Source organism: Pristis pectinata, chromosome 6 (assembly GCF_009764475.1).
Source record: "Pristis pectinata isolate sPriPec2 chromosome 6, sPriPec2.1.pri, whole genome shotgun sequence".
NCBI classification, from domain to species: Eukaryota; Metazoa; Chordata; class Chondrichthyes; order Rhinopristiformes; family Pristidae; genus Pristis; species Pristis pectinata.
Window position 1 is genome coordinate 80,117,986 of NC_067410.1, and position 513,445 is coordinate 80,631,430.

Consider the following 513,445-nt stretch of genomic DNA (forward strand, 5'->3'; position numbering starts at 1 on the left):
GGTTAGGAGCTGTGGGCATGCTACGTTGGTGCCAGAAGAGTGGCGACACTTTTGGGCTGCCCCCAGCACATTCTCAGTAATGCAAAAAGATACATTTCACTGTGTGTTTCAATGTTCACATGACTAATAAATAAATATCTTATCTTATAAAGGGAAATGTCAGGAAGAACCTCAGAATTCCAAGCAATACAAGCACAATTTGACATTTGATTACAGGGAGTAAAAGCTGTAATTGTAAATGGGTGTTATTTATCCCTAATATATCCTACCACCCTACCAGATACTCAGTTGTTACTGATGGAGAGTTTTAAAATCAGTGAGCACAGGAGGCTGGACCTGTCTTATGGGAAGCCAGACTCATAAATCAGGCTAATTTCTGGCTCAGAAAATGAGTCAAGGAAAAAAGTAAAGACACAAAAGACTGCAGATGCTGGAATCTGGAGCAATACAAAAAGCGCTGGAGGAACTCAGCGGGTCAGTCTATAGAGAGAAATGGACAGTCAACATTTTGGGTCAAGACCCTTCATCTGGAGAAAAAGTAGCATGTGGTGGGTGTACATGCATGTGTTCATGTGGCTTGAACTTAAGTACATAAAGAAATACTGTGAGACATAGATAGCTGCTGGAACAAGAGCAACTGGGTTACTCTGACATGTGCCCATGAATCAAACATTTAGCTATTATACATTACATACACTACAATGCTTTCTCTCTGTTGAAAAGAAAGGGTGATTTATTTACAGACTTAAGCCTCTTTACAAGTTTTCTTAGTCTCCTTGATCTTCTCCACAGATCTTGTCTTGGCATTGTATCCACCTCTTGATTTGAGGAAGGCATCACTTCTTCATACTTCCACAGTCTCCACTGAATCAACTTCTGGAATACACTCCTGATCACATAACTCTTTGATATTGACTTGTATATCTCTTCTGGAATTAACTGATTTACTTTGGAATTAACTGATTTACTTGTTACACTTCTAATTTACACTGTACCTCTTTGGATCACATGCTTCAATTATCACTTAAACATCCCATTTCCAAATGTAAGATTTGTTAGGTGGTGTTAACATCTTTTGAACTGTCACATTTTTACTTCTGTCTCAACTGTTTCTCTTCCACTTTCCTCTGAAGATTTGGCTGAACCAATTCAAGTGTGTTTAGAATTGCCTATTGGTAATTCCAAGGAGTATAATCTGTAGTATAATGTAGCATTGTTCTGAAGCTTAGGAAAAAGTTTGCAAGTTTAAGATTCATTATTAAACTCCAACACCATTGTAATACATGCTTCTTCTGTGCTTCCTTGACATATCTCACTGAACTCCCTGTCGCACTGTTTGATGGTGGGTGATGTGCTGAAGTAAGGGTGTGCTTCATGCCATTATATTCCATAAAGCACTCAAACTAAAATGAATAAAAATGAGGACCACTATCCAAGTATACTTCTTCTAATAAGCCATGACAAGTGGAAGTGATTTTCAGTTATTTGATAGTTTGCTCTGTTGTAATACCGGACCCAACATGTTCCACCTCAATCAATGTTGATTGTCTCTGAGTACAAGCAAGTTAACACAATAATCAAAATGGCCTTATTGGCCATTTTCAAAATTTGTAAAGAGGTCTTGCCATTTCAAACAATTTATGTTGTATTTTCTTGGTTGTCTCCAACACTATAACCAGAAAAGCAACTTCTAATACTTTCAATGTAAGGATCATGCTTTTACTCCCTGTACTATCCATTCTCAGAGGGTAACATTGCTACCATTTTTGCAATAGCAATTTGTTTTTGGCTTCTATACTTGATAGTGCAATCACATCCTTGCATCCTTCACAAAGTCATTTTCGTGGAATTGCTAACTGAGTGTGACAAAGATCTATCTGGAAGTAATAAAAACAGAAAATGCTGAAGAAACTCAGCAGGTCAGTCAGTACCTGTGGAAAGAAAAATGGAGTTAATGTGTCAGGTCAAAATGGAAAGAACAGAAAACAAGTTAGTACCAATCTGCAGGGAGGCTGGGGAGAGACAGGTAGGACAAAGGGAATATCTCTGATTGGGTGAGGCCTGGGTTACCTTGGGTAAAAACTGTCAACAAGATCATCTGGTACATAGGTTAATGGGAACAGTTAGGAAGAGAGAACATGGTCTTTTGTTCATAAAAACTAGGAAAAGAGGGCAGTTGGAGACCGAGAACAGAGACAAAGGAATGTAAGAGTTACAACATGTAATGCTGTAGGACCTACCCAGCAGATCAGGCTGGGTTAATAGAATGAAAAAAAAAACAAGCCAATATCACAGATGGATGATCTGGCTTATTCTGATACAGACTGAAAAAGTGAGTTACCTAAAGTTATAGAGTTTGATATCAAGGCTGGAAGGCTGCAATGTGCCCAGATAGGAGAAGTGCTGCATATCAAACTTATTTAGAGCCTCATTATAACATTGTAGGAGGCCACAGACAGATAAGTTAGAATAGGAATGGAATGGAGAATTAAAGTGACAGGCTGCTAGAAGCTCAGGGTCGCCCCTGCCAAATGAGTGCTGGTGCTCCATAAATGAGTCAACCAATCTGTTTTTGGTTTCTCAAATACAAAGGAGTCCACATTTGGGAAAGTTAGGACAATTTATTAGACTGGAGAAAAGTACGAGAATTGCTGCTTCACCTGAAAAGACTGTTTGAGTCCCTGAATGATAGGAAGGGCAGAGATGAAAGGTGCTGCTTTCATACTATTAGGGAGTTATGTACGGGAGTAAAGAGTCAAATATTGCTGATCCATTCAGCTTAGCATATGCATGTAATACAATTAGTTTGGTGAAAGCTTTGGATCCTGCCAACTCTGCATGTGAATCCTGTGAAGTAGGCTATGGGACATGCTCATCAGCAAGTTGCCTATTCAATGCCACTTTGTAAACACCTTACAATCAAGCAGTCTTGTCTGCTTTAGGCATCATTACTACTGATGTTGCCCAGTCGTTCTGGCTCAAGTTCACTAGAATTCCATTTGATTCTAATATATCTAACTCTTTCTGACCGTGTTTTGCACAGGTGAAAGCTTACAGAAGGTTGGTTTTCCACCTGGCTTGGTATGTCCATGAGCATTATAGTCTATAGAATTCACGTAGGTATCCTTTGGCATTGCTGCATGCTTACCAGTTTTATGTCTAAGCATAGTTTTAAAGCTTCCATGCTGAACTGAACAGCCTAGCTTCAATTTCCTAAGCCAACTTTTCTATATTTCAACTTTCTAATATGTGTCTATGTGCACATATCATACATATACGGCAGAGTTAAACAGTCTGCAGGGAAACACACCTTATCCTCAATACTTCCAACCCCCATCCTCATCCGCAAATTTAACTTGTTCTTATTAGCATTCAGGGCAATACATCACTGCCCCTGTAATACTAAATCTTTTTTGGCTGATGGTTCTCTTTAAAGTATAGCTAAAGTATTGCTATAGCTAAGAAATTGAATTCAGTTTCCATAATTCATGCAGAATATACCATGTGAGCTTCAATGGCTGGAACATAAAAAGAACAAGTCTAGACTTTTCCTATGCAAAATTTAGAAGTGTATTACATTCATCCATGTCCAAAACTGATCAAATTCATATAAGCAGGATTCATGGCTTCAATTCTAAAATTTGTTTCTCAACTAATTTAATGCATTGAAAACTCCCAACTTCAGACCAAAGATAAAGAAATCAGGTATTATGATTCAGAGAAAAGGAGTCAATGTTTTAGGAAAAAGATCCTTCATCAGAACTTTCAGTGTTTCCGTCATTTTCTGCTGTGTTTCATATTCCCAGTGTCTGCATTTTCTGCTTCAATAAACAGTGGCTGAGATCTTCGAAATAGGAAGGTGTCATGTGATGGTGAACTTAGAAAAACAGCAAATCATTCAGAACTAGCTAAGTGGAAGCTTAGTAATTTGCTTTCTATATATTTTTTCATTTACATTTGTACTCATATCGGTAACTTACATAATGCAAAATTCTCACTGACAAGTTCTGCTGGAGAACAAAATATATAATTTAAGATCAGCATTGCACACTGCATGTTTTTCTTTCTGTTTATTCATGGTTTCCAGCTTTTATTGTCCATCCCTAATTGACCCTGAATTAAGGAGGCAGTTAAGAGTCAACCACATTGGTCACATATAGGCCAACCAATAATATTAATGAACCAGATAGGTTTTCAATGACAATTTGGTAGATTCATGGTTATTATCATTTTAATTCCAGATTTAATTAATTACTCATAGAGAATCATAGAATCATAGAACAGTACAGCACAATACAGGCCCTTCGGCCCACAATGTTGTGCCAATCTTTAAACCTCACCTAAGACTATCTAACCCCTTCCTTCCACATATCCCTCTATTTTAAATTCCTCCCTATGCTTATCCAACAATCTCTTGAACTTGACCAATGTACCTGCCTCCACCACTGCTCCAGGAAGCGCATTCCATGCCCCAACCACTCTCTGGGTAAAAAATCTTCCTCTGATATCTCCCTTGAACTTGTCACCCATTACTTTAAAGCCATCTCTCTTGTATTGAGCATTGGTGCCCTGGGAAAGAGGTGCTGGCTGTCTACTGTATCTATTCCTCTTAATATTTTATACACCTCTATCATGTCTCCTCTCATCCTCCTTCTCTCCAAAGAGTAAAGCCCTAGCTCCCTTAGTTTCTCCTCATAATGCATACTCTCTAAACCAGGCAGCATCCTGGTAAATCTCCTCTGTGCCCTTTCCAATGCTTCCACATCCTTCCTATAATGAATCCTTCATCTCTGAACCAATGGTCTAGAAGACTACCTGTTAGTCTATTGGCTTAACCACCACACTCCTAAACCCCATGCAAGGTCCAAGAACCAATGGAACAAAGATAAACATGGAATTCAACTATGCCTCTCTATCTGAAGTAATGGAAGTCACATTTTTCAACACCTTATCATTTATATTTCAAACATCTCTTCTCTTAATGTGTTTCCCTTCTCTCATGAGAAAAAAATCAATTTGTTCATCAGTGTCTAACAAATTGCACTGCCTGTTATCATGAGCAAAGAGCTATAGCTTCAAGTACAAACATTTGAAGATACTTCTTCAGCATGATTTTATTCTGCATGGAAGGGCTTGTATAATAATTCAAGAATGTGGGCATGTGCAAGATATGTTAAAGGAGAGCCCCAATGATAGAAGTCATAATAAGTGTCCTTTTTAACTTTACTGAAGGAAAAAAAATGTAAAAATGTAGAAAAGCTATAATAAAGAATACAATAAAGAGAACTAAAAGCATAGGAAATTAAAAAGGAATAAGTAAAAATACAATAGAAAGTTGGAATGAAAATGCAATCAGCAATGAGAACAATGGGAAGGATGAAAGTACATCTGAATATCTTTCAGGTCAAGAGTGATAAAAATAAGAAGAAAAAAGATACACTGGTTCTGAAAGAAAAGCTATGTCCATTGGCCTGAATTTTACATTAGAAGTAATGGGGAGGCTAATACTAGTAACTGTTCTAGAATAAATCTGACAGCAATTCGAGCCACCTCACATGGGCAGATAAATGCAGAAATAAGGAAGTTGCTCTTGAAGTCACCCTCCTCATCCAGAACCTTTAGAACTCATTGGACAAACCATCATCACAGCAGAACAACAAATTATAGTAATATTGGCTTGCACATTGCACATATTTCCAACTGTTTTGTAATGAACAAATCGTCTTATTGTTGCTAACATTTTTTTCTGGTGTCAGTCACACATGTAATAATGTCATATAAGAAAATGAGAAAAATTGTTAAAGCAGGACCTCCCTGACCCATCTGAGAGAAAATATATGCATAGAACTCAAGGGCCATGGACCAGGAAGACAAATTTATTTTAAGTCATTCAAAAGCAGGCCATAACTGTCTCACTACTTTTGCCCATATGGACTGCACTGCTCGTGAACCCACAGTCAATGTCCATGTCAGGTGGTCTCTATGCTTATGCATGTCACATGCAATGGGAGGCATGAAACAAATGTTGCAAACTCCAAGACCCTTGCACAAAAGACTCACTTCTGTTTATCAATCAAAATGGGTAGGCAAGGTAGTGTAGCGGTTAACATAACGCTATTACAGTGCCAGCGACCCGGGTTCAATTCCAGCCGCTGTCAGTAAGGAGTTTGTATGTTCTCCCCGTGTCTGCATGGATTACCTCCTGCTGCTCTAGATTCCTCCCACATTCCAAAGACGTACGTGTTAGGAAGTTGTGGGCGTGCTATGTTGGCACTGGAAGCATGGCGACACTTGTGGACTGCCCCCAGAACACTCAACGCAAAAGATGCATTTCACTGTGTGTTTCGATGTACATGTGACTAATAAAGATCTTATCTTATCAATCAATCATCAATTCTTAAAATAATTTCCTTTGCATGACACACAAAGATTTTGCAATATACAAAAAAGTTTCTAGGTTTTGAACCCTAAATGAGTAGATTTGGATTGGGTGGGAAGTTAAAATTCTTAAAAAAATTCAAACCCAAACCAAACTTGCCTCCAGTTTTAACAGCAATGGAACAAGGTTATGCTGCCAATCCCCATTCAGGAGGCTACACACTCAGTTGTTATTTTAATTGCATGTTTCTCTGTTGCAGCTGGCTGGCTGTGTTTCTGATGCCTTGGGGAACCTGGCAGCTGAAATAATATGAGGACTGGAGACTGGAGCAGGTTACTCTATTTCCAGCACAGGTTGTGGTCCAAGAGGGAATGATGTTTCCTCTTTGTACTATAAGCTGCCTTACTAGCCTCTGTAGCAATCAGACTTCACATCTGATAATCTGATACTTCCTGGTGCCAAACCTGGTACTTAATTTCCTTCCGCCACTCTCCCCCAATCCGTACCATAGCATACCTGCAATTACATCACCTTCTGAGGCCTTCGTTATTGTAACTCCCAATGCCCAATCTCACCAGCCACCTCCCCACCTCTCCAAAATGCAGCAATCAATGCCCCTCCTGACTACTGATCTCTTTCTCCTTTGCTCCTCAGGTGTGGCTGGCTGGAGACAGGAAACAGATGACACAAAATAGTAACCAGGTCTCACAGAAACATGCCCTTCAGCCCACCCTGTTCATGCTGACTATCCCATTGACCAGCGCTTGTAACATGGCCTGCAATACCTTGGCAATTCAAGTGCTTGTCTGGACACCTCTTAAATGTTGTGAGTCTCTGTCTCCACCACCCCCTTAGGTAGCACTGCATCCACCCTCTGAATGAAAACGTTCTTCCTTATCTCCTCTCAAAACCTCTTACTCCTCACCTTAAACCTATCCCCTCTGGTTATCGGCACTTCTGTTATGGGAAAAAGTTTACTACTCTCCACTCTATCTATGCCCCTCATGATTTTGTGTCAGGTTCAACCCTTTCCATTCCAAGGAAAATAAACCCAGCCTATTCAGTTTCTGCTCATAACTGAAACACTCCATCCTAAACAATATGCTGGTGAATCTCCTCTTCACTGTCTCTAAAGCAACCACTTCCTTTATATACAGTGAAAACCAAAAGTACAGTCAATGTCCCAAGTTTGGCCTCACAAGTGTTTTATATCTAGCAGAACTTGAGGAAAACCATGAAACTTGGTTTCCGGACTGGTAAACAGCCTGCAAGTAAATATCAGAGTCCTTGTTGCAGTAAACTGGAATTCTGTGCTTGCAATAATCTGGTCTTGAATCAGCAAATCTTTCTGTTCCTTTATCCCTTGTGAACATATTTAGCTTACCCCTGAAGTGTATCTCAGCTACTTGCCTCAGCAATTCCCGATGGCAGCGTGTTCCACGTTCTAACTGTTATCTGGGTAAAGAAGTGTCTCTCAAATTCTTTATTTGATTTATTAGGGATTACGTTATACTATGTCCCCTGGAGTGTCATAAATAAATATACATGGAATGCATAAACCAGAAAAATAGAGAAACATTTACACTACAGCTAGAAACAATTTCCAGCCTTATCTACCTCAGTAATTTTATATTTACGATTTTTATGTCTTAGAGATCCCTGATATGTACCAAGGGATATAGATAATATTTTAAAATAAAAATGACTTTAAATACCGTAATCTGTCCACCAGTTTAAGACTTTCTTTTACAACCATCTGATGTCATTATCTCTGGCTCAGTGACTCACATATGTTTAGTATTGATGCTCTATCCCATAAAACAATGCTGATGCTAGCTACATCCTTAAAGGAGAGAAAGGTTCCGGGACAGGAAGCAAAAATATGTTTTTGCAATTTTAAAGATGGTCAGAAAAATTCTACTTCTTGGCTGTATTATTAAAGTGATCTATTCCTAAAGGGGTATTTGGAGAATAAAACCTCTCAGGTCCCTGTGAACCAGTGAATGTGAGGACAAGAACAGGATTCATTTCCTTATACTGTAAAGTAGTGTGCAAGTTTCCATGGCTTCTAATTATTGCCTTTGCTTTGGGAAAACAGCAAAATCTGAGTGGCTCTTTACCACCAGTTTAACAAGTAGCCTAGGTTTGTCACTTTGGTCTTTTGTGCATTTTTCACTTCATCACTCTACCCCAGGCAGCCACTTAGGCTTTAATCTTCAGAATTCACTTCTGCAATCTCTTTGCTCAACAACTTTTTCCTTAATGCTTAAAACTTCAACTGTTTGGCCACATCTTTTCCATCTCAACTTTGTTAGTTTTTGCCTTCTGAATCACCTTTCATTATTTTACCATATTAAAAGTGCAATATTAAATGTGTTATTATTAAGTGTTTGGTAAAGCTAGGACATGATACAAAAGCAGATACAGGTGTGGGTATAAAAAATCCTGTGATGAACTGCAATATGAAACTAAAAAGGCGAAAATTACACACTCTATCAATAACAATGGGGAGTGGATGAATCCAACGAGGAACCTCACAATGTATTTTTATTCAGAACAAGGACAAAATCAAGCTATGGACATGGACTTACTGTAAAAATAATGGGACAGATTCCAGTTCTACCATCTGGAATTGCTGTCCACCACCCACCAAGTCCAAATGTCCTTGGGCCAGATCCAAATGGGTCAGCTGGCAGTGTGATCTGGATGGCATCAGGTGGCACAATATGCAAGCCTCACCCTGAATCACCTTTCACAGCCTGCAATGCAGGCAACAGGGCTTAGGTACTATAAAAAGTTGTCATTGATTTTAATAGTTTTTAAAAAATCTCTCTGCTATTCAAGGAGGAGTCCGTACAATGATATGCTAAGAACTAAACAAATGAGACAAAGTACTAACCTATTGCTGAAAATAAGATAAGATATCTTTAAATTCAAAATTATAAAGCTGAAGAGCCTGTAATAATTTCTTAGATAGTTAGATATCTTTATTAGCCACATGTACATCAAAATACACAGTGAAATGCATCTCTTGCATAGAGTGTTCTGGGGGCAGCCTGCAAGTGTTGCCACGCTTCCGGCACCAAAATAGCATGCCCACAACTTGCTAACCCGTACGTCTTTGGAAAGTGGGAGGAAGCCAGAGCACCTGGAGGAAACCCACACAGTCACGGGGAGAATGTACAAGCTCCTTACAGACAGTGGTCGGACTTGAACCCGGGTCACTGGTGCTGTAAAACGTTACGCTAACTGCTACACTACCGTGCCTGCCATTTTTATTTAAAATATTTTAAATGTAAGTTTTTTTTTCCTTCCTTTTCATTTCTTCCCCCTTTTTCTCCATTTTAATCCAAATTTTTGTCTCTTTTTATTTCTCTTTCTTTACCTGAGTTGCCTCTACTTCATCTTCTCCATCATTCCTCAGTTCTTTCTCAGTCTTAAAATCTTGTTGGTTAAGGAGATGGGCTGTTGGTCCCATTGTTCACCAATATCGCAGATCTCATGTTACCCTTGCATTTACTGGCAAACACAATGAAAAGTTGATTCAAGCAGAGAAATATCTAAAAAATGGGGCACAGCATGAGATATACCTATATAAGCAGCACAGCAAAATTCCTCATGGGACTATCATTTCTGCAGTCATTGGAGTATTGAGTACCCAGTTGTATTCACAGCTCAACATTCAACAGTCTTCATGTGTGGAATGGAATTTGTAAAAATGCATACAAACAGATGAATTTCTCCTCATATATATAGAGTTGCACCAGCCTCATGCAAAAATATTAAACTTGCCAATAGTCCAGGGAGTTTTACACCAAAAGTAAAAACGGAGTAATAATAAATGCAACCAAATGGAATTGATAGTCTGGAAGTCTGTTCTATGCATTTTAGCAATTGCTGTTTGTGAAGGTGAGTGACTATATCAAGGATGCAATGTAGAATACAATTGCTACCACAGTGCAGAAAAAGGAAGACATCTAGCCAGTCAGTTTCCCTTCATAGTTTTTACATGATTGAAACTCTATTTGTCCCATAGTATTGCTTAACTTCCTCAGACAAATTATCCATTATGCATGGTATTACCTTCATCACTGCCTTTAAGCATTTATCATGGTGTAAATATTCAGTCTGGAATTGTTACATGATTTGTGGAGCATCTTGACAAATGTGATAATGATAAGAATGTCTCCATAAGTAATGAATTCAACTAATTCATGCAACTGTGTCCTGTATAAGGATACCTCCAAAAGTGAGAAAGAGGTAATAAATTTCAGAATTGAAACATGAAAGTCACTTTTATCTATAACGTCAACTCCTAGTATTCCACAACTACCTCTAATCGTTAGTGGTAGATAGATGCAGGTTTAGAAGTGAAGCAATTATTTATAAATTTTGCAAGGCTGACTTTCCATACTTTGCATTATGCAGATAAATTACTTGCTTCTACTTTTGTAAAGAATGTATATTGTCGAGTTCATAAAAAAGTAGGAAAGAGCTCGCAATAACATAAGTGGTCAATGGCCTCTTTACGTGCACTAATTATCAATGTCTCTAAAAACTCACGAAAATCCATTTGATGCTCTCAAAATAAGTTTATAGAACATAGAATATTACAGCACAGTACAGGCCATTCAGCCCATGATGTTGTGCCGACATTTTATCCTGCTCTAAGATCTATCTAACCCTTCCCTCCCACATTGCCCTCCATTTTTCTATCGTGCACGTGTTTATGTTCATCATATAAATGTAATTCATTTTAATGTAAATTTAAGTCATCTTTAATATTAGAGTGGACTGTCATATTAGTAAAATGTTTCCTAATAGACAAAAAAATGTTATTTTAATCCTGGCTGTAACCAAATATGAAATAACAAACTGTTTCATTATCACACGCAAAGAAAGAGAAAGGGGCTTCCCAAAAGTACATCCAGGCAGCACAATAGTTACAACAACTGAACCGAGTATGAAAAGCCTTCAGTGCTTTTGGGTGAAGTGGGAAGTTGGTGGTGTGTGGAGTGTGTAGTGGGATCCAGCCGCAATGGGAAAAGTGGAAGTGATTTCAGTGCTTCTGCCCATGGCATTTTATCACAACCACTTCATTCCAGCTTTATTTTATTCCAGGTTTCCTGAAGAAAGCACAAGAGTGTGGTTTATGAGGACTCATACAATTCAACTTCTGCATTTAGGAGATAAAGTCCAGAGATGAAAACCATGAGGTTGAACACCAGGCTGAAATTATGGAATATGGACTTTAAAGACTGCAGCCTGTTGTAATATCCCCTCACAATGTAATACAGGGAGCAGCAAGGGGCTGGAGGGAAATACACTTCTATAACAATAAGAGGAAGAAATCTGATGCTGCTGCAAAGAAGACAAGGCTGGCAATGTGTCATGTTCCTTGCTTCATGGCAGTTCCCATGAACCTACCACACACCCAGATAAATTATCCCCATAAGTGCACACTAACAGCGGTTTATGTGTTCCTGATTGATCAGGGTGGAGTGGTGAGGGGGTTGATTGTCATGTGTGCACGTGAGCACTCAAGAGGGTGGCTGAGCACTTACAGTAAGCCAGCACAGGTGCAAATCCAAGAGTCCACTCATTTTGACTGGAGTCACCGCTGGAGATTTTAATGCAATATATCCTTCCTTGTCCTTCTCAATCTATCTGCTGCCTTGATAAGGTTGACCACACCTGGTTCTTCCAACAAATCCACACCATCATCTAACCAATAGAGATGTCATTTGACTGGTTCCATTCTTTTGTAGACAATAATTACGTGCAATAATTTCTCTTATTGCTCTCTCACTGTTATTTCTGGTGATCCCAAAGATTTATCTTTGGTCTAATTCTCATCTATATCTTGCCATTCCACAAATCATCCAAAACAGAGTGTTAGTCTCCAATGACACTCAGCTCTACCTCAGTATCAACCATTTGACCCATCTAGTTGTCAGAATGATACAAACATTTCAATGTGGTTGATAATCAGGAAGTAAGATATCGACAGACTTGTCACATAGTCAGAAAAGTGGCAATTGGAATAAAATCCAGAGTTCTTACAACACTAGGGTGACCAATACTCTATTATATTACCAAAAAAAATGGCATGGAATATCTTCTTGCCTCTTGCCTTTCCATCCCACTATCTTTATAGATTTGTGTGCATGCTCTCTTGAGTCCCGATGTGCCTTTAAACATCTCAGAACCCTACCATTTATTGTGTATTCCCTTACTTCATTCGTACCTGCCCACAATCCACAAACACAGTACCTTATACTTATCTGGATTGTTTTCCATTTGCCATTTTTCTACCTTCATGACAAGTCCATTGGTATTTTATTTCTTTATTATCAATGACCTTGGATAATAATTACCTCAGCATCAAGATTTCATCAGTCATTTTCCCCTTTATTGAACAATATTACAACATTAGCCATCCTTAACACAGCTGGTACTATACCTGAAACCAGGGAGGATTTGAAAATGATGATCAGAGACTTGCTCTTTCCTCTAAAGACATTTGCAAATTATTTTTTGTTCCACTCTGTTCCACCTCCACATACTGGTGAGTTTTTGGTTCTCTATTAGGCTTTACTCTTTGCTTCAACTTTTTTCATAAAATGTTTTTGTGTTTTTACTGATTTGACATGCTAATATTTTCCATGCACTCTCCTGGTTTCCTTAATTTCCTTTTCAAATTATGAGGACCATAGATAGGGTGGATAGTAAGAAATGTTTCACCGTAGCAGTGACACCAAAAACTAGATGATAAGAAAAGATAAGATATCTTTATTAGGCACATGTACATCAAAACACACAGTGAAATGCATCTTTTGCATAGAGTGTTCTGGGGGCAGCCCGCAAGTGTCGCCACGCTTCCGGCGCCAACGTAGAATGCCCGACATCTAAGGAAGAATTTTTTTCACTCAGAGTGTGGTTGGAATCTGGAACGCACTGCCTGAGTGGATGGTGGAAGCAGCTATTTTCACAGCACTTAAGGATCTAAATGAGCACTTGTATCACAAAGGCATGGAAAGCTGGGGACCAAGTGCTAGTAAACAGGATTAGTGTGGATGGGTAATTGATGTGATGGGCATGGACGTGACTCACTAACACTACATTCACCAGTGTACATTCCATCCTCCTTTAGGTTTTGTGCAATATTGGACTTTTAATGGCCAACATGAGCCCCCTATTACTTCTTTCAGAAGGCTACTGTTGCTAGATTTGAAATAACATTGTCAGAGGTACTTCACTTTTGATAGGTCCCAGAAACTGAGCCTCTCCCAGTACACCCTATGTGCAGACAGTGCCAACTCAGAACCTGACACCTCTGTTGCTATTCTCCCTATACCCTGCCTGCAGCTGACTTTTCCTGGTGAGATGCAACAAATCAATGTTGAGCCCTCCTATTATGGTATTTTCTCCACTTTATATAAGCCCATTAATTTACTTTTCTCTGGTGAGTATCAGCCAGATAGCTTGGGAAACTTGTCAACCTGTCATCAAATTTGTAAATGAGTTAAAACGTCACTACAATCGACCATTTGTACATTCGTAACACACCTCTCCTAAGGGGGTTCCATGCAACTTGGCAAATACACCTGAATTAAATTCTTTTAAAGACAACTTCCAGACACACAACATTCACATCCAATTTATTCCACCATACATACCTTTGCTGTTAGCAGTGGCACCAATTTCCCAGATTAAATCACTCCGAGAAAGAGAAGTGCTTCACCAATTGAATTTCAAAGTGGTTAAAGTGCCCGTGACAACATCACAATATCCTACCTAATTCCATGACACCTTAAAATCATCACATCGTTCCTGGTCAACCGGAATTCTATTTGATGGTTTACTGGTCGGTATGCAACGCATCTGGCTCTGATGTCTGTTCTATTTTTCTGTTTATTGATATTACTTATTGTTCCACACAGACCTAAAACCAAATTACTTATAGAACATAGAACAGTACAGCACAGGAACAGGCCCTTCAGCCATGATGTCTGTTACCAAATACAATGCCAAATTTAAGTAAATCACTTCTCCCTGCACATGATCCACATCCCTCCATTTGCTGCATTTTTGTGTGCCCATCTAAAAGCCTCTTAAATCCCACTTCCATATCTGCTACCACCACTACTCCTGGCAGCCTGCTCCAGGCATCTATCATTTTTTGTGTGTAAAAGGTTTGCCCCACACATCTCCTTTAAACTTTCCCCCTCTCACCTTAAATGCATGTCCTTGAGTATTTGACATTTCTACCCTGGGATAAAGATTCTGACTGTCTACCCCATCTATGTCTCTCATAATTTTATAAACTTCTATCACGTCTTCCCTCAGCCTCCAATGCTCCAGAGAAAACAACCCAAGTTTGTCCAATCTCTCCTTAAAGCTCATACCCTCTAATCCAGGCAGCATCCTGATAAACATGTCTGTACTCTTTCCAAAGCCACTACATCCTTTCTGTAATGAGGCAACAAGAATTGCACACAATACTCCAACTGCGGCCTAACCAGAGTTTTATATAGCTGCAACATTACTTCCTGACACTTATATTCAATGCCCCGACCGATGAAGGCAAGCATGCCGTGTGCCTTCTTTACCAGCCCATGTACTTGCATGGCCACTTTTAGGGAGCTATGGATTTAGACCCTAAGTTCCCTCTTAATATCATTCCTGTTAAGGGTCCTACTATTAACTGTATAGCTTCCCCTTATATTTGACCTCCCAAAGTGCAACACCTCACACACCCAGATTAAGCTCCATCTGCCATTTCTCTGCCCATATCTGTAGCTGATCTAGATCCTGCTGTATCCTTTGGCAATCTTCTTCACTGTCCATAACTCCACTACTCTTTGTGTCACCTGTAAACTTACTAACCTGTCCATCTACATTTTTGTTCAGATCATGTGTATATATTAGAAACAACAGAGGTCCCAGCACTGATCTCTGCAGAACTGTTCATGGACCTCCAGCCAGAATAACACCCCTCCACCACTACCCTCTGCCTTCTATGAGCAAGCCAATTCTGAATCCAAGCTACCAAGTCACCATGGATCCCATGCATTTTTAATCTTCTGGATGAGTCTACCATGAGGCACCTTGTCAAATACCTTACTAAAGTCCATGTAGACAACATCCACTACCCTACCCTCATCAATCATTTTCGTTACCTCTAAAACCTCAATCAAGTTAGTAGGACACGACCTGCCCCGCACAAAGCCATGCTGGCTGTCCCTAATCAGGCCATGCTTAAATCCTATCCTTAAGAATCCTCTCCAAAAGCTTCCCTACCACTGGTGAGAGGCTCACTGGCCTATAATTTCCTGGATTTTCCTTATTTTCCTGCCTGAACAAAGGAACAACATTAGCTATTCTCCAGCTCTCTGGGACCTTGTCTGTTGCTAGTGAGGATACAATGATCTTTGCCAAGGCCCCAGCAATCTCCTCTCCTGCCTCTTTCAATGACCTGGAATATAGCCCATCAGGAATGATATGAGGAAAGCCTTTTGCCATGTTTTGTGCTCGTGGGGTCTAAAGGATTCCATCACATGCACATCAAAAATAAATAAAAAGCAATTCATCAATTAATATAATTTATTATGGTCGGCATTTTCATAACAGGCACATTAATACTAAATCAATTAATGCCCTAAGTGTTTCATCATAATTTTGTTAAAAATTTAATTAATTTTTATGGAACAATTGTTGTATTACTGTTGGCCTTGTTTAAAATATTTAAATTATAAAAGAGAAAAGAGAAACTTGGATCAACTAAAAAAGTTTTAGAAAGAAGGTTTGATCATATTTTACTTTCACCAGCACAAAATGAAGATTATCACACAAGATCTGTGGTTTCAGAAAAAGGGAGAATCAAAACATAATGTACAGAATCTAATCATCACATTAGTGAAGCATCTCAGAAGCAGGACTGTTAGTGAAGTCATTTTCTTCTTTATCTTCAGCAATCCTTCAAGATCCTCTGTGGTTTTGTGGCTTCTGAGGTGGTTGATGAAGCCAATGTGAAAACCGCAGACTCTTCCACAGATGGAGCAGGAGGTGACTGATGGGGTGGCTGGGTGAGTAGTGTATGATGTTGTACTCTCTTTCCACTGCTTATGCAGGGATTCCATGTGCTCACGATTGTTGACCTCAAGGTTATCAATACCTTCTTGAATGTTCCTTCTCAACTTTGAATGCTCAAGGGCCAGAGATTCCCAGAGTCAGTAGGCATGTTACATTTCTTCAAGGGGGCTTTGAGCACTTCATTGAATCTTTTCCTTTGTTGACCTGGTAATCTCTTCCCCTAACAGAGCTTGGAATAGAGTGTATTAGTTTGGTGTTGGGCATGCAAACAGCATGGTTTACCCAACGTAGCTGACTGGGTGTAACAAGGTCCTCAGTACTGGGGTTGTTTGTCTTGGACAGGACACTGACATTGGTTCCTTCATCCTTCCAGTAAATTTGGAGGATTGTGTGGAGACTGTATTGATGGCTTTTTTCAGTGCTTTAAGAAGCCTGCTGTAAGTAGTCCCGACTTTAGAAGATTACAGAAGGGCAGGGTTCACTGTTGCCTAGTAAATCATGAACTTAGAGCATGTTCTGAAGTCTTAATCTTCAAAGTTCATTGATGCATCAAAGAAGGTGGTGAATTTTATCATTAGTGTCTTTGTGAGTGGAGCACAAGATATGGGAAGTGGTCCATGTTCTTCAAGACCAGAGAGGAGTGTTGTACTTTGGGAGCAGGTCGGTTAAGGATGTTTCTTTTGCAGATGTTAAGTGGAAAGCACAAGCTCACGTATGCTTCAGTAAAAGCATCAATGATGATTCGCAGCTTGGCACTGAGTGTGCACAAATGCAGGTGTCATCTGCACCCTACAGCTCAACAACAGAGGTTTGAGTAACACACGCAAAATGCTGGAGGAACTCAGCAGGTTGGGGAGCATCTATGGAGGGAAGTGAACAGTCGGCATTTCGGGCTGAGACCCTTCATCAGGACTGGAGTGGGTAACCATGATTCTGGAGTGTAGTTGCTATAGATCGAACACTTCCCATTAATTCTAAAGATTAGCTCCACTCACACAGTAGGTTTGTTAAAGGTGAGGTGCAGCACTGCAGCAAGAAAGATTGAGGAATTGTTAGGGCAATGACACAACCTTTTTTGCCATGAGTCTTCACTGAGAATGGATCCATTGTAAACCTGCTGATTAATATCATGGCTTGCATGCACCATGAACCAAACACAAGATGGAGACAAATTTCTGTGGAGGCTATCTACGACTCCACCAATTTTTGTGTCATCTGCAAAATTACTAATCACACCCCCTACATTCTGTTACAAACCAGCAACAAAAGAAACACACTGAGTCATGATTCAGTGTTAAAAACTATTTTATTAATAACTACTTATGATAATAAGAAAAATAAAAGTAAAAATGTTAGAATGTTAGAAGTAAAAATGTTAAACCTTGAACATTAACCCCAAAAACTAAACTCGTCGTATGTGTGTGGCAAGGTCCCAAACTCCAAGTCCAGGAATGGTTCTTAAAGTTCAGTTCAGCAAACTATAAGGTGAAACATGAGCAAAGGCTTCTTCAACAACCACCGTTGTCTGAAGATAAGACGTAGGTGTAGAGAACATAGAGAGAGTAATTACGAAATCCAAATGTTCCACGATGGAACCCAAACGACACCTCAGTGTTTACTCGGTAGTGACTTTCTCACCCCGAAAAGCATCTGTATTGTGACCGTCCAGACAAATACCTGTTTCCCTCTACAGGTCAGCAACAAAGTGAACTCCACCGGATTACTCCCAATTTCCATACGTGGATTATAGTAACAGATACAGTTATTGTTTCTCATCCATCAATAGAGAAAACTAGCAGGCTGGTGTCTCTCTCCCTTTTCCCTCTCTCTCTCTTCTCTGACCGACTTCGAATGACTTCTTCAACAACGTCATTACGTCCTTTATCTTCTGTTGACGTAAGCACACCACACACACACACACACACACACACACACACACACACACACACACACACACACACACACACACACACACACACACACACACACACTACTAGCTCTACCTTAAAGGGACATTCACCAAGTCCGTAACAATTCTTATCCAAATCATTTCTATACATTACAATCAGCAAAGGTCCCAGCACTGATCATTGTGGTATACCACTTATTACAGATATCCAGTCAGGAAAAACACCCATCCAGAACTACCCTCTTGCCTGCTATCACCCAGCCAATTTGGGATTCATTTTGCAAACATGCCTCAGGTTCCTTGTGCTTTAACCTCTTGAACCAGCCTACCATGTGGGACTTTATCAAATAGCATGGGTGATGAGGTTGTTGATTTGTGATCAATGTTATGGTGCTTGCAGCAAGGTTTAATGGATGAAGTTTGACTCAGAGGGTTTCTGTGAAGATGAAGCTCTTTCAAAATTTGAGTTCAACATATCAGGAAGGACTTTTCCTCCCTGTCACTGGGTCAATGAAGTAAAACCCAAATGAAATCTAGTAGCAAAAAACAATCTGCTGGATGAACTCAGCAGGTCAGGCAGCATCCATAGAGGGAAATGGACAGTCAACATTTCAGGTCAAGGTTCTTCATCTAGATTCATCTGGAAGCTTGCTCCAGATTCCAGCATCTAGTCTCTTGTGTCTCCTGAAATCTAGTAGCATTGTCACACACCTCATGTAAACTCCATTTGTTTCAGCCCCCAATGAAACCAATGGAGAGAAAAATCTTGTCAAATTTTGTCTTGCATCAGCTACTTCTATAATCTGTATTGTACCTCATTATATACTTCAATGTTCACAGATGATTAGCATAATATCCAGATAGTTTAATAGTCTGTGTTTTGCATGTGTCTAACCTTGAGACAGACTGTTCACAAAGATCTGTCAGTCTCTGTACTTTCCCAATGTTAATTTTATTCTGATATCAGTTTCAGGGGACCTCTGGCATCTAATAGGGGAAATTGAATCAAATTGTCTGAACAGCCAAACACATTGCAAAATTCTCACATCATTTACACCAATAAGTAGAAACAAATCTCACTGCGCTTCCAGCATTCCAGATTTTACCACATATTTTCTTTAAGATTACACAAAATAAATATTGGGCAAAGACACAAGGTTATGGTAGAAGTTGAAATATTATTCATGTGATAAAACATTATGTTCAAACAGAATTTGTTGTTATGGGAAAGAGATTACACTGATATTCTGTTAGCTTTCCTGAGCAAGCAAATCATTCACTAATCATTGTGGAGTACAATGCAATGAAAAATAGTTACACCTCACTAGACTTTTTCAAGAGTTTTACGGTAAGAATAGTTCATCTTATTTTGAATTTTTTGACAATTCAAGGATTTCCAAAATAATTTCCAAAATAATCTATGACGAGCCCAACAGTGCACCTTATGGAAGTATAGGATATTACTGATAGCAATTTCTAGATTTCTGAATTTATCTTGGCTAGAGATTTCCAAGGACTTTTTCAGGTGACCCATTTTAATCAAAGTAATTCACCTATGTGATCCAATATAATTAACGGGCTCAAATTCTAATTGTAGGTGTAATCAAATCGCTTTCATTAAATCCTGAAAGAGAGCACTATTAGAAAATGCTGTTTCATGTTACACAATGCTGGTGGTGGGTAGGCTTAGAATAACCAGTGCATGGGAGGACACGGAGTTGCCTGGTCTGCAGACCTACACTCACCTGATCTCCCCCTCTCCTGTGCTCTGCCACAGTTTCCTGGGTCTCTCTCTCTCTCCTTTTCTTTCACCCAAGCTCCCTAGTTTTCACTCAACCACATCCACACCCTCCCACCACCCTACCCCACCCCACCCCACACACACCCCCACCACCACCACCAACCACTACTCACCCACCTTCCTGTGCTACCCAGGCCTTTATATCCCGCAATCCCTAGGTCTTTCCAGTGAACCCTCAAAGCTTCCCGGGCTCTCTCCTACTTGTTATCTGCACTCCTTTGGCCCTTCACAACTGACCCTTGCCTGATCCATTTTGTGTCCAGTTTTCTAACAACCCCTGACCCACCTGAGAGTGGTAATTCCCACTTTGAAAGCCAGGTATGTGCAAATTCTGGAAATTGTTGTTAGCTGTATCATATAAATTGGCAATTTCACCACTACAACCATAATACCTAAACTAATGTTTAGATAATTATGTTTTCAGATTATCTAATTCCCTTTCTGTTTATGATCAGGAACAATAAAAGTTTGTTAAGTGTGGCTTCTGATCATAAAAATGTATGTACAGGTCCTCCCCAGGTTATGAATGGCCATCTTATGGACAGCCTGTAAATATAAAAGATCTTTATTCGTCACATGTACATCGAAACACACAGTGAAATGCATCTTTTTTGCGTAGAGTGTTCTGGGGCCAGCCCTCAAGTGTCACCATGCTTTCGGCACCAACATAGCATACCCACAACTTCCTAATCTGTACGTCTTTGGAATGTGGGAGGAAACCAGAGCATCCAGAGGAAACCCACGCAGACACGAGGAGGACGTACAAACTCCTTACAGACAGTGGCCAGAATTGAACCCCTGTCACTGGCGCTGTAATAGCATTACACTGAGCATTTGGGAGACCGACGGGATGGATTTGCCAGTTGCTGCGGGGCTGCAGGCGTCTTCTGCTATGTGGAAACTCAGTTTGCAGCAATATCTGAATGGTGGAGTTACACGTTGCCCTTGGTTGGCCTGTGCTTTTACTTAAATATATTGCCGGACGGCTGCATTTCCAGCGTACAGATTCTTGGGGGTACGAACAGTTCTCGGGGATGGAATGCTGCCGTGACCTGGGGACAACCTGTAGTTTGTTTTGTTTGCCTTTAATTTCGGTATAATGACAAGAAAAGTATATATCAGTAATTTAAAATTAAATAAATAGCTGGGGAGAAATAGATTATGTCCTCCATGAAACATCAGAAACTGGAATTCAAATCAATTTGTTCTCAGTAAAGAAATTTGTCCATCTTCACACTAACAGATTGTGTTGGTGCAGTTAGGAATCAGAAATAATTAAAATTAAGGCCTCTGCAGTGCTTCATTATAAGTAGAATTCTACTTAACACTTCAAAGGTCACAGGCGATCGTTAGCAGAAGGGATTGGATCCTGATTGAAGTGACCATGGCTTTGAGTACACCCCATTGTATCCCTCCGGCCACACATAGATTTTGCACATCCCAAGGCTTCGGAGCAATCTCTGTGCATGGTCTAGGCCACAGGCAGTATATCCTGATTATCAGAGACACTTAACGATCATTCAAATATATTTGAATAATTACAAAATACTTTCTGTAAAAGATTAAAAATCATAAAAGTGTTTACATAAAGCACATTTATCTTGTATAAATTACTTAAAACACATTAATAGTAATTAAAATAAACAAAAAACAAACCACTTACCTTCATTTACCTTTTCCACCAAGTTTAACAATCCTTTCAGATAAATGGGCTGTGCTGGATAGACCAGCCAACTACAAAATGTACTCAGTCTCTTGACTCAGGATGATGCAGAATAATCCTGGATTCAACAGTGACTCCAAGAGCAGAGTGAGAAGTCAGTAGTACCAACATCTTGTGGGCAGTTCTTTTGCAACTTGCCGCAAAAGGTGAGTCAATTCTGGCCAGTATGTAAAGGGATTAATGGGCTATATTTGTTTAGCACTGTCCTTCCAAAGGGCTGTCCACAAAAATCTAGTGATCTTGTGATGGTTGCAGCATGGCTTTTACCTTGCCCTATGTTAATTTCAATTTGGCATCAGCTTTAGGGAATTTCTGACATCCGGCAATACAAATGTAAGATAGCGGTCTGAGCAGCAATCATATGATACTGTTTAACTACCCATCAATATTAAAGTCAAAATTATCAATACTGGTGAACATAATTGAACTGAAAATTAAGAGATTTTTGGATTTTGTAGGCCAGTTGTCTCCCCTATCAACTATGTTTTCAGTGGAAGGCAATTGAATACTACCATTTGTGCAGAAGTCCTAAGTGAGGGACAAAAGATTAGAATCCCTCATTCTATGGTAATGTGTCTTTCCAAAGCACCAAGTATACTCATCACTATCTTGTGAGCAAATCTGTTAACAATCCAATAAGACCTCTGATCACTGACCAGGTCACGCTTCCCTCATGATAGAGGGGTCTTACAATCAAGGTAAAACCCCATGGGCCATTATCAGCACTAATTGGAGCTTCCCCTTTGATGTAAACTAAGTTTTCAACTAATTGCCCCTACCCACTCCCAGCCTTACGTGAGCAAACAGGATTTCAGCTCATACTAACCCCTCTCCTTTCTGGTATTTGTGCCAACCTTTGATACAATTTTAATATGTTGTAGTCAAAATTTTGAATTGCATTCCAAGTGATGAAAATTTTAATAGTTTCACTTCATAAGAACATAAGAACTAGCAGTTATGACAGATGTAAATCGAATGTGGCTTCTTTGACACATATGTTTTGGTCCTGTCCTCTTTTGGAAAAATATCAGAAAGACATTTTTAACATTATCTCAAATGTATTGAATATTGATTTACAACCTCACCCTATCACTGCAAGTCTGGCCATTTATCTGCTTCCGCTAACCGTATGATTGCCTTTGTTACATTAATGGCCAAACGATCCATTTTGCTTAAATGGAAGGATCTAATACCCCCTACTACTTTTCAATGGTTCTCTCAAACTCTATCATGTTTAAACTTGGAAAAAATTAGGAGTGGTACTGTTGATCCTTCGCTTAAATTTGAAGATATTTGGAGTCCATTTATTCAATATTTTCACATGATATAGATCCCCTTTCAATAACTTTCCAATTTAGAGGAACAGAGTTGACGACATTAATATTGCTCTGTTTCTACTGAGAAATTTCAGTCCAGTCTTTTTTTTTGTTTTTTTTGAAGTTTTACTGTTTAGTTTGGTTTGATATATTGTTTATAATTTTTCTTATTGATTTGGGGATTTTTTTTCTTTTCTTTTATATATATAATAAATCTTTTTCTTTCCTTTCTTTTATATTATATTCATTTACTAAGAGATCGTGGGATCTACAGATTTTTTTATATTTTATTGTTCTTTATGATTATCCATGCTATGGTTGTTCTCCTGATCTCTTTGCATTACATGTACAAACATTGATGTTATATATTAATCTGTATTAATTTGAAAACTAATAAAAAGATTGAAAAAGAAAGAACTAGCAGTTAGCGTAATGCTCTTACAGTGCCAGCGATCGGGGTTCAATTCCCGCTGCTGTCTGTAAGGAGTTTGCATGTTTTCCCCGTGACTGCGTGGGTTTCCTCTGGGTGCTCTGGTTTCCTCCCACATTCCAAAGACATACAGGTTAGTAGGTTAACATGGGTATAATTGGGCAGCGCAGGCTCGTTGGGCCGGAAGGGCCTATTTCCGTGCTGTATAAATAAAGATTTTTCTTAAGTTTTAAAGTTAAACCTGCTCTGCCATCCATCAAAATCATGAACAATCCCCTACCTCAGTATCATTTTCCTGCACCATCCCCATTTCCTTTGATTCCCTTAATATCTAGAGATCTTGAATGAAGTCTCCACAGCCCTCTTGAGCAGGAAATCCAAACATTCATCACCCTCATTGTGAAGGAATTTCTCCTCATCTTGGTCCTGAATGACCCACCCATTACTCTGAGAGTGTGATCCTAGGTTCGAGACTCGTCAATCAGGGAAACAGCCTCCTAGCATCCAGAATGCGAAGTCCTGTACATATTTTGTAAGTTTAAATGTGATCTCCTCTCATTTTTCTAAAATCTAGAGAATGAGTGGAGATCTCAATGAAGCTTATAAAAGTCTTCGTTGGAAAACCATTGCAATGGAATCACAATATTTATTGTAGAGTTACACTTTATATGGGAAAATTCAAGTTTCAAGCCTTCCCACCATCTTCATGAGCTAACTGCATGAAATAATATGTACATAACCTTGTCCTTAATGCAACATGGGTTTTGATTGTTGTAGATGCTTGTTTGTTCCGATAGTTTCAGTGTTTTATGAATGGTGGTTAATTCAACTGCTGCTGACTGTTTTGCATTTCCAAAGGCTTTAGGTTGCAACCAGACTTTTGGGGCCCCAGTTATCACTGCCTCGTAAGCTGCAGAGTTTTGTAATAGTCATGAAAAGAGATGGTTATTGTCAGCAAATACATCACTTTCTCTCTCTATATATATTTTTTCTTTTCTATGTCTCTTTCTATCTCTTTCTCCCCAGTAGTCCAGTCAACATTCCTATGAATCTTTTATGCACCCTCTCTATATTAATCACATTCTTCCTATAGTGTGGTGACCAGAACTGTACACAATACTCCAGCTGGAGCCTGACCAATGACTTGTATGATGTAACATAACATTCCAACTCCTATACTCAATGCCTCTGTTGATGAAGGCAAGAATACCATATGCCTTTTTCACTACTATCTCCATGCAGCCACATTCAGGGAACTATATACTTATACCTCAGGGTCTTGCTCTTCAATAACACTGCCCAGGGCCTTGCCATTCACTCTGTATGTCCTGGACTGGTTTGACTTCCCAAAATGCACCACTTTGCATTTGTCTGAGTTAAATTCCAACAGCCATTCCCTTGTCCACTTTCCCAGTTGATCTCGATCCTATTCTAACCATAGGCAACCTTCTTCACTGTCCATTATACCACCAATTTTGGTCTCATCTATAAACTTACTAATCATGCCACCTACATTCTTTTCCAAATCATTAATATATAGGACAAACAAGGACCCAGAACCAGCACACCACTGGTTACTGATCTCCAATCTGAAAAGTAACCCTCCGCTACCACCCTCTTTGCCCGTCCACTAAGCCAATTTTATATCCATTTTGCTATCTCTCCCTGGATCCCATGTGTTCTCCTGGACCAGCCTAACATACGGGGCCTTGTCAAGGAACTTGCTAACGTCTATGTCGACAACATCCACTGCCCTGCCTTCATCAATCCTCTTGGTCACCTCCTCAAAAGACTCAATCAAATTTGTGAGACATGATCTCCCACGAACAAAGCCACGCTGACTATCTTTAATCTCTCCTTGCCTTTCCAAATGCAAATAAATCCTGTCCCTCAAAATCCCTTCCAGTAACTTTCTCAGCACTGTTGTAAGGCTCGCCGGTCTGTAGATCCTTGGCTTGTCCTTGCAGCTATTCTTAAATAAAGGCACAACATCAGCCATGCTTCAGTCATCGTACCTCACCCATGGCTAACATAGATATAAAAATCTCTGCTAGGGCCCCAGCAATGTCCTCCCTTGCCTTCAACAATGTCCTAGGATACAACTGGTCAGACCCCTGTGATGTATCCACCTTTATGTGCTTCAAGACCTCCAGTACCTCCTCCTTTGAAATACTTCAGAATATCACTGTTCCCTCCCCTGAACTCACTAGCTTCCATGTCCTTCTCCAGAGTGAGTACAGATGAGGTATTCATTTAAGAGCTTACCCATTCCCCATGGCTCCACATGTAGATTACCACAGTGATTCTTAAGGGGACCTACTCTTTCTTCATATAATTATGGAATCTTTTAGGATTCTCCTTTATCTTATCTTCCATGGATATCTCTTGTTCCCTTTTTGCCCTTCTAATTTCCTTCTTAAAAATACTCCAATGTCCCTTATATCTTGATCCCAGCTACCAATACCTGATAAATGCCTCCTTCTTTTTCCTGACCAGATCTTCATTATTCCTTGTCAACCAGGATTACCCAATCCTGCCAGCCTTGTCCTTCACTTCAAATTATATTCTAGTTTCTATGTCTTCTTACAGATGGTCATATAATAATAGAAAAGCTTTGTTGACTTTTGAATATGTTAGCCCAAACTCTTCCTATCTCACCTTTTCTGGTATTTGTGGGCCACAAGCTGCCTTTGCCATACAACTATCTGTCTCCATGAACATAGGCACAGTTAGCCACTCATCCTATGGATATGACTAAAACTTTGACATATTTTGAGGGATTTTTTTAATTAACCAGGCAATGTTCCTCTTCTGGGCTAAAAAAAGTATTAGGACACCTCTGCCCTCCAAAGAGTTTCTCCAAAATTTTGCACCACTTCTTAGCTTCTTGCCAGTGAGCTTTTGGTGCTGCCCAGTTGTTTGTTGCTGCTCACTAATCCACTAAATTATTTTGGGCAGAGACCAGGCCAGTAGCATTCAGCTGATGCCCAGCAATTAAAATTGGATTGTCCTTGTGGTGTCAAGGCCACTCATATCTAGTCTTTCCTCCAGCCCAAATTCCAAATCCCAAATCCCACTCACAATTTAAATTTCAATTAATTAATTCAAATTAATTTAGAAATAATTTAGAAATAACTTTATTTTGGTGGGAGCTATTATGTACAGAAAAAGTAATAAGCTTATAATTTTTCACTTGTTTTCCATGGGGAATTCTTCATGCAGCTGTGCTTAGGGTGTGATATGGAATGAATATACCTGAAATGGCGAGGATCTTCATTGTCATTTACTTATGCCCTTGAATGAATCTTACTAGAAATTTCTATTTTAGTTTCAAATTATATTCTAGTTTCTATGTCTTCTTACAGATGGTCATATAATAATAGAAAAGCTTTGTTGACTTTTGAACAGCTACAAATGAGAAACAAATGGAGGGGGTGGTAGATATGAGGTGCTGTGGTAAGTTGCATCTGTCTGACAGATGCACAGCCATCAGTGAGTGCTGAATGACAGTCGGGGCAGCTGGAAAACAGCTGATAAGGGAATCATATGCTATGGACTGTGAAGAAAATTCCTCATTTAAAAAAAATCCTGTCAAATTGTTGTACTGCAGATAACTGCTATTTGTGCAAATTACGTCTCCCACTGTGATTGAATATAAAAAGAGTAATGTCGTCTTTCTCAAAAGGACCTCAGCCATTTCATTTCCTGAATCAAAAAATTCCTCAGCAGAATAACTTTGAATTGCTTGAAATTTATAATCAAATAAATATCGCTTGATGTGGAAAAACTTATTTCATTGGCAACATATCATGTTCCTGCAGAGGACATGATTTTGAGTTTGTGTTTGCTTTTGCTGTCAAGAGGTTTAGAATGTACCTTTGTCCTTATCTTCCTACAGCCTGATAGCATTCCTCTCTTCATTCATCTTAATGACATCCCTTACACATTGCAAATGTTAATTGCAGCACCTTGAATGTGGAATAGGTTACATTTGAGGCAACTATTTGGCTCTCAAGACACATAGCTGAAGATTATATGTTATTTTCAACTGAAATATAAATATTTTAAGAAGTTTTATGTCATAATGAGAAAGAAATCAGCTGGGTTCTTTGAAGCAGTGCACATGGACACGTAATGCAAAATTTAAGATTAAATGTCCCCAAAATATATGAAAAGGTTGACAAATGCATATTAAAAAGATGCTAATTTGTGGCTTAGCATTGGAGATATTACAGGTTTATACTGTTTTAAACAAACATTTAAAAACAATAACTCAAGAACCAGTATCAATGAACTTTGGAACCTTACAAAATATTTAGTTAGCAAAGGTTGTTACGTACAGATTCAATTTTGCAAAGTACAAATCTTACCTTCACAGAGTTTACTCAAAGTGGAGAAATGAAAAAAAGCTGTTGACAGATGACAAATGAAGTTTCACATTTTTCCTTAGGAATGCTTGGTTTAATTTACTCAGCGGATTAAAATTGAGGATTATGTCTCCTTGCAATATTCAATCCTAGCTCCTCCAGAAAGTCATACTTCAGCAAAATGCAAACATCATTTAGATTAATCATACTCCTTGCTCTATGAACTATGGCAGAGAATCTAGTTATTCTCAAGTATCAGTAATGCGATAACAACTGCAAAATGCAAGATTCATAACTGGAAAAAATTCAGGAAGTAAGCTATTTCTTTTACATTATTTCTGCAATCAACCATCAGTATTATACATTTACTTGATGATGATTGGCTTGAATTTTAGAACCTTCCTAAACAATGTAAATCTTTTAAAAAGTACAAGGTGCCAAATTATTTAAGTGTTTATGAAACAGGTTATTCGCTCCAATAATAAAGATGGAGACAGATTCAATCAATAGAATGGAAAGTCTCTTGTCACAACATCCATAAATCATTTAAGATAACTCTGTTAGTTTTGTTATTGTAAATAGCACTCAAAAGATAAGCTTTTTTTCAATCAAGTGGACTAATAGATTTAAAGTGCAGTAAGACATGTGGCATCCAGTCTTATTGGATAGACATTATCAACCATCTGCAATGCATGTAATTGAATTCCAAAGTGGATGAACACATTTTGTGTCATGTTGGCACCGAACATTTTAAATACAGGATATAATTTAACACTAGCATGTGTGCTCATATGAGTATATTTGATAATACTAAATAAATCCCTCAGTGAAGTCTAAAATTCTCCAACATAAAGCAGCAATGATTCAATCTTCAGCTGGCTGCAGGAATTAAAAATTACAAATCATGGTTGGGACGTAATGATAGGGGAGACAGATGTACAAGTTGCTCATTCCCATCTATTTTATTTAAAGAGAATTACAGCTGAAGTATTGAAGCAGGGTCTGATAGACAAAGGCATGAGTCAAAAATTATTTTTGCTTGCTAGTTTTAAAGGGGCACTGAAGCTTAAAGTCCTCCCCTCCTGGTATCCTGTCCAATTAACTGCCACAACTATATATAAAGGGAGTCAGATAAGCCCAGTGTTATATAGGCCAGTTACTTGGCATTAGAATTAGGAAGTATTGTAGAAATTTAACTGAAAAAATATGAAGACCAGTCCGTGCCAATTTCAAAAGTAAAATTCATGATTAACTTATTGCATTCTTTGAACTAAACGGAAGTCCGGACAAGAGCAATGTCATAGAATATGTGGCATCAAGCAACATGAAACAAAATGAATAGCAGATGAGCTATAAAATAGAACAAGGGAGTAAGGGGTAAGGATAGCAATTCAGCACAACAAATGATGATCAATGCTGTTCTGTAGGCGCTACTGTTGTTCACAATTTACAGTATTGATTTGGACAGGAATCAGTGGCAGAAGTTCAAGATCTGTGAGTGATAACTATCGGAGATCTTGTTAATATAAAGGAAGAATATGACAATAAAAATATGAACATATACTTGCAGAATGATTAATTATATGTAAGTGTGAGGTGATGCATACAGAGGAAAAACAGACTAAATACTGTGTGTATGTGTCTAGGTATCTAGGGTATATTATCACAAATCACTGAAAGTAGGGATGTAAATTAATATGTGTATTAAAAAATGCAAACCAAGTATTGGGATTCAATCCTAAAGGGTTGTGATTAAAAGGCTAACATTGGAGACATAGCAAGCAACTCAGAAGGCAAATGGTATGTTGACTTTTATTATAAAGGGGTTAGAGTACAAGAGTATAAAAGACTTGCTTCAATAGTACAATGGTTTGGTGAGACCACTTCTGGAGTATTATGTGCATGTTTGGTCTCTGTACCAAGTGAAGGATAGACTTGCCCTGTAGAGAATGCAACATAGATTCACTAGTTGATTCCTGGTATAAATGGGGTTATAATGCAAGGAGAGACTGAATTGGTTCGGCCTTTATTCATTTAAGTTTAGAAATATGTGATTTGAACTCATTGAAGAATATAAGATCGTGAGAGGATGACAGATGCCTAGAAGCTATTGTTGTCACGGGAGAGTCTAAATTAGGGAGTATGTTCTCAGGATAAAGGGGCAACCATTTATAGTGTCATAGGGTCACTGAGCACAGAAACAGGCCATTCAGCCCACCATGTTAATGCTGACCAATTTTATATAAGAACTTCCTCTACACTATTTACAAGATTTCTTGTAAACCTTTGGAGATCTGCAGCTTGAAGGCTGTTGTTAGCCATCAAGAATATTCAGGACTAAGAGTGAGGGAGTTGTTGACTGTAGGAGGACTAAGTGACTGTGTGAGAAAATAGACAAAATATGGGACCAACCATGATTTTAATGAATGACAGAATTGGTTTCATGGCCATGTGGTATCTTCCTCCTCCTGTACCTTATGGAAAACTTGTATCAAATATTGGTTACAGCATATTTGGAGCCATAGTCTGAGAGTATAAAAGCTTCCTGACCTGCTGACTGTTTCCAGCATTTTCTGTTTTTTATTTCAGATTCCCAGCATCTCCAATTTTTTGAACATCAATAAAATTGAAAAGAGTACCCACAGAACTGAGAGAAGAAATATTAAACATGCTGGGCTCTTTTTTTTCCAGGAATGTTGATCTGATAACCTAAAGAAATTGTATTTAATCACCTTTTAGGTAATGAAGAGGTTTGAAGGGTGGACACAAAAACACTTCCTAACACGGAAAGGTTTGAAATCTGAGATCATACAAATAAGAACAATCATTAATACATCCAATAGAGAACTCTGGAGAAACTCATTTGCACAAAAAGTGATCAGAATGTGACACGGTGGCAATGCAAGGATGCAAGAAGAGGCTGAGGCAAATCACCAATATGTATTTAAAAAGGGAGATAACACCTGAGGGATAAAGGATTAGAAAATTATACCCACAAAGTAAACTCATGTGGAGAATGAACTCTAGCATTAGTTGGTTAGCTCACTTGGCTTGTTTCCATATTGTGGCTTCATTGTAACTTTATTTATAGGTGTCCCAAAATGGACTTCCTTCTCCCTCCAGTGAACTAAGCCTAAGAGTCCCAAAAGTCCACATAGCTGTACACGTAGATCCAGCAATCTCTGTGGCATTCATTGCCCCTGGCCGATGTTACTGTCAGCCATCACTTCAGTTGTGTCCAGTAGCTGTGACATATTCAAGATAATCAAACAGCCAATCACATTAAAGAATTTTCAGGCAACAAAATTGAAAGGGAAGATACCCAGTTTAATTAGTATTTTGGATGTTTTTAAGTATACTGGAACATGTGCATAATGTAAGGTTGAAACTGGAACAAAAATAGCTGTTTTTTTTTAAATTGATGACAGAACCAAAACTGGGTACAAATCTTAATCACTATTTTTAAAAAAATTAAATAGCTTCTATTTACCAGAAATCAGACTGGTAGGAATTAGCCTGCTCTAAACAATATTGATATTATTATGATAAGATCAATTAAATTGTTTATTTTGAAATTTAGTTATGAATGCTTGCCAGTTAATATTAGATTGGTAATGGCAGAAAATAATTAATTAATTGTTCATAATAAACCTGGTTATGAAAAATATGCTGACATCACACTCCATAGGATTGCACTTGTTGTGCTGATGTGAGGGGCAATCCCCTGTGAACTAATTTGTCAGAATTTCTAATCCCAACCATGTCGTCAGTGCAGACTAATCCATAAAAATACAATGGAGAAATCAGTCCAGGTCTCCCTTGCACTTCCGATTGCTGTCTGTAGGATTGTATCAGCAGAGAACGAAGGAGAGGTTAACCGAGATCTCAGTTTGGAGAAGTGAATGACATGGGTCTAGAAATTGTTCAATGCTAATTCTTTGGCATTAAAACAGAATTGCATATCACCCTATGCTGCGTGTTAAAGAGCAAGAACTTTAATAGCAAGATTCACAGAACAATGCTGTCAGTTTGCCAGTGTAACCTCACACTGAAAACTCACAGTGTCAATTTTACTGCAGATTTCCCTACTAATGTGTCACAAATTCTCACAGTTGTCAGCAGTAGCAGTTCTGAAGGAGATGTATTATTGTGGCAACTGAATAATTGGAGACTAGAATGGCGAATGGAGTCAGAAGAAAATTCCCCCAAGATCAAAGGGATCATGCTGGTGGAAAACACTGCAAGCAGAAGGCATGCTCTTTGTGCAAGAGGCCAGAGAAAAGTATCCAGAGGTACAGCCTGTTACCGCTGGCATTAAGTTGTCAGGGAGAACAACATAAGAATGTGAGAGCAGACTCTGCATCCCCACACTTTGGGAAACCTTGCAATGCAAGCAGATCTCTATAGACACAAGGGATTGCAGATGCAGGAATCTGGAGCAAAAAAGAATCTGCTGGAGGGACTCAGTGAGTTGAGCAGCATCTGTGGGAGGAAATCCGTCGATAATTCCCCCCCCCCCACCACAGATGATGCTCGATCTGCTGAGTTCTTCCAGCAGATTGTCTGCTGCAAGCCGATCTCTGTGCCTGCTCTGCCCATTCCTGTGGACCAATGGAAATGCAGTTGTGGTGAACTCCCTCTTGCAGCAGTGAGCAGCAAACTGTGAAATCAGGAGCAGAGTCTGAAATCATCCTGAAGCTAAGAAGCGGAGAGTAACTATGACCTCCATTGGCAAATCAATCAAAGGACATGTGTGAGTTCTATGTGAGGAGGTTACAGGTCTCAGTGAGGACAAGTTATTAGCGCTTTACATAGCAATAGGGAAAACAGGGATAGTAAAACCTAATTGTTCTATGAAAAAAGTAAGAAATGTTGTTTTTCATACCAGTGAAGTTGAAAATAGCTATGCAGACAAATGTTGTGTGCTGCCCTACTGTCGGTATCATTTAAAGGAAGTTTATGTTGGGAAAAAAAGTGCCTGGAAGAACAAGAAAACACCACAAAATGAAGAAATAAGTTTGCTAAGACACCCAGAAACAAGCACAGAAATGCTCAAGGTTAAGCCAATTTTCAACTGCATGGCATTGTGGTGTGAATGAATTTCAAGACCTATGGTCTAGTATAAACATCCAAAAAATAAATACATTGGAGAAATGGCCTAGATAATAGACCCAACTGTACACAACTTATTATGTTCAAATTGTCCATAAAACCACTTTGCTCATGTTTGATCATGCTGGCGATCATTTCCCAATGAGAAATTTAGATGGGTACTTAAATATGGTATTCACCTTAGCATGGCAGACATTTACTGAGCATCATTCCTGCAGTTAATGATGTCATAGATCAAGTAGCACAGCCTTCCTACGCTGCTGGCAGAAATTTGAGCTTTTGCAAGAAACCTATGAACTTCTGATGCAGTGTTTCATCCTGAAACTTTGACAATTCCTTCCCCCCCCCCCCCAACAGTTGCTGTCTGACCCATTGAGTTCCTCCAGCAGATTGTTTGTTGCTCCAAATCACAGTATCTGCAGTCTTTTGTGTCTCTTACGAACTTTGTTTTTCACTCACAGAAATGCCAGGAGCACGAGATACAAGGTTTGGGAATTAGGCAGCAAGTAAAGGGTTGGAATGATCACATCAATGTCCATACAGCATCTCCTGTCCCAACCCCAGCCTCACTTTCCAATTGCCAGTATTCTGTCAAATAATTCCCTGCAGTTCCCTTCACTGACTACAGTCATTTCTTTTAAATCAGTATTGAGCTGCGTGCAGCAATCACTGCCCCTTTGATGAGCTTGGAGGCTTGGACCCTGGGAGTCAATCAAGCCCAGTACATCACATGGGGGAAGGGTTGGGAGTGGAATTTAGTGATGGTGCCCAGACATACAACACAGTACCATGTCCCCCTTCCCTATGTTTTTCCTCCACCCTCCTGCTGCCCTGCACCCCCATCCCTCCCCAGTGCCCTGTCTTTTCTCCCAGCAGCCTTTTCTGCTCTAGTACTCCAGCTACCACATGGAGGGGTATTGAAAAACAATAGGTTTAGAGGGAGGTGAAAAGAGAAGTAGGGATTACAGGGGTGGGACAATAGGCAAAGAAAATTCCAAAGTGTGAGGTAGTAATTGCTAAAGATAAACTAAATGTAAACTAAAAATGACCTGAAATAGTTTACACATTGAATAGTCAAATAACTCATAAGAATTTCTCTCATAAAATCTGTGGTGAAACATGACGTTGAAGGAATGAAGAATGATCATTTATTGAAATACCCCATAAAGGAAAAAAAAGTGGGTAAAAATCTAAGTAAGATGACAGTTGAAACTGGAACTTAATGTGCTTCATAATCTAGAAAATGGAAAGAATAAACAAACAAGTTGAGCAGCAAGAGATTATATATTTTACATTGCTTTTTTCAGTAAAATAAGGTAAAGTAACTGACAGCATTTTAGGAAAAGAATTTGCTATCATTCTGTTTTGGTTCTATCAATCCAAATTAGCAATGAAACACGTCCTGATCTCCTGTAACCAAATACTGCAGTTGTTTGTTAACCCTTGGTTGATTTTGTTTCTACTATACAGCCATTGGAATTGACCTTGCTGATTTGTTTAACTCGTCTAACTATTCGGTACACTTCTGGTAAATTTTGAAGCCTGACTGAAAATGGCTATTGAAAATAAGTTGTCTGTGAGATGTAAATGACCTATCAATAATACTGATAAAATACAAAATATTAAATTCCTACATATTCATTGTTGTGTAATGAGTAATCATTATTCATATGGAGGTAATTATGAAACACAATGCAATTAACCATAGTGGGGCAACCTGCTCAAATGCTGCTCATCTGAGAGGAGATTTGGCAGACAAAAACCTGCAATTTCCAGCCAAATTTGCTCTGATTGTGAAGAAGATGGTCTCATGACAACTATCTTCACATTGATTGTTATGCTTGATTTACTTGATTTACATGGTTAGCCTTGACTTTTTTGATAAATGCTTTAGCTATCCATAAACTTTCATGTTATGTCATATGAAGGAAGATGAAAACTGGCAGCATACATATAAGAAACATGACCAAAATACAGAAATGAATCACAACATGAGAAGTACAGGGTTTGTATTTGTGATCTCTAGTTGCAGGAGTAGACTTTCAGTGCGCTCAGCAAATGTTATTTTTAATGGCATTGAACAGAAGTGTAACATTTAGAAGTGTAGATTTAGATCTTTCTGAAGGTAATCAAGGATGCAAATTGGGCATTTGCACAAGTACCTTTTTGCTGCATTTATTGCTTTGCAATTAATTATATGACAGTAAAAAACAGCATAATGAAACCCAACTGCATTTTTTATTAAAAGAACTCTATTTTTATACAGTATGTCAGCAGTTTATGCTCTGATAGGAGTTAAAAAAGATGGCAGCACCAAATGCCTAAGGCTCTAGTTTGAATAACAAATATGTTATGGAGAAATATCATTAAGAATCCTGCACTGAAATACTAATGAATAATGCATTCCATTCTTGAAATTAATACAAAACCTATCCTATTTAGAGCTCTGTATAATAGCTATCCCCAGCACCCATCCCCCATCCCATCCCTTACCTCAGCAACAGCCACTTATCCGTGCATTTCAAAATGAGACTAACTGAATTAGATCTGCCTTGGTGCTACTGTTACCATTAATCAAACAAAATTCAACTTGTTTTAAATCATCTAATTTAATTGCTGCAAGAATATTAAGCTTTTTTAATGACATTACAACTTACAAAGAAAGCTATTCCTTCTTCCATTTGCTTTTAACCTTGCCAAAATTCTGAATAGATCATAGTTAGTATTCATCTTTTTTAGAGTTCTTTTACATTTTCTGTCTGTTCCAAATTGGTGGGTAATTTTGCCTAATTACAATCAATTGAAAGCCGAATGTACAAGGTAACAGTAAACACAGCTCATAAATCAGTTATACACATGAATCTATGTCACGAAGCTCTGCAACATAACAAACTAAAAACAATGGCATCTCTGGGGTTTAACATTTAATTGTGTGTGCATTTGTTGAAATCTGGGACCACTTTGAGGGACTTCGTTCTGCCAATTACATTATAACTATTATTTTATCATTAAAAAGATGAGACACAAGTCGTGATGTGAAAAGGGTTATGTGAAGTGGTAGGATTCATCACTTGTTTCATGAATCGTAACCTTTTGGTGTCTTGGTAGTTGTAAAACCTAAAATACTGCTGCACATCCCTCAGCTACTTCCACGACAGTTTTTTTTAAATTCTCTTTCACTGTATTATTAATAACTCATTGCCCAAAACTTAGAAGAAGATTATCCGGGTCCTTGGAAAGATTTGACCACTATATCCCTGTTAAATAATAGTTTCTGATAACAGGGAGGAGTTCCATATAATGGTACAAACAAAAATCAGCTGCCCTGTGCTGTTTTCTTCTTAAAAATTCCACGATCAAAGACAGCAAAATACCACCTCAATCTGGCAATGGAAACCATCAGTTGTCATCTCAAAAACACTGACTACTGGAGAACCAGATGGCCGGAGAATGACAGATCACACTGGAGTAAGATCCAGCAGAAGCCACAAACATCAAAAGCTTTGTCAAACATATCATCACTGAGATACTTCCAGCCTTGTTAAAACACTTACAATTGCTGTGAGTCAGGATGGGATAATGGCCACACAAAAGAATGGCAGAATAGTCTCCAAACTGGATTTTTTTAAGTTCGAGGATAATTGAAAAAAAGATGCTTAGTTGAGTGTGTGCCTTAAAGCTATCTGCAGCATCACAAATTATTTGGCAGTATCAGAATCCTCTCCCAAGGCAGCATCCCTAGCACTGAGGCCAGAAGTACAATCAGTTAACATACGGCAAAGACATGTCATCCACATGCCAAATATCTGATTAAGCAAAAACCAGACAAACAGAGGGATGCTCTCAAAGTTTCTTTAAAAAAATGCAACATATCACCGACTACTGAGAATCTCTGTCCCATGAGCACTCAGAATGGAGGAGGAGCATTTAGGAGGGCACTAAAAACATTAGCTCCATGGATCAGAAGCACACAGCAGCCTCACATAAACAGAAGGAGTACACCACCTCACCCATTCTTCCCCTCTTCCTGCCCGATGTGTGGAAAAGCCTGAGGTTCCCACAATGGTCTCATTTGTCACCTCAGAATCCACAAAACTGGAGTGGAAGCATATCTCTAAAATCTCAAGGGACAGCTGAAGAAGGTGTTGGGGGGGTTGGGGGGCGGTGCTGGGGTCAGACGTTGGCCAAAGATCTTTAGGCTGTCAAAGGATGTTGGATCTGGACAGGAACCTGAGCACCTCTATGGTCATAATCCTGAACTGCATCTTCTTCCACCTGAAAGGAAAGATCTTGAGGAAGTCTAATGAAGATCCAATTAGACCTTCTAATTAGACACCCTTGGTTCATGCAATTGTGTTTACAAATTTAAACAAAAAAGGTAGAATGGTGTAAATCCACATATTTAATCTATGTATGGTTTGGCTAAAGCAAATCTACAACATTACTGTGGAAGAAAAATTACTGGAATGTGCATGAGATTGCTTTTTGGACCAGGATATTGAGCAGCCCACTGGGGAACAGGCTTTTGTAGACTTGGTATTGTTCAATAAGAAATGGTTAGTTAATAATCTTTTTGTGTGGGTCCTATTAGGGAAGAGTGACCATACCATGTGGATATCTTCATTGAGATACGAAGTCAAATAGTTAAATCTGAATCTGGTTTCCTAAATTTAAGCAAAGGAAACTATGAAGATATGAAGAGTGAGTTGGATATGATAGATTAGGAAGTTTATTTAAAAGGATAGGCAACGGCTAACATTTAAGGAATGAATGCTGGAACTACAACAGATATACATTCCTGTCTGGGGCTGGCATACATTCCTGTTTGACATACCTACTGGAGTATTTTGAGGATATAACTGGTAAAGTAGATAATGGAGAATAAGTGAGTGTGATGCATTTGGATTTTCAGGAAGCCTTTGATAAAGTCCCAATTTTTTAAAAAAGTGTTTAAAATTAAAATACGTGGCATTGGGGGTAATATATTGGCATGAATGGGAAATGCATTGACACCATGATGGTGGTAACTCATGGGGAACTGAAGGGATCATTGCTTGTAACTCAGGCATTCATAATATATATCAATGATTTAGATAAGGAAACAAAATGTAATATTTCAAAATGTAATATATCAAAGATGGATGGGATTATCAATTGGCAATAGGATGCAACGAGACTTCAAGGCATCTTCGATGGTTTGAGCAAGTGGGCAAAAACATGTCAGATGCAGTTTAATGTAGATAAATGTGAAGTTAACTATTCCAGTAGAAAGAAACAGAAAGACAGTGTATTGTTTAAAAGGCATTAGTTTGGGATGTGCTGATGTACAAAGAAACTTGGGTGTCCTTGCACACCCGCCAGTGAAAGCAAGCATCCAGGTGCAACAAAGCAGTTAAGGAGGCAAATGATTTGTTGGCCTTCGTAGGAAGAGGATTTGAGTCCAGGATCAAGGACGTCTTGCCTCAATAATAAGGGCTTCGGTGAGACCACATCTAGAGTACTGTATACAGTTTTGATTTCTTTATCTAAGAAGAGATATATTTGCAATCTAAGGAGTGCAATAAAGGTTCATCAGACTATGCCCGGGCTGGCAGAACTTCATAAGAGGAGAGCTTAAGTCAGCAAGGCTTGTAAACATGAAAGTTTAAGTGGATGGGGAGAAGGGTTTACTCCTGTTCCAATTTCTTGTGCTTCTATATTCTTAAAATCAGATGAGCAAAGGTGAATATAAACTGGCATGCATAAAGGGTCACCTGTGGCATTGGTAATGTGAGTTCAATCAATGACTTACATATAAAGCTAAAAGGAAGGTTCCTGCACCTCCCAGGTCCACATTCAGCTGAGTGATTATTGAAGCTTATCTTTTTGATGACAGTTTGCTGTATTCCCTTTATGAGTAACTGGTTAGTCAGCTAATAGACTTGGTTTTCTTAAACACTGCTAGCCTGATCTAATTTTCTATAAGGTCTTTTAACTGGCACTTATTTTTCTGTTGTAGGCCTCACATGTCTATATTTTTACCCATACAAATTTACAAATGCACAATTCCAACTCATAAAGAGCAAAATACTTCCTGACTCTGGTATTGCAAAATTGTGTGTCCCTTTAATGCCTGAAGAATTGGCTTGATGCCTCTTCACTTCTAAGCCAAACTTCTTAGAAACAAGCAAAGTTCATCCAGTAGGAAAAAAAGCCAAGTGAGAGACAAGCTAATTGACCATGTAATAATGGAATGAGCAGAGCTACTGCAGCCAGGCTTTCCCTGGGCAATAAACCCAATGCAGTTAATAACAGTAATTTAATTCAGAGTGCAAAGCACTACTGAAAATCACAAATTAAAATTGAGTTCTCTCAAACACATAAAAGAACAGGAAAGGAAAATGCAACTGAGGAGCAACAGTGGAAAAACAAAGATCATAAAACTAAGAGCTTCCAGAGTCTCCGGAAATCTCGAGCAAAATTCAATTCTTATACTCAAAACATATAGACTGAGAAACCTAATGACCCAAGGCACTCATGTAAATAGAAAATCAATATCTAAAATGAATAACCTGGTCAATTCTAGTTTCACTCTAAAACCATGAGTATAAAAGGAGCTGGGAAAATTATAAAGAATGTGATATCTGAATAGAAGCAGTGGAAGAAATTGAAATAATATCAGGGTATAATTATGCAAGGAAGGAGCTACCAATAATAACAAGAAGCTCTAGAATCATTCAGATTAAGGATATAGTATTATGCAGAATAAACTGAGGTGGACAAAGACCCCCTCTGCTTTCCGGTCTCCTCCCTGCACATGGCTCTGAGGGCAGTGAGGATCCAGAGTGGGATACTGATGCTGAAATAACAACTTTTTTACTAAAGTGGTTAGCAGCAAGACTGCCTGGGAGCACTCCTGGAATCACCGTAGAAAACATATTCATGTTGTAAGCAGATGAGAAGAGATAGCAACTGTATCCACATTTACCTACTTTCTAAGCCTTAGACCCATCCCATCACCCTTCACTTCTAAAGCCTATTCCATCAATTCATCAGCTTACTTAGCAAACATATCTGTCCTCTCTATCCACCAGTTCATATCATTATCCATCCAGCTGTGATGCGCTGAGACTTTCTGAGGGTACACTACATTAAGGTTCACATTCCAATTTACCAACTCAATTACTCATGCTTTTGTGAAGGAGAGAAGCCAGGTGATTGTGCTTTTACCAAGATCTTCACACATCATAAGTAAGTAAAAGCATTTGATGGAAACAGAGAGTTACAGCAGTGGATCTTTTTAACATGGATGACTTGAAAGTTATATTGTTTTAATTTTTATTCCAGCAGAAAATATTACAAAAGGACATGAGGGTTGCTTAGATTTTAAAATTCAGATTTGCTTCAGATATCAACAGACACACAAGAACATTGATATTAATCTTTACTAAAAATAATTGACTGCTTTACTGTAGTGTAATTAGCAAATGGCCACAGGTATGTTTTAAACTCATTTTTATTATTTAATATGTGGTAATTCACAAGTTAGGGACTAGATCTAATGATTAAAATGCTTACCTTTGTGACTAAATCACTTATATCTGTATTAGTGAAATTGCAAATTATTATACTTAAATGCAAACATGTTAAAAATGTCTAGAATGTTGGTTGATTGCATTGGCAAATATTTAACAAAAAACAAGTTAATATAAGTACAAATTAGATTGAAATAAAGGAATCACTTGCTAACCGAGTAGCATTTAGAATGCAGTTTATGTTCAAAATGTGAAGTACAACCAGAGCAAAACCTCTTGACCTACATTTTGAAATCTTCAGCAACAATTAAAACTTGAAAAAAATGATGTTACGCTCTTGCAATAGTTAATTTTCAATGCTGGAGAGATGGCACCTAATTTATACATATCATCTTATTAAAAGGGATGCTCATTTTTAAATAGATATAACTTTCATATTGGAAGTTTGGTTTCTATATACTGAGTAAATGCTGCATCGTCACACCATTCAAAGCATTTTAGTGGTGAGATGTTTTTGCACATAGCTAATTTTAGAGCAGCACAATTCTGCCATCAACTTCTGGATATATCCATGCACCTGTCCCTCTCTTAAATTTGTATTCCACTTGTACATGAAAGCCATAAGCACCATCAGCCTCACAATGACTTTGACATCCAAATTATAGTCTTTTTTTTATCATTTTCCCTTTAATTTAGAAAATAACAATATATTGTAGCACATACAGTACTTGCTGACTGCTCCCTAAATAGTTCCACAGGTAATGTGTCACCTTTGTGATACTGACACACCTACACCAAGTAAATTCCAGGTTTGCTTCCTGGTCTATATTGAATTGGCTAAGCTCAGCCAGAGGGAAAAGGATTATTGCTTGGTCTGATCACTCTGGGAGTATGGGAAACTGCTATGTTCTTGTCAATAAAAAGACATTGGTAGAATGTTATTCCTCTATGAGAAACATTCTTACAGTAAGGTTTATTAATATTAATGCAGCCTTGAGAAAAGCACTGTAAAGACAATAAATGTAGCTGAGTATAACAACTTAGAAGCTGTGTGAAATGGTTTGCAACATATTTTTATTTCCCATTATCAGCAGAGAAATAATAAGCTTATTTAAAGAGGCCAAACTATGATTCACAATTTCCTGAAATACTTTAGTGATTGTATAATGAAAGGTTGCTAAGAATTTGGTTTCATAAGTTGTTTCCCTTGAGATAGGAATTTGACGTTTTAGAAAGATGTAGTTAGAGAAGAAGAGAGAATTTATATTTAAGAAGGAAAACTGTATAATTTATATTGTTAATTTATGTTTTTTTGTGAATGTTGTGTATCTGATGCTATGTGCCTGTGATGCTGCTGCAAGTAAGTTTTTCATTGCACCTGTGCATACATGTACTTGTGCATATGACAATAAACTCAACTTTGACTTTGAATACAAGGAAAGAAAATTCACATTTCTGTACACACTTTCCATGACCTCTGGATGACATACAGCCAAATAACTGCTTTCCTATTGTAGAGAACATGCAGTCAATTTGACACAACTCTCACAATGTGTTAATGACCAGATGACCAGTTCTTGTGATATCACATACAAGATTAATATTTGTCATAACACCAAGAATAATGTAACCTGCCCAACACAGATGATTTAGTGTAACGAGGGCATCAATATCAGGGATCTTGATCTGGGAGAAGATACTGACATTGGTTCACTTACCCTTCCAGTGAATTTGGAGGAACTTTTTGGAGACATAATTGGTGATATTTTTCCAGTGCTTTGAGATGCCTGCAATAGGTAGTTGAGGTCTAGGAGGGCTGGGGTCATGAGCTTTGTGTTGGGTCTGAGGTCTTGATCTTCAAATACCCCTTTTTCTCAATCAACCAAAGACTGTCCTGGTGCTTTGAAAGTAGTACTGCATTTCATCAACGATGTCTGCTTCACAAGAAGGTAGCTCCCAAAATATGGAAAGTGTCCCACATTTTTCAGGGTTTTACCGTGAATCTTTATTATTGCAGGGCACTGTGGGAACATTGGCAGAGGACCTCTGTCTTGCATATGCTCAAAGTAAGGCTGAACCTCCCATATGTTTCGGTGAAAGCTGTTAATGGTAATCCTGACACATTGCAGTTGCAATGTCAGCAAACTTACTGAATATAATTCGCACAGGTAGCATAGCGAGAAGCAAGTTTTAATTAGCTTTTTAAATTTTATACAGTGCTAAAACATATTCAGGTGAGCAAAAGTTGGATTAATTATTTTAAATTTTTTTTAAAATCCCATGAATTTACTCAAGTGTGAGGAAATTACTATATTCAATAAATTAGTTATTTAGGGCCTGATAGTTTGCTGAATACTAATTATAGTTTACTCTGTCATAGGCCTCGTGCAAATAAAGATAAGATTTCAGGGTACTTTACAGCAGAACCACTTTGCAAATGCCTGAAATTGACATCAGTTCTAATGATTTCCTGTTGAAAGTGACAGAAATCACAGACTATGGTGGTGTGCTAAATCACTGACAGCAACTTTGGGATTTTCACATCAAACAATGCATTCTGAAGTTGCTGCCTCTTTCAAGAAGTAATAATGATGAATTGTGATAGTATGACCATCGTTATCATCTCAAACTCTCGGCCATTAATATTTCTTATGATGTTTGTTAACGTCACTGAAACTAAATGAAACAAATTCAATCTTTTTTAGAAGTATGATATTTCAACAGTTGACCCGTCAATATATTTCCATACCACATGATTTTAACTATTTGCAATATGGAAAAAAAAAATTGTATTAATTGTTTGTTGCAAGAAGAATTCCATTTTGTCTTCCTATAGCATTTCATCTTGAAACTGAATTAAAGAACTGCACACCTTTTCAGTTCTGTCTTCCTTTGGTATCCAAAGCAGAATATGAATTACTGTCAATCACAGCTTAACCATCACACTTCAAAACATCATGAGGGTGACTGAAGCTGTGAATGTTAGGAAATATCACAAGAATGTAGTTCAAGTGCTCTTTGATTATTAGGAGTGAAATAGTTAATGGGGCATATATTCTGACCTAAGGATCAAAATACATCAGGATTTGAAGCAATTGAATTTTTTCTAATCAAATATTTCATAATAGACTTATGATTGCCTATTGAATGATACAGAACAATCTTCTGTTAGATCAGATTATATGCAGATTGCACAGATGCAAAAACTCTATCACCAATAAGGCACCCACATTCACCACTGACCTATTTGGCTAGTTCAAATCCAACTTTTGTGAATCTCCCAACATCAGCTTACTGTAAGTCCAGCTGAAATCCTCAGTGGCAAGGGCCTATGCTGTAGAAGGTCTTGGTCATATAAATGTTGAGTGGAGAAAAGTGGAGGGCAGAGCAAGCCATGGTCACAAAACAGCTGAAAAGATCTTTGCCAGCCAATCAGGATGCAGTCCTGTCAAATCTGCAAACAAAATTAGATGTTTCTGACAATCAGAAGCATTTAGAAACATTCAAAATTTATTAAAAATCAAACAACAGGTTTAAAATAGGTAAACATTAAAAACTGAAATATTTAAAAACACAAAAACAGTTTAAAATATTAAATTAAGCTCAATTATTTAAAAAAAGTAAGTTACCTAATACTTATTTTGTTCATTGTAGTCTTTCTCTCCATTCAAATAAAGGAGAAGCTGTTCCTATGCCACCAAATCTAGTGCGGGTTTTTCAGATTGTTTCCACAGTGTAAATGCTGGAGAAATGCTACAGCTTTGTGCTCCATGCAGAGTCCAATGTTGGAGAATAGTCATAAAAATAAGGCCTGGAATTCCAGGGCTTAAATGTTCATAGGTGCACTCCGATCTCAAATTTGACAACACTTAGGGAAATATTGGCAGTTCTACATGAAATGTTGGCATTTCCCCACATAGTCCAAGCCATATAAAATTACAGGGCATTCAACAAACATCACTTTATAGTCAATAGGGAACTTGCAAATATTTATTAAACATTTTGAAAAGCAGAAAGGTAGGACTATAACTAGTTAGAAGGATTAATCGCTTCTTAGTGGGTTAAATCTGATGTCCCAAATGGAGAACATGTACATTAATCATAAAAAGTTGTCATCAGTTTTCCAATTAATGAAGATGTCTTAAGTCTGGTTCTCCCAGTAGAGCTCATTACATGAAGGAAACTGACATGAGCAAGGAAGTCTACAGTGCATCAGTTTTGATGTAATTTAGTTCGATGTATTAAATAGACATGTAGCCTCTAAGTGAAGAAACTTGACTCCATTACTGAAAGATAATTATATTCCTGTACCCATGTCCAATGTGCTCACTTGCTTCTTAAGTCTCAAACTTTGTCAACTGAAACAATTACAAATGAAACTACCTTATTCTTTATGACAGTCATTTCAATACATTGACAATTAATGAGTGGACTTCCACAATTTAAATTCTGTTTATTTTATATCAAGAGACAAGCAGAAGAGTCATAGAGTCATAGAGCATGGAAACAGGCCCTTCAGACCAACTTGTACATGCTGACCAAGGTGCCTACCTGAGCTAGACCCATTTGCCTGTCCTGTAAATCGTCCCTATCCAGGTACCTGTCTAAATGTCTTTTAAACATGTTGTTGTCCCTGCCTCTACCACTTCCTCTGGCAGTTCATTTCATATACCCACTACCCTCTGTGAAAAAGTTGCCCCTCATTTCCCCTTTAAATCTTTCCCCTCTCACATTAAACCTATACCCTCTAGTTTGAGACTCCCTTGCCCTGGGAAAAAGCTTGTGACCTTATTAAACATTCATCTTATCTATGCCTTTATGATTTTATATACATCCATAAGGTCACCTCTCAGCCTCCTTCATTCCAGGGACAACAGCCCCAACCTATCTAGCTCTCTTTATAACTCAAGCCATCCAGTCCTTGAAAATCTTTGTGAATTTTTTCTCCACCATCTCCAGCTTAATTATATCCTTCCTATAACTGGGCAACAAGAACTGCAAATACACCAAGTGTGGTATCACCAACATCTTGTACAACTGTAACATGACATCCCAACTCTTGTACTCAGTGTCCTGACTGATGAAGGCAAGAGTGCCAAACACTTTCTTCACCACCCTGTCTACTGTGTTGCCACTTTCAGGGAATTATATATTTGTACCTCTTGGCCTTTCCTTTCTACAACACTCTCCAGGAAACTGCCATTTACAGTGTAAGTCCTGCCGTGGTTTAACTTCTCAAAGTGCAACACTTCGTAATTGCCCTAGTTAAAATCCATCTGCCATTCCTTGGCCCTTTTTCCCAGTTGGTCTAGATCCTGTTGTAATCTTAGACAACCTTCTTCACTATCACCAATTTAGGTGTCATCCCCAAACTTACTAACCATGCCACCTACATTCTCATCCAAATCATTAAAATAGATGACAAACAAAAGGGAACCTCATTCTCTTTATATGCTTTCACCTCAGTGTTTACTTATGTCTTTTAATACATCTTCTTTGCTTTTTTTAGACAGTCTTTTGGGATCAAGGATAACTTGCTTCCACTCTGGTTTTGTGAGTTCTGTGGTGGTTAATGAGGACAATGTACAACAGACTTCCACAGATGGAGCAGTAGGTGGCTGGTGAATAGTTTGTGAGGTGGTTCTTTCCTTCCAATGCTCACACAGGACTTCATGTGCTTCTGAATCATGGCCATAAGGTTCTCAATACCATCCCAAATGCTCCTTCTCCACTTGAGTGGTCATGGTCACTTGGGGCTAAAGATTTCCGGGAATCAGTGGGGTTGTTGCACTTCATCAAGAGAGCTTTGAGCACATCATAGCATAATGACTGGCAAAAATGTCGGCCAACCACAACAATGTCTTAGTAGTTGTTAAGTTCCATAGTTGGCAATTAAGAACATTAAAACATGCCTCAAAATAAATATAATTTTATACCTTTGTTCCAAATAATAGTTTTAGTAAAATGGTAGCTAGGAAATGAATAGGTTTTAGATTTTTGCACAAATATATTTTGCTCCAAATTTGAAGATATTGTGGATATGTCATTTTATTCATAATCATCAATGGCAACTCAATTTTTACAGTTGTTTTAATTGTAGCTTTTAGTTTTCTTTCATTAGAACTAAAATCAACCTTTTTTAGCTTTTAATGTTGGAAATATTATTGAAGATGTAATGTTAAAAATTTGATATTTTTGGAACAATTATTAAACTAAATTATAATATCAGAAAGCTGTATGTTAAAGCTGGGCCTTGTCAAATTTCAGCTGAATATGGTTTCCTAGATAATTACTAATTCTATGTTGCCCTGGAGCTAAATACAAAAATAGGGATGGACTCACTGAGCGGTGCACGTAAGAAGGTGGGTGGTTGAAGTTAGTGGGATGTTTGTCCATTAGCAGCAGAAAAAGAGCTGAGCCATTTGCCAGCAGGAGTCTTTAATGCTTACATAAAGCTTCATTAATGCAGAATCAAACTTCTAGGCCATAAAACTTATAGTAAAGGTATTTATTTTGTATTGCATTTAGGCTATTTTTGAACATAGGACAATGGCAGACAAATAAAGATGCTTTTGTTCATTCTGCCTATTTGCACCATTGTGACACCATCACCATATTTTCTATCTCCAGCCAATCCGAAACAATGATATAATTTCAGAGCAAATTCTGTCTGCTCCAGACTTGTAGTTTTAAGTTGGATGAGAGTATGGATTAGAGTGTAGGTTGAGAAAAAAAACTGGGAAAGCACCAACGCTTCAGGAAACCTGTTTCAACATGCTGGCTTTCACATTTAACTGCAGTGAGTTGGATTAAGTGTGAACAGCCCTCTCAGGGAAGAAGGCCTGGTCTCAGTATGTTACTACTCAATTACTGTTATATTGATCTGTGCATCATAGTTTCATGCATTTTCTGAACACATAAGTGAAAGTCAGGTGTGAAGTACAGGCAACTGACAATGCTAAAACTAAGACAAGGAAACATGTCATGAGAACAAAAAAAAACCACTGGAAGAATGCAGCGGGTCAAGCACCATCTCTGGAGGCAAAAGGTGTAAGTTGCCATTTCAGATCAAGGCTCTGAATCAGGACTGGTGCAGGGTCTCAACCCAATACATCAATCTTCCAACTGAGTTCTTCCAGCATTCTGTTTGTGTTCTAGATTTCAGCATCTGCAGTCGTTTTGGTCCTCAAATATGCCAATAGGTACCCAGTAATTCCCCATCCCACTTCCACTGTGACTTCCTGTCTGTGGCTTCCTGTACTGTTAGATCAAGGCCCAATGTAAGTTTGAGGGACAACACTTCATCTTCTGTCTTGGCACACTGAATTCTCCAACGTTAGGTAACTTGATTTTTCTGTCTGTATCAGAACCGGCCATTTCTGCCAGAGCTCCACCTATGATAATGGCTCAGTTTTTCTTTGTACATCAGTACAGCTGATCTGCTGGGCACGTCCCACCAACCTGCACTTAACTTAAAACTTAACTTAAAACTTAACTTAAAACTTAACTTAAAACTTAACTTAAAACTTAACTTAAAACTTAACCTAGAAAGCAGAATCACCCTCTAACTGCCCCCATTAACCCATTTGACCATCTCTCACTCTGTCTTAGGTACTTCCTTTGTCCTATCCATTCCTCCTACCTCTTTCTCTGCATCTTAAAACTAACTTTCTATCCTCTCTTTCCCAGATCTGACGAAGGCTCTTCAGTCTGTAAGGTTAACTGTTTCTCCTTCCACAGATGCTGCCTGTCCTGCTGAGTATTTCCAGCACTTTTCTATTTCAGATTTCCAGCATCTGCAGCTTATTTGATTTCCACCGAGTATACCCAACTGCAAAGAATTTGTACTGAGTTGAGAACAGCTTTGCAAACATTGTGGATTTGGAAGCCTGACCTGCACGATGGAGCTGCAGTCTGCCAGCACAGAGGAGGAAGGTAACCATGTGCAGTAGCAGGAGCTGGACCGGGCCCTCACAGACCTTCAGCCTACTGAAGGCAAAGCACTTCACATCATCAGAGGGCCTATCTGGGTTGCAGAGTCTATAAACAGTGGGTAAGCTTCATAACATGTCAGAACACCATTTGTGCTGGGACTGCCTCTGTCACTGGGATCTGAGGTAAAATGTTGGATATTAACTGAGGGAGGGACAATGGATAAGAAGTAAAAATATTTTGAACAAATTTCCTGTTCTATGTCCCTTCATTATCATCCCTCTCATGGCTCAACTGCATTTCCCTCCTAGCACAGTGCTGGACATTAATAGGGTACTGAGTTGCCAAGACTTGGGTTTCCATCATATTCATTAAGCTTAGAACTAACCCTGAACATTGGCAAAATAAAATTTCTGCAGCGGTCTCCCCCCCCCCCCCCCCAGTAATAATCAGATCCAATAATGAAGATCTACATTGACAGTGAGGGACTGGAAACTGTGAAACACTATGTCTACCTTGGCAGCCATCTCTCCCAGAGGGCAAACACAGATGTTGAGATTCAGCACAGAAATCTGTTGGACCAGCGTTGCCTTCAGCAGGCTGTCTCAACAGGCATTTGATAAGCAAAGATCAGAATACAAACCTGACTTTGTTTAGAACATGGTTGTAATCCCAACTCTCCTCTGCAGCTGTTAGTCTTGGGTGATCTCTTAAAAATACATGATAAACCTCAAACAGCAGCACAAGCACTCACTGTGAGAGATCCACAGTATAAACTAGGAGGATGGCCACAATATGGTCAGTGTCCCCACTGAAGCCAACAGTGTTCAGTATTCTAAGATGAAGAGAGTGCCTTATGCCTGATACATGTCTACATGTCCACAAAAATAATTGCTATACAAACTGGATATGGTATTGTTAAGATAGTGGACTAGTAGCCAGAGTTCTGCACATGAATTTGAATCCTACCAGGTAGCTGTGGATTCTAAATAAGTCTGGAATTAAAGCTGGCCATAAAACTACTGGATTTTCATCAAAACCTATTTGGTTCACTAGTGCCCTTTAGGGAAGGAAATGCACTATACTTGGCCCAACTGACCTATATGTAACTCCAGACCCAGTAATGCATTTAATTCTTAACTGCCTCCATAGTTCAGATGCAATTAGTGATGGACAACAAATGCTGGCACTTCCAGTGACATTAACATCCCATGCACTGACCAATGGAGAAAGGAAGGTATAAAGAAAAGCTCCAACTTTAGATAAATCATTGTTTCTTTCTATTTGTATCAGGGCTGGCCTTTCTACCTGTCATCATTATCATTTGGCCCAGTGGGAATCTGGTAGATGATGGGAAATCCAAAATTCAGTGCATGTGTCAGTGTCTTGTTAACTGTCATGTCATTACCAGGTTTCCTGATCAAATAGCTTCAATGGTCATGATAATAACTTGCAGAATGTGGTTTTAACTCTGCTATTTAAAGGAACACTGCAATCAAGTGCTTTGAAGGAATAGAAAAAAAACTGCAGATGCTGGAAATCTGGAACTAAAATGCTGTAAATACTCAGCAGATCAGGCAGCACCTGTGGAAAGAGAAGGAGTTAACACTGCAAGTCGAAGACCTCTCCTCAGAACTAAGAAAGAGAGAAAATATGTTAGACTTAGGTAGCAGAGGTGGGGAGTGGGATGGGTGGAGCACAAGGAGCATCTCTGAGCGGGTGAGACTGTAATGTTGTGGTTAGGGAGCATAGTCAGATTAAGCTTCTTTGTCTGTGCAATGTGGTAATAATTATAGGAGAATGAGACTGCCCAGCAAACTAGACTGTACAAATAAAGAAAAAGGAAAATTAAATGAAAAACTGGGCCAAAATGATGATGATGACAGGCAGAAACGGCCAGCCCTAATACCAACCTCCCCTGTGCTTTCCTACTCAGCTCCCACCATTCATCTGTCCATTCAGATCTCTATAATCAATATTAAATCCCCTGTAAAGTTCTGCGCATCCTCACTCACACATCACACAAAATTAGAATAGCACCTCGTCTGCAGTTCCTTCAATTGAAAAATACTTAACTGCATATTTACATCCCTTCATAGCTGTTATTTAATCTCATCCAGATCCACAAGTCCATTCTTCTGACTTTAGTCTCCTATATTGGTATTGGTTTATTATTTTCACTTGTACCAAGGTACAGTGAAAAACTTGCCTTGCATACCGATCGTACAGGTTACACAGTGCAGTTACATTGAGTTAGTACAGAGTGCATTGAGGTAGTACAGGTAAAAACAATAACAGTACAGAGTAAAGTATCACAGCTACAGAGAAAGTGCAGTGCAAGGTCATAACAAGGTAGATCGTGAGGTCAGAGTCCACCTTATCGTATAAGGGAACCGTTCAATAGTCTTATCACAGTGGGACAGAAGCTGTCCTTAAGCCTGGTGGTAAGTGCCCTCAGGCTCCTGTATCTTCTACCCGATGGAAGAGAAGAGAAGAGAGAATGACCCTGGTGGGTGGGGTCTTTGATTATGCTCGCTGCTTCGCCACCCTATTCTTCCTTCATCTCACTCCTAGTGCCCGTGCCGTCAGTCACAAAGGCCTCAAACTGCAACTTTCTTCCTGAACTTTTCTGGTACCTTGCATTACTGCCATCTTTTAAGACCATCCTTAAAACCCCTTATATTTAGTTTTCTTCATCCTAATATACCCATCCATGAGCGCTTAGTTAAAAAACAAATGGAGATTATTTTTAGGGTGGAAGTTCTGTAAGTGTGATTTTTGGTTATTGTTACCATAGCAACACATTTAATGAACCATGTATCCACATACCAAGAACCTTATCATCCTCTATTCTAACTAGGAATAAAATAAGTTTTGTTGTGCAGCCTTCTCTGCAAATGAACTTTCAGTTGCACACTGCAGTCTGCTTTTTTTCACATCTGACACCAAATCTGCCTAAAATACTCCAGATAGCTTGATTTTGTTAAACTGTTAAGGAACAAGTATAAGAACCCAAATGCAAGATATTAAGATAGTGTACGAAATGAAGACACAGAGTCACTGGTTTTGAAATCAGAGGTGGAATGCCAACCGGAGCGCGGTGCGCCTTTAATAGCCGAAAACTTCCCGCGCTACAGTTCCCGTGCTGATGTCACGCATGGGTCACCTGACCTTCCCGCACGCAGGCTTTCCCAGCCCAGTGCTGGGGAAGAAGGAGGGCCCCGCGCCATCTTGGATCGGAGCCTCCGACGACGTCGCGATGTCGGGAGCTGGTTCAATGCCGGTGCGGTGAGTCGCTACAATAGTTTTTAGATATATGTTATGCTTATTCATATTTTCAATAACACTTCACATTGCAAGCAGGAGTTTCACTGCAAAATAAAAGCAAATGGTAATGATTAAGACAGAACCTCCTTGAAATTATAGGTTATACGCTTCAATTGAAGATTTCTCTATAAAATGTGAATATTATCAATCCTGCAACTTGCTGTCACTCTGATGACTCACATTGCTGCATCACTTTCTGCCTTTATTACCTTGAGCCTACAGTTGTGCTCTGGTACTCAGGATAGTATTCAATGTTTTTGAATAAATTAACATGAATGTACTTTTAATTGACATAATTCACTTGGTTATCTGGCTGTGCTAGCAATTTTGTTCTCCTCTTCTGATAAGACTAACTGCCCTGACAAAGAAGGGGACTGCAAAGTGGAAAGAGAAGTCTGAAGGTCAGGATTCTTCTTAGCAATATATGGATCATTAGGAATGAATCACTAGTGAACTATGGAGCTGACTAGACTATAAAAGTGATGAGCATTTAAGGAAAGTAGCATGGTTGAATAATAACTTTCCTCTCTTTGAATTCAATGGTAAAATATTATAAATGCATATCCACTCTATTCTTTCTCACACCCTGTGCAAATTCTGTGGTGTTGTTCATTCTACCCAATTTACATAACCTCTGACTTCTTAGAAAGTGAATCCCCATGGCATTCTTCTTTAACCTTCAAAAGTAATGAGGCAAAAACTGTGAGTCTAACGTAATGGGGTGGATTTTCTTCTGAATAGTTTTGGAGCAGGGTGATTGTATTAGCCAGCTAATCAAGTGAAAGGAAAGCCTGGCTGATTTTGATGACATTTAGATTATGTGGATTGTATGAAATTTTGGTGCTGTTTAGGATTAAAAGTCATTAACTTGCTTGTGAAGTAGCTTTGCCATAGAGACCCTTGTTCATTTTTGCTATGTAAGATGAAGTCATGGTCTTGGACAGGGATAATCCTGCAGAGAAACAACCTCATTCTCTCTACCCATTTCTAGCTTAACAAAGATCAGTAAGTTTATTGTAAAAAAGTGGAAACACTTCATTAACTAGAACTATTGACAATGGAAAAAATAAAATTCCCCTTAAATTATGCTGTATTTTGACTTCTCTAAACTATAAAACATAAAAAATTTGTGAAATCAAACCAATTGGGAGTAGAAATGTGCGATGAGTGTTATATTGCAATTAATATTTGGATTCCTAAGGCCTAACATAGAGCCTTAGAACTATAATGCCCACGAGTCCCCAAGCTATAATCACCTATGGTTGTCTTTCTTAAAATTGTGTGCTTGAGTACTATTTCATGTATTCTATGTTTAGTAAATTTATAACCGATGACCTTTAAGAACATTAAAGATTTGGGGAATTTGTTGTGTATCTAATAATGAATAAAATCTTATTCTATCAGTTCTCTTTAATTCCCTAGTACTCCATGAAAGTACTCAGAACATTTTCCCCAGAAATTCTTACTCATTTAATTTAGGCTGTTAATTATTGGTCATGGCCTTCACTACCAAAGAATACTGGCCAGTTTGTCTCACTGCTGAGGGAACTAAAATAGCATTAAGTTCCAAATGATGCCTTACTATCTCAATTTGTGAACACTGATGAGCCTAGCACTGTGTTGACCCTGAAATTATGCCATCAATTTTCTTCAGGATTCCTGAGTGTTTAGATAGGATCTTTGCTGCTTCAGCTCATGTTGAGGCATTTTACAGTTATTAAGTAATTTTGAAGTAATCACTGTTGATATGTAAGAAACATGATAATTAATTTTCATGTGGCATATTGAGTGAAGAATCTGGTCCAGATATTAATAGAGTAGATCACATGTTTTTATGAAATGCAATAAACAGCAGATGCTGGAAATCTGAAACAAAAACAGGAAATACTGGGAATATTCAGCAGATCAGACAGCATCCATGGACAAAAAAAGAAGTTTACATTCTAAGGCAATGACATTTCATCAGAATTCAGTTTTGATAAAGGATCAGTTACCTGATATGTTAACTCTATTTCTCTCTCAAATATATTTTTATGATACTGATTGAGCAATTTAATCTAATGATTGAACAAGAATCTAGTGACAACTTCTCTGTTATTCTTCAAAATAGCATCACAGGATCTCTTAAATTCATCTGAGAGCAGTCTATTCTCTCATCTGAAGGAAGCACATTTGGCAATGCGGCAGTCATTCTGGACTACATTGTTTGGACAGCCTGGATTTTGGGTTTTCAAGTGTATGAAGTTGGAGTTAAGCTCACCCTTCTGACTCAAGACTGACACCTGTGAATAAGGTTATCAAAGTACAGGCAGTAGATAATGGATTCAAAATTCTATTTTTATCATTTGATCAAAAGGTTGAGAAACTGGCCCATCTCGAACCTAGAACAGAACAACACAGGAACAGGTCCTTCAGCCCATAATATCTGTGCCAAACCCGATGTCAGAATAAACTAATTCTCTTCTGCCTGTACACGATCCATATCTCTCCATTCCCTGCATGTTCCTGTGTCTATCTAACAGCCTCTTAAACACCACTTAATCTGTTTTGCAACTATCCAAAAAAAGTCTCAAAAGAAATAGCAGGAATAATATGAGCAAAATTCTTAAGTAGAAGATGAAATGGATCAAACTTATTTCTATCCTAAGTGCATATTAGCTCTAAAGATCTCAATTAAGAATTGAGATTTACAATGGTCAATGGGCATAATCCTCGCTTCTGAAGAGCTTAACGAATTTGCGGTCAGTATTTTGGGAAACAAGTTGTTTATGGAGGATATTACTGAAGTGGCATTTGGCCAAAAATTTGATGGTGCTGCCAGCAAATGTACAAGCTCACCTGCTTTACCTACTACAGTCTGGTCCCGAAATATGTGCCTACATATTATTAATGCGGCAGCCAGGACTAATTGCACCGTTCAGTGCTTTAGCACATAAGCACAATGGAAATTGTTAGTAACAGCTGAATTTAAATGGCATGACTGCATCTCATAAAGAGAGACGATCATTGTCTCCAGCCATTGCTGAAAGTTATTGCTGAAGTTTGATGCAGCCAATGCAGACCCAGCATAGGAGCAGACAATTTATTTGATGCCGCACTCAAGGTGCTGGTTGAAGAGGTAGAGGCCTGGACTCCCTCCAGATCAACTATGAAACAGCAGTTGAAGGACTTGGCCAAGGAGTTCACTAAAGGTACGGGACCAAAGCGCAATGTCACAAAAAATGTAATCTCATTCTACACATTGTCAAAGTCAATGAATACACCATCAGATTCCATCAACTCAATAGATCTTTTGCTGCACTCACACTCTTCTATATGGTGTACACCTCTGGCACTCACCTTACATCTCTAATAGGCCGCATTTAGAGTATTGCGTGCAGTTCTGGTCACCTCACTATAGGAAGGATGTCAAGGCTTTAGAGAGGGTGCAGAGGAGGTTTACTAGGATGCTGCCCAGATTAGAGGGAATGTGCTATCAGGAGAGGCTGAACAAATTTGGGCTCTTTTCTCTGGAGCGGTGGAGGCTGAGGGGTGATCTGTTGGAATTGTGTAAAATTATGAGGGGCATAGATAGGGTGGACAAGCAATATCTCTTTCCAGTTATTGAGTGATCCAATACCAGAGGGCATGCATTTAAGGTGAGAGTGGGTGGGTTCAGAACAGATGTGAGGGGTACGCTTTTTTTTTACTGAGAGAGCGGTGGATGCCTGGAATGCATTGCCTGATAGGGTCGTGGAGGCAAATTCATTGGGAGCTTTTAAGAGGGGCTTGGATGGACACATGAATGAAAGGAAAATAGAGGAATATGGGCATTCTGTAGGTAGGAGGGAATAGCTATGTCAGCACAACATTGTGGGCCAAAGGGCCTGTTCTGTGCTGTACTGTTCTATGTTCTATATGTACATCAGTCTGTAAACTTCAACATCTGACATCCGCCATCTACTGCATCTGACCACTACTCCAACACCCACACACAGGCACATAATTGTTGGGCGTCATAGATTAACCGCACAGCTCAGACCCAACAATTCAAACATGGCAGGTACGTCATACAGACACATTACAACACTCTCAGTAATGCTCTTCCTTCTCTCTTGTAAGAGAAGGTGTCACACATCCACAGGTAATCAAATGTGGGTAAGTGTTGGGTATTGATGGATAAGCTATCACTGAGGCTGTGCCAGTGATGGTGCAACTGATTTTGAGAGTCATACAATGCTTACATCTTGCTTTTTCTCACAACTCATATCCCTATTATACTCTCTTTTTTCCCAATATTCAGGATGCTTATCTATTATTTGCCCCCTCACTTAACAATACCTAGATACCTAGTGTCTTTTTCCTTTTAGACACACAGGCTCCTACTTCCCTAGGCCCTCTCATATTCATATTTCCTCATGGCATAGATGGAGGCCATTCAGCCCATCAAGTCCATGTCAGCCTTCAGAGCAATCCCATGCCTCAATTTACTTTCACTGTGGCCTATTCCCGCTCATATGCCCATCAACTCTCAACCTGCCTACATTAGTGGTGATTTAGGGTAGCCAATTATCCTATGAATCAGTACACTTTTGGGATGTGGGAAGAAACCAGAGCATCTGGGGGAAGCTCACAGGGTCACAGGGAGATCCACACGGGCAGCACCAAGGTTAGGATCGAAGCTGGGTTGCTGGAGGTGTGACTCAGCAGCTGTACGGCTGTGTCACTGTGCCACTCTGAATGCCTAAGGAGAAGACTGTAGTAAAGAAGTTCTCCCACCATTCCCTCAGACAGGTTCAGCCACCAAGTTATGTACCAGGCCGGGCATATGGTGGTTTGGAGGCAGGATGTATACCTGCTGAGTCATATTGCCTGTAGCCTGGCCATAGGGTTAGTGTAGCTGGAAGAAGAGATTGTACAAGAAAGTTGTTCCAAAGAACTCAGATAAGGACTTTGAAAGGAAGACAAAAGGTGAATGTGATGGCCTTGTAGAAAAGTGGCTTGAGCCATTGCCAGGGTTTCCAGAGAGCCTATGTGAAATGTCAAAGAATACCGGTGAGCCAACATGGTAGTGGTGAACAGTTCCACATCAACACTCACAGACACAACCTTGAGAGGGTTGAGATTTCTGCTTTCGTTGCAGCAAAGGAAAAAGAAACCCAATGTCTGCATTTGGCAGTGGAAGCCCAAAATTCTGCCATGTAAACTCAGCTTATTTCAAGGTACACTTTGGCTTCTGTCTCCAAGGAACTAGATTGGAGTGTTCAGAGGCTTTGAGTGTGTAACATCACCTGACCAATCTGTCCTCTGAGAGATGGCTGCAATTACTGAGACACATCCATAGGTGAATGGCTCCATGAAGGTTGCTTGAATCCTTGCATGAAAACTTTGTTCCAAAAGCTTTCATGTTAACTGTAATTAATTACTACAATTATCTAAGGAATGTTTACTGAGATGGATCTTGTCACACATTCAGTTAACTATCTGCCTTCAGATTATTCCCAAGGTTGAACATGGCTCCAATCAGATTTTTTCAGAAAGGATTCTCTATATTATTTAGTGTGGAGTTAGATACAGAAAATGTTGCAAATGCTTAGCATGTCAGACAATGGTGGAGAGAGAAACACAGAGTTAATCTTTCAGGTTATCATCCTTTCTTCTGAGTTTTTTAAGGTTAAAATAGAAAGCAGGTTTTAAAATACCAAGAAAATGGGGGAGAGGAGGAAATGCAAAGGGAAGACCTGTGATAGCATGGAAAGAAGAAGAGATTATAAAGGAAAAGTGATGGTGGTGCCATCAGAATGGGATGGTAATGGCACCAGTCAGGGAACAAGGAGCTGTAAAAGAGAACAGCAGAACCATTATCTATTGTCATATTTCTAACTTCTTTCAAGTCACAATTTGAAATTTTAATTCAGTTTCTCTTCCCAGTAATATGCTGAGCATTTCCAGCAGTTTTTACTTTTGTGTTCTTTATTTCCTTTTTCTCTTATTTTTGCTTTTATATTAGTCAAGAGGGCAAAATTTCAAGAGGTCTTGAATTTACAGTGCAATATCATATACTTGCAAATGCATTTTTTACATGCTATGTCTGCAACAGCCGTGTTAAATCATCTTCTTTTTAACAGGTTGGAACTTGCACCTCCATTAAAATGCAGAAGAGAGAAATTTTGGACAAATACGTTAAGTGTCTATAATAGTGTAATTCCAAGATTAAGGTGATCAAATCCTCCTCATATTCATCCTCGATGCTGCCTCTCTTATCTGCCGTATTAACAATCTGATTGTTTTATGAATTCAGATTTCTGATTTACGGAAAGCCATAAGCAGGTTTGTTGTATCTAACCTCAAATAGGACTAAGTTGTGAGATTAGACACAATAAAGGTCATCTGAACTGATTTCTGGGTCCTGAAAATTGGGAAAATAGACATCCATTCCATTTATCAGAACTCTGTCAAATCTGGGTCCCATAGGCTTAAGTATCAAACATCAACCAGCTTCTCTACCCCAATCCTCCAAGGAAACTGAAACTGTGCAGAGATTTATCAATGATAAATTGCAGTATTAGAAAGTTTTGATTTCACATGCAAATTGCTGCTGCTCTTCAAATGCCTGAAACCACAGAGTGGGCAGATTGGGCATGTTTTCATTCCACATTTCTCCTGGCACTTCCAATAACTTAGTTTTCAAGGATGTGCCAGAAAGTAACCAAGGAAGGCTAACTCCTCATTATTTGGGCAGAAATATTAATGCTGCATCTCACCTTATTAAATCTGATCTGAATACCTGATGCTGACAATGGGTGACAAAAATAGAAGAGCATTTCTCAGCATTGACATCCATCCCCAGTGCTGATAAAAATGAAAACACACCAAAAAGAATAACTAAATGCAAAGCTCAGACATAGAACAAAGTTGTGAAACCAATTTAGTGTATGGAGTTTGAAGCTTCATTCATATCATTACTATTTCAATAGAAAACACCACATTGGACTCTTTAAAGTCATTATTTCCTTTCTTGCTCTGGAACACATAAAACTGCCTTGGTTTATATTATTTCCTGATATCCAAGTCAATGTTATAGCCCATTTCTAGTCATTTACAATTTAAAAAAAGTTGTGGAGAAATGTCATCCATCTTCCCGATGCAGTGCAGTTAACAGTATTTCAAAGAGAATTTCTGTTTAATTATCTTTAACCAATCCTAAATAATTAATTATTCCAATGGGCACAGCTACAAAACATCTGAGATTAGTACTGAATTTGAGACTTTTTTATTGTGTAAACAAAAGGATGCAAATTCATTTCATTTGCAAGTTTGATTAGAAGTAGCTGCCACAGAAATCAGATATACAATTATTGTATGTTTCTCCTCTTTAGAAATATAAATTAAACTTCCTAACACTCAATGGCTTAACTATGAAATTTTGTAAATACACGATATCCATACAATATGGTAGTGACAATTTCCAGCTTCACACCTTCAACCATAGACCAGCTGATCGGATAAACAGTCTATTTTAGAACCCACATTAACTTTCCCTTGAAAACCAGACATGTTCTACCATGGATAGGGTACATGATCCACTGGTTTATCGTCCAAGCAGTGATGCTGGAAATTACCATCACATTATTCACTAAAGGAGAGCATGGAGATTGTATTCTCACCTGGTCACACAACATCGCATTTGGAAGTAGTGAGGGTACAGCTTCTGGGAGGATACCTGTTTACTATCAGTCTTTCTCTTGATCAGTGCCTTGTTGAATGGCAGAGTTTCACCTTTATGGAAAGAAATTGAGTGTTCTTTATTGTATATGATATTGTGCTGTTGAGGGATAGACCACATTGCCATTATATTTGGGAAAAAGGACACTATTACAGCAGAATTCAAAATGTTGGTTATGTGAAGAAGTATTTAAATAGTAAGGGTTGAAACGCATGCTTCGCCATTCTTTTTGCAATACATCTTTGCACATGTACAAAATGGACAACAACTACTGGCCAAGACTACCCTAATAACACTTCACAGACCCACAGCAAAAGCAAGGGCAGCAAGTGCATAGAACCATTTCCACCCACAGAGTCCCCTCCATGTCACACACTGTAGTGACTTGGAAATATATTGGGTTGTATTGAACTCAGTCCTTCTTCTGCTACTGCAGTCACCCATCAGGTTAGCCCCACAGGTCCTAAAATCCTGCCAGTGTCACTGTTGTAGTCAGTCTCTGAGACAGCACAGAAGGTCAGCACCAGGTAAGACCCCATCTGTGGATCTCCTTAACCGCCTGCGCTCTCAGAAAATGTTTCCAAATGCCTCTGTTGATTAGGGACATTGGGAAACAATTTTACAATATCAAATAATTAAAAGGTTAAACATTTAAAATAAATACAAGCAAAATTTCATTTAAAAGCACATTCAACTGCTATTAATTAATGTAAAACATTAATCTCCTGTTAAATAATAAAAAACAAACATAACATTTGCCTAAACTCTCCTTTCAAATGAAGATTGCAATGCTATTCAGATGAATCTATACCTTATATAAACCTGAGGGGCCAAATACAAATTGTATCCTGACCCTCAGCTCTGCAGTTTACAGAACAAGAGGTCAGACGCTGAACCAAACCACAAGTCCATGATTGCTCCATCATTGCTTCCGAGTCTGAATCATTAAACTCCAAAACAAATGGCCATGAAAGAATATCTTCATGTGAAGGCTTGCATTAGTTTGAGAAGGTGGGTCACCACCAGCACCTTAGAACAATTAGGAGTAGGCAATAAATGTTGACCTTGTACAACATCTGCATCCTATAAGTAAACTCATTGATTGCAATTCCTATTAGAAATTGCTAAATCCACCAGTGCATAAAATATATTCTTGTACACTTAAGTTGTTCATTGATGCTGTATTGCATACACATACGACTTAAATTTCAAGCTTATTTCCCTCCACACTAATACTTCACTATGTTCAGCTTAATTAAGGGCAAGTTTTTAAGAAGAAACAAACTGACATCTGGATTCCCACCTGCTTCGAAAGGGCAGCATTCATACTGGGGTCCAAGAAGTGCAGGGTGAGCTGCCTTAAAGACTATCACCCGGTAGCACTCACATCTACCATAATGAAGTGCTTTGAGAGGTTGGTTATGGCTAGAATTAACTCCCGCCCGAGCAAGGACCTGGGCCTGCTGCAATTTGCCTACCACGGCAACAGGTCTACAGCAGGCATAATCTCACTGGCTCTCCACTCTGCTTTGGAGCACCTAGACAACAGCAAAACAAACGTCAGTCTGCTGTTTATCGACTACAGCTCGGCGTTCAATACCATCATCCTCTCAGTTTTAATCACCAAGCTTCAAAACCTGGGCCTCTGTACCTCCCTCTACAACTGGATCCTTGACTTCCTCATCAGGAGACCACATTCAGTATGGATCGGTAGTAACATCTCCTCCGCACTGATGTTCAACACAGGCACACCTCAAGGATGCGTGCTCAGCCCACTGCTCCACTGTCTCTACACTCATGACTGTGCAGCTAAGCACAGCTCAAACACCATCTATAAATTCGCTGATGACACCACTGTTGTTGGTAAAATCTCAGATGGTGACGTGGAGGCTTACAGGAGTGAGATAGATCAGTTGGTTGAGTGGTGACGCAACAACAACCTTGCACTCAGTGTCAGCAAGACCAAGGAATTGATTGTGGACTTCAGGAAGGGGAATCTGGGAGAACACACACCAGTCCTCATCAAAGGGTCAGCGGTAGAAATGGTGAGCAGCTTTAAATTCCTGGGCTTCAACATCTTGGATGATCTACCCTGGGCCCAATGTGTTGATGCAATCATGAAGAAGGCACGTCAGCAGTTTTACTTTGTTAGGAGTTTGAGGCGATTTAGTATGTCACTAAAAACTCTTGCAAATTTCTATAGATGTACAGTGGAGAGAATTCTAACTGGTTGCATCACAGCCTGGTATGGAGGCTCCAATGCACAGGATTGCAAGAGGCTGCAGAGGGTTGTAGACTCAGCCAGCTCCATCACGGGCACAACCCACCCCACCATCGAGGACATCTTCAAGAGGCAGTACCTCAAGAAGGCAGCATCCATCACTAAGGACCCTCACCATCCGGGACATGCCCTCTTCTCGTCACTACCATCAGGGAGGAGGTACAGGAACCTGAAGACCTGCACTCAATGATTTAGTAACAGCTTCTTCCCCTCCGCCATCAGATTTCTGAACAGTCCATGAACCCATGAACACTACCTCACTATTCCTTTTTTTTTTGCACTATTAATTTTGTAATTTATGGTGATTTTATGTCTTTGCACTATATTGCTTCTGCAAAACAACAAATTTCAAGTCATATAAGTCAGTGATAATGAACCTGATTCTGATTCTGATTCTGATTTAGGTCCCCAAAACAATAATGTCATGAAATCTCAACAAAAAAAGGCACCACATGATCCTTTTCCTAGGCATTGTACTGACTATACAATGACAAGATTAATTTCTGGGATGAGAGTTTGTCCTATAATGTGTGATTGAGTAAACCTGCATGTAGTCACTGAAGTTTAGTAAAGGAGAGGTGATCTCATTGAAGGATGCAAGATTCAGTGAGGGATTGCAAGAATGGATACTGAGAGGCCATTTCTTTTTAGTGGAGAATCCAGAAATAACAGGGTATATTTTCAGGATAAAGGATCAGCAATTTAGAACTGATGAACATAGAACGTAGAACATAGAACAGAATAGCACAGCAGGGGCCCTTCAGCCCACAACATTGTGCCAATGTATATAAATCTAATCCATGATCAATCAGCTCTCCCCTTCTACACAGCTCATAACCCTCCATTGTTCTTACATCTATGTGCCTATCCACGAGTCTTTTAAATGTTCCTATTGTATCAGCCTCTACTACCACCCCAGGCACCAACCACTCTCTGTGTAAAAAAATTATTTCTGACATCTCCCCTAAACTTTCCTCCACTCAACTTAAACAGATGTCCTCTGATATTGGTCTTTGCCACCCTGGGGTAAAGGTGCTGGCTGCCCACTCTGCCTGTCCCTCTCATGATCATATACACCTCTATCAAATTGCCTCTCATGCCGCATCACTCCAAAGAGAAAAGCCCTAGCTCACTCAACCTTTCCTCATAAGACATGTTCTCCAATCCAGGCAGCATCCTGGTAAATCTCCTCTGCACGCTCTCTAAAACTTCCACATCCTTCCTATAATGAGGCAACCAGAACTGAACACAATATTCTAAATGTGGTCTAACCAGAGTTTAATAGAGCTGCAACATTACCCTGCAGCTCTTGAATTCAATCCCCCGACTAATGAAGGCCAGCACACTATACACCTTCTTAACAACACTATCAATTTGCACAGCAACTTTGAGGGATCTACGGACTTGGACTCCCCTGTTCCTCCACACTGCTAAGAATCCTGCCATTAACCTTGCACTCCACCTTCAAATTTGATCTTCCAAAGTTTATTACTTCACACTTTTCCTGATTGAACTCTATCTGCCACCTCTCTGCCCAACTCTGCATCCTGTCTATATCCTGTTGTAACTTACGACAACCTTCTACACTATCCACGACACCTCCAACCTTCATGTCATCTGCAAACTTACTAACTCACCCCTCTTCTTCTTCATCCAAGTCATTTATAAAAATCACAAAGAGCAGGGGTCCCAAAATAGATTCTTGTGGAACACCACTGGTCACCGACCTCCAGGCAGAATCAATTTTAAATAATTGGAGTTCTCCACTCCAGGAAACTATGGATGGTTAGTCTTTGAATATATTCTCAAAGATGATATTGGTCAGTTTTTGGACCCTGAGAGGATCAGATTATATGGCTACCATTTGTCAAAGTGGGAGTAAGGCACAGGGATCAGCCATATTGAATGGTGGAGCGGTCTCAAAGGGCAGAATGGGAATGGCCTCCTTTTGATATTTTTGATATTCTTTTGTTCTTGGTATGCTTCATTTGCGGTTTACAGAGTAGCTGTTGGATTAAACTTCATGGAAGTAAAACCACTTCTCAGATCATAAAAGAAAGACCACAGAACTCATACATTTATAGTTAAACCTTTGCATTCACTTTCAATCTCCAGACAATTCCATATATTACTGACATGACTATTAGCCAAAATGTCTGTGATGCATCAGTGTTAATTATCTAGCCGCACTGTTTGTATTTCTTATAATTAGTGTGATTATTTTTTACAATCCCACATCAACATGAAGCAAAGAGTCTCACTGTTATTAAATATTTGTTTATGTCAACAACATACCTCGATATTTCTTCATTGCATTAATATTAGTTCGCCTCCATCTATCTGTGGATAACCAACGTACTAGATACTTAAATGCATCATTTTAATCAACATTAAAATTCAAAATGTGATAAATAGTGGCTACAGACTGTGGTTGGAATGTCTTCATGGTATGTCTGCCTACGAACACTGCATTATTGGTCTTATTCCAGCTCCTGTGGGGAGATGTCAAGAGGTCAAGTTAGTGAAGTCAATTTACCTTTCATCAACCGAGTTTTGAAATAAGTTGTCTATAAAATCATGTCCACGTCCACACTTACCTGTGCCCAATGTGGAGGGCCAATGTTACTGGCCTTCTGTGGCCCAGAGTAGAGTGACATGATTGGGATGGCGATGGCGGTGTATGGTGGCCCTGACTCCAAAACATGCCAGACAGACTTTGACTGCTGGAAAACCTGGGACAGGGCTTTACCAGCCATAATTTAGTAGACTTAAATGTCTCTGATGATTAGAGATACTTTAAAAAAAATTATTAAAACATAAACAATTAAAGTAAATAAAATATTTTAGTAAGTGGAAGTAGAAAACCTAATAAAATCATATTAAAATACTTATTAAAAATAATAAACCAAGAGAAAATAAATTTTAAAGAAATAACCTACATTACCCTTTGCCTGCTATATCTTTACCCTGTGTCCTGCATCGAAACTCAAGATACCATACCCGCTCTGAGCGGATGCTAAGCTGAGAGGCAATTCATCAGCACAATATTGGTGAGCCCAGGGGCCAGGCAAACTGATAAGTGTGATGTTATGAATTTGTCAGCAAGTTCTGGACTTCTACATTTCATCGCACACTAGGATGGAAGTCTAAGGCTCACTTTAATTTCAACAGCCCGATGCTGGTAGCTCCAATTGGAATTACTGGGAAAAATCTGACACAATCTGGTTCAAAGTGTTTGATACAAGATATGTAAATTATCAGTTAAATTGCAGGTGCACAAGGCTTCCCCATCGAAATAATTTTACCTTCTAAATAAAAACCCTCACGTTCATCCTTGTTGAGATCGCAGCATAACACATATCTAAACAAACTGATCACAATTTCAAGCAAACTTACAGCAAGGTCGGAGACATGTGACAACTTGTTGATTGATTCTCCCTGTTGCTTACAGCAGAAGCATCACAAAAGCTTGAAAGTTACAGCACAAGGACAGACAGGAAGACACTCCCATTTCCATTCCTCTTCCTCTTCATCTCGTTTTCTTCCTTCTTTCACTCTCCTCCTTCCAGCATTGTTTCTTTTCTCCGTCTCCTTCCCTTCCTCTTTCCCCACTATGCTCCCAAAACTTGCATCCACATTTAAAATTTCCCATTCTACTATTTTTAGTTGTCTTACAGTAAACAAAAGGATATTGAAATATACTCAATATTCCACACTTTTAGTCGTTGCATCAAAATTGAGTAACAGGTGTACAGCATAACTGAGATAGTATTTACAAAATGTGTACTGTTTGTCAGAAGGATTTTATAAAGTCGAATTTCTTTAGTCTGACATTTGAGCTGGCTTGTGCAATAGACAAGTATATAATAGTCCATTTAGATTTAAGTTACCGTGCATATCCATTCTACTTCTCTTGAACTGCGAGCTATAATTTGCAATAGATCAAGTGCATATCTTTGATGGAAAGGTAAATATTTAGTGTTAAGTTCAAGTCTGTTCTCTGTTTTTAACCTACTTTATTGCTTGTAAGAATTGTAAGAGTCTAGTATTTTTCCAAATCTATCAAAGCTGACACAAATCCTTCACCTCCAAAATATATTACTACATTGAGCTGCATCAAAAATAATTTAAATTCATTGAATTATTGAAATATGTCTCATTTCAGTTAAGATTCAAGTCTCCTCAGGTTTTTGATGTTATTATGTGCTACATTAAAGATCAATTTACGCCACAATTTATAGAGACTAAAAAGAATAGGAACTTTAAATAAAAATTGTAAAGAAAGCAAAGAAGATTGACAGGAGTGCAGTAGGAAAAACTGCAGAACACACTCCAGAATGTTTAAACTTGTTCTAAATGACACCCCCCCACCCCCCCCCCCCAGTCCTCCCGCCACCAAATATTACATAAAATTAGAACTTTGAAAGAAGTTTCAATCCATTGAACTGAACATAGATCCAAGCTGAACCACCTTCTGGTTGAAGCTCCATCCCAATGTATCAATCTGATTGGTTCATCAAAAGCAAACGACTAATTCCATTAACAAGGTGCTTGAACATTTTCCCAAAACTCACATTGTATTATTGTAAACTCATTCAGACACTGCCTTTAATGAGATTTTTGTTTTATCTAGGTCAGGAGAGATCTGTGTAGTTCTTTAAGGCATTTACTATTTCTTTGGGCCTACTTAGAACTATAATCTGAAGGTTGGTTATTTCAAACTCTGAAACATATTTTATCCCACTGATGCCTCAAAATATTTCTTTGACCATACCACACTCTTTACTCTGTGAAAGCCTAACGACCAGGCAATTTACATTTTCCTGGCTGCTGCCTGCAGTGGTATCTTGTGTGCATACTAAGTGAGACTAAACAGAGATTCCAATGTCAGTCAATAGTATGAATGATATGTTGGTAAGACTACTTGCAGCTGAAAGTTGAAATCAGCTCATTTCTAAGAGGGCCAGTTGTCTATTTGGAATCTGGAGCCATCAGAAGTTATGATCCCAACTGTTGGCACCAACTCTCCAGCTCTGCCCTGGTGAACCCATTTGAGAAATAGAGCCAGGAGCAATGGGAACAATGCTTGAGTTGCCACCTCAGCAGACCCACCTCTTTTTGTGATGGTTGCAAATGTATATGGGGTGTTCTCATTGGTGACAGTCCACAGGGGTTGTTAGATCTTATATCATTGAAAGAAAAACTTCAGCACAGACAGGATATGATTGAGTTCTCTAAAATTATACATTCTGCCCATTGAATAGATGCAACCTAGATAGTCAGAGCAGGACTAGAGTCAAGGTGAACAGATTTAAATTAGAAGTCAGGATTTTCTTTTTGCAGAAGGCCACCAACTTCAAGTTATCAATAAATTTTGTGAATGCCTGTTCGTTTCAAGAACACAAAATAGTTGCTGGAATAGATTTAAGGATTTAACACACTGAAGTCAAATGCAGATGTATTAATAGGAGTGGTATTATCAGCCACCATGGCGTAGTAAATCTTCCTTAACTGTCTGCAAAGCAAAATTACACCTTGTTATTTCCTAAATGGCTAACGTTTATTTTTCTTGTCTTTTTTGACTCCCCAAGAAATTGACTACAGGATGGCAGAAGTATTTAGTGGCATCTGTGCGGAGGCAACAACATATCATTAGATGTTGTAGGTTCATACCTTGGCAATTTGAAGTGCAAACAAAACAGAATAGGAGTCTCGGAAAACAAAACTTGACACCAAAGAAATGTAGGGCAGGAAACCAAAGACTTGGGTCAGTAAGACGAATTTTAATGAATACGTTTAAAGGAGAATGAAATGGAGCAGTTTAGGGAGGATGTTCCAGAGTTTATGACCTGGGTGATGTCAATGGTAGAACACTCAAAATACGGGCGGTGAGGGAGACACAAATGTCCATTGTTGAGGGAGCTCTGAGATCTCAGAGGTTTGTGTGGCTGGGTAAGGATACAGGGTGAATGAGATTTGATACAAGTTTGGATGCAGGCAGCAATTCTTTGAATGCATCTAAATGCTAAGCTTGGATAATTTTTAAACTAAATACTCTGATCAGCTTACCGACTGGTATCAGAGTTCCATGGTCTGTGAGTACTTGTGCCACCACCACCCCCCCCCCCACCACCACACACACACACACACACACACACACACACACACACACACACACACACAGTTTGATTGTTTCACCATTAACATTACCTCGCCCACAAACTTTGGACCACCCTCCCTAAACATCTCCACTTTTCTGTCCTTTAAAAATGTTCCTTAAAATCCAAATCTTTGGTTCTTTGCCCTACACATCCTTGGCTATATATGCTGAGACTCCTATGGACATTCTACCTTAAAGGTATGATATAAACACAAGCTATTGCTTTGGTGAGCAGAATTCACTTCAATCACTTTAAATTAAACACAAGAAAATGGACCCTTGTAATTATGTTTCAAATGTATCGAATCTTGCTGAGATATATCAAAATGCTGAAAATATTGCTTTCTAGTCTGAGTCCATGATACAAAAAGGCCAGCAAAAACTGAGATCTGTTGGTGACACATACGCTGTACAAAGTGCAATAGAAATGAGAATACATCCAGACAAGAATACAAATGAACAACAGAATGATTCTTAAAGTTCAGAATTGCTGCAAAATCTGTGGAAGTAGGTACTACAATATTCAGGCTCATTCTTCAATTCATCTCCTCTGTCAGGTTTTTTTTAAAAAATTGAATATCCTGATTTTGAGTTGGAAATATCTGTCATTTGAAACAAATTATGATGTTATTATAAAAGGACACATATTAAATGAGGTTTATCAAGTTTACATTTGAACTAAATATGCATTTAAAAACACCAGTTTGACATTTTCAAATTTAGATTTCATGTAATCACGTTCATTCAAATGTATAATTGTTGCGGAGTGCAGAGAGCAAAAGCTAGTCTACAGTGAAGTGATTAACATTCTTCTCAATGCTGCAGAGAGGCAAAATATCATTAATTGGTTTGTGACTGCTGGCATGCATTCTACGGCAGAATTAAACACTTGGTTGGCAATCTCTAAAAAATCATTTTCTTCTTTCTGTTTAAAAATAGATACTTCTCAAGTAATCCATCAATATATTATGCTGGTTATCATCCATTTTTAATTTTTGGATCTGAAAAATCATGATGATTATGTAAAAGTTTAATTAAAAGATGCATCAGTATTGAATCATTTGATGCATTAATTAATTACTTTACTTGTTTTACAGAATTATGAAAGGGACTTTAAGCTCATCAGCACTGGTTACTATAGCAAAGTGGTGGATCATTTATAGTTACAGATAAACATAAGGAATGTAAACGCCCAGCCATACAAATCCATTTGATATCAATTTACTTCATTTATTTCAACCAGAAAATATCGTTGATTTCAGCACAATGATACAAGCTGAAATCAATCATACCATTACATATCTATGACTTACTAATGGAGAGAATCCATTGTTGGTAACCTAAAACCCTATAGCTCAAGGATAAGTAGTCCTAACATCCAAATATCCTTCAACACTTCGAATCCTATCTTGAGATCTGCCGAACATCTTTTTATTAAGCTGAGGTGCTGCTGACCCCAAGAGGAAGAGTGATGCAAGAACCACTCAACAAAGCGAACTGCCATTAAGTACTTCCTGTTACAAATGTACCCAATAATTATTTTTCCTGTGTAGGCAGGTAGACTGCTAAAAATTTCCATGATTTATTTGTTAATTGCAAATATTGAATTACAATTCTTTTAAGTGCCTTTAGTATAATGTATTAGTAATATAAATGAACTTAAAGCAAATGTGTTAAATAATTGAATTCCATGTCAACATGCAACATAATAATTGATTCTTTTAATCAGTTTTACACATATGAATAAAGGAGGTCAGGGCTGAGAAAAAGCAATTCAGCTGACTAAAACGCAACCCAATAACACTCTCATCAGTACATCTAGATTCTATTTTAAATAAGCTCAGACTGTCATTTAAATCTAAGACACTCAATAGAAAACTAATAGAATTGGATTTTCTGCCTATTTTGAACGCCAATGTGTGAAACCTCAAGTGAGTAAATACCACTGCTGAGAATGAGTAACAATTGAATTATGGCTGCCTGCAGAACTTCTTGTACCTATTACGTGACAGCATGCAAACCATAATCAAAACCAGTGACTCCACAACAAACCCCATCTCAGTGCAAACAAGTATGAGGAAGGGTTACATAGATAAGATAAGATAAGATCTTTATTAGTCACATGTACATCAAAACACACAGTGAAATACATCTTTTGCGTAGTGATTTTTGGGGGGCAGCCCGCAAGTGTCGCCACACTTCCGGTGCCAACATAGCATGCCCATAACTTCCTAACCTGTACGTCTTTGGAATGTGGGAGGAAACTGGAGCACCCGGAGGAAACCCACACAGACACGGGGAGAACGTACAAACTCCTTACAGACAGTGGCTGGATTTGAACCCGGGTCATTGGCACTGTAAAGCATTATGCTAACCACTATGCTACCGTGCCTGCACCTTCACCTCAAACATCTTTCTCAATTTTTCTTACCGCAATGCTGCATTTCACCACCAGCACGTTTCCCATTAGAGTGGACCTAATCTAGTGGACTAATGGGAAACCGTTCAATTTACATCACCTCCACTCCAGAAGCAAGGTTATCCCAACTTCAATAATCAAGCTGCAGTGGGCAGACAACACATGTATCATCAGCTCAGTGAGTGAACTCCAGATCATCATCAGCTCATTCACTAAAGCATGCAAGAAAATCAGCCTTACCCTTAACATCTGCAAAGGTCTTCTATTAACCTGCCCCACTGTACCACGCTGCCTTGGCAATAAGACTCTGTGACAAGAACCTGGAAAATATAGACTTCCAGTAGAGTAGAGAGTAAAAGTAGAGAGTTCCAGGATTTTCATACAGTGTTTATAATGAATTAGTAATAAATGTCCTTGTCATGTTAACGTGACCTTGAGAGAAACTTCAAGATAAAGGGATCTTTATGTAATTTCTGTCCTTGGGCTTCTGGTTGGTAAAGGTTGTGCAGCAGGATGGTTCTCCATACTGTATCTTGTAGTCACATAAATCAGGTTTGGATGTAAATGCAAATCTGGTGTTAAAAAGAAAATTAAAAATAGTCTCATCATTCATTAATCTTCTGCCAATAATTGTGCGGGTATGTAAAGGTGTTTGCCATGTTGATCTGGCTGGCTTTTGTATTCATAATGTTTATGCAATAGGATAATGAGATGTTTAACAACCAAGATCACATGGGAACTATGTCACTAAGAAATTTAGTTTTATTTTTTATTTGTAACCACTCACAAGAGTTGAGGGGGGAGGGGGTCACGGGGAAGCACTGAAAGTTCAGAATGCCATGGTTATCCCTCACTGCCTTTGAGGAGGCTGACGAGCTACCTCCCTGACTTGTTGCAGTCCTTGTGGTGAGGGAATCCCAAAGAGCTTGTGGTTGAGCAGTTCCAATACTGCGAACAAAGAATAACAGAAGAGGACATGTCCTTATCCAGATGGTGTATAATTCCACATGGTAGAGAACCCAGACAATATCTGCTCATGGGGATGAGATCTTACTGTAATTGACACCGTCTGATTGCTCCTTCAGTGGGATGAGATACTTATCACAAATTAGCTGCACCCTGACAACACATACACAGAGGAAAGCTTTTCACTGCAGTCTGCTGTGATTCTCCTCCTCTTCCTCCTCCTGATCCTTCTCTCTCCGCTATTATTGAGCAAGGAAGAGCTGTGCCTTCATGACATCCGGATTGTAATGGATGCAACAACTTACAGTGAGGCAGGAGATCCTTTATGGACTGTATTTCAGGAGATCTCCTGACTGGCACAGGCAATTAAATATTTGAAGGCCCAAGCGATTGTCACTCCAACCTCCCAGGCAGCCTTATGACTGGTTGTATTTGCTCTCTCCAGCACTTCCAGAAAACCTGCATGGATATGAAGGTTCATGGACAGACGGATAGGCCCTAGTGATCCCATAAAGCAGTTCTCCATTGGTCTGGTGTGGCAGCCAAATTACGTTGGGCATTGCAGACCTCAGGAGGAGGTGAATTCCTCTTCCATAGAGGAGAGAGTCTACAATAGGTCGGAATGCAGTGGTAACCTCAAACTATCATACATGGCACATCATCTGCTAGGTGTAGGCACACTTTGAACTTCAGTTCCATGGGCAGAGCTACCCAAGCACAAATGTGTAGGTGGAGCTCTGCTTGCAGAAACTGGAGGATCACTATCACTGCTCCCTTTAAAAGTTAAAGCCATTGGGTACATGGTTCTTCAAACAGGCTGAAGTAGAACCATTGCTGCCAGAGGACTCCAAGGCATAGACCCTTCTTTGGCATCTGCAAATGAGGTCTTACCCCTGGTTGTGCTGGAGGCCACACAAAACCATAATTAAATCACCCATATATTTGCAAAAATGTCGCAACCTTTAACTTACAAATGGAAGTCTAAGATCCTGGCAGCTTCCAGTATCAGCATCCTAAGAAACAAAGAGCTCTCCTCCAATTCCGTCACCAATAAACCCACAAGTAATTAATGATCATTTTACATCACACAGATACTGGTCTTCTTGCAGCTGTTGAGTACATCCCATACCAAATATTAGGTACATAATGCAGTCAAATGTGGTATCAAATTATTAATGCAAGAGGACTGATGTTGCTGCAGCAAACAACAATGTACTTCAGATATGCACAACTATGAAATCCAATGCTACATGTAGGTGGTCTATATTATTGTGATTGTGAATAGAATAACAGAGTTACTGTGAAGCTTCTTAAAAAGGTGACCCCAGCACCTACAGCAATCACTAAGGAATTATATTGCTGTGCCTCATCAGCAAGGTCTTCAGCAGAATCACCGTCAGAAAAATTTCAACTCCAGTTGCCAATGTTATTGGCAGGGAACAAGCTGTACTGACAACACTTCACCCTTACCCTTCAACAGTCTTCCAAATGGAATAGCACTAATTACATCAACTTCTTACATCATGACAGCCTTCATTGTGAATTCCTCTAGAAAATCCTCCTTTCACAATGGAATATCCCAGGAGATGGTAAATGTTATTATACTGCTCTGTGCAGATTTTGAATGCAAGGTTATCTGGGACAACCGCCTTGCAGTCAGTTTCAGTATCACTGCTGGGTAAGCAAGACTCATTTCCTTTCATTGTAGCCATGAATTGGAATATAAAAGAAACTGTAACAAACAACAGAGGGGGAAGCTGGTGAACCTACACCTAATTGGAGGATCCAGACTATGCTCTCAAGTAGCCAGAAATACATGTAAGTGAAGACAGATAAACTGCCCAAGATGGCTTGAAAGTTTGGATGGAAAATGACCATTGAGGAAACAGAGTTAATGAAAATGAATCACCAAGTCCATTACCATCAACTATAATGTCATTCAGGAATTAAGTGAGTTCACTGAACTGGCAAGTAAGATAACCACAAATACAGACACAAGGGGAGAAATTAAATTTAAAAAAAAGCAAATTTAACCTATTCTTTACCATGCTGAAGAACAACAGGATAGTAAAACAAGTGGAAAGGAAACCGGTGCCAAGGATCTTCACCGTCAATGCCCTTAGTGTCATATCATGCTTCAGAGAGCTGGAACATTACAACAAAAATAATTCACTAGCTAGAGACATCCGAAACAAGTGTTTGTGGAAGGTCCCAGTGGTGTAGTTATCTCTGCATCTATCTGAGAAACCATGATCCCGTTGGATAGAAAAACCATTTGGTGTGGCAGCTTTGTAATAATGTGGCAATGAAATGGAACACTGAGCCTGCAGTAGGAGGCTGAGGTCTCAAACTGAATATAGGTAAAGTGTTCTCCTTTTGAAAAATCAGCACCCTCTTTTACTGAAAATATGCTGTGCCTTGATGAATTTGTGCAACCATTACGAGTGTATAAACATACATGCAAATAAATTCAGCGGAAGATTGGCCACTCAGCCCCTCTAGCCTGATCTACCAATCAATAAGATAATGGATGAACTGACTGTAACCACAACTTCACATTCCCACCTATATCCAATATAGTTTCACCCCCTTCTTTATCAAGTATCTATCTACCTGACTATGGGAATGAAATCTAAGGTAGATTTATTTTGGTATTGTTGAAAGGCATTGATAACTGTCACTTGGCAAGTTTTAAGAGCGTTCATAACACCAAACTTGCTTTGATATTTTCCTTTGACTAGCCTCATGATAATTGGTGCAAGACCTCGTCATGTACTGGTGAGAGAGCATAACACAACAAACCACAGTGACAAGGAACACCAGTGTAAACTTATCACTGGACTCTCACATGTACTAAAGTTAGTCACTTGTCACTGTCGGGGGGAATTAGGGCAATATGGTTGCTCTAAATAGCTGGCTTAAGAACCAAGGAACTCAGATAACAAATGAATTCCTGAAAGTAAAATGTATCACAGACGCTAAAGGAGAATGTAATATGAGAGCCCAAGATTATGTGACTTGTAAGTATAAAAACAATAACCCTGATGCAGATTGGACCAGAAGCAAATGGCATGCCGACAAATGTTCTGGCACTGTCAAGGTAACACAGAAAATGGAAGATAATTTTAATCCAAAGCCATTAAAAGTAGTTGGAAGTCACAACAAGAAACCAGAAGCAGGCAACAAATTTAGTTAATACATTATTTCATTAAAGAACTTAAGCTTGCAATGACATTTTGGTGCCTTTTAGATTGGACCTTACACAACAAATTTGTGTATGGATTGGTAAATTAACAAATTCAGTGGGCAAAATCTGGCATTTGAACCGTGTGTTAATCAATGAGCTGATGGAAATAACATCCAAGAAGATTTGAGAATGTTGTCCAGCACAAATAACTGGGGTAACTGCAGTCCACAGCTGAGAGCCATAGCAAAGTACAATATCAAAAAGGTGGATCTGAAGAGGAAAATACTGATAGAACCATAGGACACTGCAGCACAGAAAACAGGCCATTTGGCCCTTCTAGTCTGTGCCGACACTTTATTCCACTAGTCCCATTGACCTGCACCCAGTCCATAACCCTCCAGACCTCTCCCATCCATGTATCTATCCAATTTATTCTTAAAACTTAAGAGTGAGCCCACATTTACCACATCAGATGGCAGCTAGTTCCACCCTCCCACCACTCTCTGAGTGAAGAAGTTCCCACTAATGTTCCACCTAAACCTTTCCCCTTTCACCCTAAAACCATGTCCTCCTGTACTTATCTCTCCACATCTAAGTGGAAAGAGTTTACTCGCATTTACTCTGTCTATACCCCTCATAATTTTGTAAACCTCTATCAAATCTCCCCTCATTCTTCTATGCTCCAAGGAATAAAGCCCTAACCTGTTCAATCTTTCCCTGTAACTCAACTCCTGAAGACCCGGCAACATACTAGTAATTCTTCTCTGCACTCTTTCAATCTTACTGATATCCTTCTTATAGTTAGGTCACCAGAACTGCACACAATGATCCAAATTTGGCCTCACCAATGTCTTATACAACCTCACCATAACATCCCAACTCCTATACTCAATATTTTGATTTATGAATGCCAGGATGCCAAAAGCCTTCTTTACAACCCTGATCTGACAAAATAAGGTTAGTCCATTGCTATCATTGCAAGAGCATTGGTTAACGATTATTTTGTCAGGTTAGAACTGTCATGGTTTCAGTTTTCAAAAACAAGGTCACATTTCAACAACTTGCAGATCCAAGACAAGGGCAGGCAATAAAATAATTTTAGTGGCAATTCAAAGTAACAACAGAAAGGAGGACTTCATAGTTTGGAACTTAGTTCAGTCAATGTAGAAATAGGATTTACACTATCTGTGGCACACAGTAATTGTGGCAAATAAGCAGACTTCAAGTAAATGAGTAAATGTGATTATTAGTGACAAGTAACTAAATTTGGTGGTCAAACACAACAAGGAGTCACTTCTTTGCCTAGACTGGACGAGACTACCCAACTGGTTTAGGGGAATCGGAGGAAGAAGATGAAGTGGTCGACCTATCAGAGCTACTGACAAGCCGAGAGGATACAGATGGCTGTCACAGCAGGGACAGACATTTCACTGGCAAAACTTCATTAGGAAAGACTGGCAGATCTGGGAGGTGACATTCACTGGCTCATACAAAATGTATTTCAACAAATGACTGACCTAGAAAATATTATATCTGAATTTGCTGAAAACCTGAGCTGTAGTAATGGTGTGGATGAGATCAATATTTTAACTGCATTACTTCTAACTCACCAGTATTTTGCAGTGTTTATTCTAATCAGCTCTGCTGCAAGTTGTAGCATGAATTTGAAAACAAAAGATCAGGAAACACGATGGATCAACCCTGTGGGAATTTCAGACTATATTTCCTGTTATCTCTTCTACGATAACAAGGTCCACAATTTTAATCATGGGTCATTAACTGGAATATTTTATTTCATTGTAAGTCCTTATGTCTCATCATCCTTGGGTGATTTTTCAAGAATTCTTGGAAAAAATCCTGCAATCATTGCTGAATGAAGAAGTGGATTTGTAGAATGGCCAGACAAGTTGCCACAAGCAATATGTTTTCCCAGCGACAAATGTAACGCTGAGTTCAATCATGGAGATCTAACTCATGCCTTGATATTCTGAAAGGTATCATATTCTCAGTCCCTGGTATTTGGATCAATGAACATACCTTTTGATATACTTTTAGTATCTGAAACAAGATTACATACTTCCTTATAAGATGCTATAACTTAACATGTTCCATAACTGTACTTTCATCACTGCCCGTGCATACCTGTTGCAGGCAGGCACAGTAGTGTAGCAGTTAGCATAATGCTTTACAGCGCCAGTGACCCAGGTTCAATTCCGGCCACTGTCTGTAAGGAGTTTGTACGTTCTCCCTGTGAATGCGTGGGTTTCCTCCGGGTGCTCCAGTTTCCTCCCACATTCCAAAGACGTACGGGTTAGGAAGTTGTGGGCATGCTATGTTGGCTCCAGAAGCGTGGCGACACTTGCGGGCTACCCCCAGAACACTCTACGCAAAGATGCATTTCACTGTGTGTTTCGATGTACATGTGACTAATAAAGATATCTTATCTCTCATCTCAAGGTCAAGATTAACTACTATATCTAAGGGATATAAAATGTAATGCAAAATTTATCCTGGAGTAGGATTTTGTTTTAACAGGGGAATTGTAAAAGGAAAAGAAACAGCTTAATTGGCAAATTGATGCATCATACCATATTCGTTAAACACAATTTAAAAAGCAGAGAATAACTATTACTAGAATACTGGTAAGGACTGCATGAAACCTTAATTAGAGTCATGAGCTAGTGACATGTGTGTCTTTGGACATCAGCTTCTTCAGAGTCTGGAGACATTGAGGTTGTTCAACTGGTGTGAATGTGGCAACTTTTTTTCTAACACATTAAAATTTATTTTAGAAATAAGGAGTTTTCAAAATGTTAAAAGCAATTGGTGTAATACATGGTTATGCTTACAGCACTAATATCCAGGAAAGTGGATTACAATCTAACTCAACCTGGTTAGATTTACTATCTTTGCTCCCCAGGGATGCTCATTTTCTTCAGTACTTATTAATGAGCCATAAGTTGCCTGAGTTTTTGTTGAGATGGAAGATGTACTTTATTGTTCTTGTTTTAGCAGACCAAGTTTAACATTAATTTTTCTGGACTATTGCTAGAAGGAACAGATGTATCTCCTCTTAAGGCTTTGTTCATATGATCATGAAAAGATAATTCTAACCTTAATGCAAAATAGAAGTGCCAGGTGACAAAGATATGGCAAGTTCCTTGAATGGAACAGTTTATTGAAGACTTACCTTGCCTTTGGTTAAAAGATGACCACTTGCCAGAACTGTGTCACTCCCAACCAGTGCTCTTCCTTAAAAAAAAATTATGCGAAAGCAGCATTCATCTGAAGTGCAGGGAGATGAGTCCAAAGGTTTGGCCCTCTGCAATTTCTAACTTGGCTATTTAATTCATTTCTTTTCATTCTTTTGTTTCACACCAGTAGGATTCTCAGATCAATGAATTTACTATTAAATCTTATTTTTTCATTCAACACAATTATTTTAAATTAAGGGGAATTCCAGGGCTGAACTTAATTTATGATACTCCAGAAAGCTTGTCATCAGCCAAAACTCATCTGAAAGAAATAGTATTGCTCAAATGATACAATTAGCATCATTAAAGTTCAGGCTACATTACAATTCAATCAATATTGCTTTGGGAGATCTGTTATATTTATGTTGCTACAACTGACTAATTGCAAACAGTTCAGAAAAAAGCTCTCCCCATTTAAAATTGCTTCAATAACAAAATACAATTCAGTTGAATGCTATAATAGAAGCTACATAACCAAATAGAGAACCAGAACTGAGCAAGAAACTCAATATAATTTTTATTTAAATAGAACATAAATCTCAAATTCTCCAAAATGCAGCAGAAATCGATATCATCCAATTTTTAGTTTGAGTGGACGTGACTACCAATCATGCTGTGTATTCTGCTATTCGACTCGCTAAATCATAGCCAGCAGTTTAATATTAGTATGTTCTTATCAATATATGATCTTAGATGTTAAGTTTCTTGTGTAAGGCACCACGATCTACAATATGATCAAATCATGTCAGGACTTCCTTTATGATTTACTTGTACATATCTAGTGGTATCAGGGATATCTAACATGTAAACCTTTCTGTTCTTAAAGGACTGTTTTCTGTTACGTATTTAGTAGCAGGAAGCAACTCCCTTTTCCAATTCTCCATCACCATCCCACACCATTCTATCACCCCAATATTGTTTAAATGGATCATCAGTTACCTGAAGAGTACTTGTTGATTGGTTGTTACTGGCTGGAGGCCACATTTCTACAAGGTGTTTTGTGGAGTCCTTCGAAGTTGCTAAAACCTGCGCTCTATGGATGTCCAGGTAAAGAAGGTCTGGTTTTGACATCAAGGCTACTGCAGAAACCAATAACTCCCAGACATGGATGAATAGATAGGCACTTCCATCAGACTTGGGGAATGAGTAGAGGGTGCCTAGAGTAGGACAAACCTCTAAAAGAAGGAAGAGAAGGAGGGAGAAAGGTCTCAGATCAGGAGCCCATATCCACCCAGTGTAATCAGGGGATAATGCTCCAACCTGAATCTTTATGAACACAGTATCCAGGATAGGTACTTCAGTCTGAATAGCTTCATTGAAATATGCTGTCTTATCCCTTCCTAACTCAAAACTCAGAGCAGGACAAAGAACACTGACAGTGACCATCGAGGTCACCAAGGATGGGAATTTTATACATCAGACACCTTCTAGTCTGCATCTGGAGATTTCTGCAATAAATTACACTTTACTCTTCACCTCTGCATTCAGACGGTCACTGGCACACACACACTTTTCCAAGACAGCTGAGTGCATTTCATCCCTTCCTGCTGCAGATAGGTAGTGTAAATGAGCACGCCATTTGGCCAGGATTGCAATATTGCTCATGGTGCAGGGCTTCACTGACTGCATGCATTGATTTGTCAACTCAGAAACAAACCACCATGCTTGCCAATGCCTGCTAATTGACATCATGATGCCATCAATCTGTAGCAGTCTGTTACTTAATCAAAGTTTGTGCCACTATAACAAAATGGATAATAACTTGTTGACAGAACTGGCTGCTGACAACATTGGCTCTTGATTCTAATGCACAACTCATGTCAACATGGAAAACCAACAAGACATGAAGATGCAGAGAGTGGAGGGATATGAATCATGTGCAGGAAGAAGAGATTAGTTTAATTAGGTGTCGTTAACTTAATTAGTTCGGCACAACATCGTAGCCCGAAGGGCCTGTTCCTTTGCTGTTCTATATTCTATGTTCTTAAAACAAATGGCATACTGCTGTGAAAAATGCACTACAGCAGACCATTTGCATGTTTAAACAATGATATCACTAATTGGACTGCCCCAAAGAGGATGGCTCTAGCCCCACAGTTGTCTGCTGCATGCTGGACTAGCTTGCCATGGGGGCTCAGTCCTTATCTGCAGCTTAAAACAAAAAGGAGGAAGAGCAGAGAGTGGAGGGGAGAAAAATTCCTAGCTAGCCCCTTCCTGGCCAGACTATCCATGACTAATTTAGCCGATTCTTCCACCAATCTAAAACAACCCAATGTGCCATTCATCAAAGTCCCAACCCTTCCATCCATTGCCGACTATCACACCATAAACGTGTGTTGTGTACCGTCAGTCTTCGCCTACCCTGGCAGTGCTGAACAATTCTCCCCCAGTGACAACATCTTGGCTAGTTGAAGGCTGCTATTATTGAAAGGGACAAGATGACTTTAACCAGGCCTGTGCCTTGAAGATCTAACTTCAGACTACACCTTTTCAGTGTGAATGCTGGTATTCTGGGCTTGCTCAGTAAGAGGCGAGAACACTGGAAGATTGTCAGTGATGGGATCCCAAATGTTGCTGATCTGAGAGAGGGTAGCATTTTTATGCCTGCATCACTGTCCCAGAGATGGTATCTCAACAACCCTAGTAACTTGTGAGAGAACAGACTGACAAGTTATTGTGAGACCTTGCTGGATTCCAAAAAATGTAACTGTGGTTATTCAATCACAAGTAGTACAAACACTTCAAGTGAGGGTCAGCAGACAGATGTAAGAAACAGAAAGTTGTAATAGTAGGGGATTTTAACTTTCCAAATATTGACTGGGACTCCCATACTGCGAAAGGGTTGGATGGCTTGGAATTTGTCAAATGTGTTCAGGAAAGTTTTCTAAATCAATATATAGAGGTACCAACGAGAGAGAATGCAATACTTGATCTCCTATTAGGGAACCAGGCAGGTCAGGTGACAGAAGTATGTGTTGGTGAGCATTTTGGGTCCAGTGACCATAATGCAATTAGTTTCAAGATAATTATGGATAAGGATAGGTCTGGTCCTCGAGTGGAGGTTCTAAATTGGAGAAAGGCCAATTTTGTGGAAATGAGAAAGGATCTAGTAAGGGTGGATTGGGATAAGTTATTTTCTGGCAGGGATGTGCTCAATAAATGGAAAGCCTTCAAAGACAAAATTTTGAGAGTGCAGAGTTTGTATGTTCCTGTCAGGATTAAAGGCAAGGGTAACAAGCAGAGGGAACTTTGGTTTTCAAGGGATATTGGTGAGCTGGTTAAGAAAAAGAGAGAGGTGTATAGCAGGTATAGGCAACTAGGAACGGATGAGGTACTTGAAGCGTATAGGAAATCAGGAAGGCAAAAAGACATGAGGCTGCTTTGGAAGATAATGTGAAGGTAAACCCAAAGGGTTTCTACAGGTATATTAAGAGCAAAAGGATAGTAAGAGACAGAATTGGTCCCCTAGAAAATCAGAGTGGTCGTATATGTGTGGAGCCTCAGGAGATGGGGGAGGTCTTAAACAGTTTTTTTTGCATCAATATTTACTCAGGAAACTGGCATCGTGGACATGGAAGGAAGGGAAACAAGCACTAGTGTCATGGAACATATAGAGATTAAAAAGGAGGAGGTACTTGATGCTTTACAGCGAATAAAGGTAGATAAATCCCCAGGGCCTGACAAGATATTTCCTCGGACCTTGAGAGAGACTAGTGTAGAAATTGCAGGGGCCCTGGCAGATATATTTAAAATGTCCTTAGCCACGGGTGCGGTGCCAGAGGTCTGGAGGATAGCTCATGTTGTTCCATTGTTTAAGAAAGGCTAGAAGAGTAAACCAGGTAATTACAGGCCAGTGAGCCTGACATCAGTAGTGGGTAAATTATTGGAAGGTGTTCTGAGAGATAGGACATATAAGTATTTGAACAACCAAGGGTTGATTAAGGATTGTCAGCATGGCTTTGTGCATGGTAGATCGTGTTTAACGAATCTTGTGGAGTCTTTTGAGGAGGTCCCTAAGAAAGTAGATGAAGGTAAGGCTGTGGATGTTGTCTACATGGACTTTAGTAAGGCCTTTGACAAGGTCCCACATGGGAGTTTAGTTCAAAAGGTTCAGTCAATGGGTATCCATGGTAAGGTTGTAAACTGGATTCGAAATTGGCTGAGTGGGAGAAGACAGAGAGTGGTTGTGGATGGTTGTTTCTCAGATTGGAGGCCTGTGACTAGTGGTGTGCCTCAGGGATCTGTGTTGGGGCTGTTGTTGTTTGTTGTATATATCAATGAACTAGATGATAATGTGGTAAATTGGATTAGTAAATTTGCGGATGACACTAAGATTAGAGGCGTAGTGGACAGCGAGGAAGGCTTTCAAAGCTTGCAGAGGGATCTGGACCAAATGGAAAAATGGTCCAGAAAATGGCAGATGGAATTTAATGCAGACAAGTGTGAAGTGTTGCATTTTGGAAGGACAAATCAAGGGAGGACATACACAGTAAATGGTAGGGCACTGAGGAGTGCGGGGGAACAAAGGGATCTGGGAGTTCAGATACATAATTCCCTGAAAGTAGAGTCACAGGTAGACAGGGTTGTAAAAAAGGCTTTTGGCATCTTGGCATCTATAAATCAAAGTATTGAGTATAGGAGTTGGAATGTTTTGGTGAGGTTGTATAAGTCATTGGTGAGACCAAATTTAGAATATTGTATGCAGTTCTGGTCGCCGAACTACAGGAAGGATGTCAGTAAGATTGAAAGACTGCAGAGGAGATTTACAAGAATTTGCCGGGTCTTCAGGAGTTGAGTTACAGGGAAAGATTGAGCATGTTAGGACTTTATTCCTTGGAGCGGAGAAGAATGAGGGGAGATATGATAGAGGTTTACAAAATGATGAGGGGCATAGACAGGGTTAATGCAAGTAGGCTCTTTCCACCTAGATTAGGAGAGATAAGTACAAGAGGACATGGCTTTAGGGTGAAAGGGGAAAGGTTTAGGGGGAACATTAGGGGGAACTTCTTCACTCAAAGAGTGGTGGGAGTGTGAAATGGGCTGCCATCTGATGTGGTAAATGTGGGCTCGCTCTTAACTTTTAAGAGTAAGTTGGTCTGGGCAACAGAGGTCTGGAGGGGTATGGGCTGTGGGCAGATAAATGGGACTAGCAGAATAATGTTTCAGCACAGACTAGAAGGGCCAAATGGCCTGTTTTCTGTGCTGTAGTTTTCTATGGTTTCTATGTAGTTAAGTGCAAATAAGGTGCTGCATGAGCTATGTCATATATGGCTAGCATCATAAAAACCACATCTTACTGTCCATTGACTTGTATTAAGTGATGTGAGGTATCTGCAGAGCAGATGCAAATTTACCTTATCATAGAAAATTGCATCATGTAATCTCAAATCTCAATGGCCCTTTCATGATTCAATATGTATAAATTACTACCGGTTAACTTTCCCTAGTGTTGAAAATGAACCATTACAAATACAAAGTCTTGATCATTCATTAATGATTTAAAGATGCACAATATTGTATTTGGGTTTCCTTTTTGTTTTCCTGTCTTTTTCCTTTCGGTTCCTTAATCCAATTAATCTTCTATTTCTCTTTCAGAACCTGGATTGATATTAAGTTCACTCACTCTTGTTAGCATCTCTTTCTATGTCCTTGTGTTGCTAATTTCACATTCCTTCAATCTGATTGGTTCAGGAGTTGCACAGACACTGATCCCATTCACTCAGATCTCAGATGTCTTGTTTCCTTCACACTGCTCCAGTCAGCACAGGAACAGACCCTTTCGGACCGTCATGTCCACGCCACCCTTGTACCTATCTACACTAATCCTATTTACACACATTGTTTCTGCTTAACTGGGCTGTGACCACACTCTCTTCACATTGCAAATACCCTCGTCTCTCTGCTTCACCCTGTGGCCAACTACTGTTGCACATCAACTAGCTAGTAGCCCCTTGGCTCTGTCCATCCCTGCCCTGGTTCACCCTACATGGTCTGCTGGGCCATCGCCCTTTCAAGTGAGCTTGAGCTCCATCCTGTCGTCTCTCTTTCAGGTCCACTAGGCCATGTATGGAGGGAAACAAACAGTTGACGTTTAAGGTCGAGACCCTTCATCTCGAAGGAAAAGTCCAGATGAAGGGCTTTGACCTGAAATGTCGACTGTCTATTTCCCTCCATAGATGCTGCCTGACCCGCTGAGTTCCTCCAGCATTTTGTGTGTTACTCCAGACTCCAGCTTCTGCAGTCTCTTGTGTTTCTGCTCAGCCATGTCCCTTTCAGATCTGCTTAAGCTCCAACTAACCTGGTTCCAACCTGCTGCCTCCCTTTCAGGTCCACTGGGCCATAAACCTTGTCACGCCCACTTTAGCTCCAACCTACCATCACCCTTTCGCATCCACTTGAGCTCCACCCTCCTGTTTCTCTTCCAGGGTCCACTGGACCATGTCCCTTTTACAGGTCAGCTTGAGCTCCACCCTACTGGGTCCGCACCCAGTTTACCAGATCCACTCCCAGTCACCCTGCCACCTCTGCGCTTTTCCTTCCCGCCAATTACCTCTGTGCCCTTCTTGGTTCGCTCTGCCTTCCCAGCCTCCTCACGTTTCACCCATAGAACCATAGAACACTACAGTATTCCGCTAGTCCCATTTCGCTGTGCCCAGTCCATAACCCTCCAGACCTCTCCCGTCCATGTATCTATCCGATTTATTCTTAAAACTCAAGTGAGCCCACATTTACTACATTAGGTGGCAGCCTGTTCCATACTCCCACCATTCTTTGAGTGAAGAAGTTCCCCCTAATGTTCCCCTTTCACCCTAAAGCCATGTCCTCTCGTACTTATCTCTCCTAATCTAGGTGGAAAGAGCCTACTCGCATTAACTCTGTCTATACCCCTCATAATTTTGTAAACCTCTATCAAATCTCCCCTCATTCTTCTGCGCTCCAAGGAATAATTCTGCCTGGTGTGCTGGCTCTTCATTGCCCCTTCGCTCTATCCATCCCTGCCTTGGTTCATCCTACATGGTCCACTTGAGCTCTATCCTGTCATTTCCCTATCAGTTCTGCTAGGCCATGTCCCTTTCAAGTCTGCTTAAGCTCCACCTTACCCAGTGCACTGGCTCTTCATTGGCGCATCACTCTGTCCATCCCTGCTTCTGGTTCACCCTACACCTGTCCGCTAGCTCATCACCCTTTCATGACTGTTTGAGCTCCACCTTACCGGGTCCACACTCAGTTCACCAGATCCATTCCTGGTCATTGGGCCACCTCTGAGCCTTGCCTTCCCGCTCTTTGCTCATTTTGCTCTGTCTTCTCGGCCTGTTCGCGCTTCACCCTACCTGGGCACTGGCTTGTCGTTGTCCTTTGATCTGTCCTTCCTTTTCCTTGCTCACCCTCTATCAGCTTATTGTTTCAGAAACTTGTCATGCAAAAAAAAATACAAAGACAATCATGCACTGCCAACTGCAGACATCCTTTGGAAAGCACCATTTTGACAGGTAAAAATAATTTGAACTTCTCAGATTACTGATTTCTTTAAACCACATATTAAAGTCTCTTTTATTTCCTTCTTTGTCCCTCAGTATCAAGAATGACTTAATTTCACTCTGGTTTTGTGGGTTCTGAGGGTCATTGTGTGCTTCTAATATGTGGATTTGAGGTTCTCAATACCACTCCAAGTGCTTCTTCTGCACTGTACATGAATGACTTGGATGTGGATATGGGAGACATGGTGAGTTTGTAGACTGCAGATGACACAGAGATTGGCAGAGTTATTGATAGTGTGGAAGGTATCCTTAGGCTGCAGAGATATCGATGTGTTGGTGAATTAGTTTAAAGATGGTAGATGGAATTTAACCCAGATGAATGTGACATGATGCATTTTGGAAGTACTAATGAGGCCAGGACATACATCATGAATGGTGGGGTCTCAGGGAGTACTGAGGAACAGAGAGATCTCTGAGTACAGATCTATAGATCCTCGAAGGTGGCAACTCAGATAGATACCGTGGTTAGGAAGGCAAATGGGATATTCGCCTTCATTAGTCAGGACATTTAGTAGAGAGATTAAGCTCCAACTCTATAAAACTTCGGTCAGATGTCAGCTGAAGTACTGTCTTCATTTCTGGTCACCATGCTGTAGGAAGGATGTGATAATGCTGGAGAGGGTGCGATGAAGAGTAACCAGGATGTTGCCTGGGACGGAGTAGTTCCGGTATGAGTAGAGACTGGAGAAGCCAGGGTTGCTCTCCCTGGAGCAGAGGTGGTTAAGAGAGAACATGATTGAGGTGTATAACGTTATGAGGTGTATAGATAGGGTAGACTGCAGGAAAAATTCCCCATATCAGAGGAGATAAACTAGAGGACATAGATTAAGGGTAAGGGGGAAGAGATTTAGAGGGGATATGAGGGGACCTTCTTCACCCAGAGAGTGGTAAGTACCTGGAATGCACTGCCTGAGAGAGTGGTTGAATCTGGGTCACTGACAGCATTTAAGAAGTGACTAGATGAGGTAGATACTTAGGCATATCACCTAGGCATAGAAGGCTACAAACCAAGTGCTGGGAGGTGGGATTAATATGGAAGGTGCCCACTGATTGACATGGATAAGTTGGGCCAAATGGCCTGTTTCCATGCTGTGTGATTCTGTGGCTCCATGATTTTGAATGACAATGGACTAGAGATTCCCAGAAGTCAGAAAGAACATTGCATTTCTTGAAGGAGGTTTTGAATACATCCTTGAATCTTGTCTTGTCTACCTACTAATCTCTTCCCATGACAGAACTCGGAATAGAGTGTCTGCTTTGGGAGTCTGGTGAGTGATGCTGCCTGCCCAGTGTAGCAGACTGGGTGCAACTAGTACCTCCATACTGGAGATATAGGTCTGGGAGAGGACACCAATGTTGGTTCACTTATCCTTCCAGTGAATTTGCTGGGCTTTGTGGAAACAGTGTTGGTGGTCTTGCTCCAGTGCCCTGAGATGCCTGCAGCAGATCATCAAGGTCTCAGAACCATATAGGAGGGCCAGGATCACTGTCACCCTGGCGACCATGAGTTGACTTCCAGTAAAGTCAATGAGCATCTTCATTTTTGTATTGATGCACATCTTAACCACTTTAAAAATTACTCATAATTGAGAAAACTAAATACAGTATGTCCCTTTTCTCTGTTGCAAAATTGTGTGAATAGGTTTCAATCTGACTTTGTCGATGTTGGAACTTTTGCAATGATCACATGTTAATAAAGTAGCAACTGATGAAAAGCAGAACCATATTTTACTTATAACAACATAGGCTGTTCAGCCCTTTGAGTCAAGAATCCCACCCATCGCATTCCCTGCGCCTTAGTTCCCTGTATCCTTAACCTCTCACACATGCACAGTAACTCCCTTGAGTTCTTATTAACCATTAATCTACACTAAGGCATAATTTACAGCTTCTTTGGAATGTGGTTAGAAACTGGAGCACCCAGAGGAAACCCATACAGTCAGGGAGGGCACATGCAAGTTCCATACTGAGGGCAGAATCAAACCCAGGACTTTGGAGCTGTGAAACTGGAGCATTAACTGTTGCACCGGTGTGCCACCACTAACTCTGTCTACACTTCTTGCTGCCTTGGGAAAGCAGCCAACATAATCAAGGACCCCTCCCTACCAAGTCATTCTCTCTTCTCCCCCCTCCCATCAGGCAGAAGATACAAAATTTGAGAACATATGCCACCAGGCTGAAGGACAGCTTCTATCCCGCTGTTATAAGACTCTTGAACAAACCTCTTATGTGCTAAAGATGAACTGTTGACCTCTCAATCTACCTCTTGTCACCCTTGCACTTTATTTGTCTACCTGCACTGCACTTTCTCTGCAACTGTAACACTGCATTCTGTTTTTTTTCTCTGTTGTACTACCTCAATGTACTTATGTATGGACTGATCTGTATGGATGGCATGCAAACAATAGCTTTTCTATGTATCTCAGTACATGTGACAATAATAAACCAATTACCACCATATAACTACTGCTGGTTGTAAGGTAATACACTAAATCCACATACATCAGTAAGGGTCACAGATTTAAATACTTTAACAAATGGATCCTGCCAACCACTTTAGAATGTTTTAAAGGCCGTTGTTATTGAAAATGAATTATTTTACTTTAAGAAACTGTGCTATTCACACTCAAGCTCAAGTAACAAATAAGTGATTCACATATATATACTCAGCACATAAATGATACAATATATTGACCCAGTTAAAACTATGTTATTGATTATTAACGTAGGGAACTGTGAGTTAGAGGAATATAATGTTCAGTTCTGATATTGGTCATTTTAAAGTTTTATATGGTAGAAAGAACAAATCAATAGGTTCAGTTTCTGCCATAATATTCCAAGATTCTGCTTTTGACTGTTGATCTTGTTGTTGAATCAATAAACTCAAGGAACCACAGTGTTGGGTAGTGAATAAACAGTTTTAAAATGATATTGAATAAACTGGACAGTTCAAAATAAAGGCTCAGTAGTGTCTTACTGCTTAGCCGCAGCATGTAATTCTTGAACTATTAGGCCAACCAACTGAAGTATAAATTGCAACCATTTGTTTTCAGACTCAAACTAGGGAAGATGCGACTGTTCTAAATTTAATTTCAGGTTCATTGATGCAGACTGGGAAAAGAAATCAAACTGGTATCTGAGGAATTGAACATCCTGTTTAAACAAAATTGGAGCAACTAAGGGTCCATTTGTACTGCACTTCATCCACTTCTTGGAGCAAATGCTGCATTCCAGATAGTAACCTGATTATACTGGTTGGCTCCTGCGTGACTGGAACATTATACCTTCTGCTAATAAGAACAATTTACTCCCATTGTTTTTGCAATTTAAATATGTAAATATTAAGGCACACTAAGAGGAAAATCACTGCTCTCTAAACACTTCAACTGAAGTTAGGGTGCTTTATATTAAGGTCAGAAAGGCTTCCAAGGTGGCTGGAACTTCAATAAATTCTAAATCTAGAATCATGTCACACCTGGATTCACACATTGCATTTAATGTAAGTGGAAAGCTGAAATCAATTTGCACAAACGTTAACCTGCAATTTAAATGCAGCCTGAGATTGCCCATTTGTTAACAATTCTTTAATATTTAGTAATTAATCTTAATAGCTAAATGTTGTTAAAAAGAGGAATTAAATTAATGCAAATTACTGTGGGAGACAGAAGCTGTTTGTCATGTCCAAGGAATAATAACATAACTGGGTGCTTGGACTGAAAAGCAAAGATATTTTCTAAATTAGTGAAGGAGATCAACCAAGAAGAAAATCATTTTAATGTCTTCCAGTTTGCTTTTTTAATTCATGTCATGAATCTCAAATAAACAATGCATTATCTTACATGTAAAATAAAAATATTAGACTCAAATATAGGCACTCTAAGGTACAATTACTGGCCGATTTACTGTGAGCATAGGTAAACATTTAACATCAAATAAAATGCAAATATGAATACACTTTTCTGCTTTGAGATTAGCATCTGTTAATTTTTTTTATATTTATAGTGTACTGTTTTTATAATGCATAAAAATATTACTGTATAACAAGCCAACAAATGCCTGCTGGTGGTAGAGCTTAAAGTGGATGCAGGGATAACCAATATTTAGGAAGCTCAAGTAAGATGCTGTAAAATAAATGCATTTTATTTTGTTCAATCCTTGACCTTTGAAAAGGTAAAGGATCTCAGGCACAAATTCATTTCCAACCATCAGTGCTGGGGGACTGAGTTGTTTTCTGGAATATTGCCTTAGTGTTATCTCTGGCCACAGCATGAATGCCCTTGGGGATAAATGCATGTGCATGTTCACTCACTAACTCCAAATCTGGGACATCATTAAAAGTGTTACATCATGCTTTGCAAAGTAAAAGTTAATGCCTGGGAGGAATACTCAACAATGAGAGTGCATCATACATTTTCCAGAATAGAACCTAAGTTAATCTTCAAGAAAATATTTTCTTCAATCTTGATAAAATGATTAATTTCAACCAGTTTTGCTGCCAACCAAGATACAAGACCCATTCTAACAGAATACAACATAGAACAGTACAGCACAAGAACAGGCCCTTCAGCCCACAATGTTGTGCCCAACTAAACTAATCCCTTCTGCCTACATAATGTCCATATCCCTCTATTTCCTCACATTCATGTGCCTATCTAAGAGCCTCTTGAACGCCTCTGTCTTCTTTGCCTCCACCACCACCCCTGGCAGCGCATTCCAGGCACCCACCACTCTCTGTGTAAAAAAAACTTGCCCCGCACATCTCCTTTGAATTTGCTCTCTCTCACCTTAAATGCATGCCCTCTGGTATTAGACATTTCAACCCTGGGAGAAAGATACCTGCTGTCTACTCTATCTATATCTCTCATTATCTTATAAACCTCTATCAGATCTCCCCTCAGCCTCCATCACTCCAGAGAAAACAACCCAAGTTTGTCCAACCTCTCCTTATAGCACATGCCCTCTAATCCAGGCAGCATCCTAGTAAACCTCTTCTGCACCCTCTCCAAAGCCTCCACATCCTTCCTATAATGGGGCGACCAGAATTGAATGCAATACTCCAGATGTGGCCTTACTAGTTTCATAAAGCTGCAACATAACTTCTCAACTTTTGAACTCAGTTCCTCAACTAATAATGGCAAGCATGACAAACACCTTCATTACCACCCTATCAACCTGTGTAGCCACTTTCAGGGAGCTATGGACTTGGACACCAAGATCCCTCTGCTCATCAACACTGTTAAGGGTCATGCCATTAACAGTGTACTGTCCCTTTACATCTGATCTCTCAAAGTGCAACACTTCACATTTGGAAGGGTTAAACTCCATCTGCCATTTCTCCGCCCATAACTGCAACTGATCTATACCCCACTGTATCCTTTTGCAGTCTTCTACGCTATCCACAACACCACCAATCTTTGTATAGTCTGCAAACATACAAACCCATTCACCTATATTTTCATTCAGGTATATATCACAAACAGTAGAGATCCGAGTACGGATCCCTGTGGAACACCACTAGTCACAGACCTCCATCCAGAATAAGCCCCATTGATTCCATTGTAATTTTACTCAAATGGTGACCCATCATCAAAAAAGTATGTTATTCTTATCAATGTGATTTTCCAGTTTAAATATAAAACTACAAACAGAACTTCAACTTCAGCAAGTTTAAGCATCCCAAGTCATCCAAAGTAGCTTGACTTCACTTTATAGAATACATAAAAATAATATCAGTTTACCTTTAAATGAAATAGATTTTCTGTAGCGAGTTTTGAATTGAACTTAAGAAATAATGATTGTTCAGTCTAATTTTTGAACTCTGCTTAATGTGCAATCCATTCACTCAATGAAAAATGAAAGTGGTTCTGCATTTTAACAAAGACAAGTACTCAAAATATTATGGAAACAAGAGGATACCAAATATCAATGCTCTTGATATTCCTGCATAGGAAACACTTCAGTAACAGTTTATGTGCATATCATATTACAATCAATTTGGTGCAAAATGTGTAACTGCCCTTTTGTATTATTTTATCTCTTGTGGAATGATCTTAAATATCAAGGGAAGCATTACTGAACTGGAACATGTAGGGTTTCTGTAACTATAATCTTTACAATTTTGGGGGTCTCATTAAATTCAGATAACACATAATTTATCATTTTTAAAACATTTCTTAGTAAATGTCATACTAATTGTTTACTCAGGGCAAAACTTTCACAACTGTACAATTAATGTGTGTGTAAATTGAAAATTAATAATGACTTAGCAGCTGTATTTAAGATATATAACCATAATTTTCAAAAATATACATTAGGGCATTATTTAAAACAGTCAGCATTAGTCAATGCTTATGTGACATTTCAAGCAAGAGATGGCCTTGCATTGTGTTGCTTTACATTAACAGAGCTAAAAATTGCACTAGAGTCATTTACTCACATTTTCTAAACTATGCAAGTATGATTAGGTATTTATCAGTACCTAATGAAACTACTAAAACTAACCTATCCCAAATGCTTATACTTTAACAGACATGCATGGAATATGCCTTCCATTCACTGAACTATAGTATAAGTGAATGACAACATATTCCCATTTTATGTTGCTGCTCAAATGTTGATAAATGCTACCAATCATAGTTTTCACCTTCTTTGTGGGCAAATCTTTGAGACCAAGGGTGTCTTGCTTCCAGTCCAGTTTTGTGGGTTCTGAGGTGATGATGAGACCACTGTGGGAACTGTGGACCCTTTCACTGGTGGGGCAGGACCTCCCTTCAGGTGCCTGTAGAGCTATTCCTTTACTCTTGAGGTATGATGGAGTTTTCAATCTGGGAATGTCATTCTTAAATTTATGGTTAATTAGCTCTTTGATCTCCTGGCCAAACCAATCCTGGTTCTTGATGGCAGGGGAGGCAAATGGCTTTTGACAGGCACCAATTACGGCAGACTGCAGGACGGCACATAAGCTGTGGACACTTTCTGGTTCATGTAGGCTGGCAGTTGATATGCTGTCAATGAGGCACTGTCTAAGAAGATCTGCCTTTATGGGATCTTTCAGACCTTCTTGAGATGACACTTTTGTTGATGCTGATATCTTGGGGCTATCTTGATGGAGAACAGAGTGAATTAAGAGGTGATCAGTCCAGCAGTCAAGGTTGCCTGTTGCAGCATGGGTGACGTGGACATCTCTGCAGTCCCTCAACATGATGATGATATAACTGTTTTGATGATGATAGAAACAGATGCCAGTGCTTGGACCATTGAAGTCTTAGAACATAGAACATTACAGCACAGTACAGGCCCGTCGGCCCATAATGTTGTGCAAACATTTTATCTTGCTCTATCTATCTAACCCTTCCCACCTACATAGCCACCCTCCCCCCCAATTTATCTATCATTCATGTGCCTATCTAAGAGTCTCTTAAATGTCCTAATGTATCTGCCCCCACAACCTCTGCTGGCAGTGCGTTCCACGCACCCACCACTCTCTGTGTAAAAAACTTACCCCTGACATCCCCCTTATATCTTCCTCCAATCACCTAAAATTATGTCCCCTTGTATTAGCCGTTGTTGCCCTGGGAAAAAAGTCTCTGCCTGACCACTCGATCTATGCCTCTTATCATCTTGTACACCTCTATCAAGTCACCTCTTATCCTCCTTCTCTCCAAAGAGAAAAGCCCTAGCTCACTCAACCTATCCTCATAAAACATGCTCTCCAACCCAGACAGCATTCTGGTAAATCTCCTCTGCACCCTCTCTAAAGCTTCCACATCCTTCCTATAATGAGGCGACCAGAACTGAACACAATACTCCAAGTGTGGTCTTACCAGAGTTCTATAGAGCTGCAACATCACCCCGTGGCTCTTGAACACAATACCCCAACTAATGAAGGCCAACACACCATACGCCTTCTTAACAACCCTATCGACTTGTGCGGCAACCTTGAGGGATCTATGGACGTGGACCCCAAGATCCCTCTGTTCCTTCACACTGCCAGGAGTCCCGCCATTAACCTTGTATTCTGCCTTCAAATTCGATCTCCTGAAGTGTATCACTTCACACTTTTCCGGGTTGAACTCCATGTGTCACTTCTCAGCCCAGGTCTGCATTCTATCAATATCCTGTTGTAATCTACAGCAACCTTCTGCACTATCCACAACACCACCAACCTTTGTATCATCAGCAAACTTACTAACCCCCCCTTCCACATCCTCATCCAAGTCATTTACAAAAATCACAAAGAGCAGGGGTCCCAGAATAGATCCCTTCAGAACACCACTGGTCACTGACGTTCAGGCAGAATACGCTCCATCTACCACCACCCTCTGTCTTCTATGGGCAAGCCAAGTCTGAATCCACACAGCCAAGTTTCCCTGGATCCCATGCCTCCTGACTTTCTGAATAAACTTTCCATGAGGAACCTTATCAAACACCTTACTAAAGTCCATGTACACCATATCCACTGCTCTACCTTCATCAATGTACAATGTTCATCAAAGTCTTGTTCTTTATCCTCTGAAAAACTGGGTGTTCACTATGACAAGGCCATACTGCAAGCATTTTGTCAAGACAAGGTCCCCAGTGGAGTTAGCCTTCCTACTCATTACGACCTGAAGGTTACATCTCTTCCCTCCCCTAGCATTGAGTTCACTCAGAAGCATCAGTATAATTAGTGGAAATACTAACTATTTTATACAAAGTAAGAAAGTAAATCCTAATAATTGATTCATCTGGCCAAACTCTCCTGCCTTCAAACAAAGTAACCAAAGTTACTTACTGGACTTACGACAGTGATATATTTGAAATTTGAGTTCTTTCATTCACATATGTTATTGCACAGGCTCACACAGTAGAGAGAAATGTTTGTCACGCTCCGATCTATAATTTAGCCAGTATTCTCAATCTCAGATTGTGTGGCAAAAGATTCATCATTGTGATTTGTTTCCAAAGAATGTGAAGTGTTGAAAAGGTCATCACTATGTTACTTGCACTTGGGAACAGTGACAAAATAATAGTGCAAAAGTGTCACCTTGTGGTCCGCAAAGGAATAACATCATAGAGAAATTAAAGAGACAGTTTTGTCTAATGTAGGTTTGGATTTTTGTGGATAAAAAATGAATAAGTCAATAATTACTTCCTGTCGAGGAGAGTTTAACTTGATGCCATTCAAAACCAGAGATCTAGGTTAGCAGGAATGAAGTGGTATGAAGCAGAAAGATTGAAGTGAAGGGCTAAATTTTACAAAGCCTCATCATCTAACTGTTGGTTAGATGTGCTGTTGCACATTTAGACTTCTAAATATTTTGCTGTGAGCTGAAGATGGTGAAACTGAGAGCTGACTCAACAGGCCAACCAAATCCTTGGAGACGCAGAGACTGCAGATGCTGGAATCTGGAGCAATGTACAAAATGCTGGAGGAACTCAGCAGGTCAGGCAGCATCTATGGAGGGAAATGGACAGTCAATGTTTCAGGTGCAGAACTGAAAGATCCTGGAAACTCAACACAAAATTCTGCAATCCTCTCTCCAGTTACTCTGAATTAATTTTTAGCAACACAACACTAGCTTCACCAGTCACATTTTATACATGCCTTCTTGACTCTCATTTCTTCCTCGATTTGATCTTCCTTTCCTTTGTTCTCTCTTTGTATTTGATTTGGCATTGAATTGACCCACTCTGATTTATGCCTCTATCCTAGTGTTTACACCACCATTCATATCAGAACCCTTCATTCTGACTGAACATTGAATTCTCCAACTTCAGGTGAAATGGGGAGACAGTGGATGGAATGGATACACCACAAGCTGGCAGGTGATGGGTGGATCCAGGTGAGAAGGGGTCATGGGGGAGGAGAGAGTGGAATTAGTGCCAGAAGCTGGGAGGTGATAGGTCAAAGGGCAGAAGATGATGGAATCTGATAGGAGAGGAAGGTGGAGCATGGAATCGAGGGATGGAGGTGAGGTGACAATGGGAACAGTGGGGGGTGGAGGGGAACCTGTGGGAAGAGTGTGTGAGTGAAGGAGGGAAAGAAACAGGGTAATGGGGGCTGGGGTGAGTATAGGAAGAACTGGGTAGATCGGGAGGAGAGAGGAAAGGGAGAGAGGGGAAGCAGTTCACCGGAAGGTGGAGAATTCAATGTTCAGTTCTGAATATGAATAGTGGTGTAAGTGCTAAGGTAGAGGTATAAATCAGAGTGGGTCAATCCAATGCCAAATCAAATACAAAGAGAGGATGAAGGAAATGAACATCAAATTGAGGAAGAAATGAGAGTCAAAAAGGCATGTGGCTGGTGAAGCTTGTGTTGTGTTGGTCAAAATGAATTCAGAGTAACTGGAGAGAGGGTTGCAGAATTTTGTGTTGAGTTTCCAGGATCTTTTATGTCATTTTAAAACACATAATACTAGAAGCCAATTCTGCCCACAAAACTGCCCAGCTTCAAATCAAGTTAATTACAATGAGCCAAATCTTCTAAAAAAAAATGGTGGCTGGCTATTTTACAGTAGTTACGGCTGCAATTGCTTTGCCTTGATGAATATCTAATGGAGTTTGGCAGTGAACTTGTCCGTTAAATTCAGTACAGTATAGCCATCATGGTGTACCCTAAAGACCATGCCAACAGTCTATGCCTGCTGATAACATGCATTCCTCATTTTATCCATGATACTAATCCGTATGACATCAAGGTATTTGGGTGCATAGTCAAAAATCTCAGTGCCTACATGTCCCCAGGAATTCCTCAAGGAAAGAAGCCACTTTTGAGTCACTGAGTTCCATGTACAGTGTTCCAGATGATCCAGTAATTGCTTCCCATGAGACCTTATATGACAGAGTCCCAGGAAATAAATTCATAATTAGTAGCACTCTTGCTGTGCTGTGGTTTTGTTGTTATGTGCACTAGCAGGAGGCTGTGAAATGAAGAGGAAATCCAGATGAATACTGCACCCCTGGAGTTTTACAGGAAAGTAAAGGTATCAAAGGGTATGGGGTGAGAGTAGGAATATGATAATGAGAAAGAGGATCAGCCATGATTACACTGAATGGCAGAGATGTTTGAAGGGCTGATTGGCCTACTCCTGCTCCTATTTCCTTTGTTTCACGTAAAGCACTGTCCACAGTCATTCTCTGAAATCAGGATATTCATTTAGTATCATATTTATATTGGTAAACATTGGTAAATCAACACCAACTAAAAAGGATCCCAAGTCAATAACTGGAAGACAGTCTTCGTCCTTGTGACTATCATATTATCAGTTGTAAGTCCTTACTAATGTTAATTGCTAGCCATAAAGTGGTTGGAGAGATACTAATTCACAGACATCCTTCTTGAGAGCGCCATAGGAGATTCTACACATCCCCATGTCCAGAATGAGCCAGTTCCTGGTGTCTCACTGAGCTGGAGATCTCCTGCAAGGTGAACTGGCCTGGATCACTAGTGGGCAAGGTTGTCTACTGACACAAAGGACAGGAAGTAGTGATTTCTTTAGGATCTCAGTGCCGCAGCGAGAGACCAGCATTTCAAGAAATTGGAAGATTAGCAGTGTGGTAATAGGCTTGTACCTCTGCCTAGTTGCCATCCTTACAACTCAAATTGGCAGTAAAGTGTGAGAGTCACAGTTTAGACTATCCAGCCTATTGTCTTGGCAAGTCTCCAAAGAGACTCCACAAATTAACCAGGATTTCTTAGGTGCAAGGACACCAATAAGAAAATTATTCTAAATATACATTTCTTTTAATTCATGAAGAAACTATACACTACACATTGTTTTGTACAGCTTTTAAATACACATTTAAAAACTATTGACCGCTTTTCTTAGAAAATCGATTGCACCTATTTTTGGTACACCAACATTTTTGGTTGCAGTAAAACCAATTCATCCCCCTTTAATAATATTGCAAATTTAGTGTTAAGGGGTTTTACACCTAGAGATAGCACTAAAATGTGACTGTGTAGTTCCCAACTAACTTCAGCACAGCTTCTCATGTTTTGCTGTGCAGCAATCTGAGAAGGATGATAGCCGTTAAAGGTACACTCCTCATCACAGCCGAGCAGTAGCAGCATGATCTACAGCTGCTCTGGAGGAGACAGAGGCTGCAGGGGAGGGGAGGGTCACTTCGTGGAGATACACATAGTGAATGAGGTATGTAGCAGGAGTGCTCGTGGAGCCAAGAGATGGGCCAAGGTTAACAAAAGATGAGCTTGCAATATACAGAGGCCCCTATACTAGGGAAAGGGCAAAGCTCAATCTACTCTTGGGGAAAAGGGCAGGGCAAGTGACTGAGGTGACAGTGGGGAAGCACATTGGGACCAGTGACCATAGTTCTATCAGTTTTAAAATAGTTATAGAAAAGGGCAGAACTGGTCCACAGGTTCAAGTTTTAAATTTGGGCGAGAGGAATTTTGACAGCATGAGACAGGAGCTTGCAAAGGTTGACTGGAGTAGGTTGTTTGAGGGCAAAGGGACCACGGGCAAGTGGGAAGCTTTCAAAGATGATGTAGTGAGACCTCAAGGTCTGCATGTTCTTGTTAGAGAGAAGGGCAAGGCTGGTAGCAGTAGGGAACCCTGGATGACGAGGGATATTGAAGCCCTGGCCAGGAAAAAGAAGGAGGTATGGGTCAGGTACAGGCAGCTGGGATCAAGTTAATTCCTGGAGGAGTATAAGGGACACAGGAGTGTACTCAAGAAGGACATCAGGAGGGCAAAAGGGGACATGAGATAACTTTGGCCGAGAAGGTTAAGGAAAATCCAAAGAGATTTTATATTAAGGAAAAAGAACAACTAGAGAGAGAATAGGGCCCCTCAGAGACCAAAGGGGACAACTTTGTGTGGAGCAACAGTAGATGGGCAAGGTCCTCAATGAATATTTCTCCTCTGTTTTTACCATGGAGAAAGACATGAAGACTTTGGAACTAGGTAAAGCAAATTGGGAGGTCTTGGGGATAGTCCACATTACAGTCGAGGAGGTGCTGGATGTCTTAAAAGGTATGAAGGTAGACAAATCTCCAGGGCCTGACCAGGTTTATCCAAGAACACTGTGAGAGGCTAGAAAAGAAATTGTGGGAGCCCTGGCTAAAATATTTGCATCAACGTTAGCCACGGGTGAGGTGCTGGTAGACTGGAGGGTAGCGAATGTTGTGCCTTTACTTAAGAGGGGCGGCAAAGAAAAACCTGGGAACAATAGACGAGTGAGTCTAACATCTGTGGTAGGTAAGTTACTGGAGAGGTTTCTAAGGGATAAGATGTACCTACATCTGGAAAGATAGGGGTTGATTAGGAGTAGCCAGCATGGCTTTGTGCGTGGGAGATCAAGTCTAATTAACTTGATTGAGTTTTTTTGATGATGTGACCAAGAAAGTTGATGAGGGCAAGGTGGTAGGCATGGTTTATATCAACTTCAGTAGGCCCTTGATTAAGTTCCACATGGTAGGCTTCTCTGGAAGGTTAGATTGCATGGAATCCAGGGAGAGCTGGCTAATTGGATACACAATTGGCTTGATGGTAGAAAGCAAAGGGTGATGGTGGAAGGTTGTTTCTCGGACTGGAACCTGTGACTAGTGGTGTGCCTCAGGGGTCGGTACTGGGCCCATTGTTTTTTTCATCTATGTCAATGATTTGGATAAGAATGTACAAGGCATGGTTAGTAAGTTTGCAGATGACACTAAAAAAGGTGGTATAGTGGGCAATGAAGAAGGTTGTCAAAAACTACTGGGGGATCTTGATCCGCTGAGTAAGTGGGCTGAGAAATGGCAAATGGAGTTTAATCTGGATGAGTGCGAGGCGCTGCATTTGGGAAAGTCAAATCCAGGAGGACTTTCATAGTGGACAACAGGGCCCTGGAGAGTGTTGTAGAACAGAGGGACCTTGGAGTACAAGTACATGGTTCACTGAAAGTGGAGGCACAGATAGACAGGGTGGTGAAGAAGGCTTTTGGCATGCTGGCCTTCATAAGTCAAGGCATTGAGTATAAAAGTTGGGAGGTCATGGTACGGTTGTACAGGATGCTGGTGAGGCCATACTTGGAGTATTGTGTTCAGTTTTGGTTGCCCTACTATGGGAAAGATGTTACTAAACTGGAAAGAGTGCAGAAAAGATTTACAAAGATGCTGCCAGGACTTGAGGGACAGAGTTATAGGAAGAGGTTGGACAGGCTTGGACTTTATTCCTTAGAGCATAGGGGACTGAGAGGTGATGTTATAGAGGTGTAGAAAATCATGAGGGTCATAGATAGGGTGAATGCCCCCAGTCTTTTTCCCCAGAGTTATCCTCTCCTTTCCCACCTACACCATCCACCATCCTTACCTCATCAGTGGTATTTTACCCCCTCCAACCCCTTCAGAGACGTCAAGTCTTCAAATGTAGGAGAGTGAAAAGGTGTCCTTCAATTCCTTAAATTAGAAGTCAGGAGAACACACACCAGTCCTCATTGAGGAGTCAGCGGTGGAAGGGGTGAGCAGCTTCAAGTTCCTAGGCGTCAACATCTCAGAGGATATATCCTGGGCCCAAACATTGATGCAATCATGAAGAAGGCATGCCAGCGGCTCTGTTTCATTAGGAGTTTGAGGAGATTTGGTATGTCACCAAAGACTCTTGTAAATTGTTATAGATGTACAGTGGAGAGCATTATGACTGATTGCATCACTACCTGGTATGGAAGATCCAATGTACAGGATTGAAAGAGGCTGCAGAGGGTTGTAGACTCAGCCAGTTCCATCAGGGGCACAACCCTCCCCGCCATCGAAGGCATCTTCAAGAGGCGGTGCCTCAAGAAAGCGGCATCCATCATTAAGGACCGTCACCATCCGGGACACGTCCTCTTCTCATTAGTAACATCAGGGAGGAGGTACAGGAGCCTGAAGACCCACAATCAATGTTTCAGGAACAGCTTCTTCCCCTCCGTCATCAGATTTCTGAACGATTCAAGAACCCATGAACATGACTTCGTTATTCTTTTTTTTGTAATATTTATTTCTTTTGTAATTTATAATAATTTTATGTCTTTGCACTATACTGCTGCCACAAAACAACAAATTTCAGGTCACATAAGATAGTGATAATAAACCTGATTCTGGTTCTGATTAGGCTGAAGCAGCACAGAATAGGAGGACATTTGGACCAAGTGCAATCCAAGACAAGGAGCAAGGGGGAGTCCATCACCATCTCTTGCAGAAGGTTGTATGATGCCAGGAGACAATGAACGCCCATCTGGAAGTGTTGTATACATCTGTGAATGGACTGCAATAACCCACCCCAATCTGGATGGATTGGTTTATTGGAGCCCATTAATCAGTATGGTGGTGCAGATCAGAGTCATAGAGCAATACAGCATGGAAACAGGCCCTTTGATCCAACTGGTCCATGCCGACCACAGCATTCTCCCTGCTAGTCCCAGTTGCTCGTGTTCAGCCCATAACCCTCCAAGCCCCTCCCCTTCATGTACCTATCCAAATGCCTCTTAAATGTTGCAATTATACCCGTCTCGACTACTGTGACAACTCATTCCAGGTTCTCACTAGCCTCTGTGTAAAGAAGTTACATCTCAGGTCTCTTTTAAATCTCTCCCCTGTTATTTTGTATTTCTGCCCTCTAGTTATAAAACATAGAACATTACAGCACAGTGCAGGCCCTTCAGCTCATGACGTTGTGCCAACATTTTATCCTGCTCTAAGGTCTATCTAACTCTTCCCTCCCGCATGGCCCTCCATTTTTCTATCATTCATGTGCCTATCTAAGAGTCTCTTAAATGTCCCTAATGTATCTGTCTCCACCACCCAGAGTGCGTTCCACACACCCACCACTTCCTGTATAAAAAACTTGCCTCTGACATCCCCCCATACCTTCCTCCAATCACCTTAAAATTATGCCACCTCGCATGAGCCACTTTCGCCTTGCGAAAAAGTCTCTGACTGTCCACTCGATCTGTGCCTCTTAGCAGGCATGGTAGTGTAGCGGTTAGCGTGACGCTTTACAGCACCAGTGACCCAGGTTCAAATCCGGCCACTGTCTGTAAGGAGTTTGTACGTTCTCCCTTTGTCTGTGTGGGTTTCCTCCGGGTGCTCCAGTTTCCTCCCACATTCCAAAGACGTACAGGTTAGGAAGTTGTGGGCATGCTATGTTGGCACTGGAAGCGCGGCGACACTTGCGGGCTACCCCCAGAACACTACGCAAAAAGATGCATTTCACTGTGTGTTTCAATGTACATGTGACCAATAAAGACATCTTATCTCATCTTATCATCTTGTACACCTTTATAAAGTCACCTCTCATCCTCCTTCACTCCAAAGAGAAAAACCCTAGCTTGCTCAAGCAAGCTATGGACTCCCCAACCCTGGGGAAAAGACTGTGACCTTATCTATAAACTTCTAAGAGGTCACCCCTCAGGTAACACTTGATGTGGAAACAGAGGGAATACACAGTATCTTCCTTCCTCTACGTAGCCTCTCCCTGATCCAACTGGTCTCTGGACATGCGAACTTGTCTCCCTTCTGCAAGAGCAACAGGATGCCCTCACCATTCACATACCCACTCAGACTGAGAGGGACTCTGAGGAGTAGAGCGAAGGCATCCAGACAGCTGTCACTGCGGATGTGTCAAGCAGGCCAGATCTAAGTCTAGGAGTTGAAATTATGATAACACAGGCTGGGTGTCAGCAGATCATTGCATGGCTGTCTATCCAGTTTCCTGAGTCTTTGCCTGAGTGGTGGTTCAGGACGTTGATGTCACCACTCATGAGGTCAACTATTCACCTCCCACCATGGCCTCCCAGGCAGAATGCCCACCATGCCCTACAGGCAGCCTTACTTCAATTGGCCAGGACCAGCAGTCTGAATTTGGCTCATCAAGGACATCTATGCAAACTCAAGTGGAAGGGAAGATCCTTCCATCTGCCACACACGTGACACTGTGCTGTTGTGCTAGGCCATCGAAATCCATTTAAGGCTGTCAAGTGGGAAGGCACTAGGGTGTTAATGAATAATTGTCATGATTTTCCATTTATTTGATTTTGCTCTGTTATAAGTAGCTCTCAAGTAGCCAGCAATGTTCAAGTACATTGTCATTTAGAGCACATAACAAGTTTCAGCCTGAAGGGATAAGTCATGCAGGTGTGACAGCTGCTTACACTGCATCATACACTGATGCATCAGCGAAAAAGGTTGCTAATGTCGTGCATCTCATGTCAACAGGCTCAAGTAAAGCTTTGATTGCAGCTAAACAGTGAGGGATACTTTGCTGTTAAAAATAATTGCCTCACTGTAACAGAGCATATGCTTTGGTGATAATTTTTACTGACACTACAGTTGCCATGTAATTCTGGCAATTAATGACTACAACCTCCGATGGGAAATTGATTTTTATCTTAGGTTTCCTCCGCCCTGCTTGTGCTGCTCTTTCAAACCTTCTACTGGAAACCTAAGGATGCTGAGAAATATGAGCCAAGTTAAATGTTAAAATGAAACATCAGTATTTTATGCTATCATTCTCTTAGACCACTCCCAACGCCCCCCCCCAGACACTGCACTGACCACAACTAGTTAATGTGAGCAAAATGAAACACCGTGCTTCTGCTGCTAAGACTTCATCAGTTCTTTCCCAGTAAAATGCTCAATTTTCTCAGCAAACCTGACTTGGAGTTCATGAGGGATTTCTCAATGTTGATAGAGTATGGACTTCATTGGCTTGAAATGTTATCAACTCAAAGGATATCCCTACACATTGCATGTCAACCTGATCAAGATGTTATGAAGTGCATTGATCTTAGATGCATGGGTTGCAATAGTGACCAATGTTGAATAGCAATCCAAAGCTTTCAAACTCTCAAGCTATGTTTACAACTGCAGAGATATCCTGAGGGAAGTTTATTTTATGCACAAATCATAGGTCTTTAGGTCAGGTGTCATTCATCAGGAGATACAAAAGTGTGGTGGCAAGACCTTTAAGTCAAAGAATCAGGGATTTATTCATTGGCATATTATGATCAGCATGTAAGGGATTATTAATTATTGACTGGGCTCATTCAGTTGACATTTGATATATTGGGTTGATGGAAAAAAAATTAGTTGATGGAGAGGGTCACTTGGTTTGCATCAGGAACCATTATTTTGCAAGCTCCTTAGGAGAATTGTCTCCCTATCAGTGTCTCCTCATGTCAATCTGGAAGGGCCTTCCTCCTCTGCTTAGATGGGAGATTAGGTCGGTGATGTTGGATAGGCACATTCCCCATCATAGTCTCTGTCATCCTTCTGTCCCTTTTTCCCCCTTCTCTCCTGCTGATCTTTACAGCCTGACTCAGTGCCCTCAGTTTCCAGGCCTTCTATTTTCAATAAAATGCTGAAATATGAGAATTGCTGGCAATGACAGCATTTATTGCCAATCCCTAATTGCCCTTCAGAAGGTGTTGAGTCACTTTCTCAAACCACTACAACACTTCCAGTGAAGGTACTCCAACAGTGGTATAGAGCTCTAACAGTTAGACCCACCAGTGTTGAAGGAATGGTATTAAATTTCCAAAGCAGGATGGAATGCAGCTTAGAAGAGAACTTGTGGCTGGTGGTACCAGAATCGCTTGTCCTTCTTGGTGGTAGAGAAGGACAAGGGTTTCAGGTACACAGGAATCTGAAACCCTTGGTGGATTTAGGAGATACTCTCAGAATAATCTAGGCAAGTAATCACAGTACATCTTGCAAGGGGTACGCATTTCAGTCAGAGAGAATGAACATTTGCAGTCATGAAAGTGTAAGCAGACTGCTTTGTCCTAAACAGTTTTAGGCTTCTTGAATATTCTTGGAGCTGTAGTCATTCAGAGAAATAGAAGGTATTGCATCGTAGTCCAGGCTAAACCTTAGAAAATAATGGAAAAATACTTTCTCTTCAACCTGAAGCAATAACTCCATTTCTCTTTCCACAGATGCTGGCTGACCTGCAAGGTATTTCCAGTATTTTCTGTTTTAGTTTCAGGTTTCCAGCATTTGCATTTTTTTTAATTTCAGGCTGAAACTTGTATTAGGTGCATGACTGATGCTGGGAAAACTTCTTGTACACTAATATGGATCGCATCCAAAAGTACTCCATCCAATTACTCAATTGCCATGTTTTCACCCAGAAATGATCATTAATGCAATCAATGTGACAAACAAAAAAAAAAGAGTACTACATGATCCAATTTCTAAACTTGAATGTCATTAAAAGGGCCACTGGACTGAAATTGGCAAGACTCAAGGACAAAAATCTCCTGGAAATAATCAGGTCTGACAGCATCTACAGAAGAGAAACAGACAAGTTAGAACTGTAACAGATACAAAGGGAAGGCAGAAGGGAAGGAGAAAATACTTGAAAGGTCCTTATAAAATGGAAGGTAGGAGAGATTAGTGAATAAAAGGGACAATGGGCAAAATAGAATAGGATTACAATGTGGCAATGGAGGGAATGTTTATCCATAAACTTTCCACTGAACTTGATTATATAAAATTATTTTGTACATCTCTATTTATGCATATAACCAGGTTTCCACTTATAAATACCAACTGCAAACATATTATATGAAAAGCTAAAGCTGAGATTTTTGAAAGACTAAAATGACTCCATAACTCTCTGACAAAGATGGAAAAATAAGATCAAATTAATAGCCAGGTTTGAAGGAAATGATTACAAAGCCCTGTACCATTTTTGACCAGCCTGATCTGATTCATTGTGAATCCAAATGGTAATTGCTGTCGACTTTAGACCTTGTCAAAGTTCATTTCCCATTCCCTATGGGGCTGGAGTGAAGTGTAGGGGGAAGTGTTAATTAGTTTCCCATGGAACTGGGAAGGTTAAAATTGCTCCTTCGGTGGCCAGAGCTATCAAATTGCCTGGAGTGAAGATAGTTACAGAAATACCATTAGAACCAATAGGTACAAAGTCAATAATCACAGAGAACACTACAGCACAGCACCGGGCTCTGCATCTAACAGACCTGTATCATCAGTTGCACTCCAAGTGAGCCTCCTCCAGCACTTCCTACTTCATCTCACACTTACTTATTTTCTTCTGTTCCTTTCTAGCTCTGTATTAAATTCACCTATGTTAATAACCTCAACTACTCGAGTGAAGTTCACATGCTCATTACTCTACAATTAGGTATTAATTATGTAATTATTCTCATTTATTTGAACCATGTGATATTTAACCAATCATCTGGTTCCCAATAGTAAATCTGAAGGTCGAAGTACCTAGAAAGTAGTTCATTTTAATTCCTTGAATAATTGAAAATGGCTTAAAATGGATTGTGGAATATGTGTAAAATGGAATAGTGGGTTCTGACACTTCTAGTAAAGTATAATGTGGTCAATAGCTTATTGATAAAGATGGAGTCTGATGGTTTCATTCTCTAAAAGAACCATAAAAATATCTCATTGCTTTAAAACTCAGTGACTGAAATCCAAAATGCCAGGTGGTGAATTAATTAGCTTTCATACATAATGAATTATTGTAGTCAGCTCTTCACCATGTTGTGCGATCTACTCTAATGGGATCCAATGAATTTATTTTTAAATTACTAATTGTCTAAGTGGTTATTAGTATTATTCAATGATGTACAATTTACACTCCTGGGATATCTATTATTGCAATATAATTACAGTCAAAATGAATAATAAATGGTGTCATTAACAGAATACAAATCAATGTATATGTTTTGACAATATCCACAATACAAAATCCTTCCAGGTATGAGCCACTTTTCAATAAATTCTCATCAATGAGCTAAGAGTTCCTACTAACATGAATTCTTTAGTCTAAACCAGCCTATGTCAATTCTGCCATTACATTGATAAAAGAAAAAGTTGAGGTCGTAGTGAATTGTTTGTAAGATTTTTACTGATAAAGTGTTATTGCGCTAATCGTTTTATAATATTTTGAATTTTTGATCCATTATGTAAGTAGATTAAATATCTGAGTAGAGATTATACAATGGCCCCAAAACTATGGTCAGTATCTGTATTTTTTTATCAACTATGTTTAACAAATTACTTTGATACTGATTTCCTCTTTAATTTACAACTGCCTATTACTGTGTCAGTAGATTGATGATCCCAAAATATTAATTGACATTTACCATATTTTCTATTGTTTAATACTATAGAAATTTAAGCAGCCATTGTCTATAAATTATATATTACATATGAATGCACAAAAATTGGTTTGCTCATTCTTGTAAGAAGCCCTTTTTTCATGTGTTATATACAAGTGGTTTACTTCCTTGATAGAAATATTGCACCATTGCAAGTCAAGTGAGAAGGGGTTTAAGACATACCTTTACCTCCTGCATTCAAAGCTGGAAGAATGTCCAATACAACTTCCTTCAAAACAATATAAAATCTCTGAATTTTCCTTTAACGTATTAATTTTATGCATCATCTTTTCATAGAAGCAAGAATATAGTCTTTATTTATCATGTTAAAGGAACATGTGACCAGCCTTTAGCTCATCATGGTCATATACCATGTAGTAAGATTGTGTCCCAATGATTCTATATTACTAGATCTGTGCTAGAGTGATTTTTTGTCAAAGTTTTTAATGTTAAATTGTAACATAACTTCCATCTTATTTCACTAGGTTAAAAACTATTGTCCTGACAGTCACATCAAACCTGCTGCTATGCAAAGTATGCAAAGCAGGAGAAATATCTTCCGACTCTTTGGAAATACTTTGAATCCAACATTTTAGTGATTATGTCTGAAGGTAATACACACACTCCCCCATTAATGAGCTCCCACCCATAAGCACAAAATAGACATTTGTAAATGTTTCAGCTTCAGAACATTGCCAAGGCAGAATCTATTCAAATCAAGTCCAGGAGCATTCTGGCAAAATGTGAGCAGTGTCTATGGTTCTGAAGTGTTTGAAGCACTTAACAATCAAGCCTTAGAGCATTGAAATGTTTGTCTTGCATCAACACAGGAAAGCAACAGTAAGGCACAGATAATAAGATGCCTGAGCCTAGGAGTGTATAATTAATGTATCATGACAAACAATAGCTTCAATAAGAGCAACCAGATAGCCAAGCACCTCAAGTGGAGAGCTGTAAGGTTGTGGAGAATCAGACGATTGTTGACATTGAGACTTGCTTTTGAAGCATTTAAAAATACATTTGGGAAAGATATTGAGGTGACTTGTATATCTTTTCCACAGTTGGCAAATCAAGTGTATGACAGGCAGTTTCAGACCACATGAAGTCATCATATCACTTAGTGGCAATTTCCTTCTAAATTAAGCAAATGTCATGAGGCTCTTTAATAAAAATGCTGCCATTTAGCTGTCTTCAGTTGCCAGTACAAAGAGACAGCAAAATGAAATGGCAAAACTAATGCCTTATGTGGGTCACCACAGATACACATCTTTGCTGGCTATTCATTAGTAAAATTACCACTAAGTAAATGTTCCACTTTTTGAGATACTTAATGACTTTGTAAGATTTTGATTTTGTTGCCTAATTAACATAAGTTTCAAATATTATCATCTGACAGAAGTAACAAGAAAATAACACACAATTCTTCAGTTTGAACAGACCTTAATTGGACTGGACAGCAATATAGTAACTTTTATCAAGCAAGTTTAAAGTACACAGTGTTTTCAATGCAGGGAGCAAAGGCTGAAGTTGTTGCATATTCTTATTTGAGTCACATCTTTTCATTGATTTCTATTAAATATTATGTGTAAGTTTGTATCATCAAATCTAAACTATTAGAATCAGGCTAAAGTAAACATCTTCCAAAATGCTATGAAAAGACTGCAGTGTGGTGACAGCACAAGATGTACAAGGGAGGAGGCAGAGTTCCACTGCTGGATGCCAAAGTCTCACCATGAGATGGAGCCAAGGTGGGTTGACATTTTTGATCTGAACTAATGAGAAAAAAAATGAGTCATCATAAATAGAGTCAGGAAAAGAAAGATGTGGAAAAAAATAATTAGACTGACAAATACAACTCCAAGAAAGAGAAGCAAGGAACATCAAAAACATATGAAGGAAATCATTCCAGGCACAACAGGAAAAAAGAATGACAGATTAATGTTGTCTGTTTGTGTGGGACAGAGAGGGAAGAATAAAGAATGGATGTCAATGGAGCTGTCACTTGGATTGAGTTAAGTGGTCTGAAATAAGGAGGCTGCTTGTGGTAAACTTTTCAGTCAGTGGTTTTGACAGACTGCTGGTCTGCTCACCTAACTGATTCAGATGATTTTCATGTTTTGCTGCATAGATTTAATGTCACTATCCAGCTGTGTGAAGTTTGTCTCAACAATACCACTTGCTTCTCACAGCAACTTCACATCCAAACATGGCAGATGTCAACCTTGCACTTTTTATCTCATCCTATCCCATTGTCCACTGCCCAAACAGTTTTTCCGTGTGAAATATCCATTCATTTGTAGTTCTAATTTAGTGTACTGCACTCAGTCTCTTGATCTTGTCTTCTCTCCATGAGTTAACCATAGGCAGACTGGGTGACTTCTTGCAGAACACCCCTGTTCAGACTACAAGAGTACGCCTCCCCCAAACTTCCAAATATAAATTGAGTGACTGGTCTTCAATGTGAAGGGACAAACCTGTTGCCTGCCACTTATTCTACATCTTACTCCCAATGTGATCCATCTGTCAGTAGCCTCCTGCACTATTTTAATGGTACCCAATGTAAGCTTGAGGAACAGCACCTCATTTCAACCTTCTGGACCCACTATCATATTCTGCAATTGCAGGTAACTTGCTTTCTTGGTTTGCATCAGAAGTGACCAGCTCTGCTGTAGGTCATCCACCTGTAATATTGGCTCAAGTTTTTCTCACTCCAGCTCTTCATTTTACAGCTTTTAAATTCTTTGTTCATGTTCTCCTCTTTAATGCCCTCATTAACCTACCTATTCAACTAATCCATACGATAACCTTGTCCTCACCCTATCAGAAACATTCCCTTTGTCTTATCATTAAAGCCAAAGAACAGTTCATAAAATATTTTAACTACAACAGGGAGAGATCCTGCGAAAAAAAAGAAAGCAAACTGTACTTAACTGAAAAAGTATTCTGAAATGTATCTTACATGAGAAGTGACAATAAAATGAGATGACAATAAGTGCAATCAACTACTCTGATATTGCATCTAAAATCAAGGCAATGAGGCCAAAATAGGCACATCTATAGTCATTAGTGCAGATTCTTTTATTTTAACTAAAGTGATACAGAACCTGGATCATTTACATCAACTACATCAAAGATCAGTGCATATCATATTATTACTTACTACTTGAGTCGCAGAAGGTAATGAAGACTGCAGCCATGGTAGTAAAATGTTCATTTCTAATTTTAGAGGGGTTAAGGCCAGCATTGATCAGCCATGGCAATACTGAAAGGCAGGTCAGGCTTGAGGGGCCGAGTGGCCTACCTGCTCCTATTTTCTTGTGTCCTTTAGCCAAACAGGTCCAAAATGTATCTTTAAACAAAGCATGGAGGGTTTTATGGGATGTCCAACTGAAGTGCAAATTACAAAATCTTCAAAACCAGAATGAAATTCAGAAATCAGAATTGAAGCTTAGCTTCTTTTAAAGGAATTGACCAGTTGAGCTACAGATGAATTAACACGCAAGGCAACAGATGTAAGTTGCTTCTGATTTAGTAAATGAAAGCTTCAGTGGATTTGAAATACTCTGTAATTGTGAGCTTAATGTAAAGACTTCAAATAAGAAACATATTCAAACATTTCTATTCAATGTTATCTGATCTTTATCTTTTATAAACCACATTATAGTCCCAAGTGATACCAAAATAAACCTGGAATTTATAATACTTGAGTATAAATGAAAGCCAGACTCTGTAATCATAAACATGAGAGAATCCATGCAACTGCACCACCATCCTGTTATACACAACATGTATAGTTATTATAAATAAAAGCCATAAGGGTTGAAAATATGCAGCAAGCCAGGCAGCATCCATGGAGAAAAAACAGTCAATATTTCCAGCTGATCTTTCATCAAAACATGTGTGGAATGAGAATGTCAGGATTACGCTGTCAAACAAAATGCAATGGTTTTTTGTTAATAAACATTAAAACTGGACGTATTTCCATCTAATTATTATCATGAGTAGAGAACTTCTATGGTGAAACAAGTTGAACAATGGAATTGCCAAGTAAAATGAACTGCAAGCGGAAATCTGAGACCTCCCGCTTGGCATAAATGGGACAATAGTATTCCCTGGTAAGTGACCTAACAGTAGGTCGGCAACTGAATTAGCCAGCAGGCTCCTTAAACATGCAGATCAGAGGCTTGTAGAGAGCCCCAGATGCCTTTTCTGGACACAGATGATGGAGTGTGCATTTTGAATATTCACCTTAGTTTCAACCAAGATACAACTAAACAGAAGATCTAAAGATTTCTGTTGGAAAAAGAGATCAAGTAAGATATAATACTTCCAAGTTTCTATGGTGTCTGTTGTGTGCTGCCACTAAAGTTGATTTCATCCTGTATTGTTTACAGTCTGATTTAAAATTATCAGCCCTGTTCTGAACACCTTGACCTTGCATGAATGGAAGTGAAAAATAAGAACAATTTCAAATGAGCATCTGAATCAATATTGCTTATTTTTTACACCCATGTCATAATTATATAATTAGAGAAGATACTGTATATACAATATCACTTTAATGTTATATATTGTTGAACAATGTTTACACAATTCATGTTGGCATGATGTATTTTGTCATCAACCTTTGAATTAATGACTGTTCATTTCCCATAGTAATCATTTTGTGCAGTAGACTTCTTTGTAAGATACCATTTCACACAATATTGTTCCCAAGAGTGTTTTTGAACCTGCAATTACCAATTACATTCAATGAATATACATTTTGCAACCCTGTACAGCCTTGGGACGGTGGTACAAAATGCCACTTTAATTATTTGCTTTATTTATTACACACAGAAAAATGTCACAGTAGTCACTGAGTTCAAACTAGAATCTAACATTAAGCAAATAAGTTATATTGTGTCTGTGCTGAAGTGCTAAAGACACCCAAAAGTACACAACATGTGCAGTATAATGAAACATTTCACCATTATAGCCTCTGCGTGTTTAGCAAACTCAAATGAAGCAGAGTATATTATTTGCATTAATAAGAAACATCTTTAAGATAATTTCCAATTAGTAAACAAGGAAGCAATTCACTGTATAAATTCCATATTCCTTTCAAAACTTTTGTGAAGTGCTTTTGAAAGTATAAGTGAAGTATCTTGCATTGATTTTTCTGGCATATCACGAGAAACTATTGCTCTGCCAAGTGAACTAAATGTATATTTCTATTTAGCAGGGCAAATATGTGCTGAAGAATTCCCTCAGATTAATAATTACAGGCTCAGACAAAAAACTAGATCAATAGCTTTAGTTCACTAATGTTGGCTTTACTTTATATATTACTGGTCATCTTTGGGTAATGAACGGCCTCCATTTTTACAGACTTCCATAAGTCAATTTTGTCCATAAATTGGAAAATACACAAACATCACTCGACAGGGTAACCATACCTCCACAGTATAGTAATGAATGGTATCAAAAGCACATTAGACTGTTAAGAAAGAACAATTACTAGAAGTAAAGAGAGAAAGGAAACTAGTTCTGCTGTTAGTAGGAAATAATGTATGTATGTACATTGGGCTTTTGAATGTAATAACATTATTAAATATATATTAATATTATGGATATATTAATATTGTTAATGTATGTGTATATATATTTATGTATTTATACATCAGAAACTATGAAAAAATCCTTTCTGATTAAAGACAATTTGAAAATTAGTTAGTTTTCACTTGAAGTAACTACAGTTAGAAATTGTAGTTGTAATTGCAGAAGTGGACCATTAGGTGTGGGACTGAGATATCCACGTTAGGGAACTTGCAAGCCTCTGTAGAGTAGGTTTAATAAGCCCTAAATACTAATCGTTGATCCTGAGGATCCGGAGGAAGGATGGAGGTTTGGAAGGACAGAAACAAACAAATGAATGGTTATCACTTTTCAGTCAGTAAGACCTCCGGAAGTGCACATGTGATAGAGCTACAGGATATGGCTCTGATGTAACAACAGTCACATTTCAGATAAGCCCTTGAAAAACAGCCAGTCAGACAAGCTGCCACAATTGTGCCTTCGACAATTAGCATTTCCAGATTATATAAAAAAGAGAATTTGTTGTGCCCCTAATATCCATGTGGATTTCCTACTTGTCCTATCATGTAGAACAGTAAAACATGCCAGCGAAGACATATCAATGGGACAATGAGAAGTGAGCTAATGAAGAATTTATTCAAAGGTAGCCGCTACAAAATTTAGTCAGGCTAACTCTGCCCACATCACCCTCCATTCCTATCTACTCCCAGGCTCAGATTTGTACAGAGTATGGGATGGAAACATGTCAGGGATCACTCAAAGGGGGATTGGTACCTGAGCAGTTGGGGAGGATGGGGCAGCTGTGGTTATGATCAGTTACTGCTGATCAGCAGGGGTGAGAATTGGCTATCGGGGATCTGGGGTCAAGCGAATTTGGGAGGTTATGTCGTGGTTAAGTAATTAGTTGGGCAAGATTCACAAGTGAGTGGGATGTTGGTGATAATCAGGTTTTGGAGGGAGTTGGTGGAGGAGGATTGGGATCCAAAGGGGGGCTGTTATGGTGGTTAAATTCATAACTTAAAGGAGATCTAACTGAGGTGAGTTCCCAGCATCAGAGTGTGCAGCATAGCACCTGCTCAGCAATAGGTCCCTTCCAAGTAACATGGAAATAAGTCTCACTGCAGTCTTTTGTTTCTCTAGATCTCACTAGTATTGGGAAAGCAGTCCAAACCATCTACAGGCCATGCAAAAATGATGCAAAGCCCTGGGAATGGCTTCTAGGCAGTCTTGGATGCCATTGCAGTGTCAAAGCACCTCCATGCATCATCAGAACCAGACGAAAAATAGTGGACTTCATGAAATTTGCAGGAAATCGATGAATTTCTTTTGCAAGTGGTTTTTCCTTGATATTGTGTCAAAAGTGCTCTGATTTCGAGGCAACAGAGTTAATATTTTGGGTGAATAACTTTGTTTATTCAGCTTTCAAACTCTTGACAAAACAAACAAAACTATAAAACAAAGGTATCCTTTTTCCAACTTAGCAATGAACATGTAGAGTTGAATTTCAATGTGCAGGAGTGTGTAGGTTTGGCAGCAATAAGTGGTTGAAACTGGAGAAATTGACTGCACATCAGAAAGCTGGCTCCAAACCTTTGACTTATATATTTAACTACAGATGTATGTGGGCAGGCTGCTGGAGAGAATGCTTGTCAGTTTCACTGTGTAATAGGTCAATTACAGCAATATTAACATGGCTATTTCAAATAGAGTGTGGGTCCACAGCTTTACTTGGTTTCATGGAAAATCAGTAAAAATAAGGTAAGAACACAGCCACAATAGGAAAATATGCCAATAAATACAGAGAGATGCCATTCACCTTCTTCTCTGTTTGTGCAAAAGGCTTTATTAAGAGTACTTGTACTAAGAGTTTACTTTGATAGATCTTTGACAGCACTAAAAGTTTGCATGTCCAATTTGCACTTTGGCACTCTGACCTATTAGATCAGGCTGGGCACCGTCTATGCGATTTGACTTTGTACTTTAGATGATCTCTGCAATGATCAGCAACAACATTGCAGGCTCCAGCACAAGCAAAATTAGAAGCATTAACAGCCAGCTATTCACAGAACTGTGCTTCCAGGATGGGAGAAATCAGCTTTTACAGGTTTCCAACATGCATTGGATGCACTAGTCTCAGAAGGCCCAGTGTCTCATGTTAGATGGTGGCAGATGTTTCCAGCTTCTGACACAAGACCTACTACCAACTGAACCTGATGGTCACACTTTAGCAGTGGTTTCAGGGTACCACTGCCCTCAATTTGTCACCGGATTCTGAATGTGGTGGCATACATCACGAAAATCAGGTGACTGCCTTCTTTGTGGGGATCAACAACTAGGTGCCCATGTCCTCTGACAATGAACAGGGACCCAGACTGTGATTCTAGGTGGCTTCCTACAGGTCCAGAGAGCTATCAACCATATATAGCTCTTCTAAATCACTGGAGAGTATTTATTAACAGTGATGTGGGTCAACATGCTGCTGGCATCCAAGCACAGCTCTTTCTGCAGATATGTGCAAAATATTTGGGCAGCTGCCACAAAGGTTTTGTCCTGCAGTATCCAACCTTTTTGATTTATTGCACACAGAGCAGCACTTGTTGGCTACTCAGTGACAGGCAAAACCATTGGAGCCGATGGCACCCTTGGGAATCTGGTGAACAAGGTGAAGAGTGAAGCAATGCAAGGCAAAGGATGACCAAGTGTGTCACTGTAAAGACATGCTCCAGTTAGATAGACTTCTTTATTAGTCACACGTACATCAAAACACAGAGTGAAATGCACCTTTGCGTCAAATGTTCTGGGGGCAGCCTGCAAGTGTCGCCACACTTCTGGCGCCAACACAGCATGCCCACAACTTCCTAACCCGCACGTCTTCGGAACGTGGGAGGAAACTGAAGCACTCAGAGGAAACCCACGCAGACACGGGGAGAACGTAAAAACTCCTTACAGAGAGTGGCTGGAATTGAACCCGGATCACTGGCACTTTAATAGCATTACGCTAACCGCTACACTACCGTTCCTGGACCTGGAGAGATATTGAGAGGTCAGTCATATGCACCACATGTTTTGAATACTTACATGCAGAACAGCACCCCATAACAATGTGGTTTGGACCTGCAGAAGAGCAAAGCACAGAACATCAATGGTTGAGGAAGGAGAAGGGCAAGAAATGGAAAAGCATGCAGCTAATGCACTTGCAGCACTGAACATTGTTGCTGTGTGGTGTCCTTGCTATTGCAAGGAACATAAGTTCCCCAGAGCGGGTTTCTCATAACCACTTGACATATTGACATTCCTCCTCCAAGGCACCCAAATCAAATCAGTTGTGGAAACAACTAAACCTGCCTCTCAGTGCAGCCCCTCTACTCACCCATTTCTTGGTGTCACTTCACCTTTTCTCATCAAAAGTGAAATGTCGATTGTCAGCCAGTAAAACAAAAAGGCTAAGTTTAGTACATGGTGAAAAGAGGTAATATTTATAACCAATGTGACATCTTAAACCATGTATGACAATACCCCAGTGCAACTACAAATCTTTACTCCTCCTATTCCCAGCATATCTACCTGATAGAGTGTGGTTTCAGCAGAGTTAGAGATACTGTAGGTTTCTCAGATCCTCACTTACACTCCTGTAGTGCTCTTTTCTGGGTATTGATTGCAAGAACTCTCCCAAAGACTCCTCTACCTGCAGCTGTCCAAAGTTAACTCTGTTTATCTCTTCACAGATGCTGCCTGAACTGCTGAGTATTTCAATTTTCCAGTTTTTTGTTATTATTTATAGTTTAATTGACTGCCGGGAATGTTCACCTTGAAGAAGCTCTGTTCCTCTTTTGATGTCATTTCTGTTTGCAAAGGATTCCATCTGAAATTCTATACTTTACACTTTATAATTTGGATCCATTCATGGTCACAGATATGGTCATCACCTTAAAACATTAACTCTGTCCCCCTCTTTATAGATGCTGCTTGGCCTGCATTATATGTTTCTATTTTATGTGTAAGTAATGTCAAAATTATAACCAGTTAAGTTTCTTGTCCATGCCACACATTTATTTAAAGAGTTTTAAAATAAGTTGCAGCTAGCTTAATTTTAAATTCATTGTAGTTCTTTTCTTGGCCTGTTGATTATAGTGAAGCTTTAACCCACCTTTCCTGGTGTAGAAGAATTTCTTTGACCACTCCCACTGCCCATCATCTGAATTCCTGAGAGGGTTTCTTACCCGCCTTCCACTGCCTGTTTGTGTGTGTTTCTCCACCACGTTCTTTCCTTTCCTCTCTGAAGAAAAATCATTCTGTCTCAGACCACTCCTATGTATCCACTCATCCACTCCTCAAACTCAGGAGTGCTGAATTATTAAATGCAGGTATGTTTCTCAGAAATGGATGCCTACACATGCACATTGGACTTCCTTTGGTAGATTGGTACCACATTTTGTTTTTGTTTTGAGTACAGTTTGGAGTTCAGACCATGCAGCATGTCCTGAAAATGGTGGTGATTTTTAGCAGAGATGGGCTTGGGCATGTTGTTTATACTGGAGACATTACATTCAGCCTCCAAGCAGAAATGGTACACAAATTCAGCATGTGATCTCATGATCTCCCTACATAACTGAAGTGAAGAATCAATGGAATCTCCAGAGAAGTGGCATACTGCGGAACTGAGTTGAAGAATATATTAAAACGTAAGCCATTTTATAATGTGCCTGTTGTAATACTTACATAGCTTTTGAGGATTATTATTACAGAGAATAGTCTTGCTATTTGACCTGAAAGAACACCAATCCCTTGTCTTTTGTGTGAATATCATTATGGATTCTAGAAATAAGCTCTGTTGAAAGTTACAAGGCTTTTCAAGTGACAGCTCCATAAATTGTATATGATTGATTTCACATAGTCTGACATAGTTTTATTAGATAACTACATCTATATTGCTTTGAGTAATTTAGAATATTTACTTATGGTTAGTTACCTAAATAACTGAATTTGTTTTGATTTATAATTGTATGAATAACATCGGTGCAACTCGGTTTCAGGTTAATATTACTGCTAGAACTTTGCCAGCTCTGAAATTCCTGGCTGATAAAAAATAATCAAGACAGCATTGGGGGCAATAAAATGTTCATTATTCACTGGAGATCATATTCCTACAGAATCCCCAGAGAGTTACACAAATGGCTGAAATTGCTATTGACACCTTTCCCTGGGGTGCCTCTCATTGCCAACCAAAGTTACACCTGAAGAACTGCTGAAGTTTCAGGTTATGGTATGAGCTCGTCTCATGGGGATCTTGAGTCAATTATTTCTCAGATATTATTTTTCATTGCAAAAAGCAAAGTGTGTAAGGAATCATCATGGAGGAAGTGCAATCAAGTATTTATTGAAATATTAATGAATCTTTGTATGGACTGTGCTGGAGAAACTTCTGTGGATTATTCTTAAATCAATGAACTAGAAAAAAAAAGAAAAAGCAGGAAAATACTATTTTAACCAATGAAGGATAGTAAATTGAAAAACAGACATGACAAGACATCATATAAAAGCATAGAACCTATGTTAATCTCCATCAGTCATTAAAATGAATTCTGATAACTCAATTTGTTAACCTTCATTATACTTAATTATTGCTTGTCAAATCGCACGTTGCTGTATTGCTAATGACAAAATAAGTGTAATAGAAAACAGCAGAAAAATTGTTGTTAACTGTACTAGACCAAATAAATCAGGAGCATTTTCAAAAATATTAACACATTTCCGAGTTGAGATCTTTATAAATTTGCAACTTTTATCTCAGTCCTCAAAGTTATTTTCTTATGCAGTGTTGATTATGTCACATTTGATGTTCTGCCAAAATGCTTCCACTTAATGTGCAAGGTTACCTAGTTGTTAAATGCTACTGTTTAAATAAAATAATTCAATCAGAAATACATTACATAGTAAATGACTGCCTGCAAAAGTGTTGCATATTGATACATAGACAATGACAAACTGGAAAAGCCTGCCAGCATAGTTGTGATCCCCCTTGCCTGAAATTATATATTGTAAGCGATATCCCACCCTACATGAAAAACATGTGATTTGCAGGGAAAAGTGAAAGCATAGAGAGAGAAAAATAGTCCAACCAATGATGGAATAAAACAACCTGTAGACTCATCAATATTGTGGTGATCAAACCAGTCCATCCTAAACTAAATTACATTCACATTTATATTAACCATAGAAGATTACATTACAGATAAGTAGTTAACAAATTATATTTCTGCCATTCTTTGTGAGAACTAATCCATGTCCTCTCTCCCGCTCCTCTATTTCAAATATTTATCCATTCTTGCTTTCAATTACATGATGTTCTCAACTAATTGCTGTAGGGTAATATTTCATACTCCACATGTATGTAAGAGAAAATTCTTCCGACTTCTCCCCTCATATCCTTATCGAGAATTTTTAAACTGCTTGCCCTTCTTTATTGACATCAACGTGAAAAAGTAGACCATTCAATAATTATGTCTGCACATAATTAAACTAGTCTTCTACTGCACTACATTCATAAATAACAAGAGGCTATATTGAAGGAAGCAAGTATCTTGGATGTTTTCACCCTACAATTAATTAAATGGCATCTATATCTGAAATGTTTCCTCTATGATCCTACAGTCTTATAATTAAAGGTGCTGAAGCTTTCTCTCAATATTTCTCTCTCAAATGGCAATATGTTATTAGACAAAGCAAAGAAAATTACTAACATTTCCACCATCAAAATTTGTGGTTAAAAGAGAATGCCAAAATGGAAAAAAACTGAGGCATGGACTCAATAAAATTCCAGTCTACTACAATATATATAATGTTCTTCGCACTCTTGTCTCAAGAGCTCAAAACAATAAATGATGATCTGGAAATGATTAGGCAACATACTATTTCACATTGCTCACTTGTCAATACCAATGGTAATTATAAGTGGCGTAGTAAAGAATATTTTAAATCATGAGCAATTTTTAATGCACCTCATGAAATTTACATCTAGTTTCCAACGATTATTATAACTGAAGCTCTAGCTGCTTGACCTGAAAGAACACCGATCACTTGATTTCTTTGTCAGTCTAACAATGGATTCAAGAGACAAGTTCCTTAGTAAGCAAAAAGCTTTTCAAATGGCACTTCCATAAATTTTATATAACTGATAATTTACAGAAGAAATTATTTTATTTGATAATTAAGCTAATTGCAAGCATTATTGTTCAAAATATTCACTCACAGATACATAAATGTCAGCATTTCTTGTTTTTTTAATTTCACTTACATGAAAAACAGAACTGTTTAACAAGGCTGTAATGTTTTAGTTAGAATTTTGACAGCTTTAAAATTCCTCGTCTGATAGAAAATAAACACGGCAACATTGGGAACAATAAAAGGTCTATTATTCGCCAGAGAGCATATTCCCATGGAAACCTTTGTCTGCCAGCAGTAACAAGTAAATAGCCTGAAGAAAAAGAATTTCTAAATATTTTGAAATGAATTGGAATGCAGATGAATTACATCAGAGGTTATTTTCATCCGGTAAACTTATATGGCAAATTGCCAATTTAGTTTGCTTTAAAGCAGATACAGACCCTATCAGTTCATTATGATTCCTAGTTTTCAAAACTATTTATTTTAATCTTGGTTCTAGAAAGTAAGATAATATGATAACATCTGTGGAGTTTTTGCTCCGTATTTTATCGAACAATAGAGTAGACTTTATTCACAAGATCTAGTTGAAGTCAGCTCACTACAAAGAAAATTTATATTTATCTTTCTGAAGAAAGTACTCGTGATAGAATACTTATTTGTGCACAGTACAATATAATGTTGGGTGTACTATACCATGCATGCTAATGGAGGACATAGGAAAATGTTAACAGTGGATTAACAAAGTGTTCTTTCATCTTGGGAATCAGATTTGTTTCCAAACTACAAAGAGGATGAGACCCCTGATTTTGCAAGCCCCTTGCTGGTAGTACAGAGCCTTGCATATTCTGAGTTTCTGTCTCAATTTCTGCCTTGGATTCAAGCCCAAGTCTCAGGATTGAACAAAGAACATTCACAGTTAAAGGGAATTATAGATAAAGTGAATCTGTGGTGGGGGAGCAACATCATTCTCACCTCAATATGCTAATTACTATCACCATATCCTATGCCAAATTTTACATCTTTGGATGAATTCTGACACCAAGATTCAACTCTCATGCATAAAATAGGCACATGACCAATCCATTCCACTGGCCCAAAGAAGGTGAACACTTAAAACGAGGACGCCAACATTTACCTGACGGAACAAGTGAATGTTCAGAATTGCAAAGAATATCTTCCCTGTAGCAGACTCCTATTCCTACTTTCCCTGCAGTAAATAATGGAAAATGGAATCAAATTATTTTGACACCTCCTTTGATGCCGTAATAGCATAAAGCTTCATCCACATTCAGTTTCATGTCCTATTATTCTGGAAGACTATTCATACTCTCAAACTCCATCCAAGAAGATTTAATAGGCATGTTTGTTATCCACACTTGGTGAATGACCAGAACAACGTAAGCCATTGATGTTGCATGTCTCAAATCTGAAACCTGCAATTCATAAGCATTTTCACAATGTTACCTCACCCAATTAAACATTGACCCAAGACTGCTTTGGTAAAATTATCTTCCAACCCACAAATGGTTAAACAAGATAGAAAAGTTCAAAGTACAAATTTTTGTTTAAAAAGTCTCCAGAATCTGCTTGAGGGACAATTTACAATTCACAAGGGATCAGCGCACTGATAAACCTGGCCATGGATTTCTGACAAATTTTTAATAGGAGCCAAGCAGTCTTGGTCTTTGTGACGAGATAACAACAGGAAACGTGGCACAGATGGCCATAAAATGCAGCCTGCATGACCAATTAGGAATTGATAATGCAGTTAATCACGTGCCCATATCAGTGGAAAGAGGGGGATAGATGGTGAGATGTAGGAATATTGGAATTGTTGCCAGAGACAGCCGAGTTGTCACCAGAAGAGGAGTTAGAGTGATGAGTCAGAGTCATACAGCATAATTCGGTCCATCGTGTCTATGCCGAACTTTTTGCCCAAGTACACTGGTTGACCTGGTCAGTCTAACCCAAGAAAGTATGTTGGCCACCGACTCCATGCTAACTATCTCTGTGTAGCTGCGAGGCTCTAAGAGCTGCACCACTGTGCCACCTCATAGAGAACAAGGGCAGCAAGTGCTGAAGAAGAAAGGAATAATGCAATGCCCACAGAACCAAAAGCTTGAAGGGGGGATCAAGGCAAAGGGTGTAATAGAGAGGCCTTGTTTGACAGTATAAGGCAGTGTAATGCTTAACAATGTCCACTGGAGCCAGTAGAGAGAGGGTAGTAAATGATGACTGCAGCCCTCTCAGTTGGCAGTCCACTAGTTGGGGCAAGCTGCCAAGCTGATGATGGACTGGAATACAGACGTGGCTGCCGCCTGCCTCCCCATGAACTCTATACAGCTTTGCAAACACGCTACAGGAAACCGGCCAAGTCTCTGGTGCCACTTGTTGAGGAGAAGCAAAAACAAAATAAGTCTTCTGCTTGAGCACCCAAAGTTCTTGCGTGTTTGAGGGGTTTGCTCACAGCTACAGGACTGAATGGCCTCCGGGGTCTAAAGGACGGGGTTCTTAAAGCAGTAGGAATGAGTGGTGAGACAGCACCTGGAGCATTCTATGAGGGGAACAAGTTAGAAAGATTCTGTTTCTATAACATTCTCACCTGACTGTCACAGAAAATCTTGTCTATATCTTTGTCACCTTGAAATTAAAGGGTTTTGATATTTGCATGGCTAAATAGCCAACAATCCTGGGACAAACTAGACTGAGTTACTTAGATTAAGAAACTGTGCTTTTCAGAGGATAACAGCTTTGGTAGCATAGAGATCCAGAAGCCACCCAGACTACTGCTGAGGCTGACATTGGAGATGCTGATGAGTCAACGGCTAGCAGTCACTTGAAGTCATAGAGTCATACAGCATGGAAACGGCCCAACTGGTCCATGCCAACCAAGATTTTCATCTAAGCTAGTTCCAATAGCCCACGTTTGGCCTTTATTCCTCTAAACCTTTCCTATCCATGTAGCTGTCCAAGTACCTTTTAAATGTTGTTAATGCACCTGCCTCAACCATTTCCATTTCCTCTGACAGCTCATTCCACGCACTGTCCACCCTCTGGCTGAAAATGTTGCACCTCAGGTTCCTATTAAATCTCCCCACTCTCACCTTCAACCTATGCCCTCTAGTTCTTGATTCCCCAACCCTGGTAAAAAGACTGTGCGCCTTGACCCTATCTATGCCCCTCATGATCTTATACATTTCTATAAGATCACTTCTCATTCTCCCATGCTCCAGTGAAAACATTCCCAGCCTGCACAACCCCTCTCCATAACTCAGTCCCTCAAGTACCAGCAATATCCTCATAAATCTCCTCTGCACTCTTTCCAGCTTAATGGCACCTTTGCTATAGCAGGGTGACCAAAACTGAACACAATATTCCAAATGCAGCCTCACCAATGTATTGTACAACTGCAGCATAACATCCCAACTTCTATAATCAATGTTCTGACTGATGAAGGCCAGCGAGCCAAAAGCCTTCTTCACCACCCTGTTTACCTGTGACACCACTTTCAAGGAACCATATACTTGTACTCCTAGATCTCTCTGTCCTACAATGTTCCCCAGGGCCCTACCATTGACTGTGAATGTCCTACCTTGATTTGTCTTCCCAAAATGCAACACCTCGCACTTATCCACTTGTAGCTCAAGTGGGCTGCCTATAAGAAACAGTAAAGCAATGGCTACAAAGAACCTATCCAACAAAAGAAAAGAGATTGAGAATTTGCCAGTTAGAATTACAATGAGTAGAATTCTTATTTCAGAAAATATGGTCAAGTTATTGTCTTTGGAATAAGAAAACAATTCACTCAGAAACAAACTGAAGCAAACTAAGTCATCAGGAAAAACTGAGAGGTTCATAAAGGTAGGTAGCTTGTCTTTGAGAGATGATGGAGAAGTCATCAGCTCAATAGGAAGTTTTAACTAAGACCTTCAATGAGTGGAACAAGAGCACGGCAATGCTTCAGGGACAGAAACTAAAATAAGGTTGCTGCAATTGGGAGAGGCAGTGAAGGCAAAGAGAAGGCTCAAAGAGAAGTTTGTAAGCAGGGAAAGGAGGAACTGACAAAGAGGTGGCAGAGAAGACAATCCAGAAAAGTAGAACTTATTTTGTTGAGAATCTCCCACACAAAGCGATTTTGACTGATCTTAAGGAACACTTCAAGGGTGCCTGACACTTTAGAATTTCTGGTTCTTGAGTTTGCTGGAATCTTACGGCATAATGTTTCTTAAATTTGAGTATGAAGTGGCATCAGCACTGAAACAAAGTTGGTATAAAAGTGGAGATTAGTCCGTGGTTATTCATGTTGTGGACTGGAAAGTTAGGATGAAGGACAAACAATACCAGGAAGATTTAAACATACACTGCAAATGAGATGACAAGTTCTGACACAAACACAATACTCGATGAAATGTCATTTGTAGAGGTAACACAAGATGGGGAACATGCTATACAAGGATTCTCAGATGAAAGTCTGAATAACACAGGCTGTAGGCAAGACACGTCACTAATCATTGGTAGGAGATGGCCAAGAATACATGAATTCCCAATGTGGGCACAATGATGCAGACACAATAGAAAGTTCAAAGGTGAAGGAAGGCTTGGATAAGAACATGAACATGAACAGCACTTACTGGAAAAGGGGGCAGAGAAGCTGATAAAAAACACTGCTTGCATGCAACACAATGCCAGAAACATGCTGGTTGATATAGAACATAGAACATAGAACAATTACAGCACAATTCAGGCCCTTCGGCCCACAAAGCTGTGCCGAACATGTCCCTACCCTAGAAATTACTAGGCTTACCCATAACCCTCAATTTTACTCAGCTCCATGTACCTATCTAACAGTCTCTTGAAAGACCCTATCGTATCAGCCCCCACTACCATTTCCGGCAGCCCAGTCCACGCACTCACCACTCTCTGAGTAAAAAACTAATATCCACTGTAAATTGTCCCTAGTGTAGGTGGCTGGAGAGTTGATGCTCATGTGAGAGAGAATAGGTTACAGGGAAATAAATGGGAAGACGCGATTAATGGGATCCATGTGTGATAACTCCAGCAGTGCATGCATGAAAACCGCAGAGAATATAAAGTTCTAGCAGATGATTCAAAGAACTTCCATGGAATAGTTTATCAGATTATCCCTAACATCAGAGGGTGGTGAGTACTGCATTTTATAAAATCTGTAGTAAGTGATATTCAATTAATGAGTCCTTTTGTAAGTGGCAATTTCTCTAGCAAAAACCATTTATAAAATCCTTTAATAAAATCCATTATCAATATACAATTTAGACCTGCAATAAATTCTGAAAGCAAATTCTCAATAAAATTGATTGTTGTTTCATTTCTCCTTTGCTATTTTGCATCAGAATTCCAGCTAAGCATAAATTGTTTTGAAGTTATTCATTCTCTTGCTCTCTCCCTTGGGTTTATGTTAGACTTCATAAATAGAAAATAATTAGAATAAGCATGGTATTTTCGATGGAGTAGATAAAACAAATTGCCACATTTGATGAATTAGACCTCAGCTGAACAATTGGTCTGAATACCATCTCTCTCCTCCTCCTTAAGGTATCAGCACAGTATTGGAATGTGCCCTACACAATATTTAAGTTATTTTAACAGGCTACCAATTTTCTGTCAAATAATTGCAAAACTTACAAGGCATGTTTGTTTCATGAGTTTTACTCTACACATGATAATATGGTGAAAATACTTAAGAGTATCTCACTGCAATGGCATAAAAGCCCACCATTACAGACAATGATTTATCTAGACTCCACATCTCTCACCTTCCAAATAAAATGATATTCAGCAAACTTTGAGAATGATATAATGAATATCATGAATGTCAGACGTGTGGTTATAAATTGAATATGTTATTCTACTTTGCTATAGAACACAAACTGTGAATCTGATCGTGCATGACCTGAAACTAGAACTTCAGTAAGTTACTTCAGTTTTCAGTTAACTCAACCTTTATTTAACTTTTTGGCACATAAGGAACTTTGAAAACAGTTGCCTAGAAATTCCAAAGTGCCTGCAAGCCTGGCCACTGTATATCCCTGTTTGTAAGTGTGCACACCAGTCCTGGTCTCCCAGCAGAGCCTTGGATTGGCTACTTGAGGTGTGGTGCAGTGTTGCTGTCCTTTGGAATATGATGGAGGCAGAGGGGTTGGAAAGGATCTGGAGAGACTGCTGGGGTTGGGGGAGGGTATGGGGGAGATGGAGGAGTGAGGGAGTGGTCTCAGACATCCCCAGAACAACATTGCCCAAGTTCTGCTTTAGATTAAATTTCTAGTCAATTATTGGCATAATAATACAGTAGGAATGTTATATACTCTCTTATACAACTGTCCACATCCATAACAGCAACCTTTGTCCCCTCTCTTCTGTAGTCCCTAAATATTTCTTCCAGGTAAACTCCTATGCTCTCCTGGCCACTTCCCATCATCTATCTTTATAATGCAGTTCAGCCATAGCATTGCTCCCTGTATCCTGCACGGCAGTAACAAATGATCACAGAACCAGATTTAATATAAAAGCTTCCATTTGGGCTATTAATAAGCTTTTGCTTTTCTTATCTTTTAGTATAACCATGCAACTCTGTGTGTGTGTGTGTGTGTGTGTGTGTGTGTGTGTGTGTGTGTGTGTGTGTGTGTGTGTGTGTGTGTGTGTGTGTGTGTGTGTGTGTGTGTGTGTGGTATTTGTGTTGTGAACAACAGTGTCAGTGTTATGTCACATGCCTGTTATGACACAACATATCGTAAGGTTGCTGCCTTGTAAGTAAACCTATAACTCCTATAACTCTTTTGGATACATAGGTAATTGCTTTGTCTCAAAGCATTCATGGAGAGATTACATTCTTAATCAGCATAAAAGGAAGCCACTCTCACCTACTATCTGTCATGGCTCCTTGGTAGAGCAATCCAATTACACCCACTTCTTTGCATTTCCCTACACCAATATAAATATTTCCTTTTTCATGTATGTAACTAGTGCCACTTTGAAAGGGACTATTGAATTTTTGTTCATCATTTGCTGAGGGTGCAGGTTCCAGAATTCAGCTGCTTAGGGAGTGAGTTATAACAAATAACCTTGTTCTCCGAAGATTAATCCGTGACTAGAGAAGCCAGTTTAAAATTGTCAATATGTATGCAGCTGTGACAAATATAAAATAAGATGACTTGATCGTGAAGGGATAATCTTAAGCTAGGATACCCAGGTTTAGCTAAACAAAATGACACGTAAATAAATTCTTTGGCTGTTTCTGAAGAAATGGCATGTCAAGTAGGATGCCTGATTAGGCTTCCAAAAAGTACCAGACAAAGTAATCATGCAGGTTTACCAGAGCTGGGCACTTCTCTTCATTTAAACTGGCTCAGACTGTGGACTTCAGGTCTTCATTGTCATCATTTTTATAGAGCAGTTAGTGAATTCAATTCACCAATGTGAGATATTGCAGCTTTCCACAGGAATATTTGTCATAGAAAAAAAAAGCAAAGACTTGAAGTGCACTCTCATCCAGTTCAAAGGCTGGTGAGAAATGGCCAGCCATGGTATACCTGCATGACAACTCTATCAGGTGTGTTTTTCAAAGCCTAGTTGGATATCCTGCTTAGGATGTCACTTCTTTGAAAACAACCGAAAAATTCAGCCGTTATTTTTTGGTGATTCCAAAATTGCAGTTCATAGGATTTACAGGAGTGCCTGCTGCCATTTCCTCATAACTCTTAGTCATTAAGGAAAGCCAAAGCAATCATGAATAATTGATTCTACTGGAAGTTTCAAAATGAGTCACATTGGAATAACAAAGAAAACATATTGCATTGACAATCTCTATGGTGCTGGAGGAACTCAGCAGGCCAGTCAGCATCTGTGGAGAAAAGCAGACAGTCAACGTTTCGGGTCAGGACCCTTCTTCAGGACTGAAGATTGGAAAAGGAGAAGCCCTGTATATAGGAGGGAAAAGCAGAGCAGTGATAGGTAGACAAAAGAGGGGAGGCAAGGTGGTGACATGTAGATGCAGGTAAGAGATAGTGATAGGCAGGTGTGGGGGAGGAGGGGAGAGCAGATCCACTGGGGGATGGGTCAAAGATAAAGGAGGAGAAAAGGGTAGAAATAAGAGAGATAGGCCAGGAAAGGGAAGAAAAAAAGAGGCATGGTTGAGAGGGGGTGAGGTGGGGTTGGTGGAGAAGGGGGGTGGGGATTACTTAAAGTGGGAGAATTCAATGTTCATTCCATTAGGCTGCAAGGTTCCAAGATGGAAAATGAAGTGCTGTTCCTCTAGTTTGCGCTTGGAATTCTCCTGGCCGAGGAATGATATACTGTATCTGTGATGGAGTGGGAGGGGGAGTTGAAGTGACTGGCAACGGGGAGATGCAGATCGCAGTTACGGACAGAGCACGGGTTTTCTGCAAAATGGTCACCCAGTCTGTCTTTGGTCTCGCCAATGTAGAGGAGGCCACACTTGGAGCACCAAATGCAGTAGATGATATTAGGCGAGGTGCAGGTAAATCTTTGACCCATCCCCCGGTGGATCTGCTCTTCCCTTCTCCCCTGCATCTGCCTATCACTATTTCTTACCTGCATCTACCTATCACCACCTTGTGCCCACCCCGCCTCCCCTCTTTTGTCCACCTATCATTGCTCTGCTTTTCCCTCCTATATATTGGGCTTCCCCTTTTCCTATCTTCAGTACTGAAGAAGGGTCCTGACCCAAAACGTTGACCTCCTGTTTTTCTCCACGGATGCTGACTGGCCTGCTGAGTTCCTCCAGCATCATAGTGTTTTTCATCTAGATATTACAGCATCTGCAGTCCTTTGTTTCTCTTGCATTGACAATCTATTTACCACTTTTTCTACTCCAGCTGAACAAGAAAATGTAAAGGAATCATGTTGTAGCAGACTGGTAAACATGAAAAGGGAGTAATACAGAAATTAATAAGATATCTTTATTCAGTAATTGATTAACTGCTAGAACAGTTGGCAGAAAAGGTGGTTAAGATAAGGCTAATTAACTCACTTAGAAACACTCAATGTTAGGAAGGAGGGTAGGGTTAGTACATAGATGGGCAGAACAAAATGGTTTAGAAGGTCTATTTAATTTAAACTTTCTTAATATGGATTGTGATGAATGAAATAAGTGCTAACTTTGTTTACACACATTTACAGAGTATTATGCAGTCAATTTATCTGGGTTGTTGTAAGAGTAGTGAAAAAAAGGTTTTCGTGTTTTGTTGTTTTGTGCCAAGCTGATTTTTGTAACACAATGCTCTGATCAACATAGTAGATAAAACTTGCTATAGCTTTTAAGAAGATATTAAGGCTTGAAATGATTAATGTGTTTATTTTAATGCAATATGTACAGCAATTGCAATTTGATTACTAAAACAGAGTTAAGGCTGGTTAACACATTGCACTTTACAAAATTAATGAAGTTATGTTTTCTAACTCCTAATGCTTAAATATCATAGTGTTGATTAATGCTCATATGAGAAATTACACTTGAATGCCCAACAGTATTTACAGAAATAAAGTACCAGAATACCAGTGTTAAAGTCAAAAAGTTATATAGCACGGAAACAGGTCCATTAGCTCATCAAGTACACTCTAACCAGCAAGCACCCAGTTACACTAATCCCAATTTTATTCTCCCCACGCAACAACCAATCTGCTGGAGGAAATCAGCAGGTTGAGTATCATCTGTGGGAGGAAAGGAATTGTTGACATTTCGGGTTGTAACCCTGCATCAGTCCTGATGATACTGATGACAGACAAATTAGGATATTAGGAAATCCTGTAAAATTGCAAATTTATGATGAAATTTGCTTAAGCTTAATTCATTGCAGTGAACAAAAGGGCAAATCAAAAATAGCAAGGCCAATGAGCAAAGCTAAATTCCATTGTGATGTAATGCCCCTCCAACTCAGAATTATCCACAATTCACACTTAAGGATTGAACTGATGGGCAAAAATATACATACATTCAAATTATAAGGCATCAATTCACCTTAAAGCCTGTTTCTTTTCTGGTTACTTTATTATCAGGAACATATATACAAATAATACAGACGCTGGAAATCAGATGCTCAAGCAGCCTATAATCTCAGTTTTATCTTTCAGGCTTGCTACCTTGATTGTAATAAGATATAAAATGGAAGATTATGAGCATCAATGACGATGTTCACAATGTAAAAGATTAATAAGATTGCTGGGTGTCACAGCTATTTATGTCAATAAACACAGCATCCACTGTTGTGAATGGAAAATGTAATTGGTTGAAGAGTAGAGAAGTGTGAAGAGTAACTGATCCAATACATCCCTCTTGTTGATTTTGCTCCAAGGCTTCGTAAGGTTTTGTAAAATCCAGCTATGGGAGAATTATGTGGTGATTCTTTCCTTTAATGTCAAATAAATTTGCTGAATAAAAACAACTTACTTTAAAATCGAAGATCTATTTTCATTCTCCAACAAGCTCCCAACACACATGTTAAAGCAAATTGGGCTTCTATTGATTCAGTGGGATCCTTATATTCTTATATCAATGAGGCTGCTTTTGCAAGAAGCTGAGGCTGCTTTTGCAGGAGCTGCAGGTTAATATTTGAGACAATAAAGCCTTTGTTGCATACAAATCAATTCATTACAATGCCCAAGCTTCATATCATTGTTTTTGCTAAGATAGAAAGGAAACTTTGAAAGGAGAAGGCCAAAGAACCGGTAGGTTATTCCTTTATTGTCTTATTCCTAACGGTGCTGCAAGTAATGCAGCTGTCCTGAGGCTCCAGTGACCCTGGTTTGATTTTGACCGCTGATGTTGTCTACGTAGAGTTTATACATTCTCCTGTGACTGCATAGATTTCTGCAGGTAGTTCAGTATCCTCCCATATCCCAAAAGATTGTACATGTTGTTAGGTGAATTTCCTACTGTAAACTACCCCATTGTAGTTGGGTGGTAGGAGAATCAGTAGTGAAGTTAATGGGCATGTGTGAGAGATTAGGTTATGGGGAAATGATTGGGGGCATGGAATCACTCTGAGAACCAGCACAGAATACATCATAACATAGAAATGATTTATGTCTTTAATACAGTTCAGAGTGATCCCAGCATAAAACTAGTTCCAGTAGGTCAAGCCTAGGGAAAACAGAAAATTAGATGAACACCACAGCCAAGGCACATGGTTTGGTACTGGCATCTTCTCTTATCCTTCAGTTCCTCTGTATAGTTAATCAAATGCAAGATCCATTCCCAATATATTGTCAAAGGTAGAAAGAATCTCCCCGAAGAAGAGAGAAATATGAGTTGCCAAGTGACTTTATGCCAATGATAAAGATATGTGAATGATAAATGGAGAACATATAGCAACAGTAATCTTAATCCTATGTGTCTTCAGTGTTGTTCCAATACATCCTTAAACCTCATATACTTAAGTTATGCATATGATTTTTGGCATTGCAAGTTCAGGGCCTCATTTGCAAAAATATCTTCTTTATCTTGAGCCCAAGGATTATGAGGATAATGATTCAGCCAAAGGAAGTTAAATCTAATGTTTCAATCCTTTTTTATCAATGAATAAAATGTATTTCTTGGTATTATCATATCTAGGAGATTAGTACACTGCCCAAGAATGGATGGGGATGCAACTGCTGTTTTTTCAGTCTGGTGGAAATCCCACCAATAACTCAGTTGCTCAGAAAGGCAATTTCAGTGAAATTATGTCTTGGTGAGAACAGATCTAACCTCACAAGTGACTGTCCAAGATGAATGTCACATTGAAGTGATATAAACAAATATATCTTCAACAAGTTACATAAGATGATACTTTAAAAGCTACTATATATTTAAAATGCTAATATAAATTCAGACATTGCAATGTGCAGAAAGCTGCAGTTTTATATACAATTTTAATTGTGGGCATAAATTTTTCCAGTGCTCCTTTTTAATTATATCCACTGTATTATTAGGTGTAAGGTTCCTTTAGCCCTCAGCTGTAAGTCTAAACTTTATGTCAATGACTTCTAAATCCCCCTGACTGTTGCAGTTTTGGAAACAGTCAGATTACAAGGGTACCTTGCTTAGTGCTAAGGATGCAATCCTAGGAATGAGAACATTAATGGATTCAACACTAAAAGGGGTCATTATTTTCTGTATCTCTCTGTATAGAATGCTATAATGTGTGTTGCTGTACTGGGAACCTGGCACAAACTCCTGTCCTCCACCCTGCTGTTCCCAGAACCTACTTCTCAGGAACCTGGTGGAAATCCAGCAATAGATCACCCCATAGCTTGGTGTGGAGGGGCTGCCTGTGGCGAATAGTGTTGGCTAAGTCAAAATAAGCAGCCAGCCGGTGCTAATTGTGGGATCTGGGCTCACCTTGGCCAGCACATTGAGTATGACTATTGCAGCGGACTGGCAGATGTCTATGCTGACAGACCATCCTAATCCTATGGTCTCCTTCATCACCAGCTGTTGGATGTGATGGAAGCTGCTGTCCCCCTCTCTTTCACCGGCTGTATAGTTTTCCCCTGCCCAAAGATTTCTCAATGGCAACAAACTCAATGTTCAACCACAGCTATTCCTGTTACTACAGAGGTATCTCTAGCAAAGAGAGAGAGGGAGAGACAGCAACTTCCATTTGACCAGATAATGATCCCGAATCCCATTTGGTAATGTGATCTCCAAGCCTTTGAGGTTATATTGTAAATACTTGTTTCCTTCAGCAGCCTTCGATATATTTACTGTCTGCTACAATATTTTAATAGCCCATGAACTAAATGAAAATGGTAAATGCTAGAAATACTCAACAGGTCAGGAAGCATCTACAAAGGAAGAAGATTTTTTTAAAATGGCAGATGCTGGAAATCTGAAATAAAAATGTTGAAAACTCACAGCAGCTCAGGCAGCATCTGTGGAAAGAGACATAGAGTTAATGTTTCAGGTTAAAGACCCTCCGTCCCCTGAAGAGAGCAAAGGGAATGACAGTGGAGACCAAGAGAGACCAAATGACACCAGTGATGGTAGCATTGGTTGAGAGAATGATGAAAAAATGTCTGGAGGAGTTGACTGAAAACAAAAAAGGAGAGAGAGAAAGAATGAAATAAGTAGAAAAGCAAATGCAGAAGCATTGCTGCATTTTCTGTTTTTATTTCAGATTTCTAAAAGCTGCAGTGTTTTATTTCTCCTGTGTGCATTGTACAGTTCCAGCAATTTTTTTCCCTCTTTGCTCTCTTCTTGGTTTTCATTCATATTTATCTATTCAGATCTCCTCCCAACAGTTCATTAGCAATCAACAAGCATTCACTGCCCTCTTTCTCAGCCAGCACCACCATCACCTATGTCATCTAATCTCTCTTGGTCTCCAGCCAAGTCCAGACACTCCCATTGTTCTCTTCAGCCCTACCCTTGTGACTTAAACCTTTCTTCAATTCTGATCATTGACCTGAAATGTTAACTCTGTTTCTCTGTCCATAGATGGTTTATTTTAGTTTCATATTTCCAGAATCTGCAATTGTTTTATTTTTCAGTAATCAGACCTATCCTTAATCAGCTTTGAAATTATCAATTAATGAATGTTTTAAGACAGTTTCCTCAGCCTCTGTATAATTTTCACTAACATTGAACTTTGCAATTATCCAAAGCTGATGACACATCAAATTTTGTTCAAAAGTCTACATACATCCTCTGGTAAAGCCTTGCCATTGTATATTCAGTGTGAGACCTGTGTGATAGTACAGGTAAATTTAAATCATTTGCACATTATTGAGCAATAAAAAATACGATATTTAAAATTAGAAAACTATACCCTTCAAATAGCAAAATATTTCTGAGTACTTTCAAACAGAATAGCGAGTGCAATTAAAGTTCAGGTCAAAAATCTGTAGACATAATAAGATTGAGATCTCTTGACTTCTCTCCCTACTATTTCACCACTTTTTTATAGTGTCATGAAATTTTCAAGTGTCATGAAATTGATGAATGCGACATTTCATTACCCGGTCTGATCTCCTATAGAAATGTCTGACAAATGACTACAGTGGATTATCAAAGATTTTCTAAGGTCTTTGAGGAAAGTATGGCTACCCTTGATAAGGCTGGAAGGCTGCATTCATCAGTTTCAAAAACTCTAAACAGAAGAACTCAATAGCCTAGATTTTACTGTGGGAGGGCACCTAATAGCATTTCCAATTCACTAGGCTTCCCCTTGCTTGTCCCTCTAGCCAGTTAGTGAAAGTGTGCGCTTCTCCTGAGTGCATTGTGCTGTTCCAGCACTCGTTTTTTCTTTTCCCTCCTTTTCTCTCCTCTTCAGTTTTCATTCATCTCCGTCTATTCAGATCTCCTCCAGGCAGATCATTAGCAATCAACAAACCTTCTGCTGCAGTAGGGCTAGGTATGGTTTTGCTGTTAGCAGAGTATTTGTTGCTAGTAAGTAAGCAGTGCAGGGAGAAACTTGAACATCTGTCTGTGCATGTTTTCTGCGATTATATGTAGAATTCACAGTAAAGGCAGGAAGAGCTTAATTAGTGTAATCAAGGAGTCCCAGCAACTGCTTAAAAGATGTTATTGGTATTTGGACGTCATTAGATATTAATTTGAACTGCTGCCACATATCAGGAATAAATCAGACTTATGAGATCTTGTCCAGAAACTTCCACCTCTAAACCTTGAACCAAACAAAAATCTAGAAAAGGATCAATTACCCCACAGTTTTTAAAGCACTTTGAAGAAGATACATCCCTAGGAAGCAAAAATTAATTGGCTTTAAAAACTAGGTATAATAAAACATGGAAAAACCTTAAATAACATTGGAACTATATACACCGAAAAGAAACCTCAAAATACCAGTAATAATGTCACACTGGGCCATCTCCCTTCCTGGAGTCACTGCCCAAGATATCCTGTCACCTGTATTTACCTAGTCTGGAGGGGAGTCTTCATGGCCAGAAGCATTCTGGAGTTCAGGAGCAAGTCTGAGTGATTGCAGGGACTGATACTCTTAGAAGCTACATTTAGAAGATCACATGCTTCTGGATTTTAAGATTACCCTACCAATTTTCCCAAAGTTGTCCTCAGAAGATTAAATGTACTCATCTTATTCAATGGGGAGCTGCATTCAGACTGAATCTGTCACAGCCCTGGAGGCAGAACATTAGTACTCTTGGAGTAGGGCTCCTCAGTAAGCTTGCACTTTAAGGTACATTTTCAGTGATGCATTATCAAGATAGATTATCACATGATGGAAGTTGTTACGTCTGTCTCTCTGTGTGGCTCAAATTGTTCTACATATCTAATTATCTTATACTTGTTGGTAAGTGTTCATAATTTGATTTGGATACTGAACTAGTGCTAGTGTATTGTAAAGGAATCTGAATAAGGTATATTAAACATAGTACCAACTTTCCTATTCCCACTTAGTTACCATTAATCAGGAAACAGTTGCTATTAAAGTTGCTAAAGTTGTTCTACTATATCAACATTATAGAAGAATGTTTTGTGATTTTCCCCCAAGTGGGAAGTCAGTTGTGAATATACATGTGAGGCAACAATAAAAGGAAAGAGGAAAACAAGTTACTTACTAAAAAACTCAAAATTGAATAGAGGGTGCGCTCTATTATCTCATACCTAGGTTTGTTTTATGGAGCACATTGCTTTGTGATAGCTTGGCACCATCAAGCTCTCCTGTGAATTTTGTGGTTTCACCTGTCTTTTGCCTGATAGCATCAATCTGTCATTCCAGCCTCCAATGGGGATTTGAAGTCACTGACACTAGTCATCATTGTGGATATAGAAACCACGCCGCTTATTTCATATTACCAAACTATTATAGTTACTTTCTCTAATTAAGTCAACAATCATTTCCCATCAAAATATCCTCATCCATATGTATTTTTCACACAGAATATTTTGGAATTTAGAAATATGTTTTCATCTTTCCCCTTTTAGTACTTGCGACTCAAGTCCATAAAGGATGGCTGGGCTGATGAGATGTGACTGGGGTTGCATTGTAGTGACTTTTGATGATATTCAGCTTTATCAATTGACCCAATGCAATTGAAATTTTCAACTGAGAGCTCTTCAATCTCCATAACGTCACACCCAAGTAGGCAAACATTACCTGTTTGCTCTAGTTGGCAATGAATCACAATTCCAATGCCCATGTACTCTCCGTATTGATGTACTTTTTCTGTTTTTTCTGTACTGATACAGAGCCAAAATTATTTACTTCATACATCTGATGTGTGATTAACTGTGGTCATCATTATAATGTAATCAGTGTATTTATATCTGATTAAGATTAGATTAAGGATTATAAATTATAAAACTAACACAGTGATACCAAGATTTACACTACTCATCACTACATTATCACCATTTTAAATATCACACTGAACCAAGGCAATATCAGGCAAACTCACCACAGCTTGACAGTAAATTTAAACAAATGTCAGGACTTGCTGCCAAAATGGGCTGCACTCTGAATACCATAGGTATTTTCAATGAAATTGTTAAGTCTTTGACATGTAAGTCCCCATTGTTCTAAATGTAGCTTTTTTATCCAGAATGACCAAAGACATTTTCAAATGTCAATAAAATTGAAAGGATGTGATTGCATTTGGTAAAGATTTCACTGAGTTGTCAGGATCAAATAGCAACCTTTCCTGAACCACCCTTGTTCTTTTGAGACTTTGTATCCATTTTAATCACTAACCTTCACTGTTCATGAAAGAGAAGCATCTCCCTGGGACATGCAATTAGGCTGGACAGCATTGTTGCTGTGATTAAAGTAGTGTCCTGTTGGACCATAAAATTATGTGTTTTCATAAATCTATGGGCAGAGCCACTCTTGTTTGAGAAGTGGTTCCAAAAACTGTTTTCTTTTTATAAAAATCACAACATGTGGATGCTGGAAATTTGAAATAAAACAGTAAATCCTGGAAACACTCAGGTCAGGCCTAACCTGTTGAGTGTTTCCAGCATTTTCTGGTTTTAGTTCTTCTTTTTATGCTCTCCTTATGCAGTATTATACTTTGATTCTTCCAAACTGAGCCCTTGAGGCAGAGAACAGCTCTTTGAAAAAATCTGTTTAAAAAAAGAAGTATGGGTTTGTATATGAAGATTGTAATATTGATGTAGTGAAATTAAACATTGTGGTCTGGAAATTATAGTATGCGCTACCTACAACTTCAGGACCATTCCTGGGCACTTTTGCAGACATTTATAACAATTTTGACATTAATGCATAAGGTAAATTACTTGTAGTCTGGCCAATTTTTTCAGCATTGTGTCCAGTGAGGCCTGTCAGAAATAGGAGTTGGAGAGGGTGCACTCTGATCTGCAACTCTGGCCAGTTTCCCACTGGTGTAGGGATTTATTAGCGGGTGACTCACAAGTCTTCATAAACTACAATGATCAACTGTTTAATTTCCGGGTGAATTGCAATATGCTTATATCTAATGCTTTCTCCAGGATCTCATTTACGGCCTTTATAATATGGTCCAATTATCTTCTCTTGTCACCAATAACATTTTACTTTCAGCTGGTCTGCTTTATCTGCTATTGCCAGCTTCTCTCCGCTGTCTCCATTCTTTAGATAAATCACTGGCCTGGAAATCCAACAACTTGGGTGTCCTTATTGGTTCCTCATATCCTACATTAATTGAATCACTCAGTCCCGTTTCTCAATGCATGTCTACATGTCATCTCAGTTAAGAGCGATCATGCTTGCCTCACAGTGTTCCGAATCAGGTACAGAGTCTAAATTCTATACTTCCAAAAACAGATGGTTATTTAACAGCACTGTGTAATGAATTGACCTGTATGATCGGTATGCAAGACAAGTTTGTCACTATACCTCGGTATAAGTGACAATAATAAACCAATACCAATACATCAACAAATAAAGGTACTTTATTCGTAAAAGAACTTATAGGCAACAGACACCATTTCTCTATTGTGTGCTTACACCACTGAGCTAGGCATCTTCTCTACAGAAATAGACTGAGTTTCTGGAAACTTCCCTGCTGGAACAATGACTCAACAAGGAAGTTGATTGGTTACATGCTACAATTCTTAAAGTGGTACCAACCAAAATTATAAATTTCACAAAAAATTGCAAAACCTGCTATTTGGAGCAGTGCATTTAAACCTTAACGCAGCTTCACATGGGAAATCATCCATTAATGGACAGCAGTCATATGAGTTCTGTATATTACTCTTAACAAGCTTATATTGAATCAAAACCAACATGAGGCTATCCATTTTCACTATCTATTAAACACATATTATGTGGAAAATAGTAGCCCTGGTCTTAATTTGAGATGCACCAAGCAGGCCAGGAAATGAACCCCATTGTGAACTTGCATTTCAACACTCGATGAAGCATGAGGGGATTTTGCTTCCCTAGAACTTAGTAGGAATCAATAGATGGTCGTGGGTGTACAAGTGTCAAGTGAGACCATAGGAACTGTTTCGTAGTACTAAAGGATGATTGGGAGGTCATCTCATTTGAGGATAAGGTGCGATGGAGGGGCACAGGTAGAGAGTATCCAGGCTTGGGAAGTATCCAAGATTTCCTTGTGGGGCCTAAAGAACATTACCACTTCTCCCCTACAAGGAAATCATTAAAAAAACAGAAGCATAAGTTGCTTTTGGAAACTTCTTTTGACCTAAAGGCTCATTACTACTTGTTTTTCTGAGTGTGGCCCATGATAAAATAACCTTATGGACTAAAGGGCATCATATGCTCTTGAATTTTGTATATTAATGAGTGCCTCCTGAAAACGAGGGGTTAAAATGGCTGTAAACTCAAAGATAGTATGATGCAGCCTATGGTAACTGTCACCTTCATTGGGTGAAGGCTATTAAAATCCAATTGTTGAAGAATGATTACAAAACTAATTCAATGCCTAACCAGCAGTTAAGCTTTGCTTTTCAGTAATAAATTGTAGCTCATACTGCAAGATTGTCAGTAATATATAAATAGAAATAGTGCATCCCCATCAGGTTTCCAGCACCAATCAAGCATGAAATATGGCATTTTCTCAGCTCAAGGATATGCCCCAGTTAACATACTAGCTTCCAATATATGTTGTTAATCATTGTTCATTAACTGAGCCATAACCTTCAAAAGTCACCACATCCAGAACATCATAATGAAAATAAATCAAAATGCTGCATTACTGTGGTGACAAGAATACATATAGAATTTGCATGAAGTTAATATTGGGTTTGTTTTTCATTACTGTTATAAAAGATTTACTTGGACCTCTGCAGCTGGCTAGTCCCATTAAAATCTCTAAGGTTTCAATCAAGTCCATTAGAAGCTAAATGTAACTGATGCATACTGTTTATTTATTAACATGGTTCCCAGACACTGTTTCTTTTTCTTTTGCTTCCATAATGCAACCATTAAAATAGTACAGCAGAGGAGGAGGATATGTAATTTTACTATCCTCAACTAATTAAAAAGTTCTTTGCATAATTTACCAATGCCATGAATTATAAAGGAAACATCACCTTTTGGTCAATATGTGTGATTAAAATTTGCCTAAATAATACTAATGGTTCTTTCCTAATCTAAATTAACAAAATAATTGCCATTAATTATTGGTGCTATATGTTTCACTTACTGTATTCTTGTATTTATCTATGTTTATTATGTTCATGTAACTTGTTACATTTATTTGATATATGAATGCAAAGGCCTTTCATATTCACAGTAATATATCATATTTTCTGCACTAATCAACCAAAAAGATTAACTACATGAATTCAGTAAATTAAAAATGCTAATTGTAAATGCCTACTATGTATCATGCTGGAGTACTATATTTTTCCAAAAACTTCCTGCAATCACTAAAATTTAAATACTTTTAATGTTAGGTCATGAATGCAGATAACATGTTTTCACAAATGACTCATATATATTTGGAGATAATTTGGTTGTTGCACTATATAAAATGTAAAACCAGAAAAATGCGGATTTTCCATATTTTGAAATGAGTCCTACGAATTTTTGTCCATGAGTAAACTGAAGAAAACTTACATTAAATTTTAAAGAAGCAATATCTCTACACTCAGCAACAGGTAGAACAAGTTGACATATTGAACAGGTTTGTAGAAATGGTAAACAAAATAGTTTCAAACTTTTAATGTAAGACTGTTGAGGGAAGATAAAGACATATTAGGAGGCTATCAAGTTCAACACATGTATGCGACTAAATCATGCACTCAGTACAAGTTACCGTAGGGCAACTTCTACTCGTTTCTATTTTGACCAAAAATCTACAATCAAAATGAAAACCCAATGTGAGTCAATTTCTTATTCAGTGGATCGAGCCCTAATGTGAGCAGTCCCTAAGTCTTCCACCTTCACATCTGTGCACTGCAAAGAAGTGAGCCATGCACTGAGTCCAGAGGCAGTTCAGAAGCAACAGCCCCATTTGTTTGAAAGCGAGTCACGGATCTTCATTAAATAGGTAAGTGCAGGTTATTTTGCTATTTTATTCTGATTATTTTGTTACCTTATTTTAATTAGTTCAAAGTAGTTTAATGTATTTAACTAAATTTATCATCTAATTATTTCTAAATATTTTAAATTAAAATCTACTTCCACCCATTCCATATGTACAAACAGGCACCATCGCCATTGACAGTGGTGACTTCCACTGCCTGAGGCCTGGTTGCCACTTTCAACCTGTTCTCCACAGCACAGAAACAGGCCCTTCAGATAACAGGTAGAAGTTGCTCCAGCTCCATCTCAGCTCAAAGAAGAAATGATTTTAAAAAATATACACAAAATATTTAGACACAAAAAATATACAAAATATACTTACTTTCTGTTGGGTACTAGATATGATACCTCTGTAGAATGTTGCTGAAGCATGCTTCATTAACGCAGAAAAACATTTTTCCACATAGATCCTACAATGGACGGGAAACTTAAAACTGTAGCAGAAATATACCCTTGGTTGCTTGTACTAATTGCATGAAATAGTAGTGTACGCATGATGTACCTTTGCTTCTAAAATTCTGTTTCATTGATTTCAATGGATGTAGTCGCCCTTGAGATGGTAGGGAATAGATTTTAGAACTTTGACAGGCTGTATGTTTACTTATGGTGAGAGACCTATTCAGTCTCTCCTCATTGGGTTTGTTTCCTTCAGATGAGGAGATTAATGGCAGATTTAATAGAAGTGTATAAAATTATGAGACCTGCAAAAATTAAAACTAAGGACACATTGCAGAGAGGTCAATAACTAGAGTGGATATACAGTACTTAAGGACTAGATGAAATGATTAAATGGAAACAAAGGACAGTTTTTAACCTAAAGATTAGTGGCATCTGAACTCACTACCTGAAATGGAAGCAGAGGTCATAAGTGTTCTGGGAGAGCACCAGAAGGGCCAAAATCTAAAACTCCACAGACCAAGAGTGGGAAGCAGGATTAATCCTAGCAGCTCTTTTGCTTTACTGCTGGCCTTCTTCTGTACTGTAGATTTCTATGATCCTATGTTCAGTCAAGCTAGAAATGGGAGAGCTCACTAAAACCAAACTATGCAAAGGAATATAACAGCCTTTGGGAGATTCTCAAATATAAAGTCTAACACATAAATGATGAATGTATTCAGTGCTGCAGTATTCATAGGAAATCTTCTTGTTTGTCAACGTTAATTTTGTGGTCCCAATGCTATTGCTTCAGAATACTAAAAATGAAATTTATAGAGCACCTTAATAATCAGTGATATTGAATAGTTTATGACACATCAACAGAAATCACTGATTTATCTCTTAAAACAAGACTACAACATAATTATTAACCAAAAGTTGCCTGAAAGTAAACCATATATGATCACCAATGTCAATAATTACATTCAAAAATGTCTATTTATTAAACTTTTACAATTTAAAAATTACCTAATTTAAAATTCAATTTAAGCAGTAACTTTAATATTCTAGCCTTTAAACATTGTCTGTTTATACTGTGGGAAATCTATGTAAGAACAACGCACAAATTGAAGACAGCTGCGGAAATCAGTGGAGCAAATACAAGATTTATACTTACATGCAGGAACCTCTGTGCATGCACTAAATTTCATCAGTGACATTAATGGTAACAGGAAAAATCAATCCCAGGTACTAACTCAAATTCAATTATTGTTTTAATAGTGGTTTATATGGATAGGTAGAAAAATAAAAGGTGTAGTCTTGTTTTATTTTATCTGTATGTTTGTAATAAGTTTTTTTTAATATATAGATTTAAGGTAAATGGAAGGAGCTGGGTTTTACTCATTAAGGTTTGCCAACACCACACACATTTCCAAGGCTATGTCACCTAGTTCTAGGTGAGACTAGAACTAGGGGACATAGCCTCAAGATTCAGGGAAATAGATTTAGGATGGAGATGAGGAGAAACTGCTTTTCTCAGAGAGTATTGAATCTGTGGAATTCTCTGCTCAGAGAAGCAGTAAAGGCTACCTCGTTAAATATATTTAAGACATACAGTTAGATAGACTTTTGCATAGTAGGGGATTAAGGGTTATGGGGAAAAGACAGGTAGGTGGATCTGAGCCCATGGCCAGACTCGACAGGCCAGATGGCCTACTCCTGCTCCTATTTCTTATGTTCTCATGATCACACTGTTGGTGGCTCCATAGGACTGATTGACTTCCAGGAGATGGTTGGGGTAAGTTGACAGGGCTGAATGTTCACTACATTAGTTTTTCACTGCTGGTCTCAGTGGTGAACAGCCAGAGCAAGAAGTCAAATGCTGGAGGCATCTAATTAAAAACATACATAAAGGAAACTTAACCATACAAAATATAAGATTTTCCAAGCCAACAATAGGAATAACACATTTACTAACATGAGCAAATTTGCACAAGGCTCTTCCATGAATGTTCTATATATAATGTAGTTAATGATTCCCAACTAAGTCATGGTTAATCATCACTTAATAGAGTTATAATCCTAGAGCTATACAGCATGGAAACAGGCCCTTCGGCCCAACTCGTCCATGATGATCAAGTTGCCTCCCATTTGCCTGCATTTAACCCATATCCCTCTAAACCTTACCTATCCATATACCTGTCCAAACGTCTTTTAAATGTAATTGTAACTGCATCTACTACTTCCTCTGGCAGCTCGTTCCATATACTCACCACCCTCTGTGAAAAAGTTGTCCCTCAGTTCCCCTTTAAATCCTTCCCCTCTCACCATAAATCTATGCCCTCTAATATTGGACTGCCCTACCCTAGCCAAAATAATAAATAAATATAATTAATCATAAATAACAATAACAATGAACAAATAGAAAGCAAAGAATATTTAAAATCAAGCTAACTAAAATGATTATGTCTGAGGTATTGGCCCACCTCTAACAACATAATTCAGTGAAGTTGGTTCCATTATATTGAAGATGATTTTTTTTGATAATGGAGCTAATCTTTCATGAAGATAATGAAGAAGTGGAAGGAATATTATTACCAGAAGGGTCCATGAGGACAGCTTCTATGCTGCTCTTATAAGACTATTGAACAGTCTGCTGGTGTGATAAGATGGACTCTTGACCTCACGGTCTATCTCATAATGGCCTTGCACCTTATTGTTTCACTGAAATGCACTTTCTCAGTAACTGTAACACTTTATTCTGCATTCTGTTATTGCTTTTCCCTTGTACTATCTTAATGCACTAATGTGATGAAATGATCTGTATGGGATGGCATGAAAAACAAACTTTTTCATTGTACCTCGGTACATGTGACAATAATAAACCAATTTATCAATTTACCAATTCACTCTTTCATTCCCTCCTCACAGTATCTTCCATGCAACACCAGCCTTTTCACCTCTCCCCTTCATATCATTTGAGCACCCAAACATTCTTACCAGGTATAGCAGCAATTCATTTGTTGTACTTCCAATTTATTGTACTAATTTGTTGCTTACAATGTGGTCCACTCAACATGGGAGAAACCAAAAGCAGATTGGGTGACCACATTGCAGAACTCCAATGATCAGCCCACAAGGGTGACCCTGAACTACCAGTTGCCTGCCATCTTAATTCTTCATCCCATTCTGACTACGTTCCAATGAAGGCCAATGTAACTCTGAGGAACAGCACCTTATTCTCTGACAAGGCATGAAATAGCGCTCAAGAATTAATATGGTTAATTGAAATTATTGAATTCGTTGTCAGGTGCTTGTACTCAGAAGATGTGGTTCTGTTCCTTAAGCTTGTTGGAACAGTTTAAGAGGCCAAGACTGATAGGTCAGAGTGGGACTCACACCAAGATGCTGGCTGGAACTCAGCAGGTCAGGCAGCATCTGTGGAGAAAAGCAGACAATCAACGTTTCAGGTCAGGACTCTTCTTCAGGATGCTGCCTGACTTGCTGAGTTCCTCCATCATTTTGTTTTTTTTCATCTAGATTCCAGCATCTGCAGTCCTTTGTTTCTCAGATTAGGACTCGGACAATTAAAGTATCTTGTATCCTACACATCTAGCACTGTTTTTTTAATTCATTCTCTTTCCTTTATCTCCTAATTCCACCTCTTCCAGCTCAGCTGTAATTAATAAATAAACACCATGCTCTCTCCATCTGTACTTGCACCTTTTGTGTCACTTAATATCTCTTCTTCTCTATCTATCACAGACATTCCCTTGGTTCTCTCCAATTTTTTCCTCTTTCCTGCAATTTAAAACATATTTGATTTCTAACTTTTCCTTGTTCTGGTTAAAGGTCATCAACTTCTAATATCAAATGTTAACTATATCCCTCTCTCTCTCTTTCTCTCCACAGATGTTGCCTGACTGGTTGTGTATTTACAGCAGTGTTTGCTTTAATTGTTGGGATTTTTTATGCCTAACCAATTGCATCAAGAAATATTTGGGGCAAATAATACATTTCTGCTCTAATTTTATCTGCACCAATGCTTAATCATTCAAGTCTTAATTAAGTCAAGAAACTCAGCTACACAACTTAAAACCTCCTTTGGATTCCTTATCAAGTTTCAGGCAGGAAGCCAATCGGACCAGGCCTGCAGTGGTGCAAGCATTCTCCACACCTTGAACAAAAATTAGTTCCACACCTCCTTTAAACGGCCTTCTCTGGCATTTTTAAAGAATTTAATATTGCATCAAGGATCCTTTCTAAATAGTAATATGCTTATGTTTGAGCATTTGCATTAAATCTACTGGGTGAAAGAACTGAAGTTCTCCCTTAAATGATAATTGCTTCTGACCAAAACTTGTAAAACTTTTTAATTACTCAATGCTGTTTCAGATTTTGTCACTATTGAAGTAATGAGCAGGAAAATGTAATAGAAATGTTCCACATTTGATTCTCATTCTTAAGTGATATATTACCAAACTACTTAAACCAAGGCTGAATAGATTTTTTATTCTGTTAAACTAGACTTTCACTCCTATTCAGTTTCTTTTAAAGTACAGTATATGTTGTTATCACCAAAACAATATTTTGAGAAGACTCCTGTGAAGTACATGATAATGATCTAAATCACAATTCCAAATATGCAGCTCAAAAATTTTAATAGTTCAGTGGAAATGTATAAATGATGGAACATTTTAAAATAAATGCATCAAATAAGCATTTTTATTTACATTTGATAACATACTAATTATTCTGCCTGAATCATTATCAAATCACATTCTTTGCAAATTATCTTTAAAATTTCAAATCAAACATTCTATTTGATATAGATTTTCAGAACTTATTGCTTGGTGAGGAGCAGTTAAATTTGATCTGGTATTTCTTTCTGACACGCTGTCAGAATAATAGCAGAACATTTTGTTTGTCCTGGGCTTCTTCTGCCTCATCATCTGTTTGACCTTCATCAGCTTCTGTTGCCAGAGAATCAAGCATAAACTGGGATTGAACAGCCTCCCTAGGAGAAATTGAATGAAAAGGAAGTGTAAAACATAATTGTTCTAGTGAAACAAGCAGGAATCATTCCCAGTCACTTCATCAGCAGGCACAATATCTGAGAAGCTCAACTGAAATCAAGATATAAAGCCTCAAACCACAATATAGTGTGTATTGCATTAGATATGATCATTTGGATTCAATGCTCAAAAAGTACTGATTTTATTGTGTGTTAAAGTGAACATGCATGTGAACATGGAGATTAATCAGAACTAATATAATGTAGATGGGTTCCACTATAACCAGAAAATAAACAAAATGAGAAGGATACCTGTTTCAGCATTTTTATGAATTGCTTTTACCATGAGCTGAATGGCAGTCCTCCTGAGGCAGATATTATATATTCCTTATCAGGTGTCAACTTAATATATAGTAACTGTTTCTAAATACATCTCTATCTATTGGCTGATTTGCCTTCTAATACTATAACAGGAAAATATTAAAATTATATCAAATACAGAAAAGCAGCACAAGGTGCTTCAGAAAGAGAAACAGTAGAATTGATGCATGGCTTTTGTGTATTGCATGCAAATATTTATGCTGCATTCTGCTTCCTGATTAAAAGGAACAGATATATATATGTGTGTGTGTGTTTTAGTATTAAATACTGTAAGTGGCTGCAAATGCCATGGGGTCTGATGATAACAGCAATCAAGGAATTTTTCTAGAGAAAAAGATTAACAATATACATAACTTTGTATATATGTGTGTATAGATTGTTGAATGGAAGTTGCATTCTACTTTTTTCATTTTTTCTTTATAAACCTTACATAAAATGTGATGTATTTTCATTTCTGGATCACAATCTAGAAGAACCCCAGATTTAGAGTATTTTGCTTAAATTTAGCAACATCATAAAGCCAAGAAGAATAATATATTTCTCCTATTTCAACTTATACGAAGCTATTGATCAAAACCTGGAAATAAAAGTGATGGAACACATCTTTGGGAAAGCATTAACTGATTCTTTCTGACCTTTGCATAACTGGAGTGCCCTTTTCAAATGATCGCCCAGAAGACATTGACAGCTCACAAGCAGACACCATGTCCAATCTTTGTTCACCTCCTACAGTGGCAAAATAAGATTGTTTTAATTATTGAAAATGCACTTTGAAATATCCTAAATATTAGCGATGCCAAATGTGTGGTACATGCCACTTAATATCACTGAGCTTATCATACAGATGGAGGACCTGGATCAAATATCCAGAAGTCCACCACTGGGTTCTTGTTAACAATTCCATTGTGAGCACATAATTGGCTGTGTCGCACTGACTGCTAATTATTGTTCTAAAGGGGACTGCAGATTATCAGGCTTTGTGCTTTGGGATGTCTTTCAGGCTTGCATGGTCAGCTTGGGAGATGTGCATGGGAGAGGGCAATTATGGCATGTCTGACTGCTCTGCTGCTGGACTCAGCAATGAACCCTGTGGTGAAGCAGCATCTTGCCGAGGAAAGGTCCGGATGCACTTGCCATCTTATCCTCAGCTTTATGCCAGGCCGGACACCATCATCTGAAAGGTGTTGCTGCCATGTGGGAGAAGATAAGTCCTTCATTGATCTGAAACATTAACTCTGTTTCTCTTTCCACAATTGCTCTCTAACCTGCTAACAATCCCCAAGAATTTGTTTTATTTCAAATTTCCTGCATCTTCAGGTTTTTTTCCCTTTTCAAGTCCAGATATGTGCTTTACATATTTTACTTCTGAGTTATTTGGTTGTGTTTCAATGTGCCTTTAAGATTTTAAAGTATTTAAATCCATTTTTAATGTTTCTTACTATCAGGGTAGGACTGGGCCTTCAGGAAAAGATGCCTAACACCAATTTGCCTCTTGGAGCTCGCACTGCCCCAGAGATTATCTGTCTACTGCAGAGGTTTGGTGGAGAAATATGGTGGGGGCACATAAAGAAAGTGTAGCTGAGCTGGAGCAATGGGAACAGAAAGCAGGGAGCACTTCTACCTTCAGATAATATTTGTAAGGCAATATAAAGATAGTATTTCCAAGTTTTTGCAACCTCCCAGTCACCCATTATGATTACTTACAACTAGACTTTCCTACCATGTAATACGATAGTCTTCAATAAAACTAAATTCTTAAATTTCTGGTTGTGGGCTTCCCTTTACATAGCAGGAATCAAAACCATCAACAATCTAATATGTAACATACTGTTTAGCAATCCAGATATAAAGATGAGATGTGCCACATGCTCCAGTCATAACTCTAAAACAAAGCCATGTAGAGAGTGCCAGCAAAAGCAAACTGCTGGAGGGACTCAATAGGTCCAGGAGCATCTCTGGAGGCAAAGGGATGGTCAGTGTTTCAGGTCAAGACCCTGCATCAAGACAACCAGTGGCTGTTATGGTAGTGATGGAAGTGAACATTTTATGCATTGGGCCACTATCTTTAAGAATATATGGGAATTCTCCCCAGTGTACTGGTTAATACCTATTCCTCAATCACCATGATTTAAACAATTACCTAGTCATTATCATATTACTGTTTCTGAGAGCAGAGGTGCACAAACTGATTGTTGCTTTTTCCACATTACAGCAAACAATGATACTCAAAATGAACATTTTAGGACAAAGCAAGTCTTTCCTTCTTCATAAACCTCATTATAAGGTCATTAATGTGATAACTTATTCAGGGCATAATCCAGGGCAAGGCAAATTGGCATTTACTACATTATGGGCTAATAAATAAAAGTCAGCATGGTTTGTTAAAGGCAAATTAATTTGATGAGTTATTTGATAAATTAATGGAGGATTAGTGAGTGTAAGAGGGTTGAATTTGTGAATATAGACTTCCAAAAGGAGTTTAGCAAAGAACAATACAATGGACTTCTTTCTGAAAATAAAGTTCATGAGACAAAAAGGGCCGTGGCACAATGGTAAGTAACAGACTTGGTTAATTCTGGAAAGAAGGGTAGAGGCAAACAGCTAATTTCCAGATTATAAGGTATCAACCTGGGGTCACTGTTTGAACCACTTTTTTAATATATCTACCTGAAAATACTGTTTTCAAATCATTGAAAGCTACTTATTTCCATTTGATTTTACTCATGAATGAATAAAGTGGAGCAGAAACTGATATTTAGAGTCTCACAGTAATCTTTTATTATGTTGATACCTTTGTTGGTCTTCAGCAGCTCCCTCTCCAATTCAATTAAAGCTTGTTCATCTGCTTCATTTTCAAAACTGGATTCATCTTGATTAACATCAGTACTCTGAACTTGAGAAGTTTCAAATGCAGCTCTAGATAGTGAGTAAGTAGCAGCAGAGGTCAGTTGGGAAATTTCATGCTGCTTCTGAGTAACAAGGTACCTTCTTTCAATTTGAGGTGTCTCATGCAATGAATCTACTGCAGAGGGTGACATAACTCTCTCAGGGCATCCCAGAGTTCCTAAAAGCAATGAGAATATCAGGTAATCATAGACATAAGAGACTGCAGATGCTGGAATATGAAGCAAAGAACAATCTACCAGAGGAACTCAGTGGGCCTTGCGACACCTGTTGGGGGAAGGAACTGTCAATGCTTTGGATCAAAACCCTGCATCAAATAGTACATAGTTTTATATAACATCCAAAAAGACTAGAAACCATTCGTCCAGAATATGTTGCAGCATGCACTTGCCACTGAGATTGATTTTGTCGCTGTGCTTTGTCTTCTCCCTGTCTATACCTCTTGTCATTGTTCTCTCCCAGGTTAAACCTCTTACTGTATTCTCCCTTCTAATTTGTCTATCCTGCTCCTAACCCACAGAAATTAGAACAATCCAAACCCTGGTATCCAACACAGTGGTACGATATATTCAACGTGCTTCTTCCCCTGCAATTTAAACAAGCCCAAAATCTGCAAGAATTAGCATTAAAATTACCCACCTTTATATCATACGAGATCAAACATTTTTCCGCTCTAGGAGTGGGAATTCCTTTGTCACGGGTGGTTTTCCCACTTTTTTCTAGAATCTCCTAATGTAATGAATTAAATGAGGGCAACAACATTTCTCTGAGCTTGTGTCAATAATATTTTGAAGGGGAAAAGCAAAACAAAACTGTGAAATCTGAAATAAAAACAGAAAATGCTGGAAGTGCTCTGCAGGTCAGGCAGCATCTGTGGTAGAGAAACAGAAGATATATCAGCCTGAAAGGTTCACTCTGTTTCTCTCTCCATTTTGCTGCCTGACCTGCTGAGTATCCTAATATTGTTTTTGTTTCAAAATTCTGAAATCATTTGCTATAGGCAACCTTGACATTCTTCCTTTATCACTTTGGAAAATGGCTGGCCACAGTGACACCAGTTTGATTAATAACTCAGTGGAATCTTCCTATCATAATGAAGAAGGCTGTGTCCATTCTAGTTTCCTCTATCCAACATCAAGCAGCAATCAATGAGTCATGAGTATTAGAAATACTTCACAATAAATAGATGATGATTATACACAGCAGAACACCAAAGAACAAACTGCTTTTAAAATCAGTTGCAGGTGATCATCATTAACTCTGAGGAAGTGAAAATCTTGACCCCTATGAGAAAAAGTGATGATAATTTGTACAAAATGTAACTTACTTTAAGTGCCATTTTAGATCAGTAGATCTCTGAAAGATCAGTAAACTGATCTCCATGTATGAGTTAGACAACACATTACAAAGGAAACATGGCATTGTCAAACTTACCTTTTCTCAACTGAGGTACTGAACTGTGGTTCTTCTTGCTTTCTTGGGTAAAATAAAATATTAGAACCACAGAACACTACAGCACAGAAAACAGGCCATTCGGCCCTTCTAGTCTGTGCCAAAACGTTACTCCGCTAGTCCCATTTACCTGCACCCAGTCCATAACCCTCCAGACCTCTCTTGTCCATGTATCTATCCAATTTATTCTTAAAACTTAAGAGTGAGCCCGCATTTACATCAGATGGCAGCCCGTTCCACACTCCCACCACTCTTTGAGTGAAGAAGTTCCCCCTAATGTTCCTCCTAAACCTTTCCCCTTTCACCCTAAGCTATGTCCTCTCATATTTATCTCTCCTAATCTACTTGCATTAACTCTGTCTATACCCCTCATAATTTTGTAAACCTCTATCAAACCTCCCTTCATTCTTCTACGCTCCAAGGACTAAAGTCCTGACCTGTTCAATCTTTCCCTATAACTCAACTCCTGAAGACCTAGCAACATTCTAGTAAATCTCCTCTGCACTCTTTCAATCTTACTGATATCCTTCCTATAGTTAGGTGACCAGAACTGCATGCAATACTCCAAATTTGGCCTCACCAATGATTTATACAACCTCACCATAACATCCCAACTCCTATACTCAATACTTTGATTTACGAATGCCAGGATGCATTTGAAATAGCAAAATACCACATTCTCTCAACATGGCAGCCAATACTCCTCCCTTAACTAACAATGCTGAAAGTCCCTAATCCTAATCCTTCCACACAAACTGACTGTTAAATTTGCCTTCATAACAACATTACCAGCACTTCAACCATAATCCCTTGGTTACTAAAAACAGAGGAACATCAGAGGATTTAATTACAAGCTATATAATTCAAATTCTCTGCTTTCCTTTGTTATTTTTAATCTGTTAACTTCAAAGTTTTCATTTTAAATTTGTTTACATTTGAAAAGCAGGGTTTACAATTGTGTTTTTAAGATGGTGTCTGCTCTTTCACTATCTTGTAAAGCTGAGATAATGAATTCTATTCTATTAAATTCAGCCTACCATATAAGTAATGTTTAACAAGCTGACCTTCCAGCCACAACAACATCACATTCAATTAATTATTAAACTGCTCACAAATTTCCCCTCTATATGAAATTGCTCAGAGATAACTGTGGACTTTTTCCTATTCCTAGGTCATTTGGCAAAATTGCAAAACATGAATAACACTGAAACCACTCAATTATTTTACATTCCTTGATAATAAATCTCACAGAAATGCTTAGGTGCCCTAGGATCACATTTTCACCTGTTGCTATAGTGGAGAATACAATTCTTCAAAATAGTCTATAAATTATAAGCATCGAGCCATCTTTGTTTCATATTTACTTTGGACTTACTATGACTTACTTACTACCTACTAAGTAATGGAATTAGGGTGCTTGAAAGGGAACAAGAGGAATTCATTGCTGAGTTGCCACAATTAATGGTTCCATTCCTCCAAGCTTCCCATCCATTGCCAGTCCTTTATGAAGCAGACTCAAGAATCACATACATCCTTTGAAAGCCACCCACCCCTTATATCCAAGGGATCCAATGCTGATTGGCCATTTACCTGGAGGCTTCATCACGTAACTTCCTATCTCTAATCACCCCATCCCGTCCCCCAGTTTAACATTTTTTTTTACATAAGATGTTTTATAAAAGCAAAATATTATGCATCTATAAATCTGAAAATAGTCAGTAGGGTCAAATGGCATGTTTGGAGAAGGAAATTGTTAAATCTATCCAAATGTGGTGAAATGTTAAGAGATGCAACAATTTTTTAGAAAGTACAGAGGCAGGAAAAGGGGGAAAAGTGGAAGGGACAGGAGAGATTAAGTGATTAAAGGAAAGATAATGCCAGACAAAAAGGGACAAAAAAAAAACAAATTGGTATTGGTACTGGTTTATTATTGTCACTGTACCAAGGTACAGTGAAAAACTTGTCTTGCATATCGTTCGTACAGATCACTTCATTACACAGTGCATTGAGGTAGTACAGGGTAAAAACAATATCAGAATACAGAGTAAAGTGTCACAGCTACAGGGAAGTGCATTGCAGGTAGACAGTAAGGTGCAAGGTCAAACAAGATAGATCGTGAGGTCAAGAGTCCATCTCTTCATATAAGGGAACCATTCAATAGTCTTATCACCATGGGATAGAAGCTGTCCTTGAACCTGGTGGTATGTCCCCTCAGGCTCCTGTATCTTCTGCCTGATGGGAGAGGAGAGAAGAGAGAATGGCCTGGGTGGGTGGGGTCTTTGATTATGCTGGCTGCTTCACCAAGGCAGCAAGAGGTATAGACAAGAGTCCATGGAGGGGATGCTGGTTTCCGTGACGTGCTGGGCTATGTCCACAGCTCTCTGCAGTTTCTTGCAGTCCTGGGCAGACCAGTTGCCATACCAAGCCATGATGCATCCGGATAGGATGCTTTCTATGGTGCATCAATAAAAGTTGGTGAATGATGGGTGAAGAGGAGCCGATAATGATGAAAGCAGTGTATGTGTGCATATTTCATTGAAAGTGGCAGGGCAGATAGAAAAGTAGTTAAAATGTAAATGAAATCCTGGACTTTATAAACAGAGGCACAGAGTACAAGAGCAAGGAAGTTATGATGCACTTTTGTAAAACACTGCTTCAAACTCGTCTGCATCCAGTTCTGGGCACAACATTTTAGGAAAGATATAAAGACTTTAAAGAAATTGCTGAAGAGATTATTCAAGGTACGAGGAACTTTAGTTATGTGGGTAGACTGGAGAAACTGGGATTGTTCTGCTCGAAATAAAGAAGGTTGTAAGGGCATCTGATAGATTTATTTAAAATAATTATGGGCGTAGACAGAGTAAGTAGAGGGAAACTGTTCTCATTGGTGGAGGTATCAAGAATTAGGGGATGTGGAATGAAGGTGATCAACAAATAAACCAAAGTTACCATGAGGAAAAGCAGCTTTATGCAGCAAATGTTTAGTCCCTGGAATGCACTGACAGGGATAACAGTGAAGGCAGATTGAAGCGCAGTGTTCAAAGTAGAGCCAGATAAGTGTCTGGATGGAAAGAATTTGCAGAGCTAAGGTGAAAGGGCAGGGGCATGGGACTAGTTTAGGATAATGTCAGCATTGGACAGGAGGTAAATGAGGAATACTAAAGAATCAAGAATGGAGTCTTGGGCATGCTGGAGGTCATTTTCATATGTGGTGGTTAAATGCACATTGGAGAGAGGCTATACCAACTATTTCAGAACAAGCAAGAGTACAACCTCATTACACCTGTGACATAGAGATGAACCTGATGGGAGAAGATAGACAGCATGTTGAAAGTAATAGGGTATTAGAAACATTTTTTGACCAACCACTTAGGATATTGTTGGTGATGTTGGCTCTGTGCTATCAATGAGATTGATTCTCCTCAGTTTAGTTTCCAGCAGTGATTGGCGATTAGTAAGTAAATTCTAATTTGTGTTTTAAAATATAAAATAGCAAAGTCAAAAGTGTGTCTTTTTTTAATAGATTGTCAATAAAACTAATATTGGAAGGTTCAAAGCTCAAAGAGACAGTGTCAGCAAGCACTGACTTAAAAAAAAAGTTGGAAGTTCAGGAAATGAGATGGGAGAGGACTGAGTAGGTGGTGGTGGAGAAAATGAGTTTGATAAGATTTTAGAAGCATAAGGTTAAGAATAAGATTCCGGAACACCCTCGGATGGAGATCTTGTAATTGGGTCAAACCCAGGAATATACTGGAGACACAGGAGGCTGCAGATGCTGGAATCTGGAGCAAAAAACAAACTGCTGAAGGAACTCAGAGAATCAGGCAGCATGATTCTGCCTGACCCACTCAGTTCCTCCAGAAGCTCATTTTTTTGCTTCATGTATATACTGGACTATTTCAGGAGTAGTACTTCATCAAACAAAGTGATAAGATAAATCACAAAATAATAACATGCAAGAAAATCTTATTGCTTGGGTGCAGACAACTTACCTGCAGTTGATTTTGATAATGTCATCCATGCTGTGATGTTTATGGATGTAACACATCTTCCAAAACTGCTTGGAGGTCTACCCCGAATATCATCAATTACATCATTAACAATAGAGTCATCAGCATATTCACAAAGGCTGCTGCCTGGTCGCCATTCACCATCTTCTAGAGAAGGAGACAAAGACAAATAGCTCTTCGTTTTGGGAGCTGCAACGACTGATGTTAACTTTAGGCAGAAAATGAGTGGGATGGAATAGCTCCCATTGGACTCTGCATTTCTTTTCCATCAATGTCGATATGCATAATAATTGGCTGATTCACCACCAGTCTCAATATTAGAATTAGCCACATGGTGCCTAAGAAAATTCATTAGGAGAGATCAAAATGAAGTGCAATGCAACTTATTACCATTTAAAATAGCCTGATAAAAAAATGAAGAATCATGACCCTAACCCTAATGTACGAAAAGTATTGAAATCAGAATAGTAAAACCATGAAGGACTTGTAGGTCAGGTAGCAACTGTGGTGTGAGGAACAAAGTTAATGTTTTGGTGTAGTGACTGTTCCAGGGGAGGGAAAAGGGTCCAAAGGCATCATGGAGACCCCAGGTAATGAGGGAGATCTTTAAAAAGTATGTTGCAACTTTTTTCCTGTTAATTAGTGTAAGTTACATGCTAAAAACTGTAGTACATTAATTTGTGATTACTTAAGCAAATGTTATTCAACAAAAGCAGTTGTCGGCTTAGCTTTATCTAAAATGGCTACATAGCGTTTCTATCTCACCATTTCTTAAGTCAGGCCATATGCATGATCAAACCTGAGTCGCTAGAATATGGATTTAGTCCAACACATGTTCAACACTCTAACACTAACCAAATTCTGCAATCACAAGACTGGAGTATTGAGTATGATAAGTTAAAATGTATTTTTATCTCTGCTACATATGTTTGCTGCATAAACTGGCATAAAACAACTAGCTCTCTCCTGATGTAAACTACATAAAATAAATTACGTCATATCTTACACCTTGACCATATGCTGACCTGGATTGAAAAGTTAATTACCATGCTTGCAAGAGTATGTTGGGGCTGGATATTTTTCACTGAGAAGCTTCACTCTTTTTGCAAACTCCTTCCATCATCATAAAGCACATGTCAAAGTTGCAAGTTAAATGTTTACCTGCTTTTATGGCTGTATCTCAAAGGACACTTTAAGAAGCTTGAATTCATTCAGCACACGAACCATGTTAAAGAAAACTGTGCATGCCTCTGTGGTCTGCACATGCTTCCATAAGCTTTGCTCCATTAAAACGCTCACTACTTTCATCTATGAGCGTTGCTGCTCCACAGATAATTAAAAGGTTAAATTCACTGAGGACAAAGGAACACCCTTGAGTGCCAACTATATCCAACACCATCAGCATTCACTGTTGTCCCCTATCGAAGCAAAGGTTGCAGTGTCTGCAATGTACCAACTGCATGTCAGCAATTCATCAAAGCTTTTATGACAGGACACCGAAAAGTCTCAAATCACTTGTATATTCTAAACACCTGCAAAGTGGGCTCCAAATCGTACATCATTTTGACTTGGATATTTTTTTGCTGACTCTACATAGTTCCTCATTTAGAATGCAGGTAGGGAAAGCTCACTTAATACCTGCATTGAAGTGGTTCAGGAAGACAGTTCTTTACTACTTACAACAACAATTGGAGCCATTAACCTCTCAACAAAGCCACGCATAACCAGTGATTGTAAATAAAGAGAATCTCAAAACCTCATTGTGAAGCAGGTTCCAAGTTATCAACATTCTGTTGCTGATTATTTTGTTCTGCTTGAACACAAATTATTGCTTTAAGAACTAAATCAATGTGATAAATAATTTTACATATCCAGTCAATAGCAGTAACTTACAATCATTACCCTTGAGCTCTGTTTTTGCCTGCACTACAATATCTATGCAAGCTCCCTCATTGACTGTGGCCATACTGTGGATGGCTGTTCTTTTACAATGGAAGAGGTTGCAGGTTATTGTCAAGAATGATCTCAAGCAGCTCTGGGTCTAAATGGCCAGGGCTTGGACTGCATCACCTTACTACAAGCAACAGCAACTTGGGCAGACAAGAAACAGCAAGGGCACTGGTAGGGTCATGAACATTGCCATCCAGAGAGTACAGCAGATTTGTGCTTCATAGAGCCACTGCTTGTTGTTCCCTTATGTTTGAGGCTGCAAAAGCACTAATGCCTACCACCTCCTTTGCTGGGAAGCACAAGTTCAAATATTTGCACAAGGCCCCATGCAACGTTGATCCTGTACTCCTTCATGCTCTGAACATAGCATACAGGTTTTCTAATAAGCCTGTCAATACATCAAGTATTTCACTGCCGCTGCCTATCATTCTTTACCTGAAGGCAACCTTATCAACCTCTTTGTCTGAATCTTCTGCAGTAGAAATCATATGAGACCTTGCCCTCCAAAGTAATCACATCTAATTGTTCTTTCTCCCTGCAATGGCTGCAGGTCACGCACGCCCACTTTGTGCAGGTTCCACCTCTAGAACCTACAAATCAGCACAGTATCTGAGCTGGTGTTGTATCATGTAAAATTAAGTAAAATCTTCAGTCTATTCATAGTCTTCTACCACAGTCTTGTCACTTTGCAATTCATGGATATCTGAAAAGAGGAAGTCACAAGGTTGGGGTTGTGGTGAGTTTCAGAGGCTGGGATTAAGTGGTGCCTGCTCCATCATCTTCAAATTGAAAATCAGAGGAAATTGAGGAATAAGATTAACATTATATAAAGGATAGAAAATCCAACATGAGGGAACAATGGTCCAAGTCTTATTGCTGACCATAAACACTATTACTTCAAGCACGTTCTCCTCAATGAGGTGAAGGTAATAAAGCTGCCAGTGATTAAATGTCTTACTGCCCCAGAGAAGGGGGAGAATATTAGTGGGTAGTGCACAATATGTTTGGATGTTATGCCCTCAATGCTGAATAATTGATAGTGTAAGTTGTAAGATGTAGATGTGAAACTTACAGCTGTGCTAAGTACATGAGTGGTCAGCAGAACTTACGGATATAAGGTATGTATTATGATTGACAGGATCAAAATTTTGTCAGTTTATCCACTAAGCAACGTGATAGGAAATCCATTAATATTAGATTCTGGCTTTGTTACAAATGTGTCACACTTCAGTATTACAATTGGGCAATACAATAAATGGCAAAGTATCACAATTGCACTTATCTTTCACTCTTTTGATACAATATGGTGACTTTGTGCCTTCAAATTTCATACCCCAGCTACGCACTAACTGTAAACCAATTCCTGGAGTCTATCAGGGATTGGGGAAGTGTGGGGCAGGGGGGTAGGGGAAGGAAGAAGCAAAAGAAGCTGAAGGCAATGGTGCAAAGAGAAGAAAAGGTGGCTATGGCTCAAAGGGGTAAAACATGGAAAGCACAGATTGGGAAAAAGATAGATAGGGATGAGGGAGCTGGAAGAGATGAGATGTGAGAGGAGGGAACTGAAAAGATGGAAGAGGACATGGAACAGATCTGCAAAACAAGTGACAATGGGGCAGAAAACAGTATGTCAGTTATTTCAAGGTGGTGGTAAAGTGATCACTTGGAAAAGTAATGGAAGAAGGGTAAAAAGGAAAGCAAGAGAGGTTGGTGGGAAGAGAGAGGATGTTAGGGAGTTATAAGGGCCTACAAGCTCTGAACAAAGGAAGAATCTTTGACCTGAAACACTGATTCTGTCTCACTTTTCACAAATGTTGCTTGAACTGCTGTATATTTCCAGCATTATCTGTTTTTAAACCACATAGTTAATTTAAGTTTTGGGTTAAGGACACACAATGGCCAAATTCCCAGAATAACCCCAAAGAACTTCAAAATGCAACAATGAACATGAAAGCAGCCTGGGTCTCAATTTCATGTCTAATCTGAAAGATAGCATCTCCTAACTGTTCTGCACTCTTTCAGTATAGAACTAAATGGCAGCTAAGGTTATGTCCTCAGATATCTGGAGTGGCACTTGAACCCACTACTAGAGAGAGTCCTACCAAAAAACCAAGGCTGATACTGAAAATAAATGATATGATTAGGAGGTCTTCAGCATTACTTACACATTCAATGGTTTGACATCTATTTCTCTTCATGAGTTACTCCTCATTAAAATAAGAAATCTGTAATTGTTCATTGTTTTAGTTCATTAGTGTCTGAGCCAAACTAAATTTCTCAGGTTAATAATTGCCACTTAGTCTTTACTGTCTTCACAATCAATTACTTAAAATGCAGTGAAGACAGAAAGCCTGGTCGGTTTACATGGTTTATATCTGCTTCGATGAGCCAGCACAGAAAAGAATCTATTATAGTATGACGCAGACCTTTTGACTAGAATATTTAGTCATTCTAATGTTCGCCACCTCTTACATTACACCTGTTGGTTCAGATGTTCTCCTGCTGATCGACTGTAACTTCAGCTGGAGAGCCATAAAAAAAAACATAGAACACAATGGAAGACAAGCAGACAATCTATTGGCAATGCACTCTTCATTACTGGTTCTCCATCAGAGTGATGTGCACCCAGGGGAAGGTAGATCTCCTCTGTTGCAACAAATCATAAAACATCTCAGAACTTACACAAATTATAAAGAAAGGGATTGTAACTTAATTGGATAAGATGTACACGTTTTCCCTTCTTTCCCTTTTATGCATATCACTGTCTAAGTATAGAGTAAAACTGTCTTCATATCCTCCAAATAACACACCTTATTGATAATCTCAGAATGGCTTCATTAGTGGATTTCTTTTATGAATTCCATGTGGAGCCAATTTTCATTTTTACAACCTGGGTTTTAAATGTTACCAGAGACAAAAACTGCTGGAGAGGACTGTATTATTCTTCACAGAACCTGTCAGATTTCCTTCCTGTCAGTATCAAAAGAATTAATTCTAGTGGATTTTACTACCACATACAATCCTTCCTGCTGGATTTTCCTCTGTATATCCGCCGAGGTGCTAAAGATGAAAATCCACTCCATAAATCCCTGATAAAGGTTGCCAATTGTTACTGAATTACCTAATATGCAGGTTCTTTGGAACTATATTCTAACAAAGTAAGATTTGTTCAGGTAGGGACTCTAATAATCTCTTCAAAGTCTTCCCTTCAGTCAATCTTGGATCAGTTCAAAATCAGTTTGAAAGGATTTTATTGTGGCCAATTGCTTCACACTATATTTGCTATTGCTATTTCATAAAAAATGTAAATATTTAATACAGATATGAGACAGTATTGAACACTGTCCAATTATATGGGGCATTTAAGTATATTCATTGAAACAACAAGCACATAGCAAATCTGATAACTGACAATGTCTAAAAGATGACATACCTTTGATCAGTGTTACCACCTCTTCTTTTTTGTCATCGACCACTCGTTTCACAAAGGGTGCTGCAACAATTTGATCAGGATCTAGGTGTAAGGTGAAGAAACCTTCCATGCCCAAATACTGGCCAATATCAATATCTTGACCATGAGCAATCTTTTGTAATTCCTAACAAAATTGAAATAAAATTCCAAAATATAAGTATTAGCTTATAAAAATGTTTATGTTAGACAGAGAAGACGATTTGGCCTTTCGTATCTCTGCTGGTAAACAAATTACTGTAGTTATAAGCATGACTTTTTATTTTTTTTATTTATCAGAAGGCTATTTGGCCGGTCACATCGATGTCAGCACATGCTCCATAATTAGAAAGAACAATTTCAAATGTATTCAATAGAATCACAGAATGGTTACAGTATGGAAGGCAGCCACTTGGCTTGTCAAGTCCACATCAGCTCTATAAAAGCCCTCCTCATGGCCCTCCAATTTCTTTCCCTTTCAAGTGCGTGTCCAGCTCTCAGTTCTACAATTGAATCTCAGTCCATTACAATCCCTGACAGTGCACTCCAGACCCTTACCACTCATGTTAGTATTGGTTAGTATTTGCCAACCATCTTCAAAGTCTCCTAGCTTTTGACCTCTAAGCCAATAAGAACAGTCTCCCTGTATCTGTCTATATCCTTTTAAAAACCCAGATACCCTCACAACTACTTCTGCTCCACAGGCAACAATCCCAACTTTTCTGGACCTTCATCCCCTGGAACTATTTCAGTAACTCTCTTCTGCACACCCTCAAAACCTTTCATATCATTTAAGTGAAGGAAATAGAACCAGACACAATACTCTATTTGTACCTGGACCAACATTTTATAAGACTTCATCTTTGTTTCCTTGTTCCTGTACTCAATGCATCTATAAATGGTCTAGGATCCTGCATACATTTTAGCCACTTTCTTAACATGCCACTTTCATCAAACTATACACACGAATCCCTCCGTAGTTGTACTCCTTTTAGAATTGTACCCTTTAGTTTATATCTTTTCATTCTTCCTACCAAAACATAACAATTTGAAATTCTAAGCATTAAATTTCAAACTCATCTGAAGCCCCCTTCCATGAGCCAGCACATATCTTATTATTCTCCTCACAGTTCACTATTCCTCCAAGTTTTGTGTCATTTGCAAATATGGAAATTGTGCCATGTGCATCCATGACCATTCATATCTATTAAGCACTGTTCTAGAACTGACCACTATGGAACTCCAATCCAGTATACTTTCGTCCAAAAAAAAACAACCTTTCACTCTTACACTGTTGCCTGTTACTTAGCTAGTTTTCTATCCATGCTGTTGTAGCCCCTTTTTATTCCACTGTCTTCAATTTTAATGAAAATTCTATTATGTGGCATCCTGTCAAAGGCATTTTGGAAGTCTACATATACCACATTAACTGCATTTCCCTCATCAACCCTTTATTAAGAACCATTATGTGGTAGGAGAAAGTACAGTGCAAGAGAGGAAGAATGTGGGAAACTTATTTGAGGAGGATTCTGATCATTGCTCTGCTGAAGTATGTATTTTTCTTTAAGTGTAGATAAATAAGAAATTATCTAAGTACACTGTCATTTTGCATAGTACAATCATCTAATAAATCACCTGCCTTCACAACTACAGTCACAGTGAAAAGTTTTTTTTCAGTACAAATGTTTCTTATGTAATAACAAGACAATGAGATTAATATTTCTTCTAATTTATGTAGAGGAAGAAGATGACAAAACATTTATTTAATCAAATAGAACAATAGGTCCAAGTCCATACAGCCCTCAAAGTTGCCACGCAAGTTGATAGGGTTGTTAAGAAGGTGTATGGTGCACTGGCCTTCATTAGTCAGGGGACTGAGTTCAAGAGCCACAAGGTAATGTTGCAGCTCTATAAAACTCTGGTTAGACCATACTTAGAGTATTGTGTTCAGTTCTGGTCACCTCATTATAAGAAGGATGTGGAAACTTTAGAGGGGGTGCAGAGGAGCTTTACCAGGATGCTGCCTGGATTAGAGAACATGCCTTATGAGGAAAGGTTGAGTAAGCTAGGACTTTTCTCTTTGGAGCAACGCAGGATGAGAGGTGACTTGATAGAGCTGTATAAGATTATGAGGGGCACAGACAGAGTGGACAGCCAGCACCTTTCCCCCAGGGCAGCAATGGCCAATACCAGAGGATTTCCCAGTAAGGTGAGTGGAGGAAAGTTTAGGGGAGATGTCAGAGGTAAGTATTTTACACGGAGAGTGGTGGGTTCCTGGAACGAACTACCAGGGGTGGTGGCAGAGGCTGATACAATAGGGACATTTAAGAGACTCTTAGATAGGCACCAGGATGTAAGAAAAATGGAGGGTTATGGGCTGTGTAGGAGGCAAGGGTTAGATTGATCAGGGAGTAGGTGTTTATATAGATCAGCATAACATTGTGGGTCGAAGGGCCCATACTGTGCTGTACTGTACTGTTCTAAATTCTATTCTCACAAGATTAGGAATGGAGAAGCATCAGATCTGGCTCAGGTTGCAGCACCCTTGCCTCTGAGTCAAAGACCCTTTATGTTCAAGTCCCATTCCACACAGCTGAGCTCAAGAGTCGAGGTGAATAACTCAGGTTAACAATGAAAGGGGCCATCTTTCAAATGAAACATTAAGGTTCCTTCAACGCCTAATTGTGATAATAGGGCAAACTTTATTTACCACTGGCCCACACTGGAATACAGAAATGAAAGACAAACTGGAAGTTAGACACTAGTGTATCTGACCTCCATTGACTAGATTAGGTAGTGCAATGAGTTGTTGAACTTCAGTAAACAGATAAATGTAGGTCAACTGCTTGGCTTAATTTTATTTTACTTATCTTAATGGTTTTCATTAACTTCCAGTACTTCAACATGGGTTTAATTAAACTTATACCTTTGGAATTGTTACTTCTTTAACTTACTTAATTCTATTTTAACTGTTTTTACATGTTTCATTTTTCAAGACATTTAAAGTAGTTCAAACACCTTTGACAGCAGCAAGCTATCAAAAGAACATGAGAACAATATAGAGCACAGCCTTTGGATCCTGAGGCCCAGTTGTCACTTGTGGCCCAATCCACCTAGTGGGAGGAAACTCAGACACAGAGAGTCAGCTCAATAATCCCTCCATATCCACACATCAGGCAGCAAGCTGGACCCAGTACAATGAGGTCCAATGTTTATGGACGTTTGCTACATGCAAATTAGCTGCTATGTTTCATGCATTACAATAAACATACTTCAAAGACTATCACTTAGCATCCACTGATCATGAAAGCCTTTCCATCTTTCTCCAAAAAAGTAGGTTATCCAGATACAAGTTGAGCATACCTGACCATTGTTCTCATACCAGTCCCTTAAGTTGATCTATCATTCCCAACATTGCTACTTTATCCTCTTCCTGTATAGTTTTATATTCTTCCTTTCTAAATATGTATTCTGTTCCATTGTGTCCCATCTTAGATAGAACATGGAGCCCTTTACTTCAGGTAGGCATCTTGGTCAGCATGGACAAGTTGGGCCGAAGGGCCTGTTTTCCATGCTGTATAACTCTATAATTATATCCAGCTTTCATCACTTCATTGTTACAATTATATTCTTGAGTCTATGCTTCATTATTATCAAATCACCATCCGTGGGAAATACCACCTCAGTACTTATTTTGATTTAGTTGAACTATCTTATCTCTGAAAATTGGCTCAATATTCCAGCCCTCTGTCACAAAACCTTTAATTTCTGAAATGATTGCTATGAATTTTAACTATGCTGTTTCTATAACTCAAATATTCTTTCCATGAAATCCATGAAATATTCAATCTTTTGTATTTTGCATGTTTATCATTAAATACCCAAAATATAAAGCCTATGATCGTATTTTAATGCCCTTGTGTTTGAATTCCGATTTAAATTTCTATGTTTGAATTTCACTCTGTTGAGGATCTTAGTGTTCTATTTAGCTAATTAAATATTACAGTTTACTCACGTAAAATTATTTACAATCCAAAGCTAAAGTATCTACATCATCTCTGAAAATTGGTAATGCTCCCTAATTTTATATCATCAGAATACTGATATCATTTCCTTTGTGCCTTCGCCTAATTAAATAATATGAATGGAAATCAAAAAATTGGTTTGAGAACAGAGATTCCCAGGACATAGCACTGACATTTTGTCAATCTGAGTAACATCCATTCACTTTTGCCTTCTGTCTTCTTCTATCTATGCAAGTGTTTCTTTTGATATAATATGACTTACTTTTCAGGATACATATCTTATATGGCACTTCTCAAATGCTTTGATTTATCATTTGGGTTGTTAATAATGGATCTACAAATATACTCCTCATATAATATTACTGCTCAAATGTTAAACAATTCTTAAGCCTTGAAGAAACCAGGGGCAAGCCTAAGTGTGCAGCATTCTCTAGAGACGCCAAAACTTTATGGTTTTAACTATTTTAAGAACTAGCTGTGGGGAATTTACTTCTCGGCATTAAGGGATTATGTGTTATGGTGAGGCAACTATTAAAAATAAAAGTGTCAAATTCTTACATTAGATGGCTGGGCAGTGAGTCCATTGCTCATGTTGTCGTCTAAACTGTCCACCTGTATCGTATGGTCAAATTCCTTAGAGATTTTCATTGCAGAAACAAGATCTTCGTGAGGAATATTTGAAAATTCTGAAGTCCTCTGAGATGGCAACATAGAATTGACAGTGTATGCTTCATCATGGATTTGGCTTGCAAATCTGGGTCTCCTGGAAGAAATTCTGTCACTGTCAGAGGAGACTATAATTGGCCCTTCAGCGCAATAAGTGTTTTTAGTTATTTCATTCTGAGGACAAGGTAGCTTGCAGCTTGAAAATGAACCTTTCTGGTCAACAGCTGAGGAATCTACAGAGTTAGGAAAAATTATAATAGCTAATTTGAAATCACAAAAATATTATAAAACAGCAATTATAGGTGTCAAGAAGCCAATGAAACAGTACTGAATTAGTATCATCTCAAACCATCAAAGATTTTAAAATATATTATTCATAGTATCCCATGCTTTAGAATAGAAGCAACAAAGCCAAGTAATTAGAGATGCAAATGGTATGTTGACCTTTGTTGCAAGAGGATTTAAATGCAAGAGTATAGACGTATTTCTCCAATTAAATACAGCCTTGGTTAGACTGTATCTATAATAATATGTGCAGGTCTGGCCTCCTACCCAAGGATGCTTATGACAGAGTGAATGCAGTGAAGCTTCGCCATATTTATTCCTGTCTTATTAGGAGATATTAAGCATGCCTATACTCTATTAAGTGAAAAGCATCAGAGCCACTGTCGCTGAAATGTACAAAATTCTTAAGCAGCTTGACCTTTGCCCTGATCAGGAACCAGACCTTAAACCCTAAAAATAAAAGATTGGCCTTTCAGAACAGAGATGAAACAACATTTTTTCACAGTGTGTAGTGAATCATTGGAGGTTAAGTTGCTGAACATACTGAAAAGCAGAGATTGATAGATTTTCAGATATTAAGAGAATCAAAGAGTATGAGGTTAGTGTAGGAAAGCGGGGTAAGCTATGAACTCACAGAATGGCATAGCAGGCACAATGGGCCAAATGGCCTACTACTGTGTTGTAATAATTATGTTACTTGAGCAGAACATGGAGGTGATGAAGTTCCTTTATACTTGTGGCCTTTATCTTTCATGATGGTGGAGGTGGTTGTGATGCAACATTCTGTGAAAGTTTTAGTGGGTTGCCACTGTGCATAGGATAGCAAAATAGTTATTCACTGCAGCCATCATAAGCCAATGGTGGTGAGAATGCATGTTTTAGATAAGGATGAGATGCCAATCAAGCAGGTTGTTTTACATGGATGTCATCAATCTTTTTTGAGTTGGTGCTACATTTGTTAAGGCAGGTGAAAAGGAATATTATATTCCTGACCTATGCGTTGTAAGTGCCAATAAAGTCTGGGGGGAGTACCCAGCTTCAGGCCTCCAGCTGTAGACACGTTATTTATCTGCTTGGCCAAATAGATTACAAGTCAGCTCTGCAGTCAACACTTCAATCATGCCATATCACAAACACCTGTAACTGGTATATTTGCATTATAATTGTTTTGTATATGTCCTCTCTCCCTAGTTAGCCTTTTGCTCTTAATATGCTTACAGAACCTTTCAGGATTCTCCTTCACCTTATTTGCCAGGGATACCTTTTGGCCCCTTTTTGTCCTCTTGATTTCCTGCTTAAGTGTACTCCTATGTCCCTTATACTCTTCAATGGACTCTGTTGATCCCAGCTGCCAATAACTGACATGTGCCTCCTTCATTTTCCTGACCAGAACCTCAATATCCCTTGTCAACTAGGATTCCCTCATCTTGCCAACCTTGTCCTTCACTCTAACAGGAATGTGTTGTCTTCACCTTTTCCTATCTCACTTTTAAAAGCCGCCCACTTGCTAGACATCCTTTTACCTGCTAATAGCCTCTCCCAACCAACTTTTTCTGTGTAATGCCATCCAAATTATACCATCCCTATAGATTAACAAATGGGAGACAGCACCATTCATTAATCAGGAGCAACACAAAATTGCTCAAAGAACTCAACGGGTTGGGTTGCATCTATGGAGGGAAATGGACAGTCGACATTTCGGGTCAAGACCCTTCATCTGAATCAGATGAAAGGTCTCAACCCAAAACATAGACTGTACATTTCCCTCCATAGATGCTGCATGACTCTGAGTTACTACAGAGCTTTTTGTGTTGCTCCAGATTCCAGCATCTGCAGTCTCTTGTGTCTCCATTCATTAATCAGATCAAGTAGGTTAGAAAATATTGGAGAGGCAATTGGAAATCTTCAAATTCCTGTTTCCTGAAGGGAGTAAAGGGGTGACCATCCAGTTTTTTGGTAGGTAAGGATGAGAAAAAGTAGAAATTCCATACCTTCATGATTCTCTCTACTTGTGTCAGGAAATGATAACAGTTTATCTTCTCTTTCTATACTATAAGTACAACTAAGATCTGACGAATCACTTTGATTTGAGTCTTGAACTGGTGAAGTGTCAATATTTCTTGATATAGTGATATCTTGTTGCACTGATGAGCTGACTAGGTTAGGTAAGCTTCCATTAATTCTGGAAAATCACAAAACCAATAACTATGATTTACATATATAAACAATATTAAAAATATTATTTTTCACACAACAATGTTTTCCACTGACATTAGCAGAAAGCTGAAAATACATTTATAAGAATTTATATTGGCAACTTCAATCACAAATATAGGCAAAAATATCATGCATGTATAAAGATAAGTACAAAACAGAAAATATTAAATTGTTTAATTGATTATCTCCATGTTCTCTAGCCCAAATATCTCCCACCCTCTTGTCTTCAATTGGAAACTAGATTTAGTTATGACTCACTATGTCCAAAGCCAATGGATCCTTACCAATCAATCTAGTTAAACAGAGGTACTGGTCTTTTGCCAAAGTTTTTCAATAACCATGCACAAAAATAAAGATATTTTAACATATCCAAGGTTTTAAAAGAAAGTGCAGATTTTTCACACTTCTGTCATTACTGCCAGGCGGCTACTTTGAGAGGCTGAAATGCAGTACATAGTTTGAACCTAACTTTTTATGGTTATCTTGTAAACATAAATTCAAGTTCAAGTTTGAACGAGTGTGTGACAGTGAAATTGTATACTAGTCAAATTTAATGGGATAAGGACAAATGGAGAGGAGTGTTGTCAAGGCTGATGGTGCAGGTGTGCAAGAAGAGACAGAGAGAAAAAAAATAAAAAAGATAAAATATAAAAGCGCAACTGTTCGGGCAACTGGCAGGGGAACTCAGCATCAGCCTTGCTCTGTGCCACTCCGCTTGAGAGTGCCAAAAGACAGGTCAACACTGCAAAGAAATACAGAATATTTACAAAGCACAGTTGATCATTAATGTTATTGCATGCTCTAGTTTTACCAGAAGATGGCAGAGTACTGCACTGCCTCTCAGCTGATCCATAATTTGAGAAGACTGTTCCCTATAGTACATGTCAGTTAGTATGTAAGGGTCTGCAGCAAAGGTTACTTTAAGAGATGTGGTCCAGATTCTCAACAGGATGCTTACTTGTCAACAATATCAGTTCACTTATGATTGAAGTACACATTTTGAAAATGAAAATATTTATATTTTCATCTATAATATGCATCTTATTTTTCTCTCTAAATATTTCTCTGTCCATCACTTTGCAAGTTACATGACAATTCCATTAGCACAAAGATGACATTTTCCTAAACACCACAGTGTAGTATCCACGAATCCAAGAACTATTATTTCATTAAATACACATAATTAATGCTTATTTTTAATTTTACATACACATGAAATATCTACAGTCAAAAACTTTGCATTCTGAAAGAATGTTTCAAGTTGGATTTAGTTTGGAACCTAAAGAAAATTGGGAAATTGGAACTTCTACATCCCTTCTAAAGAAAAATTAATTAAACAAAAACAATAAATTGTTATTTTACCATTTAAATTGTACATTGGAATATTTCCTTAAACTGATGCAAAGCTTGATGTCTTCACATTGATATTCACAATTTAAAAAGCAGGTATCAATAAACTGCCACCTACTTGCAAAGAGTAGTCAGCAGCTACTCTTTGCAACAAGAAACAAAGCCAGAAAGTTGGATAATATTAGAAGAGCAAGTTGGCAAGGAACCGATAATATTTGTTATTTGGAATGGACTGAAAATGGATAAATTTGTAAAGATAGGATCTCAAATCTAATTGTGATGATGAGATAGAAAGAGGAAAGGAATAACTGCAGGTTACTGAAGACTGTACCGTAGGAATCCAAAGCATGAGAAAGTAGAACCATTATGATTTTTATTTGAATTGTTCTCCCCTATTTCAAACTTCATGTAAAAACCAAATCCATTCAGTAGACAAACAAAACTTACATTGATCTTTAAATGGGAATTGCATCAGTGGCAAAATGAAAAATTAATCAACATACTTTAAGAGACTTTAAATGTCACAGAAACAAAACATAGATTATATAATCAGAAATTTAAAATTTCTGGAAAAAATGCAACTCTATGATTGATGTAAATCATGAAAGCCAATGACAGCTTAAAACCATTTTCTCCTGTTTTTTAATCTTCAATGATTACTCCAAGTATTTTCTTGTGCAAAGTGCCATTTATCTGAAGGTTTCTATAGACTTGTACCAAGGTCATTCACAAACAATATTGTGTTACCTTGGACTATTTTCTTCTCCACTGTACTCTGCTTCTTCAACCAGATAATTGGAAGTTTCTTCGATTATTTCATCTGTGGCCTAATTAAAAATTAAAAAAACATGATTTGGTCATTCACCTAAACTTTCATTCCTTCCACCACTGTTGCAACATGGCTGCAGTGTATCAGGAATGCGTATAAAAGCAGAAAATGCTGCGAGTATTTAGCAGTCAGGTAACATCTGGAGAGAAAAAGCAAATTTAATATTTCAAATCAATTACCTTAGATTTGAAATGGGAGATGTTAAAAATGAACAGGTTTAAAGATGCAGAGGAAGGAGGAGTGAAGGAGAAAAAGTAATTGGGTGAAAGGCAAAGAATATTATTTTACTGAAGGGATGAAGGTACAAAGTAAAACAGGGTAGCAATATGTCAATAGAGCAAAACCTTGGAATGCAGGATACAGTGTATCTATAAGGGAACATGTTCCTAAAAATGGTGACTAAATTAAATTGTGAAATTTTTATGTTAGAACCATAGAACACTACAGCACAGAAAACAGGCCATTCGGCCCTTCCAGTCTGTGCCGAAACTTTATTCCGCTAGTCCCATTGACCTGCACCCAGTCCATAAGCCTCTAGACCTCTCTCATCCATGTATCTATCCAATTTATTCTTAAAACTTAAGAGTGAGCCCACATTTGCCACGTCAGATGGCAGCTCATTCCACACTCCCACCACTCTCTGTGAAGAAGTTCCCCCTAATGTTCCTCCTAAACCCTTCCCCTTTCACCCTAAAGCCATGTCCTCTCATACTTATCTCTCCTAATCTAGGTGGAAAGAGCCTACTCGTATTTACTCTGTCTATACCCCTCATAATTTTTAAACCTCTATCAAATCTACCCTCATTCTTTTGCACTCCAAGGAATAAAGTCCTAACCTGTTCAACCTTTCCCTGTAACTCAACTCCTGAAGGCCTGGCAACATTCTAGTAAATCCTCTCTGCACTCTTTCAATCTTACTGATATCCTTCTGGACGGCAGGGTTCCTGAACCTGAACTGGTTCCCCCATCTCCCACCTCTTCGGGGCGGCACGGTAGAGTAGCGGTTAGCGTGATGCTATTACAGCGCCAGCGATCGGGGTTCGATTCCCGTAGCGGTCTGTAAGGAGTTTGTACGTTCTCCCGTGTATGCGTGGGTTTCCACCGGGTGCTCTGGTTTCCTCCCACATTCTAAAGACGTACGGGCAGGTTAATTTGGGGTTTAAAATGGGCGGCGCGGACTCATTGGGCCGGAAGGGCCTGTTACCAAGCTGTAAATAAAACTTTAATAAAAAATTTCTCCTTATGTCAGTTCTAGATGGCCAACCCCTTAAGTACCTTAGTTCTTGCCTCTCCGAATAGAAGAAATAGAGGAAGCAGCGTATTGGCATCTAAACTCAGTCTCTTTAATATGGCAGTTTAAAGATCAGAAAGATTACTGATTAGTCTATTGGCACTCATTTCTGATGTTTATCTTATTCAATTACTTAATAAATGGGGTGTTATGGTGAGGTTGTATAAGACATTGGTGAGGCCAAATTTAGAGTATTATGTGCAGTTTTGGTCACCTAACTATAATTTCTTTACACAGATGGTCATCAGTCTTTAGAAGTCTTACCTCAGAAGGCCCTGGGTGCTCAGTCACTACATATATTCAAGACTGATAGATTTTGAATGCTACAGTAATCAGAAGATATAGTGATTGAGCAATAAAGTAGACAAGTCACAGATTCAGTCATGATTTAATTGAATGGCAGAAAATCCTTGTAGAACTGTATGACCTAGATCTGCTTCTAGTTCTTATATCATTTTAGAACACTTGCATTGCTATTGGTTTCATTTCTTAATAATATGACTTTTCTTCATACCATGCAGGATATTGCTCAGCCCACCATCCATCACCTCATTATTGGAAGGCATTCCATTCCAGAATAACTTCAAGTAGCAAGTCAATCAGAGTTTAGCAAATACTTCAAGGAAGAAAGTGGCCCAGAAACATATGTGAGAAGAGGCACCTTTTGACTCGGGACAAGAAAGCAAGGTGGCTTTGCTTTGCAATGCAATAGATGCAATTGTATTATTGCTTTTTTTTAAAGTCAATCTGCTTCAAGAATGACCTATCTATCAAATTGCCCTCCCTGAACTGGTTCCCCCATCTCCCACCTCTTTGCACAAGGTCCTCTAATATCTATTCTTTAGCCAGAAGGTAGAGAATTTGTGGAATTCATTGCCAGAGGGCTGTGGAGGCCAAATCATTGGGTATATTTAAAGTGGAGGTTGATAGGTTCTTGGTTATTAAGGGTGTCAAAGGTTACAGGGAGAAGGCAGAAGAATGGGGTTGAGATGGAATAATAAATCAGCCGTGATCCAATGGTGGAGCAGACTTGATGGGCCGAATGGCCTAATTCTGCTCCTCTGTCTTATGGTCTTATCTCATAAGTTTATGTGGCTACTTTAGTCAACTGTGTTATATTCTATTACTGTAATATCAACAACAAAAAATACATGGTACACCCGGTATTCAAAGCTTTTATTTTTAATGAAAGGCACTCTATGATTTTAAGAATTATATGTTCACATTTCAACCTGTAATTAAAACAGCCACACAGCTGAAATCCTCATAGCAGTTACACAGGTAATACAACAGCCAGATTCTTTCATCAAGAGCTGGAAATTGTTTTGCTCTTCCAAACTCCCAGCCAGGAACCTCATAATGCCTGTAATGTTTATCACTGTGATTTAATTTGATGTCAGAGTTCCACTTTTATAATCTTTACTACACAGGACTTCCAAAGCCATTGAATAAATTCAACCAAATTCCTGGCACTTTAGAAATACAAATCTAACCTTCACTTGAAGGCCTTACAGTGAAAAGTTCCTTGTTTATTTGCTTCTGTGCTTGCAATCATAGGTATTTAACTTATTTGGAATAAACATACTCACATCATCCAGTTCAGTAAATCTCAAAACTGGCTGTACTTGCTCTGCATCTTCAGATAGTACATCAACTTTAAAAAGGGCAACATAACTTTCATGTTCCTCAATCTCTTCAGCTGAAAAAAGTAAAGAGAACCAACCTGTTCACGCGAGTTTAGCTTATCCAAAATTTCAAGTGGAGTTTTCATTTAATTCTGTTTTTTTTTTACACACTGTATTTCAACCAGAATCTACACAAAGCTTAGTGGAACTTTGAACGGATTTTGCCTTCATGTTCCTGCAATCTTTTATACTAAATTAGACGTACGCGATATACAACTGTGGGATGGATTGGATCTGCAGTGAGGGGGTTCCCAGTCACTGCTGCTCACCTGTATGAACTTACCTGCAGCAGTAACTTGGTCCCCAAAACCAGTTCCTGATTGATGAAGCTCTGTTGAACACAGGGCCTTTTACATACAGTGAATGACAGGCCTACTTTTCAAAAATGTTTTGACAGCCTAGCCACATTCACAGGCTTAACGGCTATCAAAAAACTTTGAATGGCTTTAACATTCACAAGCATGGAAAACTATTACAAAACTATTGAAAAAGTAATTATGTTATTAAAAAGTGATAAAATATTAAACCTTTTAATAATTAAAAATGTTAAAATGAATTGAAAATACTATAACAAATCACTTGAAAACATTAGACAACACTTCAAACAATTCAATACATTTAAATTACGAATTAAATGCAAGAAGTTGGCATGCCACCACTGGACACCATAGGAGTTCAACGTCAGAACTACGCTCACAACAACCACATAAAGCTCAGGATTTGCACGTTTGCATGAGTAGTACTTAGAAGTGATCTAGACTTGAGCCAGATCCACACTGCAGAAAAGTTGTGCACCACTGTACTAGTTTTAAATACTCTAAATTGGAAGCCACCACATTCTCATGGTGAATTAATCACAACCAGTAGATTCTGCTAACTGATCTCATTTTGAGGCCTAAGGGAGATATTCAAAAACAAGCTAATGCTTTCGAGTACATAAAAAGTTAGGATCTAAATGCTCTTAAAATTTGATTTTTTTGTTTAATTTAACAAGAAATTGACTGATATAATCCAAAGTAATGAGGAAAATATTTTTGGAGATGGTGGATTGATACAGTGAATAAAAATGTTTATCTTTTGAGATAAACCATTTTCATTGAACTTCTGATTACTATTTTTAAATACATGAAGGATTTTTTTAGAGCAAATTTTGGAATAAAGTATTCCTAGCAAACCTAAAAATAAGATGCAGCTGGTGAATATACAATTGAGGACTACAAGTGGACAACACAGTGATGCACATAGTTGGGCTGCTTTCTCATAGCTACAGTGACCCAAGTTTGATCCTGACCTCTGGTGTTGTCTGTGTGGAGTTTGCATGTTCTCCTTGTCACTCTGTGGGTTTCCCCCGGGTGCTTTGATTTCCTCCCACATCCCAATGATGTGCAGATTTATAGGTTAACTGGTCACTGTAAATTACCGTGTATGTGTTTGAGTGATAGAACCTGAAGGGAGTTTATGGGAAAGTGGGAAGAATAAAATAGGATTAGTGTAAGTGAGTGCTTGATGGTTGGTCACAACTCAGTAGACTAAAGGGCCTGTTTCTGCCTCTATGACTCTACATGCACACTTACTGAAGAGATTTGCTGCAGGACTGAAGTAATCCTTCAATCAACAAACCTTTTCAAAGTGCTGCAGTCACGTCATAATGAGGCATGGATTGCAGTGGACAATTAAACTAACTAAATCAAAAAACCCAAAAACATCCCCAACCTGAACATTGGTGGAGATCAGCATGTGAGTGAAAAACACAGCCATCTTCAGCCAGAGGTGTCAAGTCTCCCACAAGATTCCCAACATCGCAGGAGTCATTTTTCAGCCAATTTGATTCACTACATGGGATGTCAAGGTACAGCTAAGCTTACTGAATTCTGGATAAGAGCCATGGCAATACCCTGGCTGTAGACCTGTGCTTCAGAACTAGCTTCACGGCATGCTGTTCTAGTGCTTCTACAACAGATGCATTCACTAGACTATGTAGAAAGTTGCCCTGGTATACTCAGTGCACGTGGAAAATTGTCCAGCAATGTTAAGATTGAAAGGATAACAAAAACACAAAAATGGAACCCATTTATATTTGATCACTGCCTTGAACACCACTTAATCTCTACTGCTAAACCTGTGCTTTCCTTCAGTGCTGCCAAAGATCTAGGCAGATCAAGCTTGGTACGAACTGTGAAAAAGCTGAAGGACTATGGAATCTTCAGTTGTGAAGCCTGGTGACAATACTAGCCTGTCAGTAAAAGTTCTTCATCACTTTGCTCATTCTCTTCACAAGGTGAGCACATAAAAATAGTCAGGTCATCCATTACTTCATATGGAAATGATTGTTCTGGAGTTCTAAAAGACAAAAGAGAATTGTTTTAATTTAAATTAAATTTTATATATATATATATATATATATATATATATATATATATATATAAAACAAAGCTTGATCCAAAGCTTTCTTAACATCAGCTTATGCATCAGATAAGTTTCAGCAATTGCCTATTAAGCTCATCACAAAACTAATTTGATTTAATTCTAACATCTGATAGCATGAATGTGAGGCTCTCATTTCAATATCATTAATAGGCTGCCCACCCAGTTTATCAGGAATTGATTATTCCATCCCACAGCATGAACAATTTCAGATGAACTTCCCAAACCCATTTACATTAGTAACACTAAATAAAGCGAGATTCTATCCTCCACATTGAAATTTCAGTATTTTTTAGTCCCAACTATCTTTAGTAAACTCTGATAAGCTGATGTTTGGCATCTGGCTCACCGGGTGTGGATTCCCATGCTCCTATTAACATAGCAGGGCCCTAATTCCCATGCTCCCATTAACACACCGGGGTCCTTGTTCCCTCCCTCCCATTAACACATGGAAGACCTGAGCACTATTTCCTGTACTCTAAATTCACTAGACTCATTTTCCTGCTCTCCCTTCAAACTCGCGCTCTCTTTAAAGTAAATACATTTTTGAAAGATTGAGGCTTGGGGTTCTACCACAGAGAAGGAGTTGAGCCTTGGGATTGATCAGCCATGATCATATTGAATGGAGAGGCAGGTTTGAGGGGCTGAGTGGCCTACTTCTGTTCCTATTTTTTCTTTTGTTCTTTTTCTGGGTTTGTTAAAAGCAGAAAATTTCTATATAAATACAAAATATTCACAGTAAAATCAGTTAATAAATAATCATCAAATGATTTCTGTTCAGTTTAAAGGCTTCATTTTCAGTTAGAGACAACCCACCACACAATGAGGAACAGCTCTAGGTCACTTGACACCAGATGGTTGCGATATCCTAAATCCTTTCCACTTCTAATTATAATTCTACCTTGTAGGTTCACCAAATCAATTTCCACCCATTTCCCTAAAGGTGCTTCCAACGTTAAGAAACCAAAAAATAAAAGCATTTGAAAAGTCAGGACGGACAAACTGAAGATACCTTTTGTGTTTCTTGAGCAGCAACTTCTCCAAATAGGTTATATTGTGATCTTTAAACAGAATTTCCTTTGTTAGTTTTGAATTTTGCAGGTTGTTTTCTGTTTGTGATGTCCCTATGGAAACTGACAAAGATTATCCACAAAGAAGTTATCAGATTTTTGGAAAATTTTACTTCTAAAGGAAAAGTGTGTTCTGTGCAATTTCTCAGTGAATTTGTGCAAATATCTGACTCATACAGAACATTAAGGTTTCAGTTCTGAGTCCCTGTTTGTGCAGAGTGGGGGTATAATTGAGAGCAAGAGGAGAAGGTGCTAAAAGTGGCATCAGAGGTCCATGAATTAAGGAAAAACTAAAATTGAATAGAATTCCCAATCCAGATTGCTTTTCAGCAGTAGTCAGCTGGCTCAACACTATGTTTTGTTGTAGTTAACTTCAAGATTCAAATATGAATATCACTTGGGTGTGATAAGGGATCAGGAGGAGCAAGAATTTAAACCTGACCAGCAGGCTAGATAAGGACATTCAACTGGCATCTGTGGTGTTGGTTTTATCCAAATATATGTCGCATCCAGTTATTTTCAAATCCATAGGTTCTTTCAGGAGTCCAGGAGTGAGCTGAAAACAACTTGGTGCTTCAAAGTTTTATTGGAAAGTTTAAAACAAAGAAACAGTCACAGAGCACGTGGCACTAGCTTTGATGAGCCGAAACAAAGGGAACAAAAGATGAGCTCAGGCCAGGGGGGAGGAAGAGCAAAAGGGAGATTAACAAAAAGTGACACCTTTTATACCTGAGCTAAGAGATGCTCTTTAGCTAACAATAGTCCAATCAGGAAGCCTATTAGATACTTGTGGCCAAACCAACCAATGAAAAAATCACATATTCACCTGATGGACGAACCAATAAGCTAGTAAGCAGTCATTCCTTGTGCTGCCACTTGAGGTGTATTAACATTATACATGTTTAAAAAACTAATTAAAACAGTCGAATCCAACATATAGCTCAAGGTAACATTTCAAACAGGTCTCATTTCACCAGACTATCAACATCTCCTGAACTCTTTTATAGAATGGCACTATTAAAGTGTATTCTAGCAAACTAACCTTCAGAGCGGGTTGAGATTATAATGATGACTTAATTGTGATTTTGATTTTTATTTAAATGGTGACACAGGTAAGAGCACTGAACAGAATAATTTAAACTTAAATGCCGCTGAAGTAATTTATACCCACAGAATTGTGAATTGGCACAAATTGTTATTTATTTTACAGCTACATGCTCCAAGTAAACAGCATCTCCCATGAGTCTCCCTGTCATTTTCATAAAGTTTTAGCGATTGCCCATTCAGCTCATCACTAAGTTAGTTTGATTTGACTCTGACTCAATCTGCTCCTCAGTCCTTCTCTATTCGTCAATTCTTAATCACATTGGTTAGGAAAATGCCATGTGGGTCTTTTCATGACCAAGATTCTTGACATCCTGTTAACCTCATTGTGCCATTATCAGTTCCAGTAAATTCTTGCCCTTACTTATTCAATAAGCTCCACTGAAGTTTGATGTAGACACTCAATACAAACAAATCCTTGTGATTTTCACTCTAATTGTTATACCTGAAGCGTGAGTTCAGTTGAATAACTACATGATTGGGATGAAAGACCGAATTGCCATGTTCTGCACTGTGTTACTGGATTATTCTATGAAGTTCAAGGACTACTGTTAGCATAAAATTAAAAAGGTCACACATGATTGCACCATTTTAATTTCTAGTGGTGAATGCAATAAATCTAATTAAGAGGCAAGAAGTACAACACATTTCTTATTTTTATATAGCTGAGACAACCAAATCAATGTATATGACAACTGACAGTTTCCAAATACCACCTGCAGCTCAGAGAAGTACTGTGCAGCTTTAATTATGTAACATTTCCATAATCTCAGCTCCTAGGCATTTCACGATAACATCAGTCATTTCAAGGACAAAAGTGTACTTCTGCAATATGGATTATTTCAAATTATTGGGAGGATGATTAATGCCAGGTTCTCTATCAGGTATTTTGAAATAACAACTACTGACAGATGTATCACTGCAAAAGAAACAAGACTTCCAACTTACTACAAATTCTGTTGTCATTGTATTGAAGCAATAGCCTAGATTTTCTTGAGAGAGGTTGTCAGTTCCATGTGCAGATGTGGAACTTCCACACAGCTAATCACCCATGTTCAAATATGTTCTACTGCTGAACTTCTTAAAGATTGTTAACTTAACTGTAATTCCCAGAACTTACACTGGGGAGATTGAATCTGTAAACAATTCAATTATTACAATAGAAACAAAGGTTAAATATTAGGTAATTATTTTGAGGTTTTTACTTAAAAATTATTCCTATGTTTATCACAATTTCCTATGATTCTTTATAGCTTAGTTTTGTCTAAAAATGTACGAGTCAAAGTAGATAAATATAGAAATGTGGCTTTAATATGATTAAATGCAAGGTACTGAACTATTGAATGGCATTACTTTAATCACATAAATGCTTTGGTCTAACAACAATTTCCCTCTGCACAGGACAGACTATCTTGCAATTAAATAGAAACAACTTGTATTTATATACAACTTTATTCCTGGGAAATATTAGGACAGATGTCCAAGGGCAAAGCATTAAGGATTCTAAGGATCTTCAGGAAAAAAATTGAGATGGAGAGGCACAAAGCCTTTAGGGATAGAATACCAAAGTTTAGGATCTTTAAGTTGAAAGATTGGATGCCATCTGCAGTGTAATTAAATTTGGCAAAGATCAGTTAAAATTGGAGAAAAGAAATGATCTTGAAACTGTAGGTCAGCAAGCACAGCAAAAATACGATGTGCACGTTTTGGATGAATTAAATTTACAAAGCAATAAAAATACCAAAAATCACTGGATTGCTGTGATTGTCAATGAAATATCATCAAAACAATATTTTGTACAATTTGCAAAAGAAGGAAACGGCCTACTTCAAAATAAAAGCTGACATCAGATCTTGAAAAGCAAAGCTGTGGCCTTATGTGAAAACAGAGCACTAAGCTGTGTGTGAACAAGTTAACTGCCTAAAGTTATGAACAATTTCACCCAGATATTTCCTCTTTACCCTAATTAATAAATTTCTCAGTTTCTACATTCTTGGCAAGGCCAAACAATTTTTGCCCATCTACTTGAAATTCTATGGCTGCTCTGAGCATGGAGATGTACCTTGCAAGCACAATTATGTACAAAAAGCATACAACAAGTAGAAAAAGAATGGAGAATCCTATTCAAGCCCACATCATTTTTGACATTGAAAAATATACTTCTTTTGAGTATTTAACTGCTGTTAACTTTTGCATTACTTTAGGATATAGGAAATAGAAGCAGGAATAGGGCATTCAGTGCATCATGGCTTTGTATCATCAGCAAACCTAGATATATTACACTAGATACCCTCATCCAAATCATCAATACAGATTGTAAACTGCTGTGACTCTAGCATTAACCCTCCAAAAAACCACTGATCACAGCTTCTTAACTTGAAAATAACCCATTTATTCCTGCTCTGTGTTTTCTGTCCATTAACCAATCCTCAATCCATGCTAGCATATTACTTCCAATTCAGTCCAACTTTGTGGCATCTTATCAAAGGCCTTTAGAAAGTCCAAATTCATCATATCTGCTGATTTACCCTTACCTACTTTGCAAGTTACATCCTAAAAAATTGTCAACAGATATCAATTTTCCTTTCATTAACTCGTGTTGACGCTGCCCAATCCTTTTATTACTTTCACAGTGTTCTATTATCACTTATACCAGACTACCCTGTTATACCCTCAGAAATTCTGGTTTCTCGCATTGGAGTTGACGAAAGCTATCTTGTGACGTCTTCTGCCCTGCCACCACTGGTTGCTGCTGCCCCTGTGCTGCATTGGTGGACCCCTTGCGTCAGTAGTAGAGAAATTATTGGAAACATTTCTTAGGGATAGGATTTATGACCAATTAGGGGAGTCAGCATGGTGGTGTACATGGAAAATCCTGCCTCACAAATTGAGTTTTTTGAGGAAGTTACTAAGAAAATTGATGAAGGCAAGGTCCTGCATGGCAGGCTGGTCCAGAAAGTTAGGGCACATGGGGTCCAAGGTGTTTGGCAAACTGGATCTAGGAGGCAGAGGGTAGTGGTGGAGGGTGGAGACTGGAAGTCTGTAACCAGTGGTCTGCAGGGATCAGTACTGGGACTCCTTATTGTCATATATGTAAATGACTTGGATGGGAATATCTGTGGCCTGATAAGTAAGTTTGCAGTCGACACATAGATTGGTGGATTTGTAAGTAGTGAGGATGGTTGCCTACAATACAGAGGGACATAGAACAGCTGGGTGGAGGAAGGTCAATACAATTTAATCCAGGCAAGTGTGAGGTAATGCATTTTGGGTCATCTAATATTGGCCAGACATATACAGTGAATGGCAGAGACATTAGAAGTGTTGATGTACAGAGGGACCTTGAGGTGTAAGTTCATATCTCCCTGAAAATGGTATCACAGGTGGATAGGATTGTAAAGAAGACATTTAGCTTTCTTGCCTTCATAGGCAGGGGTATTGAGTATAAGAGCTGGGACATCATGTTGCAGCTGTACACAGCACTGGTGAGGCCACACTTAGAATACTGTGTACCGTCACCACACTCTAGCAAGGATGTGGTACCACTAGAAAGAGTGCAGATAAGATTCACCTGGATGTTGCCTGGAAAAGACAGCGTTAGCTACAAGGAGTGATTGGATTGGTTGGAATTGTTCTTACTGGAGTGGAAGGTGGTTGTCTAAGGTTACAACAGGATCTAGATCAACTGGGAAAGTGGGCAAAGGAAAGACAGATGGAATTTAACTCAGACCAATTGTAAGTGATGCATTTTGGGAAGTTAAACCAGGGCAGGACAAACACAGTGAACGGCAGGGGCCTGGGGATTGTTGTTGAACAGAGAACCTAGGGGTACAAACACATGGTTTCCTCAGGTAGAGAGGGTGATGAAGGCGGCATATGGCATGCTTGCCTTCATTGGTCAGGACACTGAGTACAGAAGCTGGAACATCATGTTGTGTGCAGTTCTGGTCGCCACGCTATAGGAATGATGTGATTAAACTAGAGAGGGTGCAGAAAACATTCACAAGGATGTTGTCGGGACTGAAGGGTTTGAGGTATAAGGAGAGACTGGATAGGCTGGAACTGTTTTCCCTCCAGCGGAGGGTGACCTTCTGGAGGTTTATAAAAATAGGTTGGGTAGATAGTCACAGTCTTTTTCCAGGGGTAGGGAACAAGTTTTTCCACACAGAGGATAGTAAGTATATGGAACAAGCTGCCAGAGGAGGCGGTGGGGGGGGGGGGGGGGGGGGAGGGTGGGGGGGGGAGGAGGGGGTGGGAGGTACAGTCAAAGTATTTGGACAGGTACATGGATAGAAAGAGAATAGAGGGATATGGGCCAAATAAAGGAAAATGGGATAAGCGTAGATAGACATCTCAGTTGTCGTGGATGAGTCGGGCCAAAGGGCCTGTTTCCATGCAGTTCGACTCCATGACTTCTTATGAAGTCCAACAGGGCAGCTTGATCATTTGCAGGTGTTCCAGCCTTCAGGCTTTGGAGCTTGCCCACTGAGCACAGGAAAGGTTAAACCTGGCACAAATACAAGAGTCTTCTTCAAGTTAAGGAGAGAAATCGGCTACCAGGAGAAAGGTGTATATTTTTTTAATTATTAATTTATTTTTAATGTTTTAAAATGATTTCCAGCATATGCCCATATTGACATAGCATTTTGAATGTAAAAAAAACTATCTTGTTCTTTTTAAACATTTTATTTATTTAAAAATTTTCACGCAAATAATACTGAATGGATAAGAATATGAAAAACCTCACATTCAATGGCTGCATTCACGGGAGCAGAGACTCACCAGCGATCAAAGAGGTTCTGTGTATTCACTTGACTGCCTGCGCTGAGATAGCCCCTGTGATGTGATCAGCCACACAGCAGTGAGCTGGGTTATGGGTGAAAGACTGGATTGGGAGGGACAAGTAGTACTGCAAAGAGACAGATGGCCAGCCATTCCAACGCAGCCAAAGATCTGTCCCATTGTTGTAGCACTCCTATATCCTAGGCTGTGTGGATGAGATCATCTCTGATGGGAAGATCATTGGACCTATGACAAAGATAACCCACTAACCTAGGCTGATTTTCAGGCCTCTGGCTATTTCTGTGCCAGAGACGGATGCCAAACTTTAGATAGACTCTTCTGCCAAGTAAGGCATTTAAATGGAATCTGCTATGACAGATGAGGATGAAGCTACCAAAACACAATGCTATAATGGAGGATTTATGACAGGATGTTCTGGATTACTACACACAAGTGCAGCTGAATGTTGTAATGCAAACCTTGCTGTTAGTGATTCACCTTCTGCCTCAAAACACACTTTATTTTGTTCTCATCTCTAGCATAATCTTCCGAAAACTAAACTGAACTAACCAGTACTTATCATTCTTGATGTTAAAAGAATCCTGAAAATATTACATTTTGCTGTAGGAGTTGTGAGTGAGTTTTAAAATCACGTAATAAGATGTTATTACTTCTTAAACAACCTCTCTGGCCCTAATAAATTAAACTAATTTTACAGAGTTGCCATTCCCTCATTATTATTTCAACGTTTTCTGCTCATTAAAAAGTTTTATTTCATCTGCTACCTTGGATATGTTCCAATCTCTATTTTGTGCTCAGCAACATTTTAGGTAAAAAATTGTGCTTTTTACTTCCTGATATTTTGTCTTTTTCAATACTATTGGTTGATCTGTTTGATTTCACTGTTACCAGGCACTAGGGCTACATTAGAATTGTCAGCTACAGCAACTCACACTGATAAAGGTAAAATCAGTGCTGCAGAGATTACTGGAACATGGTAGCCAGCTTTCTCTGAACACAACTGCAAGACCTGAGCCAATATTTTCCTCTGCAAAATTTGCCTCATTGCTGCTGGATCATATCCACAGACTCATTCAATTTAAACTGCAAGGCTTTTTCTGCCTATAATTTAATACTAGTGCAAGATCCAGTGACATTGCCCCCCCCCCCCCCGAAATAGGTAAATAATTGAAAATACACTTGCAGATGCACCAAATGGATTTGGAGTGGAGGGGCGTTGGAGAAGAAATGTAGTATATCACATTTTCAACACTATTCATTCCAGTTCAACTGCAAAACTGTTGGGACAGGAATAATGAGTAGCAGCAGAGCAATACAATAGACTTCCTGTGACAGGGAAAAAAAGTAATTATTTGTGAAAAAAAGGTACTGAGAAACCAAAGAGATTGTGGAAAGACAGCTGTGGCTAAGAGGTCCACCGGCAAATCATACAGCATGACTAAATGCAGACCTTTTCCTAGTTGTTTGCTCCAGTTCCAATTTTATTTTATATTCTGTTTTCATTTCTATGTTTTAGATAAGTATAACATTTGATAAAATTTAACATATTTTTCAGACTTTTTAATAAATAACAAATTATTTTATACAAGTTACAGAAATCACAGTTTTGGGCTCTTTTTCAATTAAACTGTTTTCAAGCTTTGATAAAATAATTACTATGATGATTTCTACCTGAAAACAACTGAGCTTCACTAGGTTTTCTTCCCCTCCACTCTTTCAATGCATCTTGGAATGCGTTTGCTGACTGTTCCTCATCAAAACTGCCATTTAATAATGATCCACCGTGCAGATCCTCCGCACTGCTGCTTTGCACACTTATAGCTGATTTACCATCCTCTTGATCTAGGGTAAGAACCTACAGCAGAGGGTAAATTATAAAATCAGAAAAGTAAATAGAAATCACCTTACTTTATTTTGAAACATGCTAATCCATACCATCCAATTCTACAGACCAAACACAGGAGCAGTAAACTCCTTTCAATAATTTCAAAAACATTTGTCAAACACAAGTTGTGCCCACAGATACAAACAGTAGGGCATGAAGTGTAGAGAATGAAAATTGCTGGACAAACACAATCAAGGGAAAAGCATAGCCATGGGTCTAAGAGACAATTTTTTAAATTCACTTACAGTATTTTTCAGAACCTGAGCATTGCTGGCAAGGTCAGCATTTATTGCCCAACCCTAACTGTAATTAAGAAGGTGGTAGTTAGTTGCCACTTTGAGCTGCTACAGTCCTTCTGGTGAAGTTAGTCCCACATTGCTGTTGAATAGGGAGTTCCAGGATGTAGATCCAGTGACAATGAAGGAATGGCTATTTATTTCCAATTCAGTATGGTATGCAGCTTCTGAATCAAAATCAGGTCTATTATCACTGACATATGTCATGAAATTTGTTGTTTTGCGGCAGCAGTACAGTACAGTACAAAGACATAAAATTACAATAAATTACAAAATAAATAAATAGTGCAAAAAAAGGAATAACAAGGTAATGTTCATGGACTGTTCAGAAATCTGATGGCAGAGGGGAAGAAGCTGTTCTTAAATCATTGAGTGTGAGTGTTCAGGCTCCTGTACCTCCTCCCCGATGGTAGTAATGAGAAGAGGGCATGTCCCAGATGGTGAGGGTCCTTAGTGATGGATGCTGCCTTCTTGAGGCACCGCCTCTTAAAGATGTCCTTGATGGTGGGGAAGCTTGTGCCCGTGATGGAGCTGGCTGAGTCTATGACCCTCTGCAACTTCATACGATCCTATGCATTGGAGCCTCCATATCAGGCTGTGATGCAACCAGTCAGAATGCTCTCAACTGTACATCTATAGGAATTTGCAAGAGCCTTTGGTGACATACCAAATCTCCTCAAACTCCTAATGAAGTAGAGCCGCTGGCATGCTTCCTTTGTGATTGCATCAATGTGTTGGGCCCAGAATAGATCCTCCTAGATATTAACGCCCAGAAACTTAAAGCTGTTCATCCTTTCCACAGTTGACCCCTCAGTGAGGACTGGTGCATGTTCTCCCACCTTCCTGAAGTCCACAATTAATTCCCTGGTTTTGCTGACATTGAGTGCGAGGCTGTTGTTGCAACACCACTCAACCAGCCAATCTATCTCATTCCCGTACACCTCCTCATTGCCATCTGAGATTCTACCCCTGAAGGTGTTGGTGTTCCAGGAGCCTGCTGTCTTTCTCCTCAGTGGTAGAGATTATGGGTGTGGGAGATTCTGTTGCTGTAGCCTGGCCAAGAAACCACAAGAAACCAGAATTCATGGAGAATAAATATTTAGAGTAGTGCATGGTGTACTAATAAAGTCAACTGCTTTGTCCTGGATAGTGTTAAGCTTCTTGACTGCTGGAGCTGCACTCATCCAAGCAAGTGCAGAGTATTCCATCATGCTCCCATCCTGTGCTTTCTGGATGATGGAAAGGCTTTGTGGGGTTTCAAGAAGAAAATTAGTCACCATAGTACACCCAGCCTTTGACTTCTCTTGTAACCACAATATTTACATTGTTAGTTCAGTTGAGCATTGATTCATGGTGATCCCCAATGTGTTAATGATGGAGAACTTAGCAATGCCATTGAAGGTAGTGGTTAGACTCCCTCTTTCTGGAGAAGTCATTACCTGATGACTTGTGGTATGAATGTTTACTTACCACATATCAGTCTGTGCCTGAATGTTTGCTAGGTCTTGCTGCATGCAGGTCTGGACATATTCTTCTGCCAAAGAGTTGCAAATAGAATTGAACATTGTGTAACCATCAGTGAACATCCCCACTTGTGCAGGGAGAAGATCATTGATAATGTCACTGAAGATGATAGGCTGTAGGACACTGCTGAGCAATTCTTGCAGTGGGGGTGGGGATGTGGTGGTGAAATGGGGAAGATGACTTAACAACCATAACCGACATTCTTTGGATACCAACCATTAGAGAGCTTCCCTCTTGCTACCCATTGATGCTATACTCAGGTAAATGCTACCTTGATGTCGAGAGCAGTCACTCTCACCTCACCTTTGAAAATCTGTTCTCTGGTCCACGTTTGGACCATGGCAGTGATGAGATCTGGAGCTGAAACCAAACTGGGCATCAGTAAGCAAGTTATAGGTGAGTAGGTGTTACTGACACTTGACTTAGTAAGCAAAACCTCAGCAGGACGCTAAAATGGAATATTTATTTGGCACTTTTGGCAGAACATGGTTGTGAATGCTTCAGCCTTGGGTTTAGCACTCACATACTCCCATCCTCAGCGATGGTGTGGCAATGTTTTTGGAGTCTCTATGACCAGCTTAATTGTTTACCTTTCAGGACGAGAGAGTATGAATTCAGAGCTTTGATCTTATCCATTGTTTGTGAGATTGCCAAACTCTTTCTATTGCTTGTTGCTTAGCATACTGGTAACCCTGCATTGCACCTTCACTAGGCTGGCAGCTGATCCTTTTTAGGTATGCCTGATGCTGCTTCCAGCATTCCTGCATTCCTCCATGAACCAGGGTTGATCCATCAGCTTGGTAGAGTGAGAAATATGCTGGGCTGCAAGGTTACAGATTGTACTAGTTTCCATTTCTTCTCCTGATAAAGATGCACAGTGCCTCATGGACACCTAGTTTTAAGCCTCTGGACCGGTTCTGAGTCTATTCCATAAAGTACAATTATTGTGCCACAAAACAGGATGGAAAGTGTCCTTGTTGCAAATGTGAACATCACCTGTTTGTTTGCATATCAGACAGTTAAAATACTTCAAATTAGATTTTGTGGATTAACTCCAGAGGTTACAATATGTGTCCTTTTCATAAGCTACAGTAGTAAAAGGTGTTCATTACTGAAAGTAGTTTGCAAACGCAACCAACAATCTCTTCACTGTCTTACATAGACAAAATTCCCTCCAGATAAACCCTTTTTTGGTGACTCTGTGCTTCTGGAGGATTTCTTTGTTGACTGCTCTTTTGAACACTAAAGTATGAAGCAAGAAGTGCATGCAATGATTTTACTTCTCTAGCATGTCTGCACAATGGCATTCCATCTGCTAGTTAGACTATCCAGGAGGTAACATTTCAGCATGTCTGCAGACTGCTCAACAGCAACATGCATTGTGGCAAGGTTGCAACATCTGTCAATCCGCAGATATAATGGGGTGTTCTAGATTGGGTTTAAACCAAATCTGCAAAAAAGGCAACACAAAGGGCTGTTGAAAAATATAAAAACATTATGCCCCAAGGAATCAATGATGTTCAATTGTTATTCAAAATCCTCTTGATCACAGAAATTTCCAAGAAACACTTTTTTGAGAATTATACTACATTAATAAGCCACATAATTTATGGAGTAGAGTTAACTAAATCAATGCAGTCCTCAAATGGAGCAATCATGGCCACATTACAGCAGAAGTTGTGTCCTTGCTTAAACTGCTGGGTCCTTTCCATGGAACACATGAAGATATTGCTGCTGGCAAATATGGCATCTGTCACTTAATTTTAAACATCTGTATAAAGCTATCGGACTGGTGCTTCCTACCACTGCCTGGGAGGATTCCGTGCTATAAAAAATTAAGGACATCATTAGCTTCACAGCTGCAAACAGTGCTGTAGCATTCCTAGAGTCTGTCTGAAGAGCTCCTACAGCTCGTAATAAAGCTTAAGTTCCCTCCTTCATTGAAAATGAAAGCTTCATACAATTAACTTGACTCTAAATAATCTTACAAAAGCACCCAGCTTAAATAATTTGTCCTAAAATTGCTGAGAATGGTTCAAATAGCCACAGTTGAGAAAATCCAGAAGCAAGCCAACTGGATCTGCCAAAGGCATGGTTAGTATAATTAAAAAATTAAAAGAAGAATTGATGATATCCTGTAATAAAATATACTTCTAGGCAGACCCATAATAGTAGCGCAGGAAGCTGATGGTCGAATTTTCTGATCCATATGTGTTATGGCATTATTGGCAAAGCGTCAGAAGGTGATGGAAGGAGAGGGAGAATGGTAAATCAAATCTCTCTAGGTTAAATAATTCCAAGATTATTCTAAGGGACAGCACAATGTTGCAGCTGGTGGAGCTATTGCATCACAACTCCAATGACCAGAGTTCAATCCTGACCTCTGGTGCCATGTCTGTGTAGAGTTTACACGTTCTCCCTGTGACTGCACAGATCTTTTTCCAGGTGCTCCAGTTTCCTGCTACATCCCAAAGGTATGCAAGGTTGGCTGCAGTAAATGCCCCAAGTGTAAAGGTGAGTAGTAGGTTCTAGGGAAAGTTGATGAGAATGTGGGGAAAATTCAATAAAGGGATTAGTGTAAATGAGTGCTTGACGGTCAGTGTGGACTAGGTGGGCTGAAGAGCCTGCTTCTGTGCTATGACCCTGATTTTTAAAAAATTCTTACCAACTGTGTGTTTATTGCAGTCAATGTATTGATGAGACAGTGTAATCATTTGGAAAAGTAACATTGAAAATGCCTTCTCTAAGGCTTTATCTCCTCCTGCTGGACTACTGGTGCCAATGCAAGCAGAATAGAAATTCTAAAGAGAATGGAAGCAGTTTTAATGTGTGAAGAGAAGGAAAAAGTGAGGAACAATTGGGGAAATCTGAAGTTAGGGGTGATGTTGTAGCAGATTCTTTTTTTAAACCCAGTAGCTCGAAGTGCACTTGGGGAAAGGAGGGAAGGGTAGGAACTGGGAAAAAGTAAGGAGGATAAAGTACTTGAGAATTTAGTGAAGTATGATCATGCCTCAGCTCGAACAATCAGTTATTAATCCCAACCTCTGCTGTGTAGCTCTGTGATACACTAAAAGTTGTCAGCTATCTAGAATCTATGCAATGAAATTCCCTCACTATTTCTCACTCTCTTCCTTCTTTCTCTCCCTCTAATACTTAAAGCCTACCTCCTTGACCAAGCTTTTAGTCACTTGTCCAAACATTCACATGGTTCGAAGCTGAATTTTGTTTGACAATGGTCTTGTGAAACACTTTGAGACATGTTACAATGTTAGGCGTATTATATAAGTGCCAGCTGTTTTAATGCTGAAAGGGCTATATCTTAGGCAAAGAAGCAAGTCTCTCAGCCCACCATGTCTACCTATAGAATTAGTACCATGGTCTACCCCATGCAATGGTGATTCTAATGCTGAACTAGATGCTTCTTAAATGTTGTGAGAGTACCTGATTCCACCATTTTTATTTATATGTTATACAAAAATAGAAAGAGGAAATACTGGAAATATTTAGCAGGTCAGGTAGTTTTTCAGAAAAAGAAGCAAAGGTATCAAGTTGGTAACATTTCAACAGAACTTGGGAAAAACTTAAAAATCAGGGATATGTTAAGTTGCATACCGGGGGAGGATGAAAAGTATAATGGATATGTCTTTGAAAGGGTGGAGATCAAGAGGGACAGAATGAATTAAAACACAGCAGTGTTGGCTGGTTTAATCACAGAGGATGAGTCTGGAGGAGATGTAAGCATAAGTACATGAATGAGAATAGAGCATAGAGAGGAAAGGAACACTGGAACCGTGAGATACAAACAAACTTCAATTTTCCATCACACTCCCACTCCAATTTCTGTCTTTGGCCTCCAACTATTCCAAAGAAGCACAACCTAAGCAACTTCCAACTTGGCATGCTACGTCTCCCAGGACACAACAGCAAAATCAACAATTTCAGATCACTAGCCTTTCTAGTCTTTATTGGACCAGTTCTGAAGAAATGTCATCAAGCTGTCATGTTAAATCTGTTTTTTCTCTCTTGACTAATGTTGCCTGACTGCTGGGTAATTCCAGCACTCCCTGTTACTTAACATCTCCAACACTACAGTGATTTGTATCTCACATTTCCAGCATTGCTTTTCTTTTCCTATCTCCTCTGTCCTGATTCATTTCATTCTATTTAATTCCAGACAGCTGCAATTAACAAGCCTTCACCCTCCTCACTCAGCTACTTCCACTGCTACTTGTGTTATACAGTCCTTTGGTCTTCACTCAATCACAGAGATGCCTTTTGTTTTCTCCACTCCTTTGTAACTTAGAGAGTTTTTCCTAGCTCGGATAAAGGTCATTGACCTTAAATATTAACCCTGCTGCTCTCCCCATAGATGCCACTTGACCTGTTAAGCACTTCCAGTACTTTTGGCTTTATTTAAGATTTCCAATATCTGCAGTGCTTTTGCTTTTCATTTATTTTATGCCACCAAAATACAGGAGTAATTTTGCTATGGGAAATGTTGGTGGGAGTGTGACAAAGAAAAAATTAAAAGAAAGAGGTCAATAAATAGAGTCATATGGCACAGAAACACGCCCTTCAGCCCATCTTGTTAATGCAGACCATCAAGTACCCAACTACCAGCATTTGGTCCAGAGCCTTCTGCATGTTGACAATCATCCAGATACTTTTCAAATGTTGTGAGTACCTGGCTCTAATACCTTCTTAGGCATTGCATTCCAGATTGCAACTACCCTCCTGAAAGGAATTTTCCTAAGATCCACCCCAACCCTCTTACTCTTCACCTTAAACCTATGACCTCAGGTCTTCAACGTCTCAGTTATGGGGACAATTTTACACTATTCACCCTGTCTATGCACCTCATAATTTTCTCTACCTGTATCAGGTTCTCCCCCTCAGCCTTCTCCACTCCAAGCAAAACAAACATTACCTATCCAGTCTCTCCCTATAATTGAAATATTCCATCCCAGACAACATGCTGGCAAATCTCTGCACCCTCTCCAGTGCATTCACATTCTTTATGCAGTATGCAACCTAGAACTCCACACAGTACACCAGCTGTTGCCTAATCAAAGATTTATAAAATTGTACCATGGCTCCATGTTCTTACATGCAATGCTAGCATCCCAAATGTCTTCTTCAAAGTCATATCTACCTATACTGCCATTTTTAGAGATCTATGGACTTGTACACCCCTAGATTCCTTTATATTCCTTAGAACTTTACCAGTCACGGTGTATGTCCTACCCTTATTAGACCCCATAAAATCTATCACTTTGCAATTATCTGGATTAAATTGCATCTGCCATTTCTACCCTCAATTTACCAACCATTCTGTAACCTAAGATTATCCTCCTCACTATCAACATCACCATCAATTTTCATGTCATCTGCAGATTTCCTACTTCATATTCAAGTTATTAATGAATACAACAAAAAGAAAGGGTCCTAGCACTGGTCATGGACTTCTAATCATAAAAGCAACCCTTGCCATCATTTTCTGTTTGCTATTGTGCAGCCAACTTTGGAGCCAATTTGGATCTTGCCTTGGATCCCACGGTGGGAGAAAGGGCATGTTAGAGATGGCTAATGAGTACACTTTACTCTGTACTGTTGACACTTGACTCTGTACTGTTATTTTTTTTTTACCTGTACTATATCAATGCACTCTGTACTAACTTGAAGTAACTGCACTGTGTAATGAATTGACCTGTAAGATTGGTTTGTAAGACAAGTTTTTCACTGTACCTTGGTACAAGTGACAATAATAAACCAATACCAATACCAAAAATTGGAAAAAATATGCCAATAGATGAAGCTTTTGGGGAAGTCATGTGCCTTTGAATTACAGGATAGTTATGTGGGAGAGGACTGGCAAGAGAAAGAGTGACCTTTGAAACATCTTTTACAAAGCTGAAGTCTGGTTATTCCATATAACATGAATTGCACCATATAAAAACATGTTTAAAGTTGACCGAATACACCAAAACTAAATGAAATATCAACATATTTCATGTGTCTCTGCAAGCTCTAAAATGTATAGGTGTGCAGTCTACAAATCCAACTGAAATGATCCCGCACTTACTTAGGATGAGCTCAAGTGCTCAACTCAGAATTTTGATGAAAACCTTTTTCTCAGCACACAAGATCTACTGCTGCTACTATATTCCTCACTTAAAATGTGAAGAATAATAAATTAATTCTCAAATGTCAGTGTTATTTTCAATAAACATGAACATTCACAAGGATGCTGCCTGAGATGGAACATTTCAAATATGAGAAAAGACTGCATAGGCTGGGTTTGATTTTCTTGGAGTGGAGGAGGCTGAGAGTGAACCTGATTGAGGTATATAAAACCACGAGGGGCATAAATAGGGGTAGATAGTGAGAAACTTTTTGCCAGAGCAGAGGCATCTAAAACTAGAGAGGGCATAGATTTAAAGCAAGGACAGGAGGTTTAGAAAGTATTCAAGAAAGAATTCATTTTTCTGCAAATGCTAATTGGAATCTGGAATGCACGGCCTGAGAGGGTGGTGGAGGCAGAGACACTCACAACATTTAAGCAGTCCCAAGGCAAGCACACAAATTGCCAAGGCAAAGGAGGCTGCAGAGCAAGTGCTGGTAAATGGGATTAGTATAAATGGTACTTGATGATCAGCATGGACAAGTTGGGCGAAAGGGTTTGTTTCTGTCCTGTATGATTTTGTAACTCAATGCCAAATGAAAATAAATCAAATAAGTGGTTAGATGATAAACTTTTAAGGGACGGCATATGCTTTCTCTGCTTGTGTTAATCCCCAAGTACTTATAGCTTATACTATGTGCACATCCACAACACTTTCACTTTACTTTGAAAAAGAACATGTATTTGAAAAGTTACACAAGCTAATATACCACACCACTTCCCTTAAAATATTTCCCCACCAATCCCCAGAAGTCTCACTGACACCTTCAGTCTTGCTTTTGAGAGTTGATAGTGATTTTTGAAACATCTGGATAGTTTGCTAGTTTTATTGGCTGACAACATCTTATCAGAAATAGCAATTGCACCAGTTTTAATTTTATTATATAAAACTGGGCTACAGTTAATAAGCATAAAAATATACACCATTTAGATTTGTGACCACTTCTCCATATAAAATCTTCTTAATTCAAACAATAGCCCACCTCAGCATTTTGTTGTGCATTTATCTTAGATGAAAGTTTTCTTCCTGAAAATGGTTTCTTCAGAAACTGCTTTGTATTCACAGGAGGGTCATCAGATTCAATTTGTTTTTTAAATTGGCTGACTAAATGCAATGAATTGCTTGATGCATGTTTCTCAGTCTGTCAATAACATAAAAATGGATGACATCATTAAATGGGACAAATTAAAAAAAGTCAGCTTAATAAGCACTATGTTAGACTTTCATTTCCTCATAGTTTTAATACATTTATTATTTAGTCCGTCATCATGAATATTCCAATAGTCCTCCAAAGGACATTTACAAACATGATATAAACAACACAATAGTTCTCTAGCAACTAAAAATCTGCATGTGATAACTTGAAGCAGTACATGACAAATAACCACACTGCATCATTGTTTGCTTTATTCCAAGTGCCCTCAGCAAGATGAACAAAACATCATTCTCTATGCATGAACACAATTCCCTAGAAGCTGGATACAACAGCACTTCTTTTCCAGCACGATCTAAACAAAAATTCATTTAAACTGAAATAGATTGCATTTGCAACCATTTTCATGTCAAAATATGCCAATTGGGAAATTCGAGCACGCACTTCCTTGCAATCCCAATCAACCACCTTGCAATCCCAATATACATTTCCACATCAGGCATTCACATAATGACACCATTGCTCGTGCAATTTCCTTTTTGAACATTGCTGGGAAACTTATGGACCACACTGTCCTGAAACCGCTTATCATAGTGTACTCCCACGACAACATGGCCTTAAAAATGCAATGTTAGACTGGGATGCCTGAAGGCAAGAACAAAAATTACATAAATCCTTGGGCTACCACCACCACTTTAAATTAACTCCCCAACCAACCCCCAAATCTCTGATATGTGCTCACCACCGACCTCTGCTTCTGATCCACATATTGGAACATGTCAATTCAAGTTATCCCATTTACTTCCCAAAGGTCAATCCACTTTCATCCTCTAAACCTTTCCAAATGCTGGCCTGATCTCCTTCAAATGTTGACCGGTAGCGTCTCCAATTCCTTCTCTTCTTTCCACAAGTAGCATTGTCTTTGATCACTTCACTCTCCTTCTCACTCCTATCGTTCCCCACAACAAACACACAAATACAGGAACTATCTCCTGCCCCCTTCCCTTCACCACCAGCCTCTACAGCCAAGACAAAATGAATGTGTCTGGGGCTTTCACCACACCACACTGCTCCCCACAAAAAAAAAGACAACAGTATCAAGTTGCCGCTATTATCAGTTTAGCACCTATCCATCTTCAAAGCGCACCTCCACACTGGCAATGAGGAGGATCAAATATGAAAATAACCAGCAACTAAGTCTTCCTATTTGCAAATGAATTTTAATGTGGTGGGACAACAACCACATCCTTTAGAATTTACTGAAATTTCTAGACAACTTAGATTTATTATCAAGAGAAGGAAAATTTAAGTGCACTGTATTATAATAAATAAACAACACTTTTTCAGCATAAATAAAACAAACTTTAAAAAAACTGAAGTATTTTGTTAAAATACACAGTTAAATGTCATTACCATAGGGCCTTCATTATTCTATTTGGAAGGACACATAATTGTGTCCTGTTAATAAATACACTCAAATGCACAGCATAAAATGAAACAGAGCAAAAGCATATTCTTTTCCAATTTAAAAGGAGCAGATCGTGTATTCTGCTTTCCCCTCCTAAAGGAAAAACAGGAAGTTGTAGTACCCCTGGCACTTCTTTTAATTTCTCCAATTCAAAATGAAAGAAAGAATTTACTTTAAGCACAAAGCTGCTGAATCACTCAGCAAAATTTCAAATTTTCCTTGTATTGAAAGCACTGACAGTGTCCTGCATATTACTTATGGACAGTCTTCTTCTGTTCTTAGGCAGTCCTAGGGAATCAAGGATGACTTGCTTCCACTCCAGTTTAGTGGGTTCTGAGGTGGCGGATGAGGCTGATATGGAAACCACACACTCTTCCACAGAGGGGGCAGGAGGTGCCTAAAGGAGTGGCTAGGTAGGTAGTTTGTGAGGAGATACACTCTTTCTGCCACTTACGCAGGGCTTCTCTGTATTCATGATGATGGACTTGATATTCTCAATCCTATCCTCAATGCTCCTTTGCCACTTTGGTAATGGGCCAGTGTTTCCCGGGAGTCAGTGGGGATATTGCACTTTCGAGGAGGCTTTGAGAACATCCTTGAATCTTTATCTTTGTTCTGTTAAATTCTGTACCAAATTGGCAATAACTTGGCTATAGCTCTTTCGGAGAATTTTCATGAAAGCAAGCAATGAAAGGGATTCTTGGGTGACTATCTTTTAAATTATTATTTTGGCCCGACTCTTCCTCTCAACCCTGAATCATGGTCTGTCAGAAGCTCCTACCAGTCCAGCCAAGCCACATTAAGAAGCATCACTGTGAATTTAGTTGGGCTTCCACTCACAACAAAAATATTGACAGCAAACTACCAGCTGCAGAAAAAGTGAAAGTGATTTTTCCACAAGGAACAAAAGGAAAAAGGTACAGTGTGGGATGGGGGTGGTGGTGAAAGCACAGTAAGTGGTGGAGACAGCAGGCCAGACAGTATCTGTTGTGAGAATACTAATCAGTTAACATTTCATTTAAAGACCCAACAGAAACCGCTTCTCCAGCACTGTTTTTGGCCATCAGTTGTATTACATTTGCTTCAAAAAGAACTGCAATAATGACACCAATCAAGTTTCTCTCCTCATGATTCTGTCTGGAGCACAAAAGACACTATAAGGATATACTGTTCTGAGCATACCGCCATGCTTAACGCAATGTTAAATGATGACCTATGAGGTGATCTTCAACCATGCATGTTCACAGCAACTGTGGTCTGTCCCAGAATCACAATAGATACTGGTGATGGTGCATAGGGTTCTGATATGATCAGCCAAAATTTCTACCTGAGCAATGTATCCAAAAATCATTGTGTTAGTCAAACAATTACCTACCCAATATTGAAAGGCCTGGATAGAGTGGGCGTGGAAAGGATAGTTCCAGTAGTGGGAGAGTCTAGGACCAGAGGGCACAGCCTCAGAAGAAAAGGATGTCCCTTTAGAACAGAGATGAGGAAGAAATTCTTTAGCCAGAGGGTGGTGAATCTGTGGAACTCATTGCCACAGACTGCTGTGGAAGCCAAGTCATAGGGTATTTTTGGATATTTTGGGAGTTTGGAAGGAAGTTAAAAAAGCAGGACCTCAAGGGTAGTAATCTCCGGATTGCTGCCTGTGCCACGCGCCAGCGAGGGAAAGAATAGGAGGATAAGGCAAATAAATAAGTGGCTGAAGAGTTGGTGCAGGGGTCAAGGGTTTAGATTTGTGGATCATTGGGATCTCGTCTGAGGTAGATATGACCTGTACAGAAGGGATGGGTTACACTCGAACTCGAGACAGACCAATGTCCTTGCAGGCAGGTTTGCTAGAACTGTTGGGGAGAGTTTAAACTAGGTTGGCAGGGGGATGGGAACCAGAGTGTTAGGTCAGATGATGGAGCAATTGGTGTAAAGGTAGATGCATTGTGCAGAGAGACTGTGAGGAAGGATAAACAGTGGATAGGGTATAAACACAGGCAGATGGATGGACTGATATGTGTTTAATGCGAGAAGTATTGAGAATAAGGATGATGAACTTAGAGCATAAATCAGTACATGGAATTACTATGTTGTGGCCATTATAGAGACTTAGCTGTCGCAAGGGCAGGATTGGCTGCTTGATGTTCCGGGGTTTAGATGTTTCAAAAGAGATAGGGAGGGGGTTAGAAGGGGAGGGGGGTGGCATTGCTAATTAGAGATAGTACCACAGCTGTAGGAAGGGAGGACATCATAGAAGTATTGTCCATTGAGTCAGTGTGGGTGGAAGTCAGAAACAGGAATGGAGCAATCACTTTATTAGGAGTATTCTGTAGGCTCCCAAATAGCCACCGGGACACTGAGGAGCAGATAAGTAGGCAGATTTTGGAAAGGTGCAGAAATAACAGGATTTTTGTCATGGGTGACTTCAACTTACCTATTATTGATTGGCACCTCCTTAGTGCAAAAGGTTTAGATGGGGCAGAATTTGTTAGGTGTGTATAGGAAGGATTCCTGACACAGTATGTGGACAGGCTGACAAGAGGAGAGGCCATTCTGGATCTGGTACAAGGCAATGAATCTGGTCAGGTGACAGATCTCTCAATGGGCAATCGTTTCAGGGATAGTGACCACAACTCCCTGACGTTTAGCATAGCCATGGACAAGGACAGGAGAAGACATTATGGGAAAGTATTTACTTGGGGGAGTGCAAATTATGATGGTATTAGGCAGGAACTTGGGAGTGTAAATTGGGAACAGATGTTCTCTGGTAAATGCACTGCAGAAATGTGGAGGTTGTTTAGGGACCACTTCCATGGGGTCCTAGATAGGTCTATCCCACTGAGAAAAGGAAAGGATGGTAGGGTGAAGGAACCATGGTTAACAAGAGAGGTGCAAGGTTTAGTCAAGAGGAAACTTATTTAAGATTTAGGAAGCAAAAATCAGTCAGGGCTCTTGAGAGTCATAAGGTAGCCAGGAAGGAGCTTACAAAGGGACTTAGGAGAACTAGAAGGGGGCTTGAGAAGGCCTTGGCAAGTAGGGTTAAGGAAAACCCTAAGGCGTTCTACACATATGTGAGGAACAAGAGGATGACTAGGGTGAAGGTAGGACCGCTCAGGGATAAGGGGGGAGAAATGAATCTGGAGGTGAAGGAGGTAGGGGAGGTCCTAAATGAATACATTGCTTCAGTGTTCACCGAGGAGAAGGACTTAGAGGAAAGGGGAGGTTAGCGTAGAACAGGCAAATACGTTGGAGGATGTTGAGGTTAAGAAAGAAGCAGTGTTGGAGCTACTAAAAAGCATTAGGATAGATAAGTCCCCAGGGTCAGATAGGACATACCCCAGGGTACTTTGGGAAGCAAGGGAAGAGATTGCTGGAGCATTAACAATGATCATTGAGTCCTCCCTGGCCACAGGATTGGTACCGGAGGATTGGAGGATGGCAAATATTGTTGCATTGTTCAAGAAAGGTTAAAGGGATAACCCTGGGAATTATAGAGCAGTTAGTCTTACGTCAGTGGTGGGCAAGGTATTAGAGAGGACACTTAGGGACAATATTTATGAGCATTTGGAGACACATAGTCTTATAAGGGATAGTCAACATGGCTTTGTGAGGGGCAGGTGGTGCCTCACGAGCCTCATAGAGTTTTTCGAAGAAGTGACAAGACAGATTGATGAAAATAGAGTGGTGGATGTTGTATATATGGATTTGAGCAAGGCATTTGACAAGGTTCCCATGGTAGGCTCATCAAGAAGGTCATGAGGTATGGAATCCATGGAAAATTGGCTGAGTGGATTCGGAGTTGACTTGCCCACAGACGGTGGTGGTAGATGGAGCATATTCTGCCAGGAGGTCGGTGACAAGTGGTGTTCCGCAGGGATCTCTTCTGGGACCCCTGCTCTTTGTGATTTTTATAAATGACTTGGATGAAGAAGTGGAAGGGCGGGTGGGTAAGTTTGCAGATGACACAAAGGTTAGTGGTGTAGTAGATAGGAAGCTTGTCATAGGTTACAACGGGATATTGACAGGATGCAGAGCTGGGCAAAGAAGTAGCAGATGGAGTTCAATCTGGAAAAGGGTGAAGTGATATACTTTGGCAGATCTAACCTGAAGGCAGAGCATATGGTTAATGACAGGATTCTTAACAGTGTGAAGGAACAGAGAGATCTTGGGGTTCTATTACATAGATCCCTCAAAGTTGCCACACAAGTTGATAGGGTGGTTAAAAAGGTGTATGGTGTGCTGGCCTTCATTAGCCAGGGGTTTGAGCTGAAGAGGCTTTAGAGAGGGTGCAGAGGAAGTTTACAAGAATGCTGCCTGGATTGGAGAACACATCTTATGAGGAGAGGTGGAGCAAGTTAGAGCTTTTCTCCTTGGAGAGACGGAGGATGAGAGGAGACTTGATAGAGATGTATAAGGTTATGAGAGGCGTAGACAGAGTGGACAGCCAGCATTTTTCCCCAGGGCAGTAATGGCCAATACTAGAGGTCACCCGTTTAAGGTGCTTGGAGGGAAGTATGGGGGGGGGAGGTGCCTGGTAATGTCAGAACTAGTTTTTGTTAAACACAGAGATTGGTGGGTGCCTGGAATGCATTGCCGGACGGGGGTGGTAGGGGCTGATACGATAGGTTCATTTAAGAGACTCCTAAATAGGCACATGGATGAAAGAAAAATAGAGGTTATGGGAGGTGAAGTGGAGTGGGAGATAGAATGTGCATAAGGTTTATATAGGTCGGCACAACATCATGGGCCGAAGGGCCCATACTGTGCTGTACTGCTCCATGTTCTATGTATATTTAAAGCAAAGGTTGATAGGTTCTTGATTAGTAAGGGTGTCAAAGATTAGTGGAAGACAGGAGAATGGGGTTGAGAGGGAAAAATAAATCAGCCATTAGCAAATGGCAGAGCAAACCTAATGGGCCGAATGGCCTAATTCTGCTCCTATGTCTTATATTCTTATATAGATACAGATATTAAAATAACATTTACTTATTTCCTGTACATTGTGTGTCCTAAACCAATTATTCCCCATCCTTTAATGCCAATTAATCCAAAGACAACACTTGACCTTGACATTGCAGGTAATTTTAATTTACAGCTTTGCCACAAAATGGATGATAACATATTATTGACCTGACTGATTTTCTTTCCCATTGACTTTGATACAAAGTTCACAGGAATTCAGCAAGCTATTGCAAAAATCGATGACTAGTTAGATCTCAGTCACAACTAATCTATTTACCAATGTATCCACACATCTTCAGGATAAAGATAAGAATGCCTTCAAATCTAAGTTGAGAAATGAGCATGACTGTTGCTCAGTTACTCACAATATGCTAGATTTACAGATATGAAACAGTGATCAGTTTGTGGATTCCTTTCTTTTGAAGGCTGAGAATCAAAAAGTTATCAGATTTACTTTAAAATCAGGCAAACTTTAAACATTAAAATTTTAGTTTCAAAATCTCTGAGCAACAATGGATTTAAATTTACAAAATCATCTTTAATGAAAAAATGTAATAGAGTGAGTTGTCTGTACCTGGAAAGGGGAAAACCTGTGAAGCTTCAGTGCCCCCTTTTGATGGAATTTAGCAAAACAGCTGCAACAGTAATCTTCTCCACACTCCACACAAACCTTTGGGAAATTCAGGAAACATGTTAAAGTGGCATTAGCTGAAATGATCACTAATATAAAAGGAAGATATTTATGTTCCAAATATTTATGCAGTTACCTTTCTGGCGTAAATGTAGCAGAAACCAAAACTGACATTAAATTCTACATGGATAGATTTACAAAAATTCCCATTCAGTGCTCTTATTCACAGCATGCAGACAGTATGAATCGTGACAATGCTCTTGATTTTCTGTACATTACAATGAATAAATTCAAAATTGTGGTATATGCACTTCTGATTTCATGATGTGCATTCCCAGCAGGAAAATCTTCTCTCGGAGAATAGGTACAGGAAATAAGCCCTTATAAATAAATAATTTTTGAAAGGTGTCAAGTTAAAGCAACAGGACAGTAAAAACAGACAGCAACACTATGAGAAAATATGTTATTAGAGTTCTGTAGAATGCTCCAGGAAAAAAAAGACATTTTGGTTCAAGCAAATGTAGATCTAACTGTTAAAGTAAAATTCCTAACTGAATTACAGTAAGAGCGAACCGTAATGATCAAGAATTTCTACATTGAATGCTTAAAACTTAAAGTTGGTCAGGTATCTAAATTCAGCACAAAATTTTCTTGAATGGCACAACCATCAAGTCATACTGAATTTTCTGTCCATCAGCAAGTTATAACTATATTCCAGGACCATTGCACTAGCATACAATGAAACGTAAAAACCTGCATAAAACAAGTAAAATGTGCCAGACATTGGCACTTTTCATTTAAGTTCTTTGCCCAAGAAACTTAAAACTTGAAGCAATCAAACAATTATTTGTGTCCATTAGAGACAACACTTTAAAGAAAATGCAGTTGAGAATTTGCCAGTCCAATTGAAATTGATTCTTGCCCAAACATTGTAATATTTTGAAAGAGAATGTCCACAAAAAAGCACACAACTACCACCTGATTTAAAGACCTAAAGCAGATTACTAAAAGGAATGCATCATAATACTACAGCAATTCAGAGGGTAGCTCTACTCAAGCTGGAACTATGTGGATTCAAACCAACATTTATGACTTGTGTACATAATCCACACCAACTGTTTGGTGCAATACAACGCAAAGTTCTTTCACAGTGTCCTTATTGATGGTGTTTTGTGTATCATGTGCGGCAATCAACTCTGGATCCACAATAACATCAGGGAAAAAAAAGGCATGAAGACAAAATACGCTCAACATTCAGTCTCAACTAAACCTCTGAAAGTGTTGAGCAGTTTCAAACATCTTCAGGAACTTCCAGAAATTTGAAAAAAAGTGTTTAAAATAACAAGCTTTGGAGAGATTTAAAATGGCTTGGAAAGACTTCAGAATGTCTTTTTAAATTAAAAAGCCATGAGAAAAATTATAAAGGCATTTCTAAATTAACAAGCTATTAGAAAGTTTTTCTGAATAATTTTCTGATTTAACTAACTATTTAAAATCTGCTATCTAGGTCTCTTTCAACCATTTTTGATGGTCTTCTTCTATTAAAAATACTCTTCCTTTATGGGGAAACATTTATTGTGCCACCTCAGACTGATGCAAAATCACCAGTGGGCAATTAGCTCAAATGTTCCTGTTTCATTCCTCGCCAATTTAACTTAAACAGCAGAGACATCATCATTAGAACCTACAAAGGCAAGCTGAATCTTGGACAGCAACTTTGAGATTTTCACATTAAACCAAATGTCCAGAAAGCACAATGACACTATCAGTTTCACTAAGTACTGACTACAAACACTGGCAGTTTCACTGTTCTAACAGCAAAATCAGGGCCCATCTGTTGGTATCTCATTAAAGTACGCAGAACATTTTCAGATTTGACTCTGCTACAAAATGACTAGTTGGAGCATCCATTACTTGTTTTTTATTCTAAAAAGTGAAGACGTGATCCAAAATAAAGAAGATATTTCCTCAATCAGAAAGTTTTGAATTTTTGGGATTCTCTGCTCAAGGTTTGTACATGTGCAATTACTACATTTAATATTGAGATATCCTTCATTTTAATGTCCGGGTATTCTCAGGTTAAACTGCACATTAAAAACATTAACATGATCAAAACCATGTTTAAAGTATATTAATGGTTTCCAAAAACTTTGCAAATAACTTGTTAAATGCTAAATCAAGCATTCAGTAGAATTAAAACAAAAATTGCTAACTTAAAGAGGAGACAAGTTTGCTTAGATTCCAGATTTTTTTTGATAACAAGTTTTATTATTCTTTTAAAAATATCAAAATTTTTGCAAGTAATTTGAGTTCTGTCAGTTCTTTCTGTTATTGTAACCGTTAAGTTAAAGCAGGCTTCCACTGACTAAGTTATAGACGTGCCAAAAAAAAAGCACAACTTTTTCTTGACAACACATTTATTACTTACCAATGCAGGACTTCTGATCTCACACTGTCCACATAACTTCCCCTTGACTTTTGGCCTTTCAGCTTCACAAACTGGTACACTGGAGGATTCACGTTTTGGAGGCTCTGAAATAATACAATAAGGATCCATCTCATATGCTTATAACCTATAGAAAACACAAATTGATGAAAAGTAGCCATACCTTTACACTGGTCCTTCAGTATTTTGATTTTTGTCTTTCCAGAAGTTATCTGTGACAGAATAATAGTAATTTTAAAATAGATAATTTTATATTTTACTTCAGAAGACATCAAAAATAGCATTTATATGAAACTATTTACATATTTTATTTCATTTATAGAGATAAAAATTTGTTTGGAAAATATCATAATGAAACTTTACTTGCATGCTGGTCAAATAAATAGAACAGAAACTGCTCAGAGAGATTTACTCAAATTTACAAGTCATTAACATTATCAGTGAGTGGGAAGGAGCAAACATTTGAGTCCATCCATAAGTAATGACATAAAATGCTCTGATTTTTCTGCAAAGCAACTAATTTTGTGGCAACCTTCTTCTGCTGCTTTGTTCAACAATAGTTATGACAATCAAGTACATCATGTCCCAAGTCCCAGCTACTCTGATCTTCTTGGTTACAATCTCGCCCCAGACATTTCCAAGAAATGCATAAGTCAAATGGCTAAAATGAAACAAAATTTCTTCAACTTCTCTCTCCCCTGCTAACCTTCCTTTTCCTCTCATTGAAAACACGTTATCCATCTATTTTTTTCTCCAAATGTGCCCCACCACCACCACACCAACAGACATGTTCCCGCTATCTCTCCTCCAACCATCTCAACTTTCAGGAGCATTCTTTCCTACCCCAGATGTCTCTCACCACCCTGATACCCAAGATCACACCATACCCAGAGCTGATATACGAGGCCCATCTCACTGAACTTCTCTGCTATAATATTCTTCCGACTAGCTCACAAAGCCATTTGCTCCACTTACATTCAAATCTAAAAAGCTCCTTCAAACTTCAGCCATTTATCCCTTCATCCCTTTTGGATTTCTGCTTTTCCAGGACAAAGAAAACAGCAATAGTATTTTTCTGTGTACCAGCATCAAATTAATAAACAATAACTATATCCCATTTTGAGGTTTGATTAACAACAATTTATTCAAATGTATTAGGGTGGAAGAGGAGCAAGGGGAGAATGGGAGATGCATTGTGATAGAGTTGGTAGGAGCAGTGCACATGGGCAGTAATAGTGATGTGGAAGGAAATAGGGAAGGAAATGGTTCAACATTAATATAATGCAAATGCTTTGCTTTCCCTTCCTTACAACCACCATCTTGATAATTAAAAGTCAGATACTGAGGTGCTAAGAAGAGAAAAATTAAGTGAGCGAACACTGGCAAAATAACCTTTATCGTGCTGAGTTTTTCAAGTTTACAATTACATTTATCCTTAGCAAAACTTAACAGTAAACATTATAATTTTTCCATTTGTTTTTATAAACACCTTATCAGATATCACAAACCCAAGTGAAGATACTATTGACCAATGACCACAAATTACAGGGATTCTTCTAAAATAATCTTATTTCTTGTTTATTTTGAAGTTTCTCCTTACCTTTTGATTAAAGTTGTCTTTATTCCTCAACACTACCTGTGCATGATTTGTAAGGTTCCCCGTCTGTCCAGATCTCCAATGATATAGTCCTGCTCGTCTGCAATAATCAAAAGAGAAAACAGAATAAAAAGCCAAAATAAACATATCCACCAAAAGCCATAATATTTCAACGTCCACTCTCTATTTTATAATGTAGATCTTCAAGAAATCTTCAAACACTACAGTGTGGTAATTAATCATTTCTACTAGGTGAAATTAAACAGAAACAAAATTACAAAATGCTGAGGCCTGAGACAATGCCATCCTGGAACAATAAACAAATGTACAGGATTCTAATAACAAAGATCCGGACTGATCCAGATGAAGGGTCTCCACCCAAAACGTTGACTATCCATCTCCCTCCATAAATGCTGTCTGACCTGCTGAGTTCCTTCAGCATCTTGTGTGTTGCTCAAGAATCTAATAACATCTAGTACAGTCAAGGTTTCACTATGGTCAAAAATGTAAGTTAGGAAAGTATTTCAGAAATATAAGACAAGAGACTAAATTAAATGGCAAGTCACAGCAGGATTTCTTTATTACAACAGAAACTGCTACATAAATACAAGCTGCTGTTTTGTGGAAACCATAGCCATGTTCACAGATCTGAAGAAAGGTTGATGCAAAGTAGTAATGGAGAGCACTTACTCCCTTTCCTCCTTTTCCTTACTCATGGCTTCTCGAAGTTGCTGCAATCTTTGTTCCATTACATCACTATCTAGTTCCAGTTGAGCAGTTTCTAACCGTAACTCCCGAAGTTTTCTGGAGAAAAAGCATTCAAGATTTAACATTATATATATAATGTACTAAGTAACTCAAAATCTGAAGTAATGTGACAAAAATGACTAAACAAAATACACGTCTTCCCAGTCTGGATTCCTACTTAATTTCTACAATATATATTTTATAATCAATTGAATAAAGTGCCATCAAATGAAAACTGTATGAAAATGCATTCCCCATTTATACTAATCCTTCACTAATCCCATTTTATTCTTTACAGATTCCCATCAGCCAGCACCCTGCACCCCCCCTCCACCAATCCCCTACCCCCACCCCAGATTCTGCCACCCATCGATACACTTATGACAATTTACTTTGACCATTCAACCTACTAACCTGCACACCTTTTGGGAAACCCATACTGTCACACAGAGAATGTACAAACTCCACATAGATAGCGGCAGAGGTCAGGATCAAACCGGGTAGCTGGAGCTGTGAGGCAGCAGCTCTACTAACTACACCAGATTTGTAGGATTTGTTTATGCCCTTGCATAATTGAAATCTTTAAGTTTTTAAATATATTCTAATTTCTTAATAGCAAAGTTAACTCTGAATACCCTGTGAGATTCTGTAGAAATGAGGTTTGTATTTTTTTTAATATAATAGTTTCCATGCAGTCCTGGTAATATTTATATATACTTTGACATTTTTCACAGGGCCAGATGACACAGGACTCCATTCTGGAATTACCTTTTCTGGATGGAGATGGCTAGATGATCTGGATGAAATACTGCAGAGAGAAGCAGGCTTCAAGCAGTGAGCAAGCCTCAGTGTATTACTGAGGCCCTGCCCTTGAAATTCTCTGACACTCATCACTGTCAGAGGTTTTGAACTGTTTTTAAACATTTCTTAAGGCCAGAGCCATTTAAAAACTATTCAAATAGATTTAAATAATTTAATATATGTTATATAAATGTAACCAAAAAGCCTTAAAATAATTAAGAACAATAAAGTAAGTGAATGGGGTCATCATTTATTCACCAGTCATCCCCTGCATGAAGCTAAGGGGCCAGACGTAAAATGCATCTCTCCTCAGCATTTTACTGTTAGATTCAAATGGTGAGACCAAAGGAGGAGCAAGAGGTTAGATCCAATGTCATCTGACCTCCAGTGCATCTTTGTCTTTCATGCTTAGCCAATGCATCTGCCAGCTGTAATTCTGCTCAACTGAACCCAATCACTGAATTTTATCCCCTATGGCAAAAGACAGTTTTTAAAATCAGCATCCAATTGCAATCTTATTCAATGCTCAGACATTTCTCATGCTGCAACATACAAATTTTCTGGGACATGGAATAATTTGCAAAAAAGAAAACAAGGTAAAGAAAACTTAAATATAACTAAGTCTCACACTTAAAATAATTACTTTCTATAAATCAAAACATAAAAATGAATATAATTTTAATAAGCAGATTCTGCTGTCAATGCAGCAATTAGCCATTAATACCTTCCAAATTCCCAACAAAATACACTGAATTTGGTAACATATGGAGTTAAGCACAACAAAAGAAATGTTTTGTTGCTTCTTGACACCATTCTAATATTAGTTCTCTTGATCTCGGCATAATAGATTAATCGTATCAGACAATTGTAAATTATCAGAACAGGATAAAATTAATTCCTGGACATAGATAGATAGTGCATAACTTGGAAATGTAGTAAATAGTGAATCAACTTTAAAAGGACATTGGGAAATTAGCAAAAAGAACAGAAATGAGCAGAAGTGAAAGCTGACACTTAATGCAGAGATGGGTGAAGTATTATTCGAGTAAACATGAAGAAACTGTCTACACCAAGAGTAAAATTAGTGATCAGAAGACAGAAATTTTGGGTAATTGCCCTAAATTTTATGTTTGTTAACACAGCAAGTTTATATGAAAAGCCCTAGCTGAAAGGATGGTGGAAGCAGATTCATTAGAAATTCTCACAAGAAAGTGGAAGAAAACGAAACTATTTCTATGTTGTCGTAGCAAACTGTATTTCCTAAATTACAACAGGTCTTTTTTTGAGTAAAGCACTTGGGACTCAGGATTGTGAATAGCACTATTGCCTTGAAATTCATTGCCATTTGGTAGTGGTAAACACATTACTTCATATTTTGGAAGCAGATTAGCATGCACAGTTGCCACTAAGTAGTCCAGTTAAAACTATTGACCAGTGATGAATTTCTAGGCATACTCAAGTCTTTCTTCCTTTACACATAACATAAAAGTGAATTAATCTCACTTCTGCTGGTATGCATAAATTTATGTTACTGTAGTCATACTGCCTTATCCCAATAGGAGGGCGATTCAAATAAACAATGTATTATTTTCTCTCTTTCTGTAGTATAAAACTGGTCTCCTTTGGTCTCACTGTTAAATTGCAAATATATGTACCAAGCTTAATAGCATGACCAATGCTAAAAGCTACTAATTAACTCTCAGAAGCCCAGTAATTTAATAAATTATGTATTTTTTGAGCAATTTATTGCCAGCCTTATGTAAAATTTAGAATTTACCAGCTTGCATGGTATTGATCATTCATTTGTGAAAGTATTCATTATTTTCTATGTTTTCACAATGAAGCTGCAAACACAATTTTTAAGTAGCCATACATACTAATAAAAAGTCCATTTGCCAAATTTCAATGCCTGCAAATCTTATGGATATTGTAGTAATGTAGAAAACCCAAATTAACCTTAACTTATCTCATCTTGAGCTTAGCTTGACATTTATAAAAATCATTCCTTTTTTATATGTCTGCATAGGAGTATTCACAAATACTTTAACAGTAACAGAAAATACTGGAAGTACTCAGGAGAGCAGATAACATCTGTGGAAAGAGAGACACAGTTAACGTTTCAGGCCATAGACCCTTCATCAGACTGGGAAAGACAGAAAAAAGTAAGTTTTAAATTACGTTGAAGATGGGAGAAAGGATAGGACAAAAGGAATATCTGTGACAGATTAAGGCCAGGGTTGCAGTGGAGATGAGTTATTAAAAGGGCAGTTCAGAGCAGCAAAGGAGTGTGATATGTAGGAAACTGCAGGTCATGGCATGCTAATGGACAGGGGAAAAGAACTGAGCCAATATCACAGATGGATAACGAACAGTAGAAATGGCCAGTTCAGCTCTAGTCAGAGAAAGCAAATTGTCAGAAGTTGGAAAATCCAGTACTGAGTCTGGATGGCTGCAACATGCCCAGATGGAAGATGAAGTACTGTTCCTCAACCATGTGTTGGGCCTCATTATAACAGTGAAATATTGCATGGATCCACAAGAGTTTGCATTTCCTTCAACTACTTTCCTAAAATAACATTTTGGGATATGGTATATGAGTAATTCAAGGCATGAAGTGGGATAAGCCTAGTGTGTTTGGGAAGAAGAAGTGCTGTTGGAATTAAGGTTTCTAACTCTACTTCAAAATTACACAAGTTTAGCAATTTAACAAAACTCCAGCTTTTCTCCTTTGTCATTAGAGTAAAATAGCATGAGGGTCTCGACCCAAAACATCGACTGTTTATTTCCTCCATAGATGCTGCCTGACCTGCTGAGTTCCTCCAGCATTTGTGTGTGTGTTGCTCCAGGTTCCAGCATCTGCAGAATCTCTTGTGCGTCCTTGTAGTTAAGTTACTGGACTACCAGTCAGAGTTCTACCCATGATCCAGAGACGCAAGTTTGAATTCCACGTGGTCACAATGGAATTTAAATTCAAGTAATTAAATAAATCTGGTAACAAAAAGCTAGTCACTGTATGTAATCATAAAACTCTTCTGGTACACTAATGTCCTTCAGGGACGGAAATCTGCCACTCTCATCCAGTCGGACCATATCACTAGACCCACCAACTTTTCAGTTCAGGAGAAATTAAGGAGGCACAATAAATGCTGGTGTTACCCACATCCCATAAACATAAAGATAAATTCCAAATTCAGTAAATTAACAAATTGTGATGGATGGTAGTAATTAAATCAAAACTTCATTATTATGGTAGCTATTGGAATGATAGGAGGCAAAATAAGTAGTGTAGCAATCTTCCTTAATATGCTGTAGTAGATCTGCAGTTTTCTTTGGGGGTAACAGATCAAAAAACCTAGTGAATCTTTACCGTCTTACACAATAATTGAAATACCAAAAAATCACTCACATTACTTTTAAGTCAAAGCAAAGAATATAATTTTAAAAATGTGTGTTGATTTGTTACAAAGCCCACTTTTGCTGCTCACATCAGCAGCAAGTTAATACATGTTCCAATTCTCTGTGCACTTCTGGCAGCACCTCTCTCCCCCAGAGGGAGCTATAGATTAGTCATTTAAAAAACGATTCTGTTAAGTTAAAGTAAAATCACAGGAAAACGTTCAACCAGGGATGAACACACACGTAAATATTTTACATCATATGTTGCAAAATCCAACACTGCAAATTTACATTTTAAAACTTAAATATAAAAGATTACATACTTACCAGTGTGATTTTACACCATCATGCTTGAATACCACTCATAAAGTAAAAAATTAATTTCTGATCAAGAACTTGCACTAGATTTAATTACCACCACAGTCTGATGGTACAACCTAGATAATGCTTGTATCCATACAAGGATCATCAATTAAATGAGTGAACATATTTAGTTCAAATTATGATCTAAAATGAGAAGGCACCATACATTCTGACTGTAATTAAAAAATGTTGAATTGGAATTGAATTGGTTTATTATTGTCATTGTACTAAGGTATGTGAAAAACTTGTCTTACGTACCGTTCATACAGATCAATTCATTACACAGTACATTGAGGTAGTACAAACAATACAGAATACAGAGTAAAGGGTCACAGCTACAGAGAAGGTGCAGTGCAAGTAGACAATAAGCTGCAAGGTCATAATGACGTAGATTGTGAGGTCAAGAGTCCATCTTATCGTACCAGGGAACTGTCCAATAGTCTGATAACAGTGGGATAGAAAATGTCCTTGTGCCTGGGTGGTACATGCTTTCAGGATTTTGCATCTTCTGCCTGATGGGAGAAGACAGAATGTCCCAGGTGGGTGGGGTCTTTGATTATGCCGGCTGCTTTACCAAGGCAGCAAGGAGTATATACAGAGTCCGTGGAGGGGAGGCTGGTTTCCATGAATGTGCTGGGCTGCATACATAACTCTCTGCAGTTTCTAGTGGTCCCAGGCAGAGCAGTTGTCATACCAAGTTGCGATGCATCCAGATAGGATGCTTTCTATGGTGCATCAATAAAAGTTGGTGAGTGTCAAAGTGGACATGCTAAATATCTTTAGCCACCTGAGGAAGTAGAGGTGCTGGTGAGCCTTCTTGGCCATGGCATCTATGTGGTTGAACCAGGACAGGCTATTTGTGATGTTTACTCATAGGAACTTGAAGCTCTCAACCCTCTCGACCTCAGCACCAATGATGTAGACAGGAGCATGTGCACCACCCCCCTTCCTGAAGTCAATGACCAGCTCTTTTGTTTTGCTGACATTCAGGGAAAGGTTGTTGTCATGACACCATGTCATTAAGCTCTCTACCTCCTTCCTATACTCCAACTCATCATTATTTGAGATATGGCCCACTACGGTGGTATCATCTGCAAAATTGTAGATGGCGTTAGAGCAGAATCTGGCCATGCAGTCATGAGTGTATAGGGAGTAGAGTAGAGAGCTGAGGACACAGCCTTGTAGGGCACCAGTGTTGAGAATAATCATGCCGGAGGTGTTGCTGCCTGTCCTTACTGATTGCGGTCTGTTATTCAGGAAATCAAAGATCCATTTACAGAGGGAGGTGTTGAGTCCCAGATCACCCAGTTTGGTGATGAGTTTTCTTGGAATTACAGTATTGAAGGTGGAGTTGTAGTCAATAAACAATAGTCTAACGTAGGTGTCTTTACTGTCCAGATGCTCCAGAAATGAGTGTAGGGCCAGGGACATGGCATCTGCCATAGACCTGTTTCGACAGTAGACGAATTGCAGTGGATTGAGGTTCTCTGGGAGGCTGGAGTTAATGTGTGCCATGACCAGCCTCTTGAAGCACTATGATGGTGGATGTCAGAGCCACTGGTCGGTAGCCATTAAGGCACATTACCTTGTTTTTCTTAGGTACTGGGATGATAGTGGTTTTCTTAAAGCAGGTGGGAACCTCAGATTGAAGCAGGAAGAGGTTAAAAATGTCTGCAAATACCCCTGCCAGCTGATCTACACAGGAACCAAGGACATGGCCAGGGACACCATCCGAGCCAGATGCTTTCTGCAGGTTCACTCTCCAGAGGACTGATCTTATGTCCTCAATGGCAACCATGGGTTCAAGTGCATTGGAGGCTGTCGGGGTGGGTGGTGACATATCAATCACCTTTTGTTCAAAACGTGCATTGAATGCATTAAGTTCAATGGGAAGGGATGTGCTGTTGTCAGCGATGCTGCCCGACTTCGTTTTGTAGCCCGTTATAGCATGTAAGACCTGCCACAACTGACGGCTGGTCTGGGACTCGATTTGTCTGGGACTGATATTATCTCTTGGCATCTCCGACAGCTTTACGGAGTTCATATCTCGATTTCTTTTTAAGGTCAGGGTCACCTGATTTGAATGCTGCAGTCCTAGACTTCAGTAGGGAGTGGATCTCCCAGTTCATCCATGGTTTCCGATTTGGGAACACCCAGATTGTCCTCCTTGGTACACAGTCCTCAACACACTTGCTGATAAAGTCCGTGATAGTGGTGACATACTCATCTAGGCTGGCAGCCGAGTCTTTGAACATGGACCAGACTACTGACTCAAAGCAATCGCATAGAAGATCATCTAATTCCTCAGACCAGCACTATAGGACTTTCTGTACTGGATCCTCCCATTTCAGTTTCTGTTTGTACGCAGGGAGAAGGAGCACAGCCTGGAGGTCTGACTGACAAAAGTAAGGGCGAGGGATGTCTCAGAAGGCATCTTTGACAGTTGTATGGCAACGATCAAGGATGTTTGGGCCCCTGGTGAGACAGGAGACATGCTGGTAGTATCTTGGTAACACACTCTTTAGGTTGGCCTGGTTGAAGTCACCAGCAATGATGAAGAGGGCCTCAGGGTATCCTGTTTCAAGGCTGTTGACCACAGAGTATAGTTCATTGAGTAAAGGCTTCATGTCTGTCTGGGGTGGGATATAGACTGCCATCAGGATAACTGAAGTGAACTCCCGTGGCAGGTAGTATGGGTGACACTTCACTGTTAGATATTCCAAGCTGGGTGAGCAGGAACTCGCCATGACCGTCACGTCCGAGCACCATGAGTTATTAAGAAGCAGACCCCTCTGCCTCTAACTTTGACCAAGAACGCTGTATGGTCCATTCAGTGAACTGAGAAGCCCTCAGGTTGTATGGTACAATCAGATGAAGAAGGTGTAAGCCATGTTTCAGTGAGACACAGCACAGAGCAGTCCTTCAGTTCTCTTTGGTAGGTCAGTCTCACCTTCAGTTCATCAACTTTGTTCTCAATGGCCTGGACGTTAGCTAGTAGTATGCTGGGAGGGTCGTGAACCTACGCTATTTCAGTCTCACCTGCAGCTCAGCCCTCTTACCACGCTTCCGATGTAAATACAAAGGAAGATTAAACATTATTATTCCAAAGATGTCTGCCCATAAAGATTCTACTTCACATTTACACATCCATTACACTTTTACATTTCAACAAGTCTTTTCCTGAGAATTTTTTTCTAAATTCATTTACCTTGCTTTTAACTTGACAGAAGTGACAGGTTTGTTAGCTGGTACCACAATGAAGTTATTGGGATTCATGATTCAGTGATTGAAACTACTCAAAGTCAAAGAATAACAGTTGTAACGTCCAACAACATAATGCCAGAATGCAGGTATCTGTAAAAGAAATAAAAAGCTACATTATTATATAATGTAAAAAAACACACCAGCAATACTTAGATTCTGTGTGTGTTTGTTGAGGTAGAAGGTCAGTCATGATATCTCAGTGAACGGCAAAGCGGGATAGAAGTAGCGGAATCTGCATAACACGATCACAATGCAGATGGCTTTACAGGGTTGGCACTTCCTTTTTATACCTACGGTGCTTCTATATTCCGCATTGGTTCAGGTGAATCTTCCACGATGAAGGAATAACGAATACACCAGACTATGCAGATACAGATTCCGTGTTGGTATACGATTCCACTACTGCTACTATCTTACAGCATCTCAAGAATTTACTGATGTCAACTGTTGGATATGTACTTTATCTGTCCCTTCCAGTGTGGCAATAATGTCAAATTATACAAGATGCCCTCGTATGAAAAATGGCAACTTTCTAAAGACTCTGAAATTGCCATTTGCATCAAAACTGTCACTGACAGATTTATGTGAGATAGGTAGGTTGATGAGTCAAGTTCAACTAACCTCATACTGTTTCCCTCACATTCAGGTCATGAAGAGTGGTGGCGGGTGGAATTTAATCCAGACAAGTGCAAGGTAATGCACTTTGGGAGGCCTAACTTCTGTTAGGACATATAGTGACTGGAGCCTTAAGAGTGTTAATGTACAGGGAGACCCTGGGGTGTAAGTCCATAGCTCCCTGAAAGTGGAGACACAGGTGGATAGGATAGTGAAGGCAGCATTTGGTATGCTTACCTTGATAGATTGAGGTATTGAGTATAGAAGTTGAAACATCTTGTTGCAGTTGTACAAAACATTGGACTGCATTTAGACTACAGTTCTAGTCACCACACTACAAGGAAGGATGTGGTAGCAATAGAAAGAGCAGAAAAGATTCACCAGTATGATGCCTGGAAGGGAGGGCTGTAGTAATCAGGAGAGATTGGATAGGCTGGGTTTATTCTCACTATAATGTAAGAGGCTAAAGGTGACCATATAAAGGTTCATAAAATTATGAAGGGCATAGGTAGGATAGACAGAATCTTTTTCCCAAGCAGGGGAGTCTAGAACTAGAGGGCACAGACTTAAGCTGAGAGGAGACAAATTTAAAGGAAACCTGAGGGGTAAGTTTTTCACACAGAGGGTGGTGAATATCTGGAGCAGGCTGTCAGAGACGGTGGTAGAGACAGGTAAAATTACAATGTTTAAAAGACATTTCAACAGGTTCTTTGACAGGAAAGGCATTGAAGGAAAGGGACCAAATGCAGGCAAATGGGATTAGTGTAGATGAGCATCATGGTCAGCATAGTCAAGGTAGTCCGTATGGGGCCATTTCTGTTCTTATGATTCAATGATTATGATTTATATTTCCTTCACATTGAGCCAGCCAGTCATTTGTGACTCAGTCATTTTTGGTGATGGATACCAAAGACCCCAATAATAGTTCATTCTAATCCTCCGTGCATCTACTTCCATCAGTGCTTGCTCTGGAGAACATTCAGAACGGAGGACTATTGATTCATCAGGTTGGGAATTGGGAAAGACAATAAATTATCAGCAGGTTTTATTGAACCATGTTCATGTGAAACTGTTGCAGTGTCACCTGACCGTCTCTCAACCATTCAGCATTGTTGTCACCATCTTGAGACTATGTCCCCATCATATTACTGTACTTTCAGTAATATTCCATGTTTAGTATTTATCAAATAATGAATGGTTCCAAAGCAAGCAGATACAAATCTTCACCAATGATAAATTCCTATTGCCTCTGACAGCTAAACCCAACCCCTACATCATTAAACTTGGTCATATGCCCTGTATTCCACCTGGCCATAATTTTATTACTCCAGGGAAACATCGCCCACCACCATCCCCACCCCCTACCCACCACAACCCAAACCCCACCCACCACCACACCCTACCCAACACCCCCCAACCCCCACCACCCCTACCCACCACCCCCCAAACCCCACCCACCACCACCCACTACCCACCACCCCCCACCCACTACCACCCCCTACCCACCACCCCCCACCACCCAAGCCCCACTACCCCCAAACACCCCCAACCCTACCACCCAACCCCCACACACTACCCACCCAACCCCCATCCACCACCCCCCCATCTCCCCCACCACCCTACCCCCACCCCACCACCCCCCCCATCTCCCCCACCACCCTACCCCCACCCACCACCCCCCCATCTCCCCCACCACCCTACCCCCACCCACCACCCCCCATCTCCCCCACCAGCCACCACCCCCCATCTCCCCCACCACCCTAGCCCCACCCACCACCACCCCATCTCCCCCACCACCCTACCCCCACCCACCACCCCCCATCTCCCCCACCACCCTAGCCCCACCCACCACCACCCCATCTCCCCCACCACCCCAGCCCCACCCACCACCACCACCCCATCTCCCCCACTACCCCAGCCCCACCCACCACCACCCCATCTCCCCCACCACCCCAGCCCCACCCACCACCCCCATCTCCCCCACCACCCTACCCCCACCACCCCAAACACCCCCAACCCTACCACCCAACCCCCACACACTACCCACCACCCCCCAATCCCCACCCAACCCCCACCCACCACCCCCCATCTCCCCCACCAGCCACCACCCCCCATCTCCCCCACCACCCTAGCCCCACCCACCACCACCCCAGCCCCACCCACCACCACCCCAATCTCCCTCACTACCCCAGCCCCACCCATCACCACACCATCTCCCCCACCACCCCAGCCCCACCCACCACCACCCCATCTCCCCCACCACCCCAGCCCCACCCACCACCACCCCATCTCCCCCACCACCCCAGCCCCACCCACCACCACCCCATCTCCCCCACCACCCCAGCCCCACCCACCACCCCCATCTCCCCCACCACCCTACCCCCACCACCCCAAACACCCCCAACCCTACCACCCAACCCCCACACACTACCCACCACCCCCCAACCCCCACCCACCACCCCCCATCTCCCCCACCCCCACCCACCACCCCCATCTCCCTCAGCACCCCCATCTCCCTCACCCCCACCCACCATCTCCCCCACCACCCTATCCTCACCCACCACCCCCCATCTCCCCACCCCCACCCATCTCCCCCACCACCACACCCAAACACCCCCAACCCCCACCACCCCCCAACACCCCCAACCACCACCATCCCCCAACCCCTCCACCCACCACCACCCCCAACCCACAGCCACCCATCACCCCCCCAACTCCCCCACCACCCCCAAACACCCCCCCACCACCCCACAAACCCCCCTTCCACCCCCACAACCCCCAACCCCCACCACCATTTAGCACCCACCAGCACCATTTCCCGTTTATTGTTGCTGCACCCTGCCCCAGCCCATTCAAAGCGCCGCTGCAATAGAGAGTCCGAAATTGAAAGAAAAAATGACTGTAGATCTTAGGCAGCAACAGTGGAAAGTCAGAACCAGCCTTTCAGATGGCAATTGACTCACTGGAGTCTTGACACCAGCCATTCCCGCTCTCCTCCTCCTCCCGGCCCAAGCGTGCTTCCCGACTTCTGGAGAAGTTGAGGACTGGGACAGGGAATGACAAACTCAGTCCAAATCAGGCAGCCCTGACCGAAGCGGCGTTGCACCACGGCCCGTCTCCTTACCTGACTCTAACACCGGCCGTCCATCCCCTTCACCGGGCACGGCAGCTTTGTAGCGCCGGTGGTTACCATAGCGCCAGCATCTCGCGATACTGGCCGCTGACTCTCGCCGAGGATTGAGCCTGGGACTCTCCTGTCAATCAATTTCTCGGGGGACAGTCAAACGCCGGTAGTCTTGCACCGGACGGTGGGGCCGGACAAACCGATTGACCGGTCTGTTGGATGTTACTCAAAACATTGTGTTTTATTTCACACTTCTGCATGTTACACAGTAATATAATACATTTTTCCATGAGCACGATGAGTTTAAAGGAAGCGAGGGAAACGGAACTTGGTGAGTTTCAGCTTGTATGTTTCAGTTGGTCAAGCTAGTTGAAACATACAAGCCCTCTGGGCCAGGTCATAGCCCCTGCCACACACCTATCCACGTTCCTGATCCCAACCCTGGCTCCAGCCACACACACAGCCAACCTCATGAATACACAGAGCTGCGGATAGTAGCTCCAGGGATAACATGAACTTTGTGTACAAATGAGTGAGCCAATCCATTAGGATTTCTGAACCATCAGAGAATAGATTATGGGAGATTGACATGGCATACAAACCATTCATTGATTGATGCTTTGGTTTTAGTGATGCTCTGGTTTTAGTGATGCTCAACATACTCATTTCAGCCCATTCAAATCTGGTTAAGAGAGAGTGTTTATTCATTCACAGAAATGGTCAGCATGCGGCTAAGGTAGAAACCAATAGTTGAATAGTCTGAAAACAGCTGGCATAGACGGGATTTAAAAAAAAATGATCCTAACAATAATTTTCTTTCTCATAAGCAAAATACTGCACATGCCAGTGATCTGTAATAAAACCAAAATTGCTGGCAATATTCAGCATTTCAGATAGCATCTGTGAACAGGGGAAGTTAGTTTCAGGTTGATGAGTTTTCATCAGATGCTTATCAATTTGAAACTTTATTTTTATATTTCTTGCTGGGTTATTCTCAGTCTCGTAATGCCTAGCCACTTCCAGGGCACCTAGTTTGATGAATATGAAGTGAACTCAATCTCTCTGTGGCAGTACAACTTGCATATTCACCTCGGGAGAAGGGCAAACAGAGGGGCAAACAGAGTGGCAAACCACGAGGCCTCCAGATCTGCTGGTGTAATATCAGTCAAAATTAGAGTTTATCAGAGTTCCTTTGGATTATTTTTTCCCTAGCACCACTTTATCTTTTGATACAATAGCCTGCAGGATTACTTGGAGCTGACTGGAAAGATCCTCATTTTTAGTCATATGACCTTTTTGTTGCTTGGCTGGATAATTATCCATTATTGGATCATCAACAAAAATATATTAACAATGCAGCTGACATAGAAAAGTTCCACTGGTGTCAAACAAACTGAATTTCAGAAATGAAAAAGATCACGTAGTTGCAGGTTTATTCTTGAATAATACTAAATGGAGATTAATTTCTTGGGAACTACATTTGTTGTTTTCTTCTTCTGATTCATTCAAATTTCAATCAGCTAAAAAGATGTTAAGGAAGACACATCATAATAGACACAGAACCAAAAAGGAAAATAAAACAGACCTAAACATGAAAAGGAAGCAAACAAAAAGAACAGCACTGTTGAAATAAAGGGGGCATGGAGATAAACACAAGCACAAATTTAATAAAGTCATTAGGATATAAACCAAAATGAAAATTTAAAAAACTGCAAAATTTGGAAATCTTAAATAAAAACAAAATGGTGGAAACACATAGCTGGTCAAGCACATCTGTGGAAAGGGAAACAATGTTTTCATGTCTGGGACACTTCATTGGAAGTGGGAAAGAGAAAAACAAGTTATTTTTCAGTAGCGGCGAAGGTGGGGGAGTGGTGGGTTGGTGAGACTGAACTGATTAATGTGGACAGTTACAAGTACATTATGCTTCTTTGTCTGTGCAGTACGTTGTTTGTAGTGAAGCTGCAGGATATGCCCAACAGGCCAGACTATATGAATAGAACAAGAAAAACTGAGCCAAAAAGATGACAGGCAGAAATAGCCATTTCTAATACAGCCAAGAAAGAAAGAGCAAGTTAGATGGAGTGGACAATTTGACATTGAATCTGCAAATTGCTCCTAAATAATATGAACAATGCCATAGGAGATCGGCTCTGAAAAAGCAAATATTTGGATTTATCGTAGATGTAGGGACAAAAACAAGAGTGGTCATCTCCATCCATTTTGAGAACATTTAATTTTAATATTATTGCAATGAGATTATGAGAACAAATCTAACAATTCTTGTTCTTGTATGTTTTTCTTTAGAGCATTTGTGGATGTGGTTAAAACAGATTAAGGATGCAAAATAGCAACTGAAAATCCAGCATCAAAGTATTGTACTTGTATTTTTATTTGACTTATTATAAAATTATGTATAGCTGATTACGATATTTCCCTTATTACTTCACCCTCAAACAAAAATTAAAACTTGTCATTAATCTTAAGCAGAACAGTTTGGTTAAAGTATTAGCTATGTAATACAAATTAGGTTTCAATATGAACAATATGTTAAGTTTTATTTCATAGTGCTTCTTTATCTCTCCCAAAAGAAATCATCTTCTCAGGTTCCATTAGTCTTCCCACAAATAAAACTGAAGCTGAAAAGAAAAAAAATATAAAAATAATGCAATAAGATTAATGATCTACCTACTTCCGTTGACACCACTGCACTCATGGCTTTATTAACTACAAAGTACACTGCAGCCACTCAGCAAAGCTAGTCTGACAGTATCTTCCAAACCAATGATTTCTACCACCAGGGCAGACAGCAAATGAGAAACACCACCATCTGCAGGTTCCTCTCCAAGGTGAACACCATTCGCGTTTGAACATACATCACCATTAGCATAACGCTATTACAGCACCAGCGACCAGGGTTCAATTCCCGCTGCTACCTGTAAGGAGTTTGTACGTTCTCCCCGTGTCTGCGTGGGTTTCCTCCGGGTACTCCGGTTTCCTCCCACATTTCAAAGATGTACAGGTTAGGAGTGGCGGGCATGCTATGTTGGCGCTGGAAAAATGGCGACCCTTGCGGGCTGCCCCCAGCATATTCTCAGCAACGCAAAGAGACGTATTTTACTGTGTGTTTCGATGTACATGTGACTATTAAATAAATATCTTATCTGTCCCTGGGTTCAAATCCTGGAACTTCCTGCCCAACAGCATTGTTGGAGTATCATCATCAGGATTGATGTGTTTGAAGAAGGTGACTCCTCACCATCTACTCAGAGACAATTAAGGATAGGCAATAAATGCTAGCCTTCCTGGGAATATCCTTATCCCAAAAATAATGAATAAATTTTAAAAAATGGGTAAGGGTTTCCATTATTTATATCTAAAAGTCTAAACTGAAAACTAGCATTGAAAGATGAGTTCTACTATTTCATGTTCATGAATGTCAAGTTTTTCACTATACAGCACAGAAACAGACTCTACAGGCTAGTGAGTCCTCTCCAATCATAAACAACCCATTTACCCCAATCCTACTCTAATCCCATTTTATTCTCCCAACATTCCCATCAACTCCCCCTACACAATGGGACAATTTACAGTGGCTAGTTAACCTACTGGCCCATGTGTGGAATGTGGAAGGAAGCCAGAGCACCTGGAGGAAACCCTTGCAGTCACAGGGGATAATGTGCAACTTCCACACAGACATCAGGATTGAACCCAGTTGCTGAAGCTGTGAGACAGCAGTTCTACTAGCTATCTATCTTCAGAACTGCCTGAGAAAGCAACTCCAGATCTTTGTTAATAGTGTAACATGATCATTTTTGAAATACAGAACTGTTTGTCAAATCCAAGGCTATTGAAATAAAAGCTTACATACACAAAAGTGATAAAAATATGATCATTAAAAATTATATGTTTAATCAGGATTATGTTATTCAATATTAATTCTTTATCTCTAAATTACAATAAAAACTGGTCCTGACTTTCAATGCTTACACTGTTGAGGTAAGGCAGAAAACACATTCCATTGTTCAGTAAAAGGAAATTAAGCTCTTTAAAGCAATCCATCAAATGATATGAATAAACAAATCAAATCAGAGGAACATTACCCGTTAACTTGCTCTGTATAAGAAACACAAAAGGACGATTAGCCATAAATTGATGGTGAGGAAGGCTCATGATTGCTGCTGTCATACCTACATGAAAAGGTTCAATACCAAAATATTTACTTTAGTGGTATCATATTTTGCATTCAGTTTGGACTTCAAACAATTAAAACATACTTAAAATTAATTTTACTTTGTACCAAGGATTTATTTGTTTATGTTGCCTCACAGAGGCATCCCAATCCCTAATAATTATCTGTAACCTATTCTCCCTACATGCTCATCAACTCTCCCCAGATTCTACCATTTACCTGGATATGAAGGGTAATTTACAATGGCTAGTTAACCCATCAACCCACACGTCTTTGGAATAAGGGAAGAAATCAGAGGTGTCGAATAAAGCCCACATGGTCGAAGGAACAATGTGCAAACTGCATACAGACAGCACTGAAGATTGGGACTGAACTCGAATCACTGACTGTGAGGCAGCAGCTCAACTAGCTGTGTCATTGTGCTGCTAACTCAACAATGAAGCAATTCAGTCACAAATCCTCAGCTACACGGCCCACATCTGGGGAAGAGGAAGATATTCCACAAACGGCAGAGATGCTGTGATCATCACCATCTTCAAGGCAGGGCTTGAGTCTGACTGTGATAACTATAGAGGGATCTCCCTGCTGTCTTCCACAGGGAAAGTCATCACCAGGGTCCTCAACCATCTGCTCCCTGTGGCCAAGGAGCTTCTCCATGAATCATAATGTGGATTCCATCCACCTAAATGCACATAATCTACACCATGTGACAACTCCCAAGAAAAATGCAGAGAGCCACACCAGCCAGTATACATTACCTTTTTTTTAACTTCACCAAAACCTTTGACTCCATTAGTCAAAAGCAACTGTGGAATACCCTCCTCAAACCCAGCTGAAGACTGGTGTCAAAGGAGGCTGAACCATTATTTCATTTATTAGTGAGATACTGGATGCACTAGTTGTAATCTTCCAAGGGTCCATGGATTCTAGAACAATTCCTACAGATTAGAAGGTAGCAAATGTATTCTACTTTTTAAGAAAGAAGGTAAAGAGAAACAGGGACTTCAGACAGGTTACCCAGACGTCATTACTAGGAAAAATGCTAGGATCTATTATTAAAGAAGTGATGGCAGAGCATGATGAAAATAATTATAACAATAGGCAGAGTCAATATTGATTTATGAAAGGTAAGTCATCTTTGACAAATCAGTTCAAGGTTTTTGCTGTTATAACTTGCAGAAGAGATCAGAGGCAACCTGCGGAAGTGTCGTATTTGGACAGAGGGCCTTAATTAAGTTGCCACACAAAAGGTCATTGAAGAAAATTAGAGCATATGGATTGAAGGCAATATACTAACATGGACTGAGGATTGTTTAACAGAAGAAAAACAGAAATAATGAACGTAGAAATAAAGGAGTCATTTTCATAAAGGAGTTGAGAGGCCATGATCAGTGGGATCAGTGCTGGCTTTGAAGTTACCAGGTAACACCATTAGTGAGATGAGGACATCTTGTGCAATTTATCTTTATTTGCAGGTGATAGTAAGTTGGGTAATTGTGTGAGTTGTGAGACTCAGAAAATCTTCAAGGGGATATAAACAGGGCAGAAAGGTGGCATTTCATGTGTAAGAATGCAAGCTCAACTACTTTGATCAAAAAAAGAGAACACTTTTTAAACAATGAGAAATTGAAAGGTGATGGTATTCATAAGGGCCTGGATGATCTTGTACATGAATCACTGAAAGTTTATGCACAGGTATATCAAGCCATTGGGAAGGTAAACAATATGCTGGCCTTTACTGAATTATATAGGGCCCTGGTGAGACTGTACCTGAAATATTAATTTCAGGTTGGTCACCATACCTAATGAAGGACATACTTGCAATAGTGGGAGTGCAATGAAACTTAACTAGATTTATTCCTGGGCTAGGAGGTTTGTCTATGAGGAGAGATTAAGCAGATTAGGGCCTATATTCTCTATTGTTTAGAAGACTGAAGGGCGATCTCTTTGAAGCATACAAAATTTATAGCAGTAGTTAACAGGGTAGATGCAGAGATGATTGTTGCTCCATCTGAAGTGTTTAGGGCCAGGGGCCACAGTCTCAAAATAAGGGATTGGACATTTAGGACAGAGAAAGCAGTAAGTTGTTTTACCTATCTGATGGTATGTTCTCTACACAAGAGGGCTGCAGAGGCTTGGTCACTCATTGCCCTGGTATCATTGCCCTGACACTTTTCACAATCTTTATTGCTGCCATGTTGCACCACAACATGAACAACTTCCTACAGGAGTAGAGTTAATCTCCAGAATTAGTGAGAAACTGTTCAACCTTATGCAACTTTACTCCAGAACCAATGTCACTAAAACATCAGTAATCGAGCTGCATTTCTGTCTCATTTACTGAAGTATATGAAAGGCTGGGCCCATAAGAAAGAAGTGTCTACCAAGTCACCCCACTGCACAACACTGCCTCCAACTATAAAGGTTTATTGCCCGGAAAACCTGGACCTCACATCTTGGAAATTACCTGTTAGTGAAGGCAGACATTGACGATGAAATTTACCATCATTTGCAATGCACCAGGGAACAGCCTTTGATCAATTAAAGAGCAGCAGTGATTACTCCCCTCCGATATCTTCTCAGATCAGGACAACCCTACAGTGGGAACCTCAAAGCACTTGAAAGCATCTTTGCAAGATCCTCAAAATTCACTGGAAAGATCAACAATATTAGCATCCACACATTGAGTCCCAAATTACACTCAGTTGACATCATTCCCATGCTAATACCAGACTCCAAAAACTGACATTCTATTCTGAGCTCCGTCATGGGAAGAGATTATAAGGTGTATAGAGGAAGAGATTCAAGGATGTGCTCAAAGTCTCTTGAAAGAATGCAACACTCCTTACTGACTGGCCCATGACTGCTCAAAGTGAAGAAAAACCATTTGGGATAGTCTTGGGAACCAAGCATTAGGAGCACATAGAAGCCCTGTCTAAAACAGCAAAAGGATTGCATCACCTCACGACATATCTATCCACCTGCCCTGTCTGTGGAATAGTTTGCTACTCACACATTGGCCTCATCAGTCCCCTCACCATGCATGAAACCAGAATGGAAACAAGTCATCCTCAGCCCTGAGGGACTACCCAAGAAGAAGAAGCTGCTATTCAAACCAATATAGATTTTTCAATATTAAGGGAATTCAACAAAATGAAGAAAAGTGATGCTGAGTTTGAAGACTGGCTATGCCCTCATTGAATGGCTAGAAGGTAGGAGGGCTGAATGGTGTACTCCTGCTTCTCTTTCTCATGCTCACATGTTCATTATGGGATAATATAATTATCTGTGTTTATTTCAGACAGGCCTCTCATCTGAAAATAGATCATTTGAAAAAAAAAACATCCCTTTTGTAATCCTTCTTGACAGTTCATTGCTGTTCCCCCTTTTTAATTGGTAATTGGTTCATTATTGTCACATGGACCAAGGCACAATGAAAAACTTTGTTTTGCGTGCCATCCATACAGATCATTTCACAGATCTACTTGTTACAGCACTGTCCACAGAGTAGTTTTCATTTTGTTAAAAAGCACAGTTTGAAAACGAACTCAAAGATGCACTGAATGTGAAGTTGATGTGGGAGTGATAACGCTGATTACCTGTTGAAGCTGCTGCTTCACTCCCTTCTTCATTTATCTCAATAAATGCTTGATGAACTGCTTGAGAAATGTGCAGGTCAGGTGAATCTATTGAAATAAACAATTACAAAATGTGATTACATTTCACAAAATATTACCAATTTTAGTATTTTAGGTAATAATTTCCTTGTTGCTGTCTATATTATTTATCGATTTTGCAATCAATTACCATTTAATATTACTCTGTTCCCCTCTACCTCTCAAGTCATTACCTCTGGTGTCCCAAGGATCTGCCTTGGATATCCTCATATTTCTGATTTGCATAGTGCATCTTGGCAGCATCATTTGAAGCAGATCTGGTTTCACATATATGTTGACAATACCACATTTTCTGGACTAGAGAGATTGTTCAACACTAATTATAATTCAGTACATTGTTACAAATGCAGCTAATCTCATTTGATAAAACTGATCTTTTCAATTGGTTTTAGAGAGGTAATAATATTCAGTAAGTTTAAATTCACGTGATATCACTGACTCATTGTTGACTGTACGTATGAAGGCTGCAATATCATACATTGTGGAGGTGCAGGATATCAATGACTGCAGCTTCTGGATTTCTGCATTTAGCCGTGTATATCCAGATAACAAAATTGCTGCCAGTGTAATAATAATGCATACAATTAGACAATGCAAAGCTCAGTAATCTGGCACAGTATAGAGTCAACAGGAGCTGATCGAACCATTATGGAGGTTAACCTGATGCCAGTCTGGGTGCACCCTAGGTGTTATCCTAATGTTGGCCCGAGTGTTCTCTCAATGCTGTCCCTCTGTCAGCCAAGTGGCTCACTCTGAACATACAACATACTGGTCAGTGAAGTGCCAGATGGCCAAGCTTTTGTTGTATTAGCACTTACGCATCATGTTCCCTGTGAAATGCCTCACCACCAGGAATATACATAAGGAAACTGCATGCATGTTCCCTGAAATTTTCCATTTATTCAGTTCAAAAGTTGGAAACAAATAAGGATCATTTCCTAATATCCACCTCTAATAGGTTTGGCTCCTTTCAAGAGTCTCTTAACAATTTTCATTACAAATTTCACTTAAATGGCTGTATTTTTTTCATTTTAAATCCTACTCCTTAAACGGTTGTACACTTATTTTCTTTTGCACAGACTCAGAGGACATAAATAACACACAGCTTTTCTAAATGATGCTTGTGAACTGGGATTGCCAAGTACTGTGAGCCAACTCCCCACCAGACTGATACGCACATTAAACTCAGAATCCAGTCCTGATGACCTTTCAGCAATGAATAGAAAAGCAGCCATAATACTCATACCCGCAATCCCAGAAAGATCACTTCCAATTGCAAATATTTCTGTAATATTGAGGACTTCAAGTGGCTCTTTCAAATCAAGCTTCTGTTGGATTGTAAATCTATAAATGTTATAATGAGAAAGTAGACAGTAAATGCCTCAGTCTTAAGCCAAGCATTCACAATATTTCAGGGCATATTCAAGAAAGAAGTCAATTCTTTTATATATTTTAATTTAAAAAATGGAATACAAGTTAGTGCTAGAAAGTGGCAAAAGGTAAAAGATCAGCAATGACAGTGAGCCAAATAGTAGACTCCTGCTTTTATTTCTTATGCTTTTACATTATTGCTGCTCTTGAACAACTGAGCATTGGTGAAGATCTGTTTACATTGGATCTTATTCCATGATCATGCCCTTTCATAGTCAGAAAAGTAGGACAATGACTTTGTATTTTTTTCTCCAACCAGTTGAGAGCAGGTTCCCTATTCAAATCATGGGATTCAATGCAAAAGCATTTCCTAGTTAACTTTCACATGCATCAGGCAGTTTTATGGCAATATATTGCTCTACAGCTTGAAAATCATTCAGGTATCATCATAAACACACATTACATATTACATATACAGCGAAGTTTTGATTTGAAATAGCTAACTTTAAATATAGCATTGAGCATTGTGACAATTTTGGAATATCATGCTCAACCAATTTCAGATCAGTAACCATAAGGCATTGTCTCATTTGTACTAAGCTGATCAGGATATGGAGAGCTGGCCAATCTGATTCTCTGTATCTGAGAGTCCCCCCAAGAAGCAGAACGGGCTGCAAGCATTTGCTAGGCTCACTAAAATAGACCCTGCAGTCTTTTATGGTTATATAAGCATATTCTGGTTGGCTGTTTATGATAGGAGACAGAAGTACATACATCTAGATATCTGATAATTCCTTTTCTACATTTTGTAAATTTTTTTAATATCTACTTTCTTTTCTATAAAACTAGGGAAATTCCACCAGAATTAACAGTCAACCACCGTTGTAACAATACAAAAATAAATGTAGAATGGTAAATATTGACAACCAACCTTGGAAGATTAATCTCAATCTCATCCTCCGTCATTGTGGAGTCCCACTTTTGCATGATTTGTGGTGTGATAAGTTTTTCCAACTCCACTAAATCAGTTCCTTCTGCTGGAAGTGCCAGGATTATGCTGGCCTCATCTCCACTGTAAGGCAATTCTAAAACCTGGTATCTCATCTCACCTGCCATAAAATAGCCTGCAATTGGATAAAGTATGAAGTATTTAATATAATTGACAATTACAAGAATTCTGCCTTAATCTGACATTCAAAAGCCAAGATGGAATTATAATATGGAATGTATAATATGGATAAATTTCAACATTGTTCCATTGAACTGATATCCCAAATTAATGAAGAACATAAGTAAAAATGGGTAAATAAATGTAGGTATAAGATGAGGAATTATGCAAAGTATTTTAGTAATATCAATTATCACCTCTAAACTATCCTTAAAAGAAGCTTTATTTCAGCTGGCGCCAGAATAGATGGGCTGAATGATCTCTTTAGTGCCCAATGAATCTGTGAAATTTTATCAATTAAAATACAATGAGATACTTCATCAGCTATACATTGCCACTTAAATTGTGCATTGTACGCATGTACCCAGTCTCACATATAACAGCCTCACTAATATTGTTATCACCTCAAGGCATGTTTAGATCCCTCTGTCTTTACATTGTTGCTTTCTTTTCAGATAATTAAGGACCAGACCAAGATATGTTCATTACTATAAATATTTGAATTACACTGGCAATAACTGCAGTAGGAGCTTAAAGAGTTCTGATGTAAATTAAAAATAAGAAAACATAAAACATTATTCAGGGCTCTAATAACATTCATATTAACAATAGTACTAATAGTAATGAAAGAAGAAATACATTTTGACGTGTTCTGTTTTTTCTAAAAAATTGCCATTTTGCATAAACTATACTAATAGCATTTAGTGGCAAATTTGTAACCTTCTTAAAATTAGGAAACCTGAAAGTTTCATTGACAAACTGTCAAAAAATTCAACAATGATGAAAATGCAAGTCCTTGCATGGTAAAACTTCAATCTCAACTACCTGGTAAAGAAATAATTAGAAAACATTTATTTCCTAAAGGGAATGTATGCATTTGCTGACAGCACAAAATATTAATAGAAGGGCAATTCCTAAGGCTCTTTATAACATACATATTTGTTACTATTTATTAGTTATCAAAATGCTGAGCCACGGATATACAAAAGATGAATGTTCAAATTTATTTAGTGCATGACTGCTTCAGAATTTCAGGGTACTGGGAACTGGTTATAAATTCACTCCATCAAGAACACTAACATCACTGTGCAGTAGTGTTGGTGAGTTCTCGTCTGACCTAGTGTAGACTGCTTCAGAGCTGATTTTTGGTGCTGAGCAAAATATTTGGCCACTAATAAATTTGTATTTCCAGAATGAATCTGTAGGAATTATCTGCAATTACACAGATGACTCAAATCTTGTTCCTTAGTGCCCTTCATGACAAAAAAAAAACTCAGTCTGGGTATGATAGTGAAATTGTCCCAGCAAATGAGGTTTAATTTGAATAAATATGTCTAGCATGGCTAATGATGGGATAGGGAGTATTTAAAATGAGAATCAGCTTGATAGATCTTTGTTATTTTTGTATTCATACATGCAATAATAGCACATAAAAAGCTCTCAACACAAAAAAATAATTCTCACCACCAATCTTTTTTATTCAAGATAACAGTTATGATAAAATGTGTATTTTTATTAATATTTACCAAATCTGCATGTCACCTGTTGGTGCATCATTGGTACTTCACAACAGAGCCATCATTCTTGATAAACTCCATCATTCTTGTGTTCTTTGAATTAATTTGTGTTTCCATGTTCCCTTGAAGTAAATGGCATTCACTAAAACTAGTTTTGTAAGTGGGCTGAAAGAATGACTTGAGACCAAGTTTTTGACTTTGCCTGAAAAAAAATCAGATAATATGTTTGTTTAAAAACAACTTAAAGAGCTTAAACTGCAATTTATGAATGACATGTTTTAAAAGGTACTGCCAGTTAACATGAGGAAGATCAAACCCATCACCTTCAGCACCTCTATAGCCTCAGCACATTTCATGTCTTCCTTCCTGGATATTTAGCCAAATCGGAAGATGCTGTACACCAATTTGTCCGGGTGGATGGGACCACATCTGGCTGATGTCCTTTCTGTGTATCTATTTACAGGCAGAGGATCACCTATGATGGCTTGTCTGCCTGTAAATGCACTGTTATCTCCAGTGTTCCCAACGTAACTTTCCACAGATCTCTCCTATTTCTCATATTCATGTTATCTTTCAATAACATTATCCTTAACCACATCTACAGTTTCTCTCCTTGCACTGATAACACCCAACTTTACCTCAACCACAGCAACGGACAATCTTCTGGAAGGACTCGAGCAGGTCAAGCAGCATCAGGACTGGTGAAGGGTTCTGAGCCGAAGCATCAACAGTTTCCTTTCCTCCCACAGATGCTGCTCGACCCGCTGAGTTCTTCCAGCAGATTGTTTGTTGCTCCAGATTCCAGCATCTGCAATCTTTTGTCTCTGTTGATCTCAACCACAACCTCATTTGTCTTTTCCATTGTTTCTGACCAGACTGCTGTCCACTATTTGATAGGCAGAATGCAACAATAAATATTGCTAAGGCTGAAACCTTCGATTTTAGTTCCCATCATATTTGAGCCAGAAGTTAAGTTTCAGGCCACGCAATCTGTTCCATCTCTACAATCACATTTCTCCCTCCATAACATCACTTGCACCAGCCCAGCCTCAGCTCATCTGTTCTCCCAACAGATGCTGCTCAACCCACTGAGTTCCCCCAGCAGATTGTTGCTCCATTTTGAGCATCTGCAGTCTGTTGTGTCTCAGCTAATCTATTGCTGAGAATCTCATCCATGCCTCTATTATCACAAGACCAGACTAATCCAATGCTCACAGCCCTCTTTCCTCTCCCACAAGCTTGAGGTTATTTGCCAACGTCTTTATTTCAAACTATCCAATTTAACTTCCATCCTCGTGCTTTCCGTCACGCTGGCACCTGGTTAAATAATACCATCAAGTTTAAACTTCACTGAGGAGTGAACTTTTGTGAAATAGTCTAGGAAATTGTGCAGGATTTCCAGAAACCGCTGAGGCAGAACCGAGTCTGTCCTAAGATGTTGTAACACTTCTCTTCACCTCACTTAGCTTTTCCCTATGCTTTGACATGGTTGGTCAGAGGGAGTGTAAAAAACACCACTTAGTGTGAACATATTTCCACACTGTAATTTATTGAATGTGCACGTTTGTCTACATTCTTGAAGTCTAAAAATGACGCTTGTAGAAAATGCATTTTTTGACCAAAAACCCTGAAATCATGACTAGGACAGAAATGCACTACTTAAGCTTCCTGTGCAACTGTGCCAAAAACTACCCAGTGGCTTTGTACAAAACAATGCAACATATTAAGGTGGTCAGAAGAAGTAAGGATATATCCGAGATGGATGGAAAAATCTGGATGTCTTGTAGAATTTCCTGCACATTAAAATACAGGCAACAAGCATTTGTATTATGATACTATCTTTAATGTAGTAAAACCTCCAGGGATGCATCACAGGAGCATATTAAAAACATCATAGTCTGAAATTTCCTAGCAGTGTTGAGCTTGCTGAGCTCACTGCCTCCTCACCCATTAAGTCTGCCATTACCTTGAGAAGCTCCTTAAATTGCAACCTCCTGATCAAAGCCAGGTCTATTGTGATGGGTGAGGCTTTGTGCAGCATTAGACCTCTGGATTTCACATTGAGAGTCCTGCAAAGACTCAGCCCATAGAAATGCTTTGACATCTGGCTAAATTGTAACCGGAGTCTTAACAAACCATCAGATAGTTTGAATGCTTGGCAATGTCTCTGACATTCTGTGTGAACTAAGTAAGTGTTTTTATTGCCATAAGATAACACTATTTGAACAACTCACAATTACTCATTTATTCTGTCTGTGGGAAATATACAGATGCTACTGGTCCTTAAAATTTCTCTTTTTATTTTTCCAAATTAATTTCTGTGGAACAACAAGCATTAATCTGTTTGAAAATACACAGGTAAACATAATTTTAAGCTGGATGACCTACTTATCTGATATAGTAAAAACCAATATTAAACATGTAGAAATCAAAACACAAGTACTTAAATAAAAAATAAAACAGTTATTGCTAATCGTTGAAAAAAATCAACCATCACCACCTGTATTTTATATAAATCATCCTGAATTACCTGCTTTGGGATAACTAATTGAACAAAATATGCTCTTGAAGTGTCAAGTCCTTCACAAAAAAAATGTGTTGACATTTCCCTCCAAACCCTTCCCCAGTTCTTTTTCAGATCCTCCAAAAACCCATGTCACTGCATTTCAGTGGAGTTATTATATCAATGGCTGCAGGAGCTGTTGGAAAGGTCATTGCATGTGTTATGTTCAAGGATGTGGCCCATTACCCGGCCAGCAATTGTTTACATATGCATTGGGGTTGAATCATGAGCCTCGCTGCTATATACTCAGCTCTACTCAACATAGCCCTTTCCATTCCAGATCTGGATTTCTTAATTAGAACCTAGTTATTTTGATATTATGAAGAGAAATACAACAGAAGAGGAGTGCTTGGATAGGGATCCTGCTTCACCGAATCTTTATTCTTCCTATGGTTAAACTTTTGGGCCAAAGAACTGGGTTACATAGTCTTTAATAAGTATCCATTTGCTTCCAATTTTCTACATAAATTACACATCCACATTTTTAGCTAGGTTCTTGAAACTTGACAAATTGGGTACCGCGGTTGTGCATGTTGTGCAAAGTAAGCAATTGGCCCACCTGTTCCATGTAACACCATGTGTTAATCACACATGAGAAACGTTGCACTTAGCTGCAGGACAAACCATCCCTCACCACTAGCATCTCCACCCCCAATTTGTGCTCCATAAAGGGAATCTCAATGATTTGGAGGTTTGTGAGTGATTGGGTATTTCAGGTTGTTGGAAGTAGAGCATTAAATGATTCAATTGATGAGATGAATGCTACTATATCCACACAGAGCATCGTAGTTGGGGCAAATCTTTGCCTATAAATTCATCTGTGCCTCTTTTTCAGTATAAAAATATTATTGCATGTCTTTCTAATGCTATTTTAAAAAAGCTTTAAAAAGATTGTGAAATTTGGCAGTGCTGGTGTTGGGCTCCCTCATGTAACACCAAAGTTTCAAAAACAGCAGGCATTACTGTTAAGCTCTGGTTGAATTTCTTACCATTACTGGTGCTGAGACAGATTTAGAGGGGATATGAGGCAGACCCAGAGATTGGTAAGTACCTGGAATGCACTGCCTAAGAGAGTGGTTAAAGCTGGGTCAATAACAACTTTAAGAAGTGTCTAGATGAGCACTTGAATTGCTGGGCATACAGAAAGTGTTGGGAGATGGGAGTGCGCACTGGTTGGGAGTGCACAACTTGGGCAGCTTGTTTTCCAGACTACCTATTTCCAGCCGCTTGTTTACAATGCTAAAGGAGACCTAGCATATGTTTGAGGCTCTCTCAACAAGGGGAAGTCACTGGAGAGGATGCATAAAAGACAGGGGTTCTGCCATCCCTCAGTGAATCAGTAATATCTATGCCAACTCTTTGCAGATCACGGTGGTTGGAGCAGTATTTCGGGTTCTACTGGTTAGTGATCTCACAAGTCCATTCAGGCGACTGTGTTCTGGGCCCTGTGCTTTGAAGCCACAAGGAGTTAATTGGGGCTTGCAACTCTGTCCACTTTATTAAACTCTATTGCTGGACACTCTTTTAGCAGTTGTGCAGCTTCTTCATATTTGCATATAGGTTTGAAAAATTATTTTCACATGCTTTCGAATGAGAACAGGACACATTTTCTTAAGTGTATATTAAAGCATCTTCTCTATCTTAAGTTGGAATGCTTCCATTACAACTCAATTACTTTAGATAAAATAATACCATTAGCAGGAAATGACTACCACTTACCATTGGTTTGATTAGCTACCCACGTATTAATAATGTTGGCAGTAGATATGAAATCTTGAAAAATTTACTGTCCTTACAGTATTATCAAAGAATTCCTGGTTGCTGTGGAGATATTGTTGAGAAATAGGGTATCCATTCTGAACGTAAATTGCATTGGCAAGTTTTAGCTTGTATTTCTCACTACTAGTGGAGGATGATTTTGGATTGCTTTTTCAACATGGAAAGATTCCTCCCCTAAAATTAGAATCACAATCCTTTAGAATACAGCAGATGCTTACAAAAAACAATTATAGATTTTATATAGGCAAAGAAGAAAAATCAATTTTTTCATTCAATTTGCAAATCAATTTAATATATATCATGTTTTGATCTGCAATTGATTCTGAAGAAAGATCAGTGACCTGAAACATTACATGTGTTTTTCTCTTGATGGATGAGTATGTCCAGCATTTTCTGTTTTCACTTCCAATTTACAGCATCGGTTGTTCTTTTTGCTTATTTTGCCTACCTTCTTGTGCTTTATTGAAGTGTAAACTTTTCCTTAACTGCTGCAAGTTGTCCCTCTGGCACCCAGTGCTATCATCCCAAGGCCAAGACTGATAGACATGGGTGAGCAAATAAGATTTTGGTCCTGCTGCACAGAGCGTACAGCATGGTACAGATCGACGGCAAATCCGGTTGCAATATCACTATGAGGAGAGTCAGAACCACAAAATTTGCATCTCTTCATAGAGAAGAGGAAACTGCCAAGCAGTAATATTCTCATTGCTGTGGAAAAAATACAAAAAGGACTTTAAAAAGTGTATTTCTAAGAATCAATCTTTGCTATAGTGAACAGCTTCATCTAACAGGCCTCAATCTGGCAGATGTGTAATTGTAGAGACCAATATTGTTCACAAAACTATTCTACAAGGACTAAAATATTACTGCTCAAATAGTTGCTACTAGTGATAACATATTGTCACATTTATATACCCTGATCGAGATAAAAATACACAAGAATTAGATGGACTTTAAACAAGCACTATCTTTTGAAGAAAAATAAGTGAGTAGCCAGGACATTTATTCAGCCTCAGATGAAGAGTCAGCATCAGAAATATCAACGCCTCTCTTACCGATATTGACTGCACAACTTATTTTACTTCAGGCATTTATAGAACCACATCTGAGTGAGTGCTTTTAAGCTGTTACACAACTCTAAGTTCACGAGGCATATCTGAAATTTTTATAAATTGTAAATTAAGTGGTCATCAACTTATACAGTACAATATATACACATTATAAAAATCATCCAAAACAGAAGTATTATACATACAAATACTTGGTCTAATTTCCTCTACCTTTCACCAGCATACTTGTTTCAATATTATGATCCACCGGTTGATTTTGGCAATTTTGTCGTCAGCAGTGCTAATGCTGGTAATGTATTAAATCCCAAGTAACTGATGCATAGATGGCCAGGGACGTAAACAGCAGCTGATTTTTATGTCAATAACAGGTGACCTGCAAAGTAGAAATGGTAGGAAAACAGGGACATTTTATTGTAGATTTTGTTATGGAGGTACTAACTGGTGTTCAATAATATCCAGTCAGAATCATTACTTTTGGTTTTCATACCTCAAAATGTAAATGTTTTAAGAACAATTTTGATCCCATATCAGCAAATCTATGGACATTAATCTGCTATCATTGGGATAGATCTTCAGCTGTCCTGAGATCACTGGCCTTCTGCCAGCATGACCTTGAGTACAGTCATCAACTGGCAACTTGGTCTACAGCACATTGGGGTGCTGAGAGTCATTAGTACACTATAGGGGCTACCTCACTGCAAACAGCTGCCTGCATTCACAGAATGGCATTGACAGTTGGAGGTGCTGTGCCTCAGTGTCAGCAGCTGCCACTGTTTGCAAATGTCCATGTTACAACATAGTCTTACCTCCTCCATTCCTCCATCCACAGAACCAAATATTTTTTTCATATAGTGATTAACATATGTCTTTCAATTTAACACACTGTTTTGCTGCTCAGGAGGTGGTCTTCTCTACACTGGAGAGACCAAATGCAGAATGAGTAATCATTTTGAGCAACACCTTATGTACATTCTACAAAACTGACTCCAAATAATTCTTGGCCCCATTCCCAGTCTGCCCTTCTGGTCCACAGTCTTTCACACAATTCCAACAAAATTCTAATGTTGAAGAATATCGCCTCATCTTCTACCCAGGCAGATCACAGCCTTCCAGATTCAACAATGAGTTCCACAATTTCAGATAATGAGCATTCTTACCATTTTATATTTTTATTTCACGTTTCCTGCCAGTGTTTGCCTTTTGAGATTTCAATTTTCAGCTTCTGCCATGAATATTGCCTTTGTACAGATTTGTTGTTTCATCCAGAGTGAGCTAGCCGATTGGATACAAAATTGCCTTGGTGGTGAGAGTAAGATGGTGGAGGGTTGTTTTCCCGATTGGAGGCCTGTGACCAGTGGTATGCCTCAGGGACTGGTGCTGGGCCCCCTGTTGTTTGTCATATATAGTAATGACTAGATGAGAACGTTGGTTGCATGATTAGTAAGTTTGAGGATGACATCAAAATTTGTGGTACAGGGGACAGTGAAGAAGGTTGTCTAAGGTTACAACAGGATCTAGATCAACTGGGAAAATGGGCCAAGGAATGGCAGATGGAATTTAACTCAGACAAGTGTGAAATAATGCATTTTGGGAAGTTAAAGCAGAGCAGGACACACACAGTGAGTGGCAGGGGAACCTGGGGGAGGGTTGTTAAACAGAGAGACCAAGAGGTACAAGTACATAGTCTCCTCAGGTAGAGGTGGTGGTGAATAAGGCATATGGCATGCTTGTCTTCGTCAGTCAGGGCTTTGAGTACAGGAGTTGAAACATCATGTTACAGCTTGGAGTATTGCATGCACTTCTAGTCGCCACACTATAGGAAGGATGCGATTAAACTAGAGAGGGTGCAGAAAACATTCACAAGGATGTTGCTGGGACTGGAGGGTTTGAGTTATAAGAAGAGACTGGATAGGTTGGGACTGTTTTCCCTGGAGCGAAGGAGGCTGACGGTGACCTTACAAGGGTTTCTAAGATCATGAGTGGCATAAATAGGGTAAGATAGTCACAGTCCTCGTCCCAGAATAGCAGAGCCTAAAATTAGAAGGCACAGGTTGAAGGTGAGAGGGGAAAGATTTAGATGAAATCTGAGAGGCAATTTTTTCCCCCACACAGAGGGTGGTGATTATATGGAACAAGCTACTAGAGGAAGTGGCAGAGGCAGGTATAATCATAATGTTTGAAAGACATTTGGACAGGTTCATGGATAGGAAAGGTTTAAAGGGATAAGTGCCAAATGCAGGCAAATGGGACTAGCTTATGTAGTCATCTTGGGTGGAATGGATGAATTGGGCCAAAAGACCTGTTAGTATAACTCCTATTGTGCAGGGCTGTATTGTATAACTCTATGGCTGAATGGGAAAGAATAGGGGAATGAAGCTAGCTGATTTGTTCTTGTATAGGGCTGACACAGACCTGATGAACTGAATGGCCTCCTTGTTTGTTGTAGCCTTTGTAGTGCTGTAAGTGTAGGATATTTATCTCAATTTCCCTCTCTCACAGTGAGGAGGAGGAATCCAGTGTGGAGCCCAGCCTGCAAATCATTGACACTAATTCCCAGGTTTTCCATAAAATGTTTACCACAGTTCAAAATTAATAAATATTTATTTTTATTGAAAGAACATTTGAAAGTCATCAAGGTAAATTTTAACTTTTGCATAGCCTACAAAAAGCAGATTTAATTTTTCCTTGAGAAAGCCAGAGTAAAATTAAACAAATAACAAAGTAGACATATAAAATATTCTATATTTCAGAGTAGATATTCTACAAAGGGAAAACCAAGATTTTATATATTAATCTTAGCCTAGAGTACATTTTTACATTCTATACATGCAAATGGATAGCAGCAGAATATTCTAAATTTCATTTTCCTTTCACAGTTAATTTTTATATTAAGGAAGTCCCTGATAATTCAGTTATCACCATTCATTATTAGTTCTGCATAAAAGCAAAACAGAAAATAACAATATTTGATTTTACATGAATTGGTTGATGAAGCTTATTTCAATTAATTCAATTCATTTAACAGTAATTATGTTGAATGTTGTGTAATTTAAGAAACTGATGTCTTTAAATTCTTCTGCATTATATTTTTCTGGATATAAATATCACCGTTTTCCAAGTTTGTTCCCTGTAGTGGTCCCCTGTGGTTGTCTGTTATGAAGAAACAAATTTCAATTTAGTTTTATCATGACTGCATGAGGGACATGAATTTATTTTTTTACTAATTTTTTTAACATATTTGAAGTTGAAACTTCACAAATTGCTAAGCTTATTTGATGCATATTTTAATGGCAATGCCAAGATTTAGAATAATATTTCTATTTTGTGTTTTTAAAGCAAACTGTGTCCAAAACTTTGCTCATTTTGGAAAGCAGCTTTCTAACTTCAGGTTCTGTAGAAACTCCTGAGCAGATTGCCAAATTTTTTTTGGAAGAAAGAATCTTTAAAAATATTTCCTGTCAGGATTAAGGTTATTAATTTGATAAAGTTTATTATTACAGCTGAAATGGGTTAATCACTATAAATAAGCACTTTAAATAATGGGGCTGAACATGCTGACAGTGACAAGTGAGCCACATTCATCATTGACCTACATGGTAACCATAGATTTATCCTTTACAGGTGTGCTGGAGCTGACATGCTGCCTGAAGCTGTTGTGATCTGAAATGGCAAGACAATGTGTGGTAGCAGGGCCTTGTGCAACATGTCATTGGAGATGGTAGAAGGAACAATCCCCAACTACAAAAACAGCAGGAGAAACCTTAATATCTGGTTAAGCTTCTGTCAAAGCTGTCAAAGATTTTGAATGCATTTGAATATGCCTGACATTCAGAAACTTTCAAAAACTTTTCAATGAGGCCATTTAAAAAAAAGTATTATTCCCCCACATTCTAATCATGTTCAACTTGAAGTCTGATGCGTACCTTAACTCTAAGAGTAATTTTGGTTTTGGATGAGAGCAAAATAAGCAATTTCAACCAGTCACCATATTATGCCTTATGTAAATTTCCCATCCATTAACTTCAACAGAAAGGAAAACCAGGTGTGATACATTGTGGTCATCTTATTCTATTTTGCCCATCATCCATCACCACCCACATTTAATACTGGACCCCAACTACATTCCTCCCTGTAGCAGGCAGAATGCTACAGCAGATTGATTAATATTACATTTTTCCAAAAATTAGTATCAGACATACAGAATGGTAAATTATACCATTTGTTATTTGTTCAAACAAATAAACCAAAAGTTTGTTTGAAAAAAGCAACTCATGTTTCAAATGAAGTGTCAAAACTCTCTAAAAAAAAAACTTATATAAAAATTATGACAGAAATGACTTCAATGTGGATGTGCAGAGGTCTGAGTTGGAAAGACTGAATAAATTGTTCATATTGGTTTTATGTTCACGATAGCTTTACAGTTTCTTGATTCTGTAACTGATGGTCACTCAGATGTCCAAGTACATATCAAACTATTTTCAATGAGGCCATTTAAAAAAAAGTATTATTCCCCCACATTCTAATCATGTTCAACTTGAAGTCTGATGTGTACCTTAATTCTGAGAATAATTTTTGTTTTGGATGAGAGCAAAGTGAGCAATTTGAACCAGTCACCATATTATGCCCCAGTTTTCAGTTCAATTGATACGACCTTAATGAATTCACGCATATTACAGTACAAAGTTTACCAACCTCGGTTTCACTCTGGAGGGTTTCCCATTTACCGTTTTTCTCACATTTAAATCCTCTTCATGCAAGAGTTTTATTTTGTGTTCACGATTCAGCATCTCTTTAGAAAACAGACTTTTCTCATCAAAAGATACTTTTAGTGCTGTTAATGAAATGGAAATTATACATATTACTATAAGCAATTCAATAAGGATTGCAAATATTCAGTAATCCTTACTGAAATAATGCAAAGCTCCATTATGCTGACATTATTAATAGTTGATATAGTTCTCAATTTCCATTCAGGAAACTGTATCTGAATAAAAAGGTCCACTAACACAACCCTTTTAGTGCAGTAAACATTTTAGCAAATTTTACTGATAAATAAGAGCAATTTCCAGTTTGCCTTTATAGTCTTTAAGTTGTGATATTTTACTTGAATATAATTGTCCATTAATTTTCCATTATCCAGCACTCTCAAACACAACCACAATGAACAGCAGGTATGTGCTAAGAATAAGATCAATATAAATTATTTAAAGTACTTGAGGTTTACATTAGAAACATAATTTTAACCTAACCCACCCTTTTATGTCATAAGGAATTCAAAATATGCATCTAAATGCATAAATACATCGTCAGAATAGAGCAGTTGCCTGTGGTACGTGCTGCTTGATTTCATCTACCTGTCAAGTCAAAAAAAACATAAGATGACAGTTTTACAAAGATTTTATCTGAACCTGTTCTGGATATACAGGTGGGTTAGATAACAATTAGGATTTAATATCTGAAACAGGATTGCTTCTATTATTTCATACCAATATTATTCACCAGGATACACACCAAAAAGTGTCGAAAATGACAAAAGTTCTAATTTTTTGCTCAGCATGAAAACTTAACCTAAGTTCACATCATAATCTTCTCTTAGGTTTCCATTCTTTTCAATAAGTGGTACAGGCCATAAAGGCATCAAAAAACTTACAGCTGCCAGCAGCACTTGATTTTGCAATGAGAAGTTTTTCCTCACACAGAGCAAAATAACTCAAAAATATTACCATTTGGTTTGCCAGTTGAAACCGTTATATAGTATGTTTGTGCCCTAAAATGCAATTACCTTTTGACACCTAGCACTTTACATAGGAGGAACTTTAAGGCACTCTTACTTTACCATAAACCAAATTTGTTGACATTACAAAGATAGCTGTCGAAACAAGTTGTGAGGACAAAGAGTCCTATATATGGATAGGTTAAGTGAGTGTGCAAAAATTTAGCAGATGAAGCACAGTTTATGAAAATGTAAGGTTATCCATTTTTTTAGGATGAATAGTAAAGTGGAATATTGTTTAAATGGAGAGAGAATACAGAGCTTTGTCGTACTAAGTTGGAATGCAGATATAGCATCTAATTAAGGCGGCAAATGGAAAGTTTACCTCTATTGTAAAGGAAATGAAATACAGAAATCTTACCATAATTCTATTTGGTGAGACTGCACCTGAAGTACTGTGTAAGGTTCTGGTCATACTATTTAAAGCAGGTTATATCTGCTCTGAAGGCAGTTCAGATAAAGTTCATGAGGTTGAGCCCTGTAATGAATCGCTGTCTCATGATTGAACAGTTTGCACATATAACCATTGGATCTTGAAAGGAGCAGTGATCTTATTAAAATAGACATGATTCTGAGGGGACTTGACAGGATAGATGCTAAGAGGATGCTTCTCCTCTTGGGAGAATCTAGAACTAGGAAGTATTTTGAATGGCAGGACAAGCTCATGGGGCCACACAGCTTATCCCTGCTCTTATTTATTTCAGCACCAAAGATGTGCACTTTGTGATATCCTGATTTATTGAAAAACTATGACTTTCCTTTGTGCTTCTAAACATCTACAGTATCTCGGCGTGTCAGTTCTTAGTTGATTTTTAAAATTCAGCATCTTTTAAGTTAACTATTTTGTTTTACTTTTTGCTTTTTACCTTCTGTCTGCTCTCATGGGGGAAATACAAAATGTAGACAGCCACTCTTGTGGCAATGATTGCTAAAATGGGAATGATTCATTTTGTACAATTTGCTGGCTTTTGATTAGCACAACTGGGTTTTGCTCTTTGTTTCGTGACAATCTAATATTTGACCAAGTCAACACTATTAATTCACAGTTTGTGGGTTAGTTAAGCCAATAATACCACTCAAACAAGGTATGAGAAATAATTCATTGTTTGTTATACACATTCATTAAGTAATGAATGTAACATATTTGCAATCAAAGCATATTTGCATAACTACACGTATCTTAAATGTGTTATTCAGTAAGATTTACATCAACATCAGCTTTAAGAAATGAAAAGTTCTTATTGTTACGGACTCAGTGAAAGTCCCTTTAAGATAGAGAGTGTGTGTGGGGCATGCTTACGTCAATAGAAGATAAAGGACGTAATGACATTGTTGAAGAAGTTAGAAGGAGAGAGAGAGAGAGAGAGAGAAGGGAGAGAGACACCAGCCTGCTTGTTTTCTCTATCGATGGATGAGAAACAATAACTGTGTTTGCCACTGAAATCCATGTATGGAAGTTGGAAGTAATCCAGTGGAGTTCACTTTGTTGCTGACCTGGAGAAGGAAACAGGTATTTGTGTGGATGACCACGATTCGGATGCTTTTCGGGGTGAGGAAGTCACTACCGAGTAAACACTGGAGTGTCGTTTGGGTTCCATCGTGGAACATTTGGATTTCGTATTTACTTTCTCTCTGTTTTTCTACACCTACGTCATATCTTCAGACAAAGGTGGTTGTTGAAGAAGCCCTTGCTCATGTTTCACCTTATGGCTTGCGGAACTGAACTTTAAGAACCATTCCTGAACTTGGAGTTTGGGACTTTGTCACACACACACTAAGAGTTTAGTTTTGGGGTTAACGTTCAAAGTTTAACATTTTTGAATTCTAACATACTAACATTTTTACTTTTATTTTACGTATTATCATAAGTAGTGATTAATAAAATAGTTTTTAAACACTGAGTCATGCTCAGTGTGTTTCTTTTGTTGCTGGTTCGTGACATTATTGAATTATTGTTATATTTTCTCTGTCTCTCATTCCTGAAATTTAAAATCTTGCCATTTAAGATTTGGTAATGAACTTCTGGGCTTGATAAAACTCTGACTTTTAACTTGCATTTGAAATGATTAAAGGATAAATTGAAATCCACAGCTTACTTTCAGGCAATGTAGGAAATATTAGTTCTTCATTACAAGCCTCCTCCGTTTTTCCATCAAAGTATTTATGGGAGTTCTGCAGAAAGTCTGGCTTTGGCACATCAACGATTTTTTCCAAATCTTCCATATGCAAGGAACTAAATGTTCCTGTAAAGGAATGCAAAAGTAACCATCTTACATCATCATTTTAAACAGTATATATTGAAACCTAACCAGATTTAGAATTAGTGATGGTTTTGTTTCTATTTTTGAAAGCAATTTGCAGGTACACAGATTCAAACTAAAATGTTATTGTGCTGCCTAGAGATATCATGGTAATGTTAGTATTTTTAACTTATATGAACATGTATTTTATTGGCAGTTTTGGGTAAAGACATTAGCTTAAATATGGGTAAATTCATTTTCCAGATCAATACACCTCATGGCTGAGTATTTTCCTGTTCCCTTAATGGTAGTAATTTGTGATATCCCAACATTTCCTGTCCACTGAGAGATTTAAAGCATAAAATTTGATCTGATTACTAATAAATGCAATGAAATTTAGCTTTTGTTTTTGCAATGAATTCAATTGAGAAAATAGGTTAGAAATATTTGTGACATGTAGATTCTTTTAAATTCCTTTAAAAATGCCAAATTTAATATTGCAGTAGTGAGTCACATTTTATACATCTTCAAGTACAAGACAGGGATTTGAAGATATATATCAACAACTTGTAGAGATGACATCAAAAATGTTTCTTTGCTCAGAATTATTTTGTTTGTGAATTATTAGCACTTTGAAAAAAAGTTTAAAGAAATCCAAATAGATCAGCTCAAATATAATGCAAGACACGAAAATAGAAGATTTTCCTTACCAATAGGGTTCTGTATTTTATCACAGGTACGGAGCTGAGGTCTTGGTCTTCTTTGGATCCTGCTTTCTCTAAATTTCTTGCCTAATACTGTAGTGTTCCATATGTTCACCCTGGGAAAATACAATTGCTGAAATACTAAGGAGCAGATTAAGAATACAATTAGTAGTTCATTTAACACATCAAAATACTTTAAACCATTCCATTCAGTATCTATTATAACATAACAATAGAAATAGAAGTAGCAGTAGGCCATACCGTCCTTCAAATCCATTCAGCCATTCATCACGATCATGGCTGATTTTTTCAGTACCATTTCCCCAGCAATATCACCATATCCCATGGGTTCTCTCAATGCTAAAAAATCTACAGATCGCTGTTTTGAAATGAACACAACTGAGTTTGTGTAGCCATCAGGAGTAGGGAATTTCAAAAGGTTCACCACCCAACCCCCCAAGTGAAGAAACTTCTCCCCATCTCAGCATTAAATGGTCTACCCCTTATCCCCAACCTGTATCCCCTAGTCCTAAACTCCTCGGTCAGGAGAAATATTCTCCCTGCCTATCGAACCCTTTAACCTTTTTGTGATTTTCAATGAGATCTCTCATCCTTCTAAAGTCTGGTGTCCCATTCATACATTAAGACCACTATCTCTGGAACCAGTCCAGAGTTTTTAATGCATTCGTTCTATGCAAGTATACCTTCCTTACTAAGACGACAAAAATTATACACAATATTCCAGGTGTGGTCTCACCTACATCCTATACAATTGCAATGAGACTTCTTTATTCCTGTAATCCTCTCATAATAAAGGCTATCATAGCATTTGCCCTCTTAATTACTTGCTTGTATCTGCATGCTGGCCTTCAATGATTTGTGTACAAGCATACCTAGGTCACTTTGAACAGTGACACTATCCAATCTCTCACCATTTAACAGATAGTCTTTTTTTGTTATGTGCACTAAATATTTTTCCACATTACATTCCACCTGCCATGTCCTTATCCACTTGAAGCTTTTTATATCCTCTTTTGTGCAATCCCACCTAATTTAGCATCATGAGCAAACTTGCAAATATCACATTTTGCACCTTCAGCCAAACCATCGATATAGATTGTGAAAAGCTGAGGCCCAAGCACCAATCCCTGTGGTACCCACACATCACAGCCTGCCAACCTATGAAAGATGCATTTATTCCTGACTCTTTCCATTCTGTCCAATAACCAAAACTCAATCTACATTAACCCCAATTCCACATGCACTAACTTTACCATTCAACCTCCTGTGCGGGACCTTATCGAAAATCTTCCAGAAATCCAATAACACCACATCCACTGGCTCCTTCTTATCTATTCTGCAAGTAAAATCCTCAAAGATCTCCATCAGATTGGTCAAATATGGTTTTTACTTCATAAATCTATATTTACTCAATCCTATTATTTTTTTCCAGGTTGTCCATTATTAAATCCTTCATTATAGATTCCAGTATTTTCCCCACCACAGATATTAAGCCAACACATCAGTAGTTCCGCACTCTCTCTACCTTCCTGCCTTCTTCAAAATAGAAATTGATAGGTTTTTGTTTTGCGGGGCATTGGAACCAAGGCAGACAGATGGAGTCAAAACACCAATTATCCCACTGAATAGTGAAACAGGCACAAGGAACCGAAAGGACCATTCCCACTCCGTTCCTATCCTGTTATACACCCCATCATGAAATGCTGATTATTCACATAAATGATATTGTATAGCTTTGCTTGAAATCAGTACATTTCAATTCTACGTATTCTAAGTTCCAGCTTTAATTGATAACCAAAAATCAAATAAACAGATTTTAATATAAACACTTCAGAACTGGGTGTTTAAATTATGAAAACACAATGGATCAAAGATTGTTACTGAATTTTTAACATTAGCTTAGAAAATAGAAGGCAAACCAAAATAACATCTAATTATAAACAAGCAAACGTAAACCTGCCAACAGCAGATAAATTACTGTTTCTGCATCAATTCTCTGTCCAACCAGTATTTTGTTATAATGAACTCACCTGCTGTCTGGATCAATTTTCTCCTCAATAAAAGGAACACTGTGTTTGGAAATTGGCAGATATTCTTTATTTCTCATGGGTTTCTGACTAGGAGACTTCTCTTCTTTGGGTGGTATCTTTATTACGGAAGGAGGCGAACACTTACCAATTCGCCAATGTTCATCCTAAATTCAAAGCTTCAGATTAGGTTCGTTTCTAAAGAATTTTTTTAAAAATATGAAGTGATTTGGGATTTAACCAATCTATATTCAGACAATGAAATAATTCATCTAAATTTCCTTGCTGCTCAAGTAACCTTTAGAATTTTGCCCTTCACTGTAAAATGAAGAAAAAAAATTAATATTAATTAATGCCCATTATGGAGGCATTTCTTCAAAAGTGGAAAAAAAGCTAACCACAATGAAAATTGCAGTTCTCAATAGCTGGCAACAGAGAGGTCAATTTCACCTAATGTCCGCGTGCTTTACAAGTGCTGTCCAATTTTATCCACTGACCACTCTCTTTTCCACACTTAATGTATCAGCCAGGCATCTGCCCCTTTCAACAGGCCACTTAAATTCTTCTCAATTCTGCTGCTATCCTTCTCACTATTTATTACATTGCCAACTTTTGTACTGAGCACAAACTATGAAATCCAACTACCTAACCCCATTTTAAGGTCATTTATATGCATCTGGTAAAGTAATGGCCTGATTATCAATCTCTGGGTCTCTCAAAGGATACTTCTTTCCAGACAACTAAACCAAGTACTCCAAGTTACCACTGGCCTTTATTTTACTAGCACGTCGGCTATATGGTACCTTATCAAAAGAACAAAAGTATTGTTATGGTAAATTTATGATTAAAGGATACCTAAATTTGCAATAAAAATAAAATTCTCATAACTTTTACAAAGCTCACACCATTTGATAGAAATTCTATCAATATTATGATACATGTTACATCATTTGTTTCATATATTTGAATATGGATAAAAGCATTTTCTTGAAATTGAATCCTTCATACCTTTTGGGTTTTACAAATGCTTAAAAACTGAATGCAAATTCTATATAGTTGAAGTAAGCTGATACAATTCATAAACCACATATTAATATTTTAATTCACAACATTAATAAAGCAACATACAGAAAGTGGTTTCTGCAAAGATAATGGAAACATGCTAGCAGTAAGAAATCAGATCATGAATTGAACTCCAGTCAACTTAAGACATTTAGACTCTGCAGAACTTTTGGCTTCTCAAAAAGTATGCCTGCTGACCTACTGAGGCTACTTGACAGTGATACAAGTTAGGAGCAAGCACATACAAGTCAATGGATGGAGAATACTGCTGCCTAATCTCTGCAAAACTCATGACAATTGAGAAAAGCAAAATGCTGAAATGTTTCACTTTGAATATTTTAAAATAAGGAAAAAAAAACTAAGAAAACTTGCACCATGTAAAAGCTAAACAATGCAAGACCACTAGTCTGGAGATAACCGTGACCATCATAAATGTGCTATACTTGCAGTGTTCTGCATTTTTGTAACTACTGCAATGAAGATCACATAATAGAATTTGTTTCTTAGTTTACAATTAACCTGAGAATTTCATGAAAGAAAGGAAAAAGTAATCTGTACCTGGCCAAAAACACCAATCACTGATCCAGAAATGTCACTTAAAACAATACTGCAGTCAGCTGAAGCAGAGACAATTAGTAAACGACCATCCTGAACACAAGTTTCAAGGTGATTTATACAATCTGAATGAGGTTGTGTTGCTGCTACCATTGGTGGAAGTTGCGTAATGACAACATCACTGTAATTCAAGCAGTAGTCCTAATTAGAAACAAACAGAAACATGACATGCCGCTTAATTCCTTTCAAAAGGTTAAGGAGTAACAATGATGTTCTTTTCATTACGAAAGTAATGTTATTTGAGTAAAACTTTGCTCATCTGTTTGCAAACTGGAAGAAAAATAACATTTCAACTACTTCTGGTGGGATAGAACATCCTGAACAAATAACTTCAGATTATGATATGAGACTGAAGTTACACATTAAATAATATAACATGTTTCTTTTCCCCTCATAAGATAGTTCAGATAGAAAACAGACTTCAAATCAGTGCCTATATTGATTTTAATATTAAAGTCCACACAAACATGAAAGATAATCTACTTCTGTTAGTTGTTGTGGGCTAAGGTGAATTTCTGTGTCTTATGGTGAAACAGACAACCTTCATTTTATTCAGAAGTAAAATCTGGGTCTCATTTCCCTATAGCTTATCACAAAAATCAACGGAACTTTACAATATACAGAAAAAAAGTGTACCAACCAATCCAATAAATTACTTTTATCCATTATATTCAATTTATTATTGTAAAAGCATTACTTAATTTCTTGCGTAAAATTTCTCAACAAAAAAATATTTGAATAGATTATAAATTCCACTCTGCTTGTGGAAGACATACTTCAAGGGAGTCCTCCTAAAGTGAAAAGAATCTTAGAAAATCACTGGTAGCTAATGATCTTCCCTCAATAATGGATGGAAAAATTACAAGGTGTGATTCTAATTTTTAATGATTTGCTTCCTATCAGTGATGGGAGCAATCATCCTCTAAGATTCAGTGCAATAAAATACAGACACAATAGAGACTGCAAAGGCTGGAAACCTGAAGCAACACACACAAAATGCTGGAGGAACTCAGTGGGTCAGGCAGCATCTGTGGAGGGAAATGAACAGTCAACATTTCAAGCTGAGAACCATCATCAGGTCTCGGCCCAAAACGTTAACTGTTCATTTCCCTCCATAGATGCTGCCTGACATGGTGAGTTCCTCCAGCATTTTGTGTGTGCTACAATAAAATACAGTTAGTCTAGACATAAGAAGTGAAAGCAGGAGGCTGTCATTCACGTCCTTATGCCTTTTAATGTGATTATGGCTAATCATAGTTAATCTCTTATCTCAGTGCTACTTTCCTGCACCATATCCCTTGATTCCTTAATATCCAAAATTCTATTGATCTCTGAAGTGCCTCACAGCTTCAGTGACCCACATTCAACCCAGACCTCAAGTGATGTCTGTCTGGAGTTTGCATGTTCTCCCTGTGAATGTGCAGGTTTTCTCTGAGTGCTCTGGTTTCCCCCCACATCCCAAAGATATCAGGGTTGGTAGGTTAATTAGCCACTGTAAATATCCCCAAATGTGTAGTGAATGGTAGAATCTGGGGAAAGTTGATGAGAGTGTGGGGAGAATAAAAGTGGGATTACTGTAGGATTAGTGTAAATGGTTGCTTGATGGTTGACATGGACTCAGTGGGCTGAAGAGTCTGTTTCCGTGCTGTGCGACCCTATGACTTTATAACTCTACGTCTAAGCAGTAAACAGAAACATGGCCCAGTTCTGATGGAAACAGAACCACGCTGGTGCAAAGCTTAATTAACACATCACATTGAAAATAGTAATTCTTGAAACATGCCCAATAAACATTCAAGTGTGGTATTTCTCAACAGTTCAAGCCACATAAATACCAAGTTCACAAAAGTCAGAGTCTGGGTTTCCTGCGGGGAATGACTCACCTCTTGCAGAAATTCAACTGGACCAGTTACATGTATAACGTAACAAGAGCCAGTCAGAGGCCAGGTACCCTGTGATGAGTGACTCACTTCCTGACACCCCAAAGAATGAGTTAATTTTGAGAGTTTCTTAAACATAATGGGCCAGATCTCACTGGATCCAGCCAACTCTCCGAACTTTCCACCCACAACGTCAACACAAACCTGATCTGGATACACTGGGCTGACATTCCATCCTGGAAGTCCTCCTGTGAGCCAGAGTTGACTATAGCAGCAATGGATCCCGCAACCCTGACTCCTGAATCTCTTTTGAGGCTTTTGAAGCATCTTGAAATGTCCTTGATGATCAGAGACATTTTAAAACAGTTCAAATAGGTTTAAATATTTAAGTATTTAAAAATAAATTAAACTAAAAACACAATGTAAAGCTCTAATTAAAATATTAATATGAAACAAAAATAAAGAAATAATCTTATCTGCACTGACCTTTTACTCAAGGTCATTAACCCTTTTAAGAGCCTGGAGGCAAAGTGCATCCTGCCCCTCTCTTCAGCAGGTCAGTCCTTCACTGCAGAATCAATCCCAGCATCTGATCTCCAGCTCGCCTCTGACTTCTATGTTTCAATGAGCAGGTAGGGAAGTCAGAAACAAGCTGACCAGTGAAGAAGATATCTTTAGCAGTTCTCTGTTAAACTGCCAGCTAGAAGTTTGTACAATTGAGCTCAAAAACTAAAATGCTTTTTCTGTTGGGAGACAGTGGCCAATCCATCCAAGTATTTCTGTTAACATTTTTATGGTACTTCTGTTATCTTTTATCACAGATTTGGTACTAACAAGGACTTGTAATAAACATCGAGTTGACATGGAGCAGTGCAGCTTTACAATTCAATATCTTAGTAATAGCTTGAAGTATTCAACATTTCACCATACTACATGAAATCAGAATACTACGTCACAATCAGAAGCAAGCTTACTAATGAAGAGGGCATAAAAGCAGAAAATGCTGAAATACTCAGCAGGTCAGGCAGCATCTGAGGAAAGAGAAACAGTTAACATTTCAGGTTCAGAAACTATCATCAGAACTAGGAAAAAAAAGAAAGCATATTAGCTTTAGGTAGCAGAGAAGATGGGGAGAGGATGATAGGTGCAACAAAGGTAGTATCCCCAATAGAGTGAGACTAGATGGTCTAGTGTGGCAGTTGACTGCTCTGCCTCCTCCCCATTCTCTGTTATGTAGACAAATTTCTTTTCTCTTTTTCACTCTTCTGCTGAGGAGTCCCAGACCTGAAACGTTAACTGCTTTTCTTTCCACAAATGTTGCCCGACTTGCCGAGTGTATTTTTTAAATTTTTCTATTTTTATTTCAGATTTTCTACATCTGCAGTTTTTTTTTCCTGATTTTTTTTTAAATGAAGAGATCATAGCTGAGGATTCTCTGCAGAAACACTGACAGGTGAGCACGATCCCACTTAATTTGTATTTAATTTGAAAACTTATAATCACAGAATACTTATTTATACTGCACATAAAGCTCAAGCAAGTGCTAATTCTTTACCTGTATATTCCAAACCTTAATACAGCCATTCATATCCCCCGTAATAAGGTAGTTATTTTTCTTATCAACTGTCATAATGATGGACAATGCATCAGCATGTGCCTCAAACTCAGCTACAAGCAAGCACTTAAAGGTGTTCCAAAGGCGAACAATCCCAGAAATGCCACATGACACTAGGTTTGCTCCATCTGAAATGTAAAACACATTGGGAAAAAAAAACTCAGTTTTGTAAGCAAGTCTAAAGACAAACTATATCATGGCATGTTCTTTATAAACTTTCAGTGAAAGCTGTTATTAGAAATGAAAACTTGTAGGATGTACTTACTTCTCTGAAGTCATGTTTTAGAACATTTTGAGCAACTAAAATAATAGCATATTAATGGAGACATCTCCAAACCTTGTGTGTTGAAATATGCTGAGTCCAACTTTCAAAACTTGGATTTACTTTAATGTGTATTTTTTTTTAATGAAGCACTTATGCAGATAATATTACAGCAATACAGAGAAACATAGATTATGTAATAATCAGGATCTCATTTAAAAGATCAAGGCTTCATACATTGAATACATCCATAAAATTATTACAGTACGTTAAATCTAAATTTTGCCGTTTAGTAATATCATTCTCTCTGATTGTATTTATTGTATAGAATACAAACAGCATGCAGGTAAATATGTCCAAAGTAATAACTGCAACATGAATTCAATGGACTCTGAAAAGACCTTAGAACAGGCTCTCAACAATTAACTTTGCCACCTGGACATAACCAGACAGCTGTCATGAGATAGAGATGGCCAAAGGCCAAAGATCATTTGAATGTGTTCGATAAATCAGTCAAAATCATTTGAAAATATTTATCTCAGTCTTTTGATTGCTAGAATGGGATGGATCCAATCAACTAACATGCACATTTTCACATCTTATGCTTCTGTTGACATAGCACGGTGCAGGATTATAACCATCCTGGTTTTATTTTTATTGAGTGGTGGAAAAATGCCAAATTGGAATTGCAAATATGTATTATTTTTAAAATTATCCTACAAATCATGAAACAAAGCTTTGTAAGTCTAGAAATTAATGATTTTCACATAATATTTAGTGTCTATTAATTTTTGAAACATTTAAGCAAAGTTCCTTTAAATAAATTGACTTCAATTACATAAATGCAGTTATATTATTTTCCCTTAAATATGCCAGTATTATTAAATCTAGGGTGCTTCATAAATATTTACAAACATGTATACGACTTGAAACATGGATTGATCAAAAGCAACAACTGACATACAAACACAGCATTAATTAGCACATAAAATTAATTGTCCTTTCTTACCCATAGTTGAAATGTTCTTTCTGCCCTCTAAGAAGAACATTCTTGTAATTACATAGTGACATTCATTACCTTCATTGTCGGGACTATATGAAGAATGTCCATTTGAAATTGTGGAAAAATTACCTAGACTTTCTTGCTGTAGAATGCCTGTGATGCATAAATCAGGAATACAGTCATCACATTTATTAACATCACAAAAAAAGCAAAATCTAAGTACTTTAACATGGGGTAGAAGTTAGTTTGAGAAAAGTTATTCAAGTTAAACCATTTTTTCCCCCTTTAATATATAAATATATAATTTGAACGGCATGACGATCTACTTATTGCATCCTTTCATCAGTCATCATATATCAACTGTCAAGTTCTTTTCTGTTTTAGAATGTGAATACTTCTACAGTGAGATTTGATCAAGGTGGAAAAAATCAGCCAGACAACTGTTTTGTTGTGAGATTTTCTGCCAGGTAAAGGTAGAAACTGAATAATCGTGGCTCCAAATGTGGGTGGTGTGCTCAAAATACAAGCTGACCCATTCTATACCACTTCCAATTCATAATGCTATTAATGCAAATGTTACCTGGGTGGTGGAAGATTTATAACAAAAGTGATAAAACTTTGAGGTAATTTAGGTTGATAGATTCAGCTTGGCACAAATTCTGCACCACCACTAGCTTAATGGGAAAGCCATTACCTAGACCACAATATTCTTTCCCAAATTTTAATCTGTGAAAAAATAGGAATACTCTTCCAAGTGACATCAACAGTTTGCTCAACTAGTGAAAAGTAACCTACCAGATAAGATGATCTATATTGTAGGTATTTAATTTACCTGATTTGTGCTGCAATGCTTGATTGAAACATGGATGAAATCTACAGGATGCATTTTCAGAATTATTATTCCATATTACAATCTCCCCATCGTAACTGCCTGTAGAGATCATATTTGGTTATTGTTCCTAATTAATTAAGTTCTGTTTCCTTCATGAAATATTAAAAACAACCTACCCTTTGGCCTGAATCCAGTCAGAGGGTAAAACTTTAAAAAATGCATCTAGAACAGGAACTGTCTTGACCACATCCACCTCTGGCTTTAACTGAGGCGGATGAGGTGTGACTGGCAGGTTGGTTGTGTCTGCCTGCCTTCATTTTAACCACAAGTCAATTGTTAATCTCAGGTGCCCAAGTTTCCCAGCACACAGGTAACCTGGCAGACAGGAGCAGGTAAAGAGAGCTGAATCTATGAGCTTTCCTGATAGACCAGAAGGAGCAGGTCTAGTTCCTTCAAATCAATAAACTCATACACTTCCACCCCAATGCCCCCTAATCTATTCCACCAATCACAATCTGCTCTCCTCCAGACTCAGCAATTCAAACCACTTCAACTACCATCTGCTCTTGACTGTACCCCCAACCAGCCGTTCTTCCCCTGACCAACAACTATTGCCCTCTATCACACCCACGTCCCATATCTGTGATTTGAACCCGTTCCTGTGCAAATGAGAATCCTGCCATTAAAACCTAAGCCTGCTGTCGAGACCACAACTGGTACTCCCACTCTCTCTTTTGCCTTGCCCACTCCCAATAAATGTTTTCACTTTTACCTGTCTGCTCCCACAGGCTTTAAGATCCTACAGCAAGTTTTGTTTTCAGAAGAGATACAGTCATGCAAATGGCTGTATGTGGGCAAGGACCCCACTAAAGGATAGCCACAATGTAATTCTGCAGGAATTTCAGAAGACCTCATAACAAATAAACTTCCTCAACCTCCACAGGGAACTTGCCTTAATAGTAGACATAAAGGCAATCATTCTGTTGTATATAGAAAGTTCTCCAGCCAAATAGTAATTTAACTTTCAAAAGATGGTGGAAACATAGACTTTTGGCAATGGTAAGGAATTTTGTGACCTTTTTAGGATTTGACTATTGCATTCAGTAAAATGTTCCCTTATTAATTTCAGTATGTGGAATAATATCCAAGAAGATATTTGAATATTGATATACTGTACAATGATAAAGCCACTTAACTCCTGGAGCCTAATCCACCATTTATTTGACCGTGGTTGATCTGTGTCCCAATACCACTTACCTTGGTTCCTTGATTTTTTTTATCTAACAATCTTTAATTTTGACTTAGAAAATTTTGACTGACCTAGTATCTACTGATTTTTAGGAGTGATAATGATTATGAAAAGTTGAAAGATATGAAAGCGATAGCAAAATCGTGCTTTTCACAGTCTGTTCTTCATAATAAATGAAATACTTTTGAAATGCTGTTACAATTATAATGTAGGAAACGCAGGCCTAATTTTTCTTTACACACAGCAAGTTCTCACAAGCAGAAAGCAACAATGACTAGATAACTTGTATTTAGTGATTTTTCAATCAAGTTTCACAAAATTCAACAAATTTCACATCAGTGATAATAAATCTGATTCTGATTTCTATTGAAAGATAGACAGTGGCTAGTTCTTCACTCTTCTTTCAAATACTGTTAAAAGATTTTTTTGTGTCCACCTGGGAGAAGAGCTGTCTTTGGCTTAAGGTCTCACTCTTCACAAGATCTTCAGCCTAAGTTTAATGAATACTATTGGCACTGGGGAATATTGCATAATATCTGAGCTCGTTTATGTATGTGTGGCACGTTATACGTTTAATTTGCATTATTTTTACTGGTTACTCCTCCTTATTTGAATTGCAGTGAGTAGTAATCTCAAATCACATTTTATTCTGATCTGATCTGTCAATCCACATTTACACAAACTCAGAAAACTGAACACAGATTGGCTGCAGAGAAAAATAATGTTTTCATAGCATATGTATTAGAAGTTATGATAAGAAATAATAATTTAAATGCACATTAATTTTTCAAATTTGATTCAAATAGCCACTGTATTATTGACAATGTTGATCAGATTTGCAATCTATGAATAATACCATGAGTTGGATGAGCTGAAAATCATTATTGCTTTGATATGTAAAATTTAATGAAACGGTAAACCTGTTGCAAGTGTTTGAGGTGGTAAAAATGCTGCACAAAGGATGTCATTGTGGTGTTGTGCCTTCCCCTTCCATTCTGAAGGTTGAACAAGGAACTCGGTGAGGGTGTCCATTCTGAATACAGTAATTGTGCTGGAAGAGAAAAATATTAAAATAGAGCAATTCTACAAATTTTAAAGTTAGCAATGATCTTGTTCTAACAATCGAAGAATATCTACACCTGATTTGTGAGGACCTATCATTGCATATTTCCCACCATGAATAGTATGCTGGACTCCAAAATCTGCCCAGATCCACTGGACCTGCCAGCAGATAAGGCCGTAACTATAATATTCCTAGGCATAAGCTGAAGCACAAAGTACAGACCCTGGGACATGTGTTGCACCAGTTGAGTTCACTGGCACAGCTCTAACTTCTGCAGAATTTCTCAGGCTGACAATTCTGACAGCAGAGGCCATGCTAGGATAATGGGCACAAGCACAACAGTTGCATTAGAATGGGAGAAATCAACAGCTGAGAGAAAGGTGAGCAGACCTTTTTATGTTTTGAGTTAGGTTAAATGCTTTCTATTTAGTGTGTGTGTTGTATTAGTCTTGCTTATTTTTTTTTTAAACTTTTTTTTTCCCCATAAAGCAGTTCCTGGATGATTTTGAAAGCTTGTAAATGTCCAAGACATAGAAATAATAGTAATATTTCAGATAGAGATGAGCTTGGGGATGGACCATCATCAACTATCAAAGCCGTTCTGTCAGCTCAGCCAGCTATTTGCACTGTGAGAGGCACTGCACTGTGCTGGCTTGCCACTGCACTGGGAGCCAGGTTTATCATGGAAGACTGCACCCGGGTTATGCAGGAAGCAGCAATGTCAGAGGAACAATGATCTCAGGGCAGCTCAGCACGGTAACAACTCACTGTGATGCAAAATGGTTAAAGCTAACTGAAAGTACAAAACAATTTTTAACCTTAAACTCAAAAGCAATTTTAAAAAAAAAAAGCAGTAAAAGTATTTTGATCTCTGGAACACCATTTGCATACTGTATATTCATTGACTTTACTATTTGATTATAATATACCTTTCCCAACCAAGAATCAATATACTCCTTTTCAGTATCAGGATCTGGGAGATCTCAGCGGCTTGGTCCCGTCCTGCATTCAGTTTATGATGACAGTGCCCATTGAAATCCCAAATCTGCCAATAAAAATATTGGTATTGGTTTATTATTGTCACTTGTACCGAGGTACAGTGAAAAACTTGTCTTGCATACCATTCGTACAGATCAATTCATTACACAGTGCAGATACATTGAGTTAGTAAGGAGTGCATTGAGGTAGTAAAGGTAAAAAAACAATAACAGAGTACAGAGTAAAATGTCACAGCTACAGGGAAGTGCATTGCAGATAGACAATAAGGTGCAAGGTCACAACAAGGTAGATTGTGAGGTCAAGAGTCCATCTCAACGTACAAGAGAACCATTCAATAGTGCTCAACCATTCAATATACGACTTAAGGGAATAATATATTTCACATTATATGAATTTATTAGCTGAAGTTTTGAAATACAATGACACAGGTGTTCCTTTTTGAAATTCCATTGGCTTCGATGAGTCAATTGGTGTCATTCATTAAAAGTTTAGCTTAAGTGCAACAACTGCTATTTATTTAGTCCCTTTAGCAAAAGCATCCAAAGACACTTCACAAGAGTTTTATCAAATTAGCAAAAGAGTCACATACAAGAATATCTGGGGAAGTCAAAGAGGATGATTTCAGGGGAATATTAAACAGAAAATGGTGGATTAGTCAGCAAACTCGGAGAGAAAAATAGAGTTTATACTTCAGGTTGATTACCTTTCATCAAGAACTAGGTCAAGTTAGAAACCGAACGCTTTAAGTTCATAGACAGTGGAGATTAAGGGAGGTTTTATGACACATACAGCGCAGGCGGCAATTTAGAGGCTGATAAAAACTTGTTAATAACAGCTGATCTTTCTGGAGGAGATGTAGATAGAAGGTGATGAGTGAGGACTGAGTGGGAGAGAGAAAAATAATGCAGAACATTAAATGTAAAAGTGAAAACTAGAAACACTCAGCAGGCAGTACTTGTGGAGAGAGAAAACCCGAGTTAATGTTACAAGTTAATGAACTTATGATCAAACAGGTCCATTCTATCAAACTGGAAAGGTTGGTGTTACTGAAGTTATTGAAGTTGAGTCCTAAGTGCTGTAATATGGTCAGTCAAATGAGATGCTGTTCTTTGACCTTAATTTTGACTTTGTTGGAACAGTGTAAGATAGAAAAGTTAGCGAGATCTGATTGTGAGTGGGATGAAGAATCAAGATGGCAGCCAACCACAAGCTCAAGGTCTCCCTTAGAGATTGAATGGAGATGTTCTACAAGGTGATCACTTAATTGTATTTGGTTTCTCCACTGTAGAGGGGTCTACATTGAGAGCACCAAATGCAGTGTATCAAACCAGAAGTACAAGTGAATCGCTTCAACTCAAAAGAGCCCCTGGATCCCCAAATGGCACAAAGAGAAGAATTAAAAGGGCAGATGCTGTATCTCCTGTGGTTGCATGGAAAGGTGAAGTGAGAATTGGTGTTGGTGGAGATGGAAGAGTGAACCATAGAGTCACAGAGGGAATGGTCCCTTTGGACTGCTGAGAGGGGAGGGGAAGGTGTGTTCTGCATCTCACAATTTCAACATTTTTCCTCTCTCTCTTATCCCCATTCATCTCACATTTACATCTCCACAGACAGATCAGTAGTGATTAATAAACTTCTATCTGCCTCTCCATCAATATTGCCACATTTTCTGTCATTCGATCCCTCTTAGACTCCACCTGATCTCAGACATTCCTTTTGTTCTGCACAACTAAAAACATGTTTTGAATTTTTCCCAGTTCTGTTGAAAGGTCACTCACCAGAAGCATTAAATTAGCTCTTCACACAGATGCTGCCTGACCTGCAGAGTAGTACTAGTACGTCCTGATTTTATTTCAGATTTCAAGCACCTGCAGTTTATTGCTTTTCACTTGCATTAAATGTGCGGATTTAAATGAGGATAGACAGAGAGGTCCTGGAAGCCCTGGAAATTCCTTGGTCCTTCTGGGGCTAAAAATAAGGCTGAAGTAACTACAAAGTTTGCCTTGAACGGATGGAGGAAGGGGCTGGGATAGCGTGCAAAATATAGGCAGGTGAGTAATCTAATAATACAAAACCAACAGAGAAACCATGATGGATGGAGGGCCTGAGAAAAAAGCTGGGAATTAGCATTTACAATGGAATAAGTGGTGATGTTTTTCCAGTCGTATTTTGTGTAGTGCTGAAGGAGGTTTTCCAAGCCTTAGGTCAAAATCAAAAAACTGCAAATACTGGAAAATCTGATAAGTGGTTTATTGCAATTGACTGTCCTGCATTTTGATCATTGGACCACAATTCACCTTGCTCTAATTAAAAGTAAATTGTAAGTTCTTTATAAGTTCTTTACAATATAATCTTAAGCATAATACATGTGATTTATACCATGAACCTTACCTTCACTGTTCCATCAACACTTGCAGTGAATAATCTAGTCTCAGTGTCATTTAGTGCCATAGTTGTGATCTCAGAATTGCCGTGACACCCAGTAAATTGTTTTATTTTTTGACCAGTTTCAATCATCCAGATGGTTACTGTAGATCCAACATCTGAACTGATAACCTGTAAAGAAAGAACAATATTCACCTTTCATATTGAAATAAAGCACCAAAGAAGAACTTCCAAGTACAGGATAGAATCTCATATAAAAATGGTAAAAGAAAAAACAAGGCAAATTAGAAAGTACTCTTCATCTAAAACCAAACTGCATTTTAAAAGCCAGGTGATTGTAAAAGGATTGTGAAAGTTAAAAGATAAGGACTTGTACTGTGTTGAGATCAAGAAAAGCAATGCATAACAGTAGGATGCTGACTATTAAGTCTTTATTCCATTGGGATCAAAAATATGTGAGATGGCATGTTTATTGTTTATTAGGATGTTGATTAATATCTTATCAATGAGTGGAAACAGAAATATTGAGGCAAAAGGAGTAAAAGAATGGTAATGAGGTGTGAAGTTTTTTCTGTCCAGAATTGCATGACATACGTTGAAGTATCATCCACTACTTGTGTACAAAACTAAGCATTACATATTATTGAGGTGGAAAGTAGTATTTCTCAGAAGTGCAGAAATTTCAAATTAGGTACAAAATTTTCTTAACCTGAATACTTTTAAAGCATTTATTATTTATTTTTTGGCAAATTAAATGGATGTTTTCACAAGAAACATACAAAGTAACGCCAAAATATTTTAAACATATTGTGTTCTTATCAAAAGCTCTCATGTTTAGCAATGATGTGAGCCAAAGTTAGAGTGACACTTTTTCCACTCAGCCTCACAGGTTTGCCTGTGTTTGAGGCAGAATTCAATTTTCCATGCCAATTATCAACCACCTTTGTGGCCACTGAGGTTGGTAACCCCTTACAAGTAACTTATTCCATTTATTGCCAGTCACATTGCATCCTTCTATTTCTGAAATATTAAACAATTTAATTTTTTTGTTAACAACTGAAATTTTATGTTTATGAGTGCATGTGTGGTGTTTGTTCTAATTACAACTTCAGCAGTTAGCAATATTGATTTTACACATATCACCATTAAGAAAGCTTATGCTATTGGCAACCTGAAACGTTATCAAAAATATTATTGTTCTATTCCTAGTTTCACTCACCTGTTTGAAATGAGAATTATAAAGCACACAGGTAACTGGTTTTTCATGACTTGTTACACAATTGCCAACGTCCTGTTTCATCTCTAACAGTGTCAGCTGATTGTTGAAAGTGGTGAAGAGATGACCAAAGGGTTCATTAAAATACAAAATTGTTTGGAATTCCAGGGACTTTGGAAATATACCGGCAAGCCGCTGGACACAGAGCTGATGGTGCATGTCCCAAATTCGCAAAACCTACAATGGTTTTAAGTGATTATTCTAAGGCATAAAGTTCACAACAATGTTTAACAGTTCTTTTTTGTTTAATGTTTAAACATAATTCACATGAACACAAATGAGTGGCACAGTAGCACATCTGATAGAGTCACTGCCTCACTCTGATTCAAGTTCAGGTACTGTCTATGTGGAATTTGCACATTCTCCCTTTGACTGCATGGGCTTCCTCTGGGTGCTCTGGTTTCCTCCCACAACCCAAACATGTGCAGGTTGGCAAGTTAATTGACCGTTGTAAATGGCTTGTGTGTGTGTCAATGGTTGATACAATCTGGGAGGAGTTGACGAGAATATGGGGAGAATGAAAAAAGGGATTAATGTAAGTGGGTGTTTGAAGGTCAGCGTGGCTTGGTGAGCTTAAGGGCCCGTTTCCAAGCTGTATAACTCCATACAGATACTGATCTTGCCCATTCTTCTCATACCATTCTATTTAAGTTTAGATTTTGGTTTCACCATTGCAGAGATTACTACTTAACTTTTTCCAAAGTAATTTCTGAAGACCATGTTGGAAAATGTTATAAAGCAACTAATCCTTGTAAAAGGCCATTGACCTGCAATGTTAACGCTGGTTCACTCTTCACAGATTCTGCTCATCAGCTGAAAATATCCAACATTTTCTGTTTTTAACTCTGAATTCTAGCACCTGTAATATTTTGGTTTTGGACTGTACATTTCTTTTTATTTAATATATTTGTGAGTATACCAAAAGAAAATTACTCTCACCTTGTCCTTCGAAAAACTAAAGAGTTGTCTTCGTGACATACTAAATTGTACAGCTATTACACTAGCTAGGTGACCTCGTAAAACTCCATTGGGCTTAGACATGACATAAGGGTTCCAGAGATAGACATGATGATCTAAAGCAGCAGAAGCTAATGGGAAAAAATGCAGTTTTATCATAAGAACTATAGTCTACAACGCTGAAAAAAAATCACTTTATTGCATATTAGTACAATATTTTAAAGCTAGCAGTGTTTTTTTAATAAAGGGAACTCTTCAATAAATCAAGTTCAACTGTATACAAACCCAGCCTAATTTTGTAAATCATTTGAGATGTAACATACCATGTGGTGCCGTTTCCACAAATGCCAAAGTTCATTTAAGAAATACAATTATTCCATGATCTATCTAAAAATACCAATTTACATTTGAGCCTCAACATCATAACCAAGCAGTCATGCCTCAGATAAAGGGTGTACCAACAAAGTATCTGATTCTTGAAAACATTACAGCTAAATCCCACCCTAACTTCAAACTTTAGCAGTTACTAGAAAATAATCAGGTCCAGAAGTCTTTGAGGATCTTTCCTCTGCTCTAACAAAGATCATGGTGGAAACCCAGTATAGTTATAAATAAGAGTATCATAGACCGAAGATGTAAACTGGTTTGGATGTAAGCTTTCATTCTTTAAAAATTTTCTTGGATTCTGCCAATCTTCATTTACAAAGTGGACAAACCCTATTGGAAAACTATATAATTATTCCATGTCCCTGATATGATCCATGCCTTAATACATTTGGCAAACACAGGCCCCAAATCCGATCACACCATTGCAGACCACTGTGATAGTGCAGTGCAATCTAAGAAAATATGCCCAAAATTTGATGTAAAATTGGTCTTCCAAAAACAACTAAACTCAAGTTATTCAAGCTTTTAATGATGTTTAAAATTAATTTTATTCAATAAGTATTTGATAATACTTTAAGATAGCATGAAAGAACAGTTAAAGTTGCTCCCAAAATTCTGCCAGTGCCATTCTATTATGTAACACAAAATGCATGACAGAAGTAAAGGGATAATTGTATTTTGGATTTTTCTTCTATCTTCTCTCATGGACTAAATCTTATTCCAATGCTTCAAACCAGTTCAAGAGCTCAATGATTTGAATCTGACAGGTTTATATTAGTAAATTACTTAATTGCATTCTGCTATAACACAAGCATGCAGAGCTTTACATTCAGATGGTTTTGAGGACAGAAAAACACAAACTCACTTACCAATTAAATTGAGCCCAGGGTGGTAATCAAATGCATTAACACCTTCAGTAACATGGCAAGCAGTGACTTTAAGTGTAGTTGTTCCTTTTTCTTTCCAGCCCAGGACTATTGTGTTCAAGTTAGTAGTAGCACAAGAAATGAAAGCCTCCAAATTAGAACAGTAACTCACTGGAGAACAAAAGCAATTAAGCATTAGCATTGCATGCATTAAATACAGGTAAGAATATTCATTGCTTAGAACCAGATGGTGCCAGATGCCAACTACATAGTGGTTCCTTTAATTTGAAGAATCACCAAAAGGGAAAATTATCTTGCCATTTCTCCCTAGATATGAAGATTGGGAAAAGGGACAGGAATTAACTGCAATGTCCAGGGATCTTTGAGGCTCTCTATAAGGTTGCAATGGAATTGGACAAACCCAGAGAGCAGGAGTGATATTCTGGCTGACAGTTGTTTAGAGTTAGACCTGCACCCGCCCAAAATGCATAACAAAGGTTTTATTCAAGTAAGATAGGGGGTGTAAACAATTTCTTGGGAGCATTTACTTTCAGGTGGTGCAGCATTTATTGATATTGGTATTGGTTTATCATTGTCACATGTATCGAGGTACAGTGAAAAAACTTGTCTTCCATACCATTTGTACAGATCAATTCATTACACAATGCATTGAGGTAGTACAGAGTGCATTGAGGTAGTACAGGGTAAAAACAATAACAGAATACAGAGTAAAGTGTCACAGCTACAGGGAAGTGCATTGCAGGTAGACAATAAGGTGCAAGATCATAACAAGGTTGATTGTGAGGTCAAGAGTCCATCTTGTCGTATAAGGAACCATTCAATAGTCTTATCACCATGGGATAAGCTGTCCTTGAGCCTGGTGGTATGTCCTCTCAGGCTCCTGTATCTAATCGTTAATTGACCATGAGATGGTGGTGATGAGCCACCTTCCTAAATGGCTGTAGTCCTGCTGAAGATACTCCCATAAGGGTGTTAGAGCAGGAGTTACAGATGTAAACCCAGTGATGATCAAGGACCAACAATGTATTTACAAATCAGAAAGATGCTCAGCTTGGAGGAGAATCAGCAGATGGAGGTGTTCCCACACTCCCCTCTTCCTCCTTGGTTGCAAAGATCATGGGTTTGAGATTTGCTGTCAGAGAAGCCTGGGTGATGAACTGCTATGCATTTTGTAGATTGTACACATTATAGCCATTGTACGCCAATGGTGGAGAGAATAAATGCCCCCTTGCATAGGTCATGGGGTGTCAGTCAAATGGACTACTTTGTCCTGGATAATGTTGAGCTTCTTGAGGGTTGTTGGTTCTGCACTCATCCACTTAAGTGATTATTTCATCAAGCTCCTGATTTGTGCCTTGTAGATGGTAGAAAGACATTGAGGTGTGAGGAGGTGAGCCACTTGCAAAGATACCCATCTTTTGACTCACCCTTGCAGCCATGGTATTTATGTGGCTAGTTCTGTTAAGTTTCAATTGAATGGGTCTTGGTGATGGGAAATACAATGATGCTAATGCCACGTAATGTCAAAGATAGGTGGTTAGGTTCTCTCTTGTTGGAAATGGTTATTGCCCAGCAATTTTGTAGTGCAAATATTACTTCCCACTTATCAACCCATGCCCGATGTTGGCTTGGTCTTGCTGCATGCAGATGTGGGCTGAATCATTTGCTGAGGAGATGTGAATAGAATTTAACATGGAATTATCTACAAACATCATCACTGTTTTTAGTAGCATCCCAGCCACAGGCTGAGGGAGCTGGATTCCTCTCCATTCCAATACATGCAAGGTAATGCATAAGTTAAAGGCATCCTACACCATCTTGCAATCTAAGCAAATCCTTGGTTCTCACTACCTGATAGTGCCCAGCAAAAGAATAAAATGTAGACCCCTCACTTCAAAAGAAAGTTTCAAAGACCTCTCCTATCTGGAGATAGATGACAAGCTATGAGATGTTGCAAATATTTCAGCTCCAATCTAAACGAAACACAGCACATAAACATGGTCATAGTCATCTTAATAGCATAGTCTTTATTCTACCCAGAAGTTGGGGTATGGCCACTGCAGATATCAGTTTTCAATTAAGCTTTCCTTGTTGAAACACTTGTGTCTTGCACATTGTTCCTCACTGAAGTTCAGAAACAATAATTGCTTCCTGGACACTTTGGGTAGATTTGGCCCCTCCATCAAAACTGCTCATCTTAAAATAATAATAGCAATTATTATAATTTCAACTGTCCTAATAAAAATGCAACAGGTTACCACTTTTACGTATAGTATGGATTTTTATTACTGGAAATAATAAGCACTTATATTCTAAAAGGCTGCTTAATTCTGCTGCTACATGGAAGGTTTTACATTTGCAATCACGCAAGTATTGAGCAAAAACCACACCCTTATTCCAAGAAACTAGTACAACATACCTAATCGTAGTTTAAAACCAAGGCAGAAATTCTACCCCATGTACCTTGCCTGACCCATTCTTTACTGTGTTCCTTGTGGTTTAAGGTGAAGCAACACTTGTGACTTCCCTTAACCAGCTCCTGCCAGCTAATAGTAATGGCTGTCTCTTGCTCATCTGTTGAACTGGCTGGTCTCTCAAAAAGTGAAATTAAAGCTGCGGTAAAACAGATAGCATTAACCTGCAAGAGAAAAGAGTCCATTATAAATTTTAAAGAACATAATCCTAAAGGAGATTACCACAGGGAATTTATGATACATAAAGAATACAATGGCACAATGGCTTTGCAGTAAGCTCCCTTAACTCTAAAAGAACTTTATTGAAACTAACTTTGAACATGAAAATATTCACAACCTTTCACTTAACTGCTGACGATGCATTACTGTAATACAGTATTATGAGAATACATATGGTTTGAGAATAGTACCTGCACAAAACAGTGCACCACAGGTGATCCAGGTCATACTGCACCCTTGTACCCAGTTGTTGTTGAGTAAAGTGGAGAGCTGGACATAAACAGGAGCACAGACAGATCTCTGCTTCCTAAACACTGGCTAAATCCCAACATTAACAAGGATAGGAAAGCATTTAATGACAATTAAATGAAATGTAATAGCTCATAGGTGATTATATGGATTTGGTAAATTTCTGTTAAATTTGTTTAGAACCCTTCAGCCCACAACGTCTGTACTGACCATGATGCCAATCCCAAACTAATTCCATCTGCCCACACATGATCTATATTCCTCCTTTCCCTGCCTGTTCATGTGCCAATCTAAATGCCTCAAATGTTGCTAACATATCTGCTTCCACTACTTCCCCTGGCAGCGTGTTCCAGACATTTAACACTCTCTGTGAAAAAAAAATGGTTCAAAATAAACCTGGATTCAATGAAAATGTCTTAGGGTGGTATCGGCTCTTTTAGCAATTTTTTTTTTCCTCAAGGTTTTGACGTGAAATCTGAGATGTCATAGGTTCTTCAGCTTAGTGATACCAAAATCATTTTGCATCTTGGCTTAAAAGAGAAATTGGTGGATAGGAAAGCTAAATTATCAGTAGCAAACAAACAAGTGAATAGATAGCAAAAATCTTAAACTAAACGCACAAGAACAAATGCCTACAATCATTAGTGATTACTTCAACTTACTTCTCCACAAACATCACCAAAGCTGAGAATTGCTTCATTTCCATCTTCTGGGTTATACCAATAGTGCATACAGATCAAAGTGTTGTATAGTCCGTGAAGTTTATATTGGCAGGAAAATTCTTCTTTGGAATTAAGATCATAGAAGCAAATCTCCTTACTGGTAAATGCAACAGCTACCTTAAAAAAAAGAACATGAAATGATTTTATTTGTAGCTTGTGACAGAGTTTAAAAACAAAACATAGTAATGAATATTGTGTCTCCATAGTAATGAATAATTATGTCACAACTGAAACTAATCCAAATTTAATATCAATTTAAAGAAAGAACTGGATGTACACTGCACCCAAATGTTTCTCAATTGACAATAAACTTTTGACATGCAGTTACTATTAATATTTCAGCAAACACAATGGATCAGCATTGTTCATAGGACACTAAAAAACTACTTGGGTATTCAGATCTGTTCAACCATTTAATAAAATTATGCTTGATCCATAACCTAACTTCATAAACTTGCATTTTCCCCCATATTCCCTTAATACCAATGGTTACCTGTCAGTCCCGATTTAAAATTTGAAACAGACCTCTCAACTCTTGCCATTTGTGAAAGAGATCCAAATATCTACCAGGCATAAGGAAATATTTCTCAGCTTCATTCCTAAAATTCTGGACTAAGCCTCCCGGTCTTTTTTTTAATCTATTAGTTACCTCCAGAAAAATCAAATTTCCCCGCCACCTTCTTAACACTAGGAAATACAAAAGGGACATTGGAACAGCAGTAGACCATTTATCCTTCAACTCTGTTCCATCATTCACAGTGGAGCTGTGATATCACTATATACACATACATACTGTATGTACTTGTTTCCTCCATACTCCTTAACAAAAAGATGCTATCATTCAGTACAAACCAGTTTATGTAATCTTTCCTTGTAATCTAATATTAAACTTCTGGTAACACCCTGGTAAAGTTATATTCTCTCCAAAGCCAATACATCCAACCCAAGACGTAATGCAGTTCACAGTACTCTAGACAGCACTTTGCTTTGCTATAGTTTAACCTCAATCCCTCATATTCTGGTCCGTGAGATATAAAGGACCGGGCAGGCACGGTAGTATAGCGGTTAGCATAATGCTTTACAGCACCAGCGACCCAGGTTCAATTCTGGCCACTGTCTGTAAGGAGTTTGTACATTCTCCCCGCGTCTGCGTGGGTTTCTTCCAGGTGCTCCAGTTTTCTCCCACATTCCAAAGACGTACAAGTTAGGAAATTGTGGGCATGCTATGTTGGCGCCAGAAGCGTGGCGACACTTGCGGACTGCCCCCAGAACACTATGCAAAAGGATATATTTCACTGTCTGTTTCAATGTGACGAATAAAGATATCTTAAAAATGTTAAAGGCTAGAATTCCATTAGCCGTTTTTAATCTTCTGTATCTGCCCACCCACCCCCAATGACATTTTAATGAACTATGTACAAAGAACCCCAAATCTCTAGACCACCACATCTAACTTCTCGCTATTTAGATAGGTCTATGATCTAACCCCTTTTGGTCTAAAGGGGATTCACAATCAGCAAACTAAAATCAATTGCCATACTTTAGCCAGTTTACTCAATCTTCCTTGCTTCCAGTGTTATTTATATATACGTAGTGTATATATTGAGTCATTGGCAAACTTGGAAATGTTGCTTTCTATTCCAACATCTATTTCACTTATAAATATAGCGGATGGGTGCAGTCTGAGCACAGAGCCTTAGGGATCATCACTAGTCACATCTTTCCAATTTGAGTAGTCATTCCCTATCTCCCTAGGGCAGGCACAGTAATGTAGCGGTCAGCATAACACTATTACAGTGCCAGCAACCCGAGTTCAATTCCAGCCAATGTCTGTAAGGAGTTTGTAAGTTCTCCCCATGTCTGCATGGGTTTCCTCCAGGTGCTCCAGTCTCCTCCCATATTCCAAAGGGTTAGGAAGTTGTGGACATGCTATGTTGGCACCAGAAACGTAACGACACTTGCAGGCTGCCCCCAGAACACTCTACACAAAAGATGTATTTCACTGTGTGTTTCGATGTACATGTGACTAATAAAGGTATCTATCTACCCTGCCCTCTTCAGTTGTCTTTGGATCATGTCTCGCAGAGAGAACATTGTGATGACAATAGGAACAAAGAACAAGATGTTAGGGGTACCAAAGCTAACTGCAGAAAGTTGGGAAGAGGAGTCAGTGTAAGAAATGTTCTGGCAACATCTAGATGAACAAGAGTAGAACTGGGTGCAACAGGTCCCATTTAGCTGGTCAAAGCAGGAGAGATGTTGGAGAAGGATGGGCTGCTCATTGCATCAAAGGCTGCAGAGAGGCCCAAAAAGATAAGGCTAAACTTTTCCATTCTGATGAATCCTTTGCAAAATAATTGAGGAACTGTTGCTTTGCTTTAGTTCAGATTATATATAGAACATTACAGCACAGTAGAGGTCCTTTGGCTAACGATGTTGTGCTGACATCTTATCCTGCTCTAAGATCTATCTAACTGTTCCCTCCCATATAACCCTCCATTTTTCTATCATCCATGTGGCTATTTAAGAGACTCTTAACTGTCCCTAATGTATCTGCCCCCGTATCCCAGATAAAATCAGAATAAATTACATCCTATTATGCAAACAGACTTAGAAAGTACTTAGTAATGCCCTTTGCCCCAAACAATTTCAGAAGTAGCCAGTATTTCAGAAGTGTAATCCTACCTTATTCACATTTGCTAAGGAGACCATACTTGTTACCCAAAGGTCCCGCAACCTCACAGAATCGGTGGCAACTCTTAAGGTTTTCTGCAACTTTAAATTCTCACCCCAAATGCTCATCCAACCATCTTTACTCAAACTGAGGTAACGGTGTGAATTCTTCAGATAGATTATACTTTGAATGGGTTCCTTTTGATGTGATGGAAGAAATATAATATCTCTCCACTGAGGAACAAGTGATGATTTCACACGCTCTTCTTTCTCATAATGACCTAAAAGCATGAATGTTGTGACTTTGTCCCAATCAACAAAACCATCCCCCGTAACATCAATTCGGTCAAACATATCTCCATATTCCTCTTCAACACCACATCCAAGGGCGGTGACCATATTGTCGATAAAGGTCTTCCTATTAACTGGCACAAGTTCTTTAAAATTTGGTGGCTAAAAGAAGAAAGAGCATATAAATACTTTTTATACAAATAAAATTCATATGATGATTATTTTGAATTAATCTTAAATATACATTAATTATTACATAGCAGTTTTAAAGTAATAGGCTGTTAATAAGTTAGCACACTATTATTAAATTAGTTCTGTTGTGTTGACTGAGCTGAAGGCTGTGTTACAATTTTAACATTTCCATTTTTATTAACCTTAGCAGACAACTTCTACTTAGGAATACCGCAACCAAATTAGAAAATTAATTTCCATAAGAAACCATCTTATTAACAAAGTGATCAGCAATATTATTGGCATAGCATTTAATCTCAAATGACAAGACCTGAAATTTAATAAATGGACAGAAATAATTTGAACACATGACTAGAAATAACTTTGCTCCCAATAATTTATCTTAAACAAGATTTTATCTAACTATGCTTGATCTTTGCTTTCAATTTGGGGGTTTTATGAGCAATTGTGTCAGCTTGACACAACCTGGACTCGTACTTACTTCTTGATTAGAGATCTGTGGATTTGGGTGGCATATTTTATTTAAGCATATTATTCAAGATCCCACTCTACTAATAACCAAAGGTTTAATTATTGGATGTCCATTCTTCCAGTAAAATGTTAATCATAAATCCCATTTACCTGATCAGGAGATATATAAAATCCAACAATAGAATTTCAAGGACATTAGGAAGATCAGGTTCTATCCCATCCACCACAAATAAAATTACGTTCCTATCAACAGTGCAGACTGACTACAGCTGCAGATAGGTTGCAATGTTTAACAACAAGTCCAAGCTTCCAGTAGTATACAACAAATGTTTCAGAAATTTTTGCATCAATTACCAATACTTGTATATTAATCAAATTAATATTTGAATTTGTAGAGGTCTGGCCCTGGTTTGACTGGAACTTAATCTCTTGAGTCTATCAGGTCTTAATCAGAGTTTAATTATTACAATCAAACTCTATAACTGAAGGTAGGAATACTTCAAAAAAAAATTAAAATAAGATATAATAGTTGGACTGGTTTAAAGGTTCTGGATATCCTAGAGTCTGGTCTTTAGTATACAAATAACAAATACTTTTTCTTTAGTATACAAGTAACAAATTGAAGCTTTTAAATTATGAACATAATATCAGCTTCTACTATTTTTTGGGTACTACCCGGAGACAAAGGGTGATAGAAAAATATATCAAAGCCACATAATAAAATACATTGAGAAAATAAAGATGCTATAAACAAAATCCATTCAGATTTTCCAAACTACAAAGGAACTTAAATTATGAATGACAACCCTGTGACTGTGTTCAATTATCCATCCTCAGCCTCTCCCATGGCATTCAAATCATCTTCTTCCAGTCTCTTTCCTCTAACGTCTACCCTCACAAGGATCTATCTTTGTTTCTGTTCTGTTTCTCCACTGTACTATATCCATCTGAAACCTTATCTTCAGACCAATGCATACTAATGACTTGTGGCATTAACAATCCACCATACCTTGACTATCTTCAAGCTGACAGAACACTCCTTTGAACTTGTGCAAAATAAATCATTACTTCCCTCAGCTAATGTCTTTGGTCCTCTTAAAAACTCTGTACTCCTCCCACTGATTCAATGTCCTCCTCCAATCATTGTTTCAGGCTGAACACACCTTGGCGTCCAATCTGACCTGTGCCGAGTTATACATCACGTACCCCCTCTATCATTTCTTATTCTCATGTCACTCAGATCCATCTGCTACTGAATACTTCATTGGGTGTCTTTTACCTCCAGACTTAATTATTCTAACAGAGTTCTTACTGAACTCGTGTCATTTACACTCCATCAATTCTACATTCAAAATGCTGTGCTGCATAACCAAACTACCCACCATCCCTCACAAGGGGATCAAAAGATAATGGCTATGAAACAATTTCCCTAAAACAGGGAGGTCAATAGATTTAAGACAATTGCTAGAAAAACTAGAGGGGACTTAAAGTGAATCATTTTCAACCTACTGTTTAGTGTTGAAAGGCTGGTAGAGGTAGAGTTTTCTTAAAAAAACTCACATTTGAGAAATACATTTAAAGAACTGTTTCGCTTATTGGCTCTCCATTACAGGGGCTCAAATGCAAAAATTCACTCTGGAAGGATTAAAATTTCTTTTCACCTAATTCCCATCATCTCCTACAGCTCTTCAACCCTCAAACACCTAATCCTCTGATTCTGGTGTTTTCTGCATCACTCCCTCCCACTCTCTAAAGATCAGTAACAGGTCACATGCAATCCATCATCTGATATTCTACCTGCCTGCCATAAAATTTGATCAAAACGCTTTTGTTCACTCTCTTCAATCTTATTTTTCCTGGTTGCATCATCCAAATATAAATGACTGAGTATAGCATAACTTTTGGAAAGAATATAACCTTAAAATGTTCTGTCTTGTTGGCAACAGGATTGTTTATCTCAAATGACAATGAGCTTACATTATCATAAAACCTACCATGAATACATCCTGCAATTTCATTACATCTTCGACAGTAAGTTGGTCCTCTAGCTTATCCAGAGCTTTTTTTGACATTTCCATTTCATTGGGATTTGATTCAAGTGTTCGGCATTCTTGCACATTTTCTGTTTTTTCAGATTCTACCAGTGACTGAGTTGACATTCTTCAAATACTTTGATGTCTGTCAACAGTCTAACAAAAAAAGCAGCCAACATATTACCCTCAAGAAATACATTTGTAACTTTGAACATTTTTCTAAAATGTTGCCACAGATTTTACTTAAGAATATATAAAACCACTTTTGGCATGAATTTCAGTTTTGCCATCTAATATTATTTATACTCATGACTTGCAAGCAGGTTCCATACAACATCCAGTTCAAAATGGATCACGTCCAACAGGTACTAATTCAGTGCTTTTACTGTGGGGAGGGCTGATATTCACAGCAATGTGGGAATGTGACTTCTTTCAGTTAGCAGTTGCTTATTCTAGCTGTGTTATAAGAGGTTCACCCCTCAGTGGGTATGCTCAGCAGATAAAAAGATTGAGGGGTCTAGTAAGCTCTCTCTGACCTCTTGACTAAAGTTCAGAATGAATGGATATAACTGGAACCTGTACATCGATGTTCATATTGCTGCCAGCAGTGAACCATCTGCACTTGCTGATTTAAACTCATCAACTATGGACTTACCTTTTGCAAGGTGTATCTAAGAAACACTTTTATTTCTACTTGCAAACATCTGTTCAGTTTATTTGACGTTTCGCTGGCTCCAAAATTATTGTATTTTCAGTCAATATACTATCACCCACGTCCTTTGCTTGAAATGTTACAGTTTGTTTCTGGAGGCAAATGCAGTAATATGACCTAAGTTGACTGATGGTCAGTCTGAATAAGATGGAAGAAAATGGGATTCATAATGGTATAATCTTTGTTCCTGCCTTTCCCGTTTTTAAATTCTGCTCATAGTTCCAGAACATTTGTTATCCTTAAAATGTGTGGCTAGGGATTATTATTGATTATCAAAATGAAAGTTTTGTTATTGTTATACTGCAAATAAGATCATAATACACTGAAGTAACTTAAAATGAACTAGAATACATAAGAATGTTGCCAGCAGGTACAAGTACTGTGCTCCTGGGTCCTTATTTTCGCATGAATGTTAGCTCCTCTCACATGTGCAGGCGGTGTTCCTCATTATCGCATGGTAACAAAGGGACTTCCACTGAATATAATCAAATTGGAAGTAGTCTTCAATTACAATTTACACATAAACAGATCTACTTTACTGTCATCGCCCACGTTAATATCCAAAAGCAGGAAACAGCAATTTTACACTTTACCACACCCACTTCTGTTGAAGTTCTGTAACTTGCCTGAGCGCAGGAAGAAATGTTCAAAAATATACAGTTAATGCATTAAATACCACAGTACATCCTGGTGAACACAAATTTTAAGAAAACAAAATACATTATTTTGAGGAAATTATATAATTTTAACGCTGTGGTGACTTCATGGAACTAACAAATACGTCTATAAATGTAACTTTCAGAACCTATCAAACCATTACTTTCCTGCCTTAAACTAATGGTCTAGCTAAAAGTAACTTGTAAAGGCAAGCCCCCATCTCATCGTGTAATCATCAAGTCTGTTTCTTATCTTATTTAATCCCATTTCCAGCTGACCTAGTTCAACTCACCAAGCAATCCGAATTGACCCCATTTCCAAATGCCAGACCAAGGTAGACGCAATCACATGAAGCACCAGGTGGCGAATGAACCACTAAAATGCGAAAGAAAATGCTAAATTCCGGGTCGACCCCACAATACCTGCAAAGGCGCAGTAAACGAAACAGCGCTCTCATTTACCCTAAGCTTTAAAAGGTTTATTACTATTACTTGGAAAGAGGAATGAATCTGATGCTGCGCACGCCCAAATCACACATTAGCACATAACCTATAAACGTTAAAAACTATTTACCGCACCATACTCACCCAGTTAAAACGCCGCAGTCAGGAAGTAGGAAACCGATCGGACGCGCGGTGAGTTCGGCTGAAAGTATTAACTTCGCCTTGTGCGTCTACAGTAACCGAGCAACAGATTGCAGTTTCAGCCATGAGTTCTGTCAATCACAGAGCGGGGCGGAAAAAAAATCGTTTGTCTGAAATAAGAGTTGTGTATACATAGTTGCCAGCTCCATGCGTGGATTTATCGCCCACTTGCATAGAGCGTTCAACGCTGAAGCCGGAGGAACAGTTCAGAGCTGCTTAAGTAATCGTGAAGGCCAATTATAGTCATTAGATAGCGCTGGTTAATAGACAATTTATCACATTCAAGGTCCACCACACAATGCGATACATAACCTAAGTGGCTGGGATGATGGGGAAGTGAGAAATTAACTATGAAATTCTGCTGGAGACACAAGAGACCAGAGCTACTGGAATCTGGAGCAACAATCTACTAGAACAACTCAGCGGGTCGGTCAGCATCTGAGAGGGGAAGGGAATTGTCGACGTTTCGGATTGAAATCTTGCATCAAGACTGGTGCAGGGTTTCGACCCGAAACATCGACAATTCCTTTCCTCCCACAGATGCTGGTTGACCTAATGGCTTCTGCTGCGCCTATATCCAACATTCCAGTCTACATACTGAAAAAGGGAAGTAGTGACTGGTCTCAAATCTAGGATACTTTTGCAGTAATTGGTTTAGAAAAGGGTATAATCCTGTATTTGGGGTCGGGGGAAGGAGAGAAAGTAGGTGTAATAAATTGTTACTCTTCAGAAGCTCCACATATCCAGGGCAGAGCATCCGCTGGTTTAAAGATCAACGCCTTCAGAGTGCACATCCACAAGCAAGCCAGGCGTCTGTATCATGCCTTCTAAACCTGCAATTTCATACTTAGAAGGGCAAACGCAGCAGTGGTACGAAGAAATATCCTCCAGGTTCCCCTCAAACACACAGCAATTCTGACCTAGCTGTTCCTTCATAGTCACTGGGTCAAAAATCCTGGAGGTCCTTATTTAACCCTACGTGGGAACATCTACACAAGAAATGGAGCATTTCATACAGTAGGTCACCACCTTCTCAAAGGCAACTAAGGAGATACAAATAACAAAAACAAATCTGGAAACTCTTAGGTCAGTCAGTATTTGTGGAAAGAAAATCAGTTAACTTTTCAGGTCAAAAACCCTCTAATCAGCGATTAGAAGAAAAACAAGTAGGAGGGAAGCTTCAAGAAATGGTGGGGGAGGGAATATTTGCAATAGGGTTACATGGAAGCAGTTATGTTTTGATTAATGCTTCTTTGTCTATTGCTAATAGCAGGTCAAGCTGCACTAATGAAGAGAGAAAAACTCAGGCAATAATCACAGAATGATGACTTGGAGCAGACAAAAAGTGAGTTCCCCAAGTTCAGAGAGCATGGAGCCCAGAAATTTGCAACTGGCCAAGACAGAAGATGGGGTGTTGTTCCTCTAGCTCATGTTGGGCCTTGATAGGTCTGAGTGGGAATAGGATGGAGAATTAAAGTGGCAAATAACTGGAAGTTCAGTCATTCCTGAATGGAACACTGAATGCCATAAACTAGATTGTCAATTGTATTTTTCCCCCCAGATAACCGAGCATTCCAGCGACCCTCATGAGAAAGATTTTTAACAAAAATATTACTCAGTTTTTACAGTCAAAGTGTGGAGAAGTTGGTAAAACACAAAGGTTATATACAAACACGAGTTAACCTGGATAAGTAATTTCAAACATGAGCAAATAATTTCTTTTAAGCAGATCAGCTCACATTTATCCATCTGGGGCACGCCTGAGTTGCTCCTTTTGCTTTCAAATAGTGGCTCATCACAGTATCACTGCTGTGAAATGATTTGCAAATAAAAATTACATGACACACTGATATGAAGCAAGCATTTGTTCAATTCGTGTAAACTGCTGGGCATAACAAAGTCCCCTGCGTGCTTCTTAGATGTTCACCAGCAAGAGTGTAAATTATATAAATCAAACTGCTGAAAAAGGTACTTTTAGCAAGAATGGGGATAAAGGCCACACGACTAATGGATGGTAGAACAGTCAATATGACAAGCAACAAATTATAGGAAACTAAATGTTTAAAACAGCACATTTATAAAATGACATGCCTAAATCATTACAGAAATAAATGTCATAGCAACAGCATCTTAATATTACACAGACTATGCTGTATGTTTGTCCTTGAAAATGAGTAAAAAATTAACTGTAAACACTGAAGGAGAAATTGCATCAGGTTTAAATAGCCAAGTGACTACTTGTATGCAAACCAAGACACTCCGCACAACATGACAAATCTTATCACATTTAACTGATCATAGTTTACAACTTCAGATTTATTTGCCACTAATCACGTTAAATACATAACTTGTCTTTTTTGCCAGCAAGTTAACTTCAGAAACAGAACACCAATATTTACACAAAGGAATGTTACATTACGATATGTTAAGGCGCAAATTCTTTTGGCTTCATTTGAATACGATAGCAAAAGTTATGCAATATTTCTTAATGAGAAATCATGATTAGCTACAATGTTTTACAAAAATATGGTGCAAGTTGACAATTATTTTATTCAACATCTTCAAGTCCTAAAATGGATGTTTTAATTTATACAGTTGTGACTATTTAAATTTACATATTAAGGTCAACCTTTCAAGGTTGAACATTAAAAAGCTTCACAAATGGAGTTCCTAAGCAACAGTTTTGAAGGTCTGCAGTATCAAGTTGGTTTGGTGGATTAGCCGGTTGGCGCTCATGAACACATTGAGTGCCCTGTTTAAAAGGAACAAAAGTATATTTCAGTTTCTGTAGCTTAAAATATACAGAATTTCAAAACATTCTTTTTAAACCACTTAACTCTAATTACACAAAATAATGTGAATTTAAGGGCAGTTTAAAAATATTAAAACAAAATAGTGACCGTCACTCCACAATTAGAAACGTGAACAAATACAAAACCTGGAGAGAGAGTTCCAAGTGAAAAATCACAAATGAAAAGCTATTGCTTACTCTCATGCTATACAAAGTGTTTAGTTTCAACGTCATTTTTTTTTAAAAGACAATCTCACAATACTTCCCATTTCTCCATGGTAATAAAGGGCTATTTCTGCCATTTTACTGAATTACCCATTTAACATTTTATCTAAATTTAGTACTAATGGCAGTCAAAAATGCTAAATTTACATTGCTTATACTAAACTTTGGAGGCAAATATTATTTCGCACAGAATGAACATGAAAATGGTTTCTTTTTACTGAAATACTTACTTTCCATCTTTGAAGTAGGTTTTTAAAGTATCACTGAAGCTTTTGGAGTATTTGACAAATTCCTTCTTTTGGTGTTCAAGTGCCTAAAAGTAATCCAAATTTTGAATTTATAAAAAAATAATAAAATTTCAAACTGCACAATTGGTGAGAACCCCACAGAGACTATTTTATTCTTAATGTTTAATTTCCATGCCCTTAAATGTTAATTGAACTTGGTAAAATTTCCAAAAATTACTACCCTAACTAAACGTGAAAGTACTTGTTTTAATAAGGTAATGACATTGACTTTAGCACAATTTAGAATATACAATGCTCAAAGTCAATTACAACAAGAGGATTAATGCTCAGAAGGTATAGCAACAAGATGTGTCATGAAGCTCGAAAATGCCCATTCTTTCTTGCACAACACTTTATTTGCTCCACTATCATGCAAGTAATTGCACCAGTGTCATAGCTACCTTTTGGGGGTCTATGAACAAATTAAAGAAGCGTTGTAGAACGGTTAGGTTATTAAAGAGTCAAACATGTACAGGACTCCAAGGTATTTCATACTTGAAACACATTTTTCAACAAGGAAATTCAAAACGTATTTCAAACTGGAACAGCGACTCCAAAAACATACCTTTCAGCATACTAGAGAGCACTTTACTTCCCAAACTTTCACACAATGTACATTACTTTAAATGCCACTGCTTAACACATGGTATAAGTTTTACATCCATCATTATTCAAAACATATCACTCCATTGTCAGATATAACCTATATGTTAATGTACTGTTCAATAGATGCCAATGTAAATGGGATACGAGGATATAAAGTCATCATATCTACTTAGATTGATTAGATATTTTATTAAGTATCTATGGTGGCTCTGCACAAAGGTTTACATCTGCCACAAACTAATTAGACAAAGATTAATATGTAGTGTTCACTCTTAACCAAATTTAATACAGACAAGACATTCTATTTCATGATTATGAACCATGACCAACTTTCCATGCTTTCGAATTACACCACCTGCTGGCTGATCAGTTTATCATTTTGGAAGAACAAGATCCTGGATATCAATCCAGAAGACACTACTACCAGAAGGGAATGTAACAATGTTAAGGAAAATGGAGAAAAAAAAGCTTTTTAATAAATGTGACTGGAAGAAAGGTGTTCTATATGACTTGTGTTGAACAAAAAAATGAGATGCAATTATTAGAATTAAAAATCAATACGTTGCCCTCAGATTAACAAAAACAGCTTTAAAACAAATTAAAATATTCTTGTACAGATTTCATATATTAGTTGCAACTAAAGCTCTGACTAGCATTTATAAATAAATACCCAATTTATATTTACCCAAAACATCTGGATTTTTAACTTGAGCTGTTATTTATTCTATTTTCATGCTGTAGTCCTCATCTGCAGCATCAAATTGGTAAATGATGCAAACACATGTAACATCAAGAATGTCAAGGATCAATTTTGTTTTCTAATACATAAATCAGCATACACTACCTATCAGTTCATCCATGCATTTCTATTGAACAAGTTCAAAAACATTTTGTACTTCCACTATCTATTATCAGCACAGGTGCCAGATTTGTTATTAACAAACAATTGAAATAAACAGTTAGTGAAATAATGTAATATAAGCTTGACAATTTATCTTTCCGGGAAGAATTTGTTATTCCACTTTTCACCAGAAGAGTTCCATGTCAAAGCAAGGACAGCATGAGCAAACCCTGACACTACAAGCTGGTAACATTTATCCTGACAGCTCCCTGGGGATAATTTCTGTAATACTCACTCTGCGGTTCTGGTACTGATATTTTTTGATAACGTTGTTCACAGTATCAAGCAGCTCCTTTATTGCACTGGCAATATCCCTGCAAAGAAAAGCCATCATGAGGTGTCAACAAATCTAAAGGATTCTATGTTTCAATTCCTCTGCAAACAGCATGCTGACAGTTTTTTTCTAAAAACACAAAAGGCAATTTTCAACACAAAGTTTCTTTCAACACAAAGGCAATTTTTACCTGCAACTATTTAATTCTTGAACAGTCAGAAAGGAAGTTATTTACCAGTGTGAGGAAACGGAAGGAGATTTTAAAAGTTACTTAAAAATGGTGTATGCCAGCCAAGAATGTAAATTTGAGTCCAATAAGTTGTACCACACCTTGTGTGTGCAAAATTTCCAACCCGAGATGCACCATGGAATGATAATTCCTAAAGACTAGATGCTCATGTTTAACTATATAAAGAAATAATTGTGGCAAGTGAGATATCTGGAGGGAAAAAATAAAACAGGTCAATTCAAGTAAATGTGTACTTGAGCATTTTGTTTTTAGACATTAGAAACTTGAAATAAATGCTGGTTAGTCAGCATCAGAGAGAAACAGTTACTGATTCTGCTCATCAACTTTTCACCCCAATGGCTTGTGTACCATCGTGCAGCTGGTGTCACATAAAATGCTGCACACAACTTTAGCTTAATCAGCATTTGATCCATCAATGGCTTTTAAAATGTATTGGCATAAAGCAAACATTGAATAGAAATTAATGCAAGTTATTTTCCTGCCAGCCACAGCAGCCTGACAAAGATTAGTGTGTTGATTTGGGTTAGAACATAATCAGACAAGGATTAAGAAAATCCATTGTGCCTGTTCAGCTATCCACTCTATTACTGCACCTCAACAAATCTAAACATTCAACAATTTAAATAGTCTTATTTTCTTTGATTCTGGTACTTAGGAAAGAGAGGTGGGGCTTAAAAAGACTTACGGAAAGTAGGGAGTGGTGTTTCACAGAAACCTGTACTGGGAACAAGGTTCACCACTTAAAAAAAAACTATTAGGACTCTGGAATCAGCCATTCAATTTTACAATGGGGTGGGGCATTGGGACAGTTGATTTAAACTACAGAAGTACACACATTATAAAGAGACTTGCAGAAGTGATATATCATGCAAAATGAATTTTGTTTTTAAGATTTGATAGAAATAGAAAGACTACATACCCTTTAGAGAACAATCTAAGTGGTGCAGTGCAACAACAGGATCTAGGGATACAGATTTACAGGAACAGTGTAGTAATGATCCTAAACAGAGAACTATCAGGAAAGGCTTAAACTTTTCTCTTAAGAATTGAAAGATGAAAGATTCCCAGAGATTTTACAATTATGAAAATATTTGACAGGGTTAGTATAATGAGGATTTTCACTTGCGAGAAGAGCTCAAAAAAGTCATAAATACAAGATTAACTAACAAGTCCAGCAAATACCTCAATGGATCTGTACCTAAAATAGGAACAACGATATCCATTTTGGGGGTAAACCACTTGAGGGTACTTCATAGAAGAACCAAAAGTTTGATGCAGAGTCAGAAGGAAATATAGGGCAGAATTCCAAAATGTTACACAAAAGGTATATGTTTTAAGGAGTTAGGAAAGAAGTTTAATAGTGGAGGAGTTTAGGGAAGGAATTCCAGGGCACAGAACCTCAGGAATTGAAAGGATAACCTTCATTATTAGACCACAATGAGACACTCAGGAGGCCAGAAATGGATGTCAATATTTTGGGTGCTGTAGAGCTGGAAGAAATGAGGTAATCAGGACAGTCCACACGGGAATTTGAAAATTAAGGCAAGAATGTTAAAATTGACGTGTTACTCAACTGCAAGCCAATGTAGGTTGGAAAGTACATGTGCAGTGGATGAATGGTACTTAGTACAATTTAAAATAATGAGCAAAGTTATGAATGACAGAATTTAGAGGGAACATGTAACAATTTGTTAAAAGGTAAAATATGGATGATTTCAGCTACAAATAATTCAGAACAAAAGCACGAGGATGGTGTGACCAACCTAGATTAGTTCGGATGAATGAGGTGGTATGTCAACATTGGCTCAGGCTTGAGCTAGCTTGGTGTGTGACAGAAGCAGAAACCTAACTGGAAGGATTCAAACATGGACAAGATGGACATGAATTCAAGACAGCATGCACAAGGACAAGAGGAAAGGGAGGTCAGAGATGGGCTGGTAGTTTGCAATGATCGGGGTAGAAGATAGAACAAGTATGGGAATAAGATATTCTACTCTTTCTAAAGATTATGACAAGATACTGTACCCAAGGATAGAAAACAGATCTATCAGCTAATATAGGAGCCAGAAAGGAAAGAATGGTACTCAGATTGTGAATCGGGTTGAGGAAGGAGGCAGTGGGTCTTATGGACAAGCTAAGCTCAGAGAGGGCATGAGGGGAGATAAGACATAAAATTAAGGAGAGTTCAGGACCAAGGTTCCACAGAAATGTCCCTGTAAGATAGCCGAAGACAGCAAGATGGGAGAGGAACAGACAGCTGATTTGATGATGGAAAATCTGAATTATTGACCTCTATGGGACAGGATTAGAAGTATACACAGGGGAGAAGGGGTTACAAGATTAATTTCTTGAGTAAAAGCAGTTTGGGGTTAATTTTGCTTTTCACGAACCCTGGAATGATAAGCAGTTTGGAAGGCGAGAAAAGGACAGCGGCACTTCAAATGTTCGGCCAGATGTGGCAGAGGAAGACTAGCTTTGTTATATGGCATATCTGTGTAAAAGTTTCTATTCCTTGGAATTAGGGAGAACAACAAGCACCATACTTGGGGATAGGAGAGGGTGACAACAGTGGTTTTAATGGCACTAGGCTGTGCAAGGTAAAGGTGTGATTTGGCAATTTAGCAGTTGCAGAAGTTTAACATTGAGTACAAGGGAAAATTGAACAAAAAGATACACTGATGAGGTTAGAAGGGACAGAGTAGAAAATGAAATTAGATACACAATGAAATTTTTGATCTTCAGTCTGACTAACCCAAGATTCACAATACATACTTGATTGTCTGAAGAAATCGGACCCTATCATTGATCTCATCAGGAATTTTGCTGAGAATGTTTTTCAGTGCTCGTGCTTTGTCATTAAGTTCCCGAAATTCTGGTTCTTGCCTGTCGATCATATATTCTATGAACGGAAAATTGTATGCATAAGAAAGAAAATACTTGCAGAAATCATTTAGATATCCTTAAACAGGTTTTTTCCCCAGGGATTTCCAAATGAAACATCTTTTGTGCAACATGAGAAATAATATGATTAGGGTTTTAATGATATGTTTATCCACTGCACCATGAAATTGCTCTTAAATTTTACTTAACATTAAGCTAGTACCATTGACCACTAATGACTATACATGATATGTTGATGAAACCAAAATCAATCTCCTATCTTCATTAAGATGGGCAACTGAGAATAATACCCAGGAAATATGTTTACTCAACTGCTAACCAAAATGGTTAAAGTTTCTTCAGTGCTCCTGTGATACTACAGTCCAACAACAGAGTAACCTAGAAGTAGCTCTTGAAATTACACTAGAACTTTAAGGTTAGAATAAGGAACTGTCGTAAAGGCATTCCAACTGAAATTTCAATGTCAAAGAAAAAGCAAAGTCAAGCATTTGTGGTCCAAACAACTTTACAATAAGAAACCTGGATTAGCTCAGTTTTGTATAAAAGGACTTCACAGGAAAGTAATTGTGTGTGAAAGAAAAACTTTCAAGAATGCAAAGGAAACACTGGAGCTTCAAATGACAAAGTACACCTCAAGTTATGAATGTTCAATTTACGAATTATTGCTAGAATGCCACTGACTCTTCAATTTAAACCATTTTTCACTACAACCTATAGCATGCCACTCTCTATGCGGAAGAATCCATTGTAACAATATTAGCCTTCCTAGGTTTTTCAATTTATGAATTTTCACAAGATTTTTTCCAGGAACACATCCATTTTGTAAATTGACAAAGAGTACACCTTTTGTAAACTGTTTTGTACCAGAATACCAGTTACTTCTGCATGTAGTTCAATGAGGTACCTCATGAAAATTGACTGCATACCTAAGGTAATGTCCCAAGATTCAATTTGGAGACAAGTAAAAGAGAACCAACATAGGTCAATGACTGCAATGTCAAATTTATCTCCATACATTATTTTTCAAACTTTTTATATCGGCAGTTATCTGTATTCTGTTATAGGTCCATTAACTGGCAGATGTGTGTTTTTTCTTGTAATTAAATTTGCATAAAAAGTGAAAGTTGTGGGCACCCCCAAAAGCCAAACATTGCAAATACGGAAATCTAAAATAAAATTTATTGGAAATACACAGCACCTGGGGAGAGGGGAATAGATTTACTGTTTCAGGTCAACAATCTTTCATCAGAAAAGGACTGACCTTACGGAAAGGTTTTCATGAAAAGACCCGACCCAAAATATTTGCCATTTCCTTTTCTACAGATCATGCATGATCTGAGTATTTTCAGCACTTCATAGTTCTCTAGGAGATCACTATCTATTTGAAGACAATACCAAGGCACCTTTCATTTTTGTAGAGTCACATTTAATCAGTTATCCCTTACCCTGCAGTAGATAATAGGATTACAGTATAATTGTCAATTTAATCAAACTTTGAATCTTCCAAAAAACCTGATTTTGATGTTGCAGGTCTGTTTTGTGTCAGACTATTTCTGGTTCCAGACATCGAAACCATTTTTGACTTAGCTGGGCATACCTTCAACGTCGTCGCTAGCCATGCGCAGCAATGATTCAGTGAAATTAACTTCCACACAATTTTTTTCCAGAATTTTAGTTATGATGTCTTGAGTGAGACCAGGATTTTCTTTTTCAGCCTAAATTAAAAGAATTTCATGCATTGAAAGAGTGTTTCCTGTGCATAACTAATTCATGTTTTAACTGCAATTTATACCATACCTAAAGGATGATTACCTCTTAAAAGGGCTAAAAAGCCTGTTTAATTGCATGATAAAAGAGTTTGTCATCTAGTTATAAATATTAAGCATGCTTTATAATAATACAACAGTTTTGTGCAGGTAAGCTTTTTATGCAAGTTTTCTTTGAGTACAGTACACATTTCCATCCTGCATAATCCAATAGATCATTTGCCTGTCAACTTCTATAGCCAGAGATACTAATTAAAATTGGCAAGATAGGCCATGACACTTACATCATATTGGTTAAATGAATTTTGGCTAGCCACTATTTGATTAGACAGAGTACTTAAGTAAATTATTCAAGTATTTTTAAAGTTAAAGGCTTGCCAAAAATAATTCAAACAATCAAATGTTCTTCATATACTAATTTATAATTAAAATAGCTTAAGGAATGATGGAAATATTTCAACAGTCATATCACAGACAAAGAAAAGGTCATATTTTGAATTTTCAATCTCTGAAAGGGGGTATGGCTGAGAGATCACTAGTTTGTGAAGAGAGTGAAAAAGGTCTGAATTTCTTTAAAAAGATATTTTACGTTTTGCAAACCAATCATGCAATTTGGATTACCAAGACAAGCACAAGCCAAAATACAGAATAGGTGATTCAATTAAGTTTTGAAGATTGTGGATTTGGAACAAAAAATAAGATTAGGTAATTCAAGACAATTAGTACAGAAATGGATTAAAAATTATACTTAGGCAGATACTTTGCCAAGAGAACTGAAAAGGTTCTTTTTGCTACATACTCCATCCTTTCTACTAAGATAACAGTAATATAAATAGCAAAACAGACATTTAACAATTACATTCACACCAAACATTTCTGAAATCCACTGGGCTCTCTCTGCCTCAAAGCTCTGTGTAAATGAATAATTTGCTAAATCAGGAGAAAATAATGCTATCAAGCCTATGTTAATTGTTATCCAAACCACTTAATTTATAACATATACTGTTTTCTTTAAGCACTGTACAAATGTGCTTAGGTAAAAGTAAAAATAAAACTTCAGTCCTTTATCAAAATAAAAGTGTGTCACACCACTGAAAGACATGGAACTAACTTTAACTGGAAAATCCCAAAAGGTAATTTATTTTAATTTGCTAGAATTAGCTTGAAATTACTAATGTCAAAGCATTTGCATTCTTCCTTAAATTCTCTACACAGTACTCCAAGTGTGGTCTCACCAATGCCTTACATAACTGAACCCTAGTCACCTTACTTTTGTATTCAATTTCCCTTGCAATAAACAATATTGTTTGCTTTCCTAATTTCTTGCTGGATCTGTATACATGCCTTTTTGCAATTCAAGCACTAGGATATCCAGATTTCTTACAGCACTGCAGCCTCTCACCATTGCCAGATCTTTACCCATTCACTTAAACTATCAATAACCCTTTTATAGCCTCATTTTGACATATTCTCCCACCAATCTGTGATAGCAGGCAAGTCCCATGCAGTACTGGGTACAGGACTACAAAGACAGAAAAACACTTGTGAAAGTAATAGCAAACATGTGGGAGAAACTAACAGCAGAAGTATTGAAGAATGATAAACCATTGAAGAGCATGACATTAAACAGTTGAAACAAAAGAACAGATATGCTAAGTGATGAATGGATCACCTATTAGAACAGAAAGCTTTTTTTTAAAAAAGTGTTTAGGACTGTGTAACATTTGCTTAGGTACAGAAGCAGTATCCAAAACCTGGGTGGACAACTGCTTTTAGCAATAGGAACTATGACAGATGAGGTTGTGCAAAAATAGACAAGTCATATTTTCATTCTGTGGAATATTCTGTTCCAATAATTATTCATTTTTCCATTGTAGTTTGAACTTTTAGGATATCTACCACTCTGGATAAAGATAAAATTGAAAAATTTTCAAGATAACCATAGCTCAGATGTATGGATTAAGCTTTAAAATGTGTACTGCAACGAATACCAATTTAAACTTCAAGAACATTGAAAATATCCTCTGCATTAACTGAAGGATTTTTCATGGTTGATTCATGCATCTCACAAACGCCAAGTTTCTTGGCACAGTTGAATTTCCTGCCGAAATTGTTCTGCATTTGTACACAAACAATTTCTCCTCCCACAGCACGTAATATTGGGAGAACAAACAACATTGCTTTCCTATGCTGCTTTTAAAAAAAGTTGCTTTTGAAGTGTTTGCTCCAAACTTCAAGCTACTTGAATGTGATAAGCACCATAGGGCAGAAATTCTGATCAAAAAAGCTGCTAAATGTAGACCTAATGCACCAGTACCTCCCCTATTTTTATAAAACATTAACCAATTCAAAATGACTGGCTTCACAAGTGTAAAAATAGAAAGCATCTTCCTGAACTTGCAATATTTGTTGCAATGTTTACAGAACTGAATTTCCCATCTCGGTCAAAACATTTACAGAAATAAGATGCTTTTAAATGCTGCAGTTTATATAACTGATATTTCAGTGGTAACCACTGACTTGCATGATTCCAAAAGGTCAGAACTTTCCTCAAATTTCCCAAGAGTGATGTCATTGTTCCATTATAGCTAGTCACACACAAGAGCATAAAAATAGAAACAGCAGTTGATCAGGTTAATGGCTTGAGCCTGCTCCACTATGCGAGATCATGGCTGAACTCTGATACAGAATGAAATTCTGTTGATATATTGTCTTTCACACATTTGAATATCCTACATCAGTAGCCAAAAATGTATGTATCTCAAATGAACATCAACTGAGTGATTATCAAAAGCCAGCTAATAAGAATTCTAAAGATTCCCAGTCTTCAAGTGTGAATAAATTTTTCATCTTGGTCTTAAACAGATGACACCCTATCCTGAAACCTTGACTGCTGGGTCTGCAATTTCCCCACAAAGAGGGGCAACTTTTCAGCATCTGCCTGCTCAAGCCCTTGTTAAAATAAAAAGTAAAGATTGCCATAAGATCATCTCTCATTCAGAGAATACAAGCCCAGATGACTGCCTTTTTACACTTGGAACCCATCAAGTAAACCTTTGTTGCAATATCTCAAAAAGGAAAAATCATTTAGTTTAGGAAACCAGACTGTATACAGAAATCCAAATATGGTTTCACTAAAGTCCTAGAAGGATGAGAAAATAAACAGAAGCAAGAGCTGCTCAAGCTTGCTTTGTTTTTCAATAAGGTCGTAGTTATCTTTTACTACAGCACCACTTTCCTGTACCAATCCTGTATTCCTAAAATATCCTTTATATTCAAAAACCTATTGATCTCAACTTCTGAATATTGTCAATGACCCTTTGGGTGGACAATTCTAAGATTCACTGCACTGGGTGAAGAAATTTCTCATCTGTCCTGAAGGGCTGACCCCTTATTTTAAGACTGCGATGAAAGGGGAAACTGCTTTGTCAGGCCCTGTAAGAATTTGGTAGATTCCAAACTGATCACCTCACATTTTCCTAAACTATACAGGTCCAGACTGCTTAATGTCACCTCGTATACAATATCCCTTCCCAAGAATTAATTTGTTGAGCTGCTTCTATCACAAACATATCATTCTTTAGGCTGAAATGATGTACTTTTACACAATATTCCAGGGACAGTCTCACCAAGCCTTTTAAACAAGCTCTACAAATGCAAATCATTGTTGAACAGTTTGCTGAGATTGTACCTTGTCCATTTCTGGCATTGTGGGAGATAGTAAAGATAGATGTCTGTGCTAGGTGTCCAAGATTTCTGAAGCAGTTGGAACATTTTTTTTCAATTAAAATTTTTGGATGGGGGACCTGGGTTACTATAGGTAAATAGAGACAATTGAGCACTGCAAGATTCCACAAGCAGCAACAAGATTAATCTGAGGATTTTTCTCTCATGTTTCTAATATTTTCTGGCTATTAATCAATTTATCTTCACATAAAAACAGAATTATATGAGTCCCAACCCCTGGTGAAACAAAATTTCAAACCTTGGCAAAGTTCAAAGATGTGAAATTCTGATTCTACCCCATTAGTTACACACTTAAATCTACTTGATTTTCAATGTTTTAAGTCGATAGGAATGCAAAAGCAATCTTTCCACTTGTGCTCTGGAATTATAATTTAATGTCAAGCTGCAGAGAATGTGTTGGTCACATCTAGTAGGTAGGATGAAATTCATAAATTCTATTTCACTTAGGATGCGGGAGATTATGACATTCAGAACTGGATTTGAACTAGGTTCCTTAATAGGGCATTATGTTTTCCATTTGGTACATAGCATGACGTTTCTCAATGACAATGCAATGCTTACATATCCTCACAAAAGGAAAATTATGAAATGAAAATTTCTCATGAGGAGCAAGACAAATTTAAGAAGACTACAGATGAAGAGCCAACCGTGGGTGATTAAATAATCAAATCCAGAAAACATGTAGATATTCCATATCTAATATACGCAAGGAAATTAAGGAAAACTGCACCAAAGTTGTCATTTACAGCAGGGATGAACTTAATATTTTGTGCCTTAAGACAGTCCAAAGCTTAAACAAAATCAGAATTTGCTGGAAAGACAATGGACCACTTAAGATTAGAAATTGAAAATACCATGCTGGAACAGAATACAGGAGGTTCCATTAAGCACAATACGAAGAGGCTGTATCTGGCCCTGTGGTATACCCAACCTATCTGTGCAACGGAAAAATGCTATTGCCCTCAATTCAATTACCTTGATTAACATTGAATCAAAAATTAGCTTTTTTTGAAGGAGAATACTTGGGCAAGATGATTTTCACAACCACATTCTTCAAATTTCTAAAATGCCTAACATATTGAACACATAGTGAACAGCCAAACCAGCTGCAGGTTAAAATGTAAATGACACTGCAGAATGAATTTTCAATATATTAAACTCACCTTAATAAAAGCCGCTCTGAGAGTTTGTGCAGCAGACAAATTAACTTGCTCCAGCTGCAATGAAGCAAAGATTTTAGACAAGTTTGAATCTGTTATAGCTTTCACATTTCAAAGAACTTAGAACTAGATTTGCAGAAGTGAATTTATGTAGTCTGTTCAAAACGTACTTGTAATCAAGAATCAAAGAAACTTATCTAAAAAACCAAAAACTTAATTTTTATTAATCTCAGTGTCTTATGCATAATTGTAACTTGCTTGTTTCCCATCATTTCACCATATTATATTTTCATCTATTACTTCAGATGTAATAGTGACCCATTTTGGATAAATTTGGTTAACAAGGTTTCAACCTTAAAGCAAATCAGGTCAAGGAATGCTTGTACCAAGTGGAACTTAAAATTAAATAACAACCTCATTGAATACTGGGTACATCACTGCATAGAGTGGCATGGAAACCATGGAGGTCGTCTCTGCTTCATTCCTCATCTCTTCCATTGTCATCCTTGGTTAATCACACCTTATTTCTGAAAAAGTGCTACAGAGTCAGCATTCACTGCCAAGCCAGTACTCCTCTTCTCCTTTGTGCAAGAAAATGAGTCACTTCCCTATAAAAGAATGCAAACATGAAATAAATGTTAAAATATTCTCACATTTATATATCACCAACTTATGTGCAACGTTTGGTGTAGGCAACAGACCTTCAGAAATGGAACATCTATATCCAAATTTTCTGATTTATTTTCCCCCAACTTAATTATCAGAATCAGTGTATAGAATAAAGAAAATGGGGTTAGTTGATGTGTCAGAAGATGAACCTACAACTCAATCAAAGCATAACAACACTTCGCAGGTTTTAATCAAGCCCAAAGCTTGTGTGAAAAGAAGCTGCATATAGAGACATGTTTAACACAATAGACAGCTGAGTTAAACGTGTTAAATATGATATCAGTAACAATTCCAATAAGGAAATAAATCAAATTACTCTGGTACTTCCAAAATGCATTCCACATAATGCTCAACAAACAACGACACTCATGAAATTTGGAACTGTTTGATGCAAAAATTGAAGAGAACAATAGTTATGACTCTAATACAATACCCAACCTTCAAAAACACCACACCTTAGTTTATATAGAAACTGACTGAACTGTTCACAATGATGACAGTCGATTTTCATGGTTCAGTTTTGCAATCATTGTGACAGTTTACAAGTTTAAATTATGATAATCATAATAGGCAATGTGCAAAGCAAAAACTAATTTAAGTAAGTTTCTAGAGAAGTGAGTTTCAAACTTCCTACAAAAATCAAAAAACCTACACCACTTAACCTCATAAAACTGACACCCACAGGCTCTCAAAATGATGCTTAGTTTGTTACCAAGAAATGAGTCCCTTTGTCTTTGAATATACTCTTTACAATAAAGGAAGATACATTCAACCTCTCTAAGCTGGCCATCTCCACTCTCAGTCCTGATGTAGGGCTTCGACCTGGAACGTCGACAATTTCTTTCCTCCCACAGATGCTGCTCGACCCGCTGAGTTCCTCCAGCTGATTTTTTGTTGCTCCAGATTCCAGCATCTGCACTCTCTTGTGTCTCCATATTAAACCTCATCAGTGCAAAATTATGGCAAGATATCTGAACTTTTAATTCAAAAATATCATGATCCGTGTATTGACCACCCAGAACAGAGACTTTGGAACCTTTCTCTACATCTTATTTGCCAAAATTAGAGCCCTCTGTGTGATTTGACATTACAGAACTTGTGCCAAAAATCACAAGTGTACTGTAACGATTAATTTTAGTTTAATACTGATATACAGCTGGATATAGGCCATTGTATAATTCTCAATTAGGTCAAAATTGATGCTACAAAACTGGTGATAAATCAGTAACAGACCACAATTACTTGTTTCAAAATCTATTCTGATCTTATTGAGTTTGAAGTTATACATTTCCCAAAAACCCAGCAAATACAAGATGGACCAAATAATTTCCTGGGCTGCAGCATTCAAAGATGAGAGAACAGTGACTTGTGTGTTTGGATGCCGAGCTCCAGACCATTAACAATGCTTTCATTGAAGCTTAAAAGGATGGGCCTTACACAAGATCTGCAAGACAGGGCTTCCCCTGCTGCCCTCTGACAATAAAAGGTTCATGGTGAGATCCCAGAAAAATATAGATCACTTCCAATTTCTCATGAACTACTTCTTAGCAAAGACAAGACATTGATGCTGAAATTAACATAACCTTCATTGCACCAGCACAGTATTTCGTTGATTGGGAAAAGAACATCTGAAGATGAAGTTCTCAAACCTGGCACAGATCTCATTGTCTACTGGACAGTGATCCCTGCCTTCCTATATGCTACTGATATCTGCAATACCTACAGTAGGCACCTTAAGGCACAAGAAAGATAGCACCAATACTGCTTCCATAAAATTCTTATCCACTGCAAAGTGAACCATATCACTGTAACCATCAATAGGTAGGACAGAGTACAACAGAAGTGCAACAAACTGCACACCCTCGCTAAAAATTACAATCTTCTGACTTGCCTTCTGCTGAATCACCTCAGTTCACCTCAGCATTCTTTTTTTACTCAAGCTTTCAACATTTTAACTCACTACCAAATGTGTGGCTAGAGCCAACTCCCCAAAATAACCTCCACTTTAACTCACTCCATCTGCCACTGAGGTCATCTTTGCCTTTGTCACGTTCTGGCCATTTCAAAACAACCCTGGCCAGCTTTCCATTCTCCTCCATACACTTGTTTGAATTTGTTGACCTGTTACTGCCCATATCCTTTCCAGAACCACATCCTGCTCACTCAACAATCCTGTCTAATCAAACTGGCTTCTAATCCCTCAATATTTCAAATTTAAAATGTTTGAAATTTCCTCAAGGACATCCCTCCTTTATCACCATACTCTTTCATTGCTGACCTTGGTCTCCCAGTTAGTTCCTTCAAACCAAAAGGTACAGCTTTGGGAACCTGCATGGATCCAAGCTACATCTGTCATTTTGTATTATGTACAAAATATTACTTGTTTTAGTCCTACTCAGACCGCATCACACAACCTTTTCCAGTTTGCTAATTACTATCAGTGTTGCTTCTTGTTCTAATACACAATGTGAAAGCTTCATTATTTTTGTTACCAATTTCCACTCTGCTCTCACTTTTACCCAGTAAAATTTTTCCCAAACTCCATTTCAGGGGATAGATATATGACCAGTAGCCATTAGAAGTCCATGAACTCCTATTACTACTTGATAGCACGTCATCCCTTCTTGTAAGGACTCAACTTCATTCTCCCATTTTCCACATCTGCTGGGCTTCCACACCACTACTTCCAGTACATCTTCCTTTGCCCTTGACTACGCTTTCCCCTCTACCAAGAAACAAATAGGTTTGAGATACCCACCAACCATTTCTCACACATTCAATCTCACCTGCTCTCCTATCAGAAAAAAGGATAGGATTGCCTTCCCTCACCTTCTCTCCCACCAGCCTCCATGTTCAATAGGTCATTCTCAATTTCTGACACCTCCCAACATAATGCTATTGAGCCACCTCCCTGGTGACATTGCAATCCATTCTTCCATCTCCACCAATACTCAAACCTTTCTCAAGCAACTTCCTATACAATTGCAGACTGCAAACGTTTGCTCAAACCAACGTCCAGGGACCCAAACACTCCTTCCAGGTGATGCAGCAATTTAATTACACTTCTAACAATTGAAAATACAGAATTCAAGCTCACAATACCATCGCCTCTACATACCAGTTCTGATAAAACAACATCAACCTGAAACCTTAATCCTCTTTCCCTCAATATATGCTGCTTGATCTTCTGAGTAACCCAAGCATTTTTTTTCTTATATCAGTTTTCCTGCATCTACAGTATTTTGCTCTTGGATTTCTTAGACCATCTTTGACTTAATAATTACCAACTCCAATATTGTCTTTCTGCGTAAAAATGGATATTTATATCTTTCTGACATTCTTGTGAAGTCAACCTGGTTTTGTGAATGGGAAAACATATTTGACCAATTTATTGGAGTTGTTTGAAGTAGCATGTGTGTTAGATGAAGATGAAACAGTGGGTGCACTACCTAAATTTCCAAAGGGCATTTAATAAGGTGCCACATAAAAGGTTACTTAAGAAAATAAAAAGCTCATGCTATGGGTGGCAACATCTTGGCATGGACTGAAAAATCACTGGCTAACAGGAAAGAGGGTGGGTATAAATTGTCCATCTTTTAGTTGGTGAGATGTTATGGGGGTGTTACAGGGATAGGACTCAACTTTAAAAAAAATACATCAATAAATTACTTGAAGGCTCTAAAAGGCAAGGTTGCAAAATTTGTTGGCGACTCAAAGAAAAGTTATTGTGAAGAGGACATAAGACTATCAGGAGATATGTAGATTAGATGAATAGGCAAAGATCAGTCAACTGGATTATAATAATCAGGTAAATACGAAATTATGCTCGCCACCCACCACCCAAAGGACATTACCTGAACAGTGGAAGATCATGCATTGCAGAGCTCTGTAAACTAGCCTTCTGCAAATTGGAAGTACAACAATTAGAAAAGCTAAAACAAATTCTCAGGAAGTGGAAGAGAAAAGCAGAAGGGTATGCTTCACATATATAGACCCTTGTTGAGATCACATCCAGAATATAGTGTAGTGTATCAACCTCTTAAGAAAAAATGGTCTGTTGGAAACATTTACTAGACCAATATCTGGAAAGTGCAGGTTGTTTAAGGAAAAGTTGTACAAGCTAGGCTTGTATCCATTGGCATTTACAATAGTGAGGGGTGACCCGATTGCACAAGATTTTGAGGGATCTGAATAAAGTGGATGTGGAAAGGATGTTGCTTCTTGTGGGAGAAACTAGTAGAGGTAACTGTTTAAAAATAAGGGGGAGAGGGTCAACCAATTAAGAAAGAATGTGAATTTTTCCCTCTCCCAGAATGCTGCACAAGTCTTTAGAGCTCTTCCGGGGAAAACAAACATTAGAAGCAGTCTTTGAATGTTTTCAAGATGGAGATGGATTCTTGATAAAAAGAGGGGATGAAAACATTCCAGGGAGGGCAAAAAATGAATTGTGCCTAATGTGATGTAAATTAATTTACAAGTTCTTTCAACATCAGGAATCAGCAACTAGTCAAATGGTACCTTAACCTTTTATATTTCATCACAATATTCCAGACCTTTGTGAAACATTTTTCCCGACTCGTGAAACCAGGCTGCTTTTCTAAAACGGACATCATGAGCACCCGTCCTCCAGAGCAAGTAGACCTGCGAATGTATTTGAACCTACGGACGTAAGGCGTTGTTTCATTTTGTTTGCGAGTTTTCACAAATTATCGCACGACCTTTTAAAATTATGTGCTCCACCAGGTGCGACACTCTACTGTTTGCAAACTCACAACTCTAGGACCCAACAGTTTAGTGACTCTCAAGCAAGAAAAAAAGTATAATTTGTGGCCAACATCGCCTGTACGTCGAAAACTGCTACACTCGGACGCCGAGTAACCTCAGGATTACCCGAACTCATTCCAAACAGCTCCAATTGATAAACGCTTCCGCAAATCGATCGAGTTTAAAACTCCTTGCAGTCACCGGGCCCTGAACCACGCTATTAGTTGCAGTTAATCCTTCCAGCCGAAACTAATCCTTCCAGCTGGCTGCGCCGCTCGGACTCACAGCCGAGGGGCCTGAAGAGCCCAAGGTGTCGGCACCCCACCACCCACACCGGCCTGGGCGGACACCTCCCGACCGTCAGCCGCCTCCGCACTCAGCGGGCCTGCCCAAGGGGGCGAAACCAACAGCGACAAGGACTCACGTACACACACATTCAGCCTCGAAGGCCAACGAGAGCAAAACCGCCGCTCCTCCGGCCACCTCGGTCCTCCCAACACCCACACCGAAAGGAGGAAACTTACCGAGCGTCGACCCCACCGGAAGGACAACCTCGCCCGCCCAATCAACGCCACGCATTCCGCTGACGCCGAGGACTTCCGCGCAAAGGCCTGTGGGACCTGTAGTTCGAACAAGCCACTACGCCTGCAAGGCTGGAATCCGGGACGACAACGCCCACCGTGCGTCATTCGCATTCCATGAGATTGACGTCCCAGTCATCGAATGGAAAGCTGCACTGGTCGTGGGGTTCCAATGCTGTGCGTGTGGGAGCTCAGTGATGCAGTGGCTGCAGATCTGGGCGGCTTTCTATTGGCTCTAGTCTCCGAGGGCTTCTGTGGATCGTGAAGGCTGCAGGCATTTACATCTATTGCTTCATTTCATCTAGCCCTTTGAATTCTAATTTAGGTTTAATAATTTCAAGGCTCCAAAATACTGTGCCTAAAATCTCTGATGTGACAGCAGAAAACATCTTCTTTAAGGTTCTTGTACCATTCATTAATCGTAAAAAAGCAAGTATGGGTGTTTTGCATTTTGATTGATTTCAACATCGTCTATGGAAATCCAACAGCGGTCCTGGAATGGAGATAGCTCGAAATTGCAGCCCAAAAAAAGTTGTATATGGTGTATACTTGAAGCATATACTGGTCTAATATTATAGAATTAACTAACGTATTGTACATCATTTGTGTGTGTAGATTTGTATGCAGGGGCTGCTTGGGTTTATTCTCAGTCTTCCGGATGGTGAAGTTGTGGTCGTCGCTTTGTGCCTGAATTGCTCAGAGTCTAATGCCTTGTTGATTATTACTTGCTGAATTTTAGTATTCTACTGTGAAAAAGCTAAAAACGTGAATCGAATCAGGTAGAAAAGATTTTCGAACTACGTGAAAGGTCATGTGTATCCACCTGTGTTGAGTCGAGTTACTTTGATTTTTTTAAAAAAGAAAATTGGCTTTGTTTTTTTTTAAAAGTGTTGTAATTTTTGCAAAAGTATTCACTTCTAATTATCTGGTAGTTTTCTCTCCTGATTTTGAAAACGTTTATATCTTTAAAATTTCTAATAATGCAAGGAAAAGAATAAAATATTATTTTCTCTTTGCATCGCCTACAAGACTGAGTATTTCGTGGAGTGTGGCAAAAGATGCAGGAGAAAATGAATCATTTTGGCAATTATTTGATGTTTTTGTCGCAAGTGAATTTTTCGCCCAGTTGAGTGCGATCTATGCCCTTCTGTGCTGAATTCGTAATTGAAGTGTATGTTAAATATCATTATTTTTGTTCTAAAAATCAAATCCTACTTTTGTGTGGTCTGTAGTTACCCGCTAAGGAGCGAGGAAACTGAACAGCATGCGTGTGCCGCTACCGAATTGAAAAGTAGTTGGCTTAATTTTGGTTGTATTTTTCCACCTGCCGAGTCATGGACTTTAGAAGGAAAGGGAAATATCAATATGAATATGGTACTAACCATTCCGTGAGGAAAAAAGTCATGACAAAATGTCCTTGTATGTAGAAATATTTAGCAATAACAACTTAATGTAAGAACTTAATTAATATCTCAACTGGCACTCAAAGGAGTGGTTATTTTAAGATTTTTAATAAAATTATCTTTTTAATGTCTGAAATTCATAATTCAGGGAGGTACCTTTTCCTAAACGTCGGACTGAGATTGCTTATTTTTCTCTTTTAACAATTCCCATTTGGCATCGATTCCTTGTGTTGCTCTTGTGTGTCTCTTTGCAAGATGAACAATGTTGTTTTTCCTTCCTTTCTTCTCTCTGTTCACTGAGCTTTGAATTGACACTGCTCCCTTGGCAATAAGGTTGCATGCTTAAAGTCATAAAGACAACTGATATTCTGCAGTATTAAATACACCAGGATAAAATAATTATTCATATCCCATCAAAAGAAGTGCTGATATTGACCAAAACAGCAACTTGGATTGATATAACACCTTTTATACGGTAGAAAAAGCATCACAAGGTACTACAGAAAAATATATTCATTCACAAATTTTCATTGAGATAAAGAAGGAAGTTATACGGGTAACCAAAAGTATTGTCAGAAATATGGGTCGTAAAGTGATCTTCAGCATGCAGATGGAGAAAATAAAAGGGAGTTTCAGACAGTGGACCCTAGACAGATGAAGTCATGGTTACCAGTGCTGGGGAATAGGGAGGTGGTTGTGCGAGAGACCAGAATCAGAGGCTGGGAGTGTTGTTCGATATTGCATTCTTTAATTATTATGAATTATATTAATAATACAGAAGCTATTCGACTTGTAGATTCTGCACCTGTGTTAGTGGAGATAGTGTAAGATGACATTGAGCAATAACAATGCCATTGGGCAGAATTTATGCATAGAGATTTTCAAAATTGTATTAAAGTTTTGAGTTACACCATGAGTTTCATGTAATAGGAGATGGAAAGCTCACATATTCAAACACTTACTGTCATAGCCCATGCACTTCCTCCATTCTGTAAGCTCAAACTAACTTATTTTTATTAAATGTGTTGGGATATTTCTGAGCACAAGGCACTATGTAAATGCCAAGCTTTTTTACACTTTCTTCTTTTGGGGAATCGGAGAAGAATTGCAGAAGTCACTGGTTCGTAGTTTAAATCAATTTATTGATTTAATTTTGAATCGTAGCCTTCAGGAGAGTTCTTATTGTCCTCAATTTCAGTTGCTTTGATATATTAGTTTTATTGTTTAGATGTTATATTTTAATTTTTTATGCTGTTCTCTGCCTTGTGCAATTGATTTCCTATTCCATTTCCTGTAGGCTTGGAAATTAAGTGAAAAATGGCAACATTGCTGGGATTCCTAATCCTCCTGATTGTGAAGTATGTAGCAGTAGATGGAGGCATCCAGGATGATATCACTGCTGACTTTTCTGTGAAAATTTACCATCACTTGAGGTCAATACAGAAAGATGAAAATATTTTTTACTCCCCCTTCAGTATCGTCATTGCTTTAGGAATGATTGAGCTTGGAGCTGCTGGTACAACCCTTGAGCAAATTCAACATGTTATGGGCTCCAATTCCATGCAAAGAGGTAAATCTTGCCATACATAATTGTTTTTGTTCAGTGGGATTGTAATATGTACTTAGATGATTAAGGTGAATCATACTTCCATCTCGCAAATTGGTTAAATTAAAAGTTACATTCTCAAAGCTCAAATGATCCATATTAATGACCTGAACTTCGAGCAAGCCACAATTTCTAAACCTGCATATGACAGAATACTTAGCAATTTTGTGAACTATGAAGAGGATAGTGTTAGATTACAGCAGGATATAAACAAGCCGGCGAAATGGAATTTGGTACATGGTAGCTGAAATTTAATGTGGGGTAATGCGTTTTGGTAGGAAGAAGAGGAGAGGCAATATAGATACCCTTCTAAAACAAGTGTAGGAGCAATGGGACCTGGAAGTATGTTTGCATAAGTTATTGAAAGTGGTAGTGCAGGTTTAAAAAAAGTGGTTAGTAAAGCAAATATATCCTGGGCTTTATCAATAGAACCATAGAGCATAAAAGCAGGAAAGTTGTTCTGAACTGGTCTGGCTTCAGCTGGAATATTGTGTTCAGTTCTGATCATTACGTTGCAGGAAAGATGAGAAGGTATTAGAAAGTGTCCAGAAAAGGTTAATGAGAATGTTTGTAGGATGCAATTTTACAGTTACAAGGATGGATTAGAGAGCCTGGAACAGTTTCCTTTAGAGAAAGCTGAGGGGCAATAAAATGATGAGGGGTCTGGTCAGAGTGGATAGTGAGAGGCTGTTTCCTTTGGATGGGCGAAGGAATGGAGGTCACAAGTTTAAATTAAAAGCAGTATAAAGGAAACCTTTTTTACGCAGCATGTGGTTGCAAGCTGGAATGCACTGCCTGAAAATATAATGGAGGCAGGATCCATTATGGTCTTGAAGAGGAAATCAGATAAGTACATGATGGGGAAAAATTTGAAAGGCTGCATTGAAAATGCTGCTGGTTGAAACTAGAGAGTCACTTGTTTTGAGAGCTGGCAGAGACAGGATGGGCTGAATGACTTCCTTCTGTGCTGCAACAATTCCATGATTCTAGCCATCTGTCAAGCAGCATTACTTAATCCTGAGTTGGGAGTCTTGAAGTTGCTGTTTTGAGAACTTGTTCCCAGGGATACGGCTCCTATGTCATGATCAAAACTTAAATGATTGGTGTTCTTGAATAGTTTTCATCAACCAATCAAGACCTGCACCTTGTAAAATTTTTTTAAAACTTTCAGTTACAGCTAGTGGAATTATTGCAGGTGCCTGCCACATTTCAGCAGGGGTTGTTGTTAAAAGTATTTGTTGGAATTATATTCAATGCACCCAAAAACTGGGATGGGAATTGTGCACTTAGTCTGCACATTGTAGGCAACAAGTCAATTGTGTGTTAGTTGCTCATTATAATTTCTCTCATTTAATCAACGTGTTGATTGAATAATAAAATCTTTACAAAAACTCCTATGTGGGCAAATATCTGCATGTGGCTAAAGCATCAAGTGGAAATTGAGGTAATAAAATCTATTTTGAATTCTCTGTAGAGCAGAAATGACATTTGGTACCAGAAAAATAATCTGAGTGGAGTCAACAGCCTGCTGCACCATGGGGAAACATATAATGCTGGGGAAGCCACTTCTTCTCTCCATGCACTGATACCGACTCCAGCAGCTTGCCCTGCTCTGTGTCCCTCTGCTCATTCTTCTAGTCTAGCTGCACTCCAATAGGTGCTTACAGTTGCACCAATGTCTGGGAGCAACTGGTTTGTGGTGAAGCCTTGAATTCAGCAAAAAGTTCTTCAGCATTTGTCACATCACTCCTTGAAAGTGACTTGAAAGAAATATAGAATACATTGGATACTTGTATGAACAGCAGAACAAATCAGTCAACAACTAACCTATAATTAGTTGGTGATTATTTTATCCAGTACCAGCTCACTCATACAAGTTTAAAAAGTGAGCATGAATGGAGTTCTGAGCTCAAATCGTGATGCGTATGCATGCTGTTTGATGCTATGATCTATTTGCTTTTGCATACTTCTGCATGCAAAAGCAAATTTGCTCCATGCCCTCAATACCTCAATAGTATAGCATCTGGTGCAATTCATCCCTTGCTTGAGCACACAGACCACAATCATAATTTTTGGAACTCATTTCTAGAGCTCAAAAAACTGCTACTACTGAGCCCAATCTGTTGTCATTTTCTATTGCATTGAGGAGTTGTATAGAACCAGGGGAAAGCCACAGCGGCCAGGTCTCTGGCACTGAGTCTGGCTCTGTGGCACAGAAAGGAAGGGGGGAGAAGAGGACTGCGGTAGTGATAGGGGATTCATTGGTTAGAGGAATAGATAGATTCTGGGGATGAGAACAGGACTCTCAGATGGTATGTTGCGCTCCCCCCAACACCCCCCCCCCCCCAGGAGCCAGGGTCAGAGGTGTCTCGGATTGAGTCCACAGCATTCTTAAGGGGGAGGGAGAGCAGCCAGATGTCATGGTACACATTGGTACCAATGACATGGATAGGAAAAGGGATGAAGTCCTAAAGAGGGAATATAGGGAGTTAGGAAGGAAGTGAAAAAGCAGGACCTCAAGGGTGGTAATCTCGGGATTGCTGCCTGTGCCACGTGCCAGTGAGGGTAAGAGTAGGAAGATATGGCAGACGAATGCGTGGCTGAAGAGTTGGTGCAGGGGGCAGGGTTTCAGATTTGTGGATCACTGGGATCTCTTCTGGGGAAGGTATGACCGGTACAAAAGGGACAGGTTACACCTGAACTGGAAGGGGACCAATGTCCTTACAGACAGGTTTGCTGGAGCTGTTGGGGAGGGTTTAAACTAGGTTGGCAGGGGATGGGAACCAGAGCATTAGGTCACTTGGTGTAAAGGTAGATGCATCGGGCAGAGAGACTGTGAGGAAGGATAGACAATGGATAGATCATAAACGCAGTCAGTTGGATGGGTTGAAATGTCTTTAATGCGAGAAGTGTTAATAAGGGTGATGAACTCAGAGCATAGATCAGTGTGTGGAATTACAATGTTGTGGCCATGACAGACTTGGCTGTCGCAAGGGCAGGATTGGCTGCTTGATGATCCAGGGTTTAGATGTTTCGAAAGGGGTAGGGAAGCAGCTAAGAGAGGGGGGGAGTGGCATTGCTAACACAGATAGTATCACAGCTGCAGAAAGGGAGGATGTCATGGAAGGATCATCTACTGAGTCAGTATAGGCAGAAGTTAGATACAGGAAGGGAGTGATCACTCTATTGGGAGTATTCTATAGGCCCCCCAATAGCCACAGGGACACTGAGGAACAGATAAGTAGGCAGATTTTGGAAAAGTACAAAAGTAACAGGGAGACTTCAACTTCCCTAATATTAAATGGCACCTCCTTAGTGCAAAAGGTTTAGATGGGGCAGAATTTGTTTGATGTGTCCAGGAAGGATTCCTGACACGGTATGTGGAAAGGTGACTAGAGGAGAGGCCATACTGGATCTGGTACTAGGCAATGAACCTGGTCAGGTGACCACCCTGAGGGTGGGCAAGCATTTTGGGGATATTGGCCACAACTCCCTGACCTTTTGCATAACCATGGACAGGGATAGAAGCAGACAATATGGGAAAGTTTTTAATTGGGGGAGGGCTAATTACAACGGTATTAGGCAGGATCTTGGGAGTGTAAATTGGAACAGATTTTCTCAGGGAAATGCACAGAAGAAATGTGGAGGCTGTTTAGGGAACACTTGCATGGGGTTCTGGATAGGTTTGTCCCACTGAGACAGGGAACGGATGGTAGGGTAAAGGAACTATGGTTGACAAGAGGTGAAATATTTAGTCAAGAAGAAGAAAGAAGCATACTTGAGCTTTTGGAAGCAAAAATCAGTCAGTGCTCTTGAAAATTAAAGGTAGCCAGGAAGGAGCTCAAGAGAGGTCTTAGGAGAGCTAGAAGGGAGCATGAGAAGGCCTTAGTGAGCAGAATTAAGGAAAACCCCAAGGCGCTCTATACATACGTGAGGAACAGGAGGATGACTAGAGTGAGGGTAGGATCGCTCAGGGATAAAGGGGGAAAAATATGCCTGGAGGTAGGGGAGGTCCTTAATGAATACTTTGCTTCATTGTTCTCTAGGGAAAGAGACTTTGAATGTGAGGTCAGCGTAGATCAGACTAATGTGCTGGAGCATGCCAAGGTTAAGGAAGAGGCAGTGTTGGAGCTTCTGAAAAACATTAGGATAGATAAGTCCCCATGGCCAGACGGGATATACTCCAGGTTCCTACGGGAGGTGAGGGAAGAGATTGTTGGGGCGTTGACAATAATATTTGCATCCTCCCTGGCCACCGGAGTGGTGCCAGAGGATTGGAGGATGGCCATTATTGTTCCCTTGTTCAAGAAAGGTAAGAGGGATGATCCTGGGAATTCTAGACCAGTGAGTCTTGCATCAGTGGTCAGCAAGATATTGGAGAGGATTCTTGGGGACAGGATTTACGAGCATTTGGAGAAGCATAGTCTCATTAGGGATAGTCAGCATGGCTTTGTGAGGGGCAGGTCGTGCCTCACGAGCCTAATTGAGTTTTTCAAGGAAGTGACAAAACAAATAATTGAAGATAGAGTGGTGGATGTGGTGTGTATGGACTTTAGTAAAGCGTTTCACAAAGGTTCCCCATGGTAGGCTCATCCAGAAAGTCATGAGGCATGGGATGCATGGAGACTTGGCTGCGTGGATTCAGAATTGATTTGCCCACAGAAGGCAGAGGGTGGTAGTAGATGGAGAATATTCTGCCTGGAGGTTGGTGACAAGTGGTGTTCCACAGGGATCTGTTCCGGGACCCCTGCTCTTTGTGATTTGGATGACGGAGTGGAGGGATGGGTTAGTAAGTTTACAGATGACACGAAGGTTGGAGGGGTTGTGGATAGTGTAGAAGGTTGTCGAGGGTTACAACGGGATATTGATAGGATGCAAAGCTGGGCTGAGTAGTGGCAGATGGAGTTCAATCCAGAAAAGTGTGAAGTGATACACTTTGAAAGAACAACTATGAAGGCGGAGTACAAGGTTAATGGCAGGATTCTGAGCAGTGAGCCGGAACAGAGGGATCTTGGAGTCCAAGTCCATAGATTCCTCAAAGTTGCCACGCAAGTTGATAGGGTGGTTAAGAAGGTGTATGGTGTGCTAGCATTCATTAGTTGGGGGACTGAGTCCAAGAGCTGCGAGGTAATGTAGCGGTTCTATAAAACTCTGGTTATTTTGTTTGGTTCTGGTCACCTCGTTATAGGAAGGATGTGGACACTTTAGAGGGTGCAGAGGAGATTTACCAGGATGCTGCCTGGATTAGAGAACATGTCTTATGAGGAAAGGTTGAGTGAAGTAGGGCTTTTCTGTTTGGAGCGATGTAGGATGAGAGGCGACTTGATAAAAGTGTATAAGATTATGAGGGGCATAGATAGAGTGGACAGCCAGCACCTTTTCCCCAGGGCAGTAATAGCAAATATCAGAAGAGATCCATTTGTCAGAGGAGGAATGTTCAGGGGAGAAGTCAGAGGTAGGTTCTTTGCACAGAGTGGTGGGTACCTGGAACGCACTGTCGGGGGTGGTGGTAGAGGCTGATACAATTGGGACATTTAAAAGGCTCTTAGATGGGCACAATGAAGTAAGAAAAAATGGAAGATTAAGGGCTCTGCAGGAGGGAAGGGTTAGATTGATTATGGAGGAGGTGTTCATATAGTTCAGCACAACATTGTGGGCCGAGGGGCCCGTACTGTGCTGTGCTGTTCTATGTTGCCATGCATGGATGACATAGGAATTTAAATGTGGTGTTTAATTCATTATTCTCGGAATGATGGCGTCCTCCATGTAGTCAAAATTGCTTGTTCTGTTGTACAGTTCTTTAAGATAAAAAATGATTGTATTTTTCTTTTGCACTACATTTCTATTAGTTTCTTTGTTTCCTCTGCTTTAAAAATTGAGATGTTTCTGAAAATGATTTTCAAGCTCACCCAAGAGACTTCTTCCCCTCTTGCCCTTTGTTGTAAATTCCTACTTGTCTGGAGTTTTCTTTAAAGAATAAGAGATCTTGCAAATGAGAAGAGTTCCAATAGTGATGTCTATTATCATGGAGTATATTATTTTATAAAAATGCTAATTTCTGTTCCATACAGATGAGGAATTTGACTTCTTCCAGGACCTTTCTCAATCCATGAAAGCAGATCATCAGCAGTATGTAATGGAAGTTGCCAACTCGTTGTTTGTGCGGGAAGGATTTCAACTGAGTGACAATTACCTACAAATGCTGAAAAGATATTTCGGTGCCAGTGTTGAAAATGTTGACTTCAACCATCCTTCTTCAGTGGCTGATCTTATCAATGAATGGGTACAAAATCAAACTGATAGTAAGTATTGCCGATTACGAAGTACTGGTGAGTCACATCACAAACGTGTTAGGACACACTAAAACTGTGAGTTGCTAAATTGTAATTGATTTTTTAAATCTTGCTACTTTAGAAATGAAATTAATGGCTTGTAGATTGAAATCCCTTGCAATAATGATTGCTGAATCATGAAAACATATTTGCAGTGTGTGGAAATGACTGGATTGTGTTAATTCTCCTGACTGTTATGGAACTTGTGTGGATCCAAACAAGTGGAAAGTATTCCTTCACATTTATAGCGGTGCTTCATGAGGGGTGAGGGTGGTGGGAAGAGAATGTCACTACAGACCCTCATCTATTTTTTTCAACCAAGTACTTGAGCAACTGGCTCAATTAAGTTTCCTGTCAGTGGTAAGAACATTGAGCATTAGAGCAGTACAGGAACACGCCCTTCAGCCCACGATGTTGTGCTGAACTAATCAAGCTAATGACACCTCGTTACTCTAATCTCTTCTGCCTGCACATGGTCCATATACCTCCATTCTCTGTATATTCATGTGCCTGTCTATGAGCCTGTTAAAGGCCTCTAACATATCTGCCTCCACTACCACCTCTGGCAGCCCATTCCAGGGACCCACCACTCTCTGTTTTGTAAAAAAAACTTGCCCCACATATCTCCTTTGAACTTCCCCCTCTCACCTTAAATGTATGCCCTCTAGTATTAGACATTTCACCCAGAGAGAAAATATCCCAGCTGTCAACTTAATCTATGCCTCTCATAATTTTATAAACTTCTGTCAGATCTCCCCTTAGTCACTGCCGCTCCAGAGAAAACAACCCAAGTTTGTCCAACCTCTCCTTGTAACACCTGCCCTCTAATCCAGGCAGCATCCTGGTAAAACCTCTTCTGCACCCTCTATAAGCCTCTACATCTTTCCTATGTTCAGGTGACCAGAATTGAATGCAATATTCTAAATGTGGCAGAGTTTTATAAAGCTGCAGCGTAACTTCCTGAGTTTTGCACTCAATGCCTCTACTAATAAAGGCAAGTGTGTCATATGTTGCCTTTACTGCCCTATCAACTTGTGTGGCCACTCTCAGGGAGCTATGAGCTTGGACCCCAAGATCCCTCTATACATCAATGCTTTTAAGGGTCTTGCCATTAACAGTGTAGCATCCCTTTACATTTAATCTCCCAAAGTGCAACACCTCGCATTTGGACAGATTAAACTCCATCTGCCATTTCTCTGCCCATATCTGAAACTGATCTGTATCCTTTGGCAATCTTCTACACTATCCACAACATCACCAATCTTCATGTCACCTGGAAACTTACTAACCCACCCATCCAAGTTTTCATTCAATATCACAAACAGCAGAGGTCAAAACTGTGGAACACCACTATTTACAGACCTCCAGCCAGAATGACACCCATTGACCACTACTCTCTGTCTTCTATGGAGGAGCCAATTCACCATAGATCCCATGCATCTTAATCTTCTGGATGAGCCTACCATGAGGGACATTGTCAAATGCTTTACTCAATTCCATTCAGACAACATCCACAGCTCTACGTTCATTGCTCATCTTCGTCAGCTCCTCAAAAAAAACTCAGTCGAGTTAGTAAGACGTGACCTGCCTCACACAAAGCCATGCTGACTGTCCCTAATTGGGTTATTCTTTTCCAAATGATCATAAATCCTATTGCTAGGAATTCTTCCAATAGCTTCCCTACCACTGATGAGAGACTCGCCAGTCTATAATTTCCAGGATTATCCCTATTTCTCTTCTTGAACAAAGGAACAACATTAGCTGCCCGTCAGTCCTCCAGGACCTCACCTGTGGCTAGAGAGGATACAAAGACCTTGGTCAAGGCCCCAGCAATCTCATCTCTTGTCTCTTTCAATAACCTGGGGTATATCCCACCAGGCCCTGGGGACTTGATGTTCTTCAAGACACCCAAATATCTCAAAATGCCCTAGCATATTGTCATGCTCCACACCGATCTCACTATCCTCCATGTGCTTTTCATGATGAAACCAACACAAAGTACTCATTTTGGACCTTGCTCACAGCCTTCACCTCCAAGCACATGTTCCCTCCTTTATCCTTGAGTGGTCCTACCCTCTCTTTAGTTATCCTCTTGTCTTGATGTCTGTACAGAATGCCTTTGAATTTTCTTTAATCCTACTTGCCAAGGAGGATTAAAGAGAGTCCTATTAGTGATTGTATTTTTCTTATTTTTTCCCATATGGAGTCGGTGGATAAGCCCCCCATTATGTCTCCTCTGAGTTCAGCTGTGACATTGTCCCCCGCTTAATAGTGCAACTCCTCCCCACCTTTTACCTCCCTTTCTATCTCTTCTAAAACAGTCAATCCATGGAACATTAAGCAGCCAGTCCTGTCCCTCTCTCAATCAAGTCTCTGTAATGGCCACAATGTCATAGTTCCATGCACTGATCCATGCTCCAAGTTCATCTCCCTTACCCTTAATACACCTTGTATTAAAATAAACACAATTCAACCCTTCTGTCCCATTGTGTATATTACCTTGCCTCTGACTGTCCGTCCGTCTAGATTTATTGATCATGACATCTATCTTCCCCTCAATCCCTTCACTTTCTGACCTGATGCTCTGGTTCACATACCCCCTGAGATAACCCTCAGGATAATGACGATGCTGAATTTGATGACAGCAATGCCATTGTGCCAAGGGGAGATGGTTACACTCTAGGTAGGAGATTGTTATTGTCTGACACTTGTTTAGTCCAAGTGCCACTTATCAACCTATCTGTTCTTCTTACCAGCATAAATTGATACCCTCACCATTTGCCCCGTGCTGTTTTTGGCAGCTATTTCTTTCAGGACTCGGCCAGCTTGGTGATGCAATTGAGCCAATCTTGGCAATGAGCAGTAAGCTTTTCCACTCGGACTACATCTGTGTCCTTGTTGCCCTCAGTGATTCTGACAAATGCTGTTTAACATGGATGTGGAAAACCGCAATTTCCTTACCAATGTTTGGCCTGACACCAGGAGACTTCATGGGATCCAAAGTCAATGTTAAGAGTCCCGCAAGTGCTTTAACTTCTGTTGAGTGTATTGTATCAGTTAAATGTGGAATGCCCAGGGACAGTGATGGTAGAAGATTTGGGACATTGGCTGAAAGATCAGTTTCCGGGAGTGTAATTATGGCAGGGCATTGCTTGGCTAGTCTGTGGGGAAATAGTGAGTGAATCGATGTGTATCAGTGAGTGGACCAGATCATCTGATGAGTGGCAAGTATCATAACCATCTCCCCTTGGTATTCAATGGCATCATTGATATCCATCTGCCATCATCATCATTATCCTGAAGGACACCATTAACAAGAAACTTAACTGAGCTAGCTGCATAAGTAATATGGCTACAGGAGCAGATGAGGGACTGGATAGTTGCTGTAGACATTCCCCATCTCATTCATCAAACTTCATTTCCCCTCCATGAAGTAAAAGCTATAAATGTGAAGGAATACTGCCTGGATCTGCATAAGTTCTATAAAACTCCATAGAATCAATGCACTCCAGGACAATACAGGCTGCTGACTGGCACCTCATTCCTCAAAATGAGCATTCACTCCTGCACGTTACGAATAACTTCTCATGATTTAGGGATCGTTGTTGCAAAAGGATTTTCAATTTGCAAGCCAGAGATTTCATTCCCAGAGCATCAAGATTTAACAAATCTTTTCCAATTTTGCAACCAGCTGTGGAACATTAACAGTAGCTAAATTTGCAAGATTGGTTTTGTTTAGTTACTAATGAGTTTGGGCGTATAATGTAGTTCCCTGTTGAATTTGTATCTCTGTAAAATGAAATTCTTTGATCTTTTCTTTTATCTATGCAGGTAAAATACAAAGCCTTTTATCAGAGGAAGACTTCAGTGCCTTGGCCCATGTAGTCCTCGTCAATGCAATTTACTTTAAAGGAAACTGGAAGTCTCCATTCAGAGCAGAGCATACACACACTTTCCCTTTTACCAAAGATGATGAAAGTGAAATACAGATACCTATGATGCACCAACAAGGAGACTTCTTCTATGGTTTGGAAATGTTTAATTATTTTTGCACAGTTAATTAAAACTGACCTTTCCATTCAGCTGCCTTGCCAATGGGAATGAAAGTTCAAATTTGATAGAGAACAGTATTTCTTTGTTTCCTTAACCTTGTATAGTTACATAACCTTGTAATACTGTGATGAACTGGACACAATGAGTTTTTATGTTTCCATGTTCCAGTGCATCTAACCACTTGGTGAGGTATTATTACAGTGAAATGGATGTTAGAGGGAATGTGAATTCTGAATGTGAGACCAAATCCATAATGGCCCTGATTTTGCTCAAACCATCCCATGTGTTGTGTTCCTCTTTATTTTTCTTCCTTTTTCTCCTTTCTCCCCCCTTCTCCCCTGCTTTCTTTCTATTCTCTGCTCCCTCCCTCCCTCCCTCCCTCCCTCCCTCCCTCCGTCCCTCCCTCCCTCCCATTACTTTACTACAATGCAATTCTGCAACCTGTGACTCAGTTAGAAGGAAGAGTGCTACAAAGTTAGTAGTCGTGAGTTTAAAGTTTTTAAATTTAAATTTTATTTACAGCGTGGTAACAGGCCCTTCCGGCCCAACGAGTCCGCACTGCCCATTTTAAACCCCATATTAACCTACGCGTACGTCTTTAGAATGTGGGAGGAAACCGGAGCACCCAGAGGAAACCCACGCAGACATGGGAGAACGTACAAACTCCTTACAAACAGCGACGGGAATCGAACCCTGATCGCTGGCACTGTAATAGCGTCACGCTAACCGCTACGCTACCGTGAAGCTCCACTGCAGAGGGTAGAGTACAAATCTAGGTGGCTGTTGCAATGTTGTTCTAAAGGCATGTTACACTGCTGGAGGCATTGCCTTTTGGATGAGTCTAAATGATCCATCTGCCCCGTCAATGAACGTAAGATTCAATGGCCATATTTCGAAGAATTGTTACAGAATTCTTTTCAGTGTCCTGGCTGATATTTGTCCTTCGCATAAAAGTAATAAAAAGTAGTTAACTATTACTTAAACTGCATTTCATTGACTGTGGGACAGTGTGAGGTTGTGAGTTATTTATGGATGCAACTTTTTGTTTCTAGGTGAGTTCAGTGATGGCTCCAATGAAGCAGGAGGAGTGTACCAGGTGTTAGAAATGCCTTACCTTGGTGACAAACTGAGTATGATGATAGTTCTCCCAAGACAGGAAGTACAACTGGCCACTTTGGAACCCCTTATTAAAACCCAACTAATTAATGAGTGGGCAAGCTATGTAAAGAAGCAGAAGGTTGAAGTGTTTCTGCCAAGGTGAGAAATTTGTTTATAGAATAAAAATCAATGTCTCTCACTGTAATATGCTTACCCAGTAATTTTGAAGTATGAAGTAAAATATAGATTGAAATTTAGTGATGACAGGGGTGAAATGTGCTGACTGTGGTCTGATGTGTCAGAAAGAAATACCTACTTCCAGCTGCTGCTGTGTAAGTGACTCCCAGAGTCCTGAAGACCCACTAGGCCCAGAAAGGGTCTCAAATGCTCCATCGCTGGACTCTGTGTATTCCAATCGCAAAACCCCCATCATGCTACAAATTCCACATCTTTACTGAATTCTTCTTTTAAACAATTGTTTAAACAATATCATTCATTTGGCCATCCAAGAGTCTCTTAAATATCACGAATGTATCTGCCCCCACAACCTCTGCCATCAGTGCATTCCATGCACCCACCACTCTCTGTGTACAAAAAAAAATTGTCTCTGATATTTCCCCCTTTTACCTTCCTCCAATCACCTTAAAATTATGCCCCCTCATGTTAGCCATTTTCGCCCTGGGAGAAAGTCTCTGACTGTCCACTCGATCTATGCCTCTTGTCATCTTGTACACCTCTATCAAGTCACATCTCATCCTCTTCCTCTCCAAAGGGAAAAGCCCTAGCTCACTCAACCTATCCTCATAAGACATGCTCTCCAATTCAGGCAGCATCCTGGTAAATCTCCTCTGCACCATCTCTAAAACTTCCACATCCTTCCAATGAGGCGACCAGAACCAAACACAATACTCCAAGTGTGATCTAACCAGAGTTCTATTAAACAATTAAGTATCTTTAATTGTTCTACTTTGCCTTAATGTTTTTTATATTGAAGGTGTTTTGAGAGAAGGAGGATGAGAGGTGACTTGATAGAGGTGTACAAGATGACAAGAGGCATAGATTGGACAGTCAGAGACTTTTTCAATTAAATCTTTGCTTACAGCAATTTTAGTATTCTTTAAATGTTGGAATATTGCAGACAAGTAAAAATAGTAAAATAGAGTGATGTTACACAACTCTACCTCCAACTTTGATTCATAACAAAGGCAGTGGGGTAGGGGCCTTCCAGGATAAGGCCACAGCAGCTTGTTGTCTGAGACCTTGTAAACCTTGCCTGATGCCTCTGGGCTGCAGGGGGTCAGCTCAGATCTGGCATCTTCACTCTAGCTGTGTTTTAAGCATTACCAGCCACCATAGATCTTGAAAGCATTTGCAGAGGATTCAAAGCAAAGATACAAAACTAAGAATGGAACTTCTATCAACTGAAATGATACGTTGATTGGTTTGAAATTGCATTATGAAGGGGATACATCTGTCACCATAAAACCATAGAACAATACAGCACAATACAGGCCCTTCGGCCCACCATGTTGTGCTGCCCTTCAAACCACACCTAAGACTATCTAACCCATTCCTCCCACATATCCCTTTATCTTAAATTCCTCCATATGCTTATTTAACAATCTCTTGAACTTGACCAACATATCAGCCTCCACCACCACCCCAGGCAGCGCATTCCATGCACCAACCACACTCTGGGTGAAAAACCTCCCTCTGATATCTCCCTTGAACTTCCCACCCATTACCTTAAAGCCATGTCCTCTTGTTTTGAGCATTGGTGCCCCGGGAAAGAGGCACTGGCTGTCCACTCTATCCATTCCTCTCAATATTTTGTATACCTCTATCATGTCTCCCCTCGTCGTCCTCCTCTCCAATGAGTAAAGCCCTAGCTCCTTTAGTCTCTCCTCATAATCCATACTCTCTAATCCAGGCAGCATCCTGGTAAATCTCCTCTGCACCCTTTCCAACGCCTTCACATCTTTCCAATAATGAGGCGACAAGAACTGGACACAGTACTCCAGGTGTGGCCTAACCAGAGTTTTGTAAAGCTGCATCATTACTTCGTGGCTCTTAAACTCGATCCCACGACTTATGAAAGCTAACATCCCATAAGCTTTCTTAACTACCCTATCTACCTGTGAGGCGACTTTCAGTGATCTGTGGATATGAACCTCCAGATCCCTCTGCTCCTCTACACTGCCCAGAATCCTGCCGTTTACCTTGTATTCCGCCTTGGAGTTTGTCCTTCCTAAGTGTACTACCTTACACTTCTCTGGATTGAACTCCATCTGCCACTTGTCAGCTCAGCTCTGCATCCCATCAATATCCCTCTGTAAGCTTCGACAGCCCTCCACACTATCCACAACACCACCGATCTTTGTGTCATCTGAAAACTTGCTAACCCACCCTTCTACCCCCTCATCTAAGTCATTAATAAATATCACAAAAAGTAGAGGTCCCAGAACAGATCCCTGTGGGACACCACTAGTCACAGCCCTCCAACCCGAATGCACTCCCTCCACCACAACCTTCTGCTTTCTTCAGGCAAGCCAATTCTGAATCCACACTGCCAAGCCTCCCTGGATCCCTTGGCCTCTGACCTTCTGAAGAAGCCTACCATGCGGAACCTTATCAAATGCCTTACTAAAATCCATGTAGACCACATCCACTGCACTACCCTCATCAATCTTCCTGGTCACCTCCTCAAAGAACCCTGTCAGGCTTGTGAGGCAAGATCTTCCCTTCACAAAGCCATGCTGGCTGTCCCTAATCAGTCCATGGTTCTCTAAATGCTCATAGATCCTATTTCTTAGAATCCTTTCTAACAGCTTACCCACCACAGATGTAAGGCTCACTGGTCTGTAATTCCCTGGACTGTCCCTACTACCTTTTTTGAATAAGGGGACAACATTCGCCACCCTCCAATCCTCCGGTACCATCCCCATGGACAACGAGGACTCAAAGATCCTAACCAACAGTTCAGCAATCTCTTCCCTCACCTCACGAAGCAGCCTGGGGAATATTCCGTCAGGCCCCGGGGATTTATCTGTCCTAATATTTTCTAACAACTCCAACACATCCTCTCTCTTGATATCTACATACTCTAGAACATTACCCTTATCAACACTGTCCTCAGCATCATCAAGACCCCCCTCCTTGGTGAATACTGAAGAGAAGTATTCATTGAGAATCTCACCCACTTCCACAGCTTCCAGGCACATCCTCCCACCTTTGTCTTTAATCAGACCTACCTTTACTCTAGTCATCCTTCTGCTCTTCATGTACGAGAAAAAAGCCTTGGGATTCTCCTTAACCCTACTCGCCAAAGCCTTTTCATGTCCCCTTCTCACTCTCCTCAGCCCTTTCTTAAGTTCCTTCCTTGCTACTCTATATTCCTCGTGAGCCCTGTCTGATCCTTACTGTTTACACCTTATGTATGCTGCCGTCTTCTTCCTAACTAGTTGTTCCACCTCTCTCGTCACCCATGGTTCCTTCACCCTGCCATTCCTTCTCTGTCTCACCGGGTCAAATTTATCCTTAACATCCTGCAAAAGATCCCTGAACATCGACCACATCTCCATAGTACATTTCCCTTCAAAAATGTCAACCCAATTTACACTCCCAAGTTCTCGCCTTATAGCCTCATAATTCACCTTTCCCCAATTAAATATCTTCCCGTCCTCTTTGCTCCTATCCCTGTCCATGACAATTCTAAAGGTTATGGAGCAGTGGTCACTGTCCCCCAAATGCTCACCCACTGATAGATCTGTCACCTGTCCCGGTTCATTACCTAAAACTAGATCTAATATGGCATTCCCTCTAGTCAGCCTGTCAACATACCGTGACAGGAATCCATCCTGGACACACTTAACAAACTCCGCCCCATCTAAACCTTTGGCACTAAGTAGGTGCCAATCAATATTTGGAACGTTGAAGTCTCCCATTATAATAACCCTGTTATTTTCGCATCTTTCCAAAAACTGCCTCCCAATCTGCTCCTCAATATCCCTGCTGCTACCGGGGGGGGGGGGGGGGGGCCTATAGAATACTCCCAGGAGGGTAACTGCTCCTTTCTTGTTCCTAACTTCCACCCATATTGACTCTAGAGAGGATCCTTCGACATTATCCACCCTTTCTGCAGCTGTAACAGTGTCCCTGACCAGTATCACCACCCCTCCTCCTCTTCTCCCCCCCCCCTCCCTATCCCTTTTAAAACACTGAAATACAGGAATATTCAATATCCATTCCTGCCCTGATGTCAGCCATGTCTCTGTAATAGCCACAATATCGTAGTCCCACGTACTTATCCGAGCTCTCAGTTCATCTTCCTTATTCCTGATGCTTCTTGCATTTAAGAACATGCACTTTAGCCCATCCACCTTACTACTTTAATAGCCTGTACTCTGCTTCTCCTTCCTCAAAGCCTCTGTACCTGTCAGATCTGACTTTTCCCCCATCCCCTTCTTCCTCTGACCTACTCCTCCAGTTCCCTTGCCCCTCACAATCTAGTTTAAACCCTCCTGAACCACCCTAGCAAACCTGGCTGCAAGGATAATGGCCCGCCTCAGGTTCGGGTGTAACCTGTCCTCTCTGTACAGGTCCCACCTTCCCCAGAGGAGATCCCAATGATCCAAAAATCTAAAACCCTCCCTCCTGCACCAACTTCTCAGCCACGCATTTATTTGCCATCTCCTCCTATTCCTACCTTCACTGTTGCGTGGCACTGGCAGCAATCCCAAGATTGCTACCCTTGAGGTCCTGTTCTTCTGCCTAGCTCGCTAAACTCACTTTTCAGGACCTCATCCTTCTTCCTACCTACGTCGTTGGTATCAACATGAACCACGACTTCTGGCTGTTCTCCCTCCCGCTCTAGAATCCTGTGGACCCGATCAGTGACATCTTGGACCCTGGCACCTGGGAGGCAACATACCATCCAGGATTCATGCTCACTGCCACAGAACCTCCTATCTATTTCCCTGACTATTGAGTCCCCTATCACTACTGCCTTCCTCTTCTCCTCCCTTCCCTTCTAAGCAGCAGGAGCGGTCCCAGTGCCATAGACCTGGCTACTGCTACTAGGCCCTGGCAGGTCATCTCCCTCAACAGCTTCCAAAGCGTTATTCCAAACCTGTTATTGAGGGGAACAGCCTCCGGGGTCCTCTGCGCTATCTGCCTGTTCGTTTTCCTTTTCCTTTTCCCTTCCCTTACAGTCACCCTTCTATCTACTTCCTGGACTCCAGAAGTACCTGCTCTAAGGGGGAGTGACTGTCACCTGATGTACAGTATCTACATAACTCTCCCCCTCCCTGATGCTTCACAGTGTTTGAAGCTGCAACTCCAGCTCATCAATTCTGAGCCGAGGTTCCTCCAGCCTCAAGCACTTACTGCAGATGTGGCCATTGTGGACCACAGCAAGGTCCACGGGTTCCCACATCAAGCAGCTGCAGCACACCACCATGTCCTTCATCTGAACTAATTCTTTTTTCTTCCCCCCCCTAGTTTTTCCCACTTAAAAATATATAAACAGATAACAGGTAAAACCTTACCTTTACCTACTTACCAGCTACTCACCCGCCTTGCCCCTTTACGCCTAAACCCCTTAAGCCAAAGCCCAACCACCCTGCTCCCTCTCACTCCGCTGCCTGCTCCGATGCGGCCCGCTGGATATGGCGGTTTGCTTTTTAAACTGCCCGCGCTTTACCTGCTGACGTCACGCGCCTGCACAGTCCAGCCCCCACTATTCCTGATTAAAACTTAAATAACAACTTATAAAAAAAGAACCTTATAAAAACTAAATCTTATAATAAAAACCCTAGTTAAAAAAAACGAAAAACTTATCTGCTCCGAAGTCCTGACATCTGCCAAAGTGAAATCCACGAAACCTGTGGTTACAAATAATTCTTAGCTAAATATAAAAATAATACTCATAATTCTTTGACTTTACTCTGCATCCTGTATCGTTTTACCTTGTACTACCTCAATGCACTTGTAATGAACTGATCTGGACGATCGGTATGCAACTCAAGTTTTTCACTGTACCTCGTTACAAGTGACAATAATAAACCAATTCCAATTCTGAATAGTACTTTATAAAAATGAATGTATTAGATACTTGCAGTAGGAGTGCTTTTATATTGTTCATTTGTTCATTATTGTTTTGAGTTTTTACATAAGTTAAATTATGTTACTAGATTTAAAATGATGCAGAATATTGATTTGAAGGAAGTTCTGGCTGGCCTTGGGATCTTGGAATTGTTTAGTGCTGATGCTGACCTCTCAGCAATGACTGGTAAGAAAAGCATCTCTTCATTTAAAGTTTGTCATTTATAGCTTGTGTGTAAAATTTAGATTTGAAATAATGTGGCAAATATTTGTAGATATCTTTAGTCATGTTTTTGGTGATTATTAGGTTAAGAAAATAGTGAATGATAATGGACCAAGGAGCATGGTGAACAGTCTACTAAAGGACAAGGCCTATTGCCTTTGGACACACCAGCACGACCCAAATTTGATGAGATACCATAATACTAATGGATTTGTTCTTTCAGCTCATTTTATTTGTTTTGCCAAAAAAGTCTTAAATGGGCTAAATGAAATCATTGAATATTTTGAAGGGTAAGAATTTACATCATATATATGGGTGTAGGATTATAACGCATTCTTTGGATTAGATGATGCTATAAGGCATTATATTTATCTCTGAGCAATGCTTACCACATCGCTTCTAACTAGATGCAAAAATCCTTGGCACTAATCAGGTCTCCTTTGGTGTCAGTAATGAGTATTTGACAGGGAAAGTGCAGGAGATGGGGAATTGGGGTTTGATGGGAGGTTTGAGACGTTTTATTTTGGGACTATTATTTTATAAAATAATTTTGTACCACAAAAGCAAGAGAGAACTTCAATTAAAATGTGGCCTTTGGCATTAAGGATGCTCTTTGGTCCCCAGGGCATTCACCAGTCTCAGAAGGCCTTTAGTATAACAGTGAACACTGCTTATTCCTGCCATAAGAACTCTGGAGCATGAACAAATCTCAGAAGGGAGCAGGCATTTGAGGCAGATGAATCCATAACACATACGCAATCAGAAATTCTGTGACTTCCATTACAAAGCTAACCACTGGAAGGTCAATTTATTATTAACATTAAAATAAATTCACATGCTTAACATTGAAAAATATTTTTATCATTCATTCATTTATTGCAATTTTTGTAACAGCATCAATTATTTTAATGCAAACATCTAAAAATTCTATCAGCAATGTGTTTAAGACTGCATTTGCAAATAATACAAACGTGAATTTTAATGAAGGTTACTTGTAGGGGAACATCTTCATAAGCAGCAATATTTAATTGTGCATGTTTCATGATTGTTGAGCTTTGTTTCATTCTATTATACTAGGACAATTGCACAGAGATTATGATGTGGTACTAGAATTTGACCAAAATGCATGAGTGCTGGTGTGCAGCATGTACACAGATGGGAATAATTGACATTAATATGATGGTTTCATAGAATATGTTAGCCATGGCAGCCTGAGCAAAGATAGCTTTTAATTTAAGCACAGCAAAATGGAATTTCCTCAGATCCTCCAGCATTGTAGTAACATTTCTCAATCTGGCAATGTTGGATTTTCTGGGGTTTAAGCTAAATAAATGCCGTCATTACCTATTAATCCATCATTTGCACAATGAAATTCAAGTTACGGATCACTGCGCTGTTCTTTTAATCTTAGTTTACAGGTAGATTACACATGTGAGTGGCACATTATTATTAATCTACTGCTGTTCAACAATTTAAATGCTGAATTGATGTTCCAGACAAATATGTACTTCACTCATGCACGTAATGAGTCAATTTTCATGTTTCAGAGAAAATTTGAGCACTCGGTGATCATAACTAGTTTAATCACATTAATTGCTCTGTTGTCTAATCTGAAAAGAGGAATTTCCTGTCATTTCTTTGGCAGCAAGACTTTGCTTTTGTATTCTTAGCTGTTTGAGAGTTTAGATAAAGCAGAGCATTGACATTGGAGTATGATTTTTATAATTTATTTTAAGTAAAGACAAAAATAGCTGATTTTCTTTTGTGATAGTGATTTCTGTAATGGGTGCCAATATTATGCTCCCTAGTCCTCCAATGTTCAATTTGTATCACAGTTTGTGAGGAAAAATAATTGACTTCACCTCTCCTGGTACTTTCTAATAATGAAATGGTTCTTGTTTTAGCATCTGCACAGAGAAAAATATTATTTAGAATTTTCATAAAAATTGCAGACCTTCAGTAGTTTTTTTTCCACATATATATTATCTCTCTACTCTTGTATCTTTGCTCACCACAGGTGTGGTGCCGGAGCACTTGTGGGTAGCTAATGTTGTTCCTTTGTTCAAGAAGGGAAATAGGGATAATCCTGGAAATTATAAACCACTGAGTCTCGCATCAGTGGTAGGGAAACTAATGGAGAGGGTTCTTAGGGATAGGATTTATAAGCATTTGGAGAAGCATGGTCCAAATAGGGACAGTCAGCGTGGCTTTGTGCGGGGCAGGTCATGTCTGACTAATCTAATTGAGTTTTTCAAGGAGGTGATGAAGCTGATTGAAGGTAGAGCAAAATAGGGATAATCCTGGAAATTATAAACCACTGAGTCTCGCATCAGTGGTAGGGAAACTAATGGAGAGGATTCTTAGGGATAGGATTTATAAGCATTTGGAGAAGCATGGTCCAAATAGGGACAGTCAGCGTGGCTTTGTGCGGGGCAGGTCATGTCTGACTAATCTAATTGAGTTTTTCAAGGAGGTGATGAAGCTGATTGAAGGTAGAGCAAAATAGGGATAATCCTGGAAATTATAAACCACTGAGTCTCGCATCAGTGGTAGGGAAACTAATGGAGAGGGTTCTTAGGGATAGGATTTATAAGCATTTGGAGAAGCATGGTCCAAATAGGGACAGTCAGCGTGGCTTTGTGCGGGGCAGGTCATGTCTGACTAATCTAATTGAGTTTTTCAAGGAGGTGATGAAGCTGATTGAAGGTAGAGCAATGAATGTTGTCTACATGGATTTTAGTAAGGCATTTGATAAGGTCATGCATGGTAGGCTCATCCAGAAAATTAGGATGTATGGGATCCATGGTGACTTGGCTGATTGGATCCAAAATTGGTTTGCCCATTGATGATGGAGGGTGGCGGTGGATGGGTCTTATTCTGGATGGAGGTCTGTGGCTAATGGTGTTCCACAGGGATCTGTACTGGGACCCCTGAGTTTGTTTTGTGTGTGTGTGTGTGTGTGTGTGTGTGTGTATCTCAATGATTTGAATGAAAATATGGTAGGGTGGGTCAGTAGGTTTGCAGATGACAAAATTTGGTGGCATTGTGGATTGCATAGAAAATTGCCAAAGGATACAGCAGGATAAAGATCAGTTGCATGTGGGGCAGATGGAGTTTAATCCAGGCAAGTGTGAGGTGCTGCATTTTGGGAGATCCAACATAAAGGGAGAGTGCACAGTTAATGGCAGGCTCCTTGACAGCATTGATGAACAGAGAGATCTTGGGGTCCAGGTACATGGCTCCCTAAAAGTGGCTGCACAGGTTGATAGAGTGGCAAAGGGCTTATGGCATTCATGCCTTCATTAGTTGAGGCATTGAGTTCAAGAGCCCGGAAGTTACATTACAGCGTTATAAAACTGGTTAGGTCACACTTAAAGTATTGCCTTCAGTTCTGGTCACCTCATTATAGGAAGGATGTGGAGGCTTTGGAGAGGGTGCGAAAGAGATTTACCAGGATGCTGCCTCGTTTGGAGTGCATGTACTATGATGAGAGGTTGGACAAGCTGGGATTGTTTTCTCTAGAGGCTGAGGGGAGATTTGATTTAAAAAAAAAATTATAAAATTATGCATAGATAGAATAGACAGCCAGTATCTTTTTCCCAGGATTGAAATGTCTAGTATTAGAGGGCATGTATTTCAAGTGAAAGGGGGAAAGTACAATGGGGATGTGCAAGTCAAGTTTGTTTTTTTTTACACAGAGTTGTGTGGGCCTGGAATGTACTGCCAGGGGTGGTGACAGAGACAGAAAGCATAGGAACATTTCAGAAACTCTTAGATAGGCACATGAATGTGCAGAGAAGGGAAGGGATAAGGTCAATGCGCAAGGAGGGGGATTAGATTAATTAGGTTTAATTTTAATTAGATTAATTTGGTTTAATTAGTTCACCACAATATTGTGGGCAGTAGGGCCTGTGCTGTACTGTTCTATGTTCTATATCTAATTACATTTATTTTACATTTTTTTTAGTAAAATACTCTGACAGCCAGACATTCTCACCCATGTGATAGAATCTTAATATTAATACTTGTTCTGTCCATTCATTTAGTCACAGTCATAGAGTAATACAGCAGGGAAACAGGCCCTTTGGCCCAACTGGTCCATGCCAACCACAGCATCCTCCCTGCTAGTCCCAGTTGCCTGCATTTGGCCCTTAACCCTGCAGGTCCCTCCCCTCCATGTACCTATCCAACTGCCTCTTAAATGTTGCAATTGTACCTGCCTCAACCACTTCCTCTGGCAGCTCATTCCAGGTACTCACCACCCTCTGTGTAAAGAAGTTACCTCTCAAGTCTCTCTTAAATCTCTCCTCTTTTATATCTGTGCCCTCTGGTTTTGGACTCCCCAGCCCTGGGGAAAAGACTAACACCATCTACCAAATCCATATTTGGCCTTGCACTAATTAATGGACTCTTAGTTTTAATGAATTAAGATAAGATTTTGAGAGAGAACTCTTGACTGGCTGAAGTTATACCAAACAGAAAAGAAGATTCTTGTGGTTGTTGTTAGCTCAGTCACATCAACCCCAGGGCATCATTATAGGAGTTTCTCAGAGCAGAGTCATGGAGTTGTATAGCACAGAAATGGGCCTGTCGGCTCACCATGATGACGCTGATGTTTTTTGCCCATTTATATTAATCCCATTTGCACACATTAGGTCCTCATCCTTACATACCTTGTCTCTTTAAGTGCCTGTCTGACTGTCTCTTCAACATTGTGGTTGTATCTGACTCTACCACCTCCTCTGGTAGTGAGTTCCAGATATCAACCACTCTGTGTGTAAGAACAAAATTTTCCCCTCTGATCCCTTTTAAAACTCCTTCCTCTCATCTTTCAATCTATGCCATCTTGTTTTTGATATTCACATCATGGGGGAAAGTATTCAGATTATCTACCGACTTATGCCTCAGAATTTTATATACCTCTATCAAGTCACCCTTAGCCTCCTTCAATCCAGAGAAAACAAACTCAACCTATCCAATCTCTCCCCATGACTAAATGGAGATTCACCTGGCAAAGTCCTGGTGAATCTCCATTGTATTCTCTCCAGCACTGCCACATTTTTCCATTAGTGTGGTGACTAGAATTGCACACAATACCCCAAGTACGGTCTAACCAGGGCTTTGTAAAGTCACAACATAACATCCCAACTTTCATATGCTGTGCCCTGAGTCATGAAGGCAAACGTGCTATATGCTGCCTTCCCTACCCTATCAACCTGTGTTGCCAATCTCGGGGCCTTGGACCCCTAAGTGTCTTTGTTCATCGTTCTCTAGCACCTTACAATTTATTGTATAGATCCTGGTCCTACTCCTACTTCACAAAATGCATCACCTTGAACGCATACGGATTAAATTCCATTTGCCAACACTCTGCCTATTTTTTCCATCTGATCAATATCCTGCCATAGCCTTAGACGGCCTTCCTTGCTACCACAAACTTACTAATCGTACCGCCCACTTTCCTAGTCCTAGGCCAACCATCTCCAGCTGCTTCTTCAATTATCTTTTGCCATAAAATGAAAAGTGGGAATGTTTGCTGCTGCATGCATGGTAATCAATTCCATTTGCAGTAGCTGAGATGATGAATCTGCCCATGCCTACATACAGTAAAACCCAAGTAATGTTCATGGATGGGCTGATAAATGGCAAATGATGTTCATACCACAAAAGTATTGGATAATCACTCTAACAATAGGGAGGTTAGCCAAAGGTTTCAGATTGGACAAGGAGTTTTCCATCAACAACATACTGGGGATAATCATTCATCAGAAACTTAACTGGATCGGGTACATAAATATCCTGTTTCCAAGAGCAGGTCAGAGGCTGGATATCCTGCAGCAGGTAACTCGCTTCCTGATTCTCCAAAGCCTTTTCCTTAATGATTTGAAACAAGTTAGGAGTGTAAGTAAACCTCCTCCACCGACTTGGATGAGTGCAGCTCCAAAATCACTCAAGATGCTTAATGCCAACCAGGACTAAGCAGTTCCCTTGATTCGCACCCATCCACCACTTGAAATATTCATTCCTTTATTTAAAAAATATCCCAGCACACTATTTAGTTAAAAATCAAATTAGTTGACTCAGTGATTCTAAATCAGTGATCCTGAGCTTGGTCCTAACTGGTTTAAGTATCCCTATGTTTCAGGGGAAGATTCGCTTAGTAATGGTACAAGAGATCTGGTGCTATCCTAGTTCTATCAAATCTTGAAAAATATTCAAATAATTAAGTTTTGGGACTGAAAGAGGTAAAACATTAATGCCATTTAATTCTTAATGTAAATTATACAAAACTGTCGAATAGCAGAGTTTATTTTCTCCATGGCCAATTTAATTGACTAATGGTTAATGTTCCCCCGTGAATTTGCAATTTTAATAGGAGCAACTCTCACACCCAGTTGTACAATATTTGACAAATACTTCAAAGTGTGTTGTTAGTTTATCTTGTGAAATGTTGCTGCTTCTCATCCAAACTGCAGGAAAGAAGGAATTGTACATATCCAAGGCTATTCACTCATCTTTTATTGAGGTGAATGAAGAAGGTTCAGAAGCAGCTGCAGCCTCAGGTAAAGGCATCTAGTGAAGTTGATATAATTTAATTTTACTTCTTTTAAAAAATATATATACTTTGGAAACAATGTGCACCATAACATAAATCTTCATAGTTTTTAATTAAGGAAAAATGGCAGTTCTCTTAAATGTTTGAAAGATGATAAAGCCACGCAGGTCAATGGATATTTACTACACCCAGAAAACTTGGTGTGTTTTGTTTCCAGATTATTAACTGAGCCACATGCAAATTGGCAAGGGGTAAATAGATTAGAGAGGTAAATGTGTGGCTCAAAGCACGGTGTGGGAGATGTGAGTTCTGATTCATGGGACTGGGGAAGGAGAGCTGTTCCAATGCAGTTTCAGGGTGGACTGAAACCAGTGTCTTCAACTTAAATAAGGTGAAGTTACTTAAGGTGGTCTAGGTAAATAAGCTAAGAGACAGGTCAGTAGATGAACAGTGGCAGGTATTCAAACAGCTGGTCCATAGCACTCAGCAGAAATTCATCCCAATTAAAAAGGAGGGATTCCACAAGTAAGAGGCACAATCTGTGGTTAACAAAAAGGTCAAGGATAATGTTAAATTGAAAAGTAGGGCATACAAAATGCCAAGTGCTGGTGCAGAGGACTAAGAAGTTTTTAGGATCAAGCAACAAAAGACTAAAAAGCTAATAAAGAGGGGACAAAAACTAATTTGCAGAGAAAATTCAAACCAAATACCAAGAATTTATATCTATAGATTTATAAATCAGACGAAGGTGACTAAGGTAAATGTGGGACCTTGAGAGAATGAGGCTGGTGAATTAATAACAGGAAACAAAGAAATGGCAGATATGTTAAATCAATTTTTTTTGCATCAGTCTTTACCATGGAGGACACCGATAATACCCCGAAGATAACAGATGGACTAATTTCATATAACGTGGAGAAACTTGTTTAAAAAAAATCTCAATCATAAGGGACAAAGGATTGGAGAAACCCATGGGGCTAAATGCAGACAGATTGCTGGGATCCAATGGCCTGCATTCAGGGGTTTTAAAGGAAGTGGCTGCAGAGATCATGGACCCATTGGTTGACATTTTTTTTCAAAACTCATTAAATATCAGGAGTGTACCATAAGATTGGAAAACAACCAATCTGACACCCACGTTCGAAAAAGAAGACAGAAGACTGACAACTATGAGGGTGAAGGGTGGAGCCTTTGATGGAGGATGGTATGGTGCACCATAGTTTACAGTCAGGGACTGGAAGCTACTGCTAGGGTTCTCTGAAAGTGACTTGAGGTAACTATGACTTGAGATTAGGAGCAGCTGGTTCAACAGAGTTGGTCCATAGTGGAGCTGCTTTTAAATTGGTTGAATTCATTTAATTATTTATGCAGCAGACAAGATTGCACACATAGTCATTTTCATAAGAACCTGAAAATGTTACTATAGACGTACTTAAAACTATTTACTGGTTACCCTATATCCCTGTTCCTTTCAATCCTGGGGTCAGCATTGGTGCAGTTTCACTTTTAGTTTTCTATTTACCTTTTTGTCAATGATGTACTATTTTATTCCATTTGCTTTGACGCTAATAATAGTGCAAATGCTGTCTAACTCTTCAATCAGAAACCACCCTCATAAGGCAAATCAGAGAAAGGTTAACTGGAAAAAGCCTTTCTTAGGTGGCCCCCCCAAGGTCAAGAATAACTTGCTTCCTCTAGTCTGAGTATTCTGTTGTAAGGAAGCATCGTCATGTTCACAGAAGTCTGAGGTTGTTGGTGGCCGCCGCCGTATTAGTGAATGCAACGTACAAAAAATATTCTGCTCTGGCACTTGGCCTGGCTTTGAAGACAAAACAACTTTGTCTTCCAGCAGCTCCCACCACTACTGGCGATCACTGGCTGATCATCCTAGATGGTGGCTTCAGCTGGAACATATGGCAGAGCCAATAAAAAGCACTGGAGTTTATCTCTAAGATCCTGAGGAAAGTGGCAAAAGATGCCAAGCTGCATGCCATCTTCAGAAATCTTGCAGATGAAGCAGCACAGCAGTACACCTAGCCAACACTAGACAGCTTAGTACAGTTCAAGACAGACTTCTGGTTCACGTCCCAAGCATTTGCATATGGAGGAATTTCAAATAGAGGGATATGTGGGAGGAAGGGGTTAGATAGTCTTAAGCGAGGTTTAAAGGTCAGCACAACATTGTGGGCCGAAGGGCCTGTATTGTGCTGTACTGTTCTATGATTTTATGATTTGTAGTCGGGTCCACTGACTTCATGTCAGTATTCTCCTCTGACCACTGCGTCTCATACTAGCTGACAGTCGCCTACAGGAAGAGCAGAAGGCAGGCATGGAAGCTCAATGTGAAACTAACTCAGAGAACTGCAGAAGGAATTGCATCGACCCCAGAAAAGAATGTAGAATTTGCACCTGTTGACAGGGCAGGGTTGTGGGGGACGAAGAGAGCCAGCCTCTCTCTTTCTGACTTCTGAGATTTTTCAATCCAGTCTGCTCCATGGAGACATGCGTGTGCTCCTTCCAAAGGGTTCACAGTTAGATCTCTACGGTCAGCAGCCATAAGAAAGAAGATGGCTCAATCACATCCTCTCAGCCTTGCAGATTAAGAATCTGCAAATCCTTCCATGTTAGCCTGTGTGATTTGAAGGCAACTGAAATCACAGCCTCCCAGAAATTCCTGTCCTATCTCAGAGATTTTGGACAACAAGCAGGAGTGTCTGGTCCAACCAACCATTGATCTTTTGTAAGCTGACCAGGTCTATTCATTAAGATGAATAAAACTCCTGTGGGCTGCATTTGCCAAGAAGACCTGTGGTCTTTGTTGAACTTTATCCTGAGCAACTGCATGATACAAGACTCTGCTCTATGGACTGTTCCCAGGGTACTTTGTTGCTGGAAGATCAATAAACTCAGTGGAAGAACACTTTGGTCTGCCTGAAATGTATTGGTGTTCCAGTACAAGGAGGTATCCACAACCAAGTGCTGCAGACCAGTACACTCCAAAGTGCAAACATACATGCTGGCAGATGCACTGAACCTTGGTGCAACACACTGAAAGCCTTTCCACCAATAGACACTGAGGAGTGGGGTCTTCTGTATATATTTTTTAAAAAAACTTGCAAAGTTACTGCTGATGGAATTTTTGGGACTGAAAATTGACATATTGTGAATACTGTAAGTGAATGTAATGATATGCATGATACTGTGAATGAAGACTTTGTATATCCATATTTTCTGAATAAAGTATATTCTTAGAAAAAGGTGACTTGCTTCCACTTCTGAGTTTGGAGTTGCCTGATAAAGATTAGCTCAGAACAGGCCCTGAGTTTACACCATATGAGTTTATCATTTTCCTTTCTTGATGTCATTTTCCTGCCCTAGACCCATAATCCTTGATGCCTTTTCTATATAGAAATCTATGGAATGGCATTTTCAGTAAATGTTCTTTGCATTTTATGATTAAAATATGAATCCTATATTTAGCTTTTATATTCCATTGAATCATTTAAATTTAACCTAATTAGCCATTTGCCCAAAGCGGGGCAAAATATTACCCTATTTGGACTATTCCCATATCTCACCTGTTGGTCCTGTGCAAGTTATGGGCTCCACATGCATGAAGACCAGTTTTTTCCATATCTAATTCATCCATCTAGAACAATATTGTTTTTTCCTCCTTTGCTGTATTGCATCACCTCTTCAACTCTGCCTGAAGGCCTTTCTCAGTGCTTCTCCCTTTCTGCATGAAGGAGAAAAGTTCTAAAATTACCTTTTACTTGATTGAACATACTACTGTTGTTTAATTTAAAGTGGCACTTTGGAATATCCAACACTTTCACACTTGGAAAAGAAACACTTGAAAGGTGATCTTGTGTCTCCCTGACTCTAAGATGGCAAAATTAAGATATACAAAGCCAATAATTTGCCCATTATTGACTTCAACTACTTTTTTCTTGCAGAAATGGTTGTTGTCAGCAGAATGCTGACCCTTAATCCCCAGGTCATTATTGATCATCCATTTTTCTTTCTAATCCGCAACCAAAGGACAGGTAAGAGAGGAAAATCTCCTGCTAACATCAAAATATTGCTCATCTTTCTTATTGCTTACTATAACTATTAAAGTACAAAAAAATGTTACAAACCATACATGGTGCTAATTCGTGAAAATAAGTAAATTATCTTGTGTATCTTGAAGTACAGGGTTGAAAATAATACCATTGAATTAATTTAGAGCTTTGTACTTTTCAAAAACTCAAATGGCATTATAAAGCTTGATTGGATAATTGTATTTGCTAGATATCTTAAGAGTGATTTTTGTCCATTTTCACCCCCCCACCCACCCCCCCCCCCAAACCCAGGTACCATTCTTTTTATGGGTAGAGTCATGCATCCTGAAGATGTCAATCCAAATGGTTGTGATTTTGAAGCATTATAGACGCTGTCATTCTATAGTGAGAGACATCTAGTTTAACAGCTTTTCATTTTTATGCTGGCAATGTTTGCCATCACTTTAACTTAGGACATTATAGAGTAAATGCACAATAAAAGTATGAAGTAAACAATAGTTGTATTACTGTTACTTTAATGTCAGCTTCATTCTTTGAATTACAAATGCTTCAAATTTTATAACACTAAAATCTTTAATGTTTTGAAATCTTTAATGTTTTGAAATCTTTAATGTTTAGTTTAAAAATTAAACTGAAAATAACATGCCATTCCTTTGCTTACATTTTCACATTTTACTAGAATCTACAAATGTTGTATTCTTAGCTGTAAGGAAATAAGTAAAAAATCCTTAGTTATGCATGCAACAATACTAAAATGTGTATTTATGAATTATGTAATGATACAAATGGGTGTTAAAGGTTCGTGGTTCATAATGTAAAACTGCATTTACTTTGTTCTTTGTTTTCAAAATTATAACCCATAATCATTTGTAATATTTTCACCAGAATTAGTTACTCTTCTGGTTGTAGTCTGTGGACAATATTTTGTTTCCATTTGGTTCCACATTTCTGCTGAAGTTTTCTTCACTAAAATGAAACTTTGACTTACTCAGCAAAATATATTGGTGGCAGTAAGTTTTTATTTTAAAGAAAGCTAAGCTTTTGTTTAAATACTCAATTTAAGGACGCATAAGGATATAGCTAATCAAAAGCTCATCTTCCATTAATTTGAGGTGCAAGTCTTGGATATTGTATCCAGTATTATGATTTCCATATTTATATTATCCTGCATTCACTTTATTTTGAAATTGCATATTGCTAGGTTATTGCTTACTGCAGGTCCATAAATAGCACACTCATGCTTGAATACTTATGTTCATTCCACTTGCAGCAGTGAAATTAACCCTTTTTGGGTTTTAAAGTAGGATTGATCAGTAGCAATTTTTATATTGCAGAAATGAATATATTTTGGGTGATAAGATGGTGAAAAGGGGGATATGAGCCAAGTTTGTATAGACCAAAACCAGATTGATCAGACAATTGCTTTCCCAGTCAGCTGAGGAAGTAGATAAATATGTATCTAGTTGAGAATGTCTGAACAAAACTTCCAAAATGAAAGCAGGGCTGACCTCATTGAGAATAGACACAATGCAGAACACTCCAATTGTAAATCCCACAGCAATGCTTCAGATAGCAGTTTAAAGCACACTTGCAAGCTGAACCAGCTATTAAAGCTGTCAAGCAATGTAGAGGTCTTTAAACATTCAAAACCTATTAATAATTTATAAATTCATACACTAACACTGGATGGGATCGAGTTTAAGAGCCGCGAGGTAATAATGCAGCTCTACAAAACTCCGGTTAGACCACACTTAGAGTACTGTGTCCAGTTTTGGTCGCCTCATTATAGGAAGGATGCGGAAGCATTGGAAAGGGTGCAGAGGAGATTTACCAGGATGCTGCCTGGTTTGGAGTGTATGGATTATGAGGAGACACTAAGGGAGCTAGGGCTTTACTCTTGGGAGAGAAAGAGGATGAGGGGAGACATGATAGAGGTATACAAAATATTAAGAGGAATAGATAGAGTAGACAGCCAGCGCCTCTTTCCCAGGGCACCAATGCTCAATACAAGAGGACACAGCTTTAAAGTAAGGGGTGAGAAGTTCAAGGGAGATATCAGAGGGAGGTTTTTCACCCAGAGAGTGGTCGGTGCATAGAATGCACTGCCTGGGGTGGTGATGGAGCCAAGTACATTGGTCGAGTTTAAAAGATTGTTAGATAAGCATATGGAGGAATTTAAAATGGGGGGATATGTGGGAGGAAGGGGTGAGATAATATTAGCTGTGGTTTAAAGGTCAGCACAACATGGTGGGCCAAAGGGCCTGTATTGTGCTGTATTGTTCTATGGAGTAAAACATAATCAAAATCCACATCTCCAACAAAGAACTTTGGAATAGGGTTGTTTAGCTGGAATCTGAGCTGCTTCAGATTTTAGTATTTTCTGCATGTTCTGATTTTGTTTGAGATTTCCAGCAATTGCAGTTTATCACTAAAGCAAAATACTGAGGATACTAGAAATACTCAGCAGTAAGCTGTAATACATTGTTTTGATTATTTAAAATTAATAATCACATGCCAGTTTTAAAGTGGTGGATATTTTACTAAAAAGGCAAAATGTTTTCCTCATGGCGACTCTGCAACAGAACAGGCTCAGCTAGGAGGAAATTCCACAGACACAACTATAACCACAGACCCTTAATTCTCATTCCAGCAAAAGAAAAAATTCATAAATGGGAGACGCTAATGGTTTTCTAGCAGAAAAACAAAAACTTAGCGTTCATAGATCAAGGAATATTTGTACCTCAATTTAAAACTCCCACCCAGCAGCCTTACAAGCCTCAGACATCAATTTTGGCCTCTACCATATCCCCTAGCCCACCCTAACTCTTCCCCACCATCCCCTCACCCCAAATCACCACCTTCCATCTTGCTCTGCATTCTCTCTCTTTTACATCATTTCTTAAAGTCTATCACTTTAACCAAACTGTTGATCACCTGTTTCAAACTCTTCTAATTTTGTCTGCCAACATTCCTTTGAAGTTCTTTGGGAATGTTTCCTTATTTAAGGTGCAAGTGGTTAGTAACTATAAAAATATTAAATGAACTGATAGCAAGAGTGCTTAGGGATCTGTCAGTTTCTTGTGAATCATGCAATTTTCAGTGTATTTTCATAGAATGAGCTGCATTTCCATTGCACAGATTGTGAGGAAATTACAGTTTCTCAAAAAGGTGGAAAGAAATGGTAAGGTAAAAATCACAAGTGGGAATAATGGAGACATGCAGATATGAATCAGAATGCATCATACTTCTCTTGAGCTGTTTACGTCAGTACCCAGTTGATGCCTGGCCATTGTGGGAAGTTTGGTAATTCCAGGTGAAATGTTTCCAGCAGCTAAAAGTAAAAGAGAACCATTCTGTAGCTGTTGGCCAATGTCCATTTGAGTATTCGGGGAAAGTTGCTGCAAAAATAAAAGTACATGGAATATGCAAAATTATTCTAATTTGATTTTTGATTTAGGAAGAATAATGTTAATTGGTCAATGGGTAATTAGGGAAAACATTGCATTTCACTTGGTTAAATGGACAAGCTATTTCAACAAAATGGCTCGGTTCTTCCCGCTGTTGAATCATGAACTGACACACACAAGTACAGCACATTCCAGATATCTCAACCGGGGCTTGTAATATCGATAAGACTTGCTTCAAAGTGGTTTTAATAACATTAAAGTTATGTGTTCTGTTAGAAGTTAATCCTCTTGGAAGAGAAGCTAGTGGAATAATTGAAGGTATTAATATCTTAAGTATTGTTGTCTGTATGTTACACGTACAACAAATGCTAGTTATTCAGCTGTATTTGTAATTAAAATACAAGCCAAACAATTCGGTCTTTGTGATCCAATTAATATATTTTCTGTTTTTTTTAAAAAAAAGTGAGTACTAAGTTTAAGATGATAATGCATTGAAGGTTTTCTGTTTTTTTTCCCTGTGTGGGCAAATATGTGAATTTATTTAATAGCAACTGAACAAATCAAAATATTCAGAGTCTGAGATCACTTATGTCCATGTGTGTTATTGGAACCCGTTGTTTTGATTTGTGTAACAGACACACAAATACTTTTTTTAATGTCTGGAGGTGACATGCTCACAAAGCAGATATTTGGGATTTGCCTGACCATTTTCCTAAGAGATTGGTTCTTTCTTTTCATATACAGGTTGGAACTACAGTTTTAAAGTATGGGTTATTTTGAATATTGTATTCCATGAATAAAGCTAACTAACTGTATAAATATCTTGCAACTGTTTACAAGCATAAAATTTGAAACATTTGTGTGCATCATTTAAAGATTTGGATCTGCAATTTAAGTAAGTTTACATTTAATAAGTGGAATTTTAATTGTGATCTTTGACTAAGCTTTTTGTCAGTCATACTTTTCCATTGTCAGTGTCAATGTTTGTTTAAACAATGCTCCTGCAAAGTACCCATCTTAAACGTGGTATATAATGCAAACTATTGTGGTGCTCTTATTTTGTTGCACTTTGTAAAAACAGTAATTCAGAAAACAAAGGCTTTGGATCACTTGTACAAATGTGGAAATGACATGATATTACCAGTTGGTTGAATGTCAAATAGGGTTGTTCATTGCACTTTGTGTTTGTTACAATCCACGGTTTGACCTTGAGTTTGGTGAGTTACAATTCAGTTGGTGATTGTTCTGGCTTGTTTAAGTTGTGTGTCGATCGGTATGGTGACATCTGTCAGTGTTCTGTTATGTTTTTGTCTCCAGACTGTTATGATCATAACAATTATGTACGCCACCTGTAACCATTGAAGTTCTTTTAGTAAGGCTCTCCTTAAACAGAAATCCAAATGCTTGGGGACAATATAAGTGGATTGCTATGTACACAAGTGGTGCAGCTGATGAGGGGTATTAGACAGCTGCTGGTTTAAGGGCCTGTCTCTCAGTTGTTTCTTTCATATTCTTAGCACATGAAGCAGGTGTTTTTTTTGCTAACTACATAATCAAATGGAAAAAAATGTACAATTTAGCTATTGAGAAATTTTAAACAGCTTAAGAATTTGGCTAATATTTATTCACAATGAATTTAACATTCAGGTGAGCAAATTGAGAAGTACACAAGCAGGATTTGGAACAAATTTCTAACAAAATGTGTTGATGTTAACCCAGTTTTGTTATTCATCAATTTCTATTAAAATTAAAAATGTACAGAAATAAAACCATTGTGCTAATTGTTCAAGAGGCACATTGTTGGTTAGTAATAGAAACAGAGTTTCAATCTGCTCTCAACATTTCAATGTGATCTGTCTAATGCCCTTTTTCCCTGTTCAGCCATCACTTTTTAATAAATGTCTCTCACCTAATCCTGTACTTTTTCAATCTTCTGCACACCATTGGTTTCACGTAGTGGGAGTCCAAGAGAAAGGGCCCCTTTAGTGAAGATGTTCCATTTAACTGAGTGGCCTCCCCCATATTTCTCTCCAACTTTTGCATTCCTCCTTCAGAGTGGAGAAACCATGATATATCTATTGTAAGAGCAGAACAAACACAGGAAGGTTGTAGGATAGGAATCAACTTATCAGCGGAGGTCATAAGCAATCTTTGGATGAACAACTGACTGCCAATGACGTGGCTCTACATAACTCACTATCCTGAGGTCCAGAGCAGAGAATATCACCTCTAATTCCAATCAAGATTAACCTCCAACACATTGACATGCCAAGCATAATATCAGCAATCTACAAGGTGAGGCATGGTTTTCCATGGGAGGTGCTTGCCTACAGTGGGCCAACTTTAGTTGCCCAGGGCTAACTGGAGGTGGTCTGGGATTATTGGATGTTGGGTACTGTTGGCATTCTGCCTAGGAAACAATGGCAGGTGAATTCCTGACAGCATCTTGTGCTGCTACAACTAAAAGATATTAGGAGGAAGGCATTGTCCCCATGGGATAAAGAGTTTTTCTGATGAAGAGAAGCTTCTTGTAGAGTCTGCAAACTCAGTCCCCAAGACAAACCAAGTAACCTTCTCCACCCTCCAGTCATTGCTCCTAACACACAATCGGCCAGGGAGTTCCTAGTAATGCACAGGTGCTTCACATACTAACTGTAACACATCAATGAATCAATCCTTGACAGTATTACTCACCACAACTACTTTCAGTGGCGTGAGGCTCACCCTGGCGTACCTTAAGAGGACATGAAATTTATTTTGGCACCAAGATGAAATGGGAATTCCTACACCTGAGAGTCAGCTTGAGCCACCTACTGGCAGGTTCTGCTTATGATGATCCTGTCAAGTCTCCTAACCCTATTGGATGTTTCTCCTGACTCCCATATCATGTTCCAAGGAGGTAATCCCTCATTCTTCCCTACAGCCTCTCTTGTAGAGGGCAAACATAGGATGTGATGCTGTCTGCCTGACTTTAGGTGCTGACAGCCTTGTCAGATCGGTTTGCAACAATGTTTTGGCCGTTACATTCAATCGACCTGGGAGAGAAACACACAGATCCTGTCTCAGACACCTTTCTGAGTGAAAACACTTTAACCTTCTTCCAGTCTTCTATTTTGACCAATTTTGCAGGTTTTTTTTGCAGGGAACCAAATGAACACTTTTAACCAAATACAATGATGACGTATTGTACCAAAAAGGAATCCAATCCAGTTTCAAAGCATTTACCTTTAGGGTTGTCTGCCAGTTCATTCACAGGGACTAATACATGATATCTCAAATGGTATATGATGAAAAATAATGGTAGCATATTATTTAAGAAAAACAAACTAACAACCAAGCCCTTAGATGAGATGAGCAAAATGATTTGGATTAAGCCTAATCATGTTTGAATTTGATATTTACAAATCCTCGCAAGACATCCGAATCTTCAATGCTTCGTGTTATTGACCATGCAAAAAGAAAATAACTGTTCAGAAAAGCAGCCATTGAATCAGTGTAGTTAGAATTGTCAGAGCCTACCTGAATTATTCCCATTGCCCATTTGCTCAGTTGTGCAAGTCATACTGTAGGTTTAATCAGATTGAAGACATTTTAGCATTTGGAATAAAACAATGTAAAATAACTTTGTACTTGATTCATACCTTTGCTTACTGTATTCAAACAGTTGGACGTGACACTTCAATTTGCAGCTTTAAGATTTGTTTGAATTTTCAGCAACTAGTTGCTGATAGTCACTGAATGTTTTTTCGTTCTTTCAGTAAAATTTTCTTTGAGGTTTATTATGGTACATTGTTTTACAACAGTCAGCAGCAGTGATACCCTTCCACTACAGTAGCATTCTGTACCTTATTTTAAAATACTGTAATTTTCACTTACTTACATTTCATATAAAAACTTCCATTCTTATTTTGTGCAGTAACATCCTGTATTATATTTCACAGATCATTTACAAGCTGTGATAGCAACTTCATACTGCAAGTAATTTTGTTATTAAAGTTTAGAGATTCCATCTAAAAACTGTTACGACAAGTGTGCTTTAATTTGTAGATGCACATAAAACACCCACTTAGCCCTGTTTTAAATTTGACTTATGTTGGTATTATTGTAGTTGTATTTCTTTGAAAGATTTCTACTGCAATCAATAAATATTAAGTCCCACTTTGCAATACCTTTGCAAATGACAAAAGATTTTCTAGTTACACTTGTACTGATTCTGGTATCTATTAAAGCGACTATCCAATCTTAATTATACAAATGATGCTAACTTATAACAAGCTGTAACAAAGGCTTTACCACATTCAAAAACATGTAGAATTTTGATTGATCTATTGAAATTCAACTCCACTTAAATTTTAAATGCTTCCTTGATGCAAGTATGTTACACCTGAAGACGATCTGTCCACTTTCTAAACAGATACTGGTCTTGAAGAAATGGATTGTACCACGGTTCATTATGTTCAGAAAAACAATTGTGTGTTCCTACAAACCAATGTCTCTAGAGTTAGTGATGAAAATTTACAGAGCAGCCATATCACTTGGAACATCATTCTTTTTAAGACTTTTCGATATGTTTTTGTGGATGAGTTTCCAACGATAGGCACTTCTGTTCTTTCTTGGGTGGGTTATATTTTCTTTCTCCTCATCTTCAGCCTTCTTCCTGGCCTTTTGATAGTCACTTCTTTCTTCAACCCTTTAAAAGTAAAAAATTGAATAATCCACATTAAGATGCAGACTAACAAAACTATTATTACTCATGTACCCAAACATTTTGGATCTTTTCCATGAGGCACAATTGAAGTACAGCTTTGTGAGCTCTATTTACAAATTTTGTATTAGAATATCCATGATTTTTTCCACTCATACTAAATGCATTTAAAGACTGGGGCAAGAAAATTCAGTTTTTCCAAATCATTGTTTTCCATCTCCAAAAGAGGTAATGGTTCCTTCAATTCTGCCTCCGATAAATTGAAGAGTAATTGATATGTTTTATAGCATTCTGTAGAGCTGAGAATAAGGCAATCATTTGGATGTTGCACAAATTGTCCGACATTTTCTGTTTGTTTAGAAGATTTAAGATGTTCAGATACCAGAAGCATTATTTCAGTGCAGTCTTGTTTCAGTGTTTGTGGCACAGATTTTCTATTCAGAGGCAAGCACCAATGCTTGCTTCTGACCTACAAATGAAGATCTTTTAGCATCAACTTGGGCTCTGAAGCTCACTCAGTCTACAAAGGCTAGGACCAGCATGTGAGAGGACTTAGCATGCACCAGGACAAGCCCCTCTCAAATCAGCTGGAAATAAAGATCTTGGATATGCAAGTCAAGCCAAGACCTTAGTTTCACCCTCAAAAATAGAAAATTCTGTTGTTTGTCTCTGGCATTCAGAAACATTAAAAAATATTCCTAAACTATTAAGTTTTAAATATTAATGTAAATACATATTAAACACAACATATATAACCAGAAGGGCAATTAAAATATTTAACTGAAAGTTTTTTAAAAATGTATGAATGAGCTCTAATTGTTGCTTTGAATTCAAATGAAAGGAGTCACCGTTCCAGCACAGGCTGTTGGGGCAAATTCCTCGGCGTAGATCCTGGGAAACTGACTCAACTTTATGTTCTGTCACTAAACTCTGAGGAGTCAAATGCACAAGTGTATTTTTGAAAAAGATTGTAAACCGATGGCAACAACTTCCAGGTTCTTTAAGTTGCTATCTAGAACATGAGAAAAGCATTGGTGGTTGCATGGGTAACTGCTGATGGTTCTGTGCAAAACCCTGGCCACGAGCTCGAGCTCAAGCTCACAGCCGTGTCACACATCTGAAGTTGAAACTTGCATCCTTGTATATGCCACGTATTGCAAGAGATCAACACAGGACCCACAATTATCTCTTTATCCTGCTGGTATAACAAGAAACATGCTCCTGCTCCTTGCAAAAGGCAGTTTAAACTTTGCTGTCAAGTCATTATTGTTAGGACTAAAAACCTTAGTTAAGATCTTTCCAAGCATTTCTTTGCAATTTATCTGAATTTTTTCATTCCTCAGTTCTCATTCTTTACTAAATATTTTACTTGTTTCCACTGTTCTTACTTCACAGAATCTCTTAATACTGACTCTCTATTTCTCTCGCATTACATTTCCTCTTTCATTCTATCTATCCATCTTGTTTTACTTGCACTCTCATTTCCTCTTGATTACTAGTTGCAAAAATACAGAACTTGCTATATTGAGAAATGATACTGGCTTAATCACCCAATCTATCCCATTTGTGTTGGCTTGATAAGAATTCAAATACTATTGAAATACCATCTGTGTTATCATATTCCTTAAAATTCAGAATAAACTGAAGATTTCATAAAAGGTCATTGAGTATTTTCTGTTTTTATTTAAGATGGTGACTTTGGTTATTGCTGAATGAATTGGAAACCTGATCTTGTATGTGTTTACCTATACATCTCCAACCCTCAGCTTCTAGTTTAGGAATGGAGACAAGAGACTGCAGATTCTGGAATCTGGAGCAAAAGTCTGCTGGAGGAACTCAGCAGGTTGAGCAGCACTGGGGGGAGGGAAGGGGGGAGAGGAGGAGGAGGAGGAATTGTAAAATTGATGTTTTAGGTCAGGAATAATGCAGGGTTTCAACCCAAAATGTTAACAATTCCAGTGTTTGACACAGATGTTGCTCGACCTGCTTAGTTCCTCCAGCAGACTGTTCCAATTTAGAAACCTGGTGCTGCTTCACCTTTAACTCCACTTCCCTGGATTGGCAATTTCAGGCCGTAATGTTCAGGAAAAGGCCCAAGTAAAACTTATTTTAAAAGTAAAATAGTAACATTGTACAGAAATATGCAGTGGAAAAATAGCGCTGCCATACGTGACTGATGGAAATGCAAAAACTGTTGCTCCATTATCTCTTTTTTGTTGAAGCAGACATTTTAACATCAAACTGATTGTTTTCAGTGCTCAAGAAACTGGTATATTACTGTTAAATTGTGACTAGCTAAGATGTGACACATTTCCAGCTTGCTTTTGCCAATCATCACTGGTAAGGCTAGCGTTTATTGCCTATTCCAAACTGTCCGTGATAAGATGGTGGTGAACCACCTTCTTGAACATATAGTGAAGTTAACTCCTCCAGTTCTGTTGGGTAGGGTGCCAATGAAGGGACATAGTGATGATGAAGGAACATTGATACAAGTCAGGATATGATACAACTTGGAGAGAAACTTGCAGGTGCTGATATTCCCATACATCCATTAACCTTAAGCTGCTGTCAAAGAAACTGACAGAAACCACCTTTAACATTTATTATCAAATGAAGGATCAATTGTTCTTCTCATTGCAACTAAACTACTGTACCTGGTTCACACATATCAAGCTATTTGTCTGCTCCAATACAGAAACTTCAGGAGCACAAAAGGGGAAATCCAAGATACCCTTGAGATGTCTGTATGAGAGCAGGCAAATGATTTGATAAACAGAAAGAATGTGCAAGCTCCACACACAAAGCACCAGGAGGTCAGGATCATACAGAGTTCCTGGAGCTGTAACACAACAGCACAAACTGCTGGATCACCCCATTACACTACTAAATGGAAAGGAAAGTTAAGCAGAATGTTCCAGGTATTTGATCCAATAGCACCACCAAATATGAAAGCTACTCCACCCATCGCTTTACAAATTGTGGATAGTCTCCAGGCAATTTTGATTTGAAAGGTACAGCTAATTAAAGAGAACTTCAAATTGCATTACTATTTCTGAAGATTTATAAAGACAAGTTAAAGCATAATTAAGCGTGTGTTCCCCCAAATAAATCTTATTTGCTTATTTGGTCATGTAGATACCTTCTAATAATTAGCAGCTGTAAGTTTTTTTTTCCCCACTCGAATGCAAGGTTTATCACAGAACTCCATTAGTTTCCAGAACAGGATAGGGAAAATGAAAAGAAAACATAAATCTAAATAGCAAAGAGAAATGCCAAATCTCATTGATGTGTTGGCACGTGGAGGGAAGGAATATTAATAACAAATAAGGAAGTAATACGATATTGAAAGATAAGGCTATGAAAGTTAAATCAATGCATTACAAACTGAATTAAATTAAATGGCAAATGACTGCATCGGCACCCACAAATATTTAATTGTCAATAGCAACATTGCCGACTTCAACAGGCATGACTATCCTACTCCAGATATTAAGGGCTTGTCTTGAATCCAGTCAATAAATTACACTAAACGCAAAGCAGGAATTTTGGTTTGTATTAATAGATCGTTACCTAGAGTTTTTGTATTCTTGTGGTTAATTTGTTTTAAAAGGAAACCTTTAAGAAAATTGATTTTAGATACTGGAGGAGATGATGAAATTTTTGTTTAGTTTGAATATTTGAATTTTGCATTCTAAAATACTTATAAACTTAATAGCTTTTTATGACGTGATTGTAAAACAAAAAAGATAAGCTATTTTGGTTTTAAACACTGATACTGATATCTCAAATGATATAGTATAGTATGTGCTATATCATTTGATGTCATTACTGTCTTTTATTGGGCTGTTGCACCAGCAATATTGATTATAAAAGAAGTGCACTTGATATCATAACAAAAGTGACCATAGAGTTTTCAGCAAAGAGAGAGACTGGCACTTTGCATTTTAAATACTGAACAACTTAGGTGAATAGTTCTCAATTAGCAGTTTTATTCAGCTAATATTCTAGAAAGTACTCATCATAGCTTTAAGCTTTTACCTTAAATACCACTTATCCACATTGAGGCCCAACAGACCTCCTGGTATTCCTGCTCTCGGCCACAGCCAGGCTGGCAGTCTCCTCTCAAGAAGAAGAGTGGTTGCAGCGATCTGAAATGACATTAAAACATAAAATAGTTTAATCACTGAAAAGATTAATCTGTGACCAGAATAAAGAATTTTAAATGGTATTGTGATTTTCTAGTCCTAGTACTGTAAATGCATCAGGCTATTTAATCCTTATGTCCAGAACTGGGTATTAGATCTATAGCACCAACACCACCAAATGATGTCAAATTCCTGCAAGTATGTTTGATTTACAGATAAAGTGTGCCCTGTTCTTTCCCCTTGAACCACAACTAATACACAAGTAAATCCTTGGATAGGAGGAATAATTCTCAAGTTATCTAATTGTTTCTTAACAAATTACAGGCCTACAGTATAGCTTTCAAAATTCTTACTGGAAATCTACTGAAACAGTAGATTAGGACCACCTGTCACAGTAATCTTATTAATGTTACACATAACTATACAGGATAATAAAAAAATTCTTAAAACTAAAAATTAATTAGAAATGAAATCATTTACTGTGAAAGGAAAAGTAGACACTACCTGAGCTTTCCAAAGCGACTTTCGTTCACTGACAACTCGATAATGAGTATCTCCCATTAAAGCGATGAAAAGATTCAGGAGAAGAACAAAGCCAAAACACATGTACACCATATAAAGGACAATGATAATATCAGGGATCTTGATGTCAGGTGGGCCAGGAAGTTCAGTGAGACCCATCATCAGCTGAAACAATGTGAAAATAGTGATGGTAAAATCCCTGAAGTACAAGTATGTATTTGGGTCCAAGGCTTGAAAATGAACATCGAAACCTATGATGGTTCAAATATAAACAAATTATTAAAAAATGAAATAAAACAACTAAATTTATGCAATAATTAGAGTAGACCAAGAAACCCATGAATTTGTCAATGTGTTGTGATATGCCTACTGTGAAAAATAGTTGCTAGATTTTCAAGACTTTCATTTTGATGTCAGCGACTAGCCACTGATTTGACCAGTCAGGCCTGAAATCGCCTGACTGAAAGTCACTGTACGCAGTTGCCCTCAACTCTCTACCTATGGATTGCTCAACATTTTATGAAAGGAGACCAAGAAAATAAGGCAGTTTTCAGAGATACCAGGAATCATTATTTAGATGGTTACACTGTCCATTATGTATAGCAACACATTAGCCATACTTTTACAACTTTCTGAGCTGCATCATTAATATCTATGATCTAGTTCCAATGCTGGACAGTCTCCACATATTAAGGTGAAATTATTTTTCATAGCTGCCTCACTAGGTTATTACTCTTGCAGTCTCCTTCTCCCATTCCAGACTCAACTGTTCTGAATATATTCCCACATAGGAAAGTAGATATTCTTATGGCTAGCAAGTCACTTCTTTACGTCATAAGTAAAAAAAACACAGCAGAACATAGTCAATACTTGAATCAAATGTCATGTGATACTACAAGTCAAAGCACGAGTGAGACCAGCAGCAGGCTTCAGATTGGGAAGGGAGTAACATGGCAGCAACTGCAGTTTTTTTTAAAATTCATATTCCAGTATTTCTAGTTACCTCAATAGTTATTCTTTTACTTTTTGTTCCATTTTGTGTTTACATTCCCTCATTAAAAATATCAGATCATACCTCCTGCAGTTTTCAGCTTTGTAATTAAATCTACTCAGACCTATTATTTCTCTCCTCATTGCCCAACCACCCCCCTTCCCACTTTTATTTTGAAGAGTGAGGTTTACCATTTCCTATTTAAACAAAAGACTGACTCTCAAAATGTTAACAAGCATTTTCTCTTTACTAATGCGGATGGTCTTGCTAGATATTCCCAGCATTGTTTTGGTTTGCTGATTGGTATGGTTTATTTCTACCAATATAATGCATATTTTACCCACCTGCACCAAATCCTATAATGACAATTATCAGAACGTAACAAAACCTCATAAGATCACCAAAGATCATCTAAAAAGAGAAAAATAGGAAAATAAGTTAATGGTTTCAGTCCTGCAATTGAATTGAGATGCATTTGAAAGTATTCCCAAAGCAGAATCAATTAACTTACAAAGAAGTTCTGATAAATCTGAGAATGGCACTGAAGGAAAGACTGACCTCATCATCAGCTTTACCATAATAGAAATTCTGACTCCCTCCATATACTTAGCTGATATAAGCAAAGTATATGATATAAGCAAAGTCCTATGGGACCATAAAATACCATACCTGGTTAAACCTAGCGCACTGTCCCCGATATTCCGCAGGGCTGTTAATTACAGACTCTGCAGTCCCAAATGTAGATCCAAAAACTAAATGCTAGCTTGAGACTAGTCAAATTAATTTCATGCAGAAGCCTTGGAGCCAGTGATGGGTTTTTGTTCCACAAGTTAAATCTCTAATTTGAACCCAACTTCATCTTTTGTCTTAAAATAGGCACTGTTTTCTTCTACTGTATTGTTTTATGAACATGTATCGATAAAGATGGAAATGGGAATGTTTAAAAATATATAGCATTTTTATCGGTTCTCCATTTCTTGAAAATAGAAAATAAAGGACATCTAACAAATATCAAAGTCAAAACACTAATTTGTAAGTAAGTCAGTGTTTCCCAATGCAATCATACAATCTTCAAATAAAAATAAATACTGGACCTGTAAAAAGGAACATTCAAATTGATTCTTGACCAAATAACAAAATAAACTAACCTTTTGTATCATGATACACAGGGGGCCAAGCAACTTGAATCCACGTGCAAAATAAAGAACATTACACCAGGCGCTTATCAGTGCATACGCCATTATAACAGTTTCCCATTCATGGTTCAAAACTCTTAGTATCATGGTGATTAAAATAAAGCAAGCATAAACAATCCTGGAAATCAAAAGTAGAAACAATTTTAACCTATGGTAAAAACAGAAATACTCTTACATTATATAACTGTTGTTACTCCAGGGGGTGTTTTTCACTAAGGCATATAAGACTTTGTTACCAAGTTGGCTCAGTAAAGCTCAGCACGAACAGGGTAGTCAGTGGTCAGTTTTTTTTTTCCAAGTTTATTTTCTGGGATCTCAGCATCTCCGGCATTAGCAGCATTTATTGCCAATCCCTAACTGCCTTCCAGAAGATGGTGATGATCCACCTTCTTGAACTGCTGCTTTTGTTCTCGTTAGGGTATTCCAATCGTGCTGGTTCCAGGATTTAGATCAATTAAGAACTGGTGATACATTTCCAAATCAAGATGGTTTTGTAAGTATCAGGTTTCATCATCCTCTGTGGCAGTTGAGTGTACAGGTTTAAAAAGTGCTGTTGGGGTTGCCTACAAACCACACAGTTTTGTAGATGGTTACACACTGCAACCACCATGCACAGCTAGTGAGCGAATGAACGTTTAGGATAGTGGATTAGGTGCCATTCAAGTGGGCTGCTTTGTCTTGAATTGTGTTGTTCTCCTTGAGAATTTATGGAGCTGCACTCATTCAGGCAAGTGGAAAGTATTACCAATCTCTGACCTGTTCTAGTAGCCATGGCATTTGCGTGGCTGGTCCAGTTGAATTTCTGGTATTGTGACCGCCCCCCAGGATGTTGTCAGTGGGGAACATGGCAATGGTAATGCTACGTGCAGAAAGTGTTAGTGGTTAGACTCTCACTTGATGGAGATGGTCAATGCCTGGTATTTTTATAGCATAAATGTTATTTGTTAACTTATTAGACCATGCCTGAAGGTTGTTGAGGCTTTGCTGTGCCCTTCATTGGCTGAGGAGCCGTGAACAGAATTGAACATAGTGCAATCATTACAAGTATTCTGACTTCTGACCTTGTAAAGGAAGGAAAATCATTGATGAAGTAGGTGAACGTAGAACATGGAACACTGCAGCACAGTACAGGCCATTCAGCCCACAATGTTGTGCCGACATTTTATCCTGCTCTAAGATCTATCTAACCATTCCCTCCCACATAGCACCCAATTTTTTTTTAATCATTCATGTGTCTATCTAAGAGTCTCTTAAATGTCCCTAATGTATCTTCCCCCACAACCTCTGCCGGCAGTGCGTTCCACGCACCCACCACTCTCTGTGTAAAAAACTTACCCCTGACATCCCCCTTATACCTTCCTCCAATCACCTTAAAATTATGTCCCCTCGTGTCATACTGGGAAAAAGTCTCTGACTGTCCACTCAATCTATGCCTCTTATCATCTTGTACACCTCTATCAAGTCACCTCTCATCCGCCTTCTCTTCAAAAAGAAAAGCCATAGCTCACACAACCTATCCTCATAAGACATGTTCTCCAATCCAGGCAACATCCTGGTAAATCTCCTCTGCACCCTCTCTAAAGCTTCCACATCCTTCCTATAATGAGGCGACCAGAACTGAACACAATACTCCAAGTGTGGTCTGACCAGAACTCTATAGAGCTGCAACATCACCTCGCGGCTCTTGAACTCAATACCCCGAGTAATGAAGGCCAACACTCCATACACCTTCTTAACAATCCTTAATGAGATAGTTAGGCCGAGGATACCACCCTAAGGAATTCCTGCAGTGATGTCCTGGGGATGGGATGGTTGGCTTCCAAAAATCAAAAACACCGTCTTTTGTACAAGGTGTAACTGTTTACCCTTTGATACCCACCGACTTCACTGGGGCATCTTGAAGCCACAGCTGGTTAAACCCGAGTCGCTCTCACCTCACCAATGGAATTTCAGCTCTTTCATCCATGTTTGACCATGGACATGATGAGGTCTGGTTCTGCCTACTTCTCTCTATCCAGAAATGATCGCGTCTCTGCCGGGAGCTGACAGCCTCCTCTTGAATACCAAATTGGGAAAGAGCAGGAGAGGGCATGACAGTTCTGGTGCAGCTTAGCTGCTAGTGTAATGATTGCAGTATCTGGCAGACTTTTTGGAGAAATCTGTTCTCTTTAAGTTTTGCTCCTGGTCACATCAATGCAGGAGAAGTAGTCAGAACTCTTCTCTCCCTTCTCCTTGCACCTCTCACATGTTACTCTACTCTGCAAACCCTTTCTTCCTCCTCACAGCCATGCTGGAGGCAAATGTGTCCATGGCTCCGTAAGTCAACAGAACTGATGGAGCCCTGAATAGAAATTCAACCTGAAGTCAAAGCACTGTTTCACAGATTCCAAAACACTAGTGTTATCCAACAATAAAAATTCCAGTATATCTGTACAACCCACTCTGCTACAATTAACCTTGCAAGTTATTGCAGATCCCTTTAACCAGAACAGGCAGATTTCCCACACAGATGATTGCTACAGTCCACTTTCGCAGGCTGGTTATCAAATTGGCAATAGACAAGATTGATGTCAAAATCTGCCTACTTTCCACACCTCTTATGTAGATAATTGATGCATAAACTACTGCCCAATCAATTTCCCAGTAATGCAAGGCATGCTTAAAATGCACACTCACAATTCATGCCTGAAATAGGAAGCGATGGGTATATGAAGCCTACTCATCACAGAGTGCACTCTTTCAAGTGTTATTCAGTTACAATTCTCATTTTCTCCATGTAGTTCAGGTGCACACAGCAATGGATATTTTCAATTGGTTTATACATTTTGCATGTTAAATGAGCTTAATATTTTTAGAACACGCTGATTTACCATTGTTATTATCTAATTTAGCCACCACTAAATCGCTACGTACCATTACTTTCACGTAAGCAGTCCAAGCCGTATTCCTTAATTCAGCAGAAGGAAAACTGACCTTTGTAATCATTTTGTTACTTGAGCAACAATAAATACCTTGTTTATGAAAATTTTAATTAAGTTCTAATGGACTACTATTACTACTATTCTCAGGCTCTGTATTGATTTTAATTCATATAAAGTTCTTAAAATGGTACTATTACACAATAGTTTAAATTGTTGCAAAGGCAAAATAACGTTATTCAGCAAAAATCTGTAATGCACCACAACAGATTTTGAAGCAACAAAGAAGATGTAGATGAAGGTTAAAACAAACACGGCTTACATTGTAATGTGAAAAGGACCTCCAGTTACCGTGTTTCCAAAATACTTTGCAGGCCCTATGTGAATCAAGCGTGGAATCTGTGAAGATAAGGAGCTGATAGTTTAGTTTTACTTTGGAGAAGATAATGAATCTGCTCAGGTAAAATATTCGTTTTTTTTATTATAAACTTGTTACTGCATTTCTAGATATAGCAAGCAAAGTAATAGAGATTATAATCCATGGTACTGTTCCTCAGAGCTGAGGTTGTTCATGAAAACAAATCCAGCAGCCAAAGCACTTTCACTGGTAACAATTTTCATGCATACTTTAGCACCATTTTGCCTTTGCAGCTGAGAACATATTTCTCTTTACACCTTTACAGTATTGTTTTTTTTAATTTATTTGAAAATACATTGTGTCATAGTGTACATGACTATTCTAGTCAGTGTTTTATGAAAATTATTTGAATGTGAATAAAGAATTTGAGTAGGCCTTAAAGAACATTGCAGCACTATGGATGAGGTGTAAATTATTTGCCTGTTAAGACAGGTGCTAAAGCTCCTGGGGAACTATTTCAAAAGGGAATTTTCCATGTATCTGTTCCTTATGGCTACCATGAATGTCATGATTGGCAAACTTTGTACTAATCCAGGAGAAGAAATTAAATATAGCACCATTTGATGTCCTTTGGGGGGAAAGAAGTCATTTTGGATATGAATTTCAAATTGGAATGAATTTATTTTCTGAAAAAATGAAGCATGAGCAAATGGTTAGGAAGCAAGGTGAGAGGACGTATGCACAGTTGTGTTAATCTGTAATACTTTGTCATGCTCCAAATAAATTCTTTGCAAGATATTGCAGTTGGTTCAATACCTTGAGTCTATTTAATTTGAGGTCCTGTTCTTTCAAAGAAAGTTTCTGTTGGTGTAAAAACCACGACACAAATAATATGCCAAAATTAAGATAATTACATATTATATGAAGTACAGATGCATGTAGCACACTCATTCTGATCATAACTCATTCTCAATCCCAAGGAACTAATTAAGTATTTTAATTTTATTACTAGTTACAGTACATAGCATTACACAAGGTATGGCTTTATCTCAGCACTCCCAAACAATATTAAAATAGATTTACAACTGAGAACAAAGGAAACAAATAATTTAATAAAACGAATTTTTAAGAAGTGGCAAAAGATGCTTTAACATCTTCCCATGCAATTCTAAGAAGAAAACTCAATGCATAAGAGTCAGCACAAACCAAAAAGAGCACCACACGGTCAACATGTTACTGCTGATCAATATAGCTAGACAATTTCCAACAGTCTTTCGATATAGATAACTTGGAATCATATTTACGAAAATTACTAACATTTCCAAAATGAAAGTATCAACATTTCCATAATAAATAAAACAGTTTTTCAGACTAGCTGCTCATAACTGTGGTCCATTCATGTAAGAGTTTTCAAAAACATAATAAAATGTGGAAATTTTCAGCTTTTGACAGCATGGTGATGTGAAATTTTATAATGTTCAATGTACCTCTGTGACTAGGATCAGAACAGCTCCCACAACGGTCAGAATTTCTCCTGCCAAGCGAGCAAAATCTTCAGCTGATGCATAGGCTTCCTGGAAAAATGAATGTGTATGGTAGAAAAACATTCTACATTTGACTCAGCACTATAAATGCTCGCAGAGATTAAATCTAGTTAGTAGGATTAGTTGTAGTTATTTTAGTATCTTTTTTAAGCATTTTTTCTGGCACATTTTTCAAAAGTTTCCCCAAAAAGAATTTTGATGAAATTAATTTCAAGTCGGAGACCAACAGCAGATGGCAAATGGATAATAACTAAATAATAACATTCTGAATTGTGACAATTTTATATTCATGAGATCAATGGTAAAAGGTTTATACATTTCTCACATATAATTTGTAAATAGAATGCAGTGTGGGCTAACAGTGTGTCATTTTCTTGTGTAAGTGCTAATTTCATGTACAGTACCAGGGAAGCAAAATTCTTAATCCCTGCTACTCTTGGTAAAAGAAATAAAAGTCCGAGGTGCTGGTGCAGTATAGCTAAAAATAATTTGTGCAAACCCTCATATGAAAACACCAGCAAGGGCAATGTGGGTCCCTTACAGACAGAGGCAGAGAAGTTTGTAATGAGGAATAAAGAAATCACAGGGGAATTAAACAAATACTTTGAATCTGCCTTCAAGGAACAAGATGCAAAATAGCTCCCAAGGATACTGGAGAACCAGGGGTCTAGCACAAATAAGGACGTGAAAGAAATTGGTATTAGTAAAGAAATACTACTTGAAAAGTTAGCAGGCATGAAAATTGATAAATTGCAATGCTTTGATGATCCACATCCCAGAGTTTTGAAAGTGGTGACCATGGTGATGGTAGTTGCACTGCTTACCAACTTCCAAAATTCTATAGATTCTGGAATGGTAAAATGCTTTCTACAAATTCAAAGGTTAGCAACAATGATCCCACTATTTAAGAAAGGAGGGAGAGGCAGGGAACTATCAACCTGTTAGTCTGGTGAAAATGCTAGCACCTATAACAAAGGATGTGATATCAAGATGATCATACCATGACTGTGCAGAATCAATGTGGATTTATGAAAGGTAAACCATGTTTGGTTAATCCATTGATATTCTTTATAGAAATGAGAGGAACCGTTGGATATGATGTATTTACATTTTTTTTAAAGGAGGCATTCAATAAGATCTCCCACAGATTGTTGAACAAGGTTAGAGCATGTGGAATGGGTGGTAATAGGGTCATAGAGCTATACAGCACAGAAACAGGTCCTTCAGCCCAACTCGTCCATGCAGACCAACGTGCCTTCCCGAGCTAGTCCCATTTGCCTGCATTTGGCCCATATACCTCTAAACCTTTCCCATCCATGTACTGTATCTGTCCAATTGTCTTTTAGGCAGTGTAATTGTACCCGTCTCTACCACTTCCTCTGGCAGCTCGTTCCATATACCAACACACTGTGTGTGGAAAAACTTGTTCCTCAGGTCCCCTTTAAATTGTTCCCCTCTCACCTTAAGCCCATACCCTCTAATTTTAGACTCGCCTACCCTGGGAAAAAGACTGTGACAACTCATCTTATCAATGTCCCCCATGATTTTATAAGTCTCTACAAGGTCACTCTTCAGCCTCCTTCAATCCAGTGAAAACAGTCCTAGCCCATCCATTCTCCTGCAATAAACTATCATGATTGAAAGTTGGTTAACAGATCGAAATCAAAAATTAGGAGTAACTGTGTCCTCAGGTTGGCAGGCTGTAACTACTGGGGTACCACAGGGATCGATACTTAGTTTGCAAATATTCACAATTCACATCAACAACTTTACAGTGAGAAGTAAATGTTGCTTTTCCTAGTGTTCTAATGGCACAAAACTAAAATGGGAATATGGGTAGCGATGAGAAAGCAAAGAAGCTTCAAGGGAAAACAGACAAGCTAAATAAGTGAGTAGCAACAGAGCAAATGGAATATAGCATGGAAAGGTATGAAATTATCCAATTTGGAACAAAAATAGAAGAGTGGAGTGTTTTTATCCAAATAGGTTGAGAATTTGGGAAATGTTGGTTAGGGGTCCCAGGTGCCCTATACACAAGTCACTGAGAGCTAACATACAGGTATATCAGACAATTAGGAATCAAAAGATATGTTGGCCTTCACTGCAAGTCATTTGAGTACATGAGTAAATAAGGCTTGCTACCAGTGCACAGGGTCTTGGTGAGACCACCCCTGGGGTATTGTATACAATTTAGATTTCCTTGCCCAAAAGGATATACTTCCTACAGAGGGAATACAGTGAGGATTCACCAGATTGGTTCCTGGGATAACAGTTCTGTTGTACAAAATAAGATTTGAGCAGACAAGGCTTATATTCTTTGAGATTAGAAACATGAGGGGTAACCTCATTAAAATGTACATATTTTCACAAGACTCAACAAGGTGGATTTAGGGTGAAGACATTGCTGCAGGCTGAGGAGTTTTGAACAAGGGCCAGCTTTAGAACCATTCTGAGTTTCTGCTTAATTCAGAGATTTAATTCAACAATTATCACTAATATCCAGACACTAAACCACTTTGGATTGAAATGTTGCAAGAATTTCTCCACTCAAAGAATGACGAAGCTTTGGAAATTTCCAGAGGGCTGTGGAGGATGAGTCATTGATTGCAATCAAAATAGAGATCAATAGATTTCTGGATATTAGACAAATTAATGGATACAGGGATAAAACAGGGAAATGGCATTGAGCTAGAAGCTCAGCAATCATCTTCTTGAATGACAGAACAGGCTAGAGGGGCCTAACAATCCACTCCTGCTCCTATTTCTTATGGCTTGTGTCCTCTATTCCTTTGCCACACCACTACCAACATATCCATCCCAACCACCAAAACATTTCCCCATTCAAAAATGTGTTACTGTATATTACTAACATCCCTAGTATCTGGACAATATTTATCGTTCACTGAAGCAGATCATTTGATCATTATACCACTGCTCTTTATGGGAAAATAATTCATTGGGTACAAAGTGATTTGGGCTAAGATTTTGAAAAGCGCTATATAAATCTAAGTTTTTAAAAATTATTTCCTTTAACAAAGAGGAAAGTTAATTATTTGTCTGTTGAATTCATTAATAAAGAGCTTGCAATGTCAGATACAAGTTAGTAAAATTATTGAATGGAAAGATTCAGAAATATTACCACCACAGTAACCAACAAATAGTAATTTTTGTCTGACATTTGGATATTAGTGATTATTTCTGAATTTCTCAGAATTAAATGGAAGGAGAGGGTAGTTCTAAAGCACAAAGGTCAATTTGCAAGAACTGGTACCCCCAATTCGTGGCAACATGATCAAAATGGTACAAATGCAGAGGCTCGAGTTTGGGAGGTGGACAGTTTGAATTCCCAGGAGACATTTGTCAGTTTCATGCTCCAATTCCAAGAGTCAATAATTTCAACCTGGTATTAGAAGCTAATGGCAAGGACCCTGCAGAAACATAGGGGTATCAGTTTTAAATATGGGAGATCAAACTCATGTGCGATTTAACTGTTAGCATGAACTACTTTGTTCCACCTGTCTCATTACTACCCATAGTTAAAATCAAACTGGTATTCCAGACATGAGCCAATATTTATTATCTCTTGGTTTCTCAAAATCTACTCAGAAGCCACTTGCTTTCTTACAAGCTTCATTTAAAGTCCTCCCTATTCAGTTTGCAGTTTGTTTGCACACATTACATCAGCTTAAGTTGCTGCTTCTGCTAAATAACATCTGTATTCCCATACTTCTTTGCCCCTCTGTTCAGTCTTATTTCTCACATGCAAAAAATATGCTCTGCCTGTATTTCCCACCAAAATAATTTCACAGTTCTTATGCTGAATTTTATTTGATTAATGTTATTTCCACTGAAATTACGTTTCCAAATTATTATCTACACCTGACCTTCCTTCCTACTCCACCTATCAATTATGCATAACTTTCAAATGGTCACACTATATCTCCAATTTCTGATTGTAAAGCAGTTAACTATACAGTAGCTAGCAATGGCTCTTTCAGAAACCACCCACTGAACAACACTTTCTACTTTCTGTGATGTAGCCATGCTTCACTGAACCATGTGCCTAAACACATCTTTATACAGCTTATTAAATACAATCTTACATACAACATCTGCTAATTTTGTCCTTCCAACATCTGCTTAATTAATCAAGTATCTCCTTGCAATCTACCTTAATTGTAGCAATATCCATCTTGATGTAATATTGGCATTGTTAGTCTTTTCAGAGGGCCCACCTTACTAACAACATACCCAGCCCACCAAGATGCTTATTCACTATTTCTGTCATTTCAGTGTCTCTGCTGAGTTTATAACTTTTAATCACTCTGTGGCTCCACCCCAATTTTAATTATCAACTTGTTATTCTCACATCTATATTATACTTTATCATGTTTTTTCTTTTGTTATTTTCATTTCATATTTCCTTATCTTCCAACTTTAATGGCTTTCCTTTTTTTCCTCCTTTACTATTTATGTACTGTTCATGTGCCTTTTCTTCAGAAATAGCTTGAACATAGATACTTCAGAGAGCATCATATTTCTGTAAATTCTAAACTATCTGTTAATAGCCTGTTTATGTTCTTCTGCCCTCTCCCTGACTTTTCCTAACAGATGGTTATTTTTCCTGTTGTGATATAACCAGAACCTCCCTCTTGTCTATGTTCACACAATCGATACAATTCTAACTGGAACCCACTAACCAGTGCGTCAGGATCAGAAATAAGTATTTACTGTCATTTTTTGCTGTCTTTCAATTGCCAATCCATCCATTGCCTTTATGCCATGGATCTCAATTTTTTCAACCAAATTCTTATAGGAAACAAGATTTGATGTTTTCCTTTTCAGTACCTTCATTTGTATTTGTTTTATCTGTTTTATTAATTAGCCAAACATGATGCAGACTGCTCAAATCTATGTTGATTATTTCCAATGAATCCACACCATTTTATGCACCAATTTATTTTGCCCGTGTTTATAGTCTTGTGTAATTTTGTTACTATAAGCATAAAGGGATGCCTTTGCCTTTTGAATGGAAACAGGGTCTATCAGTCCCATGGCAACACTCTTGGAAGGTACCTAATTTTGAAAAGTCACATGTCCCTCTACTACTCTCTCACTAAATACCTTCATTTTTCTACTAGTCCTCTGCATATATTTTTAGTATCCTCTCTCTCTAAAGAGTCATCACCCTTTGTACAATAGAATTTGCATAAGTATATCATTTTCAGAATGAAGGTATTATTTCAGTCCCTTTTCAACATAAAGCTTAAAACTTTCAACCACAGGGCCAACAACAGAAAAACAGTCATGGCAATAAAACAGGAAAGATTCTGTGAAAACATCAGTGGGGTATCCTTGCTATAATTACATTGTTTTCTACTGACTTTTGCCTGTCATCAAGCAGATAATGCCATTGCAGAACTACTGGACATTTCAACATTTGTACCAATTGAGTAATTTGCCAGATAGTTGAGAAGTATTAAGAAGATACTTTATTGGCGATTCATTGTACTTTTGTCCTGTTAACTCAGAATCACTTTCTTGGGTAGTGTTTCTAAACTAGCTGTGATTTTGTTTATAGTTTGCATACCTCAACAGTAAAGCCAACACTTTACATACAACATGACAGACAGAAAAGTAATTGCTGCAGTTTTGCATTGATACCGTCCCTACCAACTATAAATTTAAGAGCACTTACAGAAGATTACTGATATTTTCAAAAATAGTAAGTTAAAAACAAAAGCTGAAACAGAACACCAGTAAATAGTTTAAAACATAAGGTGAAAAAAAATCAACCATGTACAGTGGGGCACAACTTCAACCAAGAGATGTATGACAAAAAGAAGAGACAAAGTACAATAAATAACTGGGAAGCAAATACAAGAACAAACTGAGAAAAAATAGACAATCAGAGAAAACAAAAGGAACACAAAGGATAATTTAACTAGGAAAGTGAAGAAGCACAAAGAAATACAGCAGTAGATTTTGATTCTGTTTTGTGTAAAATAGATAAGCATCAATGAGCAAATCATTTTACATCCCTCAGAATACTATTTTGGTGATTTGTATTTTAAAAACCACCCTGTCACACTATCACAGTAACTTAGAGTGAAAGAAACCGAAGATTAGGAATGAAAAGGGGACAATAATGTACAAGACAAAGGAACATGTACTGGAAAAATCTTCGATGGTTCATCACAGACACCAAACCAGCATCACTGGAAAAATATTTTGCTGAGAGAAAGGCAGTTGAAAAAACACAGAAAATGGAAATATTACTTGAGAGCTTTAAGAAAGCAATATTTAGAAATATTATTTTATAACCTTAGCCACAAATTCTTGTAGCCTTCTGGTAATAAAATTGTGTTTCCAAATCAACCTTCACCAGCCTGTAGCATTTTTTAAATTACTCTTTCAAATTATGTTTTACAAGGGTCCCTGCTGCTAAAAATCTGGATGCTATTTTGCATTGTCCTCCTTAATCTCCACATTGTACAATATTTAATTGAAAAGTAGCTTTGCAGTCCAATAAAATTTGGTTACTCACATGTGTTATGCCAACAATTGGGCTCTAAGTTTTACTAGTATAGATAAGTACAATGGTCAGCATGGACATGATGGGCCAAAAGGCCTGTTTCTGTACTGTAAGAATCTATGTGGGACAAGGTTAAGGAGTGGTAAGAAGTGATTTGAAAACAGTGAAGGTTGAGAAACTGTCCATCTTTTAGACACAATTGTGCAGATAACACATCTTGCTTTTTTGCCCTTACGTTTAGTGGTTTCGGAACCATAATGGTGATGTTGTCCCCATCAGGCCCAGCCGGCGTAAGAGGTCGATACACACAGCAGACAGTAAAAATGATTGTGTACAAAAAGTAAAGTGCGGTCCACAATAAGAAATATTTGAATCCATAATTAGTCCACTTATGATGCAGCACTTCTTTCACTGGGGTAATTTTTAGTAGCTTCCGGGCCTTTAAGAAGAACAAAAAAAAAGTTACCATTACTACTTGCAGTTTCACGAAGTTCTTTATACTTTGGCTTGCTTAGCTTCATAGAATGCACCTTAAATATCCAATAGCAATCTTGTATTTTTGCAACACCTTGAATTAGAAAAGTATTCCAATCTGGCTCTCAGAGAAGAGAAACACTGAACGTAAATATAAAAGTTAGCAGAGTGTTAAAAGACAAACTCTGAGGTGACGTAGCTGAGATGGGGAAAAAGGGAGAGGGCAAGGAGGAGGAGGGAGAGATAGTCAGTAGTGAGATTTGTGGATGAAGACAAAAATGTTGAAATTAATAAACTTGAATATTAAGCCAGTGCTGGTCAGCAGGGATTGGAATAATAGGCAATTTGGACAGATTGAAAATTTTCTGCCATCATTCCATGACCTAAAATTTATGAAGGATGGAATTTGGCTGGCCATTTAGTAGATTTGAAAATCAGCTTTGGAGATGGTGAAAAATGTGATTTGGTAGCACAAGCAACAAGTATGGGGCAGAGATAGTTAAGGGCGTGGGAATTAAGTTAATAAATGATTCATGAGATTTGAAGATCAGCTTAGAACCAAAGGTGAAAGAAGAGTTTGTTGATCTCATGCATTGTAGAGTTATTCAGTTCTATTTCAGTTTTGGAACTCAGATTTGTAAAGGTGTATTTTATGTTGCAAGTATTTACACAAGCTTATATCCAGAGAACGGTACAGTGGTATGATGGGAAGAAATTGCTTTTATACTCTAGACATTTATTATTTTTAAAATTTAAAAAACACCAACATTAAGTTTTACTATAAAACATAGCACATGCAGTATATGTGTTGTAAGACAGACTTGCCAAACAGTTAATTATGTGTTATGGATTAGGTTGCTATTTGGTGAATGTCCCTTTAAGACATAGTACAGTATTTTGTGTGTGTGTGTGCGCGCACACGCGCGCGCGGCGTTATTACAACAACAGGAGGAGATAACGACATGCTGACGTTTTTGGTTCAGTCAGAGTCAGGAAGGAGAGAGAGGAGAAAGAGAGACACTGCCTGCTGATCTCTGTATCGATGGATGAAAAACAATAACTGTGTCTGTCACTACAATCCACGTATGGAATTTTAGAATAATCCAGTGGAGTCCACTTTGTCGTTAACCTGTAGAAGGAAACAGGTATTTGTGTGGACGGCCACGTCTCAAAAGTCCTTCGGGGTGGCAGATACTTAGGAACAAAGCGTGGAGATCATCAGTGACTGAGGTGTCGTATGGGTTCCATTGTGGAACATTTGGATTTTGTAATGTCTCTATTTTCTCTCTACATTTTCTCTTCAGTCAACGGTGGTTTTGCAAAAGCCTTTGCTCACGTTTCACCTTATGGCTTGCTGAACTGAACTTTGAGAACTATTCCTGGACTTGAAGTTTGGGAATTTGCCACACACACACATTTCGGGTTTAGTTTTTTTGGGGGTTAATATTTAATATCTAACATTTTTACTTTTAACAGTCTAACATTTTTACTTTTGCTTTTCTTATTATCATAAGTTATTAATAAAATAGTTTCTAACACTTATACATGACTCAGTGTGTTTCTTTTGTTGCTGGTATGTAACATATGGTACTGCAGCTGATTATTTAGAACAGACACAAGAATAAAATGCTGGTTCAAACTGGAAATGTTTCATTGTTAATAATCCTGGTGAATCACAGTTTTAAAATTTATTGCCTCTATAACAGTGCTCAAGTTCCAAACAGAAGTCACAAGCGAATTCTGGAGAGGTTAACCTCAGTCACCAAGCAATCTCTCTGTGACCTGACGACCTGGTTGAAATAAAGCTGATCCAGAGAAATATGCAAGATAAATAAAGCAAAACTTCTGGCAGGGAACCAGATATCTCTATGAATGATTTTCTGATGAAATCAACTCCAACAACTCGATGAGTGGGAATGAGTTCACTTCCCCAAATCAGACTCTTAGGGTCTCAGTTGGAGTCCCCTACAAAATCTCCACAGTCAGAAGATCAACTGTCAGACATTCCTCAGTGTGCATTTTGGTCACCCATCCTTGAGCTTTTTAATTAAAAAGGTTAGCATTAATTTAACTACATACCAATCCTCAAAGCTACTGTAGTTTCCAATTTCTAACATTTTATGAAGTCTATAAAATATAATGAAGACTTCAAAGTTGAGTAGGAGGGCAGAAGCAAAATGACCATCCCGCAATTTGATTCTCTTACAAATGAAGCATCAGGAAAATTAGGTGGAAGCCTTAATGACTTCACTCCTACCTTATTTGCAGGGTCTTTGAATCCTCACAACAGTTCTGCAAAGATCTGTGGGGGGTCATTGCTGGGAACAACCAACCAATAGTTCCTGGTTAATCAATAACTTGTTCTCAACCCCGTTTTCAATTCCCTCTCTGCCCTTGCTCCCCTTCACCTTTGCGACCTCCAATAGACCTACAATGCTCTGAGAAAACTCTGCTCCTTCAACACTGATCACTTTAGCTTTACTAAATTAAATCAATCTGCCTCTCCGAGATACAATTTAACAATTATTTTGACTAGCTTTTGGACCGCACTGGACAGGCCATTCGGCCGACTATGTTGTGCCGATCTTGATGTCAATTTGTACTAAACATCCTTCTCCTGCGTATTATCCATATTCCTCCATTCCCTTCATATTCATATGTCTATCTAAAAGCCTCTTAAACTCCACCAAACTGCCTGCTTCCCCTTGTAACCCATTCCAGGCACCTACCACTCTCTGCGTAAAAATACTTGCCCCTCACGTCGCCTTTAAACTCTCCTCCTCCCCCCCCCCCCACCCCACCCCCACTACCACCAACCTTAAAAGCATGTTCTCATGTTCTCTGGCGTTTGACATTACTACCTTGGCAAAAAGATTGACTGTCTACCCCATCTATGCCTTTCATAATTTTAAAAAACCTCTATCAGGTCTCTCCTCAGCATCCGACACTTTAGGGAGAACAACCCAAGTTTGTCCAACCTTTCCTTATAGCTCATACCCTCTAATCCAGGCAGCATCCAGGTGAACCTCTTCTGCACCCTCTCCACAGTCTCCACATCCTTCCTATCATGGGGCAACCAGAACTGCAGACAATACTCCAAGTGTGGTCTGACTAAAGTTTTCACAGTAAATTTCAAAGTAATCACAGAAATCGTACTTTGTAGAAATTTCACAAAACAGGAGACTATTTAGCCCAATGCATCTACAACAGTTTCAGCACCAAGTTCATAGCCCTGGTGGTCACAGTTCTTCTACTACTATTTCAAAGTGATGAGGGTTAATACCTCTACCCCTCCCTTTGGTAATAAGTTCAAGGCATTTACCACTATTTGAATGAAAACAAATTCACATTTTCCCTCATATTTCCTTATGTGGCTTGGTGTCATATTGATGGTGTTCCGTGAAACAATTGAGGATAACGTGTTATTGCAATCTTAGCACAAGCGTTCCTATCACTCACCTCCTTCTTCTTGCTTGAGCACAGGATGTCAAGGACAGAGAGTTCATCACCCCAGGTATCAATTCCAGTAAGATCATACAAGGTGGAAGATACAGGTCCAAATGCCCAGTAAATCTGCTTTCTCTTCTGCATGAAATGACTAAACATCTGTTAGAAAAGCATACAATAAAATCTATCTTGATTCAAACAATTACCAATTTTAAATTATATTTATAATGTCACATTAAGGAAAGTTACATTACCAGACCTGCTGACCAAATAGGGATGAATGGTCAGGACAGGATGGAGTACAAGCACAACAACAATTTTCAAGATTAACCATCTAAATTGTGTCACACAGTTTAATAAAATTCAAATAAATGGAAATACATTTACTTGCATTGTAGAGACAAACTGTCTAAGAACACAAATTACCAGAACTACAGATGTAAAGACTTTCTAACAAACAAAGCCAGGCATGTCAACTCTCTCAAATATTCATGTGGCGTCCAGCTCACAGTCTCGCCATAACTCAAAGACGTCTGTAACAGAAATCTTTTGCACTTCACTGTTTTTTTCCAGCTGCTGTGTGCACATCACGTGTAGGCATCACTGAATATCAGGGAAACACACCCTGGCTGACAAATAACAAACCAATTGAAACATGGAACTGTCTAGTGATTGGAGGAGTAGCAGGTGAATAATAGCCTGCCCGAGGTTTTGGGTAGGTCTCAGGATGACAGTAGTAGTAACCTAGGCTGGAGAAAGTGCGGCTAGCCCTATTTACCAATGCCACCATCAATTTGCAGAAGCAACTTCACCTGCACATGAAATTCACTTCCTCAATTCCAAATTACAAGGCAACATCAAGAAATCAACCCCAGTAGTATTCAAAAAGAAAGAGTTTTTTTTAAATATATACAAAAAGTTAGCAAAAGGCCTAGTGCCTCGACATTCCTTCCTGGTCATAGGGAGGACATGCTATATAGCAGTGTCTACTCCTACTTGCAGTTCAGAGCCAGAGTGCAAAGTGCTGATGCTGCCCTTTAGTGTTACTAACCCGAAATTAATTTTTTCAGCACATTTCTGGCCCAGATTCCTTGTTTGGTGAATTCTGAAGACCTCTAGCTAGTTTTGGGGAGCCTGTCTGCCTGATCATTATCTAGAGAAAATTGGAATCTGTATCTTGCTTTTACAAAAAGCAAAAGGTCAGTTGAAATTTAAAAGATTTAGATTGTTAGGATTTCCCTTTGGTGGAAACAGATAATAACGCATGGGTAAATGAATGCGCGGTACAAACCAGATCAAATTGGACTGAATCGCAGAATAGACTCAAACAAGGAAACTGGGCCAGAAATGTGCTGAAAAATTAATTCCTGATTAGTAGCACTAAATGGCAGCATCAGCAATTTGCACTCTGGCTCTGAACTGCAAGCAAGAGTAGAACTACTTCATCACCATGTTTACAACTTAAGTAGACTCGAGAGGCTGAATGGCCTACTCATGTTCTTCCACTCTGTTCAAGGAAACTAGATTTGGTCACTATAAAAAGGGCAGAGATTCACTTTAGATGTAGAGTAATTGTGGGTTATATGGAATAAGGTTGCTGTCATTTTCAAATGAGGGAATCTGCTGGTTGTTCATCAAATTGAGTTTTTCATAATAAGCTATTTAATACTGAGCAAACTAAAAATGTTCGCAGGTACAGCTCACAAAATGTAAATAACCATTTACAATATGGACATTTAAGTGTTCCATCCAAATAGATTTTACCCATTCCTTAAATATTAACATTTACATGGCAGTTTCCACTATCTTGTAACAGTATTTTTTGAAAACATTTTTAAGTGTTAAATTGTTACACGAAACAACATTCTGTCAAAAACTAAGACAAAAAATTCTGCAGATGCTGAAATCTGGAGCAGTACAGAAAAAGTGCTGGAGGAATTCAGCATGTCAGGCAGCATCCATGGAGGGAAATAAACAATCGAAGTTTCAGGCCAAGACCCTTCATCAGGACTGGAAAGGAAGAGGGCAGAAGCCAGAATAAGAAGGTGGGGTGAGGGGGAGGAGCACAGGCAGGCAGCTGATAAGTGAGTTCAGGTGATAGGCTAGTCCAGGTGAGAGGGGGAAGGTAGATGGGTGGGTGAGGAGGACGAGATGTAATAAGCTAAGAGGTGATAGGTAGAAGAGGCAAAGGGCTAAAGAAGAAGGTATCCGGTAGGAGTGGGCAGTGGACTATGGAATAAAGGATGAGGGAAGGGAGGAGAGGAGATGGGCAGGTCATCAAGGTGGGAGAAGGGAGCCACGAGAGTAAGGGGAGAAAAAGGAGTGGGGGGGGGAGAAAAAGGAGTGGGGGGGGGAGAAAAAGGAGTGGGGGGGGGAGAAAAAGGAGTGGGGGGGGGAGAAAAAGGGGGGGGGGGGGGAGAAAAAGGGGGGGGGGGGGGGGAGAAAAAGGGGGGGGGGGGGGGGAGAAAAAAGGGGTGGGGGGGGAGAAAAAGGGGTGGGGGGGGAGAAAAAGGGGTGGGGGGGGAGAAAAAGGGGTGGGGGGGGAGAAAAAGGGGTGGGGGGGGAGAAAAAGGGGTGGGGGGGGAGAAAAAGGGGTGGGGGGGAGAAAAAGGGGTGGGGGGGAGAAAAAGGGGTGGGGGGGAGAAAAAGGGGTGGGGGGGGAGAAAAAGGGGTGGGGGGGGAGAAAAAGGGGTGGGGGGGGAGAAAAAGGGGTGGGGGGGGAGAAAAAGGGGTGGGGGGGGGAGAAAAAGGGGTGGGGGGGGAGAAAAAGGGGTGGGGGGGGAGAAAAAGGGGTGGGGGGGAGAAAAAGGGGTGGGGGGGAGAAAAAGGGGTGGGGGGGGAGAAAAAGGGGTGGGGGGGGAGAAAAAGGGGTGGGGGGGGAGAAAAAGGGGTGGGGGGGGAGAAAAAGGGGTGGGGGGGGGAGAAAAAGGAGTGGGGGGGGAGAAAAAGGAGTGGGGGGGGAGAAAAAGGAGTGGGGGGGGAGAAAAAGGAGTGGGGGGGGGAGAAAAAGGAGTGGGGGGGGAGAAAAAGGAGTGGGGGGGGGAGAAAAAGGAGTGGGGGGGGAGAAAAAGGAGTGGGGGGGGAGAAAAGGAGTGGGGGGGGAGAAAAAGGAGTGGGGGGGGAGAAAAAGGAGTGGGGGGGGAGAAAAAGGAGTGGGGGGGAGAAAAAGGAGTGGGGGGGAGAAAAAGGAGTGGGGGGGGGAGAAAAAGGAGTGGGGGGAGGAGAAAAAGGAGTGGGGGGGGAAGAAAAAGGAGTGGGGGGGGAAGAAAAAGGAGTGGGGGGGGGAAGAAAAAGGAGTGGGGGGGGGAAGAAAAAGGAGTGGGGGGGAGAAAAAGGAGTGGGGGGGAGAAAAAGGAGTGGGGGGAGAAAAGGAGTGGGGGGGAGAAAAAGGAGTGGGGGGGAGAAAAAGGAGTGGGGGGGAGAAAAAGGAGTGGGGGGGGAGAAAAAGGAGTGGGGGGGGAGAAAAAGGAGTGGGGGGGGGAGAAAAAGGAGTGGGGGGGAGAAAAAGGAGTGGGGGGGGAGAAAAAGGAGTGGGGGGGGAGAAAAAGGAGTGGGGGGGGAGAAAAAGGAGTGGGGGGGAGAAAAAGGAGTGGGGGGGGAGAAAAAGGAGTGGGGGGGGGAGAAAAAGGAGTGGGGGGGAGAAAAAGGAGTGGGGGGGGAGAAAAAGGAGTGGGGGGGGAGAGAAAAAGGAGTGGGGGGGGAGAGAAAAAGGAGTGGGGGGGGAGAGAAAAAGGAGTGGGGGGGAGAGAAAAAGGAGTGGGGGGGGAGAGAAAAAGGAGTGGGGGGGGAGAAAAAGGAGTAGAGTTACTGCGAGTTAGAGAAATTGATGTTGAGGCCATCAGGTTGGAGACTCCCAAGGTGGAGTCAAAAACTATCACAATTAATTAAAATAGAACTGTGTTAGCTTACTGCTACATCCCCTTCAAATGCTGACAACTTCATGGGAGTCAGCCCATCTTTGTTGGTGATGCTCTCCAAGTATTCAATTTTTTCCTTTGAAATAAGTGATGAAATAAAATTGTACATTCTGCAGGCCATGCTCTTATTCGGATGCAGCACAAGCATGTGGAAAACGGTGTTACCTATAAAACAACAAAAAAGTTTTTTGCATTTAAAACATTTATTGAAATATATCCAAATCCTTTTCTGCCTAAAAGTACATGTTACGTGGAACATATTGCAATGAGTTACATTAGAAGGATTAACTTGACCTTGCAGCAACAAAATAATTGTTTATTTTTCCCTATAATACTGCTCCTCACCTCAGTGTCCTGGGATTTGCAGTCATAATGAAGGCGCAATTGTCAACATTCATTGTCATTGCTCTGTAAAACTGACAGCTACTTCTAACTTCTGCACACGTATAATTAAACACAGAAATTCAGAACTTGCTATCAGTGATACACTCCTTCGCAGCATGCGCTTTAATCTTTGCAACGATAAACAACACAGAATTAACATGATCTGACATGAACATCAGCTACTTACATATTATTCTCATTGCAAAAAAAACATTGAAAGTGTGAAGCCTGATTGATTGAGATTCCATTGAGTTTTTAAAATGGTATTCAGAAAATGACCAGGACAACTTTTTTGATGCTGAAAAAATATTATGTATGCAACTTGTTATTCCCCCAGAATAACATTTGAAAATTTTAGTTTCAAAAATAATACAATATTTTTCAAAAGCTAATGATATTTCAACTGCTATCACAATACCACGAGTATGCCCCAATCTTTAGTCTTCCTATCACAAAATACTTAAGATTTTTTCATAGATGCTTTTTACTGTAAGGTTTGCCACAAGAATTTTTTACATTCGAGTGACTGCCCAACCAGCCTGCTGGCTTTATTATGGCTGGATATCATTGATTTCTTTGAAATGACAACCTACCGTGATTGGTGTCAGAAAAGAAAATTTCCATTAATCTTTGTGGGCATGTTTCTTCGAGGTCAATGATGAATATTATGCCTTCACAGCTGACTACAATCTCCAACTCTTTGTGTTTAACTGGTAAATTATAACTTTCAAAACAGAAATCTTAAACTTACTTTGTTAGTTTGCCATTGATTTTGGTGCAATTAACATTTAGGTGTGGAGAGATACATTTGGGGAATCAGTATAGACTAAGGCTGAAACTTGAGAGGAAAGACTGGAGCGCACAGGGGCACACAGGATTTTGTGAGCAGGCTGTAAAGGCATTTGCTTTGAATAGTAAGTATAATTACTTGATGTAAAATTCCTTGTTTTTTTTTACTGCATGCAAAAAGTGATTGCAATTTTTTAGCATTTTCTTTGCTTTCTGTGGTACTCATTTTGTACCCAGTCTAGGGATTTGTGACTGTATTTAATACTTTCACAAGTGATCTGAAAGATTCATTCCATTCTGGTGAAGGATCACCAAGCTGAAACACTGGGCCAGGTCTCGGTTTCAATTGTTAAAAACCAGCATTCAGCCATATGAAAGTCCTAGACTTCTGCACATGTTCTCAAGCACAGAAGTCTAACTCACTAAGCGACAGATAACAGCATTACAGATGTGGCATTGTGTCAGTGGGATTCTCTGGGAAAAGTACCTCCCAGATTCTGCACCAGATCATATCTCTTCAACTTCAACAGAAATTCTAGCACACCAGATTAGGGGGCAAATTTATTTTCCTAAATTTTGCTTTAATGTTCTTAATTATGTCCAAGTGATTTTGTATGTGTTAATTATTTTTTTCTCTTTGTGAAATCATTTTTATTAAGTTTATTAATTTAAATGTCTCTGAATATCAGGAGATATTAAAGAGAAACATTTAAATAACTTAGAGCTTTCACAGTTGGCAAAGCTCAGCACCAACATTAGCACTTGTAAAGACCTATCAGAAATGTTCTGGGGGCAAGGGCTCTGTACCTGGCTGTTTTCAGCCCTGTTGCTATGCACTCAACATATGACTCAAGGGTGCAATGGCTCAGTGAGATCAATTCTCCACATTCAGCTTGGATAAATGTAGGCATGCAGATATTGTGGCTGGCCATTCCACGCACCAGGTTGAGGCCAGCACTATCTGACTGAATACCTTTTTCTTCCTCCATGGATACAGCCTGACCTGCTGAGTATTAATGTTATTGTTGTTGCTTTTACTTATGAACAACTAATTTGATATTTATTAGTAAAAAAAAATTAATTTTAAGAATTATAGAATTAAAGTTATCCTTGATGGGCTGCATGTCATATTCTATCAAACTCGGCTTATTTTGTGCTTACTTAATACTGAAGTTAAGCCTGATGTACCTTTTAAAAAAAAAATAGGGTCACTGATTTTGTGGAGCAGGTTTTCCTGTCCAGCAACTTGTGTCATTTTTTGTGAGGCAGTTTTTCAATGACATTTAGGTATTGCAAGAGGGTTTAGTGGACAAATATTTTATTACCTTGAAGTAGTTTCTATCCCAGTTTGTCTTCATTGGATATTCATTTTGTTCTGTCCCAAAGGTAATGGTTCACTCCAGAAAGTCCAAGTTTAAAATTCAGGGCAGTTATACTAGGTTAAAAGAACACCATAGCTCAGTGTGGTTTTCTTTTTAGTTTTGAATGTGTCTTTTTTTTCCCCTGACTTGTGACAGTTGCTGTTCAGCTGTGTTCCTGTCGACTTTCATCTTCCCTTAACGTTCCACCAATTGGCACAATGCTGTCCTCTAATATCTTGCACACCAATGTATAAACGAATTAACCAAACTGGACACAAGGTTTCATACGCCAACCAAGGTGCCAAACTTCATCCAATTATGTTGAAGTACCTTCTATTTTTGAGACTAAACTATGTAACTATAAGTAGTCATGCCAATTCACAAGCCCGGATTTACTAATAAGAAAACTCAGAATTCTGATTCAAAATTTCTTGCAAAAAAAAATGGAATTCAATAAAAGATTTGTAAAGATTCGATCCTCATGTTAAATGCAATTCTCTTGATGTGGCTTCGTGAGCTAGGTAAAATCCCTTAACTTTGCTAAGCTGTAAAGCTTTCTGTCTCTGGCAAGAGGGAATGGTAAACAATTGTTCCTCAGTATGCTTTGGACCTCAAAAAACTCAGTTTTGTTGATGTGTGCACAGGATTGTTTTTTTGTGGTTTCTACTATTTGTGGAACACTGGAAGGTTTCAGTAATGTAAAGAAGTGCCACTGTCACACATAATGCAGGACTACTCATGTTGCAACAACAGAATCTTTGATCCACAAAGCTATAGATCTCTGCGATGAGCACTCCTTCTCCTGGCAATTCCTATATCTACTTAAATAAAAGTAATGCGGCATGTCTTTAGATGAAATCCTAAGTGGGTGAAATACACAAAGCATTGGTAAAATCCTGACAGAGCAGCAAAGAAAGTCTCCCAATGTGCATCAAAAGTCTTTTTCAAATGCAGAGTACTCAAATAGTTCTCTATCAACTGAGCACCGCTTTAAATGAAACTCAAAATCCCTTTGACAATTTGTGCTTACCTGTTTAGCCAATCCCAGTTAGAAGTCACTAAATGAATCACTCTCTAATTCTTTTAGTAATGTGCTAAATGCAGGTTAAACCGATGGCAGCTTCACAATCATTAGTACCTGCAAAGTTCTTTCACGTGCACGATATTTACCAAAAATAACCCTATTAGTTCTGCATACAACAAAATGATTGTACTTCATTAAGAAATGGTGATTATAATTCACTGTTATTGTGATTGGAACACCAGGTAAAATCTCACTTGCCATAACAACTGAAATTTGTGGCTTCCTATTGATCCAAACTATTTCAATGCTCACCTGCCTCCCCATCCTGCACCCCTCTCTGCCATCCCCACCACACCTGACCAAATGGGGATAGGCTCTCTTCCCCTTTCCTACCCAGTTTCTGTGCCAGCTCCAATTTCTAATGTTACAAAGTCAGAATTTATGTATTACATTCCAATCAAACACGACTTTAATAGTTACAATGGGATTACACTTCTTAATTAAAATTCCAAGTGGGAAAATGGCTTCCATGAATTACATGGTTCACAATAGGATTCATTCCAGTGTGGGAAAGCTCCCAGCACCTACTCTCCAGTTGTACACTCGGGATCAAAAATAGCAGCTTTGCTTGTTCATATAGTTGAACCACTCTTTCTGTGAGTTTCTTTCTCAATGACTCTCAAATCCATAGTTTTTGACTATTTAGAGCCTATTTTGAGAATGTTATAGATCCGAGGTCAGACAAAAACCACAGGGGGTCAGAGACACATCTCCTTCTCTCCCATCTCTCAGTGCTTACAACTTGCACATTTCACAGAGAATTTTGTTCTTTCAGGACATAATGGGATATTGTACCTTTGGTCAATTTCTGAAATGGTGGTGCGCTGTGTCATTACTTTTCAGCTTCACATACAACCACCTGTATTGCTGTCCAGTCCCATTATGTAGCCAGAGTTAGCTACTATTCTTGCAGGCTTTCTACATTATTAAATATGCATCTTATTTGCATTCATTGAATAAGCAATCCAGCAATCGCTACCTGAAGGTGTTTAATATTGTTCAATAGCAGGTACCCAGTCCTTCAGACTATTATTGTGTCATGAAGTGCAATATGTTTATAGATCATCATTCAAATCCACCAACAATTCATTTTTCAGTCTGTTGTCACATTTAGATATAGAGAAAAGCTGGCTGTATGTGTTGCTTCTATTATTCATTGTCAAATGATGGGTATTGATGAATGGGAATTCATCTTCAATCAATGCTAAACATACAATATAGTAGTGGCTGTGGTTTCTAACCTGCTTCCAAAATCAAATTTCAGTGAAGTCAATGGAACCACTTTTCAGAAGTGGAATAAATCATATTATTGTGATTACTATGTTGTGACTTAATAAAAGCAACTAAGAATGAGTTTCTATGCCAAGATCTTTACAGGCATTAGAGATCTTTGGGGCACTGATTTTATACCTATGATTCATCCGTCAGTTGACTACTACCTACTTTTGATCTTCCAGTTAAGAGACCCAGTTATTGCCACATTGTATACTGTTTATTCATACTCTCCACTCTGCGTGGAATGCACACTTTCTCCCTGTGACAATCAGGATTTCCTCCCGGTTCTCCAGTTTCCTCTAATATCTCAAAGATACCCTGGTTGATAGGCTAATTAGCCAATGTAAGTGGCCTTTAGTGTGTGGTGAGAATCTGGGTATGTTGATGGGAATGTGGGGAAAACAAAATGGAATTAGTGTAAATGGATGTTTGATGGTTGCCATGGACTCGGTGGACCTGTCCGTGCTCTGTGGTTCTATGATTTTAAGAGCATATTGAGTAATACATACAAGCGGGAATCTTGTCTTATTTAAGACAAAGAGAACATCAAGCTCTGAGTTCCAGCCTGGTGATCATCATCACTCATTTCATCTTCCAACCACCCCGGCTGTGTGTCCATTCGTGATTACAGTTCAAGTGCAAAAGATGAAAATCTGCTTCATTGCATTTTGAATGTTGTTTTCATACAAAAATAATTTTCCAATTACCCACTCCAACTGAAATATGATATATTGGTTAGATTGAGAGGCACTGGTGGATTCTGGTTCCGCATCAACTTCCTGGGATGCGGCAGGTTACCCAAGATCTCGTGGATATTTTCACCACATTCTTATTCTTAATTTGGTCATTTGCCAGTTGTAATTTTTTAATTATTATTATTTGGTTCCTTCTATCTTTTTATCATGAATAGTTGAACCAAAATAAAACTGAATTGTCAAAATAAATAAGATCACAATAAAGGAGTGCCCATTACTATTCCTTCAAGTTCCAAGATCCCAACTTACTCTATTAACCTCTTCTCCAGGACATCCTTAATCTAGTTGTCTTGATTTAGTGCAAAGACCATGGTAGGATAAGATTAAATAAGTGTTAAGACAATGAACTTGGGCATACTAAGCTGAAAAGCCAATAATCAGGGGCGGCATGGTAGCGTAGCGGTTAGCGTGACGCTATTACAGCGCCAGCAATCGGGGTTTGATTCCTGTCGCTGTAAGGAGTTTGTACGTTCTCCCGTGTCTGTGTGGGTCTCCTCCCACATTCCAAAGACGTACAGGTAGGTTAATTTGGGTTTAAAATGGGTGGTGCGGACTCATTGGGTCGGAAGGGCCTGTTACCACGCTGTAAATAAAAAAAATTAAAAGGGCTCTGTACCAATCACAATGAACTTTGACATGGACAGCCTGAAGTGGCTGGTTAAGGTAAGCTAGTAAACAAAAATTAGATTTTTGTAATTTATTCATTTGTTTGGAATACAAGCATTGCTGCAAAGCCAGCATTTATTGCCCATTCCTAGTTGCCCCTGAACAGATGGTGGTGGTGACACACTGCAGACCTCCTGGTGAAGGTACTCCCACAGTCCTATTGGATATTGAGTTCCAGGCTTTAGATGCTGTAGTGATGAAGGAATGGTGATATATTTCCAAGTCAGGATAGCACAAGACTTGGAGGAGAACTGGCTAGTGAACATTCTCATATGCCTGGTGCCCTTGTCCTTCTGGGTAGTAGAGACTGCAGGTTTGTGAGGTGCTGTCAGCATAGTTTAAACAAGTATCTGCTGTGCATTAGAATGGCACATTGTGCAATTACAGTGTGCTTGTGGTAGGGAATATGGGTGATTGATGGGATGCCAATCAAGCAGGCTGCTTTTCATGTACATAGTGTCAAGCTTTTTGATGTTATTGTACAGTACTTATCCAGGCAATTATTCCATCATACTTCTGACTGGTGCCATGTAGATAGTAGAAAGTCTTTGGGATGTTAGAAGGGGGTCACTCACCACAGGATATCCAGCCTCAGACCTGCATTTGTAGTCAAGTATTTATGAGGCTGGTCCAGTTGAAATTCTCGTTAATTGTGGCCCTCAGGATATTGATGGTGAGGGGACCGGTGATGCTAATTCACTGAACATCAAGAGTAGATGGTTAGACTTTCTCTTGATGGAAATTGCTTGGCTCAAATGTTACTTACCAGTTATCAGCCATGTCTGAACATTGTTTGGGTCTTGCTGCGTGCAGGCACAGACTGCTGGAGAGTTGTGAATGGATCTGAACATGTGCACTTATCAGCTTCTGACTCTATAATGGGTGGTCATTGATGAAATAGCTGAAGATGAATGGGCCTAAATCAATGCCCTGAGGAACTCCTGGAGTTATGTCCTAGGATTTGAACGATTGACTTTTAACAACCACAGCCATCTGATTTGTTCTGTTATGCCATGCTTAGTCAAACAGCACCCTGATTTTAAGGCAGTCATTGTCACCTCACCTCTGGAATGCAGCTCTTCAGTCCAGCTTCAAGATTTTGGTGGAGGGCTGCAGCTTGGTGGTTCTGGTAAAACTGAAATTGGGCATCAGTGGACAGGCCATTGGTGTGCAAGTGGTGCATGAATGTCAGTGTTGGAACAATACTGGGACTAGGAGGCACAATTAGTTTTGGAGAGCAAGACTTCAATTCTACCACCAGCTGTTCTCAGCCATTTCTTGCTATCATGTGGAATGATCAAAATTGGCTGGAGATGGGCTTTTGTGATGATGGGGATTTTGGGAAGAAGTCAAGCTGTAGAACCTGCTTGATACTTCTGTTTGAACATGCTTGCGCTTGTTTTAGTCAAGCAATTAGCAGTCACATACTGGGCCCCACCATTGCAGAGGAATGGGAATGAAGCCCCCAACTCCTATTAGTCATTTAATGGGTCACCACTAGACATGTCAAGGCTGCAGGGTTTGATCTAATCTGTCAATTGTGGGATTGCTTCACTCTGTTTTATATTGCATTAGTTGTCTGGCACACATGTAGTCCTTTACTAGATTGGTATTTCATTTTTAAATATGCCTGGTGTCACTCTGCCGTGCACCTGTGCAACTCCCTGAATCAGGGTTGATCTCCTGATTTGATTATAATGGTAGAATGTGGGATATGCTGGGCATGAGGTTGAAGATTTTGGTGGAATACACTGAAGCTCTACAGCTTCAAGGATGCCCAATTTCAAATCACCTGATCTGTTCTATTTAACACAATGGAAGAATCACATAATAATGATTGAGGATATTCTTGGCGAAGAAGGATCTCTGTTTCCACAAGGATGGCGCAATCATTACTCCTACCAGGGCTCTCATGGATTGATGTATCTGTAGCAGGTAGATTGGTGAAGATGAGGTCTAGCGAGTTTTTCCCCTCACGTTGGATTGCTCACGATGTACCGGAAACACAGTCTATCACATCCTTTGGGACTCTACTAGTTCAGTTGGTTGTAGTGCTACCAAGACATGCATGGTGAGGGGTACTGAATTCCACCACAGAGGGCTTTCAGTGCTTCTTCCAAGAGTTGTTCCACATAGAGGAGCTTTAATTCATCAGCTGCGGGAGTCAGTCAATGGTAACAGTTTCCTTCCATGTGTTTGACCTGGTTCCATGAGCTTTTATGGGGTCTGAAGTCAATGCTGAACTCATGAGGTCTACTCCCTCTCACCCATATTCGTATCTGGTGGGTCTGGTGTGCTGGTGAGTCAAGACGTCCCATTTTAAGTCTGTTTTGTTATTAGAAAACATTCAATTCAGCATTTATTCTTGAGAGAGTAGGGCTGATTATTACTTTGAACTGAAATTGTAAAGTCTACTTACATTAATTGAGTGACTGTTATATCAGTAATCTGTATCACTGTGTTTAGGATGCTGCAATATGCAGAACTAATGAATGCCACAAAATAGGAAGACAACCTAAACACGAGTTAAATTAAATGACATATAATATAGATCCTACCTTGTTTATCTTGTGCATTTAAAGGTGCTCCATGTGCCACAATCATTTTAACTATCTGCTCATTTCCAATGCAGGCTGCAAATGAAAGAACATATTCTCCTAACATACAAAAGGAAAGAAAAAATAGTCACCACAGGTTTTTTTTTTAAAGAAAGTAGCAGCAATTTTAAATGTTCCCGTTTTCCAGATAAAGTAGTTCACAAGTTCTCCACAGTTGCATTTTCTTCACGGCAGCTCACTGCAGAATGGGAATGTATTCTTCATCAAAATTGAGCACAGAACACATGCTATTCACTGCAATCTGCTAATCTGGCACAAGATGGGGTTATAACAATGGAAAATCTAATCTAAAAGAAGAGTTATGGATGTGCTATTCCAGTTGCTAGTCTGTTGCAACCGGTGCTGTGGAACCCACCCTGTACTTGCTCTGCAACGTACACACAGCATGGTGTGATCTGTTCTGAAACCAGGCGAATAACCCGTTTGCTGTGTGTTCAAATAAACTGATTTTGTTTGTACTACAAATGTGGTCTGCACTCCTTCCAAACTTGCAAGGACTGGTGGAAGGAAAGTATTATGAGCAAAAACAATATGCAATGAAAGCCTGCTGCATCTCAGGAGATATCTCTGCTTGAGATTGCTGCTCATTCAAGTGTGAAAACAAATTGAAAATGAAGTAAAAAGGTGGTTGAAATTAAAGGAACTCTTTGCAGATGGAGAGCAAGAGTATTTTGCAATTTCTGCAGAGTTAGAAGAAACTTTCCATCACTAATGCAAGGTACTCATTGCATTGAATGCTATTTTAATAGGGTGGATATCCCAGATGCAAGCATTATTACTGCCACTAGTTGTAACCTGACATCTGAATTGTAATATAATAGTCATTAAGATGCTGATTTTTGTATTTGACTCAGCTTGATTTTTGGGAAAAAGATCCACAAGCATCCCACATCATAGATTCCCAAGAGACAAGGAAACACATTCTAGCAACAACAGTATCAGCCACTGCAGAGCTACTCCCACCATGGTTTCAATTTTAAAAAACTAAATTAACAAATCTGGAGGAATAAACATAATGAATAACAGAAGGCAACCAAGTATTTATTTTTGAAACTGTTGAAATGCTTTGAGAGAGGGGTTGGAAACAGAGAGAATTCCAAGTCCATGTCGGCAACAACAATGCAGGTAGGAAAGGGGTTGAGGTTGTACAGAAAACTATAGGACCAAGTGAGGACATTAAAGATCAGGTCTTCTAATTTTGGGACCTCTTAATTATTCCCAGTGTTGCATGCTGGTGAATATAGGAGCAGTAAAACAAGAAAGGTTAACACGTTGTTTGGATAGTGGGCTCAGGAGTGATAAACTGGTCCTTGTGGCATTAAACCCTGTCTGTTCATGACCAAGAAACAACATTTTTTCTGAAAATGCAATTTCCACATATCCACGGTCAGAAGGCTGTAATGGTTAATGCCAAGCAGCTGGGAAGCTCCCAGTGCCCCTTCGTTCTAAGGCAGCATATTGTGAGAGAGATTTTTTAAACCCCATGTAAGACTGAGGGATGGCACTTGTGAATTCTGAATTCATCACTTCTGACTCTAATGTCAACTTCTGGAAGTGCTGCCAAGTATACATACACACAATGAGATACATGTTAGATAACATCCAGCAATGGAGATCCACATTAAATAATATCCAACAATGGAGCAGATGGTCAGATGTGCCTATATCAACAGCACATCTCCAACTTCCACATTTGATTTCATTAATATGGAAGGCTTTTAGGCATCAGTTTGTATGATTCATACCTTTAATAACCTTCAAAAGGAAACTGGATAAATATTGAAGAAAATAAAAAGACATACAAATTAAATGTCAAGCTCTTCAAAGATGTAGTACTGCTATGATGGACCAAATGGAATTTCTTGATGTTCATCACAATACAGTTCAATAATCCTTCAGCTCTAAGATTAAAGTCTAGCACTCCTGAGGGTTATGTTGAAACATGTGACTTGTTGGCAATGCTGCATGCCTACTCTGTAGACTAAATGAATAACATGTTTTCTTGTGTTTAAATAAACTGCATTTGTTTGCATAAAATACAGCTACCTCCCTGATTAAATCCAGTTGGAGGAGACTGTTGAGAATAAGAAAACATAACCTGTTGCAGAGATGTGCAGATGACCAAATAAAAGCTCCTTTACAAATCTATACTAAAACTAAAGAGATCATCAAGAAGGTGAGGTAATTTAGGTTTATCCACCTTTTACTGCACATAACATAATCCTGGAATATCACTAGCTAAAATAGCCAATATAATAAAGGTTATAATTTAAATTAATAAGGAGTAAATTAAAGTCTGGTATTGACAAAGATGGTTGTACCCCAAAGTTTAAAACAATAAGGTAGGTCAGTTGAAATAAAAATCTTTGGCCATTCAAATCTGCTCTGATGATAAATTGAGAAAGTTACAGGCGACCCCCATGTTTTGACTGTTTGGGTAATGGAAATTCACCCTTACAGAATTCACAAATCACGACCCAAAAATGTGAGATACAGAATAGAATTTGCTCTCATGGAACTTATGCAGACAAAAGTAAATAAATGATTTTGTTTTCAACTTGCGTTTCTTAAGCATGCGCAGATGACATGGCTTTGTGTTACAGAAAACTGCAATATGGATCATTTTCTAGGAATGCAATCTCCGCCCACCCCACCATAAAGCAGGGGTCACCTGTAATAAGAATATTTCAATGTTCCTTCAAGACATCTGAGTGTGGAATACTGTAAAAGATGTGAAAAGGAATCGGTAACTCTTAGAGATATCACCCAATATCAATTTTCATTGTAATCATATTCATACTGCCAATAGCAGCAATTAAGAACTACAAAAATATTAAAATAACAAAACCATCCAAAACACTTTAATTGTAAATATAATTTTAAAAGTCTTACCATACCATAATAACATCGACAGTCTTTTCCTGGTGTGAAAAATGTCCCCACAGCACGAGAATGCTTTATATCTGCATTTAGTGCCAGCAGCTCCTTAATGAGGTCCACATTCTGATTGACGACTGCAATGTGCAATGCAGTTTCACCTGAAGACATATCAGCTATTCAATTACAGTAAATTAAAGTTTATCAAGTAATAAGCAGAGTATATTCTTCAACTTACTTCATCTGTGACCTTCACTTCTTGAATTAATCATACAAAAATAAACAAAAATAATGTGAATGCTTTTCTAAAGAAAGCTTTAAATATTTCAATATGTCATTACTGAGTAGGACCAACAATTCACTGTAATGAAAACTTTGAATTCTTAAGATTTTTGTCAAAAAGATATCAATGCAGAGAAAGGGAATTAATTGATTAGTCTAAAATTTCAAAGTGAATTTCATTACTCAGCACATTCATTCTCCAGATATCAAGAAAAAGGCAAAAAGACTTGGATTAACTATCATGCACTTACACACAAACAGCATCGCAAGAAAATCAATGTTAAATATCTCAAGGGAATTCAAAGATAGCTCTTCTCAGAAGCACCTCACAGACAACCCGATGACTCCCAACAACAGGAGTTGCAAAGTTGTTCAGTGTCAAGACAGGAAATTCATGAACTATTTAATGCAAATGGAAACCCCACCATATCTCAAAAGGGAGAAGAAATAGCTCTACAGGCACTTGCTGGCCAAATGAAAACCCATCGTATAAAGAATAAATGTGAGTGTAAAGAGGTCTGGATGTCCAGCTACTTGCTGATAACCATGACGTACACAGGTTCTTCAACACCAAAGCCAATGTCCAAACACCCAAGATCCCACCCCACAGAGCCAAAAAAGAAATGAACCTTGATGAGATGCAGTCAGTGTCTGCTGGTAGAAACACTTCAAAGAGCTTCTCACTAGCGACCTTGTACTCTATTCGATCGTCCTTGACACCATCCCACTGCAAACTATCCAGTCCAGCCTTGGCACTACCCATTACTGACAAGGTCAAAATTATTACATCCCAACTAATAAAAAAAGGTTTTGTGAGCAGATAGTATTCCTACTGAAGTTCTAAAAGTTGGAGAGAGGAATTTGTGTCAAATTCACAACTCCATCTCTCATGTCTGGGAAGAGGAGGATAAGGAAAGGGACTTTACAAACTGCATAATCGTAACCACTTTCAGGAAAAGAGACAAATCTAACTGCATTAGCTTCATAGGGTCTCTCTGCTGGGAAAGTCACCACCACAGTTCTTCTCAACTGCCTCCCTCCAGTGGCCTACGAGCTACTCCCTGCATCACTGGGCAGAATGGACTTGATTTTCACCACACAACTTCGAGAATTACAGCTTGCTGCATCAATTGATGCACACTATCTTTCTCAACTTCTTGAATGACTGTGGAACATTCTTTCAAATGTGGTTGCTTCCAGAAATTTATCACCATCTTATAATTGTCTTAGGCAAGCTATGTCCTTAACCAATGAGTCGCAATAAACCCAATCTCTGTGTAGATTGGTGCCATCAAGGCTGAAGCATTGCCACAACACTCGTTTCAATCTCAAAAGTCCACAATAATACTCCAGAAAACATGGACCGTGTCCCATATCTCAGAAGCCACTTCTCAACAAATGCAGGCATCAATGAAATTTCCTGTCAATCATCAGAGAAGAGTGTTTGAAAATCCTCAAACCTACCACAAAGATCATGGCCCACTGGGAGGCAGTGATCTCTGCCCTTTTTGTATTCTTCTGAAACATGGACTACCTACAGGCAGAGCCTCAAAGTATCGGAAAGGTACCACCAAGCAAAATTCACTATCAGGATAAGTAAACCAACAACAGTGTCTTCTCCCAGACCCACATCCCCAGCACCAAGGCCCAAATTCCAAACAGTCAGTTCTGATGCCCAACACCAGACTCCCAAAGTAATCACTCTATACTGCTTTCTGTCACAGCAAGAGATTACCAAGTGGATAGAGGAAAAAAATTCAAGATTCAAGCCTTCTTGGAAAAAGTGCAACTCTATCATCAACTAGTGGGATCCCTAGCCCCTGACCATTCAAAGTAGAGGCAAGGCATTCAGGGCAATATTAAGAATCTCAAAGAATGGTGTCAAGCTCAATCCCAACGGACAACTGAAGGCGGAAGAGGAAGAAAGGAAGGAAGAAAGGAAATACTCTTCATCCATCTATTGACCTTAATATGGTAACCTTATAGAAATTATGTTGTTCATATACAAATCACCATACATAAAGTTACATATCTAATGTACTCCATTTCTGATACTCACGTGGATGGTAATGGCATGCAGTTTTGTTTTTAAAAACTGTTCTGGGAGATTTAGCTCAAACTAATAAAATACAAGCTTTCACATTATATGGACTTTCAGACTGTACCCGAAATAACTATCATTTTTTAAACACTGTAAAGTTACTCTTATTTAACACTACTGAAATACAATTTGAAGTGACATTCTTGGATATCAAGGATGCTTTAACATTGCTTTTCAGGTAAGGAGTTCAGGAAAAATTTATTCTGCAAATTCACTGAATCAGGGAATACTTGATAGTGATTTTGGAAAATCTTTAACCCCACCCCCCCCAAGGTACTAGTACATTTTTCTGACATTAACAAAAAGTTATTTTGGATAGCAACTTTGGTATAACAGAACACGCCATGATACTCTAGGATTTCAGACAGGAAAAGAAGGAAACTACAAGACTTAAGCAATAGTTGGACACATATTCCAAAGGATTTTTTTGGCTGTGGGATGGATGAAGTCTGGCAAAGGGATTTCTGAGAGAATTCCAGCATGTGAAATCCACGTCAAGCATATAAAAGATCAGAAATACAAGACCAAAGGATGTGTGGAAGTTTTAAAGACAGGAAAAGGTTCATTATGAGATGGAGAATGAATGGAAATCATGATGGATAGAAATTGTGTTTGTACATTTCACTGTGCAGTGGTATTCAGTACAAGTTGGGGTCAATGCCACACTGAGTTTGAGAGCCCAGAGAAAAGGCCTGCTCTGACCATTCAATGCCATTATGGTCTTGCTGACAAGCTGAATGCAGGTTTTAAGTTAAACTTAGGGCAAAACCAAAAGCCACAACCCTTCACCATTAGAAAATAAGCTGTGATGGGGTGGGGGGGGGGGGGGGTGGCAATGAAGGAAGTAGAGCTTAGTGTGACTAAGGTAAAACAGACAAATAGGATTTAAAACACAGAGGAGATACTGGAAACAATGGGTCAACAATGCCTAATGTCACACAGAAGTCAAGGAGAATGAAAAGAAAGTGACCCAGAATGACTAAACGAATATCATTTGTAATTTGAGTGATCAGGCTTTCTCCATCAGCAAATGAAGGAATTCAATTGATAGGAAGGCAAAATCTAATATTTGTATACAAAAGTCAAAATGATCAGAGAAAAGAGAAAAAAAGATGAAAAAGTGACATGCCCTTTTAAGAACTGACAAGTGGATAAACTTTTCTCCCAACAGTATTGATCAGAGTTTCATCCAGGATTTGGTGTTGCAAATACTCATCCAATTTCCCTGTCAGAGATTTTAAATTTTACTTCTTACAACAATTATACGATTTGCTCATAGCATTTCAGTTACAGTACTTGACTTTGTGCATACTCATATACTATAAAGCTTGTATTAAAGCATATTTGGAATGAAGTAACCAATTTTGTTTTAAATTGGCTTACTGAAGAACGAGTGCAATATTTTAATTAAAGATCACAGTAACTTACCCTTGTACATCTCGCAATCAATTGGCTCATCGATTAAGAATGGGAAGGCATTGAGCAATATAATTGCAGCTTCCTTACTGTTATATAATGCTGCAACATGCAACACAGTTTCTCCAACAGTACCTATAATAATAACAAAGCAAGATTTAAAAGCATTGGTATACATCTATCCTGGTACACAACAGAAAATAGTTTGTACAACCTTAGAAAAGTAGTTCAGTCTCCTTTTGCATGAATAATCATCACTCCATCACTGTTTACTTTCTCTTATTCTTCTTTCTGGGTTATATTATGAATAGTTACAAATCTGCAAGAGTCTTCAGCCTTAAGGACATGGGAAAGCATTGACAAGAAAGGTAATTTGGACTTCAGGCCTGTTTGTTTTACAGTTAACAGTTCTGTAGAATCAGATCCAACATGGAAAATCTGGTCTTTCAACTGTCAGAGTTGTAGCACAGATGGAAGCCATTCATTGGTACAGTACTGCAAAACTAATCCACTGTCCCATGCAATTCTATTGGCCTTCATGACTGTCTACCCTACATTTCCACTTTCAGGACTGATATATCTGGACCTCTAAATCTCTCTGGCTATCCACACTCTTGAGACATTTCATTCAGTTAATAATCCCCTCATTTTTTACCCATAATATATCTCTACTTATTTATTCATATTAAGTTCCATCAGCCTCTACATTGCACTTGCCAACATTGCTGTTTGGTAAATGCATACCCTTGTGTTGTCAACAAATCCTAACATGCTTTCTTTACATTCAAGTTCAATATGTACACACTGAGAATAAAAAAACACTTTATACAATTTTCAAATTTCTTCAATTTAGAACTACATCCATTTACCCTAATTCTCTTTTTCCTGTCCTTTATTATTATACATTCATACGAAGATAGGCACGAATAACCAACTTTGCGATTGGCCCTCCCCCCAACCAACTTCGTCCTGAGCTTGTTCAGCATTCAATGAGATTGTGGATGAACTACAACTTTTCCAAATACCTGCCTATTCCTCATATGCCACAAAACAAAAACAAAAATATTTTACATCCGTAAATTTTTAAAGAAACCAATTAAGAGATATCTGGTCAATCAACTGCTGAAAATATATTTACACCTTATCATATGCATTTCCTTTATCTTACTAACTTGGGCAAATATTTCCTTATTTGAGTAGATCTGCCAATTATTCAAAAGGTTCTGGTTGTTAAATGGCATCATATGCAAGAGTGCATTTAATACATCTTTGTGTTTTCCTCATTCAACACTATTATCTTTCCCTCTTCACTGTCTTTTCCTATTGTTCTATTAATCTTGTGTTGGGGTCACCATTTCCTAATTTTTTAAAAACACCTCATTCCCCAGAACTAATTCAAGAATTAGTATTTGGATTAAAACATATTGATCTGAGTAGTACTTTTAAAGATAATCTGCATGTTAACCATCTTTATTTCTCAATTTTCATATAGTTAAAAGCCATATGATATTATAAACTCCTCAATCATATGAAGCTTTCACAATTTACTTTCACCATTTTGTAGGTCTCTAATTCCCTGCCGCCTCCTCACCTAATATTGTAGTATTTCCTTTTTTTATTTCTTAACTTGACCCATTTAGGTGACAGTTAAGATGGTTCCACAACCTCCACTCCTCTTTGTCCTTCCTCTCTCATGAAAACATTCTGACTAAAATGTTTCAAGCTTCCTATTCCCGACAAACCTCAGGTACTTCTTTGTTATAGCCACTATGTCCTTATATTCTAAATAATGCTTCTTTCTAGTTTGTTTTTGAATTGTTAGCATATTCAAGTGCATACCACTCAACTCTTATAATACTAAATACTGCACCATAAAACTTGTTCATACAGTCTTTATAGTTTCACAATTTTCTGATATCCTGTACCTCTTCTATACCATTCCACAGAACACAATCATAAAAAACTTCAGTCCAATTCTATAGCCTTGATCCTCCTAACATCCAACATCCAACTCTACATTCCCTTTTCACATACACACTTAGCATCCATGAATGCATTTTCCTCTTCATCTCAACCTATCTCAGCACTCCATATCATTTGTGCCCAGTTTAACCACACCTTTGTTAGTGAAAATTTCTGATTTCCCTTTTGATTTTTTTTTTTAAAAAGTGACATAATGGCTTTGCTCTTCCTCACAAGTTGAAACAATCTGTGCCTTCTCCTTCAAAATCGTTCATAATTTTGAAAACTATGATAGGTCATCCACCTCAGTGTTGCAGTGAATCAGCTCTTCCCCTTTCCTTAGTATATCCTCACGTTTCTGGTACCTTCCTCACAAAATAGTTCAGTGCCCCCTCCAATGTTTCTATTGCCTTTGTTCACTATGTCAATCATAATTGTACTAAATACTTCGAAAATTAACCAAGATTCCAGTTTAGCATTTTAGTAATTATTGTAACTGTTCTATCCCATTTAGATTATTTTCCAATATGCAACCTCTTTTCCTTAAAGTATATAGTATCATAATTGCATGATATTAATTTGCTAATTATATGGCCTTTCAATAAATTGTTGACTATTCCCCTAAGTTTGGTACTGATCACAATAGTGGTTACAGCATTTATCCTTGTGGGATCCAACTTTTCACCTGCTGTAGTTATGAATGGCTACATCTGCCCTGAAGCAAACTAGCTATCCACTCTGCTACTTGCCCCCAATATTGCATACCCTGATGTCATTATCCAGAATCCTAAATGAACATATTTTGAAAATCTGATTAGCTACATCCACTACATTATCTAGTTTACTCTTTTGTTTACCAGCACAAAAAAGGTCAATAATGTTGGCCAAGCAGGACTTTCCCTTTTATAATCCATGCAGACTTTGCACTTCTATTTTTATTCTTTAGTTGCACGTGTCTGGCCTCTCCTGCAGGCATTTCATTATTCTTCCAACCTGATCTAATAAATAGAATGGGCTACAAACTTTTCCATACTGGGAAAGGTTCATGAAAGAACATTGTCTAACATTCCATGCCATTTAAGTCTGAGGCAGGAAAATTCTCATTGCCAAGGCATCAGACAGACTTTACATTAGTAACCTTGCAAAATGCTAACTTTGCCATTATGGGGGCTAAGGAGCAAGGAGGATTAGGCTTGCAGTGGGTGGCTGAGAAGTCAAAAGGAGCATCAGCAACTGAGGCATCCATAATCAGGGATGTCAAACATGCAATGGTTGGACCAAAAAGGGAGGGGGGTGCATTTGGGCTAGATATGCAAGTGGGGGGGGGGGGGCCTAGGACTATTAGTTGGGAGATATCCAAAGCTGTAAGCAAACATCAAAGGTGGTACTTAAAAGGGAATACCAACTTGCATGTCAATGTACACAGTTGACTGTCAAGCCATGGACCACACAAGGTTGGTCCTCTTTAACTAATGCCACTGCTTGCTTCCACTCTCCAAATAAAGCCTGCTTCAGAGTGGCCCCTGCCATTAACAGGCCTTAAGCGCACATCTGTTATATGGAAGTAACATCAAACTAGGTATTGCAGTGACACTAACATATATGCCCATGGAAGACCTGGATCTATTTAGCTGCAACTTTTCTTAATATTATGACATGTAGAATAACAAACAATTATAATGACACAAAGATACAAATAAATGAAATATCATCACTGCCTACTCCTACAAACCTTGAAAAGTGAAGAGAAATTGAGTAAATAGATTTAGAATTTTTTTCCCCCTCAAGCTGGAGATATCATTTTATTTTTATGATCATTTATTCAAAACGAAGTGGCACATATAAAGAAGTCCAAAAATTTGGGTTTCTCACTGAAGTTCCAGAATAATTACATATGCCTTAAGCATATTCTTCTGCTTTCTATATGGAAGTGAAAATTGATCTATTATGTCTATCATGCACAGGCATAATGCACTATCATAGTCTAGGCATGGAAATAACTTTAATTCCTACTTTATTTATCAGAAAAAACTTAAATTTTTATTCTCTAAAGTTGAGTACATATAGAATCTTGCATCCTATATTTCAAATATAATAAATTTTCAAACATTCACAAGACTACTTATATTTTGAACATTGATATAAAATCCATGTTGATATAAAATCCATGTTGATATAAAATCCATGTATAATTAATAAATATGTCTTGAAACCCCAATCCTTTTGAAACATGATTTCTCAGAATATGTGTGGCTATTTACAACATGCACCTTGGACATATTTTATCAAATCTAAATTAACTACTTTGTCCATCTACAAAGTGTTTTAAATCCTGCAGCGGCTGCATAAAGCTCTGTAACCACATCAGCTTCTGATAGTTCTGCCATTCCCATTGAGCCTTTTGATATTGCAATACCAAATGATCACAAACGGTAAAGTTTTTTTTGGGCAATGATTATCTGGACTTCATCCTCAGTCATTTTTGTTGTGTCCTCTTTTCATGTTTTAGACTGAAAATTTTCACGATTTGTGTTTATCCTTTGTTTCTTCAGAAACTGGCCAGGGATAACTATTGAGGGCTGACATTTCCTGGAAGTGCTTGCAATTGGATATTCCTTAGCAGAGTTCTATTTCCCAGTGATATATGGCAATGGCTCTGCTCTGCACTCTTGATCTCATTTACCTTTAATACAGTTGATGTTGATTAAATGTGAAAACTATGGTACTCCTTAAATGCATCGGTCTAGAACCCAAAAGGAAAGGCCATTGTCTGAAACTGAAGTGTTTTATTCATCCATGGGAAAGTACTGATTTCAAATGTTCTGCAATATCTTGAATATTTGTTAGCCACGCTGTTTGTACGAATCTAGAGAAATCTTTCAAATTCGACATTTGCAGAACCTTTCCGATACTCATTTGATAATATGACGAGACATCTAAAAATATTGCAGCCATCTTCTCCAGGGATAAAGTTTTAGTTTAATTTAAATATTGCAAAAATAAATAATCTGATTATTTTGCCAGGTGAGAAAGATGGGAACTTTTCTAGCTTGTCTATCAGAATCGAGCCTTGTCATTCAATTTGCTGGAGATTTATCACAACATGTACAGGTTTCTACTTGCATAAGGATTTCATTTAGTATAGGATGCCTGCCACCCTTTTAAGTTGCATCTGAAAACAAAATGGTATGGAGGAAATTTTGAATTGTTGTGTCTTGAAGTAGAACAATGAATGCAGTAAGTACCATTAAAAGAATTGATGTTTTGAAACTGGTATTTACCAAACTTCCAAATGTGTCTTCTGTTTGGAGACAACTTTTGCTTCTCATTGCATTTAGCATAATCAGAACATGTAGATTAATGCTTCATTGCTTGATCTCAGGTTAAAAAAAAGACAGTGATCAATGGCTGATTGCACCTGAGAAATTGTATTCTATCCTTGCAGCTTAATAATTTCTTATTATATCCTGATGCAGGGCCTTGACCAGAAAGATCAACTTATACCTTTTGCCTCCACAGATGTTGTTTTCCTCAGAGTTCCTCCAGCATTCTGTCTACGGTTCCAGATTCCAGCATCTGCAGTTTCTTTTCTCCTAATAATTTCTTGATTAGCTTTCAAGTAAATCGAACAACATTCAGTGTGGAACGCAGATATTGAAAGCAGGTTCATGTGAGGCTTCCCTTTCATGAGTATTTCCAACAGCTTTGCAGATGCTGAAGATTTCTGTTTCTTTTTGTTCATCTGTCTTTATTTCTAATAAAAATACAAATGCTAGCTAATAGAAAATGCATATTCCTTAGGCTAACAATTCCTTTTCTTTACACAGTACCTTTCCTCTGCATTCAACATGTGGCTGCAAGGAATAATCTCATATACAGAGTTTTGATCAACTGCTATCACGATGAGTTCTGCAAAGCAACTATTGCTTTTTCTGTGGATCGACCATTGTATTATCATTACTCATTCTGAAATCAATTGAGATGTTATTTCAGACCAAACTCAGGCTTCTGTGTTTTTTATTGTATTTCAATGTAGGATATGTGATCCAGTTTACTTATATGGATAGCTTTTTGTTCCTAGTGGACTGGGCAGAAATGTTTACAAAACCAGTAACACTTCGGGGTAGGGCAGCAAAATTCTCACATTACAGATTTTAAGTTCATCTGAGTTTCACTTTCCTTGGTGTTTTTGTTTCAAGGAATATTTCAGCCAGGATAATCCATTGCTTTTTAAGTTTCTTATTGCCTTGTCCGTTGTATTATCATCTGACGTGTGAAATCAAAGTTGAGTTTAGCATTTTCTGGCAGTCTTCCATCTTGCCGAACAATTACAATTCAGTCACAAATCACATCATTTTGTAATGTAGTGCATTCACAATGGTCTACATAAGACTATGAAGAAACTTTCAATGGGTTTCATATTTTTAATATTTCAGTTAAGCGTGGTCTTTTTGAAGATTACACATTTATGCACCATGCCTTACACATCTACTCATGATAGTCTGTAGTTCATCAGTCTTGCTTTGCCAATGTAAATGTGAAGAGAATATTTTCTCATTTATTTCCATATTGGAAAAATTAGGAAACAAATTTAGATCTCCTTAACCCTTTTGTGAAAGTGAAGCTAAGTTTTGGAACTTAATTCTGAAAAGCTGAAGGATGTTCAAGGCTCCCTGTAAGAATTCAATTCAAACGCTATTGGTTTCTTCTTCCTATTCAGTTACTATCACTGACTTGTACACAATCTTCACTGTAAAATGGTTGAAACTCTGTCAACATGACTGAAGTGGTAAATTGCTTGTGGGAGAATTTCAACCTGGTGCAATAATAAATACAATGTTTGAGCGAGCTAGGGCTTTTCTCTTTGGAGCGAAGGAGGATGAGAGGTGATCTGATAGAAGTGTACAAGATGATAAGAGGCATAGATCGAGTTGACAGCCAGAGACTTTTTCCCCATGGCAGAAATTGCTAACATGAGTGGGGCATAATGTTAAGGTGATTGGATGAAAGTACAGGGGGATATCAGAGGTAATTTTTTTTAAAAAAAGAGTGGTGGGTGCATGGAATGTGCTGCTAGGGATGCTGGTAGAGGCAGATACATTAGGGACATTTAAGAGACTCTTAGATAAGCACATGAATGATAGAAAAATGGAGGGCTATGTGGAAGAGAATGGTTAGATTGATCTTAGAGAAGACTAAAAGTTCTTCACAACATAGAGGTTCAAAGGGCCTGTAATGTGCAGTAACATTCTATGTTCTATGTAATTTCTGCAATTTAGTCTTGCTTTCAAATACATTTTCTTGTTGTGACATATCTTTTTTAGAACCATAGAACACTACAGCAGAGGCGAACAATTCACATTACCTTTACTCTGCAACGTGCATGCCTCCTTTCCTGAATCAGTGCAAAGAACTGGTGCAATTAATACCATGCTGAATGAGCAGAGTGCAAAGTTGGGTAAAGTTAAAGAGGTAAGCTGCTCTAAAAATCACAATAAATTGGTCAAGGTGGCCTCAATATAAATAGCAAATCAACCAGAGGAGACAAGAATACCAGTCTTGAGATGACTTGCTCAGTTTTCAAAATGATAATTTTGCAAGCAATCTTGCCTTGGTAACAAGATGATTATTATAATTAAGGATTATTTGGCAGTGTTGGTGAACTTAATCACATTTGCCATTTGGTCACTGCCATATTCTTTGCGTCAGCTGGAAGTTTCTTTAAGAATCAATTAATTATGCGATCTGATGTCATGTATTTGACCAGCCCCAGTTCCATTGGTCAATTTTTGCAGATGTCTGCATTTATTTCCCAAGGATTCCAGAACACAAGAGTCAACAGAAAGGGATACGATATCAACAGGTTTTCCCAAGATCCTGAACAAAAGGCTGAAGATGCTTGCTAGATGGAGAAAGGTTGCACTCAGTGACTACTACTTTGTGATATCGCAGAACATGACCAAACTTTTGTTACTGGCTTTAATTTTTCTTCCTGCTTTCCTTGCAAAATTAGAGGATACATCATGTAACTATGGGAATATTTCTACTACTAAATAGTAAAGAATGCTATGAACAAAGTCAGTGTACCAACTTCCATAATGGGAATTTGATGACGTGGTATTGTCACTACAAGTGAAGCAGAAATTGTGTCCAAAAATTTTAAATTATAACTGGGCTATCAGTATAATTCTGGAGGCTTCTATTTCCACACATACACACAGGCACCCAAATATCAAGAGCCAATGTTCTATCCTGCACCTTTACAAATGTGGTGTATTGTAATCATGGCATCACAAGTATTGTTGTCTATAATTTTACACTGACTCCATCATTCCTTCTCACTGCTATCCTTAAAGGAGCTATGAGACAAATCAGTGTCAGCATATTTCTTGGGTGAAGGAAATGGAATTAATGACAGAAATTTGGTTCTTTGGTCCACAGTTGTTGCTATATGCAAAGTCATTGAACCAGCGATGGTATATTTAATAATTTAGTAATTTAAGTCTCTTGAACAATTTACCAGTTTGCTACAGTACAAAATGTCTGTCAGTCTTGAGGCATGCAGTATTTTGTGCAATATATTGCTACCTGCTGCTGCAATTTACTCACCTCTTTCATAAGGATCTACATGTTTTTCCTCTATTAAATTCTTCAAGGTTTCAACATCATTTTGTCTTGCCGCTTTGAATAAAGGACTTTCTATTCTGCAAAGTGAAATCATTTCTTTTGTAATCCATCAGTTAAAAGTTTAAATTGAATTTTTAATGTCAATTTCAAATATTAATACAATATACAGCAAGGTTGCAATCAGTAGGTCAATAACTTAACTAATTCTGGATAAAGAGGTGAAATTAGTTTCACCATTGCTAAACAACTATGGAATGAGAAAAAGATTCTCTGGCCAACCCAGCCTTTTCTTTTACAGACCAGAAATACTCCGTTCCATCAAGTATTTTACCAATTCACAACTTTTTTCTCCTGAAGAAAGATTCAATAAGTTTTTGCCACTTGCACCTCAAGAGTCAGATCAAATAACATTAAATAATCCCCAAACTTACATCCTTCATTACCCTTTGGATCAGTTGTCATCTTTGATCTGACATTTCTATGATTCTACAAACTCATTTAGTGTCAGGTTCCATACATGCATAGTTTTTTCCTCTCCATACTTTCTATTATAACCATCAATACCATCTCAACTTGTTTTTAAAAGGCATTCATAGACAACACTCCAGAGGGGGAATTTCTTGTTGCCCAAGGTCGCATTAACCCATGATTTGTTGTTCTACAATCACAAACCACATTAAATAACATACACATCTTCATACAAACTATTTGATTCAGCATTTGAAGAATCTATACCTTTCTTTTGTATGACAAAAAATGCTTTCTTGAAAATTGCACTTCATGTATTAGTATTTCCCACAATAATTATTACTGCTACTCTCCTGGTCTCAATTGTGTCAAAATCCAATGTAATTGCAATCTTTCAGTTCAGTACTCATCTTCACATGAGACAATTCCAGACACCACTGACCATGATTTTATGATAATCAGTTTTAATGTTGAGAAATCTTTGCAAGAGTGTCTAAAACCTGGTACAATATTCTTATTAAATACCAATTTGATTAAAATAATATGCTTTCATTTTATATTATGTGCCCAGTTTGATTTGATTTTTGAACCGATTACTTTCTAATATTCATAACTTTACATTTGTCCAAATTATTTTTTTATTCTTCTGTTCCTTATCAATCCACTAAATGGCTAGATCTCTAAATAGTAAACATCTCCTAAATATTCATCATCTGACTACAAGTGTAACGTCAACTGCAGCTTTTAAAATGACCAAAGCATAAACTCTGGAAGAACTCAGTGGAGGCAAAGGGATGGTCGACGTTTCGAGTAGAGATCCTGCATCAGGAATTTTTTTTTTGCTCCAGATTCCAGCATCTGCAGTTTCTTGTGTCTCCTTTTTAAAACTGATCAATGGATTTCTCCCAATATTCTACAATAATTTTAGCTCAAACCTTAAATAAATGCTCCAAACATGCTAAAAACCGTTTCTCAGAGAATTCTGTGTATTTTTCCATCAGAGTAGCCTCATGAATATTCCAGGTGAGACTCCCCTTCATATTTTTTTCCATGAATAGTTGGCTCAGAACAGATCTTTGGAAATCTACAAACCTGCTCTTCCTTCTGTACAGCTTTCTCTATTTACCTTTACCATCTATTTCTTATTATTGGTTTCCATTCAAGTTAGATAATTTTCCCATTAATTCATGAACCTTTAATCATTATTAGTGAGAATCAGAATTTTATCAATTAACTTTTCAGAATCATATTAAGCCCTGACATTTCAATGAACTTCAGGAGATTTGTTGGTGGATGCTTCTCAGTCTGTGCTGATGGTTTCTCAAGTTATCCATTGGAAACATAAATCATCATATATTTATTCACATACTGAATCTATTTCTAAAAATGCATTCAAAACAACACAAGTTGGAAAAGATTTTGTTTACAAAGGAAACAGAATTCACCAGTAATAAACTTCAGGTTTTGGCCAGAAAGAATGAAGTGAAATGTTCAACATTATTGGTAGAGAGAAAAAAATAAACCAACATCCTACATTGCATTGCCATATCCAGGTTACAGCAAGGGATAAATTCATAGTCCCTATGGAAGGATGGCAATCAACCATGAGATTTTACAAGACGATAGGACAAATGGTGAATTAGTCGAAGACAGTAAATTCAAAAACAAAGCATGCCATCTGTTAGTGAATGACAACAGGATAAGGAGGATGATACTTCAAAATAAAGATTCTATTCACAGTTTAGGGATTTCTATTTATATTAATCAATGAATGGCTCATTCAGAAAAGCAAGCAAAATAAAAGTGAGAAAGAAGAAAGTTACTTGACCCTGTAATATTACTGTATGGAAATTTGCCCAAACACTCAAAATGTTATTATGCAAATATAGATTTTTCAAAACCCAAGAACTTCAAAGTCTTATTTTCTTTAGATAAAACTACAAGTACACATACATATAACAATCAGAATTCTCACTCAAACCAATTTTACAAGTATTTTTCTGTAACCTATTTTGTTTGCTTCTTCTCTAACCATCTCTAGCAGACCATCCTCGAAAACAGCAGTCGGAAAATTAACTTTTTCCTTGACCCCTACCGAGATTACCTCAGCTTTACTGCCAGGAAGAGCAAGTACTGAGTAAGAGGAGAGCTTATTTCACTATTTTCCTCACTCCAGATGAGAAAAATACCTAGTCTTTGTTCTCCCCACCAAAAACTGGCAGAAATTTCTCAAAGATATAATGGAGTGCAATCTTCATCTGACCACTACAGTGCACATCTTGACCACATCATCAGCCTTTATATACCCACAAACCAGATAAAGGTGAAATCTTTTTCAAGCACCAGTTTATGTTACTCCAAGAATATAAATAAGCTATAAACACACCTTGAGTAACTTTTTTTTAATATATATCCACAAACCAAGTCAAGCTAAAATGACTTTTACCGACATTAATCTGTTCAGAATAAGGTCATGCTAAGTGTTATTTATGCACTCCAGATTACCCAAATGAAGCACAAGAGATTGACTGGTTCAGTTATGCATTATTGACTAGTTGTGAGGCTGACCAGACAGAGAATTGATAGAGATATTCTTATTACAAATGATTATTCTGAGAGGCTTTCTAATTCCTGAAATGGAATAATTACTAATGAATTTTTTGTAAATAATTAACAATTCACCATACGCAAACAATTTGTTGACAATCTTCACTAATAATAACATTGACATGCTGCAGTGAGTGAGCAGGGTGCAACCAAATGTATTTCCTTTTGCTTATTTCTGTTTATAAATATTAAGCTAGCAAACGTGATGTGGTATGCAAATATAACTTGAAGAACAATCTAGAAGAATGAAAAGCTATAGCTTTTCTGAAAAGATTGCATATGTTTCCAGCAATTAGTAATACTTTCTGGTTACTATCTCTTTAATTTATTAACAAATTAATAGTTTTCTTAGAATTTATAATGCAATTTTACTCACGCAATATGCAATAATTGTGATTCATTAATATTCTGATGAAAACTGAATTTTTGTTTTAAAAATGTGGAATAATATTTAATTCTTCCAGCAATTAACTGCTAGAATTCCATTGAAGTTGGGAAGCAAATACTTGCAATTTAATCCCACTCTTAACTGTCTGTAATTATTAAATAACTTACACTAAGTTTTGGATAATGAAACTAGAGTGTTTAGTAGCATCCTTCACATTACAGACAGTACACTTCTGGTCAGAGTCCGTGGTGATGGAGACATTCACTGTCACAAAGCCTCTGAGATGAATTAGTCACTCTAAAATAATGTAAACCAAAGGGAAGTGATTGGTGCCTTGAAACAGAATTTCACCTACATCTGGTACACTAAAAATGTGCTGTGGATAGTGCAAAAAACATGTGGATCTTCCAAATAAAAATAAGTGAAATTGGGCCTAAGTGCATTAAAGTACATGCTGAAATTTTGTATGCATTAATATAAGATGTGTGATATTCCTTCAGGAGTTCCATTAAGAGCTTGCAACTGCATAGCTGTGCTAATTGCTGGGAAGCTATTCAGAATTTGAAAGAACTCTCCCAATGGCAGTCACAGCAAAGCTGAAAAAAGGCTGCCATGAAAGATTGAACGTGTGCGTGCCCAGTGATCTCCCATGTGTTGGGGCAACCCCATGTGATGATCTATGCCCATCAACTCTCAGCTCTCAGACCACTATGAACTGCATGCTAATCAAAGGGCCAGTTATTCCTAAAGTACATAGCACAGATTTGCACAAATCTGTGAACATTGAAGGAAGCACCACTAATGAATTTTCCACAATTAATTGAAAGCCAAGGCTGGCAAGACATTGGCATCGAGCTTTAATTGCCATCTCCTGCACAATTAGCTCCCAGCTTCTCTGTGAATAATCAGTGAAAGTCATTGATTGTTCCCAAAAGCTCAGTTGCTCACTGCCAACAGAAATTATGTGCTGTTTGACCTGTGACATTTTCAGATGTGCAAAATGGTGATAGGTAAATGTCAACTGCACTCAGGTAAATTGCACAGAGAAATGCCAATTTTCCAACGTCCACGATTACACATGGAAGTAATCACAAGTGCAATCTATCCCAGGCTTTTATATGTGATTCTTTTCCATAAAACACTGACACAAATTAATCCAATTTCTATAGCAGTTACTATTTATGATAGTGAATGAAATACTCTTGTCCATGGAAAGCTTAAGATAAAGTAACCACAGTCTGCAATAAAATTCTTATTTAAAAGCATTGTAAATACATTAATGACATTGTTTTGCAGGATTAGATTTAGCAAAATTCTTTTACTTCTATACAACACTCGGAAAAAATTTATTTCCCCAGTTAGTAATGGGGCTAATTGTAAAAAGGGGTGAAGTAAGCTTAGTCTATTACTCTGTAATATGACTCTGCTGCAGTAAAATGATTTCTCATCACAAAAAACAGATCCATTCTTTCTTTACAATCACTTTAATGGGCAATGCTCCAAAAACGCTGAATATCTAAGTGGTATTTTAGCAAACATTGAATATTGAGGCAAGACGTTGTTTACTGTTGATGAGAATACTGACGATGACAAAATTACTTCCTACAATGAGATCCTGAAAGTGGAGTTATGTGCCGTTAAGTTCTTAAAACATAAGCATTAATGAACAGGACAAAATTTTGGAGTGCTTGAAATTATTTCATTTTGTATTTCAGAAAGCTGATAACAGCCCAAACGTAGATTATAAATCTTTAGACAGAGAAGCTATTTGAAGATGGTAATTAATATAACCACTTACAGATTCTCAGAAATGCAAAGACTTGTACTGAAAGGAGGATTAATCATTCAATTGCTGAAAGAACTCAACAGAACACAAAAGCCTCAAATTCTGATAACTACCTTTTAAGGGCCAAGTAGTAGTGACAACGTGATTCACCTAAAATGTTATTTTCATTATGGCTAATGTTGCAATTTATAGCCTTTCAATGTAAATCAAAGGCTTCAGATTACGTGAAGTCCCAGCAAGGTGACCTTGGTACTGCATTAACTGCAGAAATATCCAACTATAAATTCAGAATTTTGAATGATTACTCTCAGACCTCCATGTAGTGTTAATGTCATTTAGCTATCACAGTTTTCCAGCATTACTTTGAACCCTTCACATTTTAAAGTGAACTGATCTTTCACAGCCAGAAAGCTTCGAGTTGAAGCAACCTGGTATGGAAAGTATACAGATGACTTAACTCTAAATTAATTCTACTTCAATCACTTAAACCATAAATAAAGAGGGATCGAGACTTTAAAGAGCTTTTTTTTACTCCATTCCAGAGTATGTGCCACAAATTATTTGAAGTCCCATACCCATAAGTGATTTTACCACTCCAGCCACATGCATACTGTTCTCAACAGCTCTGCCCTCAGTAGCCAAGGTCACTATCACCCAGAGCATGCTTGCCTTCAGATCATCCCAGGCAGTAGTGGCTGATCTGTGCCATAGCTCACATTTTGTTGCTCCCTGTCTACTTTTCTTTCAGCAGAGACAATCAGGCTGAACTCCATGGATTCGAAAGGATTACGATATTCGCAACATTCAGGCAGTGGGTAAATTGATGAATTCAAGTGGCACTTTGGGCTCTTTACCAACCCAGAGTTCTTCATGAATTTCCTGGGCTACCAATCCCTGCTTGAAGCTTTAATTCTTAGGTCACAGTCATTCTCACTGTGCCTCTCAAATCATGTACTGCTCCACAGAGTCATAAAATCAAAGAAAAACAGCATAGAAACATGCCCTTCACCTTACCAAGTCTGCACTGACCATCTAGCAATATTAATCCTACCCCAACCCATTAACCCATTTTGTTTTCCCCACATTCCCATCAACACCCCTGCTGCCACCCCATCCCCCCCATGGCTCTAACATTTATCTATACACAAGGGGCAATTTACAATGGTTAACTAACTTATCACCCCCTGCATATTTTTGGGAAGTGGGAGGAAATCAGAGCACCAGAGGAAACCACACAGTCACAGGGAAAAAAATGAAAACTCCACACAAATTGCGCCAGCGTTCAGGACTGGTTTTCAACAACACTTTCAATTCTGACAGCACAGCTGAGCACAAGTATACTGAAAGCCACAGGACCAGCAGCAACTACTGGAGAATGCCATGGATTCTGCCGTCTACACCTCTTTGGGAACTCAGCGGACATGACTGTAGACCACTGTTGTCTGCTGTCGCATGCACAGCTCATGTCAGTGATGCCCTGCAGAGATGACAAGCTTTATTCCTTTTCCTCCTCCCCACCACCACCTCAGGTGGCTGCATGTGGGAGTTGAGGTTGGTTGGGGGGGGGGGGTGGTGGGAGGTGCTGCATAAAAGAGATGGGGTGGACAGATCTCTTCTGAGAATCTGCAATGATGAGAATAACCAAGTCATAATGCAGAGATGGAATGGATGGTGAAGGCACACAAGATCTTTTGCATATTAGGGAATTCAGGCGTTCCTCTGTAACACCAGGAGTATGGGGACATAAGAGAGACTGCAGATTGGTATTGGTATTCATTTATTATTGTCACTTGTACCGAGGTACAGAGGAAAACTTGTCTTGCATACCGTTCGTACAGATTGATTCATTACACAGTGATGCTGGAAATCTGGTGCAACGCACACAAAATGCTGGAGGAACTCAACAGGTCAGGCAGCATCTATGAAGGGAAAGGAACTGTCGACATTTCGAGCTGAGACCCTTCATCAGGATTCTTTAATAAAAGATACGAGGACATGAGTTCAGTGTTTCTGCCTGCTCCTGCCCCAGTGGGCCTACTGAGACAGTTAGATTTGTGGACCTTGGGTAGGGAGTAGAAATGGGAAGTGCTGGGTTGGGGAACTATGAGGTTGGAGGCAGTAGAGGGGAGATCTCCAGACGTGATGAGTCAACGATGGTGCAGGAAGCAATGGCCTGATGAGTCTCAGCCCGAAACATCAACTGTTCATTTTCCTCCATAGATGCTGCCTGACCCGCAGAGTTCCTCCAGCATTTTGTGTGTTGCACCAGGAGTATGGGACTGGGTTGCTCCAATACTCATCAAGAGGATGGCCCTCTCCTCCTGTCTGGTTAGGCTCAGAGGGTCTACTCTTATCTGCTGGGATAATCTTCTGTTCCTTGCAATTTTGGCCTGGAAGACAAGGGAGAAGCATTAATTCAAAATGGACTGGTAGCACAGTTTGTCCACCATGTACCTGCCTGTCTCCAAGCAAGGGTACAAGTGCATGAGGAACTGTCCACCTGCCTACCTCTGACCACAAGTTCGAGTGAGTCAATGAGTGAGAGAGACAGAGTTGCAGACTAAGGGCTCCAAGTGCAGTGCTGAATTCAGCACAACCCTTATGATGGTTCCAAATCAAATCCCTGCCTTATATATCTAGTGATTTTATAAAATCTCCTGTGGCATTGCTCCTATGTTCCTGGCAAGTCACTGTGGGAGGATTGTACAATGGCCATCTCCTGCCAGCTGCTATTCATTGTAGTCCTGAGTGTCCTCCTGGCCCTTCTGGCATGAAGGACCTCCCTCCTACTCTCCATTGTCTCCACAAGAATCTGGACGTCATAACCTGAGAAACATAGGGCAAGCTCCTTACTTTCCCTGGTACTCTCTTCTGTCAAAGAAAACATCAGTAGCCAACTCTGTGGCAAGGCTGTGGTTTGATGGAAAGTGCCTGTCAAGGATCAGAGTCCTAATCCGATTCAGTGGTGAAACATGGCAGAAGCTGTGCTGAATTTGTTGCTTAATCACTGCTTATCCACACTCCTTGATCTATATGGTAACACAGCTTAATGAGAATGCAGCTCTGCCTTTACAATGGAAATCAATGTAAAACTACTTTCCCTCTGCACTAAAATGAATTGGCACAGGTGAACTATACAGAACTGGATTAACCACTCTGATTCAAAGAAACAGACACTTAGACATTCTAAATACAGCAGTGCTAATGACAGGTATCAGACAAGGTGAATATGTTGATGAACTTAAGAAATGTGTATACTCGGCCATTTGTCTTGTATAGGGAGGTTGGGAATACTCCAAAAGGGGTAAACAATATAATTGAGGTCCCAATTGGCTGAGAGGGTGTCAAGGTCAGAGACAAATGAAATATTTGCAAGCCTACTAGTGCCATAATTTGCAGACGAGATCTAATATTAACAGCTGTTGCCATGTGACACAAATGCAAGGGAACAACCATCTCCAACAAAAAGTCTTGCCATTCAACATATCAATTATGGTCAAATCCTGCACCATCAACATTTTGAAGTGACAGCTGACCTGAGTCTTAACTAGGCCAACCATGCAACTACTATGGCTGCAAAAATCAGGTTAGAGACAGAAAATTCTGAAGTGACCTACTTCCTGATTCCCCAAGGTCTGTTCATCATCTAGAAGACAGGAAGATTTTGATTTTATATGACACCTTATATGACTCTAGCTTGTCCCAAAGTACAACCAAGTAGTCACTCTGTAAAGTATTATCATTTTTGTAGTAGTGTGATGGAATATTTGCTGAATCAGTGAAGTTTCAGTGATACTAGAAACTCAACACCATGCTAGACAATGCAGCTCATTTGGTCATCATCCCTATCCAACAACCAAAGCATTCAATTTCCACAATACCAAAGCATATCCCAAACTTATCACTTCTATCACAGACACATGGGAAATTGACTTGGTAATATATTACCACTTAATGCCATGGATTTAAATACTGGAACTCCCTATCCAACAGCACTATAGGAGTATCATCATCACTTGGATTACACTTGTTCAAGACAACTTTGAGGGAAATTTGAGATGGACATTAAAAGCTGGCTTTACTTTTATTTAAAAAAATAAATCTTATTCATAAAATCAAATCATATGGCATGCCCTTAAAAATAAAATTGGTTGAATCAATGACACAAATATGATAACATACAGCCTCATGTATTAGAACACAGGACATAGAAATTACAGCACAGGAACAGGCCCTTGAGCCCACAATGTCTGTGCTGACCAATGATTTTGGTCAAATCATTCATATACATCACAAACAGAGGTCCTAGCACCAACCTTTGTGAAACACCACTGGTCATAGACCTCCAGTCAGCCAATTTTGACTCCAATCTACCATGTCTCCAAGGATCCCATGTGCCTTAATCTTCTGAATCAGCCTACCACGAGGGACCTCATCAACAGCTTTATTAAAGTCCATGTGTACAACATTCACTGCCCTACTCTCAATCATCTTCACCATCTCCTCAAAAAACTCAATTAAGTTTGAAAGACATAACTTTCCCCACACTAAGCGATGCTGACTACCCATAGCACATAGGAGCAGGATTAGGCCATTCTCTACCACTGATGCAAGGCTCACAAGCCTATAACTTCCTGGTTTATCTCTACTGTCCTTTGTAAACAGGGGAACAATATTGGCTATTCTCCAGTCCTCTGGGACTTGGCCTATGGCCAAAAAGGATACAAAGATCTCTGTCAAGGCTCCAGCAATCTCCTCTCTTGCCTCTCTCAATAACCTGGGATAGATCCCATCAGGCCCTGAGAACTTATCCACCTTAATGTTCTTCAAGAGACCCAACATCTTTTCCATCTTGATATCAAGATGGCCGAGAAAATCAGCATACCCTTTCCTGATCTCGTTATCCTCCATTCCTTCTCCTCAGTGAATACTGAAACAAAGTAATTATTTAGTACCTCACCCATTTCCTCTGGTTCCAGACATAAATTCCCTCCTTTGTCCTTGAGTGGTCCTACCCTCTCCCTAGGTACTTTTCAGTTTTTAAAACACAAGTATAAAGTGCCTTGGAATTCTCTTTAATCCTACTTGCCCAGGACATTTTGTGGCTGCTTTTAGCCCTCCTGATTCCTTGTACAAGTTCTCTCCTGCTTTCTTTATATTCCTCAAAGGTCCTGTCCAATTTCAGCTTCCTAACCCTTGCGTATGCTTCCTTTTTCTTTTTGACTTAAAGAAATTGGAGGATTGTTCAACAAGAAATCTCAGCCAACTGAAAAGCAAAAAAAAACTGCAGAAGCTGGAAATTGCAGATGAAAGGGCATGAACCCAGAATATTAACTTTATTTCTCTCTCCCCAAAGATGATGCCTGACTTGCTGAATATCTGTTTTTATTTAAGAAACCTCTAATTTTATGCACTTAACCAATTATAACTGTTACTGCTTTGTCCATCCAAATATATTGCTCTGGTAGTAAACAGAATTAAATTCTACAATGAAGCATCCCACCAGCTTCCTTTGCTTTGAACGGCAGAGTTCTGGAAGAACAGCCAGTTTAATCACATGGCCCAGATCATTATTTTATATTATTCCACTGCCAAGTGAATATTCAAATTCTTCCATTAGCATTTCCAACACTAGCATCATTTCCTTAACAACTGCAGTTTACAGTTCAAAATGTTGAACACTTGTGGCTGAAGAGATTGTTGCAGCTTTGCTAATTGGCTGTGGTTTTAATATTTCTTGACCAGGTCACTGATGAAATTGAAAAGCACAATGGTATTTTTAGAAGCATAGAGTCATACAGCATAGAAACAGGGCTTTGGCCCATCATTGTTCATGCCAGCCATTGAGTACCCATCTATATAAATCCCACTTTCCGGCATTTGGCACATAGCCTTCTATACTTTGGCGATTCAAGTTCTCATTGAGGCAATTCTTGGATATTGTGAGAATCTGTATTCACCACCCCATTAGGCAGTGTGATCCAGATGCCAACCACCCTCTTGGTGAAAAAAATTCTCTTTAGGTCCCTTATAAATTTCCCTAGCCCTTGCCCTCTGGTGTTTTACCTCTGCTATGGGGAGAAGTTTCCTACTATCTCCCTGTCTATTTCCATCATAGTTTTGTGTAACTCAGTCAGGTCCCCCTCAGCTTGCTCTGCTCCAAAACAAAAGCTGAAACCCAGCCTATCTAAAAAGCCATTACTTAAACAAGTCAAATATGCAAATATGAATATTTGCATCATTCTGAAAAAAGTTGTCCTCATAGCCATGCCTAAACAAATATCAGGCTCTCTGCAGCTTTATCCTGGGATCAATTAAATCACATCTTAATTTAATCTTTGTTCCCTCTGGTCAGCAATCCAGAGGACATGAGGTGGAATGAAAACAAGGTGCTTCTACAAAAGATGGTCGGGCATCAGGTTCACTTACTTAGTGGGACACAAGAGTCTATGGTAATGCCAGTCAGAGTCATGCAGCATGGAAAGAGTTTCTTCAGCCCAACTCGTTCATACCAACCAAGATGTCTATCTGAGCTAGTCCCATTTGCTTGCCTTTGGCCCATTTCCCTCTAAACCTTTTCCATCCACCTCTACAGCTTCCTCTGGCAGCTCATTGCATATATCCACCACCCTCTGTGTGGAAAAGTTTCCCCTCAGGTTCCTTTTAAATTTTTCCCCTTCTCACCTGAAATCTACATCCTCTAATTTTAGACTCCCATACCTTGGGGAAAAGACTGACCATCCATCTTATCTATACTCCTTGTGATTTTATATACAAGGTCACTCCTCAGCCTCCTATGCTCCGAGGGAAAAAAATTCCCAGCCTACCCAGCCTCTCCTTACAACTCAAGCCCTCCAATCCTAGTAACATCCTCAGGAATCTTTTCTGCACCCTTTCCAGCTTGGTGACCAGAACTGTGCACAATAGTCCAAGTGTGGTCTCACCAATGACTTGTACAGTTGCAACATGTCCCAACTCCTGTGCTCAATACCCTTACCAATGAAGGCAAGTGTACCAAACGCCTTCTTCACCATCCTGTGTTACCACTTTCAGAGAACTACATACCTGTACCCCTAAGCCTCTCTGTTCAACACCACTCTCCAGGGCCATGTCATTTACAGTGCAAGTCCTGCCCCAGTTTAACTTACCAAAATGTACTTATCACCATCTTTAATTGCCCACGAGACTGTAGTGATGAGCTGCCTTCTTGAACCATTGCACTCCTTCTGAAAATGGTGCCAGTGTGGTTGCATAGGGAGTTCCAGGACACAGATAAAATGAAGTCTCAGGCACAGTATACATTTCCAAGTCAGGAAGATATGACTTGGAGAGGGTACTCTAGGTACTTGTACTCTTATGTGCACACTGCCCTGTCCACATTCATGATAGAGATACCATCAAAGAGACCAATGTGAGTAATGAAGACAAAAGAGACAGCAAATACCAAAATCTATTAATGAACAGAATGCTGGAAGAACTGAATGGCTCAAGCAGCATCTGTGGAAGCAAAAGGGGTAAGTCAGCATTAAGTCAAAACCTTGCATCAGGACTGAGTCAGGACCACAGAGTTCTTGCAATATTCTGAGTTTTTTTTTGCGTCAATGGGAATAATTGTAATCCATTTGTAGATGGCACACTCCACAGCCAAGGTGCATCAGTGATGGGAGGAATGAACATTTAGCATGGTGAATAGGATACCAATCTAGCAGGCTGCTTTGCCCATGATGGTGTTGAGCTTATTTGGATATTGTTGGAATTATACTCATCCAAGCAAGTGGACAGTATTACTTCACAATCCTGATGTGACCTGTAGAAGGTGAAAAAGCTCCGCATTGTCAGGAGGTGAGCCACTTTGCAAAAGGATACCCAGCCTCTGACGCTCTCTAATAGCCACTGGCTGCAGTTGACTTCTTGGTCTGGGTGTTGATGGTAGCATACTCAGCAGCAGCAATCATTGGGCAGTAAAAAGTAAACAAAAAAAAAACATGTTGTAAAGCTGAAATAAAGAAAAAATGCTGGAAATACTGTTGGTCATCAAACCTGAAACATTTATTCTTTCCCTTTCCTATAGAAGCTGTGTGTTTTATTGAGTACAAGAAATAAATGAATCATGGGTAGGATACTCAAGCCACCACTGCCATTCAATTAAATAATGGCTGATCTGATCCCCAGCTACCTCAGCAAAACCTTTCACCCCCTTGATTATAAAGCAGTTACGAAAATTTCAAAGATTCACAACTCTGAGGGGAAGAATTTCACCTCATTTCAGTTTTAATTGGACAATACCTTACTTTTTAAACAGTGACTAATTTTAGATTCTCCCACAAACAGGAACATCCACTTAACATCTGTCAAGACCCCACAGCATCGTAGATGGTTCAATCAAGTATCCTCTCATTCTTCTATACTAATCAACCAGGTTGTAGTCTAATAAATCTTCTCCCATCTGCTTCCAATGCATTTACATCTGTCCTTAAATATGGAAATTAATAGTGTACATTGTATTCCAGATATGGCCTCATCCATGTCCTATAATAGTGAAGCATATCCTGCATACTTTTGTATTCAATTCCCCTAGCAGTAAATGATAACATTGTTAGCTTTCCCAAGTATTTGCTGTACCTGCATACTAGCTATTTGTGATTTATGATACCCAGATCCTACTGCACCTTCGAGTTCTGCAATCTTTCACAATTCAAATAATGTGGTTGTTATTTTTCGTGTCAAAAAAGAATTTCACATTTCCCCAAATCACACTTTATTTGCCAGATCTTTGCCCACTCAATTAACCTAACTACGTCTCTTTATAGTCTCCTTCTTCACAACTTATTTTCCTACGTACCTTTGTATCGTGAACAGATTCAGTAACCATATCTTTAGTTCCTTTATCCAAATCATTTATACAAATTTTAAAAAGTAGAGGCCCCAGTAACCAGAAAATGACCCACTTATGCATACTACATTTCCTGTTAGCCAACCAATTCTATTGACACTGATATGTTACATTTCTCAACATCTTTTGATGCAGTACTTTATCAAATACCTTCTGGAGATCCATGTACAGTACCTCCATGTCCCTTTTATCCACAGCACGTTACTTCTTCAGAAAACTCCAAGAAATTTGTTGAAAGTGATTTTCCTTTCTCAAAATCATTTTGACTTTGCCCGATTACCTTGATTTTATTTTTAAAGTGCCCTGGTATAACCCCATTCATAGTAACATTTAACATTTTCCCTGTGATAGACACCAAGCTAACTGGCTTGCCATTTCAGTTTTGTTTCCCTCCCTTTTAAATAACTAAGTTACATTTGCAACCTTCCAACCTAATGGAAACCTTCTCTGCAGTTAAGAAATTTTGGAAAATTAAAACCAACTCATCAATTATCACATTAGCCACTTAAGACCTTACAACACTTGTCAGCCAGCAGTTACAATTTGCTCAGTACCGCTGCTCTGGAGACAGTAATTTTCCCCAAAGTTTCTTCCTCCATTTCCAATTCCAAAGTACAGGTATTTCTAGGATGTTACTTGAATGCTTAGTAAAGACTGATGCTAAATATTTGCTCAATTATTGTTCCCTAGAATCACTTTCTGTAGGACTAAAACTCATTGTTTTAATCATTTTCTTTTTTTAAAATATCTACAAAAACACTTCTGAGATAGCTGGTTAACTTCATCTCATACTCTAATTTTTCCTTCCTCATTAACCTACTTGTTTTTTTTAATATATTTCATTCAATCTTCTCATCTGCCATTCAGCTTTAAGTTAACAATAGATGGAGAATCCTATATTTGTCATTTTTCTTTCTCTTAGAATGTATCCATTTCCAATATCTTCTATTCTTACATCAAAGCTAGACATTGCTGGACATGTTAATTGCCTGGTACTTTTCAAGGGCAATGTTACTCGTCACATCAGCCCATGCCAGAATATCCTTTAGGTCCTCCTGCATGTGGGTGTGGACTGTTTCATTTTCTGAGGAGTTGCAAATGGAACTGAACATTGTGCAATCCTTCGTAAGCATCCTCACATCTGAACTTGTGATGGAAGGAATATTATTGATAAAGTGGCTGAAGGTGATTGGGCCCAAGGCAATGCCCTCCTATAACAACAAGAATGCTGGTCTGACTCACAACCATCTTCCTTTGTGCAAGCTATGACTACATTCATTGTAGAGTTTTCTCCACGGTACCTATTGACTTCAGTTTTACCAGAGTTCTTTGATACCGCATTCAGTCAAATGCTGCCTTAATGTCAAAGGCAGTCATCTCACCTCACTTCAGAGACTCAGCTCTTTGGACCAATACTGCAATGAAACCTGGGTCCATGTCGTCCTGGCAAAAATAAAACTGGGCATCAATGAGAAAGTTACTGACGAATAAGTATCAGTTAACAGCACATTCATCAACACTTTCCATCACTTTGCTTAGTATAGATTGATTGGGCTATAATTGGCCAAATTCAATTTGTTCTTCTCTTTGCAAATTACCTGGGCAGCTGCCAGTGTTCTAACTGTACCGGAGCAGTGTGGCCTGAGGTGCAGTTAGTTCTGGAGTGTAGGTCCTCAATAATACAACCCAGTTGTTGTCTGGTCCCTTAGCCTTCACTGTATCCAATGTTCTCTGCCATTTCTGGTATCACCTGGAGTGAATTGAATTTACTTCTATAATTGTGTGGATTTCAAGAGGAAGTCAAAATGGATTCAGCACTTCTGGCTGAAGATGGTTACAAATGCTTCAGCCTTGTCTTTGGCATTAATTTTCTGGTCCCTGTCATCATGAGGATGCGGATATTCTTCACACCTCCTCTGTCTGTTCAATTGTCCATCACCATTCACAACCACACAGGATAGACTGCATACACTGGTTCTGGTTTCATTTTGTACACTATTACATGCTGCTTATGCTGTTTAGCGCATAAGTAATCCTATGTTGCAGCACTGAATCAATAAGAAGTGTAAAAGGGCACATTATTAGGTACATGCCCTTTTGCACTTCTTATTGATTCAGTGCTGATCCCATGACTTGATTTTAATGGTAGAATAAGAAAGATACTGAGCCACAAGGTTACCAATAGTGGTGGAATATATTTCTGCTGCTCCTGATGGCCAGCAGCTCCTTATTCTGACCAAGTTTTGACCTGCTAGATCAGTTCTCAATATATCCTATTTGGTACGACATCTCTACAAAGACTGTGTGGTGGACACACTTATCAATAATGCCACAGACTGATGCATATGCCACAGGTAGATTGGCAAGAAAAGGTCAACAACTTGTACTGGTTCACTCAGCACCTGCTGCAGACCCAGTCTGACAATCCTGTTCTTCAAAACTAAGCTAGCTCATTCAATCGAAGCGCTAGCAAGACATACTTTCTGATGGACACAAAGTCCCCTACTCAAAGTACATCCTGTACCCCTGCTATTTTCTGGGCTTCTTCTGTGTATTTCAACATGGACGAGCATTGATTCATAAGCTGAACAAGGACAGTAGACAGTAACAGGAAGTTTCCTTGCCCATGTCTCATCTAATGCCACAAACCTCAAGGGGCATGGAGTCAATACTGTGAAATCCAAGGGAAATTTCTTCCTTCCTGTATACAACTGCACTTCCACCTCTGGTGGCTCTATCCTGCTGCGAAGTGTACCCATAGATGAAGGAGTCTTACATATACAATTGTACCTTACAGACCATGTGCTTGACTGTGTCTGGTTGTTACTTGATTGATCTATGGGACAAATATCCCAATATAGACGAGCAAGTCGTTAGGAAAGCTAACAGAACCTTATTGTTTATTCTGAAAGGAACTGAATACAAATGTAGGGGGTTATGCTTTGGTTACATATGACATTGGTGAGATCACATCTGGAGTACTGTGGACAATACTGGACTCCTTTATTGAGGAAGTTGGAATGTTAAAACTGAAAATATATAATACACTGAGTGGTCTGTGTGGTAATTCAGAGGGCTATTAAGAGTCAACCACATTGCTACAAGTCTGGAGTTGTATTTAGGCCAGACTACGTGACGATATTAATGAACCAGATGGCATTTTATAACAATCCAGTAGTTTGCTATTACTGTTACTAAGTCTTAAAAATGGTCTATTACTAAGATTATTTGGCTTCCAGCAGATGGGTATAAAGCTCATTCTGTTTGGCTCACATCCTAATGGAAACCGTCACGTAACAATTCAGCCCATTCCAATACAGTGCATCATATTTCAGTCAAATAGTACTAGCACTATCTCAGAAGGCATATTTAATACCAGTTCCTACTGTATCAAAATGATAAATAGCTAGTGGAGAAAAATCAGGAAATCATGAATTAAGTATGTGGATGACATCCCATGGGAATATTCTCCTGAGTGCTTACTGTATATTAAATGAAAAAGACCCAGAAACTACTGTATTAGTACACCCTGTTAATGCCATTTCCCTCAAGTTTTTCAAGTCATCTGCCAAAAAATGGCAAATGATTGGGAAATCCACAGCAGAAATTATATCCTTGGTCATCCATGCTAAATGTAAATAGGGAAAAAAAATTGTGTTCATGCATCTCTAACTGATGTGGCTCATGAGCACACTGCAAGACAGGTGGAAGGTGGGCCAATATTTGCAGAACAATTATTCCTATTGCCACACCCTCCTAAAATGTGGCTTGCGGGAAAAGGGAAAGGGTCACATATCACATCAAGGTAATGTTTGTGCAATAACATTTTTGTTGAAAAGCAATAATGATTTTAAGAACAGGATGTTAAAACCTAATCAAAGAAGTAATCCCTTATTCATCTGAATTAAGATAAGAAACAACATGAAGCATCTCCTCTGAAAGCCAATAACAGGGGCTAAACCATGGTTGTGGAACCGTTTGCCCTCTATCAATTGTTCAGATCAGAGTTAAACTTCCTTTCTTCAAACACATATCCACAACTTTAGATTTTGCTTATCTGACTCCCAATTTATTTAGATAGCAGTTAGTTGTAATGGTTCTGCTTTCAATTTCAGCTCCTGGAGTTCCATCTTAATATCTTGCCCTGGTACCACATCCCTTTTGTCAAACAATTTCCCCTGCTTATAACCAGCCATCACCTAGAACCTCCACAGGCAGGTTAGCAGCAACCCAATAAACACCTTGTTGAGAGGCCTGCCAGTGGAAAATCTGGCAGTGCACAAGGCCCAAGGCAGCTCCCACTACTGAACAAGCCTTACACATTCAAGGCCTTTCCTTGGTGCACTCTGCAAATGCAGAGTGCACAAAGAAAATCAGATGAATTATGGAGCCAGGGCCAAGAGGAATGAGAGAGAAAAACATTAAGTATGAGAGGGAAAGGTAAGAATCCAGACAGATTAAGACGTAGAACGGTCAGGCAAGTGTTGATGCCCAGGAATTGAGAGGGATAATTTCAAAAGCCCATTTAGGGAGGTGCCCTTCACATCACCCAGAAACAACATTAATGGGGCATTCATGCTTGAAAAATGCTATAAATGATTCAAAGTCATACACTCAGACTCCTCCACACATCATGCACATGGTGAACCTAAATAAGTTAGTACAGTATGCAAGTAGTTCCGATTTCCAGCAACATTTCATTTTTCATTGAAGTTGGATAGCACAATGCACAGATGCAGTGCCAATCAATCCAATTTCTAGGATCTTTCCTCACCTTCAGCCGTCCCCTCACCTCAGTACTTGCTCTAGATCTATTATAATTCTGACTTTCAGTTCTGATAAAAGAACATTAACCTGAAGTGTTAATGCTGCATCTCTACCTCCAGATCAGATTTTTATTTCTGATTTCTAACACTTGCAGTTCTTTTTCTTATTTATGACCCAGTTCTACACTTTGTGCTATAAAATATTAGTCTCCAGAAGATGCATGAAGCTACCTGCTGAAAGAGGATTCACTTCTCAAGCCAAAATGTGCTCAGGAATTAATAACAATTTTCTGGTATTAATTATGTTCTTGGACTTCTTGATAGAGTTCAGATATTTGACTTCCCATCTTTCTGTTGGATGACATGGAGACATCCTTTAAACTTCAATGTAGCCAAAATAAGTGCAGAGTATAATATGCAAACATTTTAATCTCCTGATGCATACATGACAATTTTGCAACTTAAGTTCCTTGTACATTTTCTACCGTAGCGCAGAACCATTGTTATATGACTGAATTGTGTTCGGAACAATCAAACAAATGGAAAACATAATTCAGTAAGTGAAAATTTCTGTTTAGCCATTGTGTTAAGGTTAAGAGGCAAAAACAGTCTCTATTTCATGTGTGTTCTTTTATGGTACACTGTATCTAACATTGATTCACAAATTATACCATATATTAGAATTTGGAAACCAAACACCATAAACAAAAAAAGCAAATAAATTATATTATTTCAAAGAACCGATTTAAAGATATCTAATTATTGGAAATCCTGGATCCCAACATAGAATTTCCAATTTACGAAACAATTTCTCATCAACTTCTATTATATATCATCGATACAAAAAAAAAAATGGCAAGTCAAGCAGGTCATCTACCAACAAAGCACAATCACATATCAGCAGGCTGTATACAAAATCTGCAGACATTTTATGTTGTAATTCTTTACTTGATGAATTCCCAAAGATAATTCATTGAAAAGAAAGTACAATGTAGATGAATACAGATGACCATCACAAAATAAGAACAAAATCCATGCAAGGGAGAGAAAGACAGAAGATAGTAATGAGTTTATATTATTGTAGTACTCAAAAAGAATAAAAGAAGATAGAAACAGAAGTAGATCATTTACTCCCCCCAAGCCTGCTCTGCAATTCGATGTCTGTACATTTTAGGTTACATTGACTTCACTGAAACTGAATTTTAGAAATGGAGTACAATGCAAATGGGCAACTTCATTGTATATTTAGCCCATACAGCTGATGACTAATTTCTACTCCTTTCAAACTCTTGGGTTAAGAGTGCCAATTGACCCAGCATCAAATGTTATTTATGGAAGTAACTCGTCTCCCACTCTTTGCTCGTAGAACTGTTCCCTGACTTCACTCCCAAATGGTCTGGCTCTAATAGACTCTGATCTAAATGGTCCAAGAGTCCCCTGCAAGTGGGGGTAGTTACTCTACATTTATCCCATCAGTTTCCCCTAGACTAGGGAAATTCAATCAACTTATTCCATATATTCCAAGGACCATAATCTTAGTTTATGCTGTATTGCCTCAGCTCACCCTCTGAAGTTCATGCATAATTCTGGTAAATCCACACTCTGCTTATTCCAAGACCAATGCACCTTTCCTAAGGTGCAAAATCCAGAATCGGTCATTTTTCTCCAGAGGTGGAATAACCAGAGCTTCGCATTTCAGTAGGATAACTTCTAATACTCTGGTCCTCTACATGTAAAGGTCAGCTCCATTACTCTTCTTGTTTTTTTTTCCCCTTCTGTAACTGTCCATGACATTAAATGAACCATATATATAAACATCTAAATCTTCTTGGACCTCCACTGCTGAGCAGCTCATTACTGAACAATATTTATATTGATCTAGAAATAATCTTCTAAGTATCCGTTATAAGGATGTTACAAAAGGGTTTCAATAGACCCTTCTGTTTTAAAATACAATTTTAATTGTTTATTTAAAATAATTGGTGCAATAATTGTAGTAAACCTGAAAAAAATCTTTAAAAACAGCAGTTATGTGAATATCTAATTATCCATATTAGATTGCTGTATAATAGTATACTCCCAAGTCTGAGCTATTTTTGAAAACACTAAAAGAATAATGATACATGATCTGCAGTAAAAGTATGTCACACACCAAAATTAATGAAAGTTTCTGTTTTCGCCCTGTGCATGAAGAATGAATGGTCATTAACCCAAATGAGTACCGACTGCTATCTATTATCTGAAAGTGATCACATTTCCTTTCTTAACAAACCAAAAGCACGTAAGAAACGGCAAAGATGGGTAGGCCAGGCTGCAGCTGCAAATAAAGTGTGCCCTGGTGGCATCACCTTAACGTGTATTACTTCTTTAAAAAGGAAACGAAGTGGAGGGGGAACAAAAGGCAGAAAACAATGCACGAACTAAACATGCATTTAGCTAACGAACGAGGTATTTACATTTTCGAACACATTTATAAATAACTGAAACTTACCCTCTGATTCTATCCCAGGGTTAATTGCACTCGTATGTGTTCTAAAAACAACCATCACCCCACCCCCACCCCCACCCCCGAGCCCATAAACACTTTGAAGTTCACCTTGCACTTACCCTCTATTTTTCACTTCGAACACGTTATTAAAGTTCTTCTGCCGGCCTCCGAGTTCAACTTTATCAGACGGGCTGTCCTTGGATACAGCCTGAGCGGGGGAAATTGGATTTTTCAATTTGTTTATGAAGCGGTCAATCGCTTTTCTGAATGCAGCCATCTTAATCTGTTTTTTCAATATTCATTATCGCGTATTCTCTCTAACATCATCCCAAAAGTCCCTCGGTGCAATCTGGAAATACCTGAGCACCAAGTAACCCATTGCCATAATCATTGACGTCTCACCTCTTCCATCACACAGCCTCTGACTGCTGCCTCCCGCTGCCTCTATTATAGACGTCCCATCTGACGTCAACCTTATGCCTGCGGGCTCCAAATAGGACAGCATTGAGGAGAGTGGCAAGCAAGGTTCCATGAAGTTTTACTTTCACATGAGTTTCCCTAGAGTGATGCTACCTCCAAAATAAACGCGGCTTTGATTTTACGCATACTAGTAATTATTTTTAGGAATTTGTATGAAATAAGGAAAACAAAGTTGAAGTTCCACAGGGTTGAAATGTCACTTTAGAGTGCGTTATGTTATGAATTGATGCGCCCTACTTGCTATCCTATAACCCTGCAGAAATTGCAAGGCTGCTAATCATGCTTTTAACATTTCCAGAACAGAGCACAAATAATCTGAAGAAAAATGTTGGTTATGAATTTGCTGCAAATATGTGCTATAGAAATTATGCTTACCAGTGGTGTACCATTATTACTATGTAATAGATCCAGAAGATAATGAAGCATGTGAAGCATACTATCAGAAGCATTATGCTATGGTTTGTGTACTCCTCTACCATTAGACCAGCCAAAGCTGCTAAAAATCTGTACCCATCACTTGAGCAATCCATTGATATCAGTGGTGACTGCCAATTTGCAGGATTTACATAATTACACACATGACAATCATTTATACTGAAAAGAAGTGACTTTTATGGTCTGAGACATGAGTCTTTACATCCACGTTGTTATTAGTGGATATAGGCAATAGGAGAAACAGAGAGGGCGGATGCTTCTCTTGAAACACCATGACATGAGACCTAACCAATTTCACTATTTCAGCCCTGCAGAGAGTTTATCAGGGAATGAATTCCATCTGAATTACATTTGTAGACCACGCTTCAGATGGAGAACAACTACTTCTAAAATGAGATGTCCCTTGTGAACCCACTGTGACCAGGGATTTATCAGAGGAAATTAATACGACAACAGTTTCCAGTTCTTACTGCAAGGATTCTTTCCAGTCAGCCACTCAAGAGTTCTATAATGTCAACAATGGAGGTGTAAGCATTTGCTTTCAAAGATGACCAAAGTGAACTTTTGCAAGGCATCCAATTTCAATAAGTATGCATGTGTTCCAAGGACAAATAGGAAATGCTTCAACTTCTACAGGATTGGTTCAGGGTGCAATTGATGGTTCTCATGTGCCACTTTGCCTACCCCTTGAGAACCTGGTCAGTTGTGCTTACCGCCTGAGATGTCCATTTGAGAATTCTGGCTCATTGCCTCAGCACATTTATGCCATGGGAAGCCTTGAATACCATTAAAAGGAAGAACATTTGTGTCTTGTGTCATTCCATATACCAAATCATATTTTCTTTGGACATTGGCACTGACCTACCTTTGCCCTTGTCAAAACGTTGGAAGTTAATTATCAGTGGTCTGCTCACAATAAAATGGTTTTCCAACATTTAAACAAGGTTTTACATTGCTGCTGCCACTTTGAAAATCATGGTGGCATGCATTGGCATTAAATATAGCTCTGAAATAGGATCAAATGATGCTGCTGTTGAATGGACAATCTATACATGGAATTTGAACTTTGTCATGTTTCTGGACCTCATTCAATTTATGATTTTCTTTACAAAATTTAAAAGTATTAGGGTACCTTTCCTATCAACATAGCTTTTCAAATGCCTCAGAGTTTCTTATTAATTATAAACATTTTACTCATTTGTGAACAAATTGCTAAACATTTAACTCCAAAACATTTCAATGCCATGTTCTTATATGACTGTCAACTCTCCTAATCCTCTGCCTAGTGAATGTGCCATCAGTTCAGTCTTCGGTTTGGGTTGTATGCATGGTACATCATTCCACAAAACCAAAATGCTGCTGATGCTGGAAATCTGAAATAAAAAGATCCACAGATGTGGCAGCATCTGGAGAAAGAGGAAAAGAGTCAAGGTTAATGTACTTTAATTACAACAGATGCTCTCTGTTATATTGAATATTTCCTTCGTGTTTGGTCCATCATTATGTTTCTTGCAATATTTTCTATTGATAAATGAGCAAAGATTGGTGCAAGTGAGCACTGACAAAGACTTCCAATGCATGTTACTGATAATTCTTTTGATTACAAAAACTGTGAGCTGATATTGCAGAAGTCCAGCTTCATTCCACAGAGAACAAGATCACTCCTCAAAAAATTAAAGGTAACCCACAGAATAATGATCCAGCCAAATGTTTCACAAGTATGAGGTTCATATTGTAGGATGAGTATTTCCCCTGTACTTACCTCTGTTTACTATAAGCCAGGACTAAACTACCTCAGTTGTGAAAGGATTTAGTAAATGACAACAGAGTTTCTTATTCTGTGATGATATACATTTACTTGACTTGAGAGATCAGAGTAACTTTAATATAATGGTTGACACTACAAGATCCTCTCTCCCTCTTTCCACATTTCAAGATTAACCCCACATTTTCATTTCCAATTCAATGGTCAATCCACTGATGAATACAGTGATACACGACTTCTGGTATCTTACCAGGTTATGCTTCCCCGTAGCAGCCTCAATCTATTGGTCAACACACACGACACCTACCAGTGACTGACCAGTTCATTCCTCTGCAACTACAATGACTATGTACCTGAGAAGCTGTATTTTAATGTGAAACTCAGTTAACGGTGTCTATTTAGGTTCCCCTTTGATCTTCAACTGAGATTGCCTCTACCTTCCTCTCAGGGTCTTGAGTATTCAGAAATTCAGCTCAAACTATTTTATCTGATTTATTGTATCAACCTTACCTAAAAACAACTTCAATAGATTAAAAATCCACAACTGAATTACAGATCAGGGAAGAAAATGCATCAGGTGATTAGCATACCTGTCTTCATGGAACCAGTTTTGCTACATCTCTTTATCTCTCTGCTTTCAGATTCTGCACGATAATCAGTCCATTGTCAATATGGAAGTGTCATTCTGTTTGAAAATTGACCATGATTACACACAGGTGTTCTGATGGGAATAGCTGTGGATTTATCCACAGTTTTGAAGAGCTGACTAATAGGTTTCATCCCAACTAATTTGCAAAATGGGAGTGAATTCAGATGCCTTGGAGCCAAGGCTGTTAGCTTTCTATGAAGATCATTATATAGAGTCTTGTGGACAGCCAAAACCTTAAATATCTAGAGGAAAAAAAAGAGATAATTAAACTTCAACAATGTATATCAGACCCTTCTGTACCTTTCTCTGAAATCTTCAGAAGTTCATTAGAGAGCTTTTTGGTTCTCAGGGAAAGCTGGGATTCATTGTCTGATTGAATTTCCATATGTGGGCCACACAACTGCAATCCTGGCTCCTTTCACATGGGTCCAGTAAATTACACACTTACTGCAGGTATGGCGCCAAAACAATATCTGAAAAGGAACTCTAAAAATCTCCCAAGGCTTGCAGTAAATTATCAAATGATCACATCACTTGCAGGAAACTATGTCAGAGGTTGACCATATTTGTGACTTCAATGGAAATTGAATCAGTTGGACTGTAAAAGCACTGACCAGCCAGAGTCATTCGGTTTGGAAGATCTGAATAACTTGGTTAAGATGATCTTTTCTGGCTTTGGGACATTGGCCCCTTTGGGAGGTTTTGTGCCAAGAGAAAGCTGCAAGCAGCAAGGCAAATCTAGGGCTGGGAATAATATAAGGAATGGAGGAGGACAGTGCCGAGAGACCCATATTTTCCTTGTGTGAACCTTGGCTCCACCAAATAAAGGTTTAAAGCTATGCTTGGTGGTTTTGAAGTTTTTATAGCTGGCCCAGCAGTCCCATGAGTCCTGTGTTCAGGAGTGAATTTGGATGTAATTGGCCTCGTGTCTTCTTCATGTCCAACTTACACTGATTGAAGAGACTCTTTCTGGAGTCATGTGGAAAGTTCATCACTGCAACAAAAAAAAACATCCAGTGGTGTTAAAATTGGAAATCAGCAGGAAATGAAGTCAATGGCTTTGAAATTCCTTTGCACCAACTCCATACAATAAACAGTTCTGTGTAATTGTAAGTTAGCTTAGTCCAGAGTCGGGCAATTTTGTGCACATTTCTAGGAGTCTTATCACCTGTCAGGAAATCAGACTACTGACATTCTGGCAGGACTTCTGTTTTCCCAAGCATTAGTTTCCACCCCCTTCCCCACCGTCACTGATGTCAAAACTTGTGCAATGCTCACAATTCATCCCCAATGATTTTCAATCTCACTGATCTGGGAATCAAGAGTTCCTACTAACTCACAGAACAAACAGATTTTCCTAAAATAAAAACAATATTCTGGAAATACTCAGCGCGTTAGTCTGCTGAGTATTTTTAGTAATTCTTTTTGTTTCAGGTTTTCCTAACCCTCTTTCTCCTACAACCATGCTATTTAAAGGGCCAACATCTAGTCTGCAGTTTTGCTGTCATTGAGATCTGAGACCTCCTGTAAGCCCTAATTCAATCAGACATGAGTGCATTGACCCCTTTGTTCCTGGAGCTCGAGGTGACAGTCACTTCCACCTTCCTAGCCTCAGGATCATTCCAGGCTGCTTCTGCTGATCCTTGTCACACCTCACACTTTGTTGCTTCCCACTGCATTGGAAGGTCACCCAAACTCTATACTCAGAAGACCTCATTTATATTTCCTTCAACTACAGCAGCAAGCTAAGTGGACATGAACGCTTGGTTGCATGGTATACTTCCCCAAACTGTGGGTATTCATAGACAGCATTCACGTTGTATCAAAACCTTACAAAGACTTCCTTGACGACCCCTTGCCTGGCTGTCACCCTTGAGTGTGTCAGAGGCCCACTTGCACAAAGAACATGATCTAAATGAAGGCTGTTCCTGACCATTCTGTCCAGTTCCTCCCAAAGACCCTGAAGCACTCTGCCACACTCTTCCCATCATTGGACCATTCATTCATTCAGTATCAACACATTGCTGTAGCCTATAAGGTGTTGTTTGTATTGAGGTATGTCTTTTTAAGTGCTGGTTGCTGAGGTCAAACCTGCAAGGCTAAATGCTGACTTCTGTGAGAATTGTAATAGGTCAGCACCATGTTACTCAGGGAAACCCAACAATATTTTTGCACGAACTTTGCAGTTGAAGATCTCATTTGTTGTGTGACATCCATGGGAAGCATTGGTGTGACCCACAATGCTGTTTTAACATAATTAAAATGCAATAAAATATTTTCCAGGTCAGTTTAGTTAACAACATCTAAACCAAACTCTCCCCACCCCCACCCTGATCTCCACCACCAATTCCATCCCCACCAGCCGGGAAAAGTAAAATAATAGGTTTTTTTTAGTTTAGTTTTATTAGTAGAGATAACAAAAGGGTACAATTCTCAAGGAAAATCTCAAGAGCTGCAAGTCAGCCCTTTGAACTTTTCAGTTTCCTGAGATATGTATTTCCTGCATTGGGAACTTCACATTGTTACATTTATTCCAACTTCCCTGCCTTCCATTCTACACTACAATTATGCACTTTCTCATTATCAAGCCACTCACGTCCGACCTCATCCTGGTCTTAATCTAAAAGATGCCCTCTTTCCACTCTCTCTCTGGACGGTTTCCCGGGCTCAATGGACAGAATACATCTTTCCTTCCACCTCACTGACCAAGGCATCAAATGCTACACCAGTAAGTTCCTGCTTTTCAATAGCTTATCTTTTCAAAATCTCTGCCATGACTTACACCACTGGCATGATATAGGCACGAGCTCTAACTGATCTTGGTTGCTCACTAAATTGGACACTGTATTTGTACACTGCATACTTAATTAAGTGGGCACAGGTGAATCAGCCATTGTGATCCCAGTGGACATTTTCCAGCACTATTCAATTTCTGCCCATTGCTGTCTCTTTTAGTGCTTATTTCTATAAAGTAATACAGGATTTTCCTTATCATCCTACTTCTGCTCTTTCCTTCCTCTTTCAATGTTTTCACTTATTACCGCTGACACTACTTGGCAAAATTCATGGAAGTACATGTTCAGGCACTTCTGTTATTCATGGAACAAGCTAGTCTACACTATTATCTATTTCATCATGTTTTTCATGAACTCTTTGTAAATATAGTTATTATTATTTCATTCATTTTTTTCAGATGTGGGCATTAGTGGCAAGACTTTTACAGACTTCAGCCATATTGATTCTTAGGCTCTGGTGACTGGCCTTTATCTAGGCGCTGAAGCATTTTGATATAACTGAATGGTTAGTTAGGTTGCTTCAGAGAATAGTTAAGAGTTAACTCCATTTTTGTGGGACTGAGTCACATGCAGGTGACGGTGGATGAGGATAGGAAGTTGCCACCTCCCAGACTATTTCCATCATCGTAAGTTGCTTGGATCACTCCTGATTTAGCCCATCTGCTGCTAAAACCTTCATCCTTGCCTTCGCTATCCTTGAACATAACTATTCCAATGTGGACTTAGATAGCCTCTCTCATTCTATTCTCTATAAACTTGAGACCATCCAAAACTCTACTGACCATGTTTATTGTACATCATTCATTACCCCCGTAAACATTTGCCAAACAACATTAGCTCCCATTTAGGGAATCACTCAATTTTAAAGTTCCCACATTTGTTTTTAAATCTTTCATTTTACCACCCTTCGTCATCTTTGCTATCTCTTCCAGTCCTTTGTCCTCTGAGATATCTCTACATCTTCAAGTTTGGCTGCTTGATCATCCTGGAATTTAATGGCTGCACAGTTGCTGAGTGTGCCTTCAGCTGCCAATCTTAAAACCTTGGAATTCCCCCGCTAAACCTCTCTAACCCCCTGCCTCACTCTCCTCCTTCAGGGCACTCCTTAAAACTTACCTCTTTCATAAAGCTTTTGCTTATCTACCCCATTGTCTCATGCCAGGTTTGTTTGGTAATGCTCCTGCGAAACACATTGTGGGCATTTTGGCACTTTAAAGGTGTATCTAAGTGTAAGTTTGCTGTTTCTTTTCCAAATGGACATTATTTGAGATTTCCCAACAATTTGACAGTTTCACAGTCATTGATATTGGCATTTAATTTTCTTTTAAAATTAGCCATTAACTCTCCAACTGCCACAGTGAGATTTGAAATCAAAATTTAAAGACTTTCAGAAGACAATTGATGAAATACCCAATGATATACTTCTTATAAAATGAAAAACAATGAGATTGAAGGGATAGTGTCTGTGTGTACAAAGTTAACTAAACTATAGAAAGTAGAGTAACAGTTCTTGATCGGACTGGAGGACAGCATGGTCTTGCGTGCCCCTATGTCAGTTTGAAGGCAACTGTTCCTTCTAATATTTTTTAATGATCTGGACTTGTTTGGGCAGAGATAGTACAAAGATTTAAAATGTGGAGAACAGACATCATTAACAGCAAATCTCAGTAAGACATGGGCAGACTAGTTCAATGAGCAGACATAGAGCAGCCAAAATTTAATACAGATATGTATTATAAGAGTGACAGAAAATACAACAGGGCAGATCTTCTGCTGCCCTGAAATCACTACCTGTCCCGAGACCAAAGTGCCTCTTCCAGTCTGACCTTGCACTGTCTCCTGATCCCAGCACTTTGACATGGCTGAATGCACTGTAAGGGCGTCTCAGTGCAGGCAATCAGCTGCATTCATAGAATGACTTTGACAGTGGGAGAGCCCTGCACCAGCTCACTGACTGTCACAACTGTCACTGTTACTGAATGTCTTTGACATTCACAAACACCTGGCACCTGTCAAAAATGAAAATAATATTAGAAAATTTTAAAAAAATTGTTTCCTTTTACATTTCAAACAATAAAACACACACACAAAATGAATAATTAAATAATAAAATAAGCTTTGCTTAGTTTATTCTGGGTAGCCAATGACTCCCATTGATTTGATTGGGATGACTGTACCTAAGAGCTGGGAAGCCTGCAGAAGATTATACTAACCCATTAGACTCAGCCAGGAATAAACCAGTACAAACCATACAGCTGCTTGCTTTGGCCTGTGCCAGAACTGGAAACTGCAGGGAAACGTGGATATCTCTTTGCATGAAGATCTGGCTAAATACAAACAAAGTGGCACATTTTTAAAGAGTCTGCAGGAAAATGGAGGGTGGGGTGGGGTAGGCTATGTGCAGCCTGGTGAGGAGGCAGGGTTGACTACCAAAATTCTTTGAAGGCAGCAGTAAAATTAGTATAGCTATTCAAAATGCTCATGTTATCCTTGGCTTTACATACAGACCCATAGAACCCAAAAGCAATGAAGTTTGTTCAATTTTTATAAATCACTGATTAGGCTTCAGTTCAACTTTTCTGATTCAGGGCAACACACAGTCACACGTGTATTAACCCCTTGAAGAAGCTGCAGGGGAGATTTATTGGAATTGTGCTGAGGGACCTTGATTACGTAGAGAGACCAGAGAAATTAGAACCATTCTCCAGAGACAAAAATGTCTAAGGAAGACTTAAAAGAGCTGTACATGGGAAATTTGATAGAATAAAGAAATACAAATTTTCTCCCTGAAGGAGGGCTAGTATCAAGAGCACAGGCATTTAAGTACTTGGCAAATGAACAAGAGGGGAGTCGAGGAGAAGATCTTTTGTCCAGTGACTTGTTATGATTCAGAATGCCCTTCTTGAATGTGACCTGAAAGCAGCTAAATAATAATTTTCAAAAGGGGATTGGATTAATATTTGAAAAGAACAAAATGGCAGGGAGTGGACTAATTGGCCAGCTCTTTCAAAGAGCTGCCTCTGGTAAAATGGGCTGAACAGTTTTGCTCTCCTCCTATGATTAAAATTCCAGAACTACTAGTCCAGTCCTCTGGTGCACTAGTGCAGCAATGTAATCACTACATTATCATGCCCTGTAGTCTGCATTCGCCCCCACCTTCTCTGCGACTTCAAACTAACATATTTTTATCTCTTTCCCGGTTCTGATGATGGGGTTTCAACCTGAAAGATTAACTACTTCTCTTTCCACAGATGCTGCCTGACCTCCTGAGCACTCCCAGTATTTTCTGTTTCTGTTTCACTGCATCTGCAGGTTTTTTTTTGATTTTCAGGATTTCTTACTGTATTATGCTTCTAGCATCCCAACATTTAGCCAAACTTTTTTTAAAATAGGCATTTTTACAAGCCAAATACCAATGCAATGCTTGACAAAACCTTTCATTTTAAATGCAGTGAGTGGGCAGTGCCTGCTCTGTCTAGCCCATGTGATTCAAGGGGTGAGTGGTACACAGAAAGACACAGTGAACTCAGAATCACATCAAGGGTCTTCTTTCACATTACCTTTAACCCCAACGTAATGTGGAGGAAGACCCTTCACCTGGAGCTAATATTATGAAGTGTAAACTTCTGCTGGAATAACTTTTAAAGTAATATTCTCAGTGACCTTATTTACTTACCTCTTTTCTCATGTTGCTGGTTTCAAATGGATGTATCATCACCAAATACAACTCTGTTTCTGAAAGCAGATTTTAAACTTCAGCAGATAGTCTGTTTCCAAAATAAAGACTGTGAGTCTTCAATGGAAAAAAGTCATTTGGACTGTAATATTTTCCATATATTTTGTTAATAGTTGTGTTTACGTGGTAGAGATAAGTACGGTTGTTAAATGGAGCTGAACACTGCACTGTGAACCATATTATCCCAAAAATTAGATATCAATTTTCAGCATTGTTTAACAATGCAGTTTAACTTTGGTAGAGGTTTACTAGTAGATCCTCCTTGCCATTATCTATGCATAGTCCCAGATCTAGATTACATTTTCTCATGTTTACCATAGTTTCGCTGCACCCGAAATTCCATAGCAGTTTGTAGTGAAGCAAATTCACATGAGTTAGTCAATGTAAAAATATTACACCTACTGATGCAAAATGAGGCAGAACATGTTGTTATAATATGTATAATATTATTTTCTTTTTGTTTTGCAAAACATGCTCAAGATGATTTTCTTTTCTCCCCTAAAGACCTTGAGGTTAAAGATCTCTGGTTATCCTAGTGAGTTTGTGCTGTTCATCTGCTGGTAACTCTAGAATTTAGATTTGGAATCAATGTACAGAGGTCTCTGTTTTCATAAACAATGAAGTCCTCTGTCAGCCTCTTAAAAGATCACCGCTCCATAAAAGGACAAAGCCCATGAGAGGAATTCTATGCCATTAATTCCAGTCTTCATTTTCATTATGATTTAGCCTCTTATTGGCAGTGGCTTGACCTAATGTGAACCGAAAGCTCAACTGAAGACTCCCACTTGACCCTTCATGCTAATGGCATCATTATTTTTATACTTGTTAGTTTTCTTAATGACCAGACTGATATTTGTGGCAGCAAAGTTTATATCACGTCACACAGAAATCATTCAGTTACATGATTTTCTTTCTTACAAAGCTCAGAGAATGATGAGATGATACTTGGCCATGTGCTTAGAGGTGAGTGACACAGGGGCATGTCAGAATGATTACCTTGGAGGGAAGGAAGAGTGTGTCCAGGACTTCCTCTGTAGAGCTCAGGAGAGTGTTCCTGCTTCCCCAAGGTCCCACATTTACCTTAGTCGGCCACTTTTGTCTGCACACCAGCTGCAGACATTATTTAACTCAGTTCTCCATTTAAAGGTAGACAATATCTCTTTGATATAATAAGATTTCAATTGCAAAAGTGAGGGTCTTGGCTACTTTTAAGCGGACACTGTCTCCCTGCAGAACCCTATAGATCATAATCAGTGATTGGAATGGGATAGCATCATGAACAACTAAATCACACCTGCATTCCTTCTGCTCACGTTTCTGGTTTCAGCCAGGAGGATGGGTTACAACTGACTCTGGAGTTTCAGGATATGTCTTCTCCCAAAAATGGTTTGAAACTTTTGATAAATGTTAGAATTTGATTAATTTCAGAACATCTTTTCCGTCATTATTTATAGGAAAAATTACAATTGTATTTATCCATGTTTGATCTCACACGCCCCTATTGTAACTGAATATTTAAATTCCCCTTTACAGAGGCACTCTTCTCCCATCTCAATGGTGGTTTTGCCATGCAAGACAGTTAATGAATCTGTTGTTTCACCCAAGAGGTTGATTGATGTCTACCAGAAATCTCAATGAGGTCCAATTGTCACAAGATAATGAATTCCCATCACAAGATGATAAACATTCCATTCCAGAACTAGTACCAACCTACATACCAGGCTAGGCCAGGCCAACCCATCAAATCCCAAGCAGGAGCTTGGGACCAGCTGTTGGGCCAGCAAATAAATTGTTACAATTCAACATTTTAAGTGAAACATTAGATACTCGAGCAAAGAATGAAACTGTTCAGTCTATTCCCTAATGGCTGAGAAGAAGATTATATAGATTACACAGAATTTACATCTCAGTAGCAAGATATTCTGTGCCAGTTTTTGTGTTCCACATAATGCTCCTCCCACACTAATGCATCTAACCAACAACAACAACTTACATTTACACCTTTAATATATCAAACTACCCCAAGACATTTCCCAGGGGAGTTATCAAATTAAGTCTGGTGCTGATGCATGTAGAAGCAGGTAGGGATACATTTTGAAGAGAATCCTAAAATGGGAGAGGTGTAGAGAGGCAGAGATGCTTTGGAAGAGAATTCTAGAATTCTGGAATAACTGTCAGCATTTTCTTCTTTTTCTTTCTTGTATCCCTAATGATGCAAATGTTCACATTAAACAAGATTCCAGGGTCTATTAGTTGGAGATGTTGGATTTCATGAGGAATGAAAGAGGGAACATGAATGTGCCCTAATTCAACTTAGACAAATGTTTTAGAGAGATTGATATACTTAAGAACTGCAATTTAAAGAATTAAATTACTAAATTTTGTAATCATCTGTCTTATTTGTGCAATCTTCTAGCCTGTACAAAGAGAAGAAACAGGAGATTCCCATGTCAGCATAATAGCAACATGAGCATTACTGAATGATGCTTTTACTGTTGATACTGGCTCTGCCACATAGAATTACAGCATCCAAAAGAGATCCAAAGGCATTCTCAAATGTTGGCAGCAAATCATTGTTTCAAAGCTTTTTATCTTTTAAAAGTAACTCTCCTGAGCTTTCGGTCCATGGGCTCGTCAGCAAAGAACAGATGAGACAGGAGATCACATTTCTTCCTGTGTCATTTGCACCTGCTCCTTCATTTTAAATCTGCTGCATTTTAAATCTGATGCATTGAATAATGCTGAGGTGGGTATTGCCATAGATGAACTTTGTTGAAACTCACCTCTGGATGCTCATCTTTGATCCATGTAAAATATCTATATTCACTTAAGGAAAAGATGCACAAAGAATTTAACCTTGACAGCAGGTCAGTCTCAATGGATTCATTCTGTGAAAAATCTTGAGGGATTTCTCAAGTCCCAGTGTTAATACTTCCATAAAGCTCTGATATCAGAATTCTTTCCCCCCCCCCCCCCCCATTCCAATATCCATGAGAAAGGGAAAAGGAATTTTGCTACTCACAGTCAGAACTGGGTTTAATAGAAATTCCAATGTTCCATCCGAGAAGTCAGATAGCCTGTCTTTATCGCAAGCTCCTTCTGAACAGATACTTCTGAAATTTTAGCTCGGAAGTAAGTTTCCTTGGATGCACAATCACTGCAACATTATGACAGTGTGTAGGTTGGAAAGGAGCTGGGAGTGAGGGGCGCCTACTATGGCTCAAAGCAGGAAATTCAGGACATCTGTTGAATGGACAATACTGAGGACCTTCCGTTCCTTATGAGCTACTGGAGCCCTTTAAAACGCAAGGCAGTAGATGATTTCCTTCTCCCATTTGTTGACCTGCTAATCCAAGACTGGCTATGAGCCTGCAACTCATTTATAACACAGAAATTCTGCTAAACCCACGGACCCAATCATTTCAAAGTTTATGGCCCCAAACAAGCAACCAGCTCCTGAGTACTGAAACCAGATACTAAAATTGGGAGAGAGTTTTCTGAATGTGCAGGGATTGGTACTATTGGTGTTTGATACTATGGCGTGCATTTTGGACTCTCAAACAATGGTTAATTTCTTCAGTTTTGAAGTACATCAAGAAAATTATGCAGTATTTTTTGTGTTGAATTGAGAAAGGAAACAAAAACCTTGAACAAACATTTAAGGTAACTTAAGTGATAAATATAACTTAATACTCATTAAGGTATAGACTGCCACCTAGCTAGCACTGTGAATGGGATTTAATTTGGATCATTTATACAGATTTAACAAAATATGGGCTTGTTGGCAAGTCAAGAGGCTGATGAAACTGATCCAAACAAGAATTATGCACAACACAAGCAAGGTGACCTTGAGGCATTTTTTGCTCTTTAGAATTATAAAATCTACTCAAACTGGTATTTCAAGAGCAAGCCCCACCATCAGCATCTGCAGGTCCCTGCATAAAATTGCCTTTCAAATGGGAATGGTGCAGAAGTAATTCCCGCTGCTCATTTTCACATGAATGGCAGTAATCCAGGTCGGCCCTAAGGAAAAAGCCTGCTCAAATCAAGATTCCTTTCGAAGGGAGCAATGTCTTGGAACTCTGTCTCCTTTATCCTGTCCTTTCCCACCCAGGAAAAAGGTATCATGGGCATTGACTCAAATAGGCTCTAAAATATTGTGTTACTTCAGTACTTTTACATTGTAGGGAGATCCATATATAGTTCAACAACAGATAAATACGTAAGAAAAGTTAAAACATGTAATTTTTTTAAACTATTTTTTACACAGAAATTGTTTGATATCTGGAATACATGCCAGAGGAGGTGGTAGAATCAGACACAATTACTACACTTAAGAGGCATTGAGAGACATACTTTAAATGGCAGGGTCTGGAAGAATACAGTCCTAATACAGGTAAGTGCAGATGGGTTAAAAGGAGGTATTGACTTGTTAGGCCAAAGGGCCCATTTCTGTGCTGTTAATCTCTCTGACTCAATGGCTCTAATATGTGACAACTAATGGGGATAAGACATGACATTCTTTAGTAACCCTAACTTTACAGAACTTCAAAGATGTGACAGTGAGGTTGTCTATGGGCTCCAGGAAAATTATTTACCACCACAAGCAGGAGACTGCAATTAAAGAAAGAAAGAAGCCTGAGCCGCTACAGCTGCAGAATTACCCGTCTGGCCTCATTTTTACTATCAACAGAACTGCTGTAAATACTGTGCTGTTTTATTCTCTTGACTTTTTTTATTATGACACAAATAGAAAAGGTTGTGTAGTATTTACCATAACTGAGCCGTTAAAGATTTATCTGTACTAGTTTATCGGTATGAATTTTGTTTGGATTAAATCAATGGGGGTGAGAATAAGATGGAACAAACAGGAACATGCCCCTACCTCCCTTCAATAATTATTGAGAAACATATGGATACCTGCCTATGTATTTCCCTGATAATATTAAAGATTTGCACTTGTTCCTGACCTAAACCCAGCACATTTAAACTCCTGTGCATCCCCTTGATATCAAAGTATAAATTAAATGAATACTGTTTTGGAAATTGCAAATAATAACAATGCAGGATTCAAAATGCAGATTCCAGAGTTTGTTTAACCAGTACAAATTATGATAAAATGTCTTCAGGTCATCAACTAGAAACATTGATCTCCCGTTCTCTCACAATAGATGTTTCCTGACCTGCTGAGTATTTCCAGCAATTTTTGTTTTCATTTATAATAAAGGTAGAATTGGCAGGAAGTGGAAGAGGTTTTAAATAGAGTAAATGCTGGGATTTGTCACTGTGACAAGAGAAAGATTGCAAGTTACTAGGTATTACAGTCAGAAAAATGACAAGTGTCAATGTCTGTTCATCTAAATACCTGACCCACCTGCACTCTGAGGGGCTACATACAGAGGAATGTTTTTTGGGGGGCACTGTGCGCTCCATTTAAGGACTGAAAGGTAGGGAAGATGTGGTGAACAGATGAAATATTCTTTACCGAGCTACTGTAAGGAAATCTGGCCACAGGCAAGTTCTGGAGCCCTCATCATTATCCTACATGCTACCATATTCTGTCCCTCATCAGCAATCATCAAGAAACTTTTCCAAAATAAATGATAGTAGCTACACAAACTATTCAGACATCAGAGTAATTACCAGAGTACTCAGACCATCTGTCGGGGTCTGGCGACACCTTGGAGCTGATTGCAGCAATGGATTGTTGAGAGTGACCATAAGCCATCAATGGAGGTGATAGGTCCCAGTGCCAAAGGAGCCAGCCTCTCACTTGCTGTCTTGGGAATGAAGTATTGTCACAATGGCATCACAATGGTAGGCAGCAGATCTGTATGAAGTGAGCATACTCCATTTCTACAATATTGGAAGCAAATCTTTGTCAACAATTGGGTCATCTGCAAGGTTGTGAAGAATTTTATGGGTTCAGTGAATGGAGCACTGGACTGGACAGACCTTGGAGCACCAACCTCCTGCTTCCCAAAACCCATGGGGAAAACTATGAATGTGATTCTTGTGGCCAGGGTCCTTGGTTACTGCAGGTCTTAACTTTCAACTGATTAATATGACAGATCCCTAGGAGCAACCTGCAAGGAGCTGGAAGCAAATAAATTGAGGCCTGTGGCAACTTTGACTGCAACTGACCAGGTTTTTTGGTGGTTCCAGATAATCCCAACTGTGACACAATTTTCTAACCATTTTGTTGAGAAAGTCTATCTTTGTTATGCAGTATCTCTCAGCAAAGTTCAGGTATGCTGTTCTGTGAGAGAAGGGAAGGACTCCCATGAGCATGCTTCTTATTTGCTCTTCTGGAAACTTGACATTCTTTCCTCCTGTTACTTGTGCTAACACGGATTTGCAACTAAACATTGCAGAAAAATTGTAATGTCAGGAGTCTCTTCAGCATTCACAATATCTTAAAGCCAATTTAAACATTGTTACAAAGTCTAAGTAGACATTGACCTCCACACAATGCACAAAGGCCTTTTGACACACTCCAGTATTGTATCTGAGGGCAGCTGAGGACCTCCTCAGTATTGCTGCTCCCATCTTCTTCCCAAATAGTCCTGTCCATAGCCTGCAGGTGATACCAGGGAGCAGTAATTCCTCAGCATTTGGAAAACACCAACACACCCTGAGAAATAGATCTGTTATTTTGTTTATTTAAGTTAAGCCTTTGTTTCATAGTATGCACTTATCATCTAAATTAGGATGTTTTTAAAAATTGGATAGCCAGTGGGAAGCTTTCATAAAAAATGTTGGTCTCATTAATATCAATTTTTTTATTTCACAAGCAACAAAAAATTACCCAAATGATTCAAGGAGACAGTTGTCTAATATAACTTGTTGAAGTTGATCTGTCTTTGGTACACTATGGGTATAGGGTGGCATAGGGCAGGTATGGGCTTTCAATTGCCTGAAAAGGTATTAGATGGGGACAAGTGAATAAAAAAGTCAGATTTATCAATATATGAATTTGCATACATAAGTGCCAAAATTTCAAGTAGAATTAAAAATAATATAAAAGTGAGTTTTGCAATCCTTTCATTTTCTTTGTTGTGTTTCCTACTTAAATGGCCTGATTCTATGTTTTGTGCTTTTTGCGCATTCCTTGTAGACCTGGTGACTGATGTTCCTCTCTACATATGTTTCAGAACTTCAGCAATGATGCCATCAGCGTACAAAGCTTTGTTTGTCAGTTGGTATGTTCATTAAGGTAGCCATCTGCTGCCCATCATGTCAAAGTCAAAGTATCTGTATGCCCAGCCCTGATGGAGCAGGTGCAGAGGGAGATGGTGCAGGTGAAGATGACAGCAGTCTTCTTCAGGCAGTCGCTAACCCATGTACACACACATACACACATGCACGCATGCACAGAGACACACACACAGAACTCACACACACAGATACACAGACAGACACACACACACACACACACACACACACACACGCACACACACACACACAGGGCCTCATCTCACGCATTCCCACCCATGTCTGGGGAGAGGTGGACATGTCAACGGACCTCAGAGACAGTGTAATTATGACCATCTTCAAGAAGGCAGAAAATTCCAATCACTGTAATGACAGAGGAATCTTCTCCCTAGTGTCTGCCAGGGTCAAGGTCATTTTCAGTTATTTTATCCCAGTTTCCAAGCAGCTGTTCCCTGATTCATAGGTGTGGATTTGATCCATCTAGAGACATAATGTGCATGATCTTCATCATGCAACAAATTCAAGAAAAGTATAGATACCATATTAACCATTATATTGGGCCTATTTTGATCTATTTTGATCTTTTGATTCTGTAAGTTGAAGTGGACTGTGGAATATCCTTCTCAAATTTGGCAGACCAATGAAATTCATCTCTTTTCTTTTGTTCAATGACTTAAACACAATGGTGCTAACCAATGGATTTACAACAGAGCCAGTTCAGTGCAGCTTGGTGTCAACCAAGGCTGCATCTTCACCTGAAAACTTTCTTCAAGTTTTCTCAGTGCAATGCTCCACCTCAACTCCAATACTCCAGATTGGAGCTGATCTACTGGGCAAATGGAAAACTGTTGAACCGATGGCACCTCTGCTTCAAACCAACTTCAGTCATCAAGCTGCAGTTTGTAGACAACACTTGGGTCTATCTTCATTTGGGGTCTGAGTGCTAAGTAATCATCAACTCACTCACTGAAACAAATGAAAAAAATATGCATAATATGTTATGTCTGTAAAAGCTCTTCCATTCTCCCTGCTCCACAGTACCTTCCTCAAGGCTCACAGTGAGAGCCTTGTAAATTTCCCATCTCTCAGGAGATAACTGTCAGCAAAGGCAGACATAGACAATGAAATTCACCATTGACTTCAGTATGCAGCTCAGCCTTTGGCCAGCTAAGGGAAAGGTTGTTTGAAGATCAATACATTGAATCCAGTGCAAAGACTATGGTCTACTGGGCAGCAGTGATCAATACCTTCCGGTATACTTCTGAGACCCGGACACCTCATAGCGCTGAAAAGACACTGCCAATGCTGTCCCCGTATAATCCTCCAAATTCTTTGGAAGGATAGGTGAAAAAACATCAATGTCATCTCCCAGGCCCAAGCCCCACCATTGAGGTCCTAATTATACTCAATTACCTCTGAAGGACGGTCCACATCATTCGCACACCCTGATCTGGATGCTCAAAACCTCCTTGGAAAAATGCAACATCTCCACTGATGTGTGGGAATCCCTGATCCTTGACTGCTTAAAATGGAGCAGACCATTCAGAATGGTACTGAGAACTACAAATCCATTCATCAAAGCACAGAGGAAGCCAGCATAAGTGTTGGAAGAAGTGTGTTACCTCCCAAACTACCTACCCGATCAAGTATCTCCTTCTCTGCCTGGGCAGAGTCTGTGGGTCCCACAATGACCTCATCAGCCTCCCCAGAACCCACAGAACTGAAATGGAAATAAGTCATCCTTGGCCCCAAGGCACTGCCTAAGAAAGAGAGGAAGAATGGAGACACAAGAGACCGCAGATGTCGGAACCTGGAGCAACAAACAGTCTGCTGGAACAACTCAGCAGGTTGAACAGCATCTCTGGAGAGAATGGAAGTAACAATATTTCAGGTCAAAACCCCGCATCAGGACAGAGTGGAGAGAGAAGATAGCTAGCATAAAGAGGAGAGAGGGAGTGGTGGGACAGGGGCCAGTGGGTGATTGGTGGACCGAGGATGGGTGAAGGATGACGGTGGATGAAGCCAGGTAGGGGAAGGGTGGAGTTGGGAGATGGAGGTAGATGGATGATAGGTGGAGGCAGACAAAGAAAAAGGAAGATTGAGCCAGGTGGGGGGAGGGGAGGGTGAAGGAGGGGACAGCTGTTGGAAGTTGACAAGCGGGAACACAAAGGCTACCAATGCTGTAATCTGATAAGGAAGGAAGGTGATAATAGGAACCATTAAGGGAGTGGTGAAGGGCAGATGGAACCAGATGGGAGAGGGGTGATCGGTGGGTAAAACTGTGTGGATAGTGAGTGGATGGAACTTGGAGTGGGGAGGGGTTGAAAATGGGTGATGGGGTCTGGAGGGGTGTGCGTATAGGAAAGGGGACAAAAATGGGAGTTAGATCTGAAGTGGGGGGGGAGGATGGATATGAAGAGACTGTATGAGAGAGATAGATAGAGAGACAGAGAGATATTGAGATAGATAGAGATAGAGAGAAAGAGAGAGAGAGAGAGAGAGAGAGAGAGAGAGAGAGAGAGAGAGAGAGAGAGAGAGAGAGAGAGAGAGAATGAACACAGGAAGGGAGGGTTTCCCAAAATTGGAAAATTCAATGTTCATACCATTGGGTTGCAAACCATCCAGGCAGAATACGAGGTGCTCCTCTAGTTTGTGTCGGGCCTCACTTTGGCAGTGGAAAAGGCCAAGAGTGGACAGGTTGGTGTAGGAATGGGACGGGGAATTGAAATGGCTTTCAACGGGAGCTTGGAAAGGCCGTTGCGTACAGAACGCAGGTGCTCTGCAAACTGTCACCTGGTCTCACTGACGTGGAGGAAGCTACATCAGGAGCACCAAATGCAGCAGACGAGGTTGGAGGTGGTGTATGTGAACCTTTGCCTCACCTGGAAAGGCTGTTTAGGTCCCTCAGTGGTGGTGAGAGAGGAGGTGTAAGAAGAAGTGTTCACCTTCTGTGGTTGCAAGGGAAAGTGCCAGGGTTCAGGGAGGGGTGGGTGGGGAAGGATGAGCGGATCAGGGAATAATGGAGGGAGGTGTCCCTGTCAAAGGCAGAAAGAGGTGGGGAGAAGAAGAGGCGGCTATTGGTTGAATCTCACTGCAGCTGGTGGAAATGATGAAGAATGACGTGCTGGATGGAAAGGCTCATGGAGTGAAAGATGAGGACTCGGGAAACTCCAGATCTGTTCTGTTTGGAAGGAAGCAGGATGAGAGCAGAAGTCTGAGAAACAGAGGAAATGTGAGAGAGGGCTCCCTCAACCACAGTAGAAGGGAGCCACATTTCCTCAGCAAGGAGGACGTTTCAGATGTCCAGGAATGGAAAGCCTCATCTTGGGAGCAGATGCAGCTGAGACAGACAAACTGGGAGGAAGGAATGGCATCCTCACAAAAGACAGGGTGGGAAGAGCTGTAGTCTAGGTAGCATGGGAGTAAGTGGGTTTATAGTAAATGTCAGTGTACAGCTTGTCTTCTGAGATGGAGACAGAGAGATCCAGAAAAGGGAGAGAAGTGTCAGAAATGGTCCAAGTGAATATGAGAGCGGAATCAAAGTTAATAGCGAAGGTGATAAAGTTGACGAGTTCCGTGTGGGTGTAGGAAGCAGCACTAATGCAGTTGTCGATATAATGGAGAAAGAGTTGGGGATGGTACCAGAAGGTTTGGAACAAGGACTGTTCCAAGTAGCCAATGAAAAGACAGGCATAGTTAGGGCCCATACAAGTGCCCATGTCTATACCTTTGATTTGTAGGAAGTGAGAGGAGTCTAAAGAGAAGTTGTTCAGGGTAAGAACAGGTTCTGCCAGGTGGATGAAAGTGTTGGTGGAGGGGAACTGTTGGATCTTTGTTGCAGAAGGAAGCGGGGATCTTTAAGACCTTCCCGATGGACAATGGAATTGTCTAAAACTGGACATCCGTAGTGACGATAAGGTGGTGAGGGCCAGGGAATTGGAAGTTTTCAAACTGGTGGGGGGCATGCAAGGTGTCCCATATGTAGATGAGAAGGGACTGGACAAGGGGAGACAGGACTGAGTCAAGGAATGAGGAGATAAAGAGAGGAAGAAATAGATTTTAAATCTATATGCAATGTAATTTTAAAATCTACAGGTAGAAAGTATTTTCTTGAAGAATTTTGATAACTTGTTGCATTTCCTTACCTCACATTCCAAGGCAAGAGCCAGCTCTACTTTCCAGACAAAAAGTTAACAGAATTTAAATATGCTGAGCGGAAGTCATGGCTTAGCCATGAATGAGTGGACAGGAATTTTACTTTCATTCATGTTGCAGTGGATTTTTTTTTTGCTGTTCTCTGCTGTTCTCTCTTCTAGTTTTACTTCAGTTTTGTGTTTCTTAAAGGCATCACTTACAACAATGCAGGATCAAATGTAGTGTCAGCCCAGATTAAATAGTTACATTTCTACAGTGGGCCTAGAACACGTCCTCCTCTGATGAGGCCACTTTCCCCAAACAAAGCTGATATAGTGAGATAATCATGCTCTGTTTCTGACGGTAGCAATATCAGACACATGATGGAGATAAACTCAATGGGAAGGAATGTTGTTTTAGAAACAAGACTGTGTTGCAATGACAAATTTGAAACGATTATTGGATACAAATTTTGGATTTAGACATGTGATCTAACAGTTAAGGGTCAAAGATGCAGGACTGTGGATTTGCTCATATTTAAGTGTCAATAATAAATGCATATCACCTCACTAGGTAGATTATTTATCACGATCAAAATTATTTCCAATTGTTCAAAGAAGTAACATAATTCAAGGTCTTTTTTAAGTTTTAAAAATGAAAATTCTTTGTTTCATCTTATAAATTGGAGGTTAGGAATGTGTTAATTATTTTTTAGACATTTGTAAAGAAAAATATTGACCGAACTATATTTATGAAAACATAGATATCTCTGTTACAAAAATTGATATCATTTTTCTTAACTGGGTCCAGAAATTGAATGGTGCCTTAAACTGTCAATGCACTGTAAGACTAATGAAGGTTGTATTGGAGTGTCTGTCTTTACAAAATTTTATGGCACACAAAATCCAAGGTACTGAATGCTCCCAAAAGTATTTTCCATTGCTTAGCATGGGGAAAAAATATGTAAGTCCTGGATAAACATTTGGATTACAGGGGAGAGACAGATCTGGGTGGGAGGTTGAATCCTCAATATCTAGTTGGGTTGTTGGTGGGATTGCAGGGGAACTATAGGGATATGAGGGAGACCTATTGCAAAGGAAAAGTATTTGAGTTAAAGAGGACCTCTCTGACGCCATGGCTGGCACCTGGTTAGGTCACAATGATCTAGGTCTCAGAAGCTGTATAAAAGTACAGAGGGCCAATAGCAGACACTGGCCATGCACCTTTCTTCCCAAATCCCAGAAGTAGCATCCAAGGATGTGTGGCAGGCCATTCGATGCCTCTATGATTTTCTGGGTCATTCCCTATATGTACATGTTGGACAGATACAGGATCAAGACGTAAAACTGCAGAATTTGTCGAGCTCACAATGTCCCTGATTTCCTTTTGTCATCAATTTTTTAATTGAAATTTACTGCCCAAGATATTCTAATTTCTAAGGCTAATTATCTTGGAATGGATTCTGCAAAGACCCCTCTCTCACCATCTCCTTAATCAAAATATGTGGTGCAGATCGCTGAAACTAGCTATATCTCTTAGATGTCTTGTGAAGAAATCCAATGGTGAGCTATTTTCTGATTAAGGATCTGGCTCTGTAATATTGATCCCTGTCTTAATATTCTCCGTGCATTCTATCTTTGCTCCTCCATACTACTCACAACCTGTTTCATGTCCTCTGTACGGTTTCTGAAGGCTGTTTCATCATGATTTATGTAAACAAAATAATTCCACTTATTTGAGACCAAGACAATTCGACATTTTACAAACAGATTAGCAGAAAGGAATAGAAAAGTAGTGATCCTCAATCATTGAAATAGTATCCACATTAAGATCAGGCTACCATTTCTGTTCATAGCCCAATATCACCAGACTAGTTATTATGATAAGTGTAAATGTAAAATAACAAAGTAAATAACATTAACAATATACTATATATAATATTCCTAAGACAGAAGAGGGAAAGGAAACTGAATGCATAATTTAGTTCTTAAACTTCCTGTTTCCTTTAACTAATTATATACTCCAGGGAAGCAGAAGAACTACTGTAAAAATTCAGTCTGTGCTTTCACCTGGTTAAAACTGCAGAAGGCAATAAATGTAATAAATACAGGACAAGCATGAAACCAGAATGAAAAATAGTGCAAGAAAAGAACACTTGTAAGAAGAACTAGAGATGGTAAGGTGGTCCGAAGCAGCACAAGATATAAAATTAAAAATCTAGCTTTATAATTTTAATAGGGAATAAAAGAATGATCTGTGATATTAAAAACACCAGTAACAAAATTCAATAAAGGGAGAATCGGGTGTTGCTGTAGATTAGACAGGGTCAGTATACTATTCATTTCTGACTTTTGGGTTCAAATCTGGCCCAGATTGGTGACTAGAACTTCATTTGCTGACTAGAAACATCTCATGTTGAAAGAACTTGGATAATCTCAAAATGATTTCTTGTGGATATACCGTATTTGACATTAACTGGCACTAAATGTGCATATAATCAGATGGTTCTTATGAAATATCAGTTACTCAGTTGTCATAAGATGTACTCTTCTGAGATTACCCGAATTGGCAAAATTACAGAAACTAAACTTTACATCATACAGTGATACCCTGGGGTTGAAACTTTTATGTTGAAACTAGGTTCTTAAAATGAATATATTTATTGATGTTTGATCTCATCAAAGTGAACAATACTCCAACATTGTTCACCTTGATCAGTTCATAAGTCAATAAATATATTCATGTTTGAAATTCCCAGAAAATACATTGCTGTAATTTGTTTCCAAAATACAACAATTTAAAAGAGATTTAGTATTTAAATGAAAAAAATAACCGATTTCAGGCAAGCTGAAATAATAAACTTTATTCCATGCTAAAAATACATCAGATGTTAGATTTAATCGCACTTTTTATGATCAACAAACACCTTTGACTTTATTACTCTATTATATTTTGTACAATATGAAATCAACAAATCATTTGTTCATAACAGTAAAGTTTGATTACACATGAATGTAATTGAAACACATGTAATAATCACCACAATACGCAGAAAACAAATCACTCAGTGCTAGTTAAATAATATCTGGAAAACATTACTCTGGGCACTTTCTCCCAACCATCAGGGAAGTTGAAAGTTCATATTTTCCACCCGATCTGCAAATTGTCAATTTAAGGACTGCCTTAACACTCTCACACTAAGCCAAAAAATACCCCCAATGAGTTTACAAGGGATCGTTAGAGAGTGGCGTGACTTAAAGAAGGCAGGAATTTAAACCTGTAAAACAATAGAAACCAAATGCCAAACCATTACTTCTGAATTTAACTCTGCTGATGAGAGAAGCAGGTTGGCCATTTAAGTATGAGAATGACTCAAACTACTGGTTTTGAATTCAACTCCGGGCATGCATGTTTCCTGATTTCTGGGAAATTCATCGGTGGAACCACAGTGGAAGCAAAGGGATACTAGACAGAGTTCAGAAATGGACAATCTAATTTGACAATAAACATTGCAGCTTCACAGCTGCTGCCTTGAAAGGCTTTCATTAAAGAAGCGTCATTAATTCTTTCTTTATAAAACATTGGAGAATATCTTAAGAAGGTTAATGATAAATATGTCAACCTTGTACTGTCTCAGCACATGTAAACCCAAACAGCAGCTTGCTGTAGACATCAAGTATCTGCAAAGACTTCAAAATGGGGGTCTCTCATGCTGGAATACTGTGGAATCCAGAGGAGGAGAGACATGTACAACATGGGAGGCTCAGGAACAGCAGCAGGCACCCCGCACACAGGAACAAGCTCAGTTTCCTGGATATGTTGGGATGTCAGTACCACAAGAAGCTCAGGCTATCACACAGATGCTGGAAGAACTTTGCAGCATCCTGACCCATTGCCCATTGGACCTGGTGGGCAAGTTCTACTGGTGACAATGAAATTTTCTACACGCTGGGATCTTTCCAGGACTTTACCACAAACAAGTCAAGAATTTTGCAGTCGTTCATAAATTTGGCCAGTTTTTGATAGCTGGCAGACAGGTGTAAGACTTTCTCAACTGCGCCCATGCACTATTCAAGGCTTCCCCACCAGCCTGGAGCACTCCGAAAAGATTCCACTCCATTAAATTCCAGCAGCCACAGGAAGATCCTTCCCCACACATGGCCATGGTACTCAAACAGATGGCATATTACATTCAAACTGTGGTGTACCACCCTCACTGTTCTACTCAAACTTGGGCATTGTGTGCTTGGAGATAAAGTCTACTTACTGAAAACATGGCTGATGAGCCTGGGAGATGCCTGACCAATGAGTCACAGCAGCATCACAACCAAAGCCAACAGCAATAGAGTCATAGGGCACAGAAACAGGCTCATCTATTCTGACCACCAAGTACCCATCTATATGTGACCAAACAAACCACTGGAAAGCTGAAAAACGTGTTGTATGGAGTATAAGCACTCCAGGAAAGCACTGCAGTATGCACCATCCTGGGTACCAAGAATGTGATGGTCAACAGTGCACATCATTATGCAGGAACACACAAACTGGGAAGGAGGAGGAGGAGGAGGAGGAGGAGGATCAGAGTTATTGTGATAACCTCTGCCTGCTGTGACATGTCCAGAAAAGCCAGCCTTCACCATTACATCCTTGTGCGGGATATGCCCTCCACTGAGTTGTTATCAGCCCCTTACGGTGTGGAGTTGGATAGAAAAATAATGTAATCATAGGTATGAGGTTTAAGTAGCTTCTGCCAATGTCACCAGATGCAGTCTGGACAGGAGCTTTTCTTTGGCTTGTCACAAACCAATCAAACCAATCTCATATCCCTCATCCAATCTCACTGCAAGAGATCAGTTTACAGTTACCCCTTTCCAAATATCTTTCAAACCTTTGTTTTAAGAATGTAAGCATTCTCATTTAACTGTTGCAAATAATCTATACAAGTAGGAGGTCTTTTTATTGGGAAAGACATTATCCTAAATGCCTGTAACATCATACCCCTCTGGTCAAGATGCTTTCCAATATTGCTGCAGGAGTGAAGTGTGATTGGATGCCCGGCAGCACTTTACAGATTCCAAGCTCTTGCTCCAGAAGTATCTCATTGTTCAAAAGCCATGAAGGGGCAGCACCTGTTTCAAGCTGAGCAGAGCCTAGAAGCTCTTACACCCTTTGATGTTGACTTACTACCGTGTCTCTATGCCCACCGTCTGCTCGTGGTCACTTGTCACATCTGAGACACAGTGTGCAAACCTATCCATTTGTCAACTACCCCCAACAAAGTGCTAGATTCTGAGCTGGTGCAAGCTAGCCTGGAGTCCTGTGACAGTGTACTCTCAGAGTGATTGGCCTCCTCTGATGTGGGTCAATAGCTTCTTCCTGCTAAACATCTTGTGGAATGGGTGAAGACCCAATGGGAGATTAAGGGCATGATTAGTACTCAAAGATAAGAAAGTATAATGCTGTCATTATGGACAAGATCATCTTTCACTAATTGTTTTACATTCATTCTGGATGAATGAGTGCCATTTGCAATTTGCCCAATTGAATTAAAGTTCTGCCTCCAGGTAGCTGTGAGATTCCCATCTCCCTGTATCCAGTTGCCATATGTTCAGGCATTCTGATACCTCCTGTGCTGCCTTCACAGCAGTTGTTAGCTGGCTAATGTCTGGAGAGCCACTTCAACTTCTTGCTAGTGTTCTCTTCTTCCATAAAGAAACTAAGATGAGATGTAGAGTAAGAGTAATGGGATCCATTAAATGGATGGATGAAGCACATTAGCCAATGGTAACATCAAGGGAGAGGCAAAAAGGCAGAGCAAGTTATTGTTGGTGGAAAGACAGATGGAGATATGCAGTAGTTCTTAGAGAGGGATGGGTGTTTCTGCAAGGTGAATAGGTGTGATGAGTGATGGTGTTGCTTTAGCCTTGATTGGAGAGAGGGAGGAGATTAACACAATATAGATCAATGTGCCTCTGACTTAATTAGATCATTAAATGGTTGCATCACAGAATCGAGGCCGGAGAAAACCAGTTTCCTGCTACTGACTTCTGGGGTTACCTTCAACCATGCATTCTTCAGGCCAGTCATAGGTTTCTGTTTCCTATTAGCAGGGAATATAATCTCCCTGCAGGCAATTACTGAATGAATCCCAGGGCAGTCTATTACTTTACTTTCTTAGGAGGTTAAGGTGTTTTAGCATGTCACCAGACACTCTAACAAACTTCTACAGATGTACAGTTGAATGTATCCTGACTGGTTGCATCATGGTCTCGTACAGCAATTTGAATGTGGAGGAACACAAGAAGCTGCGGAGAGTAGTGGAGTCTGCCCAATACATCACAGGCACATCCGTCCCCCCATTGGTAGTATCTACATGAGGCGATGCCTCAAGAAGGCAACATATATCATCAAACACCTCCACCATCGGAGCCATGCTATCTTCTCACAGCTACCAGCGGGCCGGAGGTACAGAAGCCTGAAGTCCCACACCACTAGGTTCAAGAACAGCTACTTCCCTTTAACCATTCATTTCTTGAACCAACCTGCACAACCCTAATCACTACCTCAGTATAACAATACTATGACCACTATGCACCACAATGAATTTTTTTTCTCTAATTGTGTTCTTTCTTGTATAATTTATGCTTTTCCTCTGAATGTTGTGTCTCTAATGCTATGTACCTGTGACGCTGCTGCAAGTAAGTTTTTCATTGCATCACTGCATACATGTACTTGTGCATATGACAATAAACTCAAAACTTGTCTATTTTCCTCTCCTCCTTTACAGTGAACTCCAGAATCCATTAAACAGGCCGGCAATGTACCTTGAAAAACCCAAGCTGAAGTTGGTCAGGAAACCCAGATCTATTTTCTTAAATGAATCAGCGCCAATAACTGTGCTGCTGAAACACATCAGGTCATCTCTGTTGACCCCCTTTGCTCCAAGTGCATCATAAAGTGAAAATTCAGTCTTTTGTCTCACTTAAAATGTGGATGAAAAAATCAAGCAATTTGATATTTGATTATCAACCACAGGTCATCTGCAAGAGAAATGGAACTTTCCTACAAAACAATTCTCTACAATACTTCGGTTCAAAGGCAACAAAGAGTGACACATTTAAGTGGATGTGAACAGTACTACAAATAATAAAGCAACACATGGATTTTAGTAAGTGTTTACAAGCAAGAACCTGGAGTTAAAAGGGATTCACCCCCACCCCCCCACCCACCCCCGCCCCGCACCCTGCCCCCCCCCCCCACCACACCAACTTACTTCTCATTTAAAGGCACTTTTCATTCATTTAGGAATTTTATTTAGAATGCAAGTTCTGAGTCTCCACAAATCTACAGTGGGATCCTAGGGGAATCTCAGCAGAATTATGGCCATTGGAGTTCAAAAGCAATCTCTGATAGCAAATACCCAAGTCTAATTAAAACTTATTCCAAAAGAACACCTCAGTTTGTAGGAGATACAGTCAGCAACTTTTAACACATCTGCAAAATTCCCTTCTCTTTCATTCTAACAAAGCAATTTGAAGTAAGTTATTGTCATTGTTAAATTACTAAAAAGAATTTGAAATGGCTATGCTCATCTATGGTGACTAACACTAAATTGCAGATTTATAAAAACAATATGTTCTCATTTGATATGTATTGAATAGTACAGGAAAAGAAATTGAGAGAGACATCTTGGGCTCATTTGTCACGATCCATTTGAAGAAAATGCTCTCTAAAATGTCGTAGACTCAGATGAATCTCTCATGCTTATGATTTTTGCTAGATTTTTTCGAATTGCATCCCAGCCTAGATGGTGTGAATATTTCTGTGCATCCAGCGCTGGAACTTGCACCTTTGTCCCTACTGTTTCGCTAAGAATTTCTTCAACCCTGTAATAGAAAAGGTTTTAAGTAGATTAAATTTGTATTTAAAATTCAGAATGATTAAGTTAAATGCTGCGGTGAGATTTTTGGATTACCCAATATACCACTTGTCATCATCAAAGCCCAGTGATCTTCCAGGAACTCCTGAGCGGATTTTTAGAAATGCTGGCACTCTTCGCTCTAGAAGCAGTATTGTAGCTGCAATCTGAAAGAGGTGAATTAACTATTTAAAATCAAATTCATGGTGTGTTTTATGCTACTGCCATTTTAGATTTTAATACAAATCAAATAAAAGAAATTGGAAAGTGCCCATACAGATCTTGATCCACAGTACCAATTGTGAGATGACGTTACACAGTGGTACATTGCAATGTCATTTAGGAAGTAAATGGTGGAAATAATTGAGAGTCTATTGCAGCTCACTGATTAAATTTCACTGATGAGAATTTCACCGCAATTTCTGTTATGCACTCATACACAAATAAACCAGGAAATTGCTGTTCAAAATGCCAAGCTTCCACAATAGCTTTTCAATAACGTGCTTCATCACATTTAAACAGTACCTTGTTGCCTGTTAATTACTCACTCTGTATCTACAAAACCAACTGGAAAAAGCTAATATTTTTCCATTCTCATGCAAGTAGATTTTTAGTTGTGTGAGGAATCTTAACTACCGCCAAACAACATTTCTAACACTGAAAATTAACTTCTGCAAGTATGGAGCTTCATTCTCTCAGATATTAATTACTGTATAATTGGTGATTTTAAGAAATTGGAAGATTTATTTTTCTCTTATAATTTCACTATTTTTCTCTTTCAATCTTCCTTTCCTTCCTTATTTCACATTGTGTAAAATTTGAAGTTGAAATTTATATTCTAATTTACTTTTTCTTGTTTAGTCTCTGGGTTGGATTTTAAAATTCCAATGTGCTTGGGAGTAAGAGGGAAGGGTTCTAATAGCATGCAATAAATCAGATGGCAGCATTGAACATCTGTCAGTGACTATTTAACCCTGCTACTGCATTACCACATCATCTCCCAAGTAATTAGCATCAGAGTGGCATGACACATGGCACAATGACAGCCCCTGTGGAGTAATTTATTTAAAGATTCATTCTCAGCATTTGTTTAGAAAGAATTGGCATTGAGAAGCAAAAACCATGAGTGGAAGAATAAAGTCAAGGAGGACTAAGGCCGTCTTTTGGTTCAGTAAATTCTGCCTGATTGACTTTTGGAGGGGTGAGTGCCTACAAGGTTAAACTGTAGCAATGTGAGAAAGAAGTCAACTGGAAACATTGAGAAGTCATGGTAAGAAATAGCCAAGGTGGTCGGCAGCGGTAGTGTGCTGCCACTCTTCTGCATACAATTAAGGAAGTAGTTCAGTAGCCTAAGAAAGGCAGGGAAAGAGAGGGCTATGCTGCATACCACTGCACCTTGATGTATAAATCCCACCCACAGCCTTATGGTTAGAGTAGTGTCAATGATCCTATTGAAATAGTTCACTTCGTGTGTGGCTCTCTTTTCTGCTTCCTAATTAATTGCTGTATACAGTTCTGAACTGAACTTAAAAAGACCAAAGCTTACTTGTACTTTCCACAGTTCCTCTCTTTCATATGCAATTCTCCAGTATGTGTCATCCATCATTGCGATCAACAGATTTAACAGCAGAAGGTACACGAAGATCATGTATAAGACATAGCCAACATATATGATGCTGGGAGTTGGCTTGTCATATGGGACCGGAAGGTCAATCAAGCCCATCATTAGCTCAACTGTGGTGTACATGGTCATTGAAAAGTCCCTGAAATATGGATAATTTCTCAAATCCAGAGTCTGAAACATAACATAAAATGCTGCAAAATAAAGGGGGAAAAGAGCTGTGAGAGACTTAAGTGTTAATTGTAAATACTGCTAGGTTTTCCATGAGTGGTGAAAATGGAGAAAATTATTATAATTGCAAGGTGGGGTGTACTCAATATCTTCAATAATGGAAATGGCTAATTAATCTGCAATTTAAACATATCAATATCAAGGATTCTTCTAAAATCACAAACAAATCAAAAGGCCCAGAATTTGCTGTTGTGAAGAAAGCAAAGTTGTTGGTGTTTCTCAATGAAACTCCAACAATTTCTGGCATCCGCACTTATGCATTTAAACACAAAAATCCGGATACAGGCCCTCCCTGGGTTACGGCAGGGTTCCATTCCTCAGAACTATTCGTAACCCAACCAGTTCGCAAATCAGAACTGTGGCCACGAACCAAGTTCCCACACGGCAAATATTCTTGCAACCCTTCAGCAGCCATCAAACCCATACTGCCAGTCTCCCAGATGCTCATTCATATATACGGGCTGTACATAAGTACGGCATTGGTAAGTTGAGAGGACCTATATTGGCATTAGCGATACCTTGCTTTTGTATAATGTGAGCTGCTGAGGTGTTCCTAAATACAACCAAAACAGAGTCAGAAACTTAACCTGCACTTCAACATTTTACACACCAGGCTCAATGTAAAAAGCTCCTAGAAATGAGTTTTTAACATGATGCTAATGCATAACTACTGTGATCATCTTCATGGCCCAGAATCACATTGTACGTGCAGTTTTAAAATAAAATTATATAATGTTTTTGTTTATTCATAGTTCTATATTTATGTCCCAATTTTTAGTTTGCTTTCTGAAAAATAGTTAAAATGTTATGTGTGTACATATTGCTGTTTATTACATTTGGCCTATTGCCTGTGGTTAACTGCTCAGTAACTTTGATGACATCCCCATTGCTGGATATCAAAGACTTGGTGTCAAATCATAGACATTTACAAGACATGAATGCCAATCATTCACTCACTGTTTGCAATTCTGTAAACTGGCTTCCAATGAAAAAGGAATTACTGTATTTAGCATTGTTTTAGTCTTTCATTCTATGGCCCCAGACTCCTGTGGAAATTACTATCTAAAACTATGAATGAAACAAAATTATAGAAGATCGATGTGAGGTTGGCAGGCGTCAGGCTTTTTTTTTGCTACATCATATATATGTTCCATTTCAAAAGATTCTAATTCATTTATAATCAATATATCATAAACTAAATATTGTATTTAACTTGTTAACATGAAACACATACCAGAGGTAAATCCAGTGATACAAATAAGCACCAGGCAGCACCATTGCATAAAATCACCAAAAATGATCTGTAAAGAAGTAACAAACCACCAATACAATGGTTGGAAATGGTCACATTGTATTACAATTTATTCGGTTGCAATTAGCAAATAACTAATCTAACATAATTAAGCACAACTTTTGAAAAATATATTAATTGATTTTAATTAAATGGTAACTAAAGTTTTCTAAAGAACACGTCCAGAATATGTCATGTTGCTGTGCCCCAGACCCATATCCCTCTTTCACAGGATGATAGGGCCTAGAAATTCTATTATACATGAGCAAGGGGGCAGAGATGGAGGGTGATCTGAATGCTTTGTTTCATATGGTTCCACTCATCATGTTAAACTTATGCTGGGATTCATGCTCTTGATTTTTTCTTCATAGCTTGGGTAAGCATGTTCTCTACTTGCTTACTCTGCTTCAGAACAGCACATATAACTTGAGACAAGGCTATCAATGGCAAAATTCAAATCTTCCTGCATCTCCTTTCCCTCAAGGAAGAATTGGTCCATGAGAGAGACAATGCTCTGGCAAGTGACAACACTAAAAGAGGTGTTGTCCCAGGCTTCACCACACATTTTTCACTTTTGATCTCTGTCCCACCTTACACCAACTGCATAACAGACTATGAATGATTTCACTCTCTCATCTCTCTTTTCTGTTTCACACAAAATCCTTGATGCCCTCACTTCAGGTGCTGCAGGGGTTAAACTTCCTCTGACACTCAGGAGCAGATGGCAAATCTTCCTGAAGGTGATCTGACTGGAACAAACACAGAGTCTGGTACCACATGTACTTTGGAGCTGTGGTGAAAGGACGGGTCCTTGCATGATGAGCAAGGCTGGGGATGGGACACAGCAAATGCCATCTTGCCAATGGCAGAGATTGCCTATCTGCTGAACAAAACTCAAATCCAGACTCATAAGGCTATCAAAGAGGCAGACAATTGCAAATGATATGTGCATTGTACAGCCTGCCAGGCGACTTGAGCACAATGGGTGGGGCCCTGGAAAAGTTTAGTTCCACTTGTGATCAAGCCTTTGTGTGGATCATTCTGTACCACATGGGCCCAGCAGTTAGCTCAATAAACACCACAGTAGTATCCACCATGATGAAATTCTGCTGTCAGCTCTGGCATGGTTTATCTTTGACCCACCTTATTCCTCATCTACAGTTTGCACCTCAATGACATAACCCAGACATGGTAATGGCTGATTTCAACTCTACTTCTGCATCACTTCTTTGTTTGCAACTTTCTCCCTCAATGTCTTGTCTCACCCTCATTCCCAAACCCACTTCAACTGCCTCTGATTATTCTTGGCATAGCCTACATTTTAATTCCATTAAACATCGGGAACGTATAGTTTTTGCTACCCGACATCCCAAAGCAAATTCCAAAAACTGTTTCCACATCAATTCCATCCTGGTCATATACATACACCTTCAACCTCCCTTTTCAGTTCAGTTCAGTTTCTGATCCATACACATTCCATTGAAAAGAAAACCTTCTATGACTCTGAGATGTAGCTAATCTTTGGCCTTGTCTCAGCCTATCCCTTGAACCCTCATCCACATCTTTGCCAGCTCCAACTCAAATACTCCAAAGATTCCAGACTGACTTCCCATCCCCTATTCCCCATTAACTTCATTTCATGCAAAATATTTGAACCCCGACAAAGTTTGTTTTAATTGTCCTCCCTGTTACAGCAGGTTATTTTCATTAAGATGCCATATAAATGAAAGACATTGTGTGTATCTATAACCTTTAAAAGGTACCCTTTGTACTAGCCTTCTCATTCTATCCATGTAGTCAGCAACATATCTGAATTTGATAATTAGGGCTTTGAGTGAAGGGAGAAGATACTATTGAAAGTGATTTGGGAATGGAGTTTTCAGGGGAAGCCATCAATGGAAACTCACTAGTAAAAAGACAGCTCACTAAAAACAAAAGAAACCAATTATTTTTAAATATATTCCATCTTCACTAAATTATTTTCCTACCTTTTGGATCATAATGGAAAATTGCCCAAGCATTTTAAACCCTCGAGCAAAATAGATGGTGTTGCACCAGCCAATGATCAGAGCCAAAGAAATGGGAACTGCTTCTTCAACATTACCAAGGATTCTCATGATTACTGCCACAGCAATCAAAAGGGAGTAACAGACCCTAGAACAATAGGAAAACTCATCATGGTCTGTAAAAGAAAGTGAATAATGTAACTGTTTTATATAAACATATATTTTACTTAATATAATAGTAGTCGTGCAACTTATACTTTAGGGAACTATAATACTTAAGCCTTGATTGTGTGCATCTGTCAAAATGAGACCTCACATTTTAAGAGGCAGTATCTCTTTACGAAGCTGTGCGAATGTGAGAACTATGTAAGCCTCCTCCAAATGTTTTTCTATTCCATTGTCCTTTGGCACTAGTGTTCAGGTTTTCTTTCACTGTGTATTTTCTTTACAGTTTTTTAGTTATTTTCAAGTTACATTCTGTATTGGGGAAAAATGAAATATGTTTGAAATGAAAAAGAATGCATGTTCTGTTTTGATTAAAGGATTTCTTGTACGACAATGTTAGGAATTAAGATTTGTATTATGAAGATTGCTTTCAACCTTAAAGAGAAGTGCATTTTTGGACTAGTGACTGGTCTGAAAACAGAATAATTTTTAACAAGAATCTTTCATCTTGATGCAGTTACAGTTAAGTACTGGTTTAGTTTGATAGAATACATGAAACATTCTGATTAGTACTAATTGGAAAATGCACTAAAACACCGTTTAATATGGTTACTGAGTTTTTGTCAAGTAAGAGTAATCTACCTTGTAGACTGATTTATGAGCAAAAGTTAGTCTGTGATCAAACAAAATAAGGATGAACACAGAGGTGAGAGAGTTGTTAGAATTGCTGAGGATGGCATGTTTTAAAGCGAGCTGCCTGCTCCGTCCCTGCACCTGAGTACAACCTTTGAACTTCATTCTAAAGGGTCAAAGATCAGAAAGCGATCAAAAGACATATGCTTCCAAAAAACGGATAGTATAAATTGTATTTCCCCAAATACTGTATCACAGAACAGAAAACTTGGTAATGACAGAGTCACATTCTCCTGTATTTTGTAGATTGAGCTGCCTGGTGAAGCAGTGGGTGGTTCTCACTGTGCGACTAACAGTTGAGACAACCGACATGGAATATTGTGACTTGAGCATGGAATCATGCTCTAATCCATCCTTGGATTAGAATCCCGTCACATAATCTAGCCAGAGCCCAAGTGCTCATTACTTGTGACAGGCATTGAGGCCTGTCTCCATGCTGAAAATGGAGATGGAAAAGTTTAGCACGGTTCATTGCAAAGATGATGACTGAAGCTAATAAAGTGTTTGCTCGACCCCAATGAGGAACATTAATGTGTGAGGTGTTAGCTCAACAAGAACAGGAGAGGCTGAATTAGAAGTGACTGATTCAGTCACTGGAGGGCAGATTCCTGAAGTCAAGCTTCCAGCAAGAATGGATTTAATTAAAACAATGAAAGGCTCTGGTGGCTGCATTGTAAGGGCTTACACAAAAAAAAACTAAACTCAACATCCAAGCATGCTGCGAGGAACCAAGGAGTTGTGTCATAAATGCCTAAAAATAAGCATTGAGCTGAAGGAAATGCTAAAGGACCTGATATGTATTTGCTTAGGTTTAATATCTGTTTCTTTCTCTGAACCCTTAAGGGCGGATTCATCCCTGAAAACCCTTGGAAATGTTAATGCTCAGATCATTGCTGAATTGAAACCCATTTATCAGCTCCTTAAAAAACTGAAAGAAATCCAAACTTTTCCAAAAAAAACTTTTTGCATAATTATGGTAAAGCATCAACCAGATAATAGTGTTTAACAGTATTTAACATGGATTTACAACAGGATAAGTGTGTGTGTGTGTGTGTGTGTGTGTGTGTGTGTGTGTGTGTGTGTGTGTGTGTGTGTGTGTGTGTGTGTGTGTGTGTGTGTCTGTGTAAAGATGTGTAGGATTACCCAATGCAGTGTAAATTAATTGTAAATTGATGATCATTTAATTTGTGCTAAATCAAATCTGAGGCTAACACAGACAAGATAGCTCAGCTCAAGCTGTCATTTTGTGAAAGTTGATAAGCAAGATTTGCAGCCTGTGGCTAAGGGGAATAGTATGAACTTTAGCTGGGAGTGGAGAAGACAAAGAGGCTGTGGAGACCGATGATAATGCACATCAGATCTTAGCCTTGAAAGAGCTGTTGTTCAACTCCTAGGCATTGCAGGCAGGAAGGGGTGACCAAACTGGTCACCAGAAGAGGTACTTCATCCGACTGTAGGCATATTGACCACCAGGATGGCAATGAATATGTGGTGCTAACTTCATTACATAAGGGATAGATGGTGTCAGAGGTTATACTGTCAGCCATTATGTTGTTATTGTAATCCCTCAACTCAAATAAAGATAGATTGACACAGAATGAGAAATTCTAGTTTATCATCAACAATCAAGTCCCATGGTTAAATTTATGGTGCTGCCTGTGATAGTTCAATCCCAGCCTGCATTAATATGGGTTGATTTGTGGAGATACAAGTCCTACAATATACATAATGTGCATTTGAAACTTGAATAACAACAACAAAGCACGGATAAATGTATAATTTATAATAGACCTGCCCAAGTTATAATTGTAACATAGAGTGAAATACTATTGTTTGTGTGATTGCTTTTTACTTGTGATTTTGAACCTACTACTTCAGTCACTATCATTTTAAATTAGATTCCAGTATGCTGCCGAGATTCATTTAGAACATAACTTTAGACTTACAAGAGTAATGGAAATGGCCCTCCTATGGAAGTATTCCCTAAATAATTTCTTGGACCAATCCTGTACAGATAAGGGATCTGCAAAGAAAATAAATGTTGAAGAACATATTCCTTTAAGAAAAGAACAAACAAGGATTAAAAAAAACTATCCATACCAGTCCATCAGCTTGCAATTAAACTACTTTCAATCTATCCTGTTTAAAAACCTAGAAATAACCTGTATTTCTTCCTGTATAAATAATTTATAGCAGCACTACTAGTGACATAGTAGAGCTGCTGCCTCAGAGCACCAGAAATCCTGATTCAATCCTAACCTCTGGTGTTGCCTGTGTGGAGTTTGCATGCTTTCTTCGTGACTGGGTTGGTTTCTTCTGATGCTCCAGTTTCCTCCCACATCTCAAAGACACGCGGGTTGGTAGGTTAGTTGTCCACTGTACATTTCTCCTAGTGTGTAGGGAGTGGAACCTGGGGGGAGTTGATGGGAATGTAAATAGAATAAAGTGGGATTAGTGTAAATGGGTGCTTGATGGTTGGCAAAGACCTGGTGGGCTGAAGGGCTTGTTTCCATTATCTATGACTCAATGGCTCTATTTATACCAAGAAATAGATTGACATTATAAAAATCACATTAAACTACCAATATGCATATTTAACTGCTCACCAGGTCTCAAGTATTGTGTGAAATAGAATAGGTCTTACATTGAAATTGCAGACAACAGCCTATCCTCCACATATGTATCCAGCAGGGGAACTCAGGTGTATTACAGGGAGTGGACCAAATGTTGAGAGTGGGTTGAGTGGCAGTTGTAAACTGATGTGAACAGTGGTGTTTGGGAGTGCTGGAGTTTCACTCAGTGGAGGTAGGGGAGAAATAAGGTGGTGTTGTGGATGGAACATGACTATTTGGGGGTTGAGGGGGGAGATGTTGTAAAGACTGAGTGAGGGGGAGCCTGAGCCTGGTGCGGTTATCATGTGCCACCAATGTACAAAGCAGTCTGGTTGTCTAAAGGCAGTTCAAGGGTCCTGGTTTTGTGTCAAAGAACGCTAGCATGCTGCACTGCCTTAAAATGAATATGACAGGAAAACTCCTCAGAAAGCAATCAATCACACACTTGCATGAAGTGGTGCAGCTTGTCAGAATTGAGCTGAACAGGCAGAGTGTGAAACCTTTTGCTGTTAACATAAGCAATAGGTCACGGAAGTGTGCTTGTTGGCAATAATTCCTTGGACTTTGGGGAATTTTGCCAATTCATAAAATTAACATGTCCAGACTTGCTATCAGCACATGACCTTGGGGAGGTGAATGAAATAGCTTGTTTTACTAACAAAGCATATGATGCCTGTGCCTAGTGAATTGTTACTGGTAAGATCATGTGGCATAATTGTTGTGACTTTTGCAGGCACTGAGATTGAGGCATTTCTACAGGAAGTGGACCACAGTGCATTATTCAGCAAACTCTTTATTGGATTCCTTTATCAAGTGCAGTCACTGCAAGTTTTGCTCTTGGGCTAACTGGGATTTAGAGTCTCTAGGGCTGTACATTCAATCCTGGGGGTATCAGAGGATAGGTGCATTGATGCCAAATAATTGAGTCAGTGGCTGTGTTATGTCTGGACATGTTTGCTGTTGGGAATGAATGTGTAAAATCAGAATTGTGCCAATATTCTTATTAATAACCCATAGTAAATTTTAGTTTCACTGTATATTTGAAGAGGGGAAATTATCAAGAATTAATTCACAGCTGTGACCCCACATCCTACCATTCTATTACACCGCATGTTGGAACTCTGAGACATTATGCTATAGAGATCTGTCCTGCAAATAAAATTACATTTTAACCTATCTTCCCAGCCTTTTGTAGAATGGGCATTTTGGCTGGCAGGACTCTAGGTTGGCTATTGAATCTTAGTTCTTGTGCAGATTCTGTCACTCTCAATTATTGATCGTTTACTGCTCTGCTTTCTCTGTACGTTCCCTTCCCAAGAGCTGGCATAGCTGAGCAATCAAAGAATGTTTCTCACCTGATGCTGTTTTCTGCACACAATAAAGACTATAAATATGCTGTTCAAACTCGGAGCTTTACAGCACAAAGGTCTGTGACTTACCTCACTGATAAGTATTACCAGTGCTCCAATGATGGTAATTAATTCACCAACAAGTCTCAGGCAGTCTTCTTTTGTTTGATAAGATTCCTAAAATAATTAATTTTAAAAAGGCTCACTGTTATTACAAATAAAGGCAGTAATTGCATACAGAGATTTAAAAAATTAACTCTCAACTCTGTACAATGTTTGATACTCTACATATTGTCGAAATTAGAATTGCATCTGGAGTCCAAAGCAAGAACAATGCAGAGTCAACCAAGCACATCTGTTGGAAATGCAATCTGTTGTAATTTAATTATTTTATTATTAAAAACAACAATTGAACCTTGCTTTTGTCATGATTTTTACGTTACCTTTAAATGTATTCATTCTTATGAATGCACCAGAGAAATTCAAACATGCCACACCAGGTAATTATCATAATTTTTTAAATAATGCTAATATGTTTCCACTCTAACAAGAACTGTACTTGATCAAAACTTTGATGAACTATTTGGCATAAACAGTTGGCTATCCAGATAGCATGGCATGGTTTGTTTAAACTACCCAAAAGGATCAATGAAAAAAGCTTCCAATAACATGGTGTATTTCAATGATATTCATATGTCTCTACACGGTCTACAGCTAATTAAATATTCCAGAAGTGTAAGCACTTTACTGATTTGGAAAGTACAGAATCCAAAATCTGAAAATGACCAGATAATCAGAACAAGGTTTTTCTTGACGACCCCAAACCTGATCCATCTTCCTTGAAAGCAGTTCAAGATTATGCTTAGATGAGATCAGTGAGAAAGATGCCATCACCAAAAGATTCCCCACCATCGTGATGGGGAACAATGTGAGGGAAGCTGCAGCAGACATTTTGATACAAAAATGAGGGAAACATTTAATAGAATCAGAAGCACCCTGAAGATCAATTTTTGTTTCGACCTCAGACTAAGGCACTGATGAAGGGTCTTCAGCCTGAAATGTTAACTCTGTTTCTCTTTCCACACATGCCGCCTAACCTTTCCAGCATTTTGTTGTTTCAGATTTCTAGCAACAGATTTTGTTTTGATTTTCAAGCAGGATAGCCTACATGAAATTCAATTATTCAGAACTGTGACAAAAGACCCCCACAATTACATATTTATCCCATAGATCACCTGGGGAAAGAGCTTAAAAGAACATATAATATTTGTTAAAAATGATCTGAAAACCTAGTAGGTCTTTACAGGATTTGTTGCAGAATATTTCATGAATATGAACACATAATTTGGGAATTAATTAGCCATTGCTACCTGGTAATTCCATCCCCCATTTTGTTTCACTTTAAGACCCTCCTGTTAGATGGGCAGGCACAGTAGTGCAGCTGTTAGCGTAACGCTATTACAGTGCCAGCGACCCGGGTTCAATTCCGGCTGCTGTTTGCAAGGAGTTTGTATGTTCTCCCCATGTGTCTACGTGACTTTCCTCCAGGTGCTCCGGTTTCCTCCCACATTTCAAAGACGTAGGGGTTAGGAAGCTGTGGGCATGCTATGTTGGCGCTGGAAGCGTGGCGACACTTGAGCTGCCCTCAGAATACTCTACGCAAAAGGTGTATTTCACTGTGTGTTTCAATGTACATGTGACTAATAAAGATATCTTATCTTATCTTAGAAATGCTTAACTCTGTAGTATTTTAGTGCAAAATTCTTGTTTCCTAGTAATAAACTTTGAAGATACCTCAGAAAATATTGGCTTTAAGGTTACTGGAACCTTGGGGAAAAGGCTAACAAATAACAGAATCAATGTTGACTCTCCATTTGCTTCCACAGATGCTGCTTGACTTGCTGAGTTCTAGCAATTTGTTTTTGCTCCAGATTCCAGCATCTGCAGTCTTTTGTGTTTCTAAATCACAGGATATGTCTATATTACAATATGTTTGTACTTACTGCCAAAGTCTTCTGTGTTCTAATGGTGAGGTTGTCAGATAACCCCGGTGGAATCGGCTTCAAAGGCCGATATAGGCTGGACACTGTGAATATAATGATGTACATAATATAGGAGAACATCCATATGAGGAAATACTTATAGCCAAATGAATTCCACTTTTGATGTAATAGCTCTTTCACTGGTTTAGCATCAACAAGTTTGCGAACCTATGAAAATAAGCTTAATTAATGCCTGTTCAGTTTTACATCTGTGTTTTCTTCATTTTCAGAACTCTAGTCTGTGAAGTAAAGTGAAATGTAAGAAATATTCCAAAAACAAATCTAAAAGCAGTTATGAATCCCCTCTTCTTGCTGCCATCTTTGATGACGTACTAAATGTAGAGTTCAAGTGGGGACACATAACCAACAAAGCTGCAAACTTCACTAAAATCCATACACTTGAAAGATGCAAATATAAATTTCAAAATGGAGAATGTAATGATATATGAAAAACTCTCCCAAGGAAATGAATGGCATAATTGACCGTTGCAGCAAACTTCTGGCCGTTCAGGGCTTCTACTTACCTCACTATTCCTGCTTGTTGTTATTATGTCTAGAACTGATTTTTGGTCACCCCATGTATCAATATTAGTGAGGTCATAAACACAATAAGAAATTGTTCCCATCGTCCAGTATATTTTCTTTTGCTTTTGTACCAAATAGTTGAACATCTGCAGAAGAAAAAGGCATTAAACACTAAATCCACACAAGAACTCTCCTTAAAGGAAGATTTAGATTTAGATTAATTCAGACTTAATGAAAACATTTCATTGCTCTTAAATTTAAATTAAATGGTCCTCTTGGTCTGAGTGAAAAGCTAACCTTGCACTAGTGTGGTGTTTCTGTCTCATACTAACCTGAAAATAAGAAGACAGGAAGAAAAGAAATCAAGGTAAGATTAGGCAATGGCAGTTGAAAATATTGGACTTCAGTTGCTGGTTCAAATATTGAACCTGTAATATGTTTTACAGTGAATGGAGCAGCAAAAGAAATATGTTTTCCCAAGCTCTGCGTGCAACAGAACTCACTAAAGCTCAAAGTGAAAGGAGCATACTTGAGGGGAGCACTGAGTAACAGTGGGAGAGAGAACAAGAAAATGAGGCATAGCCAAAGCTCCAGAAAACCACAGAAGGAAAAACAAAACAAGGAAGAATTGGAAAAAAAAAGGGATTACAAAACATAAATGATCAATGCAAAAATTGGTAAGAAATTAATTTATTACTACCTGGTTAGGAAACACTGATAGATTCGTGCTTGGCCCTGATTAAAAATGTTTGAGAACTACTGACTTGGATTATTTTGTCCAATGTTATTTTCAAGTGTGTTAATTAGGTTAAAGAAACTTTAAATGAAAGCATGTGGAAAAGGTATTCCTATTCCTGTGATTATTCTGTGGGTAGTTGTTTCTGTGTTTTGCTACAAATATTGTGCTGCTGGGGCCAAATCAAAAACCAAATCATCATTTCATTCAAGTGATGCTAGTCAGGCCAGAAGTTCAAAAATATGAAAATGGATAAGATGCAGATAACAATGAAGATGAAATATTATAGTTGCCATTTAATAATATTCAGCATAAACGCAGTGGGATGAAGAGCCCATTTCTATGCTGCATAACCTCATCATTCTAATAATACATTCTTTCCAATGCTTGCAAGTAGTCTACAAGAATAGATAGAGATATATATTGAAAGTAATGCATGAAGCCAACTGGTATCCTGATTTGAGGTTACACTCTGTGGTGCATTTTCAATTGATATGCAGTGGGCTTTTTCTTGCACAGCAAGATCCAGTTGACTGTAAAAAAACATTTGGACAGGTACTTGGTCAGGAAATGCATTGGGGCATCTGGAGCTAATGTGGGCAAATGGGATTGGTGTAGATAGGCATCACCATTGGTATGGACCAAGTGGGCCAAAATGACCCATTCCCGTGATGTAGGGTTTTATGATTCTATGTTGTTGAGGCATAAATATTGGCCAGGGTGAACGTTATCACTCTTTAAAATACATTGACCTAAAAGGGTAAACTCGGCCTTTGTATTTAGCCAGTATTGCATTGATCCAGTGTCGATTTTGTGCTCAAGAACTTGGAATTGGGATTTAGCCAAGACTATCTGACTCAGAGGTGGGAGCATTACCAACTGTACCAAGGCCAACAAGAACTTTGGACGTCATATGATTTTCTGATTAGTGTTTGTTATACAGATCAGCCTACTGGTTTATCGAAGTGGAGTAGTTTACGTACCACAAAGTCCCCCTCAGCTGCTGCAAGCTTCAGTGGTGTGTAGCCATCATTGTTCACAATATTCTCAACAAACTGATGATGTTTCTCAGATACAAGCGATGTGATGAGATCATACATGGAATATGCCTGCTCTTTTTCTGGTTGTAGGACTAATACATGAAGCACTGTATTACCTGCACAAAAGAATTCTCATTTCTAGTCCAAATCATAAGTATTTACCTCCTGCACCCAGATAAAAGAAGTAAACAGTAACATCAGTGTGAGTTCTGATGATTCAAAGCCACCAGTATTATTTTTGCAAGTACAAGTTGCTAGGAGTTTGCAATGTTAACCTGAATAAAAGTGGTCATGTGCATGTACATTTGTTGTGAGGTCTTCAATCAAACTGAAATTTCAGAACTAACGGAACAACGTGAATTAATTGTTACTTTGCAAATACAATGAAACGACTGGTCTATTTCATTTTTTTATGTCCGTATGTTTGTATTAAGAAAAATGGTGTAGGGATTGTGATAGTTTTCATTAGGTGTTCATGGAAAATGATCCAATTCCAAAAGGTTATGTCACAAAGAGCTCTTATCTAGAACAAGAGGGACACATTTCTTGAAATTTCTTAGCTGTATTGTGGCAAATAGGAATTGATGTGCACTCAACTGTTCCCATAAAACTATATCATGCATTACAAGGGTAGTATGGTCAAACGTGTGGAAGTCTGAGGTCAGATTAAGGAAGGCAAGTGGAGATAAAATGACGTGCACACAGACACCAAAGATGTCATTGATGCCTTATTCCTCCACTTCTTGGTCAACCAAATCAATTGCCCGTGGTTCTCACGAATGACATCCTAGTCTTATGTATGATGAATTGCAGCTGAGAATTAAAGTAACACTGTGCTGAAGTTAATTGTTATTTATTTGTTCCACCCACAAAGGAATTTGTCTCATGACATGACAGCTATACATCTGAAACCTTTTAAGAATATTCATTATTCTCAATACAAACAGCAGCAGTGGTTAGTATTGCTGCCTCACAGTTCCAGAGACCCAAGTTTGATCCTGATCTTGGGTGCTGTTTGTGTGGAGTTTGCATGTTCTCCCAGTGTCTGTCTAGTTTCATTTTAGTTCACCATTTTCCTCCCACATGTCAAAGACGACTCTAAATTACCTCTAACATAGTTGGGTAGCAGCAGAATTGGGGTGGGGAGGGGCAGTGGGGAGTTCATGGGGATACAAAAGAAAAAAATGGGATTAGTGTCGATGGATGCTTGATGGTTTACATGGAGTCAATGGACTGAAGGGCGTGTTTCCATGCTGCTTAATGACAAAATATAACCAGTACAGATACTTTGGAAGCCAAAGTTGCTTTATATTTTTTAAATGTAAATAAGGCACAATTTGATTGATGTACAAAGCAACTACTGAAATATTTATGAAATACTCACCTAAAGAGTCCTGGGCCTCCAATGGGGCACAGTGTTTAATAAGAGTTCTGACAATTTCCTCATTGCCAATGCATGCTGCAAATGACAGCAAGTATTCACCTGCCAGTAACAAAATATGATGAAAAAGAGACTAAACATTCTGTGTAAAAATGAATCATAAACTGGGCTTGTGAATGTTACATATCCCTAATTAAATAAATCAATTATTTCAAACAGAATGTGCACACAAATAGATCCTTCTGAAAAAATTTCCATCTTTCATGCAGAAATTTCAGTATTATTGAAATAAATGAAAAGGATTATTTTTAAAAGGTTGTTTAGTGTCTTTACATCTGTAACTATGCTTCTTTGTGTCTTAAGACCTCTCAGGCCAGTCTCCAAGAATGCCATTAATCAAGCAGCATCACAATAAAGCTAATTCCTGCTTTAATCTCACAGAGTTAGACATAGAAATTTAGCTTCTAAGTATTTGTGGAATCTGTTTCTATGCGTAGTTTCCCAATCATCTGTCTCAATAAGGTCAATATTTACCAAGGCAAACCATTATGTAAGCACCTCTGGACTGATGAACACATTGGAATCTCATTGGTATTGGTATTGGTTTACTATTGTCACTTGTACTGAGGTACAATGAAAAACATGCCTTGCATACTGATTATACAGGCCAATTCATTACACAGTGCAGTTACATTGAGTTAGTACAGAGTTTTGCATGGTTACCATAAGAATCCTTACACCAGACTGTATAGACCTACATCTGATTTGATCAACCACATATTATTGAGACAGTTGCCTGCAGGCACTGCTGAGTACACGTGCCAGAGTTTTTGGTATTGGTATTGATATTGGTTTATTATTGTCAATTGCACCAAGGTACAGTGAAAAACTTGTCTTGCATATTTACAAATTACCTCTTGTGTACTTTTCTGTGCTTTATACCCTTGTGAAGTATAGTTGTTGTTATAATGTAGAAAACACTGCAGGCAATTTGGACATAGCATGCTCCCATGGTTGATTGAATAAATTATGTTTAAGATATGATTCTGAGATAAATACTGGCTGGGACACTGGGAGCGTCTACAATCCTTCAAAATGATGCAGTGGGATGTTTTGTCAATCAGTTGACAGTAAAGTCTTTAAAAGTGTTAAGTTTAATGTCACCAAAAGTCAGCAATTGTAACAATGCTGTATTTCCTCAGTTCCACACTGAAATGTCCAGCCTAGATTTTTGTATGTAGGAGGGATTCTTGAACTCATAACCTTTTGACTGAAAGGTGAGAGTGCATCACTGTAACCAATGAAGCCATCACAGATAATATAACACCACATTAACACCATTTCTCTAATGATTTTATGGCCCTGCTATTATATAATGGATATCAATTGGAAGAACCCTTGTAAGAACTGACCTTCATAGTGAATGCAATAATCCTGCTGATTCTATAGCCTCTTGTATTTCTAGCACATTCCATCTATTCTAATCTATGTCGTTTCAGGCCTTACTTTATCTTTTCTGAATTTAAAGTTATGCAGCCAGACTTGGGTTTCCTAGGGATTAATTGTCCAGTGGAGTTCTACTATTGAAAAACACAAAGTCCTTACCTACCCAATGAATAGCACAAAATCTTGAGGAGGAGATGAGTAGTCTGATCTTCTGTAACAATTCTCAGAATGAATCCATTAAGCACATTTGTTGGCTAATCCACCCACTCACTGCCTCTTTGTCTGATCATTAATTGATATCAGGGTAGATTTTTCAGGGTAGATTGTTCTGATGAAGGCTCTTTGACTTCAAACCTCGACTCTGTGTTTCTCATAATATATGCTGCCTCACGTCCTGAGTGCTTCAAGCATTTTCTGGTTACGTTTTGGACTTACAGCATCTGCAGATTTTTTGCTCCAATTAGATTTTTATGCTGATGATTGTGACCAATGGACCAATGCAGCCCATAAAATTAGCATAACCATTCAACAAAATTACACCAGAAGCCCACATGTGGTTGGTTCCTATTGGATATAATGAAAAAAAATCCATCTTATCTCACAGAAATTAGGTCTCACCATAGTAACACTGACATTCCTCTCCAGGGACAAAGCATGAACCAGTCGCACGTGCATTCATCACATCAGCTCCTCGTTTCAACAGTTCCTTAACCATTTCCACATCTTGTTTCAGAACAGCTATGTGCATCGGTGTTTCACCTGCAAAGGGATTGGAAAGTATAGACGTCTTCTTCATGTAATCAATGCAAAAAATTACAATGGAAGTGTTTTACAGTTTAATAAATTTTCTTGGTACTTTGATTTTGTCAGGTTTATTGAAACTTGCACAAGTCTGATAATGATATTGGCTGCCTTAAAGGGAAAGGCTTTACATTCCAAAAAGAATGAACCTTTGGCTGGCTGAGGGTAAAAACAAACACACAAAAGAATGTTCAGCTTTTGTTACTGAGCTTTTATGTGTCATGAAGACAGAAGGCGGATGGAGAGAGTTCAGAAGGCTCAGTAATTCATTGACAGCCATGCACTAATTCTTCAGCATTGTAAAAGCCATCTGTGGCTTGTATATCCAAGGCTCACCCAACTGAGAGCCAGGAACATGGACCAACTCATCAGGGATGGAGAGGTAGTCAATGCCTGCTGGAAGGATGACCTCCATCAAAACCCATGAAACTGGAGTGGAAGTAAGTCATCCTCGATTCAGAGGGACTACTTCAGAAGCACAGGTTATGAGCCTTAGTCTAAGCTTAAAGAACTACAACACAACTTCCATCTGGGCATGGTGCAACTTTTAGGACTCCGTATCAAATTTAACAATTTCATTTAACTAATTTTCTCTGTTTCTCTTTCTACCTGACCTGCTGAGTGTTTCTAGCATCTTCTGGAGTTTATTGCATTTATATAGCACCTCATATGTCTTTTTCAGGATACCATAGCACATTATAGTCAGTGTAGTACTTTTGAAATCTAGTCAATAAAGCAAGTTAAAATGATCATTAAAGATATCATTTGCATTTGCTTACATAAATACATATAAACTAAGATCTGAATTTCTAAATCTGAGGAGCAATTATGTTTGTACGGAGGCTTTAATGTAGTCAAAACTATCTAATCACTGAGAATTATTACCTCTGTACATGTCAGATGTCATTGGCTCATTGATCAATGATGGCATCATATCCAGAATGAACTCTGCAATTTCCTTATTGCCATTTAACAATGCAGTGTGTAGAATTGTTTCTTCTAAGTTCCCTTTAAATGACAATTTACTTAAAATTTCAATTTCAGCAGAAGTGCACAAATGAACACCAAAACTATAGCAATATTATTTGGAAATGTTTACAAGCAAACGGTCATTAACATATTACTAGTGTAAGAAAATATGTGAAGATCTAACCAGCCAATATAGGAATATGATTGCATATTTTTGTGACATGGACATTGGCATATTGACCAACATTCATATTCTGGTTGTTCAATGATGTCTAGTATTACATAGTTTATTCATTAAGCTGGAGTAGAATTTGTTTCCTATATTCCCTACACTTCTCAAAATCTTGATCACAGTGTGGATAAAAAGATAATGAAAAGGAAGCCTGATTTTCATTACTCAGTGCATCTCAAAGTGCATTAGGGTCGTTGAGGTACATTTGCCATGTTTTCAATTACAGGACTCAATAGATAATTTTGTATAGCTTATGTTCGCAAACAGTGTCTCCAATTGTGCATAGCTTCCTCAGTACTGCATTAGTATCCCACTCTGGATTTTAGTCTTGAATGGGACATGATCTCACAACCAGAACAACCATGCAGCCAACTGACCATGGCTAACCAAAGATTAAAGTGCAGAGAATTGTGATTAATTGGATAATCTTTCCAACAGATGATGCAAGCAGAATTGCCTGAATATCTTCCACACTGCAATATTATTCTATGATCCTACAAAATGCTTCCAGCCAAGATTTTCAGCTTTAAAGGGAATAATATTGTACTTTATACTTTCTGGTCAGTGGGGATGATTCTGTCATCTTGGAGTACTATAGAAATCGCACCTTTTGTGTATTTTCACCTCCTGGAAACCTTCAACTAGACTTCTTTGCCCATTCTTTACCAACAGCACTCTCCAACCAATGAGCCCTCCTACCCAGAGGGATGACTGCAAATGGATCATGGGAATGGAGATCACAAGAGACTGTAGGGCCTGGAATCTGGAGCAATGAACAATCTGCTGCAGGAATTCAGTGGGTTAAGCAGCATCTGTGAGGGGAGAGGAATTGTCAACATTTCGGGTTGAAACCCAACATTAGGACGGAGAGTGGCGAGGGAGATGACCAGTATAAAGAGAAGAGAAGGACTGGTGAGAGGACTGGTCGACCTGCTGAGTTCCTCCAGTAGATTGTTTGTTGCTGATAGACCATGGGGATGTCACCATCTCCTAAGTTCCCTTCAACTTTTAAAAAGACAAAATGCTATAGAGTAAGGACACAGAAATAGTATTAGATTGAACACAGCAGATTAAAGGGCAACCAGTGACATCAGGGTGTAAGTTCCATTATTTCTGATCATTGATTAAGAATCATAGAACAGAGTTCAAGTCTTTGGGAAAATCAGGAGTATTTAACAGCACAATATCTCTGATTTCCCAGTCTATCACTCAGGGACTAGGGCCATGCTCAGGAATTTAAATGTAGTTGCTTTGCGAGGTGGTGGGCAGAGTGCAGTGAGGTCTTACTCCATGTAGACATGGGCTGTTCCACTTTCTGAGGATTTGTAAATGCAGTTGACTACTGCATTCATCCACAAACATCCCCACTTCTGATCATTTAATGAAGAGAAGGTTATTTATGAAACCTCTGGGCCTAGGGCACTGCCCAAGGAACTCCCGCAGCAATTTGGAGCTGGGATAAGTAACTTCCAGCAATTACAATTATCTTCCCTTGTGCAAGGTATGGTTTCAACTACTGGAGTGTTGCCTGCAATTAATTGTCCATCCCTTCATTTCTACAAGAAATGAGGAAAGAGCAGGATAGATATATTCCAAGAAAAAAGAAAATTATGAATGGAAAAATGGCACAAATGTGGCTAACGAGAGATGTTAAGGCTAAAATAAAAGCAAAAGGGAGGGCATACAAGGAATCAAAAATTAGTGGGGAAACAGAAGACTGGGAAACTTTTAAAAACTTACAGAAAGAAACTAAGAAAGTCATTAGGAAAGAAAAGATGAATTATGAAATGAAGCTGGCAAATAACATACAAAAGGATGCTAAGGGTTTTTTTTAAATATATGAAGAGTGAAAGAGAGACACGGGTAGATATAGGACCAACTGAAAATGACGCTGGAGAAATTATAATGGGTAACAAAGAGATGGCAGAGGAACTAAATGAGTATTTTGCGTCATTCTTCACTGTGGAAGACATCAGCAGTATACCTGATAGTCAGGGGTCTCGGAATACAATTGAGTACAGTCAAGATTACTAGGGAGAAGGTGCTTGGGAAGCTAAATGGATTAAGGACAGATATGTCTCCTGGACCAGATGAAGTGCACCCTCAGGTTCTGGAGGAGGTGGCTTTAGAGGTTGTGGATGCATTGGAAATGATTTTCCAGGAATCAATAGATTCTGGCATGGTTCCAGAGGACTGGAGGGTCACAAATGTAGTTCCGCTGTTTAAGAAGGGAAGGAGGCATTAAAAAGAAAATTACGGGCCTATTAGTCTGACATCGGTGGTTGGAAAGTTATTGGAGTCGATCCTCGAGGACGAGGTTATGGAATACCTAGAGGTGCATGACAAGATAGGTCCAAGCCAGTATGGTTTCATGAAGGGAAGATCCTGCCTGACCAACCTATTGGAGTTTTTTGAGGTAACCTCAAGTAGGATGGACAAGGGAGAGGCTGTGGTTGTTGTGTATTTAGATTTTCAAAATGCCTTCGACAAGGTGCCACATAAAAGGCTGCTTAATAAGATGAGAGCCCATGGAATTACAGAAAAGATATTAGAATGGGTGGAGCATTGGCTGATAGGCAGAAAGCAAAGGGTGGGAATAAAGGGATCCTGTTCTGGTTGGTTGCTGGCTACTAGTGGTGTTCCGCAGGGGTCGGTGTTGGGGCCGCTTCTTTTTACATTGTATATCGATGATTTAGATTATGGATTAAATGGTTTTGTGGCTAAGTTTGCAGATAACACCAAGATAGGTGGAGGAGCAGGAAGTGTTGAAGAAACAGAAAGGTTTCAGAGAGACTTAGGCAGTTTAGGAGAGTGGGAAAAGAAATGGCAGATGAGATACTATGTTGAGAAATGTGTGGTTGTACATTTTGGAAGAAGAAATAAATGGGTAGATTATTATCTAGATGGGGAGAAAATTCAAAATTCAGAAGTGCAAAGGGACTTGAGGGTTCTTGATACCCTAAAGGTTAACCACCAGGTTGGATCGGCAGTAAGGAAAGCAAATGTTATGTTGGCATTCATTTCAAGAGGAATAGCGTATAAAAGTAAGGACGTGTTGATGAGGCTCTATGGGGCACTGGTGAGACCTCATTTGGAATACTGTGTGCAGTTTTGGGCCCCTTATCTTAGAAAGGATATACTGATGTTGGAGAGGGTTCAGGGAAGATTTACGAGGATGATTCCCAGAATGCAAGGGCTTACCTATGAGGAGCGTTTGTCAGCTCTTGGACTGTATTCATTGGAGTATAGAAGAATGAGAGGGGACCTCATAGAAACATCTCGAATGTTGAAAGGATTGGACAGAGTAGATGTGGCTAAATTGTTTCCCTTGGTGGGTGAGTCCAGGACAAGAGAGCACAGTTTTAGAATTAGTGGGTACCCATTTAAAACAGAGATGAGGAGAAATTTCTTTAGCCAGAGGGTCATGGATTTATGGAATTCTTTGCCACATACAGCTGTGGAGGCCCGATCATTGGGGGGGTTTAAGGAAGAGATTGATAGGCATCTAATTAGTCAGGGTATCAAGGGATATGGGGAGAAGGCCGGGAATTGGGGCTAGATGGGAGAATAGTTTAGCTCATGGTGAAATGGGCCAAATGGCCTACTTCTGCTCCTTTGTCTTGTGATCTTGTGATCTTCATCTATAATTTATAACATTTTAATAGTAATATGCAGTCATTAATATTTTGATTCTATGCACTCTTTAATTAAGATTTTTCAATGGATGACCATCGTTGTTTGCATACCCAGATGGATTTTCAGGATCATTAGAGGTGTATCATTTACAATAACATCCTCATAGATGAAGTAAGTTAGACACAGCAAATTGTTTCCAAAGAAGTACAAGGAAAGTTTTTGAGAAAGAATGTTGAAATATAATAAAAGTTGAAAATTGAAAGATTAAGAGGTGCCCTTGACATTTGCCAATATTTGAAGGAATGTTTCAAATCAGAGCTAAGGAGAACATTACAGATGTTAACCTGAATTACATTCAAGATGTTGTGAACCCACAGTTACAGATTGCTCCGAGCAAGTAAATTCTATTTCTCTGTTTCATTTCTACACAGTATTGATTTATAGATGGAAAGGAAAGTATAAAAGTGAGGAGAAGAAAAGTAAAATGCAGAAAATAACTAAGACTACAACTGAGGACAAAAGAGACTGCAGATTTTGGAATCTCGAACAGAAAATTGAACGCTGGAAGAATTCAGTGGCTCAATCAGCATCTGTGGAGGCAAAAGGTATAAGTCATGGTTTCGGGTCAGATGCAACTTATTCAGATACAATGTACCTACCTCGAATCGCAGGATCAAAATCTTTACTTGTCAATAAGGACTTCATACTGACAGTGTCATTTATGTGAGCTGCCTTAAAAAACTCACTTCCATGTCTGTAAAAGAAAACTCTCCACTAATTCAAACAATGAATCATTAGCGTTATTTCAAATCTTTTTTGCAGTGCATTTAATATTAGATTATTTCCTGTAAACCAAAACTATTATTCCCTTTTTTAAAATAAATGACTTACTCCAAGGATCAATTCCAAATATTTGATGTTTGAAGCTTTGGTATTGATTAACCAAAAACAGAAATAAAATACAGTTATCTTAGTGAGAATTGACAAGTTTTACACAGCATTTTACACAATGTTCGAAGTTAATTAAGGATTGAAGTTTGATACCTTTTCCATGAGGGCCACAGTCTTTTTCCCAGGTTAGGGGAGTCTAAAACTAGTGGGCATGGGTTTAAGGCAAGGGGGAAAGATTTAAAAGGGATCCGAGGGACAACTTTTTCCACACAGAGGCTGGTGGACAACAAGCTGTCAGAGGAAGTGATAGAGGCAGGTACAATTACAGCGATTAACAGACATTTAGACAGGTAAATGGATAGGAAAGGTTTAGAGGGATATGGTCCAAATGCAGGGAAATGGGACTAGCTCAAGTAGACAACTTGGTTGGCATGGATGAGTTGGGCTGGGGGGGCCTGTTTCCATGCTGTATGTCTTTAAAATTGAAGCTATTGTCACTGCACATTGTTCTATTTTTTGTTTTTAATGTTTTGCTTTTGTAGTGGTTACCTTGCTGTATCGTTCATGTTCACTGTGATATACATATGGATTTTTTTTGAATACTTTGAGCAACTTTGGCCCTGCTTGATTCCTTTAAAAAAAGAAAAAAAAGGCATCTTATAAGAATTGCTTTAAGAATGAAAACATATTACGGGTTTATTCTTGATATGCACTCCTTGTATCAGACCAAATTTATTGACAGTAATTGTTGGAAAATCTAGATGTTCTCCTCACAAAATTAATGAACTGAAAATCAGGGTGGGTATACCCAGGAATATCTATTAATGTTGGCAGTGAGTGAGACTATGTATTGGAAGCACACATTTTATCTATTTAGCATCTAATACAATTAACTAAATATAACATTTTTCTAAGAGATAATATTAGTGAAAATAGTGTAATTTTTACTGAGTAATATTGTACAATAGATTAATACAACCATCTAATCTCTTAATTAATGTAATCATAGAGTGTAACCAGGAAATTATAATCTTACTATCACCTTTATTTTTAAAACCCTCTTGAAGCTAGGAATGTCATCTATTGAATGGAATGAAAAAATGGAAAATATTCAGTATTTTTAACATTGCTTCACTTTAATATTTCATTAAAGTTTACCATTCATACAATTTATACCAATTGGATTTGTTCAAACAGAATGTTTTTTTTAAATATTCTTCAACATAATAATTCTACATTTATGTTATTTGCAAATTAATATGCAAGTCCTCCCATAATACACAAATATGAACAGCTGACAGTACACACTATTGATTAGTATTTTAATTAAAATTAATGCTGATGTTTGCATTTCTTTTATAAACTGAAGGTACAAATACAAAGCCATCTCAGTTTTGTTGTTTCGGTACATCAGTTGTATATTCATTAAGAATTAAAATCTTGTTTTGTTAAGTGGCAGGAATGTTCTACTGTGCCAAAGAGTGATGAAGGAAATGTTTCCTTGCATGAGAAACAAATACAATAAAGAACATTAGTTGATGAACATGCACAACTGTTGGTATCACTGAATGATTGTATTTGTTACAACTCAAAATTATATATTGAATTATTGCAACACCTATAAGTAATGCAAAAGCAAATAAAGTTCAAAATCATCCTGCTTTACGATGGACATTTTTATTTCCCTATTCACTACGTATTTCAATGCCTGAATTACATTTCTTCACAAATTATTACTGTTTAGATCCAAATAATTACTTTTTGTCACATTAACAAAAATAATTTTCTAACTTTTCACTTAAGTTTTATGTCCACATCTTGTACATTGTCTGCTCAAAGGTTTTTACAGAAACATGAAACATGAATAAGAATTCATGTTTTGTTCACAAGGTTTAATGCACAACATCAAGTTCAACGGTTTGTTTTATTGATAACTTATGTTTATTGAATTGAAGTACGTTTTCTTGGTTTATAAAGTTAGGTTTAATATTCTTACCTTAGGAACTATGCTTGATCATGCTTGTATAAAATCTTACAGTCCAATGTGATATTGACTACAGAAACAATCCTTGAAGGAGGGATTTTATCTGCCAAATTGTTTTCAAAACAATCAGGTCAACTATTTGACATGCTTTAATTGTATTGAGGAAACATATTTGTAGTTGCAGTAACCAACAATAAACAGGAGAAATGACCTGTAGAAAGGATATTTAAATAGACTTAACATTATTGCTCACTTTAGCTTTAACAATCAGCTTCATTAAAAACATATATGTTTCAGGAAACTGTGGCAATAATTGGAGACCGCAAATTGGAGAACAGTCCCCCAGTTGTGAGTTTCTTGAACAAACATTGAGAAATTGGATCAATTAGCGTCTGTTTTTCATGCTCAAATTGATTTAACCTGGAGTAGATCAGCTTCACAATCAATCCCAGGTGAAATAATGGGATTGTGATCTTGGACCAGGCACTTCTGTGTGCTATTAAGATTAGCACATCTGACAATTTTCTGGCATTAGATGTGCACCTAATTATTATTTACACAATGGAGAAACAAAGGACTGCACAATATTATTTGCACAATACCAACTTGAATTAGAGCCTTGAGGAGCAATCTAAAAACATCATTGAACTGTCATCGTGCATGTAGGAGTACAACACTGGCTTCTCTGGAAAGGGACAGTCTCCTGACATCAGGAAACTTGAGTGGGCAACTTAAGAACTCACTACAGACTGCTCAAACTCTTCCCAAAATCAACAATATCCTACAAGTAACAATGCACTCATTCACAAAGTGCCTCAGTCATAACACTGCTCACAGCAATCCAGCTTTTGGGAATTTGGTACAGCAATAACTGCCCAATCAAGATAATAGAAGGCAAAAACAATGTCATCTCTGAGTCTTCAGGACACCACCACCGAGCCGATGTGGAATACACTTGCAGGCTCAGGTTTACCAAGGCTGTCATCATCTTCTGAATCCAATTCTGCTCAGAGGAATGGATCCCAGGGAACAAGGGTTAACCCCTTTCTCTATGGCTCCTCATACCACTGAATTCTCTGACCATAACAGCTGAGAACAAAAACCATGCAAGCAGAAGGATAACAGTAGAGAACTTCCTTGGTTTCTGTACCAACTCCACAATGCACTATGTACTAACTCCTCAATGCACTCTGTACTAACTCAATGTAACTGCACTGTGTAATGAATTGGCCTGTATAATCAGTATGCAAGGCATGTTTTTCATTGTACCTCAGTATAAGTGACAATAGTAAACCAATACCAATACCAATGAGATTCCAATGTGTTCATCAGTCCAGAGGTGTTTACATAATGGTTTGCCTTGGTAAATATTGACCTTTGCAGCAAGCCTTATAAAAAAATGCACCACATTAAAATACAGTGAGTTGGTACAGAGACTTCATACTAGTGAACCACACAAGTATAACCCACAGCAACCGGTGCCTGTCGAAAAGCCACAGGGAGATCTGTTGTCTGGGGGATTAGCTGTGCAAGCTGAAAAGCAGCAGAAGCAAGAGGAGGAGAATGACAAAGGATGATACTAGGGGTGAACCCTAGCATAAAACTACCAGCCTCATCTTCCAGCAGGGCGGAGGAAGGAGGCATTGGTAGCACAGGCTATAAAATTCCCTTATGAGGCCAATTTTCTTGAGGCATCCGCTAAATCATAGACACCAAAGCAGACAAAGGTTCCCTCACCACACCACGTCCTTGACATCAGCACAGTTCACCAATAGTCAGCCAAGGTGACACATAATAATCCTTCACATCTTCCTTTGCAGGATCATGAATGAACGAATGAATCCCTGATCTAATTATTGAAATATTTCACTGCAGTTGTTTTAATTGATATGCAGCTCACTCCAACATACTTTGTGAAGATGTGAGATTTATTTCTGCACCATTCAAATGATAGGTGGTTATCACACCTAGTGGGGATGCAATGATAGCATATAGCCTCAAAAAGAGGTGAAATCCAACTCTTGGACAGTTCTTTATTGTTGTGTAAACATTCAAGCCTGTTAATGGGAGATATATTGAAACAGTTCTGAAAATACATTTGGAATCAATGCTGTTGATAGAAATGAGCTCTTTGGTCCACCACATCCATGCCGAACTTCTTGCCCATCTACACTAAACCCATTTGCTCACACCAGGTCCGTATCCTTACAAAAGAGTTTCACCCTGCTGTAGATGTTGCCTCAAGTTCAGTGGCAACAGTTACTCTTTAAATAGTCTGAGCTTCTTTTTCTCGCAATGCTCGTAGTCTAGTCCTACCTGCTTAAACCTGGACGCAACTATCTGCAGAAAGATGAAATACTTGTTCAAGTGCATTCATGTGCTCCTGTGTTTTGCAAATAAAAAGCACCATTAAGATATTAAAATATTTGATTGGCTTTTGATTGTTTTGCCAGAACTCCTCCAACCTTGGTGCATGAACGAAGTCCAACCAGTTTATTCAACAGGCAATGTACTGGAATGGACAAACAGCCCAAGATAACACTGCCCATCCTCACAATCTACCTTGTTATGACCTTGCACCTTATTGTCTACCTGCACTGCACTTCCTCTGTAGCTGTGACACTTTACACTGTACTATCATTGTTTTTACCGGTACTACCACAATGCACTCTGTACTAACTCAATGTAACTGCACTGTGTAATGAATTGATCTGTATGAACGATATGCAAGACAAGTTTTTCACTGTACCTCGGTGCAATTGACAATAATAAACCAATATCAATACCAATACCAAAAACTCTGGCACGTGTATTTAGTAGTGCCTGCAGGCAACTGTCTCAATAATATGTGGTTGATCAAACCAGATGTAGATCTATACAGTCTGGTGTAAGGATTCTTATTGTAACCATGCAATTTACCAGTGAAAGTAACGATCTTTTAGGACGTCAAATCTGGGTTTACCTCTCTGCTCCAGGGAAGCAGAACTATGATATCCTCCTCTTAACCCAGAACTTGATTGCTGAGATGGGGAGACCATGGGTGTCAATGATTCAAAAGGCTTCAGTTATGTCTATTTCTTCAAACTACTTGGTATTTGTTGTTTTTGTTTTGTTCTAATTGTGTTTTTTCTTGCAAAAATTGTGTGTAATTTATGTTTAATTTATGTTCTTCTTGTGAATGCTACTTATATGATGCTATGTGCCTGTGATACTGCTGAAAGTAAGTTTTTCATTGCACCTGTGCATACACGTACTTGTGCATATGGCAATGAACTCAGCTTTAACTTTAACATGGGATTGAACTTCTTCAGATAAGTTCATAGCAATCCATTGTACAGCAATAATAGTCAGCATATTCCAGATGAATTCTTTGAGAATGGACATCACAGTTAATCTTAATATTCATTTAGAATATTGCATGCTGTTAACTTACTGTTAAAATAGAGAACTTTGAGTAGCCAAGGAAGTGGGCAAAAGCATAAGTATTTTGTGCTGCTATCACTTCTCTTGGATATTAATTGCTTACGTAATGGTTTGCCTTGGTAAATATTGACCTTTGCAGCAAGCCTTATAAAAAATGCATCACATTAAAATACAGTGAGAGATGAAGTATAGTAAATTGAATTATATATTAGTGGGATGTAGATGCCCCAGCAAGCAATTATTTTTTCTTTAAATTGCTCCTTCTAGTTGAAAGGTTTGTTCGGCCAAGCTGGGTAAAAATAGCAAAGTTCCTTCCTTGATGGACTTCAGTGAATGAGATGCATTTTTACAACCCAGCTCCATGATCACCATTACCAATACTAGCTATTTATTCTCCCTTTATTTGGCTCTGGTGCAATTTAAATTCCTGTCTCAAAGTCAATAGTCCAAGTCCCTGGATACTAGTTGAGTAACTTAACACCATGATACTATATCCTTCCAAATAAAGTCACATTTCTCATGAACTGGTATGTCATAAATACTAGAATAGCCCATGCATTCTTGCTGAGTAGTGTTTACTTATATTACATATTAAATATTAATCGTCAGAAGATCCATTGAGATTCTTGTTTAAAAAAGTACTCAGCAACAGAATTTCTGTGATCCTCTTGGCTAAAGAATTCTAAAGATTCACTGAGCTCTGGGTGAAGAAATTTCTCCTCAACTTATTCCTGAATGGCTAACTGCTTATTTTCAGACTGTGACCTATGGTTCTAGTCACCCCAGCCTACTCTCTGTGTTTTTGTCTGTCAGCCTATTCTCAAACCACACCAGTGTATTCCCCCAATCCCAAGTGCTCAAATTTTGTTTTATATCCTGTTATGTGACAATGAAACATCACAATCATATCCACTTGTTCGCCCTTATCTATTCTGTTAGTTACAACTTTAAAAAGCTGTAATATTTGACAAATGTGATTTCCATTCATAAGTCTATGAAAAACATTCTTAATCCTGTTATTAGTTTCTATGTGATCTGTTACCACTCCCTAATGACAGTCAGTCTCCCTCTCCCTCTGAGTAGGAATTGTGACAGTAGGATTACAATAGCTGCCTTCCAATCAGGTGTCACTAGTTCTGAGTCAGATAACATCATTTAACCAGTTCTTGCTGGTTACCGAATTACCTGGCGGGCTACAGCCTGGATTTTTACCATTCTATACAACTTGTTTACCACTGCAAATGAGAACTACAATCTTGAGAGGATCTAACGGTTAAACTAAATAAATCAATTAAATATTTAAAATTAAAGCCCTTTCCTGCCCACGTATACACTCCATCGACAATGCATTCAATGGACATTGCACTTTGTGCAATACACTTAGAACTCAATCTCAGGAGATGGAAGGACAAAGTTTCTTTCCCCAATATTGTCAGAACACCAGATAATGTTATTATGTCAAAATTTGAAGCAATTGGTGAGTCACGTGTGCTCATCACTGATATATTTAAACAATGAATTAATGTTTGCTCATCTACTGATGTCAACTTGCTGATAAGTATAACCAGGATCTAAAGCGACCAGACCCTGCATAATGGCAGGACCTAGTGAAAAAAAATGTAAAATACTATTTAGTCACTCTTCTCCACTGTTGCCATTTCTTTACCTTAAAATAATTGTGCATGTTGTTCCTGCATTAGGCTTAATTTCACAGGCAGATTTCCCAATGCAGCCATGGGGAATCCAGCAAGTTTCTGGACCTCATAGCAAATCCAACATTGGAGAGCAGCTGATAAATGGCTGGCAATGCCTGATCAGTCAGTTCCAGATTTCCATGTTTACCATAAAATCTGGAGCCAGAATGCATAATACACAACCTTCAAAACAGAACTTAAGGTACAATAGAAATTTCTTTAATTTTATCCTTCTGGTAGAGGTACTCCCACAATTCTGCTGGGTAGGAAATTCTGGGATTTAGAACCAGTGACAATGAAGCACCTGTGATATATTTCCAAGTCAAGATACTGTGCACCTGGGAGGGAAACCTACCAGCAGTAGTGTTCCCATGCAGTCCTTGCTTTTTTCTTGATGGTGGAGGCTGTGGGTTTTGGAGGTGATGTCAGAGTCACCTGGTGAGTTATTGCATGGATGGTGTTGTGCTTTTTGAGAGTTGTTGGCATTGTACTCCTCCTGGAAACAGAGATTATCCTGATTTATGCCTTGTAGACGGTGGCAAGGCTTTCAGCAATCAGGAGGCAAGTCATTCACACACATAACACCCAGCCTCTGACATGCTCTTGCACATGTTATTTTATTTGGCTGGTGCAGTTGAGTTCCTGATAATGGTGACCTCTAAGATATTGATGGTGGAGGACTCAGCAATGATAACACTATTAAATATCAAGGGTAGGTAGTTTGAGTCTCACTTGTTGGAGTTAATTATTGTTTGACAGTTTTGTAGTACAAATATTACTTGACACTTATCAGCCCATGTCTGAATATTCTCTAGCTCTTGCTGCATGCAGGCAAGGACTACCTTATTTTCAGAGGGCTTGTGAATGGAAGTGAAAAGTGTGCAATCATCAGGAAGCATCCCCACTTCTGATCTAATGATAGAAGGAAGGTCATTGATGTAGCAAACAAATAGGGATTTTGCCTAGGACACTGCCCTGAGGAACTCCTGCAGAGATATAGCAGGGATGAGATGAATGATTCTAACAACAACAGTACCTTCCTTTGCACAAGATATGGTTCCAACCACTGGAGTGTTTGCTCTTTGATGTCTATTTATCAGAGAACTGTGATGCCCCATTTAGCCAAATACTGCCTTGATGTCAAGGGGCATCACTCTCCGCACAGTGCTGGAATGCAGCTCTTTGTTCCAAGTTTGGACCAAGGCTGTGATGAGGTCTGGAACCAAGTGGTCCTGGCAAAACTCAAACTGGGTAGATTATTGGTGAATAAGTGGTACTTGATAGTTGACAACAACTTCCATCAGTTTGTGATATTGCGAGTAGACTGATCGTGCAGTAACAAGCCAGACCGGATTTGTCCTGCTTTTTGCGAAGTGGACATACCTAGGCAAGTTTCTACGTTCACAGGTAGTTGCAAGTGTTGTAAACATACTGGAACTGCTTGACTAGAGGCGTAACTAGTTCTGATGTTCAGGTCTTCAGTACTGCAGCTGGGACATTGTCTGGTCCTGTAGCCTTCTAGTGCTCCCAGTGGATCTTTGATATCATGTAGAGTGAATCGAATTGGCTGAATACTGGTTTCTCTGATGGTGGGAATCTCATGAGGAAGTCAAGACGGATTATCTATCAGCATTTTTAGACTGATGAAAGAAAATTGACTACTTGTGTTTTTATCAAATAAAGTCACCACCAAAATAACTAACTGATTTGTCCTCAAAGCAATCTTTAGAGGGACATCTTCTGTGGAATCTATCTGTCATTTTATCTTTTGGGAAGACTTGAGATGTCAGCTCATGCCAATTCAGGGCCTTTCTCCTTCTTGTAAACTCCTTACCAAAGAAAAGATTGTTACACAGTTACCTAGACCACATTACATTGAATGTTAATTATTATTATAGGGAATACAAAATCCTTTGGACATGACATAGAATTACAGGAACATTTATTAATCATGAGTCATATTCACATGGGTTTTCTGAAATAGTAAAAGTTATCATTCGTTTAAACCAAAGTTCTCTTTAGTTGCATGCTGTTAAGAAATAATGATTTCCCGTATTAGCAGTTTTAGTTACCACCTCCTACTGACGTGCAACCTAACCTATACCCTGATGTCCATCTCATGTGTCTGTCACCTTAGCTCTGAGAAGTTACCAGGTAACAGACCAGGTTGCTCTCATGCTTCGTCTTCCCATGGATTTAGGACGATTAAAGTTGTTTACACCAGATGTTGATGCTCAGGCAGCTAAGAAACCAACTGTAACTGTGGCAGAACATGTCAGAAAGGTAAGAGCTGTAAAAGAGAGTGTTAGAATGACAACATGCAATATCATATAAGGTAAAGACATCTTGCTGGGAAGCTGTCAAAGATAAATTACTGCAAGATCTTCATTTAATGATTAAAATAAAGCAACAACGATAAATTTGTAGAAATACTAACCGATGCAGAAAGAACAACTGTTATCTTGTAAGATTGTATATATTGGTATTGTATTTCAAAACTCTGAGTTTGGTTCTAGTTAAATAAACATGTTACCTTCATGATTCATTTACACCTGTTCATGTATCCAGTTACTATAGTTACTTCATGTGGAGAATTGGGGATTAATTGTAACCTAAACCTTAGCAATCATTCAAACTTTCCTCTCAGAACCAAATTGTAAAGCAGAATCTATGAACATTTAGATTTTCTTTGTGTTTTCCAAGTTTTAGATGGTGTGTTGCATCTCATTTAAATATGGAAAGGAATGGATATTTTAATTAACTTATTTTGAGTAAAGTTCACAGTGCCTTTGCAGTATATCATCTGGTTTACACTGATGTTCACAGTTAACTCCTTCTGACAGTTCCTTATTTTGATATAAGTTCCTCCAGTCTTGATACACAAATCCACTGCTGTGGTAGGGTGAGTCTATCATTAAGTCTCAATAATGTCAGGCAATGAGACCGTCTGAGGAATCAGTACAGAATGACAGTAGATCAACTGGTCATTAATTAGAGAATTGTAAAGTGAGTGCCAAGAAGAAATAAAATGTGAAAATACGTATGAACCTGAGTTACTTCAACAAACCAACAATTCTTCCATACTCCAATCCAAGTGATTATATTTAAAAGATAAAGCTGAAATATAATATTCCTGACAACAAACTGGTTCAGAAACACAAGAAATTTGCAGATGTTGGAATCTGGAGCAATACACAAACAGTACTCAGCAGGTCAGGCAGCATCTATGGAGGGAAATACAGTCGACGTTTTAGGTCGAGACCCTTCATCAGGACTGGAAAGGAAGAGGACAGTAACCAGCATAAGAAGGCGGGGGGAGGGGGAGGGGCACACACAGGCAGGTGATAGGTGAGTTCAGGTGATAGATGAGTCCAAGTGAAAGGGGGAAGGTAGATGAGTTGGCGGGGGGTGGAAGATGTAATAAGCTGAGAGGTGATAGGTAGAAGAGGCAAAGGGCTGAAGAAGAAGGAACCTGGTAGGAGAGGGCTAGGTGACTAAAGAGTGGGGCAGAATCTGTGGTGAGAAAGTGAAGGCAATAGCTTGAATCATTCTGATATTTAACTGGAAGATTTAAAGCTTATTCAAAAATGATTGTTGTTCAATCAGTATGACAACATGGAAGCAATAGATGAGTAAAAATTGGAGGCAGAAAGGTAAAGCAAGACGTCATTGTGTACTTCTGGTACCCAATGCCATGTCCCCAGATTATGTCAAGGAGGGGGCAGGATATTGGTAATGAATAAGGGGATGGCATGGTCAAGACTGTCAAAAGCTACAGAGGTGTCAAGAAGGACAAGGAAGGATAGTTCATTATGATCAAACTTACAGAGGATATCATATATGACAATGAGCATAGAAGTTTCAGTGCCATGGTAGGGAAGGAAACGATAGAAGTTTGATCATGAATGTGAAGGAGGAGTAGGCATATCATCTGGAAATGACATGTTCAAGGAGCTTGGAAAAGAGGTAAAGGTCGGAAACAGCTTTGAAAAGACCATAGAGGGGTGGGTGGGGATGGGATCAAGGATAAAATAAAAACAGAAATGTTGAAATAACACAGCCAGTCAAGCAGCAGCTCTAGAAAGAGAAACCAATCAAAGTTTTGGGTTCTGATGAAGGGTCTCGCCCTGAAATGTCGACTGTTTATTTCCCTCCATAAATGCTGCCTGACCTGCTGAGTTCCTCCAGCATTTTGTGTGTGTTGATCCAGATTCCAGCATCTGCAGAATCTCCTGTGTCAAAGTTTTGGGTCAGTGACCCTTTTTCAGAACTTCAGTTTCTCTTTCCACAGGTGCTGCTTTTGATTGGCTGAGTTCTTCCAGCATATCTATTTTTGTCTTAGATTCCAGTATCTGCAGTTTTATTTGTTTTCCATGGGATCAAAGAAGTGTTTTTTTTTCAGGAAGGGGGTGACAAATGCAGTCAGCAATAGATGGTGAGCAGTTACTTGGAAATTTTGGTTGAAAGAGCAAGGAGAGGATCTCATGGGCAAACGGTCTCAACAGGAGATGGTGGCAGAAAACTAGAGAAAGATGTGGTTCAAATGCACATAAGGGAATAGAGAGGGAAAATGGATAAGAACCAGCAGAGGCAATTGAATGGGTGGTCCCAATCTTACTGCCAAAAAAGTTCATGAATTTCTCAAGCCTTTTGCAGACCAGGGTGGAGGTCAGGGAAGAGAAGAATTAAGATGCTTGGCAATAGGTGAACTGTACAAGGTGATTCAAGCAGAATGAAAGGTTAAAAGAGGTGACTGAGGCTTGGAAGGCAGGCCTTGCAAATTGGACCAGAATAGTACTGATGGCAGAGGAAGGCAGATGTCCATAAAATACTCATTATGACGGGTTATGATGGGTTTTGTGTTTTGGGTTTGGAATGTAATGTATGGACAGTGATAAAGTGTAATTTACTTTGAATACTTATAGTCCAGTTATTTTTTTGTGAAATTTGAAAGGAATTATGTTAAATCATGTGTAATTCAATCCTCTGTACAAGCTGTAGTATATTTGATAGATAAATACAGTAAATTGATTCAAATCAGCCCAAAATTTTAAAACACCTGTAGTGCTTTAACAAATTTCTGTTGTATTGTAGTTCTTCAGGGGTGAACACAAGCTGTGGTAGCCTCCCTAAGACTCAACCTTCGCCGTGGTCTAATCTCTGTGATAGCAGCACTTCGCAGTCAGTTCCCTGCAGACGGAAAGCGACCCTGCAACAGAGCTGTGATTCAGGAATATTGTCACCTGTAAGTACTGCAAGGTTGTTCTCTTTGATCAAATAAGCAAATGGCAGGAACAATGGAAGATAATAGAACCTAAAAAGTCAGAATATTTTGCAGAGAGATATTCACTGCTATATGTCAATCTTTCTACATCGTGCAGAAAAATGGTAGAAAGGTCAAATATTTTCTGGGGCATTGAATGTAAAAAGAAGCTGATACTCATATTTTGTGCAAGAAGTTGTTGGGCCATAGCTGGAATGCTGTATATACCTCTGGGTATTATACCACAGGAAAAGAAAGAGAAAGGGGTTTGGATGTAGGGAAGTTGGAAGCCTATAGTCTGTGCAGCCAATGAAATAAGTTTAAAGTGTGGTCACCATTGCAATGTAGGAAACACAATACACAGTTTTCTCATGACTAACAATAATTTGATGATGGCAAGAAAATCTGTTTTGGAGGTTAGTATAAATTTGGCTCAGATACCTAGAGAATTTTTCTTTAATGTCAGAATGTGATTCTGCTTTTCCCATTTTCATTTCCTCTCAACACTTGGTTGTTTCTTCATCTGTCCCAACACAACCTCCTTTCTCTATGCACCTTCCTCCCCTTTGTCAGTTACCCTCTCCAGACTCTTATCTAACACAAATCTTCCCTCTTGATCTTCCCTCCTCTTCTCCCCACGTCTGCATCTTAAAACTTGAAATACTTCTAAGCTTTATCCATTTCTAATGAAAGCTCATTGACCTGAAATGTGAACTCAAGTTCCTCCCATCATAGATCCTGCCTCACCTATTGAATATTTGTAGCAATTTTGTTCTTAATACAAAAAAAACCTTTTTAGTATTGAACCAAGAAATTTATACAAATACACTTAATTTGCCAATGAAATTTCATTGAATGGTGAATATATTTCAGCACATTATTGTTAGAGTGCCTGAACAGTTTTAATTAGAAATTTCAAATCCTGTCTCTTCTTTCATGTTTCCATCGATAGAATTCTAATTCATTTAATGAAATCAGTGTCCATAAACACAAAGGAATGTGATCAAGCTTGAACAGTTTTAATTAGAAACTTCAAAACATATCTCTTCTTTCGTATTTCCATCGATGAACCTTTCCTATCCATAGTCCTTAATCTGCTTTTTTTTTTTAAAAGAGCGCTTTTTCCATTTACCAGCAATTTCAAAACTCCCAATAATGAGTCCTCAATTGGGGCCAGCAACAGCAGGACCAATAATAACATTTAGCTTCAGGTCAGAAATAACTACAAATGTTATAAAGTGATAAAGAATGGTGATGTTAATAAATGGTAAAATATTTTATTGAGGCAAGTGGAGAGAAGACTGCCATTAAAAGGATATCTGAACACAACCACTCTGGCAAATAGTGAGCCACAACAGTTCTGTTGCTACAGTAAAATGAACATGTGAGTAACATTGATATTGAGCCAGAATAAAATTACTGACATTGGCACATGGTTATTCTGCTTTGGGCCCCATAAATTCTGCAGTAATGTTACCATTAATCGATAAGGCAGCACCGCACGATGCACCAAAAGAGTCACAACACACATTCAGCCATCCTAATAGAGACAATATTGCATATAATTGTATGTATTTCTTCTGTGCATTTTATTTTTGCCTTTTCTAACCACACATTCTGTACAGTTAATTCATTTGCTGTAAATTACTCTTCTGACAAATGTCACTGTCAGTATCCTGGTCTGTGATAAGTAAACAAGGAAAATTATGAAATTGGATATTGGATAACGTGACTGGGTCTAAATGCACAACAGAAGCTCTAACTCCCAGTTTGTTTTTAGTCCTGATGAGCAAATAAGATAATTGGAAATAATACAGCCATAAATTGTGCAAAAATTAAGCATTAATGTTTACAAATTAATCTCAAGTAGTCCAGTTTAGGGACTTTGTAGAGTTAGTCCAATTCAGGCAACAGCATGGGTTCAAGGGTAAATACTGCAGTGCTATGTAAATACTGCAGTCTTCCCATGGTGTTTTGATATAAAATTTGTTGAAGCTCCAGCTTTCAGTATCCTGACAAATATGTATCAAGGAACCTTTGCACTTTAGTTCTTCACTAAGAAGCCATAATTAGTTTACTGTTCATCTTAGGCCCAGGTGTGCTAACAGTTTAACTAATCTAAATGTATATAAATCTTTACCATGAACTAGAATGGGAATTTGAGGGAATGGCTATTTTAAAACCTCCAAATTATTGTTGAAAATTGGACCACCGAAGTTTGTCTGAATTACTTCTGGATATACATTTTTGAAGTCTGAATAACATTGATTAAACTAAATTTTACTGTCTGGTCAAAAAATACACAATGATAGATTGATGCAATTTGACAAATTAGAAATTATCATACAGATTTTTTTCATGTTTTATGAGCATCTCTCTTTAAGGTCTTTTTTATCTTGACCTTGAATTTCTCCAGGCTGCACATTCTTCACAATTGAGGAGACAGCTAGATGATGAACTATTTCAATCCTATATCACTCTGAGACTCACACCCAAGAGAAGAGGATATTAACCCTCCAATTTAACTGCCTCCTCAAATATCGTGCCTCCCTCCCCTTCCTTGTCTGCCTAGTTGCATGGATAGTATGTAGAGAAGATATACTCAACATGAAATATGGTTTAACTGATGAAATGTTTTGTCCACAGTTATTGCCTCTATCTTAGCTTGGAGAATGTAAATGAATTTGCTTAGATTGTAGCTGCATTTCGTTCACAATACTGTTTTGACAATGGAAGGATACTACTGTATATGAGCTGTTTCAACTGTATTTTTACTATGTTATATGGCTGCATCTACTGTATGTACTAAGTTACAGAAGGAAAAACAAGTCTGCTGATTTTCTGTGTGGCCAACAGAGAGTGCCTGTTCCTTCCCTTCAGTGACATACACCACTGAACTAAATAAGTTTAGAGAAGCAGATTATGCACTAGACATATGGCCAAAAGGAATCCAATAATAACAGGAAAAAGACCTTAAAGAGAAATAGTTGCAAATATTAAATGGAAAGAATCTGCATAGCTAATTTTATTTTTATAATTTACTTCAGTTCTAATTTTTTGACCAGGCCATAAAATATAATTCTATCTATTTACGTAAATCATATTTGATTTATTGTCAAACTAATATCCAAATAGTAACTACAAATAGATGTGGCAAGGACATATTTTTGGGTTCCTTGCTCAGCCAATGTGAAACATTTAAATTACAATTCTGGTTGTAATTTAGTTTATGAAATGATTTCAGATGTACTACTGCTGTTTTCAACAATGGTCGTTAATTCAATACTTAAACACAGTTGTGATTGTGATCCTATATATATGGAGATAACATTTTCCACTTAAGAGTTTGGTCTATATTTTGGAAACAGACAGTATGCTTAGATTTTAAAATCTGCTTGCGGAAACAAGGATGTATTTGATAATAAAATATCATGTGAAGGTAACAACATGCAAGAGGAGAATTATATAAAAAAGGTCACATTGAATATTGCTTCAAGTAATTAGATCAAATATAGGGGTAAGTGCTGGCAATAAGAAGGTTTTGGGGTAAGCTTTCATCAATTGCTCCAATTTTAGCTTGGAACGGGAATGTGGGGTGCAGAGTTTGGTTCAGAGAAGAATTGGCCCTAATGGTGCTGATAAGGCTCAGGCAATTTTAATCCCTGGGTTATATTGCCATTTGGAGAGTTGACTTCTGCTTGAGCCTAGTGTAGATCTATGAATAAACAGTGGATGGCACTACCAGGGAGCCAGGATCCAGTCATTAAGGGTTGAGGGACCAAAGGGGAAGTGTGGCAACAGGAGGCATGGGGGTGGTTGGGTTTGCAGTCAGGGATGGAAGAGAGTTTTCAAAGCATAGAAGGCCCAGGATTTAGTTATGGGATGAAGGAGCAGGAGTATTCCTCTTGAGCCACAATGAAATATTGAAACTGTTAAATTTTCCAACATATCCAGCCCTAGACATGCTGTATCATTTCTTGTTGTCAATTGGATCTCTTATGGTGCATGACATGGGATGCTTGGAAAAAAGTCAAAGTGCTGTCCAAAATATTTTCAAGTCTTGTTGCAGTTGCAGCTATAAAAGCAAGAAGAAAGTATTGGGTCGCACTCCTGATGAGCTTTAGTGGTAATAGACAGGCTTTGGGAAACCTGGTGTTACATCATTCAAAGCGGTAGTCTAACCACTTTTCATATTGAATTTCTAATTTCAGTTCTAATAAAGATCTTTTGAAATTTATCATGGTGAACATACCCACAACAATTGTACAACAGTAAATCTATTTAGAAAAATTGTATCAATGAGTAGCTTGAAGATAAAATGATTTCCATATCTAAATGATATATCCAAGAAAATGATTGTTATTTTTCTATATTGATTTAAGAAATTAATAGAGGATACATTTGTGCCACTTAAGCACATACTTTAGTACTAGATTAATGAAATGTAATGACTTTTGATTAACAGTAAAATGCTGTACAATTAAAGTCTCTGAACTTCTTCACTAATTTTTCTAAGTTACCATCCGATAAATTCAAGTTTAAAATCTGGCATGAAGTCGAAGGAAGTGACATCAAAGGCACTCAGCTTCATTGTCCAAGAGTCAGAAAAGGTACATCAATATTAACAAATACAAAATAAGACTATGAAATGATACATTGAGCATTGTATTTGGTTGCATTTAAAAGGCATTAAAGTTGCTGTATTGCTTCTTAATGTTGTAAGATTAATTCTTTCACTTACTTGCTTTTCAGGCACAAGCATTGTCTATATAATATTTGTAAGTGAAAGAATTAATTTCACTTACAAATTGAAGTAAGACATTACTTCATTAAGCCTTCAGATAGCATTAAGCTTTCAGATAGCATTTCAGAAATAGGTAAGAGTTGCCCATTGTTGAGTTTCTCTTCCAGTATGCTGCTACATCAGTTTGGATCAAGGAAAACCACCTTTAAGTATTGCCTAAAATCAACAACCCTTTTGCGATCAATGCTCTTCCTCATCTTGAGATCCAGCATCCCACCTTATAATCATTCCAACTCAGTCCCAAGAACAAGCCACCCTATCCTTCCCCTGAGGCCCTGAATCCTACTCCTGCCTCCCTCTCTACCCCATCCTATTCCCTCTAACAGGTCTCCAATCCAACATGATCACTTCTTCCTTTGTTTGGGGCTCTGACGTTTTTTTAACAGAGCTCAATCTCACATCCCTCTACTCTAGAAAAGAGAACCATCACCTCCTACACTGTTGCATTTGTGATGAACTCAGAGGTTTTCTATACGGGGATCATTAAACCATACCACTTGTGTAGAGAAATAAGGCTCTGTTGGAGAAGTGCTCAAGGTAGTTTTATAATCATCACAGAACAATAGAATGGATTAGATCCTGAAAATTTTGCCTTATTTTACGGATGGAATGTTATACTTTTAATAATGAAAACTTTGCTTCAATATAAAAAATAGCCATCTTTGATAAAGTTAAACCTAAGATGAAATTGGTCTTCAGCGGAGCACAAAATGGGTAAAAAGCTATTGGCAACTTTTTCTACGCCCTGTCCAATTCTCCTTTCCATTAAAACCAATGGGCAGAAATAAAACTGACCACTAATTCATTGTCATTTAGTTTGCACTGTCACCAAAGACCAATTGTACCTCCAGATGTTCAAGAGCTTTAAAATATGAATTCCAACAATCCCATTTTAATCTTTACCTTCTACTTCAGTAAAGCATTTTTCAAACATTAGCATAAATTGTAATGGCATTTTTTTGTTAAGGACTTCATGAGATATGCAAATTATAATACTAAGGTAGAAGTTATTGTAATCACCCTGAGAACTTCCCCAAGTGAACTGATGACCAATGGTGACAAAACCTACTGTTACGAAGCAGCAACAAAAGAAACACTCCATGTCATGTATAAGTGTTTAAAACTATTTTATTAATAACTACTTACAATAAGAAAAATGAAAGTAAACATGTTAGATCTTAAACATTAACCCCAAAAACTAAACTCGAAGTGTGTGTGTGGCAAATTACCAAACTCCAAGTCCAGGAATAGTTCTCAAAGTTCAGTTCAGCAAGCCATAAGGTGAAACGTGAGCAAAGCCTTCTTCAACAACCACTGTTGACTGAAGATAAGATGTAGAGAGAAAATAGAGAGTAATTACGAAATCCAGATGTTCCATGATGGAACCCATACGACACCTCTGTGTCTATTCAGCAGTGACTACTCCACCGCTTCTGCCTCACCCCGAAAGGCACTTGAATCATGGCCGTCCACACAAATACCTGTTTCCCACTACAGGTTAATGACAAAGCGGACTCCACTGCTTTGTTCCGAAGTATCTGCCACCCCAAAAGGCATCCGAGACGTGGCCATCCACAAAAATACCTGTTTCCCTCTACAGGTTAACGACAAAGTGGACTCCACCGGATTATTCCAAAAATCCATGTGTGGATTGTAGTGATAGGTACAGTTACTGTTTTTCATCCATCAATAGAGACTATCAGGCTAGTCTTTTGCTCTCTCTCTCTCTTCTCCTCTGACTGACTCTAACTGACTGCTTCAAAAACGTCACTACATTCTTTATCTTCTGTTGTCATAACCACACCCCACACACACAAACACAAACACACACACCACTATGCTCTATCTAAAGGGACATTCACCAATAGTAATCTAGTCTGTAACACCTACCAATTATTATAAAACATATAGTGAATAAAGACATGAGAATCCAAAGATTATTCTTCAAAATTAATTAGTACACATATTGATTCAATAAAATCTCTATACAATAGGCCCTCCTCCTGAGGATCTGTTCATCAAAGATGGAGAAAGAGTTTCACCTGTGAATAAGGAAAGACAGAATGAAGATGCATTGAAACAAAGAGCACTTGAAAACTGGGAGAACTGTCTGGTGAGACTTAGCAATAAGACAATTCATTTGTATATTAAAGGAATCCAATAAATGGCATGATATTTCCCACATTCAAAGGCCAAATGATGGCAAAGGGGTCATGATGCTGGTGATTCCACTCAAAATATTTTTCACCCAGGGTCCATCTCTTAGCTAGTGGCCCACATGCAGCCAGTAGCCATGACTGCCTCTGCACCACTACAGGTGAATCAGTATTTGATGGGGGCCTCATGGGTCCAAAACATATTGGTCAAGAATATCACAGCAGCCAGAGCAAGGACCTAAGCAGCCAGCTTCTACTTCTGCTGAAGCCACCTGGAACGTGCTACTTGGAAGCAAAACAAGTAGGAAGAGTTTGGCTCTGTAATTGCACAGGGGTAATTGCAAGCATGTTTGAGACAATGTTATTTTATAAATTTCTATCATTCATCCAAATCACAATGCTGTTCTTTCTTACCATCTTCTCATCTTGTTCATTCTTCAGTGCTCGGTGTTTGATGATTTGTGTGAAGAGGTCACACTGGCCAGTGCCCATTGAAGGTGCCTCTAGATCTGTCCAGCCACCTCTTCAGTTCATTGGTGAGCTGTTCAGTCACACTGACAGAATTGGCATACATTGCTTCAGTGGTTGTATTTCTGACATGCCATTGGCCAGGTTTCGCATTGGTTATCCCTTGTTGCCTGGTTATCCCTTGTTGCCTGGCAGCTGACCCTCATCTGTTTCCAGGTGTGAAGAGATTGTGGAGTTTGGACTGCTGCAGATAAAGGGATCATGACAGCTGCCTAGGGAACTTGTGCACATCTACATAAAGTTCTTTTGTGGTTGTACACCAGCTGCACATGGCTGGAGCAAAAGCCCTTGTGGTTGACAAATACTCTTGGTTAATCTGGGGATACCTAGATTGTTAAATTTACTGTCAATGATACCTAGTCTGCAGGCAGCCAGCTGTAATTGTAAAATTGAATACCTGCTCATTTTAACTGGGATCATGGGAAGCAAGATTGATACAACTGAAACCTTGACAAACATCCCACCTGTGTCATGTCTAATGAATATGAGTGTACATTCATCTGTAGGAGAGCTCCAGCAGCATCCAAAGGAAGAAACAATGAAGGTGGTGGACATTTTGAGAGCTCTAGTAATAAATATGTGGCGCAAAGAAAGCCCTCTAGGAAGCTCCAAATTCTGGACAGGACCTCATGTGACATCATCAGACTTCTTAAGCATTAATGTTCAAACATATCATGGAAATGAGTGGTCCACATGGAAATCTGCTTCACAGGCAGAGCCTCTTGCAAGCTGTAGCTTTATAGTTCCTGGCAGTCCTGTGGAGCTGCTACAGGGGTCATTGCTTATCATGATCCTGATGTGAGAGCTGTATAGGGAAGCAAAAACAACACCTATTCTGATGTGGTGGAACACATCTTCAAATTGTGGAAGATAGTTCCAAATTGTACAAGGTAACCCTCAGTCAGAGTTCAGTAAACAAACCCTGAACATTGTCAGCTGCAAAAGCTATGTTATTTATCGGTTTTTAAATGGCTCTGTCATTCAGTCATCCAAATACTATTAAAACTTAAGCAAATAGTTTTTAAAAATTGAAAAATTAGAATAACTAAAATTGAATTTTAAGTTTGAATAAACTAATAATACAAACATTAAATTATACAAAAGTACTTTAAAAAAAATCTTACCTTCTGCTAATCCACATGAAATCATTCAGGTTTGGATCCCACACCAGGCCTAATTAAGCACAGTGTGATGAGGTAAATCCCCAACTGAGCTCTATCACTAGACTCTATATGGAGTTCAGTGGTGGAGTAAACCAACAGATTTGGACCTCTGAATCGGTTAGTTAGTCCTGGACTTTCTCATTTGACAACATATACTGGATATCTCAGACCGGTTTTCATTTAAAAGGGTAAATGCCAGTGGTTCCTTTTGCATATGGAAAAAGTACAGCTGCGTTTTCCTGTGTAGTTGCATTTTATGGATGAAATGCGGAAGTTGATGGGTCAGAGTGGGTCTACAAATGCAATGACAATTTCTGTGTTAATCATCTGATCTGCAGCAAAACTCACACAATCTTCCATATGAAAATTCAGGCCAGTTCTTGTGATTATCCCTTTAAGAGAAGATCACAGGCTCAATAGTCCAAATGAACATTTTATCCCTGAATCAATGACCTCCTGGAGTTCATTACAGAAATTATAACAATAAGTAGTCAAAATCACTTTCCAACAGCACAATCGGATTGTATAATTGGATGATTCTTGTTCCAAATAGCAAAACAGGTAATTGGCAATTTTGAAATAAAATTGTCGTGGTGCAATGGTTTTCAAGACAATTCATGAAATTACTTGAAGGAAAACCATTATATTTTACAAGCCTGTTCATAATTCCCCACATTCTGAAGACATATGGGTAGGTTAACATGGGTTTAAAATGGGTGGCGTGGACTCATTGGGCCGGAAGGGCCCGTTACTGTGCTGTATAAGTAAAGTTTAAGAAAGTAATTACTATAGGATCACATCTCATATGAATGTGTTCCATATTTAATTCACATTAAAAAATATTGCAGGTTATATTTTAATGTTGAGCATTTTCCAACCTTTTACAACCCTGGTGATAAACATATACTTGTTTTTGTAAAAAAATTGCTTTCTGACAGATCTTTAATTTTCATCAAATAGGAAGTAAACCTGTCTTATCAAGGTCTTGGTGATCCCTATCAATTGGAAAACCTTTATAAGATTCTTCGCAGGTTGATTCGTGTGGAAAAGCTTCAATTGATGGACAATTTTCTGACAGACCTCAGTTCTGTCAGGCTGCCAAGGTAAAAAGCAGCATTCTTAACAACTAATATTCAACTCCATAGATGCAGATTTTATTTTTATTCAGTCCAGCATTCACATAGAAACATTTTAAAGTGCTTGCTACATGCTTCACATGTTTCTCAATCACGAAGGGGCTGATCTTTAATTTATCCACTTTTTTGCCTCCACTCTTTAATCTTCCACTGCCCAGGCTAGGATCATCAGAGGAGTTCATAAGGGGTTCAATTCCTGGTGAAAGAGTAAAATCTACCATCACAAACCCCACTCCCACTGCATCTTCTGACCTTAAGGCTTGCCCAAGTGGCCATGGAATATGAGTTTATGATGATCAGGATCATCTGAAGTTTCCCACAACTGTTCAACGTAGTGATAACCAAATTGTTAGTTTATGTTAGCTTTTTGTAATTTATACTCACAAGAGGTCCCCTTCTTCAGGCGAGAGACATTTGTGCTTATCCTAGGCTTTGGTCTGGATGAATCTGTACATGTCTCCCAATTTAATCATTTTTAATCTCAAAAATTCTTTATTAATGCTGCCAACTGTGCTGTTGTGCCATATTCTCCAGAAATGATATACAGATAACCAATTAGCTTTGGTAACAATTCAAGTACCTTCCAATTGCTCAGTCTACACTCAGGACAACCTTCTTCACAAATGTGTTTGTTTCCTCTCTGAGTCATTGGTACTTTGTGCCTGAAGTTCCTGACTGGGAAACCAGCCATTCTAGTTTCAGTAGAAAGAGCAAACGAACTTCTGGCCTTAGATCTTAAAATTTCATTCTCTTTCACCAGGTACCTGAATTTATCTCTCATTGTTGAGAATTTTATGCAATTACTGCTTTGATTTTGTGAATTTACATAAAATTTGGCTGTCTTACAGATTCTAACTACTTTATTTTTGCAGATGTGTAGAATTGAACCTCAACAAAAATCATTTGACATCTTTTAAACAACTGCCGAAAATTCCCCAAATCCAGCACTTGTCACTAGCTGAAAACAATATAAAGACGTTAAAAGGACTTCATGAACTAGGGCCATCTCCAATAGAATCACTTACATTAAGACGGAATCCTTGTGAATTTCAGGATAAGTATCGATCCAAGTATGTGCACATTAATTTTGCAGAGAAAATCTGATTTATATGGGGAAAGGGGGTCATTTAACTGCTTAAATGCAAGATCTGCATAATTGATGGTAGAGAGACCATTAATGCAATTAAACATAAAATACAATTATTAGTGAGAATTCTTTCTTCTTAAATACAATTATTCTATATATTACGTGAAGCAATTAAAAAATACCCATTATTTTTTAGCCATTATTTTTTACCCATTATAAATACCCAGATACCCATACCAAAGAAAGTTTCTTTCCATGGAACAATTTTTAAGAGCTCAGACAAGCCACTTGAAAGTTAAGGTCTAAATTAGAAAGCTCCCAAAAGCCAATACAATGTGTGGATCTGGGATCTAGAACCTGCCTGGTGTCTGGCAGTACTGTGATTGCATCCCAGGACCTTGCAGTATTTTGAGGAAGGCTGAAGAAACTGGGAACAGCAGGAAGGAGTTCCAGGGTCCAAAGGAAACTGGAGAAGAAGGTCTGGTAACAGTGGAACTAAGTCTGGATTCTCAGATCACAGGGAGATAGGTGAATATTACATATTCACTGTTAGAGGCTACAGAAATAGCTTTTAATGTGTAAATGTGAACTGATCACAGCCAAGATGCAGGTTGTGCACTATATAATAGAGGAAATAAATATCTTGGTGAGTATATATTTGTCATTGACTACAACATAACAGAAGCCAAATATAGGATAGAAATCAAAACACACTGTTTTGATATCATCACCTAGAAATATGATTTGGCTATTTAAAATTGGGGTAACTGCAATACAATTATGGAGCCAGGTGTTAACAGTGTTTTTGCACCAGCTTTCTTTGCAAAGATATCTAAAGGTTTGTGTGTATTCAGTCATTCCTTCACTTTCAAGGGAGATGCATTCCTGGAAAATGTTTTGGTAAGCAAACTTCATTAAATGGAAAGGCTGGGCAAAATGTGCGGTGGGTGTTTTGGTACAGTGTGTTCCTGTGGGTGGAGAGTGGCATCGTATTTGTTACAACAAAAATCACAGATACATATCCCAAAGAGGAAATGACATTATAGCAAAAATTCATGAAGTAAATGTTCATAAATCACAAAATACCTGCAGTTTGTTGAAAGGGGCAGGACAAGTGAGGAAGTGATTATAAAAAACATGCAAGGTCAAGGGCTTTAAAAGCAGAAGCACAGACTACAAGATCCACAAGATCACAATGAAGCTTTATAAAGTATTGGCTCTGCTGCATCTGGAACCTTACGCCCAGTTCTGGGTAGCTCACTTTAGGAATTGCGCAGAAGAAATCTACTGAACTGATTCTAGGGATGAGGGACGTTAATTCTATGGATAGGTAGGAGAAGCCAGGGTTATACGCCTTGGAGATGAGGAGATTATGAGGGGAGTTGGCAGAGGTATTCAAGATCACAAAGAATATGGAAAGAGATAAACCATTCCCCTTAGCAGAAGAAACAAGTTGCAGAGGGCATATGAAGGTGACCGGGAAAGAAACCAAAAGTGACATGCTGGAAAATACGTTTACCCAATGAATGATTAAGGACTTGAATGAACTGCCAGGTAGTTACTGAGGCAGCTTCAGATGTAGCTTTCAAAAGGGAGCCGGATAAGCATCTGAAAGGAAAAAAAAAATTGTAGGGCCTTGGGGCGAGGTACGAGCTGGATTGCTCTTACTCAGAACCAGTGTGAACTCAACATGCCAGTAGGCTTCCTCTGTGCTGCAGCCATTCTGTACTGTGAGCTTGCCCAAGTGGATTAGAAACTGCAGCACAGGTAGTCTTTTGAGACCCATTGTTGATCTCAATGGTATCCTGACTTTACCTGGATTTTTCATGAGCAGAAAATCCATGATATGACCATGAAAACTGAATAACCATATTTCAGGATTCAAATTTACCCATTTCATTGTGGGCCGAAGGGCCTGTTCCTGTACTGCTGTACTGTTCTAATCTGTCAAATTCTGTTAAGGATAACGCCATCAAAACATTGTGGAAAAGTGCCCATCAAAGCATTACTTATTTCTGCATTTATTCACAGTAAGTCGATGCTACATACTGTAATGCAAGACCAGCATTTATCATCCATTCCATTCCATTCCATTCCATTTTCCAAATAGGAATTAACCACATAAGTGGGTCTGGAGTCACGTGTAGCTAGACCAGGTAGATTTCCCTTCTCTGAAGGACATTAGTTAATCAAGTGGATTTTTTATGACAACCCAGTAGTTTCTTGATTTCTATTACTGATACTAGCTTTTTAATTCAGATTTAATACATTTAAATTCACCACTTCCAGACTGGGATTCCTGACCCAAGGCCCTCCCTCTGGATATTAAACCAAAAATTTAATCAATAAACTACCATATCTGAGGGCACACTTTAGTAATATTGAACGCCTGCTTGGAATGATTTTAGACCTATCATCCATTGCAAATAGTGAACCACTTTAGTCCTATTTTTTTTAAATCAGATTGCCACTGATCTCAGCAATATGTTATATACCTACCACAGCCAATTTTCTTGGGTTTGAAGCAGACAAGCCAGTGATTCTTAAAGAGCCAACTTCAGTCTGATATGAAAAAGTCAAAATATTTATTTGCTTGGTTGCAGACTCAGGAGGAGCAGCATGCAAGAAGCAATAACTGAAGCTGAGAACTCCTGCCTTGTACCACTCACTCCTTTCTGATCTACTCCTTTGTCCCAGATTTATTATGAGCCTAGTGTTGGCAGCCCTGAAAGCTGGCATTCATCGCTGTCAGGAACATTGCTCACTAGAGAGCTCTAGTGCTTGCAGATTTCAGGTTATGCCTTGTGGGTGCAGAGGGAACAGTTTTGCTTGATTTTCCACATCCATTAATATATGATGGTATCTGCTGCTGCCTCATTCAAACCTGGGGTACAAACCATTTCCTGTTTTGTATGCTCTTTTTAATAAATAAGTGTTTGGTAATCGCATCTTACAAGATCCACAGTTGGGAAAATGCTGGCCATTAGAGAGTTAGGTAGCTGGTTTATGAGGAGCTAATTAAAACCCTGAAGGGTTACACTAAACCAAAAAAAAAGGAAGTCATTTTTAATTGTGTGGTTCTTTATTTTTAGAGTTTTCTCTTCATTGCCAAACCTGAAGACATTAGATGGTATTCCTAAATTGCCAGCTGATTGTGGTCCAGCAAAAACTCCTGTGAACTCCAGAATGTGCACAATTTCATGACTACAAAAACATCGAGCTTTTAATTTTTTAACTTGTAAGACATTGTGAAATGTTTTAATACTCACACTGAGAAATAAAGAGTTTTGAGTATTTTTGTATCACTTTATTATGTATTTTTAACAAGCTACTTTTAACTTGCATAAATGTGCTATTTCACAAAATTACTCATGCATTTTACAAGTGTTATTCTGTATGCATAAATTCGTCCACAAAATAATATTTATGTATAATGAACAAATTAAATTTAAAATGCTTTGTTCAAAAGTACTTTGAAGAAAGTGCTTGTCACAAGGTTGCAAGACAATATTGGTTGAGAAAACCTCATCCATCTTAGTCCATGCTCTTCTCCAATAAAGTCCCTTCATTTCAACATCAAATTGTTTCTTATGGGATTCCCAAAGTTTGCTCCAACTGTGGTAACCTTGTTCTAATGATCAGATCTGGACACTAGATTCCATGAGTTCTGACCACAGCAATATACCATTCAATCACAATTTCCTCTGCCTTACAATGTGTTGCTTTGCCTAAGCATATTAACAGTTTATTGCACACTGAGCATCATTGGGTAGGCCAGCAACTCCAGGGTTAATTACTGCACTTTCAGTTAGGGGAATAATACTTCGAATCCCATTTGAGCTCAAATTCAGTTTTAAAATATCTATAAATTTAAAGTAAATATAATTCTTTCAAAACCCCAGTCTATCAATAAAGAAAAACTGCTGTTCTTGTCTGGCCTGGCCTATATGTGACTCCAATCTCATAACAACATGGTTGACTGTCAGCCGCCTTTTAATTACGTCAAGCCACTTGCTGCAGTTAATGAGGAAAACCATTAGCTTCGTAGAGCACCTAGTGATGGACAATAAATTCACACGTTGACAGAATATTGAGATTTAATTCTTAGAAAGCCAGAAAGGCAAGGTAAAACTTAACTTTCACTGCCAGATAGAACATTAGTGTAGAGTAATGGCCACACATTGCACACCTTGCCCCATTTTCCTTTCCATAGAATTCAATACATAATTGGTAGCTGGTCCTGTTCTGCCATTGTTATATCTTCTTCACAACTTTGTCAGAAACCTATTCGAACAGGTTCAGGTGAAGATCTGGGGAGGGACTATTTTAAATTTGGGATGAGACTTTGGAGAGGAAAGGCTGGTGGTTGGGAAGAACAGAGAGTTGAGTGTGAAAAGAGGAGAATGGAAAGATCAGAACCTAGCCTCGCTGACAGAGGAGTTTCTTTAAAGGGTTTTGAATGTAATACAGTAACAACATCCATGTTATTTTAAACTCAAGACTGGAGCATAATTTATAACTACTATTTGATTACATGCTTCCAAACTACAGTAGCTTTATAAACTACTTTGTTATATACTTTTTAATGAAAGAAATAGATTGGAGTACGGCTCTATCAACCAAATACAGGCGACCCCTCTGTTACAGCAATTCAGGTTACGGAAATTCACCTTTACAGAATTCACAAATCACTACCCAAAAATTTGAGATAAGGAATAAAATTCACTCTCACAGAATTTGTGAACAAAAGTAAGTAAATACACTATTTTCTTTGCAACTCCCGTTTTTTGATGTATGTATAGATGACCCAGCTTTATATTACAGAAAATCATGAGGGGGTAATTTTCTAGGAACTGAACCCCTTAAAATGCGGGGGTCTCATGTGCTATGGATACAGCTTGAATCTATGCACCCAGTCACTATCCCAGATTAAAAGCAGAAGTGATGCCTCTACATATGAATATGTAGATTTAGCTTCAGAGTGGCCATTTTGACATTTAAAATATGAATCAGTTAAACACAATTTCTGCCGAATAATGTGAGAGCATAAGAACTGGGAGAAGCAGTAAGCTATACAGCCCTCTGGAACTTCCTCTGACTTTCAACAAAACCATAGCTGACCTCATTGTTGACCTCAGCTTTATTTTCCTGTCAACTCATTATAGTACTGTGGTCCAAAATTCAATCCTTGAATCTACTTAATGATTCAGCAACTGCAGTAGAGAATTCTAAAAGGTTTACAAGTCTTTGAGAAGAGAAATTCCTTCTCATCTTAGTCTGGTCCCTTATTTTGAGATTTTGCCACCTACTCTTGGCACCCCCACCAGTGGAAACATCCTCACAGCCTCCACCTGGTCAAGCAGCCTCAGAATGTTATGTTTCAATTAGATCAATGCTTAATTTCCTATCGTAGCGGTTGCTACCATGGAATGAACACAAGACGCGAGTCGTAGAGTTTCAGAACCGAACTGGTTTATTTTCCCGCCTTGCGCGGGCCTTTTAAGGGAGACTGTTCCCGCCCAATGCAACCGGCAATGACATAAGTACTACGTCATCAAGTCTTTCCCGCGCGTGGGTTCTCCCCGTCGCTCGGGAAAGACGAGGCTCGCCGCCATCTTGGGCCTCGTCACTCCGATGCCGCGCGACCCGACTGCCGAGCCGGTTCTCCTGACCGGACGGTGAGTCGCTACACTATGCTCCAAACACCATGAACCCAATTTGCTCTATTTTCCTGATAAAATAACTCAGCCATCACAAGAATCAATCCAGTATAATTGACCAGACATTTTCACGAATGCAAACATGAGGATGAGGTTATAGGACAGCATTGAAACTTCAATTTAAGCACTGCAGACTTTGTTAGCAAATTATTTACATACAGTACAAGTGTTTTCGGAAACATTTTCCGATCATTGTTCTATGGTCCCTTCTCTACAAAGCAGAAATATACAAAATTGTGAAATATAACGAATTATCATATAATGAGTGCATAGAAACTGCATAGATAGAGTGCTGCATTAACCGAAACAAATAAGTGATTTTCTGATTATTTTTGATCCTCCCTGCCACATAAAAAAAATCATGATTCCACATCTTACTGTTGACAGGACCCTTAAATTAGCTCAAATATGACAAAACAAATGTGGAGGAATATTCAAAAATGTTACAATTTATTTTATTTATGCTGTTCATATTTTAATCCATTACAATTGGAATTCCTGTTAAATAAATAGCTATACCACACTTTAAAACTGCAAAATTAAAGGTACTTAACATTTTGATTGTTGGTTGTAAGAGCAATGAAGAAAGAATTTGTAACCTTTTTCTCAAAAAGAAATAGATAACCTTCATTGTATACAAGATTTAGGGTTAGTGTATTGCTCCATTGATCCATGGATAACTGGTGGCATATCAGTAACTAGTAAACCATCCAGAGGCAGGGACAATTATAGAATCAAAAGGAGTCCTAATTGGTCCATTGTAGAGAAGAGTTTATCAAGTATTTCTCTGATATCAATCTTGCTGCTTTTCTGCAGAGGATCCTAATGTTACAAGCAAAATAAATTAAGGGCAAACAACAGTAAATTGTCACTTTAAGCCTTGAGACCTGGTCACATAGAAAGTAAAAGTTCCAACATAAAGAGTTGGAGGAAGACCGATAATCCCAGCAAACCAAGCCTTATCCACTAAATTCTAAGCAAAAAACAAATTACTAAAGAAACTCAGGAGGTCAAGCATTGTCCATGGAGGCAAAGTAATGGTCGACATCATCACGACTGATGCAGAGTCTCAACCCGAAATGTTGACCACTCCTTTCCCTCCACAGATGCTGCTTGGTCAGCTGAGTTCCCTTAGCACTTTATTTTTTTGCTCCAGATTCAAGCATCTGCAGTCTCTTGTGTCTCCACTAAATTTTAAAACGTTCCAACTGAGATTATTCACAGTTAAGTAATGTTGTAATATTTTCAGGGAAAATAATCAATGTTGAATTTTTTTAACCTCTATATTCATTGAAAATAATTAACATAGATCTAGCAATTGTAAAGAAAGAACATAGTTCAAGAGATGCGACAGATTCAGCATTAATGTTTCTTACAATCTGGTAGATTCAGAATCTTTCAGGTTTATGATTTTGCCAAGATTTTTTCTTACTTTATCCCATTTTATGTTTTTTGATATCTGGGCATCCATGTTGGATTTTTCTTCTGTCTCAGGAAGTATCTCTTCAACCCTGCATTAAAAATGTTTAGATGAAAGATTTATACTTAATACTCATCTCAAATTGGAATAAAAATGTTGAAATGTAATTTTCTGTATACCCAATGTACCACTTGTCATCGTCAAAGCCCAGCGATGTTCCTGGAACTCCAGAACGAACCTTTAGAAACGCTGGCACTCGCTGTTCTAGAAGCAGTATGATGGCTGAAAACTGATAATGATAAATAATTAATGCATAAAACAGAAATTGATCTTTTATATACAAAAGTTTGGATTCTTCACTCTGGAGATTCTCCAACAACCTGTTAGGCTGACAGTTGGGAAAACACTGCAATCTATAACAAAGGATCTGATATCAAGACACTTAAAATAATATGATTGAGCAGAGTCAATGTGAATTTACAAAAGGCAAATCATGTTTGACTAACCTATTGGATTCCTCAAGGCTGCATCCAGTAGAGTAGACAAGAGGGAACCACTGAATGGATTGCATTTGATTTTCAAAGGGCCTTAGATAAGGTCCTACACATGGTGAACAAGGTTAGAATGCATTGACTTGGGGAAATATATTAAGGTGGATTGAGAGTAGGTTAATGGATAGAAATAAATGTGTCCTCAGGGTGGAAGGCTGAGACTAGAGGGGTCTCAAAAGATTGGGTTCCAACAAGTCACACTACATCCACAATTTGGTTAAAAGGACAAAATGTGGCATTTCTGAGTTTGCTGATGACAAAAGACTAAATAGAAATGTGATAGGGATTCAGAGAGGCTTCAAATGGATATGGACAAGCTAGGCGAGTGGGCAACAACATGGCAGATGGAGTGATATGTGGGAAGATCTGAAGTTATCCATTTCAGAAGAGAAACATAAGTACTGTGTATTTTTTGTTAAATGGCGATAGACTGGGAAATGTTGACATTCAAAGGAATCTGGGAGTCCTAACATGCAGGTTCATCAGGAAATTAGGAATGCAAATAGAATGAGTACAAGAGTAAGGGTGTCTTATTGCAATTATGTAGGGCATTGATGAAGGATTTTGTATAGACTAGGTCTCTACCTTCCAGAGATTATAAGAATGAGACATGACCTCATTGAGAAACACAAAATACTTAGACAGCTTGACAGGATAGAGATGGGGAGAATGTTTCCCTGGCTAAGGAATCTAGAAATAGGAATCAATCTCAAAAGAAGGGGCAAACCATTCAGAACCGAAATGAGGGCAAATGTCTTCAATCAAAGGTGAATATTTGAAATTCTCTATCCTGGTGAGTTGTGGAGGCCCAGTCATTGATTACATTCAAAACAGAAATCAATAGTTTTCTGGATATTTGAGGAATCAAGGGATATGGTGGCAATGCAGGAAAATGATCGTGCCCATTCTGATCTTGTTAAATAGCAGATCGGGTTCAAGGAGCCACAGGGCCTCATGATTTATACCTGTTCCTTTCTTTTATGTTTTTTTGTACTGTGCCATGCACTGTTGACATGCACGCATGCACAGAAATATTGGCAATACTAGATTTGGAAACTAATACAAATCCATTGTCCATATTTCTACATTCCTACACATGTAGGCATGGGAAAAATAAAATATTCTGATTAACTTTGTCTTTTTCAATTCCAGATTTATTTAATTACTTGAATTTAAATTCCCTAGCCACCATTAATGTTAGCTATAAGGAGAAGTTGGACAAACTTGAACTATTTTCTCTGGAACATAGGAGGCTGAAGTGCGGCCTGACAGATGTGTATGAAATGATGAGAGGTATAGAAAGGGTAGATAGTCAGAGTCCCTTCCCCCCCCCCCCACCCTGAGGGTGAAAATGTTAAATATTAGAGGGAATAGGTTTAAGGTGAGAGGGGAAAGTTTAAAGGAGATTTGCGAGGCAAGTGTTTTTTTTGTTACACACACAGAGTGGTAGGTGCCTGGAACATGCTGCCAGGGGAGGTGGTAGAAAGATATACAATAGCAATGTTCAAGTGGTATTTACATGAACAGACAGGGAATAGAAGGGTATGGGCCACGTGCTGGCAGGTGCAATTGGAATATTATTGTCACATGTACTGAGGTACAGTGAAAAACTTGTATACCATTCATACAAATCAAAATGGGATTAGTTTAATTTGGTATCATGGTCAGCACAGACATCGTGGGCTGAAGGGACGGTTATAGTGCTGTATTTTTCTATGTTCTTTGGTTGGATCGAAATTCATGTCAATGGTCCAGAACTCTGACTGCTAGCCCAGTCATGTTTGCGTTATCTTGATTACAAATACTTCCTCCCACAGGTGAATGGTAGAAGTTAACCTCAAAGGTAGTTTAGTTATTTATAAAAAGTCAAGCGGTGCTAGGTCTCAGTATGGACTACTTAACTGTTCACTGATTAATTAACTTCCAGGCGACTGCTTTATTTTATCTGCTGTATCCCTGAGACTACAGAAAAAAATAAGCTTACCTGCACTTTCCATAGTAAGTCTGTTTCTGGTACTATTCTCCAGTATGTATCATCCATCATGGCAATCAGTAAATTTAGCAGCAGAAGATATACAAAGAGCATATACATGGTATAGGTAATGTAGATATTGGTTGGTGTTGGCCTATTATAAGGAAGAGGAATATCCAACAATCCCATCATCAGTTCAAATGTGGTACGCAATGTCATTGAAAAATCTCTAAAATAAGGATAATTTGTCAAATCCAGAGTATGAAACAGAACGTAAAAAGCTGTAAGGAAAAAAGAAACCATACATTAATTTGAGAAAATGTAGAGATTTCAATTAAAAATACAGACTCTGCAAGTTCTATCATTTCATTTACTTTTAATAAACAATTTAACATATTGATATAAAGAGGATGAGTGCAAATTATACACAAATTTTTATCACTTCCATGTTGCACATCACATTAGGAATAGAGCTGAGATCAGCAGAATTTGTTAATAAATACTTTACTGATGGATCAGAAAATATTTGCCATCAATGTCCCTAAAGTACTAATAATAATAATTAACATAAATCACATATATTTTAATATTTTGAGCACTTTCAGGCAAGGGATTTCTAGATAACTTGAGTGTGGACATAAAGAATGATACAATATATCATAAAACTGAATATATAAAGAATATTATGCTGTGAAATAGATATATCACAAAGCTTTCATTTCACCTGTCATTCTGGCATTTACAATGGCTATGCATAGGGTACGCCCATGAATTCCTGCAACCAGAATTACTTTTTAAAGCAATTTTGAAGAACAGAAGGTTGATGTGGGAATAAATTCACACCTGTTCTACTCTAAAGTGTCTTTTTTTCACTCCAGTAACAGGAGAGCTTTTCAAGGCACTATTTTATTACAACTATTTCAAGCTCGCTATTTGTTTATTCAGATAAACTACATACCAAAGGTAAATCCAATGATGCAGATAAATACCAGACAGCACCAATGCATAAAATCTCCAAATATTAGCTGTGAGGAAATGAAAATCCACAAATGTGATGTTCAAGTATAATTGTAAAACTGTACAACTATAATTTTATGTTTCACTCAGTATTTAAGATGACCCAAAGCCCAATAACGATAGATTAACGATAAAGGGTGAATATGTAAACTGACATGCAATTAATTTCTCCAAAATATCTATCATAATTTTGCTTTAAAATGGAATCCTACATTCAAAATTCTAAGTTCAAGTGTAGGTGCCAATGGGAAACAACAATTGAAATGATTAGCTCCTGAAATTAAACTATAATTATGTTCTGCAATTTATTCTTTTTTGTTACTTCTGCTTTCCTAAGCAACAAATCAATAGCAATTTTGTGAACAAAGCCATTATTAAATCACAACAGTGATTATATTTTAAATCAAAAAGAGACTTTAAAATGTGTCATCTTACTGGAAAAATAAACCTTTAGTTTGATTTGAGATTTTCAATCTCCCCATCAGAAAACCAGTATTATGAATGGCCAACAGTTGTGGATACTGATAAATTTTATTGCTATTGATATTAATCCTATTTTATGCAAAAAATGTAGATTGAAATTCTACCACAGTATCCCTGAAAATGGCAGGGTGTTTTGTTACAATGATAATTTCTCCCACAATCTTGCTGGGTAAATTAATTAAATTTGCATATATTAAAGGATCAATACAACATTCCAAATTGAACTCAAGTTTCAGATTGGAAACAGTGTTTCAACAATAAATACATAAATTGAAGCTTTTGATGCTTTCTTGTAGAAAAACATTGCATCTGATCTTCACTCAGATTTGTGATAATTTATAATTCTTCCAACATTTAATATTATTTTTAGTGATAAAGAGCACTGTTCTGTCCCGAGGTCATGTTCGACTGCCAGAGCTGAGTAAACGGAGATCACTGGAAATGATAATCTTTCAGGCTAGGTCACTTCTTTTATTAGCAGCTACCTTAATGCTTATGAAAAGTGTTTTGATCATTTTAGACTCGCTATCACATCATCTACATCAGGACTCCTGCCGGGACTGAACAAGACTCTAGAAGAGTTTTCCATTTGGACTTTGGCACTTCAAGGACAATTGCTAAACAGTCTCTGTCCTGTTTTGAGTCATGTTATTCTGCTTTGGAAAGGGACCTTGTGGCAAAACTCTGCCAATGTGACAAGATTCATTACATGACAACAGCAACTATTCTTCTGAAACATAAGGAGCAAGAACCTGCAAACTCAGCAACACCTGTTTTGATTCCCAAAGTGCAGTTTCTTGTTTCTTTGTCCACCTCCATTTTCTTGTGTGATCCAGCAACTCCTAACATATTGCTTAAGGATAGTAGAAAACATCCATAATATTGATAAATCCTAAGTAGGTCCACAATACTATCAAGCTGATTAGACTAAGAGCATCCAACACTGATTAAACCTCAACTGGGTAAAGAGCTTAGCAATTATGTCCTGCTCCTTATAATTGTTGCAGTGGATATTTTAGGTTGGAACTATTGGAAAAATCTCAGAGAGTATTTATGTTGAGGACTCCTTTGAAACTTTGTCTAACTCAATCAGTCATATAAAGATTGTGATGATCTGTCCTCCTCCTAGCTGAGCAAACAATCAACCAGACTAGGATATATCTTTCTGTCTTTGCATCTCTATTGATTGTTATCATATGAGCCCAGCAGATTTTAATGGTATCATCTGTCTTAAAATGGAACAGCTCAATCAGAAACCTCAAGCTATTTTCTTCGTACTGAAGGATATAGGACACATTTAGAAGAACCACAGTGTAGCATTCTCCATCAGATGAATCTTGGCTTTCATTATTTGAGTTCTTCCAAATTCATCACAAAGTATCTCAGGGTACGTCATGTTTAGCCGATACAGCTTCCCTTTATCCTTATTCTTTACACAATCTAGCTTTATCCAAGGTTAGTTCTGGCCTATCAAGTTGGATCTTTGCTGTAAGAAAATTAGGAACTACCTTCTTCGCTTAATTCATACATGTTATACCCTTTACTGTTCTTCTCAATAGGCTTCACATGGCTTGATTGCTTGAGCATGCCATGATCTTGTCTTGCTTCTAAGCAAATAATTGACAGATGTTCCCAGATACCATAATAATGGTCCAAGCCTGACCACAGAATCTGCTTTTGGGACTATGTGACAGTCTCACGTGTATGAACTTTCAGATGTGACATTGAAGCAAGGCTTTGCTTTACTCCTCGGGTAAACGTAGAAGATCCTCAGGCATTATTCAAAGATGAGCAAGTTCACATACTGAACTGACATCCCCTTGATCAATGATGCTAGGGTGTAGATTATCCAATCAATAAGTGACTGTGGTTCAGACTTATTTGATGGTAGCTTTTGACAATTCTACTTTGCATTCAATCAGAGCATGACTACCTCAACTCCACCTGCTCCCAAAGTCCATATATACCTAAAGTTTCCCGTTGCCCAAAAATCTATGAATCTCCATATTGAATATACTCAACAACTAAACATCCATAGTCCTCAATGGCAGAGAATTCTAAAGAATTTCTCTTAGCCTCAGTTGCAAATGACCAACCCCTTGTTCTAAGAATGGGAGGCCTGGTTTTAGACCTTCTTACATTTACCCAATTAAGAATGTTAAGTATTTCAATGAGACCACCTGCCCGCATCCTAAACTCTAGGGAATATGGATCTAGTCTATCTTAATCTCTCATCATCATAGGACAATCTCCTTTTCCTAATAATCACAAGTTGCATTTCCCTTAAAGAAAGCTTATCCTTAGGCAAAATTAAAGCTGTGCTTCTGCATAGCTTACAATAAAGGCTAACAAACTAATTAATTTCATAACTGCTTGCTGTGTGCCCATATGTTAGCTTTCAATTCATTATAAAATTCTATATATTATGATCGCTTCTCCCAAAGGCTGCATTATCAGAATCATTTTAATTAAACCTACCTCATTGCATTTACTAGATCTAAAACTACCTGTTCACCAGTTGTTTCCTCAGCTTACTGATATAGAAAATTATCATCTACCCGCCCACATATTTTATTACTTTAGGATCTTTATGAAATAAAGCAATTAATAAATGGAAGTTCTTTTGTACTTAGTACTCACTGGTCAAAATACTGTTCAGGATATCAAAGAGGAGGCCAGACTGGACCAGAATTTAAAGTGCCGATGAACGAATGGCTTGCAACTTTTCCAGATTTAGCCTGGCCCATTTAATTTCCATGGGGGATGAGCCGCAAGTTGTTACCAGAGGGAGTTGAGAATGGCACAAGCCCCTCTGCAAGGAATTTGGGACCCATGTACGCAGTGTCTAACTCCTTACCCAGTCAAATTAAAAAATCATTCATAGTATGAACCAGATATTATTAGCCAAAATAGTATATCCAATGTCAAGTCAGTAGAAAAAGCAAAATAAAAGAGAAATAAAAAGGTTGGAGAATGATGGAGAAATTTTTTAATTAACAATTTTCCAGCAGAAAGGGAAGCACAAAAGTACAGCTGGTAGAGCCACCGCTTCAGGGGATCCTGAGCCCGGGTTCAATCCCAACCTTGGGTGCTGCCTGTGCAGAGTTTGTATGTCCTCCCTACTCTAGTTTCTTCCCACATCCCAAAGATGTGCGGGTTGAGAGGTTAATTGACCAATGTAAATTGCCCCCTGTGCGTAGGTGAGTGGTAGATTGTGGGAGCAGGTGGCAATTTGTTTAAAATTATCACATGTACTAAGATACAGTGAAAAATTTTGTTTTGCATGCCATTCATACAGATCATTTCTAAATATATGCACATCGAGGTAGTACAAAGGGAGAAATAATAATAGAATGCAGAATATAGTGTTACGGGTACAGAGAAAGTGCAGTGCAGGTAGACAATAAGGTGCAAGGGCCATGGCAAGGTAGATTGAGAGATCAAGAGTTCATCTTTATTGTACAAGAGTTGATGAGAATGAGAACGTGGGGATAATAAAAAAAGGGATTAATGTGGGATTAGCATAAATAGGCCAAAGGGCCCACTTCCATGTTGCTTGTCCCTGTGATTTTATAAGTCTGAGTGAATGAGAACCCACAACAGTAAAAGTTAATTTCCAATAGTGGAAAGGGGATCAGCACTCTTGTCACCTTCCTGGAAGTAGCTAGTTAAGCAGACTCATGCCTGGTACATACACTGAGCTTGTGCCAATCATCAGCCACCCATCTATGCGAATCCCACATTAATCCCAGTTTTTATTCTTCCCACATTCTCATCAGCTGCTCCCAGGAAACACCACCACCACCCAATATCTGGGAAACATGTGATCAACCATCATACTAAGTTCATATCCCAAGCAGAATCTTATTTGTACTGGAAATGCTATTAAAAAAAAGGGAAAAATAGTGCACAGGTTGGTAATTAGGATTTATCACACTTTTTTTTAAAGAAAGGTACTCAGGATTTAAATAGGCCAACCTGAATGGTTTGTAGTGAATGTATTCTGTCTACCGTGTAAACAGAAGAATATAACAGTATTTAGTGTATACCATTACTGAGTCCCCAGAGAAGTGCTGTTTTTAGGAACCAATGAGAGAATGCTGCAATGATGAGCTCTTCATGTCCATGCAAGCATTTGCCCTCACCTAAGGTTGTGTAATTGGCAGATACACAATGGTGAGAATCAATAATACTACATTGAGGGAATGAAGGGATATGGGGTCAGTGTAGATAGGTAGCACTGATATAAAAGATCAGCCATTGTCTCATTGAATAGTAGAGCATATGCCAGGGGTCAAATGTCTACTCCTGCTTCTCTTTCTAATGTTTTTATCTCTGTTATTTTGATAGTAAATTCTAACCATTATGTTCTCAATCCTGTCAATAATATCAAATCACTTTCTTACCTTTTGAATCAAAATAGAAAATTTCCCAAATGTCTTAAACCCCCTGGCAAAGTAGATGGTATTACACCACCCAATAATCAGAGCAAAGGAGATTGGGACTGCTTCTCCACCATCAGCACAGAGTCTCATGATAACTGCTGTAATAATCAAAAGTGAGTAACAGATCCTGAAACAATAAGAAAATTAATAAAGATCTGTTAAATGTTAAATGTGTCAAAATAGTTTAATTACTAGTCATGCCACATACACCTTCAGTAAATACATGGAATGTATCTGGAAACATCATCAAAAGCTTGCTATATTTTCAGCAGGAAATTAATACTTGTATGCTGCCTTCACTCATCATTAGTTTCTTGGGCGAGTCAAAAGATCATGGAGTGCAGTTCATTCCAGTGCCACGCTGAAGGACAACTGCACTGTTGAAGATATTTGTATTGCAGTTCTTCTCAGGTCAGTAACACTGATTGCAAAATGTAGTAATGGCCATGTAATCTAATCTATTTATTCCATTACTCTTTCTGGGACTTTGATTTGTGCAGATTAGCTGCTGTGTTTACCTATATTACAATAATGGCTGTATTTCTAAAATAATTGATTAACACTCAGACACTTCATTGGGGATTAAGGTCGTGAAAGGCATGATATAAATGCAGGTTCTTTGTCTTCTTGCTATTACTTATACAGCATCAAACTATCTGGAGGGGCCTCCAATGGAGGCCTTGGGGATTAACTGGGTCAGCAGCTTTGGGGGGGAGGGGACGGGAGGAGAGGGGGGTGGGGTGGGGTGGAGGCGGTTGGTGAAAGGTGCTGGAAATATTATCATGGGGGAGAGACAGGGTTGGGTGGGACGTGGCAGCAGATTATCCTTTGAAATGCAAGCATGGAATTCGTGGTGTCCCAGTGCAACATTGGATTACAAATATCTAGTGTTCATAGGAGTATTCAATGTTGGAAGTTCCTGTAGACAACATGGTTTAACTTCCCCTGCACTACTCCACAGGAGTGAATCTTTACTGGTAAACATCCAATCTGTTTCCTTAAGTGACCTGAAATGATCCAGAAATAGTCACTATCACACATAAATTTTTGATTGTGTTACTCTCAAATAAACAGTGCTTTTTGATTTAATTTCTAGTCCTCCATTTTGTCAGACTTTAAACAACAGCTCCCTCCAGCCTGCCTCACTTATGCTCTCTGGCTCGGAAATGGGCCTACGGCTTATTCTCAATGATAATGTCAAGTCTCACAGAAAATGTAGCCTCCGATGTCACCTACATAATACTGCAAACTGTGGACATCAGTACTTTTCCTGTCAGATGTTCAAGGCCATTGTCAAATTAAGCAGTGCTCTTAAGTGAAAGGAAAAAGATAACAGAAGCTACCTGGCAGAAGCCCACAGTGCTCTTGTCAAGCAAATCTGGTCATCCTGGCACCATATTAATAAAAGTTAAAATTCTAAACTTCACCTTTCCGGAAAAGTATTCATTCTCAGTCCACTGAACATGCTATATAGTTGCTCCAAAATTCAGTTCATTTATGTCAAAACAGTGAATTTCAGGTGCTGTGTACACTGAAATGATAGCTTACCACATTTAGCACAGCTAATCAGGAATGTATTTCAAGACAGTAACCTATTCTTCAGTAGACTCTACAGGACCACTGGTTGAGTAGGTATTGACCTGCCAAGTTTGGTATCAGGATCCTAAAGGCATTAAGTCTCCAATTAACATACTCAGAGCACCTAACATTTGTTTTAGTCAGGCAGGGTTATGCAGAAGAAAACTTGAATTTTCCTAATTATTACTTTTTGACAATATTTTCCAATACAGTTACATAAACAGGAAAAGGACTAAAAGAATGATTACGTTCTTACATTAGTAATGGAAAAGGTCCTCCAACTGATGTATTCCCAAAGTAACTTTTTGGTCCTATCTTGTATAAATGCATCATCTGAAAAAGAGGTGATATTTATATCATAAATATGTTCTTTGTAACTTCTGGAGTGAATGGATAGCTTCCTATTTTGGTTTGATATTGGAGTTCTGCAATGACTTCTCAGCTTACCTCACTGATGAGTATTACCAGAGCTCCAACGACAGTTACTAGTTCACCCAGAAGTCTCAAGTAATCTTCCTTTGTTTGATAGGATTCCTAAAATGTTTACTTTTTTAATAAATGATCATGGTTTATGAAAATATTTTCCAAGATAATACACAAACATAAAATAACAGCTATTGAACATGAATTGGAACCTGCATAACATAAATTCTGCAGCAACAGACAAGCACTGTAAGGATACTGAGTGACAATATCAATTTAAAATGCTGACTCCGCCATATCAAATTCTGATACTTGCTAACCATACATTATTGATGAAATAGCAAGAGTATTTAGGCAATGATTAATTATAGTTTTAATCTGTTCACACAGATAGGTTTGCGTGTAAAATACCTTTTATATCTCTTTGTTTCATACACATCCTATCAAGTCCCTCCTAACCTGTTTAATGTTTTCAGTCTCTGAAATTGTTTCTTGCAACTTTCAATTATGGCCATTTTGATATGCCCATATCAGTCAATGGTAGTATCCATCTCCCTGCCACTTAATTCAAATTGTCTATATGTTGTGCAGTACCTGCACCATTTTGTTCACTACAAAAGCATAAACAAAAACAAATGGAAAAGGTTAAAAAAGCTTAACCAATTAAAAAGAACTGCAGCTCAAATTGTGGACAAGGTGAATGGCAGGCTGTTGGTTGGAGTAATTAATGCCGAGTCTCACTAGCATGCAACGGTCTCTGAGATCAAATCCTGGATTAACTTGATTGTGAAACCTGATTCAGGACACTTAATTAGACAAATGAAAACAAAAATAAATCACAATATTGGATATAACTTCAGTCAGCAGAAGAGAAAATTAGCTGATATGCTTACCCATCACATCATTCTTGGTAAGCACATCTCTCACACACATGCCTACACTTACACAATCATGTTTTCACTTTTGCCTTATTGAAGATAATCAAATGGTTTAAATTTAGAGCCTAATTTTTGGCACCAGCCCCCAATCATCTATTAATTTTGAAATGCTTTAGCAACCATGATTGAGACCATTTTAGGAAGCAAGTACACATAAGACCATTGTAATAAATGAATATCTTTTAACACTCCCTTCCATTCTATGCTTTCATCTGGCTACTTCTATCCATAACTCTTTATGTGCAATCAAGTATGCTTGGATTCAAGTCATTTTTGTAGTAATCCTCTTGGTCCTTTCATGTAAATTGTATTAACAATTAACCAAACGTAAACTTATCCATTTCAGACAGGATGCTTTATTCTACTTTTTTTCAACTGTATGTGTAGTTTATTAGATGTTCCAATAACACAATGTCTACAAAAGTTTTCATTAACTCTCCTGTATTGCACATAAGAAGTGTTTACTAATCACACAGTTTTAAAATACTTTTACCACAAACACTGGATTGGATATATTTGGTACCAATATTATACTTACTGCTAAAGTCTTCTGTATTTTAACAACATGTTCACCAAACTGGCCAGGTGGAACTGGTTTCAATGGTCGGTATAGACTTGAGACAGTGAATACTGTGATGTAAAGACTATAGGAAATCATCCACACAAGGAAATATTTGTGCGCAAATGAAATCCATTTCTGCTGTATTAATTCCTTTACTGGTTTAGCATCAACGAATTTATGAACCTACAAAAAAAATACATCTGATAATTTCTATAAGGAATTTAAACTTCAAAATCTCAGAGGTTTCCAGGGCTTATGACGACACACAAAGAAAAGATGTATGTGTCAGAAATGATACAGACCAGGATGGAACTTGTATCTCCATTATCTACTGATGGTTAGGTCAGGTTCACACACAAATTAAAATCATATACCACAGCTGGAGGCACACTTCTGGGGAAAAATGAAAGTTTGATCCATTAATTTTATTGTCACTTTTTCCAAAGGAAAATAATCTTTGACCTTTGCTCACCTCAGTGTAGCAGCTGAGTTGTTCAAATAATTAACTGGAAAATTCTGGTAATACACAGAGGCTAGGATAGTGAATACTCTTGATGCTCTTGTAAGGGAATTTCATTGAACTGAGTTTGCAGATGACACAAAAATTGGTGGAGTTGTGGACAGTGAAGAAGGTTGTCAAAGGATACAGCAGGATGTAGGTCATTTGCAGATATGGGCAGAGAAATGGCAGATGGAGTTTAATCTGGGCAAATGTGAGGTGTTACACTTTGGAAGGTCAAATGTGAGGGGAATATACACAGTAAATGGCAAGACCCTTAAGAGCACTGATGTACAGAGGGATTTTGGGGTCCAAATCCATAGCTCACTGAAAGTGGCAACACAAATAGATAGGGTCTTCATTGGTCGTGACATGGAATATAAGAGTTGGGAAATCATGTTGCAGCTATATAAAACTTTGGTTAGGCCTCATTTGGAGCACTGTGTTCAGTTCTGTTTCTCCCATTACAGGAATGATGTGGAGACTTTAGAGAGGGTGCAGAGGAGGTTCACCAGGATGCTGCCTGGATTAGAGAGCATTAGCTATAAAGGAGAGGTTGGACTGCACTGTTTTCTCTGGAGCATCAGAGGCTGAAGGGAGACTTGATAGGTTTATAAAATCATGAGAGGCATAGATAGGATAGATAGTCAGAGTCTCTTTCCCAGGGTAGAAGTATCAAATACTAGAAGGCATAACCTTTAGGTTAGGGGGGAGAGTTTAAAGGAGATGTGAGGGCAAGTTTTTTTTTTACACAGAGTGGTAGGTGCGTGGAATGTGCTGCCAGAGATGGTGGTGAAAGCAGACATGAAGGTGGCATTTAAGAGACATTTAGACAGACACATGAACATGAAGGGAAAGGTGGGATATAGATCCTGTGCAGGCAAATGCGATTAGTTTCATTTGGCATCATGGTCAACACAGACATTGTGGACCAAAGAGCCTGTTCCTGTGCTGTACTGTTTTATGTTCAATGTTCAGGATTGAAGTAATTATTCTTGGTGTACAAAAGCAATTAAACAGTATTAACATGTGTGGAATATTAAGCATATTTTGCAGTTGCTATTACAAGTGCCTAGACTAACTTTTTCAGAGTAGTTATTGGAGAGAAAATGGTTATGTGATAATCACCACTTACTTGTGTTAGGTGCTCCTTAGCCAAATTTCTAAACAGTAAAAGTTTCCTGAGAACCAACCCAAAAACATTTCAAAAATACTACATTTCATTATGTTTTGTGAAACCAGTTTAAAATTCTGGTCTTTGGATTGAAAGCAAAAACAATTTTAAGAAATTGAAGTAAGCTAAATTGGCTGAGCTGCTGAAATAGGAAATCATTACCATTAAGGAACCTGCACATTAAGACTGTAAATCTTAAGAAAATAGCATACGTTGCCTGGGGATAATTTTCTATGCAATTAGATATTACAGCAATGAGCAGCCTGATCAGGCCTAATAGTTACCTGACTAGTCCTGCTTTTTGTTATGATGTCCAGAACTGATTTTTGATCTCCCCATGTATCAATGTTGGTGAGGTCATAGGTGCAGTAAGTAATCGTTCCCATGGTCCAGTATACCTTCTTCTGTTTTTGAACTAAATAGTTGAACATCTACAAATTAATGTATCAAAATTAAATACACTTAAAAAGATCTTTGATTTAAACATCCTTTGACAAATGTGCCTTTGAAACATCCAAAACTATTGATCAAGCTTATGAATAGCAACCGATCTGCATGCAAGTTACATTAAATGTTAAAGAGTTGGAAATGAAAAGAAAATACTATAGTGACTATAAAATTGCAGGCTATTATTCTGAATATTATATAGGAGATTGCACCAAACAGCACAGCAATAGATAAATTAGATAATGAAAGGGTAACCTTTCATTTTTACAACAGAGTCAGGTTCATTCTTAATTGCCAGATACTGCATGTTACAGAACATAAAATTCTGAACATAAACATATAAGAGGATGATTTTATTCACAAACAATAATGGTATATCATTGCAAACATTTACCTCTAACTGCCCCTCAGCTACTGCGAGCTTCAATGGAGTGTAGCCATCATTGTTTGTTATGTCCTCAAGACTTGGCTGTTGTTTCTCAGTCACAAGGGATGTAATGAGATCATACATTGTATATATCTGGCTTTTCTCCTCTTGTAGAACCAACATATGAAGAACTGTATTGCCTGTTCAAAAGAATTTTAAGATCTAATCAAACAGAAGCAGCATGTTTGCTGAATGAAAGCTGATAATTGACTTCTTCTTTACATTTGCTTGTATCTTATGACAATGATTTTAAATCTGTGACATTTGGTCCTTGACCCCCTCCCTCTCCCTTCACTGATGGGAACAATCTGTTTGTCTAACCTATCGACACCTGAAAGATTTTGTACACCCCCATCAAATCTCCTCTCAACTTGAGAGAATCAAACCACAATTCCAGGAAAGTAAAAGTCTGCAGATTCCAAAAATTGAAAATAAACAATATTAAATACTAGAAATAAACAGTGAGTCACGATACATCTGTGGAGAGAGAAACAAAGTTAATTTTTCAGCTCAGTTGTTAGGTCTATATTGTCTATCCTTATGCTAAATTATATTAATTTGAATTAAATTCTATCTGTCACATGCCTGTCATCACCTGCCTACATCTTTTGAAATCTATCCTCCTCACTATCTACCACACTTCCAAGGTTTGTATCGACTACACATTTAGAAATTTTAACCATCCCACCCGTGTTTAGGTTATTAATATATGTCCTGGGGGGTGGGGGAGGGCACTACTGTCCACCATCACCCAGTCTGATCATGTTTATAATGACATTCTGCTTTCTATCCATGACATAACTTCTTATTCATGCTGCCAATAACCTTTTTATTCCATGGGCTTCGTTTGCTAACCATTCTTTTATAGTATCCTATAAATACCTTCAAACATCCAGATTTTAACTAGACTTTAGCTAAATGTAGCTATTTTAAAGCAAATTAAGCATCTCAAGCCTATTTATTAACTTCAGTCATAATACACACTTGGTTCCATATTCTTTGGAGGAAAGATTGTGTTCTTGATAATAATTACACATGAATTAGAAGAGAATTACTTAATGACAGATGAACAATGAAATATTTACCCAAGGAATCCTGTGCATCTAATGGAGCATTGTGCTTAATAAGAGTTCTGACAATCTCTTCATTGCCAATGCATGCAGCAAATGACAACACAAATTCACCTGTCAGTAATAAAAGTGTGGTCAAAACTCTTATTATCAATTAAAAAAGTAGAGAGCAAAATCAATTCTGGTGCAGAGCCACTTTAATCTAGTTGACATATCAGATACAACCTTGCTATAATTTACTCAAGATATACAATTCCAATCAACATTTCCCTGCTATGAGTGATTCATTTAATGCAGGTAACTCACACATTAATAGTGGCTATTGGGAAAACAGTAATGAATATCACAGGAGGGTTATTGAGTTAATAAATAACATGCAAGACTGCTGTCTGATATCACTATATTTACCCTGCATTTCACAGCTGACAGGCCTTGCATTGGGGTCCAGTTTTTCAATTTTTAATGTATCAAAATAAATAATATATCAAAAATAAAAGTCAAGATTATGTTCATAAAATTCACAAGATTGGAGGAGATTTCTAGAGCACTTTAAAACTCTTAGGTGCTTTTAAACACGTTCCATTGTTCTAAACTTAATTCTGCACATGATGCAAATCCAAAACAATGAATTCAAAACTTTTGATCAGTCTCAATTATCAATCTAATTAATGAGTTGCACAGTGACTTTTGTGAAAAAGCACCTGAGATCATTTCAACAAAATATGATAACATTGACAATACAGGTCCACTGGAAACTATCCTTTAAATATTACTTCCATTATTTCACTGCTCAAAAGATACCATTCAATATTTGATAGGATCTTGTCTGAAGCCACTGTCATTCCTCTTTATGTTACTGGAGATAACTTTTAGTTTAGTGAGCAACTCTAAAAAGGGGTAAATGTCATGTAATATTTGAGCCAGAAAATGAAGACACAAGAGACTGCAGATGCTGGAATCTGGAGCAACAGACAAAGCACTGGAGGAAGTCAATGGATCAGGCAGCAGTTGTGGAGGGAAATGGACAGTCGACATTTCAGGTTGAGACTCTTCATCTGGACTCCTGTTGAGCCAATTTATTTACAGATTTGAAACATCTTAAAAGGAAATTAATAACAAATATTTAATAGTATTAAATATGCAGATTGTCATTCTCAAACAATTCAGAACAGGAAAAAATATAGAAAATGCTGGATGCACTTAACAGATCAAGCAGTTATCAGAGGGGATAGAAACAAGGTCAACATTTCATGACAAAAACCCTTCAGCACATCCGGAAAAATGAGAAAATGGATGTTAAATTGAAAAACGGAAGAGAGTTAGAGAGAACTGGGGTTTGTTTATAATAGATGCCGATTGAAGATGTCAAGGTAACAATCAGCAGCAGTTGGAAACAGAAAAAAAAAAGAAACAGATTGAAACGGAATGGTAGAAGTGCATCTGTGGAAAGAGAAAAAAACAGAAGGGATAAAGTTCCAATAAAGTTCCAAGGCCTTCACGTACCCCAGGGGAGATGAGGGCCTTGCTCCTCAAGTTTACAATGAGCTTGGTCAAGAACAATGTAGGAAGTCAACCACAAAGGCCAGAGGGGGAGTGGGGCAGAGAATTAAATTGCTGGACAACTGGAAGCTCAGGATCACCTTTCCAGAATTATTGGAAGTGTTATACAAAACAGTTAACAAATCTGCATTTGGTTGCTCAAGTGTAGAGGAGACCTGATCATGAGCTCTGAATGCAATGCACTGGATTGGAAAAAAGTGCAAGTCAATTGCTGCTTCACATGGACAGACTGTTGAGCCCCTGGACAGTGGGAAGGGAAGTGGTAAAGGGGCAGGTGCTGCATCTCTCACACTTTCATGGGAAAATACTGTGAGGTGGTGGATACGAAAGAGTAAACCGGGAAAGTCATGGAGTCAACTGCCCTAGGAATTCTAAGAAGGAACAGAAGGGGAAGATATGTCTGCTGGAGGAACCCTGTGGAGTTAGAATCCACTAATGATCCATTCATGATTTAGAACAGATATAGCAGCAATAACTTAATGACGATATATTGAGACACCCATTGTATTACAGATACAAAGAACCTTCATTTGGCAGTGTTCCAGAATAATGCCTCAATAATCCATGTCATTTGAATTCTCAGTACAAAATCTAAACCTCACCATAGTAACATCGACAATCCTCTCCCGGGACGAAGCAAGAACCAGTTGCACGTGAATTGACCACATCAGCACCTCGATTCAGCAATTCCTTAACCATTTCCAAATCTTGTTTCAAAATAGCAACATGCATAGGTGTTTCACCTGTATGTTGACAAATGATATGAGAAACAATTGATGCATATAAACAGAATAAGAAAGGTCACTGTACAAGTTAAGCTTCACACAGTGTAGTAAACATGCCTGATCCTTAAGTTATTCTATAATATTCTCCCCTCTGCTGTGTGCAGTATTTTAAAGAAGTTCTTATCAATTGGAAAAGTGACTCAATCCTGCTCAGAGGACTGATCAAGAGCTACCACTGCTAACTTTGGGATGATACATTAGAACCTGCAGTATCCGAATCTAAGTGAACGTCACCAATCCTGGAGTTCAAATAGTACGTTTCAGTTGAGAACTTAATGCTCTAGATTCTCATTACCAGATGACAATTTTCTGATAGTTCCACTTTGTTATTAATCTTTAAATGATTGATAATGCCATTTTACCAATTACCCACAATTATTGTTCAGGCTTTCAAATGTACTCATTCAGACAAATACAGGGTAATGGATGAGGAGACAAGGGATTAATTCCAAGAAGGAACATTGTCAAAACTGGTATTGGTCATAGTCCTATGTGTAAATGCACTATTGTGCAATCATATTCATTGGCAGATGATTTCTGTGTAGAGATGATTGCAAAAGATGGTTACTTTTATATTTGATGTTGCCTTAGCTATAGTATTTCCAATTTGCAGTAATAATGTTAACATACGCTTACAAAATTAGTTAGTGCTTCCTCACTAATTATTATAAACCTAATAAACAATGGACAATTACCTCTGTACATGTCAGATGTCATTGGTTCATCAATCAGTGATGGTATCCGATCCAGAATGAATTTTGCCATTTCATTATTGTTGCTGAACAGTGCTGTATGTAGTATTGTTTCTTCTAAATCCCCTTTGAAGAATATTTTGGAATATTAGTTTCAGCAAATATATCGAACATTATCTCAATTAAAGCCAAAGGTGTTTACAGACTCCTTTGACAACTTCCTCCTTTTGTAATCTAATCCATTTCATTCCCCTGTTAACTCCACAGTCTACACCAAACATGGCAACAAATATTTAACTTTAAAGTTGCAGCCATTTCTGTCTTTGATCCTCACTGTGGAAAAGCAAACTGTGCTCCGACAAGTGTCTGCAAAAAGAGACGTTGTCAAATCTCCCTCCCTAATTAAAATTTCAGATTGATTGCTCCCTTATCATTGACTACAAAACTTTTTCTAACATTAAAGCTTTATTAAGTCTGAAAGGACATATGTTAAGTACCCTCGAATTTGTGGAATCTAGTGGTTAAATTAATTTGCGCAGTTCTGCCAAGCTATTACAACTACTTTCAAAACCGTATTCTCAAGATGTGGACATCACTGGCAGGGTTAGTATTTATTATCTCTCCCTTGATACACTTGAAAAGGTGGAGATGAGCTGTCTTCTGGAACCACCTCAGTCCATGTGGTGAAGGAAATCCCAAAATGCAGGTGAACATATATCTCTGGGATTTTCACCCAGTGACAATCACAGAATAAAGATCTGAATCTAAGTCAAGGTAGTATGACTTGGTGAAAATTTTGGAGGTGATGTGTTCATTTATTCCAACTACTTTGCCCTTTTAGGTAATGGAGAAACCTCGAATATTTGCTGCAGTGTGATTGGAGATGGTACATACTGTAGGAATTGTGCATTGATAGTCGAGTAGATGTTTAGATTCTCAGTGGACTGCTTTCTCCTGGATGGAGTCAAATCTATTGATTATTGCTGCAGCTGCACATGGGTAGTCAAGTGGAGGAGTTAGAAATTGAGCTACTTGCTATTGAACACCTAGATAGGTTCTGATCAGTGGTGACTCTTAAGATACTAATCATAGGTGTTCTGGTGATATTACAAGCATTGAATTTTGTGGAGAGGTGTTTAGACTCCTGTGTGAGATGAAAATTTTTAACTAGGAAAGTAGGTACAAAACACATACAAAGCACAAAGTTAACAGTTACTGTCTGAAAAGCCTCTAAGATGTTTAAGACTCGATTACAGACTGCAGACCTATTGGAAAATATTTACAGGCAGAACTGTTGGTATTGGTTTATTATTGTCACATGTACCAAGATACAGTGAAAAACTTGTTTTGCATGCCATCCAGACAGATCATGTCATATATAATTACATCGAGGTGGTAAAAAGAAAACAGCATGCAAAATATAGTGTTGCAGTTACAGGTGCATAACCAATAACAGTACCATCCCTCTGTAGATGGTTTAACAAGTAGATTATACAGCTCTGCCATGCTTCTGTGCTCATCCAAGATTACAACACTGGCTCCCTCAGCCATCAAGAAGCCTCAGTTATAATTTGTTGAGATTAAACAGCCAGAAACCTCTGTTAATCCTATCTGAATGCAAGCACCAGGAGAAGATTCTCTCAACTGATTATGGGGTAGCAGCTTGGAGCATTTATTTTATATTAAATTTCACTGTCAGTGGACATTCACCATTTCCTCTTAAAATATAGCGATCTCAGAGATTGTCACTTTCATGTATTAAAGATGCATCATTGGGACATTTAATTTTGTTTTCTTATTATTTTTGTTCAGGATTCAAAGTGCAGAATTCAAATTAAGGGAGTTTCTACGAGGAAACAAATGCATTGTGTAAAAACTGAATGCAGTCTGACCAACCCAATTATATGTCTGAAAGAGTTTGTACCACAAGCAAGTAAATGTAAGGAAGAAAGAAGAGATTGAACAGCTAAACGTATGGAGCAATGTGATTGGAATGACTTTTCTATACTTTACCAAATTAAACTATAATCTCAGTTGAAACTTAAAGCTAAAGTATCAGAAGGAGGCATTTTTCAGGGCAGAACTAAACAGTTATTCAAGACTTTGTTAACCTGTACTGTATATTCATGCATATTTATGCATAAGTTCTGAGGCAATAATGGAATGCTACTGGTAGATACCTACAGCTTCTTAATTAGTAAATAGTGGGAGAAGAAAATATAAAATTAGTGCTAAAAGCCAAGAGAAACACAACTTCTAATCTTTACTGCATAAATACCTCGAATGTAAGGGTCAAAATCTTCACTCATCAATAAGGCTTTCATGCTGATGGTGTCATTCAAGTGAGCTGCCTTAAAAAAATCATTCCCGGGTCTGTAAAAATTACATTGTTTCATTTATTCAAAAGATAAGCTAGCATTTTAACCTCTTTAATTTTTTGAGGTCAGGCAATATTAACAATGCAAGAAAATCCATGCAGTTCCCCTTCTCAAGTTACACTGAAGTTATTGCTTTAGACTGAAGACCACCAATATTTCAAAGTTGTGATTATGACTAAAACTCAATCCACTTATTTATGCAGAGATTTTAGGTAGGGTTTATCATTGTTATGTCATTGGATCTAAATTGCACTGAATATTCAAGAGCTCTACCACAAATTAATCATTTTGATGGTTGGCAAACACCAACCTTTGTCCATACTCCTTCAAATTATAAAAGGCAGTAATGCTTATGAACACTGACCACATACAATCTCTCTTTTTCTTACTAATGGCCAATCAAAATGAAGGGTGCAAATTTACGCAGGGTTTATAAATCATGAAAACTTCTCTTTATAAGCTGATACAAACAGGTAGCAGCACATTTTATATGCCTCACCATCTGTATTTCTGCTTTTCAATGCCCATTGAGTCCAAAGCCAAAAAATGATTCGGAAAGGTCAAAGGCCTCTCTGTTCCTTAGCAGATTAAATAGTTCAGACCATTAAGAGCAGTGAGAGGCAATGGATAGTGAATCTCACTTCATACTTCCTTGGCACTTTCTTGAGGTTGTACATCTCCTGAACATTCTTCCAACTATCATGGGTTTCAGAAACAAAACTCTCCAATTTTAAGTCAGCTTAGCAAGAACATATAGCTTTGGATCAGACACTATTTTACTCCTCACTCTATTTTTGCTCCATTGAAATCAACTGAGCTGTAAAAGGACATCTGATTTGAATTCACACTACCCTTGCTTGATTGAAATAAATGAAAATCATTTATGTGATAGCTACTTAGATTTGGTCTACACTGTTATATACTTGCTTTAGTTTTGACTTACGCTTTCCCATTTCCTCATACCATGTGAAGGAGGTGTTCAAAAATCTGCTTCCATCCAAAATGAGGATTAAAATCTGGACATGTTACAGCTACTCAAAAGTATTACATTGATGCCAATTAAAGTAGGTTAATCAGTGATTCAGCAGTGTTGCTGTGAGTGTATTCTAATCCGCTGCTCGATTACACACTAGTAAGTACATCGTTCACAGTTCTCTCATTATTATAAAGAATTGTTGGAAATTTCTGAGTTAAGAGGATCCAAATTCCTGGCAATACATACTCTTTGCTAGTAAGCAAATTTGGATACTCGTGTGAGTTCTGACAAAAAAGAATAATTAAGCTATGGATCTTGTCCAAAGGAAATAAAACACCTGGGGCTACATTGAATAAAAGATGTAAGAATATTTTTTAAGATCACCACACTTTCATTTATTACTATTGAATTCCCTTACTTCTTCCATCCTTTGTTCTAAAATAATCTGCGCTGATTTTGCAGACTGAAATATTTCTTTCAAAATATTATGTAATGAATTGTCTGTCTGTCATTGATTTAATTCTTATTTACGTAAGTTACCTTGGTATCTCGTTCATATCCATTGTGACATGCATGTGGACTTTGTCAAATGCTTTAGGCAATTGGAATTCCAGTGAAATCCTTTAAAGAACTGGAAATGGAGATATAAATATGTTTTAAGGCTAAACAGAATTTTGTTAAAGGTTTGATGATTCTCATTCTGCATCTGATGCCAACATATGATCTAGTAAAAATTTCATTTTTAATGATTTAATTTTGAAATAGATTAACAAGACCACATAGACATTGCAATCTTGATGACAGATTTTTTGTTTACTTTGAAATCCATTCTCTGCACTTGGATGATTAATCCATTTAAATATGCACATAGGTGCATTGTCTCTTTAATAATTCTACTGAACCAAATGAAGCCAGTTGTCAGGTGAATGGTACTAAAGAATTCACTACTTTGCAGCTAAATCTAACTTAACATTGGGAAAAGGGAAAACCCGCATTTTCTCTGAGATATTCACAAAAATAATTACAAGGAAAAAACATAAATTGCGTGACCTTAATTTCATCTTCTTCTTCAAACAATTGTTGGTCTCTATTTTTCATTCCCACTTTTATGCACAATACCATTCCATTCACCATTTATTGCAAGGTTCAGAACAATCTTTCTGCCAATAGTTAGTTTGTTTACTTTGTGTATAAGAAGAAAATTCTTACCTTACTCTCTCATTGATCATTTCTGTAAAAGCTCCTGCAGCACTGGGCAGTATAAAGTAAGGGCTGTCCTGGGTGGCAGATTATATGCAACAAATTGTTTTGGCAACATGCAGACCACTTCTTTGCCATGGTTTCGCTGAGTTATGGGAAATGTGCAGATTTTTTCAGTAATTAACAGGAAATTGTTCTGCCATGATAATTCCCTGGCATTTGAATTGAATTCACAAAAGATGAAATTAATCGGTAAATCAAAACAGAAGGCGGTTTACCTGCTCTTGTTTAAACTTTACGCTTGAGGATCAGCACATTTCCTGTGGGCATGATCACCTATTTTTGCATTATCCAATTAAAAACAGTGGTGTTTAACTGATTTTTACGACTGGTAAATGCTGAACTAGCAAGAAAAGTGACTAAATGCTGGGTCATTTTTTTAAATCCTCACAGCTGTATTTAGCAACAGGTCAGGAACACAGCTGAAAGCTGTGTTTTGTGTCTTGGATATGCAACAGGAATTAACGTTTGGTTTATTTGTTTTAAGAATTCTGTGTATCTAAATGTTAAAATGGAAAATGTGCATCTCATCAGCCTATGCTGTGAAGTCAACACAAACGGAAATTGGAAAAACATTTTACTGTAGTGGACTCAATGTTAGCAGATAGTTTCAAAATATCTCTTCTATTGCAGATGGAGGTGGGTTTGTTGCGGTTCTTTCATTCTGTTATAATGAATGACTGAGATCCACCACTATTACCCTTGGCAATTTACATGCTACATAGATCCATTCATTCTCATGTTAGCATCCATGACAGAAGAAAAAGTAAAACTGCCTCTTCAAACTATAGAGAGGATAAAACACTGAAGTATACTGCATCAGTGTTCAATGTATCCTTTAGACAGTGAAATCCTGCAAACCACTCTTTCCATCTGCTGGAGAAACCAAATCAAGGAAATGTAATGGGAAAATCTTGTGATTTATCGTGCCAGTGAGATAAACCTTCTCAGTTAGACTGATGACAAGGTGTTAACTGTTCACTCTGGAGTTTCAAAGAGTAAGAGGGGACTTGATTGAATTCCTTAAGATCTCTTGGGGAAGGGCAAACTATGAGGCTATAAGGCTAGAACTTGTGAGTGTAAATTGGGATGACATTTTTGAAGGGAAATGTACTATGGACATGTGGTCGTTGTTCAGGGATCTCTTGCAGAATGTTAGGGATAAATTTTGCCAGTGAGGCAGAGAAAGAATGGCAGGGTGAAGGAACCATGGCTAAAAAGAGAGGTGGAACATCTAGTTAGGAGGAAGAAGGCAGCATACATATGGTGTAGGCAGCAAGGATCAGATAGGGCTCGTGAAGAATATAGGGTAGCAAGGAAGGAACTTAAGAAGGGGCTGAGGAGAGCAAAAAGGGGACATGAAAAGGCTTTGGCGAGTAGAGTTAAGGAAAATCCCAAGGCACTTTTCACTTATGTGAAGAGCAGAAGGATGACGAGAGTAAAGGTAGGAATGATTAGAGACAAAGGTGGGAAGATGTGCCTGGAAGCTGTGGAAGTGGGTGAGGTTCTCAATGAATACTTCTCTTCAGTATTCACCAAGGAGAGGGGCCTTGATGACCCTGAGGACAGTGTTGGTAAGGTTAATGTTCTAGAGCATGTAGATATCAAGAGAGAGGATGTGTTGGAGCTGTTAGAAAATATTAGGACAGATAAGTCCCCGGGACCTGACGGAATATTCCCCAGGCTGCTCTGTGAGGTGAGGGAGGAGATTGCTGAACCATTGGCTAGGACCTTTGAGTCCTCGTTGTCCATGGGAATGGTACCGGAGGATTGGAGGATAGCAAATGTTGTCCCCTTATTCAAAAAAGGTAGTAGGGATGGTTCAGGGAATTATAGACCCGTGAGCCTTACGTCTGTGGTGGGCAAGCTGTTGGAAAGGATTCTGAGAGATAGGATCTATGAGCATTTGGAGAATCATGGACTGATTAGGGACAGCCAGCATGGCTTTGTGAGGGGAAAATCTTGCCTCACAAGCCTGATAGGGTTCTTTGAGGAGGTGACCAGGAAGATTGATGAGGGTAGCGTAGTAGATGTGGTCTACATGGATTTTAGTAAGGCGTTTGACAGGGTTCCACATGGTAGGCTTCTTCAGAAGGTCAGAGGGCAAGGGATCCAGGGAGGCTTGGCCTTGTTGATTCAGAATTGGCATGCCTGTAGAAAGCAGAGGGTTGTGATGGAGGGAGTGCATTCAGATTGGAGGGCTGTGACTAGTGGTGTCCCACAAGGATCGGTTCTGGGACCTCTACTTTTCGTGACATTTATTAATGACTTGGATGAGGGGGTAGAAAGGTGGGTTAGCAAGTTTGCAGACGACGCAAAGGTTGGTGGTGTTGTGGATAGTGTGGAGGATTGTTGAAGATTGCAGGGGGACATTGATAGGATGCAGAGCTGGGCTGAGAAGTGGCAGATGGAGTTCAGTCTGGAGAAGTGTGAAGTGGTACACTTTGGAAGGACAAACTCCAAGGCGGAGTACAAAGTTAATGGCTGGATTCCGGGTAGTGTGAAGGAGCAGAGGGATCTGGGGATTCTGATCCACAGATCCCTGAAAGTTGCCTCACAGGTGGATAGGGTAGTTAAGAAAGCTTATGGGATGTTAGCATTCATAAATCATGGGATCGAGTTTAAGAGCCACGAGGTAATGATGCAGCTCTACAAAACTCTGGTTAGCCCACACTTACAGTACTGTGTCCAGTTCTGGTTGCCTCATTATAGGAAGGATGTGGGAGTGTTGGAAAGGGTACAGAGGAGGTTCACCAGGATGCTGCCTGGTTTAGAGAGTATGCATTATGAGGAGAGACTAAGGGAGCTAGGGCTTTACTCTTTGGAGAGAAGGAGGATGAGAGGAGAGATGATAGAGGTGTACAAAATACTGAAAGGAATAGATAGAGTGGACAGCTAGTGCCTCTTTCCCAGGGCACCAATGCTCAATACAAGAGGGCACGGCTTTGAAATAATGGGTGGGAAGTTCAAGGCAGAAATCAGAGGAAGGTTTTTTTACCCAGAGAGTGGTTGGTGCATGGAATGCGCTGCCTGGGGCGGTGATGGAGGCAGGTACGTTGGTCAAATTCAAAAGATTACTAGATAAGCATATGGAGGAATTTAAAATAGAGGGATATGTGGAAGGAAGGGGTTAGATAGTCTTGGGTGAGGTTTAAAGGTCTGCACAACATTGTGGGCTGAAGGGCCTGTATTGTGCTGTACTGTTCTATGATTCTATGATTGATGGGAGTAGGTATGGAGGACATTTCCTTTTGTGGGAGAACCTAGTTTAAAAATAAGGGGTCACCCATCTTAAGCAGAGATATGTTGATTTTTTTTCACACAAGTATTGTGTGTCCTTGAGACTCTCTTTCTCAAAGGATAATAGATGCAGAGTCCTGAATATTTTAATAGCACAACTAGATAATGTTTTGATAAGCAAGGGAGTGCAGGGATTGGTGAGAATTGACGTTGCAATCAGATCAGCCATGATCTCATTGAATGTTACAGCCAGCTCAAGGGTCTGGGTGATCTACTCCTGC

At 38.7% G+C, this 513,445-nt stretch overlaps 8 protein-coding genes across 16 annotated transcripts; 1 reads left to right on the forward strand and 7 right to left on the reverse strand.

Moving 5' to 3' along the window:
- Positions 1-173,872: 173,872 nt before the first annotated feature.
- zbbx (zinc finger, B-box domain containing) lies at positions 173,873-215,509 on the reverse strand. Its single transcript, XM_052018610.1, has 11 exons — positions 215,494-215,509; positions 211,699-211,844; positions 203,874-203,987; positions 203,187-203,283; positions 201,750-201,798; positions 201,569-201,672; positions 199,084-199,179; positions 191,915-192,073; positions 182,717-182,900; positions 175,081-175,201; positions 173,873-173,984 (listed from the first exon to the last, which is right to left on the reverse strand). The coding sequence occupies exons 2-11, from the start codon at positions 211,764-211,766 to the stop codon at positions 173,873-173,875; spliced, it is 1,104 nt and encodes a 367-aa protein (XP_051874570.1). The 5' UTR covers positions 211,767-211,844; positions 215,494-215,509.
- LOC127571866 (serpin I2-like) lies at positions 211,793-232,430 on the reverse strand. Its single transcript, XM_052018611.1, is given in 15 exon segments — positions 211,793-211,844; positions 212,049-212,115; positions 215,494-215,623; positions 217,414-217,481; positions 219,597-219,674; positions 223,276-223,371; positions 224,609-224,706; positions 225,665-225,857; positions 227,428-227,463; positions 227,466-227,522; positions 227,525-227,620; positions 231,701-231,761; positions 231,763-231,883; positions 231,951-231,954; positions 232,247-232,430. Coding segments are annotated over 15 exon segments (1,341 nt in total).
- A 32-nt stretch (positions 232,431-232,462) lies between these two features.
- LOC127571867 (WD repeat-containing protein 49-like) lies at positions 232,463-271,430 on the reverse strand. Its single transcript, XM_052018612.1, has 20 exons — positions 271,348-271,430; positions 269,353-269,547; positions 266,417-266,857; positions 263,672-263,848; positions 262,531-262,705; positions 260,050-260,217; positions 258,776-258,924; positions 257,780-258,013; positions 256,567-256,731; positions 254,106-254,221; positions 253,034-253,164; positions 250,865-250,963; positions 250,039-250,185; positions 248,708-248,895; positions 245,216-245,413; positions 243,599-243,762; positions 241,554-241,663; positions 240,700-240,846; positions 237,555-237,661; positions 232,463-232,468 (listed from the first exon to the last, which is right to left on the reverse strand). Exons 2-20 carry the CDS (start codon positions 269,515-269,517, stop codon positions 232,463-232,465), a joined length of 3,087 nt encoding a protein of 1,028 aa, XP_051874572.1. The 5' UTR covers positions 269,518-269,547; positions 271,348-271,430.
- A 2,034-nt stretch (positions 271,431-273,464) lies between these two features.
- Positions 273,465-292,308, reverse strand: pdcd10a (programmed cell death 10a). 3 transcript variants are annotated; one of them, XM_052017203.1, is made up of 8 exons: positions 292,174-292,308; positions 286,727-286,920; positions 286,316-286,369; positions 281,237-281,354; positions 279,511-279,637; positions 276,450-276,528; positions 274,651-274,733; positions 273,465-274,156 (listed from the first exon to the last, which is right to left on the reverse strand). In XM_052017203.1, exons 2-8 carry the CDS (start codon positions 286,814-286,816, stop codon positions 274,075-274,077), a joined length of 633 nt encoding a protein of 210 aa, XP_051873163.1. In that variant the 5' UTR covers positions 286,817-286,920; positions 292,174-292,308; the 3' UTR covers positions 273,465-274,074. The 3 variants fall into 3 exon arrangements, with proteins under 3 accessions (XP_051873163.1, XP_051873164.1, XP_051873165.1); XM_052017204.1 differs by having other exon boundaries at positions 292,270-292,302; XM_052017205.1 differs by having other exon boundaries at positions 292,170-292,233.
- Positions 292,309-292,433: 125 nt separating this feature from the next.
- On the forward strand, positions 292,434-328,869 carry serpini1 (serpin peptidase inhibitor, clade I (neuroserpin), member 1). Of its 2 annotated transcripts, none has more exons than XM_052017202.1 (9): positions 292,434-292,755; positions 295,027-295,299; positions 301,407-301,637; positions 305,499-305,693; positions 306,773-306,977; positions 313,010-313,107; positions 319,620-319,706; positions 323,656-323,745; positions 324,055-328,869. In XM_052017202.1, the coding sequence occupies exons 2-9, from the start codon at positions 295,047-295,049 to the stop codon at positions 324,129-324,131; spliced, it is 1,236 nt and encodes a 411-aa protein (XP_051873162.1). In that variant the 5' UTR covers positions 292,434-292,755; positions 295,027-295,046; the 3' UTR covers positions 324,132-328,869. The 2 variants fall into 2 exon arrangements, with proteins under 2 accessions (XP_051873162.1, XP_051873161.1); XM_052017201.1 differs by having other exon boundaries at positions 292,434-292,725; positions 324,055-328,865.
- A 180-nt stretch (positions 328,870-329,049) lies between these two features.
- LOC127571124 (transient receptor potential cation channel subfamily V member 6-like) lies at positions 329,050-403,947 on the reverse strand. 6 transcript variants are annotated; one of them, XR_007956447.1, is made up of 17 exons: positions 403,635-403,947; positions 382,102-382,196; positions 373,543-373,665; positions 369,752-369,892; positions 366,795-366,893; positions 357,915-358,087; positions 354,018-354,164; positions 350,320-350,523; positions 343,493-343,579; positions 341,970-342,046; positions 338,682-338,847; positions 337,878-337,944; positions 336,525-336,793; positions 335,914-336,023; positions 331,464-331,860; positions 330,690-330,733; positions 329,221-329,245 (listed from the first exon to the last, which is right to left on the reverse strand). XR_007956447.1 is itself a non-coding variant. In XM_052017196.1 (16 exons), exons 1-15 carry the CDS (start codon positions 403,790-403,792, stop codon positions 331,686-331,688), a joined length of 2,091 nt encoding a protein of 696 aa, XP_051873156.1. In that variant the 5' UTR covers positions 403,793-403,947; the 3' UTR covers positions 329,050-330,733; positions 331,654-331,685. The 6 variants fall into 6 exon arrangements, 5 of the variants coding, with proteins under 5 accessions (XP_051873156.1, XP_051873157.1, XP_051873155.1 ...); XM_052017196.1 differs by having other exon boundaries at positions 329,050-330,733; positions 331,654-331,860; XM_052017197.1 differs by having other exon boundaries at positions 329,050-331,860; positions 366,795-366,869.
- A 28,261-nt stretch (positions 403,948-432,208) lies between these two features.
- LOC127571543 (transient receptor potential cation channel subfamily V member 6-like) lies at positions 432,209-456,416 on the reverse strand. Its single transcript, XM_052018014.1, has 14 exons — positions 456,078-456,416; positions 451,467-451,589; positions 450,399-450,539; positions 448,338-448,436; positions 446,897-447,069; positions 445,177-445,323; positions 444,614-444,820; positions 442,701-442,787; positions 440,596-440,672; positions 437,774-437,939; positions 435,729-435,795; positions 434,189-434,457; positions 432,700-432,809; positions 432,209-432,610 (listed from the first exon to the last, which is right to left on the reverse strand). Exons 1-14 carry the CDS (start codon positions 456,121-456,123, stop codon positions 432,454-432,456), a joined length of 1,869 nt encoding a protein of 622 aa, XP_051873974.1. The 5' UTR covers positions 456,124-456,416; the 3' UTR covers positions 432,209-432,453.
- Positions 456,417-485,059: 28,643 nt separating this feature from the next.
- On the reverse strand, positions 485,060-505,335 carry LOC127571868 (transient receptor potential cation channel subfamily V member 6-like). The gene is made up of 13 exons (XM_052018613.1): positions 505,314-505,335; positions 504,436-504,576; positions 502,289-502,387; positions 501,171-501,343; positions 500,614-500,760; positions 498,633-498,839; positions 497,181-497,267; positions 496,990-497,066; positions 495,117-495,282; positions 490,169-490,235; positions 489,223-489,491; positions 486,867-486,976; positions 485,060-486,778 (listed from the first exon to the last, which is right to left on the reverse strand). Exons 1-13 carry the CDS (start codon positions 505,333-505,335, stop codon positions 486,640-486,642), a joined length of 1,704 nt encoding a protein of 567 aa, XP_051874573.1. The 3' UTR covers positions 485,060-486,639.
- Positions 505,336-513,445: the final 8,110 nt, after the last annotated feature.

Coding starts and splice junctions, on each gene's coding strand:
- zbbx (XM_052018610.1), bottom strand. CDS start 211,766: ATGAATCCCAATAACTTCATTGTGGTACCAGCTAACAAACCTGTCACT. Junction 203,284..203,873: donor AAGGAAAAGGAGGAAAGGGA/GTAAGTGCTCTC, acceptor TGATTATTGCAG/ACGAGCAGGACTATATCATT. Junction 182,901..191,914: donor ATGCACAACAAAATGCTGAG/GTGGGCTATTGT, acceptor CCTCTGCTGTAG/GTTCTTACCCTAGATCAAGA.
- LOC127571867 (XM_052018612.1), bottom strand. CDS start 269,517: ATGTCAACTCAGTCACTGGTAGAATCTGAAAAAACAGAAAATGTGCAA. Junction 241,664..243,598: donor AAAATTGATCCAGACAGCAG/GTGAGTTCATTA, acceptor GTATTTTCCCAG/GGTGAACATATGGAACACTA. Junction 240,847..241,553: donor TAAAATACAGAACCCTATTG/GTAAGGAAAATC, acceptor ATTCCTTTACAG/GAACATTTAGTTCCTTGCAT.
- pdcd10a (XM_052017203.1), bottom strand. CDS start 286,816: ATGACAATGGAAGAGATGAGGAATGAAGCAGAGACGACCTCCATGGTT. Junction 281,355..286,315: donor TCAGAGCGGCTTTTATTAAG/GTGAGTTTAATA, acceptor CTTTTAATTTAG/GCTGAAAAAGAAAATCCTGG. Junction 274,157..274,650: donor ACCTACTTCAAAGATGGAAA/GTAAGTATTTCA, acceptor CCTTTTAAACAG/GGCACTCAATGTGTTCATGA.
- serpini1 (XM_052017202.1), top strand. CDS start 295,047: ATGGCAACATTGCTGGGATTCCTAATCCTCCTGATTGTGAAGTATGTA. Junction 306,978..313,009: donor GTTGAAGTGTTTCTGCCAAG/GTGAGAAATTTG, acceptor TTATGTTACTAG/ATTTAAAATGATGCAGAATA. Junction 319,707..323,655: donor AGAAGCAGCTGCAGCCTCAG/GTAAAGGCATCT, acceptor TTTTTCTTGCAG/AAATGGTTGTTGTCAGCAGA.
- LOC127571124 (XM_052017196.1), bottom strand. CDS start 403,792: ATGGCTGCATTCAGAAAAGCGATTGACCGCTTCATAAACAAATTGAAA. Junction 366,894..369,751: donor AGACTGTCGATGTTATTATG/GTATGGTAAGAC, acceptor TTTGTATGTTAG/GAGAATATGTTCTTTCATTT. Junction 331,861..335,913: donor GTGGATAAGTGGTATTTAAG/GTAAAAGCTTAA, acceptor TTACTTTTAAAG/GGTTGAAGAAAGAAGTGACT.
- LOC127571543 (XM_052018014.1), bottom strand. CDS start 456,123: ATGAAGTCCTTATTGACAAGTAAAGATTTTGATCCTGCGATTCGAG. Junction 444,821..445,176: donor CAACAAGCAGGAATAGTGAG/GTAAGTAGAAGC, acceptor TTATTTTCATAG/GTTCGCAAACTTGTTGATGC. Junction 440,673..442,700: donor TGGTAATACTTATCAGTGAG/GTAAGTCACAGA, acceptor TTTTCTTTGCAG/ATCCCTTATCTGTACAGGAT.
- LOC127571868 (XM_052018613.1), bottom strand. CDS start 505,335: ATGACATCTGACATGTACAGAG. Junction 501,344..502,288: donor AGATGCACAGGATTCCTTGG/GTAAATATTTCA, acceptor TCTTTTGAACAG/GCAATACAGTTCTTCATATG. Junction 495,283..496,989: donor GGACCTTTTCCATTACTAAT/GTAAGAACGTAA, acceptor TTATTGTTTCAG/GATCTGTTACTCACTTTTGA.